At 39.2% G+C, this 524,001-nt stretch overlaps 1 protein-coding gene and 1 non-coding gene across 2 annotated transcripts; both read left to right on the forward strand.

The window, feature by feature from the left end:
* The first annotated feature begins 18,802 nt into the window (after window positions 1-18,802).
* On the forward strand, window positions 18,803-431,171 carry VAV3 (vav guanine nucleotide exchange factor 3). The gene is made up of 27 exons (XM_043460478.1): window positions 18,803-19,332; window positions 111,147-111,263; window positions 208,055-208,113; window positions 210,512-210,577; window positions 215,890-215,998; window positions 218,836-218,928; window positions 221,446-221,514; window positions 224,369-224,472; window positions 226,097-226,196; window positions 231,633-231,728; window positions 234,885-234,953; window positions 236,589-236,675; window positions 239,974-240,059; window positions 241,570-241,702; window positions 242,407-242,516; window positions 280,785-280,886; window positions 281,195-281,295; window positions 294,149-294,174; window positions 299,272-299,317; window positions 349,916-350,052; window positions 378,899-378,964; window positions 389,410-389,444; window positions 398,809-398,925; window positions 399,487-399,574; window positions 406,976-407,105; window positions 428,112-428,263; window positions 428,934-431,171. The coding sequence occupies exons 1-27, from the start codon at window positions 19,129-19,131 to the stop codon at window positions 428,973-428,975; spliced, it is 2,544 nt and encodes an 847-aa protein (XP_043316413.1). The 5' UTR covers window positions 18,803-19,128; the 3' UTR covers window positions 428,976-431,171.
* On the forward strand, window positions 309,231-309,302 carry TRNAA-AGC. Its single transcript has one exon. It is a non-coding gene; the product is annotated as a tRNA-Ala (tRNA).
* Window positions 431,172-524,001: the final 92,830 nt, after the last annotated feature.

Below are 524,001 nucleotides of genomic sequence, written 5' to 3' on the forward strand. Positions count from 1 at the left end.
ACATAACACTGTAAGGCAACTATACCTCAATTTTATATGTGTGTATATGTATATATATATATATATATATATATGCCTAAATACATGTTCCTGACCAAGCGTATTACAGAGGGCTAGTGTGATAGTAGTTACCAACACTTTTAGATTATCTACTGTCACTATTCCAGGTGCTTTATACATATAACTTGTTAACCTCACCACAATTCAATCCACAGGTATTAATGTGTCCCCACTGTATGGACCAAAGTACAGAGGAGTTGTTTCACATACTCAAAGTTGCAGAACTAGCGAGTGGCAGACCCAGGAGTTGAATCTAGGCAATCCGACTTCTTCAAAAGCACTTAAAACCACTGTGCTATGCTGCCTCTCTCTAGTTGAAGGCAGCGGGTCTTGAGTACTTGAATAAAGAATTTTGAATATATGCAGGAATTTATACATATTTTATATGAATTATAACTGGCTAGCTTTGGGAGTTGGAATGGAGTAGTTTCAAGACAAGACACCATGGCCGACAAAAGGCCATAGGGAGGTGAACCAGTGTCTCTACTGTATTGGAGAATAAGGTTTGATTGATGAATTGGAGCCAAATTATTTCTCAAAATGTATCATATTATCATCTCTTATGAAGAATCTCTAATAGGATAGGCTATAGGGAGCCCCTGAATATTCATAGTTAGGAAAGATGTTGAGAAGTGGATATGTACCTTGGGAAGACTGAATTAACAAGGCTATGGAGCATGCCTATGGTCCAAATGAGATGAAAAGCCAACCAATCAAACAAAAGATGCTTGATGATAGCTTAGATGAAAATGATATAGTTAAATCTCATATTTTTGAGTCTGATGGACTGGGAAAGAATGTGTGTGCTTAAGAATCAGAATTTTCAGTTGGAAGCAACTTTAGAAATAATCTAGACTTACTCACTTAATCACTAGGTCAAAGAAAACCAAGACCTGGGAGACTATCTCAGGTCACATAGGCAGATGTGGGCCAGTTAGTGTTAGAACCCTAATTCTCTGCCTTTGGTCTAGTGTTACAATGATATTGATCTTCCACATATTGGCTGACACTTGCTAGAATTAACATTGCCTTGATAACTAGATGCCACGTAGATGGTGTGTGTGGTTGGGGGGGGGCACATGAAACATTCAGTACCATGCTTTCTTAAGTCATAACCAGCTATGTGACTGAAATGGAAAATTGAGAAGCAGAGTCATTTTGGCAGAAACTTACTGTATCAGTTCTTGGTGGGGAAGGCAGAAATAGGGTGAAGATGATGATTTTGAGTCTACAATTTCTCTGAATGTAGAAAAAGAATGTCAACTGTGTTAAAGTTCGCTCTCAGAAGTTAGTAGGTTTGGATGAATATTGCTTGAAACCAGTTTACTTTGAGGGAAGAGCATTTTTCATTCCCAGAGATTCAGAACTTTAGATATTATGCATGAAATTTTATTAAGAATTGATATTAATTTTATTAAGAATTGGTAACTACTCATGTAGAAACTGCAAAATTCACTTTTATTTAGAGTATGTTAATGAATGATTTTCTCTATATCCTGATAATTCTTCGTTATCCTCTGTTGAATTTCTGATACATTTTATCTTTTGAAATAGAAGATAGGAATGTGTAATTTGGTTCTACAGGATTAATTTATTACTTCTACTAGAAGCCTCAGGGCTTAAAATACTTTATAATTGAATATGTATTCCATGTTTCATTGAAGTTACAAATTCTGTGCTAAAATAAGTCAAGATAAGTTAATCCATATTAACATGAAAGCTTTCATTCAGCATGTGTTGTTGGGAATTTGGGCACTGTTATTTCTCTATGGGAAGAAAAAAATCATTTTTACCTCATGCTCTGAACTTCTTACATGAAAATATGTGTTTGATGGGAGCTTAACTGTTGTAAAGCCATGAGAACTACAAAATTGATTGTGTATTAAAATGTCTTACTTTTCTTTTCTTGACCATTGAGGAAAACTCTCCTTTCTACACTGAAATTAAATCTATCATTTGATCTCTTCCTATTATAGCTAACATCTCTCTCTTGTTAAAAGCATTTTTTAATAGTAGAGAAATTGTTTCCTCATCATACAAAATTCATGAAAGATAAGAGAAAAAGAAAACTGAAAATGAAATAAGATAGTAACAATTGCCTTATAAATTTTTAATAAAAGATTTAAGCTTCTGAGTCTCCTTAAAACTTAGAAAAAGAACAAAGCTTCAGCTGTAGAACAGTGTTTACTTCCAATGATGAACCTCATGTCTGTGGACAATCTTTCTCCCTTAGGAGCCTCAGTAAAGCAAACCATTTACTTTTCATGGGTGCAACTTGAAACAGTGTTCCTTTTGAAACATCTATCTGAGAATTATTTAACTTGGATGTTAGTCCTATTATTTTTGCAGCATAAAACAATATGCTTTTTTTTCAGGATTGATTTAACATTTATTAATTAGAAAAACTCTATATTTTTATAGTGAATGCTGTTTAGAAGAAAATAAAAGAATGTCTAGATAACTCTACAGGGAAGCTACCCTAAATGAGTGGTGACAATATCAGTGCTGAAATATTCGAATCATTTATGATTAGAAAAAAATAGAAATCTTGTTTCTAAAAGTATATGATTGGAGATGCATTCTCACTGAAGTGAAACATTCTCTGTTAATGTATTAACAAGGCCAGGTAGACATGCAATATTTTTTATAAAAATTATTTATTAATTGAAGCATAGTTGATTTTGGGCTTCCCTGGTGGCTCAGATGGTAAAGAATCTGCCTGCAATGCAGGAGGCCTGGGTTTAGTCCCTGGGTCAGGAAGATCCCCTGGAGAAGGGAATGGCTGGCTACCCACTCCAGTATTCTTGCCAGGAGAATTCCATGGACAGAGGAGCCTGGCAGGTTACAGTCCATGGGTCACAGAGAGTTGGGCACCACTGAGCAACTAGCACTGTAGTTGATTTACAGTGCTGTGTTAGCTTCAGGTATACAGCAAAGTAATTCAGTTTTATATATATATTCTTTTTCAGATTCTTTTCCATTAGTTTATTGCTTGTTACAACTTACTGAACATAATTCCCTGTACTATATTGTAGGACTTTCTTGTTGATAGATTTTATATTTATTGTTCTTTGAATCTGCTAAATAGATATCCTTTTAAGCAGTGCATTTTTCTTGAAAAAATCTATTTTCCTGGATAAATAAAATCCCCTTAATTAAAAGTGACAAAATCTGTTTGGTTTTCTAAAGGAGCCTATAAAATTATTTGCTCTAACTTTTAATAAATGGGCAGAAAAGTGAAGCTGGAACCAGCAAGTCCAGTTCTCTGAGTTTCACACCCCATCCTTCTTGAAATTCCCTTCTGTCTTAATTTCTAAGACACAATGCAACTTGGATGTTGGAGGAAAGAAGGAAAGAATTTTTTTCTGCTTCTTGTGGTCAGAATCATTGATTTTAAAATTTCTTATATGGGCTCAGGATTTACAAAGGATTTAGAAACAGGTACAAATGGGGGAAGGCTGTTTCTAGAGTGGCAGGTGTTGCTCTTCCTAGTAGCACCATACTAAGGCCTCAGAGGGTAAGAATATTTGTTCCCAGCCAGTGACAGAATGAGAACCACATGGGTCACAGGAACTTGGAAACAAGGATTGAATACAGAAGTGTAATAGCAATGGAAGATCAGGGAGTAGTTGGTACCTTCAGTTTCAGCAGAAAGAGAGGCTGCTCAGGGTACTGGGGATATGATGTAATTGTTTAGTCACTAAGTCATGTTCAACTCTTTGTGACCCTATGGGCTGTAGCACACCAGGCTCCTCTGTCCACGGGATTTCCCGGGCAAGAATACTTGAGTGGGTTGCTGTTTCCTCTTCAGGGGAATCTTCCCAGTTCATGGAGTGAACCCACATATCCTTCATTAGCGGGCAGATCCTTTGCCACTTAGCCACCTGGGAAATCAGATCAACTACTGACCCCGTGCAATTTAACTGAATATGGACGCCTTTGAAATCAGAAGGTCTGATGCTAGTCATGGCAGGTAGACAAGGAAGTACAGCTTTGAGTTCAAATGTGAAATCAGAGTTCAGATGTGCACATAACCAAAAAGGCAGTGGCAGAGATAGCACGTATAATTGATACAGTTAGAAACAGCTTGCTTTATTTTGGAGAGAATACTCATTAATCATTAGTCACTGAGCAAAGTCAGAGGGAGACTGTAAACTCCATGAAGGTAAAGACTTTGTCTTCTTTGCCACTGAATTGTGAGCATTAGAAAAGATCATGATCAATAGGGATTACATTGAATCTGTAGATTGCTTTGGGTAGTATCATCATTTTCACAATATTGATTCTTACAGTCCAAGAACATGGTATATCTCTCCATCTGTTTGTGTTGTCTTTCATTTCTTTCATCAGTATCTTATAGTTTTCTGAATACAGGTCTTTTGCCTCCTTAGGTAGGTTTATTCCTAGGTATTTTATTCTTTTTGTTGCAGTTGTAAATGGGATTGTTTGCTTAATTTCTTTTTCTGGTCTTTTGTTGCAAGAGATTTATTTGTATTAATTTTGTATCCTGCAACTTTACCTAGTTCATTGATTGGTTCTAGTGGTTTTCTGGTGACATCTTTAGGATTTCCTATGTATAGTATCATGCCATATCCAAACAGTGATCACTTTATTTCTTTTCCAATTTGAATTCTTTTCATTTCTTTTTATTCTCTGATTGCCATGGCTGTGACTTCCAAAACAATGTTGGATAATAGTGGGAAGAGTGGATATCATTGTCTTCTACTGATCTTAGAGGAAATGTTTTCAGTTTCTCACCACTGAGAATGATGTTTGCTATGGGTTTGTAGTATATGGCCTTTATTATCTTGAGGTTGTTTCCTTCTGTGCCTACTTTCTGGAGAGTTTTTATCATAAATGAGTGTTGAATTTTGTCAAAAGCTTTTTCTGCATTTATTGAGATGATCATATGATTTTTATTATTCAGTTTGTTAATATGGTGTGTCACACTGATTTCTGTATATTGAAGAATACTTGCAAGCATGGGATAAATCTCACTTGATCATGGCATATGATCCTTTTAATATGTTGTTGGATTCTGTTTGCTAGCATTTTGTTGAGGATTTTTGCATCTATGTTCATAAGTGATATTGACTTGTAATTTTCTTTTTTTGTGAAGTCTTTGTCTAATTTTGGTATTAGGGTGATAAGTGGCCTCATAGAATGAGTTTGGGAGGGTTCCTCCCTCTGCAATTTTTTGGAAGAGTTTGAGACAGATGGGTGTTAGTACTCCTTTAAACGTTTGATAGAATTCATCTGATTCCATCTGAAGCCTGAAGCCATCTGATCCTGGATTTTTGTTTGTAGGAAGGTTTTTAGTAACAGTTTCAATTTCATTAGTTGTGATTGGTCTGTTCATATTTTCTATTTCTTCCTGGTTCATTCTTGGAAGATTGTCCTTTTCTAAGAATTTGTCCATTTCTTCCAAGTTGCCCATTTTATTGGCATAAGTTGCTTTTAGTATTCTCTTTTGATCTTTCATATTTCTGTGGTATCATTTGTAACTTCTACTTTTTCATTTCTAATTTTATGTTGAGTCCTCTCTTTTTGGTCTTGATGAGTCTGGCCAAAGGTTTATCAATTTCGTTTATTTCCTCACTGATCCCACTTTTAGTTTCACTGATTTTTGCTTTGTTTCCTTCCCTTCTATTTCATTTATTTCTCCTCTGATCTTTATGATTTCTTTCCTTCTACTAACTTTGGGCTTTAGTTTTTCTTCTTTCTCTAGTTGTTTTAGGTGTAAGATTAGGTTGTTTATTTGAAATTTTTCTTGTTTTCTGAGGTAGGATTGTATTGCTATAAGCTTTTTTTTTTTTTTTTCCTCCTCCATCTCATGGGTTTTTTACATCTTTGTTTAGCCATAATTGATTTCTAATCTCATAGTGTTGTGAAGATCATGATCAATAAGTACTGATTTTATAGTCAATTGTTAGTTGTCACAGACCATTTTGGAATTCTAGAAGGGAACATATGGACTCAGATAAGTAAAATAAACCCCTAAAGCAGAATTGAGACCTGCCTCTAGCTACCTAGGATAGGTAGAGCTCCTAATCCCTCAAGGAGGAGGGATTACAGCCCAACAAGACCAAACTATAAGATACCTGTGTATGTTAGTCATTCAGTCATGTCTGACTCTTTTCAACTCCTTGGACTGAAGCCCACCAGGCTCTTCTCTCCATGGAATTCTCTAGGCAGGAATACTGGAGTGGGTAGCCATTCCCTTCTCCAGGGGATCTTCCAGACCCAAGAACCAAATCTGGGTCTCTCAGATCATGCGCAGATTCTTTATCATCTGAGCCACCAAGGAAGCTCCTAAGACACCTATGGACTAGGCCTGAAATGAATATTTTATGATACGTGTATAGTTTACCATAGATTGCTTTGATTACCTTGCTAATTCATTTTATCCTCTATAGTCCAAGTTTTAAAAGATATTTTTAATGCTCTATAAGTCAGATATATTGAATGAGGGTTGACCCTAGATTGATTATCTGGAAGTCACTACAGAAACTATACGGCAGGGCTTTCTACCTGTTTAGGACCTGTCAGGGGCAGTTTTATAAAGGGCATCCACACAGGGACTAATGTTGAAGTAGTGCTCTGGTGGGTACCCACTTGAAGAAGAAGTGAAGTCGCTCAGTCATGTCCAACTCTTTGCGACCCCATGGACTGTAGTCTACCAGGCTCCTCCTTCCATGGGATTTTCCAGGCAAAAATACTGGAGTGGGTTGCCATGTCCTTCTCCAGGAGATCTTCCCAACCCAGGGATTGAACCTGGGTCTCCTGCATTGTAGGCAGATGCTTTGGACTGGGGTAATTCAATGACAGGTCACTGGGATGTCCATAGTGCTACTAACTATTTCTTCTCTGGCTCTTCTTTTCCTCTTGTTCCCTCATCTGAGCAGATCCCTGAATCTCACTATTGGTTTCCAATGAGCCTTTCCTTTGATTTCCTATTTATCACTGTTTCAACCATCCCCTATGCTCAACCCTAGCCTTCCCACCCTCATTCTGACCCAAACAGTAATCTCCTGTCTCTGATGTCTTCAGTAAAACTCATTCTGATATTCCTTAGTTCTTCTAAATGACTCAGTTACAAAATCTCAGAGTCATTCTTAACTCTTGCCTCTCAGTTGTCCCCACCAAGTTCAGCTGACTCCGTAAAATTCTCCATAGCCATCTCTCAAGTCTTGATCCTTTTCATCTTGTGCCTAATTCAGTGCAATAACTTCTTCTCTGGTCACCTTGAACTTCCAACTTTATCTTTTCCAAACATACTGTGGCTAGAGTTTTCTTTCTGAATTATCACTTTGATCTTATTTCTCTCCTATTCAAAAATTCTCAGTGGCTTCCTGTTACCTCTGTTCTGTCTTACCCTTGAGAACCTCCGTGATCTGGCTCCTCAGATAATCCAGACAACTTCCTGATATGATCTCTCTGGTCCAGCCAGCCTTTTTTTTAACTCCTTAATCTTCCAAAAATAATTTGTTTGTTTTGAATGCTGTGTTTTTCACATGTTACTCTTTACTTGTGAAGTCTTCTCTTGCTAAATGTTCAGGTCCAAGTCTGAATCTCTTCTGTAAAGACTTTTAAGTGATTTCATTCTTCTTTGATCTTCCACTTTCTGATAATGCTAAAATGCTTATTATCTACATCATTATTTTTGGTTACAGAACATTTTGAAATAGAATTTAACTGTTAAGTATGTCTATTTAATCTTCTCCACTATACATATTTAAAAAACAATAATATGTATTTATTTCTTTAGACACATTTAAGTCCTCAATCCAGCGCTATATGAGTATAAAGGAGGTCGATAAATATTTGGGGACTTGATGCATACCAGCTATGGTTTAATGGAGGAAAGCAAACCCTATTTGAAGTTGTATCATTTAGATTTGCTTCTCAGCTCTGCTGCTCCCCAGCTAAGTGACAATGAGAAGGTCATGAAACCCCACTGGTTCTCAAATTTTATTTTAAAGGATCACCTGGATGTTTCATTCAATGAACATAGAAATTATAGCATCACAGGGCAAAGTCTGAACAATTAAAAATATACTCACTCCTTTGGTATTGATAACTGTTGAAACTGGATGATAGGTGCATGGGGATTTAGTAAAAGTTCCTTCTAAGTTTGAACATTTTCATAATAAAAGGTCATCATCCTCACTCTAGAGCACTAGTTTAAAAAAAATGCAAGAATTTTGATTAAATAGATTCCTATGTTGACCTCATACATTCTAATTTAGTGGCTTGAGGTAGATTCAGGAATCTTGTTTGTGGTGTTTTTTTTTTTTTTTAATAGCAGATTGATATAAACATGGTTTTACCTCTTGGAACCTTCTTCCTAACCTGCAAAATTGGGACACAAAATCTCCACAGGTCTATTGTGTATGAAATAAGATGTGTAAAGGCATGTAGTTCAGCTCCTGGCTCAAAATTGAAGCCCCGTATATGTTTAAATTAACAGATGCCTACACCTTTCAAGAAAGACTCCTGCTCTGATAAATGGCCAATGGTCATTTATAACCCTGAAGATGAATTTAGGTAACCAAGGCCAAGAGTAAAAAAGAATTTAAAAAGTGAAAGAATTTGATTAAGGATAGTACTGACACATCCTCTTTTTTTTTTTTTATGTTCTGCTAAGTGATTTGACCTCTTCTGGGAATGAACTGTAACCATATTTAATTTAAATAGTTCAGAGATGACAAATTGCCAATAACCAGGGTATTTCATGGATGGGCTCACTAGACTAGTGACTAAGCTAATTTCACAGCTAGAAGGGCTTATCTGTCTCACACAGATTTTGTATAGTTCAGATATTATGGAGAAAATCACTTTGAGAAACAACACTTTCTATGTGAAGTATGTTTTAGAGTGAAGTATGATTTAGGCTTATTGAAAAAATTCTGAAACTTCTATTAGACATATATTTATTTTAATGACATTTTATTTATAGTAATTGCTTAAGTAAATAGATAACATTTACCACCAGAGTTGCACTAAATATTTTGTCTTCTTTAGCACTTTTGGAGTAGTTTTGCTTTTTAATTGGATGGCTCATTTCTAGGTTATATTTGTCCTCTGTCTTCAGCCACCACTACTTCCTAAAACTTTCTCTTCACTCCTTCTTACACTGCTTAGATTGCTTCTTATACTCTTCTCCAAATTTTTTAGAGAAAACTGTTTAAATAATGTAAAACCTAGGCAACGGAAGGTTAAATATGCACAAGAATGCTGGAAATAATATGCAAACTTTTTGTAGTTTATGACTAGAGGCAGTATTGTCTATAGGAGTAGGTCTTAGACCACTCATTCATTTATTCATTCATTCAATAAATACTTAGTGAGTTTTGGAAATTCCTGGATGATCTAGACACTGTCTTTCCTTAAGGACTCCTCTTAAGGACAACTATAAGACAAGGTAGAAATAACACAGGTGGGGATGGGTGAATGGTGGTGGTGGTGAGGCAAGGATGAGGTTTTCTTTCATTATCAGGGAAGGACCTCCCAAGGAGGTGGCCTTTACCTGGGCTTGAGAGAGTCTAAAGTGGGCAGAGGGAGATGCTTCAACTTAGCTGGATCCTTCCACTCACTCATCACATGCATCAGGTACAGATCTGGCTTTGTTTAGAACCATGTTTTGTGGCCATGGAGCATAGCGAAGCTTGCATGGCTGATGTAGGAACTGAGCCCACAGACAACACTAGTTTAGCAGCTGCTCTCATTTGCCACAGTATGTAACTTGAATGAGATGACAGTTTAGTTTTTGATCCAGCTGCAGACGGACCACTGCTTAGCTCATTCCTGAAAGATCCTTTGAAAAAGTGGAATTCAGGGCTTGGATTGTCTCCAGTGTATCTGCAGAGTCTGAGAATATTGTGGAGAACTTTTGGGTAGAAAATCTAGAGGGGGGGAAAACAGATCACACACAGACAACATCTTTAAACTTGTGTCTGCTTTGAATCTGTGTTTGTAAACAGCAAAATATTATCTCTGTCTTTAAATGCAGAGAAATGGAAAAGGGTAGTTAAAGCTGACTTCGAAAATAATTAGATTATAATGTAAAATATGTATGAGTTTTTTCCTCACTGATACCAGTTTCTGGTTCTTTAGAGATAAACACTTTTTAATCTATAAACTACTGCCACTTTTATATACACTCTGGAAGGTGTTACTAAAGAACTTTTAATCTCTGAATGTGAGAGATGTTATGAGACTGAAAAAGCAATGATGAGGCAGGTATCTGCCATAAAACGTCTGAACCAGATGCGATACCGAGGAAAGACCTTTCTGTTCATCCTCGTTCTAGTGCTGGAGACCCACTGGCTTTAGGTCAGGAGCATCCATCTCCTTTTCCTTTTCCAAAAATTCATCTGGTAGCTTCAGTGGAGATATGGGGCCGCAGTTATCCACCATCCACATGCAGATCACAGCATGCAGCTGTAAAGAGAAATTTCAGTCAGCGGCCACATCCTCCCAGGCACTTTAAAATAAGAGATCAAAATGAAAGGCACCGATAGACAGTCAGCAGCAAAATCTCATTCACTTTGATTCAAGTAACTCAATTCCCCATCAGTGGGAGGAAGAGAGGCTGGGTGACCACAGCCCTTGTGCTGGTATTGATCACCTGTCTTCCCCAGCGGCCAGGAGCAGCCCCTGTCCCATTGTATTCTGAGAAAGCTGAACCGTTTAGTGCTGAAGCAGGATAGCTTGGGAGATTTGTGCTGATACGGGAGGAAGGGGGTTTTGTTATGATTTACCTCCATTAGTCAGAATTTTCGGCACTTATGAGTTTTTAATTAATGCTGTCAACTCTTTTTGCTTCTTCAAATGGCATCAGTGTGAACATTTTTGGGCCTGGGGGCACCCAGAAGCTATTCCTGTTTCCTGATAATTAAAGTGATTAAGGAGACAGAGGGAAAGGGACATGAATGTGGAGAGATCAGGATTCTAGAAGATTATAAACTTCATTTAGCTGGCTGCTCTTCTAGGCCTATGGCAGACATCAAGAAAAAGGTGTTGTATGTTTGTTTTATCTAGCAATCCTTCTATCTCAGTGCTGTTCATAAGTTTACTCTAGTTTCAACCTCTATAAGCAGTTGACATTCAATATAAAAACTGCACCACGCAGAAAAATCTGAGGTCTTTGTGCTGTCTTTCATATCCTTGCCTTGTAGTGTTGGCTAACTTTTCAGAGATTTAGGATGGAATCCTGTGTCACTTTTATTCTGTAACCTCACATAAAATTCAACAGAGTGCCTTTGCACTTAGAAAATGCTAAGTATTTATTTCATGCAGTAGGTAAATCAGATTTGATATATTGGCAGATTTATTTTTTAATGGATAATAACCTCCCCCTCTCCGTTTTTTGAAATGATTGTTCTTCATGTGTTGTAATGACATTTAAAATGTACAAAAAGTAAGGACTTCCCTGGTGGTCTAGTGGTTAAGAATCCCCCTTCTGATGTAGAGTTTGTGGGTTAGGGAAATAAGATCCCACATGCTGTGTGGTGCAGCCAAAGGGGGGGGGGGTAATATATATATATACACACACATATATATATGTATTATGTGTATATATAGAATATGTGCGTGTGTATATATAGTGAATATGTATGTATACATGTATGTATATGCGTATGTATATAGATGTATAGACTGAGTGACTTTCACTTCACTCACTATATAGTGTCTGACTCTGCAACCATGTGGACTGTAGCCCACCAGGCTCCTCTATCCATGGGATTTCCAGGCAAGAATACTGGAGTGGGTTGCCATCTCCTTCTCCTTCGTATGTGTATGTGTGTGTGTGTGTGTGTGTATAAAAAGTAAGTATCTATTTTCTTCAGGTCTACCAATTTCATCCTCTTCTCTAAAATAATCTGAATTATTCCTGTTCTCTCAGAGCCACCCTCTGTAGACTTAGCTCTTTCTTACACCCTAACACTATACTCTGATCTAAAGAGCCCTGAATTTTAGTTCCTGAAAAATGTCAGTGGACAGGAGGAGGGAAACAAAGTTAGCAGAACACATGAGTTATTTCCAAAATCTAGGAAATTTCTGTAAGAATAACTTAAAAGTTACAGCCAGCAACAAACCAAATAGTCTGAAACAGAAATTATTACTGTTTTCATTCTGACCTGATACGTACAGCATTCTTTTAGTGCGGCCAGTGTCTCCCTGTTGTGTGTGTTTGAGCAATAAACACCCGGTTAAGATTTTACAGGTAACCTAATGCCACAGTGACAGGATGGAACCTAAATGGTCTACAAATACAGGAATGTGAGAATACCTTTCTGCCTGTGTGTGCACATGTGGAAGGTGAATAAGGCACACTGTTTCCATTTTGGTGCTTTTTAGATTTCTCCTGTCACTTCCTGGAAAAGCTGGTTTACATTTTTTATGAAATCACTCCCATGTTGTCAGAATGAGTCTAATAATCAAAAAAGATATCTGCAAGATTTCTAAAGCACAGCATTTAAAAACCTCGTGTTAGTCTGAAACATAACAAGACACAACAAAATAAAACAAAAGTGTTATATCAGAAAAGAATAACTGGAATGCTTAACATTAAAAACATTTTTTTAATAGAGTGGTGGTGGTTTTGTCTTTAAGCTGTGTCTGACTCTTGTGACCCTATGGACTGCAGCCCACCAGGCTCCTCTATTTATGGGATTCTGCAGGCAAGACTACTGGAGTAGGTTGCCATTTCCTTCTCCAGGGCATCTTCCTGACCCAGGGATCGAACCCGGATCTCCTGCATTGCAGGTGGATTCTTTACTGACTGACCCACCAGGGAAACCCCTTTAAAAGGAATATTTAAGAATAAAAATAAAGAGTTAAAACAACATTGCTTTACCAAACAGATTTAGATTCTTTTCCTGATAGGTGAACAGCAGTAGGGAGGAATGTCATTCATGTAACTATTAAAACTGTATTTATTCATCAGCTTGCACAGGTGTGGAGCATTTAAAGTTGGTTATGTAAAGTCGTCTCGTTGCAGTCTGCCCTTGGCAATCTCTCTCTATAAATCTCCAGGGAGGCAGAGTGGCATCACGTGTGGTTGTGTGGCTCCCAGGTGGATCTTGGCATTAGGATGTTTGGGCTTCAGTGTTGGTTCTGCCGCTTACCAGCTGCTTGCATTTAGGAAAGCTAACTGAGTTTTCTTAGTCTCAGTTTCCTCATCCATAAAATGAGGAAAATAATTGTACTTACCTCAGAGAGGTTATGCGCATCAAATAAAATGCGTAGAAAGTTCAATAGCTGCCTGTTAGTGCTCACAATAAGCTCTCAACAAATAACAGCTGTTGTTGTCACTATCTTATATCAGACATGAGGTATCAACTGAACTAAATGTTACCTTTTCCAGGCAGTTCCCAATTTTGGGGTGTGCTTAGTCGCTCAGTCATGTCCGACTCTGCGACCCCATGGACTGTAGCCCGCCAGGTGTCTGTGGGGATTCTCCAGGCAAGAATACTAGAGTGAGTTGCCAGCTCCCCTCCCGAGGATATTTCCAATCCAGGGATTGAACCCAGGTATCTCACATTTCAGGCAGATTCTTTACTGTCTGAGCCACCAGGTAAGCTCAATTATTATTATTATTTTTTTTATAATGGTTTCAATTGTTAAAGAAAATTTAAATGAAAATCAGTTGGGTTTTTAAAACTCCTGCGCTTTCTTCACATAGATAAAGCCAATCAGTCTGGCAGCATTGGTTTATTTTCCTAAGGATACTGTTGGTGGCAGGAATAAATTTGAGTGAAATGTGAAAATGGTAATGGGAACTTAAGCCTTGCTCCTCTTCTCCCCCAGGATTACTGTCATCCCATGATTTGCATCTTCTTCATTTCATTTATCCTTCCTTCCCTCCCTTTATCTCCTACTAGGTGCTAAACATTGGAGATGTGACATGAATTAGTTACAGTCTCTGTTCCCAAGGAGCCCACAGGAAGGTCATAGTGGGGGTACTGGGAAGATGGTGGTGGTTTGGGTGTCAAAGAGATAATTTTTCTACAAGGAACTTAGTATAATGTTTGAGATATGCGTAGAATTCTGTGGAAACAGGAGCAGCAAGGACTTCCCACAAAAGTTTCCTTATGGATTTTAACATTCACCATTGCAGTGTGAAGAGCTCCCTCTTCCACAGTTTGTTTATACCAACAGCAAATAAAATGGGAGTGTTTCACAAATTAGATTAAGGCCTTTAGTTGCTCACAGGAATACATAACTATTTAGCTTTTCCCTCTAAGTCTGACCGTCTCAGTCATCTTTAAAATATAATGTATACATGAGTCACAGCTATTGTCTGACAATGGACGAATGTCTAAGCAGGGCTTGAGGGGTACAGCATGTTTAACGTGAACCAGATTCTGAGAAGACCCAGCTGAGGGGCAATTAATGTGGTGAATTAAACATGTGTGTGTGTGTGTGTGTGTGTGTGTGTGTGTGTGTGTTTTCCCTACAGAGAAAGGAGGAACAATTTTACAAATGAAATAAATTTCATTTATTTGCACATTGGTTAGCTATTAGCTCATCCCATGTAACACAGTGACAGTCATGTTCTTACCCTCCTTTTTAAGCTTCTTCTTTGGAAGCTACTTGTGTCATAAATTATTTCTAGTGAATTTCTTTTGTTAGATGCTAAGTGACATTTTGAAAAAGGGCCTTTATTGTCATTGTTGTTGTTAGCATTATCAAGACTTAAACATGTCAAAAGAGAGAAAATCCTGAGATCCTAACAAGATCCTGCTCAGTTGTACCTAAAAATCTTTAAATTCACACTGATTTGGGAACATTTATTTTAAAAAATGATTGTTAGAGAAGTCCCACCCTACCACCATCCTATCTTCACAACGGCTTTCTGGTATTTATTTTTAAAACAGTATCAAATTACTAGAAACATAAAGCCTGCATCCCTAATGTTTATGTGAAACCAATCAACATTTGATTGTAGTTGAAGAAAATTAACCTAACAGGCTACATTTCAGTTTGCAGTATACAATACTTACATGTTTGCTTTTTAAATTATTTCCTAAAAAAAATTCTTTCCTAGAATTGATTTATCTTCAATAAGCTTCAAAATGACATACTTCTTTTGTGTCATAAAGTAAGAAATAAATAAGGAATAAGAAAATTGGGTTTCTGAATTTCTTGGTGGTAGATAGCTCTTAGTGCTTTTCTAAACTTACGTTGAAAGAATAAGAAGAAAAAATGGTAAAGATTGAGTGATAGCACCAATTCTAGCAAGCAGTGGATTTATGTGGCTCTCACCAGCTTTCCTTAAGTCGTTTGATACACTAGGACTGAGGCATAAACCAGTGAATTCTCTAATCCTTACTTTTCTGATTATGGTGTAATTTTGAACATGGGACAAGACCTAGAATGTGGTATCCATCATTTATTGTCTTATCTTTCCTAGAGCTCAGAAATCCACCTGTCCCATTTCCCACTTGTATAAAGCATCGCACCAAGGCAAAGATCCAAACCGCAGAGGCATGCAGGAGAAGAGTAGGTCTGCTATGCGGGAGGGTAGCAGAACTGACGATGGAGGCAGGATGTCTGCCTAAGAAAGGCAAAGTGTTTCTCCCCCTCCCCACTTTTCCTTTATTTAACTATAGCTCAGTAAGTTCTTGAGTGTGGCATTTCTTGCCCACCCACTTGTAAACCTAATAGGTTTACAATCTATCCAAACCGCAGAGCCATGCAAGAGAAGAGTAAGTCTGCTGTGCGAGAGGGCCCAGAAATGGCGGCAAGACCCACAGGCTGTGAAACCATTTGGTATCATTTTAGGGACTCTAAAGAGCTCCTGTAGCATAGTCCTTTATGTCTCAACAGAGACAAGATTTGTAACCAGGAGCAAGGTGATAAATGCCTTTGATCTTGGTTCTTCATCAGTGATGGTGGTGGTGGTGATTTCCTCTAACTTGCAGATAATGTATGTAAAGTGTGCAATAGAGGGCCTGGCATTCAGTAGCGTGTGGAGGAGCTTCAGGTTCACAGGTAGCCTGCAGGGCAATGGGATCACTGAATCCTGAGTCTCATGTCACCTGTGCAAGAATGGCCTTCATTGGAATACTGGGGCCCTAAACCGACAAGGAGATGCCACTGACAGATTTTAGTCTTCTACACTCAGCTCAGGGACCAAAACTGACAGCTCAAAAAACCCCATTGCCATTTTTGTTCTCATCCAAATTTCTGATACTAACGTCTCCCACATGACTCATCTTTTTCTACTGAGCTCCTTGTTTACTGGAAGGACCTAGTACTTCCACTAGCCTCTCTTTTCTAGGCCTTCAGTATATTTTCTTCTTGCCGTTCTCTCCAATCTCTGGTTTACTGTATTTGAGAGGTATTATTAATATCTTGGGCTTCCCAGGTGGTGCTAGTGGTAAAGAACCCATCTGCCAGTGCAGGAGACTAAGAGACCTGGGTTTGATCCCTGGGTTGGGAAGATCCCCTGGAGGGGGTCATGGCAACTGACTCCAGTATTCTTGCCTGGAGAATCCTGTGGACAGAGGAGCCTGGTGGGCTACAGTCCATGGGGTTGCAAAGAGTCAGATATGACTTGGCACCTGAACAACAACAATGAATGTTTCAAAGTCATATTTTTAATATATACATATGTATATACATATGTATACTAATATGTTATATATTAATATACATGATTATAAAAGTTTAATAGAATTTATTAGGTCATTGCTGCCTTTTTGTGACCTGAGAGCTATTAGTTAATGCTTATAGAGTTCTTACTGTTAGGCCTCACATGTCTTAGGCATTGTATCAGTGCTTCTCAGACTTTAATGTAAATATATGTCACCTGGAGATCTTTCTAAAATATAAGTTCTGATTCATTCAGTGTGGGAGTAGGGCCCAACAGTCTACATTTCTAATAAGCTCCTGGGTGATGCTGTTGGTCCATAGACTGCATCTTGAATAGCAAGGCATTGTATCATTTGATCTGGATGACCAGACAGTGAGCTGAATATTATTTTCCCCATTCTACAGATGTGGAGGAATTAGATCATTTTCCCAAGGGCATATTGCTAGACACTAGCGCTGCTAGCAGTGCAGAACCCAGTTCTGCTTCCTGATACGTGTGCTTCGGGCTTTGAAAATGTCCTACAACACCCAAAGCTGATCTGATGCTACCTGAAACAAAGTTTATATTTTTGTTAGCTATTTCTTCCTTTTTAAGGAAACTTCCTTTCTAGTTTAAATTTCTCCTTATGCTGGACCTTTTGTTACAGAATGATTCAGATGTGCTGGATTTTGTTTCTAAAGATGATATATAAAGTTTATTAAAAAAATTTTTTTAACATTTAGCATAATTGACTTACTATGCTGTGTTAGTTTTAGGTGTGAAGCAAAAAACTTTTGTATGATTTATTTGCCAAGATTACAGGTTAGGAAACACTGTACCGTTGATGCAATCTGAGTTGAACACAAGAGGAAGTTGCTGGGAAAGGATGCATGTGAGGAAAGGAAATCCTCAGGCCGATTTATTGTTTAACGCTCAGTGTACAGTGTGCTGTGTTTGTCACAGGCTAGTGGAAAAGGAGTGCTTGTCCTTAACAGAGCAGAAACACTTTTAAGAATAACATTTTGACCTGCTTATAAAATTAATTTGGTTCATAATAGAACATCTGAGCTACAGAAATATAATAGTAAAATAAAAAATGATCTAAAAATCCCACCGATTTTCATATTTTATTTTTATTTTAAAAAATGTTTAGAATATATCTCGAAACAGAGATCCAGGACCACATTTATGCAGAAGTGCAAGAGTTCAAGTGGTAATAAATTATAAATCATTTAAACACTTTTTTATTTTGGGGGGCAATAGGAGTAAAAGGGGGCAGTTAGGAGTCCCCCCAAATTTAAGAAATGCGAATGCACTGTCAGCCAGCACTCGAGTTCTGGGGGCACGTTCCAGCTTTCACGAAGGGTCTCAGAACTTAGCCCAACCCGTGCCGCTGAGAACTAGAGTTCTACGCGCTCAAAACCGGCCCGTCGCCGACGCATGCGCAGTGCGGCCGCCGTGGCTCGGTGGGCGTTTCACAGGCCTATTTCTCTCCCGCAGGTTTTGTGCTTTTAGTGAAAGGGCCGGGACTGCGACGCCAAACAGTTCCGAGCCCAAGACGGCAGAGGGAAACCATCTCTACGTGAAAAACACATCGCGTTGAAATAAGCTGCGGGAAGGGGTGGGGGTAGGTTCGGCAGGCGTCTCCAGATACACGCTTTTATTGTGGCAAAACATCTTCGCGAGCAACTAACTCGGGGGGACAGGAGTTATCTGTAGGAAGGGAATTTAGAAGGTGGAGGGGTGAGGGGTAACGATCTCTATAACTTTCAGCGTTGCGTTCTCAAGATGCCCTGTGCTTTTTTTTTTTTCATTTCTTTGGGGAGTCCGGATGCCCCAATTAATCCTTCGCTCCTCTCGAACCCTTTAAAAATTGTTTAGGAGGTCCTAATAGAAGCCCCCACCGAATTACACTGTTTAGACACACTCCCCCCAAGCAGGAGATCTCCGGACGCCTGGGGCTGTGCGAGCTCCGCCGACCCGAGGGCTCGTGGTGGGCGGGGGCGCCTTGAGGGATCCCCTTGGCCGCCCCGCTCCCCTCCCTTCCCCTCCCCGCCCGGGCCGTCGACCCCGGGCCAGGGCGGCGCGCGCTCTCCCACCCGCGCCTCTGGGGACTCGCAGACGGCTGCGAGAACGGCCCGCGCGCTGGGCATGCTCAGTCGCCCGGCGCCGGGCTCGCAAGTCGGAAGCTTGTGCGCGACCGCCGCCGCCGAGCCGGCTGGAGCGCACGAAGAGCGCGCGGGACTCGCTGCGGCGGCGGCCAGGAGGCGGCGGACCCGGGCCGGGATCGGAGCCGAGCCCGGCGCGGGGCCCGGGATCCGCCCGCCGCGGCGCCTGCTCCTTCGCACCGTCGCACCCTCGCAGGCAAGGGGCCGGCCGCGGCTGGCGTCGGCGGAGCCGAGGAACGGCGGCGGCGGCGTTGGCGGCCGCCGCCGCATCTCCGCTGCCTGCCCCGGCCGGGCAGCGTCCAGGAGCCGTCGGGCATGGAGCCGTGGAAGCAATGCGCGCAGTGGCTCATCCACTGCAAGGTGCTGCCCGCCAACCACCGGGTGACCTGGGACTCGGCGCAGGTGTTCGACCTGGCCCAGACCCTCCGCGATGGAGTCCTGCTCTGCCAACTGCTCAACAACCTCCGGGCGCACTCCATCAACCTGAAGGAGATCAACCTGAGGCCGCAGATGTCCCAGGTAACGAGGGCGGCGCGGTCGCCTCCGCCTCCAGCCGGCATCTCCCATTAATCAGCCGGCTAATGCCTTTGTGTAAATGCAAACATCTAGGTACTCTCTGTTTGCCCTGCCTTCTGCTTTGCGGACCGCTTCGGCTTCTTGTACCTTGGCTTTACGTGGTTTAGCTCTTTAGTTGAATGCTAGAGCCCTGTGTCCTAAGATGGTATGGGGGTTTCTTAAGGGCTTTCTGTGAGGCGGGAAAGAACAAGCTGTCCTAAGGTGCCCTTCACCTACTGGGGGTGGGTGGATGGGTGTGTGGGTGTGTGGGTGTGGGTGTGGGTGTTGGGCTCAACAAAAAGAGTTTGGTCCAGCTCTGTTTTAATAACGATGGGCAGGCATGGAAGGAGCTGATGGGGGGTAATTATGCCTTTAGTTCTTTTGCTTGCATTTCGTCCCCATGTTTTCTTGAAAGAGGAAGCATGACATAAAGGAGGACTCTAGGAAGTGGAGGGCGTTCCGGTACCGTTATCTGTACGGGATTGACACTGCCAAAGGGCGGAAAAGGGAGCACAGCGTAGCGGCTGCCCTGAAAGCCCCCTGAGCTTGGGGCCAGCTGGCAAGCTTCATGGTTGTGTTTATAGCTCGTCTTAAGCCATGTGAGAAGGAGCCAGTCCAACCTCTCTCAACAGCAGCAGGAAACGCCGAAGTTTCGCTCCAGATTCCGCCTGCCTTCATTCAGTGCTTGCTCAGGTGGTATGGTGCACTCTTGGCTTCTGTGGCTGGAGCCCTTCCTGGAGGTGCCTCTTTGAGGAGTTAAAAAAAAAAAAAAATGCAACTCTGGAAGGCTGTGTGCATCTTAAACTCGTGAGTCGCTACACAGTGGAATGGTAGTTTCTTGGTCCTGTCAGAAAGTTTTTATGCAGAAAGGTGTTAAATACAACTCAGTACATCTATTATCTCTTTTAGAGAAAAAGCCACTTTCAGAGTAAAAAACCACTTTCAGCTTGAAAGGGAGAGGAAACAGTTCCCTACGTGATATACTTTAAGCAGCACTAATCCTGAATGATACAGAGCCTCAGCTACTTAGCAACCAGAACAGTGCCTTTTACAGCAGAACTTTATATAATGCAGACTCGAGGTAATGTAATAATTATGTTTTAAAAGTTAGAGCACACACATTCCTCTCTTCTGGATGTCAGCGCTTTATCAGGGCCCGTCTGCACCTCCAGTTCTGCATACCTTGCCCGTCTGCCTTCAACCTGCTGGTTAGTGGTTCCCAAGAAAGAACAGGCTTGTAAGTGGTGAGAACCATACAGTTTTAGAAGAGAGATAATTTATTTCATAATATCCCATATTCCGGGGGTGGTGTTGGCTAACTCCATGGACCCCTTAAGAGTTGTCGCAGTTCGGAATATCATGTCCAAGGATTTAACAGACTTTTCCATTAAGCTGGAAGTTGCTGCTTTGCTCAGGGTTCTCTAGGGAGCTGCAACTGATTATCCAGTCTGCAGATCCCCATTTTCCACCTGACCTATGGCCTTAGGATGCTTTGGTCCACCAGCAGGTAATATGGTACTGTGCGTGTCCTGAAACTGAACACTTGGGGGTTGTTCATTAAGTGGTTCTCAATAATCAAGTGCTTTTGACAGCCAAGGTTCTCTGTTTTAACTTTCTAACCTTTACTTCAGTGTTAACAATGAGTGAAAATTTTTTCAAATGTGTTTTTGCTCTTTGTTCTCCTTGTAGAATATAGTAGATGTAATTTAATATTTTTGACAACAAAGAATCTTCATTATAAGCATCATTAATGAAAATTGAGCTCGTACGCTGCTCTAAGAACTCTATTCCCTACTGGGAATACCACAGTGAACACCTCAGGATCCTTGCCCTAAAGGAATTACTACATTATTCTACCAGATAAGTCACCGTGTTATAATGAGCTAAACAGTTGAATGACCTTCCTTAGACTGTTGTGCTTTGGGGTTCTTAACCCTGAGCTTCCTGGTTCCAAATTCTGTGCAGTAATTTTCTATGAACATGACTTAGCGACTAAACAACAATTTTCTGTGAGTGTGGACTTCTTCCAAAAATGAACTGTGGAAGGCTAGTACCTGAATACAGTGATGTCTCTTCTTGCTGTCTTCCTGATTCTTGGCTACATTGCAGAGAGAGAATGTTGCTGAAAAACTGAGTTCTACACAGGTGATCTTGTATTGTGTAAGTTGTCCTTAAATTCTTAAATGAGACTTCATAATGTTTTCATTAAATAATTCATTGACGTATTTAACACACCTTCTGTGCCTGGCAGATACTATGCACTTAATAGGTGTTCACTTTTAGCAAAATTACTTAAAACTTTTTTTTTTTTTTGGCTATTGTCACATTAAGAGTAAAAGGTTACAATCAAAATTCTAAACATCAATTGCAAAGTCTACAAGTTCCTTTGGGCTGACATCTCTGCCTCTAACTACTCCTGTCTTTCTTGGTGAAGGTTCTGTCTGCTTCTGGTTATCAGGTTCCTCATCTGTCAGCTCAATTCATACACTATAGTGAATAATCTAATAACCCAGTGAAACTCTGACATATGTCCCAGCAGACCTTACTCTTCTGAATTTAGAGTTGCTATTACTAGTTCTTGTGGCTTTTGCTATGTCTAAGACTCATTCTGTCCACCTGGCTTAAGTTTTATTGAAGATATTAATTTGAAATAGACTCTTTATAACACCTGATCTTCTAGGCCAGGAAATAACTGGAGACTCTCAGTTCAGAGTTTTGTGGTATTTGAGACTGTTATGAACAGATAGTGACACCAGAAATTCTAGTGTATCAGTATCTTGCTTATTGCTTGTTTTTAATTTTTCAGAAAGAGGCTAAAATGAGTAGCCTCTTTTAATAATGTTTATCTCCAATGAGTGGGATTTCTTCCACTCTTCTTGTTTAGTCTTCTACCTTATTTGTGTGAAAAAATGATAACCCTCAAATAATTAGACAATTTTAGGTTTGAATCTTGGGGTCTTAATCAGCTGTCCTCCAAAATAAAATTATAAATGGGATCTAGATTCTCTTACTTAGTAATTGTTGTTTTTGGCTGTGGACATCGGCCTTTTGGAGGTCTTATATTGAAAGAGGAGAATATTCTTCAGTTCAATATAGGTTCTTTTCTTTTTTTGAAAACCCTGATTTAGATTTTATTTTATTAGTTAAGGTGCTAAATATTAATCCCATTTAGTTACACATTAAACATATTCCTTTTATTATAAAGAATAAAAGTTAAATAAAACCCAGATGATCCATGAAAATCCACACAATCTGTGAAATCTGATCTCTGTATATACTAGACAGATTTACTTTTCATCCAAAACAGTGTTCTAGATAGGATACCAAGCATATACATGATTCTGGAAGAGAAGAGCCTTTCTGTGCTATTTGTACTGGGGAGGTGCTTTGTGGAAGACTGGGTTTTGGGCTTGATGTCACTTTTGGTGGTTAAGACGGTCTCCATAAATGCCTGTAATCAACCACGGATGTATTGTCAATGAAATTATCTTAATCTTTGTGTTAGTCACTCAGTTGTATCTGACTCTTTGTGACCGCATGGACTGTAGCTCATCAGGGTCCTCTGTCCATGGCATTCTCCAGGCCAGAATACTCGAGTGGGTTGCCATTTCCTTCTCCAGGGGATCTTCCCAACGCAGGAATTGAACCCACTTCTCCTGCATTGCAGACAGTTTCTCTAATCTTATTATTTTGTAATTTTTGCTTTGTCTTAGGATGGTAATAACACATTTGATAAATTTACTGACCACTGTGTACAGTATAGGTAAACTTTGAATTGTCTTAACATGACCTATTCAGTTTTCAAGGGTTCCTTCAACAAATAGTTTGTTCCTACTATGTGCCAGACACTGTTTTAGGTACTGGCTTGGAGCAGTAAACTCAATAGAGTCCCTGCCCTAAAAGGATTTATATTTTAGTGAGGAACAATAAATAAACGGCTATATAATGTGATGGGCTCTGAAGAGATGTGAGCTTGGGTAAGGGTGTAGAGGGAAATGTGATTTGATTTTATGGAAGGTAGTCAAGAAAGGCTTCCTCCGAGGATTTGACAACTGAGCAGGACCTGAACAGAGTGCAAGAAGGCAGGAATGTGGATGTTTGGAAGAAGCAAGTTCCTGGCAGAAGGAACACCCAAGTGCGAAGGTCGTGAGAGGTATTTAAATGGCAGGTAAACTGGAGGAACAACCAGAAGGTCAATGGCTAGAGGAGAGTGAGTATGGGAAGGAGTGGTAGGGATGAGATCAGAGAGAAGATGGGAACTAGATTTTTAGCACTTGTGAACTGTGGAGGACTTAAGACTTCCACCCTGAGTAAAATAGGAATCACGTGGCCTGACTTAATTTCGATAGGGTCATTCTGGCTGCTGTGTTGAGCAGAGCAGCCAGGATGGAAGAGTCAGGCTCAGGCAGTCATTCCGGCAGTGATGATGGTGGCTCTGACCAGGGTGATTGCAGGGCAGGTGATGGGAAAGAACCCGCCTTAGGTATATTTTGAAGGTGGAGCCAGCAAAGACTTATCGACAGCATCAGATGACAGGGGTGAGAGGAGCCAAGAATGACTCCAGGGTTTCTGACCTGAGGAACTGAACTGATGGAGTCTTCATTGTCTGAGGTGGAGAAGATGGAAGGTGGAGAGAGGGGGAGGATGATGTGGAGTTAGTTCTGTCTGAAATGCCCATCAGGCCTGTAGATGCTGAGCAGGCAACTGTAGAAGTTGGAGATGGAGAGATAAAGTTCAGAGGCATCAGATATAGATGGTATTTAAAATCCTGGCAGTGTATGGTATCACGTAGGGTGTAGTGTCCAAAGAAAAGGTCAGAGGTGTGAGCCCTGGGGCTTGCCATGTGTCAAGGGTAGAGAGATGAGACCCTGCACTGGAGTTGAGAGAAAATGGCCATGGGGTAGGAGGGGAAGCTAGCAGAATGTGGTTTGAGCAAATCAGGTGAATAAAGTGTTTCTAGGAGGATTGATTAGACATGTTAAATGTTGTTCAAGTGAAAACAGGGTTGAAGATGGACTATTGTATTAAGCAATATGAAATTCTTGAGTGACCTTGGTAGAAACAGATTTGGGGTGTGATGGGCAAACACTCCACTGGAGAAGAAGGGCAAATAGGAGGGGATCTAGACCACAAGTATAGTCATGTGTTTGGGGGTAATTTTGCTGCAGAGAGAGCAGATAAATGGGATACTGGCTAGTAGGGGAAAAGAGATCAAAAGGGTTATTTTCTTATCATATAGAATTTTTATGTAATACCAATTACAAGAGCTCTTTTAGATTTAGACAAACTTTATCATATGGCACAGTTGTATATATGTGTATGTGTGGAAAAGATATGTATGTATATAAAAAAACATAAGTGAAATATATTTAACCAGAAAGTGTTAGTCGCTCAGTCATGTCTGACTCTTTGTGACCCCATGGACTGTGGCCTACCAGGCTCCTCTGTCCATGGAATTTTCCAGGTAAGAAAACTGGAGTGGGTTGCCATTACACCACGGTGGCTCAGATTGTAATAAATCTGCCCACTGTGTGGGAGACCTGATTCGATCCCTGGGTCAGGAAGATCTCCCTGGAGAAGGGGATGGCAGCCCACTCCAGTATTCTTGCCTGGAGAAATGAACAGAGGAGCCTGGCAGGCTACAGTCCTTGGGATCACAAAGAGTCGGACACAACTAAGTGACTAACACATACACATATATGAAATATATTTAATGTGTTCCTAAAACTTTTCATTCTGATGGCTACTCTGCTGAATACCATTTCAATTCAGTCATTGATGTCCATGTTTTTTTCCCCCAACATAATATTTTTCACCAAGTACTAAGCGTTGGTGATGCAGCATTGCTTAAAGAATTCACTACTTTTGTCCCCAGGATTTCCTTCAAAGCTCCTAACACACAATTGGGTTTTTTTTTTTTCAACTAGTATTTTGTTTATTTACAACTGATATTACAATGATTGTCTTTTTCACCTACACAGTTGTGTTTTTATCACTGTTAATGCTTAAAGAGAAGTTTATTTCTGCTATACATAACTACATTGTTTGAAAACCATAATTATATTAGTTTTAACTTTAAGATGTGCTTTCCAAATGCAAATCTGCATCCCTACCGCCAGGTACTGCTGTGTGAAGATTACTGGGTTACATGGTTGAGGGGGAAGAAAAGGCTATCCTTGTCCAAAAAGAGTGGTGTGGCAGTTACATTTTTAGCCAGTCAGTTCAGAATAATGTCATTATTTAGTCTTTCTTCTCAGGAGTCAGTAACCTCTTTGCCATTTGTTGGCTTATTCTCTTGGCCAGCATAATTTTATATTTGACACCAGTCAATATCTTTTCATGTGAAGTAGCTCAGGCATCTTAAGCACTTGGTCTGTCTGCATACTTGATGGCTTAACCTGGGCTCTCTAGGAACCAGAGCCTAGGATAAAGGATTGGAGTACCAAAGCTTTACTGGTGAGGTACAACCCTGTGTCTGTCAGGGTGATGAAAATGAGACAGTGCCTTTTTTTTTTCCTAAGATGGAGAAAATTATATCATATTTGTAATGCAAATAGGGTTGATCCAGTGTAGATCACCGCTGATAGGATCCTAAGTTTCAAATACAACATACTCTTTTTTTCCTTAAACCCGCAGTGGCAGTTTGTATTATTGACTGTGCGTCTGTCCTGAAATTCTAATTCTCACCACGCTACACTGTTCTGGTTCTCTTGTATTTTTTATGTTCTTACTTAACTTTTTTCGCTGGCGTCTCTGTAAATACCTTGAGAGTTTTTGAGTTTTCTACCTTGCTGCCTTTTTTGTGTGTGTCCTCTGCCCTGTATTATTTCATGACACTGTGGCATTACCTCCTTTTCATGCTCTGATGGACCCGGTGTTCATGATGATAGCCTATATCTGCCTATTTTATGTCCCCATCTCTGGGGTTATAGTTTCTTCATGAATGGATGCGTGCATGAAGATCACATGATCAGAGTTCACCATGGAAAGTTCTTCCACAGCACAGTGAAGGGTGAATTGGGCAGGATGGAGCTGGGTATGAGAAAGACTCCTGCTGAAGTTCAGTCAAGCGTAGATGAGGCCGGTGGATGCGCGGCCAGAGAAGGGGCTGGAGTGGAGGCGCAGGGAGGAGCAAGAGAGATGAGAGATGATGAAGAGTTGTAATGGATCAGAGTTGGGACCACTTAAGATGCAGGGAGAGTGGAAAGTATCCAGGATGAGCCTCAGGTTTCAGGCTTGGGTGCCTAGGGGGATAGAGAGGAGGTGCAGATTTCAGAGAGAAGGGCATATAGACAGTTTCGGATGTTGAGTTTGAAGTTGTTTCCAGCTACCTTCCGTTTTCTGTTTCAAGCATCCTACTCTCTTACTAATCCTTCCTTTTTGGATTATTCTACTAATACCTAAAATTCAGCAATCTTTTGAACTCTTGGTCCCACCACCTCTTCACTGCCTTCATGTCTTCATTTCCTTCTTACTCATCTTAAATACCATGGCCATTGTAGCTACTTCCTTAGCTTCTCTTGGGTAGTGATATTCAATCTGTTTAAAATACAACCCTGGTTAAATCCAGCTCTTCACTTTCTGCCGGCAGCTCAGCTGCTGAACCCAGTGGAGGAACACCTATGCCTCCTACGTGCACTCACTTTAAATTCAACATCCCTGTCCTCAGGTAGGTGCCTCAGGTGACTCAGCTATCTGATTACATTTCTCTAGACCACACATTCTTAAAGTATGATCTGGAGACTTCTGTGAAAGTTAAAGTCACTTTGAAAGTTAAAGTCACTCAGTTGTGTCCGACTCTTTGTGACCCCATGGATTATACAGTCCATGGAATTCTCCAGGCCAGAATACTGGAGTGGGTAGCCTTTCCCTTCTCCAGGGGATCTTCCCAAACCAGGGATCAAACCCAGGTCTCCTGCATTGCAGGCGGATTCTTGACCAGCTGAGTCACAAGGGAAGCCCAAGAATACTGGAGTGGGTAGCCTATCCCTTCTCCAGTGGATCTTCCCAACCCAGGAATTGAACCAGGGTCTCCTGCATTGCAGGTGGATTCTTTACCAACTGAGCTATGAGGGAGACTTCTGACAGCCCCTCAAATGCTTCTAGTTGTTCCATAAGGTCAAACTTTTAAAAATAATATTAAGATATTATTTGCCTTTTCTTACTCTCATTTTCTCACAGATGTATAGTGGAGTTTTCCCCAAGCTACACGCTGCTGATGTCATTGCTGTGGTTGTATGTTTGTGTATATGTTAAAGATTTCCCAGTTTTAAAGTTCCAATATGTTCAGTGTTGATAGATAGACTCCCAAACACAAAAGCTGCTGAGGATTCTCCATAATTATTTTTTTAGGAGTGTAAAGGGGCACTGAGACCAATTGGAAAACTTCAGTCTGTGACTCTCCCAGATGCCTATTTGGTACTTTTTATTCTTGAACTTCCATTTCCATTCTTCCTCTCAACTTGGTGATCTTGCTTCCTATTCCTCTGAGAAAACAGACACAGTCAGAGGAGAGTTTCTTCAGGCTCCCACCTTCCTGCATCTAACCCATAGACGATGCTTTCTCTCGTGTTCTGTGGGTGAATTATCAGTGCTCCTAGCAAAGGCCAGCCCTCCTTCCCTCTATCTCTGTGCTTTCCTATGTCTTTTATTGTCTCCTGGCTCTTTCTGTTAGCACGCACAGGATATGTTTTCAAGATAGAGACACACAGACTTGCTGATGACCATCAGGAGTGATGGAGAATGAGTAAGGTCTCCTAAAGCTTAACCTGAACTACTAGGGCAGGTCTGCCGTCTACCCCCTTATAACTGTTTAGTGGTTTCCTATGGACCATGGGATAAAATCCAAGCTCCATAGTAAGCACTCAGGGGCCCGTGGGCTGGTACTGCTTCATGTCTGAAAGCTTTCTCAACTCTGCTCCTGACCTTTCTGTGGCTTCTCAAATGAACTGTGCTGTTAAATGTCTCTCTGCTATTGTGTTTGCCCATTTCTCCACGTGAAATGCCCTTTCTCATTAGTCTGAGTGAAGATTTGGTTCAAGGGCCCTTTGCAGTGAGGGTCACCCTACCCCTCCCTGTGTGTGGCTGATCCCTTACTGCGTCGTGCCTCACTGTACAGTGTACAAGGGTGCAGGGCAGCATTCCTTGCACTGTTTTGCAATCTTTTTCTTATCTTTATCCCTTCCATGCTGTGAGCCTGCTTGAGGCTATCACAGGCTTTTTCATGTATATACATCTCTAGAATTTGACCCGGGGACTCATACGTTTCTTGCATACATAAGTAGGCATTAGTGAAACTTACTGATGTATTTATGAAAATAACTCTTTACTACCTTGTCAAACACACCTATATAAAATTTAATAATATTTGCTGAGCACTATGTCATTAAAAACCAGAAACATCTGTTCCTTAAGCAGCATTACTAACAATAGCAGATAACATTACTCTGCTACATACTGCTGCTTTCCCCCGAGTGACTACCAGAAAGTGCCTGAACTTGTCTGTCTTTCAACTTCTTCATCTCAAAACAGACTTAACAAAAGAACCTACCTTCTAGAGTGGTTGAAAGGACCAAATGAACTAATTATCCCTGTGTTTGGCACATAACAAATGCTCAATAAATGTTAACTACTTTTACGATGATTATTACTACTGCTTTTGCAGAAACATGCCAGGCAATGTGGCAACACTGCTCACATTATCTCAGCCAGTCATCACAGCACCAGGAGGGGGACACTGCTGTTCATCCTTGTGATACTCTTCAAGGTTAAGAGTTAGTAACTTGTCCTAACAAGTAGTTCATGATGGAGTCAAGATTAGAATGAAAACATTTAGAGTGAACTGAGATCCCAATTGCAAGGCTTTTGGCAAATCTGAAAGTGAGCTATGAGGAATTTTTCTTTGTTCCTCTGTCTTTTGCTCTTGTGGCATTCCTGCAGAAGAATGTACTGATTGGTTTTGTGGCTCTTGAACATAGCACCTCCATATGAAGTTGCATGTTGAGTAGCAACTTTGGATTAGGGTATTGAATTGGGGTTCCCTGGTGGGTCAAAGGTAAAGAATCCGGCTACCAATGTGGGAGATGCAAGCTTGATCCCTGGGTCTGGAAGGTCTCCTGGTGAAGGAAATGGTAACCCGCTTTAGTATTCTTACTTGGGAAATCCCATGGACAGAGGAGCCTGGCAGTCTATAGTCCATGGAGTTGCAAGAGAGTCAGACAGGACTTAGTGACTAAACAACAATTGAATGTATTAGCTGGATGGTTTTATCCATATTTATCACATGTATCAGTGTAAAATGGGAGAGAGGCTTTTGACAGGTATGTGATGGGGAAAGGAAATAAAGGCAGAAAAACTGAGGAAAGGTAGCAAGGGGAAAGGAGACAATGAGTGTATAGCAGGTCCTTTTTGGCCTTTTAACACCGTGCCTTTGACAGCTGGTCTCCAGGACGTAGTTTAATGCCCTGCTCTTGAGTGGGGTCAGGACTGCTCACATTTCCCTGGGCAGAATACCATTGTTTACATGGCATGTTTCCACATGATTATTCCTCCCCCCAGCCCCCCATATTATAACCATTCTTCTTATAAATTCAAAGACATCTATTGTTAGCTGTTATTTGGAATATTATATCCCACTCGTTTTTCTTTTCCCACTATTAACACAGACCCTGCTTGGAATTAAGGACAGTCACAAATTTACATTCTGCCTTTCCCCAGTCATGAGCATTTAATGGACAGAAGCACAGCCAGAGAAGTAGTAGCTACTTCTGATTTTCATGGAAAACTATTTTTGAATTGTACTTTGTGCTGCTGTCTGAATGTGCTTTCAAAATGTGTGTTGCAAGAAGTGTAGTCAGCTTCTCAGTGGCTTGCTTAACAGGAAGCCGGCAGCATATGCTGCTCACGTGGGAGTTCTCTAAAGGGTCAATTAATATGGAATATTTAATGAAACACTTGATACTCACCTTCCATGATTTTCAAAGTGCTTGTCCTAAAATAGATCTGTAACAGCTGGTCTGAAAAAACAAGCATCATGCCTCTGTGTCCAGTAATGTCAGGAGCCTTTTCCTGGGGGTGTGGGGTGGTGTGGTTTAATGAAAAGACTTCAGGCCAGAAGTCAGGAGACCCAGGTTCTGGCCCCATCTCTGTCTCTGACATGTGGCCTTAGCAAATAGCTGCTTCTCTTTGTCTCCACCTTCCATACTTAAATCAATGATAGAAAATACTTACAGATACGATAATTTGCTAAAAAGCAGCTAAATGTTTTTTACACATATTTAGATTTCATTTTGTCTTTCATGAGGAGAGCTTTGGGACCAGCCAGAAATATTTGTATCCCAGCTCTGGCACTTAACTTTTCCCAAGTTCATAAAATTGTTAGTTTCCTTGCTGAGTCTCAATTTCCTCCTATAAGAGGCTAGACATAGTAAAAATCTACTTTGCAGGATTGTGGTGAGAATTCAGTAATATATGTAAAATGTCTGGGTATAGTAGGTATTCAGCAAGATTTTATTTCCTCCCTCCTCCCCGTACCTCCTTGATCCTCTTAGGTCTAAGAGGCAGGAAGAACACGATCTTATCTCTGCTCTGCAGAGAAGGAAATTGAGATGTGCAGTGGCTAAAGGACCTTTCTCAAGGTCACAGACAGGAAGTGGTAAAGTCAGGACTTGAGTCCAGCTGTCCTAATTCCAAATTCAGTGAAGTTTCCCATTCCTGGTACCTAGCTTAGCTGATGGATGGTGAACTGCAGGAGCTTGGAGAAAGCAAGGCCTACTCTGAAAACGTAAAGTGACATTACTATGTTGGTACTGAAGTTTTCTGTCTTTAAAATAGAAGCTTTTAAAATAATGAAAGCAGTTTTCAGTCATTTAGAGTCTGATTATCTAGTTTGTGGATTATTTGCTTTTTGGTAATTTTAGAGCTCTTCTGCTTTCTGTTTGGTTCTGTTTTCATGGGAATTTGTACATATGACTGACTGATGAATCAAATTATCCATTTGTCTGCTAAATATTGGGCTTTGTAGTAGATGCTTAGGATTCAAAGGTGAATAAAACTCAGTCCCTGACCCTGTGTTGCTTTCAGTCTAGAGCATGGATTTTACCTCAGACGTGCCCTTATAAGACAGGGGGATGGGAAGGGAGACTTGAGTTAGAATGATGAACATGGCAAATATTTGGTAGGTAAGTGATGCTCTTTTGGATGCACTGTTAATTTGCTGATGTGCAGGGCATGGCATTAATGGCACAAAGTGGATTGCGTGTGTGCCTGGCTCCTGGTATTTCTTTCCATAGACATTTGTCTAGTGCCTCCCTCTGTGTGCAGGGCACTGAAGGCATAAAGGTAAATCATAGGGAGTTTCTGCTTTTGAGGGGCTGGGAGAAAGCAGATTTGACCTTGGAAGGAGGCCTTTGCAAAAATGCACAAAGAAGGTTAAGTCCCTGAAGGCCACAAGGTCAGTGCAAAAGTGCACGCAACTGGATGAGAGAGACTGGATGAGAGAGACGAGACCAGGAAGAGGACAGACGTGAGTGGTTACTAGAGAGGAAGAAGGTTTGTGAAAGAAAGCTGGGTGGGGTGCATGTGTGAGAGAGAGGATGTGGAGGCCTGCAAGCTCTCCCGCTAACCTCCTGGCTGGCCACCTCTCCCTCCCTCACACCTGTCTGAACCCTTCCTCATCCTGCCTGTGCTCTTTAGGTGATTGACCACTCCTCCTTCCCAGGTCTATTGCCCCTGGCTGTGTACTCCTCAGTCCGGTCTGGATCTGCAGCCAGCCACTTTCACCTACACTCCCTTCGCCTTCTGTGACCTCAGAGGGGCCTTCCTGGAGCCCCCCTGCTCCGCAGGCTTTCCTGTTCTTGCCTGTGAGCTGAAGAGAGCCGCTGAAGCCAGCACTGCCGGCTGCGTTCACTGTCCAGCTTCACTGCGGCCTCACGCTGCTTTTCTCACCGCTTTGGAATACCTCAGGTTCTGGCTTCCTCTCATTCCCGCTTCAGACTCCAATCTGCTAAAGACAGACTCCCTGAGCCCCCGCCTCTCCCCCAGCCCCTGCAAGTTCACCTGGCCCTCACCGTGACCACCCAGCCCTCCTGAACTTGTCCTTGGCCCCGTCCACCTCATCCACTCCCTGTGATGGTGACCATTATTACTGTTACGAGAGGGAGTGATTGTCACGAACTCTCCAAGTACATGTGTACAGTTTTTGGCCTTCTGACTCCCAAGAGAGGAGTTGGGGTCTCGAAGGGAATATTTAATCAATGAAAATCCCAGAGGGAACCAGGTGTTATGAAAACTGAGAAGTTCAACATTTTGCATAAGTACTTCTTTTGGTTTGTGGTCTGCAGAACCCAGTGGTGTGTTTGAGTGAACATCGACCGACAAACCAGAAGCTCCCAAGTCATTTTTGTCATTTCCCAGCAGGACTGAGGCTGCATGTCCCCCCTTGCAAACGGTTCACAGTGTCTGCTTATTTTAGTAAGCCTTTTTTTTTTTATGGTAATGTTATCTTTGAATTAGTGCAACTTTCACTTAATCACATATGTGGTGCCTAACAAAGGAAAGTAGATGTAGAATTATTGATCACTTACTGATACTCCAGAGTGCAGATTTAGCAGATGATTATTAAATTCCCTGGCATTTGACTTGCAAATGTGAAAAAGTGCTTGTTGGCTAGTTAAAGTTTGTTAGCTTAGTTCATAGTCAGTCACACAAGAAATGCTTGACTTCAACTTTTTTTTTTTTTTTTTTTTATTAGTTGGAGGCTAATTACTTCACAGCATTTCAGTGGGTTTTGTCATACATTGATATGAATCAGCCATAGAGTTACACGTATTCCCCATCCCGATCCCCTCTCCCACCTCCCTCTCCACCCGATTCCTCTGGGGACTTCAACTTTTTAATAATGACAGAGTACTTGGAAATAGAATCTTGCATTTGCTCATAAACTATACTTGGAGATTCCGTAGAATATAAGGCATTCATCTACAGTGAAGAGGAAGCAGGAACTGAGATTTCTGGAGCTCAGGATGAGCACCTCCCTGAAAGATTTGGGTGCCTCCAGAGATAGTGTTTAAGGAAAGGATGTGATATAATTATTGTTTATCAGCTTCATCCTGATAAATTCTAGAATGAGAAGCTGGATTCTTGAGCATATTTATGCAGCAGTCCTGATAGTAAAGCTTGTTGAGTTTTTAATCTTTTCAAATATATAGTTATACTTAATGACCTTAGTTAAGAGAAAAATAGTAAAATTTGGTAAAGGATTTAATTTTTCTCTTCAGTGTTTAGTAAATGATTCACCAGTTTTAATGATACATATAAATTCTCACCTAGCTAGCACTAAGCTTTTTGGTACCCTTGCTCATTTGATAACTACCTAAAGCCCTCCTGGGTTTTATATAAAATAAGCTAAGTGAAAAAAGTGCACTTAAAAAAAATAATAAAGAATACTAATAAAGCCCTTACTTCTCTACAGAAGATGAGAGAAAATGAATTTCTTAAACTCCATGTACTTGCAATAAGCTAAATGTAATTTAGGTAATCATTAGGGAGAGTTCCTAGATTCTGCCTTCAAGGCTGAGGATGTTTAATTTACTCCCTATTCTAATACATGGCATTGTGTAGTAGAAAGCACGTGGGCCTTGGAGACATCAGCCTGGCTTTGAACCCTAGCTATGCCACTTACAACCTTGGGCAACTTAATAACTCTGATCTTGGGTTTCCACATTTATTAAATAGAGATAATACCTATTTGCAGTGTTGTAAGGATTAAATTAATTAAAGTCATGCATATTTTATTTGGCACTTGGAAGATACTCAATAAATGTAGATTCCATTCCTTTCATTAAGCCTTTTTTTTTCTTTCCCCTCCAACTTCAAGGAAATTACAGGTTGCAAGTTAAAATGAGAAAAGAGGGAGGACTGAAAGTTAGGTTGCCAGTAGTCAAAACTATAAATCATGGACTCAGGAGCTCAAAAACCATGTTCATCTTAAACTATGGAGAATGCAGCCAAACTAATTCACATACTGCATAAGGCTCTGGGGAGGGATGGTTCTGTTTGAATCGACCATTATAGGAACTGATTTTATTTTTCAAAGAGTTATACAGTTGTGGAGCTGGAAGACGCCTCAGAGATAATTGTAGTTCAGCTCCTTCATTTTTAAAAATGATCAGTCTAAGACCCCTAATATATGCATCAATTTTCCCAAGTTTACTTGGTTTCCTGAATCATAGCACATTATTTTTTTTCTCAAATCACAATGCTAATAATGACCCAGAACTTCAAGAGAAGTTTAAATCATATTATTTCTTAAAAACAAACCAGAAAAACTCTCTAAGATTGGAAAGTGATTGAGTTCAGAATTTCTTACGTGAGGTACTTATTATGAAGATCTTATTCACTCCCGTCCATCTATCAATCCACTCATTGGACAGAATAGTAAAGGGGAATCAGTGAGAATGGGGAACACAAGATCTCAGGCTTTGGAACTCAGAATGTCCTGAGAGAATTGACAAAAGCATTGAGAAATGATTAAATAGGAAAAGTTGTGAAGTCCAAGATCTCATGCTTCAAAGAGAAAATTCTCAGCTATCCAGAAATTTAGCCATCCAGAATTACTCAGCTCCTAAGAGAGCTGAGCTTTTGCCATTTCAAAAGAGATATCACAGATGTGTCCCCCATTGCCAAGAATATGGATATTCATTAATGGTGACACAAAAGCATTGTTTCTCCCAGACTCTTGAGTTCCATGGGATTGGGGACCATTTGTTCAACTTTATGTTTCCAAGTCATACATGGCACAGAGTGAGTGCTTCTATGAATGGCTGTGGCATGACTTTAGTAACATTAGCCTTAATATTGCTTGGACAAGAATGCCAGATATTATTCTGTCCTTCATTTTAATCACAGAATGCAAAAAAATATAATTCTACCAGTTTTGTTGCAGTGGGAGGCAGTGTGGTTTATTGAAAAAAATATGAACTTTAGTGTCAGACTGGCTTGGGTTCACATCATACCACATGGGCTGTGACTATGGGCAAATCCCTTAATCTCTCACCATCTTAGTTGTCTTGCTTGTGAAATAGGATTCTTCCTGCAGAGTGGTGCAAAGAGCAAGTAAATTCTGTTGGGCAAAATAGCCAGCACAGTACTAGGACATAGTAGGCACTTAGTAATGATGGGAGGTCCTCTGTCTCCCACCCCATCTAATCTTTTCATGATACAGGGCTTTTCCTACAGTTTATTGGATGGATAACTTTTTGTTGGCCTTTGGCAAATTTTTCTTTTCTGTTGTACTCTGTCTTTCTGCAGATGTTTTCTTGAGATCAGTTGAATCCAAGCTTTAGAATATTGTGGCTTAAACGTGATTTAATGTGTATAGGTTTATCTATCTATTGGTGATTTCTTATATGACAACTGTGATATAAGAAGAGGCCTATAGTGACACTGGGAGACCTTCATTGAATTCTCATGCTGTCACTAACCAGCTTTGTGATCTCTGAGTCTCAGATTGCTCAATTTCTCTGAGCCTCCATTTTCTCTGATAATTGGGGAGTGGCATTTACAGTGAAGAGAACGTGGGTTTTAGAGTCCTGAGTTTGGATGTGGTACTGATTAGCTGTACGGTCTAGGGCAGCTCTTTGGCCTCTCTCTTCTCTCAGCTGCCTGTAGAGAAGAGCACCGTCTTCTCTGTATGTTGTTAGAGTATTTGTTAGGAGATGATATATGACAGGTTCCTTCCTCAGAGCTTTGCACATTAGAGAGCGGTAATAACAGTTCTTCCACTAAATGCATTTATGGTTGGTATTATTAATGCCAGTTTCCCTAGATGCTTGAGAAATTCATTAAGAGAACTTAATCATTAAGAAATCATTACATTCTTTAATCATAAAGAAGAACTTTAGCAAAGACAATCATTTTTCAGGATCACATAGAAAGTAATAATGGAGTATTACGTAGCTCTGAACATGATGATTGGTCCTCCCCTGTTTACATAATTGTCACTTGGGTTACTTACAGCTCTCTCTCTCTCTTAGTTTCATCTTTGTTTTTAAATTTATTTTTTCTTGAAGTACAGTTGATTTGCCAGTGTTGTGCTAATATGCTATATAACAAAGTGACTTAGTTTTACACATAAGCATTCTTTTTTAAATATTCTTTTCCATTACCGTTTATCCCGGGAGCTTGGCTATAATTCCAGTTCTTTTCTTTTATAAATGGTATGATTATAAATGCCCTTGTACAGATTATTCCTCCTTCCACGCTTGGATTATTTCCTTCAGCTTTATTTTCCAAAATGAAGTTTTCAGGTCAAAGGATATAAACATACTTGCAGTTCTTGTTAACATACTGTCAGATGGTTTGTAGAGAAATATTTCTAATGGACAAAAAAAGGGCAAGACTTCAAAGTCTTGGTTGAAAACAAGGACTTTGGTGTCATTTAGAGTTGATTCATACATCAGCTGCTTATTGCTAAATGAGCAAATGACTTACTAAATCTGTTTTTTCACCTGTAAAATGGGTGATGAGCGCTAAGTCATCATGTCCAGCTCTTTGCGATCCCACGGACTGTAGTCTGCCAGGCTCCTCTGTCCATGAGATTCTCCAGACGAGAATACTGGAGTGGCTTGCCATGCTGCCCTCCAGGGGATCTTCCCGACCTCGGGATCAAACCCATGTCTCGTGTCTCCTGCATTGGCAGGTGGGTTCTTCATTGCTAGCGCCACCTGGGAAGCCCCGATAAGTAGCTACCTCACGGTAACTGTCAGCACTTTGCCTGTGGAAGGTGTTGAGGGCTCACCCTTCACGTCTGTCCTGAGTTTGTTTGTGCTCCTCCCCAACTCCCATCAGCTCTCACTTGGCCCTGTGCCTCCTCCAAGCTGGCGTACACTCTGATGGTCTCCCCATGCCAATGCATTCTCCTACTGTCTTCAGCCTTGAAAAAAGGATACTTAAATCTGATCACATGAACCCTTTCATCACTCTTAGAAAGCTTCCCATGCTCTGAGGGTGAAGTCCAGAACCCTGAATAGGGCCCCCTGTGATCTTCCCCTCCATCCTCTCTAACCTCAGTTTCCCTCTTTCTTGCTCATTTTGCTACAGCCACGTTGGTAAATATTTTTCCACTACCAGAATTTGTCACCGCTTCTTTTTCTTTTAGATTTGAAACTTGCCATTTGTCTTGTTTCTTGGTTTTTAGGTTTTCCTTGTGGCAAGTTCATCATCTTTGCTTAAAGACTGATTTTTTTTCCCCAGTAGACCTAAGCCTTGTGATGGCAGGGCCCAGTGAGATTTTATTCACTGCCAAATTCCTGGGGACCAGCACAGAGCCCAGCATGGAGCACTCAGTAAATCTTTAGGAATGTATAATAGTAACTTATTATTAGCAATAATCACAACAGAGAAGAATCTTAGGTCTTAATTTGTTAAAAGCGTTTGTGATTTCAAATTGCTCTGTGAAATTAAATGTCTAGGGTTTTCCAAGGGCCTTTAAAAACTCGCATGTGTCTTGTAATTAAGGTCTTTTTTGCTTTTTTTCTTATATAATCTTTCATGTCAGTGAGGGCAAGTCCGAAGAGAAGAGGGCACATTCTTGTGTCAAATTTAGTTTAGCATCCGGCAGTCTTTCATCTTTGCCAACATCTTCACCCAAGACCTGTAATGGCATTACCTGAGCCGCCTGGGAGGCTCGGCACAGAACCATCCCAAGCCAAGCAGCAGAAGGACTTGATGCCGAAGATGAACATTCCTAAGAGATTGGATTATACTCGGTCTGTTTCCTTGCAATTGAGACCTCCGACCGTTTTGGCTTGTATCTCTTAGGAGTGCAAGCTATTTAATATGATGCTGTTAACTTCTGCAAGTGTAAAGACATATTTTGTTCATTCAGAAGCAGAGTTCATTCTGTCAGTTGATTGAACTCATGCGATATTCAAACTCTGATTAGGCGTGGAAGATTTAAAAAACAGCTTGAGTTATAGGAGGGATCTGTTTCGCAAGATCGTCTCCCTTCCTATACTTTGTTTCCCTGGGGAAGAACTTCTGTTAACGTGTTAGAGGAACACCTGGGTCTGTGTGACTCAGCGTCTTCTGGGTCTTCTCTTTGAGACCTGCTAACTTGCAGAGAGGGTGGTGGTTTTCTGTTGTCCTTTCATATATTGGGGAGACTGAACAGAGCAGGTGCTGGCCTCAAGGTGGGGAGGCTTACAGTATTTTTTGGAGGCGGAGGGGAACAGGAGAACTTGCATGCTTCAGCCACACTTTCCCGTGTATATTAGCTTTTATCAATGAATAGTTCCCATTTGCATCTTATTTCTGTTTCTGTGGTATCTACTGCTCGTTAAGTTTCTCTCTCAGTAGAAAGGGGAACATTTCTTGCTTTGCCCTTGGGGGACTCTGACGCTTGTGATGGCTCAGCCCATAGACCAGTGACTTCACCAGACTCAGCTATTGGTGATGGGGCTTAGGCCTCACCAAGTGCAAGTTGCATGGTCCTCACTGGGCTCTGTGGGTGAGCTGAGGCACTTGTATGTAGCACTTGGGTTTTGTGGGTTCAGCTTGGACTTTAGTTGCAGGTGAGGCTGGGGGAGGGGTTGGATCTTTTTAGTTATTTGGGGCGGAATAGCATTTGCTGCTTTTGCTGTGTTTCAGTCAAAGCTGCAGGCCAGTACTTCAGACTGCAGTAGTGATGAAGTTTCACGAGGGCTATTGTGTGAGCTTCCTCCTTTAAACTGTGAGAATGAGGCCAAGGTAGGAAGTGATAAAGTGGCCTCAACACATTTAGTTAATTTCATTCCAGGACAAACAGAGGAGGGCTCTGGAGAAACTAAGGTAATTTTGCAGTTTATCCCAGATCTTAATAGACCGCCTATCATCATATGACCATGGGCTTCTCTGGCAGCTCGGTTGGTGAAGAATCTGCCTGCAATGCAGGAGACCACCTGCAGTCAGGAGACCTGGGTTTGACCCTGGATCTAGAAGATCCCCTGGAGAAGGAAATGGCAACCCACTCCAGAATTCTTGCTTGGAGAATTCCCATAGACAGAGAAGCCTGGTGGGGCTACAGTCCATGGGGTCGCAAAGAGTCAGACATGATTTAGCAATTAAACCACCACCAACACCATCATATGACCAACCTCAACCCCCTCTCACCACCCCCCCCCCCCACACACACACACCTCAAGCAGACCAGGAAAGCACCATCTCTGCAGCGGGGCAGGCTGCAGGCTGCAGAGACAGCCCCAGAGGGAGCTGAGGCGCATGGTGCTCAGTGGGACAGAAGCAGTGTTCTGACACTTTAACAAGTTCCTCTGCTCTGTCAAATACGACTTCGGTTTGTTACTTAAGTTCCTACCATTGGCTCATAGAACTATGGTTTCACCTATAGAAGAGTTAAAGAATTTCTTAAGAAGCGAACACAAAGGAAGCGGAATATCCTTACTTAGGAAATATGTTCTGCATTCTTGGGTTTAGATAGACCAGTGAGTCAGTGAAATTATTGCAAACCCAGACGTTAAGATGATGATTACAAAGGCCTGTGCCTGTGACACTCAGATTCAAGAGATTAGGTTTTCTTAGAGAATCAAGGAGGAACTAGAGTGGTTTGAAAAAATATGCTTTAGTATCATCTGGCAACCCACTTCAGTGTTCTTGCCTGAAGAATTCTATGGACAGAGGAGCCTGGCAGATTACAGTCCATGGGGTCACAAAGAGTTGGACAGATCTGAGCTGACTGTAACTTCAGTCATCAGAAAAGGAACAGTGGTAGACTCAAAGGACTAAGTAAGCTAGGCGAAAGGTTCACATCTTGTGAGAGATATGAAGGGGAAATGGAGGTCTTACCTCAGGATAGACAGATACAAAAAGGAAAGGAGATTCCTCCTAATAGCACAAATTAGAAAGGGTAGTGGGCCTGTAGAAATACAGTTTAAAAAGAGAAAAATAAAAGAAAAAGACTGGAACAATTTCTGAAAGGTTTTCACAAAGATTCAGAAAATAACGCAAAGTGCCCTTTTAAGGATTCAGCTAGAGTCTGAAACAGGAGCAGTTGGAAAGTAGATTTTCATAGCTCAGAGCTGGGTGTGGTTTTGTGTACTGCATAAAGATTTTTGCTAGCAGAGGTTGAAATGCAACTGACTTTGTTTTCCTGGTGGATCCAAGCCAGGCTTTACTTGTGCCCAAGAAGGGGCACCTTCTGAGGCATGTAAAGCATTCCTCTGCCCTTTGGCTTGAGATGGCTCTGGAATAGTAACACCAAGTGGTTACAGCAAGTTTGCCTTTGAGAGAGAGGTACTAAGTACTGAAGAGTTAAGTGAGTGAGTCTCAAGGTAAAGGAGCCAAGTTTAATTGAGCCTGCAAGGATCACTTACACCCTGAAGGCTCCTGCTCGGGTTCTTTATGGAGTTAGGACTCTAAGGGAAGGCACAGGGGAGATGAGGTATGTTTTAGGAGCCAGCCCAGACCTGGCTAGAGGTGACCGATAGGAGTATCTGACTTGGGAAGTAAACCGTTCATTTCTGCCCAACAGTGATAGTTCTAAAGTAGAAGAGAAAGAAAGGCAGGGGCCTCTGAATCTTTCTCAAAAGAAAATGGAATCAGCAGAGAAAAATTGAGTATGAGGCCTGTTGTTGTTTGTTGTTCAGTTGCCCAGTCATGTCTGACTCTTTGCGACCCCATGGACTGCAGCACGCCAGGCCTCCCTGTCCCTCGCCATCTCCTGGAGTTTGCCCAAGTCCATGTTCATTGCATTGATGATGCCTGACTTGTGGCAAAAAAAAAAAAGGGAAAGAAAGAAAGAGAGAGATACTGAGGACCTGGTCATTAAAATGGGTAGGGACCTCTCTAGTGCCTCTAGATGCCAGTCCTCAGAACTCCAGGGATGTGGCTTCAGAAACAGTGGAAACAGCGTTGGAATCTGCTGAAGTTGAGCTGGAAGAAATGTGGGGACCAACATGGTTTTCCTTAGAAAGCGCTTCTCACAGCCCGAAGCAATGACACCGAAGAGGCAGTTGCAACAGATACTAGGGCCCAAGACAAAACATTCCTGCTTATGAAAGACTGTGGGGATGGCTGACTGTACTAGGCAGAGCCCACATTCATTCTGTATGTGAGTGAGTGAGTGCCAGAAATGTGGGACTCAAAGAGCCACTGCAGTTAAGAGGCTTTGCCTATGCAGGTTGGGAAAGAAAGGCTCCACAATTAGGACCTGAGGGGCCTGGGGCTGCCACCATTGCACATTTCTAGATGGCAGTGGCCATTTAGAAGAAGGCCATGGCCCTTCTTCCCTTTCTCCTGTTCCTTCCCTTTTCTATCTATACCCCTCGTTGTGCAGGGAACAGATACTTCAGTCTTTTGGGAATTGACCCTCTGTCTCCCCAACTATCCCTGATGTTTTAGTATGCTCCCTTAGTAGATTCCAGAGGGCCTCTGGCCTTTGTGGTACTTTATGGCAGCTCTTTCCCTCCTCAGCCTCCCTTGGCAGGGGTTCCCTTGGCCCTGGGTCTGAAGGATAGAGTGGAGAGGTGTTGCTTTAAGTTGATTGGCTGTTCTTCTGGCTCAGGGATCTCTCCTTCTTTTTAAAAAATAATTAGCTTATACGTTTTAAACTTTTGGTTGCACTGGGTCTTCATTGCTGCAAGTGGACTTTCTCTAGTTGTGGCGAGCAGGAGCTAACTCTTCATTGCGGTACACTGGCTGCTTGTTGCAGGGGCTTCTCTTGTTGCAGAGCACAAGCTCTGTCTAGGTGCTTGGGCTTCTGTAGTAGTTGTGATGCACAGTCTTAGTTGCTCTGAGGCGTGTGGAATTCTCCCAGATCAGGGATTGAACCCGAGTCCCTTGCATTAGCAGGCGGATACTTAACCACTGGACTGCTGGGGAAGCCCCTCTCCCTGTTCTTTAGTATTGTTATTTCCCTGTTTCCATTCTTCTCTTTCTGTTTCCTGGCCCCTTCATATTTGAGGGGTCTGAAACAGTTGTAGCCCTTGGCTTCCCATGAGGGTTAGGGCTTAGCTCCATACCAGAAATGTCAAGAAGATGGCAGCCGTGATCTGATGTGATAAGTGCATTCTGTCATGTTGAAAGCAAGGAAGTAATGCCAAAATGATTTTACTTTCAGTTTGTTTATTTTGAAGTGAGAGCTCCTGGCTGCTGGCCTAAGAGCATTACCAACTTAGCATTATTGGGAAAATGTATCCTAAATTCTAAAACTAGAAACTTTAATGGAGTATATTTAAAAGTTTTTAGTAAATTGAGGCTTACCTATATGGTGTTAGTAAAATATAGGTATTTTAAAAGCATGAATCTCTTTACATTTTGTGAAATTGTTGTATTGGCCCTTGAAAACCTTATGGTGAAATTAAAGAGCATTTTGGCTATAATGCTTGAAAGTAGAATAATGATATATATGTGGATGATGACTGCAGCCATGAAATTAAAAGATGCTTGCTCCTTGGAAGAAAAGCTATGACAAACCTAGACAATGTATTACAAAGCATAGACTTTATTTTGCTGACAAAGGTCCATCTAGTGAAGCTATGGTTTTTCCAATAGTCATATATGGATGTGAGAGCTGGACCATAAAGAAAGCTGAGTGCCAAAGAGTTGATACTTTTGAACTGTGGTGTTGATGAAGACTCCTTAGTGTCCCTTGGTCTGCAAAGAGATCAAACCAGTCAATCCTAAAGGAATTCAACCCTGAGGATTCATTGGAAGGACTCATGCTGAAGCTTCAATACCTTGGCCACCTGATGTGAAGAGCCGGCTCATTGGAAAAGACCCTGATGCTGGGAAAGATAGAAGGCAGGAGGAGAAAGGGGCGACAGAGAATGAAGTGTTTGGATGGCATGACCCATTCAATGGATGTGAGTTTGAGCAAGCTCCAGGAGATGGTGAAAGACAGGGAAGTGTGGCATGCTGCAGTCCATGGGGTCGCAAAGAGTTGGACACAACTGAGTGAGTGAACAGCAGCAGCAGCAGCATTATTAGTGTGGTGATCGGGAGGTGTAAACAGCCGGGAAATAGTTGTAGGTCTTTCCTACTCATTTCTCATTTGACATACATCTCTTGGATGCATTTTGCTTAACTCAAATGGTGGAGGATACCAGCAGTGTTAAGACTTACATGGTCCTTTTCCTCAAGAAGAAAATGTCGAGTCCAGCAGGAAGGAAATGACGTTAGTATTTGGCAAGCAGAGATGGAAGTGTGAAGAACAGCTTCTGTGCTGAGGTTTACATCTGCTCACTAGCAAAGTCAGGAGCATTCCTGAGTCAGTGTGGCAGGAAACAGTGGGTCACGCACTGATTTCATCCCTGCCTCTAGGAAGCAACACCTCGTTGGTGTTTTTTTTTTTTTTTTTTCCATTTAAAAGGAAAAAAATCGTTATATATATTTTGTGATATCTGTTTTTCAAATATCCAGATACTGTGATTTTGTGGGTCACTTGTATGTTATTTACTAAAACAGGATTATAGTATGAATGATGGAGCTTTTTTTCAGGGCGGGAGAGAGGATGTATGGACTCTGTCGCCCTTGCGGCGTATCTTCTCCCTATCCGTTTGTAAGGCGTGGCAATCTGGCTAGTCACTCTGGTCTTCCCATTTCACACAGTGTTTGAAAGTCTGAAGGCAGCATCAGAGATGCACTTTGAGTTGTCCCTTCCTTTTAACAAATGACCGTGTGTCACAGTATCAGCTGGAAAACGAGCAGGTTGGATGCAGGTATATTTCATCTGTGATTAGGGATGAGATGTAAGCCCATAAATTCCAACCTGGAAAGGATGTGCAGGGAAGCCTGCTCTGAAAATGTCCTTGTTCCCCCAACAATTTCTTTGACATCCTCCACAGCCATGGCTCCCTTCAGCCCCCTCCCCAACATCCTTCTTCAACTTGAAATTCAGGCTTGGTGCAGTGAGCTGTAGTCAGGCTTGTGGCTGCTCCAGGAGGTGAGCTGTGACTCATTCATGACTCATTTGGCCGGTTTTGGTTTCCTTACAGTCAATTAAGCAAATGAATGAAACAACCCAAAGCACAAGTTGCAAAGCAGAGCTAATGAATGAATTTGCATATAGCGTCACTGCTGTTTCTCCAGATTGTCTTGTTTTTAAAAATTCTCTAAGAAAAATTGGTTAGTGTTAGAATCTAGATCTCTGATTTATAGTCTAAAAATTAGACCTGGAATCTGATTTACCCTTTGATTCTAAGCTAATCCTCTTCTATTTCTAATCCAATGCACAGTTCACCCATACATTAAATACAGAATTTATCATTGGCCAAATGCAGTTTCCTCAAATTTAAGTCGTAGAGGTTTCCCGTTAGCATTCAGAAATGTAAGTTGCATTAAGGCATTTGTTGATTATTTAGATTATTTTCCAGGTATTTAAACATTGTATGCTTTCAGGATATTTTTGACAGCAGTTCACATTAAAAAAGTTTTTCCAGTCTAGGGACTTCAATTATTCCCTCCGCCCCCAAATCATAGAATTGATGTGCCCTCGCCTTTCACATATTAAAAAAAACAAAACTCTCCTTTATCTGTCAACTTGCTTCAGATTTAGCAACAGCGGAGTTCAGATATTTTCACCTTTTTGATGTCTCTGCTTCTCTGATGTTGCTGTAGTTTCAGAGACTTGTTTCTTTTCTCATGGGGTCTTCCTGCTTCTTGGTTCTATAGCCTCTGGGTACATTGTCTTTTCTTAAAATATTTATGGTTTTTGAGATTTCTTGAATGAAATCTTTCAATATCTTCAGGATAAAAATCCCAAATATTTTAATTCAACAAAGCCCTGCCCACAGTGTTGGCTTCATCACTTGTCTCCTTCCCTACCCCTGTCTTTTCCATCAGACGTTGGCCTGAGCAGGCCATGTTATCCTTCATCTTCTGGTCCCTGCATCTGCCACTCTCAGGAAAGGCACATCTTCTCATCAGACCTGCTGGTTGACTCTCAGATGACTTCAGAACTTACACGGGTGACAGCCTTGGCTGATGCCGCCCCGTTTTAAGATGCCTCTTCTCTGCTTCACTGGCTTACCTTCCGTGTCTTAGCACTTAACAGGCCCCGCTGTCCCCTGTCTCTCCACAGTTGGTCTGTGAACCTCTTCAGTGAACAGGTGATTTCTTACTCATTTTGGTAACTTGAGTGAATGAATGGACAAAATGTTTGTCCTCGTTATTCTGTTGTGGAAATGTATCCCTAATTTCTGTGAATGAGGACCAGCTCTATGTGACTGTCATACGCTTCCTTCTCTGTTTCCCTTGTTCCTTGAGTGTCTTGCTGCCCCGAACATTGTAGGAGAGACCACAGTGGTCTTTGCACAGTGGATGCTGCTGCTTGACTTCTGTAAAAATATGTTTTGTTGTTGTTGTTTAGTTGCTAAGTCATGTCTGACTCTTCTGTGACCCCCCTGGACTGTCACCCACCAGGCTCCTCTGTCCATGGCATTTCCCAGGCCAGAATACTGGAGTGGATTGCCATTTCCTTCTCCAGGGGATCTTCCAGACTCAGGGATTGAATCCGCATCTCCTGCATTGGCAGGCAGGTTCTTGACCACTGAGCCACCAGGGAAGAGTGATGTTTTACCTCTTTCCTAAGTCTCATTGACTGTGCCAAAGCCTTTAACTCTGTGGATCACAACAAACTGTGGAAAATTCTTAAAGAGGAATACTAGACCATCAGACCTGCCTCCTGAGAAATCTGTATGCAGGTCAAAAAGCAACAGTTAGAACTGGACATGGAAGAACAGACTGGTTCCAAATTGGGAAAGAAGTACATCAAGCTGTATATTGTCACCCTGTTTATTTAACTTATGTACAGAGGACATCATGTGAAATGCCAGGCTGGATGAAACACAAGCTGGAATCAAGATTGCCGGGAAAAATATCAATAACCTCAGATATGCAGATGACACCACCCTTATGGCAGAACGTGAAGAAGAACTAGAGAACCTCTTGGTGAAAGTGAAAAGTGGAGAGTGAAAAACTTGGCTTAAAGTTCAACATTTATATAACCAAGATCATGGCATCTGGTCCCATCACTTCATGGCAAATAGATGGGGAAACAATGGAAACAGTGACAGACTTTATTTTTTTGGGCTCCAAAATCACTACAGATGGTGACTGCAGTCATGAAATTAAAAGATGCTTGCTCCTTGGAAGAAAAGTTATGACCAACCTAGAAAGCATATTAAAAAGCAGAGACATTACTTTGCCAACAAAGGTCCCTCTAGTCAAAGTTATGGTTTTTCCAGTAGTTATGTATGGATATGAGAGTTGGATTATAAAGAAAGCCGAGTGCTCAGGAATTGATGCTTTTGAACTGTGGTGTTGGAGAAGACTCTTGAGAATCCCTTGGACAGCAAGGAGATCCAACCAGTTTATCCTAAAGGGAATCAGTCCTGAATATTCACTGGAAGGACTGATGTTGAAGCTGAAACTCCAATACTTTGGCCACCTGATATAAAGAACTGATTTATTTGAAAAGACCCTGATGCTGGGAAAGATTGAAGGCAGGAAGAGAAGGGGATGACAGAGGATGAGATGGTTGAATGGCATCATCAACTCAATGGACATGAGTTTGAATAAGGCTCTGGGAGTTGGTGATAGACAGGGAAGCCTGGCATGCTGCAGTCCATGGGGCTGCAAAGAGTTGGACATGACTGAGTGACTGGGCTGAACTGAAACTGAACTGAAGCCTCATTGCTCTGCATTTTAACTGTTGCTTGAAGTATACGTTCTTTGCTTTTCTAGGGTGTTTTCCTTAGGAAGGGCTCAGTGTTTGACTTGAATGGAATTAAATCACGTTTGACATAATTGCTTTAAAATGAATGAATGAATTACAAGTAATTGCTTTGCTTTGGAGAGCTGTAGGAGTCTTGAATTGTGCAGCTGTTATTGCCCATGGAGAAAATGTTAGGGAATTATCTTAAAAGTAGATTCCTTCCAACCATCTCATTGACCAGTTGGCTCATACAGATATTTGCCAACTGTAACCTGGCTCCATCAATTAGCTTAATCTATGAGAGGTGAATATATTGTATGGAGGAAAGGGATGGAGGAACTTTAGAAGCTATTATTCCTAGTACTCAATGGGATCTTAGACAAACTTTCAAGTGCCCTGAAAAGTTGTCACCCTCCTGTGATCTATTCAAAGCTATAGACGTTCTTGTAGTTAGGTTTTTTATAGGAGTTTCTTTCTTGCAATATTTCTCCTCTCATATGCCTTCGTGCACAGCTATATTTTGCTTAGTGTCTAGTTTTATCTTAATAATAATATAATGATTTATAGAATTCCTTAAAGAGGATGTACTAAGTCTGAAATTTCCTGAATGTAATATTTGGAAATTCTAAAAACAGCACATAATTTAAGTGGTTAAGTTTTCATCACAACTTGTTTTGGGAATGCAGGTTTTCTTTATTTGAGAATGCAGGTTGTGTGTATGTGCCTGTCTGTGTGTAACATGGGTATTATTTTTAACAAAGCTTTCTGTTTTTGACTTTTTGTTAGAAGTTTACTTTTCTTAGGAACCATCCCTCCTGAGGCCTTTTCTTTGCCTGAAATAATTAGAAATTCTTAAGTAACCATTTCTATGATTCACTAGTAATGGCTCAGAAAAATAATTCCACACTTGAAAGATACGGAATCTGTTTAGTTCTGTGTGTGTTTTAGGGCAGGAAAGAGTGGGAAAATACTCTGTTCTCAGATCAACCTTTTTTTCAGTATTCTTTCCTATCACCTTAAAGAATGTTTAACTTAAGCTCAGTAGAGGTATATTTGTTTCTATTCTAGGGATGACATTTGAGAAAGTCTGAAGTTTTTGCAGCATTTATATGTAGCCATTTTACAGAGTAACTTTAAAGAGTTTATCCTTACCAGTATTAAAAGGTATCTGTGATGGCTCAGATGATAAAGAATCTGCAATACAGGAGACCTGGGTTTGATCCTTGGCTCAGGAGGATCACCTGGAGAAGGGAATGGCTACCCACTCTAGTTTTCTTGCCTGGAAAATTCCATGGACAGAGGAGCCTGGCAGGCTACAGTCCATGGGGTTGCGAAAAGACATGACTGAGTGACTAAACTTTTTTTTTTTTAACATATTTTTAAATGAAATAAACTATGGAGTTGTTACTACCCCAAGATAAGCATATAAGCCCCTTTTTAAATTTCCTTGAGGAAATCAAAGTTTATTGAATTGAAATTAAGAAGTGGAGGCTTCTGAGTACGGTCATAAAGATAATGGTCAAAACTGTTTTGTATTTGCCATTCAAACAAGACAACCCTGAGACCAGTGGTGGAGCTGTCGGATTTTAATCTGATCGTTGTGTGAGCCAGGCTTATGCTAAAGGCCAAGGAAGAAAATGTAACATTCCTCTTTACCTATGACTAAAAGAACATTTACAAAATTTTTTTTAATTAAAAATTTTTAAAAGATTTTTTAAAATTTAGACCATTTTTGAAGTCTTTATTGAATTTGTTATATTATGTTTCCGTTTTACGTTTTTTGGCCATGAGGCACTGAGCTCCCTAAACAGGGATTGAACCTGTTCTCCCTGCAGTGAAAGGTGAAATCTTAACCACTGGACTGCCAGGGAAGTGCCTAAAAAAATGAAATTTTTAAAAATTTTATATTGGAGTATAGTTGATTAACATGTTGTATGAATTTCAGGTGTTCAGCAAAGTGATTCAGTTATACATATACATGTATCTATTCTTTTTCAAAATCTTTTCCCATTTAGGTTATTACAGAGTATTGAACAGAGTTCCCTGTGCTATACAGAAGGTCCTTGATGTATTTTAAATGTAGTGGTGTGTACAGGAACATTTCTTTATTTAATGATAGTATATTTTATTTTTCCCTTGTATTTATTAAGTAATGAGATTCAAATTTTATGCTTCAATTAAAATCTGAAGTGTTGCAAATATGGTTGCAGGAATGGGTAGATGAGCCCTCATTTTCTCCCTTCCTTTTAATAATCTCTAAATTTGGAAGTGAGCTAATTAATGGAACTGACTCTGAGGACATTTGTATTCACAATCTGAAACGAGTAGATTTTAAAGAACCATGGGCCTAAGATGTTCTTTGCTGATGAAGGTAGGGGATAACCAGGTAGTTTCTGGAGAGAGACTGTCTTTTAGGGAAGTATCACTGCTATACCACTACCAACAAAACAAACCTCTTACACCCTCTCAAGTGTGAGCAGGACCAACAAATCAAGACGAACAAAACACATCGTCCCACCCCAAATAAACATGCTGGGAAAAAACTGTTGATACTATTTTCATTTAAGCCTAAAAATGTTAAGAGGTTTTAAAATATATTCATATGCTTTTCATTACTTTATTATAAGTTTCTTTTATACAGTCATATTCTGTTTATTGTGGGGATGTGTTCCTCATCATTGGAATATATGTCAGCTTCCTGTTGCTGCTGTAACAAATTACTACAAATTTATTGCCTTAAAACAACCCAAACTTATCATCTTGCAGTTCTGAAGGGCGGAAGTCCAGGATCAGTTTCACTGGGCTAAAGGAAAGCTGTCATTAGGGCTAATTCTTTCTAGAGGCTTCAAGGGCAGAATCCATTTCCCTGCCTTCTTCAATTTCCAGTGGCTGCCTGTATTCTTTGCCCTGTGGCCCCCTCCTCCACCTTCAAAGCACGTCATTTCAGTGTCTGCTTCTGTCTTCACATTCCCTTCTCTTTTGTGGTTTATAAGAACACTTGTAATTGCATTTGTTGTTATTGTTCAGTTGCTAAGTTGTGTCTGACTCTTCGCGACCCTATGGACTGCAGCATACCAGGTTCCTCTGTCCTCCACGATCTCCAGGAGTTTCCTCAAATTCATGTCCATCCAGTAGGTGATGCCATCTAACCATCTCATCCTGTGCCGTCCCCTTCTCCTAATTGCATTTAGGACCCACTCATTTGCTTTGAACTCTGAAAAGTTTTCTCTTAACATCTACTTTGGTACTTGTGGGGCATTTCTAGTACTACGGTTTGCATATCTTTGTTAGTTGTTATGATGCATTACAATCGTTGCTAACACATAACATAATAGCAGGTAGAGTAAATGAACCAGAGGTCACTGTGGCATAGGTCACTGAAACCAAGGAAAACACAGTTTAAGCACCAGGAATGCCCAGAGCCATGAGCCACGTAGACTCTCATTGCCTAAGTGAGCAGCACAGTCTTTCATGTGCTGTACCGGCTGGCTGTGAGAAAAATATTTAAGCATGTGATAGATTTATACTATTAATATGTAAATAGATAAATATTAATATATAAACAGAGCTGTTTCTCAAATGAGTTGCACATGGACAGTGCTTACTATTCAAAAGTACATATTTGAAATAAAATAGTATGAGAGTTAAATTACTGAGAATTCATCCCCTTTTTCCTTTACCAAACCCCCAAGTCTGAGGCATGGAATTTAGGTTTCCGTGGTGCAGTGTTAGTTGTTCAGGTGTTGATTGTTACTGATAGTTGTAGGATTTCCAGCAGACCAGTGAGGTTCTCTGGGCTTCAGTTTGCTTATTTATGAAATGAAGAAGTATCTGACTGTAATTCTTATTAGAATATTTTAATTTTTTGTTTTAATGTTTATTAGATTTAATCTTTTTAATGTTTATTAGACTATTTTAATTTTTTCTTTTAATGTTGATGGACAATCTGATGTATGTATTAGCACAGTCTGTATTGACTGAATAATCTAAAATTATTTCTAATGAGAAACTTCCGAGAGAGCACATGATCTCGCAAATCACATCACTTGAATTCAGCAGTTATTAAAGTTACCCTGTATTCTTTTTAAAAAGTTAGTGAAGTTCTGGCTGCGCTGGGTCTTTGTCACGGTCACGGACTTTCTATGTTTGTGGTGAGCAGGGGCTGCTCTCTACCTGCGGTGCACAGGCTTCTCATTACAGTAGCTTCTCTTGTTGCAGAACAGGGGCTCTAGAATGCGTCGGCTTCAGTAGTTGTTGCACACAGGCTTAGTGCCCCGTGGCATGTGGGATCTTCCTGGGCCAGGGATCGAACCGGTGTCCATTGCATTGGCAGGTGGATTCTTAACCACTGGACCACCAGGGGAATCCTCGAAGTACCCATATATCCTTCAGGGATATGTCTTTTTTGTTGTTATTTTTTATTGCCTGAAACACTCATTTCATGCTTTGACATGCACCTTTAAATGTTTGTGCATTTTCATAACGAGCCAGAATGCCATGATCACATCTCGCAAAAAGAACAGTGCTTCAGTATAGTCTCACGTACGGTCTACATTCAGACTTCTTATATTGTCTCATTTTTTTTTTTTATTGTCTCATTTTTTAAAAAATTAGTCCAAATAAGAATTCAAGTACAACCTGTACTTTTTTAAATTTTTTTTATTTTTTTAACCTGTACTTTGCATTTGGATTTTACTTGTCCTAAGTCTCTTAGTCTAGAGCAGTCCCCTTCATTTAAAATCAACTCAGAGACAAATCGTGTCTAGTTGTGCTACTCACAGACATGCTAAGACAGATCAGTGGATTCAGGTGATGGCAGTCTCATTCCTTTATTGTGAAGTCTTTTGTCACCTTTTCATCAGTTGTGTCACTGATTATTATTCTTTGCCCAAAACAATTGTTTTATTGATTTGCAAAGTTGTGTTTTTAAAAAATTGTCATTATTTCTTCCACATTTTTTGACTGGAGTATTTCAGTAAAGAAAGAAGAATATTCTTTATCTTAGGTATTTGGTAATTCTGAAGGGTAATTTATATGTGAAAGGCAGGAAAAATGGTTCTTTCCCTTTGATTACCAATTTCCAGAGTAAGGAGTTAATGCCCTAGTTATTTCAAGTAATGACCAATGCATTCTTTTTGGCACGGAAATGGGAAGTGAGGCGTCTTTCTATTGTGTTGTCTCATTCTGAATTAGTGGGTTTTTATACATTAAACGTGTCTTCATTAATGTAGTCATTATTCTTTTTGGCACTCTTAACTATCCTATGTTTGGCCAGTGGAAATCCCTTAGCGATTCCAGGAACTATTTTTTTACATCAGTTTTTAAAAATATTGGTAAAAGATACATAACATAAAGCTTACCATTTTAACTGTTTTTAAGTGTACAGTTCTGTGGCATTGACTATATCTGTATTGTCATGCAACTCTCCCGGCCACCGTGCATCTCTGGAACTCTTTTCATCTTTCAGCACTGAAACTTTGTACTCACGAGACAAAATCCCCTCATTCCTCCCCCATGGAAATTACCATTCTATTTTTTCTCCCTTTGAATTTGACTACTTGAGGTGCCCCACATTAGTGGAATAATACAATAGTTATCCTTTTGTGATTGGCTTATTTCACTTAGCCTTGAAAGTTATATCCACAGGTAGCGTGTGTCAGAATTTCATTTTTCTAAGACTAAATAATATTTAGTTATGAACATATATACCACATTTTGTTTATCCATCTATTTGCTGATAGACGCTTGGGTTGTTTTTACTTTTTGACCATTGCAAATAATACTGCTATGAATATGGGAGTACAAATTTAGTTTTTTAATTACAGCATAATATGATTTGTACACTTTTCTGTATATAAGTATAGAGTTCACTAAATTTTTACAAACTCACCTATATTATTAGCATAGAATATTACCAGCACCCCCAAATCTCTCTTTTGTCTCTCTAGTCTTCAAACGTACTTCTAATGTCATCTTCAACATTGTAACTTTTCTTGTCTTATTTTAAACTTTATATAAATAGAATCATACATAATGTACTATTTTGTGTTTGGCATCTTCACTCAATATTATGTTTTGAGGTTTATCCACACTGTTTCTTAAAATAGTATGTTTTTTTTTTCATATTATGAATATACCACAATGTATCTATTTTACTATTAACAATTTTTGGTGTTAATAATATGGCTTTGAATATCAGTACATGTAATTTAGTGGACATATGTACATCTTTCTGTTTGGTATGGAATTAAGAGTGGCTTTGTCCTGTAACTCTAGGTCTATTACTATCTCACACAGTATTGCCAAGAGTTTCTCCAACTGTTCTTCTCAATTTCCTTCCATTATTCAACACTATTTAATAATTAATACAATAAGTATTCTTAAGGAACATGTGGCCCTATTCCTCCCACCCTCATGGAACCTGTGAAGGAACAGAATCAACAGTTTCATCATAGCCTCAACTTTCCAAATAGGTATGCAGGCAGCATTTATAGCTACTGTCAATAAAATAAATGTGGTCATACATAAGCTTTTACAGCTTCTTAAATTTTCTTAGTGTATATAGTACATGCATGATCTGTTTTGGTGGTAGTATGTTGAGAAGATGGCAGAAGCTGAGAGATAGCCAGGAGACAAAGTTCCTATTTTGCTGATAAGGCAACTTTTATGCCATCTTAGAGACCTGTTAGCCATCCAGAGAATCAGCATTAAAAAAAGCTTTATTAGTTAATAGTTTTTGACATAATATTGACTGGAAGGTAAAATTGGTTATCAAGCTGATATGTATCTTTTAGTAACTGTGAAAATTCTTTTTTTTTTTTTTGGCCTTGCTTTGTGCTTGTGAGATCTTAGTTCTCCCACCAGGGATTGAACCTGGACCCTCAGCAGTGAAAGCTCAGAGTCCTAACCACTGGAGCACCAGGGAGTCCCCTCAGAATTCTATATGTGGTTAGAATTTTTAATAGTTCATTTGTTATTTAGGCATGGGTATTAAATCAGTAGAGGAACTGATTTAAATTCAGTTCCTATACTGAATTTTAAAAAAATTTTTATAAAATTTTTCTAAAAGGTCTTAAAAACTGAGTTGCCAGTGATGCTTAGAAAATCATGATTTTCTTGCAGCACCATTTACAATAGCAAGCACATGGAAGCAACCTGATGTCTGTTGATAGATGAATGGATAAAGAAGATGTGGTTCATATATACAATGGAATATCACTCAGGCATAAAAAGAATAAATTTGAGCCAGTTCTAGTGAGGTGGATGGACCTAGAGCCTGTTATATATAAAGTAAGTCAGAAAGAAAAGCAAATAACATATATAACATAGTGTAGTGAAAGTCACTCAGTTGTGTCAGACTCTTTGTGACCCCATGGACTATACAATCCATGGAATTCTCTCGGCCAGAACACTGGAGTGGGTGGCCTTTCCCTTCTCCAGGGGATCTTCCTAATTCAGAGATCGAACTCAGGTCTCCCAGATTGCAGGCAGATTCTTTATGAGCTGAGCCACAAGGGAAGCCCTTGGAGATAAATATATATATATATATAAACAAATATATACATATGTGTGTGTGTGTGTGTGTATGGAATCTAGAAAAATGGTATTGATGACTGTGGAAAATTCTGAAAGAGATGAGAATACCAGACCACCTGATTTGCCTCCTGAGAAATCTGTATGCAGATCAGGAAACAACAATTAGAACTGGACATGGAACAACAGAGTGGTTCCAAATAGGAAAAGGAGTACATCAAGGCTGTATATTGTCACTCTGCTTATTTACCTTATATGCAGAGTACATCATGAGAAACACTGGACTGAATGAAGCACAAGCTGGAATCAAGATTGCTGGGAGAAATATCAATAACCTCAGATATGCAGATGACACCACCCTTATGGCAGAAAGCGAAGAGGAACTGAAAAGCCTCTTGATGAAAGTGAAAGAGGAGAGTGAAAAAGTTGGTTGAAAGCTCAACATTCAGAAAACAAAAAGATCATGGCATCTTATCCCATCACTTCATGGCAAATAGATGGGGAAAGAGTGGAAACAGTGGCAGACTTTATTTTTCTGGGCTCCAAAATCATTGCAGATGGTGACTGCAGCCATGAAATTAAAAGAAGCTTGCTCCTTGAAAGAAAAGTTATGACCAACCTAGACAGCATATTAAAAAGCAGAGACATCACTTTACCAACAAAGGTCCGTCTAGTTAGGCTATGGTTTTTCACCAGTTCAGTTCAGTCGCTCAGTCTTTGCAGCCCCATGGACTGCAGCACCCCAGGCCTCCCTGTCCATCACCATCTCCTGGAGCTTACACAAACTCATGTTCATTGAGTCGGTGATGCCATCCAACCATCTCATCCTCCTCCTCTGCCGTCCCCTTCTCCTCCCGCCTTCAATCTTCCCCAGCATCAGGGTCTTTTCTAGTGAGTCAGCTCTTCACATCAGGTGGCCAACGTATTGGAGTTTCAGCTTCAGCATCAGTTCTTCCAATGAATATTCAGGAATGATTTCCTTTAGGATGGACTGGTTGGATCTCCTTGCAGTCCAAGGGACTCTCAAGAGTCTTCTCCAACACCACAGTTCAAAAGCATCAATTCCTGAGCACTCGGCTTTCTTTGTAGCTCAACACTCACATCCATACATGACTACTGGAAAAACCATAGCTTTGACTAGACGGGCCTCTGTTGGCAAAGTAATGTCTCTGCTTTTTAATAAGCTGTCTAGGTTGGTCATGACTTTTCTTCCAAGGAGCAAGTGTCTCTTCTTATTTCATGGCTGCAGTCACCATCTGCAGTGATTTTGAAGCCCCCCAAAATAAAGTCTTTCACTGTTTCCATTGTTTCCCCATCTATTTGCCATGAAGTGATGGGACTGGATACCATGATCTTTGTATTCTGAGTGTTGAGTTTTAAGCCAACTTTTTCATTCTCCTCTTTCATCAAGACGCTCTTTAGTTTCTCTTCGCTTTCTGCCATAAGGGTGGTGCCATCTGCGTATCTGAGGTTATTGATATTTCTCCCGGCACTCTTGATTCCAGCTTGTGCTTCATCCTCTATTTAAGAGCTTTCCCCCCAAGTGCTTTGTTGAAATTAAGTGCATCCCTAAGGATGACTGGCTATAGTGTGGTTGTCATTTGTCAGGCAGGCTTCATGCTTGAGTAGAATAAACTTTTCTACTGTCTTCTAGGACTTCATTGGTGGCAGGTCTTAGTCTAAGTTCTGGGATTTAGCAAACATTCTTGCAGGTGGTTTCTAGCTTTTTATCACCTAATGATGCTTTTACAACTTAGAGGGGGAGAAAGCCATATTTACCTTCCCAGCTCCCTGCCCTTTGTAATAATAAGTGCCATAAGACAGGCATATGCATAGTAGTATGCAGTGTGTTTGAGGAAAGTTCATGGTGAAATCTGAAGACTGGAGTTGAGTACTGCTTGTAAGAATGTTGCCTGGTAGACCAGGAAGAGAGAGCAAAGACATGGAGGAACAACGCAGGCTTCCTGAAACCTGACTGTGGGTTTGTGGCAGTGATAAGAGAGGAGATGGGATTATAATAGCTATATGTGACATGCCTGTGAATTTGATCCTTTGGGAAGTAAGATGCCTCTGAAGGATCTTAAGGAAGGGAAAAATATAATTGGAGTTTTGTTTTAGAATAATCCTCTAAAGAACAGTGTGAAGGTGAATTGCAGTGGAGAGGGAAGCCAGCAATAATGGTTTTTGATGGTATCTGTATGAAATAAAATAATACTTCAAAGATACAAGCATTTTATGCTATTTATATGCATGTAAAATGCAATGTAAGATATTGTGTGGAGAAGAAAATGTAGATAAGGCTCTTATCTGTTCTCAGCTAGTTTAAAAGCTGGAAGTGAAATAAGGCACACACATACACACACAGACATAATCATGAAGGGAACACATGATCATCACCCTAAGGAGTACAGACAACTTGTGAGGAAATTCAGTAAAAGATGGATTTCTTCTGACTAGCCGAGAGGGAAATGTTTGCATTTTCTTTACATTCATTTAAAATTTTTTAAAAAATATATTTTTTTAAAATACATAAAGTAATTTTACAGTGAAATGTAAAGAGTAGGTGGGGAGCTTCTTAAAGAGAAATAGATTGGAAAGTTCAACTAATTGGGCAGAATTTTTTCTGTTTTAATAGTAGATTATCCAGAGATATATCAGTTTTTAAAGGTCACCATGTCATAGCTACCATTTATAGCATTTGCGCAAAATGCTCTCTCTCCTTCCAAGTCAATAGTTGGTGGACAACTGGTAGCAAGGGCATTGTTAATTTATAGCTGACTGTTCTCCCAGGTATGGTTTTTTCATTTATCTTTTAATAGCTCTTTTTTGCTCATTACTTAGTGGGGAAGAATTTTGTGTCTGTTTGTCCTAGAGTTTTCATAGTGGAGGGCCATGTTTATACCTATGTTTTTTGTGGTAGCATTGAACTCCTGTGCATTTTATCTAGCGTCTCATCTGTTAAATGGGCATCAGTTGAATAAATTCCTATAATGCTAACACTGTACCAGTACTGTTACTGTTTTATCACATGCCTGAGCCTGATTCAGCAGGGAATCCCCTCTGCCTTTGCTGTAGATCTTGAAGTTTATACAAAGTGTTCTGAAAAGAAAGCATTGGCAGTTTTCTGTTTGGTTTAAATGCAGGCTAAAGACCTTAAGACTGCTTCTGCAATATGAAGATAAGACCAGCCATTATTATTATTATTTTTTTTATTAGTTGGAGGCTAATTACTTCACAACATTTCAGTGAGTTTTGTCATACATTGATATGAATCAGCCATAGATTTACACGTATTCCCCATTATTAAAGAAAAGATTATCACTGAACCCTCTCCCCTTTATTCAAGTGATTTCAAGAAATTATTTCATAAATAAGCCATCTGATTAAAACCAGGATCAATTTCTTCCCTCATTTATTTTTCCCCCCTTTTTTGGTTACCCTTATTATGTATCACATATTTGTGTTTTCTGAGTTCTATTTCTGGGACACTGATTCTGTTTCTCTTAATTCTATGTCTGTTCTCATTAAGGTACCACATGGTTTAATGTGGTTCATAAACTGATTTAAATGTTAATAAGCTGTTTCACGCATTTATGGAGATAAGCATTCTATATGTCTTTGTATAAATATGTTAATAACTATGTTTGCATGTATAACTGTTTTAACATATGCATATAAAGTATGTTATAATAGTTGGAGGAAATGCATAATGTACATCTCCCCCCATCCATCTATTTAAAATGAGGTTTGTCAACTTGAGAAAGCCATTTAACCTCCTCTAGTCTTGGTTTCTCATCTTTAACACAGTGGGACCAGAATAGATAATTTCTTAGGCACTTCATCCTTAAAGATGTCTGATTTACCCAGCATTATAGACAACTACCTAATTTATATTAAGAATAGGCTAAAAGATAAACTTTTAGAGTTGATCTGCTACATGGAAATAGCATTAAAATAGATTCATTGGACCACATAATAGAATTAGTCTAGATTTGATATGTTTTATATTCCTTGTCTCTAGTAATGAAATTGCATGCCTAAATTGATGAGTAGAATAATAATTCCATAGTGAATTTGATTTCAGCAATAGTTATATTAAATTTTCTCTATAAAAATACATTACTGTTCAATGAAAATTTAATATATTGTCATCTGAAGGTAAATGTAAGTTTCATTTTTAGGACAAATGTAGAGTATATTTCAAGTCAGTGATTTGTTTTTACTTAAATATAAATATTTTGTTATAGCCAATATCTAATGGTTTATTATTTCTATAAATTTTAACTAAAACATAAACTGGAGAATAAGTTGAGTTAAACTATCCAGTTCATTAATATATATGGATAATTTGATATTTTTGTTATTTTGATATTTCTTCATATGGCATATGTAACAGTAGAAGTACATTTACAGATATACTTGAAATAACTTTCTACTTTATGGTTTGTTTTCCTGTAGTAGTTTCTTTTTTCTATCAAAATATCCAGTTACTCTAATTCAGATACACTGAGAAAATACTTCTGAAATAGGATGTACAGAAATATACTTTGTCTCTCCTGTATCTTGTATCTTTTATCCTTAACTTCCTCTTCTTTGTTTACTCTGGTTTGGTCTGTAACAGTCTAGGCTTACATTTTTGAAACATTATATCCTCACAGAAAGCTCAGGATTTGTTTAGGTCCACTCAGATTGGTGAAGAGACCTTCTGAGTTCCATAGTGGCATTTACCAGGTCAGTCCCATTTACTAGGTCTGTTGTTACTTAAATCATTATAACCCACACTGTGGCTTCTATTTCAATTGCTGTGTTGAAATCATAGGATTTTTTTTTTTTCATCTTACTTTGTACTATTTTACTCTCCAGTCTGGTGTCCTTTTCTTCCTGTGTTTTCTCATTCCTGCATGTAGATATTTAATCATATTTAATCAAGTAAAAGGTGATTTACACTGTGTATATTCAGCTCTTATTAGCTCCCATCTTTTAGCCATTTAAACTACATGAAAGCAGAAACTTTTGGTTTTACTTACCTCCCAAAGTTAGCCTTATGCTTGGCATAGGAAAGATGCTCACAAAGTATTTGTTGATAAAATAATTCAATATTATTCTGTTATTATATTTTAAAAGTTAATTCCTGGGTCTGTCTGTACATCCTAACCCTAATACATATTCCACTTTTGATCTTGGACTTGATCATTCCCAGGTGCCTGCTAGACAGTTCTCCTTCGCTGTGTATTGTGACCCCAAACATGATGTCTGAATCTGTGTCTTTCTTGTGTTCTCTGTTTTTATCAATGGTATCATCTTTCTCCTTTTTCACTTGGATTTAAAAACAATACCTCGTAATTTTAAAAAAATCTCTGGGCCCCTTTCTAACTTAGAGCACAGTGTTTCAGATCACTGAGCTCTGAGTCAGACTACAGCTGGACTCCTTGCAGTTACTTAATTTCCTTGAATCTCAGTTTTATCAGAAAATTCTTATTATTTTGGAGTTATTTTTGAGAATTATGTCGAAATATGCATGAAAGTGTTTAGTGTGGTACATATGGCACAAGGTAAATGCTGAGTAAGTTGTCTCCCAAAGGTGGTGATTTCCAGTGAGTCATGGGAGGATTGTTAGCAGTTTTGAGCTTTCCCATTGTTTCCATCCAGGCTACTTCTGCCCTCGCTGGTCCGCGTCCTCAGCTCTTTTGTGAATGACGGCAGCATTGCTGTGTACTGCTAGCCGCACAAGACTACCAATGGGCTGGTGCTGACCACGCTGTCCTCTCAAGAAACTGTGGTGATTTTCTGTAGCTAAAGTGGCCAGGTCTGTGCACTTCAATTTGACATTTAAATTTTTGGACAGTCTTATCCTTGCCAACATTTCTAGTCTGGGGGTGTTCTGCATGAATTTCTAGTCACATTTGCACTTTCTAGCTCCTCAACTTGTCTTAGTGCGGGATATTCTTCTCCACCCACTCCCCCCGCTCCTGCCCACCTTTACTTTATTGTCTAGATTCTATCATTTTAGGCCCCTGATTCTTTTTTACCATGAAAAATTTCCTGAACCCTTTGTTGTGACATTGCTCTCCCGGCTCAAAGTGTGAATTTCATTCACTCACTCACTCGCCGCCTGCTGAGACAGATGCTGTTACAGACACTTGTGCAAGTGAACTAAAAAGACAAAGATGAGACTTCCCTGGTGGATCACTGGTTAAGAATCTGCCTTGCAATGCAGGGGACTCAGGTTTAGTCCCTGGTTGGGGGATGAAGATATTACCTGCCACCAGGCGACTGGGCCCACCCACAGCTGCTGAGCCCATGCCCCACAACTAGAAAGCACACGTGCCACAACTAAGAATGTGCTGTGCCCAGTCGTGTCCAACTCTTTGCAGCCCCATGGACTGTAGCCCGCCCGGCTCCTCTGTCCATGGGGCTTCTCCAGGCAAGAATACTGGAGTGGGTTGCCATGCCCTCCTCCAGGGGATCTTCCCAACCCAGGGATCAAACTCAGGTCTCCCACATTGCAGGTGGATTCTTTACCGTCTTAGCCACCAGGGAAGTTCACAACTAAGAGTAGGGTAGCATAAATAAATAAATATATTTTTTGAAAAAGGCAAAGACTGCCTGAACTAGGGCTTGTATCAGAATAGATGGGATTGTGTCTCGTGATATCTTTGTAGTTTGCATTTATTTATTGAACTCCTATTTTTTTCCTATATGGATTGTAAATTATTTGATAGTTGGATATTACTTTAAGGCATTTTCTTCAATGGCTTATTGATGTTTTACAGAGAGGAGGAACTCAGATACTTATTAATTTTGGAAGTTCACACTCATGGCTTGAGTTTTAAAACTATAGCTTCAAAATCAGAAGCATTACTTGGAATGTATTTGAAATAAGAGAGGTTCATGTATCTTTATGCTTTAGGGACAAGTGCCCTTTTAAGAAAAATCTATAACTACAGAGGCAGATTACTTAGAGTAATTGTGGGTTTTCTGGTAAAATGTTGATTGTTGGTAAACACTATGCTTCCGTTACTTTTGCATATTGTCGGTGGGATACATTGATGTTGCTTGAACTTACCTGAAAAACTTTTTCTTCCATCTGACTTTTTTTGTGCAACCTCCCTCTCCCCTCCTCCCTTTAATGTGATGTCCAAATCAGTATTTGAAAAAAAAAATCTGTATTTAAATCAATAGGCAGTTAACTTTTAATAGCTTTTGTTCCTGGGAAATTATAGAAGTAATGGATGACTGTTGCTTGCTCCTCTCTGAGCATGTAGACTAGGTTAAATGCGCCCCTCCTTGCTCTGGACTTCCCCGGCTCCGTGCTTTCTTTTTTGACTTCTATAGTTGTAATTGAAGACCTCTGGTGGCTCAGTGGTAAAGAATCCACCTGCAGTGTAGGAGACCTGGGTTTGATCCCTGGGTCGGGAAGATCCCCTGGAGAAGGAAATGGCAACTCACTCCAGTATTCTTGCCTGGAAAATGCTGTGGACAGGGGAGCCTGGTAGGCTATAGTCCATAGGGCCAGACGCGACTGAGCGCACACATGCACTAGACCCAAGACCTGCTTAGTGCACAGAACATGACGGGTGCTCTCCAGAAATACATCATGTGAGATCTGACACTCATTCAATTACTTGAGATGTGCTGCCATCCTGTAGATGGGAGAGACTGAGCTGGGTTTTAGGTTTGTGCTGGAGGATACAACGCAGCCCTTGTCCTCAGAGTCCTCGTCAACTGACAGAATGTGCTCAATTTTATTCTTATTTAATTAACATTTAGATACTGCTGAAAGTTTCCAGAATTTCTTTTCTAACTTTGAACCTCGCATTACCTCTGGAATATGTGCTGTTTCACCCTGTAGATGAGGGAACTGAGGAATAGAGACCCAGTAATTAGTTCAGGTTCACATAGGATTGGAACCTGTGTCTCTCTTATCTCCAGATCCTTCTGAAATATGTGCTGCCTCCAGTGTGGTAAGCCGCATGCAAGACAGTCATACCTGACGTCTGTCCTGGCTTATCAGAAATTACATCTGTTTCTTCCCACTCTAGTGTTTGGAGTTTGCATTTAAAAATTGGACCAAGGAATTTAGATTTGCAAATAAACCTATTGTGGATGGAGGTTTTGCATCTCATTAAACTTTCCCGATCAGCCTCAGCTTCTTTGCTTTTGCAACTCTTCCCCTTGGCAGAAATTTTCATAGTGATATTTTTCTGTGTCCTCTAGATCTGTTTAGTCTTCATTTTAGGCCTGTTGAATTATATTTGGAATTTTTTTGGTGTTTAAGTTCCCTATACTCTGAAGAATTTTCACTTCTTTACCACTTGCTACTTGAGATAATCTCTAATCAGACTCACAGATACATTCCTGCCTTTGTATCTGTATTTGAACTCTATCTCCCTGCTGAAACACCTTCTGTAACCTTTGGTCAATTAAAATTAAAAACATTTCCCTTCCTTTTGGGTTCTAAAGTAAGTACTACCTACAAGTTTAGCCCCTTAGTCACGTGCTGGCCTGTACGCCTTGTTGTTGTTTCACATGTACTGGTTTTATTTCGCTAGTGAAACTTAATTTCTGGAATTAAAGGACTAAATCTTGTTTCTGTTTTTTTCTGTCTCCCACAGTGTCTTGTACAGTGCTGAACATATGACTGTGCTTACTAAGTGCTCAGATGTTGGTTGAAGTAACTTTAGTTATAGTTTGTACTTCCTGGTTATATCTGAAAGTCTCAGCACTATCCAAACACTTTGATATCCTGGAGAAAGGTGGCTGGAGGGGACAGTCTTCCTAGTAAAACAGACACATCCCGTTTGTGTTGTGCATGAAGGGTTACAGAGTGTTTTCATGTACATATTAGCACACTTCATCCTCACAATAATTTTATGGGAGAGGAATCATTTTATCCTTATTGTGGAGTGATGACATTGGGGCTCAAATATTTTGCCTCTACAGCAGATAGCTGGAACTGGGACCCAAAGACAGCTCATGTGAGTCCAGTGCACACAGGAGGGACTGAAGCAACTGGGCTGCAAGCTCCAGAGGGCAGGGCCCAGGAATGTTGATTGCACATCACTATTGCAACATAAAATTGAGGTTTTTGTGTCAGCTGCCCTTTGAATCTTGCCCAGCATGCACTTCTGATATGTCTGGCTCTGCCTGCGCAGTCAGACTGGTTTTCTGCTTCTAGAATTTCACTACCAATTAGCCATTTGGTAATCATAAAATTACCAGTATTTATGGTAACTATAAAAATCATCAGTATTTGTATTTATCTTTCCTTCTCTTCCTCCATCACCATCATCTTCATCATTGTCATCACCATCTCTCTGTACATGTATAGACATTTGTTGTTGTTTAGTTACTAAGTCATGTCTGTCTCTTGGACGACCCCTTGAGCTGCAGCACACCAGCCTTCCCTGTCCTTCACTGTGTCCCAGAGTTTGTTCAAACTCATGTCCATTGAGTTGGTGATGCCTTCCATCCATGTCATCCTTTGTTACCCTCTTCTTTTTTTGCTTTCAATCTTTCCCATCATTAGGGTCTTTTCCAGTGAGTTGGCTCTTCACATCAGGTGGCCAAAGTCATTGAAGCTTCAGCTTCAGTATCAGTCCTTCCAGTGAATATTCCAGGTTGATTTCCTTTACGATTGACTGGTTTAATCTCCTTGCAGTCCAAGGGACTCTCAAGAGTCTTCTTCAATACCACAGTTCAAAAACACCAGTTCTTTGGTGCTCAGCCTTCCTTATGGTACATCCATACATGACTACTGGAAAAACCATAGCTTTGACCATATGGATCTTTGTTGGCAAAGGGATGTCTCTGCTTTTTAATACACTGTCTAGGTTTGTCATGGCTTTTCTTGCTAGTAGCAAGCATCTTTTAATTTCGTGGCTGCAGTCACAGTCCTCAGTGATTTGGAGCCCAAGAATATAAAACCTGCCACTCTTTCTGCTTTTCCCCATCTGTTTGCTATAAAGTGATGGTACCTGATGCCATTTGTAGTTGTTTATGAAACAATCTGAAGTCTTAAAAATTACGTGGGAAAAAATGAAGCTGTGGCAGTTACAAAGGTTTTGTTAGTGCATCCTTCAGTTTCTGTTCTCCTTGGGTTAAGGGTTATTGTGAATAGGTTGACGGATAACCACGTTGACAGCTTTGGGCTAGGGAATTCATATATCATTATTTTGAGAAAGAGAGATCCTTTTGTGCTCTCATGTATTTCGTGAATGATAAACAAACAAACCTTGATCATCTTTGAGATCTAGCCTTGAAAATCTTTGAGTACTTTTTAAGGTCAAGTGCACTTCCTCTTTTTTGGCTCATGAGTTGAATTTTTGCTACAGGTTAGGAAACTGTTTTTTTTTTTTCTCCTAGTTATCTGATTAAAATTTGTAGCATTAAATTTTTTTTCTTTTTTGCCCTTTCTGTGAAATGTTGGCAGTGTTATTTCACTTTTATACTCTTGATTTTTTTTGTACACCTGGCCACAAGGAAATGGCAAAGGACCATCAAGCTGGATAGTTCACACTGAAGCTGATCTGTGGCCCTCTGACGTTTCTGTAGGGACATACAGCTTGTGAAATTCATCTTAAACATAGCCTTTGCTTTGGGTTTGTATAGTCAGATGCCAAAAGCATTTTTTAAATGATTAGGATTTTAAAATATTAAAAATAGACATGGATTTCTATAGGCAGTATATATAGACTGTGCAAAGAAAAAGCAGTCTTACGTTTGTGTTCTTGTGCGTGCTCAGTAGCCCCATGGACAGAAGCCCACCAAGCTCCTCTGTCCATGGAATTTTCGAGGCAAGAATACTGGAGTGGGTTGCCATTTCCTACTCCATGGGATCTTCCTGCCCCAACAATAGAAGCCATGTCTCTTGCGTCTCTTTCATTGGCAGGCAGATTCTCTACCACTAGTGGGTGGGAAGTCCTGTGTTCTTGAGGAGTATAATTTATTTATAGATTTTAAGTGTTGCTAAAGCTCCAATACTTTGGCCATGTGATGGGAAGAGCCAACTCACTGGAAAAGACCCTGATGCTGGGAAAGATTGAAGGCAGGAGGAGAAGGGGATGACAGAGGATGAGATGGCTGGATGGCATCACTGACTCAATGGACATGAGTTTGAATAAACTCTGGGAGATAGTGAAGCACATGGAAGCCTGGCATGTTGCAGTCCATGGGGCTGCAAAGAATTAGACATGACTGAACGACTGAACAACAACAAAAAACCTACAGGAGAAGAAATTGTAATAGGCTAGGTGGACAAACATGAGACTAAAGTCTTGATTTTAGCCCTGGAGAGAAACGAGAAAGAGACATGTTGACTTGATTCTAAGCATAATGCCACTTTACCAAGTAGAAAGTGTGGCTGAGATTTCTCAGTTCATGTAGAGCTGAATACTTGAGACAACCTTTTCACAAAGGAATTTGCTAAAGAAACTCAGCTCCTGAGGGTCAATCAAGTTTGCAGCTGCCTCATGTGGACTTGGTGCTTTGGGAGGGACCCTATGATGTCTTTCTCAGTGTGGGTGCAGATCTCTAGTCTCTGCCTGGAGGAGCTAGTGGATATTTGGGGAAGATAAAATTTTAGCAAAATAAGAATTTGACCTAAGGTCTGTGGTGGTTACTGTTCATCATGTGAGACAGGGAGGAGGGTAGTGGAGGTTCTACAGCTAGAAAGATTGGTTCAGAAACAACCTCAGTGGGAGCCTATTTTGATCTTTCTCTCTACGGTTTATCCCAACAGGTCAGAGTCCCAAGGTCCTGTTCACTGTCAACACGTGCTTTTTGGGATTTTAACTTCTAAGACCTATTGGAAAATAAGGGGACAAGCTCAAGTTTTAGGTATAGGATTGTGTGGGGAAAAATGTCGGTGATGCAGATATTAAACATTAGTCACTATCTGCCCTTGGTGGTATATCCTTATGCATTTTTAAAGCCCGAGGTGCTTTTTTGTACTGTTTGTTTTTTTTGTGTGTGTGTGTTTTGTTTTGTTTTTGGCTGTTCCTTGGAGGTTCTTGTTCCCCCGACCAGGAATCATGCCCAACTGTGCCTGCTGCAGTGGAGGCTTGGAATCCTAACCCTGGAGTACCAGATAATTCCCTAAAATCTGAGGTTTTAAGAGAATTAGAAAACAAAACAAAAAAATCAACAGTTTTATTTATTTATTTAAATTGATGGATTGATTCTTCTTTGAAAATATCAGTGTGTACTTGAGGTTGTTATTTCCATGGAAAAAATAGATTTTTGTGAAACATTTGCTTTTTCAAACGTAGTTTTAGGTATGTTTTCAGTATATTCCACAGATTTCACTAAGCTTTCATTCTTCATAGAAAAATGGAAAACAAAGCAAAACAACTTCTAAACTCCCTAATTGTTTAGTCCCAGTGAGGCTGTCTTATCTTAGTATTCTATAATGGCACTTGATAGCTCTTACCAACATTCAAGTTTTATTACATTTTTGTCTAAACTAGTGTCATTTCCAGCAAATATGTAGCATTTGCTTCTAGACAATATACTGAAGAAAAGAGGAATCCAAAGGGCCTGTCCAGTTGTCTGCTAAATTTGTGGGTTAGAGAGTATTTAAACTCAGGCTGATAGGTTTTGTTTTATTCCATCCTTGGTGTTACATCTCTGTTGGTTGACTGTAACAGAACCCTTTCACACTCACTTGACCAGTCGACTAACAGTTAATTTTCACCGAGCTGAAAAGAGTGTGCAGCAGCTATCTCTATGGAACCTTGTTGTTCAGAGACTCAGAACATTTTCTCCTTAAAATATAGTGAAGAAACCAAATGAACCTTTAAATTATGAGATATAGGTTTTATTTATCTTAAGCATTTTGAGGATTTTAAGTTAGTTGAAGCAGTTTTTAGAGAGTACAGTATCCTGTTACAGAGCCTTCAGAGTCTCTTGTCCTGCAGTGGTGTTCCTGTGAGGCACAGCATTTTTATTCCATTAGAAATTTCTACTTGGCTGATCCACTGTAATCTTCAATTTTCCCCTTGTGTTCAACTCCTTATTTCTTTGTCTGCAAGTTACTTCTATTAAAATTATGTTTTATATATAGCTCATAAGAACAATAAAACAAACTAAAAAATACAGTATACAGATATAGATGTTAATGTTAGTAGGATTATAGGTAATTTTATTTTCTAATTTCCATTTCTTTATATTTTTGAACTTTTATATGCTTTGCTCATATTCCTTTTATAATCAGAAAAATCTGTTAAAAACCTTCACTCTGACTGGTTATGATGAATTATATTTTTGTGTGCTGCCACTGTTGTAGAAGTTGGGAGAAGAAGAGAATCTGTTTAGGGCAATAAGCAATTGAGTAACCTTGTATTTGCTTGTGGTTAAGTAGTCAGATTCTGCCTTAGAAAATTTCGTGTGACTCAAGCCTACCCTTCAAAAGTCAAAATTAAAATTTTTTCTAACTTGAGATAAATACTTTTTAATATTGCATATATTTAAATTTATTGTGATTTAAAGATAATATACTGAATTGAGTTTGACTTTTTTATGCAATCAGGGTCAGTACTGTGACCTTCAACTACTGTAGTTCTCACTTTTCCCTTGCTGTCAGCTGCCACTGTGAGAGTTAGTCGCTCAGTCATGTCCAACTCTTTGCGACCCCATGGACTGTAACCCACAAGACTCCTCTGTCCATCGGATTCTCCAGGCAAGAATATTGGACTGGGTCACCATTCCCTCCTCCAGGGGATCTTCCCAGTGCAGGGATTGGGACTGAACCCAGGTCTCCTGCATTGCAGGCAGATGCATTACCATCTGAGCCACCAGGAAGACCCGCTACTGCAGTGCTAATCTGGGGCTGCTAATCATGTAGCTTCAGTTCAGTTCAGTCCAGTCACTGAGTCGTGTCCAACTCTTTGCAACCCCATGGACTGCAGCACCCTAGGCCCCCCTGTCCATCACCAACTCCCAGAGTTTACTCAAACTCATTTCCATTGAGTCGGTGATGCCATCCAACCATCTCATCCATTGTCGTCCCCTTCTCCTCCCGTCTTCAATCTTTCCCAGCATCAGGGTCTTGTCAAATGAGCCAGTTCTTCTCATCAAGTGGACAAAGTTATTGGAGTTTCAACATCAGTCCTTCCAATGAATATTCAGGACTGAATTCCTTTAGGATGGACTGGTTGGATCTCCTTGCTGTCCAAGGGACTCTCAAGAGCCCTCTCCAATACCACAGTTCAAAAGCATCAATTCTTCAGTGCTCAGCTTTCTTTATAATTCAACTCTCATATCCATACATGACTACTGGAAAAACCATAGCTTTGACTACAGGGACCTTTGTTGGCAAAGTAATGTCTCTGCTTTTTAATATGCTGTCTAGATTGGCCATAACTTTTCTTCCAGGGAGCAAATGTCTTTGAATTTCATGGCTGCAGTCACCATCTGCAGTGATTTTGGAGCCCCCCAAAATAAAGTCTGTCACTGGTTCCATTGTTTCCTCATCTATTTGCCATGAAATGATGGGACCAGATGCCATGATCTTAGTTTTCTGAATGTTGAGTTTCAAGTCAAATTTTTCACTCTCCTCTTTCACTTTCATCAAGAGGCTCTTTAGTTCTTCTTTGCTTTAAAAACAAATAGTGTGTAATGTTTTGTATGGATTGACTAACAATTCTGAAGAACAGTTTGAAAGCTTTCTTCTTGGAGTAGAATGTATGCCCTTGCCTTCCTCAACACCTGAGAAGAGGGGGCTTTGTTATTTATGTTCCTGTAAGTGATTTAATAGCTGATGATCCAGGGAGGATGTTGATCTTTGCCTGTTTCTTAACTATACATAGAAAGATTTAGATTGGGTATTGGTAAGGCTATGGAATTAGATAGGCCTGGATGTAAATTCCACTGACATCACTTAATAGCTGTGTGATCTTGGGCATTCCATTTAATTTCTCCAAGTTCATTTCCTCATCTGTTAAATGAGTATAATTGAGCTTTCATCATGGAATTATGAGGATTAAATTAAAGAATTCATGTAATGTGCTGAGTATAGTGCTTGTAAATGATAATTGCTCAATAAATGTTCACAATAATGATAATCATAAAAATTGTGGGTTTGATTATTTGGCTATAAATATCACATTTAATTTACAGTTGGCTATAATTCTCTATAAATTATGTATATTGGGGGATTCAAGAAAGAAAAGTTTAATTTAGAAACTGTTTTCACGTATAACTAAACTTTCTTGACTGCTCACTTGAGCAGTTGTCATTAGATTCTGTGATACGTGTGACATTTAAGGTAAACTCTTATTAACTTCAATTTAGAAATTTTCTTTCAATCATTTTGAAGCACTACTTCTTTTTCACCCTTCAGCCTCATATTTTCTATAGGCTCTTGATCAGTTCACTGGCCCCGGGCATTGTGTTCATGGCTCCTAACAGGATGGTCCTCTGAGTATTTCAAGGGCAGAAGTAGGGAATATGTATGGTGGTTAAGAGCAGGATTAAATGGAAAAGTGCTCTGAGGTTGAAGATTCTGTTCTACAGCTTTATACCATTGATAATTTGTTTAAAGAAACAACAAAAATGAAACTGCAAATAAAACCAGATTCTGAAGTTGCAAATCTCAGCACTGTCCGAATGCTATGTGATCTTGAGTTGGTTCCCTCATTCTCTGAGCTTTAGTTCCCTTATCCATTAAATGGGGAAAATGGTATCTTCCTCATAAAGTTACTGTGAATATCTACTTAGGTTATCTGACATAAAGCATGCAAAGGCTGACTAAGGAGTTACAGATGTGGCATGTGACTCATCATGGTGCTCACTGCATTCTTTGAGAGTGTTCTCTGCCTTGGCTCATGCTAGGCCAAGGAAGTACGTTTAGGTTTGTTCTTTTTCTGCCCCAGAGAGATTGAAATGGACAAGGACTCCTGAAATGGCACATCTAGTGTGGAATTCTCTATTTGACTGGTATGATAATGATAACTTTCCCTTCTATGAGTTACATTTGAAGTCTGAACTTACTAAAGTATTTTATAAATGTTAATTATAGACAGTGAATACCAACATTGTCTAATTGTGAATTTTCTTGGCTCCCAAAGACTACATTGGTGTTTATTACTGCATGACTTTGGTTAGATAATACAGTCCTGAGAGAGAGAGAGACAGAGTGTGTGTGTGTGTGTGTGTGTGTGTGTGTGTGTGTGTGTGTGTGTGTGTGTGTGTGTGTGTGTGTGTGTGTGTGTGTGTGTGTGTGTGTGTGTGAGAGAGTGTGAGAGTGTGTGTGTGAGAGATGAGAAAGTGTTGATCCCAACATGGTTTGCTTATATGAGTGCTGAGAAAGCACAAAAGTGTTTTAAGGTACAGAGCAGAAGACCTTTTAAGTAAAGAATGAAATCACATAATAATTTTAAAGAATATTAAAGCTTGATACTTATACAAAAATTAATAGTGCTTCTCTGTCATATCATTAGAATAAGAAATCATTTTTTAACTGTAGCAGAATTGATTTAGACTTTAAATTAGGAAATTGCTAAAGTTGATAAGCTAGGAGAGAGCTCAAATTGTTCAGATAATATTTTGTTTAAATAGCATAAACATAAATAAGCACCAGTTAGTTTTGAATAGCTGCATAGACCTGCCCAGTGGTAGACGGCAATATTGGTAGTTTCCTTTAAAATTTTTTTAACAGATTTTTTTTTTTTAGGATTATTTAGAAACCTCTGGCTTGTCACTTCACTTTGATAGATATCATATTTTGCACAAACTAAAATCTTATCTGCACATCTTATTTTTTTAAAGTGATATGTAGTATGTTTGTCATTTAAATAGCAGTTTAAAGTTCTGATTACAATAATTCCTACTATAATAATTACTGAGGCTCCTCTCAGGAATGTAATGAGAAGTGCTTCTAAGCAGTTCCCAGAGACTAGAGTTGTTGCTGTTGTTTAGTCAGTCAGTCGTGTCTGACTCTTTTGCGACCCCATGGACTGTAGCCCACCAGGCTCTTTTGTCCATGGGATTTTCCAGGCAAGAAGACTAGAACAGGTTGCCATTTCCTCCTCCAGGGCCTGTTCCCAACCCAGGGATTGGACTCATGTCTTCTGCATTGGCAGGTGGATTCTTTACTCCTGAGCCACTAGGAAAGACCATAGACATCGTGTCATATATTTGGGTCTTTCTGCCTTTGTCTTCCTCCCTCCCTCTGCCCTTTCTTTTGGGGTCATTAAAAACCAACCAACAAACAAAAGGCATTTCTTTTTTTTTTTTTTTTCAGTGGGTTTTGTCATACATTGATATGAATCAGCCATAGATTTACACGTATTCCCCATCCCGATCCCCCCTCCCACCTCCCTCTCCACCCGATTCCTCTGGGTCTTCCCAGTGCACCAGGCCCAAGCACTTGTCTCATGCATCCCACCTGGGCTGGTGATCTGTTTCACCATAGATAGTATACATGCTGTTCTTTTGAAACATCCCACCCTCACCTTCTCCCACAGAGTTCAAAAGTCTGTTCTGTATTTCTGTGTCTCTTTTTCTGTTTTGCATATAGGGTTATCGTTACCATCTTTCTAAATTCCATATATATGTGTTAGTATGCTGTAATGTTCTTTATCTTTCTGGCTTACTTCACTCTGTATAAGGGGCTCCAGTTTCATCCATCTCATTAGACTGGTTCAAATGAATTCTTTTTAATGGCTGAGTAATATTCCATGGTGTATATGTACCACAGCTTCCTTATCCATTCATCTGCTGATGGGCATCTAGGTTGCTTCCATGTCCTGGCTATTATAAACAGTGCTGCGATGAACATTGGGGTGCACGTGTCTCTTTCAGATCTGGTTTCCTCAGTGTGTATGCCCAGAAGTGGGATTGCTGGGTCATATGGCAGTTCTATTTCCAGTTTTTTAAGGAATCTCCACACTGTTTTCCATAGTGGCTGTACTAGTTTGCATTCCCACCAACAGTGTAAGAGGGTTCCCTTTTCTCCACAGCCTCTCCAGCATTTATTGCTTGTAGACTTTTGGATAGCAGCCATCCTGACTGGTGTGTAATGGTACCTCATTGTGGTTTTGATTTGCATTTCTCTAATAATGAGTGATGTTGAGCACCTTTTCATGTGTTTGTTAGCCATCTGTATGTCTTCTTTGGAGAAATGTCTGTTTAGTTCTCTGGCCCATTTTTTGATTGGGTCATTTGTTTTTCTGGAACTGAGCTGCAGGAGTTGCTTGTATATTTTTGAGATTAATCCTTTGTCTGTTTCTTCATTTGCTATTATTTTCTCCCAATCTGACGACTGTCTTTTCACCTTACTTATAGTTTCTTTTGTAGTGCAAAAGCTTTTAAGTTTCATTAGATCCCATTTGTTTAGTTTTGCTTTTATTTCCAATATTCTGGGAGGTGGGTCATAGAGGATCTTGCTGTGATTTATGTCGGAGAGTGTTAACAAAAGGCATTTCTTAGGGGTCTGAGATGGGTGCTGAGTATTTAAACATGACCTCAGGCATTGTAGATGAGACCTCCAGTTGTAGAGCTCACATTGACGTGTGTTCCTTGCTGACCATTCCCAGCAGCAAGAAAGGAGGCCTTAGAAAGCCATCCTGTGATTAAGAAGCCTTAACGTTTCTGACTTACTTCACTCCATATAACACTCTCTAGATCCATCCACATCTCTGCAAATGGCCCAAGTTTGTTCTTTTTATAACATAGATAACAAATGAGAACTCCATTCAGTGCACTGTAGTGATCTAAAGAGGAAGGAAATCCAAGAAAGGGAACATATGTATATGTGTGGTTGATTCACTTTGCTGTCCGGGAGAAGCCAAAACAATGTTGTAAAGCAACTGTACCCCAATTTAAAAAAAAAGAAAAAGAAGCCTTGGCTGAGTTGTTCTGACTTCTGGCTATAATTACAAGCCATTACATTTCTGGAAGTGGCTTTGATGGGCAGGGGTTGCGGGAAAGTCTCTTTCCCAAACTTTCTGGGGGATTCAGTGGATCCACTAGGAATAAGCTCTTCATCATTGGTGCTGAGACTTCAGGTGATTAGAAAATGGTCAGGTTCTGTTATAGGGGATTCCCTTTTATGACATATAGAAAGATCATCATAAAATTGTATCACAAAATTGAATTGGTAATCTCAATATTCTGGTGGAACCCTGGTCTTCAGTAGATTCTTCATGTGTGTTTAAATCAGCTCTACAATACCAGGCTTTATCTAGTTGTTCACAAAAATGTATAGATTAGTCATTTCAAAATATTTTAAAACAAAGATTGAAATCTTCATTTGAATATATTCACTAGGCTTTTGGTTGTTACATGTACACATATCTTTAATATTTCCTTACTAGAAGGGAATACTTTTCCTGTATTTTTAAAAAGATTTAATTTTATTAGAAGATTAAAGATTTTGTATCTTAGAGAGCAATATTAAAAACATTTATTATCTGAAATGAAGTATGAGTGATTAAGTTATTTCAGAAAATCAATAAAATGGAATCAACAGAAAAAAAATCAATGTGCTTTATAAATATGCCTTTTAAAGTTTTTTTATTTATCATTGTGGTAAATATCTTGGCTCAGTGGATTGCTGTCTGGGTTTGATGTAAAGTTCGATTTATCCAGAAAGGTCTCTTGAATTTTATTTTTAAATGTCAGAGGCCTTTTGCAATCTCAATGAACAGTTATCATGAGGCTACTATATATAAGGCATTTTGGTAGGTATTACTGTAGAGTAGTTATCAATCTAGTTAGAAATATAATCAAGGCTGTATCTAGAAAGAAAAAGCACATATAAATGTATGATTGCATATGCCAGTAGTTGACTGTGTGCAGACAGGAGTGTAGAGGATTTCCTGATGGCCATGATGTGGTGTGGGAACCCTTTACTGAGAGAGTGGTACATAAGTGAGACGCACAGGGCAGAGGAGGAGTTTGGGGCGAGGCTGACTGCCCAAGGCGCACCATTTCGAGGGGCTTATTCCCATCACAGACGTTACAGATTTGGTCACATTGTTCACAGTTTTTAGGTAGATAGTCTGTCTATGCCTATCTACGTGCTTTGGTTCCTTAATTTATGCCTTAAGGAAAAGCCTTTTGCTCTGGCTGTTCTTCTGCTTGGAATGCATGTTTCCCAGATATCCATGGGGTCACCTCTTTTGCCCACTTGAAGCCTTTGCTCAGATATCACCTCTATAATGAGGCTCATTCTGTGCACCCTGTGTAAAGCAATAGTTTCCTTTGCCCCCATATTACCATTCTGTAACATTATCTATAAATACTATACTGAATAACTATATTGCATTTAATTAGTAAGTTTATTATTATCTGCTTCTCTTTTCTACCTCCCTGGTAAAACTACAGTTTCAAGATGATAAATTTTTCTTCTATCCATTTTTTGTTCACTGATATATCTATCTGAAATGCCTGGGACATCATCTTGGTACACAGTACACACTCAGATATTTATTGAATGAATGAGTGCAGAATGAAGTTGAATTGTCTCTGATCTTTCTAGCTTAGGAGAGGTCAAGAATAGTGACTCCATTATCTAAGTTTATGAGAAGTTTCTCCTCCCCCCCCCCCTTTTTTTGTGACACTGGGGGATATTGTATCTGTTTTAAAATATGAATTTCAGTTTGGTATATATTAGAGGGAAATTATAGGTAGTATCAGTAGGGAATATAGGTGGGACATCTGGGCTTATTTGGGAGTCATTGAAGTCTTGACCAAGATTGTGTTTATGATAAAAAGGAAGGGCAAAGATGGAACCCGGAGATGAGATGTTTACACAGCAGAAAGGGCAGAAGACAGTAACTAAAACTGTGACAGAATTGTCAGAGGGTTATGAAGAAATCCAGGAGAATATTGTCCTTGAACCATGCAAGAATATAGTGATCACAATGCAGAATCATACAGCAGTCAAATAGGACAAGAAATAGAAATTCAGCCATCTACTTTGGCAATTGGGATATCACTGGTGGTTTTTGTTTCAGCTGGAGGGTGTGGATGACTTGGGGTGGGGGTTTCAGTACTGGAAAGGAATAAGGAAGAGAAGACACCACCTTGTGTGTGATTGTGGATGGTGGCTGCCACACCTGCTGCTCATCGCGCAATTGCATCACACTTTAGTGCTTATTTAGAGCAACATCTTGGAGTACAACAGTCATCTGGCATTCTTAAATGAAATCAGTACTTCAGCTAATTTTTCTAGAAGATGGAAATAAAGCATCATGAGGAAGGAGGGGTGCCTCTTCTGATTTACACAAAGGGGCCTCATGGGTGGGCAATGTCCACTCAGTGGCTCTGAGTGGAGACAGTACCACAAGTTCTTTCTGGAACTGATTTTTGATGTTGAAGAAAGAGGAACGTTTTAGTGACAGAAAGTGATAGGAGAAAGATGTTATCTACAGTTCAGGTTAAGATAGGTTAGTTAAGAAGAAGCTCAAATTTTGTGTGTTAGTTGCTTAGTCGTGTCTGACTCTTTGCAACCCCATAGACGAGAGTGTGCCAGGCTCTTCTGTCCATGGAATTCTGCAGGCATTGAATACTGGAGTGGGTTGCCATCCCCTTTTCCAGGGTATCTTCCCAACCCAGAGATCAAACTCAGGTCTCCCACATTGCAGAAAGTGATGAGGAGAAAGATGTTATCTACAGTTCCAGTTAAGATAGGTTGGCTGAGAAGAAGCCTAAAGCAGAGGCTGATGATGAAAGGAGTAGAGTATCCAGCTGTTGAGTGTTGGTGGGGACAAGGGTGGAAAGCAAAGGAGTCAGAGGAGGCAGGTGCAAAGGGTTGAGAGAGCCTGGTGATGGCTTGAGCGTGTCTGAGAGAACAAGGAGGTCAAGAATGATTTTAAGGTCATAAGAATGGGAGGATGAGGCAAGTTAATTTTCTTCTTTAACACAAAGTTTTCTCATGAAATATGAGTTCTGTTTTTGCTATGCTTCGTTTGAGACAGCTGGAGGAAGTTAAGATAGGAATATTTGGTAGATAGAGGGAGGTTTTGCACAAACTTAAAGTAGAAGAATCTTCCTGACCTGGGTATCGAACCCATGTCTCTTATGTCTCCTGCATTGGCAGGTGAGTTCTTTACCACTAGCGCCACCTGGGAAGCCCACAAAGGAGAGGAATCAGCTTTGTCAGTTTCTAGTTGAAGCTCTGACATGGTAATAAAGATGCAGGCTCTGCTTTCGCCTCTGTGATGAGGTGATTGCCTTCTTCACACCACTCTGTGAGACTGGTGTTATCATTTCCATTAGAGGTTAGAGAGAGAGACTGTCATTTTCCTGGCATCGCACAACTTACAAGCAACAGTGGTGGGGGGTCATACCAGCATCTTTCTGCCTCTCAAGCCCTCACTATTAATTAATTATTAATTAATTCCTTCCTGCTCTCATCCCTGACCATCACATTGGAACTGATTAGGGAGTGAATACACATCTCTGGCAAAGATGGTATTTGTTTTTCAGACTTTGTTTTCCATTCATTACTTCAAACATGATTTGGTCCATTTTGATCACACCTTTGATACAGCTGCAGATTCTTCTGAAAGACCTGAGATCCTTTTTCTTATAGGCCAACTGTTCAGATATGTTTTAGATCAAATATCCTGCTACCTCTCTTTTTTTCTTAGCAGCACATTTCCATACCTTAATTTTGATTTATCTTTCCTTTTTGTGTATTACTTGACTCTGTTGAGAAGGAAGGCCATCACCTCAAGCTTTGCCTTGTCAGTGAAATTATTTCACACCAGTAGATGATATCATTTTGGTTCTGCTTTTACATTTTTAACCTAAGACTGGTTTACTAATGCAGTCATGTTAGCCATTGGGATTTATCTCTTGGTACAATAATATCAGTATCTAGGGCTGGGAAGTTATTATTAAGTTTTTTATTTGGTAGGGTAAACACGATCATGTCTATACATAGACAAGTTGCCTCATTTCAGGAGATTCTATAAATGTGTTGGTGAAGGTTGTTTTCTTAATTTTAATTTCATTGGCATCCTACTGTCTTCTGTATAATAAGATTTATAATCTCATGGCAGGTGATATATACTTGGTTTAATTTCATAAGTTTTTTAGCATAATTGCATAAATATTTTCTTGACGGTTTGAACATGTAGGACCTCAGGTTATTCTCAAATGTGTAGGAAACAGAAGCCAGTCTTAACAGTCTACCTACAGACTGAATGCATACTATAGAGCAAATTCATCTACCCCTTTGTGTAACTGTTATCTAGGTAGTACTTCTATACCTGACAGTTGTTGAAAAGGCAGGAGGGAGGATGTTACCAAAAAGAACATAATTTATTCTTTTTGAATGTGAAATAAAAATTATACTTCATATTAATCATCGTGTTTAGACAAATGGCACAGAATGGACAATGAGCAAAAATCATTGTAAGGGTGGGAAGTATGGTAACAGTTAAATGGCCTTCTGTTATACTGATAATGTAAAATGATGGCATACATTCAGTCACAAGTGACCTTTTTAACAATCATTTTATTCTTTACTTTAAAAATTTATTTATTTTTGGGCCATGCTTTGTGGCTTGTGGGATCTTAGTACCCTAACCAGGGATCGAACCTGCTGTCTCAGTAGTGAAAGCACAGTCCTTATCACTGAACTGGCAGGGGATTCCCCATCAATCATCTTAGAAACTTAGCTCAGAAAACTAGGTGAAACCCCTAGAGACCTTCAGTTCAGCCTCCTGTTCTTTGGCTTGGAAGGTAAGAATCCATCTACAACAGAGGAACAGAGGTTCTGAGACTCAGTTTGCAACACATCCAAGTATCTATGATTCCCCACCCCCACCCCTTGGATTCACCCCGGCTCAAAAATAGCAAAAACAATAAAAAAGACAAGCTTAGCATTTTTTGTTTTAAAGTAGTTAGCTCTAGACAACATAATAGTTGTTGGGGGTGGGGGGAAGGATACACATAAATGGAAGGGAAAAATAAAGTTTATTTTTATTTCTTGTATACTTACAACTACTTGCTAATGAGATATATATGCCTGCTGGCCACTCCACAGTTTCTCAGATCTTAGAGTAAAGTTTCGCATCCCCATATCCTCATTTCCTGTTCCATACTGATTGATGTGCTGCACAGTTGCCTTTGAACAACACAGATTGAATTGTGTGAGACCACTTATGTGCAGGTCTTTTTTCACCAAATATGTGCTACAGTACTGCACAATACGTGGTTGGTTGAGTCCATGGATACGGAACCATGGACACAGAGGGCTGCCTGTAAATTGATAATCTGACTTCTGCTGCACTGAGGGGCCATGCCCCTAACCCTCACTTTGTTCAAGGGGCTGCTGCTGCTGCTGCTAAGTCGCTTCAGTCGTGTCCGACTCTGTGCAACCCCATAGACGGCAGCCCACCAGGCTCCTCCATCCCTGGGATTCTCCAAGCAAGAATACTGGAGTGGGTTGCCATTTCCTTCCAGTTCAAGGGGCAACTGTATTATTTTTTTAAATCGCAGTGACTGCTGAAAAGATGTATTATTGAAAGGAATGTAGTGTGATCTAATGGAACTGCATACTAATTTGAGACAGTAGTTCAGGCAGTGTCTAACAGACGTGGAGTATTCCTGTGATTTTTTAAAATTTGAAATATCCTGGGAACCATAGATTATTTTAATAATCTTACAGTTAATAGATCATGAGAGAAAGACTGGAAATGACTTGCCCTCGGTAAATTACTTGCCCTTGGTAAGTTACTTTACCTAGGTAAATTGTCAGCTACATTGCCTGGGCTCCCAGCAATATAAATGATATTTCCCTTATCATATCATTAGTTTTTATATTTTCCTCTGATGGTCTGACTTATATGTATTTATAGTCTCATAACCTTTACTAAGTACAGCATCACTAATTTTATTGGAAATTGGTTGTTTTTATGTGTAAGTGGGTAACAGTTATTACTGAGTCTCTGCTGCAAACTGGATGGCTTTATAGAAATTGTATTTACATAAAACACAAGACAGAAAAAATTTGTTAATAACGTAAGACTGAATGAGTGGAGAACTTCTGGACCATTTTCCTGGGAGTTTTAATCACACAGCACCACCATAAATAGCTGCGTGTGAGATACAAGACTGTTAAGTTAACGGAGGCCACAAAATCCCATCCCAACTGTGATATTGTAACCTTTGTTAACTGAGCCATCTCTTCTTTATGTCATGGTGAAGATAGCTGTTGCTGCAGATCATTTATAAGGTCATTTAGAAAAATGGTGTCAATCACACTGCATCTGTTAGCAGTCTTTGTGGTTTAGAGGCACTGGTCTTTCTGTAACAAGACTGTACTCATCAACTCTTATGCTCTCCTAGTTTAGAGACTTGTCTTGACAACAGATTGGATGTGGGTCTGATACAGTGTGGCTCCCTCAATGTGAGGGCTTTGTAAGGTGTGACATTTCACTGTTTGTGTCGAAAAGAAAACTTCTCACCTCTATCTATTAATGGTGATGACCTAAAACCAACTTTTAGATACTACACTGATGACTTTCAACCATTAGCAAAGACATTTTTTCCAGAAGAATGTAGGGAAGATATTAAATTTGCATGCAACGGTGGGCGAGTTTGGGTAACTTTTATTTGGGCGAGTTTGGGTAACTTTTATCTCTTCCATAAATTGTAGCTAGTGTTACTTTGTGACTACACTGTATCATATTTTCACTTGTATACCCTGTTCATTTTTGGTGGGTTGCCTAAGTACCTCAGCTTACATACTGTGTAACAAATGGATGTCTATTCATAGATAAATGTTTGTTTCAATTAGTGGAAATATCAAGAGTTGAGTTTTACTTTGTAGTGTGTCCACAGCAGGTTGAAGTTTCTTGAAAAGTGGAGGAAGTAGGGATAATTTTCAGTTCAGTTCTCTCAGTCATGTCTGACTCTTTGCGACCCCATGAATCGCAGCACGCCAGGCCTCCCTGTCCATCACCAACTCCCAGAGTTCACCCAAACCCATGTCCACTGAGTCGGTGACTCCATCCAACCATCTCATCCTCTGTCATCCCCTTCTCCTCCTGCCCCCAATCCCTCCCAGCATCAGGGTCTTTTCCAATGAGTCAACTCTTCGCATGAGGTGGCCAAAGTATTGGAGTTTCAGCTTCAGCATCAGTCCTTCCAATGAACACCCAGGACTGATCTCCTTTAGGATGGACTGGTTGGATCTCCTTGCAGTCCAAGGGCCTCTCAAGAGTCTTCTCCAACACCACAGTTCAAAAGCATCAATTTTTTCGCGCTCAGCCTTCTTCGCAGTCCAACTCTCACATCCATACATGACCACTGGAAAAACCATAGCCTTGACCAGACGGACCTTTGTTGGCAAAGTAATGTCTCTGCTTTTTAATATGCTATCTAGGTTGGTCATAACTTTCCTTCCAAGGAGTAAGCGTCTTTTAATTTCATGGCCACAATCACCATCTGCAATGATTTTGGAGCCCCAAAAAATAAAGTCTGACACTGTTTCTGCTGTTTCCCCATCTATTTGCCATGAAGTGATGGGATAAGATGCCATGATCTTAGTTTTCTGAATGTTGAGCTTTAAGCCAACTTTTTCACTCTCCTCTTTCACTTTCATTAAGAGGCTTTTTAGTTCCTCTTCACTTTCTGCCACAAGGGTGGTGTCATCTGCATATCTGAGGTTATTGGTATTTCTTCCAGCAATCTTGATTCCAGCTTGTGCTTCCTCCAGGCCAGGGATAATTTTAGTGAGCCACAAGTGCCTGTTGATATATAACAAGCATGCTGAGAATGTATGAATCTGTAGAAGAAATAGAAATTTTATGGAGACTGAACTGTTGGAAAGATCTAAAGGAGACTCCTGAAGAAATCAGGTTGAAACCAGTCAGGATATGGATCAAAGTAAGCCTTATGTTTTGTGCTTAGCTGTCTGGGAAAAGCCGAAGGAGCCAAGTGGGACTTTTGGTCTGCTTTCATAACCCAACTTACGTGTTATTATTAGTTTGGCTTTGGACAAGTTATTTCACCTGTTTAACCACATGTACCTTAGCTAGAAAATGGGAACAATACCTGTTTTATAGAATGGGCTAAGGATGATGAGTAACAGCACAAAGGATCCTGTTGAGCCCAGAAACATCCTGCTGCCTCAGAACGTTCATCTAGTGAACTCCCCTGTCCTCTGAGCTCACACATGGCTCCTTCTTTCTTCAACCTTCCCTGAACTCTCACTGTGTAGTTGTGTCATCAGCTGTTAACTGTTCCCATGGCTGAGACACACCACTCTTACAGCCATCAGCAAGTTGTGTTGTAATGATTTGTCCCTGTGTCTCTCTTCCAGTGGGCTATACAGTTCTCAAGGAGGGAACTATGCCTTACTTAGGACTTTCACAAAGCTTAAGTGCTGGAGAATGATATGCAGTGTTTGATGTGACTGGATGGCTGCTTACCTCTGTCAGCTCACCTCTAGGTTCTTTGTCTTAATTTATCTCTGTGACTGTGCTGTTGACACTCTGTCTTTCTGAGTCCATAGTGAAAGAAATTGATGTCTTTGTAATTCATTTGTTAAAAATAATAATTGGATTGAAAAAAATTCCCTAGCAAACTTTCCCAACCCCACCCGTCTAGATGGAATAACCGTTGTGTTCCCTGTGCCCTTAGAGAACTGTGTACATTGTTCCATCATTGTTACCATATTACTTGAACTGTCTTAGTGAACTTGTATTTGTTGGTGTATTTATTTCCCTAATGGATAATAAGCTTTTTGAGTGTAAGCCTTGCATCTCATTCATCTCTGTATCCTCAATTTATACTTAGAGGGCATTTGTTGACACATGGCCTGAGTGTAGTCCTTTCTTGGATTGAAATGTTGATATACTAATTTTCTGTTAGGATGAAGAATCTTTCCATTACTAAGGACAGTTTTTAAATTGATTTACACTGTGTAGAACAGCCTAAAAGGTGTTTTGTGCGTGTTTCTTTATTATAGGACATGTCCAAATGTAACATTCAGTTATTTATATTCATATATAATCTAGTGCATGCACATTTAGTTAGTTTATGGAAGATGTATTTTCTGTAGATGTATTTTATGGAAATATATTTTAGATACCGACAAAATTTGCAGTGCTGTGAAGTATCTGAGTTGTTAAGTATAATAAAACATAATAAGCCAGGAATCAACTGACTATCTCCTATTGCCCTGTAGGGACTCTAGAAGTTGAAATCTTTTTTTAGGAAAAACCATCTTTACATTATTAGTATAAACTGATGTACTAAATGTACATATAAAGAGATCCCTGTCTACCAGGCTTGTGTATGGGGTTGGCAGGGGAGAACAATAGTTTACTCAGAAGGTCACTGGTGATGGTGAAAACTCATTATTTTTTCAAGGAGTTGATGATAAATATTATTTTCTCATGTTATTTTTTCTCATATTTATTTTTCCAAAGTTAAATCAGCTTTATTTTTCAAACTTATGGATGAAGAATGCATCTGCTTATAAAAGTTATTTATAGAGGAAAGTGGAGATAAGTTGAAATCTCACTACCAGAGATAGCCATTATCAAATTTATTGATACATGTATATATATATATGTGTGTTATGTATATATGTGTTCACATGCTCACATCTTCCCATACATATTTTACAAATGAGGTCATTCTACAGGTATTGAGCTTTATCTGCTCTTTTGCTTTTTTAACTTAATAACATCAGTGATTTTATCAGTTTTTTTTCAAAATTGCACTGACATTTTTATTCATAAGGGTAATAAAATCTCTTTTATCTAAAAATCACTTGAGATCTTCCCTGTTGGCTCAGTGGTAAAGAATCTGCCTGCCAATGCAGGAGAGAGACACAGGTTTGATCCCTGGTCCAGGAAGATCCCACACACAGCGGAGCAGCTAAGCCCGTGCATCATAATTACTGAGCCTGTGCTCTAGAGCCGGGGAGTCGCAAATCCTGAGCCCACATGCCCTAGAGCCCATGCCTTGCAACAGGAGAAGCATCTGCAGTTAGTAACCTGTGCACTGCCACCGGAGAGCAGCAGCCTCTGCTTGCCACAGCTAGACAAAAGCCCATGCAGCAATGAAGATACAACACAGCCAAAATTAAAAATAAAAAAAAAATAAACATAATACTTAATAGATTCCAAGTTAGGTAAGGGTTTATTTACTCATATTTTAAACTTTTTTTTTTCTTTTTAGTGAAAAAAATCTAAAATGTGGCATTTTAGAAAAAACAGTCTGAGACTTCGGATTTTATTGACCAGTGTGGGAAAATGCTTGGGGACAATTCTAGCAAGGAAGGGCTGTAGTATAGTCATCGAAAATGTCTTCTGTCACCTTCATTTCGTAATAGAGAGGACTGATTCTCCCAGCATCAGTGTGGGAAGTATGTAATTCTGAATGCTAGAAGTACCACCAGGAGGGCTTAGATAAGCAGTTCTGAGGAACCATCATGATTTGCACTTACTGAGCTGTTGTGCAATAAGCAGGATGTGTGCACATGATGTGGGGCACGAGGTCAGATGATGTGACTCGCTGTCCTGTAGGATAAAGGCCTCCAAACTTAGCTGGGGCTGTGGGATTTTCACCAGTGTGCCAGCAGCCCCTTCCTGCCACACCTCCTCCCTTTCCTTGGCTTTCTCAGCTTTCCACACGCCTCCTACCATCCCTTGTCCACACTGCTGCTGCCCCCTCCCTCTTTCTTCTCACATTTGCCTCTTCTCGTTTCTCTTTGCCTTCACCCTTTCTCTGCTTTTCCAGTTCGTAGGGCTTCCCGTGCAAATAAAATTGAATCTTTTAAGACAGTCGCGTTCCCTCATGTTGTTGGTGAAATATTCAAAGGGATTTATTAATTTAGCTCATTAAACATATATTTATCACTGTGTCTCTCTAGGCAACAGAGATGCAAAAACAGCCCCAGCCCCTGCTACGAGAGCTCTCAGTACTTCTGTGGTGGCTTTGGGTCTTTAGCACTTTAGGGCAGTTGTCACAGCTGCTTCCTGTTCTTTGTATTATGGCCCTTTGTGTACTGGCTTAAACTTTACTACAGGTTTTAGATTTCTTTGGGTCAGGCTGTTTTTCACCCCCTATATTTGTTGAGTGCCAAGCACTTGAACAGAGTGAATCTCTTTTCCCGTCTATTTCTGGGGAGGTACTTTTTGAGGATCTGATCAGTGTTTAGAGTCAAACTTGAAAAAGAGAGACATTCTTTAGTCCCATATGGCCTAAATGGTCGACTACATTGCAAATGCATCAGAGTCCCTCTCTAATACTTAACGCAAACAGTGGGTTATACAATAGATCTGGAAACATGTTATACATAGAATCTGACATTCTTATAAACACAGTTTTTTAGAGATTGTATTCCTGACTAATAACTGAATACCAGCCTTTTTAAAGATAAGATTATAGACACCAAATAGAAGCTTATACCCCCATTACCTCCTCCTCCATTCTCGAATGTTAGCCTGGGGTTTAGAGGTTTCTCTGTGGTAGGAGATTTTATACTTAAGGAACTAAAGGACTTTATAGTAGATAAAGATTATGTGGGAGCAAATTTGTGAGCAAGTAGCTTAAAGTTTATGAACTTTTTTTCATTGACTAACACTGAACAATAAAAGCAGTGCAGCACACTAAATAGACTATATCCAGTGTATCAGACATCAAGTTGGTAATATGGGCTGCTGTGCAGTTAATTTGATGAGTGAAGACAGTGGTAATCTTGATGATATTGGAAGAAGCATAGTTTTTGAGTGGAAAAAGGGATGGGGGCACTCTGCATGCTTGTCTTTTTCCAAAGGCCAGTTCTTAAGGACCTCTTCAAATGACGTCTCAGTCTCTAAGTGGACAGAGAGCTTTACAATTAACTTCTTTTTAATACTTGATTTATACCCAGTACATTCTGCCGAATGCAGGTTGCCTTCTAAGAGTTTGTAGAAATGGCTCTGAGTTTGCAGTTCTCTGGCTCTCTGACCTGAACATTATATGCCTGTGCTGTCCAGGTGGACTCAGAGTCTTGGGTGTGCTGTGGCCATGGGGGAGTGTGAGGCCCCTGCTCTGGCAGGGAGACCCACTTCCTGCCTGGAGTCCCAGGTGAGTTCGATCCCCAATGGAGCAAATGCATGGCATTTCCAATGTTACCTCACTACACATCTCTCTATGCAATAGCACTTCTCTGCTGAATCACTTTGTGGGTAAATTGCTGTGAGCTTCATATGCACTATGATAATAGTTTGTATATTTCCATGTGATTCATATTTATCAGATATAAATTTTAACAATTGTGCAAAAGTCTTATGTAATTCATTTTTGAGCAAATAGGATACATGATCAATGAGATTACTATTTAATAAAATGTAAATTATGTTACTCTTTTATGATCTTTTAGAAGTATACAGCAGTCAGTGAAGTAGGCAAGCACCTGAAGCTTTCTTTCCTGTGCTGTTAGAATAATGTGGTAGTTAAGAATAGTAATTTTGAAGCCGTGGTGCCTAAGTTTGAATCCTTGCTCTCTACGTATTGTCTGTGTGTCAGCCTAGGACAAGAGTTTAACTTCTATCTGCCTCTGTTTCTTCATCTGTAAAATGGAGGTAGTTAACCGAAAGGTTTGATGGGAGGATTGAATGAGTGTGTATGTGTGTATATATGTGTACACACACTGATGCTTAGAATAGTGCCTGGCACATAGACCTGTATAAATGTTAATTATACTCATATTATTCTTGTGTTATTTTTACAATGATCGATGATAAGCCATGTGAACAAAATACCTTTATAGGTATAGTATAGATAGAAAGCAGATGTTAGCTGTGGTCTTCTTTAATTTCACTAATTTAGCTCCCAGCTTGCATCCTGAGGATAAAACTGCAGGGTCTACTTAAGTCTCTGAAATCTTGGAGCCTTAAGTCCTTTTTCTTTTTTTAAAATTTATTTATTTTAGTTGGAGGCTAATTACTTTATAATATTGTAGTGGTTTTTGCCATGCATTCATATGAATCAGCCATGGGTTTACATGTGTTCCCCATCCTAAGTCCCCCTCCCACCTCCCTCCCCATCCCATCCCTCTGTGTCATCCCAGTGCACCAGCCCTGAGCACCCTGTCTCATGCATCAAACCTGGACTGGCGATCTGTCTCATGCATGATAATATACATGTTTCAATACTGTTCTTTCAGATCATCTCACCCTTGCCTTCTCCCACAGAGTCCAAAAGACTGTTCTGTGCATCTGTGTCTCTTTTGCTGTCTTGCATATAGGGTTATCGTTACCATCTTTCTAAATTCCATATATATGTGTTAGTATACTGTATTGGTGTTTTTCTTTCTGGCTTACTTCACTCTGTATAATAGGCTCCAGTTTCATCCACCTCATTAGAATGGATTCAAATGCATTCTTTTTAATGGCTGAGTAATATTCCATTGTGTATATGTACCACAGCTTTCTTATCCATTCATTTGCTGATGAACATCTAGGTTGCTTCCATGTCCTGGCTATTATAAACAGTGCTGCGATGAACATTGGGGTGCACGTGTCTCTTTCAGATCTGGTTTCCTCAGTGTGTATGTCCAGGAGTGGGATTGCTGGGTCATAAGGAAGTTCTATTTCCAATTTTTTAAGGAATCTCCACACTCTTCTCCATAGTGGCTGTACTAGTTTGCATTCCCACCAACAGCATAAGAGGGTTCCCTTTTCTCCACACCCTCTCTAGCATTTATTGTTTGTAGACTTTTGGATAGCAGCCATTATGACTGGCATGAGATGGTACCTCATTGTGGTTTTGATTTGCATTTCTTTGATAATGAGTGATGTTGAACATCTTTTCATGTGTTTGTTAGCCATCTGTATGTCTTCTTTGCAGAACTGTCTGTTTAGGTCTTTGGCCCATTTTTTGATTGGGTCACTTATTTTTTTGAATTGAGTTGCAGAGGTTGCTTGTGTATTTTTGAGATTAATTCTTTTTCAGTTGCTTCATTTGCTATTATTTTCTCCCATTCTGAAGGCTGTCTTTTCACCTTGTTTATAGTTTCCTTTGTTGTGCAAAAGCTTTTAAGCTTAATTAGGTCCCATTTGTTTATTTTTACTTTTATTTCCAATACACCGGGAGGTAGGTCAAAGAGGATCCTGCTTTGATTTATGTCAGAGAGTGTTTTGCTTATGTTTTCCTCCAGAAGTTTTATAGTTTCTGGTCTTACATTTAGATCTTTAGTCCATTTTGAGTTTATTTTTGTGTATGGTGTTAGAAAGTGTTCTAATTTCATTCTTTTACAAGTGGTTGACCAGTTTTCCCAGCACCACGTGTTAAAGAGATTGCCTTTTCTCCATTGTATATTCTTGCCTCCTTTGTCAAAGATAAGGTGTCCATAGGTGCCTGGATTTATCTCTGGGCTTTCTATTTTGTTCCATTGATCTATAGTTCTGTCTTTGTGCCAGTTCCATACTGCCTTGATGACTGTAGCTTTGTAGTAGAACCTAAAGTCAGACAGGTTGATTCCTCCAGTTCCATTCTTCTTTCTCAAGATTGCTTTGGCTATTTGAGGTTTTTTGTATTTCCATACAAATTGTGAAAGTATTTGTTCTGGTTCTCTGAAAAATACCGTTGGTAGCTTGAAAGGGATTGCATTGAATCTATCGATTGCTTTGGGTAGTACACTCATTTTCACTATATTGATTCTTCTAATCCATGAACATGGTATATTTCTCCATCTATTTGTGTCCTCTGATTTCTTTCATCAGTGTTACAGTTTTCTATATATAGGTCTTTTGTTTCTTTAGGTAGATATACTCCTAAGTATTTTATTCTTTTCATTGTAATGGTGAATGGGATTGTTTCCTTAATTTTCTTTCTGTTTTCTCATTGTTAGTGTATAGGAATGCAAGGGATTTCTGTGTGTTAATTTTATATCCTGCAACTTTACTATATTCATTGATTAGCTCTAGTATTTTTCTGGTGGAGTCTTTAGGGTTTTCTATGTAGAGGATCATGTCATCTGCAAACAGTGAGAGTTTCACTTCTTCTTTTCCAATCTGGATTCCTTTTATTTCTTTTTCTGCTCTGATTGCTGTGGCCAAAACTTCCAAAACTATGTTGAATAGTAGTGGTGAGAGTGGGCACCCTTGTCTTGTTCCTGACTTTAGGGGAAATGCTTTCAGTTTTTCACCATTGAGGATAATGTTTGCTGATGAGCTTTAAGTTCTAAGTCACTCTGGACGTGTGTTCAAGTATCTGCTTCCCCTGCGTCTCCATAGCTCGTTTTTTTCTACATGTTTTAAACTGACTGGGTCAACTCAGTCCCTTCCTCTTGATTCTACCCCACCCCCCCCAGGCATTGGGTTGGTGGTAACTTTATGGGGAGGTTTGGGCTATGGAGGGGGAAAGACACTTGATTCAGTGGTAAATAAATTAAAATAATAATTTAAATGAAACATCTTCTGTATTGGAACAAATATAACTGTCTCGTGGGCTAGAAGGTAAAATTTACAACTGACATATTCTGGGTGTGTAGTGGACTGGGCAGCTTCAGGCAACTGGAACACCAGGAATATGAGTTATCTTACAATGAGGGATTTTTGAGAAGGTACATTTGATAACTGTGTTAAATTATGAGTGAATTGTTTGAAATTAAAGATGTCTGTCATCACTATTATGTAGTTTGCTGGTAAAACCATGTAGTGTTTGACATCTGTCATTTAAAAAATGTGCAGTTAATAGGGAAGCATTTATTGTCCATAATTTTTAATTATATAAATAATAATGTAACCAGATTTCCCCCTCTTCTCCCTCCCCTGACTTTTTCTTTTTCCCCTTCCTTTTTTCTTGTGGGCCGCCTGAGAAGCTCTAGGAATCACTTTGTTGTTCTAAACACTTAATTTCATTATAATAAAATTTCTTATGTGATGAGATTTGTATCAATTTGCTTATAATGAGATTTAAGCTTGTATTAGTTGATGTCTGAGATTAGTAGGATGTCTGAGAACTTATACTGAAATTTTCTGCAGCGGAGGGGGTGGGGGTGGAAACTATCATAAGAGGACATTTTACTTAATAAATTGGTGCCAGTTTAAATTTGTTTTTTTCTCCTTCTAGTTTTTTTTTTTTTCCTTTAAGTTCTACACATTTTTATAATTTTCAAATTCACTCTGCAGTAAGATCTACTGAATGGGATTTTTTTTCAGAATTATCTCTGTGTCAAATTTTCTTTAAAGGAACAAATGTTTAATATACTATTATTTGGAGTATAGGCTCTAGTGACTATTTCTGCCTAAAATGTTAAGGAATGACCATATCTGATCAGTTACAGAAAATAGTTTGGCTCTTCATGTGAGCGCTGTTGAAGGACTGTGTCAACAGCCGTTCCACCTGTGTGTTGACTGGCTTTGCTGCTCCTTCCCTTCATGGGGCTGGAGACTTCCTGTATAGGAACTGATGTGTGTTCTTGGTAAATCGTGATGTGCTGTTCTTGCAGGAGGCAGTCTTGACATTTACCTCATGTGGGAACTTTGTCATTTTGTGATCTTGTAGGGGATATAATGAAGACCGACACCCACTTAGGGAAAAAGGTGAATATGGTGAATAAGAAGAAAGCTGTATTTGGCATTTGATGTTTTTAATAAAGATGTTCCAGATAACCTTGCTCAGAAGAACACATGGTTTGCAAAAAGAGATTACTGTTAAGCAAACGCTTTTATCCTTTGATTTTTATTATAAAGTTGGAGATGAGTACTCCTGGGAAGTGTTTTTCTAGACATATAAAAATCAAATTTTAAAAAGCCAACTTTTAAAATTTAGTAAAAAAAGTAGTAGAAAAATTATTTAAATTTTTATAGACTCTTGCAAATGGAGTAAGTTCTAAAATAAATTATAGTGCTAAAAATGAAAATGTTCAGTGACAGGATAACCGACAGTATAGATATCTGAGTCATAAGTATTATTCGCAAGGTGATGCTAGAGCTTTTAGCAACTTGACCAATTTTTTTTTTTCCTATAAATACATCAAAAAAATTTTGCACTTCCTGATTTTGGTTGAACTATCCTAGTTTCCATCCAGAATCACCTGGAAGATCTTTTTTATTAGCCATGGACTGGAGACCAGATGGCATTTAGTCTGATCCTAAACCACATGCAGGCAGGTACCTGGGAAAGAGATAAGTAAAACTAATTTTGAAATACTAATGGTGACTGGCAAAAAGTGGATATAAGACAAAAAAAGAAATGGTAATTATGTGACATGATGGAGGTGATAGCTAACTCTATGGTGGTGGTAATCATTTTACAATATGTAAAGTGTTTCAAATCGACAAACATTGTACAATTTCGACTTAAATAAGTTATGTTAATTATATCTTAATAAATCTGGAAAAACAAAATGGGGAAAGACTAGGCTGAGAAAAGATTATCTTTGTCTTCTGTAAACTCAAGAGCTTGAGTATAAATTGAAAAGCCTAATACTTGATTTGCAAAAATTCAAGGAAAAAATAATCACTCACAAAAGAATCCCATGGGATCCTTATAATTTTTAATGAATCCATATTCAGTGCCTTTATTTCATTCTTTATATATGTATAGATAGATAGTAGCCTGTCCCCTACTGCTTTCATAACTCACTTTTTGTCTTTTTTTTTTTTTAACATAAGTAATATTTTAAATACTACCTAAATTCAGATAGCAAGAGAAGTTGTTCAAAGAAATTGGAGAGAGAACGAGCGAGCAAGAGAGAAACATCAGAGAAAGGAAGTTTATAGGAACGTGAAGAGAATAGCAATGATGCTTACATTTCTATAACTCCTTAGGGTTAAGTGCTAATCCCTGGACTATGAATTCCCTGGGAGAAAGGGCTTGTCTATATTCTCTTCTATTTTGTCATCTATCCTTATAGCAGCCTTGTGTCTTTGGCATCAGCCTGTCCTTGATGATGCCTCACACTTAATGGGCACTCAGTTGGTGCTTCATAGATGAAATGAATTAATGAACTTAGATTTCTCATAGATTATCACACCTTATACAGCGAACCTATAGGGAAGTATGATTATCCCCATTTTATAAATGGAGAAACCAAGACTCATATGGGTTAAGGGGTTGCTTAATAATGATAAATATGTGAAGTCCGCACAATCACATAATTCTTGATGACAGGGCCAGGATTTACACCCAGGTCTTTTGTTCCTAGTTCTTATTCCTTTTAGTATCCAGTATTATTACCCTTTGTATACAGTGCGTATAGTGTGCATGAGTGAATGTGTGCATTCCTGTATATGTGTATATATATGTGTGTGTGTGTGTGTGTGTATTGTGTTACTCTATGTTTGGGAAATAATACAAAAGTCTTCTTACTATACAATATAGTACATTTCATGAAAGATATATGATTAAAGTGATGTAACAAGAGGAGAGAATGACTAGCTCTACCTGGAGTTGCCAGGGAAGCCTTAACACATAAGTGTGGTATTGTAAAGAGTGAGAGATGTTCTAGGAAGAGGAAGAAAAATGATGATGTAATTTATTGTACAAACAACTTTTTTTAAATGACAGGAACATAGTCAATAATTAAAGCAGGACAGTAGGGCTTAAAGATCATCCATAGTAAATCAGGACAGTGGTCCTTTATGGAAATGCCATTTTAGGTAGGGGGAACTATGTTTACAAATAATTGTTCAAAAATCATACAATAGCATTTCAATTGGTGTTATATTAAAAAAACAAAACAAAACACCCAGTCCACAACTTCCTTGTAGGATTAGGGTGGTAGTGGATAACTTCTGCTGAAGAAACAACCTATGAACATTTTCTTAGAGAGAAGACAGTTCTAGAATGATGTAGTACAGTCTCTTTAAATTGTGTGACCTGAAAGTATTTTTAAATCTTTGGTAGAAAAAAGGCTAAGTTGGGGGCAGATTTGAGTTTGCAGAAGTTAAGTTCACTGGGAGATTGGACTCAAAAGACTAAAGGTATCCAGCTGTGGGTATTAACAACTAGGTTACCACATGCATTAATTTTTTTCCTTTTAGATTTTTGTATTGACCCTGGTAGTAAAACACTGTTAATTTGATATGGAGCTCAAGAAAGGTGTGGTGAGAAGTTCTGGTGATTGGTTGTTAACAGGTTTTCTAAACAGAGTACAACTCTCTTGGATTTAGAGATAACAGAGTTTACTGGGAGGCTAAGAAAGAGGTGGGAAAAGGGAAAGACCAAGGAACATTTTCTGCACCTAATTAGGATGTATTTCTGCTTGGTTAATATTTCCAGAATGAAATACTATATCGAAGCAGTGCTATTTATTGAAAAAAAAATCACATACGCACATGCATATATGTAAACATACAGATAACATATATAGGTCAGATTTGATCTGACTTGTAATTCAGTTCTTGATAATATCATGATTTTAGTGCAGAGTCTATGTATTCTTATTTAACTTGGAAAAAGCTACAAATTTATTTTAATAAAAATTACGGTGAAATGGGAAGAGCCAAGGCTGGAGCATAAAGATGTCTCTCTGTCAGGTAATAAAATTAAAAGTGACACAGAATTTAGGGGTGATGCTAAATTGGAAGGGGTGTGGGTGCAAATAGAAGAACAATTAGGTTAGAAATGTGGACAGAAAATAGAATGTAATTAGGCAAAAAAACAAAACAACCCAGTGATCTGTATGAGAATAATTTTGTTTCAAGGTTATTCAGTTTTTCAGATTTGTTTTAAGCTGTTCAGTGTGCAGAAGAAGCCTGCTGAAAGACATTCAGAAAAATGAAAGTGCTGTTATCCTCTGGAGTGAGGGAAGGAGGAAGGGGAGTAGGTTGCTTAGTCTAGAGCTAAATAAGCTGCTGATCTGAATGGCAGTTTAAACATTTTGGGGGTTAATTTTAGAGAAAATGTCTCTTTTCTGAAGTTGAAATTACTTGGGGAAATGTGTCACCCTTCATTTTTAGTTGCACTATAGATGTCTAACTAATTTCAACAAAGTCAGTATGACACTATATGGTTAATAACAGTGTTTTCCATGTTACTTCATTATGCTAGTAGGTATAATAATGTTGCTAGGATTTTACGGGCTTCCCTTGTGGCTCAGACAGTAAAGAATCTGCCTGTAATTCAGGAGATCATCTCTGGGCCGAGAAGATTCTATGCAGAAGGGAATGTCTACCCTATCCAGTATTCTTGTCTAGAGAATTCCATGGACTGAGGAGCCTGGTGGCTACAGTCCGTGGGGCTGCAGAGTCAGACATGATTGAGTGAATAACACACAAAATTATAAAGCGACCATTAATCATTATATTTTATATACAGGAATTGTATGTACTTAATGTGTAGAAATTAGCACAGTTCTTAAATATACTTCTAAAGATATTTTGCCAAAAAAAAGCCTCTGAAAATTTTGAAGTTAACAGACTGACTAGAGCCCAGATAATCTGATTTTATAAAATTAGTAATTGTTTCAAATTTAACAATATGGCTTTCCCACTTTGTTGTTAACACAGAGAAATGACAAAGTAGAAAATGAACTGAAAAAAAATTAAAAATGTACTGGAAAAATTAAAATGTTTATCATTCTGATAAGGAGGTCAAGAAAAGTGGGGATCATGAGACATCAGAAAGTTGAGTAAGCTTTGGGTGGTATGTGCCTTGGAGTATCTTGTGTCCCCAGCTTCATGTGAACAGCAAGGGTTTTGAAATGAAAATTGAGACTTGAGCCTGGTAAAATATTAAAAATAATTTTCCGTGTGAAAGGCAAATGACAGATATATTTTGGATATTCAGATATGGGGATTCGGGAGGCATTTAATGTGGCAGTGAGTCACAAGCTGGAGTCAAGATTCCTGGGAGATATGCAGATGATACCACTATATTGGCAGAAACCGGAAGAACTGAAGAGCCTCTTGAGGATGAAAGAGGAAAGTGAAAAACCTGGCTTAACATTCAACATTCAAAAAACTAAGATAATGGCATGCAGTCCTATCACTTCATGGCAAATGCAAGGGGAAAAAATAGAAGCAATGACAGATTTTCTTTTCTTGGGATCCAGGATCACTGTGGATGGTGACTGCAGCCATGAAATTAGAAGATGATTGCTTCTTGGAAGGAAAGTTCTAACAAACCTGGAAACAAAGACATTAGTCTGCCAACAAAGGTCCATCTAGTCAAAGCTATGGTTTTTCCAGTAGTCATGATTGTGAGAGTTGGACTGTAAAAAAGGCTGAGTGCTGAAGAATTGATCCTTTCAAATTGTAGTGCTGGAGAAGACTCTTGAGAGTCCCTTGGACTGCAAGGAGATCAAACCAGTCAATCCTAAAGGAAATCAACCCTGAATATTCACTGGAAGGACTGATGCTGAAGTTCCAATCTTTTGGCCACCTGTTATGAAGAGCAGACTCACTGGAAAAGACCCTGATGCAGGGAAGGATTGAGGGCAGGAGGACAAGGAAGCAACAGAGAATGAGATGGTTGGATGGCATCACTGACTCAATGGACAAAAGTTTGAGCAAACTCCAGAAGATAGTGATGAACAGGGAAGCCTGGTGTGCCACAATCTATTGGGTTGCAAAGGCTTGGACACAACTTACGGACTGAGCAACAGCGTTGTGGCATTGGAAGAACAAAATGTGAGAGTTTAGGCTTTTTCAAACTAAATTTGTAAGTTCAGTTCAGTCCAGTCGCTCAGTCATGTCCGACTCTTTGCGACCCCATGAGCCACAGCATGCCAGGCCTCCCTGTCCATCACCAACTGCCGGAGTCCACACAAACCCATATCCATTGCATCAGTGATGCCATCCACCCATCTCATCCTCTGTCATCCCCTTCTCCTCCTGCCCTCAGTCTTTCCCAGCATTAGGGTCTGTTTTCAATGAGTCAGCTCTTCGTATCAGGTGGCCAAAGTATTGGAGTTTCAGCTTCAGCCTCAGTCCTACCAGTGAACACCCAGGACTGATCTCCTTTAGGATGGACTGGTTGGATCTCCTTGCAGTCAAAGGGACTCTCAAGAGTCTTCTCCAACACCACAGTTCAAAAGCATCAATTCTTCAGTGCTCAGCTTTCTTTATGGTCCAACTCTCACATCCATATATGACTACTGGAAAAACCATAGCCTTGACTAGATGAACCTTTGTTGACAAAGTAACGTCTCTGCTTTTTAATATGCTGTCTAGGTTGGTCATAACTTTCTTCCAAGGAGTATGCATCTTTTAATTTCATGGCTGCAATCACCATCTGCAGTGATTTTGCAGCCCAGAAAAATAAAGTCAGCCACTGTTTCCACTGTTTCCCCATCTATTTGCCATGAAGTGATGGGATCAGATGCCATGATCTTAGTTTTCTGAATGTTGAGCTTTAAGCCAACTTTTTCACTCTCTTTCTTTCACTTTCATCAAGAGGCTCTTTAGTTCTTCACTTTCTGCCATAAGGGTGGTGTCATCTGCATATCTGAGGTTATTGATATTTCTCCCAGCAATCTTGATTCCAGCTTGTGCTTCCTCCAGCCCAGTGTTTCTCATGATGTACTCTGCATATAAGTTAAATAAGCAGGGTGACAATATACAGCCTTGATGTACTCCTTTTCCTATTTGGAATCAGTCTGTTGTTCCATGTTCAATTCTAACTGTTGTTTCCTGACCTGCATACAGGTTTCTCAAGAGGCAGGTCAGGTGGTCTGGTATTCCCATCTCCTTCAGAATTTTCCACAGTTTATTGTGATCCACACAGTCAAAGGCTTTGGCATAGTCAATAAAGCAGAAATAGATGTTTTTCTGGAGCTCTCTTGCTTTTTCGATGATCCCGCGGATGTTGGCAATTTGATCTCTGGTTCCTCTGCCTTTTCTAAAACCAGCTTGAACATCTGGAAGTTTACAGTTCACATATTGGTGAAGCCTGGCTTGGAGAATTTTGAGCATTACTTTACTAGCGTGTGAGATGAGTGCAATTGTGTGGTAGTTTGAGCATTCTTTGGCATTGCCTTTCTTAGGGATTGGAATGAAAACTGACCTTTTCCAGTCCTGTGGCCACTACTGAGTTTTCTAAATTTGCTGGCATATTGAGTGCAGCACTGCAGCATCATCTTCCAGGATTTGAAATAGCTTAACTGGAATTCCATCACCTCCACTAGCCTTTGTAAGAGTGTACTTGATATTTCTGTTTTAACAACTTTCACTTGGAGGTCAGTATAGTCAAAAAAATGTTCAGTTGGCTGTTGAACAATTTAGGGATTGGGACACTGACCCTCCCTGCTGTCAAATCCATATGTGACTTCTAGTTGGCTCTGCTTATCCAAGGTTCCTCCTTATGGGCATTTCCTTGTTACCCTTGGGTATTCCTCTGTGTCTCGGGTCCTCCCCACCCTCAGGTTCAACCAGCCATTCATGATGCAGTACTGCAGTTTTTACTGTTAAGAAAAAAATCCCTATATAAGTGGACCCATGCACTTCAAACCTGTGTTGTTCAAGGGTCATCTGTACTAAATTCAGCCCGTGATTGAAGTGATCAGTTAGAAATCAGCTTCCCACAGCTTTCCTGAACTATGTTACCTGGCAGGCACTGTGACTGCTGCTCACAGGCTGGGCTAGTAGCGCCCCCACACTGAAGTGTGGGGCCCCAGGCTGCTGCTCTGACCTTGACCAAGTGTGGATTTGGTCCAGAGCCTTGTATTGTGGGTGCTCCTGCAGGGAAAGTTTTCTTACACTCAGGAAAAAGCACTAACAGGAGTTCCCTGGTGGTCTAGTGGTTAGGATTTGGCAGTTTCATTGCCATGGCCCAAGTTCAATCCCTGGTCACAGCCAAGGGCGGGAAAAATCACAAATATGCCATCTGTTTCTTTTTTAACTTAATAGATTGTATTTAAGGAAGGTAACTTGAGCTTATTTTCTTGCTTTTGAAAAAATATAACTGGTAGTACATTTATTAATGTAATGCTTTCAGGTACATTTTTGTTGTATTTTGAAAATTCTCATTTTTTAAAAAGTTTTCCCCAAGAATAGGTATGTTTTTGTTTTTGTTTTTAGTTTATACTGAATACTGGTGCAGTGCAGTGGCAGATGTAAAAGTGTGATGTCTGGGATATGTGTTAGGGGAATATGAACTGTGGGAAACAGTGTGACAGAATTTCCAGCATGGGCAGAATTGAAGGGAGAAAGTACAAGACTATAGAAACTGAGATGAATGAGATTTGTAGGAAGACAGAAGCATTTTTGGAAATCATCCACTGTGCAGAACCCAACTCAGTCTTCCTCTTACATTTCTTAAAACTTTGGGGGCAAAGGAGGATGAAGGAAGTCCAACAGTTGAAGTGCCTGTAATACTTTCTTGTGGGGTAATGTTCTCCTAGGCTTTCTTTGGGGCAGACCCAAGTCTGTTTAAGTTGTATGGGCCTGTGGTGGTGATGGTTTAGTTGCTAAGTCATGTCCAACTCTTGCAACCCAATGGAGTGTAGCCCACTAGGCTCCTCTGTCCATGAGATTTCCCAGGCAGGAACACTGGAGTAGGTTGCCATTTCCTTCTCCTGCCTAGGGGCCTGTAGTCAGGTCCTCACCTTCCTGTAGAGCCTCACACCACGAGCAATATAGAGGCCACACTGTGTCCAGGGAAGAGTCTTGACGGTGCTCGGATATGGTTCTGTTACTTGTTAGCTACCCGGACCTTAGATTATTTTGTCTCAATTTCTTATGGATAAATGAAATACAGTGTTTTCCTCATAGGACTATATGCACGTATGCATGCTCAGTCTTGTCTGACTCTTTGTCACCCTGTGTATTGTAGCCTGCCAGGTTCCTCTGTCCATGGAATTTCCTAGGCAAGAATATTGGAGTGGCTCACCATTTCCTTCTCTAGGGGATCTTCCTGACCCAGGGATTGAACCTGAGTTTCTTGCATCTCCTGTATTGGCAGGTGGGTTCTTAGCACTGCACCACCTGGGAAGCCCCTTGCTGTGTATTAACTAAAATTCTTCATGGATGTGCTTCATGCTATACCTGGGCATGTAGTTTTACTCACTGTAGAGTTATATGCATTATTATGAGGCACTGCCATGTTCTTTTGGAGAAATGAGTTCCGAGACCCAGTTGGGATCTGGTCTTGACCGACTTTCCCAGTCTCATTCATCACTGGTGCTCTCTTGCTTGCACTCGCTGTGGAGGCCATGTGATTTTTCTGCATTTCTTCCAAGAGGCCAGGCCTTTGCTTCTAACCATACCATTTCTCATGACTTTGTTTTCCTTCTCTGGCACTCAATTCAGCCACTTCCTTGGAGGAATGAATCTCAGCTTGCCCCCTTCGTGGAATGGAGCGCTTCCCTTGTGCTCTTACTAAGCCAGTGCTTGCCCCTGGACTTAACTGTTGAGGGTTGCAGTATGCTTTTTGTGCATTTGTTTTTCTGCTTCACAGGACTGTCTTCTCTTGGAGGGCTGGAGCCGTGGCTCCCAGTTCCTTGACTTGGAGCAGAGTCTGCTATGACAGAAGATCATAGTTGTTAGAGGCATGGTCTTTGGAGTCACAACCTCGCTGTGAAATCTGCTCTCTGACTTACTGACCAGGAGACTTAGAGGCCATTATTTCACTCCCTGAGCCTCAGTAGCTGCATCTGTAAGTCGCAATTATGACAGTACCCAGTGCAGAGTCCAGGGTAGAGTGAGTCAGGAGGGAGAGATGTAGGCTCACTCGCCCTTCCACTCTTTCCTTCCCTGTGGCATCTCTGGCTCCTCACTCCTGCTTTGGCCATGCCAGGGAGCGGGTGGAGAGCTGGGGGCTCCGTGGGGACTTCTCAGTCGTGCTTGGGTGAAGTGTGGAGGGTTCTGTGGTTGCATCCCAGCTGGTTGGCTATATGGGGTGGTGCTTGCAGTTAGACATCCTTGTTTCTGTTTGCATACAGCTTTTTCATTTCAATCAGACCCACACTAAACTGTGTTTCCATTCTCTTGGGTTAATGGATTTCCAAGGCTCATTGCTAAACGCAGCGCTAATTTGTGTCACCCCAAGACTTTCCCTCATTTACGAATGTTGTTTTCATTCAGCACCCACCTTGGCTGCCGGCCCTGGTGTAACCCAGTCACGGTGGCTGTCACTTCCTGCTTCACAGGGCGGGACTCTCTTGGCTGTTCAGCTGAATCTGTTGCTGCTGCCACTTGCACCACAACCACGGCTTCCATTCCACTGGTATTGCTGCCCCTGCTGCTATTGCTGTGACGGCTCGTGCCAATATAAAAATCCTGACTTATAGCTACTGTCCCTTAATGGCCTGTGCAGAAGGAAATGCCTATTTTTCTGTACCTGTAATAAGAAACCTTGCAAGACAGGATTCTCTGGAATGCAGACTGGACCATTCATTGTGTGCTTCAGGCTAGATGTGTTCCAGGTGAAAATGTGATTGGGGGTTACTTTTTCTCATTAGAGGCAATAGCGTGTACTGCTTTCATTAGCAGGTTAATGGACATAGTAAAATAGGCTAATTTTGACCTCTGCACATCCCGGCCGTGGTTTTCTAGTGCAAAGACTAGAAACACATAAGGAGGATTAAAGATGCTGTTTATTAACCTTTTTGTTTCTGGGTACAAAGACTAATTCTAGGGTTGACAGTAAGCCTTTGAAACTAAAAGTCTAAGTTCCTGCCAAAGGAGAGGGATACAGTGCCTCTTCTGATGAAGACAAGCTGTTGAAAGCAGCAGAGGGCTTGTGTGTGTGTGTGTGTGTGTCTGTGTGTGATGAAGCTGGCCAGGGACCCTGAAAACTAGTTAGCAGACCACCACTGAATACACATCATCATCTGGGCTGGCAACCCAGATGATGCTTATGAACATAACTGCTTACTAATTTAAAGTCTTCAATTGATTTATATTTATTAAAATCACCAACTTCTAAAAAGACTTTTGGTGTAATTTAATAATGAAGACATCGATACATTAACATAAGTAAGAGGATATGGTGACAATTTAATGTAAATTTCCATATGAGTTCATTGGTTACCAAGGAGTGATGATTATTTTTTCTTTTATGCAGATAAATTGCATCATCATACATTCATCAATTTATTAAGAAATATGTCCATTATAAAAGTGAGGATCTCTAAGAGTAATGGAAATAAAAACAAAAGTAAACAAATGGGACTTAATTAAAGTTAAAAGCTTCTGCACACCAAAGGAAACTATAAACAAGATTAAAAGACAACCCTCAGAATGGGAGAAAATAATTGCAAATGAAACAACTGACAAAGAATTAATTTCCAAAATATACAAGCAGTTCATGTAGCTCAATACCAGAAAAACAAACAACCCCATCAAAAAAATGGGGCAAAGACCTAAACAGACCAAAGAAGACATAGAGATAGCCAATGAACACATGAAAAGTTGCTTAATGTTGATTATTATGAGAGAAGTGCAAATCAAAACTAAAATGAGTTATCACCTAACACCAGTCAGAATGGCCATCGTTAAAAAATCTATAAGCAATAAATGCTGGAGAGGATTTGGAGAAAAGGGAACCCTCTTGCATTATTGGTGAGAATGTAGATGGATACAGCACTATGGAGAACAGTATGGAGATTCTTTAGAAAACTAGGAATAGAACTATCATACAACTCAGCAATCCCACTACCAGGCATATACCCTGAGAAAACCATAATTGAAAGAGACCCTTGTATCCCAGTGTTCATTGCAGCACTTTTTACAATAGCTAGGACATGGACAGAGGAGCTTGGTGGGCTGCCGTCCACGGGGTCACACAGAGTTGGACACGACTGAAGTGACTTTGTATGCATGCATGCATTGGAGAGGGAAATGACAACCCACTTCGGTATTCTTGCCTGGAGAATCCCAGGGACAGAGGAGCTTGGTGGGCTGCTGGCTGTGGGGTCACACAGAGTCAGACATGACTGAAGCGACTTAGCAGTAGCAGCAGGGTATGGAAGTAACTTAGGTGTCCATCGACAGGTAAATGGATACAGAAATTGTCGTACATATATATATATATATATATAAAATGGAATATTACTCAGCTAGAAAAAAGAATGCATTTGAGTCTACTCAGGAGGTGGATGAACCTAGAGCCCATTATACAGAGAGAAGTAAGTCAGAAAGGGAAAGGCAAATATTGTATATTAATGCATGTGGATGGAATCTAGAAAGATAGTACTGATGAACCTATCTGCAGGGCAGCAGTGGAGATGCAGACATGGAGAACAGTGGGGGAAGGAGAGGGTAGAATGATCTGAGAGAAGAGCATGGAAATGTATATATTACCATATGTAAAACAGATCACAAGTGGGAATTTGCAGTGTGACCCAGGGCGCTCAATGCAGGGGTCTGTGACAACTCTGAGGTGGGAGATGAGGTGGAGAGGATAGGATGGGAGATAGGAGGGGGATTCAGGAGGGACATATGTACACCTGTGACCAATTCATACTGATGTATGGCAGAAGCTGACACAACATTGTAAAGCAATTATTCTCCAGTTAAAAACACTGAAAGAAGAAAAGCTATGGAGATACATGGATGAAATAAATGTAGTCTCTGCTCTCAAAAATGTTCTCTCATGTATCACTGGTTGGGCAAACAGATATAGTCCAGATAGTTATTATCACAGGTGTGAGCCTGCTGCTACAGAATATGTAGGATGTACATGTTTTTACAACTTAGCCCTATACATATGAACTTTATCATTTCAGTACTTATATATAATCCATTAAAGTGCCTCATCATGGAGAAAATTAAAAAAAAAACAACCGTGTAACTTTCAGTGTTCCTAAATTACTATATTTGTGATTAAGCAATTAAAAAACTTATTTTCTAAAAATGAATTGCAGCATAGCATATAATCAAAACAGAAATAATTGGCTTTTAGTTTACTGAAAATAGGGCAGTTTTAGTTTAGAGATTTGAACACAAAACTGGAGATGAGAAATGGCCCTCCTCCATTTTTGGCCTTCTTCCTGAGTGTCCTTTAGGGTTTTCATTTATTTGTAATAATAGGACCAAGAGGAAAATGGACGATATTGTGCAGTCCTGAACTGATGCCAAGTGCAGTGTAATTATTTGATAATTATTCAGAAGGCATCTGTAAGTATGGTCTTCAAAGAACAATGGGAATGATGCCCCTTCTATGGGGACCTACTGACTCACAAGCAGAAAGGATAAAGTCCTCATAGAAGTACAAATTATTCTTTTCTTTTAAAAAAGATTTCCAGAAGATGTAAGATTTAGTTGACCTAATCTTAAAAGACAGATGTAGTGGAGAGAGGAGAGGATATGGTAAAACAGACAGAAATAGAAAACCCCAATAGGAGAGAAACTTGATTTATTATGGGTTCCCTTCCATGCCTTCCAGCCTGCAGTTCTCCAAAAGGGGGGGACTTGGGATGAATTAGAATGACAAGGGTACTAGGCAGAGACTTGACTAAGTCTAAGCTGAGACAGCCCAGAAGGAAAATTCTGCTTTTACCTTAATATTTGTGGATGAGCTTCATAATGGTCTCTTTTGTGCCTTCAGAACTGCCCATCAGTCTGTTAAGGACCACTTATAATTTGAGTTAGACCAAATGCTCAAATTCACACTTTCCTTCAAATGAGGTAATGAGTGTCCCTCAAAGAAATGAGACCCTGGAAACTTCTTACTTTATCTGACAACCTGTCTACTGATGGTTCCTATGAAAATTACAATATGTCAACATGTCTACATGTTTATGAAGCTGTGTTAGAAATTGTTGACCTTCCCACAAGATACCATTTCTCAGTTGAGATTGAAATAACTCATTTCATAATAAGCTGTGGAGGCTTTTCCTGTTACGCAGCCTCAGTTAACACTAGTCCAATATTGCTAACAATTTTAGAGAAGTACATGCTTATTCTTTCAGATAAGAAAAAGGGAAGCAATCCTGTTTGCATTTGTCTCATTGAGAAGAGTCAAAGTGGTTTCTACATACATAGAGGAAAAGGAAACCATACACTTTATAAAAAGAGTAAAGGGAAAAGAGAGTCTTGAAGCGTATTACTGTGAATTTTAGCAGCGTGACCTTTAAATGTTTTCTTTCTGTAACATCAGTATCGATAGCATTGAAGTGGTAACAGGAGCCACAAAGGTAAAAAGCCACTTAGCTTCATCTGTTGTGATAGCTGTTGGTTAGGAAACTGTCTAATCTCGAGAGCTCTGGCCTGATGTATAATTTTCAGGGTGTCTTAGACATGGATGGTCTCAAGTTTTCCTCTCTAAGGGTTTTCTGCATCTTTATCGAGTGCTTTTCAACCTGTAGTAAATAAGCAAGCTGTTGATGTGTTTTTGAAGAGAGGGTAAGCATTGTGGCTGAAGACCAGGGACTGTGTCATTAGAATGTGTCACTTGTCAAAGAACATACCTGAGAGAGGGGCTGTGAAATATCTCCATACCAGGACTTCCCAGATTAAAATCAGAATTAATTGACTCAATTTTTGGCACCTGTTTCCTGTTCCCTAATTTGCTAAGTGACCTTTTTCATTGAATCCCTTCTCTGTCTTTTCAATTCCCAGGATGGAGCTATGGTTATGAATCTGAATTCTTTTCTCCTTCACTCTTTCCACCCCACCTACATTCACTCAATTACCAGGTATTTCTTTTCCATGTTACCTTCTAGGGTTGTTTCCCTTTCTTCTTATACTCTTCTAATCCAAATCACTGTGAGTTTTTCCTTATATGAACATGAGACCATCCTGTTCTTATCTCATCTGCCTCACACAATCTCCCTAATAAAGAGAAAACAAAACCAGTTAATTCTCCACACTACACGATGGAGCTAGTATAAGCAGTGAGGGATATAGGCTCTGTAGCCAGAATCTCTGGTTTTGAGTTACAACTGCATTACTTTGGCACATGCAGTTACATAAACCTGTTTAAATGTATATATGAAAGGAAAAAAACTTCCCTGATTGAGTTAATGTGAAGATTAGAAGGTGTAAGCGTTTAGCACAGAACTTGGTATATAGCAAGCACTCAAAAATAACTGAGGATTGCACTTGCCTATGTAAAACCTCGACGTTTCTTCCAGATAAAGCCTGCATCCTCTGGGCTTGCTCAGTGAGTCCCAGCTCCTCTGTCCAGCCCCGCCCTCACTGCTCCCTAGAGTTGTGTCCATTCTGAACCCCTTCCACTGTCCTCACCAGTCCATTCTTTGTCTTATCTCATATTCATACCATCCTGTGCGTTTACCTGGACATCCTCACACTCTGAGTCTGGCAGGTTCCCTTCCCCTCCCTGAACACTGAGCACTCCTTCTCTTTTTGTGACTGACGCCCACTCACCCTGCAGGGTCTCATGGATCACTTACTCCAGAGAGCTGCCTCAGATACTCCAGGGCTCCTGCGGGACCTCTGAGTGACTTCTTCATGGCATTTGCCATGTTGCTGTGTAACTACACGTTTCCTTGTCTGTATGCTCTGCCTGGTCTCTTTTGGTGGCAGAGTTTGGATCATACTTGCTTTTTAAAAAATACTCAGTTCTTGGCAATTTCACTCAATTAATATGTGTTTAATAAATAAGTACCCAACTGGGGGGCATTTTATGAAGTTTTATGATGCCTAGTACGTAAAAGGCACCTCATTAATATGTGTTAAATGATAAAGTGCTATTGAAACCTTTTGCCTATCCTTGATTTCTGTAACGATCATGCGTGGATATATTTAATATTTTAAAAATCCTAGAGTTATTTAATTCTGGTTTTAAAAGTCCTCATCCTAAATTCTGAAAAGTCTTTAAGTTCTCTTTTATGGGCTTCCCTGGTGGCTCAGATGGTAAAGAATCTGCCTGTAGTGCAGGAGACCTGAGTTTGATCTCTGGGTTGGAAGATCCGCTGGAGAAGGGAATGGCTACTCACTCTAGTATTCTTGCCTGGTGAATTCCATGGATGTAGGAGCCTGGCGGGCTACAGTGAGTCCATGGAGTCACAAAGAGTGGAACATGACTGAGGGACTAACACTTGTACTAAAAACTTAGCAAAGTTAGGTAATTTTTGGTCAAACATAAAATATGGTTATGAAACGAAATAATGAAATGTACTTGTCTTTGCCCATCATACACCAGGTCTGAAGGCAGAGGTTTTGAGCTGCTAAATACAAAGTGTCAGTGTTTCGAAGACCAGTAACATCTCTAAGCATAAAGAAACTCTTGTGCTCACTGGTCTCCAGTGAACTCAAGTTTTTTCTTTCTTAACAGTGTGAGATAAGAGTTGGCTTTTTAGGCGTGCCACAAAGAAAATGATAGGATTTGTTTACATTAACTCTTCCCGTTGCTGGTGATACATTGCTTCAGCAAAGGGTGGAGTTACAGGTTCTTTTGATGTAATTGGTTCATGTAATTTGGGAACAGCCTGATGCTCAGACTTGTTCTCTAAATACCATTTACTATAAAACTTGAAAAGGAACTGTTTGGAGAAGTGGCTGATTATAGAACTTGGGCAGAGAAAACATGAGGTGGGCCTAGGACAGTTTGATATAATAAAGCAAAGACTAATGGAGTCATGTCAAAAGGTCACAGAAGCCAGTTTGAAGAGACCCCCAGTGGCCAAATTCAGGACAGTCTGAACATCCAAAAGAATAATGATCGCAATTAATTGTTACACAAGCAAAGATTTCAAAAAAAGGAAGGGAGGAGGGCAGGGGAAGCTTGTTTTTCAGTGAGAATACCAGCCAATAAATGTGGAAGGAAAGATAGAATTTTGCTGTCCCAAATGGAGTAATTAAAGCAAGGGTTATCAGTGGATGAAAAGTGGTGAAAAATTATTGGGAAAAAGAACAGCTGCATGGTAACAAATTATTGCTCTCAGGATTTATTAATGTAGAAGATAACCTGTACCTTTATAAAAGATACATGTGGCAATAACCATCTTAACCAAGTGATCAAGCCTAGTGTCAATAATAATGGGTTACCCTAACATTTTGTGTCTTTTGATATGATGAAATAGGAAGTTCAGAGTATAAAATATTTTTTCCAAAACTGTTTAACTTGTATCTTGATGTAGCTTTGGTTCATAGGAGATATAAGTGATGGGGGAACTAATTCAATGATACCATGAAGAAATAATTAGACACATCCAGAATGCGGGACATTCTATAACATATCTGGTTCTATACTCTTCTAAAATCAGTGTCATGGAAAAAAAAAAAAAAGAAAAATTTTTAGATTAAAAATACTGCAAAAAATAAAGCATAATGGATAAAATTGAATTGGATCCTAGACTGGGTGTGGGTTGGGGGAAGCAGTTTAAAAAGACATTGGGTGGGCAATTGATGAAATTTGGATATGGGATGGATATGGAATAATATGGAATTATTGTTAATTTTCTGAGGTCCATAGTGGTATTGTACATATTTAGGAAAGTGTCCTTATTCCTAGGAAATGCATGTAGGGTTATTTAGCAGTGAAGTGCCATGATGTCTGAACTTACTTTCACATTCAAATTTTTATGAATAAATGGAGAAATGGCTGGCACACAAAAGCCCCTTTGGCAGTATGTTATTGTTGTTGAGTAAATGGAATGTTCATTGTACTATTCTTTCAATTTTTCTCTTGGTTTGGGGGAAAAAAAAAAAAAAACTGGAAAAGGAAAGAGTTCAACATAGCAAAAGCCTGGGGTGGGTGGGTTGGCAGGCCCAGCTCTATCCAGGGCTTCTGTGATGACATTAGGGTCTGCTTCCTCCATCCCTCAACTTTGTTCTGTGCTTGCACAGAGCCATTAGCGGAAGTGTGATCCTAGTGTTACTAGCCAGTTTGGGGGTAACTATGAAAATCTCCAGCCGTGATTAATAGAGAAGCTTGTTTTATTCATTTTCAGTATCCTCAGTGTCTGGAACATTGTAGGCATTCAAAAACTGTTGACTGAAAAAATACATAAATAAAAGGGTGACCAAACTTGATGACTGCCTGGAAATGCAGAGCGTACCAGTGATTTTCTTCAAATTCAGTAAATATTTGTGGAATTGAATTATTTAAGGGGCAAATAAGGTTAAGATTGATTTCAGAAGCTAGGGAAAGTTCTGTTTTTAAATGATCTCTTGTAATGCATTCAATGATGACTGTATTTTTTTCTTCTTTTTTTTGCTTTCAGTAATACTTTTCTGAATTAACGATCAAAGCCCTTGAATGGAACTCTACTGTAGTTTTTCCGACACGGGGGAAAATTTGAGTTTGGTGTGAAATCTTCAGAGGGTAGCGTGTGCAATTATGCTTTGTTCCTTGGTGAGCTATGAGTTGGGCACTTAATTATGTAAAAAATATTGCAAGAGCGCCGTTGCATAATCCCCAAGAGAGTAATTATTGTCTGTCTTGGCAGAATGCAAGGCTTTTAATCTGTAAATAAGCAGTTCTATGTGGAAGAGCTACATGCAGAGTGATTCTGTGTCATAAAGGTCTCTTATGAATTTTTAAAAATGAAAGCAGTAACTGTATGTGCAGATTGGCTGCTGCTTTTGTGCTTCAAAGGGTTTATGATGTTTCCCCTGTGGTTTTAACCCCTCCTGAAATATTTAAGCCTCAAGAAGGATTCCTGTAAAGGGTAAAACTATGTCTGGGTTAAGCCCATGCAAAACCTGAATGTTTCCAAAGTGGAAAAAGTAAAATGTGCTTTCTGCAAATTAAAAAACAAACCAAGATGGAAAACAACAACAAAATAAAATGTTGACAGTGTTTTTTTTTTTTTTAAACAAAGTTGCGATAATAGGCTAATAGATTTCTCACCTATTGGAGGTTAGTAACTTTATTTTTAATGTGTGCCATTCCAACTATTTCTGAAATTCACTTTCGGAGTATGTGTGTCCTTTGCTTAGTTGGATCTGAAGCTTAGATGCTGAAAGTAAATTCTGTTGGTTAAGTTGTGATGGTGGCTGCCTTACCTCTTGTCCCTGTTGGTGTGGATGACCTGAGTCTGTTCTCCAGGGTCAGCTTCTGTGCCTGAGCATCAGACCTTTTTCCTTTGCCCACTCAAGGACTTCATTTGGGTGACTGTGCCTCTCCCTTGCTAGAAACATGTTGTAAACAGCTTCCATTGTTAAAAAGCCCTTCCTTGACCTCTCTTTCTTGCTTACGACCTCCTCAATCCTCTGTTTCCTTTTGCAGCAAAACTCCTCAGAATCTATTGATATATTCTGTCTTTACTTTCTGTCTTCCTATTGTGTCTTGAAGCTGCTCCATATAGCATTTCTCCACCCCAGTCCTCCACATGGAACCTGCTTTTGTCAGGGTGCACCTATTACCATCATACAGCCAGATTTCAAGGAAAACACCTGGTCAAATCTTATTTGAGTAGCAGTAGCATCTGACACAGATTATCACTCCTTCTTTCTAGAAACGGCTTCCTTACTTGGCTTCAGGGAAAGCCTCTTCACTTGGTTGTTCTCCTTCATCACCGGGTCCCTCTTCCTCAGCCCCTTTGCAGGCTCCTTTTCTTTTCCTGATTTAAGATGACCTGACCCCAGATTCTCTCCTCTCCTCTCCTTTCTGTCAAAGTCATATCAGATAATATCATGGTTTAAAAATGTTTTGTATACCCCGAAGACTCAGGTTTATGTCTGGAGTACACACCTGTGCCCTGAACTCCAGCTTCATATATCCAGTTGTCTGCTGTCCCATGTCCCATGGATGACTAATCCAGTTCAGTTCAGTTGCTCAGTCGTGTCCGACTCTTTGTGACCCCATGGACTGCAGCACGCCAGGCCTCCCTGTCTATCACCAACTCCCGGAGCTTACTCAAACCCATGTCCATCAAGTCGGTGATGCCATCCAGCCATCTCATCCTCTGTCGTCCCCTTCTCCTCCTGCCCGCAATCCCTCCCAGAATCAGGGTCTTTTCCAATGAGTCAACTCGTCACATGAGGTGGCCAAAGTACTGGAGTTTCAGCTTCAGCATCAGTCCTTCCAATGAACACCCAAGACTGATGTCCTTTAGGAAGGACTGGTTGGCTAATAGGCATCTCCAATTAAGAGTCAAAATTGAACACCTCATCTTCCCATGGCTGTGTCTCACCTGGATGGGTTATTGTAATAGCTTCTTATCCAGTGTTACCCTCTCTAACGTTGCTCCAACCCCTTTTGATCTGTGTGTGTATGTATGTGTGTATATATATATATATATAAAAGCTTTGAAAAAAGAGCAGTAGGAACTGCTGTAGTCCAGGAGGAGATGGAACAGCAGCTGGGCTGGGTGTTAGAACAGAAAAGGGAAAAGAGAGAGGGTTATTGGATAGAGGAAAGGTAAAGTCCAAGCATAGAGGCAGGAACGAGCATGGAGAAAGGAGCCAGGAGGAGACCAGCCTGGCTGCATGGTGGGGCGCGTGACAGAGGACCTTAAAAGCTCAATACGTCTGTGCGTATTTTGAGTGAGAGGGGCCTGTTTACACACCTGCACCTGAAACTTTAGCACCATGTGTTCATTATGACAGCAGTTAACCACATATGGCTGTGGAGCACTTGCAATGGGGCTGGTCTGAACTGAGATACGCTGGGAGTTCCCTGGTGGACCCGTGTTTAGGATGCTTTCACTGCCAGGAGTGTGGGTTCAGTCCCTTTTTGGGGAACTAAGATCCCACAAACCATGTAGCACAGCCCTTCCCCCTACAAAAAATAACAACTGAATTGAAATATGCTGCAAGTGTACAAAGCATATTAGTTTTCAAAGACTTAGTACCAAAACTACCAAAACTAATTTTATTTAAATGTTTTATATCGATCATTTGTTGAATAGTAGTATTAGTATTTTTAATATAGAGTTAAGTATTATTAGAAAAAAAATAAGCTACAAGGATATATTGTACAGAACACAGAATATAGCCAACAAATTTTAACTTTAAATAGAGTGTAATCTATAAAATTGAATCACTGTTATACACCTGAAAACTAATATAATAATGTTAATCAACTATACTTCAATAAAATTTTTTTAAAAGAAAGAAAAAAAAATCTTTAAAATATCAGATCGTATCCCAGTTCTGTCGCAAGGTATCCAGTGACTTTCCATCTCAGTCAGAGTAAAAGCCTGTCCAGCAGGGCTCTTTCTCATCTGACTTCACTGCCTTTCCAGCTCATCTCCTGCCTTTCTCTTTGTCATCCATTCTGCTCTGTCCAACTTGGCCCCTTCCTCAGACATAACCTCAGAAGCTTCCACCTCAGGACCTTGACATAGGATGCTACTTAATGCTGAATACTCTGTCCTGTAATTCTGCATGGTTGCTCCTTCCCCACCTTCACAGCTTCCCTGCTTATCCTTCCTCTTCCCGCTGACTCCTCTAACCATCTCACTGAGGCTCCCTCCACCCACCCCAGGACTCCTGATCCCTTCTCCTGGCTTTAGTTTTCTCTATTGCACTTACCACCATACAAAAATAAAGAGAGTTACTGTTTTGTTTTTGTTGCTGAGTTGGTTCCTGTTTGTCTCCTCTTATGAGACTGTAAGTATCATGAGGGCAGACTTTTGTCTTCCTTGTTCACAGCTGTGTCACGGTGCCTGGGAGAGAGTGGGTAATCATTAAATATTGCTGGCAGGGTAATGGAAAACACCCTCAAGAGCAGATGGATTCTTCCTTGGCATTTTCTCAGCATTCTGGGTGTGAGAGAGGATAGGTAGCATTTAGAATGATTCACTGTATACTAATGGCTATTTCTCATTCCTTAGTTTCTCTGTTTGAAGAACATAAGGACATTCCTCACAGCCTGTTGTGAGACATTTGGAATGAGAAAGAGTGAACTGTTCGAGGCATTTGACCTGTTTGATGTCCGTGACTTCGGAAAGGTAATTACTTTTTATTTTTTAATGTATTTTTAAACTTGAGAACACTTTATCAAATACTGTTGTTTATCTTGAAGTAGGACATGTAACTGAAGTGGTGTGTGCACTATGTAGTTAATTAAATTTTACATATAGATGGCTTAGCAAAAAAAATGTACAAATGACAGTAGAATTATTGTTATTATTATTTTTTATTTAAAGCAGTATAAGGGGAATCTTTTATCCAGATACAACTTTTCCTGTTGGTTATCTCAGAAAGCAGGACTACTGTCTTCCTTCTTTTAGATAGTTTGTTGGGCTGTCATAACTGAGGACTGGTATTCTTTCCTTCCAGACTTCTCCAAAACTGAAGGACACCTAATATTTGGAAGCTGAGAATGTTCTGTTTTCTGTTTTGACACTTGAGTCAGTGACTTGCAGAGGACATGAAATTACTGAAATGTGTGAGGCTGTTGAGTAACTGTTGTTGCCTTGATTTCAGCAGATACATGTTAGATTTTTAGATTTCAGTGATATTTGTCATGTATAAATTGGTTCTTTTTTCTTTTTCTTTTCTAATTGGTGGAAAGTTGCTTTACAGTGTTGTGTTGATTTCTGCTGTACAGCGTGCAAGTCAGTCGTAATCATCCATGTATCCCCTTGTTCTTGAGCCTCTGTCCCCGCCCCCACCCCACCCTTCTAGGTCATCAGAGTGTCAGGCTGGGCCCCCTGGGGTACACAGCAACCTCCCGATAACTACTTTATACGTGATAGTGCACATATATCAGTGCTTTGCTTGGTTCTTCCCACACTTACCTTCCCCCACTGTGTCCACACGTCCATTCTCTACTAGGTGTAAATTGGTTTTAATTTGCTCATATTGGATGTACACCAAGCATTGGTGTATAATAGTTGACAACCTTTCAAAAGAATGGAAAGAAAAAGGATAGGAATCATCCTATCAAAAGTTACATTCATTTATTTTGAAGTGATTAAGCATACAGGCAGTTAGATAACCCCTGTTGATGTAATTGCATTATGAAGATACAGAAGCAGGGAAAAACCTAAACAATACTGAGAAATTTGCTCTTACTCTTATGATTTACATGCTAGTATCTCATCAAAAGGCTGTTTGAGAGTGATACTTCATTTGATTTTTACATTGTAATATTTGATTATAAAATAAAAACCAAGCAGTGGATTGGTTTGCTTGGCAATGGGAAGAAATAGTACAAAGTTGAAACAGAAATGTAAGAAATTTAATGCTGACATGCAACAAGCATGGGAAAGTCCCCCTGTCCAGGGAGAGAGAAGGCTTGGGTTTGCTCTTGATCACTTTGTGATCTTCTGAATGTCAGCAGTCTCCTCCATCATCAGACCACCTGCCCGCTTAGTAGTCTGTGCAAAAGGAAATAGGTATAAGGACATGGTTTCTAGAATTCCTCTTTTCTCTGGCCAGCTGTGATTTAGTTGTCTTGAGGTCCAGCAATGTGTTGGAGGATAACGTATGATGACAATTACAAGGAACTGAAAGCAAAAGCTCCTTTTGTAAAGAGGTGGTGGCATGTTTGTCTTTGGCCATAAAATGGAGCCATGAAGATGGAGAGAAATCAGATAGAACCCCTGGTGAAGTGGGTAGTTCTCTAGTTTGTTCGCCCCACAAAAATGCCTTATCAATTTAGAAAGATATATTTTGCTATTCTTTGACGTTTCCTCTTATTTTTTTTAAAATCTTCTTCCGTTGTCCTTTATTTTCTTCCTCTTTTTTGGGGAAATGAAAAATGAAAATGAATTGGGGAAATGAAAAATGAAAGAAAAGTCTTGACTTTTAAAAGATTTTCAGAAAGTTCATCTCTTTTTTTTTGGCATTTGCACAAACAAAAATGGTGCTGACAAAGACTGGGAAGTCATAAAAATTATTTAGAAATGCATGGCTTTGTTTTAGTGGAATAATGTTGCACACTAGATTAATTAGACAATGCAAGTTTTGTAGGAGTGCTAAGGTTATAGAAAGTTAAATGTAAAGGAATTAACCATATGTTTCTCAAGCATTATTGTAGTTCTGACTTTTTAAAGTATTTTGGCATTGGTAAGTCTGAAGCAGAATTAAACTTGGGGTTGCAGATGAGAACTTATTCCTCTGTTAACATTTTAAAATCACATACAATTTTGCTGCAGCCAAGATTCATGCAACTATTGTTTCAGAACTGTATTTAAGCTAAATAAATTACTGAAAGTTAAAGAATTTAAGGGGTTGTTCAATAATTTACTAGTATTACTACTATTAAACATTATTATTCTAAGCAAAACCACCACTGCTACCATTTACTGAATGCTTTGGATGTAGCAGGTATCTTTCCAATCTTCAAATATATTTTTTAATCTTCATATGAGGTGTAAGTACCTGTACTGTTTTCCTCCTTGTACAGATGAGCAAACCTGTGTCTGAAATCTGCATTTCATCTAGTAGAGATTGGAGCAGTGGTTTGACCCCAGATATGAATGGTTCTCCACTGCTGCACAGGAGTAGGTTTGCCTTGGCCGGCACTGTCCTAAGTGCTTTGCAAGCATAAACTCAATTCTCATAGCAATCCCGCTGTGAAAATACAGGACTTTCCCAATGGCTCAGTGGGTAAATAATCTGCCAGCAATGCAGAAGACATAGGAGACATAGGTTCGATCCCTGGATCGGGAAGATCCCTTGAGGAAGAAATGGCAACCCACTCCAATATGCTTGCCTGAAAAATCACATGGACAGAGGAGCCTGGCCGGCTACAGTCCAAAGGTTTCCAAAGAGTCAGGCATGACTGAGTGACTAAGCACACAATAAATATGAAGGTCCTATTACTGTACCCATTTGCAGATCCTAGATTGTAAGTGGTGAAACTTGGACAGTTGATGAAGTTTACCGTCATGTTAAGAAACATGAATAGAGCGTTAATTTAGAGACAAAGTAATTTCTGGTATTGTGGTTATCAATTTTAACAGGATGTAGACAGGTTAGTTTGTGTCTCTCTGTTCCTTGAAGTGTAATTAAAATTTTTCATTAACTTAAAATAAAAAATCTCTGTGTGTTCCCCGTCTACCTTCGTTCATACAAATAGTGAATCTAGGATCCGTGTATGTTTGGTAACTTTTCACCTTGAAATGTATTAATTGCAATAACAGTACATTTTTTTTAAATAGCATTTTGAAGCTTGGAGATTGCTTTAGATCACTGAGCTTATTTGATTCTCATATTAGTCTTGGTGAAGGAAGGAAGCAAGTGTTCCAGCTTTTCCGATGAGGAAACCGGGGGCGGGGGGGTGGGGAGGTTAAATGGTGACTTCAAGGTCGCTTTACTTGGAGATCAAGCAAGATCTGGAGCTCAGAATTCTGACTTCCCAGCCTTCTGCTTTTCTTGTTTGTGCCTGTATCTTGGGCCTCAGTGCTGTGCTGATGCTTGCCTAAGGAAAAGGATGAACTCACAGGAGAAAAACCAAAGGAATGTATTAAATAAAAAAGCACAAGCAATTTGTCACTTGGAATTAATTATGCTTTATCTTTAGAAAGAGAGGAAAGATTTAAGATACTGCATGAATTAGATTTAGGATACTGCGTGTGTTCACATGAATAAGTAATTTTCCTTTTTGCTTATGAGATAGTGAAGGGCATACAGTTTGGGTACTCTAGAAGGGCTTATGATAATTTAGCCTTTCAGCGTCACCTTTAATTTCTAGTATTGAGCTCTTAACTCACTGAAAATACAGTATTAGTTCACACTTACATGTCAACAAAAATTAGAATAAGTTCTCAACACTTTCAGTACATTGGTTATAAAATCAAACAGGGTTGTAGAATGAGTTGAGTAACTTGAACTCATTCATGAGTCAGCAGAGAGAGGTCTTAAAGTTCATTCTGACTTTGAGGGTTATTAAATATAGTTGGCTCTTGAATAACAGGGGTTTTGAACTACTTGGGTCCACTCACAGCAGATTTTTTTCAGTAAGTACTACAGATCTGTGTTGGTTGAATCCACAGGTGCAGAATTGTGAATATGGAGGAAACGTGTATACGGAGGACTGACTGTAAATTATACTCAAATTTTCAACTGTGGGGAGGGTCCATGCCCTGACAACCCCCTCCCCACTGTTGTTCAAGGGTCAGCTGCTGAACAAGGTTCCTACCAGAGGTAGAGTCCTGGCCTGAGCCTGCTGAGTCTTCCCTCTGCTCTTAGGTTGGTGGAGCTTATGTGCCCTGGTGGTTCAGAGACTAAAGAATCTGCCTGCAGTGAGGGAGACCCGGGTTCAATCCCTGAGTCAGGAATATGCCCTGGAGAAGAAAATGGCAACCCTCTTCAGTATTCTTGCCTAGAGAATTCCAGAGACAGAGGAGCCTGGTGGGCTGCATTCCATGGGGTCACTAAAAGTTGGACAGGACTGAGCAACTCACACTTTCACTTTGCACCACCTCTTTCTGCCTATGTTTTTGTGTTTTTGTGAAAAGTCTTTTCAGAAAGATTGGATCCTTCTCTGGCTTTCTAGTAACAACAAGAAAAAAAAAAGTAAATTTTGTTAGTTGACACCTTTGCTTCAGAAATGTAATTTAAAAAATCCTTTCTCCCCAGGAATGTTAGAAATTATTTATTATATTACTTTTTACGTTGCAACAGGATCTATAAATTGGCTCACTTTCATGCTGCATATAACAGATTTTCAGTTCCTCTGTTCAGATTGTCATTGTCTGATGAACACTTTTGTTGTTTGGAAATATCTCCTACTGAGCTGTCTGTTGGCACATTTACAGTGCGGAAACACATGGGATTTTTCTTTAATGAGACCATTTCTAGTGAGTAACAGAAATCAGGCGACTGCTGCTGTCCACATGAGTGATGAAGTCAGTTCCTTCCCTTGACGGCTCTGGGTGGATATAAGGGCCTGCTTCCCTCTACCCACAGATGTCACGTCTGTTGTTTCAAGTGTTATAAAGCACCTGGCAAGTGTAAGGTGATATGTTTTCTTGAATCACAGAATCACACCTGGCTGAACGTAGTTCCAGTTGATTTTAATAGTGATAGGGTAGTTTCTATATGTTCAAGTTTAGGACAGGCACCTTCTATAGGAATTTAGAGCATTAGCTTAAGGGTGGGTTGGGGATTCAGGTTTAAAAGTTCTTGAGAAAAGGTAGTGTCATAGTTTTGTAGGAGAATGTCATTTCTGAATTGGATTGCAGTTTGCATTCTGGTTACATTCTGTATAATATATGATCTTGTGCAAGACTACTTAACCTATTTGAGCTTCAGTTTCCTTATCTATGAAGATAATGGTGACCTCCTCCAAAAGGTCCCGTGCACGCACTGTTGCTCTCAATTGCCGCTGACCCTGCACCAGGCCACCGCTGGCCCATGCCTCTGCCAGAGACTCCTGGACAGTCACAGGCAAGTCTGGTCAGTCTCTTGTGGGGTCACTGATCCTTTCTCCTGAGTCCTGGTGTGCATGAGGTTTTGTTTGTACCCTCCAAGAGTCTGTTTCCCCAGTCCTTACCTGCCTCTTGAGAAATCTGTATGCAGGTCAAGAAGCAACAGTTAGAACTGGACATGGAACAACAGACCAGTTCCAAATCCAGAAAGGAGTATGTCAAGGCCGCATATATTGTCACTGTGTGTATTAACTTATATGGAGAGTACATCATGTGAAATGCCGGGCTGGATGAAGCACAAGCTGGAATCAAGATTGCTGGGAGAAACATCAATAACCTCAGATATGTAGATGACACCACCCTTATGTCAGAAAGCAAAGAAGAACTAAAGAGCCTCTTGATGAAAGTGAAAGAGGAGAGTGAAAAAGTCGGCTTAAAACTCAACATTCAGAAAACTAAGATCATGGTATCTGGTCCCATCACTTCAAGGCAAATAGATGGGGAAACAATGGAAACAGTGAGAGACTTTATTTTTTTTGGGGCTTCCAAATCACTGCAGATGGTGATTGCAGCCATGAAATTAAAAAATGCCTGCTTCTTGGAAGAAAAGCTATGGCCAACCTAGGCAGCTTTTAAAAAGCAGAGACGTTACTTTGCCAACAAAGGTCCATCTAGTCAAAGCTATAGTTTTTCTGATAGTCATGTATGGATGTGAGAGTTGGACTATAAAGAAAGCTGAGTGCCGAAGAACTGATGCTTTTGAACTGTGGTATTGCAGAGGACTCTTGAGAGTCCCTTGGTCTTCAAGGATATCCAACCAGTCCATCCTAAAGGAAATCAGTCCTGAATATTCATTGGAAGCTGAAGCTCCAATACTTGGCCACCTGATGCAAAGAACTGACTCACTGGAAAAGACTGATGCTGGGAAAGATTGAAGGTGGGAGAAGGGGACAACAGAGGATGAGATTGTTGGATGGCATCACCGACTGGATAGACATGAGTTTGAGTAAGCTCCAGGAGCTGGTGATGGACAGGGAAGCCTGGCATGCTGCAGTCCGTGGGGTCACAAAGAGTCGGACACAACTGAGTGAATGAACTGAGCTGAACTTCCTGATCTATAAATTGAGTTTAGGTGAGAAGGGAAATGATATATGTAAAGTGCTTAAAAACAGTATCTAGGTCCAAAGTATGCAGTACTCAGTAAATATTAGCTGTTCTTACTCTTATTGTTACTATTATTACAACTATCATTACTAGTGTTAATAGGTTTCAGCTTCAGTAGTAAACACAGGGATGGAATTTTTTTTTCTGTTTTTTTAAAAAAACATACTTGTTTTAATTTGAAGGACAGTTGCTTACAATATTGTGTTGGTTTCTGCCATACATCAACATGAATCAGCCATAGGTATACATATGTCCCCTCCCTCTAACCCCTCCCTCCCACCTCTCACCCCATCTCTGCACTCTAGGTTGGAATTGTGAATGCAAGTATTAATGATATTGGAGGAGCAATATTAGTAAATAAACTCTGTTCTTTTTACTGTGGTATAGTGTTAATCTGTTTCATCCTGTTGGCTGTCTTTCTCCCTCCTTCTGTGGCATTGGATCTCATTTGAGAAACCACCCTTTCTCCTTTTCTGATCATGTAGCTTGAGTGGTTTAATCAGTTAGAATATCCCATCCTTTTGGCCATAGTGATGAGTTCAGGGATGGGGCAAGTCACTCAGTTTAGACCTGTATCATGTGTTGTGTTGAGACATTGGCAGGACCAGCTTTGTTTTGCTCTCTGCCTGTCACAGAAAAGTGTGGATACGAGGCTTGGAGGAGGCGCAGCCATCTGTGAACCACATGAACTTTCAAAACAAACCCAGTTCAGAGAGAGCAGAGCTAAGGAGGATACTAGTGGCATCATGTGAGATTGCACCATGCTGTACCCAAAGACAAATAACGTGTATCTGGATTTTTCTGTGATAGGAGCCAAAATAGTCTTCCTTTTTTTTTTTTTTTTTAATTTCTCAGGCCCGCTTTCTTTAGTTCTTTGAACCAGCAGTGAGAGAAATATACTCTAACTACCACACAGTTGTATTCATCTCACATGCTAGCAAGGTAGTGCTCAAAGTCCTTCAAGCTAGGCTCAACAGTACGTGAACCGAGAGCTTCCAGATGCTCAAGTTAGATTTAGGAAAGGCAGAAGAATCAGAGATCAAATTGCCAACATCCGTTGGATCATAGAAAAAGCAAGAGAATTCTAGAAAAACATCCATTTCTGCTTCTTTGACTATGCCAAAGCTGTTGACAGTGTGGGTCACAACAAACTGTGGAAAATTCTTAAAGAGATAGGAATACCAGACCACCTTACTTGCCTCTTGAATATTGCGTATGCAGGTCAAGAAGTAATAGAACCAGACGTGAAACAACGGACTGGTTCCAAATTGGGAAAGGAGTGCATCAAGGCTGTATATTGTCACCCTGCTTATTTAACTTTATATGCAGAGTACATAATACGAAATGCCAGCCTGGATGAAGCACAAGCTGGAATCAAGATTTCTTGGAGAAATATCAATAACCTCAGATATGCATATGACACCACCTTATGGCAGAAAACAAAGAGGAACTAAAGAGCCTCTTGAGGAAAGTGAAAGAGAAGAGTGAAAAAGCTGGCCTGAAACTCAACATTCACATGGGTGTACCTATGGCTGACAAAGATCCATATAGTCAAAGCTATGGTTTTTCCAAAAGTCATGTACAGAAGTGAGAATTGGACCATAAAGAAGGCTGACTGCCGAAGAATTGATGCTTTCAAACTGTGGTGCTGGGGAAATGCTTGAGAGGCCCTTGGACTGCAAGGAGATCAAACCAGTCAATCCTAAAGGAAATCAAACATGAATGTTCATTTACTGATGCTGAAGCTCCAATGTTTTGGCCACCTGATGTGAAGAGTAAGCTCATTGGAAAAGATCCTGATGCTGGGAAGGATTGAGGGCAGGAGAAGAAGGGGGTAACAGAGGATAACATGGTTGAATGGCATCACCGACTCAATAGACCTAAGTCTGAGCAATCTCCGAGACGTAGCGAAGGACAGGAAAGCCTGGCGTGCTCCATGCCATGGGGTCGCAAAGAGTCAGAAAGGACTGAGTGACTGGGCAACAACAATATCAGCTGGTTTTGTTTGACACATGATTTCCATTGTGTTGATAGTTTACCCTTTCTTCTGCTCCCAGCATTCCACACAACTTGGAAACCATTCTGTAGTGTCTGCATCTTCCCTCATATACAGAAGGGAGATATGCAGACAGTCCTAGAACATCTCTATTTTTTAGCATGTAAATAATTAAACAGAAGGACTGTCCCAACATTGTGGTTAATGCTTTCTTTTCCTTACCAGTGACCCAAGGAGTATCATAGGTACTCCTCAGGTTTGGAAGAGGCTCTGAGTCTTCAGACATCTTTCCCATGTTTGTCTGTACTTTACAAGGTCAAGAAAATAGGCATGATGCCTCTGCAGATGAGAACTCTCATCCTCCTGAGGCCCCCCAGCTGAGTGTATATATATTTGGACCCTACAGAATGAATTGAAGATAACCTTAAAACATCAGGGTAATAAAGACTTAAAGAGGTTGTGAAATCCTTCACCTGGAAGTGAATAGGGCTTAGAGATAATTATTAATTTGAAAAAAGAAAAAACAGGCTAGTCTAGGAAGTCAAACCGTGTAGGATTCTGTGTGACCACCTAGGTATCACTTCATTCTTCTAATCCTCAGTTTCCTCATCTATAAATGGGATCATTTCTATCAAACAGAATTATTGTGAGAGTAGGGTTAATTGGTGTAAAATGTCTGGCATGTTTTTCAAAATGATCAGTTGAATGAATGTCAATCCATTCTGAAACTGGTAGTTTGGATAGATCATAGATCATTCACAGTTCTGGTTGTGGATATGTGTAAAGTCAAAAAGATGAGTCTAGTGGCATTTTATTGAAACTCTAGCTTGATTCTTTCTGGCTCGAATTATAATATACATATGTGAGTGTGTATGCACACATACAGTTATTTATACCTTACATTTGCCTGGAGTTTTGTTCTATGAATATGTTTCTTATGTGTGTGGTGTGTGTTTATGCATAGAGTTAGTTGAGAGATCTGTAATGACACTTTCACTGAAGGTAGTTGATACCATAACACTCATCACATTTTTTTCCCCTTCTTCTCTATGATATAAATCAAATTAGCAGCTATATCACGTTTAGGTTATGAAGTGATTTGGTTCTTCAGCACTTTAAATACATTGCCATTTAAAAATAAATTTGAGCTTACTGAGAAAACCAAGGAGTACATAGCTAACTTGATGGAAAAAGGCTTTAAAATTATTGGTCTCATAGAAATTGGCAACAATCTCTACTGTCTGCTTCAAGTGGGTTTATTATACACTCCCATCCCCATAGGTTATTAGCAAAGTCCTGCTGCCATCACACTGTCTTTGTATCGTGAGCTCAAATTTCTGTCCCATCTGTAATGCCTTATCATGTCTTTATACTCATGAGAGTATTTTCTCAGGCTGTGTCCTGTAAGTTTGTGTGTTTTTACTTTTTCAACCTTCCTGTCCTGACTTGTATACTTCAGGGTGTGTATAGAAAGAAAGGTACAAGGACCTCTTCTTGCTCAGTCTGTACTGACACCCCAGGCCAGCTTTCAGCACTGTGCCTGGATGACTGTAACCCCCACATCCTGCTTTCCCTCTTCAGTCCTGGGTGTGTGTGTGTGTGTTGGGAAGCTCACCCTTCACAGTCTGGTTTCATTGCATCTCAACACAATTAAACCTGATACTTGAACGTCTGTAATGGTTGTCTACCACCTGTATATCTTTTGACTTTCCCAACAAGAAAACCCTTCCAAAGTCTCCTGAGCTTTTCTTGAGTGTGGGTGGCCTCGGGGACCTCACCTTGGTATGGTTTGAAAGATCCTTATTGGCTGGCTAGTGCATCCATGTTGATCAACAACTAGAAACATTTTTTCTCATATCCTTATGTACCCAGCATGATTCATTTTGGTATTTAATTACAATCTCTCTTTTTAAATTAATTTTTTAAACTCCTACTTGTATTAAAAGTTTGACATTTCTCTCTTGAAGTATTTCCCATCTTAAATTATTCAGGAGTCTCTGGGGCTTTTGTGGGCCATTGGGCCCTATTCAGTATTGCTTTGAATCACCATGAGAAACTCGACCTCCAGTCGATGGCCCGCCAGCCTGGCACTAGTGAAGACAGGCCCTGTGTGGTGCTTTTCTCAGCTCTGATGCTGGTATGCCCTGCTCAGCTCCCCCCTCCCAAACCTGCTTCCAGCTGCCCCCCAGCATTCTTATCTCTGCATTGAGCCTGGCCAGGCCAGATTTCCCTATCTGTGCAGTGAGTTCTGTCCAAGAGCTCCTGATATCCTTTCCTGCTAGTAGTCTTCGGGTCAGGGCTTCCTTATTCAGCCCAGCGGGGGTACCAGCTTTCATCCTCAGAACAGCATTCAGGATCTCTGGTCTCTGTCCTCCAAGGTGGCCCTGGACTTTTTCCTGAAAATCAGCCAGCCTCCAGCGAACTTGGCCTAGCAGGGATACTGTGAAGAGTCAACCTCTGTACACCCACAAAGACCTCCTTTTACCCCCTTCAGTAGGTGGCTTGCCTGTATGACATGATGAAGGGAGAGTTCTCCAGTGATTCCTTCCTGAACAAAGAAAGCTTGTTCAAGAGCCTCATTTGGGTCTACTTAGGCAGAGATGAGGAAACAGCTTTTAGCCTTGCCTAATATGTATGTCTGATTGGCTATTAACACAATTTCTGCATCATTTGCAGTATTTTTCTCCTTTGTTTTTGGATAGAGCTGACTTTTTAAGCAACTTCAACCTATCTATTTCACTTTGATAGTATATTTCACAGGGGTCCTTAATACTAGGCAGGTTTCCCCATTCTTATGATCTGTAAAGAACCTGAGCCATGCAAGGCTTATTCTTTACACCTTAGTGATTATTCAGACTTCATTTTTTTTTTTTTTTTGGTCTGCTTTCTAATTGCATTTGAGCCAGTTCAAAAAACTCTTCATTGTCTTTTAACCTTAATATAGTTGGAAACTTCTAGAACAGCATTTTCCAAGCAACCCTGTTGTCCTGAGAACTGTTAATAGGCTGGGGTAAATATTCTTGTTTGATTGAGTGTGGTAAACACTGCATCTTACATCCTCCCTCTCCATGTGGGATATAGCATCGTGGAGGCACTGAAAAGTCCTAAAGTGAGGAAAACAGTTAAAACTTTAACTTAGGATTTCTCAAATGTGTATGTAGGTAGCACTTGAGGTATCTTATGATCATATCAAATTCACTGTGTTTAAACTGGACTACTTTTCTTCCCTCTTCTAACCCATTTCTATTTGGATAAAGCTATTCCTTTGTTCACTCTGCCAGGAAATAAACAGCTAAGGCCCTCATTACAGGGATTATTGAAATAGTCTCTGAGACCTGCCTTTAGGTTTGAATCACTACAACTCATTTTCAGAGTAATATTACAAACATGCAAAGCTGATCATGTTGCTCAGGGGTTTAAAACTGGAGAGTGGGTCTCTGTTGCTTGTGACAGGGTAAAATGCAAACCCCTTTAGGAGCCACACAAGGACATTTATGGTCAGGTCCCTATCTGCCTTTCTAACCTTATTTCTTGCTTTCCTAGTCCCATTAACCTCCTTGTTTCAGTCCCACCAAATTATCTAAGTTGCTGTCATTTTCCAAATTAATACTTATTATCACTATTTTTTTTGGCCTGGATGCCCCTTTCTCCTCATTTCCCTCACCCCCTCATCTCCAGTGACAGTTCAAAATCACACACACACTGCTTTATCCAGACCTTGGGCTTTTGTTGATTCTTGGATGTACTGAGTGCTCCTGGGCTGACTCTGCTGATTTACTCCTGCCCATTCCCTCCATTCCAGCTGGACCTTCATCCTCCTTTTCTGTCCTAAAGAAATGTGGCCTTGGCGCATGAAATATATTCTCCTCTTCAGCTCCTGAGACTTTGAAATCAAGTAAAGCTGGATTTTACCTTCCTCACCCACAGCTCGCACTGTGAAAAGGTTGCTCAGCTTTTCAGAGGCTCCATGTTTTGATCTATACAATGGCCCAGATGGTGATCCCTACCTCACAGGATTGTAGTGAGGGGTGTGAGTCAGAGTCTGTGGTAGGCAGTTGGCACAGTGTCAGGCAGAGGCTCAAAAAACTTCTGAGCAATTCACCCATCATTCCTTCATTCTGCAAATAACTGCATACTTCCTCTGCCCACATGTGTCTAAGACAGGAGGGAAGGGGGCAGGGCACAGCCACTGAAAGACTGACATAGCCATTGAGGACACAACAAAAACTTATTAGAACCTACCAGGCCCAAGGTGGTAAAGATTCAACTTCCAGTGGACCTTGAGCCTCATTATTTGCTCACTGTAATATATTAGTTGTGTCATACACACCACAGGTACCAGGACACTTATGACAGACCATAAAAGGCCAAAAATTGATGGTAACTTAACTCCTAGAAATCCCTACCTTTTCCCCAAGTAGCTGGAATAATTTTCCCACTCTGGCTTTGAAATTACCCAGCCCATAAAAACTAAACACATCTACACCTCAGGGCGCTCTTGCCTCCTGAGACAGATCCCATTCTGTTTACAGAATGTGTGTCTCTGCTTTCACTTCACTGTGGCTTACTCTTGAATTCTTTCCTAGGTGAAGCCAAGGACCCTCACTTGGTATCCATCCCAAGGTCTTATGTTCTGGGACCTGGAACATAATCATTCTCTCATGCCTCATTTTCTTGCAAACTCTTTACAAAGGATATTAATAAATTCTCTTCTCTCTATCAGTTTTCCTCTCACTAATTCCTTCTGTGATGAGACATAAAGAACGTGAGCTTCATTACGTCTTGAGACAAGTTTGTGATTTCATGGCCAGTGCTGCTTAACCAGTATGGACAGGTGGTTCCCTTCCCTGAAGATGCTATTTGAGTTCAGAAAACAAAACAAGTAAAGCATGAATAAACAAGATAACTATACCCAGTGATAAGTGCCATTAAGAGATAAACAGAGTAAAATTATGGACCATTGGAGGAAGCTATTATGAACCAAAGGAAAACCAAACTTGGGTCTGCTCACCTGTCCTCGGGCCAGTCTACTGACAGGGAGTTGTGGTGGAGGAAAGTGCAGCTTTTATTGCAGGTTGTCAAGCAAGGAGTCCAGGCAGCTAGTGGTCAAAACACTCTGAATTCCTCAATAGGTTTCAGCAAAGTGTTTTGTAAGTGCCTAGTGAGGGAGGGGCGTCCTAGGGCTGTGCAGTTCTCTGATTGGTTGGTGGTGAGGTAATAGGGTGGTGTCACAGGGTTTGACATCTTTACTCATTAGACTTCAGTAGCCCTGGGGGCTACATGCTCAAGTTCCTGGAGTAGTTACTGTCTTCCATTTGGTGGAGGTTTTTGCATCTGTAAAACAACTCAGGAAATGTGCGTCAGATACTGTTATCTGGGTACTTCAGAGACGAGATAAAGCAGAGGATGGGGGTAGGGATCTGTCCCAGGAAAGCCACGTAGGGTCCTGCTTTGTTACAAAGCCACATTAGACGGGATAGAAAGAAGAACCTCTTTGAAACACTGGAGACCCTCTGGGAGAAGGATACCAGTTGTTCACACGGAGTTTTATAACTTATAAAGCACATTTTAACTGGATTCTAGTCCCCTTCCAGCGGTTCCTTTAACTTAACCTGTCCTCAAATCTAAAATCCCTTCTAATTCTAAAATGCCAATTATTGGTAAATTAATATGTACACACAGTATTTCATAAAGTAATGTTTTGCTTTGATGATTCTTAGTTGTGTAATCCTCTCTGAAAACACCTAGGCTTAGGTTTTTGTTTTTTGTTAAGGTCTACTTTAATTTCAGTAAGGGTAAGGACAGAGAAGAGAGACTCCTGAGAGCTGCTCCTGGATGACTGGAGAGGAAGTAGAATTCTTTGCAAGAGGGAAATAATGGAGCAGGAGCAGGTGCAACTTACTATGTGATGTGGGTTTAATGCAAGAGAATTCTAATGGAATTTCTTTATTTTTAAATTTTTATTCTTTTGAGGCATAGTTGATTTGTGATACTGTGTGTTTCAGGTGTACAACATCGTGATTCACAAATTTTAAAAATTATACTTGATTTATATTTATTATGAAATATTAGAAATCTGATGTCATTTCTGACTAACTTTCTGTGGGTATATTTTGTAAGCCAGCAGGTATTTTGTATGTCTTATTTTTCAAAGGTTTTTACTGTAGTTGACCATTTTAAATTTTCCCTATATTCCACTTTTGATTTTGTTTGTACTTGCTGATTATCTAGTGGAGGTTTAGTCTCTAGTAGAACATTTAAAAACATTTTATGGTATCATGATTTCTTTCTGTTTTTTTTTTTTTTTAATTTTTATTGGAGAATAATTGCTTTACAATTTTGTGCTGGTTTCTGCCATACATCAACATGAATCAGCCACAGGTGTACATATGTCCCCTCCCTCTTGAACCTCTCTCCCATCTCCCATCCCATCCAACCCCTCTAGGTTGTCACAGAGCCCTGGGTTGAGCTCCCTGTGTAATATGGCTATCTATTTTATATATGGTAATGTATATGTTTCCATACTACTCTTTGAATTCATCCCACCCTCTCCTTCTCCTACTGTGTTCACGTGTCTGTTCTCTTTATCTGCATCTCAGTTGCTGCCCTACAAATAGGCTCATTAGTACTGTCTTTCTAGATTCCATGTATATACATTAATGTATGATATTTGTCTTTCTCTTTCTGACTTTATTGTGTACAATAGACTCAAGGTTCATCTACCTCATTAGGACTGACTCAAATGCATTCTTTTTTTGTAGCTGAATAATATTCCATTATATATATGTACCACAATTTCTGTATCCATTCATCTGTTAATGGACACCTAGGTTGCTTCCATATAAAAGAATGAAACTAGAACACTTTCTAACACAATACACAAAAATAAACCCAAAATGGATGAAAGATTTAAATCTAAGGTCAGAAACTGTAAAACTCTTAGACGAAAACATAGGCAGTACACTTTTTGACATACATCACAGCAAGATCCTCTTTGACTCACACCTCCTAGAGTAATGGAAATAAAAACAAAAGTAAACAAATGGGACTTAAAAGCTTTTGCACCGATTTTTTTTTTTTAATAGACAGGATTAAAAAACAACCCTCAGAATGGGAGAAAATAATTGCAAATGAAACAGCTGACAATTAATCTCCAGAATATACAAGCAGCTCATGCAGCTCAATAGCAGAAAAACAAGCAATCCAATTAAAAAATGGACAGAAGATTGAAACAGACATTTCTCCAAAGAATACATGCAAGTGACCAACAAACATGTGAAAAGATACTCAACATTGCTCACTAAAGTGCTCGCTTTGGCAGCACATATACTAAAATTGGAACATTGCTCACTAAAGAAATGCAAGTCAGAACTACAATGAGATATCACCTCACACTGGTCAGAATGGTCGTTTGTAGATTTAAAAATCTACAGATAATAAATGCTGGAGAGGATGTGGAGAAAAGGAAACCCTCTTGCATTGTTGGTGGAACTGTAAATTGATACAGCCACTATGGAAGACAGTATGGAGATTCCTTAAAAAATTAGGGATAGAACTACCATATGACCCAAGAATCCCATTACTAGGCATATACCTTGAGAAAACCATGATTACAAGAAATTTGTGTACCCTAGTGTCTGTTGCAGAACTTTTTACCATAGCTAGGTCATGATTTCTTTTAAATATTAAATTTATTTTTTTGTGATAAATTTCCGTGGAAAAGTGTATTTCCAAGGCTATGGCAGATGCATGCTGATTCATATTCACATTTTCACGTTCCTATTCCTAGCTTAGCTATTGGGCCATATCCTGTCTTATTTGTATTCAGAGATCGTTAACCCTGTCACCTTAGTTTAGAGGTCAGGAACAGTTTTTGCAAGTTATATATGGAGTTCGTTGAGTCTAAGTTTGCTTTCAAGAAATTGTTATTGTGAGTATTACAGTTGAGAAATCCACAAGAATTGGTTAACCCCAGTGCTTGATGTTAAAATAGCCAATTTACTGGTCTATACAAGCAGCAGTGATGCAAAACTCTTGGCCTTTAGTCCTTAACTATAGAGTCCACATAGCTCCTATAAACCGGATCCTCTAGGAAAGGAGAATGTCACTTTCCATCTTGATTTCTCCAAGTTTTTTTTAATGGCTTGTGCACATCTGTAGAAATGCCCTTTCCCTGCTCTGTGAGCGGAGTGGGGGTTGGGGAGGATGGCGGGATGAACGCTTTCTTCTGCACATGATTAGCAGAGGAAGTGCGCCTCGGGAGCGTGATGAACACCAGAAGACTGCAGGAAACAGGGCTTGGTGGTCACTGCAGCTGTGTGGAGCCCGGCCATGCAAGCTTCCTCTGGATGGTTTAGTTTCTGAGTCACTTGTTTTCCATCTAAAGCACCCATGTCTTTGGAGGACTGCACTGGAGAAATATTAATGGAACGTAGGCCTTTCTCTGGTTTGCCTCAGTTATAGTGCGCTTTGGATGGGAAAATCCTCTGAATCAATGTAGTGTTTGAGGAGAAGATCCCCTGGAGTAGGAAATGGCAACCCACTTCAGAATTCTTGCCTGGAAAATTCCATGGACAGAGGAGCCTGGTGGGCTATAATCTGTGGGGCTGCAAAGAGTCAAACACGACTGATCATATACATGCACACAGAGTTGGGACTAGCCAATGCATAGAGCAGTCAAACATCATCATGTTCGAAAGAATGAATGGTGTTTAAATCTTCTGCAGTGTTCTCCCTGGTACTGTGTGCATGGGTCACACAATCTTTCTCTAAATATGCTTGGTGACCCTAGGCAGGCCTTATCTTGTTACTTTCATCCTATGTTTCTATGTAAATGGTATAGAATGATGCTTGCTGCTTCTGAGTGGGCAGGTACCTTATAGATAATTTCTACTCTTGAGGTTGTCTTTTTAAAGTAGTTGCCTACTCATAATTCATCTTAGACGATAATCACTTTAGAGTGGTTGTATTATGACGTGGGAGGATATAGTGTACCATTTGTAGTGGTCAGTCTAGGTCAAGTTTTGATGATTGATAGCATTGTCATTGAATTGGGTAAATCCAATTGGATTGGGTAAATTTCTGAAAAATGTTTATTACTTCCAGATGATAAAATACAATTTCTTAGGGAGCTTGAAAATTTTGGAGCATTGTAGTGAAACTACTATGAAATAGGATAAAAGGGAGATGATATTAATAAACATTTGTTTAAAAAAAGTCACTAATGCTTTTTCTCATTTGTTGTAACTTGGATTTTGGTCAGTAGACTGCCCCTAAGATTTTCATAAGTAAATAGGTATTTAGGTAGATAAGTAAGCAATCAAACATATATATATATGTGTGTGTGTGTATATATGTGTGTATATATATCTCCTTTTTCCTGTTCTGTTCTCGGCCTACAGTTTTACTCCCTTCTACAGATTATTCCTTTCTTCTATACATTTACTCCCTTCTTGAAATTGCCTAAGTGGCAATAATTCCAGTTACAGATAATGAACTATTTAGAAAATCATCACTAATGATAATTCATTATCTTCCTAAATTTTCTAGTCATTGATCCTGGAGCAGCATAGAATTAACTTATAAATGTTATGTAGAAAAATCCTTCAAATATGTGAAGACTGTTTTCATGCTCCTCTCTTTTCTTTTTAAAACAAAATAAACATAATATCCTCAAGTCCTTCCTTTTGGTTTAAAACTTGCTCATGTTTAAGAATAATTTGAGACATCTTACCATGACAACAGCTATAAAACAGAGCAGTTAAAAGATTAGAACATTGAAAGTTGAAAGAGATTAGAAGCTGTTTTGAGGAAGGAACACTATCATCATACTAACTAGTTTGAGGATTACATATATCTCTCAGCTATCCTGAAGTCAAGAAAAAAAAATCCAATTAATTAAAAAAGTGAGCTTTTGAATTAGCCTTAAACCTTTATGCCTGGTGGAATTTGGGTAAAAGAAAAAAGCCCACAAATTAAAAAAATATATAGAAATAATCATTCATACAGAAATGTAGAAAGACCATGACAGTAACCACTCATATATCCACTATTCAAAAGTTGTTAACATTTGACCATATTTGCTTTATCTAGTATTGCTATATGTACAGAATTTGCTATTTTTACTGAACCATTTTGAAGTAATTTATAGGTAAACATCATTCATTTGTTTCCTAAACACTTCATTTTATAGCTCCCTCTCTTCTTTAGTCGCTAAGTCATATCTGACTCTTGCGACCCCATGGACTATAGCCTGCCAGGCTCCTCTGTCCATGGGATTCTCCAGGCAAGAATACTGGAGTGGGTTGCTATTTCTTTCTGCAGGGGATCTTCATGATCCAGGAATCAAATCTGGGTCTCCTGTATTCCAGGCTGATTCTTTACCAACTGAGCTATGAGGGAAACCCTTATAGCTCCCCAGGATAAGGCTATTTTCCTATATGTCCATAATCATCTTTATCATACATAATATAAATAATACTTGCCTAATGCCACTAGACCATCTCTCTCATTATGTCTGCACTATACTCAAATTTCAAGTTATCCCTGAAATAATGTTTTATAGCTGGCTATTTTTTGAACCAGGATTGAATCAGTGTATTTGATTGTTGTCTTTTAAAGAAAAATGTTTTATGCATGTTTTGTGTTTAATTTCTTGATAACTTACTAAAGGTGATGATCATTTATGGTGGATTTTTATTGGACTAAAACTACTGTGGTTTTTTATTTTTTGAGTTTAGAGACAGTCTGGAGTTTTCTGTAATTTAGGGCACTTTAAAAAGCCTTGACTGCATTCATTAAAGGAGGGGCTCAGTAAATGTTTTTGAAAGAATCAAATAGCTTAGGACCAATAATGTTAAACAACTTGTAAGTCTTTTAGGACTATTACGTACCAAACTCTGAAACAGCCATCCGGAATTATTCAGTATGATTTTATATAGAGTTTCAGCACACTGCATATATTCTTGTAGACAAATAGATCGATCAGTAAACATGCTGTTTTGTCAAGAGACTCAAGAATCCTTGAGAGAGACTCATAGGTGCTTGAGTTCTACAGTTTTCATCTGGCTCAAAAAATATTATCTAGAAAACATTTAAGCCATTTAGACTCTGTTGAAAATATCAGCATTTTGATACAGTCCTGTGTGATGAAATAAGCCTATAATTTCAAGAACATTTAGAGAGTTAGATGTCATATTCCTGCCCATGGGGTTTTATTTCCACAGAGAGTTGACCCAAATATTATTAGGTATGACTCACATTTCCAGGATGTTCTGATCTAGAGATTTCTTTTTTTTTTTTCCTTGCATGGTATTATATATAAATTATTCTTGGATTTTGGTTTAAAGAATATATTAGTTAAAACTTCAAAAGCAGTAATTTTGGGGAATAGATTAGAGGAAAAGAGAATATTTTTTAAAAGATCCCATGTTTTAATGGTATCATATATCAGTCTCAAATAAAGATATGTTTAAGTTCTATACCTGCAGTAGCAAAGAAATGGAAACAAGGGGATTTTCTCATAACTGAATGGGTTCCCCCCTTTAATTTCAATTTTATTATTGTTATGTCTTTAATATTAAGAGTGAGTTACTGTACTGACAAGAATTCCCTAAATGTAAAAGTCATAAAGTTTTCTAAGCCTTACCTTCTTCACTATAGGGCCAGTGTGCCTGTGATTTGTTCAGGATAACTCTTTCTCTCCCTGTGTTATTACATGTCATTTGTTAAATACATAAAACCTGTTCCTAATTTGGGTCTTGTTAAGAATATAAGGTAGTAGTTGTATCCTTTCCTTTTCAATGTCAAATTTCCTATGTAATCCATACAACCTTGTTTCACGTTCTTTCTTTCTCTGGCACCAGCTGATCTAAATGGAATCTGGAAAGCATTCTTCATTCTATCTTTAGGAAGTGCAGCATAGTATTTGGCAAAGATTTTTTGAGACAAGAATCAGGCACAGTTAGTTAATAATTCCACCCCCCCCCCTTATATTCTGCATTCTTTCTGAATATTTAATGAAAAAAGCTTTTAGTTTTGTTGCAGAAAAAAAAAACATGCCCAGATTTGCCAAAAACACAAATGAAAAATCAAAACAACAACAAAACAAAGAAACAAACTTCTCCCGCAAAAAGTTAAAAAAGAATAGTCTTCAAAATATTCACAAGAAGGCTTACAACAATGAAACAGCAGTTTAAAAAGTACTGAAATATCTCTTCTATACTTACTATCTTCTACTCTTCCTGAACCTGCACTATTCATTATGATGGAAAATATGTTACTCACTTTTAAAAGATTCAATGAAATTCAAAATTCCTAGTTTAGGGATTATTATTTAGGATTCCTAACAAGAATAGTAAAAAAAAAAAAAAAAAAAAGGAATGATACTAAATTATTATCACATGCCAAAGGAGATGGACTTTTTGGAGGTGTGTGAGAAAAGAATAAAAGTAACACATTAGCAATTTAATAATAACAAGGCAGTCTTTATCTTTGTATATAGCTTCTCTTTAGTGCATTTATTTATATATATGAGAGTTTATTCTACAAATTTGATCCAAGTGAACATAGACATCTGGGTGATTAAAATATGAAGGCAGGCAATATGTCAACAACATCAGCTAATTAATCAAGAAAACCTATTTGTTTTGTACAGTTTCTGAGGAGATGAAAATAGGTAATGTTGTATGAAAGACCTTCACTATAGTGCCTGACATGTGAATGTGTGCTCGAAAAATGTTAGCTGATGAAATACCTGTTTAAACATAATTGAACAGAAGCCGTAATTTTTGTTTGTTTACATATTGTTCGTTTTTCCTTAAATGAAAGCTCTCTTTTCAGTACAATTTGTATCAATTTGAGATCTAAGTTATACATTTAATCTTCTGAGGAACCAAATACCGGAGTGGTGAAATGTAAAGTGCATAAAACATTTACTACTGATTGCTCAGTGTTTATCAGTGGCCATAATTCATGACCTATCTTGAACTATATTATATATGTGCAAAGTCACTTCAGTCGTGTCCAACTCTTTGCAACCCTATGGACTGTAGCCTGCAAGTCTCCACTGTCCATGGGATTCTCCAGGCAAGAATACTGGAGTGGATTGTCATGCCCTCCTCCAGGGGATCTTCCCAACCCAGGGATTGAACCTGTGTCTCTTATGTCTCCTACATTGGGGGGAAGGTTCTTTATCGTTAGTACCACCTGGAAAACCCATATTACATATAAGCTGAACCATATGAAATTGCTGGTATTTGACAAAACTTACAGTTTGTGTGGTTTAAACTTAATATTTTGACTCTGGATGGCTTATGAAGAAAAGATGATTATTTTAAAATGAGAGCTGTCAATGTAGATGATGGAGTTCGTATTTTTTACATGGCCTCTTTTAATTTTTTTGGTAAAACTGGAACCCAATGAGTATATGTTGTGGGGAGTGTGGTTATTCTTTTACACAAAGGGGAACTTGGAAACAGTAATAGCATTGCTTCTCTTTCTGTAATAGAATAAGAAAATTCTTGGAATTAGTCAGTTGATCTGGGTTTGGCGTAATAAAGAGTTCCCGAGTTCTGTCTCTTATGATTGTTTTCCTTCTCACTTGTTAAATTATTTTTTGCCTAGTCAACAAAAATTCAGTGTTGATTCTTTACTTGGAAATCCAAATACCATGAATTAGGCTTACTTTTAAGTAGGTGTGTGTGTTAATTAACATAAGGTCTGTACTCATCTCCCTGATTCTTTGTGAAATTATATTGCTATGTTGATAAATGAATATACATTTGTAATTATTGTTTAATATTATGTCTGCCCTATCAGATTTTAGTTTCTTCAAGAATAATGATTTGTGATGTCAATGATAGGGAATTGAATTTTTTTCTAGGCTTTTTTTTTTTCCTGGAAAAGAAAAAATATTCTAATATAGGAATTTAGGATAAGAACTTTTTGCTGTTCCCCATGTTGACCATTGGTAACACCCAAAGTATTCCATATCTGGCATTCTTTTTTATAGCACATTTCATTTTGCAAGTATCAAAACATACTCTGTTTCAAAGGGTGGTGGTGAAACAAACCCTGAAAGTCAATAAAGGATATATTATAGGTCTTTGGAATCTTATGCAGATATTTAAAAATCACATGCAAATGAATTTATAGCTTTCCTTTTCATGTACTTGTGTCACAGTCTTTGAGCAGATCTATTAAAAACAAATCTAGTGATGATTCATTATTTTTTGAAGATAAACCTCATGGCTGCTCATGGGGATAATGATGACATAAGTTAGATGTTCCCTGTGCTTAATTCTGTTTCCCTTGATCATGCAGAAAATTTGAAAGTGATCGTTGTTCCCTATTAAACAAAATCAGCTGGGCTAATCTTGTTCAGATTGTTGAATATTTTAGTTAGTAGTCCTGTCACTTTAGCATATGTTTTACAAAAAGATATATCTGAGACTGTTTGTTGATATCAAAACATGGGGCAGAATCCATGGCCATTCTTGTAGTTGATTACAAGGTTTTCTATGTCCATCTGTCGTCTTGCTGTTTACCTGCTCTACTGGGTATCATCACCGTCAGCTGTGAGCTTGCTTGTGCATGTGCTCAGGATAGGCTGATGCTCCAGACTGTTTGTCCATTGCTCCCTAGGTGCTTCTGTGACCCCAGTCAGGAAAGGCTGATGGATACCACCAGTGAAGCCTTTGAGGCCCAGATGAGTCATCTGCAGCTCTGAGGGCAGCAGAGTCACACTGTGCTGTGGGCAGAAGTGGACGGAGACTGCTCTTCTTCGTGCTCTCAGCGCTTTCCCCCTCTCTTATAACCTGTGCCCTCTCTGGGCTCAGCAGGTGCCCCTAGAGTCAAAGGAACAAGTGAGCACTTTATGCTATTTGGGACCTCCTCCCTCTGTGTGTGAGACACTTGCTGTTTTTTTTTTGTTTTTTTTTTCATTTGGCTGTGCCGGGTCTTAGTTGCAGCATGCAAGATCTTTAGTTGTGTATGTGGGCTCTTATTTGTGGCATTCAGGATCTAATTCCCTTCACAGGGATGGAACCTGGGCCCCCTGCATTGGGAGTGCAGAGTCTTAGCCACTGGACCAGCAGAGAAGTCCCTGGGAAACTTGCTCTTGAGTCTTCTTTGTTTTCCTTTCTGGTTCTATGGTCATTGAGATGAATTATTTTTCTTTAGGTTCCTTAGCCCTTGATGCAGTTAGACTTATGGTGAGTCACCTACCAGTCATAACAGAGGAATCAGGCATGGTTGAAACACAAAGATTTGGTGTATGTTCTAGCAATAACACAATTGCTGCTCCTGCTTTTAAGGATTTTTTTTCATGTAAATTGAGTTTTAAAATACAGTGGATTTCATGAAAAGCCTTGTTTGTGACAGACACTGTCATGCTGTTCGCCAGACCTATTTCTTCTTCTTTTGGGAACATATCTGGATGGCATTTCCCAACCTCTCTTGCAGTTCAGTGTGTGCATGTGACTACATGTACGTATGTAGAATATATCACCTCCAGGCCTGGCCCATAGAACCTTCTAACTGCTGTCCTCCACGTGTGTTTGTTATTTCCTTTCCGCCAACTGAATACAAAGGTCTTGAGGCCTTAGAGGATGGGGAAGCTACAGAATGGATGGCTTCGGGGTCCCTGAATCACTATGTAGGGGAAAGTTGCCTGCCGACCAGGAAAATTCATTAAATTATTATGTGAACAAAAATAAACTCTTAATATGTTAAAACCTTGAAGTTTGGGGGTTTGTTTGTTACAGAAACTAGTGTTACCCTTTTACGTCAGTTTTTCAGTGGGTTTCAACCTTTTTCATCCCACACACCTGAGAGATGAGCCACATCAGTATTCACAATTCACGTAGCAGGGGGAAGATACTTTCAAGGTGGCAGAGAAGTCACTATAATCACATGTTGAAGGAAAATTGCAGAGAAATGCCGTTAGATTTAGGAGTAACTTCATAGATCAGTTGGTAAATCATCTGCCTGCAATGCAGGAGACCCGGGTTCGATTCCTGGGTTGGGAAGATCCCCCCTGGAGAAGGAAATGGCAACCCACTCCAGTATTCTTCCCTGGAGAATCCCATGGACAGAGGAGCCTGGCAGTCACAGTCCATGGGATCGCAAGAGTCGGACACGACTTAGCGACTAAAACATACAACACAACACAGACCACTTTTAGGACAGTTTCAGCAGAGTGGGGTGGCAGGAGACAAAACTGCAGGTAGATGAAGAGTGAGTGGGAGATGAGCTCTTGGAGACAATGAGTGAATGCACTGACTACCATAGATTCTGGCAATGCAACCATAGGATTGTAAAACTCATGGAAAACAAAAGAATTGTTTATTGTTGAAGCCATTTGTTAAAAGATCTGAAGGTGAGGATCTTCTTTGACATAGTGGTTGGTAATCATACATCTGTCTTTGCCCAGGGTGAACTTGGTTTATGCGTTTGACCCAGCATCATTATTGATAGCGCCTTTTCACTCTTGGCAGTAGTCTACTTTGGATAAACATGTTATACAGTTTCCCCCACCCTCCCCACTTTACAGCCTCATCTGAGTACAAGAGTAGCTGTTGATCACATGGAAATTTACTGTGTAAGTTACTGATGCTTCTGTGGAATGTTTAGTTACTTTTTTTTGTTTGTTTTGTTTAGTTACTTTTTAATGAGCGATTTGAAAGATTGTTTTTCCTTTTACTTTAACCTGGTTGTAGAGTTAGCCCTAATATAGGATTATATTTAAGAATAAGAATATTGCATAACTTCCATTGCTCCTGATTAGTAAGTTTTTTTTGTTTGTTTCTCTAGCTTCTCTTGGATGGTTTGTGTCTTCTTTGTCATAAAGAATAACTGTGGTTTTTTAAAACAATGATGTGTTAAAAGAACTAGCTACAATATAGATGATTTTCTTTTTGCGTGTAAGGATGGTAAAGAACTTTCTAAATGTAACAACAAGAACTCAGAGAAAATGTTGGTAGGTTTTCCTGTATAATTTAGGAAAACCTCTGAACCTCAAAAACACCCCCCAATAAAAGGCATATTGCAGACTCTGACAAAATGTGATACTTAGGGCAAATACAGTGTTAAAAAGTTTTATTTTCCATAAAGAGTAAATTTGATTACAATAGGAAATATATTTCTCCTCCTGTATTTTAGCGTGTAGCATAGGTTGTTGAATTTAATACTACTAGATATTATTTCAGTTTTACAAATGATGATTGGGTAACTTGCCATGGCCACACGAGCAGGGATTTCAATACACGTGGTCACATTTCAGAACACAAGCTCTTAACCACTACTTTCTGCAGTGCACAGATGAAAAAGTTAAAAGAATGCTCCAAGGACTCAGCCAATTCTCACCCACATAGAACCACACTAATGTACATACACTTGCATACATTTTTTAATACAAATGACCAGTAAAAATCCTGAAAGTCATTGAAAGTGATGGGAAAAACAAACACAAATTTGAAGAACAAACTACAAGGATTAATTTTTGTCCATGAGATTACTAAATCTTTAGTTCCAAATGAAAATGCTGAAATTTGATAAATTTGGAATGAAATATTAGTGATCCAGTGCCCTCCTCATAGCATTTGTATGGTGATGTGCATTCTTTTTTAAAAAATGAGGTATAACTGACAAATAAAATTGTAATATATTTAAAGTGTACAACATTATGATTTTATATATGTGTATACCCACCATCAAGTAAACACATCTTTGCCACACATATTTATTTTATGTTATGTTATTTTTGGTGAAAATACTTATGTTTTACTCTCAGCACATTTAAGTTATAAAATTTGTAATCACTGTGTCATGCACTGGAGCCTTACACCTAATTTAATTCTTCTGACAACTGAATTTGTACCCCTTTCAGTTCCGTTCAGTCGCTCAGTCATGTCCGACTCTGCGACTCCATGGACTGCAGCACTCCAGGCTTCCCTTCACCATCACAACTAAGAATTTGTACGCCCATGCTGCTACTAAAGAGCCCACAAGTCATAACAAAGATCCAAGATTCTTCATGCCACAACTAAGACTTGGTACAGCCAAATAAATAAATATAAATATTAAAAAAGAAAGAGAGTGGTTAAATGAATTAAAAAAGCATGTAGACCCAACTATATGCTGCCTACAAGAGACTCACTTCAGCTTTAAGAACACATGTAGACTGAATATGAAGAGATGGAAAAAGATATTACATGCAAATAAAAACACTTAGATTGGTGCAAAAATAACTGAGGATTTGCATTGTTGAACTTTGTCATTTCATATTGGAATACATTCTTAAATAAATGTGGTTATGGTATACATCATTTTAACGAGCATTTCTCACTTTATGGTTTTGTTTTTGCTAATGACATTACTTGCTATTCATATTTATTTTAGATTATAGAAATGATATTAGACAAAAAGCAAATTCAAGCAATGTTTTTATTCGAGTTCAATATGGGTCATAAAGCATTGGCGACAACTCACAACATCAACAACGCATTTGGCCCTGTAACTGCCAACAAATGTACAGTGCAGTGGTGGTTCAAGAAATTTTGCAAAGGAAACAAGAGCCTTGAAGATGCGGAGCATGGTGGCTCACCATCAGAAGTTGACAACAAACTTGAAAATGGCCATCATTGAAGCTGGTCCTCTTACAAATACATGAGAAGTTGCTGAAGACCTCAATGTCGACCATTCCATGGTCATTTAGCAATTGAAGCAAAGTGGAAAGGTGAAAACCTCAATAAGTGGGTGCCTCATGAGCTGACCACAAATTAAAAAAAAAAATCACTGTTTTGAATTGTTGTCTTCTCTTATTCTACGCAACAACAATGAACTATTTTTCAATCGGATTGTGACATGTGATGAAAAGTGGATTTTATACAACAACCAGCAAAGCCCAGCTCAGTGGCTGGATTGAGAAGAAGCACCAAAGCACTTCTTAAAGCCAAACTCGCACCAAAAAAAGGTCACAGTAACTGTTTGGTGGTTTGTTACCCATCCAATCCACTACAGTTTTCTGAATCTTGGTGAAACCATTATATCTGAGAAGTATACTCAGCAAATCAATGAGATGAACCAAAAACTGCAATACCTGCAGCCAGTATTGATCAACAGGATGGGCAGTTCTTCTCCATGACGACGCCCAACCACACGTTGCAAAACCAACACTTCAAAAGTTGAATGAACTGCGCAAAGTTTTGCCTCATTCATCATATTCACCTGACCTCTTGCCAACTGACTAGCACTTCTTCAAGTATCTCGACAACTTTTTGCAGGAAAACACTTCCACAACCAACAGGAGGAATAAAATGCTTTACAGGAGTTTGTTGAATCCTGAAGCATGGATTTTTATGCTACAGGAATAAATAAACTTATTTTTCCTTGGCAAAAATATGTTGATTTTAATGGCTCCTGTTGTGATTAAGAAAAATGTGTTTAAGCATAGTTATAATGATTTAAAATTCAAAGTCCAAAACCAGATCTTTGTACCAAACTAATAAAAGAAAGTTGAAGTAGATTTACTTTTATCAGACAAAATAGACTTTCAGTCAAAAACTGTGACAAGAGACAAAGCCACTATTTGATAAAGGGATCGATTTATCAAAGGATATATGATAAATTGATTTATGTACCCAACACTGGAACACCTAAATATATAAGCTAAGTATTAACAGATCTGTAGGGAGAAACAAACAGCAATACAACAATAGTATAAGGAATTTCAGTATTCACTTTCAATAATGAATATATCATCCCAACAAAAGAATGTGTATTCTGTCACTGTTGAATGAAATGTTCTGTATGTATCTGTCAGTTTCATTGATTTAACATGTAGTTTATATCCAAAGTTCATCAAGATCAGGAACAAGACAAGAATGACCACTCTCACAATTTTTATTCAAAATACTACTGAAAGTCAGTCAATATTACTAATCAGTCAAGAAAAAGAAATGAAAGGCATCCAAATTAGAAAGGAAGAAGTAAATCTGTTTGCAGATGGCAAAGTATTACATGTAGAAAATACTAAAAACTCTAATAAAAAACTATTAGAACTAATACATGAGTACAGAGTTGCAGGATACAAAGTCAATATACAAAAAAATCAATTGCATTTTTATATACTAGCAATGAACCACTGAAAAGATAAAGTTTGAAAAATCCCATTTACAAGTGCACTAAAAAAATGAAATAGTTAAGGATAAATTTACCCAATGAGGTAAAAGAGCTATACAACTGAAAAATGTAAAATATTGGTGAAAAAAATAAGAAATAAATTTAAAATACATATGTTCAAAAATTAGAAAAATATTGTTAAAATGTACACACTATCCAAAGCAATCTATGTAGCCAATACAATTCCTAACAAAAGACACATGGCATTTTTTAAGAAAAAATTTTAATCCTACAATTTATATGGAACTACTGATACAAAAGACTCTAAATAATCAATGCAACCTTTAGACAGAAGGAAAAACCTGGGGACATAACTCTTCCTCATTTCGAACTATATTACAATAATCAAAACAGTATGGTACTGGCATAAAAACAGACATAAAAATCAGTGGAATAGAACAGAGAGATGAGAAATAAACCTACAGATATTTGGTCGATTAATTTTCAACTAAGGAGTCAAGAATGTTAAATGGAGAAAATGTAGTATCTTCAAATAAACAATGCTGGGGAAATGGGATATCCACATGCAAAAGAATAAAACTGGACCCCCATCTTACACCATTTACAAAAATTAACTCAAAATGGATTAAAGACTTGAACATAGACCTGATATCACAAAACTCCTAGAAGAAAGCATAGGGAAGAACCTCATCAACATTAGTCTTGGCAACAATTTTTTGGAATGATGTCAAAAGCAACAAAACTAAAAATAAACAAGTGGGATTACATCAATCTCTCTCTCTGTAACACACACATACTCTCTCTATACACATAAATATGTATTTTATATATATATATATATATAATAAATAAGAGACAGAGATGGGGTAGAGGTTCAGAGAGAATGGAATATTTTTCAAACTTAAAAAAGAAGAAAATGTTTCCATTTGCAGCAACACAAATGAATCTGGAGGGTGTCAAGCTAAATGAAATAAGTTAGAGAAAGACAAATATTAGTTGGTATCACTTATTTAGGAAATCTGGAGCAGGGGGAAGTGAAAATAAAAAGTCAAACTGAAGGAATCAGAGTAGAATAGTTGTTTAACAGGGAGTGGAGTTAGTGGGGGACACAGAAGCTGGTAAAGGGGTACAAAATGAAAGAAAGTGAAAGAAGATAGTGACAAAATTGGCTTAAAACTCAACATTCAGAAAACTAAGATCATGGCATCTGATCCCATCACTTCATGGCAAGTAGATGAGGAAACATAGAAACAGTGACAGACTTTATTTTCTTGGGCTCCAAAATCACTGCAGGTTGGGTCTGTACCCATGAAATTAAAAGATGCTTGCTACTTGGAAGAAAAGCTATGACCAACCTAGACAGCCTGTTAAAAAGCAGAGACATTACTTTGCCAACAAAGGTCCATATAGTCAAAGCTATGGTTTTTCCAGTAGTCATGTATGGATGTGAGAGTTTGACCATAAAGATGGCTGAGTTCTGAAGAATTGATGCTTTTGAACTGTGGTGTTGGAGAAGACTCTTGAGAGTCCCTTGGACTGCAAGGAGATCCAACCAGACCATCCTAAAGGAAATCAGTTCTGAATATTCATTGGAAGGACTGACACTGAAGCTAAAGCTCTAATACTTTGGTCACCTGATGGGAAGAACTGACTCACTGCAAAAGACCCTGATGCTGGGAAAGATTGAAGGCGGGAGGAGAAGGCGGCTACAGAGGATGAGATGGCTGGATGGCATCACCAACTCAATGAACTTGAGTTTGAGTATACTTCTGGAGTTGGTGATGGACAGGGAGGCCTGGCGTGCTGCCGTCCATAGGGTCGCAGCACCCTATGGACTTTTATTTTGAAATATTTATCAGATAGATCACATTTCTTTTTTAATGAAGATCAATTTCTGGATATTTGTTTTATTCTTTTGTTTGGAACATAGTCCCTTGTCTCCTTTTCTTGACTCTCTGTGTTGGTTTCTGCACATTAGATAAAAGAGCCTCCTTTTCAAGGCGAGGGCTCATTTAGGAGACTGACCTCATCCATCAGCCTCACCAAAGCATCTGGTTGCCTATCAGACTTTTGTGACTGTCCAAGTCACTGTCTTGTTCTTAGGTGGCTCACAGTAGTTGAGGGTGTTGTAAGGTCTGTCATTGTCCCAAAGGGGTAGGATCACAGCACCGGGATGCAGGCTGATTAGAAGCTAAATCCTCAGGCTGCAGTTGGAAAGAATGCAATCAAACCCCTTTCAGGGAGAAATTATGAGACGGGCATTTTTGCTTGCTTCCTCTGTGCTGAGCTGGCATGTATAGCCAGGGGTGATACTTTTGTGCCTTAAAAAAAAAAAAAATAAATGCTTTGAGTGCTGTATAGTCCTGTGGGACTTGTGACTTCAAGCCCTGTTCGCTGTCAGAGCTAGGTGATTTGGGGGCCTGTGTCTTGGGTGGCAGCTCTAAAAGTTGGGGTGGTAGATGTTTGCATAAGCTCCCTCCATTGAGGCACTGGTGACTTGGATTTATTGTTGCAGTGAGTTAGAGGGAGAACATGGGGGAGGCGCCTGCTGTTTCTTCTGGGCTCTAGCAAGGATGGCACCTGGATGAGTGCTACTGAGAAGTTAGACCCTGATTCAGCAGCTTGTAAAGTATGCAGTCAGACTTCTTTCAGACAGACAAAGACTTGGCGATGGGCATCTTTTGCCTGCTTGCTTTGTGCTGAGTCCTGGGAGGATGGCTGTGGCAAATACTGGTGCACTTATTAACAACTGCTATTTTGTCTGCTGTGGTTCTGTGAAATTCATGAACGCAAGTCTTACTGGCTTTCACAGCTAGATGATTTGGAGAGCATTCCTTAAAAATCGGTTGCTAGATATGAGGCCTTCACTCCTCAGGGAGAATGGGGTGGAGGTTTCTTTCTGATTGTATGGTGCTATGTCAATGGTGAGATTTATGATCAGAGTGTTTCTCAGCCTTTTCTACTTGTTTATGTTTTATCAGTCACCCAGTATATAGGAATCACTCAACTCTTCTCTGGATTGCTCTTAGAGGGAGTTTCTCCATGTATAGCTGTATATTTTGTGTATCTGTGGGAGAGGGGAAATTCAGGAGACTCCTGTGTCACCATCTTGTCCTGGAGTAAAAATATTCTTTTGTTCTGTCATGTCCTAAGTGGTTTCTGGTGCATGATTTTTGGGTCAGGATTTCTCATGGTATGTACAAAACCTTAGAATTGTTTTTTTTTTTTTTTCTTTTTTAATAAGAAAGGAATTTTATTTCCAAAATAGGGGAAGATTTTGGAAAGTCTTTCAGAAATATAACTGAATTAAAATTACTTTTTGAAGATGGTGCATTCTTAGGAATAAAAAACAAAAAAAGAGAAGTACAAAATCAGAATTTCATTATTCCTATGGGGTGAAACACTTCCTATACTTCTGTCAGAACTTTGTATTAAAGGTATAGGTGCAATCTCAGTTTAATTTTAATAAATAGTTCACACCTCTGGAAGTCATTCCCCTGGCATAAGTTGCCTAGCACCAGAATCCCTAGTTGGAGGTATAATAATTCATTTGTGCCCCTCAGGCATGGCCCTCCAGCAGTTAGCTCTACCTCATTGAGAGTTACAAATTAAAAGAAAAAAAATCCCTCTAGTGTAATTGAATATTATATTTCCGTTTCATTATATCTAGTTAAATCTGAAACTATTAGAAAATGTTTTTTTAAAAGTAAATAAAATGGAAGCAATTTGTTCATATTTCTCTGAGTATTATAGAAAAATACTATATTGATTTGATTACACATTTCATTTATTGAATGGGTAGATTCATGTATTTGTTGAAAGACATTTAGCTGATGTTACCTGATGGTGACATTGGATACATTAAAAAAAATAGAAATCATCTATTATCTGTTTAGTTCCTGGAACATCTTGGTTTGGGAGGAATTATCTTTCAGAGCCCGTTCCCTTTAGGGACAGCGTCCTGTGGGAGCACTCTGTTTTCCTTTGACTTCCTGTTTATTTAAAGAACTCTTAACAAATGTAGGGGGTAATGTGACTTTTCTCCCTCATGTAAATAAATGTCTTCCCTGGAGCCTAAATCTAAAATACATTAAATTCATTCTCGGTTAATTGTCAAGAACATTTAAAATTAAAGACAAAGTAAAAATTCACTACTGAAATATAAAACTGGCTTTTTTTCCCCCTTAGTGTTTTCCTAGTCAGGGTGGGCTAGTTGTTATAATTGAATTAAAACTGAGTAAATATGGGAGTGACCATTTTAGAAAAATCTATTTGAGGCCAGGTTTATAGTGATGATCGAAAATGCATGGAAGCCAAGCCAGCCCCTTCCCCCTTACTTCCTTTCCCGTTTCCTTCCACTGGGAATGCAGGCCTTTCAGTTTCCACGTGACAGCTACTTCTTTGCACTTCATCCAGCTCTGCTTGTTCCCAGCTGCACCCTGGGCCCTTTCTGCTTGTGCTACTGGTCACCACCTAGAGTTCCAGGAGAACTCTTCTCCAGGTTCTGCTGCTGTGCATGCCAAGGGCATGTTTACCAAGGGCATGTTCTACCATGCAGCTATCCAAAAAGAAATACCTTTGTGATAGACTTTGTTAGATGCTGGTAGAGAACAGGAAGGAATTGTAGTTAGGAAGCAAAACCTTACAAAAATAGTTGGTTAATCTGATAATTCTCCGAGTTCAGAAAAAGAAAGCTTTAATAAAAATTGAAACCTTTTTAAAGGACAGTCCCATCACAAATACGCCTCAGTTCCCAGCCTGTTCCTTTGTTAAAGTTCTTTCTCTTCTCCCTCTTCCAGGAAGAATCCTCTTCTTTCAACCTCCACAGCAGAAATCTCTGCCTTCTGTGGGGATATGTTTCACCCTAAGATTATTTACCACAATTCACAGGACACAAGACTCCTCTGACAATATGTTTCCTGGTGTCTGAATTTATCATTTCATAGTTTATCAATTGTGGGGAGAGAGATGGGTGAAGAAATTTGGTGCAGACAGTGTGGGATGAGGCTTGGCTTTCTATGTCCCAAACCCTTCTGTGTCTCCTGGCTAGTGTAGAGTTTTGGATATGCTTCTTCATTCTTGTCTTTATAAAAAAAATTTTTTTATTGGGTATAGTTGATTTACAATGTTGTATTAGTTTCAGGTATACGGCCAAGTGAATCTGTTTTCCATATACATAAATCTACTCTTTTTTAGATTCTTTTCCCATATAGGCCATAACAGTATTGAGTAGAGTTCCCTGTGCTATATAGTAGGCCCTTATTAGGTACCTATTTTATGTATATAGTGTTGTGTTTGTGTCAGTTCCAGTCTTCCAATTTATTCCTTCTTCCCTTTATCCCCCAGTAGCCATAGCCTACCCAGGAGCCTGGTAGGCTGTCGTCCATGGGGTCGCAAAGAGTTGGACACGACTGAGTGACTTTCCTTTCACTTTTCACTTTCAGCCATAAGTTTATTTTCTACATCTTTATCTCTCTTTGTGTTTTGTAGGTAAGTTCATTTGTAGCCTTTTTTAAGATTCCACATATGAGGATACCATATGATATTTGTCTTTCTTTCTCTGACTTCACTCAGTATGACAATCGCTAGGTCCGTCCATGTTGCTGCAAATATGCCTCTTCACTCTTGCAGCAGATCACTGATTAATGAAACCACCTCCCCCCAAACATATATATACACAAATGTGTCTTTTTCCCATACTAAAAAATATTTCTGAAGGACAGTGGTCTAGCTCTGTGTTGTATTAGGGAGGACTGTTAAAGTTGTAAGTGAAAGAAATCTAATTTGTGTTACTGCTAGTACTGAGTTAACATTTGTCAGTTGTATTACTTTAATAATTCACATGTATTATCCTGTCAAATTCTAATAACAGCTTTATTAGGTAGGTACTTTTATTGTTCCCATTTTATATATGACAAAACTGAGGCACAGAGAGGTTAAAGGCAACTTACTTAGAATTGCAAGTTTTAGAGCCAGGGTTAGAATCCAAATTGCTGACTCCAGAGCATTATGCCCTAGGATAGGCACAATTTGGAGAATTTATTGCCTCATAGATTCCACTGTAAATTGCAACAACCAGACTATTGGGAAATACAGTGTAGACGTAGGCTTCAGGAACAGCTGAAACCAAGAATTCAAATACCATTATCTCTCTCACTGTCTTTTTTTTTTTTCCTTTGGCCATGTGTGTAGCATGTGGGATCTTAGTTTCCCAACCAGGGGATGAACTTGGACACCCTGCAGGGGAAGCAAGGGATCCTAACCCTGGACAGCCAGGGAATTCCCTGCCTCACAATTTTTTATGTATACTTTTTGCCTCAGTGTGCTGGCTTTGGCTCTCATGGTTAACTCGATTCTTCAACATGGTGGATGGCCACTAGTAGATCTTTACCTGGGTATTTCACAACTTCTCCCTTTGGAAGACTTTTTTACAGCTGCAGTTGTTAATTAAAAAAAAAAATCATTGGGAAAAACTTGTAGATACACAGATAATACCAGCTGCCTGAACCTGTGCTCTCTCCCAGTATGTCTTCCAAACAATACAGAGCAACAAGAAGAAAAAAGTAAAAACACAATGATTGAGGATACCCAAATCTCAAATTAACTCTTAAGAGGGGAAAAAAAACACTCACCAGAATCTCATTAAGCTATGTCTCATACTCTTGCCTCAAACCGTTACCATGAACAAGAATGGTTTAAAAAAAATGTGAGAGAGAAGATTGGGTCCGAGGTTAATGTGAAACTACTGTCAAAAGAGAAAGTCTACCCTCTGGGTAAAAATACTGAAAATATTTTCAATTCGATTCTCAGGGAAAGACCCGAATGTATGCTGTCTACCAGAGACACATCTAAAACAGTGATTCAGAAAGAGTAAAAGTCAGTGGGAAAGGTTGTAATCGACCCAGTTTGGGTCAGCTATCCGACCAGACCACGCAGATCTGGCCAACAGTGAGGGGTGCTTTGGTTCAGCCATCCTATCCCCCACTCCCTTCCTTGGCCACTCATCTATGTCCAGGCTGGTGGACTCATTAGAACTTGGGCATTTTCTCTTGGTTGCTGTATCCCTGCATCTTAGAACAGTCCCTGGCACTTAGAAGGTGCCCGGTATTTCCTGATAGCTTCTTCTGGACTAAATAGTGTCTGAAAGAAGAGGGATTCTGTTTTTGGAAGAAGAGGGAGGTATTGGGTAGACAATACACACATTAAGAAAAAGCATTTTCTAGAAATTGTTTTTCAGTGTTCTCTGATTTCATATTCTTGAGAAATGGATGTTTGTTTTTAAGTGATTTGCAGCATGAGCAGTGTAAGTATAGAAAAGTTGATTAATAAGTAATGAAACTGTCTGGAACAGGGCTATCTGACAGAAATATGAGCCACAAATGCAAGCTGTGCATGTAGTTTTAAATTTTCTAGTCATCACATTAAAAAAGCAAAGAAATGAGTCAATTTAATAATATATTTTATTAACTCCAATTCATCCAAGTATTATTTCAACATAAAATCATACAGAAAGTATTAATGAGATTTTTATATTCTTTTTTCCTTGTTCTGTTTGCATTTATACTTACAGCATGTCTCAGTTTAGCCTAGCTTCATTTCAAGTGTTCAGTAATATTAGCTGGTTCAGATTTAGAGAAAGGGATAGTCATCTTGTCATTTTAGGGTAGTGGATGAAAATAATATCTAACACCTAAAATGTATTTCTGTATGTGGCAATATATTTATACCTTTTGGCCCAGATGAAATATGTCCTATTTAATGCTTTTATTTTGTGATCTTGTATGTTAATAGTATCTATTTTAAATTGGAGCATAATTACAGTTTAGTCTGTAGCAAACCTTGCTGATACTTTTATTTCTGAAGTAAATTTACCACAATAGGGATGTAGTGGAAAAGGGTCATTCTCTCACTTTAGGTCTCTGTTTAAATGTTCTCATTACAGTTGCCTCCTGTGAACATTTGAAACAAAATAGCAACCTCTACCATTTCCCCTTGCCCCTCTGACAATTCGTTTGCCTTTTATGTTGCTGTAGCCATCTCAATAATTCTTGTTACATCTGATGTATCATATATACTTTAAAAATTGTCTTTATTTGTCACTCCTTTTCCCTAACACACACACACACACACACACACACACACGAATGTTTCCTCTTTTAGGGCAAAAGCTTTACTGTATTCACCGCTATGTTACTAGACCTTAGAACATTCCCTGGCATGTAGAAGGTGCCTAGTATTTTCTGACAGTGTGAATGAAAGATTTCAGACACATGGAATTCACTGCTGCCGTATACACAGATGCTCCCATTATCATCATCATCCTATATGGTCTTCTTTGGTACCCACACTCTTCCCCATCACACTGCCATCAGAGTTACTCTAGCTTTCAGTTCTGATAGTCAGGACTACGATGGTAGCTTCGTCATCGTTTCTCTGCCTCTAGCCTTTCTCTTCAAGTCGCTTTGACAAATGACCGCCACCACGAATGTTAAAAAGCACCTCTGAACATGTTAGTTCCTTGCTCAGAATTTTCAATTCCTTCACTGTGGCTTTTTGGGATATCTGTAATGTGTCATATTTGTATCCTGTGCTGTTACCAACTGCCCAGTTTGATTTTTTTTTAAAAATATGTTCAGTGCTTTCTCCTCTTCTATTTCTCTGTACGTGTTATTCTCTATTCCTGGGTTCCCTTTTCCTCTTCTGCCTTGACCAAACCCCTGACTCAACTTTAGCTACTTTTTAAACTCTCCTTGGGACAATGTTGTAAAGAATTTTAACTTAGGAGCATTTCACTGATGGATTATAGAAATTCTATGAAATATGAATAGACAATGAAATGTCATCAAAGCAAGACACTTGGCCTATGTGCCAATGGTCAAGTACCCTGGAAAGCAGCAGCATTTATGGTTTAGAGAAAAATGAGTATCTGTCAAAGTACAAAAACTAGAGAGAAAAAGGGCATGGTGTTATTCTTTGATCATCTAGTCTTTCAATATCTTTAAGTGCTCCCAATCAAAAATGCTCCTTGTACAACTTCCTTAAAATATACATAATTTCATAGGAAGCAGAAAATAACCCCAGTGCCTTCTAGTGTACTGAAGCAGAAGCTTTTCATAGATTGAATGTAAAACAATTACATCCACTTCCTGAATAGCAAAACATTTACAGCGTTCTATAGCTGTAAGTTTTGGCATTTATGCCTTTCCAAGATTTGGTCCCTTAGGTTTAAATGGTCAAATCTATGGGTATACCATTGTTTATGATATTCTTTTATTATGCTTTTAATGTTCATCAGATCAGTGGTAATGACCTCTCCTTTTCTGATATTGTTAATTTGTATCATCTCTCTCTCTCTTTTTGGTTAGCCTAGCTAGAGGTTTATCAATTCTATTGAGCTTTTCAAAGAACCAGCTTTCGGTTTTGTTGTTTTTCTCTATTAATTTTCTGTTTTTGATATCATTGATTTCTGCTCTAATTTTTATTATATCTCTTCGTTTGTTTGCTCAGGAATAAACTTTTCTTCTTTCCCTCATTCCTAAGGTGAAAGCTTAGGTTTTTATTTTAGATCTTTCTTTTCTTCTAATACATGCGTTCCATGCGATAACATTTCCCTTTAAGCCTATATTTGCTCTGTTCCACAATTTTTGATGTTATGGTTTCATCATCGTGTAGTTAAAATATTTAAATATTACTTGAGAGACTTCTTTGATCCACAGGTTACTTATTGCTGTCAGATTGCCAGGTATCTGGGAGTTTTCCAGCTATCTTTCTGTTAAAATTACCATGTTATCTGAGAACATACTTTGTATACTTTCTTTTCTTTAAAGTATGTTTCATGGCTCAAAATGTGAACTCCAGCTCCATGTGAACTTGGGAATAATGTATATTCTACTGTCATTGGTTGGATATTTTATAAATGTCTATAGGCGAAAGCTATTTGTTAGTACCATGTCCTTACTGATTTTCTGCAATGGAACACTTTTAAAATTGCTGCTTTAGAGCATTACATGGGATCCAGTGGTGTGAGAACCATTCCCTAAAGAGGGTAATTTTTGACTTGATAACATCAGAAGCAATGCATACGAAAGACATTTACAGTGTGAATATGTGGTGTTTGAATCATAGATGGGTGTGACATGTGTTTAATTTCCTTTAAAAGCTACTTGTTTTGAATGTGTGCATAATGATGCTATTTTAAAACGGGTTTATACATGCCCACACACAAATGCATAGTGAAAGGACAAGAAGAATTTACTCTAAATGTTGACTATAATTATAACCCTGGGGCTATGGTATTACAAGTGTTTAAAAAGTGTTCTTCATTACATTTTCCTATAGTTTTAAAATCTCCACACTACTGTTTTACTTTTGAAAAAGAACCAAAAGTTCATTATAGTTTGTTGAAATCTGATATTGTTTCACGTGTGAAATGAACCTGAGGTGTGAACTTGATGAATAAAATGCTTGCAAGTAAGCATTGTCATAGCCAGTGTTTCATCATTCACTGTAGTCAGAGAAGAGCTGGAATGGAACAATTAATTAAAATCCACTGATAATTCCAGCACCCTCTTTTGAAACCATCATTGTCGTCTGAGCAGCTCACACACCATACCTTTGTTAGTTTCAAAACAGCAAAGACAGTGGAATGATTTAAATTTCAGTAAAGAGTCCGCCTGAAGTGCAGGAGACGTGGGTTCGGTCCCTGGGTTGGGAAGATCCCCTAGAGAAGGGAAAGGCTACCCAATCCAGTATCCTGGCCTAGAGAATTCCATGGACTGTATATCCATGGAGTCGCAAAGAGTCGGACATGACTGAGTGACTTTCACTCTCACTGTTATGGCTTGATGGGGCTGCAAAATGCTGGCCAGGTAATGGGCACAGACTACAAGTAATAAATACATTCTATAGTTGATTCCTGAATATTCAGAACTTGATTTATTTTGCAAAAGTGTGAGCTTTTGGAGTGAATAAATATAGAATATTGGTAATTAAGTATTAGTCAGATGTAAATAAAGCTTTAAAATTTCCTGGTTTCAGTTATAAGTGAGAAGTGTAGGAAAAGAGATAAAGGCAATCACATAGTAGTATTGGTCCAACTCCAGTTTTGAAATTTCCCCTGATATCTGGCATGTACTATGTACATGGAGTGTGTTTAAAAATTTATCAAATATTAAATTTCATAGATTCCCTGTGTTGTCAGAAACATCCCTGGAGTCTAAACATTGTGTTTCTTTAACAGACAAGGAAATGCTGTCATGCATTGTTGGGTTTTATTACCTGATTTCATGTTTGATCAGACATTAAGAATAGCAGGGAATTTCAACTGATTGGGTGAACTCAGAAATTAGCCTCTTCATTATTTTGCTTTAATATTTGATAATAGACTTTCATATGAATTACTTAATTGGTAAGTACTAAGCTTACTATGAAATTAATTCTAGGCATCCTAGAATCTACTCAGGAGTTAAGCTATTGAATATAGTAGGTTCAGGGTTAATTTTTAATGCTTATGATTATCAATGGGAAGAGGGCAAGACAGCCTCAATAAATAATAAATCTGAAATGGTAGACTATATTGAAGGTACTGCAGTTTGTGTTTTACGTATCAAGAGGAATTTGAACTACATGGTACCTATTATATTTTTAAAAACTCAAAAACTTAGAAAACAGTAATCCTTTGTGTCTCTGTCACCTTATCCTACTTCCTCAGAAGTAACTACTTTTGATAATTTTTACCTGTGCATTTTTTTTACCAATGTATCTTTAATATATTATTATTTTAAAGTTACTAATTTAAAAAGACCTGTTGACTAATGTAATAACTAGGAATTTAACTTTCTTATGTTTTTCATGTTCTCTATTTCTTTCCCATGGAGTTTATTTCTTCTTAAGATTAAAGTGGTAGTGTTTTTATGCTGTTATCACTATGTAAAATGGTGATACTACATAGTGTTAAATATTTTGTAATGGATAATATTTGCATAGTAATTATGGTGTCCAAATACTGTCACCGCTATGAAAAACCCTAATTAATTGGTTTATCTTTTCTTTCAGTGTTGAGGGCTCCCTAGTTTTGATATTAGTGCCAGATATTGATGAAATATAATGAGGAGTCAGTTTCTGATCTTGAGGAAGTCAAGATCTTCTCTATGAAAGAGAAGATGCAAAAGTGGTAAAAGGTTTACAAAATGCTTTATTTTCTTGGGCTCCAAAACCACTGCAGATAGTGACTGCAGCCATTAAATTAAAAGATGCTTGCTCCTTGGAGGAAAAGCTATGACCAACCTAGACAGCATATTAAAAGTGGAGACACTCCTTTGCTGACAAAGGTCCATCTAGTCAAAGCTATGGTTTCTCCATGGCACCCCACTCCAGTACTCTTGCCTGGAAAATCCCATGGACGGAGGAGCCTGGTAGACTGCAGTCCATGGGGTCGCAAAGAGTCAGACATGACTGAACGACTTCACTTTCACTTTTCAGTTTCATGCATTGGAGAAGGAAATGGCAACCCACTCCAATGTTCTTGCCTGGAGAATCCCAGGGACAGGGAAGCCTAGTGGGCTGCTGTCTGTGGGGTCGCACAGAGTCGGATACGACTGAAGAGACTTAGCAGCAGCAGCATATATGGATGTGAGAGTTGGTCTGTAAAGAAAGCTGAGCACCAAAGAATTGATGCTTTTGAGTTGTGGTTTTGGACAAGACTTTTGAGAGTCCCTTGGACTGCAAGGAGATCTAACCAGTCCATCCTAAAGGAAATCAGTCCTGAATATTCATTGGAAGGACTGATGCTGAAGCTCCCATACTTTGGCCAACTGATGCAAAGAATTGATTCTTAGAAAAGACCCTGGGAAAGATTGAAGGCAGGAGGAGAAGGGGACGGCAGAGGATGTCATAGTTGGATGGCATCAACAACTCGATGGACATGAGTTTGAACAAACTCTGGGAGTTGGTGATGGACAGGGAAGCCTGATGTGCTGTAGTTCATGGGGTCACAAAGAGACACAACTGAGCAACTGAACTGAACTGAAGGAATCCAAAAGGAGATAGGGCTTACTATATTTGGCTCCAGGGAATTACTAGGCTAGTTAACGCTAGAAATGAGCTCTAAAGCAGGTAGGAATGGTCCAGATAGGCAAAACTGGGAGAGCTTTAATGGCACTGGGACTGGCAGAGGAATAGGACCTCACCTTTTTTCCTTTTGTGTTCTGCCATCAACAGAGTTGAACATGCCATAGGTTCATAGTACAGATGTGTTGAACCTAAGCTGAACCCTTATCTTGATTTCATAGCAGTATGAATGCTCATAAAGTACCATTTTAAGTAGTATTGTGCTAACTGTATGTTATATAAACAGACCTACAAATAAGTCAACCTTGAATCATGCTGCTGAAGGTCCAGCCAAAGTCAGATGTGGCACAAATATAAACATCATCAGCAACAAACTCCAGTTCCTCCAGGGTCTTAAATTCATCCTTGTACTTAATGTGGTGCCTGGAATATAATTGGCACTAAATGTGTTGTGCTAAATTGATAAGAGAAAGTGCTTTTTGGGTCTGAGTTTAGTTTCTGATGAACAGGAGTTTGTAATGTGTAGTTGTCCAAGAGGTTGGAAGTTTACTAGGGATTATTTTTGTCTGTTTTCAGGTTTCTTCCAACTATTAAATAGATTGTATCTTAGGCTATTCAAGGGCAAAAGTTGCTTCCTTTTCTCCAACCTAGGAATTTTGGAATGTTTTTGTTTTGAATAATTATTTGAAAGTTTTTCATTCTGTATAAGTTAATCAAATGACTTAATTTATAGTGTCAGAAACCTAATATGTCATTGGAATTGTATTTTATTTCCATTAATGACAATCAGTTAACTTTGATCATATTCTAGCTCTTTGCCTACTTTCTTGGTTTTCTGCCAAGTGTCACTGCTTTAAGTCAATTTGCATATTAATTTGATAATTAAAATAGTTTAAAATAATGTAGAGGGTCTCTATCTAATCTTTCTTGTATTCTTACCTGCCCATAGTAGGCTCTGCTAATGTAAATGCTAATGCTTGATGCACATAATTCTTTCATCTACATGATTTTTTTCTATGATTTTCTAGATGCTTAAGAGTTCTGTGCATTTCTCATTAGGTTTTCACTTTCATATCAAAGTTTTAAAAACCTTTTAATAGTGAAAATTACAAGCTGACAAAATATGGCAGATATCCATCATCTAGCAGTGACCATCATAAACTCAGCTTTTGGAAGCTGCTGGCTCTGTTAATAGTAATTGAATGAAAAGCGTGTCAGTTTGTGTTTATTTGTGTTTTCCTGATGGCTCAGTTGGTAAGGAATCTGCCTGCAGTGAAGGAGACCTGGGTTCAAGCTCTGTAATGGAAAGATCCCCTGGAGAAGGGAATGGCTACCCACTCCAGTATTCTTGAATGGAGAATCCCCTGGACAGAGGAGCCTAGCGGGCTCCATGAGGTTGCTGAGAGTCAGACATGACTGAGTGACTAACACTTTCAACACCTTCATTTGTATTTTCCATTGAGTAGTCAGGCATATGTAATCAGGAATTGAGCTATTTCTTTTAAAGCGAGCCTTCAGGTCTGATAATAGAACCATAACATTTTAGACTTGGAAAAGATTTTTTTAGTTTTTATTTTTAGTATGGATGTGAAAGTTGGACCATAAAGAAAGCTGAGCACTGAAGAATTGATGCTTTTGAACTGTGGTGTTGGAGAAGACTCTTGAGAGTCCCTTGGACTGCAAGGAGATCCAACCAGTCCATCCTGAAGGAAATCAGTCCTGGGTGTTCATTGGAAGGATTGATGCTGAAGCTGAAAGTCCAATACTTTGGCCACCTGATGTGAAGAACTGACTCATTTGAAAAGACCCTGATGCTGGGAAAGATTGAAGGCGGGAGGAGAAGGGGACGACAGAGGATGAGATGGTTGGATGGCATCACCGACTAAATGGACATGCGTTTGAGTAAGCTCCAGGAGATGGTAATGGACAGGGGAGCCTGGCGTGCTGCAGTCTATGGGGTCACAAAGAGTCGGATACAACTTAGCAACTGAACAACAAGAAGTAGAAGAGAAACCAAGAAAAGAGGCAGAGGGTTGGCTGCTGGGGCAGAACGAAAGCCAAGAGAATGTGAAGAACTGACTCATTGGAAAATACCCTGATTCTGGGAAAGATTGAAGGCAGGAGAAGGGGACGACAGAGGATGAGATGGTTGGATGGCATCACCAGCTTGACAGACATGAGTATGAGTAAGCACCAGGAGTTGGTGATGGACAGGGAAGCCTGGCGTGCTGCAGCCCATGGGGTTGCAAAGAGTTGGACACGACTGAGCAACTAATAATTATTCTTAGTAATTATTTAACTAAAAACTTTCTGTGAATGCTGAAAATAGTTGATATACCTCTGTAAATCAGAAAAAGGACATGAGTGCATTCACATAACTTCATTATTTTCTCAGTATAACTTCAGGGTCATATATTTTCTGTGATTTTTTTTTTTTTGACGTTGCTGTGGCTTAACTATGAATGGTTGGACCATAAAACACCTTCTAGAAAATATAAATTAGATAGATGATAGAGACAAGGAGAGCTATTTCTAGCAAGGTGTTAAAAGACACTCAATGTGTTACATCCTGTGGATTGGTCAGTTGAAAGAGTTTGTTTAAAAAAAACCTTTGTTAGTTAAGGTTTGCTTTGTAAATTCTTGTGTATAAAAATTCAGATAACAATGACAAATTATAAAGTTGAAAATGCCGTCATGATAAAAGAGAAGGCCCTTGGTAAGACTGCCTCTCAGATTGCCACTCGGTTACTAGTTAATTTTCATAGATTAATGATCAGACCTGAGGGTTCCCATCACCTCTGAAGTGCTTCTGTTGTTCGAATTCATACCGCTCTGTTGATGCTCTGGTGACACTCTCAGCACCTCCGTGTTCTCAGAGAGTGTCTCTGCCTCCTCATGCATTGAATTTAGAAGCTGATGGATACCTGAGATATCTTAAAATTCTGATGTCATTTTCCAAAGGAGGGAACTGTCCAGAGAGAGTTGGTAACTCTCCCCTGTCCATTCTTTGTTTCTCTGAGTTGTTTTTACTCTGAGCACTTCTGACCTCAGATATGTTTCTCTTTTCTTCTCGCACCACACCAACAAATTCATTTACTCTTGACACCAACTGAATGTTGTACAATTCAGCTCACTTCCAACACTAACTACTAGGAGTTAGTCCAGACCCCACAACTTAAGGACACAGTCCCTCACTCAGGACTGCTCCCACTTCAAGTATATGGGAAGATTGGATGGCCACACTCCTGTCCAATTTGGCTACAAAATCGAGGGTTTCCACAACTCCTTCCTCAAGTTGGACAGTTTTCTAGATACAAATTCAGGGAAACACTGTATTTACTGTTGCTGGCTTATTATAGAGATTATTCTGAAGGATGCATTACAGATGCACCACCAGATGAGGAGTATACAGGGTGAGGTCTGATCGCCCTTAGTACAGGAGCTTCTGTTCCTGTGTAGTGGGGTATGCCACCTTCTGATATGTGGATGTGTTCACCAACCCAGAACTCTTTGAGCCCTACCATTAGGACTTTTTATGGACATCTCATCATGTAGGCATGATTGAGTAATAACCCAGTCTTCAGCCTTCTCTCTTTAAGGTTGAGGGTAGAGCTGAAATTTTGATTTTCTAATCACAATTTGGTCTTTCTGGCCACCAGCCCCCATCCTGAAGTTGTCTAGGATCCCAAAAGGAGTTACTTAATTAGCACAGAAGGTGATTTTGTCACATTTGAGATCCAAGGGATTAAGAAACTCTGTCAGGGCCAGGGGTCAAAGACCAAATATAACAAAAGATGTTCCTTGCATCCCTTTCACTCAGAAAATTACAAGGGTTTTTAGAGCTCTGTGCCATGAGCTGGGAATGAGGTTCAAATATATATTTATTTTTATATCACAACATCACACTCTTACCTCTGGATTTAGTCAGTACCCTTGTCGCCCCTTCACCCCCACTTTCATGGCTACTTGCCAAATCAGAGCACTTTACTTTATACTTGGATGACTGCCTCTGGCCTCATCTGGTTGTTTTTAATCCAATCCTCTGATCCGATTTAACAAGCTCCTCAGGACTGAATAGATGTTATAGGCCAGGCTCTGGTTTAGATTTCATATCAGTGCTGGGTCACGGTTCCTCTAGGAGCTTTTCCAACTGAGGGGGAATTTTATATACTTAAACTCAGCAAAAGCACCCACTGAGTTGTGGATAAAGTTTTGGTTGAAACTGTGGTTGAAATATTTCTAAAAACAGTCTGAATCCGTTTGGAGTGTACTAGGGCCAACTATACCATCATGATGTTGGGGGCTAGAATACCCTAAAAATAGAGATTTAAAGTGTAAGATCTGCTCTGAACAAGTTTCAGTTCTCATTGTGGATGAAACATGCCCATAAGTATGTAAGGAAAAATATAACCAAGTACCCTAATGAATAGTATGACCCAAAGGGCTGAAAACAAAACAGGGTGGGGAATAAACTGTGTAAGAGCTTCTAGAAGGAGCAAAGCTTGAGATAAGCTATTAAGGTCAGATATGATTTGGAACAGGGAAAGAAAAGACTGATCTGAGAGGAAAATATTGAGAATAAACTTTGTAATGTATATGGAAAGATAATTTATACTTATTCATGTTTATTTACATGTGAGCTCTGTTTATGTTAGCTCTGTTGCATTTCAGTTTTTATAACTACTGTTTTTCTCATAAATCATACTAAAACAGTTTCAATTCACTCAATCCTGTTCATCTCAAGTTGGTAATATCAAATTGGTATTATTTTATTGAGAAGGATTTCAGTACATTTTTAAAGTATTATTTTCCTCATATTGTATTCCAGATAAGAATGATTTAAAAGACTATATACCGAAAAGAAGCCCTAATGGTCTTTTAACAACAACAACAACAACAAACCACCTAAATTTTCTCTGCCATCTATCCACTATTTTAGCAAGTTCTTATTAGAAATATTTGTGGTCAGTCCCTACATCTGAGCATTCCTTCTCTTGAGTAAAGATTTTAAGTTAAAGTTACTACCACTTGCTTTGAGATAACCTAGTTTTGAATTTAAAAATTTGTATACAGAGAAAGCCTTCCTTGCTTGAATTTGCAATTTTCTTAGACTACTTAAAGGAGTGTTTATTTAATTTGATCGTATTTACAGAATAGGGAATGTTTTCCTGTGCTTGAGAAACTCTGGGTTCTGGAGCTTATGCTTGTCAGGTTTCTCTGACCATGGTTTTAACAGTTGAAAGGAGCAGAAGCCACACTAGTCTAGCTTATTAGAAAAAGGGACATTTTAATACTAAATTTAACCCACTCCAAAAATAATGAACTGTGAAGTTTGAAGTTTAAGATAAGATCTGGGAAATCCCCCCAGTCCTACAGTCTTTGTTTCTCTTGAATTCTAGATATTTTCTCCATGTTATGGAAGAAAGCCACTCTTGATTAACTCTTCCTAAATACAGTCTTGCCTTTATCCTTTTAGTACTCCTGTGCCTTCCCTCTCTTGATATTCGGGTACAGCTTTTATTTTTTCTTTCCCTTTGCTTTTAAAAATCTATCAAGGATTATCTGATTAGCTATTTTCTGGTTGATACTTGAAACTTAAGTATGTTCACATATATATTTTTAAAATGTATTTATTTTTTAATTGAGGGATAATTGCTTTACAGAATTTTATTGTTTTCTGTCAAACATCAACATGAATCAGTCATAGATATACATATGTTTTAAATTTGTGTCTGTAGCTGTTTCAGCCACCTTACAGGTGAGTCTATATAATGAAATGTAGAAGGTGATGAGAAGTAATGATTTTAATTCATTTTGAATGTGAGGGCTGTCTGGCCTTACGTGGCTGTACATTCCTATCCTTAGAATGGTCCTCTTGAAGCTGAGTCCACTGTCAAGAGGAACTTACCTCCTGTGGTGACCCAAGGACGAAAGAGTAGATAAAACCAAGGAGGGTCTTAGAATGCAGGAACAGAAAAACCAGACCCTTATCATCCTTCTCTCCCCCATGCTGTAACTATTAACAGATTTCAGGGCCTCCTGGGCAGTATAACCTGTCTCCTGTCCTACTCCACACAGGAGTATACTCCCCACCCACTATATGTGCCTCATTCAATCAGCAAATGACCTGCAAGACCCCTGTCCCACTCCTTGTACCTGGGTATAAAAGTGGACTAAGGGCCCCTGTTCAATGTCGGTTCTCTCTTGAGCTGGCCCACTCTTCTAACAGCATCTCCCACTCTAGTAAACTTTATTTCCCTCTCAATCTGTCTCATAGCTGGAAATTCTTTTCCAACCCACGCCCGAACCACAACACTTACCTTGAAAGGAAGCTGTCATCTTTGGTGAAGGAGTTAGAAGTAGTTCTGCTACATTAACAAGGAGTTCTTCCATACACGGTTGCACTTAAGTTTTTATCCTTTAAATGAAACAAGACCTGTACAGAGTGTGTGAAGTAGCAGATATCTCTTAACTCGGAGATCCTTAAATCTCCTTCAAAAAGGGTTGCATGACGGGCCCCTCGTTTGTTCCGATTAAATGACATGGAGAAAGAACATGATCTATGTTGACATTAAGCACATTCCATAACTATATGAGAGAAACATTATAAGCCATACTTTGGCATTATGAAAATCTTTTTAAGATTTAAAAATCAAGGTTTTAAACTTTCTCATTTTGTTTTCATATGGGTAGTTGATGTTTGGGTGAGTATATAGGGCCACAGTAAATAGAAAAACTTCAGTAGGTTAATTGCAACTTCAGCTGCCAGATGTCCCCACTTTGAGAAAAAAGAAAGATGTGGTTCTTTTACAGGAAATACTGTACGGGACTGCGGTTTCTGTAAAGGAAATGCCCACCGAGAAACTAAAATGCTGTTAGTCCTTAATGGTGTGCTTCGTACTTGAGGTAAAAATGAGTTGTTATAAATAAACCTTACTCCTAGATTTTATGCTCAGAATTACTTCTAAAGCACTTTAATGTGAAGCATGAAGTGACTTTGCATTTTTATGTGGCTGGCTAGCAGAATGCAGCTTAGGAGGGGAGACCACAGAAAGCTCCATGTAAATAATGGAACAGATGGTTGAGAGACAATCGTTTTGACTTTGACAGTATCACACAAGAAGTCAACCCTGATTTAAAACACAACAGGTTGGAGTAAGCATCACTGTCACCCTCTTCCATTTGCTCTGGAGAGTCGCAAATGAAAGTAGCAAATGTCCTATTGTCATTCTTTTTACAAATCATTTAGTCTATTTGACTAACATTTCACTGTGTAATTAACTCATCAGGGCAGATGGATCATGACTAGAAGGGAGGGCAGTGTGTCTGCTGCTCTCCAGCATCTATAATTTGTGATGTGAGAAGCTGCCTGTTATGATTCTTCATATGGACATGCCTGTGTTTTAAAGTAGGGCTGAAAGGGGCTTTGGATCTGATATAGTTCACACTTCTCATTCTGCGGGTCTGTCACTGAGGAGGTAAACTTGTGTTTTCAAGGCTGCTCAGGGAGTGGTAGGCAGAATTATGGCCACTTAAAGTGGTCCATGTCCTAGTTCCTGGAAACTGTAATACGCTCTCTTACACAGCCAAAGGGATTTTGCAGATATGATTAAGTACCTTGAGGTGGGGAGATATTTTGCATTATTTAGGTGGCCCAAGATAATCACGTGGCTTCTTAAAAGCAAAGAACCTTTCCCATCTGAGTCAGAGAGAGAGATGCAACATCGCTGACTTTGAAGATATAAGAAGAGGGCCTTGAGTCAGTAAAGCTGGAAATGATGAAGAAATGGGTTCTTCACTAGAGCCTCTAAAAAGGGCCACTGCCCTGTTGACACCTTCAACAGTCCAGTGAGACCCACCAGCATGGGTCAGAGATGTAAGATAATAAACATTAACTGATTTAAGTCACTACATGTGTGGTAATTTGTTATAACAGTCACAGAAAACTGATATACTCACCCAGTTAGGGATGCAACCAGGTTTAGATCCCATACCTTCTGCTTTACAGACTAGATATTTACTCAGATGGTATGTGGCCACTATATCACCGAATCATGTACTCCTGGAAGACAGAAACCACTTTGCTGTCCTTCCCCAAGAATAACCCAACAGTAACCCAGGGATGGATGAACGGAAGCCCTCAGAAAGAGTTTGAGGACTAATTTCCAAGTACTGGGTGTTCCAGAGAAAAGCTAAATGGCAGAATCAATCTTTCTGCACTGTTTAGTTCTTCAAACTGACCAAAAACATTTTGACTCAGGAGTATATACAACTCTGCTCAGAGTACCCAGAACTTTGTGACTGGCTGTCTTGGGTATGTCCAATCTAGTTCTTTCTTGACTCTCATATCCCAGACAATAGGTGTATGGATATACAATTCATAGGACCTTTCCAATTTAATCTAAAGGCCCCAGTTAGTTTAGAACAGTACTGGCCTTGAATAAATCAAGGTATTAACATTTTTTTTCTTTGGACTTTTAAAACAATATTTTTATTCTGATTTTCTGCTAAGACACTTTAAAAAAAATTAGTCTTGACAGAAATCATAAGGGTATCTCAAATAAAATCAATGCTTTGATTTTAAATCAAATGAAATCTAAGATTAGATGAGGGCAAGGATGTATCCCTCAGAAAATCTAATCCAGGGACTTCAAATATGATTCAACTCATCTGCCAGGTAGGATCTGTTGATAAGAGTTCTATGGAACATTGCTGAATAGGATTCTGTGGCTATGACCTAGATCATGTAAGAAGAGTTCTTTGATCCTGACTGATTTGGGCAACTGCGGCAATGGTGATCTACTTTCTAGAGATTTCTCTCCATATATCAATCCTTTAATCATTATTTCTCAAGTGTGATTTTTCAGCCAGTTGTAAATCCTACAGAATGTACTGAATCCCATTCCTTCATGGGGTAGAAATGATCAGTGTGTTGATAAGTTGAAAGTGTGTAGTGCAGGGAATGCTAACTTCATTTGTAGGTTATTTCTATAAACTCACATCTGGAGAACAGAGAGAGGAGTTTCAAGGAAGGCAAGAGGAATAAGTGTCACACAGTGCTTTCCTTTCCATTTCTACTACAGCAAGCAGTTCTTTCATTTTACCTTTGGCTTGTTGTTGTCCAGCCGCCCAGTCGTGACCCCATGGACTGCAGCACACCAGACCTCCCTGTCCCTCATCATTTCCTGAAGTTTGCCCAAGTTCATATCTATTGCACTGGTGATGCCAGCCACCCATCTCATCATCTGATGCTCTCTCCTCCTTCTGCCCTCTGTCTTTCCCAGCATCAGGGACTTTTCCAATGAGTTGGCTGTTTGCATCAGGTGGCCAAAGTATTGGAGCTTCAGCATCAGTCCTTCCAATGAGTATTCAGGGTTGATTTCCCTTAAGATTGGCCGGTTTGATCTCCATGCTGTCCAAGGGACTCTCAGAGTCTTCTCCAGCACCACAGTTCTAAGGCATCAATTCTTTGGTGCTCTGCCTTCTTTATGGTCCACCTCTCACAACCATACATGACCATAGCCTTGACTCTATGGACCTTTGTTGGTAGAGTGATGTCTCTGCTTTTTAACACACTGTCTAGGTTTGTCATGGCTTTCCTGCCAAGAAGTTTTTGTCTTTTGACTTAGTCACAGAAAATTTTATTTTGCTTAGAGAAGCCTTGACTGAATGTCATCATGTATGATTCATAATAAGAAAAAAATAGATAAAACTAAAACTGCATTTATGTTAAAATCTTAGAAGACAAAAATATTATGAGGGGTTGTATATGAGAAATTATAGTAGACTGTTTTAGGTCATTAATATGTTCATTTTTCTAAAGATATACTATTTATAGAGCAAATCATAGTTACAATGAAAATTAACACTTTTAATACAAAAAACTAGAAAACTGTGAATATTTTGTGCTTAGATGCTGTTACTTATCCAAAAAAAATAGACCAGGCTAGCATTGTGACATTTATTTTCCATCTGCTTCCTTTTTTATATTAATATTGGTTTCATATCTTATCAGGAAAATCAATTTGATTGATGAAGACATTATCTCAAACACTTCATCTTCATAGCCTCTGTAACAAGGCCTTTTGTGAGAGCTCTTTGGCTGTAGTGATCAGTTGACCTATCTGTTGAGTATCATAAAGCTTAAGTGCCCAGAAAAGCCCTTGATTTCTCACCGAGATTGGAATGAGATTCTTTCTGAGAAGCATTCATATTAACATCAATCAGCAGGTTGTTTGCAGAGTTGCAGCACACTAGAGCAATAATGAAAAAAACATCCTTATATCTTATATGGTGTTTTCAGTTTCTCTGAACACTTATACTTCAACTACTACATTGAGCCCTACTATAAACTATTAGGCAGACGGGCTCATATTTGTATTATCTCTGTTTACCACTCAAACTGAGAAGGTTTAATGACTTTATAAAGCTAGTAAGCAGTGGTATAAATAGAAATAAGTATTTAGCTTTAAACATGTGTATTGGCATCCCAGGTGGTGCAGTGGTAAAGAATCCACTTGCCAATGCAGGAGACACAGGAGATGCAGGCTCGATCCCTGGGTCTGGAAGATCCCCTGGAATAGGAAATGGCAACCCTCTCCAATATTCTTGCCTGGGAAATCCCATGGACAGAGGGACCTGGCAGGCTACAGTCCATAGAGTCACAGAGTCAGACATGACTGAGCACACGCATGCACACATATGCACACATACATTACAATTACATTTGAAAATACCTAACATTTCACATGAATGAAACTCATCAGGTTACACCTACTAACTTTAAGACAATAGCAAGGTAAATATTTATAGTTTGAAATCTTGTTACCATTAGCCTTACGTTTAATTAACAAGAAATATCCCTTTAGCATATCATTTATTATTGTTGCTGTAATGGATAGAATGATTACAAGAAAAGATTCCTTCCCTCCAGCTTGCCTATTCTAACCTGGTTGTATAGGACTGGACATAATTGACAGCATTATAAAGCAATGTTTGATAAGTGTCCTAGAAAGACATAACCTAAGTTCCAGAAGGGAGAGTCAGCCTTGGCCAGGAACAGGAAGAGAGATTCAGTAGCAGGTGACATTTAAGTGAGCTTTGAAAGTTGACAAAGATTTAGACCTGTGACATTTTGAGAGAAGGTATTTTATTTTGTTGGAAGATAAGTGAATTATGTTTGGGTGTGTAGGACAGTAGACCAAAGTATTGGAGCTTCAGCTTCAGCATCAGTCCTTCCAATGAATATTCAGGACTGGTCTCCTTTAGGATGGACTGGTTGGATCTCCTTGCAGTCCAAGGGACTCTCAAGTGTCTTCTCCAACACCACAGTTCAAAATCATCAATTCTTTGGTGCTCAGCTTTCTTTACAGTCAACACTCACATCCATACATGACCACTGGAAAAGTCATAGCTTTGACTAGATGGACCTTTGTTGGCAAAGTTATGTCTCTGCTTTTTAATATGCTGTCTATGCTGGGTATAACTTTTCTTCCAAGGATTAAGTGTCTTAATTTCATGGCTGCAGTCACCATCTGCAGTGATTTTGGAGCCCAGAAAAATAAAGTCAGCCACTGTTTCCCTTGTTTCCCCATCTATTTGTCATGAAGTGATGGGCCAGATGCCATGATCTTAGTTTTTTGAATGTTGAGTTTTAAGCCAACTTTTTCACTCTCCTCTTTCACTTTCATCAAGAGGCTCTTTAGTTCTTCTTCACTTTCTGTCTTAAGGGTGGTGTCATCTGAGTATCTGAGGTTATTGATATTTCCCCCGACAATCTTGATTCTAGCTTGTGCTTCATCCAGTCTGGCATTTTGCATGATGTACTCTGCATATAAGTTAAATAAGCAGGTGACAATATGCAACCTTGACATACTCCTTTCTCTATTTGGAAGCAGTCTGTTGTTCCATGTACAGTTCTAACTGTTGCTTCTTGACCTGCATATAGATTTCTCAGGAGGCAGGTGAGGTGGTCTGGTATTCCCATCTCTTTAAGAATTTTCCAGTTTGCTGTGATCCACAGAGTCAAAGGCTTTGGCATAGTCAATACAGCAGAAGTAGATGTTCTTCTGGAACTTTCTTGCTTCTGCGATGATCCAGCAGATGTTGGCAATTTGATCTCTGGTTCTTCTGCCTTTTCTAAATTCAGCTTGAACATCTGTAAGTTCTTGTTTCACATATTGTTAAAGCCTGGCTTGGAGAATTTTGAGCATTACTTTGCTAATGTGTAAGATGAGTGCAATTGTGCAGTAGTTTGACCATTCTTTGGGATTGGAATGAAAGCTGACCTTTTCCAGTCCTGTGGCCACTGCTGAGTTTTCCAGATTTGCTGGCATATTGAGTGCAGCACTTTCATAGCATCATCTTTTTGTTTGTTTGTTTGTTTGTTTTTTAATTGGATTTGGCTTTGATGAGTACTGACAAACCCTGTAGACACGAATACAAAATGATTGTAAACAAACAGGCCTTGCCAGTAGCGTCAGGAAAAGTCAGAGAAAACACACACACACACATTGAGAGACAGAGTCGGGTTCATGTTCTTTCCCAAACTAGTGACGGCTTTCCGGTTTTCTTTATGCTTTTCTTTGTGCTTTCACTTCAGTAAAAGTTAGAAAGGGTAACAATGTTTGCAAAGTGAGATACCAAACCGTACAAAATCGATCAATCCTGTGGGGTTCAAGGGAAGATGATCATTTTACAAAATACTGAAAGACCACCAGCACGGATTTAAGTAATTTCCTTTTCTGGATGTTCAAGTGTCCCTGGCAATTTACCTAGGAAAATGACATGCACCCAATAGAAACCTGGCATTCAGAAGACATTTTCATTATGGATACATTCTTGTTAAATGTAGGGAATGAGAATTTCTAAAAATTGTAGCCCAAATTTATGCATTAAATATAAGCTGCAGTAAACCAACTGAGTTTACCCACAAAATGGAATAAGTCAGAACAGGTTCTGAGAAAGACAGATGGAACCCGAGACATACTGTCACTCCTGGGCCCCGGTCCCCAGGAGGCCCCTGCTGGGGCCTGACAGACAGCTGATGCACCACAGCGGAGAAGAAAAGTTCTCGCCCTCAGCTGGAGGACCAACGAGCCATTTTCACCACTGGATGCCTTGCTAAGACAAGGGTCTTAACGTCACAGGATTAGATGGCCCATTTGGCTACATGAGCCATCTTTAACACTGAAATAAGAACTGTTAGAAAAATAATTTGACCAAGGATAATGAGACTTTTTTTAAATAAAAAGTTAAAAATATCTGAGTGTTCAAATCTAACCTTTTCATACTCTCAGTTTTGGTTTCAATAAGATTATGTCAAAGGCAGCACACTAAAAACCATGCAACCACAAGGTGACCTGGTGCGTGAGACCTGGCGTTACAGCGATGATTTCACAGCATCATCTTTTAAGATTTGAAATAGCTCAACTGGAATTCCATTACCTCCACTAGCTTTGTTTATAGTGATGCTTCTGAGGCCCACTTGACTTTGCATTCCAGAATGTCTGGCTGTAGGTGAGTGATCACACCACTGTGGTTATCTGGGTCATTAAGATCTTTTTTGTACAGTTCTTCTGTGTATTCTTGCCACCTCCTCTTAATATCTTCTGCTTCAGTTAGGTCCATACCATTTTTGTCCTTTATTGTGCCCATTTTTGCATGAAATATTCCCTTGGTATCACTAATTTTCTTGAAGAGATCTCTAGTCTTTCCCATCTTATTGTTTTCCTCTATCTCTTTGCATTGATCACTGAGGAAGGAAGAGATAAGAAATATCTCTCCTTGCTTCTCTTTGGAACTCTGCATTCAAATGGGTATATCTTTCCTTTTCTCCTTTGTCTTTTGCTTTTCTTCTTTTCTCAGCTATTTGTAAGGCTTCTTCAGACAACCATTTTGCCTTTCTGCATTTCTTTTTCTTGGGAATGGTCTTGATCACTGCCTCCTGTACAATGTCACAAACCTCCGTCCATAGTTCTTCAGGCACTCTATCAGGTCTAATCCCTTGAATCTATTTGTCGCTTCCACTGTATAATCATAAGGAATTTGATTTAGGTCATACTTGAATGGTCTAGTGGTTTTCCCTACTTTCTTCAATTTAAGTCTGAATTTTGTAATAAGGTGTTCATGATCTGAGCCACATTCAGCACTGAGTTTTATTCTTGCTGACTGTATAGAACTTCTCCATTTTGGACTGCAAAGAATATAATCAATCTGATTTTGTTATTTACCCTCTGGTGATGTCCATGTGTAGAGTCTACTCTTGTGTTGTTGGAAGAGGGTGTTTGCTATGACCAGTGGGTTCTCTTGGCAAAACTCTGTTAGCCTTTGCCCTGCTTCATTTTGAACTCCCAAGGCCAAATTTGCCTGTTACTCCAGGTATCTCTTGACTTTCTACTTTTGCATTCCAGTCCCCTGTGATGAAAAGGACGTCTTTTTTGGATGTTAGTTCTAGAAGGCCTTGTAGGTCTTCATAGAACCATTCAACATCAGCTTCTTCAGCATTAGTCATTGGGGCGTAGACTTGGATTACTGTGATATTGAATGGTTTGCCTTGGAAACGAACAGCTGTCATTTATGAGATTGTACCCATGTATTGCATTTTGGACTCTTTTGTTGACTATGATGGCCACACCATTTTTTCTGAGGGATTCTTGCCCACAGTAGTAGATAAAATGGTCATCTGAGTTAAATTCACCCATTCCAGTCCATTTTAGCTCCCTGATTCCTAAAATGTCGATGTTCACTCTTGCCATCTCCTGTTTGACCACCTCCAGTTTACCTTGTTTCGTGGACCTAATATTCCAGGTTTCTATGCAATATTGCTCTTTACAGCATCGGACTTTACTTACATCACCAGTCACATCCACAACTGGGTGTTGTTTTTGCTTTGGCTCTGTCTCTTCATTTTTTCTGGTATTATTTTTCCACTCTTCTTCAGTAGCATATTGGACACCTACTGACCTGAGGAGTTCATCTTTCAGTGTCATATCTTTTTGCGTCTTCATGCTGTTCATGGGGCTCTCAAGGCAAGAATACTGAAGTGGTTTGCCATTCCCTTCTCCAGTGGACCATGTTTTGTCAGAAGTCTCCACCATGACCCATCTGTCTTGGGTGGCCCTACACGACATGACTCATAGTTTCATTGAGTTACACAAGACTGTGATCTATGTGATCAGTTAGATTAGTTTCCTGTGATTGTGTTTTTCATTCTGTTTGCTCTCTCAGAGATATGGATAAGAGGCTTATGGAAGCTTCCTGATGGGAGAGACTGACTGTGGGTCTTTATTTAACCTTAATTACTGACATAGGACTTCATTTAACCTTAATTACTGACTCTGAGACCCTATCTCCAAATACTTTCACACAGTCATGTTGGTAGTTGGAGCTTCAAAATAAGGGTTTTGAGGAGAAACAGTCTATAACAGACATTCTCTTGGTTTTCGTTCTGCCCCACCAGCCGTCCCTCTGCCTCTTTTCTTGGTTTCTCTTCTACTTCTTGTTGTTCAGATGCTAAGTTGTGTCTGACTCTTTGAGACCCCATGGAATGCAGCACACCACGCTCTCCTGTCCATCACCATCTCCTGGAGCTTACTCAAACTCATGTCCATTGAGTTGGTGATGCCATCCAGCCATCTCATCCTCTGTCGTCCCCTTCTCCTCCCGCCTTCAATCTTTCCCAGTATCAGGGTCTTTTCAAATAAGTCAGTTCTTCATATCAGGTAGCCAAAGTATTGGAGTTTCAGCTTCAGCATCAGTCCCTTCAGTGAATATTCAGGACTGATTTCCTTTAGGATGGACTGGTTGGATCTCCTTGCAGTCCAAGGGACTCTCAAGAGTCTTCTCCAACATCACAGTTCAAAAGCATCAATTCTTTGGTGCTCAGCTTTCTTTATGGTCCAACTCTCAGATCCATACATGACTACCTGAAAAACCATAGCCTTGACTAGACAGACCTTTGTTGGCAAAGTAACATCTCTGCTTTTTAATATGCTGTCTAGGTTGGTCATAACTTTTCTCCCAAGGAGTAAGCATCTTTTAATTTCATGGCTGCAGTCACCATCTGCAGCGATTTTGGAGCCCAAAAAATAAATAAAGTCATGAATTCTTTGGTACTCAGCCTTCTTTGTGGTCCATCTCTCACATACATACATGACTACTGGAAAAGCCATAGCTCTGACTATATGGATCTTTGTCGGCAAAATAATGTCTCTGCTTTTTAATATGCTGTCAAGCCTTGCCCTAGCTTTCCTTAAAAGGAGCAAGTATTATTTTAATTTTATCACTGCAGTTACCATCTGCAGTGATTTTGGAGCTCAAGAAAATAAAATCTGTCACTGTTTCCACTTGTTCTCCGTCTATTTTCTGTGAACTGATGGGACCAGATGCCATGATCTTAGTTTTTTGAATGTTGAGTTTTAAGCCAGCTTTTTCACTCTGTTTTTTACCCTCATCAAGGGATTCTCTTCCACTACTTGTTCCTTGAAATTTGGAGACTTCAGACCTTCTTCTAATCCCTATCCTTCTTTCATGCTGCACGGGGCACTTGGGCAATTTTATTTATTCCCATGGCTTTGCTTACCATCTCTATAAAGATTTTCCTAAATTCATGTGGATACTTTCCCCAAATATATCATTTTGTACAAGGGCACCATCGTTGGCAATTTCTCACATCATAATCCTGGGCATTAGTATTCTGATTCCTTCGTTTCTCTCACCACTCATGTAAGCCAGTGTGGCTGATTCTATATGCAAGATTCATCAAAAATCTGTTCCACCTGTTGGCTGAAGGAAATAACCTCAAAGCCTAAAATCTATGAAAGTGAAAGCAAGTGTTAGTCACTCAGTCGTGTCCGACTCTTTGAGACACTGTGGACTCTAGCCTGCCAGGCTCTTGTCCATGGAATTCTCCAGGCAGGAATACTGGAGTGGGTAGCCAGTCACTTCTCCAAGGATCTTCCAACCCGGGGATCGAATCCAGGTCTCCTGCATTGCAGCCAGATTCTTTACCATCTGAGCCACCAGGGAAGCCCAAAAACTATGAGCTAAGTTTTATTCGGGGACCTTACTGAGGACTTATATAACCCAGTGTCAGACAGCCTCTCAGATAGCTCTGGGAAACTGCTGTAAAGAGGTAAGGGAGGAGACAGGCTGTGTAGGAGAGTTTTTTGTTTGTTTTTCTTTGGTGGGAAAAACAGCAACATGTAGTTGAATATCAAAAGATTACTGCTGATGACAACACCAGACATCTCAAGTTGGTTATTTTAGTTTTATTCTATGTATGTCAGTGTCAGTCAGTCAAAGTCGCTCAGTCATGTCTGACTCTTTGTGACCCCATGGTCTATACAGTCCATGGAATTTTCTAGTCCAGAATACTGGAGTGGGTAGCTGTTCCCTTCTCCAGGGGATCTTTCCAACCCAGGGATTGAACCCTGATTTCCCGCATTGCAGGCGGATTCTTTACCAGCTGAGCCACAAGGGAAGCCCAAGAATACTGGAGGGGGTAGCCTTTCCCTTCTCAGCAGATCTTCCCAAGCGAGGAATCGAACCGGAGTCTTGCATTGCAGGAGGATTCTTTACCCTCTGAGCCATCAGGGAGGCTTTTCTTTGCATGGGAAGGTGCCAGATGCTGAGTCACTAAAATTATTTCATAGATACGGATCTTAACTCCTTAGGGCCAGTATTTGAAGTAATGTTAACTGATTTCTCTATCCTGGTTTCCCTTCAGGGTGGGGATGTGAGTGGCTGCAGTGTTTACTGGAATGTCAGGCAGTATTCCTGTCCACACACCTTCTCCATCTCCTTTTACTTCTCAGCACTTTCTCTTCAATCAGATCTCAGTAAAAGGTGACCTTTTCTGACTTCCTAGACTGAATTGTCTCTATGGATCCTCATTTCCATATAGTCTTTCCTATAACTTCCACTTTTTTTTTTTGGTCTTCAAAACATCCTACCATCTAACAATTTGTGGTTTATTTAGTTATTTTTTGTCTTCTTTGAGAATATCATCTTAACAAGAACAAAGACCTTGTTAGCCTAGCGGTTCACTATATCTCTACCACTTCAAACAGTGTCTACTACACGGTAGGTGTTCAAAAAATACTTACTGTAGGAGGACTGAGTCTCTTTTACTACCAGCGGCTCCAAGCTAATACCATCTTTTGCCTGGACTATTACAGTAGCCTCTTAACTTTCCATTTCCCACTTCTGCTCCTGCTTCCTCCAGTCCATTTCCGTAAACAGCCAACGTGATCTTCTAGAACTGTATCTCAGGCTGTGCTCTCCCTGGCTGGAGGCTCTCCAGTGTCTCCTCTGTGGATGAACTGTCCCCTGTATATCCCATCAACCTCATCTCACTTCCTCTCATCCAATCTGCAGACACGTAAACTGTCTTGCTATCTCTTGGAATACATCAATGGCATTCTCTCAGCTCTGGGTCTTTTCACTTGCTGGTCCTCTTCCTGGAACATCCCTTTTCGATCTTTACCTGGATGGCCCCTTCTCTTGAAACTTATGTCACTCTTCAAATGTCACTTCCTCCGAGAGGCCCTGTCTGTCTTAGATGGGGTTTTTATACTTCATTGACCTCGAATCAAGAAAAGTTTCTTTGTAGTACCTGTCTATAATTTTGTTTTATATTTTTGTTTATCTTTCCTTCCCATGTTGGCTCATTAGAATGGAACATTGTCTTTCTTATTCTTCATCAAATTTTAATGTCCATCACATTTCCTCACAATTTATGCTTATTTGCCATATCAGTGAATACACATGCTATATAACATTTTTATTTCTCTTCAGATGTCTGAAAGCTCTTGGTCTTCAGAACTTTATATTCTAAGAGTGTAATAACAGAAATGATTATTATTTTTTATTGAACTATAATTGATTTACAATGTTGTATTAGTTTTGCATGTACAGAAAGGTGATTCACATATATTCTTTTTCAGATTCTTTTCCATTTTAGATTATTACAAGATATTGAATATAGTTTCCTCTGCTACATAGTAGACCGTCATTGCTTATCTATTTTATATATAGTAATGTGTATATATTAATCCCAAATTAGTAATTTATCCCCCCAACTCTTTCCTCTTTGGTAATCATAAGTTTATTTGCTCTTTTTGTGAGTCTGTTGTGTAAATAATTTAATTTGTATAATTTTTCATATTCCATATATAACTGATATTTGTCTTTCTCTGACTTCACTTAGTATGATAATCTCTAGGTCCATCACATTGCTGCACATGGCATTATTTCATTTTCTATGACTGAGTAGTATTCCATTGTGTATATGTGTACACACACACACACACACACACACACACACACATACACACATACATATATTCACCACATCTTTTTTATCCATTCATCTGTTGATGAACATTTAGGTAGCTTCCATGTCTTGGCAATTATAAATAATGCTGCTATGAACATTGGGGAGCATGTATCTTTTCAAATTAGAGTTTTCTCCAGATATATGCCTGGGAGTGAGATTTCTGGATCATGTAGTGACTCTATTCTTCATTTAAGCAGCCTCCATACTGTTTTCCTTAGTGGCTACACTGATTTACATTCCTGACATTCCAACAATTCAGAAGGGTCCCTTTTCTCCACACTCTCTCCAGCATTTATTATTTGTAGACTTTTTGGTAATGGCCATTCTGACTGGTATGAGGTAATACTTCATTGTACTTTTGATTTGTATCAGTAATGATTATTTTAGGAAATTTGAATGCTGTGATTAGTAATGTCTATTAGATCTTCATCCATAGAAGTCTAAAGTAGAAATTTGTTTCTTTACATTGTATTTCTCCAGAGACAGCTTATGAGCTAAAGAGGTACCTCCCAAAGAATGACTTATAGATAGTAGATTTATACTAACTGGTTTTTTTATTATTTTAGTCATCTAAGTCATTAGGAAGTTTGCATTATTTTCCTTCTGTTAAGGAACATTGTCTCCTCATTGTAAATTAGAAAGGGTCTAGACTACTGTTTTTTCTTCTAAGTATATTGGATTAGAAAGATTTTTAAAAATTAGTTATCAGAGAAATGAAGGTTAGATTTGGCCACCCCAGACTTGAGAAAAGGACACGGCAGTTGTTGTTGTGAGTGTTGACATAGAGTTTAATCCTATACTCGTCATACTTATATGATGATAAGACAGTTTGGAGGAAGTCTTTGGGCAGTATACATATTTTTAAAGGCACTACAAAAAGCTGCTTAACAAATTCCCCCACCCTCATATTTTTCCACTTAAAACTTAAAAATAATATTTCCATTACTTTGAAAAATACAATTTGAGGCACCCATAGTCTCATCATCAAGATTTAAGAAACATTACATTCTGTTATATTTTATCATATCATTTTCTTTTTTTTGTATAAAAATGTTACATATACAGCTAAAACTTCCATACTGCCTATGATTTTTTTTCTCAAAAGAAGAACAAATTAGTCATTTGGGATGAATAGATACACTGAAGTAAGTATTTATATATAGTCAATTTGTGTGATACTAAGAGAAGTAGTAGTCTGTGTTTGTAAGAAATTGATAGTAATACATTTTGAAGGAGAAAGAAAAATTGTTAAAGACAAAATATTTAGCTTTTTGATGAAGTATGTTTTGCTCTTTCAGCTGGAGGTCTGTATCAAAGGTTCAGAAAACTTTATAGACTATTTTTTTCCCCTGAAGTTTGAGTTAGAAACAGAGGTCACTAGGGTCTATTGTACAGCACAGGGAAATATAACCATTATTTTTTAATAACTTTAAATGTAATATACTCTAAGTGTAATATAGTCTATAAATATTGAATTGCTATGCTGTAGACCTGAAACTAATATAATATTGTAAATCAATTTCAATAAAAATCACTAATATAACAGAATATAATCTACACATTAATGAGTGATTTTTAAAAATTCTGATATTGTAAAATTTGATTGAACAAAACTCCATGGATATTTTCACTAAAAGATTCAAATTTCTTAGAGAAGTCAGGCACTTGAGTGGAGGTCTATGGAGTAAACACCTTTTTAACTTTTTCTCTAATGATGAAAGTGAAATGACAAGAGTAAGAGATTTAGAGGGAAACTAAATAGTCAGCTGCCTGGGGACCTGGCTTCATGGAATGTCCTCAGCCTTCATCTATGTGATTTTATCCTGTACTTTTATTTTTACTACTTGTGTGTGTACTTATAAATACTTTCTATGCTACTTCTGTGTTTTACATACATACATTATTTACATAAATGACATGATGCCGCTTTTTTGAAAAAATGTTTTTGAGATGAATCTGTGGTGGTATATATAGTTCTAGTACATTAGGTTAACTGTTCTAGATGATACCAATATAGGACATGTCATGTTGCTTATCTAGTCTTATTCCTTTAAAGGAAGCAAATAAACTTGTGTCTGTGTGATTCCTGGCTAGTTATTACTGAAAGCACGATCAGCATTTTATGGCACAACATGTTCTGGGTGCAATTCCGCTGTAGTTAATTGAGGTCCAAGAGAGTGCAACCGCATTCCAGATGGATTCTGATTGATTGGTGTTGGGTCCTTGGAGACTACAAGATTAAACAGGGAGGCAGATATACTTTCCCCTGGGAGTGCCTTTGGGTGTTTTTATGATCTACTAAATTGTCATGGCTTTCACATCAGTTCTGTGAGAGGGTTGCGTCCATCACAAGATCCAGATGAGTCTGCCCTGCTCCCCTCATCTTCTAAAGCGTGGTCCAGGTGGCAGCCTCATCAGAGCCGTTGGCCTGGTCAGGAGTCCCCCTGTGCCGTTTAATGACTAGTGTGCTCCCTGTTATCCTTTCTGATTTAATTGTCTCCATGTGAACACTGTCCAGAGCTTGTGGGGGTGGCCCTTGGGGATCTGGTCTCCTAAATCATTAGTTGCTAGATGAAATTGCAACGTTGAGTCCAGAACATGAACTCAGAGCAGTAAACTGCTCTTTTCTTCTTGAAGAGCCACTTGCTAATCTGAGTTTTTTGTCTTTTTTTCCCCCTTCCTGTTCTTTATCTTTCGCGTGTGGCCTCAGCACAGGTGTGGATGCCTGGTCGCTCTGAGAGAGATGGTACTGTCCCGTTTTCAGTGACACCTTGGGTTCCGCCAGCCACTCTCTCCTTCCTGTCTTCATCTCCTCAGCCTCAGCCACTAGTGGTCACTCACCTCACCTTCCTTTCTTCTGTCTCCCCTCCAGTTGGCGTAATTTTGAAACTCAGTTCTGATCCTGCCCCTCCTCTGCTCCTCATGAGCCTTTGAGGTCTCCTCCTGCTACAGAGCAAAAGGCTCACAGTCCCTAAAGCATCCTTGAAGGGTCCTCATAGTTTGGTCCTCCCTGGCTGGGCTATCTCCATGCCTTGTATTTTCCGCCACTCGGGCCTTTCTATGGCTGACGGTTCACGGTCCGCAGACCTGCTGTACACTGGTTCGCCTCGTGCCTCTGGTTGTGCCAAATGCCCGTCCCTGCCCTAGAAGCTCGTACTTTTCTCTTCAGGATTTAGCACCTCCTATTGAAAGGCTATTGCTGTGGGGTTTGGTGGGAGGTAGGAAGCATCAGCCTCTGGACGTGGAGTGGAGTGGATATTGCACTGGAGCCGGGAGAGCTGGCTGAAGATGGCACTGGCTCTGTTCACTGGTGCTGCCGCCTGTGGGTGCTCGGCGTAGGTTGTTTATGTTTGAAACGATCCCTGTGGGCTCGGAGCCATCTTTGACCCTCTTTGTGCTTCAGTTTCCTAATTTCAAAAATGAGAGTGTTTGAATGAAACATTCATTTAGATTTCTTCCAAATGTAGAATGTCACAATATTTCTTCTTTTGTACACTTTAATGTGCTTTCCAAATAATCTAAAATGAGAATATATTACTTTAAACACTTGAACTGTCAGGTTGATGCTCTTATGACTCAAAGCAGGCCAAAGTAAAAGAGTTAAAAGAGAAAGCATTAGGCCTAAATGTCAATGAGTTTCTATAGGCAGGCCCATTTGATACTGGAGTGAAGTTTTGAAGTGACTGATGTTACAATGTTGGGAAGTCTGCAGAATCAGGAGTAGAGAGGAGATTGTATAACCTGGGTCAGGGCAGGAGGGTGAAAACTCAAAGACTGTGTGTGGCCAGCATAAGTCAGTTAAAAGACTGACAGTTTTTAAATTGAATACCACTATATACTTGGCACCAGATGCATCAGCTATTTCATTTAATCCCAGCAACCACTTTGTGGAATTGACATGGTTTTTTTAACTTTAAATATGAGAAAAACAGTCTCAGAGAAGGGAAATTACTTGCCCAAAGTCCCTCTTATCAGTAAAATTTCAAGTCATTACTTGAGCATCATCATATTCTAAAGCCCACAGTCTTTTTGTCAGTACATCTTATTGCCTGTCAGCCAATGAAATAAGTGCATGTTACGCCTGTGGAAGAATCCAGGGTTTTGGAGGTATCTTTGTATTTTGTATCTTAAATAGATAGTGCCCTGATTATTTGTAGGCAGTGCTTGAACTTCATTACGAATATCTCATCTTCTCAAAAGTACTTTTACTACTCTTTCACAGGCTATTTTTGGTAGCACCTCTGTCCATCAGGACTCTGAGTTGTAAGCCACAGAATCAGACTCTGGATGACAAATAGAAGAGAAAGTCAGTTAAAGCACTTTTTGAGTTGTTCACAGAATCTCTGGGAGGGCCTTAGAAGCAGACAGCCAGGATCTGTACCTAAAATAACACCATTGAACTTGCCTGGTGATGAGCTGGCGGGGGGCACTGTCCATGGAACTTGATGCTTGTCCTTGACTCCATCCATTGCTGCTGGAGCCCTGATTTAGATTCTGCCACCAATTGGCATGATGGTGTGTCTACATGCCTTGCTTTTTTTATTTTTCTAAACTTTCTAGTCAGAGTCTGGGGCTGGTGTACCTGATTGGCAGAAAGTAGGTCATGAGCCTAGGCCATAGTTGCAGCGGAGGCTGAGATGTGCATCTGGGACATTTTTATTAATCGAGTAGAAGGTGGGATCTTCCTCCTAAGATAGGCAGGCATTCTTCAGAGGTAGGAAGGTGATTCAGATACACAATAGCCGAACAGATGTATGGCAAAGCAATGTATGGCAAAAACCACTACAATATTATAAAGTAATTAGCCTCCAACTAATAAAAATAATTGGGAAAATAAAATAAAATACAATCTGAAAAAAAAAAAAACAGCAAAAAAACAATAGCCGAACAGAATGACAGATAAACACTGTAGCATCTTATCATGTTCAGATGATAATTTATTGAGTGTTTTCTCTTTATAATAAGAAAACTGAGATAGGATTTTTCATTCTCCTGGGGATAGAAACTTTGGCATTCTCTCTCATTCATCATCTGGAAACAATTGTCACCAAATTCTACTGATGCTTTAAGTCAAGTTCAGGTCTACTACTTTTCTCCATTACTGGGGCATCACCCAAGTGTAAGTCTTCAGGACCTGAGGGATGAATTTTATCCATAATTTCTTTCCCCTGTCTCTCCAGTGCCAGTTTCTTGTCTTGGATCCTTCCTGCAGATTCCTACCAGAATACTATTTCATAGTGCTGTTTTCTTCATTCCTATTCATTGCTCAAAATAGTTATGGTTAACCATCGGCTGATTCAGGAGTCAGTGACCTTTAATAAGTGATTAGCCAACGTGGATCCTGTTCGTGGCTGATGAAAGAGCGTGTCAGGAAGGGAGTTTGCTCTTGTTGGTGCTGTCTCCTGTCTAGAGTGTGATCCCTGTTCTTTCAAACATCTAGATTCTGCCTTTTCTGGAGTGTAGTTTATCTCCCCTTTTCTATGAAGTCCCCATACCATTCCAGACTTTCTTATTGATCTTTCTTTTTTTTTTTTACTATTATATGTTAGAATTCCCATGTGGCACATTCGTAAAGGATCTACCTACCAATGCAGAAGACACAAGAAATGTGGGTTTCATCCTTGTTTCAGGAAGATACCCTGGAGTAGGAAATGGCAACCCACTCCAGTATTCTTTCCACACAAGAAATGTGGGTTTGATCCCTGGTTCAGGAAGATACTCTGGAGTAGGAAATGGCAACCCACTCCAGTATTCTTTCCTGGAGAATCCCATGGACAGAGGAGCCTGGTGGGCTATAGTCCATGGGGTTGTGAAGAGTTGGACATGACTGAGCAAATGAGCACACCTATTTATAAGCAGTACTCTTGGTTAATTATTTATTGATGTTGTCTAATTCCATCAGGTGTTTTAATTCTCATATTCATATATCCCTCCATGCCCCCCTACCCCAAGTCCTTAAGGTGAAGAATCATGACATGTATTTATTTATATTTATTCTATTCTTGGTCTTAGAGTCATAATAGATTCTTGACTATTATTAATTGAATGGAAAATATAGCCTTGGATGTATGTTCTAGTTAGTGTTATATATTTTAATAATACTGCAGGAAAAGGAATCTGATTTAGCATCTCTGGATTAATCAATACTTGGACTTTTGAGCTCTGTGTGTGTTATTCTCCATATGGAAGTTTACGCTGAATACCTAAAAAATAATGCTGTTTGTATAACCTGAGCTGCAACTCTTCATGTTGAATATTGACTAGGTACATAAAATTATTGTCCACTATTCCTGTCATTTGGAAATCCATATAAGAAATAATAAAGAAAAAGTACAACAGTTATCAGAATATTTTACGTAATAAAATACATGTAACACAAAAAAGAGTTGACAGGTTATTTTTCCTAGGACTTTTCTTTGTACCTATTAGAGGATTTCCCACTTTCTATATTTCATTGTGGCACCTTTACATTGAGATTCTTACTCACTGTGCACAGATCCTGTTTATGCACCAGAGTGTCATCTTTGCCAGCAGCATCGAACAGAACTGTAATTTAGTGTATTCAGCTATTATGCTAAGTAACTTCCTGCAAGTCAAAACTTCTAGAACTGTGCCTTCCTCTAAACTTTTGTTAATGATGCTATTTTAATATTTCTTTTCATTGTTAAACACTTTACTTATTTTTGACTGTGCTGGGTCTCTGTTGCTGTGTGGCTTTCTCTATGCAGAGAGCGATGTCTACCCTCTAGTTGAGATATGCAGGCTTCTCACTACAGTGACTTCTCTTGTTTCAGAGCATCGGCTCCAGGCCCAAGGGCCTCAATGGTTGGTGGTTCCCCGGCTCCTGAGCACAGCCTCAGTAGTTGCTGTACACGGTCTTAGTTGCCTCGTGGCGTGTGGGGTCTTCCTGGACCAGAGGTCGAAGCCTCATCTCCTGCATTGGCAGGTGGATTGTTTACCACTAAGCCACCATGGGAGCCTAATATTCCTTTTTAAATGTAATATTCTAAGCATATGTGAATTTGTTTCATTTTATACTTGCCATTTTTAAATTTTGTGTTTGCTTCCAGGGGAAGAAGTAACAATGGCTTCTATAATGGGAAGCATCTTGGTATGAGGTGTAGCATGGTGGTTGGATCTATCTACTTATAGAAAATGATGATGTGCACTCATGTCTTCTTATTGCAACTTGAAAAAACCTTAAAACAAAATAAAAATTTCAGTCCATGTTATTTAATCTGTGAATTATTCTTGTTTCATGGAAATCTCTTTTAGAAGTCAGAAGACATTTTTCAGAGGAGCCCTGATTCACAGCATGTTAACAGCCATCATAAATTTCTTCTCTTTAGACTTGCTCTTTTTCGTTTTTCCTTGTGGTTGTTAATAGAATGCTAATTGATTTGTGAGAGTTGTTTGGATAGCAAAAGCGTTAACTGTCTTTAATATGTTTGATTTTGTTTGTGATTATTTTGTTATTGTGATAGTTTTATGTTTTTATGAATCCTAATCTGTTGAAATGTTCCATTGTGATTTCTTCCCATCATGAGATATTTTTAATCTTATGATAAACATTTCTGAAAATCTTTAATGACCTAGAATTTCTCAGGTGTATGGTGAGGAAGTAATTGATTTTTTTTAAACAAATCAGATCATATTTAGCCAGTTCTCTCTTATTGAGTGTTTGTGCCTGGTCAGATTTTTGTCTACTTTGCTTTCTATATGACAATTTGCCAAAGTATCATCCTATTTTTAAATAAAATGTCAGCCTACTTCTTCATTTGTGCAGGTGAGTCATCAGGCTCAGAACCACATCCTATGTGGGTCTGACTGCCAGGCCTCTGCTCCTTTGTCCAGGTCATCTGTGAATATAAAGCAGAGAAGGAGCCTTAGGGCATCATTTCAAGATATTTGTTCATCTTCTGAACAGCTTTAGAATGATTAAGACCTTGCTTCCTGAACATGAAATGAGATTTAAAAAGGAAGAAAAAACAAAAAACAAACCACAAACTTTGTCAGTTTTATTTCTTTCAGCTTCTTTATGTGGCCTTCACTGCCTGTCTTATAAGAAAATTAAATTATCTGTTAATTCAGACAGCATTCATAAATTAGGAAGGGGCTTTTAAAAGTTGAATTATATACATATTCCTGAAATGGAAAAACCTTTTTAAGAATACTGTTTTTTTCTAATCAATTTCCTGTTTCTTAAAATTACTCTTGAGCTTTTTACGTTTCCCCCCCCTTTTTTTTTTTCTTGAAATTTTTTTCTGTCCTGGTGGTTCTCATGCTGCCTTTCCCTCATTGTTCATCTTCCTTCCCTGACATCTGGCCCTTTTGCCTAATGTTCCTGTTTTTCACCCATTTTTCTTGCTGTATTCTTACTGCGCATTGTGGGATGATCTCAGGACATCCGGATGAATGGAAAAAATGTGTTTGGGGCCTTTGCTGTAACATGATTACCTATTTGATGACAGAAAGATAAATTGTCCAACTGAAGTGCTGAGGAAAAGAATATAAACTATCCCATAGATTCACTAACTGAAAAAGCATAAAAGTGTAAGGAAATATATTTTAGTCTTGTCGTATAAATACCATGATTGAAGCAGCATTCAAAGGAGACTTATGAATTTTCGTGAAATCATAAAATTTCCTTGGGTTATACCAGGTACACGACGATCCTAATTTCTTTAGTTAGAGGTGCAATTAAGAATATGTGAAATTGAAAGTATGACTGGAAAGTCTGACTGGCTTAGTTCTCTGTGCAAGAATGTCATTTTCTTCTGGTTCTGAGAAGAAGACACACAGCTTCGCTGCCACCCTTTTCTGTGTATTTCTATTCTGTTCTGTTCTGTTCTATGTGGTTCTGAAGGGGTAGGAAGTGGGCTGAGGAGAGCCATGAGCTCTCCCGTAAGAGCAGGACCATCCATCTTTCTGTAGTGGCTGCTCCCAGACTTCCAAAGGCTGCAGCTTAGGGTAAGGCTGAGAATCCTGGTCCAGGCTGCTGCTCTTGGAGTCTCTAGAGTTTGTCCTGTCAGCAGCAATTTATCAGCATAATTGTATCACCTTTTTCTTGTGTGACAAAATGTTTGCTAAAAGGGGAGAGCTTATGACAGAAAATACAGTCTTTATTTTTAAAAAAAGAAACTTCTAGAAACATTTAGCAATTGAAAAGCTGTTGTTTTTACTGTGACATGTCATTTTCTAGTAACGATAAATTATGCTGCAATGAGTGTTCTTAAAATCTTTCTAGTAGTGTTTCTCTAGGAAATTGGAATCATCAAATACTTTACAAATAGTTTTATTTGCTCTAATGTATAAAAAGATGTTTGGTAAATTGTTTCTGTCATTCTCAGTTTCATAATGTTGGGGTTATTTGGGAAAGAATTGTAACCCAATTGCAAATTTGGTGTTCTAAGTTATAAGAAAAAACAAGATGTGTCCACCAAATGATTATAATCTACAGTAATTGCACAAATCAGTGCCTTTGCTTAATGACTTTTGTATTATTGTTTTGGAATGTTTAAATATCTTCTCCCCTCTTTTAATGAATTTTGAATGTTTTTCTGGTCCCTTACCCTAATTTATGAGCTCCTAGGTTTATAGATTTTTTTTTGTTTCGTTTATAATATTTGTTAGAAACAAGGTCTTGCATACTGTAAATGCTCATAAAATATTTGTGATTGACTTGTGTATAAATTAAAGATGTATTAAGGACCCCAAGGAGCCAGATCATGCCTGTGCCGTGTTATCATTCAGGCACTTAAAAACCTGGTGCTGATACAACAGAGCTGTTTACTGCCTAGAAATGTGATCACCCTTGTTGAATGTGTTAAATATTTCACTCATTCCATGTTCTTCTTTTCCTTGGAAGTGAGGTCGTGTTCATTTCCCAGACTCTTAGCTTGTGTCTAATTATAGTAATGACCCCACCACAGAACATTGCTGAATTGACAGTGGACAAAGGAAACCTTCAGGAAATAGTTCTAAGAAAGGGATTGTATGGTGTCGCTTATTTTTTCAGTTGCCAAGAATAACACAAGAATGGCTTTAAGGGGCAAAAAAAAAATCACAGGAGCACCTCAGAATGCTTCTTAGGGATCAAAGGCACAATTGGATAATACAACACTCTCCTTCTCTTTGGGCAAGTTCTACTCATCTGTGTGAGCAGTTTGAATAACTTATTTGTAGGGACACTGCAAAGAAAGAAATCTTCCATGGTTTATCAGTATAAGACATCTGGGACTTTAAAAGTAAATATAGCCTTTGACCCAGAAGCTTCACTTCTAGGAATAATTGCCAGGAAATAAGTAGACAAATGGACAAATATTTAGATTCAAATGTATTCATTTTTTTAATCATTGTTTTATAATTGTGATAAGTTTGGGGTAAAGCCTCATGTGTTCAACAATAGGATGTTGAGTAAATATATTATGACCTGTTCCTCTATAGAGTACTGTGTAGCCCTAAAACAATCATATATATATATACATATATATATATATATATATAAAATGTGTATATCATTTTACATGTACATGTTTAAAAATACAGAGTATGCTGTGGGTCATTGAAGCGACATCTGAAATTAGAATAGATCTAGAGTTTCTTGTGCCCTATGTCATAGTTTTTTAAATTAATTTTTATTTTTGATAGCACTGGATCTTTGTTGTTGCAAGCAGGCTTTCTTTAGTTGCGATGAGCAAAAGCTTCTCCAGTTGCAGAGCGCGGGCCCTGGGCACTTGGGCTTCAGTAGTTGAAGCTTCAGTAGTTGGGACTCACAGGCTCTAGCACGCGGGCTCAGAAGTTGCAGAGCCCAGATTCAGTCATTGTGGCGCACAGGCTTAGTAGCTCTGTGGCAGCTGGAATCTTCCCACACCAGGGCAACCCACATCTCCTGCAGTGTCAGGTGGATTCTTTTCCACTGTACCAGCAGGGAAGTCCTACGTCATAGTAATTTGGATTTGAGGGTGACTTATAGAGGCAGCTGGTTTTCTTTAATTAATTAGTGAATTTTTTTTTTTTCCTGTACTGGGTTTTCTTTGCCGCACGTGGACTTTCTCTAGTTGCAGTGGGCAGGGGCCCTTCTCTAGTTGCAGTGTGTGGGCTTCTCATTGCGGTGACTTCTCTTGCTGTGGAGCATGGATTTTAGGGCATGCAGCTCAGTAATTGTGGTGCAAGGACTTAGTTGCTCCGCAGCATGTGGAATCTTCCCAGACTAGGGATTGAACCTGTGTCCCCTGCTTTGGCAGATGGATTTCTAACCACTGAACCACCAGGGAACTCCAAGGGGCAGCTGATTTGGATCCTGAAGTGCCCTCACTGTAAGGTGTGAGAGCAAGGGCCAAAAGTAACCTCCAATTTCATTAAAATGACAGAGTATTTCTTAGTTTTACACTTAGTATAATTTCCTTTTTCCAATAGTCATGAAAGAAATATGCTAACAAAAATACCATATTGTAAGAAAATAATGTTTAGAGTTTTAAAAGTAATTTGGAAAAGGATGTGGCTGTTTGGAATTTTCTATCTTCTGTACATCACTGCTTTTGTCTCTTCTAATCACTTTTCTTTTTTTTTCTCATCACTTTTCATTAAAAGCACCTTCTCTCTTCATAGGTCTAATAACCTCCTGTGCATATTCTTGTTATTCATGTCTGTGATTCCTGTGTTCAATAATGGCCCTCGTTCATGAGCATTATCTAAGCATTAGTGTTGCTTAGCCCATCTGTCTTCCATATTTCTACTAAAGATGGACATTTTAGCATCAAAACTTTCAGAAATCCTGTGTCAGCTAAGCCTCCCAGGACACTGTGTAAATTATCTCCATTTTGAGACCTAATTAAATATGTATGGTGAAAGCATTTTTCTAAACAAGCATTTGGATTCTGAAATCAATCATCATCGTTCAAGTGTGTGAAAATAGCCCACATTATGTCTTGCCCGATCATCTGAGCACTACATTTATGTCAATTATTAAATCCTGACACTCCTTTTTTTGGTAAATGTATAAATTTCTTTAGGGGAACCATAACATTGCTCAGTTTCTGTTCCTCTAGGTCCTGGACTCAGACACTGAAATATATTGTACATTCCCTAACAAAAGAGGGAAAAGAAAACCCAACAAGCATTTTTAATTCGTTTTAAAGAAACATTTTTTTACACCTAAGTTACATTTAATGCTTTCTCAAGGCAAAGTCAAAAGGCTGAGGATTTACTTGGGTACAGTACATGGGGTAGCAAAGAGTCGGACACCACTGAGCAGCTGTTCCCACTTACGGCGTTGGTCTCTGCCTTTTGCAGAGCTTAGGCAGGCAGTTGTAGAGTGGGCATGAAGAGTGGGGCTAGGCTGTCAAGCCAGTTGTGCTCTGTTCATTGCTAGGGGGCGCCCTTCTGGGTTTGCTGCCTGCACTGTTTACAAGGCCCTGTGCAGTGGCCCTCTGCACCATTATCCTTCTGGCTGCTGCTCTGGCCAGAAGGGTCCTTTCTGGCTTGCCTCTTGGAGAAGCAGGGATGTTATGGGGAATCAGATCTCTACACTACGTAATCAGACCTCATGTGATTCTCTTCACAACCCTGCTTCAATGTATAAGAGCAGAAGACAAATAAGATTGTGTTTTAGTATAGGAATTAATAACAGCCTCCACTGTGTAAGAAAGGAAACTGCAGAGTTAAGTTCTAAACTCTTGAGTCTGACTGTAATGGAAAGAAAATTACTAGAGTTTCCAGCTCTCCCCTTCCAAATATCTGTTTGAGAAAGGGTAGAGAAGAAAGCATTAGCATTTGCACTTTTGAAATAAATCTCTCTTGGAAAAGCACTCTGATTTGAATTGATCATTTTGACACCTAGAAACCAAGAGTTTCAGTGGCTTTAAAGGAGTGCTTTTTTGAGTGACACTGCTGAGCTGTAGAAAAAAAAATCCACTATGTTTCATCACATTTGTGGTTATATCAGGTTTGCTCTACAGTGTTAGAATGAATAAAACCTGATTTGGAGAAAAAAATACAGTGAATAGTTAGAATTGTTTCCCACCCCTTATAATTTAGGATTCAAATTAAAAATATTGGTATTTTCACAGCAAGGAAAACTACCAAATATTCCAAAATATGTTCCTATCTTCAAGTGCTGAAAGTAATAGAAGCTATTATTAGTGGAAAGTAAATAACTATACTACTTTACATATTAGTCCATATCTGTGCCAGACAGTTTTCCCCCACATTTGTCTGTGTGTGTGTACATGGCTTGTTTTATGCTTAGTTCAGATACCATTGTAACAAATTTGAATCTAAAAAATTAAATGGAGAACAATGAAAGTTGTATTTGTGTTATTACAGTTTTAGATTTTTTCAGTCTAACAGAACCTGACATATTTGTTTTCTTTTTTGTTGAGTGAACACCAGCAATGGAAAAGGCAAATAAACTGATTTTGAATCAGGAAATTTTGCACAATTAATTGATTTTTCAACATGTGCTAATATGTATAAGGTACAGGTAGGATTTAAAGGAAAAAATTAAAGTAAAATCCAATCCTAAGTCAAAGTACTTTCAAAGTACTGTAATTATCTCAAGAAATAGTAAAGTTGCTGTTATTCAAAGAATTTTTGGATCTCTAGCATATCACGCTTTCCTGGCCAGCTCTCCTTTCATCAGTTTTAAGTTTTGAGCTTCTGATAACATTTTATTGAGCCAAAAGCAGGCACCACAGACCAGAGAGTTTGAAAGTTTGAGAGTTGACTGGAGAGTTTAAGAGAGTTTGAAAACCATTTCTGTTTGTTGTATTATTCTGAAAGCATCTTTGCATTAAAAATTTTTTTCAAATAAAAGTTTATGTCCACCTATTAGTAAACCTTCACACCATGTAGAAGTGTTAAAAAATAAAAGCAAAAGTGAAATGTGTAACAGCTCCACTTGCCAGAGAGTCACTGTTAAACTGACAGTTCAGTGTATGCTCTTGAATATCCTGTTTACAGGGCACATTGGTAACCTTTGGCCGGGGGTTGGGTGGGATGCGTGGGAGCAGGGGCCCACCTTGATGCAGTAGCTAAGTCTCAGAGGACCCTTTCCTATTTCTACCTAGGCTTCTTACTCTTGCTTAAGCAGTGGGAAGGCAAGAGATCCCTTTATACAACCTCACTTTTCTTAGAAGGTAGAATTGGAGTGAACACTAAAAAATGCATTCCTTATTCCTCTGTTGGTTTGTGTTCCTTCCACAATACTGTTTACATCAAATAGACCTGTAGTTAAATCAAGAACTTTTCTAGATTAACATTTAGGGGAAAGCAGAGAAAGAGTTTTGGGGAATAACTTTAGAACTGTATCCTGGCATTAATCTCTCCATGGCTTCACCCTCTATTATCAGTGGTTCCTAAAGTGTGATCCTTAGTCTTGACAGTCTCTGACATCTTAGAACTTATCAGAAATGCAAATTTTCAGGCGTCACCCAGGTCTGCTGAAATGGAAACTCCAGAGGTGAGGCTTAGAATCTGTGTTTTAACAAGTCCTCCATGTAACACTGATGCAGGATAAGGTATGGGAACTTCAGCTCTATATAAAAGCTAAGATTTAAAATTCTTTTTAACATGGTATTTCCCTTCTCGTTCTCCATTCACTTTTACCCCAACCTGGAAACAGTGCTGTCACTGAGGCATAACATCGTTTTCCTAAGTTCTGTGCTCTTTACTGTCTCTGCTGTTTTTTGGTCTTAATGTCGTTGTTCATGTAGCAAATCTCTATAATCATTTTTAAAAACTCTGTTCCAGTGTAACTCACTGGAATGCCTCCCCTGATCCAAGTGGTCTTGACTGTTGTGCTTGTTGAGCCCTGTGAGTACCTTGTTCACAGAGCTTAACATTTGATTGCAGTGTTGGTGTGCCTGTCTCTCTCTTTTCCACATTATTAGGAATTCCTTGAGAAAAGAGATGTATCACTCCTTTTTATCCCTGACACTTACTGGAATTTGTGGCATGTGCAGATGTTCAATATATGTGTTAAGTGAAGGATGAAATGAAAACTAACAAAACGGTAGCTTCTTCAAGCTTGAGAATTACTATAGGGCAACCTGGTGTTATTATACAAGAGAGCTGAAGTGCTGGATGTGAATTCCACTGGTTGTTACACTGTGTACATAATTTCTCTGATGCTGTTTCCCACTGTGTTAAAGTTAGCATAATTCCTACCTCACAGTTTATTTTGTAGAGTTCCTGGTACACAGTTAGCTCTGAAAAATGGTAGTTAATAATAATCTTTTAAAGTTGTTTTACTCATCAGACCCAAAGAGCAGATAAATGTGATTGAATCGAACTATTTAATATTTTGTGGAGAGAAGGTAAGAGATATGAATCAAATATATTGGTGGCAAAAATGTCTAATCAATGTGCACTTATAAGGAAGACTGTTGTAAGGTATGGAGAAGGCAGTGGCACCCCACTCCAGTACTCTTGCATGGACGGAGGAGCCAGGTACGCTGCAGTCCATGGGGTCGCTAAGAGTCTAAGAGTCGGACACGACTGAGTGACTTCACTTTCACCTTTCACTTTCATGCATTGGAGAAGGAAATGGCAACCCACTCCAGTGTTCTTGCCTGGAGAATCCCAGGGACGGGGGAGCCTGGTGGGCTGCCGTCTATGGGGTCGCACAGAGTTGGACACGACTAAAGCGACCTAGCAACAGCAGCAGCTGTATGGTAAATTTGTATAATATACTTAAAAAAATACAACAGTATACATCTATTTTTCAAACTGCACTGATCAGACTACTACAAAAATTACTGACTCTGCCATGATTCCTGGGAATTTATTTTGTAAAGTACTTTTCTCCATTCACCTGGAAACATAATGTGCTCTTATAAATCTTTGATCCTAATTTAGACCAAGACCAGATTCATATGCTCTTTAAATGAATTGAGTGTTCAAAAGATTATACCCATTTTATATTGAGGGATTCTAATATTTATATTTTAGTAGAAAAAATACAGAGTCTTTCCACTGACTCATTTTCATCAGATTACGTAACATGTGTGAACAGTCCAGTACACTGGCATGAGTATACATGTCTTGTTTCTAAGAGAATTGATCCATTAAAAAATAAGTGACATCAGACATAGAAAACAAACTTATGGTTACCAAACGTGTGAGGGAGGTGAGGAGGGATAGATTAGGAATATAGGATTACCAGATACACACTGTTTGTAAAATAGGATTTACTATATAGCTTAAAGAACTATACTGAATATCTTGTAATAACCTATAATGGAAATAATCTGAAAAAAAACTGAATCACTTTGCAGTATACCTAAAACTAAGATACTATTGTAAATCAACCATACTTAAAAAAAAAAAAAAAAGTGGCAAGACTGTGTCACTGTCGGCTTACTGTTTAGGAGGTAGGGTGTGGCAGCTTAGACGGTAGAATTGAGGTTAGAGATCCAACTAGCCCATCATTTTAGAGATGAGACCCCTAGGGTCCAGAGAAACCACTTGGTCTGTCCATGGTCTCACATCAAGTCACAGCTGGAATCAAAAGCTCTGTGGAGTCCCATTCCCTTGGCATGATGTTTTCAGGCAGTCATATTACCAAAGCTACTGTGATAAACCATTTGATGCCAGGGATTTTTTTATATGCCCTGAAAAAAATAACATGAAGCTGTCCTGTTTTGTTTTGAATCAAGTGATCAGTTGCCTCATTCTTGAACTTTTACCCTGTCTTCAATTCTGAGAATTAGGATTTGATGAGATGGGAGTTGGGAATGAGGTGAGGATCAGTGCAGGAATCAGGGATTTGATCAGGCATCAGGAGTATCTTTCTGTTCATTGCTTCCTAATAAGCACAGCTCTTTTGATCTGGCCTTGTCAGAATAGCTGCTTTGAAACATCCAATTCAAAATGCCCATTTGGACAAAGTGTAATGTTCTACTTCACTTAGGGCTCTTTGTATTGGCTCAGGTTTCCTCTCTATATAGTGTTAAAAGACCCACGACTTAGCAAGTTTTTATAACTGGATATAAATATTTGAGTCTGGGCTGCCACTCTAGAGTTTTATTCTCTTAACTCAGGGTGCTGTCAAGTATTCTCTGGGGAATAACCTTAAAAGATGATCCAGATTTTCAAACCTCTTAAATATGCCATATTTTGACTGGATATTCATTTGGGGGTGGTGTTTAAGACAGAAGATTATAAAATGAAAAAGACAACAATATTAAGACATAAATATTCTATTAGAGTACACTCTTATCATTGCAGAGAAGCCAGTATAGGGTAGATTCAGCCTGCCTGGTTCTATCCAAGAAATTGCGTTAATTTGGCATAGGAATTTTGGTCCAGCACGGTGGATATGTTAAGGATGCTATCGTGGCAGGGCTTAAAAGATATTTATGAAGCTATTTAGACATGAGTTATCTCAATAATTTCCTCTCTGTATAAATATTTTCTTATTTGGAAGTTCTTTCCCATTCCTGGGGACTGCCAGGAGGCAAATCTGCTTGGCAGGTGAAACCAAGCACTGTCCAGCTGCTAGGCAGCGCGTGTCTGGTATATGCCGTGTCTGAGTCTGTTTTCAAAGGTTGGCTGGAAAGAATAACTGAGCAACAGCTTCAGAAGAGAGGACTGATGACTCCCAAAGAACTCTGGTGAGAGAGTTGTGAACTTTATTGACTTTCTTCCTCTCTTTTTGTCCTGTAAGCAAACCTACCCATTCTTTCAGGTTTATCTGAAGTTAAGCGGAAACAAAATATTGAATGAAAAACTGCCTCAGAGGAAAATGTGGGGCTGGGAGCACCAGAGTATGGCCTGCATGCCCAGTGGTGTAATTTTGCCCACCAGGGCAGAACTCTGTTTCCACAGCCTTTGAGAGGATGATTTTCTTTCTGCCAGCTCTTAGTAAATACTCAGACTCTGAGGGAAATTCAGATTATCCTGGACTGACCACATAGCTCAGAGGCACTAATGACTAAAAAGTACTTCTTGCTCATTGTAAAGTATCCCAGTTCCAGAAAGAGAAATCTTTCAAGACTCCTAAGGTGAAATCCCTTTCAGGACTTAAAGGCCACAGACATCAGAGTTCTGAAGCAGCAGATACTGTTGTACTGCTTCAAAAATAGCTATTTAGGTAATTCAGCTAAAGTTACTCCTAAAGAAAACATCAGTAAGCACCTGGAATGAAATAGAGAAGGAATCTCAAAATAAAATTAAATAATAAAAACACAAGTTAATCTTCAACTTTTTTCTTCTTAAATCATAATCAAGTGAATTTTCAAAGAGCTGATTAAATTCAGCATGATTTAGGTGGGAAGGAGAACTTAATGTATGGTGATTGCACTTGATCCTCAGCGAAGGCTGAGAAGGAAAAGCAAGATGGGGGGGCGGCTATGAATCAAATTTCCTTAAAAATCTTCCTTTATTAGTACAGGTCCATGTGTGATCACACACACACATGCATGCGTACATACCCCACAAATAGTTGCAAATCCCTCAGTAGGAGGCTATTTCTGAGCCAGCCTGAGATTTGTGAATCCAGCCTGACACAGGTCCAGGTCAGCAGCCCTGATGTGAAATGTTCCGGTCACATGGGTCTCTGAGATTCAAGACAGTTCTGGGTCAGCTATTTCAGCCTTTGTCAAAACCAGTGGAACAGAATTGTATTTCTAAAAAAATGCCTGGATTTAACCCTGTCTCCAGTGCATCTTCTATACTGTAATGAACTAGAGTCAGATTTTCTGAGGTTTGCTCCAGCTAGACCTGCTTCTTTGGGATTCGGTGTATCCAGTAGTGCACAAGTCAGGTAGATCCTGTTTGCGTGATGCTTACCATATCCATTTCCCCTGCCATCTCCCAAGCTCATCAGTTCTGAGCTGGGCGAGTGTTGAAACAGCTTGTTAGGTTCAGGCCTCTTCCTCTGAGCTGTCTTGTGCATCTCCCAGATCAGTATTGTTAACACACTGTTTTTTGACAGTTCATTCTCCAGCTCAGTAACCTTTATTAGCTTCCCATAACCTTTATTAGCTTCCTTGGCCGAGCATTTAATACTGTCTTCCTCCAGCTAGCCTCTTCAGTCCTGTTTCAAAATCCCTCATCTTGCATCCATCTCCAAATATTTTCTTCTATTGGCGATGCACCTCAGTCGTTCCCTTGTTCAGATATTTTTTTTGAGCATCAAAGTACTTTTTAGGTGCTGTAGATACTGCAGTGAACAGGGCTGACAGACCCACTGCTTTAATGGACCTTATACTGTAGTTCAGGGAGACAAATAATAAACAGATACGTAATATTTCAAATGTGAGAAGCTATGACAAATATGAAAAGGGTAGTGAGTTATAGCACAGGTACCTTCCTTAGTTGGCTCTACGATTTATCTAGCAGTAACCATGAGCGACTGAACTGAACTGAATCATGAGCTGTCTTGATTTTCATGGTTTTTAATTTCCAACATGTAGGTCTGAGTCCGTGTGGGCTTTCTTAGTTTTACCAGGCAGGGCTCTTGCTTCTAGATCCTAAGGACCATGTCTTTCATCTCTCTGTTGCTCTCAAACCTTGTAGCATCGGGGCTTTTATATGGGAGGCAGCACATGTAGTGGTCAAGAGAGCACGCATTCTAGGTCAGGTCACTTGTGTGTGAGTGTTGGCTTTACTGCTTGCAGCCTCTGGAGTGTGGTCTCTTCAGCCTCTCTGTTCCTCAGTTTAGCTGTCTCTAAAATGAAGTTGATGACATTATCTTCCTCATAAAGTTGTTGTGAGCATTTAATAAAGTGCTCTGTACAGAGATTGGCATGGCATGCATGGGTGTGTATGTGTGCACTTGAATCTATATAATAGTACTAAGTTGTTTACCACTGTTATTTTTTTTGGCCAAGGTTAACTTTAAATCCATATAAATGTCTATACTTCTAAACAGAGAAATAACCCTTAAAGAAATTAGAATACTCTGTTTCCTTATGGTCTACTTAATTGCCAGCCAGATGGAGTAACATAAGCTGATGCGCTCTAGTTTTAAACAGTCATACATGGGTTCTGTTGTGTTAACTGTTCCTCTTGTATTCAAGTTGATGGTACAAGAAAATTTTACATATAAATTAATTATTTCTGTAGCTGAACACTGTGCTCTGAGTTTCAAACAAATGAGATGTGGAAATAAGAATTAATTAGGATCATACATATTTTCATGGACACTTTATTATATATAAATTTGTACCCAAATGTTATAGAGCAAACATAGTAATAAATTTTCATAAACCATTGGCATGACTGCATAATAAGGTAGTCCTGGTTTAGTAAATATTAATATCTTTGTTACTTGTTGAAATTTACATGGGCTTTCCTAAGAGGTTATGTTAATAATATGTTTCCTGTTTGTTTATTGTTCAAGCAAAAAGATATTGTTCAAGCAAAAAGATGCAGGAAGTTACAGTTATGACATATTTATATTTTCATATGAATTTGAACTGTACTATTAAAAGAATTGTTTTACGCTATAAATATGCAAGGTTTATATTTCCGTAGTACTTAGTCACCTTGAAGAATGTTTTCTGTAGAAACGTCAAGGTTTCTAAATATTTCAACAAAATATGGAAAAGGTAGCCCACCTTTGCTTCAGCAGTGTGATGGTGACTTTAGTATAAGGTGAGTTTTGATGCTACTGTTGTTCACATGGTGTTAGACACAGCCAAGGGTTCAGTGGAACATGGAGCAAGGTTTAGCTTCTGAGGTGGTCACCCTCCTTGGGGATCAAGATACATGAGAATTAAGAAACATATCACAGTCAAAGGTCCAACTCTAGAGGTACCGGCAGCATCATCCACTTTGAGCAGATCTGAGTATTCAGATCTGGATTTCTACCTAGGTTCTGCTATTGGCTTGTCATAGTCTTAGAAATCACTCTACCTCTGACCCTTAGAGAGTTCCTATTTTATTAACATTAGAATGTCACAGAACTCATAGATTTTACGAGAGCAAATGAAACTAAGCACTAAATTTAGTGCCTGTTTAAGGCACTTACTGCTTATTTGTTAGGGACTTACCTGGCTCTCCATCAGTTAGGATTCTGCACTTCCAGTGTAGGGGGCACAGGTTCAGTCCCTGGTCAGGGAACTAAGATCCCACAGGCCTTGTGGGATTGAACCTGCGTCTCTTAAACCTTCTCCATTGCCAGGAGGGTTCTTTACCTCTAGCACCACCTGGGAAGGCTGGGATGAAAACCACTCACTTGGATAAAGGACACCTTTTTAAATCCCTAAAGTCAAACAGAAACAGTAGTTTTTTAATCTTTAATTTAGCAGGTTCAATCCCTGGGTACAAGAAGATCCCCTGGAGTAGAAAATGGCAATCCACTCCAGTATTCATGCCTGGAGAATCCCATGGACAGAGGAGCCTGGTGGGTTACAGTCCATAGGGTCACAAAAGACTTGGACATGGCTGAAGCGACTTAGCACGCACATATATTGTAATCACTTGGGAAGTTTTTTAGAAGTCCTGATGCTGGAGCCCCATCGCAGGCTGTTGGAGTCATATTCTATGAAACTGAGGTCTGGATATGGGTGTTTTTCTAAAGCTCCTCAGGTGTTCCTGACTTTCAGCCGGTGTTGAGAAACATGGATCTGAGCCATCTGAGAACCTCATTTGTGTAACTGTCTTACCTTACTTGGGTGTATTCTGGGATACCCTTGAATGTATTCCCTCCTCCGCAGCTAAGTGCCCTGGGCCTTGCTTTGTGCTTTGTCACCTAAGTTGTCTCCCTTATCTAGTCTCTACTCCAGCAGTATGTTTCTCTTTTAATCTGTTGAACTGCCAACACATTATCCTAGAAAGCAAATCCAAATGTTACTGCACTGCTCAAACAACTTGCCTAACTCTCTGACCTGTCAGATGGAGTTCTGACTTCTCTGTGGCCATTGGCAGTCTGGATCTAACCCACCTAAGGATGCAAGGGAAATTGCACTGTAATTTGTCAAGTCTGATTCAGTTGCGTTCAGTCACTCAGTCAACTGTTTGACTCTTTGTGATCCCATGGACTGCAGCACGCAAGGCTTCCCTGTCCATCACCAACTCCCAGAGCTTGCTCAAACTCATGTCCATCGACTCAGTGATGCCATCCAACCATCTCATCCTCTGTCGTCCCCTTCTCCCACCTTCAATCTTTCCCAGCATCAGGGTCTTTTCCATTGAGTCAATTCTTCACATCATTTTGGTGGCCAAAGTATCGGAGCTTCTGCTTCAGCATCAGTCCTTCCAATGAATATTCAGTACTGATTTCCTTAGGATTGACTGTTTGATCTCCTTACTGTCCAAGGGACTCTCAAGAGTCTTCTCCAACACCACAGTTCGTAAGCGTCAATTCTTTGGCACTCAGCTTTCTTTATGGTTCCACTCTCATATCCATACATGACTACTGGAAAATCATTGCTTGACTCTACAGAGGACCTTTGTTGGCAAAGGAATGTCTCAGCTTTTTAGTATGCTGTCTAGGTTGGTCAGAGTTTTTCTTCCAAGGAGCAAGCATCTTTTCATTTCATTGCTGCAGTCACCATCTGCAGTGATTTTGGAGCCCAAGAAAATAAAGTCTGTCACTGTTTCCCTTGTTTCCCTATCAATTTGCCATGAAGTGATGGGACTGGATGCCATGATCTTAGTTTTTTGAATGGTGAGTTTTAAGTCGGCTTTTTCACTCTCTTCTTTCACTTTCATCAAGAGGTTCTTTAGTTCCTCTTTGCTTTCTGCCATAAGGTTGGTGTCATCTGCATATGTGAGGTTATTGATATTTCTCCCTGCAATCTTGATTTTAGCTTGTGCTTCATCCAGTCTAGTATTTTGCATGATGTACTCTGCATATGCGTTAAATAAGCAGGGTGACAATATACAGCCTTGATGTACTCTTTTCCCAATTTGGAACCAGTCCATTGTTCCATGTATGGTTTTATCTGTTACTTCTTGACCTGCATACAGATTTCTCAGGATGCAGGTAAGGTGGTCTGGTATTCCCATCTCTTTAAGAATTTTCTGCAGTTTTTTGTGATCCACATAGTCATAGGCTTTAGCCTAGTCAATGAAGCAGAAGTAGATGTTTTTCTGGAACTCTTGCTTTTTCGATGATCCAATGGATGTTGGCAATTTGATCTCTGGTTCCTCTGCCTTTTCTAAATCCAGCTTGAACATCTGGAAGTTCTTGGTTCATGTACTGTTGAAGCCTAGCTTGGAGAATTTTGAGCATTACTTTGCTTACATGGGAGAAGTTCCTGTTGGAGGCAGACATTTGGTGGCTGATTCTTACCACAGTGCGGACTGGCTCACAAACTGGTAAATTTATGGATCTCTGGAACTCACTGTCTTCCCTGTTCATGAGAGAGAAAAATAAATGGAAAGAAGGGAAGTTGTTAGACATTTTCTTAGTCCATCTGGGATGCTGTGACCATATGCCATAGACCAGTTGTTTAAATTTCTGCTTTAAACAACAGAAATTTCTCATGGTTCTGGAGGCTGAGAAGTTCAAGATCAAGGTGCCAGCTGATTCAGTGTCTGGTGAGGCTTGTTTCCTGGTTCATAGACATCTTTTTGCTGGGTCCTCATGTGGAGGAAGAGGAGTGTGAGCTCTCTGGGGTCTTTTTTATAAGGGCACCAATCCCATTAGCTTTCAGGACCCACTCACTTTCCAGAGGCCCCATTGCCCAGTACCATCACACTGGGGATTCATTTTAAAAATATTAATTTTGGGGAGATGGAAATGTTTAGGCTATCACACACGCTGATAACATTAATGCTTTTGCATGAAAAATGCTGGAATGAAGTGTCTGCTCAAAAGAATCTAAAAAAGAGTGGATATATGTATAAGTGTAACCGATTCACTTTACACCTGAAACTAACACAACATTGTAAATCAACTATACTCCAATAAAAATTAAAAACAAACTTATGAGAAGTTCAGATCTCAACTCCTATGTCTGTTCCTAAAAGAAGCCTCCCCTGGAGTCTGGCGCTGTGCACCATCCCTCCACAACTCTTATCAGCTGTGTGATGGTTTATCTGCATCTCTCTGATGGTTTGCTTGTCTGTCTCCCAGCCCTACCGTGAGCACATTGTGGGCAGAGGACTTGCCCAGCTTTCAGTGAGTCTCTTGGGGCGGAGTCTGGGGTAGGTGATGAATGTCCCGATGGGTGACTGTCAGACTGACAGGTGGAGAGAATGATTAAACACTGGCACTCAGAGATGGCAGGAAATTGTGAACTAGAGAAGGCTTGCATGGAGGAGCGGTTTCCTCCCCCCCAGGGCTCCCCACTCCCTTTCCTGGTCTCTTTAGCACTCTCCTCGTCCTGTTATAATGGGCCCTGGGCCTCCGGAAGTGTAGGCTCTGGCTGTGTTTTGAGCACATCAAGCTGGCGAGTCTGAAGGGGCTGTATCACTCATAGTTACCAGCTGCATCTGTGAAGTGGAAGGTGTGGCCCGTCCTTTTCTTTGCTATGGATTTTATTCCTTCTCCTTTATACTGTGAGCACTCAGAAGGTTTTTGTCTGGACTTGTCTATAGCCATTAGGCTTCCCCGGTGGCTCAGACTATAAAGAATCTGCTTGCAGTGCAGGAGACAAAGGAGACATGGGTTCAATCTTTGGGTCAGGAAGATCCTCTGGAGGAGGGAATGGCTGCCTACTCCAATATTCTTGCCTGGAGAATTCCATGGACAGAGGAGCTTGGTGAACTATAGTCCATGGAGTTGCAAAGAGTCGCACATGATTGAGCAACTAACACTTGTCTACAGCCATTAACCACATCTGACTCTTGGGCACTCACATATGCCTTGGTTGAATTATATATGCCTAACTGTCAGATACATTCCAGATTTTGAAGATTTAGAATAAAAAAAATATATAAAAGTCTTTTTTTTTGTCTTGATTACATATTGCTGTGTTCTTTTTAGTTTTTTCTAATGCAGTTTCTTAGACTTTTAAAATTATTTATGTGGCTCATATACTTCTGTTTATCACCTCTGGCTAGAAAAACTATTTATAACATAATAAAGAATGAGTTTACCTGCTTTTTAACTGTCCAAGTGCATATGAAAACAAGTACTCCTAAGCAGTTTGAAATGACCAGTGTTACCAAACCAGCCAGAACAAAGCCACATTTAAGGACTGTCGTTTTGTTCACATAGCCCTGTAGGCAGAGGTGCAGTTTCTGTTAGGTGATTTGAAATGTGAGGATAACTTTTGTAGACATTTCTGGAACAGACCTGGGTCTGGGACTAAAGGTGAGGCATCTCCAGGCTGGCAGAAAGGGGTGTGTTCTGCTCCACAGTAGGGCCTGTCATCCTGGCGGCGTTGCCTGTTTATTCCGTGCTCCAGGCCATCGGTTTCATCCTTTAAAGAAGGAATAGCCGTGTGGGCAGCATGCTGGAAACAGGAAGCCAAAGAGCAGCGATCTCTGCATGACTTTGAAAGTGAGCCGGGTTTGGAAAATATGTTAACTTTGACCCAGCTGAATGATTTGTGGGCAGTTTTGAAAACTCATTCTATTTCCAAGTCCCTTAAGTAACATAGAACTCTCCCAGCCTATTTCTGATCACATAAACAACTTCTTCTCCGGCCTGGTATTCACACATAGGACACGTCTGTTTAAAGTGAGTTGTGTGAAAGCCACAGTGGGTTCTCAGGGAACTGCTAATGACACTGCTACAACCTCAAGCGCTGAACTAGAGTCATAACTATAATTGTACAGTGAGTAATCAGTGTTTACCTACAGGGTCCACAACTAAACTCTCTGTTGTGGTAGTGAACATGTTAAAAGTGCCACACAGTCTTTGTAGATTGTATCTCTGTGTTAAGGCAAGAAATGATTTGCAAATACAATTATGTTTTCAAAACTAAAGTATTTCTTAGTTGCATGCAAATAATTGAATTCTTTATTATTTGCATACTAAGTTCAACACATCCTAACAGACCACTGTAAACACAGGAGAAGCAGTATTTATGTTTGCGTCTAACTAGAGAGTTGTGCTTCCAGACTCCTAACTCTGCACTGATGAATTTCAGGTTTCATCTGCTTTGGTATTTGGACCCAGGGGATGGTTAGAACAGTGTGTAAGAAAAGTTGTAAATTCTCTTTACTTGGTGTGAGAAAATTAGCATGGCTGGTACCAGTTTGCTTTTCTTCTGCCAGCCCTTGAGTTTGAAAGTGTTCATTTTGAAACTATCTCTGTGAATTACAGTAAAGTGAATTTTATGACCTGCTAGAATTTATGTGTGTGGTTCTGGAATCTATCTAGAGCACAGCCGGCAAAGTGATCGGACAGGGCTGAACAGGAAATATGAGGAGAATAGGCAGAATAAGGCTGAAAGGGAGCAGACCAGCTCAAGTGAGGTTTGCTGAGTGTGCAGCTAAATGAGTCAATCCCTGCATGAGGGCTCACATTCAAGAATTTTAAGGTGTGAATAGTGGTGATGGTGGTCCACTCAGATGGACAGTTCTGAAACTCATACAGCCTCTATGGTCGCCAAGCAGAAGATGAATTTGAAGGGAGTGAAGTTGAAGACATGGAGACAAACTGGAAGGCTTTTCCAATAGTCAAGGCAAGAAATAGGGCCTGGACTAAGGCAGGAGCACTGGGAGAGAGAGAAGGAGTGGGGCTGAGAGACATTTAAAAGGGTGAATTGCTAGGATAGGGTGTGTAGGAGAAGTGTCAGTCCAGAGAGTTTCCTGGGTGTCTGGGCAGGTGCGGGAGAGGAGTGAGACTGTGGGCTCCTTGGGAATAGGGAGCAGAAACAGGCTTGGAGAGAAGACGCTCTGCTGGGTCTTCTGATACAGAGTATGGAGGCCGAGACTGCAGAGAGAGCAAGATGACGGCGGTGTGGAAGTGCCTCCCACGACAAGAGCTGGTCTGTTTGGTTTGGAAAAAAATTTGCTTAGTGACCTTGTCCCTTAGAACTTGAAAACTATTCACTATCAACCAGATAAGGAAACTATGATTCAGGAAATGGCAACTACTAAGATCTTCTCAGAGAGTAAGGGGCAAATGTTCTCATTGGAACAGGTGATGATGGAGGGGATGGGGTCAGACGGTGGTGTTTCTCACCCACCATGCGTCACTTAACATGCAGACAGTCCAAGAAATTCTCTTTCGTCTTTCAAGGTTTAGCCTAGGATCCCCTCTTTTAGGGTCACCTTTTGAGCCTCCTTGACTTTATCCTTCAGGTTGAAGGGGAGAGCTGACCTCTCTCTCCTCTGGGTTGTGGATGTACTTTGAAACACTAGGTCTTTGTTCTCACTAATCACCCTTGTGGTCTTTGCCAATAGCTGCTGGGTTTTCTGAGAGTGGGAATTATCTCCATCTTGTTATCCTCAGTATACGGAATGGATCGGGTGTCTAGCTCGTAGTGAGTATTCTATAGATGTTCACGGAGTAAATGCAGGAGATTCATAGACAGGAGGGTGAATTGGAAAGATCAGTAGCCTGGGTAGAGGATAAGGGACCTGGGTTCTGCTGCTATTGGTTCTTTGACCTTGGACAAGCTAGTTAATTTTTCTACACTTTGGTTTTCTTATAGGCAAAGAAGGAGTTTGAGTGAAAATCTAGGAAATTCTTGAATGGTCTTCAAGACCTGGATTTCAGAATTTGGTAGACTTATATATTTAATGTGTATGTGTATATTTGTATATAGGGTCCCCCCACCCCTCCAACCCCAGGAAAGAACCAAGAACTTTCATCAACTCTCCAAGCAGTTTGTGACTTAAAAGTATTTAAGGATCACTTGAATAAACTGTGGTGATGGCTCTAGAATTTCTCTGTAGGATGGAGTTGGGAGGATTGCCGTATGGTTGGGGGTGGCAATCCAGCCAAAGGACTTGTCCTGAAATTGTGATTAAATGACAGATGCACTCTAGTTAAATGGATTTTTTTAAAATTATTTTTAAGTGAAGGATAATTGCTTTACAATGCTGTGTTGGTTTCTGCCATACGTCAGCATGAATCAGCCATATATATATGAACCATATATATACGAACCTCCCTGCCGCCCCATCCCACACTTCTAGGTAGTCACTGAGCGCCAGTTTGAATTCTCTTGAGTCATAGTGCGTTCCCACTGGCTATCCTTTTTACATATGGTGGTGTATATGTTTCCATGCTGCTCTCTCCATCCATCCCACTCCATTCATCCCACCCTCTCCATTCGTCTCCCCCGCTCCTCCCCGGAACCCCCACCCCTCCGCATCCACAAGTCTGTTCTCTATGTCTGCATCTCTCTCCATTGCCGCCCTGCAAATAGGTTCATATAGGCTCTCTCTATATGCATTAATAGACAATATTTGTTTTTCGCTTTCTGAATTACTTCACTCTGTAAAATAGGCTCTAGGTTCATCTACCTCATTAGAACGGACTCAAATGCATTCATTTTTAAGGCTAAGTAACATTCCATTGTATATATGTACCACAGCTTCTTTATCCATTCATCTGTCGATGGACATCTAGGTTGCTTTCATGTCCTAGCTATTGTAAATAATGCTGCAATTAACCTTGGGGTACATGTGTTGTTTTTTTTCAGTTACGGTTTCCTCTGGGCATGTGCCCAGTTGTGGGATTGTTGGGTCATATGGTAGTTTTATTCCTATTTTTTTTTTTAAAGGAAGCTCCATACTGTCTTCTGCAGTGGCTCTATCAGTTTACATTTCCACCAACAGTGGAGGAGGGTTCCCCTTTCTCCATGCCCTCTTCAGAACATATTCCCTTTTCTCTACACCCTCTCCAGATTTTTTAGTGATAGCCATTCTGACCAGTGTCAGGATATCTCATTGTATTTTGATTTGCATTTCTCTGATAATGAGCGGTACTGAGCATCTTTTCCTGTGTTCGATAGTCCTGTCTTCTTTGGAGAAACGTCTGTTTAGGTCTCTGCCCACTTTTTGATTGGGTTGATTTTCTGGCATCAAGTTGCAAGAGCTGCTTATATATTTTGGAAAGTAATCCTTTGCCAGTTGTTTCATCTGCTAATATTTTCTCCCATTCTGAGGGTTATTTCTTTACCTTGTTTATAGTTTCCTTTGCTGTGCAAAAGCTTTTAACTTTAATTAGGTCCCGCTTGTTTGTTTATTTTTATTGTCATTACCCTGGGAGGTGGGTCATAGAGGATCTTGCTGTCATCTTTATGTCACAGAGTGTTCTGCCTGTGTTTTCCTCTTAAGAGTTTTATAGGTATTTATATTTATTTGAGGCAGTGAGTATGGAGATAATGGGGACTCAGAGGAGCTGATCTCTGAGCCCCTCCCTCTGTACTGTCAATTCTTAGAGCTGTTTTAATTCCGTATGAGCTGTATGTGATTCTGGTCCTTATTAGTGTTTCATGAGCAGACTGTGCGGGAACATTTGTTTGTTTGCTTTTTACTAAAATTCACTGTAGCAAGGTCAAATGCAGTTGTTTTCAGGCTCTTAGAAATACTTCTGTATGACAGGAGTTGGTATTTTTATTTGATTATTTTGATTAAACATTAATTACAGAGAAGCAGGAAATGAACACTAAATAAAAGAAAAACATTTACATCCACAGCCCTCATTTTTAAAGAGGAAAGTGTTATAATTAGACCAGTTTAGCAACTGTTGGCAGCTATTAACAAACATTGGCTATCATGTACTGGAATGTACAACATAATTTATTAAATATATTCCCAGCCTTTGGAAAGTTTTCTTTTGTATCATATAATAACTTGAGGAAGATATCACATTTTATTTTCAAAAGTGCTTTGCAAAGATCAAATCTTACTTTACCAATGATGATGGTGGCAACAATGGCATTAGGAAATAGCAGTAAAAGTATGGGATGGTCCTCCTAAGTGGATGTCCACCTAGTGAGAGGTGGAGCTGGGATTTAGAATCCAGAAAATATGAGTCTTAGGCTTGCATTGTAACCAGTCTAGTATATTGCTTTCCTAAAGAGAAGTTCCTTTTCTCTATAGCACTTTTGAGACCTCAGAATAACGTATATAGAATAATTCTTGCATTTATGATTAGTATCAAGACCTGCACAAGATAATTTGGACCCACTTGAACCCATATAGATACTCTACTCTTTTGAAAAAATGCAATGTAGTTCCCATAGTTCGTAATTTTCTTGATACAGAAATAATATTTTGTTCATTTTATCTGGTTGTACTGCTTTGCTTTCCCCACAGAAAAAGTGCTCAGTAATTATGGTATTCAAAGCAACAACCAGGTATTTTAGGAAAGAAAGATGTAAACATGTTGCTGGAAATGGCCCTAAGCCACACTGTATCCTAATGGGGTAATTTACTGTATGAGATTAGACATACAAAGAAAATTAAGGTAATGAGTTCTGTTGATTTCTTAGGTGAAGGTGAGATATTTTGTTATTCTGAAACTCAGCATCTGCTTGGGTTTAGAGTAAGGCTTCATGGTCAGAGAATAGTGTGCTTGGGTAAAACCAGATCTCCGGGCTGCTTCTGGTTGCCCGGAGCTAGTTTACAGGCCTGTCTTTCTGTTCGAATTACCCAGCTCAGCACGACAAGGCCCACACTCCCAATTGTGTCCTCTGGGGCCTGGCTGTTTCCTCCATGACCCCACAGGGCACTTGCTCTGAGCCTCTAGGAACCATGGTGCAGCGTCCCTGTCTGTGGCTTCGGCTGCAAGGCGGCAGCTTCATGCTGCAGAACCTTCTGGGACTGCCGAGCTTGTCTGCCACATGGGGTTCAAGCCTGCAGCCACCTGATTGCCCTTTCAGAACCTCCCTTCCTGGAAGGAACACTTCTCCAGGAATTCCCATTGCATCCAGCTCCCTGTTCAGGAATTTTCAGAGCCTTCTCATTGCTCTGGGAGAGAGTTAAGAGAGCAAGGTTCAGGGTAGATAACTGAAGGAGGTAAGTCCATAATTAATTTGCATTTCTTGGCGGACCTGTGTGCTGGTCCTGGGGGTTCCTCTTGTTCTTCTCTATGCCCACGGCTTCCTTCACTCAGGACTTTGAAAGGACTTTGAAAGGAGCTATGGCAAACTGGTTCTGCATGGTTGACTTGTTTTCCTCACAAATTACAATATCAACAGTGCTAAATGTGCTAGATTAGCAGAGGGTGAGAATTAGCCAGAAGGTCTGATGAAGAGAAGAGTTAAAATGGGTAGCTTTATTAGGATACAGTGTTGCCACTCTGTTTTTGTAGACTTTTTATTTCACAGCTTTAAACTGACTAATTGGGATGGATGGAAAAAATAAAGAGCTCAAGCTAGATAAAAATTATCATTAGGGGGAAATTTTGATGGGGGAGTGCTACTGTGTATGTTGTCTCTAGGTTTGAGGAGATAAGCAACTCTTTCTCATACTTAATATTTAATTTTCATAATGGACCTCTTCTTCAATTATTCATTCATTCCTCACTTGTGGCAGGCTAATCTCTTTACATATCTTTACACATATTATTCCTAATCCTCACAACAGCTTTGCAAGGTAAGTATTAGTCATTCGTTTCAGCAACAAATATTTTTGTGTTAAGTGGAACCTGGCTGTGAGCTCAGTGATGGGAATAGAACAGTGAAGAAGCAACTTCCTTGCCCTTAAGGTAGTCTCCATTGTTGGATGGGAAAGACAGACAAATGAACAGGTCATTAGAATGCCTTGTTATGTTCTTTTTAAAAAATATTTATTTGGGTCTTAGTTATGGTGTGTGGGCTCAGTAGTTGTGGTGCTTGGGCTCAGTAGTTGTGGTGCTCAGGCTTAGTTGCTCCACAGCATGTGGGACGTCCTGAAACAGGGATCTGACCTGTGTACCCTGCATTGCAAGGCAGATTTTTAACCACTGGATCACCAGGGAAGTCCCTACCTTGTTATATTCTTACACACTCTTCAGGTGTGCTGTGAATTTGTGCAAATTTTTTGAAGAGTGGTGGTTATAGCTTAGTCTGTCCCATCTTGGAATCCTTCCTATAGAAATACCTGCACACGATTGAAAAGGTATTTGGCAAGAATGCTAATTGTAGCATTGCTGTAGCAAAATGTTGAAAAAACTCACCAGCAAGGGAATGGTTAAGTCATCATGTTATATCACATTGGAATGTGGTACAATATTAAAATGGATAAAGAAGATCTGTATGTGTTGACACCACTATCTGTGATATTTTGTTAAATGACAAAAGCATGTTTGTAGAAAAATCTGTATAATAGAAACACATTAGCTAAAATAATGATCATAAAAAAAATTCTTCAGGAGTCACACTAGATTCTTACCTCGGGTTTCCTTTAGGCAGAAAATGAGAGATCTGTGTGTGTGTGTGTGTATGGGTGGGGGGTGCAACTTTTATGTATTTCTGTATTATTTCATCTGATAAGATAAATACGAGTCCTTCTGAAATATTTTAAATACTAGATAAATTTTTAAACAAAGTGATAGGTGCTAGGGCAGAGTGATGTCCGGGGTCCTGTGTGGACACAAAGAACCCAGTCTGGAGCAGGGAGATGGTCAGAGAAGGCTCTGGGTGGGAATCAGCCAGGCTGAGTTCAGGATGAACATAGTCAGGTGTTTGGAGGGAACAGAGAACAAGAACTTCCTGCTCTGGAGTATCTTGGAGCTTTCGGGTGGGCAGTGGTGGAGCTGGCCCCTCCACACTGTAGCAGCCAGTCCAGATGGTCCTGGCTGCTTCCTCCTCCTTCAGCTTCCCCAGAGCATCAGCCTCTGTTCCTAAATATGTCACCATTTCTACCTCTTCTCTAGCTGCCCTACTGCTGTCTTAGCTGAGACCTCTTATCTCTTACCTGGATGATTAAGAGCCCTCCCCTTTGTGGATCTCCTGGCCCCTGTCTCTATCCAGTGTCGTCCTACTCCAGTCTGTCCTTCCCATTGCTGAGTGACCTTCTAAAAATGCAGTTTTGACGCTGCTCTCTTCCTTAAACTTGTCCAATGATCCTTCATGGATTTTGGAATCTAGCTCACCCTTTTAAAGCATTCACACAGAAGCCCTGCCCACCTCTCCCACCTTCCTCACGTGTCACTCTTATTCCTATTATCTGGAATTTTTTTTCTTTTCTTTATAAATGCTATTTTTCTTATCAAAGGATGGATTTAGGTAGGGAAAGAAAATCCATGATGTGGATTTAGTAGTTGGTTGTCAGCCTATTAACCTGCAAATATTCTAACTTGTTACACCTCCTTTCTGAGAATTAATGTCCATATGTCACACTATTTGAGGCAACAGTTTAGAAATTAAGACATTTCAAGGGCAGTCTTCTTACTGTCCTAGGGGATATTTTCTTTTGTAAATATACTTGAATGGATGTTTCTAACAGCAGGTCATTCTCCACATGGACGGCTTGAGGATCTGGCATTAATTTGTGTATTTGTCTATTCCAAATCCGGATACACCCCACCTTTATAGAATACACACTGTTCTAAAAACACTATATTGACCAATCATTATTTGCTTTGCCTAAACTTAGAGTTGGTGGATTGACCTGATGTATAAGGATAGACACAAAACTGTGTGATAGTCCTCCAAGAGTCTCTTTAAGATGTGATACATATTATGCTTCTGTCTCATCCACTGACATTATATATTTGTTATTTTTCTATCCTTGAATAGCAATAAGTAGTCCTTCTAAGTAAATAACAGGAATTGGTTTTAGCTTGTTAATTTTCAGAAATGCTTATACTTATATTCAATGCTTCAGTGAAATGATAGACTATCGTTTGGCTCCCTCTGGTGGACAATTGTATGGAAAAAATCAAACTACATATAGTCTTGTGTGATGGGAACAGGCTGTAAATTTGGTGTTTTACCATTTTCGTTAAAATAAATAACAGAAGTAGTAAAACACATAGCTATACCAATGCTGTTGCTATTTCTCTTGTTATTGAGTAGTGATACTGCTGTGAAAAAAACAAATTTGAAGCTGACTTCACCCCATAACTTTAGAACAGTACCACATCATAAGGCTCATGCTAAAATTCACCAATGTAGTTAATTCATAAGTCTCAATATTACTTCACAGATTATCCTGGAATTCTCCAACAGTTAGCCTTTTCCGTAAATAATACATATTTTTGGAAATTTAGCAAATGACTTTTTTTTATCATGAAATCAGTTTATTATGATAAATTTATTATTTGTTTATGGTCTTCTGAACTTATACACTCACTGAAGATGCTTTATCTTTATTCTGGAATATTTATTAAGGATATCAAGTGTTACCTAGGTGTTTTATTTTTATATTTGTTTGCTTCAGCAGTTAAACCAGGAAGAAATTGCATAAAAGGTTTTGATTAAATTTTGTTTGTATATAATAAGTTTATTTTGTATATTATTAACAGTTCACATTTATTGTGTCAGGCATTTGATAGGCATTGTCTCATTTAATTTTCAGTAATTCTGTGAGACAGGTTGTTATTATCCATATGATAAAGGCGGGGGCCTAAACCCTCCAAGTGTTCTCAGCTCACAGGTTGTAACCACAGCAACATTCTGCCTCCTGAAGTAGGTGATACAGAAGTGTATATGTGGCTAATGCCCTTACTAATAGCCTGGTACTGGAAACTTTATGTTTCTGTGTTTGAACGGAGGAATTCAAAGATTACCTCAACCTAGAGATACATTTTTACCTTTTCTCCCATTTTTTCCCCTCATTGTGAACAGACTCTGTAGTAGAACCTCTTCACATTTTGTTTAGAGAGTTAAGACAATTTATTATCTTTCCATTTATGTTTAAATTTAAACATAAATTTAAACAATTTATGTTTTCTCTGGTTTCATGAGAAAAATACATTTTAGCTCACTGACTTCCTCACTAAGTTTTTGAAAGAGATGCTATTAGGTACAAACGTGGGAAGGAAGGTACAATTTCTAGGTGCTAATGCTAAAGCTCTGTCAGAGCACATGGAGGGTGAAGTACTGAAGATCTTTATAAAGAAGTTTTGAAACAGATACCGATAATTAAGGTAATGTAGGAAAATCTTTTTCTAGAATTAGAGTAAGATAATTTTCTTAAAGTTGGCATTTGTAAGAATAGCCACCCTATAAATACTTTACATGCGTTATCTTTTTAATTCTTATAATAAGGTAAGGATTGTTAATAATCTAAATTATTATAAGCAGTATCCAGATGAGAAAACGGAAACCCAAAGAATTTAAGTAGTTTTTCTAAGGATACATGGCCCATGGATGGTGAAGTCAGGCTTAGCACTCACATGGGCTGGCTTGAGAGTCTCCCCGTGAACTAGCGTGCTACAAGCAGCGCTGGCCAGTGAACTTCTGTCTCAGTGGAAGCGCTTCATGTCTGCGCCGTCCAGTGCAGTAGCCACTCGGCACATGGGCTGCTGAGCGCTTGCAATGTAGCTAGTCCAACTAAGGAACTTGATTTTTTGTTTTAAAAATGTGAATTCATTTAAATTTAAACAGCCTCTCTGTGTCTAGTGGCTACTGTTTTGGACAGTGCAAGAGGACATGGGGTCTTTCAGATCATGTAGAAGTGGGAATATGAGACCTTCAGGACTCCCTTGCCCAACTCCTCGTTTTTGCTGGTCAAGAAACGGCAAACCAGATGGTTAGTCATTTGCTTAGCATCATGAAGTTAAGGCAAGGGACACAATTACAACCCAGATGTTTATACTTCTCTCAGTTACAGCTCTTCCCATTCTGCCCTTTTGTGGTATCTATAAATTTACATTTCTGCTGCTATTGTTAATATTAGCTAGTAAAACTAGTTTTTGAAAATAATTTTTTTTTATGAAATGTTTGTCTAATAAACCCTGTCCTCTTTTCTTAGGTAATAGAAACGTTATCGCGACTTTCTCGCACACCTATCGCGTTGGCCACAGGGATCAGGTAAGCTGGTTTCTCTATGGTTCGTGTGTCCTGTTCAGTTCAGTGAAGTGATTGTTTATCAGATAGTTACTGTTTGTAAAACACTTTGCACACAGGGACTGCGTCTCATTCACTCAGAATGCCTAGTATATAGGTACTCAATAGACATTTGAAATTTGTTGAGCAAGTAAGAACTTATTCGTAGAGTTGAATCAAACACCTTGGGTAAACATTGTTCTCAGTTTACTGGTGACAATCACTGATGCGTTTATTTTGTTTTTAACTTCCTCTAACATTTTTATACAGGTGATTCATTAAGACAATGCTTAATTAAATAAATACTTTAAAAGATGTTGTAGTACGTTTATATCCTATAAGCCATAACAAGAAGTCACAACTTTCAGGCATTTTAAGAATTAATCAGACAACCAAAATGATGTATGTACAAGAAGATTTATTGAAGGTTTGGTACCAAATGAAATCTTGGAATTATAGTTGACCCTTGAATAGTGTGGGCATTAGGGGCACACACTGCCCACACATTTGAAAATTTGAGTATAACTTACAGTTGATACTTTGCATCTGCTGTTCCTCTGCATCAGTGGTTTCAACCAACCATGGATTGTGTAGTATGTACTACTGAAAAAAGTCAGTTTATAAGTGGATCTGTGCAGGTCAGACCATCTTGTTCAATGGTCAACTGTAAATTGGTTAAATTCTACTTTTTCCAGGCAGTGAAGCATTATGCAGTCAGTAAGTATGGAAATGGAGATACATATGTTGTGTTGGGCCTTTTCTGTTTAAAATACGGCATATTCAAGTGAGTTCAGTTAGAAAGTTGTATTGTTAATGATGTTAGAAATACAGAAAAGCAGTTTCAGCAGTCACACAACCAGCCACATGGAAATGGAATGGATCTCATTTCTCATGTGATTTCCTCAGGGGTCTATAACTGTCTCTAGCTGTTATGGGGCTCTATGAACCTCTGTCTCGTCTTCTGTTGCTTCCAATTTTCTGTTCACATTCAGATTCCAACAGAGAGGATGTAAGCATGTCTACAGCTTTAATCAGCTGTGACTGGGCAGCCCAGTCCTTGGGTACAAAGCATAGTGACCTTGGGGAGGATGCCCCGCAGACCCTTTCTCAGAAACGGACCATGAATTTGGCAGCTTTCTACAGAAGGAGTCTATATGTTGGATAAATGTTGCATACCCTGTCATCTCCTCTTCAATTTATGATTATCTTTCCATGTCAGCATATATTTTGTTATAAGCTAGCAGAAGATTTTGAAATAGCATGTTTTTATGTGTTTATATATGGTTAATTCTGAAAGTATACATGGAAGTTTTTTTTTCCTTTTAAATTACTCTTATTTATAATTTCAGTTTTTACTACAATGAACTTGTATATAAGAATATAATAAAATGTGTCAAGATATTTATTTTTAAAAAGGATTTTGAAACTGGCATTTCTCATACATTTTAATTTATTTGAAAAATGCATGTTCCTTAAATGTCCTAAGTATTAAGTTAATCTGTAAACCAATGTGAAATATTTTCCCTATGCTAAATATAATTATTTAGTGCTTATTTGTTATTTTGATGGGTCCTCTTGTTTTTATGAAACATAGGACATGCTTTCTGTATGTAAAGAAAGGGTAAAACTTTTGGTACCATAGTATAATCACTGTGATTTTGTTAGATGTAAATTTAGGGCATTATGTTGTTGTTATGAACGAAGATCAAAGTGTGAGGCAAACAGGGGAGTCAATGGCTAGGAAAAGGGCATAAATTAAAGTGATTTTCTTTGACCAGAGGACAAAGAAAACACCATACTCTCCCTGAGGTCTGTTTGACTCATTTGTCCAATAGATGAAAATAAAAAAAATATAACATATCATTTATGGTCTGAGTAGAAAAGTATATCAGAGTCAATGATCATATATAGAGGACATGACATTTTTTACTTCTAATTTTTTTATTGATACTAGTAAACTGAGTCATGCTTGGAGGATTGTTACCAAATTATTTGTCAGATCAGATTCTCTAAGTGCAAAGAGACAGTGTGGAAGATAAGGGCCCACTCTGAACCGGGAAGCTGCAGTGAGCGGTGAGGTGAGCCTGCAAATGTGTGGCTGGTGGGAAATGGTGAGCACCTTAGCACATCTACAACCACACACATGACTGTAGTGACCAGCAGTGATTGCTGCAGGGGTTTTGGGGTAGCAGGTGCCACAGCCTTCCTGGGGGACCCTGACACAGCCACAGGGTCCCACACTTTGGGAGAAACCCCAGATGTCATGTGAAGCATGGTGACTGACCTGACCACTTTGGCTGCAGCTGAACTTTTGTGTTTAGTGAGTGGTAAATGTCCAGCCTCGTTGTTGCTCATTCACTTGTTTTTTTCTGCTCCCTCCTAGGCCCTTCCCGACAGAAGAAAGCATTAATGATGATGACATCTACAAAAGCCTGCCAGATTTAATCGAGTATGTTGAGCGTTTTCAGCAAAATTTCAGCAAAATTAACACCACTGCCGATTTTTGCATCCTTTGTGAATTTTAACCACAGGTGTTGAAATAGCTATCTAAAGGGGAACCTTGGCTTAGTGATTAAGATATGTAAGAATTAACCTCAAACTCCTGATGGAAATGTTCACAAGAAAATGTACTTCAAGTGACTTTTGATTCTTGTTGTGCATCTTGCATTGTGTGAGTCTCTATGGAGAGTAAAGAAACAGACGGTGATGAAGTTAACATTTGGAAGTTTCTCAAAGGCATTGTAGAGGCATTGTAGACGAACCTGGAATCAGAAAAATAAGAAACAATCAGAGAGAGGAGTAGAATCTACCATTAGACTTGGAGGACAGATAATGCTTGCTGTGCAACTTCAAGGGCGGACAAGATTACTGTGGGTGGGGGTTACTCAGGGATGTTTCATCAGATGGTGTTGATTCTGAACAGAGAATCCTTTTGGGCCATATTGTTAAATAGTCAGGAGAGGCTAAAGGTCTTTGCAGCTGATTATCTCCTGCTGATTGAGTGACTTGTGCAGATTACAAATAAATATGAAACGTGATCCTCACCCCTCAGGGAACTGATGCCAAAGATCAGGTATGTTTGCAGAGAATTGTAATAAGACATAGATTCTGCTCCAGGAGAGATTCAGGTCCTATGGAAATTCATCCACTTATCCATCCTGATAACCCCAGCACAGGGAGCTTGTTCTTACTCTAGGACTTCTACACGTGCTGTGCATTCCGCCCTTGTGGCTGACCCCTCACCATTCAAGTTTTCACTCGGATGGCCCTCCCAGCGAAGCCTTCCTGACTGCCCGACCTAAAATGGTCACCCCACTCCCCTTGCCCTGTGTTTTGATGGCACTCGCCTCTGCCTGAGGTAGTCTCAGTTTGCTTCATGTACTGTCCATCTCCTCATTGGAGGACCAACTTCACGAGATCAGGGACTTTAGTTTGTTCTTGGCTATTTTCCTAGCACTTCAAACAGTGTCTAGTATCTAGTAGGCCCTCCATAAATATCTGTTTTCTGAATAAATAGGCCAAAGCTGCATTGAGCATCTTCCTATTCCAGGAGCGATATTTCAGGCTTGAGCTGTCCATCAGGAGACATCTATCAGTTCCTAGGATCCTGTGCTAACCATGTTTCCGCACACTCCCTCATGTAACACCACATTATGAAGTTGTTACTAGTATCACCACAGTTTACAAATGAGAAAACTGAGCCTTGAAATGCTCAGTAACTTGCTAAAGATCGTATTGCTAGTAAATAGTAGCCTTTGGGTTTGAACCCATGCAGTTCTTGTTCTAGCTCACTGCATTGACTCCCACAAGCACCCTGCCTTGCTCCTCCAAGAACTTTCAGCTGGAGAGCTCTGTGATAGGAGCCGCAGGGCCGGCCAGCAGCCCTCCTGGAGTAGGCTGCATATGGATGGGCCACAAAGTCCAATATTTCAAATGTCCATCAAGAATGGTTTCTTATTGGGACTTCCCTGGCAGTCCAGTGGTTAAGATTCTGTGCTACCATTTCAGGGGGCCTGGGTTTGATCCCTGGTCAGGAAACTAGATCCCTCATGTTATGCTGCAACTTAGACCTGGAGCAGCCAAAAAAAAAAAGAAAAAAAGAAGAAGGATTTCTTAATTCTATTTAAAATCTTCTAGAATTTACTAATCTTCAGTAAAGTCACTACTGAGTGTCTCATTGAATTGGCTATAGTCTTCATCAAGTGACTATAAGATTACTGGTAATATAATTAAATTCTTTGTAGTCTTAAAAAAATATTATTATTTTCAGTACCATGATGACATTTTTTAACCTCCAGCATTTGTCACTTATACTTACTCATTCCTATAGTCTTGCTCATCTTGTTCTGTTGATGTCAGAATTTGTTTGTGAGGATGCAAGTTTGGAGAAAACCCGGGTCCCCAGCCTGGCTGCCTGGGAGATGCAGTCAGTTTCACCTCTCCACCTGGAGCTGGAGGTCCAAATGTCATGTGTTTCCTGCAGATGCTTGCATTTGAATTTTCCATAAGGTCTTGATCTTCAGTCTTGGCTTTGTGATGAGCTCTGTGGCTTCACATACTTCACTGTCACTTTTGGGGGTGAATTATCTGAAGGGAGGCCCCCAGAACAAACAGTGGTCTACTCTGCTGTGCACTGCAGGGGGAAACATTCTCTCCTGATGTGGAGAGAAGCTGATGCAGGATGGGGCGGAGAGCATGTGAGATGGCTAAACTGTACAGTGTCCTATCTCCTCCAGCCTTCGTGACCAGAGTGTCAGATGTAACCATATATTGATGGCCTGGACACAGGAAAGCTAATATGGATGGCTGTTGATCTATTGACCATTTGAAAAATCACAGCTCCTTCCTTCCTCTCCCCTTCTCATTTTATGCAATCAGAAATTATTGACCAAACTGTTAGCAAGAAACAGTTTTACTATGGGATTGAATAACAAAACCCAAACTGTTCTAGCCCAGTCGCTATGTGTGTGGATGCATGTGTGTCCCTCTTGCAATTCTTAGAGAAAAATCTGTGTGGATGTGTACGTATATGCCTCTGCTCTCGTGGGAAATAGTCGATAGCAAGAATTAAGCAAGATGATGTCATTTTTGTTTGTTTGCTTTTTGTTTTGTTGTTATTGTTTGGTGGAGGGCGAGTTGGGGGGTCTGAGGCAGGAAATGGATTTCACAGCCTGTCTTCCTTCTGAACAGGATCCCCTTTGATATAGAACCTACTCCTTTATCTTTTTTTAAAATCTCAGTTCCTTCATGACCTCATCAAGCCTTCTTATCCTTTGATGGGTTATGGAAAGTACTCAAACTAGTTGAACTGCCCCACTGTTCTCAGAGGAGGCTGCCTGCCTAAGCCCCTCAGGATGGAAATTCTGGAACTGCCAATACAACTCACCATGTCCCTAGTTTTCCAGAGTAGAAAGCTGAGAAGCATCCTTCACTCCTTCCTCCCTCCGCCTAATCCATGCTGGGCCCCAAGTCTGGTTGGTTGTACTTCACACAGTCTCTCCGTTGTTCTCCTCACCTTCTTTTACCCTAGTTATGGTGCTCATTACCTCCCTCCCCATCTCCCTGCCTGACTTCTTCACTCTCCACATTACCCCTCTGTAACCCCGCCGTGGTCCCCAGTTGCCCAGGTAAAGTTCAGCTTACAGAGGACGAGGCTCTTCTCAGGTTGGCTCAGCTCTTCTCTTCTGGATCTCCCTCACTCACCTGGGCGGGACTCCAGCCTTCACATTGCCAGGCTCTTCACATCTGCCTGCCTTCTCACAGCTTGGTGTCCTCTGTCTGAATACTCATCCCGTCTCCTCATTCAATGTGTTGTCCCTGAGGGCAGCAACTGTGTCTGCCTCATCTGTGGCTATATCTCCTGGAACATGATATTTATTCACCACATACATGCTGACTAAATAAATACACTGCAGATCCAGTTCGGACGTAATATCTTCTGTGAAGCCTTCCCTGACTTCCTTCGTCAGAGTATCGCTTACTCTTTCCTCTGCATCATAGAATTCTGTGTTTCTGTGCCGTTTTCCACATTAGACTATGGGAGAGCCCTTGGATCTTCTGGATCGAGGCATTCTTCTGCATCTTCTGGATCTGGCAATCAGTAGGTTCTTAGTAAAAATCAGGTAGGTGGGTAGACAGGAGGACAGGTCATCTTGGAATGAGTTTTCTCAGAGCAGAGTTCTCTGTAGCTTCTCTTACCACTAGATTGCTCTCCCTTAAGGCACCTTTCTTTCTTCTGGGTGTCTGACAGTTCCTTTCTGTCAAATGCCTCCTAATAACTCTTCCTGATAAACATAGACAACCCTGTGATTGCCCCTACTTTGAAAAATGCTCCGAGTTGCAGAGTGACATTTATGCTTACAATGTTTTTATTTTTGTACATATCAATTTATAATGTTCTATCTGCACAGGCCCAAGAGAAATGCTAAGGGCTGGCAGTATTGGAGGAGTGGAATTTCTTTTCTGAGAGGTTAATGCTTCTTTCTAACACACCTTAATTTATTAATCTCAGTTCTTTGACATTAGTTGTTAGTAGAAGCTATTTATGGAACTCTTGAACGGAAAGGAAAAACTCAAGGAGTAGTGATAGAATGGGTGATAGGTAGAAACGGCTGTTTCTACTTTGACTGAACAGGTTTACTGTCTCACATGAAGAGTTTAGGGACGATACATCAATCAGTCACTGTGGAAGCATTCATGGAAGCTTTAAAAATAGAGATTATTTGCCATTGCTGGGAGACTAGCAGAAGAATTTAAAAGGCTTTTAAAAATGTCTTGTGGCCTTTGGACCTTTTCTTTAAGCAAAATACAAATAAAACAGATAAAAAAGGAATCTGACTCAAAGGGAACCTGTGGGTATCCTTTGAGTGGCCTTGAAGGAACATGGTTTGAAAACTATTGCACTAGATATTGATGATTATAATCAACAGAAATTAATGCTTTAAAAAGATTATTTATAAATAGTAACTCCTTCCCAACTCCTCTGTCTTCTCCATAGTATATCCTTTCATACAGATGATGAAACTGACACTTTTATTTTTTTTGGCCAAGGCATGTGAGATCTTAATATCCCAATCAGGAAATGAATCTGGGGCCAGGGCGGGGGAAATGCCTGGTCCTAACCACTGGACCACCAGGAAATTCCCATGAGGCCTTGACATATGAACAGTGGGAGGCAGTGAAATAGAGCAGGAAGAGAGGAGGATAGTTAGATAGCATCACCCACTCAGTGGACATGAATTTGAGCAAATTCTGGGAGATCGTGGAGGACAGAGGAGCCCGGTGTGCTGCAGTCCATGGATCCACAGAGTCGGATGTGACTTAACAACTGAGCAACAAGAACGATAATAGAGCAGTTAAAATACTCAGAGTGTAAGGTAGCCTGAATTTTAAATCCTGGCTTTGCCCTTGGATGAGCTGTGTCATTCTGGGCAAGTCAAAGAATCTTTTTCTCTCTCAAAATCCTTGTCACTATGACTGACCAAACGACCATGCCTACCTGTTAACACAGTAAATGCTGGGCCTGGGCAGACGAGGGTGATCCATGCAGAGTGATGCAGTAAATGCCCAGTGAGTGTTAGCTCACTACTGTCCCTGTCGGATTCTATTGTTTGTCATCGTTCTTATCAGGAGGGACAGAGCTGGAATGGGAGCCTTTCACGCGTTCCACTCTAGTTGATCTGGATTTTCTACTAAAATCCAGTAACCTGTTGTGTTTACTGCATGATAGAAATGACATTTATGTCGTACCCTTTGTTTCAGTGAGACCCACGTGGACGATGAAGAGGGTCTGTATGACTGTGTGTATGGGGAGGATGAAGGTGGCGAGGTGTACGAGGACCTGATGAAGGCGGAGGAAGCTCAGCAGTCGGTAGGACTCTGACCTGGCTAGGACGTTGCTAAGTGACTGAGTATTTTATAAGGAAGTGATTACTTGAAGGACTAGTTAATATAATAATTATCATTAATACAATATTTATGCTGTAATTAACATTATAATAAATACAATAGTTATAATTAGTCATTTCATTTCTGCTCGAGTCGCCTTTTGTTTTCTTATCTTGCTTTTAACTGTATAACCATGACTTGTTAGTCTGAATTAATTTATTAGGAAAGTGATTATTTGAATGGCTAACTAATACGATAATTATAATTAATAAAGCAATATTCATGTAATAAGTATATTAATTGCAATTGTAATGAAATGATTGTAATTAATATAATCGTTAAAATTATTTAGGTAACTTCTGCTGGAGTCATTTTTTGTTTTCTTTTTTATGTTTGAAAAGTGTTAGTTGCTCAGTCATGTCAGACTCTTTGTGACCCCATGGAATGTAGCCTGTCAGGCTCCTCTGTCCATGGAATTCTCCAGGCAGGAATACTGGAGTGAGTAGCCATTCCCTTCTCCAGGGGATCTTCCTGACCTAGCGATTGAATCCAGGTCTCCCACATTATAGGCAGATGCTTTACCATCAGAGCCATCCCTTTTTATGTATAACCATGACATACTGTTGCATTTGGAGGCATATGAACATGATGTTGGGCTTCCCACGTTATGCTAGTGGTAAAGAACCTGTCTGCCCAAGCAGTAGACACAAGAGATGTGAGTTTAATCCCTGGGTCCATAAGATGCCCTGGAGAAGGGCGTGGCAACCCATTCCAGCATTGTTGCCTGGAGAATCCCATGGACAGAGCAGCCTGGTGGGCTACAGTCCATAGAGTTGCAAAGTGTTGGACACAACTGAAGTGCACAAAGTCTGACATTGTGCAGTTCAGAATATCCATAGGGAATCTCTGGTCTAATCCTTTCATTTCACTAGTAGAAAAATCAAGTCTGAGAGGTAAAGGGCGTGCCACCCAGCTAAATAAAGCAGAGTGGCAATAGAGCATAATTTCAGGGAATCATAAAATTATACTGTTATGAAAGGAAATCTCTTACAAAGCAGATAAATCTACTTTAAATTTGATGTGGCATAAAATATATGTTAAAGAATATTTCTTCCTATTTGTTAGGAGTTGATATAAGGTATTTTTCTTTCTTTTGTTTCATTATAGGTCTCCTAGCATTTTTTTTGCTATTTTATAAACCTAGTTTCAGATATTACCATAGTCAATATGAGCCCACAAAACTATCTGCGTGAAAATATGTAAAGCATTCAGAATTACTTTCAATGATTTTCTCATCTGTAATTTGAAATAGAAAAGAAAAAAGTCAGTTGCTTAAACTTCTATTAACATAGTCTTTTTTTACACAAAAGCCTTTCTTCATGAGCTATGTGTAGTTTAGGTTTCTTCAGTACTTTGATGAATTTGCTCAGCTCTTTTTGACCTCTTTCATTTAATAAAAGGCTGGCAAGTTGTCTGATGCCCAGGTAGGGAGCAGCAACTTCTGTGGGATGAAAACAGATTGTCTGGCCTGTGTTTGGTAAATGTCATAAATGTGTGCTTTAACTTGCTGCACCAGCTGATTGGACACCTGTGGCAGCATTTTCAGTGTTTTAGGTGACAAAGTATTGTCTGTGCCCCCTTAAACTATCAGCTGCTTTGGGCACCAGCAGATTCTTCACTGTCTTTCCCAAGGACTCTCTTCACTGAGCTGACTATGCTGGGCTGTCCATGTGGCCCAGGGTGAGCAGTGATGATGACAGAATGCACAGGGCACTTCTAGTGCACTCCTCAGGGTGTTAGGCGTGCCACATGGGTTATCTCATTTACAGATCCTTGGGCTGGGTACTGTAATTTTGTTTTATAGATGAGAAAATTGAGACAGAGAAATTAGGTAACTTCTTCACAATGACAAGCTAAATGACAGTAAAACTGGTCCTTGAACCCAATTCTATCTGGTACCCAAACCTTTTGTCTTCTTATCACGTTCTTCTGCCTGTAGTGTTAAACACTTAGTAAAAACCAAACATCAAGGTTTTAACTCTTGAAGAAATATTTTAAGATTTTTTTACTTATCAAATATCCTTTTATGATTTTTGTAGTTATTTCTATGGCACTTGTAAAGTATGCTGTACATTAAGAAAATGGTATTAGACCATTCATAATGTTTCCAGATTGAGTTACACTTATAATAAAATAGATGCTTCAGTTTTACTCATAGTATATTTTTAATTATCTCAAACTTTTGCATTTACATTGTTCACATTTTTTTTGAAAAGCAAAGTGTGTTAGTCATTCAGTCGTGTCCAACTTTTTGTGACACCACGCAGCCCGTCAGGCTCCTCTGTCCATGTAATTTTCCAGGCAAGAATCCTGGAGTGGGTTGACATGCCCTTCCTCCAGGGGATCTTCCTAACCCAGAGATTGAAGCTGGGTCTCCTGCATTGCAGGCAGGTTCTTTACCATCTGAGCCACCAGGGAAGCCCTTTAAAAGCAAAGATCCTTCACAAATGCAGTTCAGTGTATCTTTAAGTTATTTGTGTTATTAGAATGGAAGCCTGGGAATTCCCTGGTGGTCCAGTGGTTAGAATTCCATGCTTCCACTGCAGGGTGCACGGGTTCCATCCATGATCAGAGAATTAAGATCCCACAAGCTATGCAGCATGGCTAAAACAAAACAAAAGAACAGAAACAAACAAAAAAGAAATCATGATGTTAGAATGGAATGCTTAAAAATGAAATAATTTTTATTTCTATCTTCTATGGAAGAGATTAATATATGAATTTGATTAAATAATTTTAATTTGAAAATTCTAATTGTAGAAATGTCCAGAAAATGATATACGAAGTTGCTGCCTAGCAGAAATTAAGCAGACAGAAGAAAAATATACGGAAACCCTGGAGTCAATAGAAAAAGTAAGTCATTAGGTATTCTCGATTTTCACACACAGTAAGTCACCTACATATGAACCTTCATGTTGTGAACTTTCAAAGATGTGAATGTATGTGACAGTCCCTATATGCCAGCTATTGTACTGTACTTTTTGAGGTACTGTACTATAATATTAAAAATATTTTTTTTAATGTGTATATTATTTGTGTGAAAGGTATTATAAACCTGTTCCAGTAAAGTACTATATAGTTGATTGTGTTAAGTGGGTACCTAGACTAACTGTTGAACTTGAATGTACTCATGCGCCTTCAGAATGGAACTCATTTGTATGTCAGGGACTTGCTGTGCTGCCTTGTATAGTTAATGCATTTAGGCTCAATGTTTCTGCAGTGTCTGTGTGTTCTGATATTCAGTATAATTTTGGATTTAAAGATCTCAAAGCAGATTTATTCATCCCACAATCCCACAACGATTTATTGATTTCTTAGTGTCTGAATGGCCCTAATTTAGGGACTGAGGGTATACCCATCAACACAACTAAACTCGATAGTTCTCCTGACTCTCCTGGAAGGGTTTATAATCTAAGCAAGTAAGTATGTCAGGTGGTGATAAGTCCTCTGAAGAAAAATAAGGCAGAGGAAGGGGATAGTGAGTGATGGGGGAAGCTGGTGTTATCTTATGTAGAGTGGTAACGGAAAGCCTCTATGGTCAGGTCGTATTTAAGCAGACAGCTGAGTGAATTGAGGAGTGAGCCATGTGAATATCCCAGAGCGGACGATCCCTGGGAGAAGGGCCCTCACGTGGGACAGTGTTCAGTGCGCTGCAAGGAACAGAGCAGGCCGGGAGGCTGAGGCAGACTGTGTGCAGGGGAGCAGTGAGATGGGAAGCCTGGGGACCCCCCGAGGCACAGGGGGCATATGGGAACACCTGGCTCAAAGCTGAAGTGTTGTGAGTAGCAAAAGTAATGGGATCTGATGTAAGTTTTTAACAGTTCATTCTGACTCTTGTCAGGCAAGGGTGGAAATGGGGGAAAGTATTAGAAGAACATTGCAGTAATAAAGTTGACAGAAAGTGATAGTATTGGTAAAGGTGGTAGAGAGTAGTCAGATTCTGAATAAGCTTTGAAAGTAGAGCCTAGTGGATTTGGTGATGAATTAGGTGAAGGATGTGTGGACAAGAGCAATCGAGAACACTAGGTTTTTATGACAATGGTGACTGAGATGGGAAAGGATAGGTGTGTGATCATGAGTCTGCTGGGACCTGCTAAATTTGCAATACCTATTAGCTTCCATCAGGATGTGTTGAGGAGGAAGTTAGATATATGTGTCTGACATTTGGTAGAAAAGTTGAATTGATGTATAAATTGGGCCTTTATCATTATGCAATGGTGTTTAAGGCCTTGGCACTAGAGGAAACCACCAAGGGAATAAATGCTGATAGAGAAGAGGTTTAAGATCTCTTCTGGTGACTTCCACATTTGGAGGCTAGGAGAATGAGAATCAGCAGACAGTTTTTCAAGTTTAAAAAAATAGATGAAGGTGTCAAAGAGTTAAGACAATGAGAGGGTAAATGTATTGGGATTATATAGTGTGAAAGTTCAGTTGAGTTCTGTGATTATTTTTTGAACTAGCTATCAATATAGCTTCTGTTTAACAGAAGCACACAATATATGGAAAGCTAGATTTCACCGGGTTTTCATTTTTCCAGAAAAAAAGAAGAGAGAGTAAGGGTATTTGCAGGGCAGTGATTCTGATGATGGCTCATGGAATGTACACTGGGTAAGAAGGGAACTGAGGATATGAGGGACTGTGGGATGATGAGGGGATGGGCAGACCCAGTAGGTTGGAGAAGTCTTTGGAGGAAGAGCTGTAAAGGTAGGAGGGTAGAGGTCAGAGAGTTGCTTGCTTCAAATTAATTCTCTGGAGCATATGCAGTGGCTGGTAATGACAGGGTCTTGGGCTATGATCACAGGAGGAGCTCAGCTAGAATGGGGCACAGATTGTTGGAGTTAAAGGAACCAAGAGACCAGGCAATTGGAAGGATCATCTACATAGTTACTGAAATGGTCAAAAAGAAAGATGGGGTAGTAATGGACCAGAGATATGATAGGCCAGGAACTAGAATTCTCAAGGAATGAAAGGGATTGATCCCTAAATTGCATAAGCAGATTATTTATCTCAGAGATCTAGAATCTCCACAAAGCATGTGAGGGATAGTTTATTAGTCCTCAAATATATCTCCAAAATGTTGCCAATTCAGCCAATGGCATTCTCTCTTTTTTTTTTTCTTTTCTTAATTTTAGAAGCATTTATAGGCCAAATCTTTTATTTCATATTTTAAATATATTAACCTGTATTTATGTCTTACATCTCTGTTCAAGTATTGAATCTTTATGACAGAGAAAATAGTTTCTACTTTTTTCTTGGTATTCATAAAACTGGTTAATTTTCAATAAATATTTATTGCTCCTTGATGAAAAACTGTCATATGGATTAGAATAAGTTGTGATTAATTATTATCCCTCTCTTCTCTCCTGGTAGTATTTCATGGCACCATTGAAGAGATTTCTGACAGCAGCAGAATTTGATTCAGTATTCATCAACATTCCTGTAAGTAAAAATCGCTAGTAAAAATTGAGCTACACTTCTATAAAATCTTTATTTACTTAGTGGTTCTCTACTTGAACATTATATTCTCTAAGAAATTTAAGCCAATTTTCTGCCTCCTGAGTTCTTATAGTCTTATTTTCTGGAAATAACTGCCATGTCATATTGTCAACCAAAAATCAATCAAAATGTATGCTGAACACAAATGGATAAGACACATGTACTTAATTGTTTGTCATGACAAGGTAGCCCCAGTTAATCCCTGGTGTTACAGTCTCTTTGTCTCATGGGAGTTCCCTTCTGCCCCACTCCTTGCTCTCTTGTTCTCCAGCCCCATCTTGTTCTCGACCCCATCTTACAGACACTGTCCTGGCTTCATCCCTCTCTTCCACTTACTGCCATTCCTGCAGTTCCCTGTTCTCTGCTTTTTGGTGTTTTTTGCTTTTGGTTATAACATAATAAACTTCCATTTCTGAAATACACTGTTTCCTTCTGATAAAACTATCTATTTTAATGATAAGATGTGAAGAACTTTTCTTCACATTTATACAGTCATTACAAATTTCAGGGTACCTTATAATCCTAAAAGAATATTTACTAAGAAGCCTAGAAGCAAGCCAAGCGCAATACTATGTACAGTCTTACTAGGCAAGATTCAACTTCTTAGTCCTCTGGAATTGGCCTCAGTTTTAACGTATAGTTTTTATATACAATATATAAGCTTTGATGTACAGGCCTGCTTGTGTCACCTGTGAGGTCTCTAATATTATGATTCCTTTATATTTAGTGCTGCTGTGCACGAATTGATGACCTGTGGCATGTTGTCCTTGTTCCCTGATTATGGCCAAATGAAGACATTCTTATTGATTTGTAACAGAAGGAAGAAAAAGCTCACAATTATCAAATGAATGATTAGCATAAAATAAGCCACACAGGAGATTCCTTAAAAATCTGGAAATAGAACTGCCATATGACCCAGCAATCCCACTGCTGGGCATACACACCGAGGAAACCAGAATTGAAAGAGACACATGTACCCCAGTGTTCATCGCAGCACTGTTTATAATAGCCAGGACATGGAAGCAACCTAGATGTCCATCAACAGACAAATGGATAAGAAAGCAGTGGTACATATACACAATGGAATGTTACTCAGCCATTAAAAAGAATACATTTGAATCAGTTCTAATGAAGTGGATGAAACTGGAGCCTATTATACAGAGTGAAGTAAGCCAGAAAGAAAATCACCAATACAGTATACTAACACATATATATGGAATTTAGAAAGATGGTAACGATAATCCTATATGTGAGACAGCAAAAGAGACACAGATGTATAGAACAGTCTTTTGGACTCTGTGGGAAAAGGCGAGGGTGGGATGATCTGAGAGAACAGCATTGAAACATGTCTATTATCCTATGTGAAACAGACTGCCAGTCCAGGTTCAATGCATGAGACAGGGTGCTCAGGGCTGGTGCACTGGGATGACCCAGAGGGATGGGATGGGGAGGGAGGTGGGAGGGGGGTTCAGGATGGGGAACACATGTACACCCATGGCAGATTCATGTCAACGTATGGCAAAACCAGTACAATATTGTAAAGTAATTAGCTTCCAATTAAAATAAATAAATTAAAAATACAAAGAAAACAGATAACCAACAAGGGCCTATTATATAGCACAGATAACTATATTCAGTATTTTGGGATAATCCGTAAGGGAAAAGAATCTGAAAAAGAATGTGTGTGTGTGTGTGTGTGTGTGTGTATGTGTAACTGAATCACTGTGCTGTATACCTAAAACTAACACAACATTGTAAATCAACTATTCTTCAATAAAAAACAAATTAAAAAAAAACAAGCCACACATTCTAGGAAGATAAGTATCAAACCAGTTATATATGGTCACCGTAACTTAGGACCTGTTTGACAGTCCTTACTCTAATGGCTTTTCCATGCTCCTCAAAAAAGTGATAGAGAAAAAAAAATATGATAGAGGAAAAAAATAGTGATAGGGCTAACATATTTGTGTTTTACTTACACCTGCCGAGGACAGGTAAGCCCCGCAGTCCATGTATGCTGCAAGGTACAAGGGAAGAGGTAGTAGGAGAATTGACACTTTGACTTGAGTCTCGTCGTTTCCCAGCTGTGGTATGTGTTTTACCGTCTGACTGAAAATGACTTGCTTATCAGGAAAAATGTGAAATCCTTGAGTTTTGAGTTGCCCTATTAAACGGCCTACTACAATTTATTTGCTGCTTATTTATGCCATTAGTTGTCTGGTTTCAAGTAATTTAGTCTGATGATTGTTAGCGTAGCTCCAGGACACCACTAATGGACCCAAGTACAAATCTACATGTTCATGTCCCAAGGACATGAATCATTACTTTATCCAGTCAATAAAACATTATGCATTTGGGTAGTTTTATTTAAAAATTTAAAGTGATTATAAAATGAAAATGAACTGTACATATTTTTGTACAAGGAATAAATTACCCTTTAATAACTAGTGAGATAATTACTCTTTCCGCAGGATACTGACATTTTGAGTCAGATCTGAAATGGCCATTTCCATGTACATGGCCTCTCCCCCTCCCTTCCCCTTTCCTCTTCTCCTCCCCTCCTTTCCTTTCCCCTTCCCCTTCTCTTTTCTTTCTCTTCTCTTCTTCCCCTTCCCTTTCTTCCCCTCCTCCTCTTTCTCTTTTTTACTGATGGGAGCAGGTTTATATATTGAGGGCATTCAGCATATCCTTGAATGGCAAGTCTGGCAACAATAGGGATGCTGAGCTCCAGGTGATGGGTTTTTTGTTGTTGTTGTTGTTGTTGTTCTGATTCTCTTGCCGTTTTTTCTTTTCTAAGGAACTTGTGAAAGTTCATCGGAACCTAATGCAAGAGATTCATGATTCCATTGTGAATAAAAATGACCAGAACTTGTATCAAGTTTTCATTAACTACAAGGAAAGGTAACTTTTGGGTTTTAAACTTCGTGGCTATTAGTTTGTAATTACAGTGAGGGTTAGTATTAAAATTGCTCATAAATAGCTGTAAATACGGTTCATTAAGATACTACCTGGGAAGTAATTAGAACATGGGACGGTTAATCTCAGGATGGTGGTGAGCTCTCTCTCTCTATATATACCAGGAAAAAAGAAAAAAAAAGAGTTCAAGTTTTGCTCTGAAAACCAGAAAAGTGTAGGTTCTTGTACAGACCTATCACTCTTGAGTCCTATACATAGACTTCAGGAGGTCATCTTAACTCTCCGAGCCTCCTTTTCTTTGTCTGTAAATGTTAGGGGTACATTAGTTGGTACTTACTGCTTTTTCCAACTCTAATAGCTTATAATTCTCTATTTTGGAGGATTAGATTCACAGGCAAAGTCAATTTCTCTTTCAGAGTTTGAAAAAAATCTTCTGAACCTTTCACATGAATTAGAAGTACCAAGGAATTTTGCTTAAACTATAGCACTCTCTTTTTAAATCAAGCCCTATAGTTCATAGTACCCAGAAGTGCCTAATTAATTGCTTTGCGTCAACATTAGATAAATATTAATGTAGTAGTATTTTTTCCACCAGAGAGCTACAAGAAACAATAAATTAACCAGACTCTGCAAAAATTAGTGTCACTCCAGAGATACCCTTCCTGAAGTAGACTCAGACCCCATGCAGTATGAATGATCTCTTATCCAGCACGGCTCAGGCCTCTCATTCCCACTTTTCAGATAATGTATTTTTCTTAATTAAAAAGTGGGAAGGAATAGGAAGTTTATTAATGAGTGGAGTTGTAACTAGTGATTACAGTGAAATTGTAATAGAAAATAAAACTGTTCCTGAGTGAGTATAAACAGTGTAAAAGTTGATCTTTAATAGAAACTTGAACAGAAATTTTCATTTTATTTTTGATGTATATATGTACTCCAACAATGTGTGTGTGTGCATGCTAAGTGTCCGACTCTTTGCAACCCCATGGACTGTAGCCTTCCAGGCTCCTCTGTCCATGGAATTCTCCAGACAGGAATACCAGGGTGGATCCCCATTTGCTACTCCAGGAGATCTTCCTGACCAGGGATAGAACCTGAGTCTCTTGTGTCTCCTGCATTGGCAGGCGGTTTCTTTACCACTAGCACCACCTGGGAAGCCCACTCCAACAATATTAACAGTCATTAAGTTTGATTGTAAAATCTGCCTGCTATAAAAATGTACATGGAATCAATTCTGTTCAAATTTGGAAATTAAAATTAGTCATTTTTAATACCATAAATATGAGTGACCCTAATTCTGGGATTGTAAGTGTGCATGTGCTCATTCGCTAAGTTGTGTCTGACTCTTTGTGACCCCATGGACTTAGCCCGCAGGCTCATCTGTCCATAGGATTTTCCGGGTAAGAATACTGTAAGTGTGGTGTGTGTTCAAAGAAACGAGAAAACTGAGGTTCTGAGTAATCTGTCCAGGGTAACCTAGAAAGTAAGAAGTGCAGGATGAGTGAGATTTGCTTTGGTTATATCTAACTGTGGATTTAAGTAGATGGATTTCCTCTTCTACTTTAATCTTGCCTTTTTGTCCTCAGCTTTCTTTCTCTTTTCCTTTCAGGTTGGTTATTTACGGGCAGTACTGCAGTGGAGTGGAGTCGGCCATCTCTAGTTTGGACTACATTTCTAAGACGAAAGAAGATGTCAAACTGAAATTAGAGGTGCCTGTTTATTTTTTGTTTGTATGTGTCATAGAGTAATATAAACTAAAACAATATATTTATTCTCATGATCAGTGCAACTGTAAATTTCCATGAATTTTAAGTGTGATTTCATAAAATATTAGATAGCCCTCTACAATAATAATGTGGCAGTAATAATAACAGTAGTAAAATAGAAGATTTATGGCCTTTTTACATGGATTATCTCATTAGGCCCTCATGACTTTGTCAAATACATGCAATTAATTTTCTTATTTTATGGATAAGAAAGCCAAGGTTCAGAGAGATTATGAGTAATTTACCCAGGGAAGTAAAAGGTACAGGATGAGTAAGATATATGTGAGATAATCTATACATAGATTTAAACTGTTTATTACAAATATAAGATATTTAGGGGCAGATGTATAAAAAGGGCATGGATATTGCCCATAAGAAGTAAGACAAGATACATACACATATGATGAGATTAAGTAGTAAGCAGTCTTTGCCAGGGCTCCATGAGGAAGACTGAGTAATTACTTCAGTATGGTTAGACTATAGAAGATTTATCTAAAGAGGTGGCATTTGAGTTAGGTCACTAAAGAATGGGTTAGGTTTTGATAGATGAGATTCCTTATAGGGAATTCTGTAAGAATTGGTATGTCTTGACCAGAAGAGTCAGGAAAGGTTGAGAAATGGCAAGTAGATTAGTATGAGCAAAGCACCTGGTAACAATGGAAAATAAGTCTGGAAACTGTGTTGTCATTTTTTTTTTGTTTTGTACATCTTTTTTTCCCCCATAAGAAGAGTTTGCACTTTCAAAAAACTTTTGAAAAATGATTATTTGTGTGTTATATGAATTGTCATTTCAGATACATTATCCATATGTTTGGATCTTCTTAAAGTTCAGGTAGCGATGTATAATCCACTCCTAGGTGACAGTGGGTGGCTTGGTTGGCCTTCTCATACCCTCCTTGCTGCTGATTGTTGGGTTTCACACAAGGTCAGGTGATAAACAAGGAAAAATAGGTAGAGGATTTTCAGATAGAGCCCCTTCACTGTTGAGCATATCTGGTCTGATTTCCTAACTCATAATTCCCACAAAGGGGAACTGTTGGTGAGAAAGTTTGCACATCAACAGGCTACCAAGTAACTGTACTAATTTTATATCATAGATCCTTCTTTCTTACCTCTTACAATCCCTTGATGATGTGGATCTTGTGTCTGGAGATGACTTGAGTCACCACTGAATGACATCCTTACCACCTTATTTGCTGAAAGGGCTTCTGCTCCTCTTTAGAGAACCGAGCCTCCCAAGTTCAAAACTGTAGGACATCTTGAGTCAAAATAAAATATGACTCAAGTTAAAACTTTACAGCTTACACAGTGATTACCTAATAAAGCTACCAGTAAGGCAGTATTTTTAAAATAAAGATACATAATTCTCGTTCAAGAGAAGAGTCAGCAAGTGGTCAATCAAATCTTCATTATATTCTCAACATTATTTTTGAATGTTACTCCCCCTTCTTTTCAGTCACTGTCAAAATTCTGCTCAATAAGCACACCTTCAATCTCTATAGAGTTATAGTTTCTGTAGTCATTGTAAATCTTAGGGAAAGAGAGACCCTCAGACTGAGTTTGAAGGCTGAGTGTGAGGTGATGCTGGTTGTCTGTTCTCCAGCTGAAATGTCCCTATTTCTAACCATGGGCCTGATTTGGAAATATTTAATCAAATACTTACTATAAGCCTTCAAAACATAGTCTTTGCTAAAACTGTCTTCTGCAAGTCCCAGCATGAGAGAGAGAAAGCTGCCTTATAGTTGGTTTCTTCCTGCCTCCCTCATGTCTTCTGTTTTGTGGTTATTTTTATTCTTGACGATTTCTGCTTTTTTTTTCACCCTTATTGTAGAACCACAGTAACATGGGGTAAAGGGTAATGGAGTCCCTTTACCTTGCTCTAAAAGGTGGCTTACCACTATTCCAATTTCTATTCAATTAGGGTTAAGAGTTGAGGCTAAGCATTTGACTGGATGTTGTGGAAGAATCATTTCTACCCTTTATTTACTTTCAATACTAATAAGCATTTTACCTTTAGGAGATCTCAGCCCCCCGACTGTAGTTAATGCCAGCAGTGTTAGATTCTTTACTTCTTGAGCCTATAACTTAGAACTTGAATTAATTTTACCCCAAAAGTTTTAAACTGATTTCCATACATAAAGTGAGTTTTAAATGTATAACATTTTTGTTCTTAATATTGTGTTATGATGGCATAACATAACATGTGTAAGATACAACCTCAGTTTCCGAGGAACTTAAAATTCACCTGGCAAAATGAGACCCATTCATTACAATAATATTAGCAGTTTGACCTCCTAGTTGAGACCCATGATCCAGAACTTGCTACAAGCTATGGAAGCAAGAAATCAGTTGAAATAGTTATCCATCCAGTGAACTGCAGCAATTTACAAGACATAAGCTAACATGTCAGGATGTGTCCCCAGTTCTTGCCTGAGAGCTCTAGTCAAACACTCACTAACTCAATATGGTCATTGGAGCTAATGGTATTTGTTTCTATATTCCTGATAATATATCTTCCATGTTCTGGAAAAGCTAAGTATGGGCAAAATGGAAATAGGAGAGTATTTTCTTGAATACAACTCCTTCCATGAACTGGAAAATTCCTTGGTCTTGGTTATGTAATTGTCTGAGGATTTTGGATTTACTAGGTTGCTCACAAATAAAAATATTTTTATGGCACCTTGGTTTTTTTTTTTTGAATGAACTCATGAATATGTGAGCAACAGTAAAATCAGAAAATCAACCCATTCAAGGTCATACAGGCAAGAGTTCCCAAACTTGATTTAAATTCAGGCTTTGACACTACAAATTCAAAGTACTCTCCTCAAAGTTGTAGTTAACATCAAAAGAGTGAACCAGTTAATACTACTTTTCAGTAAACTTTTAAGAAAGTAGAGTGTGAGATTAAAAAAATAATACTGGAGGCTTTAAAAACTTTGATTTCAGTAGTGGGTTTATATTTTAGCAAATTTTTTGAGTCAGTCATTCCATTTCATTCATTTCAACTAACAAATTCTTAAGAGGTATAAAAATATATTAAGTTTAGTCACTCAGTCATTGTCTGACTCTTTGTGAACCCATGGACTACAGCATGCCAGGCCTTCCTGTCCATTGCCAACTCCCGGAGTTCACTCAAACTCATGTCCATTGAGTCGGTGATGCCATCAAACCATCTCATCCTCTGTCATCCACTTCTCCTCCCGCCTTCAATCTTTCCCAGCATCAGGGTCTTTTCAAATGAGTCAGTTCTTTGCATCAGGTGGCCAAAGTATTGGAATTTCAGCTTCAGCATCTGTTCTTCCAATGAATATTCAGGACTGATTTCCTTTAGGATGGACTGGTTGGATCTCCTTGCAGTCCAGGGGGCTCTCAAGAGTCTTCTCCAATACCACAGGTCAAAAGCATCAATTCTTCGGTGCTTCAGCTTTCTTTATAGTCCAACTCTCACATCCATACATGACTACTGGTAAAACCATAGATTTGACTAGATAGACCTCTGTTGGCAAAGTAATGTCTCTGCTTTTTAATAAGCTGTCTAGGTTGGTCATAGTTTTTCTTCCAAGGAGCAAACATCTTTTAATTTCATGGCTGCAATAAACTTCTGCAGTGATGCTGAAGCCCCAAAAAATAAGTCTGTCACCGTTTCCATTGTTTCCCCATTAATTTGCTATGAAGTGATGGGACCAGATGCCATGATCTTAGTTTTCTGAATGTTGAATTTTAAACCAACTTTTTCAGTCTCCTTTTTCACTTTAATCAAGAGGCTGTTTAGTTCTTCTTCACTTTCTGCCGTAAGGGTGGTGTCATCTGCGTATCTGAGGTTATTGATATTTCTCCCGGCAATCTTGATTCCAGCTAGTGCTTCATCCAGCCCAGCGTTTCTCATGATGTACTCTGCATATAAGTTAAAGAAGCAGAGTGACAGTATACAGCCTTGCTGTATTCCTTTTCCTATTTGGAACCAGTCTGTTGTTTGTTCCATGTCCAGTTCTAACTGTTGCTTCTTGACCTGCATACAGATTTCTCAGGATGCTGGTCAGGTGGTCTGGTATTCCCATCTCTTTCAGAATTTTCCACAGTTTATTGTGATCCACACAGTCAAAGGCTTTGGCATAGTCAATAAAGCAAGTAGATGTTTTTCTGGAACTCTCTTGCTTTTTCGATGATCCAACAGATGTTGGCAATTTGATCTCTGGTTCCTCTGCCTTTTCTAAATCCAGCTTGAACATCTGGAAGTTCATGGTTCATACACTGTTGAAGCCTGGCTTGGAGAATTTTGAGCATCATTTTGCTAGTGTGTGAGATCACTGCAACTGTGCGGTAGCTTGAGCATTCTTTGGGATTGCCTTTCTTTGGGATTGGAATGAAAACTGACCTTTTCCAGTCATCTGGTCACTGCTGAGTTTACAAATTTTCTGGCATATTGATTGAAATACTGTCATAGCATCATCTTTTAGGATTTGAAATAGCTCAATTGGAATTCCATCACCTCCACTAGTTCTGTTCGTAGTGATGCTTCCTAAGGCCCACTTGACTTCACATTCCAGGATATCTGGCTCTAGGTGAGTGATCACACCATTATGATTATCTGGGTTGTGAATATCCTTTTTGTATAGTTCTTCTGTGTATTCTTGCCACCTCTTTGGTCCATACAATTTCTGTCCTTTATTGTGCCCATCTTTGCATGAAAATTTCCCTTGGTATCTCTAAGTTTCTTGAGGAGATCTCTAGTCTTTCCCATTCTATTGTTTTCCTCTATTTCTTCCTCACTGAGGAAGGCTTTCTTATCTCCTATATAAAAATATATTAGGAAAGATATTATACATATATATTTATGACAATAATGAAACGACCCACAAAGCACAGAGAGATAGAACAATTTTGCTTGAGACTATTATTAACAGCCTAGAAGTAAAGCTCTTCAAGAGGGTGATGAATTTTGCTGGAAATTAGAGAAAGCACATGGCAGTTGGTGAGAACCGAATGAACCAAAGTCATGATGGTGGGGAAGGCACTTAATGGATCTGATGAATGGGACTTGTTCTTGATTCCTGGTCCATAGGCCTGCTTGGAGAGACTGGTAAAAGATTAAGTGCTAAGTGGAAGAAGATGCTGAAGGACCACTAGAGAAAATAATTTTTATGTGTAGAATAGGTCTATGTATTTATTCTTATTTAGATCTGCAAGTTTTGTTTGTTTGTTTTGGTTTTTCTTTGATGATACTTCCTCTTTTTAAAAAAGGGGGATCATTAAGGAAAAGAGCAAAATGTGTATTGTATAATAGCAACTTTGCTTATGGCTTTTGCATCTTTTAATGTTTGTATTATGACTTCCTTTGATAAAACTAACAAAGTTAAATGAAAAAATATATTTCATTAGGAATGTTCTAAAAGAGCAAACAATGGGAAATTTACTCTTCGAGATTTGCTTGTGGTTCCTATGCAGCGTGTTTTGAAGTACCACCTTCTCCTTCAGGTATGTAACTTACAATTATTTGTTCATTCATTAATTCAAGCAAATATTAATGAAACATCAACTATGCTCAGAAACTTGATATTTGGAGCCCCTTCCCGTTACATTTTTCAATTATGAGGATGGCTAAATGGGGAATAATAGAACAGCTGGAAAATTTTTCCTCCTTTTATGTGAAGGTAATTCTGTATTTTTCATAAAGCTAGGTTTTATGTCTTACAAACAGAAGTGGCTCCAAAAATTTTTAAAAATTTAAAGACATGCAAAACAAATACAAATATCTCTTCGACAACCAAGTCTTCTGTCAGCAGTAATCATTGATTAGAATCTCGATGTTGTGATACACTTGAGTTTTGGCAGGTTAATTGTGTTAGAACTTGTGCATTATAACCATAAATGAAAGAGAATTGTGTCACATTCTATGTTGCTTTTTGCTATACTAAATTATAATAAGACTACATTTATTTTGAAGTGATTCTTGTTATAACCCCAAAGCTTATGGTTTCCACGGTTAGTCTTCTAATGAGGGTGGAGAGTCTTATAAATTTAATTTGATAGCTGTACCAGGAGACTCATTAGTTCTGCTCCAAAGAAATGTCTTACTGTATTAGTCTGTCAGCTCTGCTGATGCTTGTGAAATGTCATTTTAAAAAGATCTACTACCTGTATGTGAATATAATTCTGAATTTGCTGTGCTTTATACATCTTGTATATTAAATTTCTTGAACTGTAGCTGCAAAATTATTAGTCATTTCTATTTTTGTTCTACTGAGAAATCAAAAAAATTCCAATCCTGATTATTCCTTAAAAATGCATTAAAACATTTATGAGACCTAAACTCAAAGAAACTTAATCAAATTGCATTTTATGAAAAAATAATAAGGAAGACTTAGGCAGTCAGTTTCAGAGATATGAAACTAAAAACATATCACAGAAGAAGATGATAATTTATTTTTTAACTTTGGGATAGTCAAATATTGATTGAAGAATTTAAAAGGTGCAGTTTTAAAGAAATACCTATTTTGGTCACTTAAAAGATTTTAGACTTACAAAAGTATAAAATATGACCATAACTTTCAGAAAATCAGTGAACTTTTTTTCCGCTAATTTCCCTTGGGTTGTTTGATATTTTAAATTTCAAAAGTATATTTAGTTCCATGATGGTTTTTTTTAAGTAGGGAAAGTTTTATCTGGGATACCACACTTAGATAAAAATTCTAGAAATGTTTTTCCATCTGAAAATAATGTAGAGTAGAATTAATTTGTCTACTGTTTAGAAATATGTGGAATACATGAGGTGTGAATTGAACATTTTCTACTTACTACTGTATTTTAGTGGGTAAATAATTTTTGAAATGCCTTATGACTTGCAATCACAGATTTATAAAATTAAAATATTGTATAGTGGGATTTGAAACTTTGAGAATACTTTACTTTTATTATTTAATAGAGGAAAAGTAAAAATAGAAATGAATACAACTCTAACAAGTTTATTATATTTTATTATACTTAACAGATTTGATGTTTGTAGGTTCTGTTTACTAGAAACACTAATGGTTTTGACTTCAGCAGACTTCTGAATGGCTTCCATGTCCCACATTATAGTGTGAGACTCTCAACAATATAAAACTGCCCTCCTCACACTGACAAATCTCACTGTTTAGATAGGGAAGATGAAAAGTAATTTGCCAAATACAATACAATGTGATAAGTATGCCAAAGGCACAAAGGTGGTACAAATAAAGATCTAGTTAATTATGGCTTGAATAGAGGCCTCTGTCATAGAAAGCTTCACAGAGGAGCTATTCTGGAGTTGAGCTTTGAAGGAAGAATAATGGTTTGACAGGTGGATTAGAGAGAAAGGGCTTTCAAGGAGAGAAAACACCATGCCTAATGGGATCAGATATTAGAACGTGTTTTGAGAATTGCAGTTAATTTAGTGGAAATAGGACACAGCTGGTTTGAATGGAAGTGAAGAGAGAAGTTGAGGGAGGTTTGTAGAATTCAGATCATGAGGCATCTATAAAGAATGGATGACAGCCTGAAGCTTTTGTGGGTTTCCCAGAAGTTCAAATAACAGGACCTAACTTACATTTAGAGATTTAACTCTGATGTCAGTAAAGTGAATAGATTAGCGAGGAAATAATGGAATAGTCAGTGGTGAATAGAGTAGTGAGGAAAGACTGCAAGGTGGAAGATGAAACAGAAGCCTATTTGAAAAAGAGCAGTGACTTGAACCAAGGTTGTGGCAGTGGGAGTGGTTGCAGGAGAAGGATAAAGTTAGCATCTACAGAAGATAGGGAGAGAGGGGGAAGAGTCAGGGGCACCTCTTAGGTTTTGGCTTAAGTGATAAAGGTTCCATCATTCAGTAAAACAAACAGGAACAGGAGTAGGAATGTGGGTGAACGTTCATTACATTTGGACATGCTGAACTTGAGGGTCTAGTGAGATACCAGGTAGAACTATTTAACAGGACATTTGAGTCTGGGACTTAGGCGTGAATTCTGGGTTGAGCACATTCATTTGAGAGTGAACTGTCCCACTAGGTAGTAGGTGATGCTATGGCAATGGTTGTGGTAGAATTCATAGAGTATGTAAAGTAAGAATAACAGAAGACTAAGGTGAAAATCTAGGGAATAATAACTGATTTCTAAGGTGCAGACAAAGAAAGAAGAAAGTTGAAAGACTGATGAATAGGCTGACATTTAAGATGAACTAACAAGTAACAGTAATGGCAGCAAATAGAAGAGCGTAATGCCCCTGAGACATAATGGCCTACATCCATGTAGGAGAGATGTAGCCATCAGAATTAAAAGTAGTAATGAAGGCAAGTTTGACGATGAATGAAAAGCATGTGTCAGTTGTCAAGAGGGGATCTTGCCTACCATCTGGCACATCTGGCAAGAGTGTCAGTGCGATAGTGGCGGATAGAATTCAAGTTCAACTTTGAAAGGAAAACTTTCTGACCGTCGTCTTGTGTTCTTCTGATGTCTAGTTGATCTTCTTACAGTTTGAAATTTATGATGAAAACAGAGCCTGGTTATGTCAGATTTATCACTTTATGGTGCAAATAGTGATAAAATGGTTTATTTGTAAAATGTTTTCTTTAGTTTTTGTTTTAATTGGTGAAAGTAGTACTAAACCATATCTTCCAAATAGGAGCTCGTCAAACATACCACTGATCCTATGGAGAAGGCAAATCTGAAACTGGCTCTTGATGCAATGAAGGTAAGACAAATGCACCATTAACTTGTTTGTATTTCTCATTCTTACTGGAAAGCAGTGACTACAAACTGCTAATACATATGTATGATATGCTAATAGATATTATAATATCTATAAGTATTTATGTAGTTTTATTGTTAGTGGGGAGAGCTGGGTATTTTTAACTGAAATTGATATCCTTGCATGGATTTAATTATTGGACAAAAACTAAAACCAAGAGGTATATTAAAATAACTTTTGTTATTTATGAAAGCATGTCCCCTTCCATAACCACCAGGAACGATTAAATAGAAAGGTTTTATTTCGCATTCTTTTTATGGCTACTGGTAGAAAATTGTTGGCGCTGATGACTTTAGAACACGGGTGTGACTTGTTTTCCTCAAGTGAGGATGTCTGCCAGGTTTATCTTCGTGGATGCTGTACATCAGTAAAGTGGATCAATCTGGGTTTCTATTTCTGGTAAATCTGAAAATTAAGAACTGTCGATACAAGTAGATAAGGACAGGCGTTTTGAACATATTGGGCAATGCATAAAACCCCAGTTTCCATGCTATGCTGGACTTAGACTTTGAAAGAAATAATATTTGCCCCAACTTAAAACATACCCAAGTATTTGTTCTGGAGACAAAATGCCAACCTGACTCTACTCAGAGCAATGCGTAATGCTTACCCGTGTCCCTGTGCGAATGTGTTAGCTCTGCTCTATAGCTGACTGGAATACCATGCCAGGAAGCAGCACACAATTACTTATTATTATTAAAAAAATGATACCAAGTTTCCAGTTTTTTAAGGAAATCTCTTATAGAGATATTCTATGAAAAAGCGGCCTTTCATTTAGAACAAAGTTAGGAACTGCTTTTTGTCTGAGTTCTGTTCCTGCTGTTGCAGATGAATATAAGAGGGTAGGGGAGAAAAAGAAAAAGAACCCAGAAAACAGGAAAAATCTGGAGCACCTGTAATAAAAATAGCTGGTTACAGTATGGAAAGATTAGCTAATGTTTCCTCAAATATGAGAAAAGATGTTTCAAAATCGGCAAAGGCGCATGGAAAAGCAAGGCCAGTGTTGTGCTCTTTCTTCATTTTCTCACTCCCTGGTTTCCCTCTTTTTTCCTTCCCCTTTATTAACTCTTTGAAATTGACCTGGCGCCCCAACTGAATGCTCCCCAGAACTAAGACACTTAATTGGTTACAGACAAAGCCCTGCTGGATTCATTGTCTCACTTTTAGTTACTTTCCTGTTGTCCTGTCTAATCCTTCAGGAGACTGTCCTCATTCTAACCCAGGTACAAGTGTGATTCCCTCAAGGTCAGCATTTGGAATTTGCATGCTCCCGACCTGGTTTCCTTTTTGTTGTTCCGCATGGCGGGGTATTTTGTTTGTTTAGTGTTTGATCTTCACTCTTCTCAAGGGTGTGGTAAAGGACAAGGCTTCAGTCTTCCCAGCTGTACTCCAGACAGTTTTAAATTGCTTTTGAGATGCAGCTTTGATTGACTGGGCTTTCATTTCATTGTCGTTGAAAAGTTATGGTGGTAACTTTTATCACTAATGAAATTAATGATGTGTTTCTTTTCAAACAGTGCTCATCTCTTGTCTGATCTTATCGTGCCTTCTTTTTCTCCCCTTCTCTTTATTCTTTAGGACTTGGCACAATATGTGAATGAAGTGAAAAGAGATAATGAGACCCTTCGTGAAATTAAACAGTTTCAGCTCTCTATAGAAAATTTGGTATGTAATTGTCATTCCATCCAGCTTCTCTAACCCACAGCTTGGGGGACATTTTCGGAGTTGTTTTGAAGAAAGAAATAGTTTACCTTCAAGTTTCTGTTGTTCTAGGATTTTTCTGACTTCTGTGTGACAGGGTCCACAGGGATGAATGTTCGGTGGCATCTGTGACACGTTGCTGTCCAGGGACCTTCTGCCATCGCTTGTCCCCGATCACATTGTGATGCCTTTGCCCCTCGTAGTCCCAACTCTAAACCCTGGATCCATTTTTTTCTCTTCTATCCTCACCCCCATACAGACTCGTGGTAGAGCCCTGTTAACATATTCATTTTATGTCTATTTACTGGGCGACTGCTGTGTGCCAGCTGTTTTGCTGGAGGCTGGGGCTATAACTGTGAGCAACATGATCTCAGGGGTGAGGAGACAGTAAAAAAGAGTTTAAAACTGCTCCATGGAGATGGATGCTGTGAACAGAGGCTAGTGAGGGGAGTCCTAGTTTACATAAGATGCTCAGGAAAAGTCCTTCTGAGGCATGTGTCCTTTGAGCATGAAGGATGAGAAGAAGCCAGTGGCATGAAGGTCTGTAGAGAGAGGATTCCAGGCAGGAGCCATGGCAAGTGAAATGCCCAGAAATCGCAAGAGCCAGGAGACTTTCCTAGTGGTCCAGTGCTTAAGACTCTGTGCTTTCAATACAGTGGGTACGGGTTCAGTCCTTCAATACAGGGGGTGGGGAACTAAGACCCCACATGCTGTGTGGCATAGCCAAAGGTAAAAATTTAAAAGAAGAAGCTGCTGCTGCAAGACAAGAGAGGCTGGAAATTGAGAGTGAAAGGAAGAAGGATGGGCCCTGAAGCGAGGGAGGAGGACAGGAGAACTGCGCCTGCAACCTTGGAGGACAGGGCCCTGAGGGATTGCAGCAGGAACAGTGAAAGGTTCTTACCAGCGGGTCTCACAGTCTGATTTATGTGTCAGGAAAACTCTTTCATCAGGCAGACCAGTCAGCATGCTGTTGAGGGGGTTTCAAGAGAGAGATGATGGAAGCCTGGTTTAGGCTGTGAGTAGAGAAAACAGATAAATGAATGGATTCAGGATACTTTTCTTGGTAGGGCAGTTTTATTGCTTCTTTTTCTGAAACAGCTTTGGTCTGTGTCTGTCTTTCCACACATACAGCCCTTCCCCCTTTTCAGGACTCCATCTGCCACCTTTCCAATCACAGTAGCCTCTCAATTACCTCTTCACATAGCTGTGTCTCCAAAATGTGGATTTCTCCATTCGCTTTCTTTCCCAAACTTGTCAGAATTTTGTTACCTTTGGGATTCAGGCAACATTCCTTAACATGGGTATTTAAGGTCCTCAGTGATTTGGCCTTAATCTGTATTCCTGAACGTATCCAGCTAATAACTGCGCACATACTTTACATTGCAGCTGTCCTGCTGCATTGTAAGGGCTCTGACTTACCCCACCTTGTTTTTCGTTTTCATTTCTTGTGTGTGTGTGTGTGTGTGTGTGTGTGTGTGTGTGTGTGTGTGGTGACACGGCATGTGGGATCTTACTAATAGTTCCCGACCAGGGACTGAATCTGTGCCACATGTATTGGAAGGGTGGAGTCTTAACCTCTGGGCTGCCTGAGAAGTCCCTGCCATACATTATTATAGTTATGCCTTTATTATAATGCTGTCAAAGCCCAGAATATCTTTTTTCATAATTTCCTATCAAATTTCTTCGATGTCCAATTAAAAAAAAAAAAAGATTCTCTCCCTATCTGCCATTTCCCTTTTCTTTGTAATTCCATAGCACATTGCCCGGATAGCTGTTTTCATTATGGTAAAATATATTAAATTTGCCCTTTTAAATTGTACACTAGTTCTTCATCCTGCCTTCCTCCCAGCCCTGGGCAACCACCATTCTACTTTCTGTTTTTATGAATTATTGAATGTCAATACTTACCACACTTTTGTTTGCAAATATTTTCTCCGATTCTGTGGGTTGCCTTTTTACTCTGTTAATAGTGTTATTTACACAAAATTTTAAATTTTGATGAAGTCCACCTTTTCTCTTGTTGCCTGTGCTTCTGGTGTCCTAAGAAGTCATTACTAAATCCAATGTCATAAACCTTTTCCCCTATGTTTTTTCTTTAAGTCTTGTATTTTTAGCTCTTTGATTCATTTTGAGTTAGTTTTTGAAAACAGTATAAGGGCCCAACTTCATTCTTCTGCCTGTGCATATCCAGTTTCCCCAGTACTGTTCATTGAAAAGGCTCTCCTATCTCCCACCAAATGGTGTTGGCACTTTTGTCAAAAATCATTTGACCTTTATATGAGGCCTTATTTCTGGACATTCGGTTGTATTACATTGGTTTAGATGTCTGTGTTTATGCCAGTTCCACACTGTTTGGATTACCATAGTTTTGTAATAAGTTTTGAAATCAGGAAGTGTGAGACCCTAACTTTGACCTTTTTTATGATTGCTTTACCTATTAAGGATCCTTTGTGATTTCATATGAATTTTAAGATGGAATTTTCTGTTTCTGCAAAAAACAAAAAAACAAAAAAACAACTAATTTTCATAGGAAACATTTATCTTTATACTCTTTTGTAGTACAGTTAATTACATATCTTTTTATTAGAATGTAATCTCATAGATGTTACTGATATTTTCAGTCAGTTCTTTTATCCTTTAGCACCTTGTAGTTTAGGTGCTCATAAATACTTAAAACTTCTTATTGTCTGCCTTTGGGGAAGTGGCTTATTATTTTTAATCATTAAGTCAGGACTTTTCAGTTTTGAGATCTTAGCCTCAAGGAAGCCATCCTTGACTCCCTAGACCAAATTAGGTCCTCCAGCTACGCATGCTGCTTCTGCTCTTCCTTCATGCAATCACACATTTGTGATTATATACTTTGGTGAATATTTGTGACCCCGTTTCATGAGGGCAGGGTCTGTATCATTCTGTCCTGTACTTATTACAGTGGCTAGCACACAGTGGATGCTCAATAAGTATCAGTTGTAACTTTCTTGTGATTTGCATTATTCTAATTAATTCTCTCTTTTGGTAGCTAACTTCTCCATTAGGGTTGTAAGTAAAATTAATTAATGTCTTCAATATGCCTGCTGGGATGAACATGGACAGGTTGTTTTTGAAAGTGTATCATACAGACTTGAGCTTTTTAGAGTAAATGTGCTAAAAAGGTAAAATGATAAAATTTGCTCTAAGGAAGTTGTGCCTAGAAAATATCCTCACATATTTATTTCTGTCTTTATGTGATTATGAAAAACTGAGACATGTACATTTTCTATTTTAGAACCAACCCGTTTTGCTTTTTGGACGACCTCAGGGAGATGGTGAAATTCGAATAACCACTCTAGACAAACATACAAAACAAGAAAGGTGAGAAGTATCAGTACTTACTTTCAAAACAAGTTATTAGTATCAGGAGATTGAGAAAATCTTAAGGACGTTTCCTTTAGGATAAAGGAGTGAAATAAAGGAACAAAAATAAGGGAAGAGACCAATCTGTGGCTTTTTAATTTCTATGGACATGTTAGGTATTCCCTTCTTTGTTCTGGTATCTGTTGATTTCCCTAAGTTTGAGTTCTTCAGAAGGAAAAGAAACATCTAGAATGTCAGCTACAGTAAAAAAAAGTACACATTAAAATGAGGGTAGCAATAAAGCAATAATAGCGTAAAAACACAATTGTTTAATTTTCCTTTTTGGTATGCATTATAAAAGAACTAAAAGTAATACAACATGTCTTAAGAATGAAGTCCAAATAAGGGCCATTTAGTGAGATTTTCTTGAGGGAAGTATGTAGGTGTATTCCTTAAAGATTAGTCAGCTTGCCTGGTGTCCCTAATTATGTATATATATGTGGTGGTTAAACGGATGTATTTGGTTGAAATGGCCTTTTTCTGGAACTTTAGGAGAATAGAAAGTTAACCAGTAGGGGGCAGCATCACTCTTGCGTCCGCCTTGACACCCAGGCTCAAAAGGTAGGTCCCAGGAGAGACACATCCTTTTAGCCTCTCCCAGAAAATAGGCTTTGAAAGTGATGCAAGTAATAAGGCTGTGTGAATGTCTCATTATCACAATGTCTATGTGTTAATCACTGACTCAGAGTTTTCAAAAAGATACAAGTGTTAGTGTTGGATGATAGGATTGATAAGATTTGTTTTCTCCCTCAATTGCATTGCTTTTAATAAGATAGAAGAGAAATATCAAGGTGTAAATTTAACCATGATTTCCGTACCTCACACTGGGGTCATGCACCACTCAGTTTGCATTTCAAGTTGTCCGTTAAAACATGGGAGCACAGGTTCCACAAGTAGACCCAAGGGTGAGCTCTGCTTTGCAGCCACTAGCAGTGTGAGCCTGAGAACGTTATCCAACTGCTCCGAGCCTCGGCTTCCTCCTCAGCAAAATGACATTGTTGATAATACCTACCTCAGGAGATGGTCCTGGGGGTTTAAATTAAGTGAGTCATCTTTGTGGAAGGGATGAATGCGTCTCAAGGCAGTCTAGCCCACTCCAAGTAACAAGGGTAGACATTAATTGCTATTGTTGTCATTAATATTTTCCCATAAGTGTTTATGTTTTAAACTGGAAGAAAAAAGTACTGGTTCATGAACAGTGCTTTATGACTTCATCGTTCCTGGCAGCAGCCCTGCAGCATACATATTATTCTTGCTGTAATTTGGCCTGTTTTTTAACTGTGGAAACTGAGGTACAGCAGGGTTATTCATTTAGTAAAGGGCAGTGCCAGGACATGCGGTTCATTCTTTCAGTCTGCAACATTGTCTTTCTCTTTAACTCACGGGATAAATTAAATTTTACCTGGGAAGAGTTAACACATGTTCTTCCAAGCTATTTAAATAATCAATCTCTCTTGCTCTCTTTTAGGCATATCTTCTTATTTGATTTGGCAGTGATTGTATGTAAAAGGAAAGGTGATAACTATGAAATGAAGGAAATAATAGATCTTCAGCAGTACAAAATAGCCAACAATCCTACAACTGATAAAGAAAATAAAAAGGTAAATTCTTGGAAATGAACAACTGTAATTTACTTGTAACTTTGACTATTCAAGGAACATATGCTAATACAGTAATGTGGAAGTGAAAGTCACTCGGTCATATCCGACTCTTTGCGACCCCATGGGCTACACAATCTATGGAATTCTCCAGGCCAGAATACTGGAGTGGGTAGCCTTTCCCTTCTGCAGGGGATCTTCCCAATCCAGGGATAGAACCCAGGTCACCCGCATTGCGGGTGGATTCTTTACCAGCTGAGTCACAAGGGAAGCCCAAGAATACTGGAGTGGGTAGCCTGTCCCTTCTCCAGGGGATCTTCCTGACCCAGGAATCGAACTGGGGTCTCCTGCATTGCAGGTGGATCCTTTACTAACTGAGCTACAGGAATGTGAGAGGCAGCTCATCGATCCAGGTCTGTTAGTTTCTTTCTAGAGGTTAATTAGAGACAAGCCTCTGTGAGAAATAATTAGACAGTGCCACAGGTGATATGATCCTCTCTAATGCCTTGATGAACATGGCAGCAAAATGCACTTGGCATAGCAGTTGTTATAGATAGGAAGCTGACTACAATAATCTTGATTTTCACAGTTTGATGATAATGTTATGAGAGGTTTTGTGGATGATCATGGTGGTGTTTTAGTGATTTGAAAACACAATGTTATTAATGAATGATACCTATTAACCTGAGGAATATTAATTTTAACAGTGGTCTTATGGCTTCTACCTCATCCATATCCAAGGACAAAATGGGTTAGAATTTTATTGCAAAACAAAAGATTTAAAGAAAAAATGGCTGGAACAGTTTGAAATGGCTTTGTGAGTATTTCTACTTTTAAAAGTGCTTTTTTTCTACTGCATAAGTCTCTTATGAACAGTGAGCTACCAGTAAATGTACTGTTATGTTCGTAGAATGTGTACGGAGGTTGTGAAAACGCTGAGCATGAGTGTGATGCTACTGGGCTGTCAGCTTGGTAACTTTGGTCTCCTAGGAGAGATGTCTTGGTGAATTTCTTCAAAGAAAAGAAAGAGGGAGCTCCAGCCTTCTGTTTGACTTTCTTCTCATGGGTGTATTTTAACTCTTTAGCTTTCAGCAGCTTCTGAAAATTTTAATTATTCTACTGATAAACTTTTAATGTAATTGCCATGTTTTGTATATGTCTTTAAGTAGAAATACCCCCAGATACACACACCCGCACACACACACATATTCATACATGCAAAAATCTCATTTTAAACAGATTAGTTTGTTCCTCCTGTTTGTTTTTAACTCATTTCTCTTTTGAATTCTGGGTAAATTGCTTGAGATAGTCAATGAATGCTTTCAGGGCCTAATTTCTCTCAGTGCTTTTTCCTTTTATTAAAGTGGAGACTCAACAAAGAGGTAGGAAATAAATCAGACCTGTTTCAAAGGGAATGGTATACAGAGATGTAATTATACAAGAATATGTCATTATAGGAGTTTTTTTTTTTTCCAGTTTTGAGGTTCATGGATTAAAAGGTGTATAATGACCCTTGTAATGGAAACATATAGGTCACCCTGAAACTGAAACTGGTAGCAGAAGGTGAAATTAAGGAAAAGCACTTTTGTGATTTGCTTCGTTTGTATTCTAACATAATTTACCTTTTGCAGACAAATTCTATTGGATTTTTTGTTTGCTTTTTCCTTTGCTTTGTTTTTGGAAATGCTTATATTGATATAAAATGGAGATAAGATTAGAATATTTTATTGCAGTTCTTGTGAGAAAAATAGAAATTTTCCTTGGATTATTTTCTCTAAAATTCTGAAAGATAAGATTGTGCAGCTAAAATAATTTTAACCTTATAGGCAATTCTGGGTTCAGCAAAATCCCTTGTCAGGAACTGGTCTGGGTTCAGCAATAACCCTTGTCAGGAACTGGCTGCATAGTCTTAGCCAATTTATTTAACCTCTCAGAGCCTCAGTTTCCTCCTTGGTAAAATAAGAATAATGATATTTTGAATTCCAGATACTATGTGTCAAGTAGTATGGTGGCCAGATAGTACAACAGCAGGATATGGTGTGAATAGCAAGCATTATCTGTTGTTATCACTGTTATTTAATATTGCTTTGTACTTTGGATCCTAGTACCCCTAGGGACTTACAAAATCAGAATACATCTTTCAGTATACTATTATAGTTTTTTAAAATGTATTGTTATTGATTACAGTAATTAAAAGAGCTTAGTATTTGCATGCGTCCATAAAATGACTATTGTATAGGGACCTCTCTCTTTCAGGGCACAAGTGATGTAGTTGGTGACCTCCGCCCATTCTCTGATGAGCTGTGGGCTACTTCGTAAACCAAGTGTGCTGTTTTAGAGAGGTTTCAAGTGATAGGCAGTATCTGGACTTGAGCAGTTGGGACTGGGGTGACAGGATGTGGGGTTGCTAATTATGTGCAAAGGCAGAGTTGACCTTAACGCCTACCAGCAAAAGGTGATCCTCACTTTCGAGGATCCTGTGAAGAAATAACCACAAACTTCTGTTACATAATACTGACCAGAACTTAGTCGTGTGGCCATATCTGACAAGGGAGTCTAGAAAATGCAGTCTTCATTCTGGACAGGAGTATGCTTGGCTATGAATCAAGGTTCTCCTATTATGAAAGTAAGGAGAAGTGGGTACTTGTAGGCGACTCTCAGTCCCTGCCTTAAAGGTGTATCCGTGCAGGAAGAGTATGGGGAGGTTTAAATTGTTCTACCACAAGCAAGATGGCTGCATCACACACAGGGAAGCTCGGTGGAAGTCTTTATTGTGAGCCTCATCCAAGCACCTCAGCAATGTAATTAAACATCCATCGTGACTATTTGCATTTCAGAGTACCCCTGGCTGCCCATGCAGATGATACCTTTTCTTGAGAATTGCTCAAAGTTGAGGGCTTCCTTAAGCAGAGATTATGCCGCATATGGCATGTGAATTAAAATTAAGCAAAATAAAATTAGGATTTTATTCGAGCATCAGAATGTTCCATTATTTTGTTTCCTCCCTTCTCTTTTGACACTTGTTATGCAGGAAAGCCCTGCTCCCAGCTTTGTAAGAAAGGTCTTGCTTGTCTTGTGCTCAGAAATGTAGAATAATCTAGGTAAGTCTGGGCTTAAAATTTTGCTTATGGCTCAAATTTTTCTATTTTACCCATCATCTAAAGTTCTAGTACTCTTATTCTGTAAGCCATGGAGAATAAAAGAAAACTAAGAAGGCCTGCAGCCTTCCTGATAATACATGATAAACAGCAAGCCTTGTGTCTTGATGCAGACTATTTCTTCAAGTATCTTTAGCATTTAACAGGGGTCCTGTAAGTCCCCATACAGCATTCTGGAGTGTTGTTTTAAGGAACTTGGGGGAGGGAGGCGTTGGTGGGAGGGTTGCAGGAAATCAAAGGAGGTGATATTTTAAGACTGATGAGATTCTTGCCAGTTCTATTTACAGAAGATGGCAGTTCTGCTGTTTATAGGATGATTGGATCATTTTTATTTAAAAAAATTGCAAATCACCTTTAGGGAGTTTAAAATACTGCTCTTAATTTAGAATATTAAAAAGGATCATAGAAAAGCATGAACACCAATAAACAGTAAGAATCTGGTAAACGCAAATCATCTCCCCAGAGCTGACCTAAATCGCAGCATCTGTCTTTGCCTAGCACTCCCCTAAGCCCACTCAGAAGTCATGTTGTCTGACCTTCTTTGGCCATAGCCACTTCCAACATTTAAAATACGCAGTGGACCACAGCAGAACTTGGCAAACCTCTGGAAGAAAGACTTCACGGAGAGAAAAGCATCAGTGACCCACTTGGATGGGGCAGGAAGAAGGAAATCTTTTTTTCTTTTTTTTTTCCTGTGAGAAGTGATAGCAGGACTGATTGCTCTTGAGATTTTGGTGAAACAGTTTTTGAGTCAAATAATGTTCGAGAGCTACAGTTCTTGGGATCCCACTCTAAAAAATACATTTAGATCTTTAAAAGCCTGATTGATACACATTATTTATTCTTATTTCCAAAAGGGCTTTCTCTCACTCTCTTGCAAATTCCATTTAGTTATGTGTGCAATAGGATGGCAAATGTATCTATTAGCTTAAGCTAGTTTTCCTAATAACGTTGGTAAGTGCGGATGTGAACACTGCCCATGGCCATGTTAAAAATATCGTTAGGAAGCTGGACTTGCTTGGTGATGCACTGGTAAAGAATCCACCTGCCAATAGAGAGGACACTGATTCGATCCCTGGTCCGGGAAGATCCCACATGCCGTGGGGCAACTAAACCCGTGCATGCCAACTACTAAGCCCAGCGCCCTAGAGGCTGTGCTCCCCAAGGAGAGGAGCCACTGCAGTGAGAAGCCTGCGCCCTGCAACTAGATCGACCGTGGACAGCAACGAAGACCTAGCTCAGCTGTAAATGAGTGAACAAATAAATAAAAGTTGTTAGGAAGCCCTGGACATGTTTTCCCCAAATCCCTTAAATGTTTTTAATGTTTTCTCCTGTTAGATTTACATTAATAAACCCTGTCATACTCATTTTGTAGCTCAGGAAACGAGCAATCGCTGGAGTATTTCAGCACATTTGTACAAGTTCAATGCTATATCATTTACAATAGGGTTCAGGATCTTAATTCACAGCATTTTCTTTATCCAGGAAGTGCTAAAATAAGCACCCGGACTCAAATCCTGTTATCTAAAACTGGAGCCAGGTTTCTTTTTTCTTTTTTTTTTTTTGTTCACTGTGACTAGGAATCGGAGGATCAGACGGTGTCCTTACATGTTCCAGAAATAAGTCCAAGTTGGGTAAAATATGATATAAAAGAATTCAGTAATAGAATAAGAAGACTTTTAAAAGGAAGAGTTAAAGAAAGAAAAAGTAGAATGAGGGAAGATGCATTGCATATGGCAGCAAGTGGTAGATTCTGAACCAGCCTCTGTAGTGTTTAATTGAAAGGAACTGAAAGGTCCTTTTGCGTGCAATTGCTTCTGACTTGACCCAATTTTGAAATTCTAGCAATTTATGTTTACTCCCTTGAATAAGGAAAGCCCCCTGGAAGATGCCTATGTCATGAAAAAGTGAAAGTGAAGTCGCTCAGTCCTGTCCGACTCCTTGCGACCCCATGGACTGTAGCCTACCAGGCTTCTCTGTCCATGGGATTTTCCAGGCAAGAATACTGGAGTGGGTTGCCATTTCCTTCTCCAGGGGATCTTCCTGACCCAGGGATTGAACCTGGGCCTCCCACATTGTAGGCAGACACTTAACCGTCTGAGCCACCGGGGAAGTCCACGTGTCATGATCACCGTAGTATCTAAGATTTCTTCATTGTGTGCCGTATGCCAGGCACAGTGCCAAGTGGTTCATCTAATGAAAAATAGCATAGGGACCAGTAATGTCTGCTAATACAGGAGCCCACGGTATACATCTGTTAAATGCTAAGACTATTGGGAGGGGAAATGAAGGGAGAGGGCGTATGGAAATTCTGGAGCTGGGGAGGGGCTCTGGGACCAGGTGTCAATGTCATCTGTGGGGGACAGCCTCCAAGTTTCATTTCCCAGGATGAACCCCTGAAAGGCAGTGTTCTCCCTGTGTGGGCTGGGAGCAGGGGTGGAACTCCATCCGCGAAACTCCACCAGTCGAATTTAATCTGAGCCACAGTGTGTCCTTCTAATTTATTCCCCATTTACTTCCAGAAGGAATTTGAGGTCACTCACCATAAAAAGCACACATGCCACGGAATTAAAAAGAAAAATTTAAATAATCAGAGGTCATACAGAACAGTGTTTCAAAGCATTTTCCTCAAATTCTGGCTCCACTAAACAAGAACATTTTCTTGAAATTCACCTTTTGGAGTTTGACTATGAAAGCAATGCATATGTTTTTCACATTTTAAGTAGAAAATTATATTTTATCCCATATAATTTGTTTTAATCTAAAGGTATTGCTCAGATATTCTGAATACCAGAGGGGTAATTATCAAAGGAAATTGCATTTATTCTCCAAATATTTATTGAGCACTTTGCCTTGTTGCCAGACACCATTGGAAGCCCTGGACATATAGCACTGAGAAAGCTATTGCAGTTGAATTTAATTACTGTAGCTTCTAAATGCAATAATGTTCAGTTAATATACAATGGATTGGATTTCAAGACCGAACTCTTGATATTTCTATCCAAATAGTCTCTTCCTCCCAATCCGATCTATTCATGTATAATTAGATGGAAGGTCAAGATTTGCCTTTCCCCTCCACATGTAGTCAATTTCTCACCAGTCTCTGCAGATGAAAGTTGACCTCTTGCTTTTAGTCTTCACACTCACCTCCCTGGTTTAAGCCTTCCATGTCCCTGATTAGCTTCTGCATTCCCTGACAGCTCCTTATCAGTCCATTTTTCAGGAAGCTTCCAGGGTAATCTGCTGTGTCCTGCCCTACTTAAGACCCATTGTTAGCTATTTATGGCGCTTCGTATACTATCAAAATTTTTACCAGGACCTCAGAAGGCCCTGCATGGTGTTTTATACCACCCATCTCTTCAGCCACAGCTCACACCTGTTTCCTGTAGCCAGATTGAGTGTGTTTCAGTTTTTGGAGAATATGCACAGACCTCAGGCATTCAACCATGAGGTTTCCTTACCAGGATAGTCTTTCCTCTAGCTCCTTGAGTAGCTGCTGCTTTATCCTACCGATCCTGGCTTTAAATATCACTTTGTGAGAGAGATCTCTTCTGACCACTATGCTACGTGAGTAACCTTACCGCCACTAGTCTTCTCTCACAATCGTAATTGTATGGCCAGACAAAAACTATCCAAGTGTAGTGTTTGTAGACCTGAAATCTCCTCCTTGTTAAAGATGTCTATTACCTCCCTGCCCTATTTTGCCTATATTTTCTCCTCCTAAAGAGTAAGGATTTTTTATTGCTTATTAGAAGAGAAGCTAAAATGAATTACAGTGGATAATGCTGGGAGAAGGGGAAAAGAAAGCTTCATGGGTCTGGGAATGGAAAGTTTTAGGTTTTGGGTAAGTGAGGCTCTGGAATAGCTATGGGGTCTGAGGGTTTTGGTGAGGGGAAAGGGGACTTTTGAAATGCATTTCCATAGACTGTGAATCATAGTCCTTTTGGTGTTCTTTGAAATGTTAAGAAAAGAATGAAATTGCCATTGCTCTATTTTGGTTGCCCTGTGTTTATATTTAATGTCTCAAGGCTGAATTGCCTGGGCCCTTGGATTCATGGCATTACTATTAAATCTGTGTATTTCACAGATGTTCTTCTAGTGGACTGAAAACACCAAGAGGGCAGGGATCTTGTCATTGTTATTCTCACCCATGGTCATGCCTGGCACATGGTGGATAATCATAGTTCTTATTGTAAATCTGAAATTATACTAAGTTTCCTGAGAACAGAGGCAATTAAAAAAAAACACAAAGACTTGATGAATTAGGAAATTCTTACTGTCCAACAAAATATCATAACAGTCCTCAAGGGAAAGAAACTTTTACTAGTATGATAAAGACTTTAATAGTCTTCACTAGTAGAATTGACTAGTAGAATTATCATCCTAGTAAAGGTAAAGCTTTTCTAGTATGATAATTCTAATGTTACTAGTATGATAATTCCAATGTGGATTCTTAGGTAAGAGACACTGAAAAACATGTTCTCTACCAGCAGCGTTAGAGTTTTTGAAATTCTAGAAGTTGATGTCATATATCATTTTTTTCTTAAGTAAGCCTTCAAAAATGAAGTTACTGTTTTTTGAAGGCATTTGTATAGACACCTAACTTGATGCTTCCAGACTGTTTCTTTTTGTCCTTCTGGATATGTCTTTTTGGTAGTCTGACTCAATGCTTGAATGGAACTTAGAGAGCCAAGCAGAATGGCTGATTTTCACATCACCTATATTCTTTCAAGTAATATTGATCTGATCTATACTTCTGCTAAAAACTGCAGAACAATAAGCAAGTCATATGCTATTGGAAGCCTCCTTGCCTCTAGGAGACACAAGGGGTATAGAACTTGAACCAGTTTTAAGATCTGAGGTGCTCAAAGCCAGCCACTTCCTTGTATTTCTCTCTGTCCCCACTCCTGATTCCTTGTGACCTGCACACATTTTTTCCACCTGTCAGACTCAGAAGAGAGGCTTCACTCCTTTTCCGTTTTGCACCTGAAGGCCCGTCCCCATCTACATTTCATGATCCTGATGGGTATCACAAGGGGGACTCTTTTCATGTGCTTGTCCCCTCTGCCATTTCCCTGGTCTCTTTAACCCCTCAGTGGCACCTGGAGTGTGACCCTCCCCACCATATGCTGCTCCCCACAATGGACCATGATGCCTGACTTCACTGCTTCTCCTGTGAGGAGTGGCTGCAGGTCAGAGCGAGCCCTCCCCTAACCATTGCAGGATTTGGAGGAATAAAACTGTGGTACTTTGCACGTCAGTTCGGGATTAAGAGATCTGGTGAGTGTCCCAAGAGAAGTGGCCTTTGTTGTTGATTGATGAGAGGCCCATGTTTAGAATATCAAAGGTTTGGCAGCAGATTTGACATTCTATTGTGCAAATACAAAAGACTGACTTTGTTTATATTTTTGTCCATTGACGATTCCTCCAATATCGGCACAAAGCTAAATAGGAGAATTCTATAGCAAGTCCAAACTGCTGCTACTATGGCTGCTACTAATACTACATCGTCATTACTACATTACTAGGATAATAATAATACTGATTCTCTCTCTTCTTCCTTTCCTTTCCTCTCCCTCCTCTTCTTTGTTCTCTTCATTAAGAGGTCTGTTGGGTTCTTCTTAAACACATAAATAAGTGTCTCTTGAGACTGTGAATTTCATCTCTTAGAATAGGGGCCAGAAAGTAAATATTTTCAGCTTTGTGGACCATGTGGTATCTGTCACAACTCCTCAGTTCCATCACTGTAGTAATAACGCAGCCATAGATAATACATAAGTGAATGAGTGTAGTGTATTCCAGCAAGAGCAATCATGGGCTGTAGTTAGTGATCCTTGTCTTACAGCACAGAGGTGAAGATATTTAGGCCGAGGGAATCTAGTGAGTATGTGTTGCCACAAAAAGATCTTGGCTGTTTTGGTGCCACACCATGGCTTTTTGTAGAAGTATGATTTTCTAGTAGAACTAATTCTTGTTTAGGTCATCATGACAATTTAGCTACAAAATATTCTCTACTCCACCAAAACCAGAACAAAAACACCTGGATGAATTCTATTAATATATATTTGGCATTATTTTGTACTGTTCAATTGAATATCAAAAATGCTCTTCAGGTATCTGGTTTCATTAAGCTGTATTATGTGGTTTATTGGAAAGGACTGTGAGGTCCCAAGAATCCAGGCCAGTAGCAGCAACAAGGTGAGCTGGTCTTTACTCAGTAGTCGACCCCATCAGCAAAGATAATTTTCTAGTCAGTGATGATTCTTTGTGCTCTTGGAGCATTTTCTTCTTACTAGGAGTGCCACTTGTACCTGTTATTTATTCCAAAATTCCCTCTTTGGAGAGCTCACTGAGGAAGATGAGAAGGTGTGAAGGAAAGCTGTGGTGATGTCAAGAGTTGACCCAAGGGTGAGCCCTCTGGGCGAGCTGTGTGTAGGGGTGACATTTGACTATGATAACAGCTGCTTTGGCATTTTCTTGGTGTTCAAACCCCATCTCTCTCTATTTGGAGACTGGTAACCTTACAGGCATGACACTTCCCAGGTGGCTCAGTGGTAAAGAAACCGCCTGTCAATACAGGAGACACAGGTTTGATCCCTGGGTCGGGAAGACCCCCCGGAAGAGGAAATGGCAAGCCACTCTAGCATTCTTGCCTGGAAAATTCCATGGGCAGAGGAGCCTGGCCGGCCACAGTCCATGGGGGTCGCAGAGTCAGATGTGATTGAGCAGCTGAGCACGTACACAGCCTTACAAGCACAATTGCCAAGGTATCAGCTCATAAAGCATCTCTAAATTTGTCTGCTCACATGCTTTTTTGGTCTCTGGAGAAATTATTCACTCTAAAAACAACCTTTTATTCTTTCTTCTTAAAAGGCTTTGGTTACCAGTTTTTAATATGAAGAATTTGTTTATGAATATGAAATCCACGCTGACATGATCCATCGTCCCCAGGCTGTGCTGAGCCTCCTGCTACTGACCTATTCACAGTAATCTCCCAAGTTGAAGGCAGCACAGCTCTCGCTGAATCTAATGTATTGTCTATAACCTTTCAAAATTGGCAGTTAAGTCAGTATAGGGAACTAAACCGCAGCTTCCTGACAGCAATAAAAAGGAAGTAGGACATGGGACAGTGCTCAGAAAAATCACAGCTGTCATAAAATGGAGTCTTTCAGTAGCCTGTTGGACCCAGAAACATGCAAAGGCATTTCATGCATGACAAAGCATTAGTAAATATTAAATAGTATTCTTGTTCTATTATTACCTCATGGAGACCAACCTCTCTCCTTCTTCTCTGCTTATATTTAATACTGACTTGACATTTTTCTGGCATTCCTGAGCATGCTTATAAGGAAGGAGAAGCCATAGGCAGAAGGAAGAATGAAGGATAGATGCCAACGTTTCCATCAACAAATAAACGTTACTCTGGTTAAAACTAAATGCAAATAAAATTAAGCTGAATTACTGTGTTGGTGTCCTTGAGCTTTTATAACAGAGCCTTTGATCTATTGTGTGTGTGTGTGTGTGTGTGTGTTTTCTTCTTTGTATATGAGAACAATAGGACTACAAGCAGGAGAGTTTAACTGGGCGCTGGTGGTCACTACTGTCTCCAGATTGTCTGGGTTAAATAGGAATTAACACAAAGAATAGTTTGTTTTGGAACCGTTTGTTGTAATGAGTCAGCTTGTATATCGCTTCCTCTAAGAAAATACCATAATCAGTGAATTCTGTAATGGTAAGCAAGCTTTAATTTACAAGTCTAAACCTAATAGTACAGTTAATGTCACATGTGCTACTTTTGAGGGCTTCTCTGGTGGCTCAGACGGTATAGAATCCACTTGCAAAGCAGGAGACCCGAGTTCAATCCCTGGGTCAGGAAGATCCTCTGCTACTTTTAAGATATTTCTTGATAAGAGATTGTTAGATCATAGGCATTATTACCTGGGACTACCTAATACAAAATAAGTTGCCGTTGAAGGCTGGCCATCCTCACAATGAGAGCCATGAGAGAAACTTCAGTTTTTCTCTTCATGGAATAGTAAGCAGTAGCAGTCTAGTTGGAGAGATAGTCATACTTGAAACAATTACTGAATGAGACTGAATACTATATATCTGTATTCATTCGTTTTTTTCATGTATTTATTGAGCATCCCATACATGCCCAGAAACTATTCTAGGCACCAAGAATATAGTGGTGAGTAAGACAAACTCTTTTCTCTCATTGAGTTTTTATTCTAGCAAAGTTTATATTTTCAAGTCAGCATTATAATGTCAATGCAAAGCAGTGATAAATTGCAAGGTACATGAAAGAGCTTATACACATTATTTTGATGTGAGAAGAATGAAATTAGACATTTGAACACAGAAAAATCCAGTCCATGTGATGCTCTCAGGCAAATTTTGAAAGCATTATTGGCCCTCTGGGGATGTAAGGAAGGCATTTGCAACTGAAGATTTTTCCTTTTAATTTAGGAAGAGTAAGCTGTTGTAGGTTAAGTATGTGCATTTTTTGCTTAAAATAATTAGGAAGAATACCATTTACCACTGGTACATAATTTAGAAAAAATAATTTGTTCAGGATGATTTTTCTCCTATTTATCCTAAATACCAGTTTGTAATAGTCATGATCTTAAAAAAACATAACATTTTATGAACTCATAAACACTCTGAAGAGGTGTTTAATGTTCCTTTATTCCTCACCTCAGCCTTTCCTACAACTTTTCTAATTGTGATGAGGAACTTACTACCTGTAGAAATATTTTCTCTATCTTCATTTAACTTTGACTGTAGAGACTTCTTTTTTATAATGAATTGAAATATGTCTGTTCACCAAGTCCATGTTTTAAATATACTTTCCCTTTGAATAAATGAAAAGAAACTTAATTTGGGGAAGTTATTTCTCTAGTTAGTAGAATGCTAATCTGATTAGGTAAACGTGTGGGTAAACTGAATGTTTGTGTGCATACTAAGTCACTTCAGTTGTGTCTGGCTCTTTGTGAGTCTATGGGCTGTAGCCCACCAGGCTCCTCTGTCCATGGGATTCTCCAGGGAAGAATACTGGAGCAGGTTGCCATGCCTTCCTCCAGGGGATCTTCCCGACCCAGGGATCAAACCCACGTCTCTTACGTCTCCTGCATTGGCAGGTGGGTTTTTTTTTACCACTAGTGCTCCCTGGGATACCCTGAATCTAATGTTTAATTTCAGTCTAATATTATGAGCAAGGTATGACACTAGCTGCTAATATGCCCACAAAAAGGTAAATGAGACAATTTTAATTTTCAAGGTGTTTAGAAATCAATTCGGAGACTTCTGATTGAATTATGCTTGGCAATTTTTTTTTTTTTTTTTTACTCAGTATTATAAGGAAGATTTCAGGTTTTAATACCTTCATGTTAGGCCATTTAGAGTCTGGTAGCACAGAGGGATAATTCTTTACTCTTATATGGTGCTCTATAGTTCCCAAAGTGTTTTGGATAATACCTCATTTGATCCTTAAGGAGTTTTGTAAGATAGCCAGGAAGGTATTATCTTTAAAATAAAGATAGAAAATAGAGAAGAGATTAAGTATTTTGTGTGTGTTTTTTCAGTTAGTAAGTGGCAGAGACTGGTCTTGAATCTCAGTCCAGAGCTTTCCCCCTGCACCATGCTGTCTCTTTGACAGTAAGAATATGTACTGGTGTTCTCCAAAGATGAAACTTTCCATCAGTTTGTTTTATAGACAAGAGGTAGTCTTGTGTAGTATATTCATGCACTCGATGAAAAATATGATTTAGAACTCAATTACTTTCTACTTACTTTCTACTGATGCCATTAGATAAGAATTGGCAGAATCAAATAAAAAACAACATTGAATATTATTAGCAGTTAGTAAGGATGATTTGGGCTTCAAAGAATTTCCTTAGAGTAAAATAAATTGTTTTGATTTATGGGTTAATTAATAGCAAGATTTTTGGTCACCGTATTATAGAATTGAGCCTAGTAAATTTAGACAGAGTCTTTATTCTATTTGATGGTGTTTAAAAATAATGTAAATAATGTGATTGTAGTCTCAAAGTTTAAATCCCCTTTTTAGAGGTAAAGGAATTGAGAAGTAGAAGGCTCATGGTCTGAGACTAAACTCTGGCCAGTTATCAGGGTGGATTAAGTTGAGTTCTAAATCAATATGTGTGTATGTGTTTGTCTGGTACCTAGGTAACACTGGCTATGAATTACATAAGTCACTGGAGGTATCAACGCAGTGTGAAAACACTGTCATTTTTCTCCTTCAGGATAAACTTTGGACTAACATTGAATAGCTGCTTCTTCCTGGGGAGAGCCAGATTTGAAGTTATCTGAATCCTGTGTTTGACCTGTCTGTTGCGTATTAGAATAGTGGGCTTTCTTCTAAACATCTTTCTCCAAGAAAACACTGAAATTTGGGAGCTCAGATTATCTGCCTCAGGAGTGGTTATTCTAGTGATCAATGGGTTTAGTTTAATTATTTAGTCCTATCTGCATTTTTATATTTGCAACATCACTTTCTGTACAAAGCATCCAGCCCTTTGAGAAAAGGAAAATAATTTCAAAAGTCACCAATGCTCTAATGAGTCTTATAAATTTTAAAATTCATAAAAATAATACTGTATTATTTAATAAAGTTTTGTTATAGTAAACAGACAAAAAAGTTCTGTATTTATTATTCTTTCAGCCTTTCTTTGCGTCAATTCCAGAAGAGAATTAACATTTGCTGACATTAACATTCTATTCCAAGCACAATGCTATGGTTTTGGCATTTGCCTCATAAATCTTCCCAAAACTCATGAGGAGAACAGTTATCTCCGTATAGGTAAGGAAACTAAAGAGTAGCCTGCCTGAGCCACACAGCTTGTGATGGAGGCCAAGATCCAGCCATACTCCTTTGAGCCCACCAGGTCCATGTCCAAGGACCTGCTTTCTCCCATTCTTTTCTCCAAAGCGTTTCTCACCCAGTGGCTAGTTCAGAATAAACCTAATGTTTTATTAAACCCAGTTTTTCTGTCTCCCAGCCTTCAATTGCAGAATTCCTATATCTTTCCTTGTTTCTTTTCTCCTTGGATAATAAGAGCAACAAGAAATAAAATTCTGTCATCTACTATCACACACCAAATTTGTTTTATGTAGTCTTTGACTAATGACTCATTGGTCAGAATCAACTCAGGGATCTGTTCTCTGATAGTGCATAAATAATATATGTACATTAAAGCTCCTTCTCAGAGAATATTTGAGTTTTGACATATTGAACACTGGCATTTTAAATTAAAGCTGTTGCTGTCAGTGCATTTTAAAAACTAGATAGCTTGAAAATACTGTTTCATATATAACAAAATAGACCTGAGGTCATATGTAGTTTACTAAGGCAAAACTATTCCTGGCCTGTTTAATTGTGATAGGAGTTTAAATTGCATTTTCCAATTATCATGACCTAAACATCTTTCAGATTGAGGAAAAACTTCACTGTTTTGCCGGGCTTAGATTTATTAGAAGAAACACTATTGAGCAACCTAATAGATTTTCCACTTACCCTGGAAACCAGAAATGATGAATTAGAAACTATTCTAGCCCCTTCAAGATAGGAAGTATCAAGATTAAAATGATGCTTAGTGACAATGATGATTCTGTATGTTGAACCCTAGGCTTACATCGGTGTATCTTGTTTTTCAGACACTTTTTAATCTGGTTATATAGCTAAGCCTCCTCTTGCTTGTGGCGTGAGACTTGTACAAATTGATAAGTAGTTCTGTACTAAGCCATTCCCTCAGTGCAGCTGATTCGGGGTTGTTCTGTGCTTTCCTCCTATGCACATTTCTCCATATACATATTTATACAACATGTAACACACATATATGAGACTCTCTTTGCAAAGGTTTTTCTTTAGGGCAGTGTAATAAAGAGCCTTATATTTGGAGGCACAAGGTCAGGAACAATAGCCATTCCCCTATAACCTCAGTAATTTTAGAGAGAGTAGTTAACAGATTTTTCCCCCCTTAGTATCTGTGTACTGGGTGGCTTTAGACTCTGTATCCATTTGGACCCAGAGTAACTTTGCCTGTAGAGGAACTTGCCCCAAACCACAGGAATAGCAAATAGAGGAACTAGACTAGACCCCAGGTCCTTTAATTCCTGGTGATTTTTCTTCCAAGGTAAGCCTTTCATCTATAGGTTCCTTTTTCATAAAATGGTTGAGTCTACCTCTTTCTCCAATATCTGTGTCATGAAAAGCTGCCAGTCCCCTGTGTAGGGACCTGTGGACCTGGGGTAGGGGAGAAAATTCAACCAGCCTCCAGGGGTATCAGCACGGGACCCACTATCCTGCTGTCTATTTGGCATTAATACACTGCTCACCACTGACTCTGCAGATTTACTTTGAGCAGGGCTCCTGACTCCTGAACATTTGATACCAGTATGAAACCTTATAATTGCAGGATAGAGCAAAACCCAAAGTGAATTAGAAATTTAATTAAACTTCTTGCTTGTTTAATTGTTTAATATGTTGCACAGTCCAACTTGCAAGTCCATATTCAATTATAATGAAACTCCCCTTAGATTAAGTTTATTTGGGGTTTTAAAAATGATTCTAAAAGGGTATTGCTGCTTTAAGAGAATCTTTGGTTTTATAAAATTTCAACATAAGAGATTGAGTGTTTTAGTATTAGGTTTGTATTGACTCTTGATATTGACATAAATCTAAACGTGCAAAGCCCACAAAGGCTAAATCCTGTGGGCTTATGTTTAATTTAAAATATGGCTAGCTGGCCATTTTGAATATGCTAGATAGGTTGACAATCTGAATATCTTGCTCGCTGGGGAAATAGTCAAATATTAATTTTAATTGTTTGTTAGTAGACTGTTTGCCATTGGTTTTAAAATTCATTTGGAAAGTGAGAATTCACATTTATGCAAAAAAATTGCCAATAAACCAGATTTCATAAAGGTGTTTAGAGGTTAAGTGCCGAATGATTAATTTATGCTTTAGTAATGTTTTTTAATAATTTGGAGGAAAGGTAAGGCATCTGAGGAAAATGTTGATGATGAATAGTAAAGAAGGCTTAAAGATTCTGAGAATTAAGTTGGAGACCATATTAATCATCCTAGAAGCAGAATAGGAAACCAAGTGGGGAAGACATTTAAGTGGAATTCAGAGAGTGCTGGACAAAGAGAAAATAGACAAGGCAGGGCCTGACTTTGCCAAGGGACCCAGGCAGGACTCCTCCCTTTTGTGGGACATAATTCATTCACTAGGTAAAGGGGAGACAGGAACATTTATGATCTATTATTTTCCTGCATTGTCAGAAAATTTCCTCTATGTGTGACTCTGTACAGCTTCTTTGTGAATATGTTGAAGGCTTGTGAAGGGCAAAAGAAGGTGGGAAGTGTGAAGGCTAATTGTGATACAGCAATAGTAGTGGAATCTTATATTATTTTATTTCTACACAACTACACAAAAATTATGACGTTTTTCTCTTGTACTTGTTCTCTTTTTCTTCTCCAAACTGCATCAGACAGTTACTACTCTGTGAGTGTCTGGGTATTTACAAGAACGTGTGTGGAGGTACATACTGGACAATGATAATGTGGTCACTCTGGGAAGATTGGTGCTTTCATGCCCTCATGGTGATGATATGCTTTAAATTCTGTGTGCTTATTATGTGAACAATCAGGAAAATTTGCTAAGTGGGCTTTATTCCATTTATGGAACTATAATGATGATCAAGTAATACTCAAAAGTAGTGTAATTAGTTTAATTATAAATGAAGGCATTGCTTACATTCAAAATCTCAATAAAGAAATGAAGTTGATAGTCTGTGCTGATTCAGAAGAAAATATCATCTGACAAAGTCAAAGAAATTATCTGTGAAGCCTTGATCAAAAAGCACAGATAGTGTGTGATCAAGAATCTTGATTACTCCTCATTTTTAGTGAGGAAGGCTTTTTGATATTAAAAGCACAAGAAGCCAGAGCATTATTATGTAGAGAATTGATTGATTACTTTAATCAATGACTTCTTCAAAGGCAATTCTGAGATATGACTGGGGAAACTGAAGTGAGCCAACTGGCCGTTAGTGGTCAGCACTGCTCCGTGGGAAGGATGTGTGTGCATCTTTACAATCAGACCTCAGAGAGATTTTCTGGGAGAATTGTGGCTCGTGTAAGGATCGGATCTGAGTAGAGTTTAATAAAATTCTGCTTTGGAGTGATTTGTTTATCTTCTGTGAGCAATTTCTTCTTCTTCTTTTTTTTTTAATAGATTGATTTATTTATCTGTTGGTGTATTCCTCTACTGCTTTTTCTCATCTGAACCAAAAGCACTTTGCAAATATCAGAGCTCAGATTTTAAAAAGATCATTGATTTTTTTTTTCCAACCGCCCTGAAGGTAGTCTGTCACACATCATCATTTATTTCTGAGAGAGGGATATTGATAGCATAATATTAAAATCTTTCATTTGAGAATTTTTTTTTGTTTTGTCCAGCAATAACCTAAATTCACAGGAGTTTTGTATTTGCCTTCATCTATCAGAATTGCTATTTAAAAGTACATAATTCTCAGGATAATATAGTTATCTTGTTGCTTGATATAAGGAAAAGGAATGGTGTGTCAATAAAAACTGTCATTGACTGAATACATTCCTATATGATAATCAGATAGTTGAAGCAGGCTCTGAGGAGCTGTTGAAATCTGCCCAGTATGACCAGCGTTCTTAAAGTTTGGTCTGGTCAGTCAACCCTGAGGATCTTGTCAACCTCTTCCAGTCTTCCTCTTGTGCTTTTCTTCACTTTATGTTGTTTACTTAGTTTACTTTTCACCAGCTGAGCTTAACAAAAGCTCAGTTTAGGTATCAGCAGTCTTTGACTGAGAAAAACATTTGTGAGTTTAAGACCCTGCCCAGTGATGCCACCACTAATGTGGAAGCAAGAGGAGAGAAAATATGGCAAAGTCTTGATCGCATCTCTTAAGCTACCGTTAGCCTCTTAACTGGTCTCCCAGTTTCTAGCACAGCCTCTAAAGTGCCCAGTGGGCTTTGCAAGGGTAACCTTTGTAGCTTGCCCATTTCCAACGTAGCATGCTTTTCTACTGTTGGAATTACCTTTCATTTGATTCCTGTTTTCACTCTAACGTCGTCGTCTTAGCTTAGGTCTTCAGATTCTTCTACTGAAGGTGTCTCTCTGCCTTTGGTCTCACCCTCTCCACCACCTGGATGCTGGTTTTCTTTCTAATGTGCAGATAACGTAATCTGGTTGTCTACGTACAGTCCTTTAGTGGTCTCTCAATGCCCACAAAATAAGATCAGATTCCTGGAGAAGGCACAGATGGGGCATCTGCAGTCTGGCTCATGCCCAGGTTCAGCCTCCTTTTTGACCATATCCAGTGCTGCAACCAGGCTGAGTTCCAGGGAGCTGCCAGAACATGCTCAGCTCCTTTGTTCCTCTGGGCCTTTGATCACAGTGTTCTTTACTGGCCTGGGACCTATTTCCTCCTGAGCTCTGCCAGGGGACCCCTTTTCATCTTTCAAGACTCAGATCTAAGGCAGTTGCTCTCTTTTCATGCCCTCTCTCATCCCAACCTGTACTAGGGTTAACTAATCTCTCCTTTATTCTCCACCATATCTTGTGCCTTTGGGGAATGCTTTTATTAGTTCTGCTTCTTTTAATGCCTATATCTCCATCCTAGTTTGAAAGGACCTTTAGGCCAGGGGCCATACACCTTTTTTTTTTTTTTTACCTTACATAGTTCTTTGAATACATTAAGCATTTAATAAATAGTTGCTGAATAAAAGAATGACTGGACCATCCGAGTAAAAATAAAAGAGTAAGTTCCCCATGATTTTAGATAAAGGACAGATCATGTAAGGCTTCTGTGATCAGGGAAAGTCTTAAAAGGTGAGGACCAAGTTATAGCGGTAGACAGTGTTTGGAGTGGAGGGAAGAAATAAGGATATTCACGACCAGGAAGGATGGTTTAGAACTGAGACTGATGTGAGATAGCTTCCTTTGAGCTTATGATGGGACAGTACTTCTGGAGATGTTATTTTCTGATGTAAGATATTTCAGTCGACCTATGTGGTGATTTTTAAATCCTTTAGTGTTGGGTAGTTTTTATAAGCCAAATCAGAACTCAGCCTATTAGTAGTTTCATGAGCTTGACTAAGTTCTTTAACTTTTCTGAATCTCAATTAGAAAATCATAAAATGGTAAATACTGTTACTTTATTTAACTGTTACAATAAACACTTCACAGTGTTGGGAGTATAGTTGGTTTACAATGTTGTGTTACTTTCTGTTCTATAGCAAAGTGATTCAGTTATATATATATGTGTGTGTGTGTAATGTTAAAAACTAAAGAAGATATATACAAATATATTTATCTTCTTTTTTAATATATTCCTTTCCACTATGGTTTATCCATAAACATCATGATGCCACAAACAGAAAGATGGAAAAATGGGACACATGACCCCAAATTCTTTTAGGGATGGGAAAGGAATAAGCCCCTCTCTGTAAAGAGTCTGCCTGCAGTACAGGAGACCTGGGTTTGATCCCTGGGTTGGGAAGATCCCCTGGAGAAGGAAATGGCAAAGCACTCCAGTATCCTTGACTGGAAAATCCCATGGACAGAGGAGCCTGGTGGGCTGCAGTCCATGGGTTGCAGAGTCAGATATGACTGAGCATCTTCATCGTATAGGGTGACTGATAACAGTGTTTAATTGTACCAGTGTACCCTCATGTTCAAGGGAGAGCTAGGTCTACTAAATTGTAGGCTGGCCTGCCAAGCTACTTGGTGCCCTGTGTGGTCTAACAAAGCTTTGGCTTGCAAACTGGAAACATTACCCTGAAACCACTTGCGATACTGAATGCCTCCTGGGAACTGGCATGGGATATGGAGTGGGGTGGTAAAAATGCAGACGTTCCATGGTTGGAGCTCTGAGCTAAGGGGATTTGGTGTGACTACAAGCCTAAGCTGAGGGCTGTGCCCTGCTGAAAACACCTAATAGACTGGTGCTTCCTTTCTGATTGTGATCCCAGGGATGGGCCACATCCAAGTTCCCCAGAGACCAAGACTCCTAAAATTTGTCTCTTATGTTGAACTGAAAGTCATACAATGAGAAGTTGGAAGTGTTAACTTTGGAAGTCACTGGACAACATTTAAATCATGACACTTTTCTCATTAGGTGACCCTCAAAAAGTTATTTAAGCTCTCTGAACCTGTTTCATAATCTACAAATGGAGTTAATAGTGCTTATTTCATAGGTTGTTGTGACTTTAAATGAGAAAATATGCTGAAAGCAGCCATCATGATGCTCCAGATCCTAAGAGGCTGCTGATGCTGATAGTTTTTATTTTTCCTCCCAGATGAACACAGGCCAGGGTCAAGGTGGCATACCGTGGCTGAGAGCCTGATTGGTTATTTCCCACAGGTTTTCGTGCGTGAGGCTAAAAGGCAATCTCTGGGAGTATAAAGAAACCAAAACCAAGTTAACTCTCTCACTGAGCTGGCAGTCTGTGGAGGGATCAGGCCCAAAGGGAGGATCTAGGTGTAAACCAACACAAGCAGGAGGGGTCCAAATGGAGGATGGTGGCACACAGTGAAGACTGACTTACAGGCTGAGCTGAGGGCTGCAGCATTTTTATAGGGTGCTCAGCTCTGCCAGTCTGTGTGGGGAGAGAACCCTGAAGGGCATAGACACAAGTCTGAGTTGGAGGGGATGGCAGTAATTTGGGCCCATGATGCTTGTGGCTGGGAGCCGAGGCAAGGCCCACTGGGGGAAGTCTACGAGAAGAAATTGTGTGCGATGCTTCTGTGAACCTTGGATCTTCACCCAGTGTTGGGGCTTGGAGGGCTCTTTTGGCTTAGGCAGGTCCTCTTTTATCCTCAGAGCAACCCGAAGTTCAAGGGTTTAACTGTATTTTTATTACACATTGTCCAGAGCATAGTAGCCCCAAAATGTTTTTTTTTGTTTGTTCGTTTTTTTGACATTGAATCCATTTGCTAGAGTGTCTTGGTATTTTTTGGAGGGTGGTTATGTCTTTCTTTTTTCGAGCTAGACTGGCACATTCATTTATTTCCAGCCAGTGAGACTGTTCCAATTTTTGTTTGGGAAGTAGCCACTTGAGTTTTACTGTTCTGTGTGCTTTGGGCCTCATTTGGGAGTTTAAATTATTTTACAATGGATAGGGATTGTAGGACTGAGAATCCCAAATCACAGGACAATTTGAAGTCCATTGACAAGGATAGTCAGAAAGGTGTGCTTTGCAGAATATTTTACTCTAGTTTCTCTAATGTAATTAGTTTTGAAGGAAAAAAAAACCAACATTCAACAGAAAGTCAGGAATCGAGGATTAATCTAATACTTCACAGTGGAGAGAATGAGGCTGGATTCAGACTACACTGCATATTCTCAGCACACCTGAAAACAGCAACAGGCTATCTCAAAACCCCTTTTCACTGTCATTTCTTTTAGACACCCAGATAGTAATCTCAGGATAGGATTTGTTTTTTTTCAGAAACATTTGGGAAACACCACCACCAAACTGGGGTTTCCCAGGTGGTGCCTAGTGATAAAGAACCCGCCTGCCAGTGCAGGAGACACAAGAAATGCAGTTTGGATCCCCAGGTCGGGAAGATCCCCTGGAGGACATCATGGCAAACCCCTCCAGGATTCTTGCCTGGAGAATCCCATAGACAGAGGAGCCTGGTGGGCTTGGATTTATGGGGTTGCAGAGTCAGACATGATTGAAGTGACTTAGCACACATGTGCACACATATATACACCACCAAACTACTTAGAGACATAGAACAGGTTGCATAAGCAGTAGCCCTCAGCTGCTCTGTGGCTGGGTGACGCTGAGAATTAGCTTGAGGTTCCTGCTTTATTTATGTAGTTTGATGTCAGGCTCAGACTTCAGTAGGTGCTGCATGAGGGCTCAGTAGTTGTGGCTCCTGGGTTCTAGAGCACAGCCTCAATATTTGTGGTGCCCCGGCTTAGTTGCTTCGTGGCGTGTGGGATCTTCCCAGATCAGGGATCAAACTCATGTCTCCTGCACTAGCAGGCAGATTCTTTACCACTGAGCCACAGGGAAGCCCCTTGATCAAGGTTTTCCTTGCTTCACAAGTCAGTTTGTGTGTCTTTCTCTACAACCTTATGGCAAGCTTGGAGACGGTGTGTGTCTTCGTCAACCTGTGTGTCCCACAGGCCTAGAATATTACCAACCACTTAAAAAAAAAATCTCTTTTGGTTGTCTGTTATGTCACAGTAATGTTAATAATCTTCTTCTTTAATAGGTGTATTTAACGTTTTAGAGTCCTTTTGTTGAATAATGATTTTGGTTTTGATAAAGATAGTAGCCTCAATTCGTACAAAATTTATACTGAAGTCCTGCTCAATTTATGCTGAACTTCCACACATGGAGTTTATTGTAAAACAGAAACTTTGTATGCAGAGGATGGATTAAAAAATTTTTTTAATATACAATCATCATAGAATTTGTAGAGCAAGTTCTTGTGATACCTTTTCAATTTCCTTCTATTGTTTCTGAATACCACTTCATAGCGGTATCATCTCCATCACCATATGTTTCTAAAACATGTTAGTTCAGCAACAGACTTGTATTATCAGACTTAATGTAAAATGTGCTACAAGAACTTAAATTTACTGTGCCCACCAGCATTCTTAATAGATGTTATCTTGAATCTTTGTATCATGTTATAGACCTACGGGACCAGAGAATGAGAAAATCCTAATTCCTAGGGCCTATCCCTTACATGGAATAGCTAACAGTGGGAGATGCTTGGCTGTTCTCCTTTCTCTCTGTCTCTCCCCCTCTCCTTCTCCCCCTCCCCCAAGAGTATAAACAATCTATTTTTATGGAAAAATTGAAGTAAGGCAAGGCAATCCAAATTAACTGCAGGTACACGATTGTAAGTGAAGTGAAGTCGCTCAGTCGTGTTCAACTCTTTGCGATCCCATGGACTGTAGCCTACCAGGCTCTTCCATCCATGGGATTTTCCAGGCAAGAGTATTGGAGTGGGTTGCCATTTCCATGATTGTAGGGGTCACATAAATTTACTGTTGTGTGCCCAGTGTTAAAAAGTGCCTGGCATGTCATAGGTATTCAGTTAATTTGTTGACTATATGAACAAATAAGTTTTAATGCTTATTAACTGTCTATAACAAGAAGAGCTTTATTCCCCTTGATTCAGGATATGGTGATGGGTAGGATCATCATTTTTTTGTTCTATCTTTATGATACCTCAGGGTTTTCTGCTGTATCTTTGTTACTTATGACAATACTAACACTAATAGTAGATATAGCCTCTAGCATTTAAATAATGCTTTTCACTATTTAATAAGTAAAATTTAGTAAGATGTACATACATGCGCTTTCACTTTATTTTCAGAACAAAGCTGAGTTTTCAATGAAACAAGGTCCAACAAATGGTGACCCTCTTCCTTCTCCCACTCCTGCACCATGGCCTTCCTTCTGTAACAGGGATGATAGATAGAGTTCTTTGATTGGTGAGGAGACTAAAAATAGAAAGAGGTGTTATGTGCCATAAGCCAGACATCAAGTTTCTAACAAAGACAAAATTATATGTAGTCTGACATTTTTCCCACTTTAAATTTATTATGGATTTAACTGACTTTATATTTCATTCAATAATTTCTTTGAGATGTCACAGAAATTCAGTGATGGATGCATATTTAAAATTATTATAAAATCAACATTGAATGAAATAAAGAACTGCTATTTATATTAGATAAGAAAATACTATTTTTCAGAGCCAAGCATTATCTTATTTTTATTGGTATTTTGAAAGTATTTATTCATTTCCCTAGATAAAAGACTGTATGTGATTTGGAATACAAAGAATAAGATTTGGATGTGATTTATAAATCTCTTTTTTTGTTTTTGTTACTTTTCTAAATCCTTAGGAGTAGGTGAAGATGTTCCTTCTGGACTCTGCTTTGTTTTACATTGTTTTTTGAAGGATCTGTTTTTCTTTTTCTTTTTTTTTTCCCCTTTGCAAATAGCCAGAAGTGTCATTAGTATGGTACCATGTTGTGAGGACAAATTGTTAAAAAAACAGGTAAAGATTTATAATAGTTATTGAAAGATTGTATGAATAATGTCTTTTGTATTTATCCATTACCTATTTTCTGGAGTTAATTTCACATTGTAGACTATTTTAAAAATAAAATTTGGATTTTATTCTGAATTTTTTTCGTGTTAACAAAGGGAAAAAACACTGTTTAATTAGATTTTTAAAGTTATATCTTATAGGAAAACCTGAATTTGAGGTTAAAAAAAAGGATTAATCTTATTTTGATTTTTGGCTAAGATTTTACTTGGTTGAAGTATGCTTATTCAAAACTGGAGACCTCAGAAAGTGCTTGAAACTTGGTTTAAAAAAAAAACCACACACAACCTGGATGCACTACTGGAACATTCTTGAGTGTTTAATGGGTGATTCTAAGGGTGAACGAGATACTTCATCTCATGAGATGCTATGTCCAGGGAGATGATGGATATTTCCTGCTTGTGGGGGATGGCGTTTCTATTTCACACAACTCTATAGTCTTTTTTGAACTCTGGGATTTGTGTATTTTGTATCCGACCTGTCTTTATTCCTCATGGAGAATTGATTTATGTAAACAAGTATCAATTAAGATAATAGCCTTTCATCTATTTTAGACATTTCTTCCAAATAATGAGGACTGTTACCCCTCCAGTTCTAGTATTTGAATATTCAGCATAAATGTTTGTTTTATCTACAGATAATTTTTATGTTTGGAGTTATTAACTCAAATTTGAAAGATATTTGGTTAGCCACAGTTGGTATCTGACTTTAGGGGAGATGATGGCTGTTAAGTGATGATACACAGATAGAATAGGTCCTGAAAGGCCCCCTGTAAAATTGCTTCTACTGAGCAGTATTTCTGCATTATGCCCGTGACTCATTTCAGGGAGGGCTAAAAGGAGCAGGTATACAACTGTATTTATAATGGTGTTACTGAAGACATTGTCTATGTATCTCAAACAGCGTCCCTTTTATAAAAACATATCAGAGAAATTTTTCTTACACTTTGGTGCCAGGAAAATTTATACAATTATCTTTCAAGAGATTCTGCTTTCCTCTTTGGTTACTAGGAAAAATAGAACTAGTCTTGTAACATGTTTAACAATTAATCAATTATATTTTGGGATACATGTGTATACTAACTTTATTTTACTTTCAATACTTCACTAAACACTGACACATTTGTTGAATGCCTGCTTATGTTAGGCAATGCACATAATGCCAGAGTACAGTGATAAGCACAATCTGACATAGCGCCAGCCCCATGGAGCTTAAAAATGTTTGCGGGAGTGGGGGTTGGGCAGAGATAAGCGGTAATCAACTAATCATACGAAGAAATGTAAAAACGGAAATTGTTACAAGTACAATGAAGGAACATTACATGATGCTATAAGACTCTATTTTGGTTCTAATTCCTCTTTTCCTATATGTGTTATATTGTTTTTTTATGGTAACAGATCCATACATACAGATACACACACACATGTACACTGTTTCTAGAATACATCTGTGCTTATGTTTTCTTGTGAAAATGCTTCTCTAAAATGATTAAATGGCTATTTTTCCATTATTTGAAAGTATCACAATATATTTACCTAGTACCTTATCATTAGGCATTACTTGTTAACAGTTTTTATTGTAAAAAATAATATTGCTTTAATTTTCTGTCTTTTTTTTTAAACCAAACTTTTCTCATGGGCTCTATTTTAGCCAAAAACAGAACAAACAAACAAAAAATAGAATCCTTTGTAATTAATCAAAGATAGAAGATCTTACTGACAGAGGTTAGAGCAGGAAGAAATGTACCGTAGTTCAACTAGCTTTTCTTGTGCCCACAGCTGTAACTCGCTTCACCCGTGTGGGGCAGCATCTTGCCTGTTCCAGGACCTTCCAGTCATGCAGTTCTAGCCTTCTATACTTGGGGCTACCTTCCACGCTGAAGCGCTAATAGTCTGTGTGCGCCTGTTCATGGGAGTGTTTAAAAATGATGAGTTCTGTTGGTTCTTAGAGTAAATGCAGCATCAGAAAGATCACATCCCTAAGAAGGGTGAGTAGGGGAGAACAAGGCAATCAGTGTCCAGGAATGATGGTTTCCAAACAATGTATCTGCTGTAGCCTTCCCATGTTCTAGAACATCCGTCACTCTACATTTACTCTTGAGGCTGAACCGTTTGTCACAGGCTTGTCAACGAATTGTTTTTCTTTATGAATTCCTTGTTCATATTCTTTGTCGAGTTTTCTATGGATCAGTTTATCATTGTATTATCATTCATTTGTAATGGCTTCTTTTGTATCAAAAATATTTTCATATATGCTGAAAGCATTTAATTCAGTTCAGTTGGTCTTTACTTTTCAATTGTCTTGTGATATTTTTAGCATAGTGATTAAACACACAGGCTTTGAGACAAATCTTAGAATCAGATTCTGTTCACTGACTTATTACCTGTGTATTTGAGTCAGGTTGCTTAACCTGTTTTAAAGCTTGTATGGGCTGTTGTGGTTGTATTTGTTCTTTTTGTCTCTGGAAAGAGGAGATGGAATAAATTGGACAATGTGTGTTCATTGTAAAGTATTTAGATAACACAGATATTCTAAAATTTAAAAAATCATTTATAATTCCTAATGCCTCTCTTGGTTTATATTTTCACATATGTATGTTAGTGAGCAGCTATGTCTTAATCATGATTCTGGATATATCTGGTATCAAGTTGTTCTCCTTTAATATATTGCAGATATCTTTCTTGGTTAATATTTATGTCCACTTTATCATTTCTAATTGTTGTGTAATATTCCATCTATAGATATGCTATAATTTACCTATTTCATTATTTTTCATTAAATCAATGCCAATTTTAATTATTAAATATGTTCTAGGGAGCCCTTCCTGATTATTTCTAATAAGCAGAATTTTATGTCAGAAGATTAATACATCTGTAAGTTTTCAGATATTTCTGTAGCTTCCTGCATGATGGGTGTTATCTTTTTTCTTTTTCTTTTTTCTCTTTTGCCAGTTTGATATGTGAAATGATATCTTACTTAAACTTGCATTTCTTTTGGTCACTAGTAGCTTAAACATGTTTCATGTATTTGATTGTTTTAATTTCTTTTTAAAATAAATCTTCCTGTTAATCTCTTTGCTAATTTTTCAATTGGAATGTTCATTTTTTTTCTTATAGGTTTCAAGGGCTCTTATATATTGCAAGGATGTTAATCTTTTATCATGCAAATTACAGATATTTACTTGCTTTTTCTTTTAATTTTTGTTGTTTACTCAAGGAAAAGTTTTGAGTTTTACAAATAAATAAATCCTGCCATCTTTATTTTCTACCTTTAAAGACTCTGTAAGTAGTCATCAATATTTTCTTCAAGTACTTTTTTTTTTTTTTGCTTAGAACAAATTTCAGGTTTCTCTCTAAATTTTACGTTAAAATATAGACTTACAGATAAACTTGACACTTAAATAAGCTCCATGAGGGCAGCTCACTATGTTACTATTTCTTATTGCTGACTGTATTCACAGCCCATCACAGGCATATAATACACCTTTATCAAATAAATAATATAACTATTGAATTGCCTAAACTTTATTTCATTATAAAATGGGTGACAGAAATGTCTTTCCTTAACATTTTAAAAAAGCTGTAAATATATTTTCTGAAACATATTTATAATGTTAGTTTTTCTCTGTCTGGAACATTCTTCTTTTTCCTTTTCATCATCTGAACTCTCTATCACCTTTAGATGTCAGCTCAAGCATTGCTTCTGTAAGAAAGCCCTCTGTGATAATCTTTTGTCAAGGTCACATTCCAAGTTGTAAGTTTTCCTAACACTGTTTTTCTCTGTGGCACTTGTTATTCTTGCTGTTTCACAATTGTTTGTAGAGTTATTTAGTTATTTCTTTTCCCCAAACAGGCAGAGACTTTACTCTTTTTTACTTACCATTGTATCCCACCACCTGGTATCAGATTCTAAGTTTTATTTATTTATTTGTTTTGAATAGACAAATAAATGAACAGCCTGCTACAAAAATTGCATACTGAGCTTTTGCACGTGCATGATTGCCTTGAAGACTTTATTATTGATCTTTCTGTTCTGTTATCAGTCCCTTACAGATTTAATAACAGCTTTAAAACATTTTAATATCTCTTAGGGGATGATGGCTTTCCACATAACCTCTAGAATAATTCATTTTAGTTTTGAAACTTTCCCAACTAGTCTCACACATTTATTCTTCCAGTTGAATTTTATAATCATTTGTCAAGTTCAGAAGATTCTCATTGTATATTTGTGTTTGTGTGTGTGTCAATGTGTTGTTTTGAGAGAAAGGAATTGTTTTAAATTTATAAATTAACTTGAGGAAAGTGTATTTATAATAAAATATGCAAGGTTCTTATTCAGGAATTTGGTATGTAGCTTTTATTTACTTGAATTTTTTTAATTTCCCTCAGTTAATTTTTAAATTTTATTCATCCAGAGCCTGAACATTTTATGCTGTGATTTTTCTTAGACATTTTTGTTCAGGAAAGCTTTAACATGGCAGGCTTGAGTTTGATATCTTTTAAAGGGTTTGCTTTCAGGCTTAGACCTTGACTGGCATCTGGAAACTTTTGAAATGTTTTTGGGTTTTGAAATGTTCCCTGTCCCTGTGGTGCTAAGTGGTAAGGTTATTTGGTTTGTCAGAGGTACTGAATTTCATTGTGCCAGGCTGCCTAAACTTCTTTTAAAGAAACAATCCATGTGGTTTGTGATGAGCACCTACTTTCCTTCAGGGAATTTTTAGTGATTGTGATTGACTTTGCTGGCATTCAGTTCCTGTGGGACCAGCCCCCCAAAATCCTTGAACTATGAGACTTGAGGAATTTTGGCAGGTAAAAACACTACACCCTTTACTGCATTTTACTGGTGGACAACACTGGAATCTTACAGATGAATTTTTTCAGATACCATCTAGTATGTCTTTTTCTCTTATTAGTTTCGTTAGATTTGAGTTTCTTCTCTTGGCTTTTCCTAGTAGTCTGAATAATATCACCTCCAAATGATACTTCTGTGTATTTTTTTTTACAATATTTATCGCTCATGTTTATTATTTTTGTCATATTGATCAGATCTTCTAGACTCGTGTTGAGTAGTACAGTTGACTTCAGGAACCTTTAGTGATTGTGATAGCATTTTGCATATGTTTTAAATTGTCATAGTGTAATATTCTTTATTGTGTTATGAAATTATCCCTTAACATCTAGTTTAGCATGTGGTTCACATAGCGTTTCATAAGAAGCTCATGATACATTTTATTAAAGCCTTTTTTTTGACATCCATCGAGATGGTCTATTGCTCTTTCAGTTCTTTATTAATCAGAGAAATTGTTTTATATATATGTTATATATATAATTTTTTTAAATTTGGAAAACATAGTAAATTATTGCCTTTAATAATTTAATTTACTTAAATGTATTAAATTATAAATAAATCTCTTAATTTATTAATTAAAGTAATAGAGGCTAATAGAATGATGCATGATGCAATATGTCATCTTGTGATGTCAGAAAATAAAATAACTTGGTAGAGTAATACATGGAATAATTAAGATTGTTCAGCATTTTCTTATAGGACATTTACAGTGTAATTTATGCCTGGCATTTATTTATCAAAATGTGTATTTTCTGAATTTCAGCAATATTGCCACATGTAGCTAAGTTTGTAAATATTTTTACTTTTCTATGTATTTTTGGTACACAGAAATACCTGCTACATTCAGACAAGTATTTTTCAAAGTATTAACTTATATTTCCAGCTCTCTTGCTCAACTTTTATTTATTTATTTTTTTCAACATTTAATACAGTATGATAAAATAATCTATTTTGTATTTTACATAACTGTCACAGTGCCTGTAATGGTGACTTTTTTTATTTTTCATTTGGAGACGGTACCCAGATGCTAACTGAATCCTTGATCTGGTAATACTGACAAGGCATGAGAGAGAATGATGTGATAAGATGATTCTCATCTTCCTCTGTAATTACTCAGGATCATTGTAAACTATTTCATTTTGCCATATTTACTTCCTGTGTTCTAAAACTAGATTACTAAAAGGTAATAGTTTATAGTTAAAATTGAGAAAAATATTGTTTAAATATATAAAATTTTAAAATAATAGCTGGCTGTATTACTAATATATTACTACTTCTGCCTCATTGACTACACCAAGCCTTTGACTGTGTGGATCACAACAAACTGTGGAAAATCCTTCAAGAGATGGGAATACCAGACCACCCTACTTGCCTCCTGAGAAATCTGTGTGCAGGTCAAGAAGCAACTGTTAGAACCGGACATGGAACAACAGACTGGTTCCTAATTGGGAAAGGAATACGTCAAGGCTGTATATTGTCACCCTGCTTATTTAACTTCTATGCAGAGTACATCATGCAAAATGACTGGCTGGATGAACCACAAGCTGGACTCAAGATTGCTGGCAGAAATATCAATAACCTCAGATATGCAGATGACACCACCCTAATGGCAGAAAGTGAAGAGGAACTAAAGAGTCTCTTGATGAAAGTGAATGAAGAAAGTGAAAAAGCTACTTAAAACTCACCATTCAGAAAACTAAGATCATGGCATCTGGTCCCATCACTTCATGGCAAATAGATGGGGAAACTATGGAAACAGTGACAGACTTTATTTTGAGGGGCTCCAAAATCACTGCAGATGGTGACTGCAGCCGTGAAATTAAAAGACGCTTACTCCCTGTAAGTAAAGCTATGACCAACCTAGACAGCATATTAAAAAGCAAAAAATAAAAAAATAAAAGCAGAGACATTACTTTGCCAACAAAGGTCTGTCTAGTCAAAGCTATGATTTTTCCAGTAGTCATGTATGGATGTGGAAGTTGGACCATAAAAAAAGCTGAGTGCTGAAGAATTGATGCTTTTGAACTGTGGTGTTGGAGAGAACTCTTGCAAGTCCCTTGGACTTCAAGGAGATCCAACCAGTCAGTCCCAAAGGAAATCAATCCTGAATATTCTTTGGAAGGACTGATGCTGAAGTTGAAGCTCTAGTACTTTGGCCCCTGATGGGAAGAACTGACTCATTGGAAAAGACCCTGATGCTGGGAAAGATTGAAGGCGGGAGGAGAAGGGGACGACAGAGGATGAAATGTTTGGATGGCATCACCAGTTCGATGGACATGAGTTTGAGCAAGCTCTGGGAGTTGGTGATGGACAGGAAGCCTGGCGTGATGTAGTCCATGGGGTCACAAAGTATCAGACATGACTGAGTGACTGAACTGAACTGGTATTACTAATTCCACTGTCATACTTTTCTACTGAAATATATTTGTATCTGTGAATTGAATTGTAGTTGTTATAAAAAGATTAAATGTTGTTTTCTCACAAAGGAGAGGTTGTAGGTGAATAAACAAATTATAGCATTTAAGTGAAATTCAGTTAAGCATTATGTTTTTCTTCAGCTTTATTTTATATGGGAGATAAAATTTTTTGGCATAGTAAAAATGTCTCTATATCTACTGTACTCTGTCCAAATTTCCATCTGACAGTGCGGCAAAGGCAGCCTTCTGAAAAGTAAAGTTAATGCTATAGGAAAAGCATATTTTTCTGATTTTCATTGACCATAAATGCCTGGCAGTTCATTTTCCTAGTCGAATGTTTGGTAACTGTAAAGGGGAGACAAGTTAAAAAGGAGAAGCCAAGCCCCCTGCTTTCAAGCACCCATAGGCCAGCAGGAAGATGGACCTGCAGACAAGCAATTTTTATGCTATGTGGTAATTTCTTTTAGAGGTTGCACAAAATTAGTGAAAGCCTAGGTGGTTCATATTAAGTTGGCTTAGGGATGTCAAGGAAAATATTATGGAGGCTGACAAATTTGAACTTTAGTATTGCTTCTATTCCCTCCTTTGGTAATTGGCCCCAGTAATCCTATCTACCACCTGAGATATGCAGATGATACCACTTTAATGTCAGAAAATGAAGAGGAACTAAAGAGCCTCCTGAGGAGGGTCAAAGAAGAAAGTGAAAAAGCTGGTTTGAAACTCAACATTTTAAAAACTAAAACCACGACATCCAGTCCCATCACTTATTGACAAATAGAAGGGAAAAAAGTGGAAGCAGTGACAGATTTTATTTTCTTGGGCTCCAAAATCACTGCAGATGGTGACTTCAGTCATGAAATTAAAAGACACTTGTTCCCTGGAAGGAAAGCCATGACAATCCTAGACAGTGTATTAAAAAGCAGAGACATCACTTTGTGACAAAGCTATGGTTTTTCCAGTAGTCATGTACAGATGTGAGAGTTGGACCTGAAAAAGATTGAGCACTGAAGAATTGATGCTTTTGAATTCTGGTGCTGGAGAAGGCTCTTGAGAATCTCTTGGACTGCAAGTCCATGTCTCTTGGACTTAGAAACCCGTCAACTCTAAAGGAAATGAACCCTGAATTCACTGGAAGAACCAATGCTGAAGCTGACGTTCTAATACTTTGGCCACCTGATGCAAAGAGCCAACTCAATGGCAAAGACCCTGATGCTTGGAAGGATTAAAGGCAAAAGGAGAAGGGGACAGCAGAGGATGAGATGGTTGGATAGCATCACTGACTCAATGGACATAAATATGAGCAAACTCTGGGAGATAGTGAGGACAGAGGAGCCTGATGTGCTTCAGTTCATGGAGTCACACAGAGTTGGATACAATTTAGCAACTGAACAAGAAGAACAGCAGTCCTATCTAATGTTACTTTCTAGTGTCTCTGTATTAGATTTCTTCATAGAAACAAAACAAATGGGGTGTGTGTGTATGTGTGTGTATGTGTGCATATGTATTATATGTCATTAGGAATTGGCTCATGCATGTGGGGAGGTTGGCAAGCCCCAAGATTTCTAGGGTGAGTCAGCAAGCTGGAGACTCAGGAGATCCAAAAATGTATTGTCCAGTATGACTTCAAAAGCCACCAGCAGAGCTGATGGCATGGGTCTTTCCTATGACCTGAAGACTTGAGACCGAGACAAAGCCGTTGTTTAAGTTTGAGTCTGAAGGCAAAAATGTCTATGTCCCAGTTCAAAGGTATTCAGGTAGAAATAATTCTCACTTGTGGGAGGGTCAGCCTTTTTATTTTATTCAGGCCTTTAACTGATTGGATGAGACCCATTCTCACTAGGGAGGGCAACTGCTTTACGCAGTCTCAGACTTAAGTGTTAATTTTGTCCAAAAATATCTTCACCCAGGATGATGTTTGACCAAAAATTTGGGCAATCCATGGACCAGTCAGGTTGAGACATAATATTAACTATTACAATGTCATAGATGGTATCTGTCCATTGTCCTATGAACACTTGATATTCAATTTTGAGTGTTAAATCTTGTTTTCTCTCCAAAATTATGCCACTTCCTCCCTTTCCTTTATCTACGAAACACCACTGACTTTCTCTTATTGTTTAGCCACTAATTGATTTCCACTTTTTATTTCTTTGATCCTTAATTATAAGTTTTGTTATTTCATGGATATGAGTTTTTGCTTCTCTAACTCAGTGGACATCTTTCTGAGGGTATGACAACTATGCTTTTTCTTTTTTAGTTCTTTTTCCTTTAAGTAGCAGAATACTTAATATTATAGATAGGAATATTTGTTAATTTATTCAATACTATAAGCTTAATATATATAGATAGGAAACATTGAGCTAAGTCTTGGTAATATAGACATAAATAGCATAGAACAGGTTTCTGATTGTTGGAAGCAGATAGTTAGTGGTTCCAATACAAGGTGGTATTGTACTAGAAGACCAAAAAAGTACTTTGAGAATCCAAATGATACTGATAATCACTATCTTAATCATGTGGACCCAAAGAAAATATCCAAAGGAGTCTCATCTTTTAAAATCTGGTCCTAAGTGAGTAACCAGGTAAATTAGCAGTTATAAGTTAGGGGAAACATTTAGAGTGAATGGATTATAAAACCCAGGATTATAGACAAGAAGAATATGCTTGAGAAATGTGGTAAGATCTGCATGTTTATAGTGTAAGGCTTGTGAGTGTTTGGGAAAGAAGGGGCAGGTGAGTGGTAGCTAAAGCTAGAGCTTAAAAACTCTTCATGCCATTGCTAGAAGATTTATCTTTATCTCCATAGGCGTTAGTAATCAGTAGACATATTCAAAGGAGGGAGTGACATATTCAAAGGAGGGAGTGACATATTATATTTTCATTCTTAAAAGTGAGTCTGGAAATAGTAGGAAAGATGGCCTTAAACAGAGAAAGTAGGAGATGGAATAATTAAGGTCATTGTCACAATTTAGTTGGGAGATACTGAGGATTTGAATTAGGAAGTGAGAAGAGAGAATGGAACCTGCATTTTAGAGGAGGTATTTTAAAGGTTGAATCAGTAGAAGTTGGTCATGGTCTCAGGGAAGAAGAAATTGGAGCAGAGGAGAGGTTAAGAGAAAATGAATATGTAGAGAATGTCAGGGAAAGGGAAAAATTCATCATGCCTCTTTGAGTTTCCCTCCTAGAAGGAGTGAATGGTAATAGATTGAAATCAGAACTTGATTAAAATCAGATGTGTTGCATCAGGATTTCATACTTAACAGCTCAATTGCTGTTATCTATTAAAGATCAGCCCTCCACACAAGGCTTTGTATTTTTTTTTAAAAAAAGAATCAGGTATGTTAGGAAAGGTGAGGGGTTGAGTTTTGTATGTGCTGCATTTTGAGATGCCTGAGGAGTGGTTGAAATGCAGATCTGCAGGATGGGGAGGATTGCCCAGGCTAGGCAAGTTGTATGGTCTCAACTTGGCTCCCACATGGAGCCAGAGGACAAGATGACAGTCAGAGAAGATCAAGAAAGGTTATAGAAGCCCCAAGAGCATCAGTATGCCTTGCTCTATAAATATTTGATTGACTGATTAAACACGGGTAGCCTACTTGTATTAATAATGGGCCCTAAATTAAGCAAAAGAAATAGGATCTGTAAGATTCCACCCAAGTTCTCATAAGTAAACTGTAGTATAACAAAGCAGCTACTTAAATGGAATCCTTTTTCTATAGCTGTATGACCAGGCAAGTGAGCTGACCGATAACAGGTCCAGTTCTCATCTGCAGTCAGCTCAACCCCATACTTGGTCTTGCTCTATCCACTTTTGCTGCACTGCAAGGAATTCTCTACATAGTAGTCATAGAGATTTTGAGGGGTCAACTAAATGTGATGTCTGGAGAAGGAAATGACAACCCACTCCAGTATTCTTGCCTGAAGAATCCCCATGGACAGAGGAGCCTGGCGAGCTACAGTTCACAAGGTCACAAAGAGTCAGACACGGCTGAAGTGACTTAGTGAAAATGTGATGTCAATCCCTGTTGAAGACATCAACTCTTGCCTTGGCCCTGCCAGCCACTCTTACTCACCTCCTACATCCCCCGCTTTTCACCCACTGGTCTCCAGCTCAAGGACTCTTCTTTCTGTTCCTGCTTCAGGGGCTGTCTACATGTAGGTGCTTAATAAGTCTGAAGTGAATGAATCACTCTACCTTATAGGTTTATTATGGGAAGTAAATGTGAAAAAATATATGAAGAGTCAGTTAATGTGCCTGGTGCATTAGAGGTGTGTAATAAATTCTACTTTTGATTGTTTCTGTCCTTGTGTTATCAAATCTATAAACCTGATGCTTCTTTATCCTCTTCTGCTTCAGCCTGCCTTTCCAGCTCTTCCCATTCAGCCAACTTACTGTCTTTGGTTTCTGCATCCCCATGTGTATTGACATCTCTCTTATCTTTAGTTGGTGATTGATATGACTTCATCTAATTCCCTGGACTTTTTGCATACATATCCTTCCCTGAGCAACCCTATTTCTTAATGTGCTTAAATCATTACATATGGATTCCTGGTCCCAAGGACACTGAACATACAACAACCTTCCTGCAGTGAAATTCCTAGGAGAATGGGGACCCTCTAGAGATTCAGTCCCAAGGCTACCAAGGGACTCTTCACCACTCATAAAAGCATTATCCTGATCACTTCATTATTATGTGGAATTAGAATCAGCAATTTATAAATTAGAGCCAAGACTTATTGAACACTAACTCTGGGCTAGGCACCGTCCTAAGCACTTTATGTAAGTTACCTTCCCTTCTGAGTTTGATTTTATTAGTATTCCTGTTTTGTACTTATTAACTTGCCCAAGGTCACCCTGTTAGTGATTTGCATGTTAGGATGTAAGCCCAGGTGGTCTGATTTCAGATTCCTGCTTTCAACCATGCTTTTATATTCTATAGTGCCTCAGTAGCAGGGTCATAGAGTTAACTTTTATTCTTTAGTGTTTGATTTAAAATTTTTAAAATAATATGCAGTTAAGTTAAAAACTAGCCCCAAATTTCCAACTGTTCCTTTCTAACATTCTACCCTACATCTTCAAGTCTGACTTAACTTATGGCAACTACTGTCAACAATATTTTCCATTTTTTTTTTCTTTATGTAAGATTTTTCTTTTTAACCTTTCAGTGTAATCTTGCGCTCAGCTTTTGTCTTCTGAAAAGTCAGCTTATTCCTAGTTAGTTGGTGAAAATGTTAAATACAAATGGTAAACACACACACACAGCACACACACATAACTTGGGCTGACCCTAAGAGAAGGATGTTCTAGGTAGACTTCTAAAATTAATTAAATTCTTACCTATTTTTTATCTATTTACTTGAGTTCTTGCCTGAAGGAGACCTACTTTTATTCTGAAACTCCAGGCTGATGAATTCTTCAAGTTTGCCAGAACGAAGTTGCTGTTTGACAGTTCTCTCACTGTGTCACCTTGATGCTCAGAGAGAGATGAACAATGGGCCTTCCTGGCTGAGGAAATGGGTTTCCATGCTCATATCCATGCCTGGCTGTATGGACTCAAGAATCACTGTTTTTAACAACGTGAAAAGAAGTTTTGTTTCTAGATCATTATCTTTTCTTCAACTTTTCCCTTCCTGAAGAAACAGTCTGTAATTTTTAATCAGCAACACAAAAATGCCTCCATGGAAATGGCCGTCCTTTTCAGCACGCAGTGGAGCATTTTCCTAAAAAGTGAGGTCGCCAGAAGCACAGAGCAGAGAAATCCCAGATGGCGCTAATATTTGATTTCATTTTTAGCACGGTTATATTCAGCAGATGGATTGCAAGGCTGACCTTGCTGACACTTCTGCATCACTGCCTGCTACTCCAATTGCCTTTGTGAATGTTTTTTCGTAAGGCTTCTCCTGGTACCTCAGAGATTGATGCCTGGTTGCCCGCCTGCGTTATGCTTCATTATGCCAAGGCTGTGTGTGCTTGAGAGTCGCTGTGTGCTATAAAAGGGGAAATCCTGGCTCATCTCAAACTTTTCCTACAGTCTCGCGGATCACTTGTAACATCTCAGAGAGCCTCATCTTAGCTTTCTAGGTGTCCCTCTATCTGTATTCATTTTTAATTTATCCTTTCATAATTTTTCTGCTTTCTTTGGTAACATGGACAAATTAAGAATAACGTAAAAAGCCCTCTGGAAATGACTAAACTTAACAGTTTCCCATATACTTATTAACACAAAAATCTAATTATATGAAGGTGAATACTGTTGAATTCCTCCTTGCGCTACAACTTTGGTGGCTCAGAGCACAGACCTGGGTTGGAGTTCCCAGCTCGGCCTTGTCCTTTAATGTAAACTTTTGACGGGGCTTCCCATGTGGTGCTAGTGGTAAAGAACCCGCTTGCCCGTGCAGGAGACATAAAAGACATGAGTTCAGTCCTTGGGTTGGAAAGATTCCCTGGAGGAGGGCAAGGCAGCCCACTCCAGTATTCTTACCTGAGAATCCTATGGGCAGAGGAGCTTGGCAGGCTACAGTCCATGGAGTCGCAAAGTGTTAAACACGACCGAAGCGACTTAGGATACACACACCCAAGCCTCTATTTCCCTGTTTGTAAACTAGTGAATTGATTAGTGCCTCACAGTTAGGATTGGTGTGAAGGTTAAGTGAGGTGTAAATGAGCACATTGTGTTTTACCACAGTATCGGCACAGAGTAAATGCACAGTGAATGTCATTTTGCAGTATGCTTAGTATTTTTTTTTTGCATATGTGTATAATATAAAGAAAATATAAATGATAAAGTAATTTTGTTTACCTTTTATTTAGATTGCCAGAAAACTGGGTTGTTTTTAAGGAGGACATTTTTAATGATCAGACTGATGCTTTGTTTCAATTCTTTTGGGAAATTTGTATTCACTTTTATATATCGTTACATAATCCATATACCTACTTTGACAGGAACCCTGTGGAAATGCAGTACCCCTTTCCCCTCCCTCCCGCCCCTTGCAGCTAGTTTCTATTTTGGTGATGTGGCTAGAGAAAAAAGAAATCATCACACAGCATGAATATCCCTCAGGCTTTGTGTTTTTCCTGGCAGGTTGACCTACGTGGCCAGTCTGTAAAGTTCCCTGGGAACATGCAATTCTGAGCTGGATTCGGTTGCTTCAGTCTTTATATATTGCTGGTTCTCACACAGTTGGATTTTGGTGCATATTTTAATGCAAAGCATTAATGCATTTTATTTTTTATTTTATTTTTTTTTCCATTTATTTTTATTAGTTGGAGGCTAATTACTTTACAATATTATAGTGGTTTTTGCCATACATTGACATGAATCAGCCATGGATTTACATGTGTTCCCCATCCGCATTAATGCATTTTAATGCAAAGCATTTGGCTTAGAAAACATTGTGTGTTTAATAGCCTATTTGCCTGAATCACTTCTCTACCCAGTGTAAAACTGATGAACTTAGACTGCTGCTGTGTTGTGAAGCTTTCTTGAGGATGCTACCTTTTTCCTTTTGTCTAGGTCCAACATAAGGCCAGACTACGCAGACTCCAACTTCCATGAGTTCAAGATGCACACCTTCAACCGGGTCACATCCTGCAGAGTCTGCCAGATGCTCCTGAGGTCAGTTGGCGTGGTCTTGGTTCTCAGTTTAAAGGAACTGGTGTAACTGCCAAATGTTTCGGCTTTCCTAGGGTCCCAGGCAGAACGTTTTCTAATGGGTATATTGCCTTACCAGTTTGGATCCATCAGATCATTCCTTGGCCTTGTGCCTGGACCTTTCCTTCAGAACCCAGGAATGTTCTCTCCATTGGCTTTAAGGGGACTCTGCATAGTGCTGTGTTCTCTTGTTCTGCTTCCTGGCGCTAATGGTTTCCTAGAGGCAGAATTTTGCACCTTTTAACCTATCACTCTCTGATTTTCCCTTGCAGGGGAACATTTTTTCAAGGTTATTTATGTGTTAAGTGTGGTGCCAGAGCACACAAAGAATGTTTGGGAAGAGTAGACAATTGCAGCAGAGTTAATTCCGCTGGTAAGTCATGTTTATTGTTGTGATTCGGGTTTTAATGAGAACATAAAACTTGCTCAACATAATTAAGGCCTAATTTACTCTAAATATGTGTTTATTATAACATATCAGCTTTTGAAACTATTGTTTATGAGCACAATTAGAAAATGGTTTGAAATTCTTGTGACTTTTATACCTAGCTGGGAGACGGAGGGCTTCAAGAGGGACTCGGGAGGTTCCCTACCACCCGTTTCATTCACCCCCTTCCCCTAAATCTTGCCAACACTATACAAATAGCTGCAGCACACAAATAGTCAGAAAACAAAACAGGAAAAAATGGTTCTTTTTCTGTCTTTGGTTTTTGAATTTCTCCCCTTTTCTCTTAAATATTCATCTCTAAAAGGCTAACGCTGCCGGGAGTAAACATCGCACAGACTAATTCATGAATTAATGAATTGAATACATTGTCATTTTCCAGCCTTTAACAAAGAATGTATATCCTTTGGATTTTGTGTAAATGTTTCCCCCTTGGTTTTTAAAAATAATGCTCCATGATTGTAACCTGAGCCAGTTTCTAAGGCTGTTGGCAATTATGCATTCAGTAGCCTTTTGCCTCTCTCTGCCCCTCTTGGGCTCTTTTCCTTCTCTTTCTTTTCTGGCCTCTTTATTCTTTCTCTTTCTTCTTCTTTCTCTTTGTCCTTTTCCCCTGAGTTTCTCTGTGTTTTATCACTAAGACCTTTCAAAATCAGTAAAACTTTTTGAACAGAAGAAAGGGATCTTTAACAGCTTGAGTTCAAAAGGTAGCTGTGTCAACCTTTGATTTTCCCAAAGGGAAAGGTGGACATTGAATTATTTTGGATAATGTGAAGAAGAGTGAAACAGAATAATAGCTCATTTCAGAGCCAAGTTCAGAAAAATAGGCAATCGTACAAAACTTGTGAATCCTATTAGAAGATGGAGATCACGGTGCATTCCTCTCTTTCGGCTCCTTCCGTAGACGTATTTGCAGGGCTCCTCGAGCCACTCTCGATGCCAGGCTTGGGCAGTGCTTGGAGAAAGAGCCTGGCATTAGTTGAGCACCTGCACTCTGCTTGGACTGATTCCATCCTCAGAAGAGCAGTGCCCAGTTGCTGATGGGAGTCACTGTGCTCATGCAGTTAGTTGGCTCAAGGTCTGTAGGTAAAGGAGATAAGATTAGCACCAGCTAATGTTTCTGAAGGTCAGAAACGGTTTACAAAGGTATAAAATAGAAATAGTACATACGTTTATTATTGTTTAATTGCCTGTGCTGTCCTTAGTTGCTCAGTTGTGTCCAACTTTATGAGACCCCATGGTCTGTAGGCCGCCAGGCTCCTCTGTCCATGGGGATTCTCCAGGCAAGAATGCTGGGTGTGTTGCCATGCCCTCCTCCAGGGGATTTTCCCAACCCAGGGACTGAACCCAGGTCTCCCACATTGCAAGCATATTATTTACCATCTGAGCCACCAGGGAAGTCCTAGAATACTGGAGTGGTTAGCCTATCCTTTCTCCAGGGCATCTTCCTGACCCAGAAATTGAACCAGGGTCTCCTGCATGGCAGGCAGATTCCTTACCAGCTGAGCTACCAGGGAAGCCCTTTAATTGCCTACCTGATGCAATTTATGACTTACATTTGTGTGTGGGCCAATCTTTATCTGTCCTGTCCTTTAAAGAATCTGCCTGCCATGCAGGAGATGCACGGGAGACAGGGGTTCAATCCCTGGGTCAGAAAGATCCCCTGGAGAGGAAATGGTGACCCACTCCAGTATTCTTGCCTGGAAAATTCCATGGACAGAGGCACCTGGTGGGCTACAGTCCATGGGGTCGCAGAGACTCAGACACGACTGAGTGCAGTGCGCACAGCACACCAGCACATTATTACTATTTAATTGCCTACCTGATGAAATTTACCACTTAATATTTCTGTGGTTTCATCATTATGTGTTCTGTCCTTTATCCCCTTTGAGGACAATTAGCGTGTTATTTGCTCACAGTAGGTGAGTGGATTTTTGTCAGTCCCATAGCCCTGTCTTCTGAGTTTCAGTCTGTGAGGAGTAGAAAGTGATCCCATAGTTGGCAAGGTTCTTGGACTCTAAAGGGAATAGTGTAGGAAAGTGGTTGTGAGTCAAGCAGAGATGATTAAAAATCCAGCTTAGCTCTTAACTAGCTGCATGAACTTGGGGAAAGTATGTAAACATCTCATTTATTCATCTGTAAAAATGAAATTAGAGGATTATTGTGAGGATCATATGAAATAATGATGCATACCAAAGTGCTGGGACACAATGAAAACTCAGTATTTTCATCCAAGGTGTTATGATAAGCTATTTTTTGGAAAGGAATGCATACCCCTGCATTGAATGGTGGATTCTTAACCACTGGACCACCAGGAAATACCACTTCTTTGAGTTTTGAACTTAAGCCCTGTACTCTCTTGATTCTTTGTCTGCATCCTTAAATTGCCCTCCATTATCCTTCTGTTTTTCACATCATGTCCTCATTCTTTTTCTCTCCTCTTTCTGTCCTTTCCTGCCCAAGATTTTTAAGAGACTGATGGCATTGAATGCCCACAGTCAGTTAATTAGTGGTATGGAGGAGTCTTCCCTTTCTTTGCCTTCAGATTAGGATTTGCTGGGTAGTCCTTAGAAATAAAGGGATCTATTCTCAGAGCGAAGAGGAATTTCCATTCTAGCTCTATTAGCAGCCTTTTCTTCCTCACTGCCAAATAGATACCCTCTGAAAGTTGGAAGTCTCCTGACATCCTTTCCTCAGCCTCACCCCTTCCTTCCTGTTCTGGTGTAGGCAGTAGTCATGGGTAGATTGTAAGTTTGAGCTTGGCAGATCTGTGTGCAGTAAAATAGGTGATATTTTGAGGACACGGGCAAACTAGACTTTATGGGCTGTTTCCTAGTCTGCAGAGAATCCCAGTTCCCAGTATTGGTTTTAAGTTTTTGAACAGTTCTTTGTTTTGACAGCCAGGACTAATTGCTTGCAATTAATTTTCCATGAGTACAATTAATTTTCCATGAGTGATGTGATTGGAGAAAAATGGGTGTATGGGAGAAGGGCAGGAGGCAGGACGAGATATATCAGAGGCTGGAGACATGGTTTACTTGAATGGGGCTTTTGTATGGAGGAGAGAACTTAACTGGGAGAAATCATCCCAACAACCAAATTTAAAGCAAGTGAATAGTGTTGATTTAAAGCAAACTTAAAGATTCCAAGTCTCTCTGTAAAATAAATCATAGGTGACTTGAGATGACCCCCAAGTTTTATAGAGCTTTATGGCTTCATTGGTTAATAGTCCATATTCTCTTCAGGAGACAAAAAGAGATTCTACTTGGTTCACTGTTACTCAAGAATCCACTTGTGGTTCAGAAAGGCATGGCTAGTAGGAATGGCTAACTTGTTGTAAACAAGTTGGATATAGTTGGGTTGGAAGACAGTTTCAAAAAGTGGAGCCTTTCATTCAACACTGGACATGTCTATAGCTAAGGGAGTGGTCAGTTGGAAAAGAGTTACAAGTGGTACAAAACAACCCAGGGCCTCAGTTCAGTTCAGTCGCTCAATTGTTTTGACTCTTTGCAACCCCATGAATCAGCACGCCAGGCCTCCCTGTCCATCACCAACTCCCGGAGTTTACTCAAACTCATGTCTATCCAGTCGGTGATGCCATCCAGCCATCTCATCCTCTGTCGTCCCTTTCTCCTCCTGCCCCCAATCCTTCCCAGCATCAGGGTCTTTTCCAATGAATCAACTCTTCGCATGAGGTGGCCAAAGTATTGGAGTTTCAGCTTCAGCATCAGTCCTTCCAATGAACACCCAGGACTGATCTGCTTTAGGATGGACTGGTTGGATCTCCTTGCATTCCAAGGGACTCTCCAGAGTCTTCTCCAACACTGCAGTTCAAAAGCATCAATTCTTCGGCACTCAGCTTTGTTTATAGTCCAACTCTCACATCCATACATGACCACTGGAAAAACCATAGCCTTGTCTAGATGGACCTTTGTTGGCAAATTAATGTCTTTGCTTTTTAATATGCCATCTAGGTTGGCCATAACTTTCCTTCTAAGGAGTAAGCGTCTTTTAATTTCATGGCTGCAATCACCATCTGCAGTGATTTTGGAGCCCCAGAAAATAAAGTCTGACACTGTTTCCACTGTTTCCCCATCTATTTCCCATGCAGTGATGGGACCAGATGCCATGATCTTAGTTTTCTGAATGTTGAGCTTTAAGCCAACTTTTTCACTCTCCTCTTTCACTTTCATCAAGAGACTCTCTAGTTCCTCTTCACTTTCTGCCATAAGGGTGGTGTCATCTGCATATCTGAGGTTATTATTTCTCCCAGCAATCTTGATTCTAGCTTATGCTTCTTCCAGCCCAGCGTTTCTCATGATGTACTCTGCATATAAGTTAAATAAGCAGGGTGACAATATACAGCCTTGACGTACTCCTTTTCCTGTTTGGAACCAGGGCGTAAATGAAGGCTAAAGAGTCTTTCACCTTGCAATTGTCATTTCCACTGGTCATCGCATTGCTGGCCTTATTCAACTTGATTCTTCTATATCATCTGTCGCTGTTAATCATTCTCCTTCACATCCCCTCAGGTCATCCTTTGTGTATCTGATTAATTTTTCTGGCATTACCCATAATCTGCAACCCAGGTAGATAAGGCTCCATTTCCACTTAAGGCCTCTCTCCTGAGCTTTGAATTCCAAATCTTCATCTTCTAATGGATCCCTTCCCAGGTATCCTGCAGCGACCTCCAGTTTCAGATATCTAAAACCAACCTCAGTAGTCATCACCACTAACTTCCTCGTATTTTTTGTCTTAAAGATCCACCACTCATACAGTCACCCAAACCTGGGGGTCAGCCTTGGCTTAACAGCCTCTCTCATCTTCGTTCACTTACCTATTCTTGTTAGTTCTCCTCCTAAGTCTGTCAAGAATCTGTGTATATGGTATTGCTATAGATTAACTACAAAAATCTCCTCCCTGCTTAGTTTTCCTTTCTCTATACACTTTGCAATGTGATCTTTGTTAAAATCAAGGCTGCTGTAGCCATCATTTTCTCAGTATATCTTCTATTCCTCACAGAATAATGTTCAAAATTTAATTAGACAGTGAGCCTCTCGCTGATAAGAACCATGCTGAATTGATGTTCTGACCTCTAGGAGACCATGATGAATAGATGAGTATGTGGGTAGACCAACAGATAGATAGAATAATGAGTAGAACTGTAGTACACCAAGATTTCTGGGCCCTGAAAATCACTGTGGTCTTGGAAGCAGAAGTAGGAGGCTGTGGGGGATTGGACAATTCCTGGTTCTACCCTTGGAGAGACTGGAGCTTGAGTGATTGTGGGAGAAGTGGAATAAAAACCTGATCTGAATCCCTGGTTGGTACTCTAAGTATGAAAGATGGAAAACTGAGTAGACTTTTGCATTCCTTTATAGTATTTATTCAAGTTAAGCTTCACACCCTGAGCACTGATCACTCAGCCTTTGACAAGGGACACTTGGGTTAGGTTAATAAGTAGCAAGAAAATGACCTGGCTCATGGGACATCTAATGACAAAAATATCTCTATTGCTGGAGGAATCTACTTCCTATTCCATTTGGTCCCATTTTTTAGAATTTTTGCTTGGCTCTTAGTGTTTCCTTTCTCTGAAATATGCTCAATTTTCTTCCTACAGTTCCAAGATTACTCTCTTTTATTAATACTTCCTCTCCAATCTCTTTGCCAATCTTTTAACCTTACTCTGCCCATCTAATAGTTCAGTTCAGTCACTCAGTCGTGTCTGACTCTTTGCGACCCCATGAACTGCAGCACACCAGGCCTCCCTGTCCATCACCAACTCCCAGAGTCCACCCAAACCCATGTCCATTGAGTCAGTGATGCCATTCAACCATCTCATCCTCTGTCATCCCCTTCTCCTGCCCTCAATCTCCTGCCTGCTATCTAATAGTAGTCTGCATTAAATTGTTCTCTTACCTTAAAAAAAAAATTGTTCTCTAATTAGTTTGTGTGTCAGTTTTATGTCTTTGCCAAGGTTAGGCTGTATCATGGTAACTAGAAAACCCCAAATCCCAATGGTTTTAACATATAAAACTTTGTTTTTCACAAGTTTATTGTGGGTTCTGGCCTTATAAGTAATGGCTTAGGGATCCAAGCTAGTTCCATCTTATGACTGTGAATTCAACATGTAACTCCTGGCTTGCTTCCCTTAAGACCTTTGAACTGGAAGTGAGCAATTCTATTTGTTAGCATCAGAAGCCCATTGGTTAAAACCAGTCACATGGCTTCAACTTAATTATAAGGGAAGCTGGACAAGTAGTGGAACCCATGAACTTTTTGGTGAGCACTACTGTCTCTGACCTTTTTAATTTTAATTTTATTTTTTAAGAGTTTTTCACAATGAGTTCAGTTCAGTCGCTCAGTCATGTCTGACTCTTTGCAACCCCATGAATTGCAGCACACCAGGCCTCCCTGTCCACCACCAACTCCCAGAGTTTACTCAAACTTATGTCCATTGAGTTGGTGATGCCATCCAGCCATCTCATCCTCTGTCATCCCCTTCTCCTCCTGCCCCCAATCCCTCCCAGCATCAGGGTCTTTTCCAATGAGTCAGCTCTTCACATGAGGTGGCCAAAGTATTGGAGTTTCAGCTTCAACATCAGTCCTTCCAATGAACACCCCAGACTGATCTCCTTTAGGATGGACTGGTTGGATCTCCTTGCAGTCCAAGGGACTCTCCAGAGTCTTCTCCAACACCACAGTTCAAAAGCATCAATTCTTTGGCCTTCAGCTTTCTTCACAGTCCAACTCTCACATCCATACATGACCACTGGAAAAACCATAGGCTTGACTAGACGGTACCCATCCTTTAATCAGCCTTTATTTTTTAATGGAAGTTTGTAGCATTTTATTTTATTTTTACCACATCATGTGGCTTATGGGATCTTAGTTCCCAGACCCTCAGCAGTAAATGTGTGGTGTCCTAACCACTGGACTCTCAGAGAATTCCCTCTGCCACTTTTTATTTCCTTTAGTAGAGTATATGCTCCTTCACCATAGGGAATGTGTTTCTCATCTTTTCTATCTATCCTTTAATATCCAGTCCAAAGTCAAGGTGTTGATCATCAAGTTGTAACCCCTTCTTCCTAAATAGGAATATTTCATCCCAACTACAATCCTTGATGGTGTTGGATGTGGCGAAGATATTAAGCATTTGAAATAGCTCTTAGACGCTTCTTTTTTTGTGGAAATTTATGTCTTCTTTGGATGTTGTCTTCCCTGGGTTCAGAAACCTTTTATATTTTATGCTCTATATCCCTTGAATTTGTCTAGCCTTCATTCATCCTCAAAATAATAATTAGTTGGCAAAAATGCAGTTCATTTCTAAAAGTAATTCATTCATATTAATATTTGACTATGATAGATTATTAACTCAAGTACATTTCAAGTGCTTAAAAGGGTCTTTTAAGTTTATTTTTTTTCTAAGACAAACTATACAACTTGGAAACAAATTTGAAGGTTGGGTGATTAGTTTATGTCTTAACATTTGAGGATTTGTATAGATATAAAGAGAAGGCAGTTCTAATCTCTTTTTTGCTGAACTTGAGTTGACTTCTTCACATTTACCATGGCAACCTCAGTGATCAACATGTACATGGATTCTGAGGTGTGCTGCCAAAACTTTCCTCCCTTAATAATGAATAGGTATGAACTCCATTATGTGAGACTTTCTCAACAAGTCACTGCAAAACTGATGTAATTCTAGAGTGGCGTTTCTTTCTCACAGTATGCTACCGTGGAGGTCTAGCCCTAGACTTCAACCTTTGGGGGCATTTTTGTTTTTTTCCTTGTTGCAATATATGACTAAACTCCTCTGTCCCCTTCTTATCTTGATGTTGATCAACATAGCTTGCTTTACATTCTCTTGTTTTAAACAAGAAAGTAACATTGGAAGGCAAATATTGCTGGAACAGATGACTTCGGTTTAATTTGTCTTTTCCTTTAGGGGGAGTGCAAGCCTCAGCTGCTCTAATATTTAACTGAAACAGGTCCCCATTTGCTTATCTGTTTAATCACTCTTTTATCTAGACCAGGTTGCTGCTGCTGCTGCAGCCACTCCTGAAAGTAGCCTTGGTGTCATCATGGCTTAAACCTGCAAGATTGCTACCTAGAACCTACACCCCAAATTGCCATCTGAAATAGCTCTTTTATAAGTAGTATTGCAGTATTTGGGCTTTCCTGCTAACTCAGCTGGTAAAGAATCTGCTGCAGTGCAGGAGACCCCAGTTTGTTTCCTGGGTCAGGAAGATCCCCTGGAGAAAAGGGGTAAGCTACCCACTCCAGTATTCTTGGGCATCCCTGGTGGTTCAGATGGTAAAGAATCTGCCTGTGATGTGGTAGACCTGGGTTCGATCCCTGGGTTGTGAAGATCCCCTGGAAGAGGACATGGCTCTAGTATTCTCTAGTATTCTTGCCTAGAGAATCCCCACGGACAGAGGAGCCTGGTGGGCTACAGTCCATGGGGTCACAAAGAGTTGGGCACAACTGAGCGACTAAGCATACCACAGCACATCGCAGTGTTTTATCATAAGAGATAAACTTTTAGAATATAATTTTATTTTATCCTTCTACCACTAGGCATTTTATCACATGACTTTTACATAAACTGAAGTTTAATCATTGATTTCATAATCAAAAAATGACTTTGGTTCTATTTAACATTATTTAAAGTCTTTTATATAAATTAGTTATCTTTTTTAACTTACCGAGACAATTTTATATTCTAGAGTAGTTGTTATTCCTTCCATTTAATTATTTGGGTCAATTTAATGATAGAACTGGTAACCCATTCTGGTATTCTTGCCTGGGAAATTCCGTGGACAGAGGAGCCTGACAGGCTATAGTCCGTGAGGTTGTAAGAGTCAGACCTGACCTAGCGACTAAACCACCACCGCCAATCTTACATTAATAATTGTTAGAGTGAACTGAAAACTCATATGGTTGGATCCTTGTTAGAGCTCCTGAAAAGACTTGAAATCAAAGCCTCTTTCCAAGTATTAGTTATGTTTTTGTTTTTTCAGAATATTGCTATAGGTCTGAGTGGTGAAAATAGGGTTTGTGCAACTTCCTCCAAAATTTGATCAGTCCTACTGCCTTTCAGTTTTAATGTTTCATAAAAATAGAATATTAGCCATGATGATGAAGAACCTTCAAAGGCTGTCCTGGTAATTACTTTCCTGTGATCCCTTTTGAAACAAATGATCTTACTGGGCAGCAATTTGTTTAGTCTTAAGAAATAGAACTTCAGACAAGAGACAAAGCTAGTTGTGTAATAATGCATGCATTGAGAGCCACTTGTATTGGAAAACAAATATAATTGGACTGAAGTGTATGTTTAAACAAATGAATGATATGAGTCTAAAGTCTCAGTGAAAATCATTTGTCTTACACAAATACGTGCACTGTGCTGCTGTTGAAGATGGAGTTCTGCTCAGGCTCCAAGCACCTCGGTAACAGCACTTCTCTGAATTACATTAAGCCAGTTGGGACATGATGAAAGAACGCAAGGTATAAACCCCTTGAGGGCCTGTGAGTCACCATCTAGAAAGGTCTTGAAAGGGTAAGAACATTTTATAGTTTGATCAATAGGAGCCCGAGAAATCGGCTGCAGGGTAAGGGCAAGTTGAGGATTAAAAACTTTTGGAAACTAGAAGAATTGAATGACCATTCTAAGGAAATTTCCAGAAGAAAAAGAGACAGTAAAAGAGAGATCTTTTGTCATATCTCAACCGCCCACCTTTCTATTTGGTCAGAATTCAGCCAAATAAATTTGATAGTCATCAGCTCTCATTATCCTCGTCCTGATGTGGAACTGTGATGCGCAGAGAAGGTTTTAGAGCTCCGAGTGCCCGCCAAAGTAGCTTTGGGTACATATGAAGAGGAAATGAAGGATGGTGTTGCAGATTTCAAAATCAGAGCAACTTTCCCATAGAATACATCATCAGAAGAGGTTGTTATTCTATTTTCCCGTCCAGAATTGACTTTTACTTTAAACATGTATGAAACAGTGTGTTGCAGTTGGGTTTTCTGCTCCCTCGTCACTGTTATTTTTGTAAAAATTATAGCTGCTGCTTTGATACGGTTATCAGAATTTAGATCATGTTTGTAAAGGGGCCAATCAGTCTGATGGCACGACCACAGGAACAAGTACAAAAGTATAAATAAAGGAGCCTGGTTAAGAATTTCTGAACTCAGAACAGATTCTAAGAGTTATTTCTAGTCCTTTGGCTTTTGCCCTCTCCTCAGAATATTTACAGAACCCTGCCATGAAATATGACTAAATAAAACCTCAGACTTTTAAGAGCCACTATTTATGTGCTCTGCCCAGCATGAGCAGATCACAGTGTGAACTGCTCTATGCCAAGTCCGTGGAAGAAATGAGCCTCTTTTCTGGATGGCAGTGGGGAGGGTGGCGGTGCTGTGATGGCCAGGAGGACAGGGCATGGGGGCAAGGAAAGCATAAGCCCCCATTAAGGACTCAGGCCCTCAGAGTTAGAATTGTATCCAGCACGAAGCCCCTTGTCCATTTTCCAATCTGCGTTACACAGAGGAGCCTTTGTGAAGAGCAGGTACATTCAATAACTAGGAGGAAAGCTTGATGAGATGCAAAGCAGGAAAGCAGGAGACAGTAGGCGGCAGGAGAATTAAGGAGGGAGCGTTGGGTGTGGTGGTCAGCCAAGCCGAGTGTCTTCCTTATTGACCGGTCCCGTTCATACCTTGCCTGGACCTTCCCTGCTTTGTGTTTTGTGTCCAGTGCTCACTCATGCCTGCAGCTGGCTGGCTTGAACCGAGCAGCAAGACAGGAAGGGCCTGTAAATGAGGAGCTTCTGTTTCCTGGATCTGTTTTCTAGGTAGAGATGTGCAGGTATATGCATAGCTAGATCATCACCTTAGATACAGCCGTTTTCTCTCCCTGAGGAAACCCAGAGCACTGCTGGAACGTGATGTGCCAACTACTGCCATGTGCGCTACCCTAGGTTTTATGCTAAAAATAAAATATATTTAAACATATTGTAACAGATCAGCGTCACCAGGACATAACAACCATTCTGTGCAGTGTCAGAAAAAAAAATATTTCTGAATTAAAATTAAGATGCGCTCTCATTTTTAAACTCCGACCCTGAAAGATAGGGGATTTTCCCATTGAGAGGTCATCTGGAAATATCAAAGCTTTGCTCAGCCGGCTTGGATGGAAAATTTAAACTCTCCTCCTGTTTGGTGCTTCTTGCTGTCTGTGATTTCCAGTTCAGGCTCTTTCTCTGACTCACAGAAGAAGAAGAAAGTAGTGTAGGGCTTTTCTGGCTTATAGGTCTTTCTGGTTAAACCAGTGTAACAGGTATCACAACTTGTCTGTTAGGAACCTGAGTTCACCTAACCTGGGTTCTCGGTTTGGGCACAGTGTCCAGCCAAATGGCACTTTCATAGACCCTCTCCCTACACGACTTCCCTTAGACAATCTTTCTTCTGAAACTTTGCCTATTTCTAGCAGGGAGGAGAAGGGAAATAGCTTTCGGTCCTTTGTAAAGGCCAACTTCAGACCTGGCAAAGATGCCTTCATAGCAGTTATGTAGGAAAGTCAGCATGATAGGGTTGACACTGAAAAAGAAATGCAGGCTTTGCTTTTCTGCAGAAAGGTGACTTTTTCCTCATGCATCTTCAGTTCCATTAGTCAGGTATAGTCCTTTAAAAAGCAGAAAGGCCCCAAACCTGTTCCATGCCCCAGGCCGTCTTCCCGTGTAAAGCAGTCTGACAGCTACTCAGGTGTTCTGGTACTTTTCCCCTTGACCTCTGGTTCTGAGGCTTCTTGGAACCTCTGTCAGAGGTTCATTTAGTCTACAGAGCCCTCTTTGAGAACTACCCTTTCTCTCCTGATGTTCTCATCAGTGTCTTCTCTTCTCAGATCCTTCTTCAGAGGATCATTTTGGTTGGCAAAAATATAGCATAGGCTCAAAATGATGAGATGTTTTTCTGCAGTCTGGAGAAATTATAATATGCATAAGTACTCCTGGATATGGAGGAAGGAAACAAAAATATTCCCCACCAGCTTTTCCACGTGCAATATGTCTGTCTTCTCAGAGATACCCTTTGCCCTCTGCCAAGTTACTCTCTTGCATATCTCAGGGCCCTTCCTAACTGTTAGTTATTTTCAGGAACTGAAATGTAATGGAGTTTGCCATTTCTATTTCTAAACAGGTAAATTGGGATGAAAAGAAAATTAGCATTGGGATTGAATCTTGTCCGTTTTTAATTTCCATCTTTAAATCAATCTGTGTCCCTCCCCCCAAATAGAACTAAAAGAAACAGCCACTTCATGCAAAATTCATATGCAAATTTTATGTGTTAAATTTGCAATTATTATAGTAGTTGTAATACAGGCAATTGTAATATGTTTGTACCATGTTGTGTTTAGATTCTTAAAACTGGGTATGTTGAAAGAAAGGCTCCCATCTAGCTTTCTCTTATGTACATAAACTTGGTGCAAGTCCCTGTTTCAAGGAGCTTAATGTGGTTGGATTGAAATTGCTTAATAAACAATTGAAAAAGTTAAGCTTAACCTAGAAGTCATTTAGTACGATGAGTCACTTCCCTGACAGCCAATAAGGCAAGAGAACCTGGTTGCAAAACAATTACTAGCCCAGCCTGAGGGACCTTGGAAATATATTAACAGGTATCATTAGGAAAACAAAGCAGTAGTGTTCTACCACGCTGCAGAGAACAAGCTAAGGTTGCTAACTAAACAAAACAACTTCACTGACAATGCCAATTTTTACCTTTGTTTCAGAACAAGGGACGCTCAAACCGTCGGAGGTAAGATTAAAGTTTACATTTTTCTTATGTAACTTTTGCATTTCAGATTGTTTGCTAACTTAAGCAGGCTCAAACCCCTAAAATGTTAAATGTACCTTTTAAAATGGATAGAAACAGAGCTACAGTGACTGATCAAGTGCTTTTGAGTGAAATGCGCAGGTTAAATAAGAGGAGTTTTCAGATACCATCTGAAGATCTTAGGTAGAGGAAAAATGTGAATATTTCATCTAAGAATGTGGGTAAGATGCGCATTTCAGAATTTTAGGTACTTAATTTATTCAGCTAAATTTCAAATAAATACTGTAGCAATGTCGTAGCACTAATCTGGTGGAGATGCCTTTCCCTGGTTTCCAGCTACAGAATTCCACAAACCCTGAGGCTTATAAAACTTAATGCATCTGAAGGCATTCCCTTGGAATAAATCTTTTTGATCCTGCTGGGACAGGAGAAAAGGTGGCCCTCATCCTAGGATAAAACAATGTGACTGCCTGACATTCACTAGTACTAAGAAGTTCTAGCATTCTTCTAAGGATGTGCGTGTATGTTTCTGCCAGTTTTCCACCTGAGCAAAATCATGATTTGTATCATGTCTTCTTGATCAAATCAGAATCTGATAACATTTCCTTCAGTTTAACAGATTCTGAGATTTGATGGCTTAGAAGTATGAGATCCCTGTCACCTCTCAGAATAAAGCACTTTTAAGAAAATAGAAAAGAATGAAAAATGTGGCAGATTATAGGCAACTAATGCCTTGGCCTTCAACCAAAAGTAATATATTTCTTACCTGACCTCCCCCAAAAATCATAACAAAGAAAACTAAAATGTAAAAGGTCTGTGATTAGTACTATGAACCTGAAATACAGTAATCTGAGAATTTCAGAATAAAGACAAGTACATTCTTTATCAAATTATTTTAGCATATACAATTATATCTGATTAAGGGTGGTATAATATTAGTATGTTTTTAATAGGCTGATATTTACATAGTTGCTAAAAATAATGAAAAGTACAGCAAGAAGTCAAACAAGAGGTAACTGCTTTCACTTTTTTGCATCAGCACGTAATTTGTGCATATTGGGAACCAAGAATGTGATGTGAGAAAATTCACGTGTACCCTTTCAGTGTTATCCATCGGCTGTATTTTAGACTTTAAAATCTAGCTCAAGGAATGCATAACAGGATAATAATATTTTAAAAATAGGTCATGCAAGTTCTGCTAGGGCTAAAATAATTAATGTAAACTTTTTTTAGTGTTTAGTTGACAGGTAAGATTTTTCATCAGGACTGTAAGGGTTCTTCCAGCAGTGCGAGTGAAGAGCTTAGAAAGTAGCCTTCTTTTTCTTCTCTCACGCTATTATTAGATTATTGAGACAGATATCCTTGTAGAGCTTTGAACTGTAACTCAATATTACTTTACATTTATACTGCTAGATACATCTATTTTTTCCCCCAGGGAAGATGATTTCACTTGGTTTTATTTAAGTAATGAGAAATGGGTGTATTTACAGAAAAGAATGTGTGCTAATAATAAGTGGTTAATAATTTTCACACTGGTACAAAATAATGATACAAAAAAATGCTCTCCAGGCATTTAATACTCTTAAAAATTACACATTAAGCCTATTATGAAAAGAATTCATTTTCACATTGATTTTTTTTAAATGTAGCATCTGTGTTTTAGTGACTCGCTTAACTTTTGATTATAATAAGTGTAATTTTTATTTAATGTGTGATTCTGCTAATAATCTCTACTTTGAATGGATAATTATAGTGAAATCTTATACTGGTCAACCTATTTGGAAACTTTAGCTTAGCATAAGGAAGAACTGTAGCAAAAGAATGTTAAGAAACATCTTTCACTCCATATCTCCCCACTACAACTTTGTGAAAGGTGTATTCACTCTTAACACAAATGCTTATGTGATGTCTGGGAGTCTTTCCGAAGGTAAACAGTGAAGCCCTTTTGTAAGCTCTGTGATTTCTGCTCCCTCTTTGTTGGAGGTCTTCTTTTTCCTCCATGGACCAATTTGCCCTATTCTCTTCCCCTTTCAATAACCATGATTATGAGTGTTTAATTTGCACTTCATTCTTAAGGTAGGTCAGTTTTCAGTAGCCACAGGATCCGTCTTCCTAACCTGGGATGTTCTTCCAGATTCCCATTTTGGAGTGGACTTTTAGAAGCAACTTCTAGCTCCAGAAAGCAAGGTTGTCATTACATATCTATCAGTATTTAGTATGTGTATATATACTTCCGATCTATTCCTTAAGGTAGGTTTTTCTGCCTTTTAAGTAGAGGAACCAAAGCCAGTTTCATATAGCAAATGAATCTTTCCTTGTATTGTTGCTAAAATCAACAGAGAATTAGGTTTCTCCCAAAAGAGACAAGAGAGGTTCTTGGGCAATACAGAGATTTCTGTTAGAGAAAGGCAAGGTAATAGATAATGAAACTAGAAATAAAATTATGTTGGTTTGTTGTCCCCTCCCTTCCACCTCCCACTTCTTGGTAAATCAAAAGAAGTTTGAGAATGTCCTGCAGACTGATTGTCCTGGTCTCACGGGGGAGGGGGATCACCGAGAGCTCCTAGGGTGGCTACTTGATGGACCCCTCTCTTCCTCCTGGGATGGGTCTTGTCCAGCTCTGTCTCATGCTTTTGAGAATATAGGGTTTTGAGAATATATATTGGGGAGAGGAGTATTTTGGATGGGATATGACAGAAGAACAATTGAAATTTGCATTTTGAAATTGGGTAAACGTGTTCTAAACATTTCAAAATTTTTTAGAATATATAAAATATTTTTAGGTGCTTTTAAACTGTAATAAATCTCAAACTCTCAAAATGCACTTGATCTAAGTTGCTGAAATTTTCTCGTTCTCTTTTTTTTTCAATGCACCAAATCATAGTTTTGTTCAACTGCCTACTTTTCCTGTAGAAAAGTTTGCTTTCAGGGTCACTGGTTTCCAATGACTTGCAGGAGGAAAAACCTAAGATATAGTAGTAGTGCAGTACTTTAGTAGAAAAAATTTATCATTTACCTGAGCTTAAACATTCAAAATATCATGAAATTAATAATAATGACAATAATAATAAGCTATGACTTAATAGTCCTTACTGTGTGTCAGGAACTGTTGAGGCACTTAACATGAATTAACATGTTTCTCACCACAAATGCTATGAAGTAGGTGGTATTAATATCCCCATTTTATAGATGAAGAAACAGGCACAGAGACCTTAACTAACTTGCTCCCAATCAGATGCCAAGTGACGAGGAGGGTCTGAATTTGAACTTAGGCAATCAGATTCTAGAATCCATACTCTAAATAATTGTGCCATGTTCCCTATTTTAATCTTAACTTCAGGGTCCTACAGAGTTGCTCTTGAGCTCAAGTTCTCTTTTTCACTTTCTAAGTTAATATTTTTAAATAATTCTAGCTTAGGGATAGTAGGAATAAGACCCAAAGAGTGAATTCCTTTCTTGCCTTCCAAGCATTTTGATAGTAGGAAGAGTAAGAGTAGTCGAAAGACAGTGTCTGTTGTACATTAAGAAAGTGAAGGGAAATGTAGACAGTAAACAACCATAAGACATTCATCAATATATATTTTCCTGTTTAAAATATAGTTATTTATATAGAGAGCTCCAAACATTTTATAAAATTTTAGAAGTTTTTTTGAAGGCAGTTTTCTTCTAAGTTATTGGATATAAACCTGTAACTTACCATGTTTTCCCTTTTTGTGCTTGGCTATTAAGAAGCCCAGTGTGGTATTTTCTTCTCACTCACAATGAGTAAGGAGAGGGTCTGTTTATACTAGTTTTTTTTTTCCCACCAGTACAGCCATCGAGCTTGTTCAGTGAAGCTTCGATGCTGACTTAATGATCATATTAGGCTTTAACAAATGCATTTTAAAAGTAGTTGGGTTAAAAGCCAAGTTTATATTTTTAATAATTCTCCAATTTGCTTTTGCCTGAGAAACCTTGGCAGCTCCTTTGAGGCCCATTTAACTTATGAACAAAAACAACAGGGGGAACCCTAAGAAAAACCCATAGTTAATGTGAGCTTGGCAAAACCAATTCTGCTCTGAATGAAACCAGGGCTCCATACACAGGCACAAACCCCAACACATGTAGAAAGAAAATTGCTCTTGTGAAAATCTGAATTATATTGTAATTATAGACTGAGCATTGCACTCAGTTATATAACAAAAGTGAAAATGAAGTTCTTATTAATTAGTGAGATTGCAATAGTTATTGGGTGGGAATGAATTTAATGCTTATAAAATCAAATGCGTAACCACACAGTTTCAAAGATTTAAAACCGCTTTTGTTTTGCATCTTATCTATAATTTTTACAATCACAATTTTTCTTATGGGTTCCTTTTCTGTAATAAGAATTTACTTTCATGGTTTACAGGCTGCATGTCTATTTTGTTTCTTAAAGTATTCAGATATCACTGATCCATAATTAAACTGCCATAAATCTCATAATTAAACTACCATACCAAGCTCAAAATCAGAGCTTGAGATCTTTGTTTGGAGGTTGTATACTCTCCAGTCTCTGGTCTGTCAGGCTTTAAAAAAGCTGCATTAGAATTTTGGAGATCAAAACTCTTTGCTGGGAGCATTTTCTAAGCAAAAAATGGCTACGTAGGCTTTGTTTTCATAATTCCTATATTATGACTTTAAAAAGTGAGTCATAATCCTCAGAGATGGTGAATGAAAAGTATTTCTTTCCCATAGTGTCATATCAATGATTTAGCAAGTGGAAAACATTAGAGAAACAAAAATTGTAAAAAGAAACTGGAACTGAGTGTTTTGATCAACTTTAGTAATACTCTTCCTTTGTTTAATTTATAATGGAGGATAGTTGATTTACAATGTTGTGTTAGTTTCTGCTAACAGATATTCACTCTTATTTAGATTCTTTTCCCATATAGGGCATTACAGAGGATTGAGTTCCTTGTGTTGTGCAGCAGGTCCTTATTAGTTACCTATTTTACAGTAGTGTTAAATGGAGGTAGTGCAACATTCAATGGACTTCCAGAGTGTCGCAAAATAATACAATTTGATAACACAAAGTCTTTGTTTTGCCTTTCTGCACAGAAACGGACCAATGGACTCCGAAGAACCCCCAGACCGGTGGATCCAGGTGTGTGATTAAACATCTATAATTATTTCTTTAGTTAAGTGATTGTGAAAGTGTATGGGAATAGCAGTAGAAAGTCAGACAGATTGTTGGCCTTTGTTCTTTGGAGCTTGGTATATAGTGTGTGACCAGAAGGTGACCGTCTACTGTGTAAATCATTTACCTAAGACAGTGTCATGTGATGAGTAACCATCAGTACCACAGTCTTTCCACAGTCAGCAGTTGAGCTGGTTATTTGCTTACTGAACAGCCTCAGGGTACTTGGTTAATGCTCAAAGTTCCAACACCCTTTCCCTGTTTCCTCCCAAACCTGGAAAAAAATCAACCAGCAAACTGGTACTTAAAAAAAAGCTTGTTCTGAGGGGGTGAGGGAGGTTATAAACTAGACAACTTTGTTCTCTCCCCATTTGGGAAAATACTTTTCTTTATTCTGTATCTGTATTATTTTATCATAGAAGAATGAGTTTAAGGCCTTTGTGAACAAGTGTCTTCTCCGGAGACCCATTTTTTGTCTGCAGAGAGCATTCAGTTGTTTCTCGTTTAGTATCGTGAGGTTGACCCTGTCATTATTTTCATATAATTATTTTTCATCCATTAAGCAGTGCCTTCCAGAGTTTAGTTATCAGAAATATGGTCATATTATTGTGGGTAAAAGGTGTTCATGGCTAAAGGATTTCCAATATATGAACTTGATAATAAATAAAGTGGAACAAGAAATATAGAGTAGTCTTTCTTGCTGGAAAATAATCTAGATTATGTGTTTTGTTTCCCCATTGTAAACAGTGTTCACCTAGTTATAAAGTTTAGCTTTCAAAGCATTATAGCTTTTAACTGAAACCACACCCCTGGTAGCCATGCCAGTTTATGAGCTGTTGGAAAAGGTTTATAGGAGCTTTGTTGCCTCTGGCTAGAAATTGCCTCACTTGTGTCCTGAGATCAGTTTAAATCTTTTAAGTACAGAACAAAATTAAGGCCATTTAAAAAAATAGGGGATCTGGCTTACTTTTTTATTGGTTCTGACTTTCCCAAGACAATAGTCTTTGTAGAGAAGATTCAGCAATAATATTTTAAAGAGACTTTTGTTCAATTTAGTAGGAGTATATGACTGTGAACATAATATTTTTCTTTATGTTGTACAAGCTATAGTATTTCTGTTTCTTTATCTAAACTTTATAAATATTATTTTAAAATATTTCCTTTTCTTCTATGGGCATTTTTATCTAATCTCTTTTCCCCCAACGAAATGCACTTCTACATTTATAGTGTGTCAGTAGGAACACATTTTTGACTATTAACAATGTACTTTATAGCTAAAATTTTTAGGAGACCTTAAATTACTCAAAGGTAGGTGTAATGAATTTACTGATTATAAATATGGCGAAGTGGATCTATAGTAAAGTATCTTACTTAATCCTAAAGGTGATGGCTTTCTGTAGGTATAACTCTTCTGGTATTTTTATTTGTCCAAAGTTTTTAGAACATCATGAAGAATAAACTTACAAACACAAAAGAAATGGTGCCATATGCTATGTTTTTTTTTGGGGGGGGGAATATATATATAAATATGTATATATATATATATTTATATGTATATAGCTTTCCATTAGGTATATGTGACTGCTTTCTCAATTTTTCTCACTTTTGAAAAGAAAGCAAATAGTTGATGATCTTCCCTGTTGTAGATACTAATGTAATAATCATTTCTCCCTGTAAGGTGTCTTTTGATGTTGGGCTTGAATTATGTGTTTATAGAGTTGGTTGTCTTTTGTATCCTTGCTTTTTCTGTTTCTTTATGTTTATTACTTTCTGTTGGCAAGTTGGAAAGCTTTTTTGCTCAAAATAAACCCTAGTTTGACAATTATCAAACTGTCTTACTCTGAGTTGATCCTTATGTAACTATTGTTAAGAAGATTTTCACAGTTGTGTGGAAGATATTCCACTATGGGATATTTAAACAAGGGTTCAATAAGATTGAGATTTCCTAAGCATGGAAAAACTGCTTCCCAAGAGCATTATTTGCTATCAGTGTTTTTACTGATAGGTAAAAGGACTGAAAGATTCTTTTATTTTTTGTCTTTTAGCTATTTTATTTTCCAAAGGGTTTGCACATAGACTGCTTTCCAGGGACTCACTTAGGGTGACTTGTAGGAAAAAATGGTTAAAAAATTTTTGTAGGACAGATGTAACCACCTCACCAGATCCAAATTTCAGAGCTATAGACAAGGGTAAATTATATATCTTCTCCATAGATCGTTTGTTTTGGAAAGGAACTTAATGCTTAGTTCTTTGGATAGTAGTCTTCTGGAACCAACTTTAGTCCACTCACCCTAGAGTGTTAAAGCCAATCTGCTGACACCAGATTCTGTTGAAGTAAAGTACAGTGTTTATGGCAGACACCAAGCAAGGGTAACAGGCGGCTCATGCTCAAAAGACCCGAACTCCCAAATGGCTTTCAGGAAAGGGATATTAAAAGCAGTTGTGAGGGAGGAGGCTGCAGAGTGTGTGATCAGCTTGTGCATAATTCTCGGATTGGTGTGCATCAAGGTGAAGTTCCAAATATCATCTGCCTTCTGATTTAATCAGTGTAGGATCTATGTTCTTGTGGTCAGTGTTTTCATCTGGAGGGCGTCTGCTTCCTGTAAAAACAACTTAGGAATATGTGTCAGGCCTTTTTCTATATCTTTCAGAGAACTTTGAGTTCAGAGATTCTGTCATGTGGCAGATTTAGAGTCCAAATTGTTAGCAGTTCCCCAACCCAACAGCTATTCTTTGTTTCTGCACCTTCACATTTCTTAATCATTAACTGTTGAGCCAGCCTTTGAGATTCAGAGGAGGCCTGGGAATCTAAAGCAAAAGCCTTTTATGTCAAAGCATAAGGACACAGGGGCTTGCTTGTAGTTTTAGGAGGTGCTTAATAGGTATTTGTTAAATGAATTAATGAATGACTATATACTTCCTCTGCATGCACCAACTCTTTTGTTTTTTAAATTCCTCCTGCCCACCAAAATTTCCTAATACCTCTTTACTCTTTCTTTATTCTTGTGCTTCCTGTTCTCCTCTATACCATGACAATAAGAATCTGTTTTCTTTCTTGTTGACTTGTTCACGTTAGAAAATTTTTGTATAAATGGAATTATATAGTATGTACTCTGTTTTGTCTTGTTTCTGTCACTTAGACTGATTACTTTAGAGTTCATCTGTATTTTGATCAAAAGTTTATTCCTTTATGTTCCATGTGTATTGATATAACACAGTGTGTTTATTGTGTTTATCCATTCTCCTATTGATGGCATTTGGGTTGCTCTTAGTTTTCATTCTTATAAATAAAGTTGCTATGAACATGTTAAAAAAAAATTCCTCCTGCTGATAAATTGGACCAATATCCCAGAGAACATGGAATAGTCCAGTGACAGGAAGCATGGCCCTGAGCCACATTGCCTAGGGTGGGGCCCAAGTTTAGCTGTTTACTTGCTGTTGATGTTTGGCAATTTGGTTCTTCTCTGTGCTGTAGTTTACTGATCTGTAAATGGAGATTGATAATAGTACCTACTTACAAAGTTGTTGTGAGCTTTACATTGTAATAAAATGTTGTGTACATTTTACTATATACATGAAAAGTATTGTTAAAAGATGACTTTGTGTTGAGTATATTATTTAATATTGAACATTTTGTCATGTGTAGGAGAATCAAAAGTATTTGCCAGTTATTTCTTTATAAAGAAATCCAGAATTTTATGTTGAATCCTCAGCGAAGCTAGAAGTTACTTTATCACAGTCATTTTCAGATTTGCTTTCATTGCCTACTTATCTGATGGCTTCCATGATATTTTGCTTATCTTTAATAAGAGACACAATCAACAGTGGTAGTTGAGAGATTGATGGTGAAGTTAGTAGTATTTGTGACAGTAACAAAGAAAGAAAGAAAGAAAGACTCACTAGGTAAAAGGTGTATATTGTGGTGCGGTGCTCAGTCATGTCCAACTCTTTCTGACTCTTTGGACTGTAGCCCACCAGGCTCCTCTGTCCATAGAATTTTTCAGCAAGAATACTGGAATGGGTTGCCGTTTCTCCTCCAGGGGATCTTCCCAACCCAGGAATGGAACTCATGTCTCCTGCATTGGCAGGCAGGTCTTTACCTGCTGAGGTGGAGTTCTGTTCAAACGGTGAAAGATGTGAGATACAGATTTGCATTGTGCCTTTTTTGCACATTTAAAATATTCACTTTTTATTATTATAGTTAATTTTACAGGTAGTATTTACAGATATGGCTTTGCAGTTTAGTTTACTTTTTCTTATCTTCTATTATGTGCTAAGAAATTTTATCAATTTATGATCTTGACTGGGTTTATAAATATAGTAATGCATTAGATGCAGATTCTGGTAGCTCTTTGGTTTTTTAAATATAGCAGAGTATTTTCATCAGATTGTACTTTTCTTCCTGAGACAGATGTTGGTTTCAGGAAAATAGCACTTGTAAGAGACAGATCAATTATTTCAGGAACACGGAGGTGCTAGGCTTTTTCAAGAACATGAGATCATAAATCTTAAGAAAATCTGAGTACTGGTGTAATATTTTTCACCTAAAGTGGCACCCAAGGTCAGAGTTACCAATTAAATTTTAATAATGAGCTTTAAAATTTCCTTTTGAGTATAGAAGATAAAAATTTATTTTAGTTTGCATGTGGTGATTCTGTATACCAGGACATGTGTTCCTTTAATCAACTCCATAGTTTTAGACTATTGCAAAATTATTTGTGGAACTCATAGCATCTTACATTTAAGTCCACAGTCATTAGCTTTTTAAAAAGTCAGGCCTTTCTTCTTTGTTACACTGCCTAAAGATTAGAGGGAGATGGGAAATGTTTCAGTTCAGTTCAGTTGCTCAGTTGTGTCTGACTTTTTGCGACCCCATGGACTGCAGTACACCAGGCTTCCCTGTCTGTCACCAACTCCAGAAGCCTACTCAAACTCAAGTCCATCGCAGTGGTGACGCCATCCAACCATCTCATCTTCTGTCATCCCTTTTTCCTCCTGCCTCCAATCTTTCCCAGCATCAGGGTCTTTTCCAATGAGTCAGTTCTTCGCATCAGGTGGCCACAGTATTGGAGATTCAGCTTGAGCATCAGTCCTTCCAATGAATATTCAGGACTAACTATATGCAAGGTGAAACGACAGCCTTCAGAATGGGAGAAAATAATAGCAAATGAAGCAACAGACAAAGGATTAATCTCAAAAATATACAAGCAACTCCTGCAGCTCAATTCCAGAAAAATAAATGACCCAATCAAAAAATGGGCCAAAGAACTAAACAGACATTTCTCCAAAGAAGACATACGGCTGAGTTCCTTTAGGATGGACTGGTTGGATCTCCTTGCAGTCCAAGGGACTCTCAAGAGTCTTCTGCAACACCACAGTTCAAAAGCATCAATTCTTTGGCGCTCAGCTTTCTTCATATCCAACTCTCACATTCATACATGACTACTGGAATAACCATAGCTTTGTTTAGGGATAGCATTTTCCTTCTGATCTTAAGTTACTTATATAATTTGTGATAGTCTTGAATAATAAATGAATAGAGTTCTTTCTGAGAACTCTTGAATCTCATGCACTCATTGTTAACCTCTTAATTACAAAGAGGAAAAAATGGCTTAGAAACCTTGTCTTTTCTCATTCACTGGAGAGATGTTTTACTGCTTCTGAGCAGACATCTTCAAAGATGGTCAGTTTCTCTTACAGGAGGGTAAGACTGATGAATAATGCCATTCCAATTTGTTCCTGTATAAAGAAAGGAATTCAAGAAATATTTTTTATATTACCAACTTTGTGTCTTATACAATAATAAACACCAGCCATATCATTGATTATAAAACATGGCCCCTCCCACAATTTATATTCTGCCTAAGGAAGGAATAGATACAGGCACAAAGTCTTGATTGCATAAATGCATGCAGATGAGAGTATATATATAATATTTTAATATCTTTTTTATACTCTGATTCATTGCGATATGGCATAGTGTCATAAAAACAATTAGAAAATAGTCTGGTAAACATATAAAAAGATCTAATTATGTTATAGGTGCCAGAAAGCAAAAAAGAAAGGAGAAAATATAGGCTAAGATTGCTTTTGAGCTGAGTTCTCTATATATGTTTTCATTTATATAAAATTTTTTTCATGCTGGTTTTTTACATTTAATTACAATTTAACATATTTTCTGTTAATGTTTTAATTTCAAAGTATTGGTAAACTCATTTCAAATCTAAACATAATTGTTGATTCCCTTTAGATTTGCTTTTAAACATGATGCCAATTTGCTCAATAGAGAAATTTTATCTTCTTAATTACCATATAGAAAACACTGATGAGAAAAATAGCAGCCCAGGATTTTTTTTTTTTTTGAAGTACTGATCTAAAAAATGCATTTTTCTTTTTTTGGGAAGGAAACAAATGTATACTGTTAAAGGTTTTAAGTGAAATTTTGTGTATGTGTGCTTAGTCGCTCAGTCATGTCCGACTCTTTCCAATCCCATGGACTGCAGCCTGCCAGGCTCCTCTGTCCATGGGAATTCTCTAGGCAAGAATACTAGATAGAGTGGGTTGCCATGCCTTCCTCCAGGGGATCTTCCCAACCCAGGGATAGAACCCAGGTCTCCCGCTTTGCAGACAACTTTACCAACTGAGCCACCAGGAAAGCATTTATCTATAGTAAATAAGTAATAAAATGTCTGTAGATTACTATATTTCCATAATAATCAGTCATACCCACTTCTGTCTTTTCTGTCACCTCTAAAAAGAATTTCTCATCAAACATAAGTCCTCATCTAAATATCAGGAGCATAATTGTAAATGTGTAAAAATATATTTCACATTGAAAAAAATGAACTTGGGAAAAAACTGGGACAATAAAACCCGGTGATTAAGATTCACTGCAGAGACATGAGAAATCCAAACGGTGCACGAGTGCTGGGGAGCCTGCTCTGGTTTTTAAAATAGCCGATTTTCTCATGCTTCTATTAAACCACAGACAATAAGACTCGTTTTGCACAAGGCATTTGATCCCCCTGTAGTTATTTTCGGGACTGCCTTTCTAATTCTCTTTACCATGATGATATTTTTCTAAAACTTATATCACAGTCCCTTCCTCACAACTTTTTTTGGTTTGGGGAGGGCTTATTTTTCCCTTTGAAAGCTCATTCCAAACTCACAAAGGGTCATGATTGCTGTTATCTGGCAGGTTTGCCCACACCTTTGGGCAAGGCCAAAGCCCAGTCGTTTCCATGGCTCAGGTACCTCCAGCGAAGGCAAAAAGGGCACAGTGAATGCTTGAAGATTTTTACAGGGAGCTTTAGGTGGGTAATACAGCATTAGTTATGTGATTATTGAAATTATAAAACATTTGGAGTGTTATATATAGAACCTACTTCTGGATCATTTATGCACTTCTAACTCATAATTTCTGTTACGATAGTAGTTGAAGTGAGGTTGCTCAGTCATGTGTGACTCCTTGCAATCCCATGGACTGTAGCCTACCAGGTTCTTCCATCCATGGAATTTTCCAGGCAAGAGTACTGGAGTGGGTTGCCATTTCCTTCTCCAGGGGATCGTCCCGACCCGGGGATTGCACCCAGGTCTCCCGCATTGTAGGCAGATGCTTTACTGTCTGAACCACCAGAGAAGCCTTACGATAGTAGTTATGTCCTAGAAAATAAAGTGTATAACACATATTTAGAAAAATACTCTGAAAAGGAAGTATTGAACCTGCATGACCTGCTTTTTAACATTTATCATTGAGAAATCATTCTTTACTTAGAAGATCAGGTATGGTCTGAACTTTCTTAGTGAACCTGTGGCCCTCGTAGTCATTTCAGAAGCAAAAGAACGTGCCATGTAATGCTAAGTAGGCAAAGAAACATCACAAATTTCTTATGAGCCAACAACTTCTGAGAACCAGATAATCTTGTTCCAGAACTTTAGTCTGAAGTAAGGTAAATGAAAGGAAGCAGTTGAGTCAGAAGTATTGGCTTCAAATAGTAATATTTGATACAAGTAATATTTGTCTGATACAAGGAAAGAGGACATTGATAAAGGAATCCTTAGTATCATAATCGTTTATAATCTTATAGTCCTTCTAAACACAAATAGTGAGAATGGTTAGCACATTAATTAAAACGCTGGAATGCAATTTGTGGAATTTCTGTCAAAATGACTCATATTGGCAATTATTTACCTTTCTGTGTATTCCAATCAAGTCGATTTTTAAATTTTTAATTTGAATGAAAAAAAGCTTATGTTAGGTTTAAAAAATTTTTTACAGATACCTTTTCTTTTAAGACTCATTTTTTTCTGTAGCAGTATTAGAAATATATGGAAGTTTTCCTGTTTTTGAGGACCTTGGAATTTTGTTGAAGAGATAGGCCATACAAACATATACCTGTTGAACAGTAATATTGTGTTGTATATGAGAACCCACCAAAGTGGATGTGGCTGGTTATGAATGGTCTTATTGACCAGAATGGCAAGATTGGGGAAACTCATGTGGAATAAAGACGGGCACAAGACACGGAGACAAGATAACTGACAAATACATCAATCAAAGTGCATGTATATAGAACTACAGATATTTAAATAAAGCTCTCAGTCTTTTACTAGGTTTGATATTCTCAAATGCTGACCTCAACGCTCTACCACCCAATGTGCTCATTTGTCAACTGGAATAAACTCATTGTAGACTGTAGACATAATAAGATAGTTCTACTTATAATTTTTTGACTTTACAACAGTGATGTGAAACCGTCATGCAATCAGTAGAAACCATACTTCCAATGTTGAATTTTGTTCTTTACCCAGCTAGTGATGTGCGCCATGATACTCTCAGTGATGCTGGGCAGAGGCAGTGAACTCAACTCCCGGACAGCCACATGATCACAGAGTGAACAACTGAGACACTTACACTATTCTGTTTCACTTTCAGTATAGTATTCAATGAATTACATGAGATGTTAACACGTTACTGTGAAACAGGTTTAGTGTTAGATGATTTTGCCGAACTATAGGCTAATGTAAATATTCCAAGCACATTTAAGGTAGGCTAGACTAACCTATGATGTTCAATAGCTTAGGTGTATTAAATGCGTTGTCAACTTATCATGTTTTCAGCTTACAGTGGGTTTATCAGGATGTGAGCCCTTCATAAGAGAAGGAGCTCTAGTTTAAGGGACAAAAAAGAGTGGAGGATTTACTGACTTCAGTAACTAAAGTTGAGTGTGTTTGGCTTCAGGTAGAGTTAGATCCAGGGGCTCAAATGATATCATCAAGTTTCATTTCTCCTTGTGTCTGTTTTCCTTTTTTCTCTGTTGATTTTCTGTTGTCAGGCACCTCTGGCAGGTTTGTCTCATTTGGAAGTAAAGTTGGCCACTAGCAATTCTTCGTTCCCCACAGCTAGTAATCCCAGAAAAAATGGAATACCTTTCCCCCAATAAATCTAACAAAATTCCCAAGGTGTCTTTAACTGGTTTGGCCCAGATCTCTGTTCATCTCTGAGGCCATGGCTGCAGCCAGGGTACCTGTGATGAGCCATCAGGCTTCTGTGTGCACCTCCAGCCTGGGGAGAGAGGCTGACCCAGTCTGTTCACATGAATTTAAGTAAGAAAGAACAGTTATGCTTACAAAAGAATGGGGGAAGGAAAGGTGAGAAGCTTTGTTTGAGCTGATTATAATGTAGGTCTGTTATTGTGAATTTCAGACATTTTCCTCATTGGGCATATTGTAGCTGGATTTTCCACCTCTCCTGCCTTGGCCTTTTTCCATTTCTAGCCTCTTCTATTTGACTGATTTTTATCAATAGTATCAGACAAAATAAACCCTGAGGAATGTACCTAAAATGCAAACTGGACATTTTTTTAAAAGCCTCATTCCTAGGGGAATAGCTCAGTGGTAGAGTGCATGCTCAGCATGCATGAGGCCCTGGGTTCAATCCCCAGTACCTCCATCTTCATATTGGGCTTCCCTGTAGCTCAGACAGTAAAGAATCTGCCTGCAATGGAGGAGACCTGGGTTCGGTTCCTCGGTCGGGAAGATCCCCTTGAGAAGGGAATGACAACCTGCTCTAGTATTCTTGCCTGGAAAATCCCATGGACAGAGGAGCCTGGTGGGCTACAGTCCATGGGGGTCTCAAAGAGTCAGACACAACTGAGTGACTTAACTTCTACTACTCATAGCTTTAGTTTGCAAGGATAACAAAAGTGTTCTTGCATCACAGTATCTTCTTATAACCCTGACTTTACACCTAAAATATCGAGGTGATAATCTCCTTTAGATAGAGATACTCTGTTTCCATAAGGAGGTAATCCTTTGTTCCACTATTACCTATGTACATGTTAGTGTAGATTGGCCCATCAAATTATAGAGAACTAAGGAAACAAGATCTTACACAGCATGTTTTGTGGAGACAGGTGAGATGAAAGGTCCTCTTCACCCTAGAGGGTCAGGATGAGAGTGCTAGAGAGCCAGAGAATGCAGTCCTTGAGGCATTAAGTTTAGGCCATAACTTGGCTCTCTGGGAATAAAGGGTCATGGGGTAGGAAGGAGAAGGAAGACTCTTTTCTAGTTTTGTCTGTACAGTCATGTCCCTTGGTATCCACAGGGGATTGGTTCTGGGATCCTCCACAGATAACTAAAATCTGTGCATGCTCAAGTTCCTTAGAGAAAATGGTGTAGCACTGTCGGCCCTCCCTACCTGTGGGTTCCACATCCACAGATGGGTAGGCTGACTGTATTGGGGACTTTTACCGCATGAGCATTTCTCATCTTCAGAGGTAGCCCTGTGCCACCGTTTAGTCTGAGCACTCTGCAGAGGCATAGATGTGGGTTTGTGTCCTGTCCCTCCACTTACTAGTTGTTTAATCTTGGACCCATAAACCTGTTTTATCATCTCTAAAATGTTGGGTAATAGTAACAACTCCTTCTATGGTCATTGTAAAGTTTAAATGAGATAATAGGTAAGGCATTTATCAATAGGATTTAGCACATAGTAAGTGCTCTGTAAGTGATAGTAGTGGTGGTAGTCATTACTAAAAAACACTCCATCTTCATATTGGGCTTCCCTAATCAATAGTATTGATTTTCTATTGCTGTGTAACAAATTACCATACAAATAGCACATGTTTATTTAATTCCACACTTTCTATGGGTCAGAAGTCTGGGCATGGTTTTACTGGGTCCTCTGCTTCAGAGTTTCTAATAAGACCTCACTCAGATGTTAGCTAGGGCAATATCTCATCTGAAGGCTCAAGTCAGTCCCAGCTTCCTTATGCACTTGTTGGCAGGATTCAGGTCCCTATGGGCTCTAGAACTGACATCTTCAGCCCCCAGCTTGCTGTTGGCCAGAGACTGTCCTCAGTTCTTAGCCCACAGGCCTCCCCAGTATGGCTGCTTATTTCCTCAAAGTGTGTAAGCCAATGAAGTGATGGAGTCTCCAAGATGTATGGAAAATTAAGTCTTATAGGACATGATCATGGAAATGACATCCCATCACCTTTCTGTCAGCCAGAGGCAAATCGCAGGTTTTGCCTACTTTCAGGGGAGGGTATTAAACAAGCATGTGAATACAAAGAGGCAAGAATTGTTGGGATTCACCTTGGAGTCTGTTTGTTACAAATTCTAGGAAGGAGATACTGTTATTTAATGGTGGACAGAACCAAAGCTCTGAGAGGTTAAGTAATTTACCCAAGGCCACACAGCACCTGGCTGGTGAAAAGTAAACTCGCTCAGTCGTGTCCGACTCTTTGTGACCCAATGGACAATAGACTGCACCAGGCTCCTCCGTCCATGGGGTTTTCTAGGCAAGAGTACTGGAGTGGGTTGCCATTTCCTGGTACCAGGATGTAATTGCAGTTTGGATCCAGAGACCTCATTCTTCTGGAGATCTTCTGGGTACTCTGTTTATGCCAACCTTTGGACAGGGAAAAGCTTATTTCCTGAAGTTTAGTAATGTAGTACAGTGCAAATTAGCAGTGTGATCTGGTCTGTTTTGCAGAGTTCATTAGTGGCTGCTGTTACAAAGCAGATTTATGGGTGATTTTATTTTCTGCATTGTTAATTTTGAAAATGTTAATCTGAAATTGCTACAGTATTTCAATTAATTTGGACGATTAAAAGTTAGCACCAGAAGAATCCTTAGCAGAAGATAAGGCAGCTAATTAGAGATTCTGAAACAAACAGCTGTAGTCACTGGCACTGAAACAGGCTGGGTGGATGACACCCAGCAGAATTCACTCTGCTTAACAGTTTTGAAATGGAAAGAATGAGTTCTGGCAGTCTAAATATTAAACTGGAATGCAATTGATTTTTTTAAGACAGCCATTTTAAGAAGTTAACTGTGTGACTTGATGTGTGATTTTTTTAATAGCATGCAATTCTGAAAAACTGCATTCACATTATTTTGGAAGGTTGTCTTTTGTATTGTATAACTGTAATAGTGACAAATCATATTTTTCATGTCATACTTCATACTTCTTATATATATTGATTTGATGATTTTTAAATTTAAAGGTGAGGTAGCACATGCTTTTTTTGTTTGTTTGATGACACTCAAACTTAGGTAAATCAGAGTTCTAACCCTTGTACACTGTTGTTGGGAATGTAAATTGGTGCAACCACTATGGCGAACAGTATGCAGGTGCCTTAAAAACTAAAAATAGAGCTACCATGTGATCCAGCAGTCCCAGTGCTTGGGAAACAAAAACACTAATTTGAAAAGGTACATGCACCCCAGTGTTCACAGAAGCACCATTTACAATAGCCAGAATATCGAATCAACTCAAGTACTTATCAACTGATGAATGGAGAAGGAAGCAGTGATATTAACATGGGCTTCCCTGGTGGCCCAGATGGTAAAGAATGAATATTATTTGACCTTAAAAAAGAATGAAATTCTGCCACTTGCAGCAGCATGGATGGACCTAGAGAATATTATGCTTAGTGAAATAAGTCAGGCAAAGGCAAATACTGTATGATATCACTGATATGTGGAATGTAAAAAATATATGTAAATGGATGTATACACAAACCAGAGTAGACTCACAGATATAGTGGTAACCAAAGGTGATAGGGAAGGGGAGATGAACAAATTAGGGGTATAGGATTTAGAAATACAAACTACTACATAGAAAATAGGTAAGCAACAAAGATATACTATGTAGCATAGGGAGTTATAGCCATTATTTTATAGCAATTTTAATGAAGTGTAACCTATAAAAATACTGAATCACAGTGATATGCAACTGAAATGAATGTGTTAATATAAAGGAACTATTCTTCAATTGAAAGAGTTTTACACTTTGAAAACCTTATTCTTAAAAAGTTCAGAAAACATAAGGAGGCATAGAAGAGTTTCCTGGACAAATTGCCTGTAATCCCCTCTTAGGTAATGACCCTTCACACTTTTGTTTCATTATACACTTTTTCTAATACTGATTTTCTTTGTGTGTTGCCATATGTTTATAAAATGTCTGTATTTTCAACTTAGTGTCCTGTTTTTGTCACTTGACTTTGTTTCATGAGCACATTTGTTTATTCATTTGTTCATTCAACCATTTGACAAGTATACAGGCTTGGTGTGAAGTTTACAAGGATGAACAGGATGTATTTTCCCACACACAAAACAGCATGTCATGGAGCAAAGATAATAGGGTATGATTTGAGATCAGGGCCTATGCTTAAAGGGACACATACCTTAGACACGTGAACATCAGGAAATGGAGTCTAAACTGAAACCCAGGATATGAGTACTTGGGGGGAGGAAGTGGGGGTGGCGACAGAACATGAATGGAGACAAAAAGGTTGCTCCAGCAAAGGTCATATTTATCCAACTTTTTCTGACTTACTCTTTCTGTATAAAGTTTTAAATTTTCATGTTGTCATAGTTATTGATATTTTATTTATGGTTTTTTTTTTGTTGCTTTTATGCTTAGAAAATTCTCCCATTCTGAATTTTGTTAAATATTTACTTCATCTTATTGTTTAATTTATGTAACATTATTTAACTTATTTTTATTTAAGTAATAAATGAAAATTCTGTGTGGAGTTTCAAGACATATATCAAAATATTTTTAAGGATTTACAGTACAGTATTTTACAAAATTTAAATTTACCTTTATTATATGTTGCCAAACAACTTTATTGCATTGTTTACTTTTTATACATATATTTTGCTCAGATCATAAGTTATATTGTACAAAGTTTGTCACAGTATATACTCAGTTTATGTAATATGGGAATAATATTTTGAAGAAATACAGGTATTTAATATTGAGATAATTTAGGTTTTTTGTTGGATTACAGGCGAGGATTGCCTCTCCTAAACTTTCTTTCGAAGTAAAAGGAAAAAATATTTCATGGCTATTGAGTTCGTAGTTTCTCCTACCTTCCATTGATTTCTTTTCTCCTTGTAAATATATTCTCCTTAATTTTGCAGTTTTTCTCATCTTAATTTACACAGTGACTTCTGGGGCTATGCCTAATCTATTATTTTAAAAGATCTTTAGTTTTAATAATTTATCATCAAAGAAAGAAAAATTCACTTCTGCTTAGTTTGAAAAATGTCATAGATATATCCTCATTTCCAAAACAGTATAGAAATTCTTTGTTTTAGAGAATTTAGGAAGTTTTATATGTTGCCATGAAAAATTAGGTGTTTAATAAATAGCCTTTCTTGGGGGGCCCAATTGTAAGCAAGTAGAATAATGACTTCAATTTCCTACCTGGCATATTGCTTCTAATGATCTGTTCAGGAAACATGCCTGTGGATGTCCAGATACCAGAAGTATTGCTCGTAACTTCTTACTAGTTCAAATGGGCCATAGGAATCATGTGATGCCTTTATTCAGGCAGAACTTTACTTCTTGGGATTAAGAATTCTTCCTTCACTTGATTTAGAGCACATTGTAAGGATTAAATGGATGAATAATGAAAGTATTCATGTGTTTCCCCAATTCACCTACTATCATATTGCTAATATTATAACTGTTAACTCCCAGAAGAAGAAACTCATCATTTAAAAACTATATTGCCATGCTTTAGGGATCTCATATTTTGAAGTTATGAATCTCCCATTTAAATTCAAACAGTATTCAAGAACAGAATCTGGCCAATGGTTTTGAAAAAACAAAATGGCAACACCTTCTTGGAATCTCAGACTGTTCAAAGATGGTTTTTTTTTCCCCTAGCAAAACAGGAAGAAATTGGAAAAAAGCATATGGACTCAGGTTGAGCATATGATGTATTTCCAACTCGAATCCGCACTTTACTCATATTTGTAGTGTGGTTTAAAATTAATTTTGGTGAAGCGTTTAGATTTGAGAGAGAAAAAAATCCCTATCTGGGACTAAGTCAACATTTGTGGTATCTCATTAATCACTGCCTCATGTAACCAATTTTCCTACCTAAAGAGAAACTACTGGGATGAGAAAAGTTTATAATATTAATGCCAAGTGCAGATCTGCCTCTCCAAAACGGAGTTCATTAATCATCATCGAAGCACAAGAACAAACATACTTCATGTCTCTTGCCAATTTTTTCAATAACATTTGTGAAAGGCAAAAAATTCCTCTATTTTTCTATTTTTTATCTTCATTTTTAAAAGGTTTTAATTTGGCTGTTATTTAATGTGTGATAATGTTACATAAATTTAACATGCTTTGAGGATGCCCATGCATAGTATGTAGCAGTGAAGTGTATTGATTGAGTCTAGGGTTCTGAATCAGAGACATCTGGATACAGACTCCTGGCTCTATTACTTCCTGCCCATGTGGTCATAACATGCAAAGCACTTCAGTGACAGTGCTTGGCACAGGTTAACTGGCCAATAACCACAGTGACAGAAATTCTTACTATCACTGGTAGGAACCAGTATGGCCTTGAAGTTTGAAAAGATGGATTTCAATCCAGGCTTTGGTGGAAATCTTTGGTGGGCAAGAGAATAACCTCAGTTTTTTCATCTGTAAATTGGGGGTGGAAATAGTTGCCTTATATATATATCACAGGATTATCAATTGCCACAAATGAGATAATGCCCTAATCAAGATAGAAAATTGAACCTAATCATAGCATGCAAACTTTTTAAATAAAACAAAAAATAAGTGCCAAGTAGTAAAATCTTCATTATTTGGCCATATAGTTCAGTCTGTCGGTGTTAGGATCATGTAGCTGGTTAGTAATTTTGATGGAATTTTGGGATCAGCCATGTAGTTATTTCTTTCTCTGTGCAATTTTAAAATCACCATTTACTGGAAATTTTACTGTTCTTTCTTTGTTAGTATGTCTTTACATCTTTATTTTTCCAGTCTCTTAATTTTAAAAATTATTTATAATTAAGAAAAATTGAGTACAGTATACTTAGCTAGTAGATGAAAATGATGACAATCTTTTTTTTAAAAAAAAATAAAGGAATAATACAAACCGCATGTGAGAAGACAAACACACTAATTCAAACAGTCATAAATAGAAAAAAAAAAAAGCTTACATGGAAGAAAAAGTGGCTCCTGCCTACTTTCATTTACAGCCCCTTGGCTACCAAGTGTCAGGGGATAGGAATGGATAGATGGTGAAGTTTTCAGATACTGCAGAAAACAAGTTGTTTCCTTACTTGTCCCTGTCAGAAGATTTGCCCTTTCTTGTTCATTTCTATGCCCCTGCTATTAGAAGCATTGTTAAAAGCTGAAAGAAGACAAGGCATTCTAAAGTTATGGTTGAAGATGCAGCCATGAGACTTTGGAAAACCCCAGGAGAGAGGCAAGGGTAGTGTCCAGCAGCAATAGGAGGGGTAGCTCTTTTTGTCCCCATAAAACAGTCAAGGATCAAGAAGTAATCATATGGACACATAGCAAGGCTTAGTTCATTTTTGAAATTAGGGTAGTTTGGAAAGAAGAGGTTGAGCAGAGTGGAATAGCAGGAGGTTTTTGTAAGGTGAAGTAGAATTAAGTTATAGGCAAGGATCTTTCTGTCTTCAGTTTTAAAGTGTATCAGCTTCACTCTTCTTTTTTTCCCTGTGTTCTTCTTGACCTTCTTATCAGCTCTTGACTTTTCTCCCTGGGAGATTTTCTCTGCATAGTCAGCACTGACTCCTGCAGAAATCCTGAATGCCACACCCTTATTACAAAAGAGTTGAAGAGAATTCAAATAAACATGTTGCAATAAGGAGCTTGGGAACTAACTGTTACAGGATGCTTCCAGAATAAGGCACTGCCAGCTAAAAGCCAAAAATTCCATTTCCTGTGTAGCATGCCCAATTGTAGGCTTTACTTAAAAATATAAAGTTAATATTAAACCTTAGAAATTCCTACAGAACCACCTACCTTCCTTTGAGAGTAAATTTTTTCTAGAACAGTTACTTTCCTCTTGTCCAATCTGTACAAATGTAGATTCCAGGACCTTGCTTCCAATTTTTCCTCCTCTTAATACAAAGAGGGAAAAGTTGCTGACACATGTTATTGTACACCATAACTTTAATTTTTAACATATGATACATACTTGCACCATGGGGTGAATGTTAGTGATATTTATTCATGTGCTAGAATTTTTATATATTTTGTCTTACAACAAAACCTGTAAGGTAGATTTTATGCCCATTTTACAGATGAGGAAGCTGCCCTGAGAGTTTAAGGCATGGTTTCAAGTTTACACAAATTAAAAATAAAGATTAAAGCTGAGTTTTCAGTCACTGTTAACCAGTAAAACCATTAAATATTTTTAAATATTAGGATTCTTGTTGTGGGAAGCAGGGGGTGGTGTGGGGGAGACGTTCCGTATACTTTTTTTTTCAAGGAGATTTATGAGGCCAGGATGGCCTCAGCCATGGTCATACCCAGCTCTCAGAGGAGGAACGAAGTAGGCTGAGAGCAGAATGGTGGTCAGAAGGAAGGATATGCACTCTGGCTAGCTAATTTCAAAGAGGAAGGAGGAGTATGACCTTGATATGAGGGCGTCTGGGTAAGGGGAATTTTGGTGTTGCATGGATAAAGTTTGGGTCCTAGATGGAAGAGGACCACCAGCTGGGTGAGGATGAGCAAGGCAGGGAGGCACATGGACGGCCCCTCAGTTCTCTGCCAACCTAAGGTCACTACATTTCCAGCCAGGGAAGAGAGTTCACTCCCTACAGCATTCTAGAACTTTCATTAGTGTGTCTTTGCTTTGATTTTAATAGGATTAGATAATAAAATCATAGCAAAATGTCAGGAAATGACCCCAAACAAATATAATAAATGCTGCTTCTGTTTATCCTCTATACATACTGCCTTTTCCCTTAATATCTTCATTAGTTTTTGTGTAGAAAATAGGATTGGGGTATTTTAAATAATTTATAGAGGTTGATTATGTTTTTCTGTCTTGTGCTTTATTGTTTGTCATGTCTGTGTGTGTGTTTAATCCTAAACTATCATTAGTCAAGGGTCTCACTCTTCAATTATGGTAATATTACTTATAATAAGTCTGTTTACACTATTTTGGGCAGATATTGCATCTCATTTCCCAGGCAAATACGGAGACCTTGTTGGATGATATTTCCCATGTGGTTGCTCCATTACAGACATGCTCTTAAGTGCAGTGTGGGGGAGGCCAGACAGTATAAGTGGTTAAGAAATTAGGCTTTGTTGTTGACATTACTCTGGGCTCAGGGCTTAGCTCTGCCACTTAGCAGTGCACCTTTGGGACGCCGCTCAACCTCCTTTGCCTCATTCTGTCTTCTGTCAAGCAGGGGTGGTACTGGTACCCACCCTGCTGAATTACTATATGTGGACTAACTGTGAGGAGGGATGTGCAGGGCATCAGCCCAGTGTCAGGTTCTTTGCGTGCAGTGGGTAAATCATCACCATTGTCATCACCACTGTCTTCAGGATGCGGATCGGGGCAGGTGGGGAAGGCGAGCTGAGTCCTGTAGAGGCAGGGCCCAGGCTTCAGATTCCTGAGGCTGGTGGCGATGCTGTGGTCTTGTTTGTTCTGCTTTTGAGAATCCAGCAGCATCTACTGCTGCCTGCTCTCACATGTCTGGTTTATCATGCTCTGAGGGAAATTAATGGTACACAGACTACAGAGCTCATCTACCTGGGTTTTGATGCAGAATCCACGATGTATCAGCTCTGTGATCTTGCTCAAGTCACTTAACCCCTCTGGGCCTTCATTTCCTCTTCTTTAAAACGAGGATCATAATAAGACTCACTTCTTTGCATTATCTTGAGACTTAAATGAGTTAATATGTATTAAGCTCTTAGGGCCTAACACATGGTAAGTACTATGTATTATTTTTAAAAGTAAGAGATTCTTCAGTTACCAGGAGATAATGGTAGAAGTATATCATATGTAGCGTTAATTATAGTATTTAAAAGGCTGTAGATTAATATTTAAAGAGAACCGGCAGTACCAGGCAGGTAGTGCAACATTTTCAGGATAAGAAGCTGGGTATAGTCAACTGTCTTAGAGGGCGCTGGGTACTCTTCTCTGTGTCTAGAAAGACATACGTATCAAGGTAGCTGGTGGAAAAATCTAGTCCATAAATTTAAGAGTGTAAGAGATGACGCCATTAAAAAGTTTTTTTTTTTTCCTTAAAATAGGCTTAATTCCAGCCTTAAGCCCTTATTTGTCTTTCTGATGGTTGAATGCTGTCTACTCCTGATCTAGCGGGTGTCTGAGGCTTAGGGCCAACCTTTGTAGGCGTGCTTGCAGCTTTCTTTCTCCCTGGAGAAGCCACAGAGCAGTTAGCATTTCCTGGGTGCTCTGGAATCCACACACATCCGTCCCCATTTCCATCTGGGGAACTTCTTCCTTCCTCTCTTGGTATTCTCAAAAGCTGATCCTTCCTTCTCCTCCCCTCTGGAACACACCTAGCATCATCTTTTCAGTAAGTTAGGTTTTACAAAGGTCTGGGAGAATCAGTGATTTCCGAAAGCCTTTGCTCTCTACCCTGCAGTGCTCACTAAGGCAAGAAAACAAGGATCACACCCTCCCCCTGGATCAGGTCAGGACACCGGGGTCTCAGAGGTGAACTGGAAGACATGGGCCCTGCGCTCAGCAGGGATGGCCAGGTGCAGGCAGGGGATAGGAGATCGGCTTGGCTCCCACCATGATCCTGTGGTGTGACTGTAGAGGCGCCGATTTATAGAAAGTCTGTTTGTGGGTTATGGTTCTCAGGGTATGTGCCTTCTCTCCCCTGCTAGACTGATAGTTCTTTCTTGCGAGTACCTTGTCTTTATCTTTCCAGCTCCCAGGGAGTTTTAGTGCAGGACCCCTTGCACAGATGTGTTTAGCTGTGATGCACCAAGGAGGCTGATGCTGTGGGAATGGTCCCCCCAGAGGCGGGAGGGATATTTTATCACTGACTTTGCTTAGAATTACTGGCTCGTGGTGATAAGAAAAACCAAACAGACTTTTAGTCAGTTTTATTACAGTTTTAAAATTCTCCTTAGACAATGCTCCCCCCCACACTGCCCCTTATTAGGTGACCTGGTGTGAAGTATTCTCAACCTCCCAACTTTCCTGCAACCTTCCCCAGACACACCCCCACAGGTATTTTGTAACTCATTAATCAGTTTATTAACTGTTGTAATAGTCTCTTAGCTGCTCCTCTTGCTTTTAATCCTAACTTCCTTTATTGCCTCCTCCATACTATCAGAAAAATGATTAACCTAGAGGAGAGCACGGCCCCCTGCTTCAGCACATTCAGAACCAGCCTATGAAATACTAAGTGTGCAAGCATCCCAAGGCCTGCTTCCTACTGAGCTCATTCCTTCTCCTCTTCTCTTTGGCAGTAGCAAGAGATCTATGTGGTCATTTTCTACCTGCACAGAATTCTTTCTTGCCTCTGTACCTTGGCTCCTGCTGTTGCTTCTGGCCAAAATAACCTTACCCCTCTTCTCTGTCTGGTTCAGTCTTATTCATCTTTATTTTGTTTATCTACCTAAACTCAATCCAGGAAGCTCCTCTAGCAGTATGTCACAGCTGATGTGCTCCATGGGTTCCTCTCCCATGACGACCCCACCATGGTACTTTTAAAGTTTTTGGAAATTATCTGGGTACGTGTCTACTTTCTAAAATTTTCATAAGTGCCCTAATTCATAGCTATTACTAGATAACTTCATCTTTTTCATGCTTATACCCATAGTATCTGGAACATAGTTGATGTTCAGTAAAACTATGTTGAACTGAATTGTATGCTCAACTTTATGAAAGGGAACACTGATTTCTGGTGTGCAGATTCTCTAACCTCTTTGGCAAAGTGGTGTATGTTCTTTCTTTAATATTTATGTACGCTTTGGAAATTAAAAACATGGTTTGTCATTGAGGCCAGCAGTCCTATTTTTATTAAATGCTTAGTTTTCAGATTAGTGTATGTAAATATTAAAAAGTATTATATTGAATATTAGTGAGTCTACACTAGTGTAATATTTTTTTCAGACCACAAGAACAGTGAATAAAAGATTCTAAACCTATAGCAATATATTGATGGAACATAGGCTTGTGTATAAAGTGATATTTTGATAAGTTTTACAAGAGTCTTCAACTGAAATCATTTGTTTCTAATATCAACCACTCAGAGCCAAATTGAAACAATAGGAGTTTCATTTAGGGGCCATAATAGCTGTGATAGAATATCACTATAGCATTATTTGCTAGAATTATAGTAGGGAATTTGCTGGTACAGAAAAGCAAGACAATCCAATTTTTCTGCAGAGATAAAATCCTAGTAAACTCTTCATTCTGCAAATTGGCATTTTTTGAAACTCTGACCACTTTATTGGCAATTATCTTGAATCAAGTTGCATGTAATTTTGCTTCTCACATTCTTCTAAGTTTAATAAGTTTGGTGAAAGAGGAATTTATACAATTGTGTTTTTTTTTCACTATGTTTATGTTCATTCCAAATGCACCTAAAGTTCAAAAACCTAAAGAAAAGTTTAAGCTTAACCTGTAGAGGTTGCCAAAAAAAAAAAAAATTCAAAGCTATTTTCAAAACCCCTCTAATGGAATATCATGTATATTTATTTTGTTAGGAATTTTATCTCCCAGAAATATTTGATTTAGGACAATGCATTTCCCAACCTTTCTTTTCATTACAAAAGTTTCTTTGTAACTCCAATTCACACAAGACTAGTCAACAATATAAAAGTTCATATATTAAAATGCTATTTGAATATGCATAAATGGAAAGTATATTTTAAAGTCATTGAGTGAACTTTGTATTAGGTAATTACCGCCTCCCCAGAGGCTTCTCCTGACTCCTAACTGACTGAACTGCAGTAACACACGTCCTGATTATAAATGCATTCCCTGGTTTATACACCAGTTACCACAGATCTCATTAAAACATGAATTCCTAGGCATATTTAAAATATGATTAGGTTTGTAAAGAACAGTGATTGAAAAACCCAGGGAAGCTTCAGGAAGACAAACCACCCTCAGCAGATAGAAGCAGATGTATAGGACATTGCTCCAAGTATTGGGCATCTCATTCCATGTTGGGGAATTCCTGCTTTGTGACCGACATCCATCCCGTTCTCCAAGTGCTTTTTAACTGCCAGAATTTTAAACAGGGGTTGGATAGAGTTAGAAACACTTAGCTCCATGTCCTTTCCCATTACTTTCATGACTGATATGTCTTTTCTACCCATTGGACTCACAGAGAATATGCTTCTGTTAGCACTTTTCTCTAAAGCACAGTAGATTGCAGAGTTTCCATTTGATTAGTAAATGTTCTTGCTAAACCTAGTCATGTAACCTGTCAGTCTGGTTGGATTGGGGATATAAGAAACTTGAGGACCAGTGGCCTTGAATAAAATCCATCCAACTCTCAGTGCTTTGAATAAAGTAGGAGACAGAACTGGCGGGTCTCCATTCATAGCATTGATCATTTGAAGAACAGCAACTTTTAGGCTCTGGAGATGTTCTGTGTGGGTCTAAGATAACATGCCCCACTGACCTTGTCTTCCTATATCAGGCAGATGCTTTTTTCCCCTACAGAAATTCTTTAAGGAAAAATCCAAACCAAGCAGAGTGAAAATTGAGAAGGTACGTTCCTGTACCTGACGTCTGAGCTTCTCTAATGTTGTGGCCTTAACTGTAACCTTTTTTTCTACAAAAAAAAAAAAAAAAACCTGTGTCATATTTTAAAATATAATTTTAATTGGAGAAAGGGAACAGATGCATTTGTATTGATGATGCTGTGGGCATATAAATTCATTGACAGTCTCATTTTACAAAGTGGATTCAATGTTGGGGAAAAAAGCAGTTTTGTTTTTTTTTTTTTTTAATGGCACAATCACTTTAAGCACAGTGCTCTGGTTTTAAAATTTCAGGTCTGTGCCAAGTGGTGCTAGTGGTAAAGAATCTGTCAGCCAGTGCAAGAGACATAAGAGATGCGGGTTCAATTCCTGGGTCAGGAAGATTCCCGGGAGAAGGAAATGGCACCCCACTCTAGTATTTTGGCTGGGAGAATCCCATGGATAGAGGAGCCTGGTTGGTGGCTACAGTATATGAGGTCACAAAGAATCAGACACGACTGAGTGTCTGAGCACACACCATGAAAGCAGTTAGTCACATTGTGAGTTATAATTTCACTTGCTCTCAGAGCTATTTAATTTTTTGCTTACAAACACATAATGACTGGAAAATCTAGACAATTATTTGTCATTTAGGAGAAAGAAGTATTTCTCCCAATCAGTGTGGGGTCCAGTTTTATTTTTCTTGGTGGATCCAGCTGGAGAAACAGGGTGTTGCTGAGTCCCAGAGTATGTTAGATATAGACTAGAACTCTAGGTTCATGATCTTTGTTCTAAGTTCTCAGAGTCTCAAGTCATGACTCAATTGAAATAGAGAATTTGGCAGCACACATAGTACATACTAAATGGTCCTATGTTTCTGTTATGTTTGTACAAGTAGAATTAGTCAAGAAGTACCTTTTGAAACTTCTGTTAAAATTATTGTTAATTTTTTTCTCTAATGGTGAACATTTACACAGCCTTTCATTTATTCAACAGACAGTTGTTGAGAGACTGTTGAGCACCAATCCCCATGCTAAGGACAGACAACTTAATAATTCATGGTCCCAGATCTTGTGAAGTTTATATTCCACTGCATGCTCAGTTGTGTCTGACTCTTGTGACCCTATGGACTGTAGCCCACCAGTCTTCTCTGATAACGGGATTCACCATGCAAGAATACTGGAGTGGGTTGCCATTTCCTTCTCCAGGGGATCTTCCCAATCCCCAGAATCGAATCTGTGTCCCCTGCCTCTCCTGCATTGGCAGGTGGATTCTTTACCACTGAACCACCTGGTTATTACATATATTCCACTGGTGATGAAACAAAACAATAATGTGAAGTTTACACTCAATGCAGTCATTTCTGTAACAGTAATTTTAAAAGTGGTGGAATCACAGTGAAACAGAAGGGAGCATCTAACTGCCAGTGGCGGGGGTGGGGGGAGGGCTAGGAAGGCGTCCTGGAGCTGGCACCCACGGGGATCAGAGTGATCACAGGAGTATTAGCATGGACCTACATTGTGACAGTGCCTGATCCACTTGTCTGAGGAAATCGTGTGTATTTTGGGTGTGTCATGGGAAACACAGTGTGGCACGGCCTTGGTACACTTCTTATAAGTGCCTAGTGATGAAGGGAGCTCCAAGCCTCCCATTCCTCAGGGTCTTGCAGGTCCTGGCATGGGAAAGTGTCTTCCCAGAGCATCTCAGGAGAGCTTTTTCTAAGTACAAATGTGCCCTCTGCCTGCCAAGCCCATGCTGAGAGGGTGCTCACCATGAGTCCCATTGTGGGTGCAGTATTGGCTTGCGGTGGCCCTGGAGGCTGGCGACTGACCCAGCAGAGTAGGAGGGACCTACCTGGTAGCGCCTGGGTTTATGGTCACCACAAGTTGGGGTCTTTATTTCTCAGGCAACTGGTGTGTCATGGAAGGATTTCATGAACAACAACAAAACTTTAATTAAAAAAATATTATACAAGAAACAGATGTTAACTATAGAAAATTTAGATAAGCAATAAGTTCTCAAATTTGTCTAATCCAAATACAAATATTATTGACATTGTGGTGTGTGTCTTTGTTGACTTTTTTACTGTGCTCCTCTATACTGTCTTTCTGTCAGAGAAATGAGGTCTGCTATGACACTGCTGTTTTGCAACCTGCTGTGTTTTCAACACATATTTGAACATGATTCAATGCCATTAGGCAGTCATCTGTAGTATTATTTTAAAATTTAAGCTTGCTATTCAATTATATGGATGTATCCTAAATTTAATTTAAGCAATTCCCTATTGTTATTCATTTAGATTGTTACCAGTTTTTTCATATCATTAAGTGTACTGGAATGAATGTTTGAAAGATAATGCTAATTATGTTTTAGAAATGAACTTTAAATTGTTATTTAAAATTCTATAAATTTTTATAATTTTAATAAGAGCACTTTTTAAAGTCCCATTTCTTATATAAAACATTTCATCTGCATCACATTACATAAACTACAGTCCTGCTGACAAGCTCTCATAATAATGGGACTTTTTTCCTATCATAGGTTCCTGCTCTGAACCCTGATGAGATAATGCCCTCTTCTCTTTTCCAACAGCCTTTGCAATTTTTCTAGCATAAAACTCAAAATGTTTTATAATTATATAATTATCTTTTTCCCTGTTAGATTCCAAGTTTTATAAGGGAAGGACATTCCCCTCTTATTTATTACTCCCATTCTAAACATGAAGTAAGCTTTTGGAATTTTTTTTAAGTTAATAAATACAAGGATAAATGGATACCTTAGGAAAAGATGAACAAACAGAAACCAAAAGCCAAAGTACCGACAAATAAATTACCTCCTGAGGTCTCCTTCACTTTATAGTCATAGTGAATGATGTGTTTCATAAAGGGGTAAGTGGATGTAAAGTGAGAGTCACCGTGTGTTAGAGGGAAGCTGTAAAGTCAGGTCACTGTGGTGACCTGATGTATATTTCTGTCTTTCTGTGAAGAGAAAGATGGATGTCTACAAAACATGCATTATTTCCTTTTCTGGTTACCTTGTTTTAAAGCCAAGGGAGATTAACCTCAACATACCTTTGTATTCACTGGAGATAATTAACATGAAAATAACAATTATACAACAGCCCAGCAAAAAAAAATCTTTAAGTTTAGCAACTTGAAAGTGAGGTTCACCGTCAATGCTGTTATTCAAAGAATAATAGCTACATGAAAGAGGTCTTCAAGGAAAGGAATTACCCCTTTCTAAGCATTGCAGAGTTTTCAACATGCTATAGCCTGAAATTAAAGAGAGATTAAACACAGGAAGATAAAACATGGAGTGGGGAAAGAAGTGAGTAAATTAAAGATGAATCAGATGATCTATGGGAATACTTTTCAGATGCCAAGGAATTTTAATTCAGTTGGAGAGCTTTCTCCCATACATGGTGGCATTTTAGAAGCTTTCCTTTGTATGGAGGTGGGGAAGAGAGTATAAATGTTTGCTCTTTTAAATTTGTTTTTCTGGATATTTGTCAGTTAAGTTTGTGAAGATGGGCCATAGGAAAGGTCTGGTTCAGATCTTTCTCCCCCCCACCTCTCATTGGAGGCTTCATTTCCTAGTCAAAATACTTTACAGAAAACTAGTTGTATGTTTAAACTCATATATGAAAAAAACCTTCAATAGAAAACAAAGAACAGATAATCATGTATCCTTAAGACCTACATAGTAGGTGATACATAGTAGTTACTTAGTAAGTATTTACTAAAAAAATAAAGACTAATTTGAGATACATTTCTATAGGTTCCAAGAATGTTATAGAGAAATAGAAAAAAATTTTTTGTATTTAGTACTTATATGTAGTTATAGTTACATAAAAAATAAACGCTTCTTCATTAAAGATTAATCACATTGTCAGTTCTCCTGAATACTTAAAGAAGAAACTTCTGAATCCCTGGTGGTTTTCCTTATGAATGTTGTAAAGTATTGGAATCTGTAGGATGCTTAAAAATGTTAGTGGTTCTTCTTTTTGATAGGATCATCTGTTAGCCGGTTATTTATGTGAATTCCTTTGATGAATTTATCTAATTCCCACTCACATTTTCTATGTATGGCTTTTAAGTAACAAATTAAACTTTTTATTCTCTATCTGTATGTTTATAATGCTATGTTCTATATTTACATGTTAGTAACTTTATTGAAGCCATTTGTTTGAACAGGGGTGTTTTTCTACTAAAAAGACATGTTGAAGTATTGTGCCAAATAGGAGAACTGAGAGAAAATGACATTTAATGAAATCTTTGTGTCCCCATATAAATTCTATTCCAGAATAAAAATTAGGACCCAAACTATAGATTTTCCAGTTACGGTTCTCCTGAATAGCTCTACTAATTGCAATCAATCAGCGATTTCTCTTGTGTGACTGCACTAATAAAGTCATTGAGTGTTTAAGTTGCTGGACATACATTTTCAGTAGTCCCTGTGAAACTCCTGCAAGTATTACTGAATACCAAGTGTGAGAATGCCGTTTTAATTTTCAGCTCTGTTTCCACGTTTACAGTTAACAGACCTTCCATCGTTAGATGTATTTTGTGGTTCCCAGAAAACACTGTCTTTGTTGCAATCTTTGCATTGAATTGTTTTTTGTGCAGCCTTTTGTGCAGCTGTGTGGAGCTGCAGGTGACTTCTGGAGCAGTGTCATGGTGAGATCAAAAGTAATGTGTTCAAGGTTGTAGGAACCACTGTGGTGTCAAAGAGAATATATGCCCAGAGGCCAGTCTGAGGACAAAATGTCAAGGATTTAGGCCTGTGTATGACAATTCTTTCTTAGCCATCCTCTCTGTAATATTCATTACTACCTGAGATAACCAGAAAGGGACAATAAGCGAACACAGCCTTCAAAATTTGAAATTCTGCTTAAAAAAATAATTCTTTTTTGGCTGTGGCTTTATAGATGAGAAATTCACTCATATATGTCACCTTTCTGCTGTATTCACCTGACCTTTGTTAGATTGTTTTGTTTCATTAATTATTCAAGAAGTAGAAATGGTTCTTTTCTGAACAATGTGTGACAGGTTATGCTGAGGCTGGAGGTTAGGCTTCTATCTGGGAGTAACGTTTCCTTAGCTTCTGTTCTCTGGGGACCCTTGTTGAGAGCGTTCCTGAAGGATTGTCACAGGCAGGCAAAGGGTGCATAGAGGAGAAGAGGCACTGCGGCTGGAGCAGGGAGGTTTGATAACTTCTGTGTAATAGGAACCTCCATTCAGGAATGCTTTAGTACTTTATACTATCATTCATAGTATCGTATTCAACAAGTGCAGACATGTTCCAATGGTAAAGATTTATTAAACTTCAAAGTAGGAACAGTGCTATTGCAGTGCATTGCAAGTTGTGTTTGCTAGTTTATAGTCACTGAAAATACATTGGTTTTTTTTTTTCTTTTCTGTGTTTCTTATAGCATTCATGATAAATACAGGATAAACTACTTTTAAGGTCATTTGAAACTCTTCACAGTAATATTTTATTAAACCAAAGATCTTTAAATAAAATTTTAAAATGCACTTGTGAAATGTTTCAAACATACCAAAAATTATATGATAACTGCAGATATACTTACTATTAAGAATAAATAGATATTAACATTTTGGTATTTGTTAAATCCTGTTTAGAAAGTTCCTATTTCCTTAAACTTCAACAATGCTTAATGTTAATGATTTGTAAGATTTTACCAATATGGAGAGTATAGATTGCTACTTCATTGTTTTAAATTTTGCATCCCCACCCCTGAAATAACTACCTGAACTTGACAATAACCATCTTATCACCTGTGTAAGATAATTCAGTTTTTCCTGTCTGAGAATTGTGTATTCATAGTCTTTTCATATTTTTCTGTGCTGCTTATATTCTTTCTTCTGATTTTTAGGAGTTCTTTATATATTTGGGCTACTAATCCTTTGGTTACATCAATTGTATGCATCTGTTTCTTTAGTGGTATCTATTTTAGTTTTAAATTTTAGTGAAAACAAATTTAGTGACCTTTCATTATGTGCTTTTTCTGTCTTGCAGAAGAAATCCTTCTCTATCTGACATCATAAGAATGGTTTAATATATTGTCTTCTAAAAGTTTTACAGTTTTGCCTGTCATACTTCATCTTTGTTTCTTCTGGGTACATAGATGATATGTTTCTGGGCTCTTTACTTGGTTCCACTTGCCTATTTCTCTGTCCATGCACTAATACCACAAAATTTTAATTACTGTACTTTTTAGTAATTGCATTGAAATTAAAAGTATTTTGCATGAAGATTGCTTGATGTTAATATTAAATATGTTTTCTTACTTTTGCAACATTTTGAGGCATAGGAATATTTGATGTAAGTTATGTGGGTAAACTAGGTGAATGAAAAAATTTATTACAGAAAAGTGATTACATAGGACAAGTTAAGGGTCAAACATCTATTGACTGTGTGGCAGGCAATGTGCTCAGTTCAGTTACTCAGTTGTGTCTGACTCTTTGCGACCCCATGGACTGCAGCACACCAGGCCTCCCTGTCCATCACCAACTCCCAGAGCCTACTCAAACTCATGTCCATTAAGTCAGTGATACCATCCAACCATCTCATCCTCTGTTGTCCCCTGCTCCTCCCACCTTCAATATTTCCCAGCATCAGGGTCTTTTCAGATGAGTCAGTTCATTGCATTAGGTGGCCAAAGTATTGGAGTTTCAGCTTCAACATCAGTCCTTCCAATGAACACCTAGGACTGATCTCCTCTAGGATGGACTGGTTGGATCTCCTTGCAGTCCAAGGGGCTCTCAAGAGTCTTCTCCAACACCACAGTTCAAAAGCATCAATTCTTCGGCACTCAGCTTTGTTTATAGTCCAACTCTCACATCCATACATGACTACTTGAAAAACCATAGCTTTGACTAGATGGACCTTTGTCAGCAAAGTGATGTCTCTGCTTTTTAATATGCTGTCTAGGCTGGTCATAACTTTTCTTCTGAGGAGCAAGCGTCTTTTAATTTCATGGCTGCAGTCACCATTTGCAGTGATTTTGGAGCCCAAAAAAATCAAGTCTGTCACTATTTCCATTGTTTCCCCATCTATTTGCCATGAAGTGATGGGACCAGATGCCATGATCTTCATTATTTGAATGTTGAGCTTTAAGCCAACTTTTTCACTCTCCTCTTTCACTTTTCATCAAGAGGCTCTTTAGTTCCTCTTCGCTTTCTGCCATAAGGGCAGTATAATCTGCATATTTGAGGTTATTGATATTTCTTCCAGCAATCTTGATTCCAGCTTGTGTTTTATCCAGCCTGGCATTGTGTATGATGTACTCTTCATATAAGTTAAATAAGCAGGGTGACAATATACAGCCTTGATGTGCTCCTTTCCTCATTTGGAAGCAGTCTATTTTTGTTCCAGGTCCAGTTCTAACTGTTGCTTCTGGACCTGCATACAGATTTCTCAGGAGGCAGGTCAAGTGGTCTGGTATTCCCATCTCTTTAAGAATTTTCCACAGTTAGTTGTGATTCATACAGTCAAAGGCTTTGGCATAGTCAATAAAGCAGATGTTTTTCTGGAGCTCTTTTGCTTTTTTGATGATCCAACAGATGTTGGGAATTTGATCTCTGGTTCCTCTGCTGTTTCTAAATCCAGCTTGAATATCTGGCAGTTCAGGTTCTCGTATTGTTGAAGCCTGGCTTGGGGAATTTTGAGCATTACTTTACTAGCGTGTGAGATGAGTGCAATTGTGCGGTAGTTAGAGCGTTCTTTGGAACTCTGCATTAAGATGGGTATATCTTTCCTTTTCTCCTTAGCCTTTCGCGTCTCTTCTTTTCTCAGGTATGTGTAAGGCCTCCTCAGGCAACCATTTTGCCTTTTTCCAGTTCTTTTTCTTGGGGATGGTCTTAATCACTGCCTCCTGTACAATGTCATGAACCTCCATCCATAGTTCTTCAGGCACTCTATCAGATCTAATCCCTTTTATCTATTTGAATCCCATGAATCGATTTGTCTATTTGGCAATGTGCCAAATAGACACATTATTTGGCAATTATTTCACAAAGAAATAATTATTTCACAAAGATCATTAGTGGTATGGGCTTCCCAGGTGGCACAGTGGTAGAGAATCTGCCTGCTAATGCAGGAGACCTGGGTTTGATCCCTGGGTCAGGAAAACCCACTGGAGGAGGACATGGCAAACCACTCCAGTATTCTTGCCTGAAAAATTCCATGGACAGAGGACCCTGACAGGCTATAATCCATGGGGTCACAAAGAGTTGGACATGACTGAACAGCTCAGTAGCAGCAGCAAGTATCAATATACCTATTTCCCAGACCTGGAAATGGAGTGTATATGGCATTCAACCTTAGACTTGTTTATTAAAAAGTCTATGTTTGTGACCATTACATGTACCATGCTCTCCTAGGGCTTCTCTCCATGATTTTATCTCACACACACACACATAAAGAGCATATTGCCTTCAACCTGAGTGACCCACAGTATATTGATAGATGACTCATTCAAACCTGAGCCTCCTCACTTCACCTGACATTATTTTTTTCATCTTAAGTGACCTCTGCCTCTGCTCCATGTCAGCCTCACCTGGGGACTTGTCATCACACAGAGTTGTTCCATTTCTAAAACATTAAATTCAAATATCTCATTCTTTCTCCTCAACCCTTGGCCCCTCTGTAACCTGTCTGATCATCAGCCCTTCTGTGTTACCTGCTTTGCCAGATCAGGTTAGTGTCTATGGTCCAACATTTGAACCCTTCTTGTGCCATTTTCTGAATGAGCCTGTCTTTGCTCCTGTTGCTGAATTGAAAAGTCCTGCTGAAGAAAGTCATTTGAGCCTCTTTAAATGGGGTGTGGTTTATACGCTCACCTGTGTCTGGCTGATGCCGACTTACACTTTAATTTCAGCTTAGAGTCTACTCCCCACTAAAGTCTTCTGAACTCTCTGGCTTAGGTGCTTCTGCTGGGCACTTCAATATCAATACATCTGTCACAATCACAGCAGGTCACTCTGTGTAGGAGGGTATGTATTCTTCCTTATCCCTACAAGATGTCAGACTCCTCAAGGAAAGGACCCTCATCCCTTATTCATTATTAAATCTCTAATGCCTCTCACATTCATGACTAAATGAGACCACCTGTGAGTCAGGCAATCTACCAAACTTGTCAGTGAATATATTTTAAATATCTGTAGATTCCAAAGTACTGTATATGTGGAATAGTACTTGTAACTTTTGAAAGCATTTTTAAACTTACTTTCTCACTTTTGTGTGAAATCATTTTATTTAGTTTTGGTGAAATTTCACAAAAACAGATATGTTCTATAAGAATCTTTCTATTTAGGAGTTAGAGAAAGGGGAAACAATTTGGAAGATGGCAGAAAGCTTAATATACCTGGTATTCTGGAGAAGTAGCGTGTGAGTTTATTTGTTTGATGAAATAGTCCCTAGAGAAATCTTAGAATTTGAGAAGGAATGCACTGATTTCAGTTGCTCAGGTGGACATGCTGGATTTTTTTTTTTTTTTAACTTTGTGTTTACCATGTCTTCTTGGATGTTTAATTAAGAGAGACAGAGATATGTGTGCTAAGTCATGTCTGACTCCTTGTGACCCCGTGGACTGTTGCCCACCAGGCTTCTCTGTCCATGGAATTTTCCAGGCAAAAATTCTGCAGTAGGTTGCCTTTTCCTATTCCAGGGAATCTTCCCCACCCAAGGATCGAACTCACATCTCTGTATCTCCTGCATTGGCAGGCAGATTCTCTACTACTGCACCACCTGGGAAGCCCTTGGATGTTTAATTAAATTTGATAACTAAAATGCATAAATTACTGCCACAGTTTCTATTTCTTAGTTAAATCGAAGTGATTTTAAGAACAAATATCATAAATTATTAAATCCTTGAAGAAAAGAGGAAGAAGAAATATTAATTTGGTTTTACCATATATGTCTGTTTTAAAGTTAACACAAAAGAATTTCTCCTGAAAATTAAATTACTTATTACCAAGTTTTTACCTCATGCCAAGCGCTGTGCTTGAAGTTAATAAAACAGGATGAATGATTTAAGCAGTCTCTGCTCTAAAGACAAATTATTTTATGGTTTTGTAATAGATAAAAAAATTTTTTTTCTATATAGAGGGAAAATTTTTTGCAGGAAAAAATAGGGACTGTGCTGTCTCAAATTATACTCTCTAGCTTCAAAGGGCAAAGTAGGATATCCTTACTCTTGAAACCTGAACATAATCCTGTAACTAGGTTTTTCAAGAGTTATGACTCCAGGATAGATGGGAACAAGGGCCTGAACAAATGTTTATTGAATTTATTGAACAATGTTACTAATTAATGTTGCTCCACAGAGGCAATGCCCAAGTATAAATTTGCATGAAGTGTTTTTTCTACCCCAAATTCTGCCTGCTTTGAGTCATATTTGAGCTTAGGCAGGGCTTTTTGCTGCAACTCTGTTAATATTAGATAGTCAATACATGTGCCTTGAAAGAATCATTTTGGCACATTTAGGTTAAGCCATAGGAAACTGCCTTTTTGTACTTTAACAGTCAAGAGAAGCCAATTCCTATGACTCAACCTAGTGCATATCACATTTCTACCTTGGGATGAACACTGGGATATTGGCAAGGAAAGAGAAGTTTTGTTCATTATTCTGCAGGAGTTTGTCTTAATTGAGAAGCAAGAAAAATCAAAGTGAAACGATCAAGACTGTGTCCAAGAACTCAGGAGAGGGTCATCTTTAGGAGTATATTTTTTCATGATACATAAAGTTAATGAGGTCAGTGGTTTTGTTTTAGGTTTATGAGCCATATTAGTATATGCTGTATTCAGGTGTTTTGGGGAACTGTAACTGCATGTGAACTTTGTGTTCGGTGTCTCTGGTCTTTTGAGAAGTGGGGCAAAACAAAACACTCTATCTCAATGTGTCTTTCCTTTGCACAATCCTCTGTTTAGCTGTAACTTCCTACCAGATCATTCATAGCTTTGGAGCATAATATTATTTTAACATTTATATTTTTCTCTGTGGTCCATGGTTTACATTTTAATAATTATTACTTTTATATTTTTATTATACCCTTAGGATATAGGTTTCATTTAATTTTTACCATTTTTTCAGATGATTAGAAGCAATGGTGTCTAACTATCTACATAGCTTATTATGCTTAATTTGAACAAGTTGAAACCATAACATAATTTTGGTATTTATGGTTGATGAAAGAAGCTCTTTATGTAAGGAGATAAAAGATAGGAAGCTAAAAATTTAAGGAGAGAATAGGACTAAGGAAAGTAAGAACAGAAGAAAATAAAGACTGGTAAGAGAAGTAATGGCTTTTAAATTGATAGGAGAGGGAGAAAAAAAACTAAGATTTTGAAGGGCCAAAAAAACCCCCCAGTATTTCTAAAATCAGTATTCTACATGTATTTGAAATACTTTAAATAGAAAAATTATAGAGGATAAAAGTTTATAGGCTAATACCTTAATTTCTTTTATTACTCTCTGTCAGTTTATAGGAAGGAGACAGAATATATACTCTCAGTGTGGTAACTTCTGAGCTACTGAAATTTTTAAATGAAATCCCTGAACTTCTTATAATAGTTTGAAGGGTCTTCTATTGCACATAATTATCATTCTCATTGGAACCTTTTGAATCTGATTCTTTCCTAGCTTTCTTGGGAAAAGATAGTGATTTATTAATTACAAGTATTGAAATCTGAAATAATCATATATGACCCTTCCATAATCTTCCCTTTTTTTTTTTTTTTAAGTCACCTTCCCTGGGTGACAAATTGCTATTGGAAAAAACACCATTTTTTTTTTTCCTTGTAGCTAGCTATAAGCAACTGGACTTGAGTTGTTTTCTATGTCAATGAAAATGTTTCACTAAATTATCCTATGACCCTTCTTTGATAGAATATCCCTTGCTAGTTTGCAGTGTTTCCACTGCTAGAACATTATCATTTCAAAATAATACACAATTTGGTGTGATTTCTGTTATCTTTCCTTCTCTTTGTTATGGTGGTTTAGTCATTAAGTTGTGTCTAACTCTTGAGAGACCACGGACTGGACTGTAGCCTGCCAGGCTCTTCTGTCCTTGGGATTCTCTAGGCAAGAGTATTGGAGTGGGTTGCCATTTTCTTCTGCAGGGGATCTTCCTGACCCAGGAATCAAACCCAGGTCTCCTGCATTGCAGGCAGATTCTTTACTGACTGAGCTACAAGGGAAGCCCTCTCTTCTTGCTATAGTGTTAAGAAGCAATGTTTCTGAGAATGGGACAATGGTTTCATTTTATTTACATTCTTATGTAGATACTGGAGAAGGAAATGGCAACCCACTCCACTATGATGGTTGTTGATCTGTAGCTCCAGTCAAAAGTGAAGTAAAAGTCGCTCAGTTGTGTCCGATTCTTTGCGACCCCATAGATTTTATAATCCATGGAATTCTCTAGGCCAGAATACTGGCGTGGGTAGCTGTTCCTTTCTCCAGGGGATCTTCCCAACCCAGGGATCGAACCCAGGTCTTCCACATTGCAGGCGGATTTATTTTTTTTTACCAGCTGAGCCACAAGGGAAGCCCAAACAAAAGAAATTCTACATTAAAATGAAGGTACAAATCCAGCCTGCTCCTATGAAACATTGCTGGTTCGTGTAATAATTATCTCTCTGTTTGATTTCAAACAGATACATTTATACTCAGTTCACATCTGAATTCATACGATTGTAACGATATGTTTCTATCTGAACTGAATTTTATTTCAGGAGAAATTTAAAAAGGAAAAAAAAAATCAAGGTATACAACAGGGGAGAGACTAAACCTCAGAGTTCCCAGTCAGATATTGTCATGGCTGTGGATTTTCAGAATTTGAAAATGGACTCAGAACAGTTTATAAAGACTTAGCAGATTAGAAGTTCTTCCAAGTTATTAATTTCAGTTTAGTGCCATTTTAGAAGGAGGAGATGGCTCCTCTAATTGTCTTTTTTCCTATTTTATTTTACTAATTTATTACACAAGGATGTCAATAAGAAGGGTAAAGAGACTGTTCGATTTATGTACGTTTTTATGTAGCTATGTTGATTGTTGGTCTCTGACCTGCAGGGCCCCCTGACCTCTTAAAGAGATAATCAGCACACTGAAATGATGGTCTGGAGTCATTTGCTTTTTCTGAAACTTCCAGTCAGAAATTCCAGCTCTTCATGCTGGAAGTACATGCTCTTCATTTTAACTTATAAATCAATGAACCCTGCCTGCACACATCAGAATATTTGGACATGCAACTGAATATGCTCTCTACTACTCAAGAAAGGAATTGCAGGAAGGTGGGAGGTCAAGAGAAAAGAGAATAATGGAAAAGAACTGGGGAAGGAAGAAACTAGGTCAGACTGTTTGAGAAAGTATATGCTATTTTTTCTGTTGGAAATTGTGTTATCTTTATGCTGATTAAGCAACTGATAGCATAGGAATAAAAAGTATTTTTTCCCATAAATGATGCAAGTCATCTAATTGAAAGATACTCAGGATGACTATGAATTATTGAGAGTCATTATTAAGGACTTTTAAGAAATATATTAGCAGTTTTTCACCTTAAAAATCATTTTATTTCTGCAACATTTCAGTTATAGGTAGCATATTGATATAGATAAAAGCACAAACAAATACAATTTAAAATCAAGTCACAAGTAAAGATTAAATGGTAGTTTATTCAATAAAATTGAATATTTTTATTATTAAAACTAAATTATATTATGAAAATTATGTTTATCATACAAACAGGCAAGTACAAAAATAAAATGAAAAGAGAGCAGACATACAACAAACGAATAGCTGTAGAAATATAAATTAGGGTTCCTCATGTAGACTGTCTTGACTGCTCAGAGTGTTTAAGTAACTATAAAAAGGTCAGCAAGATGGAAAACAGTGAGCAAGAGAATGAGGTTGGAACAGGATGAGATTGAAGAGATATAAGTGGCCTCAAAATACATGATTTTGTGGGCAGAGGCCAGAAGGTCAGATTTAATTCTGAGTGCAATGGGACGTGAGGAAAGGCTAGCTTGAAACCTTAGGTTTGAATAGGAGGAAGAAATAAAATGGGAAGAAATGGCTGACTAGAGAGCTGTTTGGGGGTATAATTCAGTGTGTGTGTATTTGGAAGGGAGGCTCTGGGGAGAGGATAGCTAATTTTTTCCTTCTTTCTTCCAAAAGAGTTCGTCAAGATAAAGAAGACAGTCTTCGTCACTAAAGTGATCATAGTCTTAATACATAAACTCTACAAAAACAATACACAGGAAGATGCTTATTGTCTAATATTTATATTTTATACTAGCTAGATAAATAATTTTGGTGTAATAAGTGCTATTGAAGCAGAAAGCTTGAGTGTCTAAGGGAGTATATGTTTGGGGCACTTAAGTCACACTTGGGATATTGTTAGTACATTTCTTAGCAGAAGTCATATTTAAAAAATGAGAGAAGTAAGTTAGATTCCCCCATTCCTACACACCATGGGATGTAAGACGGGTATGCAGACAACAAAATGTATATGCCAGGAAGAAAGGGCAGCGTGTTAATGAGAACTTGACCTATCTCAGTTCAGTTCAGTTCAGTCGCTCAGTCATGTCTGACTCTTTGCGACCCCGTGAATCGCAGCATGCCAGGCTTCCCTGTCCATCACAAACTCCCGGAGCTTACTCAAACTCATGCCCATCATGTCGGTGATGCCATCCAGCCATCTCATCCTCTGTCGTCCCCTTCTTCTCCTGCCCCCAATCCCTCCCAGCATCAGGGTCTTTTCTGATGAGTTAACTCTTCACATGAGGTGGCCAAAGTATTGGCATTTCAGCTTCAGCATCAGTCCTTCCAATGAACACCCAGGACTGATCTCCTTTAGGATGGACTGGTTGGATCTCCTTGCAGTCCAAGGGACTCTCAAGAGTCTTCTCCAACACCACAGTCAAAAGCATCAATTTTTCAGTGCTCAGCTTTCTTCACAGTCCAACTCTCACATCCATACATGACCACTGGAAAAACCAAAGCCTTGACTAGACAGACCTTTGTTGGCAAAGTAATGTCTCTGCTTTTCAATATGCTATCTAGGCTGTAAGCCCTTTACCTATCTAATGAATTTCAAATAATTCAACAGGATGCGTGTGTGAAAGGAGTGATGGAAACAGACTAGACCCTCAAGACTGCATGTATCAATTTTATCAGTTGATTTCATGCAATGTTACTAGCCATTTCTCTTTTTCTTCAAGCTTACTCCTGAGTCTTCATCTTTATTGTTTCAGTTGATTGTTAAATTACTACCTTCCACACTCTAACCATCTCCACTCACCCCAGCCCCAAAAGATCACTGCCTTTTCCTCAGGTCTTATGTTTGTCCTGATCACCTTCTAAAGCAATGGACTCCTCCCTGCACACACACAGACTTTTGTCGCTCTCTAATCCAGTACTTTTCCCTAAACTCTTCTTTATGAAACTTCTCTGTTATTATTTCATTTGTTCATTGGTTTTTATGTTTATCTTTTCCACTAAAATACAAGCTTTATGAGCTCATTCTTATTTATAGCTGCAAGCCCAGTGGCTAAGCCAGTAGTGGCACATGATGAATAATCTGTAAATATTTGTTGAATAAATGAATGAACTCATTGAACAAAGAATGGAAAGTAGGTTATTGCAGCTGCCCTTAATCATTTTTACTTTTACTTTATCTTATTCCTTAGATATCCTTTAAGGATTGGATTTTTGTTTTATTGGAGGATAATTGCTTTACAATGTTGTGGTGGTCTCTACTGTACATCAGTGCAAATCAGTCATAATTATATATATTTATATCCCCTCTGTCTTGAGCGTCCCCCTCATCCCACCCTTCTAGGTCATCACAGAGCACCAGGCTGGGCTCCCTATGATATACAGCGACTGCTCACTATTTACACTTGATAGTGTATATGTGGTTGCAAGAGAGAAACATGCAGAGTTGTTCGTGGGATGGAGGTCTCTGCTTGGAGGTTAAGAAAACAGCCCAAGAGAGCCTCACTCCAGATATCAGTACTTTCCACAAAGGGGAAAAGCACAGCAGGCTTTGTAAGAATCTCATTCTGGAAACTAGTAATTCCAGTCACCTCTTCTCTGAAGTCAGAAACCATTGTTTCCTGCTGACTTGTATGTGTCTCCTGCTTTCGTGTTGTAAGAGCAAATAGACCGTCTTAGTTCTCATCCTCCACTGAGGACTGCCTCCTTGGATAGTCTCCCTTCAAGCCTCCTTTTCAGCATCTGGTGTCTCACCTGTTCACTCTATTCATTGCAACCTGGCCTTTGTTCACCATACCTGAGCCACTCCGGTGTGGTCAGAATAGCAGAATGATGTGGCTTATATGATAATAACTTACTGTAGAAAGAACTACATGAGGCCACTTGTCCATAAACCCACAGAACTGCATGGGGATATGTTAGGCACTAGGGGTTCCACAGTCTGTCAAGGAAAATTTTTTTTTTTTTCGTTCAAGGCTCCGTCTTCACCTACAATAGTGGGAGTTACTACTTGCTTCCTAGAATTTAGTAAATCTTAGAGAGCTCCCATATGTACTGTGTTAAGTGGCTTCAGTGGTGTCCAACTCTTTGTGACGCCATGGACTGTAGCCCACCAGGCTCCTCTATCCATGAGATTCTCCACACAAGAATACTGGAGTGGTTTGCCACGCTCCTGCCAGGGGACCTTCCTGATCCAGGGATTGAACGTACATCTCTTACATATCCTGCATTGGCAGGGGGTTGTTTACCACTAGTCTCACCTGGGAAGCCTTCGTTATAGAGATATCTACATTTTTTAGAATAAAATGTAGTTTGCTGGTCTGCAAACTGCTAGGTCATTTCCATAGGACTTCTGGGGATCTCTTTGAAGGAGCCAGGTACAGAATACAAGTGAAGCAGTTTTTCAGTATATCGAAGTCATAACTAATTATTCAAACTCTTGCAAATCAATTAAAATGCATACTGGGAAAGTATTAATTTAAGGGAAATCTGGCATAAAAGTTTTTATACAATGAATATATGTATCTGGATGCAATTTGTAAATCTTCTTATATTGAGAATTTACAATGTGCTTTGCATCTAAGGGAACAAGAGGGACATAGAAGACACCTTTTTTTTTTTTTTTTTTTTTTTTTAAAGCATACATGTTTTGTCCTCAAGTAAATTATAAGATTAATCTGAGCCTGGGCCAGTTTGAAATCTCAACTCCACTGATAAGCTGTGCAAAAGCAAGTTGCTCCATTGTGTCTGACTCTTTGCGACCCCATGGGCTATACAGTCCATGGAATTCTCCAGGCCAGAATACTGGAGTGGGTAGCCTTTCCCTTCTTCAGGGATCTTCCCACCCAGGGATTGAACCCAGGTCTCCTGCACTGCAGATGGATTCTTTACCAGCTGAGTCACAAGGGAAGCCCAAGAACACTGGAGTGGGTAGCCTATCCATTCTCCGCAGATCATCCCAAACCAGGAATCAAACCAGGGTCTCCTGCATTGCAGGTGATTCTTTACCAACTGAGTTATCAAAGCCGCCGCTGCTGCTGCTGCTAGGTCACGTCAGTCGTGTCCGACTCTGTGTGACCCCATAGACGGCAGCCCACCAGGCTCCCATCCCAGCACAAAACAACACACCCAGCCCCACTGGGAGCTCTCAGTCTTTCCTTACTTGAAGAGAGCTCCTCTCCTCTTTTCTGCTCTTCAGGAGAACACTTTATACCCAGCAGGGATTCAGATGATTCCCAAATACCGCAAATACCTATCAGTTGGTATCAGAAGACCTATTCTCTCAGTTCATCAGTTCAGTTGCTCAGTTGTGTCTGACTCCTGGTGACCCCATGGACTATAGCACACAGGCCTCACTGTCCATCACCAACTCCCAGAACTTGCTCAAACGCATGTTCATCAAGTCAGTGATGCCATCCAACCATCTCATCCTCTATAGTCCCCTTCTCCTCCTGCCTTCAATATTTCCTAGCATCAGGGTCTTTTCTAGTGAGTCAGTTCTTCGCATCAGGTTGCCAAAGTATTGAAGCTTCAGCTTCAGCATCAGCCCTTCCAATAAATATTCAAGACTGATTTCCTTTAGGATTGACTGGTTTGATCTCCTTGCAGTCCAAGGGACTCAAGAGTCTTCTCCAAAACCACAGTTGAAAAGCATCAGTTCTTTGGCACTCAGCTTTCTTTATGGTCCAACTCTCACAACCATACATGACTACTGGAAAAACTATACCTTTAACTATATGGACCTTTGTTGGCAAAGAAATGTCTCAGCTTTTTAATATGCTATCTAGGTTGGTCATAATTTTTCTTCCAAGGAGCAAGCATCTTTTAATTTCATGGCTGCAGTCACCATCTGCAGTGATTTTGGAACCCAAGAAAATCTGTCACTATTTCCATTGTTTCCCCATCTCTTTGCCACGAAGTAATGGAACCGGATGCCATGGTCTTAGTTTTTTGAATGTTGAATTTTAAGCCAGCTTTTTCACTCTCCTCTTTCACTTCATCAAGAGTCTCTTTAGTTCTTGGCTTTGTGCCATAAGGGTGGTGTCATCTGCATATATGAGGTAATTGATATTTCTCCCGGCAATCTTGATTCCAGCTTGTGCTTCATCCAGCCCAGAATTTCACATGATGTATTCTGCATATAAGTTAACTAAGCAGGGTGAAAATAATACAGACTTGATGTACTTCTTTCCCAATTTTGAACCAGTACATTGTTCCATGTCTGGGTCTAACCATTGCTTCTTGATCTGCCTATAGGTTTCTCAGGAGGCAGGTAAGGTGGTCTGGTAGTCTCACCTCTTGAAGCATTTTCCACAGTTTGTTGTGATCCATACAAAGGCTTTAGCGTACTCAAGGAGGCAGTAGTAGATGTTTTTATAGAATTCTCTTGCTTTTTCTATGATCCAACGGATGTTGGGAATTTGATCTTTGGTTCCTCTCCCTTTTCTAAAACCAGCTTGAACATCTGGAAGTTCTCAGTTCACATACTGTTGAAGCCTGGCTTGGAGAATTTAGGGCATTATTTTGCTAGTATATGAAATGACTGCAATTGTGCAGTAGTTTGAGCATTTTTTGGCATTGCTTTTCTTTGGTATTGGAATGAAAACTGACCTTTCCAGTCCTGTGGCCACTGCTGAGTTTTCCAAATTTGCTGACATATATACTAGCTTCAGCACTTTCACAGCATCATCTTTTAAGATTTGAAATAGCTCAACTGGAATTCCATCACCTCCACTAGCTTTGTTCGTACTGATGCTTCCTAAGGCCTACTTGACTTCACATTCCAGGATGTCCAGCTCTAGGTGAATGATCACACCATCGTGATTATCTGGGTCATTAAGACTTTTTTTGTATAGTTATGTGTATTCTTGCTACCTCTTCTTAATATCTTCTGCTTCTGTTAGGTCCATACTGTTTCTGTCCTTTATTGTGCCCATCTTTGCATGAAAAGTTCCCTTGGTATCTCTAATTTTCTTGAAGAGATCTCTAGTCTTTCCCATTCTATTGTTTTCCTCTATTTCTTTGCATTGATCACTGAGCAAGGCTTTCTTACCTCTCCTTGCTATTCTTTGGAACTCTGCATTCAGACGGATATATCTTTCCTTTTCTCCTTTGCCTTTCACGTCTCTTCTCTTCTCCACTATTTGTAAGGCCTCCTCAAACAACCATTTTGCCTTTTTGCATTTCTTCTTCTTGGGGATGGTTTTGATCATTGCCTCCTATACAATGTCACAAACCTCTGTCCATAGTTCTTCAGGCACTCTATCAGATATAATCCCTGAATCTGTTTGTCACTTCCACTGTATAATCGTAAGGTATTTGATTTAGGTCATACCTGAATGGTCTTGTTACCTGTAGGTTGCAGAGAATGACTAGCTACAGCCTAGAGGACTGAACTAGGAGGCCAGTCTAAGAGTTTTATAAGGTAGAAACTGAGGTGGTTGGTTTAGGTGACAGAGCTCTTAACTTGAAGTTGTGTAACTGTGTTCTTTTTCTGTTTTTAAAGAAGATCCTGAGACTGTGTTCCTGAAATGACTCTCCTCCTACCCCAGTAGTGATTGTTTTCTAGGGGTCTAACAAATGGCATGTGCTTTTAGAGCTTTGATTTTATTTAATGATTTTTGGGAAACCTAATTTTTTTGGTCACTAAAACATACTGATTCAATAGAACAGAGTGTTAAATTTGCATGGATTTTAAAATAACACATGAAATTTTCCAGTTCTGTTATAATTGGTAGGCTTTAAAATCTTTTTAATAAATGGAAGAGGTTTCCAAAAGACATTATTATATCTTTCACCCTTCATTTACTAATACTTCAATAGATAGTGCCAAAGAGTGACTAGTCAGTGTTTATAAAGTCGGAAGAGTTTCCCTGTTGGATGCTTGTTTTCATATGAGCAGTGACAGTGCTGCTTCCTTCATTTGACTCACCATTGTTTACAAAAGTAAAGCAGGATTCTCTGAGTGAAAATTTTCGAAATCATTGATGGGGAGTGTTCCCTCTGTGAACAATTAGTTCTTTAGACTAGTTTCCAGTTTTGCTTTTTTTTTTCCCCCACCAAATCATCTACTTCTGTTGTAACAGATGGTTTCCGTGATAATTCTCCTTTTGTTCCTCCGTAAAGAGCAGTAAATGAATCAAAGTGCATTGCTTCCCTGGGAAGAGCCCTGGAAGGTGTGCTGGGAGGGGAAGTCCAGCAGCCCAGTCTGCCTCACTTGCCACAGCTCAGTTGACTCAGCCTGATCATCAGACCTGCTGGTCGGTTGTAAACTTGTGTCAGTAAGAGCCTAGATGGGAAACAGGATTTAGTTGGCAAGATACCAGACAGTGCAGATGTTAGTCATGGAGCTTGCGCCTGTCCCCAGGAGAATGTAATTCCCTCACCTGTCTAGGATTTGGAAACTGCACGTAGGACACTTACAGAAAAGATGAAATACCTATTTCAGGGTCCTACGGCTCAGTGGGAAAGAATCTGCCTGCCAATGTAGGAGATGTGGGTTCGATCCCTGGGTTGGGACAATCCCCTGGAGGAGCAAATGGCAACCCACTCCAGTATTCTTGCCTGGGAAATCCCACGGACCGAGGAACATGGCAGGCTACAGTCCATGGGGTCACAAAGAGTTGGACATAACTTAGTGACTAAACAACAACAAGAACAACTGAAGACTTACCAAAACAATTCCCTCAAAATTCTATTAATAGGCATATTTGGAAAAAGTTCCCCTTGACCAAGAGCCTTTGCCTGATTGTGTTGTTGTGTTAGTTTACCTGTATATTCAGTGAACTATAGGCTTTTTGTGGGTGGGAAGCTTGGCCTTCCTCCCTTCTCAGACCACCATGCCCAGCACTTAGGAGTGCTTGAGACATTTAGGAATGAATGAATATGTTATGCTTGTGATCAGTTTCCCAGAATAAACCAACCATATCCTCTGACATCTTGCAAAACTAGTTATTTTTTTAATGTGCCAGTGTTTAGATTTTAAATTAGGCCTCAGAGGTGAAAGGCCAGCACATTATGGACAGCTCATTTATCTAGCACACAACTCTCAGCTCTAAGTTATTGCCCTGGGGAAGCCCACTGCATTAGGGCAGTGACATCAGCCTCCTGAGTAGATACTGATCACTGCTGTGGCAGTCATTCTTCTCAGAAGCCACAGTGGCTGATAAAGGTACAGTAGGCTAATTTCATTGAGGCTTTATGTGAAAATTATCAGTGAAATAGTTTATATCTAGCAACTTTCCAATAGAATTCTACCTAGAGTTAACTCCTTTTAAAAAAGTACACTTGAAATCCTTTCTTGGCATATGTCACTCTTACTGGTATTGAATTCAGATCTAAAAGGAAACCTTGCTTCAGATCCCCATTTTAAAAATACTTCTGTATTGTTTTAGAAAACTCTAGTGTTCTACATCAGAGAAGGCAATGGCACCCCACTCCAGTACTCTTGCCTGGAAAATCCCATGGACGGAGGAGCCTGGCGGGCTGCAGTCCATGGGGTCGCTGGGAGTCGGACCCGACTGAGCGACTTCACTTTCACTTTCCACTTTCATGCATTGGAGAAGGAAATGGCAACCCACTCCAGTGTTCTTGCCTGGAGAATCCCAGGGATGGGAGCCTGGTGGGCTGCCGTCTGTGGGGTCGCACAGAGTCGAACACGACGGAAGTGACTTAGCAGCAGCAGCAGCAGCAGTGTTCCACGTAATTACATTGGCTTCAGTTTTATTTAACCAGAACCCCATGATGATACTGGAGTAAAACCATCATTTTAATATTTCTGATTCTTCTCTTTGCTAATTCTTCCTGCATAAGGATGATGTGGGGTCCTTGTCTGATTTTAGACTAAGCATAATTGCCAATATGAACAAAAGTTAAAGGGCACAATTGTCTACAAGTTATGTATTATATTAAGGACACAGTTAGCCATATAGCAAAACATATGCTGAAGGGAATAAAACAAGCTGAAATAACTAAACATTTGGAAGGAGATCTATTTTGTCTCAGCCATTTTAATGATATCCCCTTGGATAAAGATTATTGATTATATAAAGTTTTGGGAAACCCCACGATTGCTCAACTGTGTATGTTGGCATTACATATGATTATTTTGCATTTAATATCTGAAGGTAGTTTCAATATAACTTTTCAGATTTTGATGAGTGGCCTTGTAATTATACCAAGATATCCATTAGAAATTCAGTTCTAGAATAGAAAGAAAGTAAACAACTATTACATCAGTGTTTACGTAAGAAGAATAAAGTAGCTTTCTGCAGTGAGTTATAAGTTTATCATATAATGGAATTTATATGTTTTAATCAGTTTTTTAGAATAACGTTTAGCTACTTATTTCTGATGGGTCCATATCAGTGAGGGAAATTACAGTTCTGCTTTTGTAGTTTTATACCATTTTGCATCTCAGAATCCCTTGAAGTGTGGATAACCAAAGGAAAATAAGAATTTCTTTTTTTTTTTTTTTTTAAATAAGAAACTAGGGATTTTAAGCCTGAACAAATTTTGAAAGTCTAGTCTATAAAAAGGAGATTTGCCTTCTTCAGCATAATTCCAGGTGGAAGGAGGCAGGTCAGTGGAGAGAAGTTAGAGAAAGTTCTGAGTAAGTTTCAGATAGAGCTTGTTAATACACTATATGCAACAATGACTGAGTTGTCACGGGGACGTGTGTAGTGAATGTTCTGTCCTGAACATTTTTAAACAGAGGTTAAAACCTGTCAGGGATATTTTATAAGGGGAGAAGAAAACCTATAGTAAATTAACACTAAATGACTGTTCAAAATGTAAGCATCTGTAAATCTAATTTCTCCTCCATTCTTGGTCTCGTTTACGAGGTGTGGATGCCTACTGTTGCAGTAGATTGTGTCAGCAATTACATTGATGGCTGAGTGCTGACATGAAGTTTAACCCACTCCCTGTCTTATTTTCATTTCATTTTTATCTATCAGTTAATGTGGTTATTTTCACCTTTTTAGCAATGTCACTGTCTTGTTTTTTAATAAAAGAAAGGAATACAAAAGGGCCTTTTGGAAAGCAACCATTCATCCCACTAGTACTGCAGAACCCCTCCTCATGCAGGCATCGGAGGCAAGGGGCAGACTGTCAGATTTCATTGTGTCACTGTGCCCTGGCTTCACTCCTTTTATCTTTTCAATCTCTATAGCCCTGTAGCCCTGACAGGTCACCCTGAAACGGGATGTGCTGACCAATCAGAAATAAATAGCCAAAGATGATCCTAACAAGTGGCCAAAAAATATAAATTCCATTATACTATGAATTTATAACTCATCCCACTGAAAAGCATGTGAGTCAAGAAAACATATCTTGCAAACCAGGTATGGCTGAATTCAGGCTAGTAGCAATCTCCTTTGACTATTACCTGGGCTCAACCATATTCTTGGCAAGGGTCACACAAGTTTTGTTTAATGGAATGAGATAAACACCATACCCTGTGCTTGTGTGCTACTCAATCAACTCCCCAAATGAAGCTCATAACCAAGAAGAAAGTAATAGCAGAAAAAAATAGAGTAAATGAAAAAATCAGGAATAAACAAGACTGAAAACCAAGTCCATCATTCCAAAGACTGCTTCAGTTCAGTTCAGTTCAGTCGCTCAGTCGTGTCTGACTCTTTGTGACCCCATGAATCGCAGCACACCAGGCCTCTCTGTCCATCACCAACTCCCAGAGTTTACTCAAACTCATGTCCATTGAGTAGGCGATGCCATCCAGCCATCTCATCCTCTGTCATCCCCTTCTCCTGCCCCCAATCCCTCCCAGCATCAGGGTCTTTTCCAATGAGTCAACTCTTCTCATCAGGTGGCCAAAGGATTGGCATTTCAGCTTCAACATCAGTCCTTCCAATGAACACTCAGGACTGATCTCCTTTAGGATGGACTGGTTGGATCTCCCTGCAGTCCAAGGGACTATTTAGAGTCTTCTCCAACACCACAGTTCAAAAGCATCAATTCTTCGGTGCTCAGCTTTCTTCACAGTCCAACTCTCACATCCATACATGACCACTGGAAAAGCCATAGCCTTGACTAGACGGACCTTTGTTGGGAACGTAATGTCTCTGCTTTTTAATATGCTATCTAGGTTGGTCATAACTTTCCTTCCAAGGAGTAAAGGTCTTTTAATATCATGGCTGCAGTCACCATCTGCAGTGATTTTGGAGCCCCAGAAAATAAAGTCTGACACTGCTTCCACTGTCTCCCCATCTATTTCCCATGAAGTGATGGGACCAGATGCCATGATCTTAGTTTTCTGAATGTTGAGCATTAAGCCAACTTTTTCACTCTCCTCTTTCACTTTCATCAGAGGCTTTTTAGTTCCTCTTCACTTTCTGCCACAAGGGTGGTATCATTTGCATATCTGAGGTTATTGATATTTCTTCCAGCAATCTTGATTCCAGCTTGTGCTTCTTCCAGCCCAGTGTTTCTCGTGGTATACTCGGCATATAAGTTAAATAAGCAGGGTGACAATATGCAGCCTTGACATACTCCTTTTCCTATTTGGAACCAGTCTGTTGTTCCATGTCCAGTTCTAACTGCTTAGTCCAAAGTAAATCCTAAGACTAGTACTTAGGTCTCATTATTTGACTGAAGTATATTAATATATGTACTATTTTCAGTTTTAAATATTATGATTTTACTAGGTCATATGTTGTCAGCATTCTAGTCCATTGAAAAGCATAAATAATTAAACATTGCTCCATACCTATTCCACAGCCTTTTTGTATAGCCTGGGCATTCTGGATTTTAATCCATAACCTATACAAAAGGGTTGGTGAAATGTCATGAAACTTAATTTTTTCTTATGACACACAAATTCATGAAGTGTTCCGTATTTTTTTTAAGTCTATTCATTTTCAATCATTTCTTCTTGAGAATGAGTAACTTGGGCACATTGGCAATAAGAGAATTGCTGTTCCCACCATTTGTCACATGGCACTGCTTCTTTTTGTCCCTGTGGATCTTGGTCTACAGAGAGAATTGCAGTAAAGGCCAGGGCCCTTCCTGTCATTCAACTGATCCCAGTATTTAAGGCCACATCAGCTCTTTCAGGTTTAAAAAGTTTTCTTTTTTGTCTTCAGCCTTTATTTAAAAATTGACATAAAAACAAAATTATCAAGGGAGCGTACTGAACAAAATGTCTTTCTTGCCCTAGAAATGCTCAGTAAAACTGAGGCTTACTGCAAACCAAGCCTTACTCTGGCCCCTCAAGATGGAATAATTATCATGCAAACCATGCTGCATTTGAAAAATTCTATTTTAGCATCCTCTTCCATCTATTAAACTTCTAAATCTGTTTTGGTGTGCATGGAATGTTTAGGTCTCATTTTATGTTAACCACAGTATCTTAATAAAAAATGTAAAATAAGCTTTCTGTACTGAAATATGGGTTTACCTGGTGGCTCAGATGATAAAGAATTTGCCTGCAGTGCAGAAAACCTGGGTTTAATCCCTGGGTTGGGAAGATCCCCTGGAGGAGGGAATGGCAACCCACTCCAGTATTCTTGTCTCGAGAATCCCATGGACAGAGGAGCCTCGTGGGCTACAGTCCATGGGGTCGCAAAGAGTTGAACACAACTGAGTGACTAATACACACACACACACACACTCAGGTGTAGTATGTTAAGAGTGAGTCTGCTAAACACTTGACCGAGAAGAGTTCTCTCATTTTGGAAAAGACAATGTCTGCTGTTTGTTTAAGGGTGCCACCGCCTTCTACCAGCTGGTGGGGAAACTCCATGAGAGATGTGGGATCAAAGTCATCGCTTCGGGGTTCTGTGGCACAAGAACTGAAGCAAAGGGGAGATGTGGCAACTCAAAACACGTCTCGGCAGTTACAGCCGTTAAATGGGGTGCAGGGCGCGTTGCTTTTCAGCCCTTCTGTCTTCTGATCGACTGGGCTGATAAGAAAGTGTTGAATAAAACTTATCAGTTCTGTTTAGTTTATAGCCACACTTGTTTTCTCCTCATCCCCTGCTGGGTGGTTATTAAGAAATGATTTTGGGGACTTTATTCATCCTTTTGCTGGAGCATTTCATAGACACAGAGGTCCTTTTGCGGTAACATGGACACTAAGAACTGAATGACGGTCATTCACCCTCTTCTACTTAGTGCAACAATTTCAGCCAGTTACAGTGTCACTGTTTTTAATCATTAGAATAAAGTCTTGAAGTGTAATAAGCAATAACTTAAGTCCTTCAGTGTGCAAGAGATACCATGTTTTGTGCAATCAGCCTTGTTGGCAGGAGCCGTTTCACCTCCAGATGAAAAGGTGACTGGGATGTGGTGCATTTGGAAGCCGTGTCGGTGCAGTCAGGCCTCGGTGCAGTTGAAGCTGCTGTTCACAAAAATGAAATTCCGAACTGAGGCCTTCATTGCCCATTCCAAGAAATAGAAAGAAAAGGCCTGGATCAGTATTTCAAGTACTGTTGATACTATTGGCTTAGACACATTCCCTTTATTGGGTCTGTTTTGCAAGCCTAAATTTGAGCCTGAAGAATTTCTCCATATAAATGTCTTAAGTATTGCAGTGGCACATCCATCACCGTTTTGTTTTGAATTACAAAGATAACCTTAAGATATGAGCCTTATACTGGGCAATGTGATACATACACAGAAAGGGTGAGCTTCCTTAGTGATGAAATCAGCCGATGCCCAAGAGGAAAGTAATAGGCAGAAAGGACAGAGTTGATGAAAAAATTGATTCTTTTCCATTAAACTGTACGTGATGTGTTTTTTATGAAGTAGACATCAGCTGAAAGAGAAATATTTTTTCAACTAAAAAGAGATTGATGGTGAGGGAGAGGAAAAAATGTATAAGGAATCAGGGGATAAATATGTGTCTTATTTTATTACCATCTCAAATAATGAGAAACTTGAAAAGCATTCCATTGTGGTTACCTCGTATGTTTCCTTGGGCTTGGTGCTATTAAAACTCTTTAATGTTCCTAATGGCTTTGTTTTTTTTTTTTAGAAGTACATTTGGATTTCACACTTTATTATTTTCATAATCCTAAGGGTTGTGTTGCTTATTTTCAGGTTTACCAAAGATGCAGGCTATTAGGAACTACAGTGGAACGCCGCCCCCCGCTCTTCATGAAGGACCCCCATTACACATTCAGGCAGGGGATACAGTTGAACTTCTGAGAGGAGATGCACACAGTCTGTTTTGGCAGGTACTGTTCACATTACAGTGTTTTAGATTTAACAGATGATTTATTACTTCTTGGAGACCAAAGCTCTTGTGTTTAGAACTGATTGCATGCTTTCAGCTTCAGAAATTTTACATGACATGAGGAAAAATATTTTTTATTAACCACCCTCAAATTTACCAATGCTGAAGTGGCCATGAGTGTTAGAACACTAAAGGAAATAGTATCATTGCTCTGAATCAGAATTGTCATTTGTATTAAAAATTCATGTGTTGACAGCATTTTTTCCAAACCCAGGACTTTGGGTATGATCGAATTCACACAGTTCTAACATATTAGCACTTTACTTCAGGGGAACTACCAACTAGCTTGCCAGAGGCCATTGCTGGCCAATTGTATCTACCCACAGTAATACCTGAAATTATCAGAGGTGCTCTGGGTATTATTTACAAAATAAGTAAATTGTGACAAGTGAGCGAGGATGCTAATGTTTGCTGGTGATGAAATCTCTCTTGTCCAGTTAGCCTGCTTTGGTTCAAGGGTTTTGTTACATGAGGTAAATATGGTAGAGTGTAATGATCAAACAGAGTTGGATGGTAGAACATTACTGTTCATTAAATTATTCTGTATTTTCATGCATATGTTAGAAATACCTCCCAACAAACTTAAGGAGCTTAAAAAAAAAAGTCTATGGTGAATTGAGGGAGAAAAGAGTGGGATCAACAGAATGCTTAGCACGTGAGTGAAGTTTTCTAGGGGTAAAGAGAGAGCAGAAAAGGATTGTTGGATAATAATCCATCATGTACATGTGTAAATGGTAGCTACTTTGTTTGCACAAAAGCATCTTATTGTCTGCCATCTTGTTACAGAAGAATGCCCCTAAGTTGAACAGTTAACTCCAACCACATATCAATTTCCATAGCCAGTAGCTTTTCTAGAGCTACCAGCAACCTTCTTAAGTATCCTAAACTTCTCATACCTAATTCTTCCCCCAAAAAGGAAGAGAATCACAGACTCAGACTCTTAACTCTTCTATCCACTCCTGCATTTCCCAACACAACCACAAAACATGCCTGCTTGTGTATACATAAGATTGGTCTTATTCAAGACTTATCTTTTTCTTGGATATTCCATCCTCATGTTACATCAGTTGGCTCTTGACCACTACATTTTCAATTTCATTCTCTCCACTGGCTCCTTTTCTACAGCTTATAAATATGCTCAGGCTCCTCCCAGCTTAAAACACATGTAACTCCACTTTTTGTCTGGTTATGTCAGTTCTCCACTCCCTCTCATCTTCTCCTTCTCCTGTTCCCAAAGCTGATGAGCTTCTTGAGAAAGTAGTCTGCACTCAGTCTCTGCCTCCTTATGTCCTATTTGTAATGCAGTTTCTGCACAAACTATTCCTACTTGGATTACTAATGCCATTAAAAAACAGCAACTTGGAGATATATAATTAAAGGCACACATTTAAAGTGCAGTTGAATTTGGTAAGTTTTGTCAAATGTACGTATGAGTGAAAGCATTGTTACAATCAAGGTGATGAGATCAGCCCAGAGTTTTTGCTGCTCTGTAACTTCTCCCCCGTACCCCTAGTCTCCCTTATGCCCTTTGTAACGTACTCCCTCATGCCCTTCCTTAACTCCACCAGGCAACCACAGTTCTGCCTTCAGACTATGAGTTTGCATTTTTCAGAATTTTATATAAGACATTGTATAGTACATATTATTTTTTTTATGGCTCCTTTTACTTAATATAATTATCTTGAGATTAAACCATGTTGCTTTGTTTAACAATAGTGAAGTGAAAGTCACTCAGCCCTCTGACTCTTTGCGACCCTATGGACTATACATTCCATGGAATTGTCCAGGCCAGAGTACTGGATTGCGTAGCCTTTCCCTTCTCCAGGGGATCTTCCCAACCCAGGAATCAAACCCAGGTCTCCCGCATTGCAGGCAGATTCTTTACCAGCTGAGCCATAAGGGAAGCCCAAGAATACTGGAGTGGGTATCCTATCCCTTCTCCAGGGGGATCTTCCCGACCCAGCAGTCAAACCAGGGTCTCCTGTACTGCAGGCGGATTCTTTACCAACCGAGCTATGAGGGAAGCCACAATATTCTATCATTTTTTAAAAACACTTTATTGTGGTTTGATTGATATATAAAAAGCTGTACATGTTCAATGCATGCAGCTTGAGTTTGGAGATAAGTACATATTCTTGAAACTATTGCCACAATTTATGCCATAAACATACCCATCACTTCTAAAAGTTTCCTCCTATCCTATTTATTTATTTTGTGATTAACAACATTAATATAAGGTCTACCTTCTTAGCAAATATTTAAATATATAGTACAGTATTACTAACTGTAAACTCTGTGTTGTATGGTAGAACTCTAGGACTTACCCATCTTCCATAACTGAAACTTATATCCTTTGATTACTTCTGCATTTCCTCATTCCCCCAGGCTTTGGCTACCCCTGTCCTACTCTCTGCTTCTATGAATTTTACAATTTTTGGTTCCTTATGTGAGTATAGCCAAGACTTGGAAGCAACCTAAATATTCATCAATGGATGACTGAATAAATTAAAATGTATTATATAACACAGGGCAATACTATTCAGTCTTTGAAAAGAGGGAAATGCTGCCATATGAAAAACCATGGAAGAACTTGAGTGACATAATGCCAAGTGAAATAAGTTCTTTTTGTTGTTGATTATTCTAGGTATGGGTATAGCACAATTTATCCATTAGCCTGTTGAGGGGCTTTCAGGTTATTACTGTTTGGGGCTGTTACAAACAAGGTGCTTGAAAAGTATAAGTCTCTGTAGGAACATATACTTTTCTTTTTTCTTAGGTAAATACTGAAAGTCAAAGTGTTAGTCGCTCAGTCGTCACTGACTCTTTGTGACCCCATGGATTGTAGCCCACCAGGCCCCTCTGTCCATGGGATTTCTCAGGCAAGAATGCTGGAGTGGGTTGCCATTTCTTTCTCCAGGGGATCTTTCTGACTCAGGGATCGAACCCAGTTCTCCTGAGCTGCAGGCAGATTCTTTATAATCTGAGCACAGGCAAGCCCTACGATACTGAATAGTGAAAGGAGATCATAATTAGATATATGTTTAATTTTTTTAAGAGACTACCAAACTGTTTTTCTAACTGACTTTATCCTGTTACAGTTCCACCAGCTCTATAAGATACTTCTAGGTGCTGCGTATGCTCACCAGTGTTGTGTGTGGTCAGTCTTCCTAGATTTGTCTGTTGTAACAGATGTGTAGTGGTATCTTATCGTTTTGATTTGCATTTCCCTGACTACTGATATTAAGCATCTTTTTCTGTGCTTATTTACCATACATATAACTTCACTGATGTTCTAATATTTTGTCAAATTTTTTAATGAGTTGTGTGCTTTTAATCATTGAATTTTGAGAGTCTCATATATTTTGGATACAAATCCTTGATAAATTAGATTCTTTCCATATATTTTCTCCTACCCTGTGGCTTGCCTTTTTATTACCTTAATAATGTTATTCATAGAGCCGAAGTGTTTACTTTTGATGTTGCCCAGTTTGTTAATTTGTTCCTTTGTGAATCACACACTATGAGCATTGTAAATACCTAAGAAATCCTTTCTTTCCCCAGGGTTACAAAGATGTTTCCCTGTGTTTTCTTCTAGAAGCTTTATAGTTTTAAGTTTTATATTTAGGTTTATGATCCATTTTGAGCTATTTTTATATATGGTAATTAAAGGTTTTTTTTTTTTTTTCTGCATATGGATTCAGTGTGTTCCAACACCATTTGTTTGTTCTTTTAAAATGATTTTATGTATTTATTTGGCTGTGCCAGGTCTTCATTGCTTTGCAAAGGCTTTCTCTAGTTTTGGTGAGCAGGGGCTACTGTTTATTGCAGCACACAGGCTTCTCACTGTGGTGTCTTCTCTTGTTGCAGAGCACAGACTTCAGTAGTTGCAGCATTCGGGCTCAGTAATTGGGGTGTATGGACTCTAGGCCAAGTGGGGTTCAGTAGCCACAGTACAAAGGCTCAGTTGTTGCCCCTCGTGGGCCCTAGAGCAGCAGGCTTCAGTAATTGCAGCATGTGGACCCAGAAACTGTGGTGCACAGCCTTAGTTACTCTGCATGTAGAATCTTCCTGGACCAGGACTCAAACCCATGTCCCGTGCACTGGCAGCTGGATTCTTATCCACTATGCGACCAGGGACTCTTGTCACCAGCACCATATGTTGAAAATCATTTCTTCACTGGATTGCCTTTGCATTTTGTAGAAAACCATTCGTATCTGTGTAGCTCTGTTTCTGGTATCTTTGGTCTACTGGTTGCTTTCTTCATCTGTATACCATTATAATGATATTTTAATTTTTGCAATTACTAGTAAGTCTTGAAATTAGTGTTAGTCCTCCACATGTTTTCTATTGTCCAAAGATGTTGTGGCTTCGCATTTCATATGAATTTTAGAATGTCTTGAAAATTTCACCAATAAAAGCTTACTTGTATTTTGATTTGGATTGTATTTGTAGATCAGTACTGGAGAATTGACATCTTAACAATGTTGAGTTTTCTGACTACTGTCCGTAGTATGTCTCTCCATTTATTTAGGTCTTTAAATTCTCAGCAGTTTTGTCATTGTCAGAGCAGAAGATATGCACACTCTGTGTCATATTTATCTATGATTATTTCAGGTGTCATTTTGATGCTGTTATAATTGGTAGTTTTAAAATTTGAATTTCTACTGTTTATTGCTAATACATAGAAATAAATTGATTTTTGTAAATTGATCTTTTATCCTAAAACCTTGTTGAACTCACATTAGTTTTAGTAGCTTTTTTTCTATAGATCCCAGCAGATTTTTTTAAAAAGACAATCAGGGTATAAATGAATAAACAGGTTTTTCTTCCTTTGCCATGTGGCTACCTTCTATGTCTTCTTCCTGCCATGTGTTGAATGGAGGTAGTTTAAAAAAAAATGCATCCCTGCTTTATTTCTCTATCTATTTATTTATTTACTGCACTGTGTGGCATGTGGGATCTTACTTTCCTGATAATGGATTGAACCTGTGCCTCTTGCATTGGAAGGCAGAGTCTTAGCCACTGGACCACCAGTAAAGTCCCCATCCTTGCTTTATTTTTTATCTTAGGAAGAAAGCATTAAGTCCTTTACCATTAGGTGTAGGGTTATCTGCAGTTTTTGTAGATGCACTTTATCAGGTGGAGGACATTTCCGTCTAGTCCTGGTTTGCTGAGAGTTTTTATCAGTAATGAATGTTTGATGTTGTTGCTTGTCATTGCAGTTCAGTTACTAAGTCATGTCTGACTCTCTTAGACCCCATGGATTGTAGCCTGCCAGACTCCTCTGTACTCCCCTGGAGTTTCCTCAAATTCATGTCTATCCAGTCAGTGATGCTATCCAACCATCTCATCCTCTGGCCACATCCTTCTCCTTTTGCCTTCAATCTTTCTCAGCACCAGGGTCTTTTCCAGTGAGTCGACTCTCTGCATCATGGCCAAAGTATTAGAGCTTCAGCATCAGTCCTTCCAGTGAATATTAAGAGTTGATTTCCTTTAGGATTGACTGGTTTGATCTCCTATCCACAGGATTCTCAAGAGTCTTCTCCAACACCACAATTCAATTCAAAAACACCAATTCTTCGGCCCTCAGCCTTCTTCATGGTCCAACTCTCACATCCATACATGACTACTGGCAAAATCATAGCTTTGACTATGTGGACCTTGTTGGCAAAGTAATATCTCTGCTTTTTAATACATTATGTCAGAGCTTTTCTTCCAAGGAGCAGTTGTCATTTAATTTCATGGCTGCAGACTGTCTGCAGTGATTTTGGAGCCCAAGAAAATAAAATGTCACTACTTCCACTTATTCCTCTTCTATTTGCCATGAAGTGCTGGAGCTAGATGCTATGATCTTCATTTTTTGATTGTTGAATTTTAAGCCAGCTTTTTCACTTTCTCTTCTCTTTCACCCTCATCAAGAGGCTCTTTAGTTCTTCTTCCCTTTCTGCCTTTAGACTGATATCATCTGCATACCTGAAGCTGATGACATTTCTCCTGGCAATCTTAATTCCAGCTTGTGATTCAACCAGGTGGCATTTCACACGATGTACTCTGCATATAAGTTAAATAAGTAGGGTGATAATATATAGCCTTGACATACTCCTTTCCCAATTTTGAACCAGTCTGTTGTTCCATGTCTGGTTCTAACTGTTGCCTCTTCACCCACATACAAGTTTCTCAGGAGACAGATAACATGGTCTGGTATTCCAATCTCTCTAAGAATTTTGCACAGTTTGTTGTGGTCCACACAGTCAAAGGCTTTTGCATAGTCAATGAAGGAAAAATAGATATTTTTCTGGAATTCCTTTGCTTTCTCCATGATCCAGTGAATGTTGGCAATCTGTTCTCTGGTTTGTCTACTTCTTCAAAATCCAGCTTGTACATCTGGAAGTTCGTGACTCACGTACTGCTGAATCCTACTTTGAATGATTTTGAGCATAACCTCGCTAGCATGTGAAATGAGTGAAATTGTATGGTAATTTGAACATTGTTAGGCATTGCCCTTCTTTGAGATTGGGATGAAAACTGACCTCTTCCAGTCCCGTGGCCACTGCTGAGTTTTCCAAATTTGCTGACATATGTAGTGCAACACTTTAACAGCATCATCTATTAGCGTGAGATGATGCTGTTAGTGTTGCACTAAATGGAAAAAAATTTTAATAGGTCAGTTGGGAATTCTGTCACCTCCACTAGCTTTGTTTGTAGTAATGCTTCCTAAGGCCCAGATGTCTTCACATTCCAGGATGTCTGGCTCTAGGTGAGTGACCATACCATCAGGGTTATTCAAGTCATTAACACCTTTTTTGTATAGTTGTCCTATGTAAGTTGGATGTTAGATTTTGTCAAATGCCCTTCCTGCATCAACAGAAATGATTTTATACTTCTTCTTTTTTGTTAATATGGTGAATTACATTGGTTTTCAGATGTTAAACTTGCTTTCCTGAGATAAACCCCAGTTAGTAATGATATATTGTCCTTTTTATTGTTATGTTTTGGTAATGTCTTTGTCTGGGTTTGGCAATAGTTTAATACTCAAAGAATGAATTGAGAACTACTGTCTTAAATTTTCTGAAAGAATCATTACTGTTATTTCTTCATGAAGTGTTTTATAGAATTTACCAGGAAAACTATCTAGGCCTGGAGTTTCCTTTGTAGGAAGATTTTTTTTTAATTACAAATTCAACTCCAAGATTTTTTAAAATTACAAATTCAACTTCTTTAGTAAATACATGTCTGTCTAGGTTATACATTTCATTCTGAGGGAGCTTTGGTATTTGTGTATAGAATTTGGTATTTGGTATATGTGTGTAGAACATGTGATGTCATTTCTCTCATTTTTGCAATTGGTAATTTGTGACTTCTTTATTTCTGGTCAGTCTAACTACAGGCATTCCTTGAAGATACTGCAGGTTTCCAGACCACTGTGATAAAGCAAGTCTATAGTCTATTAAGTGTGAATTAGCATTATGTTTAAAAAAATGTTCATATCTTAATCAAACCTTAATTATTTTACTGCTAAAAAATGATATCATCTGAGCCTTCAGTAAGTCACAGTAGTAACATCAAAGGTCACTGATTACAGATCACCAGACAAATCTAATAATAATGGAAAAATTGGAAATATTGAGAGAATTATCAAAATGTGACACAGATGCATGAAATGAGCAAATGCTGTTGGAAAAATGGTGCTGACTGAATTGTTTGACATAGGGTTGCCATGTCAACCCTTTGCCATTTACAAACCTTCTATATGTAAAAAAACACAGTATCTGCAAAGCACAATAAAGTGAAGTACAATAATGAGGTATGCCTGTAACTATTATGAATTCTGTTGATCTTTCCATAGAACCAGCAATTAGCTCCACTGGTTCTCTCTGTTATTTTTCTGTTTCCCGTTTCATTGATTTCAGCTCTGGTCTGGTTTGTGTCTAGTATTTTTGCCTTAAGCATCTTTGCCACAGTCATTTTTGCCTCATAACTAATTGGCCATAAGGCACTCTTGCCATAAAACGTGAAGTAATGAAAAGTAAAGTGTGTGTAGTAGGCTCATGACAGTACGATGCAAATAACTGATTTTATGTGTGAGCTGTCCCTGAGCACTTGCTTGCATTCTTTTGTTCATTATATTCATGTATATGTATATGTGTGTGTGTATATATAAGATTTGTCCCCTTGTTTGGCATCACACTTTTTATTTTTTCGCAAAAATTTCTTCCTTCATTAGGAAAGAGATCAGTTTCCAAACAATAGGATGCATGTTTGTTATACCTGAGGTTTATATTGTATTGTGAAAGCTTCTGAACTTTTGCTGGTTCTTGGTATATTGTCACATGTCTGTTTGCAGACATTCCAAATTTCTAAGGGGAAACGTGGTTTCAACTCTTTACCTTTGAGATCCTCAGCCTCTTTCTCCTCTAATGTAGTGTGTCTCAAAATAGGAAACAGCTCTTGGGGCAAATCGGCATCATCTGTCAGCTGGACAGGGTCATCATTAACAGTTGGTGATGTGTTAGAAAAGCTTAACACCTCTCAACCAGTTGAAACAAAACAGTCAAACCAAAAACTGTCAACCAGTTATATTATCTTTGTCGCATAGTTGCCTTATGACCAGTTAGTTATGTGGCAAAAATGTTTACAACAAAAATGCTTACAGCAAACATACCTGGAATTAGTCTATTACATCTTTTCTTCTTATGATTTTGAATTTAATTTGCTTTTAATTTTCTAGTTTCCTAAGATAGAATATTTGCTCATTGATTTGATAACTTTTCCTAATACAGACATTTAGCACTTTAATTTTCTAAGTACTACTTTTGCTGTGCGCCCCCAAATTTTGGTATGTTTATTTGGTATTTTTACTTTGAATTAGTTGAGAATATATTCTGATTTCACCTTCACTTTCTTTTTATGGGTTATTTAGAGGTGCATTATTTAGTTTCCAGGTATTTGGGATTTCCCAGGTACATTTGTTTTTAATTTCTAATTTAACTCTGTATCATAAGAGAAAATGGAGCCTCCCTGGTAACTCAGTAGTAAAGAGTCTGCCTGCCAATGCAGGAGACATGGGTTCAGTTCCTAGGTCAGGAGGATCCCCTGGAGAAGGAAATGGCAACCCACTTTAGCATTCTTGCCTAGGATAATCCCATGGACAGAGGAGCCTGGTGGACTACAGTCCATGGAGTCACAAAAGAGTCAGACACAACTTAGCAACTAAACAGCAAGAGGAAATAGTTTGTATGACTTAAATCATTTTTAATTTATTAAGAATTATTTTATGGCCCAGAAAGTGGTCTATCTTAAGAGATGTTCTGTGTAAAACTGAAAAGAAAGTGTATTCTACTTTTTGGGGTGGGCTGTTCAACAAATGCCAATTAAGTCCAAGTCATTTGGTAGTGTTGTTCAAGTGTTCTGTATCCTTATTGACTGACGACATAACCACCCAGCCCATCCACCACCCTACACTCAAGTCTGGCATCTTGGTATATTCTCTGTTCCTTCCTTTCTCCTGCCCCACTCCATACGTGTTTAGTCATAAGATACTCCTCATTTTACCCCCTGACTAGCTCGCAGTGCATTTCTTCCTCCCTCCATCTCTGTCACTGTCTACTCTCCAGCTGTCGCCTGACATCGGAGATCACCTTCTAACCAGTCTTGTCACCTCCAGAATTTGTCTTCCTGTTCCCTTCCCACCACAGCAAAGTTCAAATGCAGTTACTTACATAATCCCTTGTGAAAGTCTTCCTGTGTCTTCCTTCGACCATACTGATCCACATGTCTTAGCTGGAACAGAAGTGCTTGTGAACCTGAGGATATGTGTTCAGTACCGGCCTGCTTCTCTGATCTCATCTTTCATGGTGGCCCACGTGTTGTGTGCCCTCTGTCCCTACAGGGCATCCCTTCCTGCCACTGCTTCAGCTCACGAGGAGCCTTCTTTGTGAAGGCTTTCAGGTCCCATCTACCTTTGTTCTCCTAGCTCTGTTTCCAGCTGATCTGGACAAAATTCCCTTTTGTTGCGATAATAATGATAATAATAGCATTAATGACTAATGTTCATTATACCTTTTTTTTAATGTTAGAGTTCTAAGCATACTTTACATATATTAACACATACAGTGTGAATAAAAATTCTGTAAAATACTATTATTTTCCCATTTTATAAATGAGTGAACTAAGACACTGTGAGGTTCAATAGCCTTGTGGCAGGTCTTGCAGTTTTTTTCTTGGGTAGCCAAGTGTAATGCACCAGGTGAAGGGACCTGCTGTAAATAGGCCTTCAGTGCAGTTGTGAGGTGAGGGGGGAGGGGAAATATTCTTTAGTCCTATGATTAGATCTCATTTTTTAGTGAACTTTTGCTCTGGATGATAAACCTCACAAATGTGTGTGCATATGCACGCATACACATTCATAAGGTTTCTTTATCCCTGCTAAGGTGGAACAGAATGACTATAGAGGACGAGAGTTGAGTATTTTTCTTCCCCAGGTCAGCTAGGCTCTGATAATACCCTAGCAGGTTGTATGCTGGTTGACTAGTTTCCTCTGAGGGTAGGCATTGTTAAGACAGGAATGCATCTTGCCCTCCCTCTGCGTGAAGAGGATTTTTTCTCCCATAATTCTGTGGGAATCTGGTTGAGCTTCCTAAAGTTTTAAAATATGATGGGGTTACCCCAGTGACTGGGCTCCTTGAGTTTTTTTTTAACTCTTAGGGTTGTCAACAGTGAGCCACCAGCAATCTGTCAAATGTGCTCAGTCGCTCAGTTGTGTCCAACTCTTTTTGTGTCTCCTTGAACTGCAGCCCACCAGGCTCCTCTGTCAATGGAATTTCCCAGGTAAGAATACTGGAGTGGGTTGCCATTGCCTACTTCAGGTTATCTTTCCGACCCAGGGATCAAGCCTGCATCTCTTGTGTAGGGAAGTGGATTCTCTACCACTGAGCCACCTGGAGGCCTGAATTTATCATCTACAGTGCAGGTTTTTCTGCCCTGGCACTGGATCTTGGAGTAGTTTCTGCTGCTGAGTCTCTCCTATAAGTGGTGACTTCTTGCATTTGCTTGTCTGTCTTTCTAGTGTTGGGGACCAAGGCGTGTCCTTTGTCCTCCCCTCTCTTAAGGATTCAAGAAGAGTTGTTTATTTTTCAGCCCATCCAGCTTCTTTATTGTTAGGATGGAGGGACAAACTGGAAGCCCCAGAGTTCTTTTATTAAGTTGTATTACCTTCTGTTGTTCTCTGTAGATTATAAGAGAGGCATTATTGTCATCTCCTTTCAGCAGCCTGGAAACATTAAGGGTTTCTAGTATGATGGTGTAATGGCTTTGGAGACTCTCAGGAGAAATGAGAACCACTGGATGACAAAATGTGTGTGTATATCTGTTGAGGGGAGGACATATGATAGTAATGAGAAAGCCTAATGTCTAGAACAGAAGAAAACAATTAGCCCATTTAGTTCAGTTCAGCAAGTGTGTATTGAGCTAATACACAATCCGCAGTAATAGTCTGGGTTGAGCCCAGGCATGAATACATTGTACAGAATCCCAGATAAATTTAATATGAACCACTGACCAGATGACCTAATTGGTAAGATTCTATGGTAGTTAGGGTATTATCCCCAATGAACTACTGGGTCATTTATAGTAAGCTAACTTACCTAAGACTAACTATAAAATATGGTGTTAAAATGAACTCAAGTGTTTTGACTCTGACAGTTACCAAATGAAGGGTGTGGTTTCAAAGAGTTTGTGTACTATGAAAATATACTTGCCATAACCTTCATTCTAACTTTATATATTTTTTTCTGATTCAGAAGGCACTTCAGATCTTGCAATGCCTTAAGACTGTCATGATAAAATCAGCTTTTGTTTTATAGGCTATCCATGTGAGAGGTGCTGTAGGACACTGGCCTGAATTGTATACTTACTCAGTGGCATGAATCTAGAGTAACACATTTTTTAAATTTCTGAAAAAAACTCTTTCCTCCTGTTGGGTTTAACAGACGCCTGGTTTCTAACCCTGTGTCCTTAGTGATCTGTATAATGATCAAAACTGAGGATAAGGTAAGGTAGCTGGTTTCCAGTTTTAAGTTTCTGTGAACTAAATCATTTTGTTATAAATATGTCTAGAGTTAAACCTGGGGATATTAATCTATAATCTCTATTGGGATATTACATTGGCTTTGCATTTGAATTCCCAATATGTCTTTTTTTTTTTTTTTTCACTAGCTAAGTGTTTTGGCTTATTTGGAAATCTTCAAGAAATTATGCTTTCTAAATGAACTGTCTTTTCATCTTTCTTTTTTTCAAGTGAGTTACTCCACTCGTTAGTGTAGAAAGTTGGATTTTATTGTAGACTGTCATGTTTTCTACATACTCTATGTCCAGAGAATACAAATTATCCTCCACTATCTATCAGGAACTTTTTGTTTGAATAGCTATTAGTCTAGTCTGTATTATTATTATAACAACAGTAATTTCTAGTGCTATTGAAGTGAGTGGGCTATCGGCATTTTCATTATAACTTCTTTCAAACAATGAGCTGCCATTGAGCTATAAAAATGTTCTCTGTTCAGTCTTTGCATTGAAGGGATTCATTTTCACAGCCTTTTCTTTTTTGTTGTTGTTTTTTCCTCTTTTTCTTTCCTTGAAAGTTCTATAAAATTATCGTCAAGTGAAATGAATATAAAATAGGAAGTTGGTCATTTAGGGTATGTTCTCTAGTGCAGGTGTAAGGCACAGTTTTTACTGAGTGTAACATATGGAACAATCCTGATCGTGGCATTGGGCTGACGATAAACTTGTTGCAGTATGTGATAATAAAGGCTTAATAACTGAGCACATCCTTCAGGCTGAAAGAGATTTTTCATATTGGGAACTTTAGTTTTCCAGAAAAGATACAAATTGAACTTATCAGAGAGGGCAAGAGTGAGAAATAGGCAAATAAAAGTCCTGCCATGCCATCTATGGTATCCATTACAATACAGTGCTTTTTATGTGTTTTCCTCTTAGGATTCTCATTGTCTCCTAAGCTTTATTCTGTGTCCTATATCATGGGGTTTTATTTGCTTCATTGTCATTTATGAATACCCAAGTGTTCCACAGGGAGAATTCTGTAAGCTAATTGGAACCAAAAGGCAATTATAAGCAGTAGAACTGTAATCGGTATGCCAAAAATATATATTTTTATCCACAATGAAAGTTAAATAACCTAGAAAATAGTTGTGATACTTCACACTTACAAATCTTGCATCTACATGATCTTTATTCTAAGGAGTGAAAATGTTTTTACACGCATTCTGATTAATTCACAGAAATCTGCATAAAGAAGGTGAATTTTAACTGTGGTTTTTAAAGGACCAAACTCATTATCCATTTAGAGGATGGCATTTGCAGAATTAAAATCAGACTCTCTTCCAGACTTCTGGTCTGCTACTTCAGTTCTGTATGTTAGACCATCCTTTGTTTTAGGAGAGTCCCTTGTAATTTTTAACACCTTTAAGGAAAACACATTTTTTAAAGGCAGTTTAGTTCTGTTTTGGTAGACCAAGCAGGAAACAAAACATTGCTCTATGTAGTTTTTGCTTTTTAAGTTGTTTTAGCTCTTAGATTCAAAGGAAAGAATAAAAACTCAGAAAATAAGTTGAGCTTCGGGAAATTCTCAAGAGGAGGGAAGCATTTCTACTCAGACTGAGGCTGGAGGCAAGGAGCCTGGAGGGGGTTGGCTATGGGCAACAGGTGTTAAATGCCCCTTTACCCCTCTCTGAGCCCTCAAGACAGAGGGGTGGGACTGCAGCACGTCGACCCTGGTCTTAGCTTACCTTGACCCTTGTCTAGTTTACCTTGTCAAGAAATTTTGCTTCCCACATGGCTGCTATATTTAGTGTTCAAACATACAACAATCCAGGCGATTTTTTTTCACAAGTTCATTTTTCTCTTGTTCTAATCTGGAAAAAAAAAAAAAAATGGAGGGTTCAGTTGAAGGGATCCTTTTCATAGAAGACATGCTTTCTCAAACCTTTGGTCATATTTTACCTTCTGCCTGAAATTTCCTTTTTACCCCCATTCTCTTAGATAATATTTCATTACCATCAGTACTCAATTTGGTGGGTCACCTTCTCTGAACCAAAAGGGCTTCTTCTTTCCTGTAACTCATCATACTGTATCCTAGTGGTTTATGTATCCTTCTCCCTGCCCAGATAGATCTCTCCCAGAAAGATAAGAACCATGGTTTTCATATTCTCATCTCTAGTGCCTCAAATAAAAGAGGTATTCAGTCCATGGGTTTAGAATGAATAAATGTTTAGAGCTCGTATTTCCATAGTACATATGTTATTAACTCAAATTACACTTTATATTGTTATTTGAACATCTTTTCATATTTATTTTATCATCTTTTCATATTTATATTTATCTTTGTTCTCTCAGAATAGTCATAAAACTATTTAACCTTGTGTCCTCAAATTTTTTACCTAAATAATGGGAATATTAATACTTGAAGTGACTTATAAGGGTATTGCTACTGTAAAAATCACAGGAACTTTGAAAGAAAATTGAAAAGGAGAAAAAGTATATTTCTGTATAATTGTTAGTGATTCTGAAAGATATGCTTCATTTTTCAGAAGTGAAAAGATGCTTATCGGTTTGGTTTCTTTAAAACTTTTAAAATTTCATCCTCCCCATATTTAATATGAAGAGTCCTCCTAATATACACAGGCTCATAGAGGACCACTCTGCTCTCCCAATTTTGATACCCAATTCTTGAAAGTCTTTAATTAGATATTAAACATTTAACTTCATAATTAGACAAAAGCACAAATGATAAACTCTGCAGGAGATAGCTGATGTAAACAGGATAAAATCATGAGCCCTTTCTTCACAGTAGGTTTGGACCAGGAAGCCTTGGATACCTCAAGGAGAGTGGGAAGAAAACAGACTTTGCCAAGGGAATGGTGTGCTTACCTGTGGGAACTGTTGATCTTTTGTTCTTTTTTTTTTTTTGTAAATTAATTTATTTAATTGGAGGCTAGTTACTTTACAATATTGTAGTGGTTTTTGCCAGTCACATGAATCAGCCATAGGTTCCCCCATCCTGAACCCTCGTCCGTCCCCCCCCCACATCCCATCCCTTAGGGTCATCCCAGTGCACCAGCCCTGAGCGCCCTGTCTCATGCGTTGAACCTGGACTGGCGATCTGTTTCACATATGGTAATACACGTTTCAATTCTATTCTCTCAAATCATCCCACCCTCGCCTTCTCCCACAGAGTCCAAAAGTCTGTTCTTTACATCTATGTCTCTCTTGTTGTCTTACATATAGAGTCATCGTTACCATCTTTCTAAATTCCATATATATGCGTTTGTGTACTGCATTAGTGTTTTTCTTTCTGACTGACTTTGCTCTGTATAATAGGCTCCAGATTCATCCACCTCATAAGACCTGATTCAAATCCATTCTTTTTAATGGCTGAGTAATATTCCATTGTGTATATGTACCACAGCTTTCTTATCCATTCATCTGCCAATGGTCATCTAGGTTGCTTCCATGTCCTGGCTATTCTAAACAGCGCTGTGATGAACATTGGGGTACACATGTCTCTTTCAATTCTGGTTTCCTCGGTGTGTATGCCCAACAGTGGGATTGCTAGGTTGTATGCCAGTTCTATTTCCAGTTTTTTAAGGAATCTCCACACTGTTCTCCATAGACCTTTTGTTCTTAAGCCATCTGTCCTGTAACATAGAACCTGACCCAGACACCCTCTGAGGTCTGAAGAAGGGAGGTTAGTGGAGTGGAGTTAGTGGATCTTTCTTCCCAGCACCTCTGCCTGCAATTTTAGTTGTCAGATCATGTCAAAAGACTCTTTTCCTTTGCCCTTAATTAGGCAGAGACTTTCTGATTCCTTCAAGACCACACAAGAATATTAATTATAATAGAATTTTCTAAAACTATGCATTTTTTTTTCTCCTGATCCAAAATCGAAATGTCAGGCTGGATCATAGTCAGAGGCAAATAGAACACAAAGGAAGTATTTTTCAAAAGAGTCAAATCTCCTTGTTAAGAAAAGTTGAATCCTAATATCAAAAGACTCATTGCTTTGGCATTATGAACCAGAGAGTAAACATCTCTGGGAACTGCTTTTCTGAGGTCAGATTCCTTCTCGAGGGCATTTCTTTGTGGAATCTGAAACTTGGTTTAAAGATGGCAGTGATACCTTGTTAGGCAGTACTGGAGCAGTTTCAGGGTGCTTCTCAGGTGACCTTGGCTTTGCTTCTCCACTGCCTCTTATCACTTGCTCATCTGTTGTGTAAAACCAGGAGAAACCAAGGCAGAAGTGAAATTATGATGTGGGCATTGAAGCTGTGTGATGAGTAGAGGCTGATGTGGTAGAAATATGTCCTGCAATTATGAGGCCCTTATTTTGACAGGTGTTTACCTCAAAATATTGAGTTAAATCAGGGTCCCTAATTACAGGAAAGTAGAAAAAGGCAGAGTGGGACTGTAATAAAACAAGGGAGGCCCGGGAGAGATGATTATAGAAGATAATAGACATTAGTAAAGGGCTGTAAGAAACATTTTCCCTGGGTGACTGCCAACTGGCTTTGATTGAATAGATCATAAACTGAGTTTGCAGGAATGTTTCCAAGTGTACAGACTGTATTGTGGGAACTGGCAAACCTCCTGACCAAGTGGGTGAGGTTCTAATTGTTAACTGTCAAGATGGGCATTTTTGGTTAAGAGTTCTTATTGGTTCTTTTCCCATGAGTTCCAGTATAACCTACATTTGGTACAGGGCACAATGTAGGTTATAATGTAACTAGATAAGGACTCTACTGTCTAAGGAGAAGTTCCAACAGTGAAGTATTACTGCTTCTTTTCCATATAGAGAATAACACTATTAAGGAAAAAGTCTGAGGAAATCTGTTTTTTACATTATTTTACCATCACAGAAACTATGCTCTGTCATAATTACTACAAGTTTCTGTCAATAACAGAATAATACCTTTAGTGGGCCATCAGTCTGCAACTGATTTGATACCGTGAGGGGTTTCCATAGAGTGTGCATGCCCTTAAGGCTTTGGGCCATTTATCAAATTATAACATATATTGATCTTTAATTATTTATTATAATGTGGATAAAGGAATGTTATTCCTCACGAGTCAATCCTATGTACCCTAGAAAACAGAGGACTTCAAACTGAGTCAGAATCAAAGTCATTGGACGTGAGCTGTCCTCCTCTTCTATGAATAAGTTCAGTTCAGTTCAGTCGCTCAGTCATATCCGACTCCTTGCAACCCCATGGACTGCAGTATGCCAGGCCTCCCTCTCCATTGAAACGGTGATGCCATCCAAACATCTCATCCTCTGTCATCCACTTCTCCTCCTGCCCTCAATCTTTCCCAGCATCAGGGTCTTTTCAAATGAGTCAGTTCTTCACATCAGGTGGCCAAAGTATTGGAGTTTCAGCTTCAGCATCAGTCTTTCCAACGAATATTCAGGACTGATTTCCTTTAGGATGGACTGGTTGGCTCTTCTTGCAGTCCAAGGGACTCTCAGGAGTCTTCTCCAACACCACAGTTCAAAAACATCAATTCTTCAGTGCTCAGCTTTCTTTATAGTCCCAACTTTCACATCCTTACATGACTACTGGAAAAACCATAGTTTTGACTAGACGGACCTTTGTTGGCAAAGTAACGTCTCTGCTTTTTAATATGTTGTCTAGGTTGGTCATAGCTTTTCTTCCAAGGAGCAAGCGTGTTTTAATTTCATGGCTGCAGTCACCATCTGCAGTGATTTTGGAGCCCCAAAAAATCAGGTCTCTCATTGTTTCCATTGTTTCCCCATCTAGTTTCCATGAAGTGATGGGACCAGATGCCATTATCTTAGTTTTCTGAATGTTGAGTTTTAAGCCAACTTTTTCACTCTCCTCTTTTACTTTCATCAAGAGGCTCTTTAGTTCTTCTTCACTTTCTGCCATAAGGCTGGTGTCATCTGCATATCTGAGGTTATTGATATTTCTCCCAGCATTTCTCATGATGTACTCTGCATATAAGTTAAATAAGCAGGGTGACAATATACTCCTTTCCCAATTTGGAACCAGTCTGTTGTTTGTTCCATGTCCAGTTCTAACTGTTGCTTCTTGACCTGCATACAGATTTCTCAGGAGGCAGGTCAGGTGGTCTGATATTCCCATCTCTTTCAGAATTTTCCACAGTTTGTTGTGATCCACACAGTCAAAGACTTTGGCATAGTCAGTAAAGCAGAAATAGATGTTTTTCTTAAACTCTCTTGCTTTTTTGATGATCCAGTGGTTGTTGGCAATTTGATCTCTGGTTCCTCTGCCTTTTCTAAATCTGGCTTGACCATCTGGAAGTTCACAGTTCACATACTGTTGAAGCCTGGCTTGGAGAATTTTGAGCATTACTTTGCTAGCGTGTGAGATGAGTGCAATCGTGCGGTAGTTTGAGCATTCTTTGGCATTGCCTTTCTTTGGGACTGGAGTGAAAACTGAAAACTTGGTGATTACTTAAAATCACAAAAGAAGTATTCTGAGTAATAGCACCGTATAGATTATATGCTCATGACAGCATTAGGCATCTTTAAAGAAATTCTATTTTACAATGAACAGAATTAGTACTTTAATGAAAAGTATATTGGCTTCTTAAATAAGTACAACTTATTTATAAGTATAAATAAGTACAGCCAGATTAAATTATTGACACATAGTATCCCTAATTAAGAATTTGTGGGTCAGAAATCTCTTGGTAACAGCAATTGACTGGAAAACTGCAGGGACTTGGGAAAAGTGATCATATAAATAAAAATGTTTGGTAGTAAAAGTGACCTCAGAAATCCATGTGTCAAAGTCTGTCATTTTACAGGTGAGAATATTGAAGCCAAGAATGATTAAATGACTTACCAAAGATCTGAAAGCCAGGAAGAGAACACTGGGCTCCTGACTCTCTATACATATCAAATTATTACTGTAAATGTTTTATTTCTTCTGTTCCAAAATTCTACAAAACGCTATAGAAATAACCAAATCAAAAGCTAGTTAAGATACAACCTGAATGGGATCCTTGAGACAGTAGCCATATTATTCATTTTTAATCTCCTGATAGATTAAAATATTGAGAAGCCAGTATACTTTTCATTAAAGTACTAATTCTGTTCATTGTAAAATAGAATTTCTTTAAAGATGCCTAATGCTGTCATGAGCATATAATCTGTATGGTGCTATTACTCAGAATACTTCTTTTGTGATTTTAAGTAATCACCAAGGATAGGAAAACATTCATCAGTTATCTGTTAGGATTAGAAAAACAAATTTCTATATTTTGGACCTTGCTAATGCTGATTTATTTGGGAGGCTCTGTGGCGTCTCCCAAATAGGATTTCTTCCAGGATTGGTAGAATCCTGCTTTTCTTTTCAGATTTTGTATTGAGTAACTACTTGTGATTTTACTGACTTATATGCAGATCAGTTTTTGCTTGCTGATTTTTCTTTCATCAGTTATAATATTTTGATTCAGGATTGCACTGTGTAGGCTACCCAGTGAGACTTTGGGGGAAAAAAAAAAAACTCAAGATACCCATAACTAGAGAGTTCCCTTCCCTGCTGGCAGAATTCAGGAACATCAGAAAATACATCTTTTGGATATCAAGAAAAAGGCACTGCAGTCTCAAGTCTCATTCTGCTGTTATAGTCATCTCACATCTAATAAGTTTAGAAATACAGCTTATGGCTTTTTAGTGAGTTTTTTCTTAGCATACATTTCACAACTTTTTAAAGTTTTTGACACTTTTGTCTGCCAAAATTTCAGAGAGATAGTAAACATAAGCAATTTTTTGTGCATTGGTAAAACCAACAAATATAAAAGAAGCCTTTGTCATATATTTTGATGACTTGATGCAATTATAAGCTCTTGCAAATTGAGGATAAATTTAATTTCAAAGATCCTAGATCAAGATGCAAGGGTTTTTTTTTTTTAGAGTTATTGAGAATTCTAAGCCTATCACAGCCACTTACCTACAGATGAACTATTCCAGGAACGTGAATTTCATACAGCCTTCTGAAAAACTTCATGTTTACTGTTTGTACATTGGATAAAAGTTAAAGACCCTGTTCTGACTGAGAAATTTTAAAAGCACCTGGTTTATGGTTTTGTTGTTCTGTGTTGTGTGCATGAATATTTTGGAATTCACATCATGACCATTCAGTATAACCATATGCAATTATGTTTGGCACATTTTCAAGGTGATCACTGGTAGGAAAATGTGTAACTTATCTTACTCATCAAATAAGAAGCAATTAACAATGAAAAAAATATGTATAATTGCAAGAAAACATTGAGATAAAGAACTGGATTCTCTGCAATGTAACTGTTTCCTGTTCAGGTAAAACACATGAGAGTCTGTGTCACTTGCGGCTTAGCAAACTTGCATAAATATAAATAAGGAAGATGGGGTTATACACAGAACCAGGCATTTCTGTTTTAATGTGAATAGGTCAACTAAACAATGAAAATTTAGAAGTAAAAAGATTGAGATAAATCAAAGAGCAATATAGTAGGGAAAAAAGGGGATTTTTTTTTTTTTTTTTAGCACTTACCAAGTGCTTTCACAAACATTAGTTCTTTGAACCTTAGAACACCCGGGTGAGGCCTGTGTGGCAGAGTTTGTCATCATCCTTGTTTTATCGCTGAGCCTTGCCTGCAGTTGGGCAGATTCATATAGCAGAACTGGGATGAAAATGAGCTCTTCTGATGCCACATCCCTGCTGTCTGATTCTGCACTGATGTATATCTAACTGATAACACTGGTGTGGCAGCAGCAAGGATCAGAGATTGCTTCTCACCAAAGGCCAACTTCAGACAGGCTCTTTGCCGTGGTCTTCTCTCCTTTTCTGGTCCTTTAGTTCCATCTCAGATACTCAAAAAAATGAAGGGGAAGGGAAAAAAAAAAAGCCTGTCAGAATAATTCCCAAAATAGTGCTTGCTAAAAGCTATCCATCCAATCAAAAACTAATTTGTATATTCACCTGTATTCCCATAATTCATGGCCACTCTGTACGTCTCTCCCCACCCCCACCAGATTGTATATTTCTGACAGTGACTGGCTAGGGTGACAGTTGCTCTGGCCTTTATCCATGGGTGATGAATTGCCTAGTAATCTCCACACCACCATCATGCATACGTTGAAAGTGCTTAGGGCATTGTAACTTGGGAGAAATTCCAATCTTTCATAAATAACTATTAATCTATCCCTTTTACATTCAGCTTTCCAAATCTGTTTCAAATTGTTCAGTGCTATTTCCAGGAGTGCATTAAAGCTCCAATCCAGGTGGTATTAAGGGGATAAATGAACCACAGTGAAAATACACTCTGTATTTTTCTTAAAGCAATTCTTTTTCTTTTGTACAAAGTTAGGAGCCAAGCAATTTACGATTAAGACTTCTAGAGGATATTGTCTATCATTTTCAGCCATTTTGACTATGAGGTTAAAAAATGCAACTTTAGCTCTGCCATCCTAGCATACATTAACACTTTTTTCCATAGAAGTAGATTGTAAATATCACTTCTACCAGCATTTCTAAGTAGTTTTAATTCATTATGATTCACTGTAGTTTCCTTTTGAAGTAAAATGAAAAAAAAACAGTTATAAGCAAAAGTCAGTTAGGAATAAATGTCTGAATATGCATTTATACTTGTGATCAGGCATATCAGAGAGTCATCAATTTTAGTTTTGATCCATTTTTATACAGGAAGCAATTTGTTTTTCAGGAAAAGTCATATTTTATGAATCATAATTTAATATTGTTTTGTGTCTGCACCAATTTATATAATGAAAGTTATAAAGGTGCCTCTTTTCTTACCATATACAGGCCATAGCCTATTTTCTCAGGTACTTTTCAAAGAGAATATTTTCATTAGAATGGCCCAATGTGTACTGTTAGATTTACAAAAGTCCCATCACATAATGCAGAGACTGCCCTGTAGAATAAATGCATATAAAGATAGCACTGTTTGATACATCAGATGACATATAACTGTAAATGTTTTCAAGTTGACCTTGAAGATGTTAAGGGACTCACCACAACTCACGAAATGCCAGACAGGAGATTAACTAGAAGATGACTCCCTATCTCTGGCATTTGTAATAGGCATAAAAGGAATGACAAGTCAATTATCTGACCCAGAATAAAATGCCCACACAGGAAAAGGAGGAGGAAATTCAGCTACATGTCTCTTATCAAGGTTAGTAAAAATTTCATAAGTAGATCATTACATAAAGTGCACAAAATCAATGGCTTTGAAAATGGTTGATTTCATAGCCATAGTCCTCAGTTCCAGCCATGCGTAGGGGATTGGCAGCTGCTCCGCCCATTAATATTAATGAATTATCAATGTACAGCCCACACACAACCACCAGGGAACCAAAAATACCCCACCTACACACTACTTTATTTTTCAGTCTTCCAAATGTTTTAGGATGGCTACTCCCTTGATAAGTAGAGAATCGTTAAGTACAGTACATATTATTTCACGTAGCTAAAACTGACATCTCATAGAAATTAGTGAGGAAATGTAACTTTATTCATCTGTTAAGGTGTGTTAAATTATCTCACTTCTTTTTCATTGAAGGGATGCCTGTGACCATTAAGGAAATGTAACCTGTACTGCTAGCACATTTCATTAAGAGAAAAATTCAGAATGACCTTAGTCGTCTGCTTAGTGAAAAATTCCTTCCCCAAGAAGATCTCCAATGGTGTTAAATGTACTGTCACAGAACATCACTGTTTTTTCTAAATTCTGCATTCAATAGAGTAAGCTCTGTTCTTTTTCTGATCTCCTCCCTCCTGGTGGTTCCTTCCTGTTTTTTAGTTAGATTGATTTCTGTAAGCTCTGATTTCTTCTCTCTACATTTTCTTCCACAACATTCTTGCTCCTGTGATTTTAAGTTTCCCCTCTGTATGACTGCCATCTAACTCTGTGTTATCCAGATGGATTACATAATCACCTCCTTGACTTTCTCCCCAGTCTTTAACTCCCATTGTCTACTCTTCCCCTATCTAATCCACAGGCAAGTCCCGAACACTGCAGTTAAATGATATTGCTAGCACCTGTTACCCTTCCTGCAGGCCTGTCTCCTTTCTATGACACCATTTTTTTTAATGACATTCTCACCTACAAAGCTATGCCCATCTATAAGCCAGCTGCATATTGATGTCATATTAGTTATTCTAAAATATATAATCCCTTTACTGAGACCCAGTGGCCAGTGATAAATTTCAGATATCATAGTCAAGCTGGTTCCTTGGCTTTCTTTCTACTGTGCCCCTTTGTGAGTCTTATGATGCAGGGAGAAGCAGTGCAAAGCTCTCAAGTTAGAACATCTGAATTTGAATTCTGGTTCTGTCACTTGCTAGCTCTATGATCATGAGTAAATCATTTAACTCCTCTGTGTCTCATTTCTCTCACCTTTAAAATAGGGATAGTAGTTGGACCTACCACAAAGGAGTATTTTAAGGACTAAATCAAACATTCAGATTAGTGTTTAGCATACAGTAGGGGTACAATAAGTGTTATTCATTATTAGACTCCGCTTAAAGGGAATGATTTGCATTTCCTGTGCACATGTTATAATTTCTTAGCCCCAGGCCTTTCTCATGGTGTATTTTGTTTTCAGAATATTCTCCATTTCCATCTCTGTTTAAACCCTGCATATTTTACATTCATATGTCCCCCTTTCCTTGTAGCTTTCAGGAAAACCCTGAATACTCAGTCTGTCTTTTGAATTTCCATAGCCTCTCCTGTACCTTTTTAATAGTATTTAGCCCTTTCTGTGTGTGTGTGTGTGTATGTGTGTTAGTTGCTTAGTCATGTCCGACTCTTTGCAACCCCATAGACCGCAGCCCACCAGGGCCCTCTGTCCATGGGATTCTCCAGGCAAGAACACTGGAGTGGGTTGCCGTTTCCTTCTCCGAAAGGAACTATAGAAAGAAAGAAAGTGAGGTTGCTCAGTCGTGTCCGACTGTGTGACCCCATGGACTGTAGCCTACCAGGCTCCTCCATCCATGGAATTTTCCAGGCAAGAGTACTAGAGTGGGTTGCCATTTCCTTCTCCAATTTAGCCCTTTCTACTTTGTATTATAATTATGTGTATACACAGTTTCTGAAAATATAGGGGAAAACAAAAACTGTCTTATGAATTTTTCTCATGGTCTAACCAAACATTAGATACTGTATTTGTTGACTGAATGAATAAATATTCCACGTGTTCACTTACCTTTTCGCTAATATGAAAGTGCAACTGTGGTTTGAGAACCTTGCCAAAACTAGTATCTTCTCTTTGCTTGGTTATGTAATTCATCTCCCTCTATCTTAATCCAACCCTTTCCTCTTCTCTTTTCTCCCCATACCTCTAACTATTCCCCTTTTTCTGCTCCACTTACCTTTTCTCCCTTCCACTCTCCTTCCCTCATCTTCTCTTTTCTCTTTATCTTCCTCTTCATCATTGTCTTTAATTCTGGGTTCCTACTTTTTAAAATTTTCTCTACAAACTAATTGCCAAGATCTGTAAGAACAAAGGGATACTGCTTCAAGAAAGAGATATTTTCTGATTGTTTTTTGTTACTCTTCTTTGTCAAAAATAATAGAGCATGTAGCATCTGATTATAACACAACTTACTCATATGAGGTACTGAGAAGCAAGCAATTGTTAAATAGCAAATAAAAAGAAGCCCAATATCTGGACAAGGAGAAATAATCTCACAAGAACTTTTTAATTACATGTTCTGATTACTGCAGTATGTTTTGAGTATAGTTTGTTTTTCTAGAAAAGGGAAATAATTGTGTCATGAGATTGTTTTAAAGAGGAATGTGACTAGTGGCCTCCAAGAATAAATTCTTTTTTTATTGTTAATTTGTCTCCTTTCTTATTTACAATGCTATTTTGAATTACAATCCTTTCCTCCAACATCTTAACTATCCTCTTGCCTTAATCAGTATCCTGTTTCTCCTAAATTTGAAAATAATCTAAAACATCATATCTGTTTCCATTTTCACGTGTCTTGCAATGCTTCATCCTGTTTGAGGAACATTCCCATGAGCTCTGTTAGGGATACAAATGCAAGTGAAATCTAATTCCTAATTAATTATGAATAATTATTGTACAAAACCAATGTGATCTGCTTGTATTTACAAATGTAAATTTGAAAGATACAGTATGCGTATATTATCTCTATTGTAGGATTGAGGGGTGTGAAGCTAACAAAACTTCATGGTAGATTGGAAAGTCAAACTTTAATTCCTATTTTATAATCATGATCTGAAGCCACATATAAGGTTCAACAATTTTATTTTTTAATTGGTACCATATTTATTTATTTAAATTTATTTTAATTGGAGGCCAATTACTTTACAATATTGTAGTGATTTTTGCCATACAGTCACATGAATCAGCCATTGGTATACATGTGTTTCCCCATCCTGACCCTCCCTCCTGCCTCCCTCCCCATCCCATCCCTCAGGGTCATCCCAGTGCGCCAGCCCTGACCACCCTGTCTCATGCATTGAACCTGGACTGGAGATCTGTTTCACATATGATAATATACATGTGTCAATGCTATTCTATCAAATCATCCCACCCTCGCCTTCTCCCACAGAGTCCAAAAGTCTGTTCTTTACATCTGTGTCTCTTTTGCTGTCTTGCATATAGGGTCATTGTTACCATCTTTCTAAATTCCATATATATGCGTTAAAATACTGTATTGGTGTTTTTCTTTCTGACTTACTTCACTCTGTATAATAGGCTCCAGTTTCATCCACCTCATTAGAACTGATTCAAATGCATTCTTTTTAATGGCTGAGTAACATCCCATTGTGTATATGTACCACGGCTATCTTATCCATTCATCTGCCGATGGACATCTAGGTTGCTTCCATATCCTGGCTATTGTAAATAGTGCCGTGATGAACATCAGGGTACACATGTCTCTTTCAATTCTGGTTTCCTTGGTATGTATGCCCAGCAGTGGGATTGCTGGGCAGTACGCCAGTTCTATTTCCAGTTCTTTAAGGAATCTCCACACTGTTCTCCATAGTGGCTGTACTAGTTTGCATTCCCACCAACAGTGTAAGAGGGTTGCCTTTTCTCTGCACCCTTTTTTTGTCCAGCATTTATTGCTTGTAGACATTTGGATAGCAGCCATTCTGATCAGTGTGAGATGGTACCTCATTGTGGTTTTGATTTGCATTTCTCTGATAATGACTGATGTTGAGCATCTTTTCATGTGTTTGTTCACCATCTATATCTCTTCTTTGGAGAAATGTCTGTTTAGTTCTTTGGCCCATTTTTTGATTGGGTCGCTTACTTTTCTGGAATTGAGCTGCAGGAGTTGCTTGTATATTTTTGAGATTAATTCTTTGTCAGTTGCTTCATTTTCTATTATTTTCTCCCATTCTGAAGGCTGTCTTTTCACCTGGCTTATAGTTTCCTTCGTTGTGCAAAAGCTTTTCAGTTTAATTAGGTCCCATTTGTTTATTTTGCTTTTATTTCCATTATTCTGGGATGTGGGTCATAGAGGATCCTGCTGTGTTTATGTCAGAGAGTGTTTTGCCTATGTTTTCCTCTAGGAGTTTTATAGTTTCTGGTCTTACATTTAGATCTTTAATCCATTTTGAGTTTATTTTTGTGTATGGTGTTAGAGAGTGTTCTAGTTTCATTCTTTTACATGTGGTTGACCAGTTTTCCCAGCACCACATGTTAAAGAGATTGTCTTTTCTCCATTGTATATTCTTGCCTCTTTTGTCAAAGATAAGGTGTCCATAGGTACGTGGATTTATCTCTGGGCTTTCCATTTTGTTCTGTTGATCTATGTTTCTATCTTTGTACCAGTACCATACTGTCTTGATGACTGTTGCTTTGTAGTATAGCCTGAAGTCAGGTAGGTTGAGTCCTCCAGTTCCATTCTTCCTCTCAAGATTGCTTTGGCTATTCGAGGTTTTTTGTATTTCCATACAAATTGTGAAATTATTTGTTCCACTTCCCTGAAAAATACCGTTGGTAGCTTGATAGGAATTGCACTGAATCTATAGATTGCTTAGGGTAGTATACTCAGTTTCACTATATTGATTCTTCTGATCCATGAACATGGTATATTTCTCCATCTATTTGTGTCCTCTTTGATTTCTTTCATCAGTGTTTTATAGTTTTCTATATATAGGTCTTTTGTTTCTTTAGGTAGATTTATTCCTAAGTATTTCATTCTTTTCATTTCAATGGTGAATGGAATTGTTTCCTTAATTTCTTTTTCTGTTTTCTCATTAGTGTATAGGAATGCAGGGGATTTCTGTGTGTTAATTTTATATCCTGCAACTTTACTATATTCATTGATTACCTCTAGTAATTTTCTGGTGGAGTCCTTAGGGTTTTCTATGTAGAGGATCATGTCATCTGCAAACAGTGAGAATTTTACTTCTTCTTTTCCAATCTGGACTCCTTTTATTTTCTTCTTCTCTGATTGCTGTGGCTAAAACTTCCAAAGCTATGTTGAATAGTAGTGGTGAGAGTGGGTATTCTTGTCTTGTTCCTGACTTTAGGGAAAATGCTTTCAATTTTTCACCATGGAGGATAATGCTTCCTGTGGGTTTATCATATATGGCTTTTATTATGTTGAGCTATGTTCTTTCTATGTCTGCTTTTTGGAGGGTTTTTATCATAAATGGATGTTGAATTTTGTCAAAGACTTTCTCTGCATCTATTGAGATAATCATATGGTTTTTATTTTTCAATTTGTTAATGTGGTATATTACATTGATTGATTTGTGGATATTGAAGAATCCTTGCATCCCTGGGATAAAGCCCACTTGGTCATGATGTATGATCTTTTTAATATGTTGTTGGATTCTGTTTGCTAGAATTTTGTTAAGGATTTTTGCATCCATGTTCATCAGTGACATTGGCCTGTAGTTTTTCTTTTTGTGTGTGTGGCATCTTTGTCTGGTTTTGGTATTAGGGTGATGGTGGCCTCATAGAATGAGGTTGGAAGTTTACCCTCCTCTGCAATTTTCTGGAAGACTTTAAGTAGGATAGGTGTTATCTCTTTAAGTTTTTGGTAGAATTCAGCTGTGAAGCTGTCTGGTCCTGGGCTTTTGTTTGCTGGAAGATTTCTGATTACAGTTTCGATTTCTGTGGTTGTGATGGGTCTGTTAAGATTTTCTGTTTCTTCCTGGTTCAGTTTTGGAAAGTTATACTTTTCTAAGAATTTGTCCATTTCTTCCAAGTTGTCCATTTTATTGGCATATAGTTGTTGATAGTAGTCTCTTATGATCCTTTGTATTTCTGTATTGTCTGTCGTGATTTCTCCAGTTTCATTTCTAATTTTGTTGATTTGGTTCTTCTCCCTTTGTTTCTTGATGAGTCTGGCTAATGGTTTGTCTGTTTTATCTATCTTCTCAAAGAACCAGCTTTTAGCTTTGTTGATTTTGGCTATGGTCTACTTTGTGTTCTTTTGCATTTATTTCTGCCCTAATGTTTATGATTTCTTTCCTTCTACTAACCCTGGGGTGCTTCATTTCTTTTCAAGTTGCTTTAGGTGTAGAGTTAGGTTATTAGGTTTAACAATTTTAAAACCTTTCTGCTTATGTTTCCCTTTCTGAGCTATAGTAAGTTAATGCTAGGATTGCATACAATGTGAAAGTAATTCTGAGGATTCTGACCAATAGCATCATGTATCTACCATTACGGGATTATCATTATGGTAAATTTGTTCTCAACAGTGGCATTTTTTTTCTAATTTAGGGTAGAAATTTAACATCTGGAGAGGTTGGATTTTTTCCGAGTGATGCTGTCAAGCCTTGCCCATGTGTAAGTATGAGTATTTTATTTCTTTCTACTTTATTTTTTGATGCTGTAGCTAATTATGCAAGAATGTACAAAGGAGTTTGGTCTGGTCCGCCATTAACTTATATTTTCTTATTAATAATATTACATACCAAAATCATGACTCCATTATCAGAAAACATTTTTAAATGTTAAGAGAATATATGCAAGAGGAAATTTTTACTTTTTTTTCTTTTTTTTACAAAATTAAAAATTTTACCAGGTTTTAGAAGGAATAAACTAAAGCTACCTATCAGATATATTGTACTAATTTCCCTTTTCCCTCTGAGGTAAGGATTAAAACTGAAAGTTGCTCAGTTGTGTCCAACTCTTTGTGACCCCCATGGACTACATAGTCCATGGAATTCTTCAGGCCAGAATACTGGAGTGAGTAACCGTTCCCTTCTCTAGAGGATCTTCCCAACCCAGGGATCAAATCCAGGTCTCCCATATTTTTACCAGCTGAGCCACAAGGGGAGCCCAAGAATACTGGAGTGGGTAGCCTATCCCTTCTCCAGGGGATCTTCCCAACCCAGGAATTGAACCAGGGTCTCCTGCATTGCAGGTGGACTCTTTACCAACTGAGCTATCAGGGAAGCCAAGGTGAGGATCTGATCTATTTCTAGTCACTTTGAGTTACAGAGATATTGCACTTCAACTAGTGTGTTTGAAAGCATGCTAGACAGCATGAAAGTCCACAGATTCTCCAGTCAAATATCTTACTATTATACATTTTTCTGTGCTTTAGTTTGTCATAACTGTTTATTTAGTGTCATAATGATATTTTCTGAAAACATCAAACACATTGGGCAAATACAAGAAGAGTGAATATTTACTCAAATATTATTATGGATGAATATCACATAAAATGTACTCCCTAATGCTTCATGAAATTTATAAATTTCTGTTTAGCATAATATTTAATTATCATAATTTAATCTGATGTTTAGAGTAGATTTTTATATGAAACTTTAAGTTCTTAACTGTAAGTAAATGAAATTTTTTCCCTCATACTAATATAATGCAGTTAATGGTTTGGAGGGAATAAAAATCTTGAACTATCTTGCTTGCCAAATTTTGGTCCTTCTGAGATTTCTAAACTGAACATTCTTTTTAATATTAATTAATAATGGGAATGTCTGCCATCCTTGACCTCAGATGTAATCTGAAGAATAATTTACTCCACTCATTCAAGATTAATTAAATTTCAAAAGCAAAATGAATATAAAAAAAGCTCTTGCTATTTCTGTTGGTTCTATGATCCAATTTCATATATTATTTAGCCTGTTATATCTTGAAAAAATTGTTGAAGCTTGATACCATTCATTTAATTAGATAAGCAAAAATGATCATTTAGCCAGTTTTCTGTCATTTATATGAACATTATTAAGGCTTCCTATACTTAAAGAAGTGATATTTATATGTAGGCATGTGGTTGAAAATTAAGATTTGGAAACCTAAAGATATCAACTGGGTTTCCCTGGTAGCTCAGCTGGTAAAGAATTCGCCTGCAATGCAGGAGACCCTGGTTTGATTCCTGGGTCAGGAAGTTCCCCTGGAGAAGGGATAGGCTACCTACTCCAGTATTCTTGGGCTTCCCTGGTGGCTCAGATAGTAAAGAATACATCCGCAATGTGGGAGACCTCGGTTTGATCCCTGGGTTGGGACGATCCCCTGGAAGAGGGCAGGGCAACCCACTCCATTATTCTTGCCAGGAGAATCCCCATGGACAGAGCCCTGATGGGCTACAGCCCATGGGGTTGCAAAGAGTCGGACACAACTGAGCAGCTAAAGCACAGCAAAGACATCAAATCAAAACTATTGAGCATTTCATGTCCCACATACTTACTGTTTTCTTTTCACAGCTCCTTGAATATAGCACAGAATGAGCATTTGAAGTTTTATTTTAGGGATAGTCTAGCACAGAGTAGGTATTTAACATATTTTTTGTTGTATGAATGAGCAAAGGAGTGAAAAATCAAACAAAAGGCCCTAACTAAATGTAGGCAGTTATCAATGGTAGATACTAATTGAATCAGCTTGTAGGATCATAGTGAATGGTATTTGGTGAACTGGTTACTGGAAAAAGAAATATGCTTAGGATTTTAAGCTGATAAAGAGTTATAGGAACACATAATTATGAGTCAGATTACCAACTAAATATAATTGTTTTTATAGCCTAAAATTAATAGCTATTAAAATTTTACTGCTTTACTTAATGAAATTATAGATTCTTTTGTTGGTTGTAGGTTAAATTAAGGTAAATATTTAGAAGGAGGGAAAACACAGGAAGAACATAAAAGAGACAGTTTTATTATTTCTGCCAGTATGATACTTGAAGACAAAGCCTGGAGCTATAGCACAATGTAGACTTGGGTATCTCTATGAATTCCAGAGCCTTCAGTGGGTGAATGAGAAGAAAACTATCTTATAGAAGATGATATGCCTATCTTTGCTTGGGCCTTGATTAGAAAGAAAAAGCAAGCATTTGGTTGGAAAGGAAAAAAATTTTTTTCTCTCCCCTAAGAATTTTTATATTTAGGTCTTTAATCCATTTTGAGTTTATCTTTGTGTATCATGTTAGGAAATGTTCTAATTTCATTCTTTTACATGTAGCTGTGCAGTTTTCCCATCACCACTTATTGAAGAGGCTATCTTTTCTCCATTATATATTCTTGCCTCCTTTGTCAAAGACAAGGTGCCCAAAGGTGCATGAATTTATCTCTGGGCTTTCTCTCTTGTTTTATTGGTCTGTATTTCTGTTTTTGTGCCAGTACCATACTGTCCTCTAAGAATTCTTAACTTTAGATCCAAAGACACACATGTATGGGGTTGGAAGTCATACTACCTTTGTGACCTAAATAATTCTAAGCTAGAAACAGTAGAACATACATATTTATTGATAATTACATTTAAACATAAATGGATTAAATATTACAACCAAAAGATGTAGACTGGCTGAATGGATACAAAAACAAAACCCATATACATGCTGTCTTCAAAAGACTCACTTCAGATAGGGACACATACAGACTGAAATTAAGGTGATGGAAATATTTATTCCATGCAAATGGGAATCAAAAGAAAACTGGAGTAGCTATACTCATATCAAACAAAATAAGGCTTTAAAATAAAGATTATTACAATAGCAAAGAAGGACACAATGATCAAGGATCAATCCAAGAAGATATAACAATTGTAAATATACATGCACCCAGGATAGGAGGATGTCACTATATGAGGCAAATACTAGCAGCCATAAAAGGAGACACCAACAGTAACAGATTAATAGTGGGGGACTTCACACCCCACTTGCATCAATGGACAGATCATCCAGACAGAAAATCAATAAGGAAGCACAAGGCTTAAATGACACATTCAACCAAGGGATTTAATTGACATTTATAGAGCATTCCATCTAAAAGCATTAGGATATACATTCTTCTCAAGTGCACACGGAACATTTTCCATATTGATAACATGCTGGGCCACAAGGAGAGCCTAGGTAAGTTTAAGAAAATTGAAATCATATCAAGCATCTTTTCTGATCCCAGCAGTATGAGATAAGGAATAAATTACGAGGTGAAAAAAACTGTAAAAAACACAACACTTGGAAACTAAACAATATGCTGGTAAACAACCATTGGATCTCTGAAGAAATTAAAGAGGAAATAAAATATCCAGTGACAAACAAAAATGAAAGCATGATGTTCAAAATATATGGGATAAAGCAAAAGTAGTCCTAATACAAAAGTTTATAGCAATACAATCTTACTTCAGGAAACAAGAAAATTCTCAAACAACCTCATCTTACACCTAGAGCATCTAGGAAAAGAAGAAAAAACAAAACTCTAAGTTTCCTTTTAGAAGGAAAAAAATCATAAATATCAGAGTAGAAAGAAAGAAAGAGAGATGAAGAAACAATAGAAAGGATCAATGAAACTAAAACCTTGCTCTTTAGAAAGATAAACAAAATTAATAAACCTCTAGCCAGACTCAGCAAGAAAAATGGGGAAGGGCTCAAATCAATAAAATTAAAAATGTAAAAAAATGTAAAAGAAGAAGTTACGACAGCACAGAAATACAAAGGATCATAAATGACAGCAAAAAGACCAGCAACGATATGCCAACAAAATGGACAACCAAGAAGAAATGGACAAATCCTTAAAGGTACAATCTCCTCAGACTGAACCAGGAAGAAAGAAAAAATATGAACAGACAAATCACAAGTACTGAAATTGAAACTGTGATTTAAAAAACAAAAACAAAACTCCCAGTAAACAAAAGGCCAGGAACAGATGGCTTCACAGGCAAATCCTATCAAACATTTAGAGAAGAATTAATACCTATCCTTCTGAAACCCTTCCAAAAATTGCAGAGGGAGGAATACTCCCAAATTCATTCTGTGAAGCCACCATCACCCTGATAAAGTTAGACAAAAATGCTGCAAAAAGAGGCAATGCCACTGATGAACACAGACATAAAATTCCTCAACAAAATACTAGCAAACTGACTCCAATAATACATTAGAAGGATCATATAGCATGATCAAGTGGGATTAATCCAAGGAATGCAAGGATTTTTCAATATGCACAAATCAGTGTGATGCACAACATCAACAAATTGAATAAAAACCATATGATCATCTCAATAGATGCAGAAAAACCCTTTGAAAAAGTCAACACCTGTTTATGATAAAAACTTTCCAGAAAGTGGTCATTGATGGAACATATCTCAACATAATAAAGGCCATATATGAAAAACCTGCAGCTAGCATCACTCAGTGGGGAAAAACCGAAAGCCTTTCCTCCAAGATCAGGAGTAAGGCAAGGATATCCATTTTTGCCACTTTTATTCAACACAGTTTTGGAAGTCCTAGCCACAGCAGTCAGAAAAGAAAAAGAAATAAAAGGAGTCCAAATTGGGAAAGAAGAAATAAAATTGTCACTATTTGCAGATGACATGATATTGTATGTAGAAAATGCTAATGATGCTACAAGAAGACTTCTTGAGTTCATCAGTGAATTTGGTAAAGTTGAAGGATACAAAACTAATACACAGAAATCTATTGCATTTCTATACACTAATAACAAAAGAATAGAAAGAGAAATTAAAGAAACAGTTCCATTTACCATTGCATCAAAAAGAATAAAATACTTTGGAAGAAACATATCTAAGGAGGCAAAAACCTATACTCCAAAAATTATAAGACCTGATGAAAGAAATCAAAGATGACACAAACAGATGGAAGGATATACCATGTTCTTAGACTGAAATAATCAATATTGTCAAAATTACTATATACTACTCAAGGCAATCTACAGATTCAGTGCAATCCCTATCAAATTACCAATGGCATTTTTCATATAAGTAGGACAAAAAAAATTTAATTTGTGTGAAAACACAAAAAACCCTGAATAGCTAAAGCAATCTTGATAAAGAAAAAGTCAGAGGAATCAGGCTCCCTGACTTCAGACTATTTACTATAAAGCTACAGAAATCAGAACAGATTGGTACAAGCACAAAAACAAAATTATAGATTACTGTAACAGGACATAAAGTCCAGAGATAACTTTACTCAGCTCTGGTCACCTATTCTATGACAAAGGAGACCAGAATATTCAGTGGTGAGGAGAAAGTCTCTTCAATAAGTGGTGCTGGGAAAACTGGAAAGCTACATGTAGAAGAATGAAATTAGAATATTCTCTAAACTATACATAAAAATAAATTAAAATGGGTTAAAACTCAAATGTAAGACTGAATAAAACTCTTAGTGGAAAACATAGGAAGAATACTCCTTAGCACAAATCACAGCAGTAACTTTTTTGATCCTCTTAGAGTAATGGAAATAGAAACAAAAATAAGCAAATGGAACCTAATTAAACTCAAAAGCATCTGCACAGCAAAGGAAATCTTAAAAAAAAAAAAAAAATGAGAAGACAACCCACAGGATGGGAGAAAATGTTTGCAAATATTTGACTGACAAAGGATTAATCTCCAAAATTTACAAATAGTTCATGCAGCTCAATATCAAATGACAACCCAATCTGTCAATAAGCAGAAAATCTAAGTAGTCATTTCTGCAAAGAAGACATATAGATGGCCCAAAGACACAGCATCACTATTAGAGAAATACAAATCAAAGATGCTCAACATTACTAATTATTAAGAGGAATGCAAATCAAAACTGTCATACAATGAGATATCACCTCACACCAGTAAGAATGGCCACCATCAAAGTCTACAAATAATAAATGCTGGAGAGGGTGTAGAGAAAAGGGAACCCTCCTACACTATTGGTATTGTTGCAGCCACTATGGAAAACAGTATGGAGATTCCTTAAAAAAAAAAAAAATAAAAATAGAGTTACCATACGAAGCAATCCCACTCCTGGGCATATATCCAGAGAAAACCATGGTTCAAAAAGATACATGCATCCCAGTGTTCATTGCAGCACTGTTTGCAAGAGCCAGAACATGGAAGCAACCGAACTGTCCACTGACAGAGGAATGGATAAAGAAGATGTGGCCCATATATGCAATGGAATATTGCTTAGTCATTAAAAAGAATGTAATAATGCTATTTACAACAACATGGATCAACCTAAAGATTATCATACTAAGACAGAGAAAGACAAATATCAATGATACCGCTTATATGTAGACTCTAAGGGAAAAAAAAAAAACCAATTTAGTTACAAAACAGAAACAGACTCACAGAATTAGAAAACAAACTTAAGTTTACCAGGGGCAAGGGAGGGATGGGGAGGCATAATTGGGAATTTGGGATCGATATATACACACTGTTACTTTTAAAATAAATGAGCAACAGGATTTTACTGTGTAGCACAGGGAACTCTGCTCAATACTCATAACAATCTAAATGGGAAGAGAACTTTAGAAAGAATAGATGCGTGTATATGTGTAACTGAATCACTTTGCTGTACATGAAACTAGCACAACACTGTTAATCAACAATACTCAAATAGAAAATAAAAATTTTGAGTAAACGTAAGATGATTCCACATTGATTTGTATTCTCAATGCAAGTACCCATCTCTCTAGATTGGTACCTCAAAGAATTTCTACAGATAAAGTTACAAGGATTATAAATTCACAATTTGGAATCATTACATTTATAAGGAAATAAACCCACCTTAAGGAAAAGTCAAGAAAACAATAACATGCAGAATTATATTCACAAGGATAGCAGATAATTGAATTATCAGATACTAAGTTCAAAACTGTATATTTAATATGGTTGAAGAAATTAAAGGGGGAATAAAAGTCTGAGAGGATATTTAATTTTTGGGCATACTTCAAAAGAATCAAGTACAGTAACTGAAATGAGAACCTTAATGGAAATATTACAAAATTTATTAGACTCAGCTGGGTAGAAAATTAGAAGAAAAATCTGAAGAAATTTCTCAGTGAACAATCCAGAAAGATTAAGATATGGAGAATGTAAGATAATGGAGTGATAAAGTTCAAATGCATCTTATTGAAAGAATATAGATAATTGTGGGAAAGCAATGATCAAATGATGGCTGAGAATTTTCCAGAGTTTATGATAAAACTAATCTTAATAGTCAAGAAGTGTATATTAAAGTTAATGAATACCTAGATACATTTTAGTGAAACTTAAGAACATCAAAGACAAAGTGAAAATATTAAAACCAACCTGAGATAAAACTATAAAGGGTTGATGATTAGACAGAACACGTAACAGTAAGAGCTTCCGGTTCTAGCTATTGTCAGGTAGCTCCTATTGGATCAATCCTCCCACAGAAAATAACCTCAAACTCTGTAGTCTCATACATGTATCTGTGTGTGTGTGTGTGTGTCTGTATATATGCACCATGCAGTGTGGTTAAAATTCAGATACGATAGAAACCTCACAGTATTACTGGTTTAAAGTGGCAGAATGTAGAGTGTGAAGTAAACACAAGCTGGAAAGGGAGATAGGCAATCTTAGGATAGGAAAGACAGAGGTTGCAGCTGGGGTTCAAATTAACTGCCTACTTTAAGAAAAATCACACTCCTTGTAAGAGCATAACTGAATTCAGAGCCTCTACAACATTATCCTTAAAACTGTCCAAGATACTAAATAATGAGTACACAAACAAACAGGAAAATATGAACCACACTCAGCAGAAAAGGCAATTAAAGGATAACAACCCTCAGGTGTCCCAAATGATGGAACCTGCAGGAAAGGATTTTTTAAATAACTATTACAATTGTACTCAAAGACAAGAAGGGAAATAGAGTTGGCTCTAGAAACATGCAGAGGTTAGGGCCCTGACCCTCCAAGCAGTGGAAAATCCATCTATAACATATAGTCAGCCCTCTATATCTACAATTCCTCCATATCTGTGGTTCTGCCTTCACAGATTCAACCAAATGCAAATCGTGTAGTATGGTAGTATTTACTACTGGAAGAAATGCACAAATAAGTGGAGCCCTGCAGTTTAAACTCATTCTGTCCAAGGGTTAACTATATGGTTATAATGAATGGACAGGAAGCCTCAGCAAACAGGAACTATAAAAAAGAAACAAATGGAAATTTTATACAGTGAGATTTTGATATTTGAAACAGTAAGAATAATATGTTCAAAGTTTTGAAGAAAATTAGAAATCTAATCTATCTAGAAAACTGTTTTTCTTCAATAAGGATGAAATAATGACATCTCTAGCCTAACAAACACATTAAGTTCACTTCTGTCTCATCTAGCTTTTATAAGATGTACTTAGGAAGAATTGTGTAGCTTATATATAATTTCACATGCATGCAGTATTCCTAACAAAACTTTTAAAAAATTCTATATCTGTAGCAGAAGTTTAACAATGGAAACAGCCTATGATGAAGGCAGAAAAAGGCATTGGGGAAAAACTATTCAAGAAAATTATTTATAGCATTATATGTGAGGTATTCACCCAAAGACCCAAAGTACACATGAAAGAAAGGGGGAGGGCTCATGTGAGATGAAAAAGGACAGGATCCTACTCTGATGATGGGGATCATAGCTGAGAAACACATAGCTGGCTCATCAGACATCAGAATGTACTCACTGTAGAAAGAATAAGATCCAGAAGGACACATCAGGATTGAAGAACATCAGATACCCATTCTGCTTTAGAATTTTATGTTACCCTTAACTTTTATGGATCTTTCCCAGCCAAGAAAATCCACAACCAAAATATGTTGAAGCTATTTACCTCCTTCCTCCCTCCTCTTTCTCTCTCTTTGTTGTTGTTCCCAGAGAGAGAGATTGCTTTAGGAAGAAACAAACATTTAAAGAATACAAAGAGGTAGAGGGAAGGAGGAGAAAAAAATTTTTTCCCCATCAGATTTTAGAGGCCATCTATATCTTATCAAAACAGAAAGTAAGATTGATTTCTATTTGTGAAAATAAAATCATATAAGAAAATATTTACAGAATTTGAATGGTGTCGTTTACTTTCAATATTGTTTGCTGTATATCAGGATCTTTTGTGGTGATGAAGCTTAAGATGTAATCCATAGGATAACATATTTAAATATTGATAACTTTAGAGATGTTATGACCAGAAGGATAGTTTTTAAATTATAACTCTTAACCTGGAAGATCAAAATAGTAATAGCCCATTATGAAAATGGACATAGCTATAGATATATTCATATTGACCATACTTCAGTTACAAATGAGAGTAATAGTATTTTTAATCACCTAATGTAAATAGGCTCAATGTAAATACTATAGAATACATACATCAAAGAGTCAGGTGATTCATAAAGATTAAGTAGTATGCTTATATTTGTTATTTTATGAATATTAGTGTGCCTTCTTTGACTTTGCTCATTTTCTACTTGTGGTTAGCAACTGGAAGTTTTCTTTTTATTTGCTTAGAAAATGTAGTTTTTCTCTTTTGCAAAGCTCCATAGGAAAAAAGGTAAAAATGAATATTTCCCATGACATTTCATAAAAATAAAGGTCTTCCAGTTGGTAGACTTCTAAACCAGAGTTTAAAATTTATGTTACAAAATAACAGTCTATATCTAGTGTATATTGTTTATTTTGCCTGTTTTTCCAATGTCTTGGGAAAGCAGAGTGCTATTAGGTTTTCCTAACATTTTCATTTTAATTTTCTATGAAAAGATTGAACTGCCTTGAAAATTAATACCAAAAGATTCCAATTCATTTTTTTTTTGTTATCTCTTTCTTGAGAGGTAAAGTGGCAATAAAATGAATGAAAGAATTAAAGTGAAATGAATTATTTTCTACTTATCTGAAATATACTACGATTCGCACTGTATAATATTGCCAATGATAGTTCTAGGACCATACTATTTAGGCTTTTATAGAGCTGAGTTAGCTGAACTGAATTAATGATTGATTTCTAAAAGCTTCCCTTAAGTAATATTAATCTATTTTTTGCCTTTTTATATCCTAGGTGCCCAAACCAGTAGATTATTCTTGCCAACCCTGGTAAGTATTAAAAATGTTTATGTCGCTGAGTTGAAATACCATACCTTTAGCTCAAGGACGCCTTAAACGTGGGAGTAGTAAACTACATTCCATTTCCATTTGTCCTGGCTAAAGGTGTTTTCACATGTAACAGAACACCATAATGAATTTATATATTGCTGACCTTTTCCATATCTTTATCAGAGAGTGGTGCATGTGAACACAAGTGCAAGTACTTGGCTGTAAATCCAGTTTATAATAGCCAAAAGTGGAATGGGACATGGGCAAATATGCATATTGTATTTTAGAAGAATAGGTTTCATGAAGTTGAAGGGGGAAAAAAGTATAATTCCATTGTCTGAAACAAAAACTTAGCCTAGAAAGGATTGTTGTTGTGTAGTTGCTAAGTCATGTCTGACTTTTAAAACCCCATGGACTATAGCACACCAGGCTTCCCTGTCCTTCACTATCTCCCAGAGTTTGCTCAAATACATGTCCATTGAATCGGTGATGCTATCCAACCACATCATTCTCTGTAGCCACCTTCTCCTCCTGCCCTCAGTCTTTCCCAGCATCAGGGTCTTTTCCAATGAGTTGGCTCTTTGTATCAGGTGGCCAGAATATTGGAGCTTCAGCTCTATCATCAGTCCTTCTAATGAACATTTAGGGTTAATTTCCTTTAGGATGGACTGTTTTGATCTGCTTGCAGTCCAAGGGACTCTCAAAAGTCTTCTCCAGCACCACGATGCAAAAGCATCAATTCTTCAATTTTCAGCCTTCTTCATGGTCCAACTCTCACATCCATACCTGACTACTGGAAAAACCATAGCTTTAACTATACTTTTTCTCCGTCTATTTGCTATGATGGGACCGGATGCCATGGTCTTTGTTTTTTGAATGTTGAGTGTTAAGCCAGTTTTTTCACTCTCTTCTCTCACTCTCATCAGGAAGCTCTTCAGCTCCTCTTCACTTTCTGCCGTTAGAGTGGTAGCGTCTATATATCTGAAGTTATTGATCTTTCTCCCAGCAATCTTGATTCTGGCTTGTGATTCATGCAGCCCAAGATTTCGTGTGATGTGCTCTACATATAAGTTAAATAAGCAGGGTGACAATATACAGCTTTGACGTACTCCTTTCCCAATTTTGAACCAGTACATTGTTACATGTCCAGTTCTAACTGTTGCTTCTTGACTTGCATACAGGTTTCTCAGGAGATGGATAAGGTGGTCTGGTATTCCCATCTCTAAGAACTTTTCACAGTTTGTTGTGATCTACACAAAGGCTTTAGTGTAGTCCATGAAGCAGAAGTAGATGTTTTTCTGGAATTCCCTTGCTTTCTCTATGATCATTGAATGTTGGCATTCGATGGTTCCTTTGCCTTTTCTAAATCCAGCTTGAACATCTGGAAGTTCTTGGTTCATATACTGTTGAAGCCTAGCTTAAAGGATTTTGACATAAGAGTATAACCTTGTTAGCTTGTGAAATGAGTGTAATTTTTAAGGTAGTTTGAATACCCTTTGGCAGTGCCCTTCTTTGAGACTGGAATGAAAACTGACCTTTTCCAGTCCTGTGGCCACTGCTGAATTTTCCAAATTTGCTGACATATTGAGTGCAGCACTTTCATAGCATCATGTTTTAGGATTTGAGATAGCTCAGCTGGAATTCCATCACCTCCACTAGCTTTGTTTGTAGAAATGCTTCCTAGGTCCACTTGACTTCACACTCTAGGATGTCTGGCTATAGGTGAGTGACCACATTATTGTGGTTATCTGGGTCATTAAGACCTTTTTTGTATAATTCTTCTATGTGTTCTTGCCACCTTTTCTTAATCTCTTATGCTTCTGTTAGGTCCTTATCATTTCTGTCTTTTATCATGCCCATCCCTGTATGAAATAGTCCCTTGATATCTCCAATTTTCTTAAAGAGGTCTCTATTCTTTCTCATTCTATAGTTTTCCTCTATTTCTTTGCATTGTTCCTTATACAGATGTTGGAAAGATGAAATAAAATGTGTGTAATACTAAGTACATAGTAAGTATCCAAAATATGTTAATTATCATCATATGTTGATAATAACTATTCTAAATAGTTTTTCTGGTTGAAGATGTTATTTTCTCTTAAACTCATAATGTCTAAAAAGTAATAATTATTATCTATTGTTTCCTTGTTTCTGTTAGTGATATGGCTAACCTCCTCCTAAAAGGACTGCATCTATTTTTATTTTCTTGATATTGAAATATGTGCATACAAATTAGAAATCAGGTTATGAATATAAATGAGGTATTCTGAGAGTATATAGTAAGTACTAGTTCAGTTTACAAGTATAGGTAACACCTGAGTTTTTTTCTATTTTAAACTGATCATTTTCTGTTATATAACCAAAGCATGAAAAATGTCAGGTTAATGTAGGAATACATTGACCATAGTATGGGATCCTTTCCTCGGCAGTCTTACTCTCCCTCCCCAGCCACATCTGCTTTGTGTAATCATTGTCTGTTTTCTCTGACATCCTTCCCTGGCTTCAACACTGAGCCTGCTGAGAAATTATAGCAGGTCTGTGATAGAACTGGAAATCTTTGCTATATGTTTACCTGTTTTAAGACAAATTTGAGGTCTTAGTTTTCATGGAATTAAAGACTGTAACTCTGACAAATTAATTTTGGAGAACAGAACTGATAGCATGGATAATCAAACTGTAAAACATTAAGAACTGGTGAAATCATGAAAGTGTGATGACAGTTTCCTTCTCTTTTCTTTTACTATTTCTATATAAGAAGGCATAATAGTTACAAAACTAATGATTTTAGAGAAATATGAATGCCACACACAAGATGGATTTTATGAAATAAACTGATTAGATACCTGGGAACCATTCAGAACACAGGAGATTAGCTTTTGAATCCTTTGTTTTAAAATGTACCCTTGCCAATATGTAAAATTCTATTGAAATTATGACCAAATACTATTGTTACTAATGATAAAAAAAAATCAAGATGTTTAGATGAGGGAACACCCTTGAAAACAGTAAGAAATAAAGACAATAGAATTTCAAAATTACTTTTTCTTTTCTTAAGAAACTTGTGACAGTTTCTTCACACTAAACAGGCAGTTTCATGTGAAATGCTTTCTGCTAAGGAACAAAATGATCAACTATATCAGAAAATGAAACCGTCAGTTTCAGAAAAACTAAACTGTTTAGAGAAAAATTACACTGTGGTTTTCAAGTCATTAAGAGGGCTTCCCTGATAGCTTAGTCTCAGCTGGTAAAGAATCTGCCTGCAATGCAGGAGACTCCGGTTCGATTCCTGGGTCAGGAAGATCTTCTGGAGAAGGGATAGACTACCCACTCTAGTATTTTTGGTCTTCCTTTATGGCTCAGCTGGTAAAGAATCTGCCTGCAGTGCGGGAGACCTGGATTCTATCCCTGGGTTGGGAAGATCCCCTGGAGGAGGGAACGGTTGCCCACTCCAGTATTCTGGCCTGAAGAATTACATGAAGTGTATAGTCCATGGGGTTACAAAGAGTTGGACACTACTGAGCGACTTTCACTTTCTCAAGTCATTAAGGAGTTGAATATCCTTATTATTTTCCCATTTTAAAGCTGTTCCCATAAGGTAAACTTTGTCTCTTTTATAAGCCATGAAATAAAACAGAGTTCAGTCTATGTTTTTGGGTGTCATGAAGACTGGGATGAGACATGGGGCTTAAATCTGAGGAACTGTCTGAAAATCTTTATGGAGTAAAGGATGCATATACAGTGTCCCTGCCTCATCCTCCAACTAGTCAGACAACTTACCTTTCCCTCCCTTAGCAAGAGACATGAATTAGAAGGTATATTACTTGGAAAAATTGAGCCATATGAGGCCTAGACTTGGAAAGAAGAGGCCCAGCAAAAATTGGCAGAGATGCTATACTGAAAACAGATCAGTCAAATGAAGGAAAGTCAGTATACAGACTGATGATGATCGTCAGTTCCTCTGTATAGCTCAATTTCAGTACTGAGACAGCTGTGTCTCACACACATGGACTACTCTCTCCTTGCATCAAGATAGGAATTTGGAAGATTTTTCTCTAAAGAAATGGAATAGACTCAGAATTAAAAACCCTAAAATCCAGCTCCATCATCAGCTTCTTCCCAAATGGTCAGGTTCCAACCCAGTGAGCCTCCCATACTGCCCCCACACAGAACTCCCAGTCAGTACTTGGATGCCTTTCTCTTTCTTTCTTTTTATTGAAGGAAAACTACTTTACAGAATTTTGCTGTTTTCTGTCAAACCTCAACTTGAATCAGCCATAGGTATACATATATCCCCTCCCTTTTGAGCCTCCCTCCCATCTCCCTCCCCATCCCACCCCTCTAGGTGGATACAGAGCCCCTGTCTGAGTTTCCTGAGCCATCCAGCAAAATATGAGCAGACAACAAAGAGTAACCAGACATTTGAGAAAAGCCTTGAAGTAGAGAAAAAAAGAAATGTCAAAAAGAACCTTGGAAGAATTACAAACATTAGCATGGGCAGAAGAGAGACGCCTTTAATTAATATTCTCAGAATTAAGAGATAACAATATATCCATATAAGTGAGCTGGATGTTTCATAAAAGAGACAGAGACTGAGAATGAGAAAGCGCTCTCTAGGTGTTGAGGAGAGGAATTGGGAAATAAAGTTGAATAAATCCTCTAGAAAATCAAAGAGCGGTAATAGAGAAAAGATAGAGCAGACTACTGACCTGAGAAGTCTGGCCTTCATTTAATAGGAACTTGAGAAAGAGAAACTAACAACAATTATATATATAAAAAAAAGATAAAACCAAAACTTTTTTAGAACTGAAGGCTATATGACTCTATATCAAAGATGCTCCTGAAAGCCCAGGACAACACTGAACTTTTTAGTACAGCATATAACAGGAAGGCTTATTATTATGAACTTTGCTATATAGAGCAATGAATTTGAGTTTCCAGAGAGGGGGAAAAAAAAGATGACCTACAAAGACTCAGAAATCAGAATGGGCATTGAATTGGAAGTTAGAACAGCAGAACAGTGCCTTAAAATTTGAGAAGCAAATGATTTGTCACCTAGAACTATTTATCCAGCCAAATTGTGAATTAAGGATTATTAAGTAAAATACAAATATCATAGATATGAGACCTTCTAAGTATTACATCCCATATATTCATTTATAGAAATCTGAGGAATTAGCTAGTAAACCAGGAAAGAGGGCGATACAAAATCTAGGAAATGGGAGTGAAGGGATTCCAGGACTACACTAATTCAGCAGGCTTGGAGAGAAAGCAGTGGTGATTAGACCAAGAGGGTGGAGGGTTTGGAAAAAATGGATGTCTCCATAGAAAGAATTAACAGGTATAGTACATGGTGCTCAACAGGTATCACTGGGGCGTCTATAATTCATTTGGAGAATTTGGAAAAAAAATTGGGGTAGAGACAAAGAAGTCTGAACAAACAAAAACTTGAGGACTTGTTTTTTGATGTCGGATGTTTCTTTGAATGTGACAACATGACAAAATTGGGTCAGATGATGGCTAGGCTTTGGAGCAGTTACGGAAAGGAGAGTGAGGGGCAGCACTATGATGGCATGAGCATAAATAGAGAAACAGTGGTTTTCTGTCCTGAAATCTGAATTGATAAAAACTCAGAAGGCAAAGAGAGAGAAGGAGGGCCTGAGAAAATATTTGAAAAGATTGTAGCCAAATACTTCCCTAACGAGAAAGGAAACATTCACTCAAATCCAGGAAGTGCAGCGTTCCATACAAGATAAACCAAGAAGGAACATGCTCAGACACGTATTAATCAAACAGACAAAAATAAAAGACAGAAAAAAATATTAAAATCAAGGGAAAAGCAACAAATAACATACAAGGGAACCCTGATAAGGTTATCTGCTGATTTTTAAGCAAAAATTCTGCAGACCAGAAAGAGTGGCACAACATATTTAATGTGATGAAAGGGAAAAACCTACAACCAAGAATATTCTATCCAGCAAGGCTCTCATTCAGATTCAATGGAGAAATCAGAAGTTTCACAGATAAGCAAAAACTAAGAGAATTCAGCACCACCAGACCACCTTTGCAACAAATGCTAAAGGGACTTCTGTAGGTGGAAAAGAAAAGGCCACAGCTAGAATCAAGAAAACTACAAATGGAAAATCTCACTGGTAAGAGAAAACATAAACATAGGAAATCATCCATATACAAATATGATATCAAAACCAGCAATTTTGAGAAGAGGAGAATACAAATGCCGGATACTGGAGATGAACTTGAAATGAAGGGATCAGCAACATAAAACAACTGTGTACATTTGTAGACTGCTATATCAAAATGTCATGGGAGATACATAATGGGAGAAGACACGATGGCAGGGTAGAAGGACATGAATTCACATGAGATACAGCCAAAAGGTTCATGAAAAGATGCTGAACACTGCTAATTATTAGAGAAATGCAAATCAAAACTACAATGAGGAATCACCTCACACCAGTCATTATGACCATCATCAAAAAGTCTACAAACAATAATTGCTCCAGATGGTATAGAGAGAAAGGTGAACCCTCCTACACTGTTGGTGGGAATGTAAATTGGTGCAGTCACTATAGAGAACGGTATTTAGGTTCCTTACAAAACTAAAATAAAGCTACCATATGATCCAGCAGTCCCACACCTGGGCATATATTTGGAGAAAACCATGGTTCAAAAGGATACATGCATCTCAATGTTCATTGCCATGCTGTCTACAATAGCTAAGACATAGAAGCAACCTAAAAGTCCAGTGATGGATGAATGGATAAAGATGTGGTACATATATACAAAAGGTATAACTTAGCCATAAAAAGAATGAAATAATGCTATTTGCAGCAGCATGGATAGACTTGGAGATTATCATACTAAGTGAAATGAGACAGAGAAAGACAAAATATATGACATCAGTTTATATACAGAGTCTTAAATAATACAAATGAACTTATTCACAAAACAAACAGACTCACAGACTTAGAGAACTTATGGTTACTGAGGGGAAAGGTCAGGCAGGAGGGATAGATTGGGAGTGTGGGATTGACATGTACATAGTGCTATATTGAAAACATAATCAACAAGGATATAGCATAGAGGACAAGGTATAGCATAGAGAACTCTGTTTGATCTCTGTAATAACCTAAATGAGAAAATAATTTTGAAACAATACATACACACACACACACACACACATACATAACTGAATCACTCTGCTGTCAGATGAAACACATTGTTAATCAAATATACTCCAATATAAAATAATTTTAAAATAATAAAATTATTTTTAAATGCTATACTCATGGTGGTTCAGAGGTAAAGAATCCACCTGCCAGTGTAGGAAATGCAGCTTTGATCCCTGAATCAGAAAGATTCCCTGGAGAAGGAAATGGCAACCCACTCCAGTATTCTTGCCTGGAAAATTCCATGGGCAGCGGAGCCTGGTGGGCTACAGTCCATGAGGCTGCAAAGAGCTGGACACAACTTAGCAACTAAACAAGAACAACCACATATATTTTAACTTAAAATAAACTACATTACTACTCAAAGAAAAAAAAAAAAACAACTCCTGGGAACCACAAAGCAAAAATCTATGGTTGAAACACACAATTAAAAAAACAAAGCAATCCAAACACATCACTAAAGATAGACATCAAATGACAAGAGGAGAGAACAAAAGAGGAGGGGAAGAAAAAAGATCTTCAAAAACAAATTCAGTCTCCTCCAACTGAACCAGGAATAAATGGAAAGTATGTGAACAGACCAATCAGAAGTACTGAAATGGAAACTGTGATTAAGAAACTCCCAGCAAACAAGTCCAGGACCAGATGACTTCACAGTCAAATCCTATCAAACATTTAGAGAAGAGTTAACACCTGTCCTTCTGAAACTCTTCCAAAAATCTCAGAGGATAGAACACTTCCATACTCATTCTGTGAGGCCACCATCACCCGGATATCAAAACCAGACAAAGATACCACACACACACACAAAAATCACAGGCCAATATCATGGATGAATATAGACACAAAAATTCTCAACAAAATACTAGCAAACTAAATCCAACAATACACTAAAAGATCATACACCACAATCAAGTGGAATTTATCCCAGGGATACAGGATTTTGTAGTATGTGCAAATCTGTGATACACCACATTAACAAGTTGAAGAATAAAAACCATGTAATCATCTCAATAGATGCAGAGAAAGCTTTTGACAAAATCCAACACCCATTTAAGATAAAAACTCACCAGGAAGTGGGAGTAGAGGGAATGTGTGTATTTGCGTGTGTGTGTGTGGAGGGGGCGTCCCTGCTCAGTCGTGTCCAACGCTTTGCAACCGCATGGACTGTACCCTGCCAGGCTCCTCTGTCTATGGAATGTTCCAGGCAAGAATACTGGAGCAGGTTGTCATTTCCTACTCCAGGGAGTCTTCCTGACCCAGGACCCGCATCCCTTGCGCTGGCAGGAGGATTCTTTACCACTGAGTCTCTAGGGGACCCCAACTGCATTGGGGTTACATGAATCTATAGAAATTAGAAATTTTCTAGAATATTGATTTGAAAGATAGCCAATTTCAACATAAAACTTTTTCCTTTAACTTTTATTACCCATAATCTCGGAAATGTTTTGTCAGTAAAAGCTAAACCTGTATTTAATGTGAAGGGTCATTAAAGGATATTTTAACATTGAATTTGTCCCTTGTAATGTTATGGAATTTTTGTATGCTTAAGCCAACAGAGTTTGGGAACAACAGAATTTTGGTTTTGAAAATATCTTTTAAAAATTCTATTTGCTACTAGTAGTTTCTTAAGAAAATTGATTATCAAAATTGTGGACTATAAGAATTTTATATCTAAAAAATAATTATTTAAAAATAATTTAAATTGTCCCTAAATTTTCTTAATACTCAAAGGAGATTTTATTTCATACTGTTTTACCTAGGAAATGTGAAATTTTGGAGGAATGTGTGTATATATGTACATGTGTGTGTATATCTGAGTGTGTCTTACATGGGCCATCCTTCCCCAAAGTATTTTTCCTTCTTGACCCTAAACTCTCCACAGCCCTCTCTCTGACCCAATACCCACTAATTCCTCTCTTTGTTCCACTTGTTTATTGATAAATATGTAGTGTGTTTGGCATTGTTCACTTCACTGTTGTAATCTTTGTAGAGATTACAGTATCTTTGAACATATTTAAAGGACATTTTTCTGCATTATTTTTTGAAATAATATAATTAGTATAGCAGTAAAAACAGTTCAGATCTGCCACTAAATTAAAATCCTGACAGACACTGATTTTTAGCCTCTGTGCTCTTTGAGGTATTACCTAAATTTTCTGTGTCCTTGCTTCTCACAGGTATGCTGGAGCCATGGAAAGACTGCAGGCAGAGACTGAACTTATTAACAGGGTAAACAGTACTTACCTTGTGAGACACAGGACCAGAGAGTCAGGAGAATACGCAATTAGCATTAAGTAAGTAGGACAAGAAATAGCTTTCCTGTTTTCATAATTGCATGGATCATCTGGCATGTACAACACTGAAGTTGAAAACCAAGGTTCTAATTGCAGCAGAAATAATGCATCATCTCTCTAGACAGTTCATTAATACTTGAAAATATCTGTTAGAAAAAAATGGTATTAAGTGTTATAGGCTGCTAATTGGCATACCAGATTTCTTTCATAACACTGTGCTTCAGTGACTTGATGTGTGTATGTTTCTAGTAAATCCTAAGAATTATAAATTACTAGATTTTATTTTATTTTTCTGTGTTCTCAAACTGATCTTATAAATAAATTGGGCAGAATGATTGGTCAAATCTACTGCCCCCCAATCTCACTTTAAAAATTGGTTGTATCTTCAACCAGTCTAGTGAATATATTTTGTTAATTAGCTGTCACCAGTGTATTGGCATAGGTATATATTTTGCTTTCAGAATTAATTCCTATAATGTTATTGGGGCATGCCCTCTGGTAATTATTGATTTCTACTGATTAAAAACACATTTATATTCATAAGTTATCCATTGCCCACAGGTACAATAATGAAGCAAAGCACATCAAGATTTTAACGAGAGATGGCTTTTTTCACATTGCGGAAAATAGAAAGTTTAAAAGTTTAATGGTAAGCATTGATTAGTTCTTTTCAATCTGTGGTCTTTAGTTTTCTCTTATTGCAAAGGTCAGTTCAGTTCTATAGTTTCTTGGAAATGTTGCTTGCTGAAACATTTAAAGAGAATAATATCTTAATTTTGCAGCAGAATCCTGAAAATTTTAAGAATTCTAGTTAAGTTTTATATTGCCCTAAACATATTTTTCATTGTAAACTAAGTTTGCAAGTTTAAGATGATATTTCAGAGTCCACACTATATGATTCTTAGAACCATAGACACATTCAGGTTCATTTCATGCAAAATACAATATACTGTCAAATGGAAAACCTTTTTGTATTTTCTAGTCTAAGTGATTTGTGCTACAGTTCTCCTTCATTACCTTGGACAAGATCACACTTTTACCATATGACAGTGATTTCATAACAATTTTAGATTTAAATTGAAAGAGTATATTGTTACCAAGTTGCTTCATATAAAGATGATTAATTCTGATTTTAAAAAGTGCAACTTAGCATATAAGAATATTATGTACTGTCCATATAAACAATACATATATATCATTACATGTGCACTGCTAACAGGAAAGAAAAAAGTTCTTGTTTCCTGAAGAGTAATCTCAGGCCTGTTTCTCAAGTTGGAGAGTTTCTTAAGATAATGAAGAATTTGGATATAGGACATAAGATGCCTTTGTAGAGCTCTGTTAAGTACTTTGAGTAACATTGGGAAGGATCACTCACTGACTGAACCATCAACCAAATGATACATACTGCATCCATCCAGAAAACATCTCAAAGCACTTTGCAGATGTTAACACTAAAGTTAAAACTGAGTGTAAGAGAGCCTTACAAAATAGTCCAGCTTAAAAGTCTTATCCAAAAATTTAGAACCGATCAAGAGAGGAATCAGCATTTTAAAAAATTGAAGCATCTTGTGACTGAGCGACTGAACTGAATTGAACTAAGTCAAAAGAAAAGTAAGAAAACCTGTCATGACAAATACCACATTCCCAATTCAAAAGCTAAGGATGGGCAGCATGCTAAGGATGTGTCCTGGAAAATGCAAACCCTGTCAAATTGGCAACCAAGATCCAGGCATCCTCCCTGCTGGCAGCGACTTACTTCTGCTGGAGCAAGCAAGCTGTGCACAGAGAGAACGGAACCTGAGGAGGTTTCTTCCTGAAAGGAAAACCTAGCAGGGAGGTGGCAAGTGGATGCGCAAATAATGAGTAACAGCCCCAGCTGAGACATGAAAAAAGCATGCACAGGGCGTCTCCACATCACTGCAAAGACACACCAGCTTGACTCTCACCTGCAGAACTTAGGGTGCTTGGTAATGAGGCTGCTCTGTGGTATCATGGTTAATATGAGACTTCAAAAAAATGCTGTAGGGCCAAAGCTGACTACCAGCCTTGCTGACTTTGAAAGCAACAAAAGGGACTCCCATCACAGGAGATAAGCAAAGAGGATGAAAGCAATAATCAGTGGCAAGAACCAATCAGTTCAACTTTGTGTCACCTGGATTCAGCTCAAGAAAGTTCCTCATCCTCTGAGGTTAGATGTGAAAAGCCAGTAAATAACACCATGGCCTGGATTAGTGAACATAGATCCTCAGGTTCCTATCTGCATGGAAAGCTGTGATTATAATATATGCCATAAAGAGCAAGATTTCAAGTAATTTGTATCAGAGAGCGGTAAAAGTGTTTTCAGTTCTGGAAAGGGAAGTAAAAGTAGTTGTCACAGAGCTCACATAAGCTAACAGTTTATTACATGGTGTGTGTAAAACATCAGAAATGTCACTGCTGGAGACACATGCATGTGTTCTGTCCCTCCATATCAGGGGATCTTTTGTAAGGAAGTACATAATGCAGATAGTTAAAGGAAGGGGATTAAGAATTGATTGCAAAACTACAGTGAAACTGAAAAAAAAAATAAGCAAATGGATATGATAGTGAAAAGACAGACAAGGGACTAAAAAATCTCAGTCTTAGATAAATACTTTTTCAGGAAGAAAAATCACTGTAAAAAGTTGCTGAAGACCATTGAACTCGTCTGAACCTATCTTCTTTGTTTCTGTTCATTTCTTGAACAAATTTATATTGAGTCCTCACTGTGTGAAATCACTGTGATTCTGAAGAATTCTAAAAGGACTCAGTTCTGAAAAAATTCTCAAATTAGTAAATCTATCTGTACCAAAACCTCAAATAGTTCTATACTTGGACCCTAAACTAGGAAATGCCACACATGGACACCTGATCAGAAGGAATGGCTCCTATCTGAGTACCAGCCCCTCTAGAAGAAGATAAAGGGTTAATAGGCATTTCTCTCTGGGAGCTAGGGGCTTCCCTCTGCAACTGTAAGGAGTTACCTTTTGTCATGCGTTTTATGCTGATGTGAAATAACCCAGTTGCCACTATAACTGTATCTTGGTCTAGGAATTGAGTTATTTCTTAAGTATAGTTCAGTTTCCTCTGATCATGACTGATAATGTTATATCACCTATGTAATATTCATTTACCTAATGACATTCTAGGATTAAATTTAATTGGGAAAGGATGTAAAATGCAAACAAAATATAGAATTGTTTTAAATTAGCCAGTTTCTCAAGAAGATTGACCTCAGGTGGTTATAACCTAACCTTTTTTTACCTCCTCTGGTTTCAATGGCTTGGTTAACCGAAATCTTTGTTTTTCTAGTCATTAAATTTAAATTATAAATGAATTTCTGTATCCAGATTACAAGGCATTAATTTTGTTCTAATTTTCATGGATGCCAGACAGTCCATGTCCAAATGCTGTTTATAAATCATCTCCATTGCCCGTGTTTCCTTGGTAATTGGAATAACTGGCTCTCACTCATTATTTTTCAGAGAGACTTGAATTGTTGACACCACTGTGTCAGTGTGAGATAAGGAAAGCTTAGCGATTTCTTTTGTTTAGTGTCTTCTTATTTACTTGTAGTACCTGAAGGTCAATGACTGCTAAAGCGGGGGCGGATTAGACTAAAATATAGAAAGCAGAAAGGCATGAATTAAAAGAGATCCACAGTGGCACTATTTAATTCTACCAGTTAGAAACATGTAGGAAGATTTACCCTCATAAGACGGTAAAAATGGAACTAAAGTGTCTTCCATGCTTACTGAAGTGATAATAAAGTGTTTTGCAGCTTACCAAGTCACACAGCCCTAGGCCTTGGAAAAGTCATTTTTTGCTACCATAAAATCTGGAGGTGGGTAGGTATTAAATGATTAACAAGTCCTTTTCAGTATGATAATTCTGTGTTTTCTAGCCAACTTCTCATAAACTTTAATTCATACTAACTCATGATATATCATGCATAAAATTCATATTACTTATAACAAATTACTTATAACATTTACAACAATTTCAGTTACATTAAACTTCAAAGTTATTGGCTTCTGATTACTTTGTTTATTTGCACATTTTTTCCTAAAGAACACATTCACTCAGTTCAATGATAAAACTAAGAGAAATGTTTTATATATATATATATATATATAGTGTTGCTGATGCAAATGATAAAGTGCACAATTCTTTCAGAGACCTTACAAAATTTTGCATTTAAAAAACTTAAATGATAATATTGGTCTCTGAGCAGAATTTAATTCCAGACCTTGCCTTTACAAATCATGTTAAAACCACCGTAATATAAATGCTGTATTCTGATCAGGGAAGCCATTTTGGGGATATAAACTTCTGATGCCTTAGGAAGCATCAATATGAACAAAGCTGATGGAGGTGATGGAATTCCAGGTGAGCTGTTTAAAATCTTAAAAGATGATGCTGTGAAAGTGCTGCACTCAATATGCCAGCAAATTTGGAAAACTCAGCAGTGGCCACAGGACTGGAAAAGGTCAGTTTTCATTCCAATCCCAAACAAAGGCAATGCCAAAGAATGCTCAAACTACCACACAATTGTACTCATCTCACATGCTAATAAAGTAATGCTCAAAATTCTCCAAGCCAGGCTTCAACAGTACATGAACCATGAACTTCCAGATGTTCAAGCTGGGTTTAGAAAAGGCAGAGGAACCAAAGATCAAATTGCCAACATCTGCTGGATTATCAAAAAAGCAAGAGTTCCAGAAAAACATCTACTTCTGCTTTATTGACTACGCCAAAGCCCTTGACTGTGTGGATCACAACAAACTCTTACGATCTGAAAGAGATGGGGATACCAGACCACCTGACCTGCTTCTTGAGAAATCTGTATGCAGGTCAGGAAGCAACAGTTAGAACTGGACATGGAACAACAGACTGGTTCCAAATAAGGAAAGGAATAAGTCAATATTGTCACCCTGCTTATTTAACTTATATGCAGAGTACATCATGCAAAATGCCAAGCTGGATGAAACACAAGCTGGAATCAAGACTGCTGGGAGAAATATCAATAACCTCAGATATGCAGATGGCACCACCCTTATGGCAGAAAGTGAAGAAGAACTAAGAGCCTCTTGATGAAAGTGAAAGAGGAGAGTGAAAAAGTGGGCTTAAAATTCATTCTGAAAACTAAGATCATGGCATCTGGTCCCATCATATCATGGCAAATAGACTGAGAAACAATGGAAACAGTGACAGACTTTATTTTGGGGGGACTCCAAAATCACTGCAGATGGTGACTGCAACCATGAAATTAAAAGACGCTTGCTCCTCAGAAGAAAAGTTATGACCAACCTAGACAGCATATTTAAAAGCAGAGACATTCCTTTGCCAGCAAAGGTCCGTCTAGTCAAAGTTATGGTTTTTCCAGTAGTCATGTATGGATGTGAGAGTTGGACTATAAAGAAAGCTGAGCACTGAAGAATTGATGTTTTTGAACTGTGGTGTTGGAGAAGACTCTTGAGAGTCCCTTGGACTACAAGAAGATCCAACCAGTCCATTCTAAAGGAAATCAGTCCTGAATATTTGTTGGAAGGACTGATGCTGAAGCTGAAACTCCAACATTTGGCCACCTGATGCGAAGAACTGACTCATTTGAAAAGACCCTGATGCTGGGAAAGATTGAAGGCGGGAGGAGAAGAGGACGACAGAGGAGGAGGATGAGATGGTTGGATGGCATCACTGACTCAATGGACATGAGTTTGAGTAAATTCCAGGAGTTGGTGATGGAGAGGGAAGCCTGGCATGCTGCAGTCCATGGGGTCGCCAAGAGTTGGACACAACTGAGTGACTGAACTGAACTGAAAACTTCTGATATTTTAGCTTTTTTTCTTTTAAGTTGGCCAGATACTACTCCTTTGCTTCAGCAAGGATGCTTATAATCTGGGCCCAAGCAAGGAAGAAAAAATGGAAGAAAAAAAAATTTAAGTTATAGCATGTGTAAAACCATATCATCTGGGGTCTAAGAAAACAAGAAGATACTTAGAAAATGCTCCTTCCCTTTGCTTCCCTTTTTGCATATTTACATTTACCAGGTATTATTTGCTAATAGTACAATGTAGTTGACAGCACAAACTTTGGAGCCAGACACCAGTTTTACAACCTTGCCCAAGCTGATTAATCTCACTGAGCCTTGAACATCAGTGGGGAAAAGACCCATCTCTTGTTTCTTGTCTGAAGATTGTAAGAAACTATATAAAACTATACATATATTATATAACTATATAGAACTATATATAGTATATAAAACTATGAAGCACATGTGATCATGGTAGCTCTCATGGTTAGTCACAGGTACTAGGTACTTTATACTTTCTTTGCTATAATCTGTGAAATGGTTTATTATTCCCATTTTACAGATGTGAAAGGTGAAGAATCTCCATTTGCTTTATCCAGTACTTGAACCAAACCATGCTGCTTTTAGTTTATGAAGACGGTCTTTGTTATCTTTGTCTGTTCCCAGCCTGTCTGCTCTACTTAAAATAATCCTTTGTCCTTCCTGGCTTTTGAAATTACCCTTTTATTCAATTTAAGCCAAGCTACCTCCCCTCATGAACTCTTCCCTCTTCCTCTCTGGATTCTGAAAAGGAAGCTCGCTTTCCTTCTTGCCTCCAAACTCCCATAACCCTTCTCTTTCCTTCCACGGTGAGTATGCCTAGGAACCTTATCTTCATAATCTCTGTGATCCCTGGAACACCCCACACCATGCATCCCACAACTCATCAGAGTTTTCATAAATAATAAATAAATCATTGATGGTTCTCTTTCTCTTCTTTCAGGTGATTTTTGACTCGATTGTTTTGTTTGGGGGACTTTGAACATAAGCACTGAATGGAAGGGCTGAGTTAATGACAGTGTAATTTTTTTTTTTAAAGAAATGAGTTGCTTTTATACAGTTTAAAACAATAGTGCTGTAGAAGAAGCACTGAATAATTCAGTGAAAAATTATTTTGCTTTTATTTTCATTTCAGGAAACATAACTGATACTCATCTAGTGATAATATCCATTTTCCATTATGAATTAACCATTGTTAATTTTCTGTTTAAAGTAGAGGGATTACGATTTCTGCAGAATCTGTGAAACTGACATCACAAAGAAATATTCTGAGATTGTAGATGATGAGATGAAAGATGGTGGTGATGAAAGATGATGAGATGAAAGATGAGATGAAAGATGGTGGGTAGTTATGATATTAGGCTTGGATGTATTTAAGGCAAATTAGGTGTAAGAGGAAATTGGAAAGAACTACATTCTTGACTTCTGTGAGTACCAGGTGACATTCAGAGCTGAGAGAAGGTCACTAACACTCCTCGTAAGCCAGAAACAATGCCAAGTAAGCACTGTTTGTGGTTTAACAACTTTGATTTACAGTGGAAAAGCATATTTAGGATCAAGTTTGTTTTTCTGCTATGTTGAAAGAAAATGCAAGAAACTATAGATTACTATATATTCATAAAACAGCTCTTGCCTCCCTAAACAAAAATAAAGTATTTCATAAGTAAGAACAAGAATTTCTGTTCTGAGTTTGAGGTTTATTACGGCTTCTTTATACTTACTACATCCGACTGAAGACTAACAGGATATTGATTAACAGTGTGGGGTAACTCACATTATAAACGGTCTGGGTAACAAGGACAGTTACTAGTTGGGTGTCTTCTACATCCAGGAAGCAGGGACAGGTTACCATTTACTTGTTGTAACATGTTGTTTAGTCACTAAGTCGTGTCCAACTCTTTGCGACCCCATGGACTATAGGCTGCCAGGCTCCTCTGTCCATGGGATTTTCCAGGCAAGAATCTTGGAAGGGGTTGCTATTTCCTTCTCCAAGGGATCTTCCTGACCCAGGGAAGACTGCGGCAGGCTAGAGTTGAACCTGCACCTCCTCTTTGGCTGACACATTCCTTACCACTGAGGCACCAGGGGGCTTATGGAAAATTCAGCATTAAATTGATTATCCCTTCATTGTAAATAATTATGTGTCAAGGAGTTTGTGTGTTTGATTCTTTTTTCCTAAAGGAACTTGTGGAGTACTACAAGCATCATTCTCTTAAAGAAGGATTCAGAACCTTGGATACAACTCTGCAGTTTCCATACAAGGAGCCAGAACATGCAACTGGACAGAGGGGTAACAGAGCAGGCATCAGCTGTGAGTATTGTAATTTAGAATACAATTTGCTGACACCTAAGGATTGAAGCATGATAACATTAAACATCTTCATTCCAAATTTTGAAACAGAACCAGTTTATACGCTGATGATTTTAACAAGGAATTTTTTTTCCAGAGCAAAGTAGAATCAGATGGACCAGCAGGTTTATGAACATGCCTAGATTTAGTTCTTTGTGCCAAATTAAAAATGATGTTTGTGTCAAATCCATCAGAAATGAAGGGTATGTTAATATGTAAGTTTTGTACTTTTCCATGACTTTTATATCAGCCAAACTTTTTTTTAACTGACACATGTTTATGGTCACAATCCTGTTTGATTAACAGGATTTAAGCAAGACTGGTGCACAGTTCTCTCATTTAACCTCACACCCCAAGTCTGCTTGTTGATTCCATTTCAATGATTATTTTTGGAACTTTGAAGTAACTAAAAGCATGTTTCCTCTGATTTCAATATTTAAAGGTATACATTAGGCACTTTTGGAATGAGCACTGTGCCACACATAATCACAGAGATTAGCATACAAACCAAAAGCATGTTATAATTTTTAAATTTAATTGAAGGAAAATTGCTCTAATGGTGTTGTGTCAGTTTCTGCCACACAACAATGCTAATCAGCCATAATTATACATATGTCCCCTATTATAATTTGAATGTGAGTTCAAGTCAAAAACTTTTCTCATCATCATTTAATGTCATATAATCTTCCTGTTAGTAGATATAGTGTATAAAGAGAACACTGTGATGAAAAAATGCTGTGAATAAACTGATTTCATTCCCTTATTTTAATAGCATTTAAAAATTATTAATAAAATGTTTTAGAGAAAAAGGAACACAATTTTATTGCCCTCAGAATGTTTAGCCTAATCAAAAGGAGAATATCTAGAGTGAAAAAGAATTTGCGTCAGGTAATATAATTTTACCTTTTTTCCCCTAAAAGCAGAAACTGAAAGGGAAACAAATAATGCTCAGGGCACTAACACCACCAGTAAAATTTCATAGCACCTCCATAAAGTAAATATACAAGTAATTTGTCACATCAGCTGACAGGTTTTTTAATTTGAATAACTTAATAGCTGTTCTCTTCACAGCAATCAGTGATAAATGACCAGGCTTGTCCAATGAGAGTAGTCAGAGCACACTTTTCTGTTGAAACTGGAAACACATTAAACTTTATGTTTCTATGCTTTTAGCCCTCTGTTACCCAATTATCTTAAACACTCATATAGGCCATAATTTTTGCTAATTCAAAAGTGGAACTTTCCCTCAAAAAACAAACAAACTTTCTACAAAATCCCTTACAAATTTACCAAGGTTGTTACATTTCCCCTACATGGAAAGTATAATTTTCAGTTCTTTTAGTGTGCCTTCCCAGTAGCAGAAGATGATAAAAGTTGCCAAGGAGGTGAGCAACACTACAAATCCTGTTTGAGTTGCTCACTTAGTTTAGAACGTCCAGGTGAGAGGGGCTGGCAGTCAGAGAAAGGACTGGCACTTCCTGTGCTTCACACGTGTAGATGCTCAGAGAATATTGTTCAACAGCAAATGAAGTTGCCTAGTTTAAATTTTTGTTTAGTGTTTAACCAAATATGTAATGCTCAAACTTGTTCAGTCACTAGGGATGGAGATACAGACTATTCTCTTCTTTTAAAGCATACCCAACTGCATGATTTTGAAGATCCATGCCAGCCACAGGAAGATTTTGAGAGTCATGAATTCAAACATTGTAAGCCCCATCTTTTTAAGACTCTGGCACGTCATGATATAAGAACCCTTTTATAATTGAGAAGTAAAAGAAAATCATTCATTTAAAATTTAATCTTTGTTATAGCCAGCCTTTGTTCACCTATTATTCAGTTATTCATTCCTTCAACATATAATAATTACCTAACACAGACAAGGCAGTGTTCTAGGTATGGGGAATAGTAGTTGAGAATACAAAGTCCCTGACTTTATGGAGCTTATACTTTAATGAGGAGGCTCTGACAAGTCTGGTTAGGACTCTGTTTCTATATAGGATGAGCAGCAAAGATCTCACTCCCAAAGTGACCAGAAAGAGGTGAGGATGTGAGTTGGTGCATCAATCAGCAATAATTTCTTGATGGTCTCCAAGATCTTACACTCCAGGATTATTCAGTTGTTACCATAGAGCAGGAGTATAATCTTAGATTTATATTATCCCAGTGTTTTATTTGCTTGATGCTAACTTTGTATGGAATGAGAACACTAAGATCATTCTGAGGATTAAATAAGGTGCTGTGCATAAAGCGCTGAGCAGAGTGCCGATAACATGGTAAGCACACAGCGGAAGTCAGCTGAGCTGCTACCGATTTACCACTTCTACCATGGCTGCTGCTGGTCCTACTAGTACTAGCCCCTCCTCTTCTAATGCAGCAAACATTTTCTGTATTTCTAATAGTTGAATTACTAGTTTTAACTCATAGCAACTTACATCTTTGTTTTATGATTTTTTAAAATATCCCTTGCTCATTTGATGCCAAGTCCTGATTCAAGGTTGACTCTTAATTAAAGCATTGCTTCTGTTTTTATGCATGTGCCTCTCAAGAAGTGGTAAAGAGGAAACTCTACATACTCTGTATAGAAGGTTTGTGTAGGATGTCTTTAGAGTCATTACCTCTGGTTCATAGCTTTGGGTGCACTGCTAAATATCATCTCAGAATAATTTTTATGAAGAAGCAGTAAATACTGAGGGACATTGGCTTGGACAGGGCATGGTGTCTCCATTCCTTCTGAGTAATGGAGAAAGCAGAGCAGACAAGCCAAAGACAAGAACCATCTGTGTTCTGGGTAAGATTGGAGTTCCAGCTACCGATGCCTGCTATTTATTATTATTTTTCTCTTAAATACATAGTCAGCTTGGAAAAGAAAGACCCAGGGCATTGTAGAAGAGGCTGCTTGCTTGTGTATTAGTCTAGGTTAGAATGCATGCGTGTGTGCTAAGTTGCTTCAGTCATACCTGACTCTTTGCAACCCTATGGACTATAGCCCTCCAGGCTCCTCTGTCCATGGGATTTTTCAGGCAAGAATACTGGAGTGGGTTGCCATGCCCTCCTCTAGGGGATCTTCCCAACCCAGGGATCAAACTCATGTCTCTTATTTCTCCTACATTGGCAGCCAGGTTCTTTATCTTAGAGCCCCTAGGTTAGAATGTTCTTAGGCAAATTAAAAACTATTCTCAAATGTGTAAAATATGGTAAGATTATGACAGGCCTATCTCATGTAATTTCAAAATAAATATACATAAAGATACTACTTAGAATTAAACAGATATCCAGAGTATTGAACAAGAAGCATATAGCATTTCTAGGTGAGGAGCCCATTGTAGGCAATGCTCTGTCCGAGGATTGTGAGACTGTTTTTGCCTTTGCAATGACTTGAGTTTCCGCTAGAGATGGAGAGAGGAAGGAGGAGAACAGAGAGAACGCAGGCACAGCAGTGAGCTCTTGTGCTTCCCTAGAGACTGCCGTGGCCCCGTGGAAGATGTTCTGCCCTATCCTGTGGATCTCTGTAAGAATCTCATTACTTTCCAAAAATGGTCACAGAAAAACTGCCTTAGACTGCTGCAGGTGTAGCCTTAGGGCTTGTATATTTGAAGGGCACCGAGTTGACTTTTGCCTTTCCCGCTCTACAGTGAGCACTTAATTATTTTCAGGGCTGCTACTGAGTAAGCTGTCTGACCTTAGGCAACTCACTTAGCCTGTCTGGGCCCCAGCTTTCTTGTCTGATGAATAAGGAATGAGATTAGATATTTTATTATGTTCTTTCAAAAGCAGCTCCTGTTTCTTTCTTTGTACACGTGAGAAAAGGAGGTAAGGTAGAATGGTAATGGACCATTATACTTGGGAAAGTTGCACAACTAGCTATTTTGTAACTTATTAATAGACCTTAGGTATTTTCTCAAAGTAAATGGAAAATTAGTTGGGCCACAGAGTTGGTTAATGTTTAAAAAAAATTGTTGGTTACCACTATATTTACATGATCTCAAAATTTCTCATCACAAGAACTTGTTAATTACAAAAGGGACAGTAGAAAAACCATAAAAGTGATCAAAATTAGCATCACCAATGATGGGACAACTTGATATCATGTACCTCCTAATGTGATGCTCTGAGAAGGCTGCAACACCACTTTGGTGGTATTCCTGCCCCCCAGGGTCCACGGTTGGAATCTAATCATGAGGAAATATCAGACAAACCCAAATTCAATGACATTCTACAAAATAATTGGCCTCTACTCTTCAAAAATATTGGTGTCATGAAAGACAGAGAAAGAGTGCAGAATTGTTTTAGATTGAAAGAGACTAACGAAACATGACAGCTAGACACAACAGGTTGAATCTTGTACCTAGAATTATTTTCCTTTTTTTTCTTTTTTACTATAAAGGACACATATGGGACAATTAACACATTTTGAATGTTTCTAGATTAGTAATTTTTTGTTTTTGATAAGTGTACTGTTCATGTGTAAGAGAAGAAAATCCCTTTGATTTTAGGAAGGACATGCTGAAATGGTCTTCCCCAGTGACTCAGCAGGTAAAGAATTCGCCTGCCAATGCAGGAGACTGAAGAGACGTGGATTCAGTCCCTGAGTTCGGAAGATCCCCTGGAGAAGGAAATGGCATCCAACTCCAGTATTCTTGCCTGGGAAATCCCATGGACAGAGGAGCCTTGCTAAAAGAGTCGGACAGGACTTAGCAATTAAACAACAACAGTGAAATATTTAGAGATAAAAGGCATTACGTCTGGAACATATTATAAAATAGTTCAGGAAAACTAAAGAGCTTGATAAAACAAATGTAAAAGATTAACATCTGAGGAGTTTGAGTGAAAAAAATATTAGAATTCTTTGTACTATTCTTGCCATTTTTACGTCTGAGTTATTTCAGAAGTAATAAAATTTAGAGATGGTGCCTTTAGCTGAAGAGAACTAACAGAATTGGAGGAAAATGTCAGCATTCTCCTCTTCCGCCTGCTCCAGGAGCAGGGGGAGTTTGGTGCACTGATTTTAGGATGTGTAGAGTACTGAGTACATTGTACTTGAAACCATCTCTTCTTTACCTGTGACCATATTGTATTTACTTATTCATTCATTTGTTCTTTTAGTCAACAAATATTTGTTCAACACTGTGTGCCAAGTTCTGTTCTGGATGCTAAATATAACAGTGAATAAGATGGACAGTGCTGCTGCTAAGTCGCTTCAGTCATGTCTGACTCTGTGCAACACCATGGACTATAGCCCCGCCTGGCTCCTGTGTCCTTGGGATTCTCCAGGCAAGAATACTGGAGTGGGTTGCCATGCCCTCCCTCCAGGGGATCTTCCTGACCCAGGGATTGAACCTGTGTCTCTTTAAGTCTCCTGCATTGGCAAATGGGTTCCTTACCATTAGTGCCACTGAACAAACGTAAAACAAATAACTTCATGTGTGTGTGTGTTAGTGGCTCAGTTGTGTCTTACTCTCTGAGACACCATTAACTAGCCTGCCAGGCTCCTCTGCCCATGAAATTCTGCAGGCAGGAACACTGGAGTGGGTTGCCATTCTCTTCTCCAAGGGATCTTTCCTACCAAGGGATCAAACCCCAGTCTCCCTGCATTGCAGGCAGATCCTTCATCTGAGCCACCAAATTCTCCTAAGTCTTGTGCACAGGTGAAAGGGTAGGGCAAGAAGACCTGTTTAACCTGGAAGGTCAGGGAAGGACATTTTGAAGAAGTGGCATCTAGATGAAATTTACAAGATCTACAGACAACTGGCAGGGTGTGGCTTAGTGAAGGGTAGGGAAACACCAGAGTGAAGAAGCAGTTTGTGTGAAGGACATTAACAGGAAATAACTTGACACATTTAAAGAATTAGAAGGGGGCCAAATGTTTAAAACATAGTGAGTGGATTCTAATATGTACAATAGAAATGTAATGGAGCATTATAAGCAGAAAATGATATGAACGGATTTACATTGTTTTTAAATATCACTGCCTACTCTGTGAGAATGGCTTGGAGAGAGGCATGGACACAAGAAAGGAGTGAGGAAAATTCCGCAGATGTCCAGGGGAGAGATGATGGAGGTTTGGACACAAGTTGAATAAAGACAGTAGAGCAAGACGATGGGCTGATTTAGATATAATCTGGAGATTGAATTGACTGGATAAAGGAATTGGGGTAGAAATAGTACATGTGTGATACACAAGTATCTGCCTTAGATGACCCAAATGGTGAAACAATGGCCTGATCAAGAAACAAACGGGATATAACACATACAAAGGAGAAGGTAATATATTCAGTTTTGCACAGATTTTTAGTATCTGTGCATACTCAGTGGTTCAGTAGGCAGCTGATACTAAGAAGAGTGGTTGGGGTTGAAGATAAGAGTTTTATGAATCATTCATACTTCATTTCACAGTTTCCAAAGAATATATATTAATAGTATTGTTTTTATATAGGTTTAGCAATTTCTTCAAGTGTATTGCTCCCCAAAGCCTTGGAAACCAGGCTCCTTTGCTTCTTATTCTCAAAGTGTACTTTGCACAGCACCTCTCATAAAACACCTGTTTAGGAAGGGCTAAATGAGTGAAGTAACAGCCTAAGGTCTTTGGGAAACATACCAGGTATTAAAGCACTATGTTATTTGAAAAAACAGGGAAAGATGAGTGGGTTTGAAAACAAATATAGAACAGCTTGATCGTTTTGAAGCTATGACAAATCTTATAGCAATTCTTCAAAAATTGACAAAGGCTTCCTGGGTCTCTGGGACTGTCCAAGTGACCTTGCAGGAAAAAGTAAAAGCCAGAGCCAAGCCTGTTTCTTCCTAGTGCAGTTGCTTTCCTTTCACGCAGGTACCTCTGTGATTCTATTGGCCATCTGAGAAGGTACTTGAACTTCATCTTAGCCAGTGTTTTAGAAACTTGGAGAATTTATATCATTCATATTTATTTAACTCACTGTAACATAACTTTCTTATTCCTAAAATTCTTTAAATATCCTGATAATATCTTAGCCTATTTATTAGTTCTGTCACAGTGTTAATAGTGGATAATATTTATCTCCTTTATACAAACTCGTCAAACATTCACTGAGTTTTTAACTTCTTGCCCTTGTAGTTCAACATACCCATATTTATCCACTCATATTCTGATCTCCTAATTTTATCCTCAGTCTTTCGTCTTCTTTTTCCCTGGTCATTTGGGATGTGATTTTAATTTAATCTAATTTTATGCTGGTAATTTAAATATTTGTTTTAATCTCATAAAATAGCTTCCTGAACTGCCATAAAAATTATCATAAATTGAGGGGATTAATATCAACAGAAATTTACTCTTATTGTTTTGGAGGCCACAAGTCTGAAATCAAAATGTTGGCAGGGTTGGTTCCTGCTGGAGTCTCTGAGGGACAATTCACTGCATGCCTCCCTTCTAGTTTCTGGATGGCTGCTGGCAGTCCTTGGTGTCCCCTGGCTTATAGACATCACTCCCAATCTCTGCCTTGTCTTCACATCACTTTTTCCTCTGTGTGTCATCTCCCTTTCTCTTCTTTTATATAAAAACTTATTTCATTTACAGCTCATCCTAACACAGGATGATTTCATCTTGAGATCCTTAACTTATATCTGCAAAAACTATTTTCCGAATAAGATCACATTCACGGGTTTTAGGTGGACATAACTTTTGCAGGGATTGAGGGCAGTGGAGGGATGAGGGATGGGTGGGGGTGAGGCGCCCTTCAACTCACTATAATCTCACAGTACTAATTTTAAATCTTTCTCCAAATTTTTCCATCCTTTTCTTTTTTTGTTGGAGTTATCATAAGACTGTGCATTGTTAGGGTAGACAGGTAGTCAATCAATAGGGAATTAGAAGGGAAACATTACTTTAACACAGCAAAGTGTATTCAATGGCTTGTAACTTTCCTACAATGAAATGCATGGTCTTCCTGAGAAAGGGTACTTCTAGCCAATGAAAGTTTCCCCAATAACCTACATGAGTGATTGTCTGAAATATTATAAAATATTCTTGATACAGAATAAGAACTTAGTAATTCTGATATTTAATAATTTAATTTTTAACAATACTATGTTATTCAAACACCTTTCACATATATTAATGTCTCCAACCTAGTGTTTCATGAACTGCCAGCCCCATGAGAAGCATGCAGGGAAGGTTTCATTGGTTAAATAAATGTACCAGAAGTGCTGCTTATATGATATAGCAAAGTGACAAATTTCCCTAGTTTATCTCATCCTGCAACTCTGTCTCATAGTGTCTCAACATATGTAATGTTTGCATTATGTGTTTTAAGAGAGTTAAACATGTGATGTACTTAGAACAATGTCTGGCACATGGGAAGTGCAAAATACACACTTTTTTCCTGGGCTAAGGTGGTTCTAACATATTGCTGACATTTTTTATATTCTTTTCCTTAGGATGTCTATCACATCCACAGAATTTACTGTTCTTGGGGCAACTGATCAACTACAGCAGCACATCTTCATTATTAGGTCATGCTGGGCTTCCCTTTTTTATTGACTTATATCAGGAGCTTTACTAGCTACTGTAAGGCATTTTTATCCTGAACCTGATAGCTTTAACAGTTAGTAGCCAGGACCCAGGGTCACTTCAGAAATCTATAGCTTACAGACTGAAATTCTACAGATACAAGTAACCTCACTCAATGCTATCTTTTTTCATGTTTCACAGCTCAAAAAGCAGTCTATATGTTTTAACATGTCTCATTTTGTATACTGTTCTTGCTATAAACCTTATTTTCTAAAGTTAAAACTGCTCTCAGTATGTGTAATGCTCCCTAACTGACTGTGGTATCCTCATGTGGCAGCCTGACCCAAGGCTTTGGTTTTTCTAGTCTCTCTCTCCTCTAAAGCAAACGTAAACTGAGAAGAATTCTTTTTTTTTTTTTCCCCCTCGCTAAAATTTGGACTAGGCTCCTAGCTTTGAGGAACAATGCTGAGAGCTCTTTTTTGCCTCATATATACCACCAGTGTCCAGCTTTCCTTCCCTGCTGAATTCCAGGTCCGCATAAGGGACCGGGTATTAACTCTGCAACTCTCACCTTTCCTAATAGCATGAGAAGTTGAATACAAACTTGGCCAAGGTTTCGTTTTATTCACAGCTTTAAGAAATCAGTATTTTAAGAATCCACTTGCACCAGACACTCTACCACACATACCCCTTGGGTGTTACATGCTAGCTTAACAGCTGAACAACAGATAGGAATGCAGGGGGATTCCAGGATTGAGGCTTCTCAGACTTCACCTCATCCCTGGTAGAGGCTTTTTAAAGCAAATATCTTTTGTGACATTTCTGAGAGGTCATCTTCAGGTTTCACTTATACTCAGGTGACTTTATGTCCACAACTACACAAAGCACCTAATTAGTTTTGAAAAAAAATTTTTAAATGCTTATTTTGTTTCAGAAACTTGATTTATTATAGCTATTTACGATAATTAGTTATCTCTTTGACTCTTGAAACCCTATGGACTTTAGCCCTCCAGCTTCCTCTGTCCATGGAATTCTCCAGGCAAGAATACTGGAGTGGGTTGTCATGCCCTCCTCCAGAGCCCTCCTTCCTGACCCAGAGATCGAACTTGTGTCTCCTGCATTAGCACATGTATTCTTTACCACTAGTGCCACCTGGGAAACCTGCCTCTTCAAAGCTACTCAAAGTTAAATATACTATATACACACTCTACCATGGAAACCTTTCATATGATGTGTTTTGTTCCCTTCCTTGCTGTATTTCTTTTTCAATAAACTACTCAGATTTATCAATCCCTTGTCATATATGTGGTTGCCAAATCTGTCACCATCCTGGCCACCCTGCTATGAACACACTCAAATTTTTAAGAGTTGAGCACAAGCATCTCAGGATTGGCTAACTTGCTCATTCAAATCTTTTCCTATTCAGAGCTCTGTCTTTCTATCCAAAGCTCCATCTTCCCCAGTTAATTTTCCCTCTTTTTCTTCATCGTTCTTCCTTATAGGGAAGTTCTCCAAGAACTTCTTTCCTCATCTCTTCTTTAGTCATTACAGTCTCACCAATAATCCCCACAGGTCCCCACATTCATTCATTCGACAGATCTTAACACATATATATGGAATCTAGAAAAACAGTACTGATGAACCAATTTGCAGGACAGGAATAGACACAGACATAGAGGACAGACTTGTGGACGTAGCATGGGAAGAAGAGGGTGGGACAAATTTGAGAGAATAGCCCTGACATATATACACTATCACATGTAAAATAGATAGCTGGTATAAAGCTGCTGTAGAGCAAAGGGACTCAGCCTGGTGCTCTGTGACACCAGGGGTGGTGTTAATACTAGAGGGGTGGGACGTGGGGGTGGGGTGGGCGGAAGACTTGCGAGAGAGGGGACATCTGTATACTTACGGCTGATTCATGTTGTTGCATGGCAGAAACCAGCACACTGTTTTAAGCAATTATCCTCCAATTAAAAATAAGTTTAAAAAAATAGATATTTATTGAGGGCCTACTGCAGGATAAGCATTGTTCAAATTACTGGGGATACACAGCAGTGGGGGAAAAAAAAAAAAAGACAAGTCTGTGCCTTTCTGGAACTCACATGGTAGTGGGGACAGTGGATAATAGATAAAAATAAATTATATAGTGTCCTAGAAGAAAGACCAAAAAGGCAAAATGGCTGTCTGAAGAGGCCTTAGAAATAGCTGTGAAAAGAAGAGAAGCAAAAGGCAAAGGAGAACAGGAAAGATATACCCATCTCAATGCAGAGTTTCAAAAAAGAGCAAGGAGAGATAAGAAAGCCTTCCTAAGTGATCAGTGCAAAGAAATAGAGGAAAACAATAGAATGGGAAAGACTAGAGATCTCTTCAAGAAAATTAGAGATACTAAGGGAACATTTCATGCAAAGATGAGCACAATAAAGGACAGAAATGGTAGGGACCTAACAGAAGCAGAAGATATTAAGAAGAGATGGCAAGAATACACAAAAGAACTATACAAAAAAGATCTTCATGACCCAGATAAGCATGATGGTGTGATCACTGCCCTAGGGCCAGACATCCTGGAATGCAAAGTCAAGTGGGCCTTAGGAAGCATCACTATGAACAAAGCTAGTGGAGGTGATGGAATTCCAGGTGAGCTATTTCAAATCCTAAATGATGATGCTGTGAAAGTGCTGCACTCAATATGCCAGCAAATTTGGAAAACTCAGCAGTGGCCACAGGACTGGAAAAGGTCAGTTTTCATTCCAGTTCCAAAGAAAGGCAATGCCAAAGAATGCTCAAACTACTGCACAATTGCACTCATCTCACACGCTAGCAAAGTAATGCCCCACATTCTCCAATATAAGCTTCAACAGTGCATGAACAAAGAACTTCCAGATGTTCAAGCTGGATTTAGAAAAGGCAGAGGAACCAGAGATCAAATTGCCAACATCCACTGGATCATAGAAAAAGCCAGAGAATTCCAGAAAAACATCTCCTTCTGCTTTATTGACTACACCAAAGCCTTTGACTGTGTGGATCACCATAAACTATGGAAAATTGTGAAAAAGATGGGAATACCAGACCACCTGACCTGCCTCTTGAGAAATCTGTATGCAGGTCAAGAAGCAACAGTTAGAATAGCACATGGAACAACAGACTGGTTCCAAATTGGGAAAGGAGTATGTCAAGGCTGTATATTGTCACCCTGCTTATCTAACTTATATGCAGAGTACATCATGCTGTGCTGGATGAACTGCAAGCTGGAATCAGGACTGCCAGGAGAAATATCAATAACCTTAGGTATGCACATGACACTATGCTTATGGCAGAAAGCAGAGAGGAACTAAAGAGCCTCTTGATGAAAATGAAAAAGGAGAGAGAAAAAGCTGGCTTAAAACTCAACTTTCAAAAAACAAAGATCATGGCATACAGTCTCATCACTTCTGGCAAATAGATGGGGAAACAATGGAAATAGTTATAGACTTGATTTTCATGGGCTCCAAAATCACTGCAGATGGAGACTGCAGCCATGAAATTAAAAGATGCTTGCTTCTTGGAAGAAAAGCTGTGATGAACCTAGATAGCACATTAAAAAGCAGAGACATCACTTGCCGACAAAGTGTCTGTCTAGTCAAAGCTATGGTTTTTCCAGTACTCGTGTATGGATGCGGAGAAGGCAATGGCAACCCACTCCAGTTCTCTTACCTGGAAAACCCCATGGATGGAGGAGCCTGGTAGGCTGCAGTCCATGGGGTCAACTAGGAGTCGGACACGACTGAGCGACTTCACTTTCACTTTTCACTTTCATGCATTGGAGAGGGAAATGGCAACCCACTCTAGTATTCTTGCCTGGAGAATCCCAGGGATGGGGGAGCCTGGTGGGCTGCTGTCTATGGGGTCGCACAGAATCAGACACGACTGAAGTGATTTAGCAGCAGCAGCAGCATGTATGGATGTGAGAGTTGGACTATAAAGAAAGCTGAGCACTGCAGAATTGATGCTTTTGAACTGTGGTGTTGGAGAAGACTTTTGAGAGTCCCTTGGACTGCAAGGAGATCAAACCAGTCAATCCTAAAAAGAAATCAGTCCTGAATATTCATTGGAAGGGCTGATGTTGAAGCTGAAGTTCCAATACTTTGGCCACCTGATGCGAAGAATTGACTCATTGGAAAGGACCCTGATGCTGGGAAAGGTTGAAGGCAGGAGGAGAAGGGGATGACAGAGGATGAGATGGTTGGATGGCATCACCAACTTGATGGGCATGAGTTTGAGCAAGCTCCAGGAGTTGGTGATGGACAGGGAAGCCTGGTGTGCTGCAGTCTATGGGGTCGCAAAGAGTCGGACAGGACTGAGTGACTGAACTGAACTGATACTAGAAGTTGGTGAGTGTCCTGGAAAATTAATTTAACAGTATAATGCTACTCAGGGGTTCTGCGAGTGGTTTATGATTTTAACTGAGGTGGTCAGGTGATGAACAAAACTAGAGATTTGTTTTTCTTCCTTTTGGTTGTTTAGTAGAGAGCTCGTTCAGCAGTTTTGAATTTTCTTCACAGTAGAACAGGCTAATATCAGCTGCTGGCTTCACCAGCTCCCCTTTCTAACAAGGTCACTTGGATGAGAGCACTAATCACATTCATGTGGGCTTCATTCTCATGATCTAAGCACCTCCGCAAAGCCTCAGTTCCTAGCGCCATCACATGAGGCATTAAGTTTCAACATATGAATCTGGGGGATGGTGAGGGGGTCACAAATATCTGGTCCATAGTAAAAAGGGAGTTTCTACTATTATAAACTCACGTAAATACCCTAATCCATCTGAAGAGCAGGCTACTGAACTTTGACCATGGTATGGGCAGAGCTTCCATGCTCATCCTCAGCAGTAGGACAGTGGGAATTGAGGGACTATGTGCCCTCTAACTACTTCTTTGCTTGTATATCACTTCCCACCCCACCCTCCACAATAATCTCATGTTTTTCTCTGTACCACGTGCCACAACTGGTATGTATCCGTGGCTCTTTTATGGGGCATTGGGGTAGGCCTCATTGTGAAAGTAACTGTTTAATAAAAACTCAAGGAAACGCACAGAGGAGCCAGTGCAAAGGCAGGCACACTCATGAGGTGTGCAATGTGAACAGAGCAGCAGAGATGGAGACAGAGAGCAGATCAGCCTATGTGCGGCTGTGGACGGCTTTAGCTTTTACTCTGGAAGAAATGGGAAGCCATTGGAAGGATTTAAACAGAGGGGAAACATGGTCTGGCTGTAATAGGATTGTTCTAGGGAGCCTGGCTGGCTACAGTCCGTAGGATTGACAAGAATAGACTGAACACATGAGCGCAGCAACAGTGTAGAAACAGGAAGGCCAATCAGGAGGCTTATGCAGCAATTCGGCAGCCTGGACCAACACGCAGCTAGACAGGTGATATACTGGGTTGGCTAAAATGTTCATTCAGGTTTTTCTATAATATCGTATGGAAAAACCTAAATGAACTTTTTGGCCAACCCAGTATTATGACGATGACCCAGAGGGACATTCTGACACATCAGATGTGAGATAGAGTAGCAAGAGAATATTCTAAGATGACTGTAAGGTTTTTGGCTTAAGCAACTGGAAGATTGGAGATTTTTTTTTTTTAGGGAAGTACTTAAATGGAGCCTAAATTCTACTCACAGCACTAAGATGAGTGATTTCTGTATCTCAGTATCAACTATCTCTCTTCACTAATTTGTAAGCTCTTTTGAAGTCTGATGCTCTGTCTTTAAGAGTAAGCATTTAGAATAAAGTTCACATCTTGGTAAACTAGATGCCTATAAATAATCTGAAGTCCCCTGAAATGTCAAATGATCTCATTTTCCATAACAATAAGGCCTTATTATACTCAGTTTTTCTCATTAATGGCTTTATATATTTAGATTGTGCAGTATTGAATACTGAGTAGCTGTTTATATTCACAATAAGTCTAAGTATTCCTTGTCATATCTTTGAATTTTAGGTTAGAGGAGATTTGTCCATTTACCAGATGTTAGCATTCAATTAAATAAAACCAATATTATATATAGTGAAGGGAGAGTTGATACTGAGATACAGAAATCACTCATCTTAGATAGTGCTGTGAGTAGAATTTAGGCTCCATTTGAGTACTTTCCTAAAAAAAGAAAATAAAAATCCAATCTTCCAGTTGCTTAAGCCAAAAACCTTACAGTCATCTTAGAATATTCTCTTGCTATTCTATCTCACATCTGATGTGTCAGAATGTCCTGCTGGGTCACCGTCATAATTCAACCAATCTGAATTTGTTTCTTCAGTGACAATATATAAAATACACAATAAACCCTGTGTATTTGAGAGAAATTAGGGGAACAGATATTTGATACTATGTCTATGAATGTTGCTGCAAGTCTAAGAAGACATGACTAGGTTCCAAAATAAAACTAGGCTAAGGATCACAAATTTAAATTAAACATTCATTAAATTCTCAACATGTTCTCTGTTGCTAGGCCATCTGTAGATGATCCTGGTAAAAGGAATTCCTGGATCCTTCATAGTGGGTCCACACAGGAACATAGTTCTTCAGGAAAACCTCTAGGCCATTACTGGGCCCAAACTCAGGGACAACTGTATTGATGATGGTACCATTGGTACAACTGTCTAATATTTTTTACTGATAACTTTTTTTTTTTAACATAAATGAGTGTGAATACCTGTGGTTGTTACAACTAAAGGCTCAGCATTAGGTAATTCCTGCCCCAGAGAATAATTACCAAATGCTTAACCTCATCTTCAGTTATATAAATGATGGATAATTAAGTGGTAGTTCAAAAATACTTTGATTTGATATCAATACCTTAAGGACAAGTGTTGATTGAGCTTGGTCTCTGCAGTGTACAAATTTCAAATGTTATTGAAAATTGAGTGGATTTTCATTTACTCATGAACATGAATAGCCTAATCAAGGCAGAGCGTAACATTTTAAAGCAATGCTAAGTTAACCTTGACAACAGAAATATGTGTCGATACCAGTTCACTAGTACTTTTTATTCTACTGCGAACATTGTGTTCCTTTTTTAATTGACATACTTCTGTGGCTCTGTCATCTCAGTCAAGTCTCAGAACTAAATAATATTCAGTAGTGATTTGCCAGTCAGTTTATAATGGTTATGCCAATAGCTTCTGTTTCTATTAGAAAATGTCAGTATTTCAAGTTTTAACTTGGAAGAGTTAATATTTGACTGTACTTTTAATAATTCCTAATGAGAACTGTCAAGTCACTAGACTATGAGCCACTTATTTGCTAATATTCCATAAACAGCCTATTTGAATACCAGGTATTATATGAAATTAACCAGAGAGACCTAACTGGCTGTGATGGTCTCTCTGAGCAATGTTCTCCGTCTGTGCTAATAAGGAGTTGAAAGTATTTGAGGAAGGAGGAAAGTTAGGCCCTACACTAAGGCATGCGGTTTGCAAATGACTGTTTCAATGAAAAAGGTCTCAACATAGATTTAATATTATCTCAGTGGATAGAGATATGAATAAAAGTTCTTTCTTTTAAAAAGCTTCCTGGAATAAGGTGATGTACTAGCACCAGGCTCCCTATAGTACTAGGTGGTGAATGAATTTTAGGCCAGGAAGTAAAAGGAATGGGAGGTTATAATCCCTCAATGTTCCCATTTGAATGTCACTGTTACTCAGCTGTTTCTATTCCATTCCAGGATATGCACCTGCCAATAATTTTTATATTAGCATCTTGGTACAATAATGTAGAAAACGTCTATCTGTATGTGTGTGTAGAAATAGGTGGATATAGTCTCTCTATGGGCATAAATGTTTTATAGGCTAAACCATTTCACAAAATATGTTTATCAAATACTTTATTCTGACATTGCTTACATCTAGATTTAAGTCCATACTTTCCTAGGGAGACACATTCTTTTACACTTTTATCTCCGTAGGTGCCAGGCATTCAAATACTGTTTTGCCAGCTTATAAGAATTTAGGACCCAAAGGCAGTGAAAATTGATATGTAGAAAGACTGACAACAATAAGTCATGCTACAATGTGTAGAAAACTAGAAAGCATCTTACCAGGACTTAAAATGTTTGGCTGAGAGCTACATATTGGGATGTAAGAGGTTAATCAGTTTCTCTCCTGAGAAGATTCCTCGGGCCTATGGTATGGTTAATGCCATGAGACATACAGTATTTAATAGCTGTTCAGCATCTCAGAAAAAAATGATAGTTGCTGTAGGAATATCACTGATAGATTATGGCTCTCAGGGATCCTGGGCAACAAGACATGAACATGTTTCATGTTCTTTCCTTTGTTTGTGCCAGTTTTTGTTGGGAGTCTTTGAGCAGTTAAGTGAGCAAAGATGAGCTCAACGAATAGGAGGAGGAGCTATCTACATAAATTTGCGATTTAAGTACCATTTAGTTGTGTTTTCATTGATTTCTTATTTCTTCCTTCTAGAGTTAACTTATCTTTTGTTATCTTTCAGACTCTTGACTTGAATTACCTTCATTAGAAATTACAGGGAAATACCACTTCTTTTTATTACACCATGGATAAATAGTCCCAGAGAGAGAATCAAGGATGGACACTTAGAAAACAGTTTGAGGAGCAAATTCTTCTCATTACACGGAAGTAATGAGTAGAATGAAGAGTTCTCCCAAACGTGGGATAGGAATCTTGGCACCAGATTTTCTGCCAATAGTAGTTAGGGTGCCATTTTCCTCATTCAGTTAGAGATGCCATCCTTTCCTCTCTTTAACGATAGATATAACATGACCTCAAAAATCAAACAAACCAGTTACATAGCATGGTGATACAAAGTCAGTTGCACAGACTATAAAATTAGTTGTATGGGCACATACTGCTACATTAAAAAAAAAAAAGTGTAACTTGGAACATGCAGTGGACTAGAAGAGAACCTTGATTATCAACAAGGATACACTTCAGGGTAGGTTAAATATGGGAGGCCACTTATGAAAAAAGTGTCATGCATGCATCAATTTATATATGAACCCAAGAATCACTGAACCCCTCCTTTCAGTTCCTCTGTGCAGTCTGTTTGGTTGGAATCTAAGCATCCCCTTAATGAGCTACTGCTATTCTTAGGTACAAGGGTATGTTAAGAACCCAGATTCTTTCAAGTTCATCCTTAAGGTGAAGTCTGCCTTCTCAAGAACCAGGATGGTAGCTATCGCATTCCAGACAGCAGGGTAGAATAAAGAAGAAGAGAAGGGTGAAGGTGTGTGCCAGCTGCCTTCCCAGGAAAGATGCCTCATGATCAACTTTTGCTTACATCCCATCCCAGTAGCAAAAACTTAGTAATAGTCTCTGGGCAAACATAGCTCAACCAAATAACTTATTACATGGATCAAGGGGAGAATAAACATTGGGAGAAAGTTTACAATCACACTTCGTTTCTATTGCAATGGCACCTTGGCATCAGCAGGGAGAGTTTTAAAACTGTCTAAGGTGGTACCTGAAGCAGAGGGATAGATGCAGAGTAGGCAGCAGTGAAGAGCCTTGTCTTGAGTCACACTGCCTAGGTTTGAATCTAGGTTGACCTCAAATATGAAGAAGAAATATCATGGGTACCTTCCTCTGAGTTTTTGTGATAATTAAATGAATATAAAGCACTGAGTATGCCATCTGATACTTTCAAACCATTTGATAATTTTAGCCCTGATTATTAAAAGTAAAGTGAGAGGTTTTTGAGCATCTAAACGCATAGATTATTTTCTGTACATTCCTACAACTGGGGGATATATTTACTCTCTTTTCCAGATATTTTATTTTTGGAAATAAGCTACCATGCACTTGCTTGTTTGGAAAGTGAGAGTGGTTCATAACAAATTTTATGAGTGATTTTCTTGAACTTTCAATGGGTTCTGCATATTTCATTGATGCCACCCTATAGGCTCTTACTTCTTTATATCAGTTTTAATGTGAAGCATATTACATTAAGAAATTACATGATCCCCATCTTCACTGATGTGAGAAAGTAGGAATTGTGTACCACACCAAGAGAAGGCCATTCTTGGAAGGGGTTCAATGATGGCAGCTTGGAGGGGAATGCTGTGTTCACCTATAAAGGGATGGATCACTCTGAATTGTATTAATGTCGATCAAAATGTAAAAAATCTGGCCTGTTCTTCATCTAGAAATGATAATAGGAGACAAATGGGTGAAAATGAAGCTTGATATTTCAACTTTGATGTGACAATTTTCTTAAGATTATAGACAACGAAATAGCTGTGTCAAGATATGTTTTGCCAACACCTAAATGCTCTTTGCTTCTCTCTTTTTCTTTCCTTCTCTAAGCCCCTTCTTTGTTCTGTGGGTTTTCTTTTGTAACTCCACCAGACTACAGCTTTGTCCCCCCTTCTTCCACTCCTTTCTGGTCAGGTACTGCTTTACTGCTTTTATATGTCTTTTCAACTTGCTTTTGTTTGCAAGTATTTTGACTTCTGTGTATGGCTTCTCATATAGACACATCTCCTCACAAACAGCCCCTCCAGTCACATTCCCACCATGCACTTTCCTTTTCTCTGTCATCAAGTCATCATTTGTCTTGACATTCCAATCCTCTAGTTTTATGTGTGTGCTCATGTTATGTATTTCAGCAAGACATTTTTTCTTTCATCAGTTGGAAAGAGTTGAGAGGCGAAAGTATAAAGGGAGAATGAAGTGCTTTCTAAAACTAGTTTTCTTGAGGATCAGAAATTTTAGTCGGGAAAAGCCAGTGTTCATGTCTTTCCATTAAGAAAATAAACAGGACCAAAATCCCAACTTTATCTCCAAATATAAGAATAGAATTTAGTTCATATTGCTTTGAAGGATGACTATTCATCTGCTTGTACAGGGCATTCTGGCCTTAATTTCTGTCATTAGCCAGAGAATGTAAGGGCTATTTATGTGACATGTAAGGAGTACATGATGACCGAATAAAGTATGTTTTCTTACAGATTTTTAAAAATTAACCTGTAAGTCCCAATGGAATAATAAAATATAGTACTAGAAGGCCCTTACAAGTCATCTAGTATAGACCTTTCATTTTATAGGTGAGAAGAATGTGGCCCAGAGGGGTTCAGAGCACTGTACAAGGTCACACAGTTAAGTTGATGATGGGTTTTTCCATCACTGGGGTGTTTTTATGTGCACGGCTCTGAGTAGTGCCCCAGTAATGGGATGGTTTTCAGTAAGGAAGCTATTAAAGTGGTTTGTGTCCGAACAGTAAAATAAAATGACCTATTTTTGCTCCCTTTACAGTTCTGAAATCTACAGCATTGCCATTCGTTTATCTTATGATGGACACCTGGAGACTAAAAAATTTCTATCATTGCAAAGCTCTGGAAAATAGGCCAGAGATCCCAGTCTCCAAGAGGGCACACTTTTCCAGGGTGACAGACATAATTGTAGCTGCCTAGACACTGGGAACTGTTAAAAATATGATGTATGGCATTTCCCATGGGTTTTTTCCCTTTCTTATACTTCAGTTTCTCTACCGTTTAAGGTTTATAAAGTTTCACCATTCCCAGATGAGTGATTCTCAGAACCACTGAAAATATAATTGAAAATACTTTATAACCCCAAGGAGCAACAGGTAGAGATGTTCATATGAAATGTGTTCTGAAACACCAGAGACGAACAGATGTCCAGCTTGAACTGAGTTTTCCTTTCAGGACAGGCAGGTGAGGGCAAAGAAGAGGTTAGCTTCTCTCCTACCATTAAAAAAAAAAAAAAATCTAAGGATAGGAGGCGAACACCCTGAATCTTATTTTTGGTTATGTATTTCAGTAAAGATTTTCTATACCATCTGAGCCACCAGGGAAGTTTGATAAGATTTGTATGAAACAAAGAAGATACATGGATGGCGTTTATTATTTTTTTCCATGAAACATGATTTAAGCTTCTTCATGAATGAAATTATATATAAAAGAGTAACTGTCTCTAAAATAGCTTTAACTAAAAAAAGGCTGTCTGGAGGGAGGAGATGCCATTTAACTAGAAGTGATGACATGGATTTAGTAGGAGCCTTTCAGAGCAAAAAAAAAAAAGATTGTTTTGAGTCTTAGCTGACAAGATTACAAGATAAAACTGTGAAGCTTTTACCATAGAGGTTCTAGTTAAAAATGGATTACTATGCCATCAATAGGGAATTTATGCTAGTTATTTGAGATTCTGTCACCTTAGATAGTAACTTAGATATTAACCTTTTTTCCCGCCAAACTACAAAAACTAGTCCCTGTTTGGAAGTTCCTATGAAGAACATGAAAACCGAATAATGGGTCTTTAAACTTTGTGAACCTGACTAGCGCTGATTGAATTGAAACAGCAGTTCTGCTGCTTTCAAGCCCCTCTGCCATCATCACTAGTCTGTAATGAAATCACGGCTGTGCATCTTGATAGCATCTATAACATCCATCTGATTAGCTTCTTATAGTTGGTACAGTGCAAATCCATTCTGACGCCCCATCATTTCTTTACAGTGTTAAGTCCAAAGGTGCTGGGCATCGCCATTGCTCGGTATGACTTCTGTGCCAGAGATATGCGAGAACTGTCCCTGCTGAAAGGAGATGTGGTGAAGATTTACACGAAGATGAGTGCGAACGGCTGGTGGAGAGGAGAAGTAAATGGCAGGGTGAGCGTCCCTCTCAATGTGTTCATCATGTACATGAAGGGGGCTGGGCAGCCACTGGTACCCATGGGCTGGGGGGGAACCCCTACACTACCTTACAGTTGTCGCCCCCACAGAGGCCTGGCTCCACATGGGTGGTGTTCCTTACTGAAAACAGGGACTCCAGAAAAATGCACTGTGTGACTAGGATACTGACATAAATAAAGTTTACTTAGGCAAATTTGATGGCTTCCTATTGGGAAAAGGGTTTAGGAGCATGTCAGTTCTTTTGAGTCTGTAAGCCTCTTTTTAAGTCTAGAGCATCAGCTTTATGTGGAGCACAAGAGATCTGTGAGGGCCACTGGTCTAAATTAGAAAGAGCAGGCATAGGACCTTTGTCTTTATATCTTGTTCTATAGCAGAAAGAGAGAGCATTAAGTAGTAGAACCTCTTAATTTACATATTTGTGTCCTGGCAGATTAGAACACTGTTGAAGTGTATTTTATTCCACCCTTTCTACCACTCGCTCTATTGGGCTTTTAGGAGCAGTTTAAACCAATCCTCTTCATCTGCAGTGGGCATTAAACCCCAGCTTAATTCTGGGTGTTATGAAAATGAAATGTTCTGTTTGTAGAGCCTTTTGAAGAGCTGGATAGAGAGTCACATTGCTGTGTTGGTTGCTTTTCCTTTTTAGGTGGGCTGGTTTCCATCCACGTATGTGGAAGAGGATGAATAAATTCCAGTCCAGCGTTGCACTGCACCAGGAATTTCAGAGAAGGGATTAACAGCAGCCTGTACAGCATTATGAATTCACTAAAGTGTTTAAAAAGCTGCCTTTCTGGCTATTCAACATCTTCCCTCTCTTTCCCCTCCTAAGTCTTAATGCTGGGATTTCTAAAGATGCTGGTACTGACAGATTAATGGCTCGCCTAGAGCTATGCAAGAAACAGCCTGCCCGTCTGTCATCGTCAGGGACCAGGGCAAAGCCAAAAGCTTTTCTTCCCCCAGAAAGCCCTGAAAGCACATTGGTCCATGTTTCTTTTTATTTTGTCCAGTGAGACGCCATGAATGCCAGCCATTAGTAAATGTTTAATGTGTATTTACTTTCTTCTCATGTGCCATTCTCCAGAATTTTTGATGGTACAAAGAAGCAGAAGTTTAATTTTGCTTTCTCCAGCAGGAAGAAAAATGGGAGTTCTGCCACTGGGGCAGCTTATTGAAAAGGTCCAGCATTACTTGTCTTAAATTGCCCGGCAAGGTGACTCATTGCCTGGCAAACACTTTTACCTCCCCACTACCACCAATGTTCCTCATGTGAAAGTTTAAGAGGCAAATGCTCAGCTTTGCTTAGTAAGTGACATATGTGGGAGGGAGGAGTTAATTATTCATTTTAAGTCTGAATTATATTTGCAAACTTTTTCATAAGAAGACATACCCAAAAAAGTGGATAAAAGAGTATCTTCACGTTAAATCTTCACAACCTTCATGATTTCATAGGGTTATTTTAGAAAATGTAGTACTTCACTTTATGAGATAATCTTGGCTGTGTATGTTTTTTTAGGTAGTTACAAGTAACCTGAGTTAAGGTGCCATTGTTTACATAAACAGACCAATGACTATGATTTATAGTAAGTCATTTCAGAGAAGCAACATTATTAACATATGCCTTTTCCTCCTCGCTGACTCCCCTGCCCAAATGAAAAAGACCTGGGACATACATGCTGATTCCCACATTCTCCTGGAGTATTTACAGTAGCACAAACAACCTCATTGAGGATTTGAGAAGGAAAGCACATTAAGGTCCTTTATGCATTTCAGGGACATGAAGGAGGGTCACTAGACTTTTCTGATCTTATCCACTGTGGGCTCCCAGCACTCACTGTGGCTCTTCCCGTCTGAGTCCATTTCCGGGTGTGTATTAACTGGTGGGAAGATAAGTCTGCAGTGCATTTATTTGACCAAGTCTTCACTGTTTATATGAGGAGTCTAAGTACATTTTTCCTGGGATGTACAGAGTGCCCAGTCAAGAGAATCAAGTTAAGACACTAACTTGGCCCTTTCCTGATGAAATATTTTCTCCATAGCAGAAATCATGTTCTGACAAGACTCAGTGTCTCTACAGAAAACATTAGAAGCATTAACTTCATAGAGCCAGATTAGGAACATTTAGTTCTGAAATCTTGGATCATCTTTAAAATGAGGTGGGTGTGATTGGCCTTCTCCCCAACCCACTGAGGGCCAGAACTTGATGTTCGGTGAATACTTCTTCCTTTAGAGACCCTCGTGGGCTAGGACTTCTCAAATAGGATAGATTCAGGACCTTTACCTCAGAATTATGTAAACTGTGATTGTGTTTTAGAAAAGTTACTTGCTAAAACCAGTTAAGTTTTTGTATATGTGTAAATGATCATGAAATTGAGTTTTATAAGATGTTCTGTATAGTGAAGTTACATACTCAAGGTGTCTCTTGGAGTGGATTCTTTCCCGTAAAGTCTTACCTGCAACATTGTGTCTGGGTAATGTTTTGTCTGTTACTGTCTGCCAGATGTTACTGAGAGAGCAGCTTCATACAAACTGAAACACTCCTATGTAAAGTACTGTAGCTTGTGCTGTTTCTTTTGTTGTTATTTTAGCCAATAGACTCCCTCTCTTGCTGCATTTCATGGACCTGGGGGTTCCCAGCAGAGGATATTAGCGTCCCTTTTCATGACCTTACCATTTACATCTTTGTCTATGTTTAATACTTCATCTTGGAAACTTTAAATGCTGCGGATTTGTGTAGATTTCTAATACCAAAGACAGAAGTAAATGTTTTCCATATACTTTGTCTTGCCTGTATGCAGCCCTGTGTAATATGGTGAATTAGAGTGGTATTTCACTTTGTAATATTTTGTAAATATGTCAATATAATAAATAGTTACTACTTGCATTACATCAATTGAGAGCTGAAGTCTTTCCATCGAACAGTTCCATACATAATTCAACATGTGCAGATCTCACCATAAACACAAGACCAGAAGCCCTAACTGTGATCTGCAATAGTTGCAGATAATATATCATTGACACGCTTACCATGTGCCACAGTTCTAAATGCCTTATGTGCTCTAATTTACAATAACCCCAGGAGGTATAACCCCGTAGTGTCTCCACTTTTCAGATGAAGGAACAGGCATTTTGAGAGGCTGTAGCTTGACCCACCTTACAGAGCTGGCAAGTGTCAGAGATGTAGTTCCAACTTGGGTGGTCTGACTCCAGACACTGTACCACCACACTTAATAGGGGCAAAAGGGTTTCCTTGGTGACTCAGCGGCAAAGAATCTGCCTGCCAACGCAGGAGACACAGGTTCGATCCCTGAGTCAGGAAGATTCCCTTGAGATGGAAATGGGAACCCACTCCAATATTCTTGCCTGGGAGATCCCATTAGACAGAGAAGCCTGGTGGGCCACAGTCCACAGTTTCGCAAAGGGTCAGACGTGACTTAGAAACTAAATAAAAACAACAGGGGCAAAAGGGAGATTAGGGATGTAAGACTGCATAGTCGAGCAGCTGTGATACAAAAGAGTGGTTTAAATGATTGAAGAGGAACACAATTCAGAAACATTCTCCTATTCCTGCCTCCTAAAAGAGAGCCTCAAATAGATACTGCCAGAGAGATAGGTGTCAGAGATTGACCTTTTTCTACTTTGATTCAACCTTTCCATAGAAAATGATGAAGTGCTAAGCCAGACAGACTTGGAGGCAAGTTTCCTTTGGCAGAGCAGGCCTGAGGGTTGTCCCCAGCGGTGGAGGCAGGCTGGCTCAGAACAGCAGGGAAGCCCATTCCTTCTAAGGAGCGGGGAAGGTTAGTTCCAAGGTAATAGCGTCTGATGTCACCAGCACACTGTGCTCAGAAATACATAATCTCCCCTATTTCATTATAGTATGGTGGGTTACCCCAGTCCTGACTCCCACTACTTGAAGGGCTGATTCCTTTGGATTTCTCTTCAACATGTTATCATTGATGGGACTTTAGACCTTGTATCTTATCATGACCACTCTTACCTCTACCAATCATGATAAGAACTCCCTCTTTATTTATTAGTTAACATGGGAATAACCCTTATAACTCATTAAAATATTGTCTTCCATCAAGTAATTGAAGTAAAATATATCGATAATTAGTCTTTAAGTGCCTTGCTTTGTTCTATTTGACAACTGTACAGAAGAGTGAAGAAAGCATCTCTGGGTTCCCATCCCATCCCCACCACACAGGGGCTCAGCCACTCAATATAATAACAGCAGATACTTGATAGGATGATTGTGGGACTCAACTGAGACTGTACATATAAAGTGTACTTGTGTCTGGCTTACACTGAACCATTTTTATCACTGACATTATGGTGGTCACTGTCAGATGAATTTGCTGTCAAGTTTGGGTAGTTGCTATATGAATCTTTGAATTCCTTCAGTGTAAGTCAGGCTCACTTATTGGATTAAGGGGCAAAACTACAGATTCTCAATCAGTCTTTCTAGGAATGATGTTAAATCATTTGGTATCATAGAAAGTAGAACTTTTAGCAGTTGCACCTGGGTTCAAACCCCAGCACCACCAATGGCTTTCTGGGCACCAATTTCATTTTCTGTAATAAAGGGATAATTATAAGTGAGAGAGCTGAAGGATAAACCATAACATATGAAGAAAAAGATGCCAGTAAAGAGCCTGGCACATGGTAGGTACTCAAGAAATGTTGATCCCCTTCCCCTGCTGAATTGTAAGATGCTTAGGGACCAGATTATGAACTGGAAGCTTTAATTTTAAATACTAAAGCTCATGTTTTCTTACACATGATTACATTTTGAGCATTCAAATTACAGATGGAATAAAAAGGTGTGTGTTCAGGAAGATTAATATTCAAACCCACAAACAACCTCAGAAGTTGCATTTAACAGCTCTACATTATTTTGACTAGGAAAATAGGATTATCACCCACCTCACAATCATTTAGACTTAGTCTATTAGTCACTTCATTTTTCACTGAAACTAGTTTTCTGGGATTGGTTGAGCTCTGATTAGAAATGTTATGCTCCGGAGTCTGGCAGACTTTGGAAGGTATCTTATTGTAAGTAATGAACAAGTCCCTAAAAAGAGGTCAGAAGAAATCCTTTCTCAAGTTAGGTGCCATCAGCTAGACAGGATTCAGGGAAATAGTGACAGAAAAACAACTCCTCTTTGAAGCACTCTAGACTGGCTCTGTCAGGAAGTTCCAGAATTTCTAGGCACAGTACAATCACAGTGACCCAGACATTGAGAGACCTCAGAGCAGAAACAGAATGAACACAAATCACTCCTCGCCCTGTCTGCTAATGGACACTGCGGTCCATGTTGAGCCTGGGGGTGAGGAGTAAACCCAAGAATAGTGGACCCCACCCCGCTGCTGGCACAGTCCTGGCCCCCTGTCCAGCTGAGCGACCCTGGGGAAAGCACACAGAGCCCCTGAATCTTTGTCTCTGAGAATGAAGGGGTCAACCAGTTGAAAACCATTATTTCTATCTAAGCTCCATGGTTTTATGAAGTTATTCTGAACCACAGAAGAAATAAGAAGACTTCACCAACGTATAGAGGTTTTAGAATATGCTAGTACTAACTAGGACAGTCAAATCTCTGTTCAGCTGAACTCAAAATTCTTTGCACAATCACTTCATGGCTGTAAGTGGACAGGGGCAGATCTGTGGGTCTGCTGTATGCACCATGGTACCCTGAGTACCCATCCACTGGCACATGCTGAAAGCCAGGGATGTTCATGGAGTGAACAGGTCCCCAGCGCTCCTGTGTGGGGACCTGTGGGCAGGCACTGGCCTAGGTTCTGTGGCTGAAAAGCTAAGTGTGCTCTGACTTTGACTCTAGCAGTTGAGTTCTGTGTGGATGGTTGCCACTGAACCTCAGAAACCACAGCTCCTTGAGGTGGCACTGGAGACTGGCCAGCTCTTGGCTGCTGTCATGACACCAGCCACCTTTCTCTCCTTCTGAATTAACTGCTTGGGCATGTGTGCTCTGGACATCACACCACCTGGGCTGCCCCAGCATGCTTTTCAGTTGTTACTGCTCCGTGCCCACAGGAAACAGAATGCACATAATCTGCATTTAGTACATTTTCCTTCTATCAATGATAAAAAAAAATGAGTATCCCTACATCTGGGACCTACAGCTCATGGAATCTTTTCAGACTTCATCTCACTGAATCTGGAGCAGCACAACCAAGAAAGGCAGGTAGGGCAACCTTCATCTGTGAAACAACAATGCATGGGAACTTCCAGTTTCTCAGAATTCCTAAGGCCTTTCTCCAGAGGAGCTTCTATCTACACTGGGCATTTGCTGACGTCCTAGGTCAAGAGGCAGCACAACTAGGTCAAAATCCTCATACTTGCTGTCAGCATAAACTGATGTGTTTGAAGTGTGTCAATAAATCTAATAATGTCACAAAGTCTGATCAGCAATGTGTTTGGATTTTCTAGTGATTTGAATGACCTTGCCTCCATGAGGGTAAATTTTTTGGTTTTTTCCCAATGATAATTTAGGTTTTGTCTCCTCATTTGAATATTTTAAAAAATCTCATCTCATTTAATTCTGAGAATTCAAAGGTTGGTAACATTGCATCTTTGAATCATGAAAACTCTCGTTCTGGTTGAATAACTCTTCTACACAAGAGCTAGAACTAGTTTTTTAAAGCAATTTGACCTATTTTAATATTCTAATCAACCTTTTTGTCTAAGCAACAGCATAGATTAATGGTCAAGGCCTCAGCTTCAGAACTGGACTGTCGGGCTTCACCACATACTGGCTGTATGACCCTGGGCAAGCTGCTTACACTGCTTATTCCTCAGCTTCTCTTTAGTTAAGATGGGGTGATGAAGCACCTTATTTCAGACAGTGTTCATGAGGACTAAATGGGGCAACATGTATAAACAGAGCTTTCATATATTTGCATTTTGGCCATTTAATATACAAAAATAAACATTATAGGCTAAATTCAGACGTGAAAAAAAAACCCTCTTGTATGTATGTATATTTGCCTTTGGAAGAATCATCTTAAGATAACTTTTCACATTAGCAGCCCTTTAAAACTGGTGACCACAGACCAAACACAGCACATGGTATATTAGTTGTCTACTTCCATGTAACAAATGAGTCCAACCCTTATCCATGGGGGACAACAAACATCTATTTCCCCACAGTTTCTGTGGGCCAGAATCAGGGGATATATTAGTAGGGGTTTCTGGCTCAGACCCTCCCATAAGCCCTCAAAACAGTCACGCAGGGCTGCAGTCATCTCACAGCTCAAGTGGGGGAGAATCGGCTTTCAAGCTCAGTCACGTGGGCCTTTCTACATGACTGACTTGCAAGATGGCAGCTGGCTTCCCCCAAAATCGCACCATCCAAGAGGGAGACAGCAAGAGCACTCAGGGTGTAAGCTAGTCTCTTTATACTTAATCTCGGAAGTAACAGCCCATCACCTTAGAAAGTGAGCTACTAAACCACCTCACATTCAAGGGGAAGGAAGGGACTGTACACAGCCTGAATACCTGGACAAAGCCATCACTGGGGACCATCTTAGCAACTGGGTAAACCGAAAGATCTTTTAAGCCAAGTATGAGGTTCGCCTGAAAAGCATAGGTTACTTTTGGTGAAATTTAGTTCATTAAAATTTAGTTCTTTGTTTAAAAAAAAAAGATTAAAAATAATAATTTCCTGTTGATTCCTTAAAGTCAATTATTTGTCGTGTTCCAGACTCTGCAGAGGATATAAGCAATAATAAGAGGAATGACTCCTCAGAGTTGCTCATTTTCTGTCCTTTCTCATTTAGGAAATGCCCTTCCTGGGAGTCTGTGCTGGGAAAGGATGAGAGGAGGAGGAGTGTTTTCAGACACATAGGAAGTGGAAGCAATCTCACAGTAACAGAAAAGTGAAAGCAGCAACCCAGTATACCGTGGAAATAGAGCTGTTGAAATTTTAAAATTATAATGTCTCCAAGTGTCGGGCAAATCATCCGTTCATTCAGGAAATATACATTGAGCTCCTCAGATGTATTCCACCATTCAAAGGCTTTGAGGATACAACAACAAACCTACCAGTTCCTACACTTGAGAAGCTTACATGCTTGCAGATGATGACAAGCAATAAAGAGATACATGGAATTAGGTACTGAGAGGTGTTATTGAAGGAGGAAAAAAGCAAAATAAGTGTTATTCTTCATAGGGTGGTCAAGGAAATTCGTTTTGAACAAAAACCAAATTTAAGTGAGAGAGGGAAAAAAGGTGTGAATATCTACGTGTTTAGAGTTTAGAATGGTAAGGTCCAGTATTCTTGTGGAGATATTCCCACAGAGGAGCCTGACAGGTTACAGTCCACGGAGTGGCAAATAGAGTCAGACATGACTGAGTACGCATGCAAGGTGCAGTGGGGTTGCAGAGAGTCACAAGAAAAAGAGTAATAGGAGATCACGTCAAAGAGCTTTTTGGGGCAGATTGGGTTGGTCTTGAAGATCCAGTAATGAGGGCGGTGAGAGCCATTGGAGGGCTTTAAACGGGATCCTATGTATATTTCAGACGCTCACAGAGGATGCTATAGCTTGAGACAGAGCTAAACCTGGGAAATGAACACTCTGCTATTCCTCTATTGGGCTTCCCTGGTGGCTCAGTGAAAAATAATCTGCCTGCCAAAGAAGGAGACACAGGTTTGGTCCCCGGGTTGGGAATATCCCCTGGAGAAGGAATAGGCAACCCACTCTTGCCTAGGAAATTCCATGAACAGAGGAGCCTGGTGGGCTACAGTCCATGGGGTCGCAAAAGAGTTAGACATGACTTAGCAACTCAACAACAACAAATCCCTCCATTAGTAACTCCTATATTAGTTTGCTAGGGCTGCTGTAACAGAAGTACTACATACCATGTTGCTTACACAATAGGAGTGTCTTGTCTTTACAGTTCTAGACGCAGAAATCCAAGATCCAAGTGTGATCAGAGCCGTGTTCCCTCAGAAGGTCCTAGAGAAGGATCTGTTCCAGGGCTCTCTCAGAGTTTAATAGTAGTTCTTTGGTTTGGGACACTAATTTCCACATGCTACTCTCCCTGTGCATGTCCAAATTTCCCTTTTATAAAGATACTAGTCATAGAGGGTTAGGGTCCCACCCTTCTGCAGTATGACCTCAACTAAATTACCTATGCAAGGACCCTATTTCCAAATAAGGTCAGAGTTTGAGGTATTGGGAGGTTAGAACTACAATATACGATTTTTGGAAGGAGACAATCCTACCCCTAACAGCTTTCTTCCTTATATTCTCAGATTCCTAAAAAATAAACAGCCTCAGCAGAGACTGGCAGGGAGAGGATGCAGCATGGGAAGAAAAAGTGGGCCCTCCATGGACTATAGCCTGCCAGGCTCCTCTGTCCATGGAATTCTCCAGGCAAGAACACTGGAGGGGGTTGCCATTCCCTTCTCCAGGGAATCATCCCAAGCCGGGGATCAAACCCAGGACTCCTGGGTTACAGGCAGATTCTTTACCATCAGCGCCACCAGGGAAGCCCAAAGTGAAGCAAAGGGAGGCCCAAACCACACCTCTCAAACCTGTTCAGAGTCTGCACTGCTCAGGTCCAAGGGGTACAAACCAAAGACAAACTTCAGTAGACATGCAAGTCGTTGCCAATAGAAACAATACTGCTTCTACCCACATATTCTTTAGCTTCTCAGGCCATCAGTCCCAAGTGAATGACCCCTTTTCTTTTCTCAGCCTGTGTGTCAGGATCACACATCACCTTGCCAAGGAGAGGAAAGCTCTTCAGGAGCTTTTGTGCGATGAGCTCATCAGGAACAAGCAGCCTATTTACATGAACGAGTGAAATGCTTCTGAATCCTGTGCAAATTAGACCGGAATATATGAAGGAGGGAAGGAAAGCATGCTGCAGTTTTATCGAGAGGTGGGAAAATGCCCTCAGCAGTTATTACACTTAATGTTGAGATATTGTTACCTGGGCACTTTGGAGGTGAAAATTTACATTAATGATATGTGTTGAAATGAATCTACATTAGTGTGGAAAAGTTATTTTCTTTATTTTTCTTCAGGCTGGTCTACTGATACTACTCAATTTATTTTGCATTTTCCTTAAAACACTGGACAGAGTCCCGCTTTTTGAGATCCTGCCTCAAAGATGACATTAAGTAGCTAAGCAGGAGGATCATGAAGCAAACAGGGAATCAACCTTGGAATGATGCCTTTGCCTGCTGCCCCACTGTCTGAAGCCACTGAACAGAAAGACTCCAGTGAAAACCTGATATACTCTCTTGGGACTTAGCAGAGCCCAAAATACAATTAAAGTGCAAAAAGCCAAACTTGCACTTGTGATCACATAGCAAGTTATTTTTAAAACAGCAGTTTCAAAGTCCTTAAGATGTTAAAAAGTACATGCATTTTTTTTTCTTACAGTTCTATAATACAATGAGTAGGGAAATGAAAGAGCACAGAAGAATAAGGCAAAGCAGGTTGAGTCTTGGCTTCTTTCACCAAGTCAAGAGACTCTAAGTGGAATCTCTATCTCTCTCGAGCTCAGTTTTCTCATCTGACGGAGGCATCAAATTTAATGATTTCTGTGCCTACTTCCAGTTTTAGCATTCTCTCATTAGGTGCCGAGACATTTGACAAGTATTTTGCCAGGAGACCAAATCTGTAAATGGGTCAGAGAAGTGAAGCTTAAAATTGGGGTGTACAATTTTGAGTGGGAGAAGACTTAAATCAGTCTCTTTTTAATAGCTCAACTGCTTCTACCCAAGTCAACCAAGTCAACCTTATCTCACCGAGATTATTGTTAAGAGCCCAGCCCCCAACTACAATGCCACCTCCTATTTTTGCCTTCATCCAAACCTGATCCTATCACTTCATTTCTATTTTCAAATTTTAACAGCTCCCATTCATTCAATGCATGTATTGAGTACTAACCTATGTGCATGGGTACTGTAGGTATCTGGTGGTAAAATACCACAACTCTCAGTTCTTATGGAGCCTAACTTTTTATTGACAAGAACAAGGAGACAGATGAATATATATGAAAATTTCAGGAAGTGATAAATACAGCAAAGAAAATCAGAGCAGAGGAAGGAGATAGAGAAAGTGTTACTTTAGACATGGTAGCCACAGAAGGCCCCTCTGGAGAGTATCTGAACACAGACCTGAGGGAACCATGTGAATATCAGGGCAATGCATGGCAGGCAGAGAGAAGAGTCAATGCAGAATCCTGGGGTGGGATGTGCTTTGTTTGGCAGGTGGATCTGTTTATAGAGCAAAGTGAGCTAAGGGAAAGATGAGCAGATGATGGGAGAGAAAGCTAATCTTGAACCAGATCACCTAGGACCTTGTGGATAATGGAAAGAATTTTAGATTTTATTTTTTTTAAAATCCATTAGAGAGATTTGAGCAGGAAAGCGGCATTCTGAAAAGTCATTCTGGCTTATTGGTGGAAATTTTACTAAAGAGACAAAAGTAGATGCAGAGAGACCAGAGAGATCATAAAAGCATGATCGTTTAACCCAGATGAGAAATAATGGTGGCTTATACTGGGATGATGTCACAGGATGTTGTAAGAAGTACTGAGATTTTGGATATATTCTGAAGTCACTGCTAGCCTTATTTACAGTGTGAATGTGGAATGATCAGAAAAACAGAATCATTAGGACTGATGTCAACATTTTGGCTTAAATGGTGTTCAAGCAAGTGCATGGTGTCATGCATATATGGTGAAGGGTGAGCAGCTGATTTGGGAAGGGAGAAGAGAAGTCAACTGTTCACTTGTAGATACATAAAATCTAAAATGCCTGTTCACCATCTAAGCATAGATACCAGGTGAGAAGCTGGGTATGAGTCTGTGGTTTGAGAAGTTAGGAGAGGATAAAAATATTTGGAAATGAGCAGCATATTTGAAGTCATGGGACTTAATAAGATCATCTTAGCAAACGAATGTAGGAGAAGCAAGTCAATGAATGAGCCCTGGGGCACTCCAGCATTTACAGGTGGGGTGGAAAAGACACCAGCATTGGAGATAAGTCACAGGAGCCCATTCATAGATTTCTCCACAACTACTCATGTACTTGCATCTGCACCAACATCCTTCCCTCTTGGTATTACATGAACTATCCATGCTCCTGTCCACAGCCCATCAATTCACTTACACATGGAATCTCATTCCTCTCCTGTCCTCAAAGTAATCACTCAAGTGATTATCTCTCTCCATTCAGAAAATTCAGGTTCATTTCTGTATCAGACCCTTCCCAACAAGATATAAACTTCTTAAAAAATAAAGCTCCTTTGCACCCCATATCTCCCTTTAGCTACTGTCCATTTTATGTCTCCTCTAAAGCAACGTTCCTCAAAACAGTTAAAGTTGCTACCATTAATTCTTCTTCCAGTGTCTCTTGAACCTGCTCCAGTCTGATCTTTGACCTCAAGACTCCACCAAAACTTCCTCTAAAATCTTCCACATTACTAGGAAACCAAATCCAACAATACATTAAAAGAATCACATGCCATGATCAAGCGGGATTTATCTTAGGGTGGTAAGGATATTTCAATATCTGCAAATCAGTGTGATATGCCACATTAACAAATTAAATAAAAATGAAATGATCATCTCAACAGATGCAGAAAAAAAAACTTTTGATAAAATTCATCATCCATTTATGATAAAAACTCCAGAAAGTAGGCACGGAGAGAACCTACTTCAATGTAATAAAGGCCATATATGACAAACCCACAGCTAACATCATATTCAGTGGTGAAAGCATTTCCTCTAAGATCAGGAACAAGACAAGAATGTCCTGTCTCACCATGTTTATTCAACACAGTTTTGGAAGTCATAGCTACAGCAATAAGAGAAGAAAAATAAAATGAATCCAAATTGGAAAAGCAGTAAAACTGTCCCTGTTTGCAGGTAACATGAAAATCCTAAAAATGCCACCAGAAAGCTGGTAGAGCTCATTAACGAATTTGATAAAGTTGCTGACTGCAAAATCAATACTCAGATCTCCTGCATACCATACACTAAACCAACCTAAAAGACCTTATAGGGCTAATACCAAAAAAAGAAAAAAAAATGTCCTTTTCATCATAGGAGACTGGAATGCAAAAGTAAGAAATCAAGAGATACCTGGAGTAACAGGCAAGTTTGGCCTTCGAGTACAAAATGAAGCAGGACAATGGCTATCACAGTTTTACCAAGAGAATGCACTGGGCATAGCAAACACCCTCTTCCAACAACATAAGAGACAACTCTACACATGGACATCACCACATGGTCGATACTGAAATCAGACTGATTATATTCTTTGCAGCTGAAGATGAATAAGCTCCATACAGTCAGCAAAAACAAGACTGGTTTTTTATCTGACTGTGGCTCAGATCATGAACTCCTTATTGCAAAATTCGGACTTAACTTGAAGAAAGTAGGGAAAACCATTAGACCATTCATGTATGATCTAAATCAAATCCCTTAAGATTGTACAGTGGAAATGACAAATAGATTAGAGGGATTAGATCTGATAGACAGAGTGTCTGAAGAACTATGGACAGAGGTTCATAACACTGTATGGGAGGCAGTGATCAAAACCATCCCCAAGAAAAATAAATGCAACAAGGCAAAATGGTCATCTGAGGAGGCCTTACAAATAGCTGAGAAAAGAAATTAAGTAAAAGGCAAAGGACAAAAGGAATGATACACCCATCTGAATGCAGAGTTCCAAAGAACATCAAGGAAAGATAAGAAAGTTTAAGTGAACAACGTAAAGAAATAGAGGAAAACAATAGAATGGGAAAGACCAGAGATATCTTCAAGAAAATTAAAGGTACCAAGGGAACATTTCATGAAAAGATAAGCAGAATAAAGGACAGAAATGGCATGGTCCTAACAGAAGCAGAACATATTAAGAAGAGGTGGCAAGAATACACAGAAGAACTGTAAAAAAATGTCTAATGACTTGGAAAACCATGATGGTGTGGTCACTCATCTAGAGCCAGACATCCTGCAGTGTGAAGTCAAGTGGGCCTTAGAAAGCATTACTATGAGCAAAGCTAGTGGAGGTGATAGAATTCCAGCTAAGCTATTTCAAACCCTAAAAGATGATGCTGTGAAAATGCTGCATTCATTATGCCAGCAAATTTGGAAAACTCAATAGTGGCCATAGGATTGGGAAAGGTCAGTTTTCATTTCAATCCCAAAGAAGGGCAATGCCAAAGAATTTTAAACTACTGCACAACTACACTCATTTCACATGCTAGCAAGGTAATTCTCAGTTCAGTTTGGTCACTGTCGTGTCAGACTCTTTGCAACCCCATGAATCGCAGCATGCCAGGCCTCCCTGTCCATCACCAACTCCCGGAGTCTGCCCAAACCCATGTCCATTGAGTCGGTGATCCCATCCAACCATCTCATCCTCTGTCGTCCCCTTCTCCTGCCCCCAATCCTTTCCAGCATTAGGATCTTTTCCAATGAGTCAACTCTTCTCATGAGGTGGCCAAAGTATTGGAGCTTCAACATCAGTCCTTCCAATGAACACCCAGGACTGATCTCTTTGAGGATGGACTAGTTGGATCTCCAAGGGACTCTCAAGAGTCTTCTCCAACACCACAGTTCAAAAGCATCAATTTTTCGGCACTCAGCTTTCTTCACAGTTCAACTCTCACATCCATACATGACCACTGGAAAAACCATAGCCTTGACCAGACGGACCTTTGTTGGCAAAGTAATGCCTCTGCTTTTTAATATGCTATCTAGGTTGGTCATAACTTTCTTTCCAAGGAGTAAGTGTCTTTTAATTTCATGGCTGCAGTCACCATCGGCAGTGATTTTGGAGCCCCCAAAAATAAAGTCTGACACTATTTCCACTGTCTCCCCATCTATTTCCCATGAGGTGAAGCGACCAGATGCTATAATCTTAGTTTTCTGAATGTTGAGCTTTAAGCCAACTTTTTCACTCTCCTCCTTCTCAAAATCCTTCAAATGAGGCTTCAACAATACATGAACCAAGAACTTCCAGATGTATAAGCTGGATTTAGAAAAGGCAGACGTACCAGAGATCAAATTGCCAACATCCACTGGATCATAGAAAAAGCAAGGGAATTCCAGAAAAACATTGACTTCTGTGTCATTGACTACGTCAAAGTCTTTGTATGGATCATAACAAACTGCGGAAAATTCTTCAAGAGAGAGGAATACCAGACCACTGTACCTGCCTCCTGAGAAACCTATATACAGGTCAAGAAGCAACTGTTACATTGAGACATGGATCAATGGACTGGTTCCAAATAAGGAAAGGAGTACGTCCACCCCAAGGGTGTATATTGTCACCCTGCTTATTTAACTTACATGCAGAGTATATCATGTGAAATGCCGAGCTGGATGACTAACAAGCTAAAATTAAGATTGCCAAGAGAAATAGCAATAACCTCAGATATGCAGATGACACCACCCTTACGGCAGAAAGCGAAGAAGAACTAAAGAGCCTCTTGATGAAAGTGAAAGGGGAGAGTGAAAAAGTTGGCTTAAAACTCAACATTCAGAAAACTTAAAGATCATGGCGTCTGGTCCCATCACTTCATGGCAAATAGATGGGGAAACAATGGAAACACTGACAGACTTTATTTGGGGGGGCTCCAAAATCACTGCAGATAGTGACTGCAGACATGAAATTAAAAGACATTTGCTCCTTGGAAGAAAAACTATGACAAACCTAGCCAGAGTATTAAAAAACAGAGAGTAAAATACCTAGGAATATACCTACTAAGGAGGCAAAAGACCTGTACTCCAACAACTATGACACTGATGAAAGAAATCTGATATGAAACAAATGACAAGATATGCCACATTCTTGGAATGGAAGACTACTGTCACAATGGCTATACTACCCAAGGAAATCTATAAATTCAATGCAGTCTCTGTTGAGTTACCAATGGCATTTTTCACAGAACTAGAACAAAAAAAATTTTTTTAATTTGTATAGAAACACAAATGACCCTGAAATATCCAAAGCAATCTGAGAAAGAAAAATGGAGCTGGAGGAATCAGGCTCCCTGACTTGCTCCTGAAGTCAGCTCCCTGACTTCAGATTATACTACAAAGCTACAGTCATCAAAGTGGTATGGTACTGGCACAAAACCAGAAATATAGATCAATGAAACAGAAAGCCCAGAAATAAGCCTGCACATGTGCAATTAATCTATGACAAAAGGAGCAACAATATACAACGGAGAAAAGGCAGTCTCTTCAATAAATAGTGCTGAGATAACTGAACAGCTACTTGTAAAAACAAAAAACTGAAATTGGAACACTCCTTGGCACCATACACAAAGTTAAACTCAAAATGGAATTCAGATCCAAATATAAGCCTGGATACTATAAAACTCTTAAAGGAAAACAGGCAAAACACTCTTTGACATAAATTGCCAGCAACATTTTTTTCAGTCATCTCCTAGAATAATGGAAAGAAAAACAAAAGTAAATAAATGGGATCTAATTAAGATTTAAAATAAAACGTTTCACACAGCAAAGGAACCAGAAAAAGACAACGTACAGAATCAAAGAGAATATTTGTAAATGATGTGACTGACAAGTGATTAGTCTGCAAAATATATAAACAGCTCAGCTTAATATATAAAAAAAAAATCAAAAAATAGGCAGAAGATATAAACAGACATTTAGCCAAAGAAGATATACACAGATGGCAAAAACCCACATGAAAAGATGTTGAGCACTGCTAATTATTAGAGAAATGCAAATCAAAACTACAATGAGATATCACCTCACAGCAGTCAGAATAGCCAACAGCAAAACTACAAATACTGGAAAGGATGTGGAGAGGAAAGAGAAAAATATACGAGGCGTTTGAGATCAAAATATACATACTACTATATATAAGATAATCAACAAAGACCTACTGTATAGTACAAGTAATTATACTCAACATCTTATAGTAACCTGAAATGGAAGAGAATGTAAAAAGTATCTATTTACATATATATATAAAAAACTGAATCATTTTTCTGTATATCTGAAACTAACAACATTGTAAATCAACTATATTTCAATAAAAAGTAAAATAAAATATACAAATACCTCAATATCAAAAAAGCAAATAACCCAATCAAAAAACAGGCAGAAGATCTAAAGACATTTCTCCAAAGAACACATGTAGATAACCAAAAGACACATGAAAAAATGCTCAATGTCACTACCTATTACAGAAATGGAAATAAAAACTACCATGAGTGGTAGTCATCTCACACCAGTCAGAATGGCCAACATCAAAAAAATCTGTAAATAATAAATGCTGGAGAAGGTGTGGGGAAAAGGGAAACGTCCTATACTGTTGGTGGGAATGTAAATTGGTATAGTCACTATGGAGAACAGTACAGAGGTTCCTTAAAAAGCTAAAAGTAGAACTATTATATGATCCAGAGAAAAAACATAATTCAAAAATACATATGGACCCTAATGTTCATAGGAGCACTATTTACAATAGCCAAGATATGGAAGTATCTTAAGTGTTCATCTCATCGACAAATGAAAGGATAAAGAAAACGTGGTACCTATATACAAAGGAATATTACTCAGCCATAAAAAGAATGAAATAATGCTATTTGCAACAAATTATCATATTAGAGATTACCATACTAAGAGAAGCCAGACAGAGAAAGACAAATACGATGTTATCACTTATATGTGGAATCAAAAAAACCGTACAAATGAACCTATGTACAAAACAGAAATACATTCACAAACATAGAAAACAAACTTAGGTTACAAAAGGGGAGGTGGCAAGAGGGATAAATTAGGAGTTTGAGATTAAAATATACACACTCCAATATATAAAATAGATGACCAACAAGGACCTATTATGTAACACAGGAAACTATACTCAATATCTTATAGTAACATGTAATGGGAGAGAATTTTTAAAAAATAGTATAATTCAATAAGTACTTAGTTACTTAGTGTCTACTCTCCACTTACATTGTCCATGCCACTAGAGATATGGCAGTGGACAGGCCAAAGCCCTTGCTATCATGGAGCATGGTGCATTCTAGCAGACAGACAAACAATGGAAGCCAGGTGAAGAAAATGTTCAAAATGGAGGTGATCAGCTGCACAAGTAACGCCGAGTGATCAAGTGAGATGAGGACTGTGATTTAACCACTGGACTTGGTTTAGATTCAAGCTCAGATTAGGGGCTGGGTGGTAACCCTGACATTGTAAATTTTAGTGAAGGGTTAAATTAAAATTCTGGGATTCTAAATAAAATGGCAGGTGAAGAGTAGGCTGTAACAAGTGTCCTCAACTCCTCTTAAGACATTGTGAAATATCTTTCTCTCTTTTCTGAAACACGGTCTTGAACTTTTTTTCCAGGTCTCAGGTTAGATATCATTTTTTAGCAAAGTATTTTCTGAGAATTTAAATTTTCTTCCTCTGTCATTTTCTCTCATGAGCTCATTTTCCATTATTACACTATCATGTTTATAATTATGGATTTAGGTGCTTGAAATTTACTTACATATCCCACTATTCACGTTCATTAAGGCTGTTTTAAGCCCTGCAAAATGAATACTAGAGTGTCACTGGCACAATAAAGTTCTTGCTTGAATTAATGAACAAAGAATGATTAATTAGTCTTTTCCTCTGGGGCTGTGGTGGACTGTGCCATAGCAACTTGGTTAAATGGAACTACATTTCCCAGAATCCCATTCCCTTCATCTCCCTGGAGTAAATTTTGCAAAATAAGAACTAGCACAAGATTTGGAAAGTAAAAGTAATGCAATAGGCATTACTTGAAGAAGGTCTCACAGTCAAAGACAGTAAGTCTTCTACATTACTTGAAGAAACTTCAAGTTGTGAACTTTCAAAGATGCTATCATCAACATGAGTGAGATTGCAACCCGGCCTCTCTCTTTTATTGCTGACAATCCTTAAGTTTTACAATCTGCCACCTCAACTAGTCAGTAACTCTTCCTGCCTTTTTATTCAATGCCAGTTCCTGTATGCCAACTATTCTACTGTACTACTGTACTTTCCAAAGTACTGTACTGTAAGATTTAAATGCTTTATTTTTGTGTTTAAGATGCCCGTTGAGAAAAGAATGGATAAAGGTGTGGTATGTACATACAATGGAACATTCAGTTCAGTTCTCAGTTGTGTCTGACTCATTGCGACCCCATGGACTGCAGCATGCCAAGCTTCCCTGTCCATCACCAACTCCTGGAGCTTGCTCAAACTCATGTCCATCGAGTCAGTGATGCCATCCAACCATCTTATCCTCTGTCATCCCCTTCTTCTCCTGCCTTCAATCATTCCCAGCATCAGGGTCTTTTCCAATGAGTCAACTCTTCGCATGAGGTGGCCAAAGTATTGGAGTTTCAGTTTCAGCATCAGTCCTTCCAACGAATATTCAGGACTGATTTCCTTTAGGATGGACTGGTTGGCTCTCCTTGCTGTCCAAGGGATTCTCAGGGGTCTTCTCCAACACCGCAGTTCAAAAGCATCAATTCTTCGGTGCTCAGCTTTCTTTATAGTCCAACTCGCACATCCTTACATGACTACTGGAAAAACCACAGTTTTGACTAGACAGACCTTTGTTGGCAAAGTAATATCTCTGCTTTTTAATATGCTGTTTAGGTTGGTCATAGCTTTTCTTCCAAGGAGCAAGTGTCTTTTCATTTCATGGCTGCAGTCACCATTTGCAATGATTTTGGAGCCCAAGAAAATAACGTCTGTCACTGTTTCCATTGTTTCCCCATCTATTTGCCATGAAGTGATGGGATTGGAATGAAAACTGACCTTTTCCAGTCCCATGGCCACTGCTGAGTTTTCCAAATTTGCTGGCATATTGAGTGTAGCACTTTCACAGCATCATCTTTTAGGATTTGAAATAGCTCAACTGGAATTCCATCACCTCCACTAGCTTTGTTCGTACTGATGCTTCGTAAGGCCCACTTGACTTCACATTCCAGGATGTCTGGTTCTAGGTGAGTGATCAAACCATCATGATTATCTGGGTCATGAAGACTTTTTTTGTACAGTTCTTCTGTGTATTCTTGCGACCTTTTCTTAATATCTTCTGCTTCTGTTAGGTCCATACCATTTCTGTCCTTTAGTGAGCCCATCTTTGCATGAAATGTTCCCTTGGTGTCTCCAGTTTCCTTGAAGAGATCTCTAGTCTTTCCCATTCTATTGTTTCCCTCTATCTCTTTGCATTGATCACTGAGGAAAGCTTTCTTATCTCTCCTTGCTATTCTTTGCAACTCTTCATTCAAATGGGTATATCTTTCCTTTTCTCCTTTGCTTTTCACTTCTCTTCTTCTCACAGCTATTTGTAAGGCCTCCTCAGACAGCCATTTTGCTTTTTTGCATTTCTTTCTCTTGGGGATGGTCTTGATCTCTGTCTCCTGTACAATGTCACAAACCTCCATCTATAGTTCATCAGGCATTCTGTCTATCAGATCTAGTCCCTTAAATCTATTTCTCACTTCCACTGTATAAACGTAAGGGATTTGATTTAGGTCATACCTTAATGGTCTAGTGGTTTTCCCCACTTTCTTCAATTTAAGTCTGAATTTGGCAGTAAGGAGTTTATGATCTGAGCCACAGCCAGCTCCCAGTCTTGTTTTTGCTGACTGTATGGAGCTTCTCCATCTTTGGCTGCAAAGAATATAATCAATCTGATATCAGTGTTGACCATCTGGTGATGTCCATGTGTAGAGTCTTCTCTTGTGTTGTTGGAAGAGGGTGTTTGTTATGACCAGTGCGTTCTCTTGGCAAAACTCTATTAGCCTTTGCCCTGCTTCATTCTGTACTCCAAGGCCAAATTTGCCTGTAACTCCAGGTGTTTCTTGACTTCCTACTTTTGCATTCCAGTCCCCTATAATGAAAAGGACATCTTTTTTGGGTGTTAGTTCTAAAAGGTCTTGTAGGTATTCATAGAGCGGTTCAATTTCAGCTTTTTCAGTGCTACTGGTCTGGGCATAGACTTGGATTACCGTGATATTGAATGGTTTGCCTTGGAAACGAAGAGAGATCATTCTGTCATTTTTGAGATTGCACCCAAGTACTGCATTTCAGACTCTTTTGTTGACTATGAGAGCCACTCCATTTCTTCTAAGGCATTCTTGCCCGCAGTGGTAGATATAATGGTCATCTGAGTTAAATGGTCACCTGAATTAAATGGTCATCTGAGTTAAATTCACCCATTCCAGTCCATTTTAGTTCACTGATTCCTAAAATGTCAATATTCACTTTTGCCATCTCCTGTTTGACCACTCCAATTTACCATGATTCATGAACCTAGCATTCCAGGTTCCTATGCAATATTTTTCTTTACAGCATCTGAACTGAATTATAATAGGTTTATAGTACTTTTCACATAAATAATACATTAAAAAAAGAAAAAAGAAAGCTTTTGAAATTTATTTTTTAATTGGAGAAAAACTGCTTATTTGTTCAATTAAAGAAATACTGAACAATTAAATAAATATTGTCCTTTACAGCACTGGAGAATTCACTGGCAAACCACTTCAGTATTTCTGCCTTGAGCACCCCATGAACAGTATGAAAAGGAAAAAAAGATATGACACTGAAAGATGAACTCCTCAGGTTGGTAGGTTCCCAATATTCTACTGGATAAGAGTGGAGAAATAACACCAGAAAGAATGAAGAGATGGAGCCAAAGCAAAAACAATACCCAGCTGTGGATGTGACTGGTGATGGAAGTGATGTTTGCTACTATAAAGAACAATATTGCATAGGAACCTGGAATATTACTCAGCAATTAAAAAGAATGAATTTGAGTCAGTTGTATTGAGGTGGATGACCCTAGAGCCTGTTACACAGAGTGAAGTAAGTCAGAAGAGAAAAACATACATCATATATTAACACATATATATGGAATCTGGAAAACTAGTATCAAAGAACCTATTTCATGGAAGGAATGAAGATGCAGATATAGAGAATGGACTTGTGGACAGTAGGGAAAGAAAGAGTGGGACAAACAGAGAAAGTAGCATCAACACATATACAATACCATGTGTAAAACAGCTGGTGAGAAGTTGCTATATAACATAGGGAGCCTAGCCTGATGCCCTGTGACAACCTAATGGGATGGGGTTGGGGGCAGGAGGGAGGTGATATATGTATAATTATGGCTGATTTGTGTTGTTGTATGGGAGAAACCAATACCTCATTGTAAAACAATTTTCCTCCAATTAAAAAATAAATTTTAGAAGTTTTATTTTTTGCTTTTTTGTGTGTTATTTGTTTGAAAAGTATTATAAACCTATTACAGTTCAGTACTATACATAGCTGATTGTATTAGCTGAGTACCTAGGCTAAATTTGTTTAGCTTACAAACAAACTGGACTCACAAACATGCTCTTGGAATGGGACTCGTTCGTATGTAGGAAACTTACTGAATGTGGAGAAGAACAGACTCAGAAGTACCCAGGGGATACTGCTTGTCATCTTTCTTCTCTACTGTTTATCCAGATCTTCTTTCCAACTACTAGACCTAACTCCTACATTCAAAACCAGACTTTTGGCTGAGGATACACAGAGCCAGGAGTAGAGAGGCCACAGCTTCCCACAGAACTATCAAAAATTTCCCTTTTGAGGTTCTTATAGGATCACTTAGATTTCCCTTGAAGCCTGGACTTTGCCACCCTGCCCCTGTGTTTCAGGAGGACTGGTTGGTGACTAACTTGGTTCTTCCAACATACCCTTCAGGATGGATGTAACTTGTCTAGTATTTGCCACAGTTGTATTGATATAAGATGTCCAATAACAGTCATGGGCTTCCCTGGTGGCTCACTGGTAAAGAATCTGCCTGCTAAGTAGGGAATACAGGTTCGATCTCTGGTCTGGGAAGATCCCCTGGAGAAGAAAATGGCAACCCACTCCAGTATTCTTGCCTGGAGAACGCCATGGATATAGGAAGCTGGCAGGCTACAGTTTATGGGGTCTCAAAGACTTGGACAGGTCTCAGCAACTGAACAAAAACAACAATAATCCAATAACAGTCAAAGTGGCTCCAGTTCCCTGATTAAATCTTGATTATTGGCATTATTATTCATGGGCTCAGCCACATGGAATTCCACTCTTCAAAGCTGATCTGACCACAGCCTGTGCCGAACTCTCAGCCTACCAACAATGAGCAGCCCCGAGTGCTAAATACGGTACCATTCCCCAAGGGAACCAGCCAGTCACTTGATTACTCTGGATGGCTTCCATTATAGAATAGCAGTGCTTTGTTCTCATTGGAATAAATGCTTTCACTGGGTACAGATTTCTTCATTGCACAGAGTGCTTTTGCCAAAATCACTATCTATGGAATTGCAGACTGCCTTATTCATTACTCTACAGAGCATTGCTTCAGATCAAAGAATTCATTTTGTAGCAAATTAAGTGCAACGATGGTCCTATGCTCAGACTTTACTGGTATTACCATATTTCCCATCATACTGAAGCAGTTGGCCTGACAGAACTAAAGATTCAGTTATGGATCCATCTGGCTAGCAATACTACAAAGTTGGGGTACTATCCTCCAGTATATAGTATATACCCCCAAATCAGAGACCAATATAAGTTGTTTTTCCCATAGTCAAGATTTTCATGTCTGATAATTAAGGAATGTCATGAGTGTGAGTACTTTCACAATTATACTTATTGCCCTTTAGTGAAATTTTGCTTCCCATTCCTTTAGCTTCAGGCTAAAATCATTCTTAGTTTAAGACAGAATGCTTCCACTTGGAATTCAACAAATCCATTAAGCTGGAAGTTGAAGCTACCACTTGGCCACTTTGTGCTCTTCAAACAACTGAACTAACAGGCAAAAAGGAGGTTACTACACTGATACTTGATTACCAAGGGGAAGTTAAGTTGCTTTTTCACGATGGGTCAGGGAAGAATACATCTAGAATTAGAGCTACTCTAGCACTTCATTATGTAAGGTAAATAATAACAACCATAAAGGAAGAAATTGACAGTAACAACTGACAATAATAGTGGGGGACTTTAATACCCTACTTTCATCAATGGACAGATCATCCAGATAGGAAATTAATAAGAAAACACAGGTCTTAAATGACACTTTAGACGAGTTGGACTTAATTGATATTTACAGAGCATTCAATCCAAAACCAGCAGACTACACATTCTTCTCAACTGCACACAGAACAGTCTCCAGGATGCTGGGCCATAAGAAAAGCCTTGGTAAATTTAAGAAAACTGAAATCATATCAAGTATCTTTTCTGGTCACAACATCATGATATTAGGAATAAACTATAAGAAAAAGGCTATAAAAAACCACAAACACATGGTAGCTAAACAATATGCTGCTAAATAAATAGACCACTGAAGAAATCAAAGAAGAAATTTAAAAAAAAAAACCTACAAACAAATGAAGATGAAAGCACAAAATTCCAAACCTATGAGATGCAGCAAAAGCAGTTCTAAGAGGAAGTTTATAGCAACGCAATCTTGCCTCAAGAAAATAAGAAAAATCTCCAACAAACAACCTAACCTACACATAAAACTACTAGAGAAAGAAGAACAAGAAAAACCTAAAGTTAGTAGAAGATCAGAGCAGAAATAAATGAACTAGAGACAAAGAAAACAATTGTGAAGATTAACAAAACTAAAAGCTGGTTCTTTGAAAAAATAAAATTGATAAACTCTTAGACAGACTCACCAAGACAAGACAGGCAAGTGCTCAAACCAATGAAATTAGAAATGAAAAGAAGTTACAACTGACTCCACAGAAATACAAAAGATGAGAGACTACTATGTGCAACTGTATGCCAATAAAGTGGACAAACCTGGAAGAAACAGACATTTTCTTAAAAAGGTACAGCCTCCCAAGACTGAACCAGGAAGAAACAGAAAATATGAACAGACCAATTACAAGCACTAAAATTGAAACTGTGATTAAAAAAAAATCTCCCAACAAAGAAAAGTCCAGAGCCTTATGGCTTCACAGGCAAATTCTAACAAACAATTAGGGAATTAATACGTATCCTTCTGAAACTGTTCCCAAAAGTTGAAGAAGGAAAATGTCCAAACTCATTCTATGAGTCCACCATCACCCTGATACCAAACTAGACAAAGGTGCCATAAAAAAAAAAAAAGAAAGAAAGAAAATTACAGGTCAAACATAGATGCAAAAATCCTCAACAAAATACTATCAATCCAAATCCAACACAACATTAAAAAGATCAAACAACATGATCAAGCAGAAGTCATCCCAGGGATGCAAGAATTCTTCAATACCCACAAATCAACATAATATACAACATCAACAAACTGAAAAATAAAAATCACATGATCATCTCAATAAATGAAGAAAAAGTTTTTGACAAAATTCAGTAACTATTTATGATTAAAAACTTTCCAGAAAGTGGGCATAGAGGGGACATACCTCAACATAATATCTACAATAACAAACCTACAACTAATAACATACTCAATGGTGAAAAGCTGAAAGTATTTCCTCTAAGATAAGAAACAAGACAAGGATGTCCACCATCACCACTTTTATTCAACATAGTTTTGGAAATCCCAACTACAGCAATCTGAGAAGAAAAAGAAGCAAAGGGAATCCAAATTGGAAAAGGAATTAAACTCTCACTATCTGCAGATGACATGATACTACATATACAACATACAAAGATGTTACCAGAAAACTACTAGAACTCAATAAATTTGGTAAAGTTGCAGCCTACAAAATTAATACACAGAAATCTGTTGTATTCCTAAATACCAACAATGAAAGACCAGAAAGAGCAATTCAAGAAGCAATTCCATTTATCATCACATCAAAAATAATAAAAATAAATAGGAATAAATCTAGGTTTGTGTCTAAGGAGACAACCTGCACTCCAAAAACTACAAGATGCTGCTGAAAGAAATTGAAGACAACACAAACAGATGGATAGATACACCATGTCCATGGATTAGAAGAATCAGTATTGTCAAAATGACTATACCACCCAAGGCAGTTTACAGATTCAGTGAAAACCCTATCAAATTACCAAAGGCATTTTTCACAGAACTAGAACAGAAAAAAAGCCTCAAAATTTGTATGGAGACACAAAAGACCCCAAATAGCCAAAGCAATCTTGAGAAAGTAAAACAGCTGGAGGAATCAGGCTCCTTGACTTCAGACTGTACTACAAAGGTACGTTCATCAAAACAATATGGTCCTGGCACAAAAACAGAAATATAGAACAATGGAACAGGACAGAAAATCAAGAAATAAACCCATGCACTTATGGTCAATTAATCTGTGATGAAAGAGACAAGACTATACAATGTTGGATGAAGGAGGAAATGGCAACCCACTCCAGTATTCTTGCCCGGAGAATCCTGTGTACAGAGGAGCCTGGTGGGCTCTTGTCCATAGGGTTGCACAGAGTCGGACACGACTGAAGTGACTTAGCATGCAAGCATGCACTGGAGAAGGAAATGGCAACCCACTCCAGTGTTCTTGCCTGGAGAATCCCAGGGACGGGGGAGCCTGGTGTGCTGCCGTCTATGGGCTCACACAGTCGGCTCACACACGACTGAAGTGACTTAGTAGCAGCAGCAGCATACAATGTTGAAAAGACAGTCTCTTCAACAAATGGTGCTGGGAAAACTAGACAGTCACATGTAAAGAAATGAGATCATTCCTTAACTCCACACACAAAAATATGCTCAAAATGCGCTAAAGACCTAAATGTGAAATCAGAGATACTATAAAACTCCTAGAGGAAAAACATAAGCAATACACTCTCTGACTTAAATTGTAGCAATTTTTTTTTAATCCATCTCTCAGAATAATGGAAATAAAGACAAAAGGAAACAAATGGGACCTACTTAAACTCAAAAGCACAGCAAAGGAAACAATAAGCAAAATGAAAAAACAACCCACAAATTGGGAAAAAATATTTGCAAATAATGTGACCAACAAGGGATTAGTCTCCAAAATTTACAAACTGCTCATGACACTTAACAGCGTCACAACAAACAACCCAATAAAAAAAATGGGCCAAAGACCTAAGCAGACATTTCTTCAAAGAAGACATACAGATGTCCAACATGCACATGAAAAGATGTTAATATTGCTAATTATTAGGGAAATGCAAATCAAAACTATAATGAAATATAATCTCACACCAGCCAGAATGGCTATCATCAAAAAATCCACAAACAATAAATGCTGGAGAGGGTATGGAGAGAAGGGAACCCTCCTACACTGTTGCTGGGGATGTAAATTGGTACAGCCACTATGGAAAACAGGTAGAGAGATTCCTTAAAAGACTAAAAACAGAGCTACCATATGACCCTGCATAAGCATATATACATATCCCCATTACTAAGCATATATCTGGAGAAAAACATGATCTGAAGGATACAAGCACCCCAGTGTTCATTGCAGCACTGTTTACAATAGCCAAGACATGGAAGCAAATGTCCTAAGTGTCTATTGGCAGAGGAATGGATAAAGAAGATGTGGTACATATATATTAATACAATGTAATATTGCTCAGCCATTTGACTGAAATAATGCAAATTTTCATGCAATTGTCATGAACATGGACGGATCTAGAGAGTGTCATACTGAGTGAAGTCAGACAGAGAAGAAGAAATATCGTATGACATCCTTTATATATGGAATCTAAAAAATGATACAAATGTACTTACAAAACAGAAACAGACTTGCAGACTTTGAGAATGAACTTATGGTTGCTAGGGAGAAGGATGGGGGGAAGGGGTAGTTACAGAGTTTAGGATAGACATGGACACACTACTACATTTAAAGCGGATAACCAAGAAGGACCTACTGTAGATAACCAACAAGGACCTACTGTATAGCAAAAGGAACTTTGCTCAGTGTTATGCGGCAGCCTGGATGGGAGGGGTGTTTGGGGGAGAACGGATACATGTATTCCTGTGGCTAAATCCTTTTACTGTTCACTTGAAACTATCACAGCATTGTTTGTTAACCGGCTATACCCCAATACAAAATAATAAGGTAAAGAAAAAAGAACCAGAGCTCGCCTGAGATGTGTATTAGTGCTATTCATACAACCTATGTGCTATTCATACAACCTATGATAAAAGTTAATGAAAAGCTACCTCAGGACAGTATAAAATGTTTAAACCTTTCATGCATAAAGTTTAGAGACTCCTACCAGCTAAGAAGAAAAATTATATGAATAGGGAATAAATAGTGGATGAATTTAGAAATACCAGTTACAATCACATGACCAGTTGTAGAAATAAGGAATAAAATAGTGATAAATCTGTTGCTTTAATATAAATGTATTCATATAAATGATAGACATATTTAACTAGTTTTTCTACTATCTAACATAAGATATATTCATAGCAATTAACCTCACATCTCAATATTTAAGTTACAGGCTATCCGAGTGGGAGTGACTCAGCTAGAAGAGGAATGAATGCCACCAAAAGGCAGATAAAGTAGCATAGGAGATTTTGCATATGTCCTTTCTGGAGGAGAGATTGAACACTTTCAAATAATTGTACCATGTTAACCATGTTAGGCAGAACCATGGTTTTACTATTGTCTCTCCTGTCTTTATTAAGAAGTTAAATTTGCTTGATGAGGAATGTATAGTTGAATAGGAATGAACTGTGCTGGATTATGCTTTACTGATTTGGCTAATTTGGGAAATACATTGCCTAGAATCCCCTTTTCTGAATGGTTCTGAGTGATAGTCAACCGAGGAACTTGCCTGAGATCTAGCAGACAGACAGAAAACAGTGGCCATTACTCCCAGAAGAAGTCATGTTAGATAAATGGTGCTGAACAAGCATGGGAGAACCTGGGAGGTTATAGTTTTTCCTGACACCCCTTCACTGTGTCTCTAGCTCATCTTCCTATTGCTTGGCCTTGTTGACCAACAGCAGTGCTAGATCTCATACCAGATGCTTGACTGGGGAATCACAAAGGTGGTAGCTATACAGAGGCAACAGATCCCTAGATTTTTCCATCTTTTTTGTGGTCGGTGGCTAGATGTGCTTGGCTTCTCATAGTCCTACTAACTCTGACCTGCTTACCATTCCAGCACTTCAGAAGGTGTAGCTTGTGACTTATTTTCTGTTCCTCTACTCTCCTTCCCAGGCCTTTACTTCTATTGTTGTGTGAGATCTAATTCCTATAATAAAGCTCTTATCTCATGGTATTCATACTGACTCCACTTCTCTGACTGGCAGATTGACTACCTAAAATTCTCCATGACTAACTTTCACTATGTCCAATATCCAATGCCCTGACCATCTATATGTTCTCATAGTAGCTCTATAAGTTCTCATATGAGAAGGATCTGAAAGCATTTTACTTGAGACTGATTACGAGAAAGGCAAGGACTGTATTTAGTTGTAAAAGTTTCATGCAACTTTGAATTTTTCATGTTCAGTTACTAGACATTAGAAGGATAGACAAGGATTTAATGTTTTATTGCACCAGAGTTAGGAGTGTAGCGGTAGTCACACTAATTGTTCTTTACGGAATGTGTGTTAAGACTTATTCTTGAATGTCAGATTTTTTCCCCCTTATTATCAGGCACTCCCTTTTCCCCTCCCACCTCCTCCAATAAAAGCAATACCGTTGGCCTCAGAGATTAAGACTGTGTTATCAGTGCTAATTATCAATTTCTTAGGGTACAACTGGAAAGGACACCAAGTCATCAACAGGATGACTCATTCTATAAGGAGTCATCTCTGAAAGCAAAAACATTTTCAAAAACCCAAATAAATTCTTGGTTGGTCAAGTGCTCATTTCTACTCGGAGTGTGGGTTGGGGGGATTGAGGACTTTTCCTGTGCATTTCAATCTGCATGACAGAATCTACAAGAGCTGCATTTGTCCCCTCCCAGCAAGGAACATAAGGCACATGACTAATGGAGAGACTGTTTACAGAGCCCAGGGCAGGGTTAAAGGATACCACTGAAGCATCGTTGGACTTGAAGCAATGCAGAATAGGGCTCAGAGGAGCAAGAGTAATGAGCGGTTTCAGCAACCTGAACTGCTGGAGGAAGCTGGGGAGAGGGCCTGAGATGAGTCACTGCCGACCTACACCCAACGGAGAGATGTGGGGAACAAATACCTTGGCTTCAATGTCTTCTACCCTCCCATCCCTTCCAGGGCCTCTCACAAACCATCACAGGCCAGAGATCAAGGCCCCTGTTTAGTGCTGGCCCTAAAGATCTGCTGCCTATGGGCAGGTAAAAAGTGGATCCAGAGGCAAAGAGAATGTCCACATAGACTACTGAATCCAGGTTTACTGGGGAGAAAATTAATCTTATCCCAGACATAACCACCATGCTATTACATGTTATTAGAGACATATTCCTGCATGAACAAACCTGAAAGGGTGCTCTTCACTCAGTAATATGTAGTCAAGCTCTATCGGTCACTATCTTGCTAACCCTGATGTGTTAAGTATTCATTCAGGTGAAAATCACTTGGCTTGAATGTCTGTCTTTTTTGTATTTTGTCTTTAAGAGCTATGAGGACACAGACTTAATTTAGCTGCGGTGCATCAAATAAAACTGAATTGTTTTGGGACTCCTACATTTAGAATAAACCAGAAAAGTCATTTTAGTCATTAGGATAATTGAAGCACACAATACCCATCAACGATGCCTTCACAATGACACTTGGTATTCTTAAGTGAGTTTAACTGGATACTACCTTTTCCCCATTTACCACTTGAGCTTTCGTTGAATATCACTGTATTCCAAATACCACATGATTCTAATGAATAAGACAATTTATACCATTTTAACCAAATACCATTCAACAATCACAAAGAGACTGTGGCTTGTTTTAACAAGGGTTTCCCTATGGTGGTGGGACATGCAGAGGCAGGCTTCAATTCCCTGCCATCTGCTGGTAACTGCAGGCTGGGATTTCCTGTGGCAAAAATGCAGAAGCCTTGGATTCTGTTTCTAGAAACGGTAGGCCATGGTTCTATCGTTAAACCTCTGGACTAATTTCTTTGCCCTTGATGAAACTACTTGTCCTCAGATGTCAGGTTTTAGCATCTTCTTTCCATTCGCTCTTCCTTCTACTTCTTGCCTCTGAATGTGATCTTTATACTCAGGGTCAGCATTATCTGCGTCTTCACAGATTTAATCAATGACTATAATCAGAGAATCCCGGTGAAGGGCAATTATTTCAAGATTTCTACCAAGGTCTCTTAATGCAGAGGACAGTGAATTTCTGGAATTCAGGAGAATCTTGGGGAGGAGGAGATGATAGGGGCATCCCATTGTAAACAGGAAATTTCTTTGAAAATTCATGTTGTATCAGTAAAATTTGTATGGATTTTTCATTTTGTATCAAGTATCAAGAAATACAAAATAGTTTCTGTAAGTCTGAAAGAACTGCAGCTGCACAAAGATGTGACAACTTTTTTCTGTGGCCTCACACACCCTAGCACACCACTGTGACGTGTTATCTGAGAAGCGCAGGCCTTTACCTATCAAATTAGCAAAGCTTAAAACACAACTGCATATTGTGTGTGTACACGTGCAGCTCCCAGGGTTACGAGGTACTGGCTGGGGGGAAACAAACTTCCTTCCAGAAAGCTCATCAAGACCAAATCAAACATTCATCTACTTTGACCCAGCAACTCAACATTAAGAATTTGTTCCAGGAAAACACTCACAGAAGTGTACAAAGGTAGAGACAGACAACTTATAAGACTGGAAAATCAGAACATAGGTATCTAACAGTAGTAAGCGCTACAGTACTAGGTACCCAGCACCCATTTCCCCTAAAAATTATCAGATTTTGCTCGGGTATTCTTCCTATCTACCCCAGCACCTACTCATAGATAGTTTTCCCTCGAACATTAGTTCACCCAACCCCCTAACCCCCACAGTCAATTGACTCCCTTAAAACTAAACTAGTGGTAGTCTGTTGACCAGCAGTCTTACTGATAAAACAGTTAACACATACTTTATATATTACATGTATTATAAACTGTATTCTTACAATAAAACTAGAGAAAATGTTTTAAGAAAACCATAAGAAAATATTTTATGAGAACTGTATTCTATTTATCAATACTGTGATTTGTCACCTCTTTACAAGGATAGTCAGACCCTACATCAAGACTGTCTTGTGATACAAAAGATAGTCAATGTTACATATATTACTAACGTAAGGCATCAAAAGTGAAAAAAATAACGTGAAAAACTTGGATTTACAGATGTAATGATTCATGCATTGATAATGAAGAAATGGCAACATGCTTTATGGTAGCCTAGTATAATTCATACGATTAGCTTTACGGTAGCCTAGCCTATATATTAATGAATGAATCATTATAACATTTTTAAGGCATGCAGTATTATAGCCATACTCATAATATCATACTAGAAACATGTTATATTAAACAAAAAACACTTAGCTGTGAAGATACGGTTTCTTCAATTGTTATAGAACCAGGTTCCACTTGCCCAATGCGCAGCAAGCCAAAAACGCCCAGATGCCAAGGTTTGCAGCAAAGAGGGGGTTTATTCACAAGGCAGCGAAACCCTGAGATGGGAGAACAAATCCTCTCCTCCAAAGGTGAGGCAGTGCGGGAGGCATCGAGCAGCACTGCGGGCTGAGGAGTGGGATGCCCCGGGGACGCGAGGATAATGATTTGAGAAAGGTGAAGCAACGGGTGGTTCTGCGCAGGCGTAACTAGCCTACAGGTGGGGCGCCTGCAAAGGTCATTCGCACATGCCCAGTTGAAGGGTGGGAGGTCCTATCCAGTCTTAACCAGTTCAGCTCCAACCAGACGCAGCAGGCTCCACGTCACTAGAAGACAACCCCAGGAAAACATCTTATTGCTTGGATTATGGTGCCCATAGGAGGACATGCAAATCTTAAAACCACCTTGATTAGTGAGGGCAGATGACATGGATTTAACCCTCAGTTTCACAATTATGAGAGAGGCAAACCACATGATAATGTCATTTTTTGAAAGCAAAGTTATGAAACAGAAAACTAACACATTATTAATTTTATGTTAAATATCACCCACACACATAACTTTTTCTTAATTTTCTCAATATTTCCAGGCTACAGGGTTTGTCTGCAAGTTTTTTCAAATTGTCACAAATATCCCCCCAATTCACCTATATGTGTGTATATATATATATATATATATATATATATATTTAATTTTTTTTGGCTATGTCAGGTCTTAGTTGTGGCAAACAGGCTCCAGAGTGCGTGGGTTCAGTAGTTGCAATGTGCGGGATTAGTTGCTCTTCCGCATGTGGGATCTTAGCTCTCCAGCCAAAGATCGAACCTGCGTTCTCTGCATTGGAAGGCAGATTCTTAACCACTGGACCACTAGAGAAATCCAGGGAAGCATTTTTTTTGGAAAAAATATACATATACATGTAAGTGGGCTTGTAGTTCAAACCACGTTTTTCAAGGCTCAACTGCACTTGAAGAAATGACCAAACTGTCAGCTGAAGAAATAAACCAGGGCTGGTTTAAGCCCATGGGGCTATGCCCCTGTTATTGGCCAGGAAAAGACGCCAAAACCAATTAGTACAACGCATTCTCTACAGGGCCTCCTCCGAGGATTGCCTTGATTTCTACTTTGTGCTTTTTCAGTTCGGGAGGTGGATTTTCAAAACTCACTGCATTTTCAAAACTCCTTGAGACCAGGTTTCTCCTGTGACCGTTCTCCCAATCAAATACACTCAGTTGAGATCTGGAAGCTCTCAGGAAGGTGGCCTCTTTTTTCTAAGCTAATGTGGACATCACTCTGCCAACAAAAATCTGTCTAGTCAAGGCTATGGTTTTTCCAGTAGTCATGTGTGGATGTGAGAGTTGGACTATAAAGAAAGTTGAGTGCTGAAGAATTGATGCTTTTGAATTGTGGTGATGGAGAAGACGCTTGAGAGTCCCTTGGACTGCAAGGATATCCAACCAGTCCATCCTAAATGAAATCAGTCCTGAATATCCAATGGAAGGACTGATGTTGAAGCTGAAACTCCAATACTTTGGCCACCTGATGCGAAGAACTGACTCACTGGAAAAGACCCTGATGCTGGGAAAGATTGAAGGCGGGAGGAGAAGGGTACAACAGAGGATGAGATGGTTAGATGGCATCACCAACTAAATGGACATGAGTTTGAGTAAACTCCGGGAGTTGGTGATGGACAGGGAGGCCTGGCGTGCTGTGGTCCCTGGGGTTGCATGGGGACATGACTGAGTGACTGAACTGAATACAGACAGTGTGGGTGCAGGCAGCTTCTCTGAACCTGTTTCCTATAAAGCAGGGGTAACATCAGGTACCTAATATGGAAGCAAGGTAGATGCCCTGGACCTTCTTTTTTAATATTTCTTTCCTGGACATTGTAACTTGATTGTAACTTGGCAGTGTCACTTGATTGAGGGGGTCAGAGAATTCTTAGATACAGAAGGCTTTTTCTCCCAAGCTTTATTATACCCAGAATCAGGAACCTGGCTAAGAAGAAGGTAGGTCAAAGCAAATCTGCTCAGACCTGTGTTATCCACACCATGAATGTGGCTTCTTTATGAATACACCCTGACAAATTCTCAGACAATAGAGATTCAGTTTGCTCACAAGAGAAAATCCTCTCTATACCTACTTTTTTTTTCTCTGTGCTTTTTTGGCCATGCCACAAGGCATGCAGGATCTTAATTCCCCAACCAGGGATTGAACCCACACCCCCTGCTTTGGAAGCATGGAGTCTTAACCACTGGACCATCAGGGAAGTCCCAGACCTCAGTTTCTTCATTAAAAAAAAAAAATGTTTAGAAAAGGTGTTCATTCCCTAAAAGTCCCTTCCAATTTTAGAAGTTTCAGATATTAGCTAGACAAAATGGCTGGAAGTTTTATGCAAACTCAATCTTTACGTAGCCAAAGGTCAGCCTTGAAATGTTTTTATTTCATATACATCTTTTTAAACATGCCCTTTAATAAATTTTCCCTTGAGTACAAAGCATAAAAAATAACAATTAAAGTGTACTGCACAGAATAGCAATGTCCTGGGCATATTATGAATTGACCCCTATGAAAACTGCTGATAGTTTATCTTCTTTGATCCACAAATCAGCAATTTTATATGGCTCAAACTACTAAGATCATTAAAATGCAAAATTTTTAAATGTGTTATGTTTGTCCTGAGCATCAGCAGATTAAGAAAAAGCTGAGAATTTCATGTTTTTCTACACTTTACACATTGGTGCCACAAATCCTTAGAGTCGTTTTCTTTTTTGGTGGAGGATGCTGGAAGAGAGAATGATACTGCCATGTTTCAATTTCTGTAAAAGACAAAAAGCCCTCTGAACTCCCTCTTTGTTCTCTAGCCACGAAGCTCGGCCAGTTCATTCTCCCTGCACAGCAGAGTCTAAAAGTGCCCAAGCTGTGCTCTCTGACTTCCTCTTCTGCCCTGGCTCCTGCGTCCTCCGGTGACGTCATTTGAGGATATGGAACACTATTGGCAACTTGTCTGCCTGCATCCTTTTAATCCATTTCTTGCCAGAGTCGGTATAGAATCCTCATCTCTGTCAACAATGACAGGGGTATTGAGATAGCAAACACTATACAGCACCTGTTATGGGCTGGGAACTGGAGAAAATGCTCTGTACATACTAACCATTCCATCTTTACTTTGCTCCAAGAGCTATACAATTACTACCCACTTTATAAGTGAAGAGATCAAGCACATAAAGTTTTCTTCACTTGCTCAAGGTCACACAGCTAGCAAGTGACCCAGCCAGGACCCCAGGCTCCTGTAACCTCAAGCCCTGCTGCCTCTCTGGTTAGACCCCCAAACACATGATTAGCATGTCAGTGTTGTGGGCATGATTCCAGAGTAATTTTCAGGACAGGGTCATTGCCGCCTGCCATCACAGACAAATTTACAAATGTACTTCATGATGGATATGCATCGATTCATTCAAAACGTTTATCTGTACCAGTGAAGCTGGAGCATCCCCATGGTCCCCTGGGTATCTTTATGGGTATAGAGGTATGGGCCTTATACTTGCAGTGGATCAGTTTCCAGGCTGGGAGAGACAAGCATGGTTTCTACAAGTAACTACTCCCTCTGAGATTTTTATGCACTGCTCTAGAGGGCTCCCCACTTGAACTCCTACCCTAGATACTGTTGAAAACAGAATCTAACTGAACTATTTACATTGATTTTTGAGATTTAAGTAGAAGAGAGTATCATGTTATTTAATACACTTAATAATAAAAACCACTCCATCTATTCTTATTTACCCAGTGCATTACTTAACTATTCTAAATGAAAGAAGTTTTAAACGGTAAACTTACAGTGATCCTAAATGTTCAAATGCATGTTATCATCTTCAAAGCCACCCTTTGAAGAGCTTTATCCTCATTTCATTGCTGTTGCCTTTTTCCCTGCAGGGTTTGGAAATCTGGTTGCTAATCAGTCTTGTGAACTAATTCTCAGAGAAAACCAGACTTGTTATTTGATGGCCATTCCTACACTGGGCGGGCTTCCCTGGTGGCCCAGCAGTAAAGAATCTGCCTGCCAAGCAGGAGACATAGAAGACGTGAGTTCAATCCCTGGGTCAGGAAGATCCTCTGGAGAAGGAAATGGGAACCTGCTCCGGTATTCTTGCCTGGGAAACCCCATGGACAGAGGAGCGTGGTGGGTTATAGGCCATAGGGTTGCAAGGAGTTGGACACTACTAAGACACTGAATACACACACTTAAATCAGTCATCAGGTTCTTCCTGTTCCTCCATTCGATATAAGAAAAGCAAAAGAGGCACTGCCTAGAACCACCCTAGGAATTCAGCTGGACCCCTTGCTGCTTGAGTTCTTTGAGATGGGAAAACCCATTCCAAATAGAGACACTAAAATTTTAATCGCCGAAGGCCTGTCACAAGAGGCTGCAGGTGGATTATGCACTGTCTGTAGAACTTGGCGTTTTTCCTTGGATGCACGTTTGAGTCTGAGAACTGTGCACATCTTTTTCCTTAGCAAGCAAGTTATTTTAAGAAAAGAAAGTTCTCTCTACTCATTTAATATTGTAGATTTGCGGTAAAATGTTTGTCTTTCAGCAGGTTGGAGTTCTGTGATCTTTTTTTTTTAAATTTTACTCATGGGGGCAACATCTGCCCCCAATTTACCCACAGAGGCTCTTTTAGGGGCTTTCTGGGCTTAAATATCCCATCCTTGGGCCAGCAGTGATCTGACTACTCCAGGAAGGCCTGAAAGGACATTATCTGAGGATGTCCTTGATGGCCCAGGCGCAATGATTTGAAAACATGCCTGTGGTTCTCCCTTCGCCTTCGTTATCCAGACTAGCGTCCTTTCACAACCCCATCTGGAGTGCTTGGCTCAGTGTTATGGAAGGACAGATTCCTAGCAGATGGTTTATCAGAGGACCTGGCACATGGTCTGGCCAAGAAAACCTCATCTAATACCTCTGAGTTTGGGAAGCTTTAGAAAGAAGAGTAGCTCCAGTCCTTCTGCACACCCAGGAATGTTTTGCTTATTAAAATTTTAAAACGATGCTCAGAGTAAATATCTAGACAGAAGCACTTCTGGAGATCTGGCATCACAGACGGTACCGAACTAATGTATCCCCTTAGAACAGCTTTACGACATCTATAAAGTCTGGGATAGGGCCAGAGCCTTGGGCTTGAAAAATATGAGACTCATGCTAAAAGGTATGAGGCATTTTGACAAGTGATATTTTAATTTAAAAAAAATGTAACTCTGATCAGCACGAAATGTCTCAATTATCTAATAGGTTGCTTAAAATTAATTTGTTCAAACTGACTCCTTCCACAGACTTCCCCACCTTAGTGGCCATTCTGCCTTTTCGTTTGCTTAGGCCAAAACCCATTAGAATCATTCTTGATTCCTCTTCCCCTCATACGCAACATCCACTTATCAGTAAACCGTGCCAATTCTGTCTTCACAATCCGTATGGCATTCAAACTCTCGGCTACCACCCTGGCTGGAGCTGTCATGGTTTATCATCCGGATGGTGTCAGGAGTCTCCTCCCTGGCACTCTGGCTCCCATCTTTACTCCCATTCAGTCTATTACCAACATAGCATCTTGAGTAAGACTGCTGGAAGCCCTGTCCCACCTTAGTGCTCCTCTACTGAAGGTACTTCCCTGCTGGCTCAGACGGTAAAGCGGGAGACCCGGGTTCAATCCCTGGATCGGGAAGATCCCCTGGAGAAGGAAATGGCAACCCACTCCAGTACTCTTGCCTGGAAAATTCCATGGATGGAGGGTGGGCAATAGTTCATGGGGTTGCAAAGAGTCAGACACGACTGAGCGATTTCACTTTTACTTTCACTGAAGGTACCCCAGTGGCTCCACGTTAGGTACCTTCATGGAGCTCCCTCAGGCTGTCCGGCCCTGCATGATGGAGTCTCTTGTGTCTCTGCACTCATCTTTCACTGCTCTCCTCTGGCTCTTTCCACTCCAGTCACACAGACCTTCTTTTTGGCCCATGAACTCTTACGGCGTACGCCCACCGAGGACATTTGAACTTGCCTGCTCCCGTTGTTGCAGCATTCGTCCTCCAAATACCCACTTGGTTCTCCCCCTCCCTCCTCACCCCTCTCTCCTTTCTTTCATTGCCTCTCCCTTCCTTTCTTTCTCTTTCCCTCCTCCTTCCCCACTTATTTTTTTTCCTATGGCATTTACCACCATCAGATATATACTTTTCTCACTGTGTTTATTCTGTCTCTCTCTACTAGAATATACACTCCTTAAGGGCAAGGAACTTTGTCCCTTTTAAAAAAAGTATTATTTCCATATCACAAAGAACCAATAATAAAACTTGACACACATTAAGCACTTAAAGACTATTTTCTGAATGAATAAATCATATATTTCCCAAATATATGTCAGGCACTGTGCTTATTACTACATATACAGTGGTAAACAAAATAGACAAGACTCATGACCTTGTGGATCTTTAGGTCTAATGGCCAATGCATATTAATTAATTAATTAGACACTAGAAAGAGTTGAAGCACTTGGAGAAGTGAAAATGTTGACTTAAACTGGTGAGTTGGGTCTGAGAAGTGCCACTGTGTGACAGAAATCAAGCCATGTTGAGGTTTGGAGCATTATCTGAGCCATGGGAACCATCGAAGGCTTTTATGCAGTCAAGTGACCCAGCCCCATGAGCATTTTATAAAGTCCTTTCTGGCTGCAGTGTGAGGATGGATTGGAAGGGGTCAAGAGTGGGCCCAGGGAGATGTGATGAGAGGTGTTTTCTGGAGTGTACCTGAGAAATGATGGTCACAGCCTGGGGAAGCCCACATTAGAGGAAAGGACATGAACTTAGAGCCTGTTTGCATAGGATCTGGGTGGTTAGGAAGCGAGAGGGGTAAAAAGTGAACTTCAGTGTCTGCCTTGAACAGCCGGTGTATGCCATTTCTGGGAGGCTTGTTGGAATAAGTGGGGTTTGGGATGCTGAGTGATGTGATGGTGAGGGTGAGAATGGGGAGCAGGCTCTGAGTCAGCTTCTGACACGCTGAGTGTCACGTACACACAGGCAACATCCCCATGGTGATAGTTCTGCTCAGGAGCAAGTCTGAGCAGCTGCCACAGATTAAAGAGCCATTAGTTTACAGACAGATGGTGATCCAAGTCACTGGGGTGGATGGGGTCACAAGGAAAGACTTGAGGATGAATAAGGAAGGAGGGCTGGGACCGAATGCCACCTGACTCCAGTGTTTCAAGGCCTCAGTCACGTAGGCAAAAGAGCCTACCATGAAGTTAGGAGAAAAATCATTGTGTCAAGCAGGCCAAGGGTACAGAGGAGGGTATGGCCACCTGTGCCAAGTATTATTAAGAGATCAAGCAAGGCAGGGACTAAAAGCACACACTGGAATTAATTAGGAGCATGGAGGCCACTGGTGAGAGCAGTTTCGGGGAGCCTAAGATAGATAAAGCAGTGATGACAGAAGGGAAGGTGAGGACATAGGAGCAGAAGGTAGATCAGGATGTATAATAGCTGTGAAAGGCACGGAAGTGCAGCAAAGCTGCCCATATGAGCACATTATTTTTAAAGTGAATAAAGCTGAAGCGGCTAAAAAACATTTGGAGGAGGCAGTGATCAGGGAGTGGCTGCATAGTCTCAGCAGCCTGAGATATTGTGATTTATAAGAATATGTATTTGGTCATTCAGATGACCAAAATATATTGCTCATAGATATTGGTTCCATGGTACCTGGCTCACAGCTTCCAAAACCATTGAAACTTTCTGAGCAGTAAGGGGAATGGGAGCATCTTTTGTTCTAATATTTGATTTCTTGTCTTCAGTTCCTGAAGTCTCTCCAGATCCATATAAGTGAAACAGATGTCCTGTTATTCATAACAAGCCCCTTTACCTCATACCTGGATTTATGTTAATGAGGTGAATCTTGGAAAGCATCTAAGGATAGACTGAAGCCATGGCGGTCCCACTCATGAGGGCACAGATGTGTCTGCTGATCGTACCAGGAGAGTCTGCTCTTTGTTTCATTCTTGACATCCCTTAAGTTTGGGAGACAAGGCCACTTTCCTCAATCCTGGTGTGATTGTTTGCTATACTCCTTCCATCATTTCTTCCTGGTAGGCACAGATTGGAGGAAGGAGTTGAGGGAAATAGAGGAGTCTAGAATAACTCCTGGGTTTGAGTATGATAGAGGGATGTTTTGGGGAGGTAGGGAATGCAGGAGTGGAACAGGGAGGGACCAAATAGTGAATTACATTCATTCTTTAACATAGTGAGTGGAGATGCTTATGAGACACTGACAAGGAGATGATCAGTCAATAGCTGGATCTATAGCTCTAGAGTATAAAGTACCAGCGGGGGAGAGAGCTGTGGGTTGAAGATGGATATTGATAAATTATCCATATACAGGAGGTGACTAACTAACAGAATATTTGGAGTGAGAGAGCTAGGCCCAGTGCGTGCTGTAGGGAATACCTGCATTTATTTGCAGGACAGGTAGGGAAACGTCCAACTGAGAAGATTGGAAAGGTGAGTGGAAACCACGAAGGGTGATGCAATGACCAGGAGAGGAGGGTTTTGAAGACAAGGGAAGAGTCAGCAGGACCAGGGCTGCAGGGGATCAGGTAACAGAAGACTGAGGGAGTCCACTGAGTCCTGTCATGAGGGTCCTAGAACTAGAGGTTGTACCCTCAGAGGATGTACTGGGGTACAACAGTGGGAATGTTGTCTGAACTCTAGCCCAAGGCTCAAGGCTCCTTTTAGTTTTCATAAGTCAAACGAGGAGGTTGGATTAGATGACTAGGTTCCTTCCAGTTCTGAAATCATGATCTCAAAGCTTTCACAGGAATAAAAGCCCATAACAACAAAAGAATGACCTGTCCTGGGGAATGTTTTAAGGATGGTTCACTAAAGCAGCCAAATACATAGCCCAAAGTAAAGAAATCTTGACTCACCGAGGATCTCTGCTGGAAATCAGGGCACTGAACTGCTGTGTGAGGCTTGATGCCTGATTGTCCAAAATCTATTGGAAAACTTCAGGCGGTTGGTGGCAGCTGGACTAGATGACCTTGCGGTTATTTTCAAGTCAGTGATTCTCATATCATCTGAGGGAGACCTCATTCCCGTTACTAATTTTGTCATATTTCCCATGGGGATTGTGTGGCAAAAGATTTCTGTCCTGATTTCCACTCAAGGGTCACTTGGCTGGCTTCCCTCCTCTGCTTACAGAGTCTCCTCTTTAATACAAGGAGAGGTGGGGCCCCTGACCTTGACACCCAGTTGAGGTGAGTTTCTGTCTCTTCCCAGCTCCTCGTTGGACCCTTTCTTCCACAGGGAGGAGCTTCACCCTGCAGGTCTTGACGTCAGGGACTCATCGGATGTCTGAGGTCAGGTCCAGGATCTGGGTTGAGAGGAGGTCATGACTGTGTAGCCCACAGAGAAGGGGTGTGTCTTCCACCACACTCCATCTTCATCCTTGTTTCAGCACCCCCAAGAGGGCACATGGCGAGAACTGAGGTGGTGGGGCTCCAGCCAGAGAGAAGGATGCTCCACAATCCATCCTCAGCACCCTCTACCTTTCCACCCGGTCTGCTTCCCCAGGTGTGGGTACCAGCTCTGGGCCTCCGCCATGATGATGCAGCAGGTTCTAGAAACAGAGATAAAATGGAAGATGAGCCTCCCTTTGGGGACCCTAAAGCTGTTGATAATCACTCTGGTGGGCAGCAGGTGCAAAGCACAGGAGAGGATCGGAGGCCACACGGCGGGGTGCAGTGAGGCCGTGGGGCAGGGGAGAGGTGGGGGTGCAGGAGAGCTACAGGGTAGGTGAACCCTTAGGAGAAAGCAGAGCTTTAAACACTGCTTCTTGCTGGATTTTCTTTGAGAGCCCCAAGGCTCTAGGGAGACTCTCCCCTCAGGGCATCCAGGCACCTCCATTGTTGGCTCCTCTTCAACACTTCCAGCCCAGCTTCCGTCTCAGCATCCCCTCCCCGTCCTCCCTGCACGGCAGCCTGGGAACTTCTCAGTCCAGGGGCCAAGTTAAGGCTGAAGGACCAGCCCTGAGCAGGAGCGATGATGGCACTTCCCCAGGGTCTGTCTGGTCTTGCATGTCTCAAATTCACCTTTGTCCCCTGAGAAGTCGTGTTCTTACTCTCTGGTTGCTTCTGGTTGGGAGTGAAGTGGCAGGGAGAGGGTCATTTGTGCAGACCTTTTGGGGTCATTGTGATCTCCAGATAACTAGTAAACTCATGGACTCCTTGCAGGTTGGGGATGGCCCTGAAGACGGCCAAATTTGTTGTTTAATCAGCATGCATCATTGCACTCTGCAGTCACCTGTGGACCTTGGGCCTGGCCTCTGGAACTGATCCTTCTGTCAGTGGACAGCAGCTGACAGAGTCAGGGTGGAAGTGGAGCGGGAGCGGAACCCACAACACCTTGCTCTTCCTGGAGGAAGGAGAGGCAAGGCAGGGTAACTACAGCTCTGCCTTCTCAATCGTGTGCTTGCCTCAGGCTCCTGGGAAAAGGGTGCCCCCCTCCTTCCTTCCTGAACTAGAGGATGGAAAGATCTCACCCCCATGTGAGGTTTCCCCATTACCTTCTAGACCCAGGCACGCTGAGGACGTTGTCATGCCCGGGAGGAAGACAAGAGGGAATGGGAGGCAGGAACATAACTGACCTTTCTCCTTGTGGCTGGAAAGGGTTGGTTTTTTAATCACCAAGTCATATGCAACTCTTTTGTGACCCCATGGACTGTAGCCCTCCAGGCTCCCACAGAATCGCACCACATTTCTTGTGAATTTTCACTTTCCTTTAAGTCACAAAACAAGCTCTCCCCTATTACCTCTCTGCTGTACCCCTGCCTCTCACCCTGAGAAACTTATCATGATACTGGACCCAGAAACAGAAGCCAAAAAAATGGTTGGGCTTATTCATATACTCACATTTCCTGCTGGAAGGAGAAAGATGAGATGTTTTATATTATCTGCAAGGGAGGAACAAAGGGAGAACTCAGACTGTGGATGAAGGCTCATCTCTAGCTAGGGACACTGTTTCTGAGAAGCCAGGAGGTCAGGTGCACGGCTCCCTTTTCAGGTTAAGCATAATATCATCCTCAGGAGAAAATGACAGAAAGAGAAGGGCCCTTGAGCCTCCAGAGCAAGGTGGCCGAGACAGGCTCAGAAATCTGTACTTTCTAAGCAGGACATTTTATCATTCTTGCTTTTCGTTGTTTATCCCTCCTGTGTGCTTCTTTTGTACTTTAATTTTTTTTTTTTGGACAGGCCCAGCCAGGCCCTGCTTAGCTGTGCTAAGGACAGCCAGAGGCAGGAGATTTTTGTCCCCACTGGTGCAGGAACATTCAAGAGGGTGCAGCCACTTCTGGTGGCAGGCTGGTGGCAGGGCAATTTTCTGTGAGCAAGTCCCAGGGGGGACATAAACCCTGGTAGACAATATTGGGTCCACTTGGTGAATTTTTCCTTTCTGCCTGGAACTTCACCTTCTAGGGCAAAAAGTATGGATGTTTTAATAAGGGAAGTGATAACAGCCATAGGATGTAAGGCTGAAGACTGCAAGAACACAACACCTGTGCCGCTTACAACCACGGCAGTGCATGGAAATCACATATTTTCATATCTTGCACACCTGGTGTGTGACCAGAAATGAAGACAACTCAAAGGTAAAATCATTAACACTCATATGAATTAGTTGTCATCTCCCATTTGTTAGAGAAATACAATTCCAAATATTTCTTGTGAGATTACATGCTAATATTAATCTCTTATAGCCCTTGGATAAGTGCAGGATAGATTTTCCAAGCAGTTCAACATGCAAGTGACGATGTGTGAACATGCTCATTTCCAGGGGTCAATTACAAGTGATGAATTCTGTGTGTGTAACGGCCTTTGTCAGAGCCATTGTCTCACACCCCTCTAACAAGACAGTCCTCCTGGTGTCACTCCAATGGCCAAGGAGCAAATAGGAAAAAATGAACCATCAATCAATTTAATGCTAGCCTTTCCTTTCACACAGAAAGCCTCCACTCAGCTGATGATGACTGACATAAAAACTAAATCCATCTGCTTTATCACTCCTCTCCAAAGACAAGTCTGAGAAGCAGGGTAGAGGGAAAAATATGTAGGATTAGCCTTACCCTTAGTTACTGGTCTGCTGGTGTACTAATAATCTATCCACCTGCAAGGAGGAAAATCAACTGTTAAAATATTCCTCTTACAGCTTAGTGCACATTTGGTATAAAATGCATAGGTGTGAATCATAAGCAATATCTTTGGGAGTGGGATTCTCAGAATATCCTGTTTAATGTGACGGGAAATATCTTAAAACAGGGCCTGAGAATATGGTTAGGCCATCCATTCATTTGTTCATTCATTGAACAAATATATACTGAGTGCTTGCTGCTGCTACTGCTAAGTCGCTTCAGTCATGTCCAACTCTGTGCGACCCCATAGACGGCAGCCCACCAGGCTCCCCCGTCTCTGGGATTCTCCAGGCAAGAACACTGGAGTGGGTTGCCATTTCCTTCTCCAATGCATGAAAGTGAAAAGTGAAAGTGAAGTCGCTCAGTTGTGTCCGACTCCTAGCAACCCCATGGACTGCAGCCTACCAGGCTCCTCCATCCATGGGGTTTTCCAGGCAAGAGTACTGGAGTGGGGTGCCATTGCCTTCTCCGACTGAGTGCCTACTATGCCTCAAATGCATGCTGAACATTGAGGACGCGGTGGTGACCAAGAGAGTAACCAGTTCTTGCCTTCATAGAGTTAACAAACTGGGGGAGGAGACAGATGTTTGATAACTGAAGGAGTGAGATGAACACGGTGGGAGGAGAGGTGTAGAGAGTTACAAGAGCATATTGCTTCAGTATGACAGTCCTGGTGGTGGGAGTGATTGATGCCAGGGCCCTCCCTGAGAAAGACACGTTTGAGATGTGATACGAATGGTGGGCAGGATTTAGGAGGATTAGGAGGTGGGGGTCAGAAGTTCTTAAAAGAGAGAAAGGTAAGTGTGTAAACCCCAGGGCAAGAAGGAACAAAGGACATTTCAGGAACAGAAATAAGACAAGAATGGCTGGTGTAGAGAAAACAAGAGGAGAATGCCTCACGATGAAACTGGAGAGAATGAAAGGGGTCAGATCCTACATACCCCGGTAATCCAGATGAGGGGTTTAAAACCATACAAAGGAAAATGGGAAAACAATTCTAAGCACAAGAATGAAATACTTCAGAAAGGTCTCCCTGTGTGCAACAAGAATGAGAATGAATAAAAGGGTAGAAGACCAGAGGTATGGGGTCTAGTTACTTGGCTAGTGCAGTGGTCCAAGTGGAGACAACGGGAGTTTGGACTAGAACAGTATATGTGGATATTTAAAGAAACGACCAGGTTCAAGGGATTCCCAGGAGACAGAACCCACAGCACTTCATGAGTGATTAGATGGAGGGAGAGGTGACCGAAAAGAAGGGACCAAGCAGGAGTCTTAGGCTTCTGGCTTCAGCAGTGGCTAGATGGTGATGCTCTCATCTGAGCTGGGGTTCACTGGAGGAGGAGCACGTCTGGGGAGGTGGGAGGAATTGGACAACTGTAGCTGTGGAAATGCTGAATTTAAAATATTGATGAAACATCCGAATGGAGCTGTCCAGTAGACACTTTGATACATGGCTCTGGTGCTCAACAGTAGGTGCCTACCTACTCCACTTTTATCTCCAGACTTCTTGACTCATTATTTAGACAAGGAAACGTATAAATAATGCCCCTGGGAAACCGGGCTTCTCTTGTGGCTCAGCTGGTAAAGAATTTGCCTGCAATGCGGGAGACCTGGGTTCAATCCCTGAGTTGGGAAGATCCCCTGGAGAAGGGAAAGGCTACCCACTCCAGTATTCTGGCCTGGAAAATTCCATGGATTGTGTAGTCCATGGGGTCGCAAAGAGTCGGACACTACTGAGCAACTTAAATTACTTATGAGTTATAAAAATGAAAGTTAAAAGGTGTCCCTTAACATCTAGATTCAACCTCTGGAAAGTTATCCTAAATACATTATCCAGAAAAAAGAAAAAAGCCACATGCATCGAATTCTGGTTTATAATATCAAAATATTGGAAAACATTTCATACCGAACAAGAAGGGCTAGTTTAATAAATTACAGTATACCAACAAAATAGAATATTATACATTTACTAAAAACGGTAATTATGGATATTTTATAGCAGGTTAGAAACATGCTGTCATTTAAAACTAAACAACAAAATTCAAAAATCTGTTTATGCTATGATTATAATTTTGTAAAAAATGATCATACATGAACAACTCCTAGAAGAGCCCTTGAGCAAACAAAGAGCTGACTTGCTGAATGACAGAATTAAAAAAACACCATAATTGAAATGTTGAAATGTTATTTGTAAACTAAGCATGCAAGCAAGTAAGATAAATATGGTTTTGTTCTTGTTTTGTTTTTGAAGCAAATGAGTTTCCATCTTATATAATCATAGGCACTATCTTGCTGAGTTGGAGACATGGAGTTCAATAGCTGTACATGGCTCAATGGATGTTGTCAGCAAAGATCTCGTCTTCCAGGCTAGCTCACGATGACTCAGGAGTCCTGTTTCTGAGCATATCCTAATGTCTCCACCGAAAAAAAAAAAGTCAGAGCTCCTTGGAGCACGTGTGTGTCCAACCAGGTTCCTGTGGATTCAGTTTTTTAGGGTCAGATCCTTTTTCGTCCCCATAGCTTTCCAATCTCTAGAGACTAAGGAATCGAACACATGATTAATCTCGCCTCACTCTTTTCCTCTCTTCCTGACTTGCTTCAGAAACGTAGTAAGAATTCATGGCCAAATCTATGGAACAGGTTCTCCTTTGTTTGGTTCTATGTTTTCACCACCTCCTCATCAGAGTCTCCTCAGTGAATATTTGCAAATGATTATGAAGATGAAGAGCCAGGGGTTTCCAAAGCCAAAGTGCCCTGCGCCGGATGTCCATTGCTGCGGTTCTTGTCTATTCAATGACGCCCTTCGCAATCCACAGGGGGAGGGATGGGATTCTGCTCAGAGGGAAATTTTGTGTGAGGACAGTACAAGCAAAGAGCTGAGCTAAAATGCAAACCTCCCGGGTCAGATGTCATCCTGAAACAGGTTGTGAGCAAGGTTGCTGTAGTGGCAGGATCCTTTGTTTTTCAAAAAAGAGAAGCTGTGCCTGGGAATGAGGATAGAAAATAATCTCCAGTGGCAATGTGTAGTGAGGACAGATTTCATGCGTTTGAAATAAGCTGGGCTCTGTGGCAAGGAAATCAATGCCAATGAAATAATGGAACATAAACCCTCAGAGGTAAAAGAGCTCTTTTCATTCTGGGAGGAAAAAACAAAACCAAGCAGAAAAAAAAAAGGATTTAAAATGTCCTTGTCATGTGTTTATGACAAACAGAGAATTAAGCAGATTGGCTCGTTGAGTTTGCTTGGAAGAGGTAAAATGGCTGGATATTCAGATGCACCTTTTCTTTTCTAGGGCAGCCTCCAGAAAGGTGCAGTGAATGCCACAGCAGGATGGTCAGTGAGAGGCGGGCTCAGCAATGGAGCCAGGCCGGGAATGCAGAGAACAGAATTCCTGTTCCAGCGCCTCTGTTCCTTAAGCAGAGGGCGATTTCACATCTTCCTGGGAGGTGATGTTCCAGCGGGAGATGGTCAAAAATGATACTTGAAGTTTTGAGAGCTCTTGTGTCTGTAAGGACGGACTGCGATGCCCTTACATAACAGCTGCCTAGATACATGAGTTGTGGTTGGCATAGTGTTTTTATAAATGCCCCCAGCCTTGCTATATTTTTAACTTTTTATTTTGAAATCATTTGCGATGTAAGGACAGTACAGAGAGTTCCCACATCCATTTTTCAAAGCACAGAAATTCACATCTGGTCAGATTTTATTCCCATTCCACTGCTGTCTCCATTAATGTCCTTTATCTGTTCCAGGATCCTGTTCAGGATGCAGCATTGCATTCAGTTGTCCAGTCTTTTCCAGCCTGTGGTATTTTCTCAGTCTTTTCTTATTTTCTACAACCATGGTACTTTTGAAGACTGCTGCTCAGGTATTTTGTGTGGTCTGATGTTTTATCCTGTTTAAACTGGGGTTATGGATTTCAGGGAAGAATGTAACTCAGGTGAAATGAAATTTTCACCATGGCATCATCATGACTTCTTACTGGTGATGCTCACTGTGGCTTGGTTAAGGGGGTTTTTTCTAGGACTCTCCATGGTAAAGTTACTGTCCTTCCTTTTTCCTACTTTATTTCTTTGAGACAGACATTAACTTCAGTTCACACTGGGGGGAGAAGGAAGGAGGAATATCAAAGAATTTGTGGACATATGCTAAAAACACTTCAGAAATTAATAAAAATTTGGGGGAAGTAACTTTGAAGCCAAATAATTTTATTATTTTAAAATTAAAGCTATTTTTTTTTCTCCTGAACATGTTGAGTCTCTCTTAGTCATGTCTGACTCTTTGAGACTCCATGGACTGTAGCCTGCCAGGCTTCTCTGTCCATGGGATTTTTCAGGCAAGAATACTGGAGTGGGTAACCATTTCTCTTTCCAGGAGATTTTGGATCAGAATGTTGGGATTGAACCTACATTCTGACACAAGAGTAAGTATAAAGCAGAAAACCAAAGTCTTACCAATTTCACTGACAAAAGCCAAAATCTCAGGGATCATTGTGTGTGTATTTAATATTTGATAAATGTAGTTAGGTTTAGGAACTTAAGAGCATACTTTAATGCAAAGTTATATTTGGGAAGGCCATAGAGTATGATATGACTCATTCATTGTCAGGCCCCTACCAAGAATTGTTGCTTAAGATCTATACTGTTACCCAAGGTTTAAAAATATATGGGCTTCTCAACCTAGATGTCCATCAACAGAGGAATGGATAAAGAAGATATGGTACATATATAAATGGAATATTGCTCAGCCATAAAAAGGAGCAAAACTAGGTCATCTGTAGAGATGTGGCTGGACCTAGAGTCTGTCAAACAGAGAGAAGCCAAAAAGAGAAAATCAAACATTGTATACTATATATGGGTTTGCCTGGTGGCTCAGAAGGTAAAGAATCCACCTGCAATGAGGGAGATCTAGGTTGGGAAGATCCCCTGGAGGAGGGCATGGCAACCCACTCCAGTATTCTTGCCTGGAGAATCCCCATGGACAGAGGAGCCTGGCGGGGTACAGTCCATGGTGTCGAAAAGAGTTGGACACAACTGAGCGACTAGGCACAGGACAATGCCTACGTATGGAATCTAGAAAAATGGTACAGATGATCTTACTGGCAAAGCAGAAATAGAGACACAGACATAGAGAACAGATGCATGGACACCAAGAGGGGAGAGGAGGGGGTGGGATGATTGGGAGATTGGGATTGACATATACAAACTACTATATATAAAATAGATAACTAAGAAGCACCTGCTGTATTACAGGGAACTCTCAGTGCCTCTGGTGACCTAAATGCGAAGGGAATCCAAAAAAGAGGGGAAGTATGTATATGTACAGCTGATTCACCTTGCTATATACCAGAAACGAACACAATGTTGCAAAACAACTGTACCCTAAGAAAAATTTTTTTTTAATGTATGGGCTTCTAATCAAGAGCCATCTAACAGGGCAAACATCATCTATATTGAAACTGTATGTGCTGAGATGGGGCTCAAGTCAGGGGCAATGAGCCATGCACCAGATCTCAAGCGTAGTAACCTCATCCTCACTTCTCTACCACTGAGGCACAGACCAAAGCCACAAGTCTCCCACTGTGAAAACAGACATTTAGACACTCTAGAATGCCAGCATAAATCTCATTCAAAAGTGTGTGATTTTCACTAATTGAAAAAAAGTCTTTGAAAAAATCATAATTCAAATCTTTTTTCTAATGTAAAGAGTGTTCCAGAAATATTATAGTGAAGTTTGTGGGGGAAAAGTAGATGGCATAGAAGTTGTAAGCACTTTATCAAATTTACATTGAATGTCAATCCGTCTCAAGAGAAACCTAGAGTTCTTTTGCCATCAAGTGGGGAGTGTAAATGTTTTTTAAAACTTGTGAACAGCACAGGTGTCCTTCCACTCTCTCCCTTTTGGTTTTCTTAAGTAAACTGACAGGTAAGTCAGTTGTACTGAGGGTCAGGGAGAATACATAAAGGCAGTTTAGCAACCACCAAGAGACCTGTTTTCTTTTGCTGTTGCTCCGTATCAACTGACAGGAATCTGGGTCTCTCCCTCTCTCGCCCGGTTCCCGCTCTCCAAACCTCCAGACAAGAGGAAGGAGTAAGAAAGCAATGCTTTTGTTATTTGTGGGTAACTGAATAACTATCTGGAGAAGGAAATGGCAACCCACTCCAGTGTTCTTGCCTGGAGAATCCCAGGGACAGGGGAGCCTGGTGGGCTGCCATCTATGGGGTTGCACAGGGTCGGACACAACTGAAGCAACTTAGCAGCAGCAGCAAATAACTCTATGTCTGGAAATAACACCGCGTGTACTTTGATATTAATGCAAGCAACATCTAACTTGGAAGGGGCCAAGCTAGACTCCTGCCACATAAAACCAATCTACTAGCCATTTCTTTTGTCGAAAAGCCTTAGAGAGGATGAACTTTTCTGAGAAATCACCATGAACCATGGAGGTGGTGTGAACGGCTACTCTACACCAGAAACCCCTCGAGGTCAGGGCTCGAGTTCAGCAGGCCTGGAGGGGGACCCCAAAACTGCATTTCTAGCAGGTTCCTCCGTGGTGCCAATGCCCGTGGCCCAGGACCACGCTCTGATCATGGCTTCTACAGACCAGACTATTTGCAGAGTCTTTTCTGCACAGGTTGCAGTGCTGACTAAGTGGATGTGATGAGCTAATAAGGCAACAGCAGGACAAAACAAAATTCAGCCCGCCTTGCTACAGTTGCATTCTAATTAACATCTGCTTTCTCTTGGGCTCTCTGGAAAAAAAATCTTTTGATGTGTATATTTGTAACCCTCACTGAAATGAGCTTGATGCAAAAGTTCATTCAGTTGCCAAACATTTCCTGTGTGGTGACAAAAGGTTTCCCTCCTTTCTCTAATTTGAGCACTGTTTCCATTCGTCTTCAATGTGGTTCAAGCAGGTGTTTCTTTCTCTCTGACATCTGGCAGGCTGCACTGGCTCAGATTCTCTGATCTTTTCTCACTCTTTCCCTTCAGAATCATGAGGTCGTAGGGCCTGGGGCTTGTTTGGTGCTTTGGGGATCTCTGACAATTTGAACTGTAGCTCTTCTAGTCTCAGATGAAAATCTGTGGCTTCTGGAAATCATGAAGTTAAATGAAAGAATACACTAACAGATACATTAACAGACTTCAGCATTCTTCTGGTCTGAGATCCAAGGCTTACAATTCTCAAACCTGAGAATTCCAAATACAGCCTGCCTCTCCTTATTCTCACCTCTGTGAGGCACTCCAGAGTGTGGACTCATGGAAACAAGCCAAAACAACAGAAATACCTTAAGAAAGGAGTGCAAAGAGTTCAGCAGAGACAGAAAGTGAGGGCCAGAGAAGTTTTCTGGTGCCTAGAAATGAGGGGGAAAATGAAATAATGCAAGACGATGGATGACTCCACTCTTTTAGAGGGAGATGCAAACAGGGACTTGGAATGGAAAGGGCTAAGTTATTATTCTTACATCTTAGTGCATAAGCAAAAACAGTGCCCATTTTGGCTACAGAAACTGCTGGTATGGAGCCAAGGGCATGGTTTGTTATGGGCCTGGGCCAGGCTAATACTCAGTGTAAATGATCAGACGTGTGAAACTGAGGCTGGCAGTGGGATAAACAAGTAAGAACAGAACTGTGGTTAGAAACTCCTGACTGAAGCAGACAGATGAGGGTGGGGAGAGGATTAATTGTATTGAGCTCTGTCCATGGCTCTGCTTGGATTAAGAAAGTGTGCGTGTCTGTGTGCATGTGTGTGTGTGTTTGTGCATATGTGTGTGTGTGAGAGAGAGAGAGAGAGATGGTGGTGGGGGTGGAGGAGCAAGAGAGGGGGTAGTTAGGAAGCCACATCAGAGAATGAAATAAGCAAAGTCGAATATTGCCAGATAAAATGCAAGGCGCCCAGTTAAATGTGAAGTTCAGATAAACAATGAATATAATTGGGACATACTTACATGAAATAAGTATTTGTTGTTTGTCGGCAATTTAAATATATACCCTGCATTTTTCTTTGCTAAATTTGGCCACCCTAAATTAAGAGGTCAAGGTCAGATAAAGCAGATGGGCAGCAGCCTGGAGAAGGGGGGCTGCACAGGACGCCTGGGCTCTGCTCAGCAGGTAGACTTGTTTTGCGGCGCTGCAGCGCCCCCTTGGTCAGTGAGGAAGTCAGGACACTGGCTTTCACCAGGTCCAAGGAGAGAGCTGTAGGCAGCACTGGTGGGTTCAGCCTGATTTTGACTGATGGGAATATGGTACTTTTAGATGGTAATTTAGAAACCCTTCACACTTTTCCAGGGCTTTAAATTTTTTCCTTAAAGCAAGAGAAGGGTAGGAAGTCCTAGGGGCCAAGGTCACTCAGGCAGAGACTCTAAATGTGAAAACTCCTTAGCTAGCTGGTAAATGTGACCCACCAGGGGCCGAGGGGGAGACGATACCAATGAGCATCTACTCTGAGCCAGACAGTCTCTATTTGCTCCTGTGTTTATTTTCACAACAGCCCCTATGAAACAGTTGTTCTTATTAACTCTCCTTTACAACACATCACATAGCAAGTAAACGGTATAACCTGAAATTGACCCCAATTCACTCAATAGCAGCAGTCCCTGCTCTTTCTGAAGCATCCCACTGAGTCCCCTTCTCTTGTCACAGCAGATCACGGCTGTCCGGTGTCTTATCCTCCTCATTTGGTTGGACCAGAAGTCACAAGATTTGCCCTGAGACAGAGACCTGACTGGTGAAGGAAACAGTTGCTCAGGTCAAATAAGTGAAAGCAGAGGTTGGGCTTGTCCAGCGGGTGAGACCAGGCTCTCCAATCACATGGCCATCAGAAGAGCCAGAATTGCCAGAGAGGGCATGAATGACTAAGGTCTGGTCCTTAGGCTTCTGAAGACTCAGAAGGTTTAAGTGAGCAGCAACAGAGTCAGTGTAGGAAGACGAAGACAGGATGGTTCCCAAATGGTGCCATTGACAGGCCAGGTACCTGGGATACAGTGAGGATGCCAGATTGAATTGGTTCCTGCACTCAAGGATTTACAGTTTAATGGGGAAGGATAGAGTAAATACATAACCATAACTAAGAATTAATTAATACAGCTGACTGATGTACCGTGAAGGAGAAGTACCAGCTATAATGAGGGAATGGGTAATGCGCTCACCTTGCCTAGCCCAGTGGAAGCCAAGGCCCTCTCAAAGCAACAGAACACAGCCTACAGATCAGAGGCCCAGAATTTGTCTTGGAGGTTGGGGAGATCTCCTACTAGGGTAAATGAACTCGTCTGCTGAACGGGAAGAGTAAAGGAGCAAATAAAATCTAGATTAGGTAGGTTCTTCTTGGGTTTCATTTTTCTAGCCTATTGTTGATGGTAAGTAAGGCATTTGACGGGGGTCTTGGTCAAGTCATTGAAAGTAAATTATTCACAATTCACCTGAAGTCTAACATGCTGAATGATCGGACTACTAAAATTGATCAGATAGATTTTAACAGGGTCTCAAACAGTTTGTCACAGACGTTTTGTGGGACAAAGATGGGGTACAAAGCAGGAGCAGTAGAAAATGAAGAAAAGAAATAGGCAGAAATAGGACATAAGGTCTCACATTAGAAAGGTAGCAAATTATATTTAAGGGATACATTTCATTTGCCTATATAAAACTTCTACTCTTCCAAACATCCTGGACATTTAAGATGTGAATCCACAGGAAACTGACATTCAGACTTAGAGGAGTCTGAACGACATCACAGCTAAGAGCTGAAGTGACAGCCTCAGAGAAGCCACTGCTAAACCAAAGTCTGGACTCAGCTTTGTGACTAGGTCTCCCAGCAAACAGATTATTTGAGGAATTAATTTTCAGCAAATTGGTTAATCAGAGAGTTGGCTTTCGAAAGTGTGGTAATTCAAGAGTCCTGTCCTGTTTCCATTTGATGTGATCCAGGGGCTTTCCTGGTGGCTCAAACAATAAAGAGTCTGCCTGCAATATAGGAGGCCCGGATTCAATCTCTGGGTCAGGAAGATCCCCTGGAGGAGGATATGGCAACTCACTCCAGTATTCTTGCCTGAAGAATTCCATGGACAGAAGAGACTGGCGGGCTACAGTCCATGGAGTAGCACAGGGTTGGACATGACTGAAAGACTAACATATACACACACTATTTATTTGTCAGGACTCTTCAAGGACAGAAACTCAAAATTGCTTTTGCAAAAATAGTAATTTACTGCAAGGATATGAGAATATCCTATGTAATTGAAAGAAGGATCAGAGAGCTAAACGGGAAGGGCAGAGCTGCCTTGGGGCCTCAGGAGTCTCTGGCCTGGAGTGGGCGGGCCCATTGCTGGTACCCAGCCTGGTACCCAGCCTGGTACCCAGCCTCGCTCATGGCACTCTGGCTTCTGCCATGAGACCCACATCCTACAGCTCCCACTCCTGGAGCAGGACTGATTCTTGGCCCAGCTTTGGTTTGAAAACTGCAGAGAAGTTCTCTGATTGTCCAGCATGAAAAAAGTGCCCGAGAACAGGGGGAGGCAGATATTCCAGATGAAGGGGATGATGCGGGCAGAAAAAAGAGATGTCCCTTACCGGCCGTGTGAGAAGCTGGGGAAGGTGTACTCGCCTTTTACAACCACAATGCAGTTTTTGTTGGTACAAAGGACAAACCTGGTCAACTCCCCAAATGAACAAGCCCTCAAGTCTCTTGTCTCTACCTGCCACTTTGAAATGGTAATCTGCCCTCCATCCTTCACTCAGAGGATGGCAGAGTCCCCTGCTCCCAACCTCAGCTCAGCACACAGCAGATGGATATTGCTTCTGAGAACAGACACCTGCTGGCCAGATTGAGCCCCACTTTGAACGTGGCAATGACTGTTTACTAAATTCCACAGGGGCCTCTTGGGAAGGAGATGAAAAGAGGGAGCGGGCCAGGGACACCGCTAAGGGGCTCTCTGGAGCTCACCAGAGCTCAGTGAGAGTCGAGGCTTTCTGGCCGCCCTGAGCCTGGCCCTGGGAGTAGGCAGGTGTGCTGTCTGCATAATGCCCTTGATCTCTAAGAGAAAAGGTAAAGAACCAATCAGGCGGTAACCTCCTGCCAAGGACTCCATCAGCTGCTCTGGTGGCTGCTTCTGAAGTGCTGGCCGCTGGCTCTGCGTGCTCTTGCTCATGGAGGACATATGGGCCAGGCAGGGATCAACAAGAAAACATCTGGCTCGGAAACAAATCCAACAGCCTCAGTGACTAATTTTGGAGTGTTGCCTCTCCATTGTTCTTGCTATAGCTCCGCGCAAAGGTCACTCGGTGTGGCAGGTTTAGGGAAGCCGCAGCTCCACCTTCAGCAGTGACCGGGAGCCAACTTGTTCTCCTTAAAGGGGAACTGCTGGCTCCTTCTTCAAGGGTACAAACAGCAGCTCCCTATCACTAAATCCTGAAGTCTCCAGTGCGCACTTAGCCCCTCCTCACCAGCCCCCAGGCACCCCTATTTCTTATTAGCCATTTATCATTTTGCCTTGGAAGGGTCTCTCTTTAAAAAAAAAAAAGTCTACTGAATTCAAGTGTGACATGTTCTATTTCTGTGACTGAGCTTTTTCTCCTTTTTGTTCAAATAAAGGAAATAGCAAACATTAAAGAGTATGAGAGAAAAGGCACAAGAGTCTGGACCATTAATAGACAAGATTGCTGTGGTTCTGATTTCGGTGGTTTATATAATGGCTTCAAATACTGGTTAAGATAGGGCTCAGCCTTGCCAGAAAGGATCTTTAAATTAAATATCCACTTTCTCTTAAATTATCTTTAATGGCACAATACAACCATATAATTTTCAGCTTAAAAAGAAGGTGTTAAGCTGACTCTGCCTATAGCCTCCTTTGGGGGTCAGGATCACACATCAGACAGCTTATTTCTAAAGTTCTCCACTGGAAATGAAACACTTTTCCGTGAGAATTTATCCTGTGTTCAGAGTGGGATAAGCCTGGTCTTCTGTATTTGACTGTATCCTAGCTCACCGGTAACAGCCAGCTGCTGGCTCTCATGGTAGCAACATTTCCTGATTCACCTTCTCACCTGGTATCTCACTCTCATGGGACTGTGGGTGTTCAGAGTCATGGACTCCAAGGGCTGATATCCTACTGCTGATCAGTGAAGATTGTTCCTCCCTTGGACACACTTAGAAATATCTCTTAAAAAAAAAAAGAAAAAAAAGAAAATATCTCTTGCTCCTATTCCCAGCAGAGAGAATGGATTCCATTCCCCATTCATTAAATTCTCAAGGGAAGCAAATGCTAAGTTTCTATACTGTTTTATCCTGCTGTCCCCAGCCAGCTCCGAGCTCCTAGAAGTGACTCTGGAATTGCCCATCACTGGGTTTTTCCAGGGCAGGACTAGCTCCCCTCCCTCCCATCTCTGACATAGACAAGTATCCTTTATAAGACAGGCTGTCCTAGGCAGCTGGATGATCACTGAAGTGACAAGAGAAACGGAATCTAGTCTCAGCTCAGTCATGAACTTGCCGTGTGCTCAGAGACAGGTTACAGCCTGTCTGTGACTCTGTATCTGTACTTTCTTCGTAGACATACAAGTATACATCTTCTGACTTGATTATCATGTAAGGTGGGAGTGGGTAACAGATTCAGGCAAAGTTGTCTTTCACAAGCAAGGTGATGATGGCGAACCAACACGTGTTTGGAAACCCTGTATTTTAGTGTGCAGAGCATTCTACTGTGTCTCAGCTCTTCTAAGCTATTCAGAGACATATTCATTAATCAAGACTTTCAATAGATTCCTCTGGATTTCCAGGGAACTTGGCAAGGGGACGATGCAAGGCACTGTCTGGCGCTTGTTCCTCTTGGTTGCGTGACTACCCATTACGGCTGCCTAATGATGACAACATGATCATTTGTCTAGTAATTACAAAGCACTTTCATTTTTACTGCCTCTTTTAATGTTCCCAATAACCCTGTGGAATAAATATTATTTCCTCTATTTTACAGATGAAGAACCTGAGGTTTAGAAAGGTTAATGACTTATTAAATGATGCTCCAGCTACTAAGGGATGGAGTTGAGATACAAAGCTAGGAGTTCTGACTTCAAATCTAAACTCTTGCTATCTTTCCATCAGTTTCCACGCTGTTCCCTCAAAGGTCTGGGTTTGGGGGTGTCTCTCTGGTGGGCAAAAGGAAGCTAAACCAGTGGAGCTCAGACCCCCAGATTCAATCGAGGCACCTTTTTTTTTCCCCAAGTTGTACTTTATAGGACTCACACTAAACTTGTGTTTTTTTTTTTTTTTGGCTGTTCTGGGTCTTCGTTGCTGTGAGGGCTTTTCTCTAGTTGTGGTGAGCAGGGGCTAGTCTTCGTTGCCGTGCGCAGGCTTCTCATTGCGGTGGCTTCTCTTGTTTGGAGCACGGGCTTCACCGTGCATGGGCTTCAGTAGTTGCTGCACGTGGATTCAGCAGTTGGAGTTCCCCGGCTCGGGAGCACAGGTCAATAGGTGTTGCTCACAGGCTAAGTTGCTCTGCGGCATGTGGGATCTACCCGGACCAGGGGTTGAAACTGTGTCTCTTTGGCAGGCAGATTCTTTAACACTGAGCCACCAGGAAAGCCCTAATCTTGGTTTTAAACAAAATGTTTCTGGTGTTAAACAATAAAGTTTGTGAGCCACAAATTTATACCATGTGTATTGAAAATAAAACCTATCATCAGTCCCCTCTTTCAGACGAGTCTTCACTCTTTGTTCCAGCAATCCCAGCTTGAAATCCTCTTTCCCAGAGGAGCTGACCACAGTTATTCTTTCTTTCCTCAGCCCAGGGTGCCACACTCTGTTTTGGTGGGCCTTTCACAGCAGAAATGTTCTGTGGCCAAGGCAGTTGACATCCAAGCCAGATGTTGCATAGCCCAGATAGATGCCCCATTCCTTCCCTTAGAAGAATTGAACCACACGTTCCAACTTGCCTCATAAATATAAAAAGAAAAGGCTAGTTTCCATTTTAATTAGATGAAATAATTGCATGTCACACATCTTGTAGGCAGTTTCATATTTGTTCTAATTGTAATGCTGACATTAGTATTCAAAGATGCTGTTCACACTGGGTACAGATGTTGGGTTTACAGACTGTCATGTTCCTTGCAGCCACAAGATGTCAGGCAAATATGGTCATGGGATGGAAGTGCAGGAAGGTGCCTTGGCTCCTGAAAATGCCATTGATGAGTTCATTAACTGATTATAATCCTCCCAATCAGCTTGTTAGAAGAGTCCAGGGAAAGTCTGTGAGATGTGTCATACTGTTATCCTGTTGATGGAGGCACTGAACACCACTAGCTGGTAATCAGATTAAGATGAACAAATATTGATTGTACATGCTTGCATGATTAAATCCTGAATAATTAAAGGCCATTGAGTTCTCAGCTCTTTCTCTAGCCTGTGTTACCCTAAGAAACATGTGCCATATTTACCATGAGTGGACGTGACTATAGGAAAGAAATAGAATCAGTGAGAGAAGCAGTCTCCTTTGAAAGTTTCTGTTTTTTAAAATCTAATGACATAAAGAAATGGGTTTTAATAACTTTCATGTAATTGTCAGATACATTAAACACTGAAAGACACTGAAGTAAAGCCATGTGTCTAAACATGTGCATACATCTAAGGTAGCTTTGTTTACTCGATGATTTGAGTGATGGGTGTTAATTAACAGCCAATCTGACACCCCGCCCCCACTATTCTTTTAGTCTCCTGACTGACTTTCTATAACAGCTTCCTTGGGATCCTACAAAAGGAAGCAATAATGATAGGCAAACGTTGGGTCCAATCAATAAGTAGCTATTATGTCCTACAGAGGGCCAGGTGCTGGTGAGGATGCAGAAGACCTGGAGGGGGCAGGGTCCATGCCTCACCCTTTCCTCCTTCCTTCTAAGTTACCCTCTTTCTCTAGTTTTCATTCTTCTGCTTCTGAACCCTTCAGCTGCTCCTTACTGCTGAACTATAAGATGAGGAGATGAGCCATTATTCACTTACCTTTCAAAATATATTAACTTCCTTTGCTGTTGTTTAGTTGCCAAGTCATGTCTGGCTCTTCTGCAGCCTCGTGGGGTGTAGCCTGCCAGGCTCCTCTGTCCATGGGATTCTTCAGGCAAGAATACTGGAGTGGGTGGCCATTTCCTTCCTTCTCCAGGGGATCTTTCTGATCCAGGGATTGAACCTGTGTCTCCTGCATTGGCAGGCAGATTCTCTACCACTGCATCACCTGTGAAGCCCAATTAACATCCTACCACATGCTAAACTTTGGCCTAAAGATTCAAAGTTGGCTAAATATGGTGCTCAGCTTGCTGACAGGACAGTATGTTTACAGCACAGACAAACAGAAAATCAAATTACAGCCATCTGATACTGGTGATGACTGAGTGTGTGCTAAGTCACTTCAGTCGTGTCTAAACCAACTCTTTGTGACCCGTGGACTATAACCCACCAGGCTCCTCTGTCCATGGGATTCTCCAGACAAGAACACTGGAATGGGTTGACGTGCCCTCCTTCAGGGGGTATTGGTGGTATAATCAAGTAAATGCTGTGTGGAGTACATAGGCAAGGAAGAATTCATCCTGCTTCATCCCAAGGGCATCGTGGTTCTTCACGAAAGTGCTGACCTAGAGCTTACCAGTAGGGTAGTGTTAGTTGCTCAGTCGTGTCCAACTATTTGCAACCCCATGGACTGTAGCCTGCCAGTCTCCTCTGTCCAGGGGAATACTGGAGTGGATTGCCATTCCCTTCTCCAGGAGATCTTCCTGACGCAGGGATCAAACTCCAGTCTCCTGCATTGCAGGCAAACTTTACCAATTGAGCTACAGGGAAGATCTAGAGCTTACCAAGTGAACAGAAATGGGGCTTCCTGAGGAATTAGAATATATGAAGGCAAGTGTGTTAGGGTAGGGAAGTGCTAGTGGTAACGAATCTGTCTGCCACTGCAGGAGATGTCAGAGATACAGGTTCGATCCCTGGGTCAGGAAGAGCCCCTGGAGCAGGGCATGGCAACCCACTCCAGTATTCTTGCCTGGAGAATCCCATGGACAGAGGAGCCTAGTGGGCTAGGGCCACAGGGTCGCAAAGAGTTGGACACGACTGGAGCAACGTAGCACACGTGCACATGATAGGGTAAAGACTAACCGCTGTAACAGAGATCTAGAAGACAGTGACTTGAAATAAATGTCCGTATGTCTCTCACATCACAGTCTAAAGATACGAGGTCACTCAGACGGGGCAGTTTTGCTCCACCAGGTCATTCAGGGACCAAGATCCTTCCTACTTGTAGCTCCACAATCCTCTGGGATTAGTGGAGTATCACCTGGCTTGCTGCTAAGGGCAAGTTCCAACCACAGGAAGGATGGAGAGAAGAGGATCCAGGGTGAGCTAGTTCATTTGAGTCAAGTGAGGCAGAAGCTGCCCACTTTTCCTCCTACATTTCAATGACTTTAAGGAGAGACATACAACCACGTTTAGCTGCAGGGGGGAGAGGGAGGAAGCGGAATGTATTTTTAATAAGATGAAAAAGGGAAGAATGAGCTGTGGGGAATAACCAGCAGCCTGTCATAGCAAAGAGTTAATGGGAATGTTGAGTTGCAGAATTTGTACGCGGTGGAGGGTAGCTATACATGGCTGGTGTGGCTGGTGATGGGTCTGGAGGGGTGGGCCCAGGATGTGGTGGAATCTGAAAGTACATTATTGGGCTTCCCTGGTGGCACAGTGGCAATGAAATCTGCCTGCCAATGCAGGAGACACGGGTTCAATCCCTAGTCTAGGAAGATCCCACATGCCACAGAGCAACTAATTCCCTGTGCCACAACTATTAAGCCTGTGCTCTAGAGTCCAGGAGCCACAACTGCTGAACCCATGGGCTGCAACTACTGAAGCCCATGTGCCCTAGAGCCCATGCTCTGCAACAAGAGAACCCACTGCAATGAGAAGCCCATGCATCGCAACTAGAGAGTAGCCCCCCTCACCACAACCAGAGAAAACCCCACACAGCAACAAAGAACCAAAACAGACAAAAATAAATAAATATTTTTTAAAAGTACATTACTGAAAAATGTTGAATGGCGCCAACATGCTGAGCTTCATGTTTGAGTAGAACAATCTAGTACCCAGTGGTTGAGTGGTCAATCAGTGTGGTTAGATTGGAGGTGAGCAGGTGTCACAGGCCCAGGTCAAATACGGTGAGGGCTTCACTCAGGGGTGGAATGGGGCTAACAGGGAGGGGAAAATAGATGTAAGAGCCATTTAAACAAGAATTTAAACTTGTTGATAAGAGTTTCTACCAGCCACCTCAATAAAAAAGTGTTAACAAACCATAGGACATTATTTCTGCTATTAGCAAAGTCTCTCCCACAGAGGATAGTAGTCCCACCCCTCTCCCTCCCCAACTTTCATTAAATATGTACATGGGAAATCAAAGCAGCACAGTGGGTCTTTATAGTTTACCAAGTTGGGTCCATGTTCATTATTTATATAGCTCTATGACAACCTTGTGAGTTTGGAACCCTGAATCTGTTGGTACATTGAGAGTATGTCTCCCACTCAGGGAAAGTGAAAGTGAAGTCGCTCAGTCGTGTCTGACTCTTTGCGTCCCCATGGACTGTAGCCTATCAGGGTCCTCTGTCCACGGGATTCTCCAGGCAAGAATACTGGAGTGGGCTGCCATTTCCTTCTCCCACTCAGGGACTGAGGCACAAGAACCACTGACAAAGACAAGCCAGAACAACGATTTAGCCATAGCCTGAGCAATGCCGCAGGCGAGCAGGAAGATGTCAACCTGACCAGCTCTCTGGGTAGCATTCTCCATGGGAAGGCACATGATTAGAAGATTGCTTTAGGGATGTGGAATAGACCTAGAAATTATATATTTGAGTATTAAATGGTGTTAAGCTCTGACAGTTTGACGCATTTGTCTCTAAGGTGGGAATGTGGCTAGGAGGTCCCCTAACTTCTTATGTTGGATTCATCAGGCATCTCGTCCTAAACATTTCCAAACTTGGAAACTCTGGAGTTTCTCTCACTATGCCTACACCAGGTGACATTTATAATTATACCCCACAGAAGAGGATTTTGATAAGAAATGATGGCCTCTCACAGTCCCATTTTGGGAACCAGTGAGAGATTATTATGGAGATGATCCAGAAGAGATCAAAGACTGAGCCATCAAAGACTGACCTTTTACATTAGGGATAAGCAAGTTATATTTCTGTAAAAAGCCAGATGGTAAATATTTTATGAATGGTGGGCCATATGATTTCTGCCATAACTATTCAACTCTGTAACTATAACACAAAAAAGTGCTAATCACAATATGTTAACAAATGTTCCAATAAAACTTTATTTACAAAAACAAGCAACAAGCTGGATTTGGTCCATGAGCCATACTTGACCGACCCGTTCCTCCCACCCCACACACAAATAGCCTGCCCTAGATTATCTCTTTGTTCACAAAATCTTTCTCCAAAAAGAGTTCAATATTATCGATTTTTTTTCTACTACTAAATCTTAATTATGTTCAAGTTTATCCTCCCTGAGAGCAATCTGATTGGAATTTGCGATCTTTCTAAAGCTACAAGTCACAGAGAATCTCTTGGATGCTACCACAGATGCCCGTCACATCTATGGTGTGGAATTCTATCAATACTAGTTGAGTTCTCAGACGCCAATCTTATGTCTCTCCAGTCTCCAGAGCAGAAACTCACTCTGTATCTATTATAAAACCCATCTTATAGATAAGCAATCCAAATTAAAGTGATGCTGGTAATGGAACAGGAGAGACTGGATGCCAAACCATCCAACTCCAGGTCCAGCATCCTTTCTACTCTGTCACATTTTCCTGAGTTTATTCTAACCCTGTTAATAATAAATTTAGACAGGGAAATAGTCAATTTAGCTTAGTGTACTGACAAAGAGTCAGACATGACTGAAGCAACTTAGCAAGTGTGCACTGACAGCAGGAAAATGTGATAACATGTGTATGACACAAAATTACTAGAATTTGGGGCTATATATATATTTTTGTGTGTGTGTGTATATATATATATATATATACGAAATAACACTGAAATATAAACCCAAGTTCACTGCCTAACACCCTCTTTATATCTAGAGCAAACATGACCTTTCTGGAACAAAAAAAGAGAGAGAGATGATTTAGTCATTGAAGCTGAAGTAGGTATGTGACTATGTTTGGATTTAATCTCCACACTTCATTAAGCATATGGCAGTGAACAACGTCTGCTTCCCACTGTACTGACGAGGGGGGATGTGACCAGGAATATCCTTCAGACGCCTGTGAGTGGCTTCTGGGTGCTTCCAGGCTTGGCAGATGGAATTCAGGAAAATGTTGATTTCCATCCCCTATTGTTACAGCAGTTGTATCACAAATTGCAGGTCCTTATTCTGGCCAGTGGCACTCGTGTGAAATCCTGTCTAGGAATCAACCACTCCTCTATGAATCTTGCTCTAATAAGGCATCCAGCACTTCATGGACTTATCCATTTAGCAGTGTCTTCCTACTTCTCTTTTGGGGCAAAAATTAGGTTGAATCTTTCCACTTAGCATGGGGCCTGGCCCTCAGTAGTCATTCTATACATATTTGATAAGTGAAAGAAATCTTCCCAATGCAACTTTTTTTCATCTTCATTCTTTACGTAAACTCTCCAAGTAATGAGTGTGTGGCAGCACTCACCCCTACTCCTTACCTTTGTTTACCATTTGGCTCTGTTTCCTGATGGGGACAACACCTTTACATTGAGTCTCACCATGTTCCAGGCCATGTTTTAAGTGCTTTCCCTTTTGTCAGCTCTTTTAATCTCTCCACTGCTCTAGACTCTACTGCAGACCACCTCTTGAATTAGACAGCTTGCGTTTGGATTCTGAATTCTTCACTACTCAGCTGTATAACTCTTCACATCTCATCTCCCTAGTCTATGAAATCATCAGAAAAATGATTGTATTCAACTCTTAGGTTTCATGAACTTTGAATGAGATAATACATGTAAGGGGCTTAGCACAGTGCCTGGCACATAATCAGAACTCCATTGATTTATAGCTCTTAATATTATGCTTGAGAGATGATAGATATTAGCAAATGAAAGTCCATCTCTCAGATGTTTATGCTGAAGAGTGTCTTTATTTACCTGGTTTCCACTTCTATAAATGAAACTAGGAATGCTGCCCATAGATTTGTACCATGGGAGGCACAACTAGATGAAGCCAGGACTATGGATGGGTGGGTGGAGAGAGACCTAAAAGACCTAAAGGAAAAACGAGAGAAATTCAGGCTTCCCTCTGACCCCAAGGAGAGCAATAAAGATACTGCTTGCATCCTTCTCTGGCTCCTGATCATAGCTGAGATTGGTTCAGTGTAAGACTGGATTCTCTCAGTGGCAAAGAACCCACCTGCCAATGCAGGAGACATGGGTTTGACCCCTGATCCAGGAAGATCCCACATGTAGTGGAGCAATAAAGCCCACGCACCACAACTGCTGAGCCTGTGCTCTAGAGCTCAGGAGCCGCAACTATTGAGCCCATGTGCCACAACCACTGAAGCCTGTGTGCCCTAAAGCCCGTGTGTGGCAACAACAGAAGCCTCCGAAATAAGAAGCCCACACACTGCAACTGGAGACTAACCCCCGATCGCCGCAACTAGAGAAAAGCCTTCATGGCAACGAAGACCCAGCACAGCCAAAACTAACTAAATAAAATTATATATAAAAAAAGACTGCAAAAAAAAAAAAAAAAAAGACTGCACTCTCTCGGATCCTGTGGGCTTCTAGATATGTAACATAGTGGCAAGATTACAAATATCTTACTTAGGTGGTTAAGCAGTTGGTCAATAATTATTTATTGTGTGACTGAGCAAAGCACCATCCTGAAAGCACATGTTCCCTCCTTTAAAAACGCTCACAAGCGAGCTCTGTAATAATGCTAACAAAGGTGAATTAGGAAGTGATCTCCAGGCTGTTCAAGAAGAATGGGTTCCTGCCAGAGTGACATAGAAGTGTAGTTCATGGACATGAGGCTGACTGTGGAGAGGATGTGATGACAAGGGTAAGACATTTCACCACGCAGAGGTCTTCTGACACCTACCATTCAAATGGAAGTGAAAACCATGACAAATTAAAGAAAATTAAAGGCTTTTTTTGCTCCTTTCCCAGCAAGGGTGAGGTATGGCACAGTCAAAAAGATCAGAGAGGTCAGTGTTTTCCACTTCCAAACGTTCATCAGTCACATGAAAGAGGAAGCAAGTTGAGTGTTTTGGAGGCTGAGGCATGCGGAGCCAGCTCTGCGGGGAGAGGGCTTAGCAAACCTACCCTGATGGAGGGGTTTCTAGGTTCTCCAGCTCTTCCCCTTCCAGCTCTGGGTCCTGTCAAACTTACGCTGCCTTCCCAGCCATATCGTGCAAGTGGAAGTATCACTCTTAATATCTTATGTAAGGATTGTTAGGGAGAAAGAAGTAGGCTTCCCTTTTAGTTACATAGTTGTCTATTACAATATGTTATAAATAAGTAATGTTTCTATAAAAGAAAAGAAGACAGAAGCCGGAAGGAGGAAGGCTAGGTCTATCAGACAGAATCTTGCCGGTTAGGAAAGCTTGCGCTGAATGTTAACATGGATTGAACAGCAAAATATGCTGCTGGCAAGGCAAGCTCAGGTGTAGTGGCTTTGACTGAGCACTGAAGTACATCTGCAGGGAGACTGCCTGTAGGTTGAAGGCATTTGCTGTCTCAGGTCGGGGCAGAAATGAGCACCAAAGAGTGCAATTAGTGCAAAGATTGTGTTGACAGTGCCAGCAGCACTGGGGGAAATGGCTCCTACAGGAGACAGTGTGGGCCTAAGAGAATGCAGGATCCCTTTGGGAATTATTCTCATGAAGGAAAAAATGGAATCAAAGATATTTAAGTAATTCGAATAGTTATAAAAAGTACAGATTGAAAGACCTAAGTCCTCCTATGAATCTGAGTATATGAACAATATCTCCCAGGCATCCATCTTAATCTACTACTTGACTTCTGTTTAGGGATGTGTTCATTTATCCATTCAACAAAAACTTAATAAATACTTCCTATGTGCCACTTTAGATATGTCTTTGAATAAGATCTGCAAAGGAGATGGGGACAGATGATATTAATAAATCATACATATAATAAATAAGCAAACTACATACTTTGGAAGATGATAAGCACTATTAAAAAAAAATAGAATAAGGGGAATGGCAGGGGTGGGTTCAATGACATTGAAGTATAAAGGATATAATGGACAGGGTAAGGCTTATGAAAAAAATGACTTTAAAGGCAGTGTAGAAGGATTCCATGTGAATATTTGGGAAAAGGAGTGTTCCAGGCAGAGAAAGCAGAGAAAAGGCTTGAATGCAAGAGTAGGCCTAGCTTGTTCTGAGGAACAACAGCAAGGGGCCTGTGTGGCTGGAACAGAGAGAGTGGGGGTTGGGGATGGCAGAAGATTAAGGGCCTTGTGGCATCTCACCTTAAGCCATTATGACAACTTTGGTTCTCATAATGGAATAACAGACTGGTTCCAAATTGGGAAAGGAGTACGTCAAGGCTGTATATTGTCACCCTGCTTATTTAACTTCTATGCAGAGTACATCATGGGAAATGCTGGGCTGGAAGAAGCACAAGCTGGAATCAAGATTGCTGGGAGAAATGTCAATAACCTCATATACGCAGATGACACCACCCTTATGGCAGAAAGTGAAGAGGAACTAAAAAGCCTCTTGATGAAAGTGAAAGAGGAGAGTGAAGAAGCTGGCTTTGAGTTTTCACATTCAAAAAACTGAGATCATGGCACCTGGTCCCATCACTTCATGGCAAATAGATGGGGAAACAACAGAAACAGTGAGAGACCTTATATTTTGGGGCTCCAAAATCACTGCAGTTGGTGATCACAGCCATGAAATTAAAAGATGTTTACTTCTTGGAAGAAAAGCTACACCACCATATTAAAAAAACCCAGATACCACATTAAGGGCTTCCCTGGTGCGTGCATGCAACCTCTGGTGGCTCAGAGGTTAAAGCATCTGCCCAAATGCAGGAGCCCCGGGCTTGATCCCTGGGTTGGGAAGATCCCCTGGAGAAGGAAATGGCAACCCACTCCAGTATTCTTGCCTGCAGAATCCCATGGACAGAGGAGCCTGGTAGGCTACAGTCCACGGGGTCAAAAGGAGTTGGACATGACTGAGCGACTTCATTTTCACTTTCACTTTCAGATACCACATTAAAAAGCAGAGATATTACTTTGCCAACAAAGGTTGGTCTAATCAAAGCTATGGTTTTTCCAGTAGTCATGTATGGAAGTGAGAGTTGGACTATAAAGAAAGCTGAGCGTCGAAGAATTGATGCTTCTGAGCTGTGGTGTTGGAGAAGACTCTAGAGAGTCCCTTGGACTGCAAGGAGATCAAACCAGTCCATCCTAAAGGAAATCAGTCCTGAATATTCATGGGAAGGACTGAAGGTGAAGCTGAAACTCCAATACTTTGGCCCCTGATGCGAAGAACTGACTCATTGGAAAAGACTCTGATGCTGGGAAAGATTGAAGGCAGGAAAAGAGGACAACAGAGGATGAGATGGCTGGATGGTATCACCGACTTGATGGACACGAGTTTGAGCAAGCTCCAGGAGTTGGTGATGGACAGGGAAGCCTGGCGTGCTGTGGTCCATGGGGTCGCAAAGAGTCGGACGTGACTGAGTGACTAAACTGAACTGAACTGAGAACTTTGGTTTTTATGCTAATGGCATGAGAAAGGAATGGCAATGGTTATCACTGAGAAAGTGTTCTCTTTCCATCTGATATGTGATTTCTTTCTTTTTTGTTTTTAACTTTTTATTTTGTATTGGGGTATAGCTGATAAACAATTTTGTGATAGCTTCAGTCAAACAGCAAAGGGACTCAGTCATACTTGTGTATACATTCTCCCCAAACTCCTCTCCCATCTAGGCTGCCACATAACATTGACCAGAGTTCCATGAGGTGCTTGTTGATAATCCACTTTAAATATAGCAGTGTGTTCATGTCCATCCCAAACTCCCTAAATATGACAGGGATTTCTGAGACGCCAGCAAACCAAAGTTCTTGCTGCTATCACAATAGAGGATCTAATGTGCTAAAGAGATCACGTAAGCATGAGCTGAAAGTGGTCAGTTATCCAGAAGCAGGCTCAGAAAAATCACTGTGATGTAACAGTTCTAACTATTCAACTCCAAACAGGATTTTCTTTTGCATTGCAAACCTGAGGCTTCCCAGGTAGCTCAGTGGTAAAAGAATCTGCTTGCCAATAGAGACTAGGTTTGGTACCTGGGTCGGGAAGATCCCCTGGAGGAGGAAATGGCAACCCACTCCAGTATTCCTCCCTGGAAAATTCGATGGACAGAAGAGCCTGGTGGGCTACAGTCCATGGGGTCACAAACAGTCGGACAGGACTGAGCAGATATGCATATTAGTCTTAGCAATAGGTGTTCACATGTTGGGTATAAAGAATACTGGATTAGGAGTTCATGGATTAGGAGTCCATGGTCATGGATTTGCCAACTCTGTCACTTTGGTTAGTCTTAGACTTTTATTCATGTTACTGAGAGTGATCAAACCCTATTCAGCTTACCTCACAGGGTGGGTGGCTGTGAACACCTGTAAGACAGTCCTTAAAGGGGGAAGAGAAAGGGGAATAAAGGTCAGCTACTCACTGCATGTCAGGCAATGCAAGGCTGAGAGCTGGGCATGATTAATTTCTTCTAGTGAAAGAAAACCTGTTGAACTCTGAAAAATGCACAAATGTAATTTTTTCCTCTTAAATTGATAAAAGTAATTAGATTATTGCTCAGAAGAGGGGTGTTTGTGTGTATGTGAGTGTGTGCATGCATGTGTGTTTTATAACCTTAGGAACCCCAGGATTAAGATAAAAACAGAGAACCTGTGTTGTTGTTTTTTTAACCAGAATAGAAATGTGATTATATCCTAGAGAGTAAAATCCTTGAAGATAAAGTCTTCATCTTTTGATGGGTTCATTCTTAATATCAGTGCCTTTATGGAATAGGGAAATTTATAGTTACCAAGGGGAAAAGCAGGGGGCGGGCGAGGAATAAACTGGGAGATTGGGGTTGACATATACACCCTACTATACATGAAATAGAGAACTAATAAGAACCCCTACATAGCACAGGGAAGTCTACTCAATACTCTGTAATGATGCATATGGGATAAGAGTCTTAAAATGAGGGAATATATGTATATGTATAAGTGATTCACTTTACTGTACAGCAGAAGCTAACACAACTGTTCTCAAATAAAAATTAATTTTAAAAAAGAATGAATAAATAAGAGTTGATGAAGGACAAAGATGGTTGGATAGCATCACTAGCTCAATGAACATAAGTTTGAGCAAGCTCTAGGAGATGGTAAAGGACAGGGAAGCCTGGCATGCTGGAGTCCATGGGGTTGCAAAGAATCAGACATGACTTAGTGACTGAACAATGACAAAGAATAAAGAACAGGCAATAAATGAACAGATAAAGAATGGCTGCCTAGCTGAATGGATTCATGATTCTCCACAGGTCATAGTATTTTTTTCCCCTTACTTGTTTATTTTATATGGCTCTGTCACTTAAGGAGGCCTCTCTGGCTTAGAAAATTATTTCTTTTTTACCTAAAGAGTGAGAATTATATATATATATATATATATATATATATTATAAAGATGCTGAATATATAGAAAAATGTAACAGGACACATTGTAGCATCTGCACCATGGGTTTCTTCATAGGCCATATTGAAAATTTGTACTTCAGGTTGAACTGAAGATAAGAAAAGTGCTTTTCTTCCTTAATGAAGTTCCTCTTTCAAGGCCTGGGTAAGAATGTGAAGGGCAGCATCCCAAGCCAGCTCTCACGTATAGAAGTGTACAGAATGCTAGGGAATTTCCCCCATCTACTGCCTTCTCACTTTTACTTCTTCATCAGTCTCTTCACTCTGCCCCTTCAGTTTCTTTCTCCTCCTCTTTTAATTACTGACATATGGCACCCTGCACTATAATATTTGCCTTCCTATGGTATATCAGCTTTTTTTTTTTGAAGACTCTCACGTATCTCTCTGTTTGACCAACTGTTTGAATACTTCTAAACATGCCTTGCTCTGCTCCCCTACAATTCTTCCCCATTCTTTTTTCTCCTGTTCCATTTTGCATGTTAATCTCTTTCAGCCAACCCCGTACTGCAGCCATCCTGGCTGGTGTCTCTCATGAAGAAGTTTCTGTTGGCTCATACTTGTCAAATCTTTATTTCAAATGTTTCTGTTTTCTGCCTCCTTTTGTTTTTAATCTTTAATGAGAATAATATATCTTAGTGGATGATTGAAGATAAAATATCAGTTTTACCTTCTCTAAGAAAAGAATAAGTTTTATAAGTTTGGGAATTTATTTCATAAATTTCAGAAAGCAAGTTTTATGTGGGCCTAGATGTCAAGAAAACTTGGGTCTCTATTTTGGGGATGACCTGAAATGAGAATGGGCCTAATCTTCTATGCTTCTATTAAACTGATTTGAATTATTGAGCTTTTCAGGCCCAAATCATACTCCAGGAGGGCAGGTGAGGGGGAGGTGGGATAGTTAACCAGACGCAGTATGTGGAACACATGCATACGTGTTTATAATGACCAGCACCCTGAAGGATAATTAGTGATTACCATTTTGGTTTTACTTAACTCTTTGAGAGCTTGGGAGCTGGAGGTGAAGAAAAAGAAAGAAATCTGTCTCCAGGTTAACCTACTTTCAATGAAGCTATCAATTCAGAAGTGAAAATCAGGCCAGGAAAGGCTGAGATGTGTGCATGGCCTCTGTGCATAGTCATCGCACGTGCCCAGGTGAGGGGAGAGTGGCTACACCCAGGAAGGATGTGATGGAGTCAGACCCATTTGTTGTTGGGTGAAACTAGAGATGATGGGAGACTATCCAGTGTAAGAGAGTTCTTATTCTCTGAATGTCCTGCTCCAACTCACCTCTATGATCCCAGTGAGAGAATTCACAGTTTCACAGTCTCATCAAAAATATGCATGACGACCAACACGTGAGTGTGGGTAACAAAGCACAAAGGCATTTAGACCAAAAATAAGGGAGAAAAAACAAAGGCCCAAGAGATGAAATAAAATATATGCATTTTAATTGTGGTTGTTTCTGGGTAGGAGAAGCTCAGGAGACATTCACTTTTTATCTTTTAGTTCATCAGTATTTTCTCTATTTTTCTCCACTGATTATTTTTGAAAACTTAGGTCATTGTGTAACTTACAATAGTAACATTTGATTGTTACTCTCTGGAAAATTAGTGGCTCATAATTTTATAAATAAAATTTTATAACAAAAAAACAAAAAATAGTAACTTATTAAAAAAAGAAATTCAGTAAAAAAAAAAACTGTTGTAGTATCATTAACTTCTTATTAATGTCCAAGAGACTCTAGCAATCTTAATTGCTTAGGGCAAAACCCTTTCAAGACCTAGGTGAGATTGAAGAATGCAGTTGAATGTTTTGATGCTAAGTGTATTGGCTTTAGGGTAATCTGTGCAATTCTAAGACATGTTGATTTATGAACTAATTAATGGCACACAACAAAAATACTTATAGAAACTTGCTCTACCCCAAGCTTGAAAAACCTCAAAACAACAGGAAAATGGGTTTTGCATGTTAGAAAATTAAATTCAATATATATTTATGAGGCCATTCAAAATGTGGAGTCCTTTAGTACTAAGTCCCGAGTAAGCAGAAATGTCCATGTATCAAAACCTAATTGTGCCAGAGTCTAAGGCTTGAGGAATAAATTAAGTCTTAAGCTACAAAAGACATCAGCCATTAATTTTAAGGCTTATTATAGCTCTGATGATATGGGCATTAATAAATCCAACAAGAAGAAAGAATAAGGCAAAACGACAAATAGATATACCTATTGGTTTTCCTTGGCAAAATGTTGATTGCTGATAATTCATTTAAAGTTTCACAGATATTTCTGCACTCTAGGGTCACTGTTCCAGCAGCTTGTTAATAGGGACTGAATAGAGTATTGAATATTTCATAGATTTTTGATGTTCACTTCTTATTTCTGAGGTGGGGAAGAAATGGAAAGGATTTTATACTCTGTAGAACATTCAACATTCATCCCACAAACCTTTACTGAGCACTTTGTATGATAAAGTGGTATTCTGGCTATGAGTGAAATTTGACAGGTATTCAGAGTAGGAAGACATTATTTCAGGATGCAAAGAGCATTGTCTTTAGAACTGGTCTTTGAAATATCTGTAGGACTTGAAAATTTTAAAAAATGTTGTTAGGAAAGCTTCCAGGATAAGGAAGCAGTGAAAACAAAGACACAAGGATGGGAAAATGTGGGGCATGTAGTGGAAATATTAAGTAACAGAATTATATGATAAAATAAGGTTCATGAAGACACATAACAAACAACTCTGATAAGGTGGTAGGAGTCAGATTATGGTAAAGCCAAAAAACCTGCACTTTATTTGTTAGACAATGCTGTTATTAAACCAATTTTTACTGAGCACCTATTAGATGGGTGACACTATAAATAAGATTTGCTATTAACTTTCAACGAAATTTCAGCTTTCTGAGGGTGAGATCACAATGCAAAAAGAATTATAGTACAAAAGGAAAAATTCATGGAAATACAATAAATGCAGGGTCTATGCAGACATGTTACAAGGGATCTAACATATTCTTTAGGGGTCAGAAAAGGTTTATTGGATAGATGACCTTAACTCTGAAGCCTGAGAATTTAAACAAAAATATGTGTTAACATGAAAATTCAACGCTGAGGTACCACATGGAGGTCAGCATTCTTGTAGGGCCATTTGAACCCATACCAAACTGCATGAATAAGAAATAAATGCATTATTTTAAGGTGCTCTGACATTGGCGATTGTTTGTTACTTTAGCAGATTACAGTCTGTCCTGATTGTTATACAAATTATCAGTTAAGAGTCTGGATTTCCTTATGAGGGCAGTGAGGATGAACTGGAGTGTTTGTTTTATAGTAGGGGAGTGGGGGCTTCCCTGGTGGCTCAGATGGTAAAGAATCTGCCTGCAATGTGGAAGACCCAGGTTCGATCCCTGGGTTGGGAAGATTTCCTGCAGAGGGAAATGGCAACCCACTCCAATATTCTTGCCTAGAGAATCCCAAGGACAGAGGAGCCTGGTGTCCTACAATTGGTGGGGTCACAAACAGTTGGACACAACTGAGACATTTCCACTTTCACTTTTCAGGGGAGTGGAATATGTGCTCATAACTTAAATATTTGAAAGACTACTCTCATGTCAGTTTATAGGAAAGCAGAAAAATATGTTCAATAAGCCAGGTGAGAGATAATGAGAATAAAAATTAGGATGCTTGCAGTGGAATAAAAGAGAGACGATAAGAGAAATAGACAGATACAGGATTGTTGAGTGTTTAGCTGTGAGAAGTGAGCAGAGTGTCTAAGATGGGTAGGTTTTCCAGCCTGAGTCACTAGAATAATTACATTGCCTTTAGTAGAAATAAGAAATGTAGTAGGAACAATGAATTGGGAAGGAAAGGAGAATTTGGTCCAGGGGTCAATTATAATTGATGAATTCAGGACAGAGTTCAAAGAGTAGGAATCATCTACGTCTTGGTTGTAGCTGAAGTAAAGAAAACGATGACCTAGAGAAGAGTGCTGGGAAGAGAACCCAACAGTCATACATTCAAGGGCAGAACAGAAGAGCAGACAAAAGGAGGGGGAGTTGCTATGTCATAGAAGCCAAACAAGAATAGACTTTCTGCAAGGGAAGGGTATGAAACACTGTAGAGACACTGAGAAAAATGAGGGCTAAGAAATCCCACCAGAGCTGAAGTGCAATAATCACACTGGAACTTTTTGAGAAAGGAGTTTCATAAAAGATTGTTGAGATTAGAGGACAGATTTTAAAAGACAGCGAACAAGAGGGTGGTGAGAATTGGGAAGCAATGGGTAGAGATATTTAAGAACTCTGTCAATGAAGGGATGTAAAGAAATGAGAAAATAGACTGGAAACAGAAATAAGAATAAAGTACAAATAAAACTTTGAAATGTCTATCGGCAACCAACGTGTAATTACTACAGTTAGGGATACATCAATACTGTTAAAAGTTTGGGCAGTGGGGTCAGACCGGCCTGGATTTGAGTCCCAGCTTTGTCCATAACCAGTTTTGTGACCTAGTGCAAAAGGAGATGTCCCAAATCCTCATGACCAATTTCTTCTTGATCTGGCCCCTAACCACCTGTTTGACCTCACTTGGTACCTTTGTCCTTTGCCTGCTTTACGCCAACCACTCTGGGACACGGTAAAGGGCTCAGTAAATAAGAGTTGCTTAGAGCTCTTTCGCTATAAAGATCAGGGTTTAGAGCGGGCTTAGAGAAGAGCTCCTCTACTGAAGGTACTTCCCTGGTGGCTCAGACGATAAAGCGCCTGCCTGCAATGCAGGAGACCTGGGTTCCCTCCCCGGGTCGGGAAGATCCCCTGGAGAAGGAAATGGCAACCCACCCCAGTACTCTTGCCTGGAAAATTCCATGCATGGAGGAGCCTGGTGGGCTATAGTCCATGGGGTCGTAAAGAGTCAGACACGACTGAGCGACTTCACATCACTAGAGAATTTCTGGTCTTAGATCATAAAGAATCTGCCAAATATTCAATTCCAGTTGATGTCTAAACACGTTTGAGGTTACAGTGAACAAGGCAACATCTGAAGATGCAGGGAATTTATCAAGAAGGTAGTCCTTGCCCAGTCATGGGAATAGGGTGAGGGCAGACAGGGACCACTAGCTGTTTCCATCCTTAAGACTGAATGCGGTGCAGCCCAGGGAGATAAGGGCTCTACCTGTGAGCTTGCACAGGCAGAACCTGACCACTGCAGGGCATGGAAGGGTTTCTGTAGTGCTGTGGGGTGGTGGAGATCCTTCCCCCAAATGAAGCTTTTAAGTCAGTATCTATGCCTATGGAATGGAAATGTATTTTCCCAGTAGGGTTGGGTCAAATGCCAAGAGATAAGATTTCACCAATAACAATTTCAGGAGCATTCAGTATCTACGAAGTACATCATTGTTCTAAAAGGTAAAGGCATTTTGTTGTTTTGTAACACAGATTCTTGGCAGCCATGACTGTAGGGGATGAGTCTGAGACCTAAACTGGGGAGTAGAGCTTCAGCAGTGCTTCTGTGTACATGGGCCTCACTGAACCCACTCTGCTTTTAGGGAACTTCGGGAAATGGAAGTGACTTACTAGTCACTAATGCTGGATCACTCCCTGCCACTTTATAGATCATTACTCCTCTGATGAATGGTTGTCTTTAAGGGTTTCATTGGAACACATCCTCTTTGATAAACGTGTTATTACTAGGAGGATGTCATTATAAGGCCCAAGAAACAATAGTTTCAAAGCCAGCTTTTTAGTCAAGTAAATCCTTAGTCCCACTTCCAGTAGGCATTTATGACAAACTTTAGCCTTTTTTTCCATAGCACATGTCTACTTTATTACATGGTAGATAAAGTTGTTCTAAATATCACAAACAGCTTCCCAGAGAAACACAATAAGTGTATCTTAAGAGTCAGATGCTGTCAAGAAGAGATATGTGTGTCTTACGGCAAAGGACTAAAGTCTGTGTGAGGACTGAATGTGTTGCCGAGAATCCCAGTTTGGGTCTCAAATCTGGCCCTCTTACAGGGAGAGAGTTTACCTGACCAAGAAGAAGAATATTGTCTTATAGAATCAGAAGACTTCGCTGGGACCCTTAACAACTCAGACTGTAGATGGAAAGACTTTAGTGGAAAGACAGGTTGACAGAGACTTGTATCTTTCTTTTACTTTTGCTTTTGCTTTTCAGGGACAGCCTGTCTCACTGACCATTCATGACATCAGACCACACAGGAGGCACATCCATTTATTCTCAGATATTCACTGGTCACTTACAATGCCCAGGATGTTGTTCTGAGCACTGGAGACAGAAGAGACAATAAAACAAAACACTGATCTCATGAAGGAGAAATTCTGGTGGGAAAGTCAGTGCTGAAAAATGAGTAAGTGTATGTAAAATGAGTAAGTGTATGTAAACTCATGCGCACAGGCAGTGCTCAGTGATATGAAGAAAACTAAAGCAGAGGAAGATTATAGTGAAAATGCAGGCAGTTGGTCAAAGCTCTCTTTAAGGAAAGGATATCTGAGCAGAGACTTCAGCAAGATAAGGAATAAACTATATGGAAACTAGGAGGAGATTGTTCTAAGGGAAAGAAAACATCAAACGCAAAAGCCCTGAGATGTGAATATTTGTGTACTTAGGGAACACCTGGTGCCTCAGACAGTAAAGAATCCGCCTGCAATGCAGGAGACCTGGGTTCAATCCCTGGGTCGGGAAGATCCCCCGAAGAAATGGCTACCCATTTCAGTATTCTTGCCTGGAGAATTCCATGGACAGAGGAGCCTGGTGAGCTACAGTCCATGGGGTCACAAAGAGTCGGGCACAACTGAGTGACTGACACTTTCACTTTCAAGTAACAAAAGAGTCTAGAGTGCATCAGAATGCTCATGGGGGCTGTGACAGCTGGGGATGAACAGTTTCTCACAGCCCTCACCACCCATGATAGACGACATGCCTGCGTTTTGTTGTTGTTCCTTGCTAGCCTTTCTTTTGTGAGGACAGGAACTGTATAATCTTTACCGATACACCTCCTGTAGCTTTAACTGTGCCTGACACATGAAAAGTGAAAGTGCAAGTTGCTCAGTTGTGTCCAACTCTTTGCGACCCCATGGACTGTATAGTCCATGGAATTCTCCAGGCCAGAATACTGGAGTCGGTAGCCTTTCCCTTCTCCAGGGGATCTTCCCAACCCAGGGATTGAACCCAGGTCTCCTGCAATGCAGGCAGATTCTTTACCAACTGAGCTACGAGGGAAGCCCATAGTAAGTCCAAAACAGGCTTTGAAGTCAGAAAGTCTTTATTGCAAATTCCATTTCACTACTTAATATCTGTATATCCCGCAAAGCATTTAAACTTCCTTAAGCATCACTTCCCACATTTGGAAAGAGATTGAGAATCTCAAACAAGAAGGTTGTCAGATGGATAAAATGCAACACACCATGTTTAGCCCTTAGCCCAGAGACTGTTGATGGTGAGTGATCAATACAAGGCAGTTACAGGTGGGTTATAGATGGGTGACAGGGTTCCAGAGGGTACAGAAGTTGTCTAAAGGACAAGATAATGTTCTCTAACTTGTAATTCTTGGAAAATTTGCTTGGCAGATGATAAATAATTTGGGACTGATCTTTCTTGTTTATCAAGGGAGAGTTGAGTTGCATAGATATTTAATTTTGGTTTAGCGAGAGATGTTTATGTGGTTCACATTCACTTTTTTATATCACAAAGTTATTGCTTGCTGATCCAGTCTAAGAATAGCTTCTAGCCAGGATCCTACTGCCTTCTGAGTGCACTCATCTAGAGTTGGGATATAATGATGAAGGATCAGAGCTTGTGTTCTGAAATGAGTGTGTTACTATAGCTTCAAGCAGAGGAAGTAAGGGGGTAGTAGAAAAGAAACTAGGTTTGAACTATATGGTGCCAGAAGTTAGTTTATGAAAAATTCTTCCAATCACTAGCTGTATAAAATCATAGAGGGTTTTGTTCTCATTGCTGGAATTAAATCAAATGAGGAGGTCTCTCCTTGATATATGTTTTCCCAAATTTGATAATAATTCTGAAATTTAATATATTACATAACTAATAATGAGTTGTGAAGCTGAAAAAAATCATTTCAAATTGCCAATTATCAGAAGCAGATTTTGATCAGTGATGCTGAAGGAAAGCCTAAGATATTAATATTTCTCCTGCCTACAGAAAATACTGTAAAATTATTGTCATTGAAAAGGTGATTGACAAATATGCAGCCAAAATTGTCAGAAGATACTATAAAAGTGTCATAGGCAGTTAATTAATAGAAATGATATGCTATTTTTCTGGATATTGTGATGCTTATGATGACTGATTGTGCGGGTGTGCTCAGTTGCTCTCTTGTGTCCATTCTTTGAGACCCGGTGGACTATAGCCCCCTAGGCTTCTCTGTCCATGGTATTTCCCAGGCAAGAATACTAGAGTGGGTTACCATTTCCTTCTCCAAGGGATCTTCCCAACCCAGGGATCAAACCTGTATCTCTTGCATCTCCTGTATTGACAGAGAGGGTCTTTATCACTAGCATTACCTGGGAAGCCCACTTTAATACCTTTTTTCATTTCTGCTTTTCTATTATTCCACATAAGTACTTACTTTTTGACCTAATTTTACATTGTTTTCTTAAAACTATTAATGTATAAGTTCTAGGATACACAAAGCTGAATCTGTAACCAAGCAGGACCCTATGGGGCCTTCCTGGGCCAGATACCCCCATGTCTGAAGTTTAGCCTCCTTGGCCATCAACCAGTTCCAAAAATAATTTTAATCAGAGGGGTGAGAAAATGCAGAAAGAAAGGAAAACAGTCAAGCAAGACAAATAATAATAGTTTAGTCGCTAAACAAAGTCAAGGACGTTTAGTTTCCCCTCAGGGGCTCTACATGATATCCTGAGCCACATCCTTTGAACTGTTTTGCAGATACTGAAACCCCCACCAGGTGGAAGAAGTTAACTCACTGTATGCTTCCCACAAGCACGTAGACCCTAGACTGGTTGAAACAATACAGTTGACTCCTAATTACCTCACCATCAACCAACAGAAGGATGTTCATGGATTGATCACATACACCCACAGCCCTCTCCCTTTCTCTGTTTTTTAAATCCTTTTCCTGAAAGCCACTGAGGAGTCCAGGCCTTTTGAGCACTAGCTGTCCTGAGCTCCTTGCTTGGTTCCCTGCAGTAAATGCTGGCTGCACTTTCCTCCACCACAGCCCAGTGTCAGTAGATCGGCTTTACTCTGTGTAGGCAGGCGGACCCGTTTGATTCGGTAACAGATCTACTTCTGCCTACTATTTAGCACAGCACCTTGTTCATCATAGGTGTTCATTAAATGATTATTGAATGAACAAATGAATGAAAACAATACAACCAGAGGAATCACTTTTCCTCTTTTGTCTTTGGTCTCTTTATTTGCAACAATAACGGATGTAGGGTAAAAGGGCTGGAGGTGATATATAACCAACATTCTCCCAGTTATTGACACTTTTAATTTCAGGTTTGGTGTTTACTAATTTACTTATTTTTGGCAACTAGGAATCACATTCCATGTGCTGGATTTGCTAGTGCAATCTTTGCCCCTTGACTGATCACCTGAGTTCTGTTCTCTAGTGTCTTAACCTGCTACCCAAATCAAACAATTTTTGTGCTGTGTAACTATATTATTCAATATTGCTAATTCTGCCACACACTCAAGCTAGAATGAGCTCATGCAATCATAGAATCAGATTTTGAGCTCTGTAAATCTCAAGCACTTTTGTCAGATCCATATCTTTAGCCCACTGCCTCATCTTCCCAAAGAGAGTTTAAAATGGTATCTAAAAACTCCTTCTCTCCCACAGGATTCTCTTAAAGATGATTGAGAGGGGAATAATAGCTGAATGAGGACTGACATTGATATCTTATCTCCTATTAGCAAGTTCAAAACAAAGAATCACATCACACAGAAACCTGGCTGATGTTTTTTAAGGAGACAATCTAATTCATCAAATGGTCCTTTTATGCTGAATTTTCCATCAGCTGAAAATCCTGTACAGTTTTGCTGAAAACATCTGTAGCAGTTGGAATGTACTTTTTCCATGTTTGACTTAATGCCTCCTCTAACTATCAGATGCTTTCTCAGATTCTATGATATATCTTAGTACAGTGTTACTGAAGGGATGTCACTTATGCATGTAATCTTGGAATAGTGTCAGTCTGAACTGAAAATCTGCCAGTTTTATTACTAAAAGAGCTTTTAATTCACAGCTGATGGCATCAATAACACTGTTCATTGCTGGTTCAAGACCCACAGCTGAAAATGTCTTCTACTATTAATATTTATGCTCATAGCTCATTTAGAACTAAAACAGTATTCTTCAAAGTAAGTGAGAAATTGAGAAACAGCACGAAAGTAAGTAATTTAACTTTGTCTTTCAATAACTATCTGCCACCTATCAATTATAGTTACATTAGTTGTTTGATCTAAAGTCTAGTATTTTTCATGGTGTGTGTTCATGTTATACTATTCATAAGAATTAATTTTAGCAGGAGAACGAGGGTTGTGCCTTTTTTATTTCATAGAATTTTAAATATACTTGGACCTGAACAATTTAATATTACTATTAGTCTGACTCATTTATTGTATATGTTGCCATACATAGGCTGACATTCAGTAATTTGTCCCCCCAGTGTAAAATGAATCACTGTGCTTTCAGGCCAGAAATCACTGAGAAAAAGTAACGTTTTCTTTCATTTGTCTGGTATTTTATAGTAACTTGTTGACCTTCACTTAGTGCTCTGAATAACAGACATACACCCGGGGTCACAAGGGCAGAAGGCAAGATCTAGGTTGTGCCAGAGAGCAGCAGAAAAAGGTGAGAGAAGAGATATATTGTGATATAATTTATCACAATAGGAATACGTGGACCACAGGCTTTATGAAGAATTAAATATTGTCCTTTAAAAAATAAAAAGATGCAATTCATGTTTTATTTAGATAAAAAAGTTTTTTTCATCTAAAAGTGAGAACAATATTTGATCAATCGCCTATCAAGAAACTACAATTTTTCTTTTTTGCATCCTCTTGGCTAGTCATGTCAAGGTAAGACATGGCAAAATGTGGCACAAACACAGACAGATGAGTGTCAGTGTTCGGGGACCTTGTTTCTGATTCTGTGAGGACTGTCAAACAAGTATCAAATACATACCTTCTAAAAAGCTTGCAAAACCATCTGTAGGAAGGCTCAAAAAGGACTGGATGAAGTAACAGCATTCAGATTTGGATTCACCTCTGCTGGGTATTCACTGAATGCGCACTATATATTTACTGAATAAATTCAGTGACCTAGAAATGGAGGTTATGTCTTATTTGTGATGCTTGATCATAGATACTTCAAGCAACTAGTGCTGAAATATATGCTAGAATCTTTGGGCCCCCTAAACTCCACCATCCCCAATAAGTTTGTTTCTATTGTAAGAAGGCTAAGAACTCTGTTATTTTAAGATTTTATGGTCAAATGTATAGCAAACACCCTCTTCCAACAACACAAGAGAAGACTCTACACATGGACATCACCAGATGGTCAACACTGAAATCAGACTGATTATATTCTTTGCAGCCAAAGATGGAGAAGCTCTATACAGTCAGCAAAAACAAGACTGGGAGCGGACCGTGGCTCAGATCATGAACTCCTTATTGTCAAATGCAGACTTAAATTGCAGAAAGTGGGGAAAACCACTAGACCATTCAGGTATGACCTAAATCAAATCCCTTATGATTATACAGTGGAAGTGAGAAATAGATTTAAGGGACTAGATCTGATAGACAGAGAGCCTGATGAACTATGGATGGAGGTTCATGACATTGCACAGGAGACAGGGATCAAGACCATCCCCAAGAAAAAGAAATGCAAAAAAGCAAAATCACTGTCTGAGGAGGCCTTACAAATAGCTGTGAGAAGAAGAGAAGTGAAAAGCAAAGGAGAAAAGGAAAGATATACCCATTTGAATGCAGGGTTCCAGAGAATAGCAAGGAGAGATAAGAAAGCCTTCCTCATCGATCAATGCAAAGAAATAGAGGAAAACAATAGAATGGAAAAGACTAGAGATCTCTTCAAGAAAACTGGAGACACCAAGCGAACATTTCATGCAAAGAAGGGCTCACTAAAGGGCAGAAATGGTATGGACCTAACAGAAGCAGAAGATATGAAGAAGAAGTGGCAAGAATACACAGAAGAACTGTACAAAAAAGATCTTCATGACCCAGATAATCATGATGGTGTCATCACTCACCTAGAACCAGCCATCCTGGAATGTGAAGTCAAGGGGGCCTTAGGAAGCATCACTACGAACAAAGCTAGTGGAGGAGATGGAATTCCAGTTGAGCTATTTCAAATCCTAAAAGATGATGCAGTGAAAGTGCTGCACACAATAAGTCAGCAAATTTGGAAAACTCAGCAGTGGCCACGGGACTGGAAAAGGTCAGTTTTCATTCCAATCCCAAAGAAAGGCAATGCCAAAGAATGCTCAAACTACTGCACAGTTGCACTCGTCTCACATGCTAGTAAAGTAATGCTCAAAATTCACCACGTCAGGCTTCAGCAATACATGAACTGTGAACTTCCAGATATTCAAGCTGGTTTTATAAAAGGCAGAGGAACCAGAGATCGAATTGCCAACATCCACTGGATCATCGAAAAAGTAAGGGAGTTCCAGAAAAACATCTATTTCTGCTTTATTGACTATGCCAAAGCCTTTGACTGTGTAGATCACAATATACTGTGGAAAATTCTGAAAGAGATGGGAATACCTGACCACCTGACCTGCCTCTTGGGAAATCTGTATGAGGGCAGGAAGCAATAGTTAGAACTGGACATGGAACAACAGACTGGTTCCAAATAGGAAAAGGAGTACTTCAAGGCTGTATATTGTCACCCTGCTTATTTAACTTCTATGCAGAGTACATCATGAGAAACACTGGGCTGGAAGAAGCACAAGCTGGAGTCAAGATTGCCAGGAGAAATATCAATAACCTCAGATACACAGATAACACCACCCTTATGGCAGAAAATGAAGAAGAACTAAATAAAGAGCCTCTTGAAAGTGAGAGAGGAGAGTGAAAATGTTGGCTTAAAACTCAGCATTCGGAAAACTAAGATCATGGCATCTGGTCCCATCACTTCATGGCGAATAGATGGGGAAACAGTGGAAACAGTGGCTGACTTTACTTTTGGGGGGGGTCCAAAAATCACGGCAGATGGTGACTCCAACCATGAAATTAAAAGATGCTTACCTGTTGGAAGGAAAGTTATGGCCAACCTAGACAGCATATTAAAAAGTAGAGACATTACTTTGTCAGCAAAGGTCCGTCTAGTCAAAGCTATGGTTTATCCAGTAGTCATGTATGGATGTGAGAGTTGGACTATAAAGAAAACTGAGCGCCAAAGAATTGATGCTTTTGAACTGTGGTGTTAGAGAAGACTCTGGAGAGTCCCTTGGACTGCAAGGAGATCCAACCAGTCCATCCTAAGGGAGACCAGTCCTGGGTGTTCATTGGAAGGACTGAAGGTGAAGTTGAAACTCCAATACTTTGGCCACCTGATGTGAAGAGCTGACTCATTTGAAGAGACCCTGATGCTGAGAAAGATTGAGGGCGGGAGGAGAAGGGGACGGCAGAGGACGAGATCGTTGGATTGCATCACCGACTCAATGGACATGAGTTTGGGTAAACTCCCAGAGTTGGTGATGGACAGGGAGGCCTGGCGTGCTGTGGTTCATGGGGTCCCAAAGAGTCGGACACCTCTGAGTGGCTGAACTGAACTGAACTGAATCAAACTACCATTTACTTAAGGAAAACACAAAAGCACCCTTCCTTGGCTTTGTTGGCTATATTCCCATCATCACAAAGAAGTCTCGGGCTACGTGGAAGGCACTCTGCTTTTGCTTTTCACTTGTAAAGGAGGGTAGTGGTCAAACTTTCTACTGTGTGCCTGCTTTCTCAGTCACTCCGTCATGTCCTGGCTTTTTGTGATCCAATGTACTGTAGCTCTCTAGGTTCCTCTGTCCATGGGATTCTCCAGACAAGAATACTGGAGTGGGTTGCCATTTCCTCCTCCAGGGGATCTTTCCAACACAGGGATCAAACCCGTATCTTCCAAGCCTCCTACATTGGCAGATGGATTCTTTACCACTGAAACTATTTGCTCTTTTCCTCTCCAGCTCTCTTCACCTTATGCAAATAGATTTATATAGTCCTGGATCTGCACTAGTGGTTGGGATGTGAAGACGTGTCTCACAGCCAATTGCAAAGGTATCTTTTATGAGAGGACTAATGATAGCAGGTGCACCATAAATACCCCGGGGGTGGGAGGGAGGGAAATAGAAAAGGAACTTACGCAAGATCATAAAAACAGAGCTGCTGATTCACTTTGCTGCACACCTGAAACTACACAACATTGTAAATCAACGATACTCCAGTAAAAATTTAAAAAAACAGAACAGAGTTGCAAAAAAATTTTTTTCTGGAGTTTTTGAAGGCCATATGTGACAAATAAAGCACCCAATACCCAGCCCCATAAGTTGAGCATATGTTAGGAATAAACACCTAATTCACGTGTTGTGGTTAAACACTCATCCAGGGAGTCTCATTAGCAAACACATTAATTAGGATCCTATTTTCTTTCCTACTGTCAACAGTTGTTTGTTTCAGCTAACCTATTATACCTTCATTAAGGTAAAGTAGTACCATTTAGTGCATGAAACTGTCTCAAGTTTATGAGAAATTTAAGACCCATACAGAGTTTCTATTTCTCTACCTATCTTCAGATTAGTCAATATATATATGAACAAGGCAGGAGGTTCAACTTAATGTGAACTGCAATAGAACCTCAATGAAACTGCAATGTATCCTTCTGTGGATACTCATTCATTCATTTATGTAATCCTGGGTATTAAGGATGCCCAGGACAATAAGTTCAGTGCAGTTCAGTTGCTCAGTCATGTCTGACTCTTTGGGACCCCATGAACTGCTGCATGCCAGGCCTCCTATCCATCACCAACTACGGGAGTTTACTCACTCATCCACTGAGTCGGTGATGCGATCCAACGATCTCGTCCTCTGCCGTCCCCTTCTCATCCCGCCCTCAATCTTTCCCAGCATCAGGGTCTCTTCAAATGAGTCAGCTCTTTACATCAGGTGGCCAAAGTATTGGAGTTTCAACTTCACCTTCAGTCCTTCCAATGAACACCCAGGACTGGTCTCCCTTAGGATGGACTGGTTGGATCTCCTTGCAGTCCAAGGGACTCTCCAGAGTCTTCTCCAACACCACAGTTCAAAAGCATCAATTCTTTGGTGCTCAGTTTTCTTTATAGTCCAACTCTCACATCCATACATGACTACTGGATAAACCATAGCTTTGACTAGACGGACCTTTGCTGACAAAGTAATGTCTCTACTTTTTAATATGCTGTCTAGGTTGGTCATAACTTTCCTTCCAACAGGTAAGCGTCTTTTAATTTCATGGTTGCAGTCACCATCTGCTGTGATTTTTGGATCCCCCCAAAAGTAAAGTCAGCCACTGTTTCCCCATCTATTTGCCATGAAGTGATGGGACCAGATGCCATGATCTTAGTTTTCCGAATGCTGAGTTTTAAGCCAACATTTTCACTCTCCTCTCTCACTTTCAAGAGGCTCTTTATTTAGTTCTTCTTCATTTTCTGCCATAAGGGTGGTGTTATCTGTGTATCTGAGGTTATTGATATTTCTCCTGGCAATCTTGACTCCAGCTTGTGCTTCTTCCAGCCCAGTGTTTCTCATGATGTACTCTGCATAGAAGTTAAATAAGCAGGGTGACAATATACAGCCTTGAAGTACTCCTTTTCCTATTTGGAACCAGTCTGTTGTTCCATGTCCAGTTCTAACTATTGCTTCCTGCCCTCATACAGATTTCCCAAGAGGCAGGTCAGGTGGTCAGGTATTCCCATCTCTTTCAGAATTTTCCACAGTATATTGTGATCTACACAGTCAAAGGCTTTGGCATAGTCAATAAAGCAGAAATAGATGTTTTTCTGGAACTCTCTTACTTTTTCGATGATCCAGTGGATGTTGGCAATTCGATCTCTGGTTCCTCTGCCTTTTATAAAACCAGCTTGAATATCTGGAAGTTCACAGTTCATGTATTGCTGAAGCCTGACGTGGTGAATTTTGAGCATTACTTTACTAGCATGTGAGACGAGTGCAACTGTGCAGTAGTTTGAGCATTCTTTGGCATTGCCTTTCTTTGGGATTGGAATGAAAACTGACCTTTTCCAGTCCCGTGGCCACTGCTGAGTTTTCCAAATTTGCTGACTTATTGTGTGCAGCACTTTCACTGCATCATCTTTTAGGATTTGAAATAGCTCAACTGGAATTCCATCTCCTCCACTAGCTTTGTTCGTAGTGATGCTTCCTAAGGCCCCCTTGACTTCACATTCCAGGATGGCTGGTTCTAGGTGAGTGATGACACCATCATGATTATCTGGGTCATGAAGATCTTTTTTGTACAGTTCTTCTGTGTATTCTTGCCACTTCTTCTTCATATCTTCTGCTTCTGTTAGGTCCATACCATTTCTGCCCTTTAGTGAGCCCTTCTTTGCATGAAATGTTCGCTTGGTGTCTCCAGTTTTCTTGAAGAGATCTCTAGTCTTTTCCATTCTATTGTTTTCCTCTATTTCTTTGCATTGATCGATGAGGAAGGCTTTCTTATCTCTCCTTGCTATTCTCTGGAACCCTGCATTCAAATGGGTATATCTTTCCTTTTCTCCTTTGCTTTTTGCTTCTCTTCTTCTCAGAGCATTAGAGGGCAGACCGACTGAAACCACGATCACAGACAACTAGCCAATCTGATCACACAGACCACAGCCTTATCTGAATCAATGAAACTAAGCCGTGTCGTGTGGGGCCGCTCAAGATAGATGAGTCATGGTGGAGAGGTCTGACCATAGGTGGTCCACTGGAGAAGGGGATGGCAAACCACTTCAGTATTCTTGCATTGAGAATCTCATGAACAGTATGAAAAGGCAAAAAGATAGGATACTGAAAGATGAACTCCCCAGATCAGTAGGTGACCAATATGCTAGTGGAGATCAGTGGAGAAATAACTCCAGAAAGAATGAAGGGATGGAGCAAAGCAAAAACAACACCCAGTTGTGGATGTGACTGGTGATAGAAGCAAGGTCTGATGCTGTAAAGAGCGATATTGCATAGGAACCTGGAATGTTAGGTCCATGAATCATGGCAAATTGGGAGTGGTCAAACAGGAGATGGCAAAAGTGAATGTTGACGTTCTAGGAATCAGTGAACTAAGATGGACTGGAATGGGTGAATTTAACTCAGATGACCATTATATCTACTACTATGGGCAGGAGTTCCTTAGAAGAAATGGAGTAGCCATCATAGTCAACAAAAGAGTAGGAAATACAGTACTTGGATATAATCTCAAAATCAACAGAATGATCTCTGTTCATTTCCAAGGCAAACCATTCAATATCATGGTAATCCAAGTCTATGTCTTGGCCAGTAACACTGAAGAAGCTGAAGTTGAATGGTTCTATGAAGACCTATGAGACCTTTTAGAACTAACACTCCCAAAAAATGTCTTTTTCATTATAGGGGACTGGAATGCAGAAGTAGGAAGTTAAGAAACACCTGGAGTTACAGGCAAATTTGGCCTTGGAGTACAGAATGAAGCAGGGCAAAGGCTAATAGAGTTTTGCCAAAAGAATGCACTGGTCATAGCAAATACCCTTTCCAACAACACAAGAGAAGACTCTACACATGGACATCACCAGATGGTCAACACCGAAATCAGATTGATTATATTCTTTGCAGCCAAAGATGGAGAAGCTCTATACAGTTAGCAAAAACAAAACTGGGAACTGACTGTGGCTCAGATCATGAACTCTTGATTGCCAAATACAGACTTAAATTGAAGAAAGTGGGGAAAACCACTAGACCATAAGGGTATGACCTAAATCAAATCCCTTATGATTATACAGTGGAAGTGAGAAATAGATTTAAGGGACTAGATCTGATAGACAGAGTGCCTGATGAACTATGGATGGAGGTTCATGATATTGCACAGGAGACAGGGATCAAGACCATCCCCAAGAAAAAGAAATGCAAAAAAGCAAAATGGCTGTCTGAGGAGGCCTTACAAATAGAGCAATAAGACATGGCTCCTATTTTCATTTGGTAACAATCTAAAGGAAATTAAAAAATGTCAATATGTAAAACAGATATGACCCCTACCTCACTATCTTGTGGTTACCCATAAGGGCAGGATTATATGAGCCCCCTAAATCTCAGTAGTCTAAGCCAGTAGTCAGCAAACTATTACTTGAAGGTCAGATCCAGCCCACCACCTACTGTAAAGTTTCATCGGAACACAGCATGCTCATTTGTTCACTTGTCTGTAGCTGTTTTTGTGCTACAATGAGAGAACTCAACAGTTACAATGGAGAATATATAGCTCACAAAGCACAAAATATGACCACATGGCTCTTTACAGAAGTTTTCTTAGTCCTCGTCCCATATCACCAGAATGTCAGAGGTTCTTTTAGGGCACTTATATGTCAGTTCTGGTCATTGCTCTAAAGATGTCCTTTCTGGGGACCTGGAAGATTGCATGTGTCCTTTGTAGCCAGGTTCAGAAAGTGCTGGCCCTGCAGAAGGCCACTCTAGCAGGATCATTCACTCCTACTGGTCACGGCGTTCACTGCCCCTTCTGCACTGGCTGCTGTGTTGCAAAATGTCCCAGTTGCTACTGGTGGAACCACAAACTTGTCAACATTCTGGTGGGCTGTGAGACAAGACGGAACAGCCCTTGACAGCCTCACAGGGATAAGCCTAATCAAGTCACTTGACTTGACTTCAGTGAGGATTCGCAGATTGTCCCAATGGGCCAGGACCTTAAGGAGGGAGAAGAATGATGCTCTATAGTCTCCATTTGCCCCTGTGGACCACACACCACTCGTCTTGGATAAACCTTCATGCATCATACAGACTCCTTCGCCCTCTTGATTACTATTGAGTTTGGCGAGTGGGAGGTCGTGACAGAGACTCAAAGGCAGAGAAGAACTGGAATTTCCCCTGGGATGCTCTCGTGCAGGTTGGCAGAGGCCGGTTCCTCTATGAGAGCCCACCCTCTCCCCAAGTCACCAGCCTCCCTAGGTTCTGCGGAAGGCTCACTACCTTTGCCCGTCTGGACTAGGGGAGGCACTGCTTCCCCACGCCCAGATACCTCACCACCTCTTTTCTCTTAACTTGGCTCACATCTTTGATCACAGTCCCTTCAATAGATTCTTCTCAACTACCCCACTAAGATTGCCATCTGTTTCTTGTTGGAACCCTGACTATACCAGAGCCGTTCCCCCAAAGCACTCCTACCTCAGAAGGATGCCGAGCTGGACTCCACCCTGGCCCCTGCCTCTGAGGCTGGGACACTGACTCCAAAGTTGTCTTCCTCTCATGCACTCTTATGTGGTCCTTTCTTGGAATTTGATTTTGGGTGTGATCCATTTCAAGTCAGTATTCTACTAAATTGGAGACTCAAAATGGTACATGGGGATGGGGAGGGACAAGCATGGAGGACATTGCCTCACTCCTCTTAAACCATTTGTGAACAGCCACCGAGCTCCAGCTTGGCCAGATGTAAATAAGGTCAGAGAGGGGTCACCTATTCTTCTTCCCAGCTACATCTGGAGCCCAGATCTGCTCTGCCCAAATGCCTTGTTTTAAAAGAAGTGCACTTTGAGTATCATGAGCCTCTGAACCTGTTTTATCTTTAATCCCAACACACACACACATACAGCTGGGAGTTACCTTCTGGTACAGGTTCAGAGGACGGAAACAAACTGTGATTACATTACAATTTTGCAAGGCCACAGCACAGAAGCAGAAGCACAGAACATAAGTGGAATACTCAATTGAGAAGCCACAGTCTGTCAGCAAGAGGAGACTTGGCAAAACTTATAAACACCTACCATTCGAACCATTCAATTCTTTACTGCTCTCTCAGGGGAACTTCAATTCTGCTTGATTTCCCAGCCTGGCCCTCTGCCCTGCTGCCGGAGGTCTCAGTCAGGGGGCGCCTCTCAGGTTCGCCATTCCGACCGATTTAATTTAGAGGATTTCTCGCTTGTCACATGGCAGCAAAGGTCACGTGGCTTAGTGATTATGTTGTTTGGGAAACAGCTTCTTTGCTGCTGCGGTTCTGTAACATTGGTGGAAATTTCCCTTTGTGTGCTATTTTTTTTTTTTTACTCCTGGCCCCGAGATTATAAGGTCCTACCAAATAGTTTTATGGCCACAACTTGAAAAACACATTTTTTTCCTTAAGGCATTATTGCCGAAGGGGATGAGAATGTGTACATGCACTTACATAAGCACATTTCTGTCTTCAGAGAACAATTTCCCATCTCATAGAGACAGGAGTAGGTCAGGGATGGAATAGCATCTAGAGACTGTGACTGGTTTATTAATATTATCTGTAGGCAGCTATTAATACATCAAGGAGAAAAAGGTCTTGGGAAAAAGAAGGAGGGTGTGGAAAGCAAAGGAACCCAGGTGTCATTGCTTACGGCTTTATTTAGAATGTTGAACTCTGCCTATAATTGGGAAATTTAGGTAGTACTGGAAACCTTTCCGAGGTCATCCTTTTGATTATATTTCTTCTGATTGAACAGCATCTCTGTAACCAAATACCGAGTGATACATTCAATTCCTATAACAACAATGAGAGGTAGGTATTATTAAACCCATTCATCAATGAAGAAACTGAGGCACAACAAGGTTAAGTCAGGGACCAAGGTTGCAGAGCTCGTAAGAGGATAAACTGGCTTCAGACCTGGCTAACTGGACCTCTTAGCCCACACTCCCAACACTTCTGCTAGGCAAGGAAAGATCCTGGAATCTAGATGAGTGCTGAAGGCCTGTGACAGTGAGGAGGTGCCTGTCATGTCTACCCCTCAGCATGTTCTTATGAGCTGAGCACGTCAGTGACTCAGGCAGACTCCTTGCAGTCCTGGAGGGCTGGCTTTCTGCCCCCTGGGGATGCTGAAGAAATGAGGAACTGGATTTGCTTGGGAGGAAGGTAGTGAGTCCTGTCCTGGCCTTGGCATTGCAGCCGGTGGAAAGGACACCAAGCCTGGAGTCCAAGATCAAGTCACAGTTCCAGGGTTCTCCAAAATGAATCGTGATGGTGACTGAAGGAAATTGGGTATGTGAATGCATCTAGCACCAGGAGCAGAGTGGTGCTTGGTAAAAGTTTATTTGCTCATTATCTCACTCAGAGAATGAATGTCTGAGGGGCAGGCGGCAGCCTTCTCCTTACTCCTGAGGGAGCCTCCTACTCATGTGTGTTCAAATGATGTTAAAACATTCGACCATAACCCCCAAAAGATGCAACAGATTTTCTCATTACAGCAATGCTGGTGTTTTACCCCCCATTAGAGTGGGAGTCAGGATGTGGAGGAAACTCCTTTTGTACTTGATATGTTCTAGGGAGTATTGTTTTCCTTTATTTGTTTCATGTAACGTGCTGATAATTTCGTTGCTCAAGCTGGCATTTCTAACCAATGTAATTACATCTGGAAACTGCTATAAGAGGCTATTACTAAAGAAATCAAACGTTTCTCCATGTAGAGTGGGGATAATAATTTCTCTTAATGTTTGTACCATGCTTGGAAAACCTGGGTTGGAAGAAGTTTTACAAGCACAAAGCAGCATTCCCTGTTTCACTTTGTCCTTATTTAGCATCAGTAGGGTCATTCTGGCAAAAAGTAACTCAGAAAGCATAGTCTCTTGGGACCTCCCAAATGATCACACCACCTGAGTGACTGAGTGTTAACATCCGAAGACAGGAAATGCCAAATGTAGATTAAGGGCTTTTGTCACAAATTCAAACATTAATTTCCTTAGAAGTTACATATATAAGCACAGGATAAAGACAGCACTATTTCTTATCTCCCTCAATTCAATTTGGGGAGAGTTCTGGGCATAGAGTAACCCTCCACATCACTCCAGTCTGTGCCTGGGGAAGGGCTGTGCTAATGAAGGTAAGAGGATCCAGGTGCACTTTTCTCTGGGGCCAGCTGGTTAGCCATGAGGCCCTCCTCCTCCTTTCTTTCAAACCCTTGAGCCACGGAGAAGACAGGGGAGAAACGTGATGCATGAGGCATTATGTTTGATACATATTTGGTGTCATGTTTGAGCCCACTTGGGTTCATCTATACACGCCACTATTTCACAAATCCTGGTGATTTGCTGATACTGTGACAGCTTGTTAGTGAAATTAATTGTTATGTAATACTACAGATGTTATCTATTATACAGAAACTAAAGAAGCGCCTTATTTCCTATATCACTGACCACAGGCTTTGAATTTTGCTATTTTCACATGTTAATCATGAGTGTAACTGTCTTGCCCTTGAGTGTCCATTATGTTGCCCCCCAGAAGTCTGCAGGTGTCTGCCTTCAGGAATGGTATCACTTCCAGGGGACAGAGTGGGTGGGCCTGGGGGTCTCCTAGAGGAAGAGTTAATTCTCTGTGCCCTCAGAATACCTCCACCACATTTTTCCTGAATTGCCATCTCCTTTTACTTTTCACTGGGAACAAAAGCCCCTTTCCTTTGCTGGTAAGGAGCATCCCCATTCTGTATTCTTGTTGAGGCAATTTTAGAAGTACCTCGCTTTGTGCTGCCGGATGTTGTAGTGCGTTTCCATAACACATTTAAAGTCTCACTCCTTAAAACTGTCACGTCTGGAGAGCCCTAGAGAAGTCAGCAAGGACACAGGCGTGATCACTCTCTCCTGCCCTTAGTATTACAGGCAGCTATCAATTCCAGCTCATTTAGACTGATCCAATCCCAGCATCAAAAGCCATTTCCATATTATTACACCAAACTGGAAATTACAGAGGCCGTGTATGCCTCTGCAAAGTCTCCAATTTAGGCTTATAACTTAGCGCTAGGTTATTAGTGACAAGCATCATTATCTCAAGATACATTCTATCTGCAAAATTTTGTTCTCAAATCCTTTGGAAGATCTCGGCTGTGCCGCTCAGACTCTCGGTTAGGCAGGCTGCACTGTTCACGTTAATGAGCTCTTAACATAGGCTTCGAAATTAATTTTTGATCATTGATTCCTGGCATTAACAGCCCCCTGAGCCCTTATAGTGTAGAGAAACATCACAGGGAGAGGCCACAGAGTGAGTTAGTGGGCAAGCCGGAGTCAGAGGGACTGGGCTTTAATTAAGTGTGAGCCGCAGAGTGTCCCTTTGGAAGCTACAACCATGAGCTGACAAGAAAACCGAGAATCTCATCTCTTATTTTTTTTTTTTCAGTCTGGATACAGCTTGTTTTGGTCAAATAATTCAATTTAGGAAAAACCAAATATGCAAGTTCAGGGATGATACATGCAGCCAGTTCAATTGTTTTGATTGCATTATTGGATCAAGAAAGTAAACAGCAAAGGCTGGACCATTTACCTGGTCCAGAACATTTAACTGCTCGATCCAGAAAATCTCTAAGGTCTTTGTCAACTGTAGGATTCTATTATTTTATCATTTTGTGGGTGAAATTGGTTGAATTTAGAGACCAGAATTTCTAATAGATAGCTTGAATTGCTGAAGTGAGAGAATCTGGTGAAATAAATGCCTTTGCCTTATTTATGGCTAAACTGAAAGTGTGTGGTTTCAAGTCACATTTCCTGAATGTGAACATCAGACTAGACAGTTTCATGTACATTATCTCATTTAATTCTCATCACAGGCCTGGCAGGTAAAAATCATGATGCCCATTTTAGTGTTAGGTCACTGAGTCTCAAGGAAGGGGAGTTAGGCTAAAGCCTGCGCGTTTCTCAAGAAATTGCAGTGAGGTTTTTAATTAGGGTAAAGTTTCTCAAAGGCTGATGTCTTGGCCAGTTGTGTCAGTCTCATCTGGGAACTTGTTACAAATCAAACCCTGGGCTTCAGCTCAGATGCACTGTCAGGACTCAGGAGTTCGCTCTAGCATCAGGTTTTACTAAAGCCCTCCAGCTCTGATGCACACTCTCACGTCTGAGAACAATCTGCTCAAGGGCAAACTACGACAAAGGTTCAGGAATGCAGATCTTTCTATTTTAAGAAAAAGCTATGTATATTGAAATCTGAAATTAGAAAACGTCAACTGGGATACACTGATGATATGATAAGGACTGCTTGCTTTTTAAGAAGCACACACCACAGGTTTTAATTAGGAACACTCCCCTAAAGTATTTAAAATGAGATTCAGTCTGCAAATCTTTAATGTAGACATATTTTCTTCTCAGGCATTCAGTTTATTTTTGTTTTTATTTATATTATTTAATATGGTGATTTACTTAAATTGCACTATTTAAAGATAATGAGAAGCACAGACACTCAAATTTGTATTAGACTCTGCTGCTTCCATCATCTACATCAGCGCCAGGCACAGAACAGGTACTCAGCATTTGTGAGTGAACGTACGTGTGCATGCTCAGTCACTCAGTAGTGTTAAACTCTTTGTGACCCCATGGACTGTAGCCCACCAGGCGCCTCTCTCCACGGAATTTTCCAGGCAAGAATATTGGAGTGAGTTGCCATTTCCTCCTGCAGGGGGTCTTCCTGACCCAGGGATCAAACCTGCATCTCCTGCATTAGCAGGCAGATTCTTCAGCGCTGAGCCATCTGGGAAGTCCAAATGAATGTACAGAGACCTGTTATAAGCAAGATCCTGTGTGTGTGTGTGTGTGTGTGTGTGTGTGTGTGTGTGTGTGTAATGTCAGTGTGAACAATGATAATCTAGTAGGAGAGATAACAAGTAAATCACAGGATAAAGCACATGCAGCAACAGCTAAGTGATGAGTCAGATCATTAAGCATGGATAGAAGTAATGAGGATGATTGACAAGACTTCTTGGAGAGGTGGAACCTGACTTGGAGTAGGATTTTTATGGGTGAAGAATTATGAAAGGCATTTGAGGTGTTAAAAAAGACCTAAACACGTCAAGAATATGATAAAGTGCAGGGCATTTTCAGACTTCATGGATTAGAGAGATGTGCTGAGGACAAGATGGGGTTTGAGTTTAAGGCTATGGAGTGAAGAGTCTGTCCTAAGAGGCTGTGAATGGAGTGGTGAGATAACAAAGGTGTTATCACATGAAAACTATCCTTTAAGCAGACAGAATTTAAATTAATAAGAGGTTCAACACTTGAATCCAACTACAAGGCATACCTTGCAGATGTTGCCAGTTGGGGTCCAGACCATTGCAAT

Source organism: Cervus canadensis, chromosome 2 (genome assembly GCF_019320065.1).
Source record: "Cervus canadensis isolate Bull #8, Minnesota chromosome 2, ASM1932006v1, whole genome shotgun sequence".
Taxonomy (NCBI): domain Eukaryota; kingdom Metazoa; phylum Chordata; class Mammalia; order Artiodactyla; family Cervidae; genus Cervus; species Cervus canadensis.

What these genes read in the sequence shown, in the direction of transcription:
- VAV3 (XM_043460478.1), top strand. Translation starts at nt 19,129, where the DNA reads ATGGAGCCGTGGAAGCAATGCGCGCAGTGGCTCATCCACTGCAAGGTG. An exon ending in CTGATAAAGAAAATAAAAAG is followed by an intron (nt 241,703 to 242,406) that starts GTAAATTCTTGG and finishes TAATTTTAACAG; the next exon opens with TGGTCTTATGGCTTCTACCT. An exon ending in TAACAGAGCAGGCATCAGCT is followed by an intron (nt 407,106 to 428,111) that starts GTGAGTATTGTA and finishes ATTTCTTTACAG; the next exon opens with TGTTAAGTCCAAAGGTGCTG.